Genomic DNA, 576716 nt, shown 5'->3' with positions numbered 1-576716 from the left:
TTGAAAAAAAAAAAAGGTTCTGATGAGCCTAGGAGCAGGACAGGAATAAAGGCGCAGATGTAGAGAATGGACTTGAGGAGATGGGGAGGGGGAAGGGTAAGCTGGGAGTAAGTGAGAGAGTGGCATGGACATATATACACTACCAAATGTAAAGTAGATAGCTAGTGGGAAGCAGCCACATAGCACAGCGAGATCAGCTCGGTGCTTTGTGACCACCTAGAGGGGTGGGATAGGGAGGGTGGGAGGGAGATGCAAGAGGAAGGAGATATGGGGATATAAGTATTTGTATAGCTGATTCACTTTGTTATAAAGCAGAAACTAACACACCATTGTAAAGCAATTATACTCCAATAAAGATGTTAAAAAAAAAAAGTCACGCTTTTTAGGAAGACTGGGACGGACATATTCTCTGTTCACCTCATAGCACATTTCAGTCCACAGTACCCTAGCCCTCAAAAAACTGCTGTACCTATTAAGGTTAAGTTTTTATTTGTATTTCACTATAGGAAATAATTGTAAATCCTCTTCTACATTTGTGTGAGATTGTTACAGACATTATCTTTTCCATCATCTGATGGCCATTCTGTAGTGCTTTGATATTGAAATTTTTTCAGAATACAGTAATAGGGAAAATGTTTCTTTCCTGGGTAATAGACAGTTTCCTCATTTCTGATAATAAGATTTATGTAAGCCATCCTGAGTCTCCTTCTGCCCTGGTTGCAGGCATGCTTATGGCCAAGATTTTTGTGCTCAGTGTTGACATTTTTTGTCTCCTTTTTCTTAACTTTTTTCTTTTAAAACTGTTTTAAAGGTGATAAATAATCTTATTTTGTATGCACTTTTTAATCAGGTGCTTTAAATTCTTTCTGGAGAGATTTGTGCTTTTAATAGACTCATTAAAACAATGGTGCATGTTTATTATTCATTAAGTACTTGCTTTGAGTTTACGCTTGTTGTACTCCAGCCCTCTTTTCTTGCTAACTCCAGTCGACTTTTCTTTCTTGTTTAGTCCTGGGCCAGGCTTAGTATCTCCATATTTAGGTATACTTATACTATTTTATTTAAGATCTTAAGGTTGTGGTATAAGAAGTTGAAGGAAACAGAACTGATCTGTTTCTTCTGAAAGCTTAAGCTTTTGATAAATTACTCTGAATCCCTTCTGAGAACCTGGGTGATATAAATCATTGCCCGAACCCAAGACTTATGTTCATTATCTCCAGCTGTGATTATTGCCCTTAATTGAAATGCAGTTTAAGGGAGGATTTGGATCATTATCCTTTTTCCTGCTACCCAGTGTCTTCTCTTTTGTTTGAGGTGATGCTGTTTTCTGGGAAGAAGGGTTACTCCAGTGATTAGAGAGCATCATAGTGGAGATTTAAATTCTGCACTTCATTTTCTCATGTTTTATTTGCGCACTTACTCAGCCTATGAATTAACTGAATTTTCCCTGACACTTTTCATTCTTGTTAGTGTTACTGTAACAACGCCTGTAGGAAGCAGGTATCTGGATCCTACAGGGACACAGACGCTTTCCTTGATGAATCCCATTTCATATCAGCTTTTTCTCAGTTTTGAATTCTTTCAGCTATTTCGTATACAGAATGTTATATTATGTGACAAGCTACAGAGTTGTGTGCCTGTAAGTGCTAAGATGTGGTGGTGTGACACTGGATCTTTATCCAGCTTCTTTGAGCTTCATTTTGCTAATTATGAGTATCTCCCATGTATGGTTATTACAAAAAAAATAAATAATAAAAAAATCTTGAAGCAGTATGCTTGACTACATTCAGTAATAATTGAATTAAAATAATAAGCGTTTCCAAGCCCTTGGTGCTGGTCCACTTATTCCCCAGTCTTTATAACCAGATTCCTTTGTAAAGCAGCACCTTAATGTGGAATGTGACAAGGTTTGGCTTGTGCTGTGAATCTCATGATTTCACAGTAGCATAACACAACTGACAGTTTGCTTCCAATAATGGAACATCCACTTCATTTATCTCATTTCCGGTACATGGGGTTTCCTATGCCATATCTCCTACTTGAATTAACTTTATATCTGTGTGCTTGTCTTGAATTTTTTTGATAAGTTATATATACAAACGACAGAGTTATATTCCCAAATTGTCCTTTTCAACTGGTGGAAGTACCGGTAAAGATAAGCATTGTTTTCTTTTTCTTCCAGTCATCCTTCAGAACTGATTTCTGAAGCTCACATTGGTCTCCTTATCATTATGAAGTCAACGCCTGCGTTTTGTCTTGTGCCCTCCAGGTCTTTTGCGCCACACCCTGGGTCCTGCTCTTGCCCAGCCAGGCCTAGCTGCCTCTCACGTGGCCCTGCGCGTTTCCTTCGCCTGCGCTGGGCATATCCTGCTTTGACTGCTCACCTTGTTTCAGCTCCTGCTCACCTTAGGGATGATTTCTAAACCCACGTTGGAAGGTGGTAGGTGGTAGTGTGTGAACCCCTCCTGGAAGTGGAAGCTGACCAGATGTTATGGAAACCTTCCTGCTAGAAACACTTCCACTAGAAATACTGGAGAAAATAAAACAAACACCCTTTTATTATCTTTATTATAAGAAAGTGAGAAACCCACAGGTGGGGAAAAAGATAAAGAGGAGTAAACATTTCTGAGAGAGAGAGAGAGAGAGAGGGTCTAAAACCAGAGTGGGACATGACAGTGAGGGGACTTCTGCTGATTCTGGGAACCTAGATTTCAGGGAGACGGTTTCATCTGGACCTGTTTGAAGGGCTAGTCTGCGAGTATGCGTGGGGTGGGAACATCCATTAACAAAGGGAGGAGGTGTCTTCTTAGCTTTAAAAAAACAGTCTCTTTTGAATCTTGTTGGATTTGGGATTTGAATTTATGCCCTCTGCATGGTCTGGAAAACCCAAGATGGGAAGCTCATCTCAGTGCATCTGGGTTGGAAGTGCCCAAGGGCTTGGCAGAAGTAAACACAAATCTCCTCTGGAAGAATGCCACCCTCAACCCACTGATTAAGAGCTCTGAAATTCGGACAAACAACAAAAACTAGATGTATAAGGAAATGAGTCACCATAAGGAGAGTCACCTCGGAGCCCATTGTGATGTGCCGTTTGTTCATCCATTCATTCCTCGAATTTTTAATCTATCGGTCATTGTATACTAGGTGCGCTTCTCAGTGCCGAGGTTATAACAGCAAAATATTCTGTGGGGAAGGGGGTATTGCTGTTGACCCGAGGCGAGGCTTTGGTACGTTTGCCCCAGAGTCCTGCCCACTTCAGGTTTCTGAGTCACTTCCAGGAAACTCTGGTGCTTTTTCATCCCCAGTTTGAAGACCTTTATTTTACAAGTGAAAAAACTGAGACCACTGTGGTTAAGTAACCTGCCCAAGGTATGAACCTCAGTTTCCTTGTCTGTAGAATGGGGATAATACCTACCTCTTGGGTGCTATCATGATGAAAGGTTAACCTACACGTCACCTGCCACAAATACGCCTGTTCTTCCTTTTCTGTGCCACTGATAGTCACACATGGTACGGACTCGGTTCTCCTGACTTTCAGGCTAAATGCTTTTTTACTACTTGTTCAACTCCATGAGATCTTAGACTGTTGAAGCCCGTACAGAGTCCCACACTTTCACGCTTAATTGTTCTCTGATTATTTCATGTTTGTGAGTTTTGTTTCCATTAGTTAGACTGTGAACTGTTTAAGGTCAGGGACCAGATCTTGTATTTTTTTTTTTTTTTTTTTTTTTTGCGGTACGCGGGCCTCTCACTGTTGTGGCCTCTCCCGTTGCGGAGCAACAGGCTCCGGACACGCAGGCTCAGCGGCCATGGCTCACGGGCCCAGCCGCTCCGCGGCATGTGGGATCTTCCCGCACCGGGTCACGAACCCGTGTCCCCTGCATCGGCAGGCGGACTCTCAACCACTGCGCCACCAGGGAAGCCCAGATCTTGTATTTTTATATTAATTTTGTATTATCTAGTCTCAGGCTGGTTACTTGGTAGAGGTTTTATAATATTTGTTTATTGTTGCTTGATTAAGCATGTAATGCCATTGTTATGAGGAAATGAAAATATTTCTGTCCAAAAAAGTTATTACGGTCATAATGTGAGAGTTTTGGCAAAGTAAGAAAATACTTTCGCTGGCCTTTATGATGTAGACATCTGTATTCTGCACTCTATCCCTGACGGATAAGATGATTCCCACCTGGCTTCCTGCTGCAGTGTCCTTTTGAGTCCAGGACTACGCATTCATTCAGGGCCAGGCACGTGTGTAAGTGCTGCTCACCAAGCTCGGACTCTCTGTGTGTTGGAAATTACTGAATACCCCACAGCCATTTCGGTGTAGTCCTAAGCACATGTTTAGGATCGGAAATGTGTCCACTTGTATGGGCACTGGGCCATCAGTCAGCTCTGGTCCCCTGCCTTCCTGCCCTGCCCTCTGCCCCAGGACATGGCCTCGATGGACAGTCGGGCGTGCTCTCTGTGTCTGCCCTGTCCATCTGTTGGCTGCGGGTCAGGCATTCCTGCTCACCATTGGAACCAAGAAGGAATCACTTGGAAGTTATCCCTCCCGTAGAACCCAACTGAGGCTGGGCAATAGCCAGGACTCTGTTCTCGTTCAGTTGCTGGCTGCATTTCAGCAATCCATTTGAGCCCCTTTTAAAAAAAATTCATTTATTTATTTATTTTTGACTGTGTTGGGTCTTCGTTGCTGCACGCAGGCTTTTTCTAGTTGTGGCGAGCGGGGTCTACTCTTCGTTGCGGTGAGCGGGCTTCTCGTTGCGGTGGCTTCTCTTGTTGTGGAGCACGGGCTCTAGGTGCGTGGGCTTCAGTAGTTGTGGCTTGTGGGCTCTAGAGCGCAGGCTCAGTAGTTGTGGCGCATGGGCTTAGTTGCTCCATGGCATGTGGGATCTTCCCGGACCAGGGGTCGAACCCGTGTCCCCTGCGTTGGCAGGTGGATTGTTGACCACTGTGCCACCAGGTTGCCTTTAATTTTTACTCCTGTACTCTCCATATCTGGTTTTGGTATCAAAGTATAATAGCCTCATAGAATTAGTTGTGGGTGTTACCACTTTTTCTCTTCTCTGGATGAGTTTATCTAATACTGCAGTGGTGTTTTCCTTGAATGTTGGTGGAACTTATCTGGAAAATATCTGGACTTAATGTTTTCTTTGTGGGATGATTTTAAACTACTGAGTCATTTTCTTTAATGTTTATGGCACAGCTTAGACTTTTATCTTTCTTCTTGAATTAGTTTGATTAAATTATGTTTCCTAGGAATTTGTTCATTTCATGTTATCAAATATTTAAGCATTCAATTGTTGATGGTATTCTTTTATCTTTTTAATCTTCACTGTATCTATAGTTCTGCCCCCCTTCTCATTCCCAGTATTGTTTATTTGTGCTTCCCTTTTCTTCATCTGTCTAGCCAGAGGTTTGTGTCTTTCATTACTTTTTTGAAGGGTCAACATTTGACTTTGCTTAGCCTCTCTAATGTTATTTTTTCTCTTTTATGAATTTCTCTTCTTATCTTTATTATTTCCTTCACTGTCCTTTGGTTTATTCTGTACTTTTAAAATGAACATTTATCTTCTTAATTTGTAACACTTTTTCTTTTCTGTTATAAGCATTTAAGGAAATAAATTTCCCACAAAACACTGCTTTTTCTGTAGATGACAAGTTTTGGCATGTAGTATTTTAATTCACATTGAGTATTTTACATTTTCCATTATAATTTCTTCTTTGTTTTATAAGTTATTTAGAAATGTGTTTGTTTAAAATTTTCCAGTATATAGTTTTATGATCATATTTGTGTAATTACTTTTAGGGTATTTTTTTTTTTGTGGCCGCATTGGGTCTTTGTTGCTGCGTGCGGGCTCTCTCTTAGTTGGTCTTAGTTATGGCGAGCGGGGGTTACTGTTAGTTGCGGTGCGCGGGCTTCTCATTGCGGTGCGCAGGCTTCTCATTGCGGTGGCCTCTCTTGTTGCGGAGCACGGGCCCTAGGTGCGTGGGCTTCAGTAGTTGTGGCCCGTGGGCTCATTAGTTGTGGCACACAGGCTTAGTTGCTCCATGGCATGTGGGATCTTCCCAGACCAGGGCTTGAACCTGTGTCCCCTGCATTGGCAGGTGGATTTTTAACCACTGCGCCACCAGGGAAGCCCTGTGTAATTGCTGTTAACTTATTAGCTTTGTAGTCATATTTCATTGACACTTATCCTTTAAAATATGTTGAGACTCAACTTTACATGGTAATTTTTTTTAATGTTCTTTTGTGCTTGAGAAGAATATGCATTCTCTGAATAGGATACAAGATTCTCTATTTGTTCATTAAGACCAAGTTTGTTAATTGTGACATTAACATCTTCTAAATGTTTACTTTTTTTTCCCCCCAGCTTGATTTATAAGTAATTGAGGGAGCTAATTGAACTCTTGTATTTTGATGGTGGGTAACTAATTTCTCCCCATCACTTTTTGCTTTGTGTATTTCAACGTTATTTCATTTTGAGTTTTATCAGGTTAGAGTTGTGATGTGCACCTGGTGAATAGGACTGTTGATCACTCTGTGGCTAGGTCTCTTCTTTGCTCCATGTTAACTACTTTTGCCTTAAAATGTATTTTGTTTGATATTAATAGAGTAACCCTAGCTTTCTTTTCGTTTCTGTATACATAACATATCTTCTTTTAAAAATCCTTTTCTTTGGGCTTCCCTGGTGGCACAGTGGTTGAGAGTCTGCCTGCCGATGCAGGGGACACGGGTTTGTGCCCCAGTCTGGGAGGATCCCACATGCTGCAGAGCGGCTGGGCCCGTGAGCCATGGCCACTGAGCCTGTGCGTCCGGAGCCTGTGCTCCGCAATGGGGGAGGCCACAACAGTGAGAGGCCCACATACCGCAAAAAAAAAAAAAAAAAAAAAAAATCCTTTTCTTTTTTAAATTATTATTATTTTTTTAACATCTTTATTGGAGTATAATTGCTTTACAATGGTGTGTTAGTTTCTGCTTTATAACAAACTGAATCAGTTATACATATACATATGTCCCCTATCTCTTCCCTCTTGCATCTCCCTCCCTCCCACCCTCCCAATCCCACCCCTCTAGGTGGTCACAAAACACTGAGCTGATCTCCCTGTGCTATGTGGCTGCTTCTCACTAGCTATCTATTTTACATTTGGTAGTGTGTGTATGTCCATGCCACTCTCTCACTTTAAAATCCTTTTATTTTCATTCTTAACTTGATCTTAGGTTTTGGGTATGTCTCTTGTGAAAGCATTTAACTGTTTTTCTGGGTTTTTTTCCCTTTGGTGTAATCTGATACTCTTTGAACTGGCAAGACTAGGTCTTTTAATCATTGATGTGCTGTGATGACTAATATATTTGCATTTAACTTCTGTCTCTTGTTTTCATTTATTCTGCCTTTTGTTTGGTTTTCCTCTTTTCAGAGGACTGACTTGAATCCACTCCCACCTCCTCCATTTTTTCTGTCTTGTGACCCGGGATGTTGCATACTTTGTTTCTGGTCTTTCAGAGATTGCCCTTTACAATTCACCATGCTTACCTAAGCTAATCAAGTGTAAAGTTAACTAGTGTTTTAACTTTCTGAACATTATAAGGGCCTTAGGGTATAGCTCTGATCATTCTTCTTTTCACCCAATTGTCTTTTTTTTTTCTTTTTTTAGTTTTCTATTTCCCCCTTCAAATAGACACAGGTCAGTGGTTAATCACAGGGGCTAGAAACCTACAGCCTGTTTGAACCCCAGTTCTGCCACCTACCAGATGAGTGAAGTTGGGCAAAGTGCTTAACTTCCCTGTGCCTCAGTTTCCTCATCTGTAAAGTATGGACAGTAAAAGGACTTTTTTCCTGAGGCCAGGGGTTTTGAATGAGAAATGCAGTACCTATAGAGCATTTAGAACTGTATCTGGTGGTTAGCAGGTGCTGTGTAAGTGTCTGCTATTATTGTTCTTTTTTGAAAAGACAGTGTTTAATTTTACCTACGTGTTTAACAATTTCTTTTTCATCATTTCTTCTTCTATCTTAGACTTTCCTTCTGAGTCACTCTCCTACCTGAAAAATATTCTTTAGAATTTATTTTGTGAGTTCAGCTGGTTTTAAAATTTAGCTTTTCCCCTTTTTAATCATCTTTGTTATTTAACTTTTAATTCTTAAAAGACAGTTTTTCTGGGTATATAATTCTGTGTTACATATCCAGAGTAGAATTCTATATTTTCTGTCAGTGCTTTGAAGATCTTAGTTCATTGATTTCTGCCATTGTTGCTGTTGAGATGTCTGTTCTCAGTCTGTCATTGCTCTGTAAGTCCCTGTCTCTTTGGCTCTGTGTTTTGCTAAAATGTACTCAGGTGTGGATTTGTATTTTATTTATCTGCCTTGGTGTGTGTGTATATGTGTGTGTGTGTGTGTGTGTGTGTGTGTGTGTGTGTGTGTGTGTGTAGTGCTTCTTGTATCTGTGGATCTTTCATCAGTTCTGGCAAATTCTGTCATTATGTCTTCAGATATTTCTTTTCCATATTCTTGGTACTATCCTTTTGGAATTCCACTTAGATCTGTCCTCCTTTTCTCTTTATCTTTCCTTTATATTTATATCTCCTTGTGCCTCTGTACTACAGAAGCTTTCATGGGAGATTTCTTGGAGCTGTTAGATACAGTTCATTAATTCCTTTTTTGGCTGATGTCTCATATATTGCATTCTGTTTTAGTGATTAGGCTTTCCTTTTGTCTCTCTCTGGTCAATTTAGATAGTGTCTTATTGCTTGCTTTTTTATTCCTTTAAACATTTAACTATTTTATTTCTCCCTTCCTAATCTGGTGAGTTCAACTATATTGTTATGGATTTTCTGCCTGTTGGATCTGTCCATTTCTGATAGAGGGGTGTTGAAGACTCCAACTATGATAGTGGACTCATCTCTTTTTCCTTGCAGTGCTGTCACTTTTTGCCTGACGTAATTTGATGCTTTCTTGTTAGGTACATACACATTAAGGAGTATTACGTCTTCTTGGGGAATTGACTCCTTTATCATTATGTAAAGCCATTATTTATCCCTGATAATTTTCCTTATTCTGAAGTCCGCTGTGTCTGAAATTAATATTGGTTCTCCCACTTTTTAAATTTGTGTTAGCCTGGTATATCTTTCTCAGTAGATGTAGCTTTTAATCTATATGTGTCTTTATATATATATATATATATATTTTTTTTTAATTTACCTGTCTTTTTTTAACATCTTTATTGGAGTGTAATTGCTTTACAATGGTGTGTTAGTTTCTGCTTTATAACAGAGTGAATCAGTTATACATATACATATGTCCCCATATCTCTTCCCTCTTGCGTCTCCATCCCTCCCACCCTCCCTATCCCACCCCTCTAGGTGGTCACAAACCACCGAGCTGATCTCCCTGTGCTGTGCGGCTGCTTCCCACTAGCTATCTATTTTACTTTTGGTAGTGTATATATGTCCATGCCACTCTCGCACTTTGTCACAGCTTACCCTTCCCCCTCTCCATATCCTCAACTCCATTCTCTAGTAGGTCTGTGTCTTTATTCCCGTCTTACCCCTAGGTTCTTCATGACCTTTTTTTGTTGTTGTTGTTAGATTCCATATATATGTGTTAGCATACGGTATTTGTTTTCTCTTTCTGACTTACTTCACTCTGTATGACAGACTCTAGGTCCACCCACCTCACTACAAATAACTCAATTTCATTTCTTTTTATGGCTGAGTAATATTCCATTGTATATAGTGCCACATCTTCTTTATCCATTCATCTGTTGATGGTCACTTAGGTTGCTTCCATGTCCTGGCTATTGTAAATAGAGCTTCAATGAACATATTGGTACATGACTCCTTTTGAATTATGGTTAGCTCAGGGTATATACCCGGTAGTGGAATTTCTGGGTCATGTGGTAGTTCTGTTTTTAGTTTTTTAAGGAACCTCCATATTGTTCTCCATAGTGGCTGCATCAATTTACATTCCCACCAACAGTGCAGGAGGGTTCCCTTTTCTCCACACCCTCTCCAGCATTTATTGTTTCTAGATTTTTTGATGATGGCCATTCTGACTGGTGTGAGATGATATCTCATTGTAGTTTTGATTTGCATTTCTCTAATGATTAATGATGTTGAGCATTCTTTCATGTGTTTGTTGGCAATCTGTATATCTTCTTTGGAGAAGTGTCTACTTAGGTCTTCTGCCCATTTTTGGATTGGGTTGTTTGTTTTTTTGTTACTGAGCTGCATGAGCTGCTTGTAAATTTTGGAGATTAATCCTTTGTCAGTTGCTTCATTTGCAAATCTTTTCTCCCATTCTGAGGGTTGTCTTTTGGTCTTGTTTATGGTTTCCTTTGCTGTGCAAAAGCTTTGAAGTTTCTTAGGTCCCATTTGTTTATTTTTGTTTTTATTTCCATTTCTCTAGGAGGTGGGTCAAAAAGGATCTTGCTGTGATTTATGTCATAGAGTGTTCTGCCTGTGTTTTCCTCTAAGAGTTTTATAGTGTCTGGCTTTACATTTAGGTCTTTAATCCATTTTGAGTTTATTTTTGTGTATGGTGTTAGGAAGTGTTCTAATCTCATACTTTTACATGTAGCTGTCCAGTTTTCCCAGCACCACTTATTGAAGAGGCTGTCTTTTCTCCACTGTATATTCTTGCCTCTTTTAGCAAAGATAAGTTGACCATATGTGCATGGGTTTATCTCTGGGCTTTCTGTCCTGTTCCATTGATCTATATTTCTGTTTTTGTGCGGGTACCATACTGTCTTGATTACTGTAGCTTTGTAGTATAGTCTGAAGTCAGGGAGCCTGATTCCTCCAGCTCCATTTTTTGTTCTCAAGATTGCTTTGGCTATTCGGGGTCTTTTGTGTTTCCATACAAATTGTGAAATTTTTTGTTCTAGTTCTGTGAAAAATGCCAGTGGTAGTTTGATAAGGATTTCATTGAATCTGTAGATTGCTTTGGGTAGTAGAGTCATTTTCACAGTGTTGATTCTTCCAATCCAAGAACATGGTATATCTCTCCATCTATTTGTATCATCTTTAATTTCTGTCATCAGTGTCTTATAATTTTCTGCATACAGGTCTTTTGTCTCCTTAGGTAGGTTTATTCCTAGATATTTTATTCTTTTTGTTGCAGTGGTAAATGGGAGTGTTTTCTTAATTTCACGTTCAGATATCTCATCATTAGTGTATAGGAATGCCAGAGATTTCTGTGCATTAATTTTGTATCCTGACACTTTACCAAATTCATTGATTAGCTCTAGTAGTTTTCTGGTAACATCTTTAGGATTCTCTATGTAGAGTATCATGTCATCTGCAAACAGTGACAGCTTTACTTCTTCTTTTCCGATTTGGATTCCTTTTATTTCTTTTTCTTCTCTGATTGCTGTGGCTAAAACTTCCAAAACTATGTTGAATAGTAGTGGTGAGAGTGGGCAACCTTGTCCTGTTCCTGATCTTAGTGGAAATGGTTTCAGTTTTTCACCATTGAGGACGATGTTGGCTATGGGTTTGTCATACATGGCCTTTATTATGTTGAAGAAAGTTCCCTCTCTGCCTACTTTCTGCAGGGTTTTTATCATAAATGGATGTTGAATTTTGTTGAAAGCTTTCTCTGCATCTATTGAGATGATCATATGGTTTTTCTCTTTCAATTTGTTAAAATGGTGTATCACGTTGATTGATTTGTGTATATTGAAGAATCCTTGCATTCCTGGAATAAACCCCACTTGATCATGGTGTATGATCCTTTTAATGTGCTGTTGGATTCTGTTTGCTAGTATTTTGTTGAGGATTTTTGCATCTATGTTCATCAGTGATATTGGCCTGTAGTTTTCTTTCTTTGTGACATCTTTGTCTGGTTTTGGTATCAGGGTGATGGTGGTATGGTAGAATGAGTTTGGGAGTGTTCCTCCCTGTGCTATATTTTGGAAGAGTTTGAGAAGGATGGGTGTTAGCTCTTCTCTAAATGTTTGATAGAATTCGCCTGTGAAGCCATCTGGTCCTGGGCTTTTGTTTGTTGGAAGTTTTTAAATCACTGTTTCAATATCAGTGCTTGTGGTTGGTCTGTTCATATTTTCTATTTCTTCCTGATTCAGTCTTGGCAGGTTGTGCATTTCTAAGAATTTGTCCATTTCTTCCAGGTTGTCCATTTTATTGGCATAGAGTTGCTTGTAGTAATCTCTCATGATCCTTTGTATTTCTGCAGTGTCAGTTGTTACTTCTCCTTTTTCATTTCTAATTCTGTTGATTTGAGTCTTCTCCCTTTTTTTCTTGATGAGTCTGGCTAATGGTTTATCAGTTTTGTTTATCTTCTCGTAGAAGCAGCTTTTAGTTTTATTGATCTTTGCTATTGTTTCCTTCTTTTCTTTTTCATTTATTTCTGATCTGATCTTTATGATTTCTCTCCTTCTGCTAACTTTGGGGGGTTTTTGTTCTTCTTTCTCTAACTGCTTTAGATGCAAGGTTAGGTTGTTTATTTGAGATGTTTCCTGTTTCTTAAGGTAGGATTGTATAGCTATAAGCTTCCCTCTTAGAACTGCTTTTGATGCATCCCATAGGTTTTGGGTCATCGTGTCTCCATTGTCATTTGTTTCTAGGTATTTTTTGATTTCCTCTTTTATTTCTTCAGTGATCACTTCGTTATTAAGTAGTGTATTGTTTAGCCTCCATGTGTTTGTATTTTTTACAGATCTTTTCCTTTAATTGATATCTAGTCTCATAGCATTGTGGTCAGAAAAGATACTTGATAGGATTTCAGTTTTCTTAAATTTACCAGGGCTTGATTTGTGACCCAAGATATGATCTGTCCTGGAGAATGTTCCATGAGCACTTGAGAAAAATGTGTATTCTGTTGTTTTTGAATGGAATGTCCTATAAATATCAGTTAAGTCCATCTTGTTTAATGTCTTTTTTTTTTTTTTGCGGTATGCGGGCCTCTCACTGTTGTGGTCTTTCCTGTTGCGGAGCACAGGCTCCGGACGCGCAGGCTCAGTGGCCATGGCTCACAGGCCTAGCCGCACCGTGGCATGTGGGATCCTCCTGGACCGGGGCACGAACCCTCATCCCCTGCATCGGCAGGCGGACTCTCAACCACTGCACCACCAGGGAAGCCTAATGTGTCATTTAAAGCTTTTGTTTCCTTATTTATTTTCATTTTGGATATTCTGTCCATTGGTGAAAGTGGGGTGTTAAAGTCCCCTACTATGATTGTGTTACTGTCAATTTCCCTTTTTATGTCTGTTAACATTTGCCTTATGTATTGAGGTGCTCCTACGTTGGGTGCATAAATATTTACAGTTGTTATATCTTCTTCTTGGATTGATCCGTTGATCATTATGTAGTGTCCTTCTTTGTCTCTTGTAATAGTGTTTATTTTAAAGTCTATTTTGTCTGATATGAGAATTGCTACTCCAGCTTTCTTTTGATTTCCCTGTGCATGGAATATCTTTTTCCATCCTCTCACTTTCAGTCTGTATGTGTCCTTAGGTCAAGTTGGTCTGTTGTAGACAGCATATATATGGGTCTTGGTTTTGTATCCATTCAGCCAGTCTGTGTCTTTTGGTTGGAGCATTTAATCCATTTACATTTAGAGTGTAATTATTGATATGAATGTTCCTATTCCCATTTTCTAAATTGTTTTGGGTTTGTTATTGTAGGTCTTTTCCTTTTCTGGTGCTTCTTGCCTAGAGAAGTTCCTTTAGCATTTGTTGTAAAGCTGGTTTGGTAGTGCTGAATTCTCTTAGCTTTTGCTTGTCTGTAAAGGTTTTAATTTCTCTGTCAAATCTGAATGAGATCCTTGCTGGGTAGAGTAATCTTGGTTGTAGGTGTTCCCCTTTCATCACTTTAAATATGTCCTGCCACTTGCTTCTGGCTTGCAGAGTTTCTGCTGAAGGATCAGCTGTTAACCTTATGGGGATTCCCTTGTATGTTATTTGTTGCTTTTCCCTTGCTGCTTTTAATGTACTTTTTTGTATTTAATTTTTGATAGTTTGTTTAATATGTGTCTTGGCATGTTTCTCCTTGGGTTTATCCTGTGTGGGACTCTCTGTGCTTGCTGGACTTGATTAACTATTTCCTTTCCCATATTAGGGAAGTTTTCAACTATAATCTCTTCAAATATTTTCTCAGTCCCTTTCTCTTTCTCTTTTTCTTCTGGATCCCCTATAATTCGAATGTTGGTATGTTTAATGTTGTCCCAGAGGTCTCTGAGACTGTCCTCAGTTCTTTTCATTCTTTTTTCTTTATTCTGCTCTGCAGTAGTTATTTCCACTATTTTATCTTCCAGGTCACGTATCTGTTCTTCTGCCTCAGTTATTCTGCTATTGATTCCTTGTAGAGAATTTTTAATTTCATTTATTGTGTTGTTCACCATTGTTTGTTTGCTCTGAAGTTCTTCTAGGTGTTTGTTAAGTATTTCTTGTATTTTCTCCATTCTATTTCCAAGATTTTGGATCATGTTTACTGTCATTACTCTGAATTGTTTTTCATGTAGACTGCCTATTTCCTCTTCATTTGTTAGGTCTGGTGGGTTTTTACCTTGCTCCTTCATCTGCTGTGTGTTTGTCTGTCTTCTCATTTTGCTTAACTTACTGTGTTGGGGGTCTCCTTTTCACAGTCTGCAGGTTCATAGTTCCCATTGTTTTTGGTGTCTGCCTCCAGTGGATAAGGTTGGTTCAGTGGGTGGTTTAGGCTTCCTGGCAGGACCGTGTCTGGTGATGTGTTTCGGGGTGTCTGTGAACTTATTATGATGTTAGGCAGCCTCTCTGCTAATGGGTGGTGTTGTGTTCCTGTCTTGCTAGTTGTTTGGCATGGGGCGTCCAGCACTGGAGCTTGCTGGCCGTTGGGTAGAGCTGGGTTTTAGCATTGAGATGGAGATCTCTGGGAGAGCTCTCGCCTGTTGATACTACGTGGGGCCGGGAGGTCTCTGGTGGACCAAAGTCCTGAACTCGGCTCTCCCACCTCAGGCTCAGGCCTGACAGCCGGCCCGAGCACCAAGACCCTGTCAGCCACATGGCTGGGGAAGATGGGCTATGAGTTGGGTGTCAGCCACTGCCCTGTTGTAGCTCTGTCTCAGCTGTCTCCAAAGGTCACCCAGATACATTGGGCTATTCCACCATTCCTCAGAACTTGGACCTGCCAGTCTGGGATCTCCTGATACTCTTCACTGAAATATGTTGCATTCATGGTGGTGAGAGATATGCTAGTAGTGTTGGTTATCTTCACTTCAGAGACTGGGACAGTCTGAGCCTTCATGTGGCCAAGTCAGGAGCACCTGGCCAGTGGTCCCAAAGTGATAACATGTCAGAATCCAAGAAGGCTTTTTGCAGCTCCCGAGCAGTGGTCCCAAGCAGCCACTCCGCTCAGGTGCAGCACTCTGACCAGGGGACTCGGTGGGACCCTCAAACGAGGATTTCTGCTGGCCTTAGAGCCTGACTCGCCCACCCAGGCAAGGAGCTGAGGAGAGCGTCTCCCGGCCCCGTCTCACCAGAGGAGCGGACACCTGGAAGCTCACCACAGTATTTTAACGTCTAAGTTTCCAGTGTGGATTCATTCTCAGAAGTATCTAGTTCCCACTCTTTTAAACTTGTAATCAGTCTGTTTGTCTTGCAGCCTCCATGCTCTCCTGTCTCTGTACAGATAATTAGATGTTCATGTTCTTAGAAATGGCTGTAGAAATCAGGCACAGAGAGTAAATAGGAGTAACCTTCCCTGAGAATGTATCTCTTTGCTGTTCTCTGAACACAGCAGTGGACCGCAGTCCTCTCCCTGAATTCTTGCAGTTGCATGGGCTGCAGTGCCTGGGGGCCTCAGGCTTTCAGAAGGCCCAGATCTGAATGGTTGGTGTTGGTGACCACTTGGTGGTTTGTGAAGAGAACCTCATTCAGTCAGCATTTAGTTTCCCTTTTTCGTAGGCGCCTGTTTGGGACTCTGAACCATACTTAATACAGTGTTGAACACTTCATTAAATGCATTACTGGTGGGTACTGCAGGTGAGATAAAAACTGGAGTTCGGGTGTTTGTGGTTTAGTAGGTATGGTGGGTTATACTGAAAAATAGCTGTACTATGAGCAGAGAAGACCCTTGCCATGTGAGTCTGGGCAGTGCTTCTGTGTACTACGAGCATCTAAAGGAGCTAGTGCTGTTCGGAATAGGACAGCTTTTCTGTGGGAAGCGTCTCTAAGATTTATAGTCAACAGGAAAGTGATGTGACACTCACACAATTGTAGTAAGATTGCATCTTTTGAATAAGCCTGGGTATCACCATGCATATGTGTCTTTAGTTATTATCTCACTAGCATGTTTTGAGAATTAAGATCTAGAGAATACCACGATAAAATATGTTAAATCATTATTAAACTCCATTATCTTTGCAGTGGTGTTGTAGATGTTTCATGTGTGTAGCTGTTTCCCTGCATATGTAGGTAGTAGCCAAGTGACAGTTGATTGCTGGGAGTGTCCGGACCTTCTCGCCCTCTCTTCCTGCCCCCTAGGCTGTTTGACATTGATTTTTTAAAAAAATAAGTGTGGTTGTTTTATAATATTATATTAGTTTCAGGTGTACAGCATAGTGATTCAGTGTTTTTATAGACTATATTCCATATAAAGTTATAAAATAATGGCTGTATTTCCCTGAGCTGTACAATATATCCTTATTACTTATCTATTTTATACATAGTGGTTTGTACCTCACAGTCCCCTACCCTTCTTTTGCCCCTCCCCCTTACCTCTCCCCACTGGTAAATAGTTTTCTATATCTGTGAGTCTGTTTCTGTTTTGTTGTACACATTCAATTGTTTTATTTTTTAGATTCTGCTTATAAGTGATAACATACACCGTATTTGTCTTTCTCTGACTTATTTCACTAAGCGTAATACTCTCTAGGTCCATCTGAGAATATCCCTACCTTTAAAGGCAGTCTTGGAAGGCAGATTTGAACTAGCCTCCAGGCAGCTATCGAAACTAATTAGGAGCCAGTTAAAACTCCCTTGATGTTTGTGGGTTGTGGAAAATTCCCCAGGGAAAGGAGTGACTGTAATTAGAGGCAGGTCAGTGTAGTTACTTTCAAATGTGGAGGTCTTCCCTGGTGGCGCAGTGGTTGAGAGTCCACCTGCCGATGCGGGGGACGCGGGTTCGTGCCCCAGTCCGGGAAGATCCCACATGCCGCGGAGCGGCTGGGCCCGTGAGCCATGGCCGCTGAGCCTGCGCATCTGGAGCCCTGTGCTCCGCAACGGGAGAGGCCACAACAGTGAGAGGCCCGCGTACCGCAAAAGAAAAAAAAAAAAAAAAGAAAAGAAATGTGGAGTTCAGGACCTGTTGTTGTCTGTGGAAAGGAGGCATCAGGGGAGCCCCGGTGCGGCAGCAGCCACCCTCCCTCCACCCTGACGTGGAGCTCAGCCCAGGACAGCAGGTGTGCTTAATTTACATTACCAATCAGCAAAACTCATGTTTATGTCCTTTTCTTTGCTCAAACCTGCAAACAACTCTGTAGTCAAAAGCTTAGATTGTTGGGAATATTTTATTCAAAAGTTTCTACTTTTTTTTTTTCCTGTTTTGCATTTATCTAACAACATCTATGTATTTTTTCCTAAAATCTACTCTCCGCTTCTCATCTCAGTCTTCTGCCTAACTACTGTATAAATTTTTATCCTTTAGAAAGAAATAGAGCTTTATTCTGAAATTTTCTTATATCCATTTGTTACTCCTAATTTTCTTTGTGGATACTTTCTTAGCTTGAGAATTAAAATAGCATTTTTGATACTTTTTTTGGGATTTTCTAGATTCAGAGAGTACTCATTAAGGTTGTATATAATAACTAAAAAAACTCTCTTAATAATTGATTTAAATTATCAAAAAACCCCAGAGAACTGATGCCTAATATAGTTCACAGTGCGTTAAACCTGCTTATTGTGAGATGTACCATCCATGTAGAAGAATATGTCAGACATAGAGGTGTAGTAAAGAATAATTATGGAGTGAACATCCCATAACTACCACCCAGATCAAGACATGGAATATATGGGATATTGCTAGCGTCCCAGCAGTACCACGGTGTGCGCCCTCCCCAGGCACAATTTCCAACCCCCCTCCCCTTTCAGGTGACTACTAAAACAAGTGACACATGCATTTTTATTCCCCCCAATAGTAAATTTTATCCATGTTGGTGGAAAGTAGGAATCAGATAAAACAGAATAACCTGTAGTGAAATAACTTTAGTTAGAAAACAGAATATCTAACCGGGGGCAAGAGGGGCAGCAAGTGCAGCACAGGGGCCTCCTGCATAATAGATGTTCAGTTAACATTTGTTGGTCGATTAATCCAGGAGTGCCTGTAATTAGTACAGAATTTTCTTGATGATGTACAATTCTGTCCCTAAGTTGTACTTTCCCAAATTCTCGGGCTCCTAATTTGCCATTAGGACTGGATAGTATGGGAAGTTAGAGTGTGAGGCATCTTACATGCTTACTGTCTCCTAGATCGCTGTCAGGTTATTAATTCAATCAGGCACATGTATTATTTGCTTTAAGATTGTAATCTTCTAAAAGCAGATTATAGTAGAATTGATAGAATAGAATAGATTTTTCAGTGATTTACTATAGGAATAGTCTGAAAATAAGCTGTAATTAACAGAAGCAGGTTTGGGCCAGAATTCAGAGGTTAGCATTGTTTCTTCCTAATGAAAGCCTCCAAGGATGGCTCATGGGCCTGTATTACAGTTTTAGGGTAAAAAACATCATAATGCCAAACTGAGTATTTACTTTCAGTCTGTTATCAAAAAACTTTGTATGAATAGTTGCTTTTCTCACCTGATTTTAAAAATTGAGGTGAGATATACGTAACAAAATTTACCATTTTTATCATTTTTAAGTGTACAATTCAATGGCCTTAATAGAAGTACATTCACGTTATTATGCAGCCCTCACCACTGTCCATCTCCAAAATTTTTTCATCATCCCAAACTGCAACTCTGTACCCATTCAATAATGACTCTCCTGTCTCCCCGCCCCCAGCCCCTCACAGCCACCATTTCTGCTGTCTCTGTGAAGTTGGCTACTCTAGATACTTCATATAAGTGGAATCATACTTACATGTATTTGTCCTTCTGTGTCTGGCTTATTCCACTCAGCACAATGTCTTCAAGGTTCATCCATGTTGCAGCATGTGTCAGACAGAATTTCAGTTTTTTTAAGGCTGAATAATATTGTATGTTTTTCCACATTTTGTTTCCTCATTCATCTGTCTGAGGACACTTGGGTTCCTTACACCTTTTGGCTATTGTGAATAGTGCTGCTTTGAACATGGATGTGCAAATATCTGTTCTGAGCCCTGCTTTCAGTTGAATAGTTGCTTTTTAATCTTTTTACACCAAACACCTTTACTAGTGTTGATTTGACAGTCAGCTTCCCTCAGAAACTAGTTAATCAGTTAGAGCCTTATTTTCTCATCCTCATGAGAAAATAAGACAGAAGGGAAGTATCCAACATCACCTATTTCTATTAACGGTAGCACTAAGATAGGCACCAGCCTTTCAGTAATTAGGAGACTATGATGGTAGTTTTTTTGTTGTTAGATTTTTGTGTCTGTTATCCATTTGAGAAATAATAAAGGAGCATGTCATTTTTCCTTAAATGATCTGCCTTATTTTGTCTAGCGTATATGGCACTCTGTAATTTTAAAAGTTTGATTAAAAACCATTAGCAGCATATATAAAATGAAATACTTTTGTCTGTGCTTTTACTATGGAAATTTATCCTACATACTTTATTTCAACAGTTATTTAAGGCTTCTATTCTGGAGAGTTAGCATATGTCAGTGATTTGTAACCTTTCTGGTTTTAGGGCCCCTTTGTAGTCTCAAAAATTATTGAAGTCCGAAAAGAGCTTTTGATTATGTGGGTGTTAGCTCTTGATATTTACCATATTAGAAATTAAAACTGAGAAATTTAAAAAAATTACTAATTCATTTAAAAACAGTAAACCTATAAATATTATAAATAATATATTTTTTATGAAAAATGACTATTTTCTGACTAAAATAATTACTGAGAAGAGTAGCATTATTTTACATTTTGGTAAAATATCTTTAATGTCTGACTTATTGAAACGATAGTTGAATTCCCATTATGCTTCTGCATTCATTGTTACAATATGCTGTTTTTGTTGAAATGTCTGAAGAAAATCTGACCTCACACAGATATGTAGCTGGAAAAGGGAAGAGTATTTTAATAGTCTTTTCAGCTAATCATGAATATTTTTCTTTGATACTGTACTAAACTCAACAAATGGTAGTTTCTTAAAGGTTAGTAGCAATGTAGAATTTTAAATATATCAGTGACTTTTTGGTACTTCGTTATATTAAAATCCATTTGTCTTTCTTGCACCTTGAATGGCTCTGTCAAGCATAATTGGTATCATCATTCACTGGTCATTTGAAGAGTATTGCTTCAGCAAATTATGCGAATCTTCCGACTATTGACACACTATGAAATATACTGTCAGAAATTCACATTTATTAATATCACCTTCTGTTGCTTGCAGAGTGTCTTTAAATCTTGGGGAGCTATCAAGCTTATAGTGATAGATGCTGGTTTTCCCACAATTCTAATTTTAACTTGAAAGCTCTACTTTTATTATCAGCAACAAATACCATCAGTTGTTTTCTTTAAAGTGACAGCTCACTTTGTTCACATTAGAGAAAAATGTCTGCCAAAGACCCAAGCCTAAATGACCATAATTTGTCATTCATTCTTTCCAGTAAACATGGCATTTCATGAAAAAGCAGTTTGCTCAGCCCATAACTTAAACTATAGCACAAGTGCTTTTTCTTAGGATTACCACTGTGGTGCTGTAGTCAGCAGAAGTGCTATGTGTGTATTTACTGTTTGAAACACAGAATATTAAACAACCATGTCCTCAAGGGGTGAGATTTAATAAATTAATAATTTTTACTGCTGCACTAAGAACTTTTTTTATCTTTAATATTTATTTATTTACTTGGCTGTGCCGGGTCTTAGTTGCAGCGTGCGGGATCTTTAGTTGCGGCATGTAGGATCTAGTTCCCTGACCAGGGATCGAACCTGGGCCCCCCTGTTAAGACTCTGGGAGCGCAGAGTCTTAACTGCTGGACCACCAGCGAAGTCCCAAGAACATTCTTAAGTGAAGCTGGCATTTAAAAAGCTCTGATGAGCACTGGTGCTGGCTGGTGCTGGGCCTTTATTTGTGTCACAGAGCTGGCTGATAGTTTGACCCACTGTTGCTGTCGCACCGTTGATAGAAATTGTCAATGCAGTGAAGAAGACAAATAATGTCTTAGTTTTATTTTGAAAATAATTTTGACGTTATAGACCCCTCTCCCTCCAGGACAGTGTGAGGGAACTGATGGTTTACATTGTCGTGTTTAATGTGGGTGCTTTAGTAATTGTGGATTATGCTCTTAAATAGTTTAAACCCTGTGTATATATTGCTGGGTCTTGAGAAGTCGCTTTTGCTTTTCCCCTCTGTGGTGCTGTCCCCAGGCCAGGGTAGGGACTAAGGGAGTATTATACAGTGACATTAGACTTTCAGGAGGAAGGACATGGCACAATTTGAATTTTATAGCATTTGTTTTCACTTTTTCCCCTCGGGTACAAGTGCTTCCTGAGAGAATCTGTTTTGATTTTAGACACATAGGAAGTATATGTCCTGTGACTCACCTGAATTAGGGTATCTCCAGGAAATTATCTGTAGCTGCTGCCTTGCCCCCTCCTGCATCCTCTTACAGACTTTTACTGAGTAACTTGTTTGTGCTAAGCTCCTTGCCAGGGACGAGAAGGGTAGGCTTCCAGCCTCTAGACGCAGCGAGAGGAAGACTGTTGCACGGGTTAGTACGGAGTCTCTGGGAAGCTTCATGGGAGAGGGGGTGTTCGGTGGGTGTTAGAGGGGGTGTGGGCTGGCTGGGCAAAGGAGCAGCAGGTGTGGAGACATGAAGGAGAGGGGGCGCTCAGTACTTGGGGACATGGTTCAGGGAGTGGCCAGAGGGCGACGGCTGCAGCACAGGCTGGACGTGGAGGCTGTGGCAGAAGAGGACAGGTTGAAATCACATCCTAAGGGGTCTTGCTGGGACTTGATCTCATAGGCCAGTGGTTCTCAAAGCTGGTCCCAGACCAGCAGTGTTAGCGTCTCTCAGGAGCTTGTTAGAAATGCAGATACCGAGGCCCAGCCCTTGACCTTCCGTGTCAGGTATTTGGGGGTGGGGGTGGGCTGTCCGTTTCAGCTAGCTCTCTGGGGTGGGGGTGGGGTGGGGGTGGGAGACTGCCTGGGCGGGGCGAGAACAGTCCAGGCTCTCGGGGCAGCCTTGAATTTTAGAAAGATCGCTCTGAGGGTCCTCTGGAAGGTGGGGTGGTGTGGGGAAGTTAGGGATCAAGTTGTCCAGTGTCTTTGCGGATGTGATGTGGGCCTGGACTGAAGGCAGCAGGAAGGAAGTGGGGGTGGGTTTGCTGGAGGTAGATTCTCTAGGACTGTATTCTGGTAGACGATGTAAAAGCCGAGAAGACAGCTGTGCCTTGCTGTGACCTGCCGGCAGTTAAAGGCCTTTGCTGCCTTGTGTCTTCAGGGATTATTTTTTACTGAAAGTGAAAACATCAATTCAGAGAACTTGCCTGAGGCTCTCCTGCCTCCTCTTTGAAGATGCCTGCCGAACTCAGGCTGATGACCTCTGGGTGGTAAAGGTGCACCTTCAGGGCTCACGGTCCTAGGAAGGACAGTCTTAGGTGTTATTTCATGCACTATGCACAGCTGCGGGCAAATTTAGTAAATGGTACCTGGCACTCACGCCTCATGTTGCCTGTTGTCTGTAAGTTGGCGAGGAGCACCCTTTTACTATTCGAATTTTACCAGTCAGTTGCTCCATTTGATATATGTAAGTGTCCAGACGGGTCTCTGATTTCAGTTACAGTGATTATGATGTTATTATATGATATTCATATGTTCATGCAAAAAGGTGTATTAGAACCGTTATTCTTCAATATTTTAAAGTTCTTTTTTTTTATGTCCTATTTTGTTTTACAGATTTGTAAGACTCCAGGGCCTTCAAGCTGTGATTAATCCCATGGTTCCTGAAATGACTGGGAAAGCAGACGTTTTGTGTGCCAGTTGAAGAGTGTATGTCCATGTATATTTAAAACCTTCTTTCTGTGCATACACATTTACACGAGAAGGCAGGCTCATTCTTGTGTGCACTTGAAGAGTTTTACAACTGATGAAAATTAATTTAAGAATCAGATGGAGCAACTTGACACCACTGGGCTTGGGAGCCCGGGGAGAAAAATACATCAGTAATGGCCAGTTTTCCATATGGTCTTCACGGGTGAAGAAGGTTTGCAAAAAGAAGAAAAAAAAACTGGCACAGATTAGGCCTCAAAAATACCTCTCCAGTTTAAAGAAGGAACTAAGTGAGAAGGTGACTGAGGGAGAAGTGTGATTTCAAGCATTGCAGAGGGGAGCATGCAGTGCTTTTTGCACTTTATTTTTCAGTGGGTCTGGTGATTTGGACAGAGGTGAAAATTCTGGACCGAAGAGTGGCTCTTACTGTGTGGTTATGACTGGAGGGAAGCCAGTTAGGGTATGATGGGACAAGTTTGAACAGTGAACTGATTCCTTTGCCTTTTTTCAGTTAACTGTATTCCAGAAATTTTAATTTATTACTTCCCTTTTCCTTTCCTATACCTATAGGATAATACCTTAAGGTAGCAGTTGAAACTGATAATTACAAACTAATTATCAAGGAGCATCCGAGTAAAGCTTCTTTCCCTGGACTGTGCACGTGGCATTTGGAGACGGTCTCTGGAGGTGATCAGGAAGGTGCCCGTCAGCCGAACATGGTCGCTTTGTAGGGAGACAGTGGGGAGGAAGCTGACTCTCACCTGTGTTTTCCGTTTTAAGGGATTCTCTTCCGTGTTGAGGCTAGGAATCTTTGTATATAAGAGGAAGGCTACTTGATGGACTTAATTCTGAGATTAGTTTTTTTCCTTCAAGATGGAAAAGTATGTAATCTTTACGAGTGGAAAGGGGAGAAGTGACTAGGGTAGGAAGGGAGGAGACACAGCCTGCAGCCCAGCTTGGCTCCCGTTTGCCAGCAGGAGTATTTAGGATTTGAGGGGGGCCCACACTCAGACTCCCTCCCGTGAGAGCTTTAGAGCCTTCTGGCTCTGCTGAGGGAAGGGGCTTTCTCACCCGCCTCTATGGCACCGAGGGGTGCGTCGGCCTGCAGAGGGGCCCTCCCCGGGGACGCAGCCACCTGCTGGGAAGCCAGGTTGGGCTTCGAAGTTGGAGGTTTCTGGTTCTGAACAGTGGGGAAAGAGTCCTTTTTTCTCCTAAAATTTGGACTGCTGTCTGCACAAACTCTGGTCTGTTTTGCACGGTTTGTGTGCCTTTTTTTCCCTTTATGCAATCTTTTTCAGCTTTAGCAGCAGAGATTTGTCTAGTTGAGAAAACAAGCCAGAGGGTGGCTTCAGAAGGAAGATGATCCCCATGTATTCTGTCTCTGCATCTGAGCTTTTGAAGAGAAGATTCCAGCTCGAGGGATTCTCAAAGCCTTAAGTTACTTGAAATCTATGTATTTGCAGCCCTTTGTCTCTGGAATCACATTACACTAAACTGGAATCTCAGGCTGAATAAGAAGAACCAAGTTGAGTGAAAAGAAGAACACTCAGTTTCTTTATCACCACTTGTTAACAATGCTCTTTCTCCAAAGGGTCAGCCCCCTCTTCCTCTGAGGACTTGAACATAAAAATGGACCCCACGTTGTTTTTAAGCATTACCTTTTCTTAGCGGACTGCCGTCATCTTTTCTAGAGGAATTTTTTCACTATGCATTTGGTGGATCTTTATAAAATACTGACCTTCTAATTAGAACCGGGTCAGTCTTAAAAGGGGGTCAGGGAAAACAGCGCAAGCCAACCACAAAAATAACATCGATCTGTCAGTGGAAGCAATTTTTCAGCATTCAGCATTACTTTTTAAGTAAAACGGTTCTTCAGAAAAAAGTATGTATGCAGCGGTGGAGCATGGGCCTGTCCTGTGCAGTGACTCCAACATCCTCTGCCTGTCCTGGAAGGGCCGCGTCCCCAAGAGTGAGAAGGAGAAGCCCGTGTGCAGAAGGCGCTACTATGAGGAGGGCTGGCTGGCCACGGGTAACGGGCGCGGCGTTGTTGGCGTGACCTTCACCTCCAGCCACTGCCGCCGGGACAGGAACACTCCGCAGAGAATCAACTTCAACCTTCGGGGCCACAACAGCGAGGTGAGCGGGCTTCTGTTTCCCTTTTGGTCTGGTCACTAGCAGTGGATTTGAGCCCATCCTGCATGGATTCCAGTTTCTCAGACTTGCTGCTGAGGGAGACTTTTCAAACGTGAACCTTGTCTTGTGTGTGTGTCCCAGTCGGAGACACAGTTCCCGGCGGGCTGTGTCACCTCTCCAGCGTCCCTGGTCCTCCTCTCCCTGCGGTGGGTGGGCTGCCCCCTGGCAGGGACACCAGGGCGGCTTTCTGACCAGGTGTGAGGTTGGATGAGACGATCCTAACCTGCCTGTCATGCTCTGAGCCTTTATGGTCGCCTGTATCCATGGCAAAGAGTCACTGCCCCAGTGTCAGATGGGGAGTGCAGGCCATGGAAGTGGTGCTGGCTTGGCCGTGCACAGTTCACATCTGCATGCTTTGTGATGGTGTAACACCTAGCTTGTATTCTTGTAGTGGGAGGTAAACAAATGAATTAATTGGACAGAGGTGAAAGGAGTAATTGGACAAGAGTCATGGTTTTTCACATCTATGGGGTATATTCTGTTGAGGACATTATATATATATGTATACATGCGTATAGATTCCTCTGGGCTTCTGAAACATAACCATGGTCATTATCTTTGAAATTCCTTCAACCAGCATTTAGTGAGCAGTGTGTTTACAAGAAGAGTTGTACTTGCATAGCGTGTTAACCATATTCATGCTTCACTGTTCACTAGTTTCTTATGAGGAATCCACCTTAAATTGTCACTAGATGGTTTTTGGTTAGTCGTTATAAAGGGGAAGAGTATTTTTGAAGGGTAGCATACAGTAAAGTGCATTAACCGTACGCATACGTACGTCTCAGTGATTATTTACATACGCAGTCACCCATGTAACCTTCCCCCAGATCAGGGTGTAGAACATTTCCAGGACCTCTCACAGGTACCTGCTGCCCCTTCCCAGGCCCTACAGCCCACTGAGAGGTGACCCAGACTCTGGCTGTGTCATCACAGATCAGTTGTGCCTGTGCTTGAACTTCATGTAAGTGGAATCATTCATTTTATTCTCTTTGTGTCTGGCTTCTTTGACTCAACATTGTGTCTGTGAGATTCATCCTTGTCGTGTGTGCTGTTAGTTTGTTCCTTTTAACTGATGTTAGTTTTCCACTGAAGGAGGACACCACAGTTTTTCCATTCCTCCATTCTTCAAATGGTGGGCATTTGGAATGCTTCCAGTTTCTTGCTGTCTTGGTGAAACCTGCTCCGAACATTCGTGTGCGTGCCTTCTTGTGGACCTGTGCACTCATGACAGGTTTCCAGGTTGCACAGTGGGCATGCATTTAGGTGTAACAGGAATTGCCAGGAACAGTTTTCCAAAGTGATTGTGCCGTTTGATACCCCTACCATGGATGTATGAAAAGTTTCAGTTGTGTAAGAAACTTCTTTTGGATTTGAACTTTTCATATTAAAAAAAGGTAGTTTCATGCAAGGAATTTTGGTTTACAGATTCTTCTGTCCTTACTACACACACACACACACACACACACACACACACACACACACACACACACACCTGTAATTTTGAACTGGATGCTCTCTTAAAAGACATATTTTTCTTTTTCTTTTTAATAGATCTTTATTGGAGTATAATTGCTTCACGATACTGTGTTAGTTTCTGTTGCACAACAAAGCAAATCAGCCATAGGCATACGCATGTCCCCATATCCCCTCCCTCTTGAGCTTCCCTCCCACCCTCACTATCCCACCCCTCTAGGTCATCGCAAAGCACCGAGCTGATCTCCCTGTGCTATGCTGCTGTTTCCCACCAGCCAACTATTTTACATTCGGTAGCATATATATGTCGATGCTACTCTCACTTCACCCCAGCTTCCCCCCCGCCCCGCACCCCATGTCCCCAAGTCCATTTTCTATGTCTGCCTCTTTATTCCTGCCCTGCAACTAGGGTTCATCAGTACCATTTTTTTTTTAGATTCCATATATATACGTTAGAATACGGTATTTGTTTTTCTCTTTCTGACTTACTTCACTCTGTATGGCAGACTCTAGGTCCATCCACCTCACTACAAATAACTCAATTTCATTTCTTTTTATGGCTGAGTAATATTCCATTTTATATATGTGCCACATCTTCTTTATCCATTCATCTGTCAATGGACACTTAGGTTGCTTCCATGTCCTGACTATTGGAAATACTGCTGCAGTGAACATTGTGGTACATGACTCTTTTTGAATTATGGTCTTCTCAGGGTATATGCCCACTAATGGGATTGCTGGGTCATATGGTAGTTCTGTTTTTAGTTTTTTAAGGAACCTCCATACTGTTCTCCATAGTGGCTGTATCAATTTACATTCCCACCAACAGTGCAAGAGGGTTCCCTTTTCTCCACACCCTCTCCAGCATTTATTGTTTCTAGCTTTTTTGATAGTGGCCATTCTGACCGGTGTGAGGTGATACCTCATTGTAGTTTTGATTTGCATTTCTCTAATGACTAGTGATGTTGAGCATCTTTTCATGTGCCTCTTGGCCATCGGTATGTCTTCCGTGGTGAAATGTCCGTTTAGGTCTTCTGCCCATTTTTTAACTGGATTGTTTGTTTTTTTTGTATTGAGCTGCATGAGCCATTTGTATATTTTGGAGATTAATCCTTTGTCTGTTGTTTCATTTGCAAATCTTTTCTCCCATTCTGAGGGTTGTCTTTTTGTCTTGTTTATGGTTTCCTTTGCTGTGCAAAAGGTTTTGAGTTTAATTAAGTCCCATTTGTTTATTTTTGTTTTTATTTCCATTACTGTAGGAGATGGGCCAAAAAAGATCTTGCTGTGGTTTACATCAAAGAGTGTTTTTCCTATGTTTTCCTCTAAGAGTTTTATAGTGTCTGGCCTTACATTTAAGTCTTTAATCCATTTGGAGTTTATTTTTGTGTATGGTGTTAGGGAGTGTTCTAATTTCATTCTTTTACATGTAGCTGTCCAGTTTTCCCAGCATCACTTATTGAAGAGGCTGTCCTTTCTGCATTGTCCCTTGTCGTAAATTAGGTGCCCATATGTGCATGGGTTTATCTCTGGGCATTCTATCCTATATTTCTCTTTTTGTGCCAGTACCATACTGTCTTGATTACTGTAGCTTTGTGGTACAGTTTGAAGTTGGGGAGGCTGATTCCTCCAACTCCGTTTTTCTTTCTCAAGATTGCTTTGGCTGTTCGGGGTCTTTTGTGTTTCCATCCGAATTGTAAAATTTTTTGTTCTAATTCTGTGAAGAATGCCATTGGTAGTTTAATAGGGATTGCATTCAATCTGTAGATTGCTTTGGGTAGTATAGTCATTTTCACAATATTGATTCTTCCAATCCAAGAACATGGTACATTTCTCCATCTGTTTATGTCATCTTTGATTTGTTTCATCAGTGTTTTATAGTTTTCTGAGTACAAGTCTTTCACCCCCTTAGGCAGGTTCATTCCTAGGTATTTTATTCTTTTTGTTGCAATGGTAAATGGGAGTGTTTCCTTAATTTGTCTTTCTGATTTTTAGTTGTTGGTGTGTAGGAATGCCAGAGATTTCTGTGCATTAATTTTGTATTCTGCAACCTTACCAAATTCACTGATTAATTCTAGTAGTTTTCTGGTGGCATCTTTAGGATTTTCTATGTATACAGTATCATGTCATCGACAAATAGTGAAAGTTTTCCTTCTTCTTTTCCAGTTTGTATTCCTTTTATTTCTTTTTCTTCTCTGATTGCCATGGCTAGGACTTGCTAAACTATGTTGAATAATAGTGACGAGAGTGGACATCCTTGTCTTGTTCCTGATCTTAGTGGAAAAGCTTTTAGTTTTTCACCGTTGAGTATGATGCTTGTTGTGGGTTTGTCATACATGGCCTTTATTATGTTGAGGTAGGTTCCCTCTGTGCCCATTTTCTGGAGAGTTTTTTACCATAAATGGGTGTTGAATTTTGTCAGAAGCTTTTTCTGCCTCTATTGAGATGATCATATGGTTTTTATTCCTCAATTTGTTAGTGTGGTGTATCACATTGATTGATTTGCGAATATTGAAGAATCCTTGCATCCCAGGGATAAGAGATATTTTTCTAATGCTGTGCAACAAATCACCATGGACTTAGTGGCTCACAACACCCACTTCTTATCTCACAGTTGTGTAGGTCTGAAGTCTGGGCTGGGTCCTCTGCCTGGGGTCTCATGGTGGCATCAGGGACTGTGAGCTCCTCTGAAGCTGGGGTACCCCTCAGACGCATTCAGGTTTTTGGCAGAAATCAGTTCCTTGCGGCTGTAGGACTGAGGCCCTGAGCTCCTAGAGGCCGCCCACCACTCCTGCCACATGGCCCTTTCCATAACGTGGCTGTTTGCATCTTGAAGGCCAGCAGGAGAGCATCTGCTGTAGCTTGGAGTCTGACTTTCCATCTCTGAAAAAGGGTACATCTGATTAGGTCAGACCCACCCACACTCCAGGTGAGGGAATCATATAGGGTGTGCACACCAGGGGCTGCTGTTTTAGAATTGTGCCTACCACAAAAGAGGTGATTATAATTCCTAGTGACATGGATATTTCACTACTGAAGCTATTTCATGTGATTTTTCCATTTTGTATTTTTACTTTTAATTTTTCTTTTAATTGAAGTATAGTTGATTTACAATATTGTGTTAGTTCCTGATGTACAGCAAAGTGATTCAGTTATATATACATACATACTTTTTCATATTTTTTTCCATTATGGTTTATTACACGATACTGTAATCGTTTCCTGTGCTAATTTCTATTCTTAACATTAGAATAGTTCCTATTTATTGAGTGCCTGCCAAGTAGGGTGACCAGCCATCCTGGTTTCCCAGCATGTGTGACTGTCAGTGCTAAAACTGGAAAATCACAGGCAAACTGGGATGTTTATTCATCCTACTGCCAAGGGCCAGACATAGTACCAGGTGCCTTGCAACCAAATTACTTCGTGTGGTTTTCACAGTAGACTTAGGGATAGATATCACTTTCCTATTTTACAGGTCAGAAAGCTAAGGTTTATGGATGCTAACTGGTTTGCCTAAGTTCATACAGCTCGTATGGAGGAGAGCTGGAATTGGATCCCAGAGCTCCGCCATTCTCCTTCAGTGTACCTTTATTTTCTTAAAACTTGTGTTAGGTGTAAGTTCTCAGTCCCTTAACCACAGTTGTGAAATCTAAGGACTCTGAAAATGGAAAGTTTTTGCATGACTCATTTAATGGCAAGACATGAACTGATGTGAGGCTATTTTTTGTCCTCATCCTGTCATGTCGGCTGCAGAAATGTTTATGTTTTTATTATGCGTGCTGCCCAGACCCTGCTGGGGGTGTTGTGTATTGCTGGTGTCTCCTGTTTTCAGGCCTAAAATTTCAAAAACTCTGAATTTCAAAACTTACCTGGCTGCAGGGATTTTGAGTACATGATTATGAGTCTGTATCTTCCTTTAAGGGAATCATGAAAAGCAACCTCTGAAGAGTTTTATGTTTTTTCATTTTCAGGAAGGCTGACGTTTAAGTCATCTCTGTCCATTGCTTAGTTACCTTATCTTCACTGGCCTTCCACTCGAGGAGCCAAGTCCCCCTGCCCCCACCCTGACATACCCTAAAAACTCTAGTCAAGAACTGTCGCAGGATTTTACTGTCTTCTGGCCATGGGATGACCAAACTGCGCACGTCAGGTCTCGTGATCTGCTGTTTCACAGCTGAAAAACTTGGGAATGTTTTTCTTTTAGAAAACAATTCATTACGGTTATTATTGATGACATGCAAGTTAGTCACCGATTCTTCATTTAAAGAGATTTTCTTCACTTAAGTGCGGACAGGCATCCATGCGTGTTTGGTGGGATTTGTTTCATTACAGGGACACATCCACTGTAGGAACGGTGTCTCCTGGGTTCCTGGATCTGGTTACTTCTTCTCTGAGAAGCTTTTTCTGACCCTCTGCCCACCCCCACTCCCCATCCCAGGCTGTACACTGTACACCGAACAGACTTCTGTGCTTGCCCTGGTAATGCCTTATTACAGTTACCTGCTTGTGTAGATTGGTAAACTTAGTGAAGATTGTCTGTTCTCGTGTCTTAATTTCCTCACCTCCTACTATTTAAAATGTCATTCGTTTATTTTAATTTCCTTTAACTTGTTAGCCCACTTCAGTGGGGCTTCTTTTCCCACCACTCCACTGAGATGGTCACATTCCCAATGACCCCACGTTGCTAAACCCGTAGGCCACTTTATTGCACTTGCTGTCTTGGAAGCCTTCAGTGGAGTTGAAACGTTATTTTCTCTTGCTTTCCAGGACACCAGGCTCTCCTGATTTTCCTCTTACCTGTCTGGCCTCTACTTTCCACCCTTTTTGCTGGCTCTGCCTATTTTCACCTCATTGTTAATAAATGTTGGAGGGCCCCAGGGATGCATCTGTTTCTAGATAATCTCTCCAAGTTGGTGCTAAATCTACCTATATGCTGATGGTTTCCGAATTTATATCTTCCACCTGCCATCACCTTCTAGTTCCAGATTCTGTTCTACGATTTGTTATATGAGATACAGAATTGGACATCAGTCACTAGGCTTCCCAAACTGTAGGCCCTCTAAGAGAGAACTCCTTTTCCCCCTGCCCCTTTAGCCTCCATCTGTCTTCTCCATCTCAGGAGATGGCCCCATGGCTGGCCAGTGAGTCACACCGTACGCTGTACGCGCAGCAACCTCCCTGCCGTTTCCTTTTTCCCAGATCCAGTTATTAGCAAGGCCTCCCACTGTATTCGACTTCCAAGTGATGTCTGAAACATGCCTTCCTCTCTCCTTCACACCATGCTGTACAAGCCTACTCACAGATCTTTTGACTTAAACTCTGTTGTTAACCCATTGTGGAGGGCTCTGCTTACCAGGGTATATTTAGTTTCTCAGGTGTCATTAAAGTATTCTGATTTATATCTGATGTACTTTAGTTTTCTTTTCTCTTTCCTAAAAATACTGTATGACATAGGTCACAATACTGAAAAGAATGAGAATTTCTGGATTATAAGAATGATCTCCCCTTGTAGTTGAATCTCAGGTTTCTGTCATGCTCCGTGGTGTGTCTAGTTCACCCTCCTTTCTAGAAGCCCCAGGGCTCCGGGGGGATTGCTGAGCCTGGGCTTGTTTTTGCATCACTGTGCATGGTGATGGTCAGCTTTCTTAAACTTAAAAGAGATTTGAAAACTGCTTTAGATTTATAAACATTTGTACAGGATTCAACATATTTAAGGGTCATACACTAATTCCAGAGAGAAAATTTGACAAATTCTGGATTAAAGCCAGTGAGAAGACACAGGGAATCTTTTATCTTCCTTCTAAATTCTTCATAAAAAGTGACTTTTGGTAGATTTGTGGTCACCCACTGTGGTATCACAGTGATAGATGGACGGGAGGACGGTGATTTACTTCCTGTGGTGATGGCCTATTCCGTTCCCCGCTCTGTTCCTGTTTTTCTATATCTCTGTTCCAAGAAGTTCTAGCTCTACCACTTAACTAGCTGGTGTGTCCAAGCTGTTCATGTCCTTATTTTACTCATGGTTAAGTTGAAATAGTAATTTCTTTCTTTCAGAGTTGTCGTGAGAATCTATGAGAGTATATTTCTGAAAGGACTTCTGGTTTTTTTTTGAAGAACATTTTATTAGCCTAATCACATAAGTTTCTATTAATTTTCATTTCCATAATTAAACTCATGATTTTATGTAGTTCTCCTGATCTGCAATCATACTGTAAGCTATTGCAGCACACTGAGCAGTGGAACCCTGTGAAGCCAGCTATGTTCTTAGCAATTAAGAAGTTGAACATTCAGATACAGGAAAGTAAATATCCACAGAGTACTGCTAATATCTGTGTCAAGTCGGTTGTCTTTCATCCCTGCCTTTGAAAGGACTCTGAAAATAGTGAGCGCAGTGTACGTAAATGGTGATGTTAAAGTGTTTCATACTCTATTTACTGACTCATTTTGGGCTCTGTAAATACTTGAGGGGCCACGCTAGGCTGTAAGCTGCTGGACTTCGGCTCCGCAAGGATGAAAGAAGAGCCATTCCTGCCCAGATGACCTGCGTGTCAAGAGAATGGATATGGTTTGTAAGGAAATAATGTTGCTACTGCTGATGACAGTTGCCACATATTATATGGCCACGATTTTTTTATGTGCTTTATGTCCACTGTTTAACCCTCAGAACAACTCTCTACAGCTTTGTTTTACTATCCCTGGTATACAGGTGAAGAACCTGAGGATCAGAGGTGTTACGGAAGTTGTCCAAAGTATAGAGCTAGATGATGACAGTGACAGATCTGGGATTTGAATTCATGCGTGTGTGTTCTTCCTTCTGTAAGACACTGCTTCGAGAAGAGGCGAACCACAATGAGCAGAGAGACAGTTATGAGTGAGACGGGAGTGCAGCCACTTACACACTGGAGGTATTTGAGAAGCAGCTCTTTTAAATGTTCTTATGAATTCTTATTTTGAACAGAGAACTGTTCTAGCAAAGAGGCAGAAATAGGCATGTTTCTGGATCTTTAGGTCAGAATTTCCTAAGACAGAATTCGTAAATCATAAATTTTAAGACTTGTATGTCTGAAAATACCTCCATGTTGCCTTTGCTCTTGATGCACAGTTTGGCTAGGTATATATTTCTAGGTTGGTTCCTTCAGAATTTTGAAGGCATTTTTCCATAGTCTTCAAAGTTGCAGAGTTATTACTGAGAAGCATAATAGTTAAGAGTTCAGGCCCTGAAGCTGGATGCAGTTTGAGTCCCAGCTTTATCACTCAGTAGTGTTGTGACTTTAAGGGTGTTGTTTAATTTCTGTGTACCATAATCTTCTCATTTGTGAAATGTGTTTGTTGTAAGGATTAAATGAGTTACTGTATGTAAAGCATTTACAGCAGTGTCTAGTACATCATGGGGACTTGGTAAAATTGCCTCTTATTATATTATTATTCTAAGTCAGTTATATGTGGCCTTTAAAAAAACTGACATCTGCTCATTATCCCAGCTATTCTGAAGTTTCATGATGATGTTTAGAAGTCATGTATTGGAAAGCTTTTCGTCACCTCTGTGTGTGTGGGTGGGGGGCGCGGGTAGTTCAGCTGATGGGCTTTACTGTGGAATAACCTGGGGGAGAATCAACTGTTCTGTTGGTGACTGCTAAATGCCAGCAGCCAAGCATATTCACTGGGGCTGTTCAGTTTCTCTACATAAGGCCCCTCCGGTTGCCTGCCTGTGAATTTACTCCTGCTGTCAGCATTCTGAGAGCCTGAGGGGGGCGGGTGTGCGTGCGTGCGTGCGTGTGTGTGCTGGGGGAGAGGTAGTGATAGTAGAAGTGGAGGGGCAGGAGGAGGAGCTGATGCTTACTGAGTGCTTGCTGTGTGCTGGCCCCACTGTCAGAGCTTTACCTCGTTTAATCCTGACATCGGCTCTAGGACTTTGAACCTGTTTATTATCACCATCTTATAGATGAGGAAACTGAGGTGCCGAGATGCTGAGCAGCTTGCCTAAGGTGACGCATCTTTGCTAATCGATGGAGCTGAGACTGAGCCTGGAGCCCCTCAGATTCCACACACTTTTTTTTTTTTCCTATGATTCCATTTATTGGAGTTACCTCCAGTGGTCAAATTCATAGAGACAGAATCTAGATTAGAAGCTACGAGGGGTAGGGGAAGATAGATTCCACACTCTGAACCTCTCGGAAAACGCCCAGTTGTCAGGCCTCGTTTTTGTCTTCTCTGTGCCCAGTGTCCCCGAGACTGCTTCCTGTGGTTCACTCTGCCAGGGGATTAAGCCTTCAGGCTCTGACGCTGCGGTGAGGATTGCCTGGCGATGTCTCTGATGGCTCCGGGGTCGGGAGCGTCATCTGGCTGCGTGGGCGCCTGCGCTAACGTGCTCACGCCGGCCCTCTGGCTTCAGCCCAGCCTGCACCTCTCGCAGTCCCTGAGCCTCATTCCTGAGCCTTTCCGGGCTCCCTTCTCCCAGGCACCTCTCTGCAGGCGCCCTGTTTGGCCTTCCTCAGTTTTGTGCAGCCAGTTGCCACGTTCCTTATCCATTTCCTGTCTGCACATGCTGCGGTCAGGGCACCTCGAAGGTGGCTTTTGTGTGTGTTCTCATGCTGCTTGTGTTGAGGTGATTTCTACGGGATGGGTTAGGATCGTCTTTATTTTGACGTCTTAAATCTGAAATCTCCTGTTAACATAGTTTTTAAAGATTCTTAAAGGCATTAAATGCAGATTTATTTTCCCTAAACAAAACCCAGACTATAATAGAATTATATTTTATTAAGAAAATAGAATTTGTCAAAATAATGGCATTGTTCATTTTTTTCCTTTAGCACTTTGGTTTGTCTAATTTTTTTCTCTTAATGAAAATAAATGATCATATCTGAAAGTACTTTAGACTCATGGCAAGCTATCTTTTGGGTGTTTTTTTTGTTTGTTTGTTTTTTGCTGTGTTGTGTCTTTGTTTCTGTGCGAGGGCTTTCTCTAGTTGTGGCAAGTGGGGGCCGCTCTCCATCGCGGTGCACGGGCCTCTCACGATCGCGGCCTCTCTTGTTGCGGAGCACAGGCTCCAGACGCGCAGGCTCAGTAGTTGTGGCTCACGGGCCTAGTTGCTCCGCGGCATGTGGGATCCTCCCAGACCAGGGCTCGAACCTGTGTCCCCTGCATTAGCAGGCAGACTCTCAACCGCTGCGCCACCAGGGAAGCCCTGGGTGTATTTTTGCTAGAGAGCGTGAGAGAGGGATGTGAGTACAGGACAATAATTTTTTTGGTAGTAGCCTCCTAGGGAAGCAGCTTCAAGCTTCATGATGTCAAAATGAGAGCAAATGAGAATGAGATTGTTACTGAATTCCTGGGCAAAGAAATACTTCCTGAACTGTGGAATCTGTGTTCATGATTTATTAATAGCTGAACCTATGGATTCTTGAGCCAGACTGCTTGGGTTTGAGTTGACCCCCTTTTGGTGTGATTTGGGGCAAGTACTTACCGTCTGTGTGCTGTGGTTGCATTATCTCTAAGGGAACATAACACCTGCCACCTAAAGTGGTTGTGCTGACTGAAAAATGTGACCCACAGACAATGCGCATAGAAGAGCTCATTAAGTCTTAGTTAATTGTTGTTAGACTCACTGTCACCCTTGGGTGCTTCACCCGTCTGCATTTCCTTCTGAAGCTAGAACAGTGGACCCATGGCCTCTTTTCTTAGACTGCATGAGTTGGCCTCATGATGGCAAAACACAGGAATGGAGCGTGAGGTGGGAAGCAGGTGAGGGGTTAGGAGCAGGATGGGAGTGTCCCAGCCGTGAGGGAGGCTGGGCTCGTGCCAGTAGTTTTATTATAGGTTTGGGATTCTGGAACTAAGGGCGCCTCACCTGTGTTGGTTCCTTATCTGCAAGGCACTCTTGACTTCGTCTTAAGCAGAGCTCATTCCTGCTGTCAGCTTCTGTCTGAGTCCACGGGGCCTGACTCGTGGCCTCGCGGGTGCATGGCGCATCTGTTGATCCTTCAGCAGGGAGGCTGTTAGACATAAGGCAGAAATGGATCCATGTGCGCTGGCAGCGGGTATCGTATTCTAGTAGGAGATTTTTGTCTAGAGTTGATCGAAGTCTTCTTTCTGGGATATGGTCTGGGGTGGGTGGGGAGAGTGTGGGTCAGGAGAGAGAGCCCGGGATGCTGTGCTGTGAGTCAGTTTGGTGATTCTAATTGGTTCCGTCCACATGCTTGACTCCGAACTTCCAAAACAAACACACCTATGCACGTTGCCCAAGACGGTACTGCTGGGTGTTCTTATTGTACGTTCTGGCAACCCACGTTTGGTTTCTCTCCCTCATTGTTGCTGTTGTATAGAATTCTTACTGACATTTGTTGTTTTCTCCACTTGGCCTGGTTAGATTTGGATAACTAAAATACAGAAGAAATTGTCTGGCCCAGGGACCTTTTCGTTATCCTGAAATAATCCTGTTTAAGTTCGTGCCCGACCTTCCTTTCTCCTCCCTGTGTATAATCCCTAAAATAGTGTTTCAAACAAAAACCAGTTTTGTCCGTCTTAGCTCAGTTCTCCTCTTTATGTCCTTCTTAAACCTTTAGAGTTAAGGAAGAGTTTGTCAGCCAGAACCTTAAAACGGAAAAATAAGTAACATTGTAAATAACATCGTTGTCAGTCAAGTTTATTTCATAAACTCCTTGGTAGCAGAAGTAACTGTTTAAAGGCTTTGTTTATAAGATACTATAAGTTAATGTTTAGGATTTGGGAAATTGATGTTATTCATACAGAGTTTGAAAACAGAAGTGTGAAAACCATCTATTTGGCTTCCCATTTGCTTGGTATTTTCATGAGTTTAGATTTTATTTTTTCTCCTCTTCAGGAAATTTGCTACAGATTAGCCACAAATCGGGCAATTACTTAAACAACAGGACCAGAGAGCTCTTTCTTGTCTCCTAGGCCTTAAATTTTTCTTTTCCCTTAATTATGCCTTAAAAAAACCTAATTATCTACTTTATTTCCAAGATTGAAATCACCTTAGGGGAGTCAGAATCTGTAATGTTCCTTGACATTTTTCTCTAGTAATGAAATACTTGTTTAAGAGACCAACAAACAGCTCTTTTCAAAAAAAGGTATTATTATATTTTAGATCAGCATTGTAAGAGAAATACAATATGAGCTACATGTGTAATTTTAAATTTTCTAGTAGCTACATTATAAAGTAAAAAGGTGAAATTTATTTTAATAATATATTTTATGTAACCCAGTATGTCTAAAATATCATTTCAATATGTAATCAGTATAGAAACTCTTAATGGGATAATTTATATTCTTTTTCATATCAAGTCCTAGAAAGTTGGCACGTCTCAATTTGAATCAGCCACATCTCAAGTGCTCAGTTGCTACATGTGGCTCGTGGCTACCATATTGAATGGTGTCATTTTGGACGATTCTGCTTCTTTTTGAGGATTATGGCAGAGCTGCATGCTTACCCCAGAGAGCTTATTAATGTACGACTTAAAAGGCCTTTTGTCCAAGGTCCTAAAACCTTTTTATTTGGAAACAATTTCAAACATACATAAAAGTTGCAAGGTTAAACACGCAGTCTTTCCACAGATTGACCTGTTGTTAACTTGTGTTTGCTTGTGTGTGTGTGTGTGTGTGTGTGTGTGTCTGTGTGTGTCTGTGTATTTCCCCTCCCAAACCATTTGAGAATATATTTCTTGATTTTTTTTTACCCTGATATACTTCAGTGTATAAATCCTAAGAATAAGGACATTCTCTCATATAACCACAATAGTACAGTTATCACCTTCAGAAGATTTATTGATAACATTGATTCGATGCTTTAATGTACTGTCTATATTCCTTTTTTTTCCACTAAATGTTCATATTTATTGCTAACTTGGGGCCTATTAACGTTTAGAAAATACAGTTTCTAAGAGGCAGCTGCTAGAGATTGGCCAATTATAATTCACAAGTCAAAGAGAAAATCTTATTTGACTTTAAAATTCTGTACTTGTTTTCTCCTTTCATGAATTATCACACAGCCAAAGCACTGTGTCTGTGAGAGGAAGGATACAACAGACTTGCTTCCCGACTGTCTGCAAAAATGCATCACCTCAGATGACCTTGGTTCTTTCTACACTAAATAAGGAATTTCCTTCTTCTGATTTTACAACCGATTTAATTACAATAAAAACAATTGTGTGAATAAAATAGATTGTGATTATCTATCTCTGTTTTCAGTTCCTGTGAGGAATCTTGAAATGTCAACAGTTCTGTAGGAGAGCGTTTGAGTCATTTATTACAGTGTGCCTCCTGTATCGTGATACATCCAAAAGCCATACCAGACTGATGCTTGGTCTCCCAGACAGGTGGTTTTCAGAGCTGGGTTAAAATTCTGAGTATATAATTGCTCTTTTTTTTTTCTATATTTATTTTTGGCTGCGTTGGGTCTTTGTTGCTGCGTGCAGGCTTTCTCTAGTTGCGGCGAGCAGGGGCTACTCTTCGTGGCAGTGCGTGGGCTTCTCGTTGCGGTGGCTTCTCTTGTTGCGGAGCACGGGCTCTGGGCGCACAGGCTTCAGTAGTTGTGGCTCGCAGGCTCAGTAGTTGTGGCACACAGGCTTAGTTGCTCTGCGGTATATTCCGTTTTTTGTCAAAATTTTTTCTCCAGTACAGAATCTAATTTAGGCTCACAGATTGCATTTAGTTATTATGTATGTTTACACCCTTTTAATCAGGAACAGTTCTTCAGTCTTTTTTCTTTTCCCATGTCATTGGCATTTTAGAAGAATACCCTTCCCCATCTCTAATAGAACGTTTCTGTATTTGGGGTTTAATTCAGGTTAATTGTCCCCAGCTGAACACCCTGTAAGTGATACTGGATGTTGCCTTCTTCTCAGATACTGTGTGGAGGCTCATAGTATCTATTGGCCCCTCATTGCTGATGTTAATTTTGATCACCTGGCCAAAGTGTTGTCCAGTTTCCCTGCTGTGTAGTTACCATGTTTTCCCCTTGCATTTGACAGGCATTTTATGGGAGGACACTTTAAAACCACGCCGATAGCCTGTCCCTTATCAGGATGTTCTCCATAGGTTTATCATCCATTAATGATTCTTGCTTCAGCCAGTTTTTATTATGATGGTTGCGAACTGCTGATTTTCAGCTGCAGTACTCCCTCCACAGAATGTTCCCAGTGGACATTCTATGTAAGCAAGAGCTCCCCATTCTCCCCATTCATCCATTCATTTACATATTACCAGTATGAACTTATGGATTTCAATTTTTTTCTTCAGTGCTCATTGTACTAAATTGCTGAGACCCAGTTTTGCTCAAATTATTCCACGTTTGGCCAGTGGAAGCCCCTTCAAGCTGGTGTGTCCTTTTGATGCACTCCTGTCATTGGGGGTGCCTCTACTTTCTGACACAACAGAAGAGAGCATATTATGTATTTTTTTTCTCCTGTTTTATTGAGATATAATTGGCAACATTGTATTAGTGTTAGGTGTATATATATGCTTTTTTGTACTTTCGCTTTTCTACTTAGCATCTGGAAGTGGCTCTATGTCAGCTCATGCAGAATGTCCTCATCTTTTTTTTATAGCCCACGGTGCTCCATTGTGTGAAGGTACCAGAGTTTATTTGGATAGTGTCCAAGTTTGAATATTTAGAGAGTTTTCTGTAGTTTGTAATTATAACTAATGCTGCAGTGAATAACTTGTACATACATATTTTCATATTGGTTTTTTTTTTAATATTATTTAGGCTGCGCTGGGCCTTAGTTGCAGCATGTGGACTTCTTAGTTGTGGCCTGCAGACTCTTAGTTGCGGCATGCATGGGGGATCTAGTTCCCTGACCAGTGATCGAACCCGGGCCCCCTCATTGGGAGCACCGAGTCTTACCCGCTGGACCACCAGGAAGTCCTGTATTTTTGTATTGTTGGAGGTATATCTTCAGGATAAGTTCTTAGAAGTGGGATTGCTGTGCTCAAGTGTGAAAACATAAGTAGTTTTGTTGGATATTGCCAGACTCCTTTCCATGATGATTGACCCACTTTGCATTTCCACCAGAAAAAGTATTTTCAAGCTTTAAAAATTTTGCCAATCTTCTAGATGAGAAATGGTAACTCAGTGTAGTTTTGATTTGGATATCCTTTATTATGAGTGGATTCGAACATCTTTTTAAATATTTAAGGGTCATTTTTATGTCTTGTGGGTTGTCTAGTCACATTGTCCATTTTTCCGTAGGATTTTTGATTACTTTGCCACCTTTACATTTTAAAAGTTCTTGGTGTATTGGGGATATTAGTTTTTTATTTGTAATATATATTGCAGATGTTTCCTCCCAGTTTGTTATTGATCTTTTAACTTTTCTTATTATATTTTTTGCCATACAAAAGTTTAAAAAAATTTATCTAGTCAAATTTATCAGTCTTTTATTGCATCTGGATTTTGAGTCATAGTTAGAAAGCCTTTTTATATACCTCGGTTACAGAGAAGTTCACCCATATTTTCTGTAGGTTCAGGAGAAGACTTGTAACAGAGTACTGCTCGAAGAAATCAACACATACTTTGTACTTGCTGTGGAATCTGTCATCCATGGCCTCCTTACAGCAGGACAAATGGTAATTATGAACTCTCGGACCTGCCAGGCAGTTGGGTTTTGAACTGCTTCTGCAAACAGATAAACTAAAGAACAGAGAGAACCATTCAGGTTAAGTTAGAATTTCAGTCAGTGACAGAATTGACAATGTAACTCATTTTTAAAAACTCTTTGTATTCTTCATCTATTTTGAGTTAGTCCCTAAGACCAATCCACTCGTTTCTGAGATTCTTGTTTGTTAACTGGGTCCTTTCGTTTAAGGTTATTTCCTGATTTCATAGAGCATCTTGGCAAGTCTTATCGACATCTTAGAGCTGTGTTTGTCTTAGCATAGCGCTGAGGTGTGCCGAGGTTATCTGGAGAGCAGTTGCAGGCCGTGACATTTCTTCACCATCCTTCGCGACCCCCACTGAGCAGAGGCTTAGGATGGTGATTAGCTCCGTGTGGGCGGGTGCAGAAATCAGTCTTCACACCCCTTTCTCTGGAGAGATTTGTGTGAAAGGCCCCTTCAGCAAATGAGCTCCCAGCAGTCCAGGGGCTAGGAGAGGGCAGGTTCCCTCTGTTACTGAATAAGTGAAAATAATGTTGTAGTGATTGGTTTTCTTACAGTGAAGTATGAAAACGGGGGCCAGGGAGCAGCAATGAGTAGATGCTGAGCCCTGGTGTCTGAAACTGCCCGTGTGATCCGTGATGGATGGAACCAGTGGGAGGGAGTCCTGGGTTCTGTTCTGGCTGACAGTCACCGATGTATGACTGTCGGCCAGTACTTTCTGACCTTTAATTTTCTTTATCTTAAAATCAGGTGGTCTCCAAGAACCTTCCCAGCTCCAAGGTTCTAAATTCTTCTAGTGTCTTTTATTTCCTGCTTGTAATATGGTCCCCAAACTGCTAAGCACATTTGAGTCTTCGTCTTTTTTTTTTTTTTTAAACCATTCACTTCTTTCTAAAATTTTCTTTTTGAACATTCTTGGTCTTAAGAGGATTGGTCAGATAAGTAGATTGGTACTTGATACTTTGTCATTTCTGGTTGAGTGTAAGCTCCATGGGAATGGGGACTTGGCGTTAGCACCTTAAACTAAAAGGTAAATAGTGTATTTCTCCTTGGTGTGGCTTAGGTTCAGAAGGGTAATCAATCCTAGGGGCTTAGTAATATTGAGGTAGGCCTTAATGTTTCAGGTTTTTACCATATAGACCAGTAAGCTATCTTTGTTTCATGGTCCTACGTTGTACCCTTGCATAATTATGGCCGGCGATCATGAAAGTTCATTGTTGGGTGCAGAAAGGTTGGGTGAAATTGTTGCTTGATCCTTGCAGATCCATCCTAGTGCCTTGAAAAACAATGCAAAATATGGTAATGAATTTATACTGAAACCACATTCAGTATTAGTTCCCCCTGCCCCCCAGCTTATGTTCTGCTGTTTCACTTGTAAAATTTCCTTCATGTCTGAAGAACGGAGAATTTAATTATTAAAAAGAAAATCCATTCCCAGTTGGAATGACATTTATTGAGAACATTTGGCCCTATTGTTGAGCAGCTATCTTATTTCTCTTATGTGGGAAAAAAAAGCCGATTAAGTTTTCAAAGTTGTGACCCAGAGCCAGATGTTCACTTGAGGTAGCCCATGTCCCTTTTGTAATGACCAAAGGTACAAAACAATTCATGTTGCCATCTAACAGTCAGTGGTTATCATAGAGTTAGCTTAATCAGGAAGGAAATGCCAAGAGTTTTGTGTAATATAAAATTCTTTTAAGTTCCATGGATTTATAATAATTACTGTAAATGGAAGGCTTCTTTTCCAATGTGGATTATGTCTGTAAAGTCAGCTTTTCTTTTTTTTTTCCCTAGTGAAAGTGAATTTTGGTGGTTGTTTTACTATTGAAATTTTAAAGGGTAAAAATACCCATGTAGGGAGTTCCCTGGTGGCCTAGTGGTTAGGATTCCGGGCTTTCACTGCTGTGACCCGTCATTAATCCCTGTTTGGGGAACTGAGATTCCGTAAGCTGTGCGGTGTGGCTAAAAAGAAAAAAGAGAGAGAGGAAAGAAAAAAATAATAAATTATATATATAAAAAATACCCGTGTAAAATATTTTGACCCTAGGTTTTCATTCAGCTCATTTGAAAAAATGTTAAGCATCTTCTGTGTGCTAGCTGCCATACTAACTGCTATGGTGATAGGGGTGAACAGGATGAACATAGGTTTTATTAATTATGATATGTTTGGTTGCAAGCACAGAAAACCTACTCGTATTGGCTTAAGCAGTTAGGGAAAGGAATGTGCCAGCTCATGGAACTAAGAACATCCAAGAGATATCAGGTGTGAGTAGTGGCTTGAGCCGTTGGGACCTGGTGACTCTCCATCTCTCTGCTTCTGTCTATGTGGGCTTCGCAGGCAGGCTCATTTGACCTGGTTGCCCTTGGCAACCTAAGCTAATAATCTCCTAGCTCTCACTCTGATGAAAAAGAGAGACCGCTCTTCCCCAATAAAACGTTGGGTTTGACTCTTATTAATGTGGACTTAGTCATGTGCCGAAACCTGAACCAGTCACTGTGGCCAAAGTGAGGCAGTGCTCCGATTGGCCAGGCCTGAGCCAGATGGAGAGAGTTGTCCCTTTTCTAGCACGACGGCTGAGAGTAGGGAATAGGGGTCCCAGGGGGGAAATCCAGGCTCTGCCCTAGAAGCAGGGAGTGAATGGAGTCAGCAGTAACCATTGTCTACCTTACAGCCTAGTGGAGGAAGACGGAATTTCAACAGCAATGACTGTAAAGGGCGGTGGTGCTCTGAGAGAGGAAACACAGGCTGCCGTGGGTGCACCCGGCAGGAACACGTCAGTATAAATCTTACTTTAAAATGTAACAAATAACAGCAATAAAAAATGCACCCTTAAAATTACATGTTTTAAGGACACATAATATGGTGAAGGAACGTGGCAGTTAACCTTATTTTGGACATTCTCGGGCAGCAAACCGGTTGAGTCAGTGCCTGTCGGCTCTTTCTCTTTGGCCAGGTCTCTGCTGGAAGAGGACTGGCTCAACCGTGAACTTTTCCCAGGCCGCCGGGGCAGTGACCTCTCATCCCGTGTTCCCTGCAACGGTGAACATCCTACGTTTCCATGTAATGAGGGCTGGTTCAGTATTGTGATAGTGGGTCAGCCACCTGTGTTGCACCTTTAGTCAGAGAGAGGCAAGTGTGCTGCAACATGAGGTCTGCACAGGGACCTGAATCACTGCCCCTGTGATGACAGAGGGGACTTTGGGGGGTGGAGGGGTGATCACAGAACATTTCATGGACAGCATGGCTTTGAGATAGGCCTTGATTATGACCAAGGTTCCTCCTGACTGTGGGAGCCCTGCCTCACTTCATCTGCCGTCTGCCCTCTTTGGAGTCCCTGAGGATGGCTCTTCTCATGCAGGTGGAAGCATTCCTGGCTGGGCGAGCGTTCCCCATGCTCACCTGGAGGACTTCCTGAGAGGATTGCAGAGCTCAGGGAACGTCAGTCCAGTGGCCAGTTGAGTGCATTTGAGGTCCATCTGCTCCTGGGCCCTGAGTGGGGCTCACTGTGAGGACAGAAGCAGGAGTGTGGTCTGACCTGGTGCCTGGGGGCAGCTGCTGGTTCTCTGGAGGTGTCCCCCGCAAGACGCTGCTTCAGTGGCCACTAGCAGGCATGCTCGGAGATGTGTAATTTCATTTGGTGGTATGTACTTTGGTAATTTGGTGACTAGTGAAAATGTTATTTTTCTGGAAAGGGCGTTTATCAGAATTGTTTTGTATTTATTTAGCCATTATATTCAACAAACCTCAAATAGTAGTGTAGACATTCAACTATAGGGCTACTCATAACTAGTGAATACAAATCATGTTTACTGAATTAAGGCCCCGTTAATTCAGTTGTATTTTCTTAAGTTTGTCCCTGAGTTTCCGAGTGTCCTTCCCCACTCCTGTGTGTGTGCATGTGGGGCGAGTCGGGGCACGCACACAGCCTCAGGTGGGAAGGGCTTTGTTGGTACCGTCGCTTAGAGGAATGAGGTAGCCTGGACTCATTCCGCAAACCATCCACCGCAACAGCACTGGGCCTGCGCTTCCTGTGGATGTGCTGTCCTGCTCCCGCCTCCACCTTTCCTTGGGAGTTCCTCCTTAGGACCTGCCTTCTTTCTTTCATCACCAGGATACATGGTATCCGTTCTCAGGACTCCCGTTCATCCTGCTTTTCCCTGAAGCGCCAGACCATTTGGACCGACGGTCCCTGAGGGCCTCCCACTTTAGCGCTTGGTGACTCTGTGGTCACCCATCGCTAATCGTGCCACTCGCTAGGCGTAGGACTCCTTGTCTTCTGTCGTGTCCAGGGGTGTGTGCGCGTCGGGCTCCTCTGGTTTGCACTGTCTGAGTTAGAGCCTTTGAGGGGTGGCTGAGCTGCTGGAGACGGCACACAGTCAGCTGGGAGAGTTAAAGAATTTTAAGGCTGCCTCTGTTTCTCTGTTTTTTGTGGGGTTTTTTTTTTGCGATACGGGGGCCTGTCACTGTTGTGGCCTCTCCTGTTGCGGGGCACAGGCTCCGGACGCGCAGGCTCAGCGGCCATGGCTCACGGGCCCAGCCGCTCCGCGGCATGTGGGATCTTCCCGGACCCAGGCACGAACCCGTGTCCCCTGCATCGGCAGGCGGACTCCCAACCACTGCGACGCCAGGGAAGCCCAAGGCTGCCTCTGTTTTGAAAACATGTAGAGAGACTGCTGCACTTTGAAAACATTAATTTACATAAGCCCGTACTATTTATCACCATGAGTCACATCTTACCTTTGTGGTTCGTTTGTACACTTTAGATGTGAATCCTGAAAAACTAGCGTTTTGCTTATATAGCCTGGATTGTCAGTGGAGGAAAGCAGCTCTGAACGGCTGATTCATTCAGGGAAGTAACTGCATGGCCAGCTTGGTATCTTAAGCATGTAGGGTTTCTAGAATAATGAATCAACTAATTATATAATACGTGTTTTAGATTTTGTATTTGATACTCCTCAGTGAAAGTGCAAGTCCCTGTGCTCAGTTGCCTATAATGCTGACCTTTTGAAGGGTTGGATGAATGACACTGTGGTATAAAGATCTTAGGATCTGGAGTCAGATGGACCTTGCAGCAACTCTTGGTTCTGTCCTGTACTAGCTGTGTAGTCTCACCATGATTCCTTAGCTATGAAGCAGGGATTTTAAAAGCATATTGGGCTGTTGTGAGGATTAAATAGGACTGTGTATATTTATCTCACATATAAAGTATCTGGTATAGTGTTTGACCCTGAGAAGATGCTCAATAAATGGTAACCGCTAGGCTTCCTGTAGTGAACAGTGGGATGAAAAATAAACAGTATGTTTTGGGACCAAAACTTAAATTTCGGGATACTTCTTCACAGTTGTCATCTGATAAAACCATCAATTTAGTGCTTTGCTGTGCAAACACATAAAACCATGTGTCTGCTGCCAGGCCCGCTTCCTCTAAGAGTGCTTCCTCCAGACCAGCCCCAGGTGATGGGAGAAGATGGACCCACTGCAGCAGGGGAAGAGGCGGGACTGGGAGTTTCTCTGTGATGGCCTGAGGCTCACACACAGCTGACCCAGGAGGAGTGCATAGGTTGTGCTCTTATAGCTGTGCTTACCTTGGAGCTGTTTGTGAGGGAGTTTGAGCTTTATGCTTTGTCTGTGAAGGGGAGGAGCTCTGACTCCAAAGGTGAGGTTTGCTCTGGTTCCTGTCAAGGGGCTGAGCTGGAATAGAAGTCAGATTCTGATTGAAACTGGGTCCAAAATGATGTTGTGATCTAGCTTCTCCAAACTTTACCTGGTTAAATCATTGTACATATGCTTTTTCTTTTTGTTGTGTTTCTAACCAGACAAAACACAAGTCAAGTTAATGCTGGGAAGGGGAGCATGATGAAGAAGAGACTAAAGGCTCTTCACTGGCTTCCTTTTTCCTTTTCCTTTCTTTTTTTAATCTGTCAGGACAAGTAGTTTGACTTAAAATGAAAATAGTAATAAAATGAAGTACATAGAGAAAATCATAATAAAATTAAGTATGTGAATCATTCCTATCACTGTTGTTTAGCTTTCCGAGTATAAAAAGAATGTGTAATATCATACCTGGGCTTCTTTTAGTACTAAAAGGTCCAGTATTTTGGGTTCTAAAGGTTCATTTAGGCAGAGTATTTTTATTTATTTATTTATTTATTTATTTATTTGGCTGTGTTGGGTCTTCGTTGCTGTGCGTGGGCTTTCTCTAGTTGCGGCGAGTGGGGGCTACTCTTCAGTGCATGGGCTTCTCGTTGTGGTGGCTTCTCTTGTTGCGGAGCATGGGCTCTAGGCGCGCGGGCTTCAGTAGTTGTGGCTCGTGGGCTTTAGAGCTCAGGCTCAGTAGTTGTGGCGCATGGGCTTAGTTGCTCCACGGCATGTGGGATCTTCCCGGAGCAGGGCTCGAACCTGTGTCCCCTTCATTGGCAGGCGGATTCTTAACCACTGTGCCACCAGGGAAGTCCTAGGCAGAGTATTTAATGATTTAAGAATGGTCTAGAGTTTCAGCTTTTGCTAAAGCAAACCCCCTTCAGCCACTTCTTTCCTAAAATAGAAATCGGGCTTACATTTCTGCTCTTTCCTCATGACTGGAATAATCATGATTCATAATTCTCTGATCTTTGCTATGTGCTAACTTGACATTGAACTTTAACCTTAATGTGTGCGTATCAAAATTTGGATGTAAAATATGACCATAGCTGTAGCAAACGTGCAAGATAAAGTTCATTATGAAATTCCAGAATGTAAAAATGTCAGGTAGTTTTTTTGTTTTTTTTTTCCTTCTGGCAAATAATTTTTTGTTTTCCTTTTTTTGAAATAAGCCATTACAATAAAATATAGTTTATATAGCTTTTAACGAATTGGAAATCCTATTCTCCTGCGCTGCAAGGGTAGTTGATATTGATCATATGATCCTAAGGCATTACAATATTCCAAAGTGTCTTCTGAATCATTAAAGAAATATTATCTTAAGTATAGTTTTTTAGTTCATTGCGTTTTATTGTATTATAATTGAAAAATAGAGATCTGCATATTTCATATATATGGGAACCTTCTCATTTAAAAAGTAATGCATGATCCATTAACATATACATAGCTATAAATATAGAAATATGAAATGTTGTGCATACATTCCTAATCCAGTCACTTCTTCTCATTCTGCTGCTAACCCTTCCAGAACTGTGCTGACCTAGCTGCTCACCTGCTTCTCCTCCGGACGTCCCTTTAGTCCACACGCGGCCAGAATCACATTTCTGAGCGTTAGGTGATCCCGTCACCCGTCTGCCTGTTTAGTGCCTGCTTCCTCCTGCCTTCCTGAGGTGCAGTCCTGCCGCTGACCTCCCTCTACAGCCCTGGGGCTGAGCTGAGCCACATCCGCCGCCTGCCCGCTTAGTGCTGTCTTGCACTTAGGTTCCACCTTGTTTAAGGTTGCTTCCTCAGAGAGGCCTGTCCTGACCACTGAGTCATGAGTTATCCCTTCTCTAGCTTTCTTGCCTATTTAATTAGATTTTTCTGACAGAACATTTGTATTATATTACCTCCCTGATTAAGAATCTAGAAGTGTTCTCTGAATTGTTTATCTCATCAAATGCAAACTCATACTTGGGTGTTCTTCTTGATTTGCTCTCTCATTCAAACGTTTATGTTTTATACAGTAAACCTAGGGCCCCTTTCCTTGCTGAGATGCTGTTTCTAACAGTTGGTCATTTAAACAGCATAACCCTGAATATAAATGTCGCAAGTGTCATTTGGGAAGGCTGGCTATATGCATGACTTTATGTTGTGGTCTTTCACTGTGTTTGGGGGCTGTCACAGAACTCAGGGGTATGGACTCATTCTCTGGTACGGAGCCACACGTGCTTGCACTTACATAGGCTCCTGAGAGAGAGGTGAAGAACGGATGCTTGCTTAGGCCGGTTCTGTCACTGTCTTGGCCTGCTGCTCAGCCCCGTGGACCCAGATGTGCTCACGCTGGCATTTACACCTACTTCTTCAGCGCCCTGTCGGGTCTGTTCTTGAGGCCCAGGCTGAGCACAGCTTAGTGAGTTTCAGCTCCTGCGTGGAGAAGGCTCAGCGACCTGCTCGGGGGAACCAGTAGCAGTGAGAGTAAGGCTGCTGTTACAGCTGTCACAGTAAGGCTGCTGAAAACTGTGTTGTTTCATTTACAACTTATGGTCACACGTGTCGTGTTCTTAGGAGATGAGGAAGTGCTGGTGGCATTTCCTAGGAAGAACTCTTGGTAGATGTGCTCTCTTTTATAACTGTGACCTAGTGTGGTATTTATGGTCCCCCAGACTTAGCTACCCTGTGTAATTCAGGGATTGTTTGCGTTGGCCCAGCTGAATTTTGTCATTTGTGATAATTAAGTAACATCTTTTCATATGGCTGTACTGTGATTCGTTTAATCATTTCCTCATTGGGTGCATTTAAAAAATATTTTCAAGTTTTCCTTAGAGTAAATAGTGTTAACACACTCTTTGTAGAAGTTCCTTTGGGATTAGTTTCTGGAGATACAGTTTCAAAAGTGAGATTAATAAGATTAATGGCTTGAGTAATTTAAAATTTTTGTTGTACATTCCAAGATGTTTTTCCAGAAGGATTGGCAAAATGATGAACACCAGATTTTTTTAAGACTTCTGGAGTCTAGAAGTTCTAGATCATATGGAGTCATAATTCTTTTTTTTTTTTGGATAACTGAGGGGTAAAGTACTATATTATGGTTTTTGGTTTTATATTTTCATTTATTAATTAGGTTGAAATTTAACAATAATATCAACTTGCCATCTATGTGGACTAATATTGATTCTTTAACTTTGCAGATATAGTGAATTTTTGTATGTTGTATTTTATTACTTTTCTCCACCCATTAAAATATTTTTATTTTAATTTAATTTAATTTTTTTTTATTTAAAAATTTATTTATTTATTTATGGCTGCATTGCGTCTTCACTGCTGCACACGGGTTTCTCTAATTGCGTTGAGCGGGGGCTACTCTTTGTTGCAGTGTGCAGGCTTCTTACTGCGGTGGCTTCTCTTGTTGTGAAGCATGGGCTCTAGGTGCATGGGCTTTAGTAGTTGTGGCACGTGAGCTCAGTAGTTGTGGCACACGGGCTTCAGTAGTTGTGGCTTGCGGGCTTCGGTAGTTGTGCCTTGCGGGCTCTAAAGCGCAGGCTCAGTAGTTGTGGCACATGGGCCCAGCTGCTCTGTGGCATGTGGGATCTTCCCGGACCAGGGCTCAAACCTGTGTCCCTTGCATTGGCAGGCAGATTCTTAACCACTGTGTCACCAGGGGGGGTCCCTAAAATATTTTTTAAATTAAAAAAAGATTTTATCTTTAATCATACCCTTCATGTCTCTAACAATCACACTTAACTTTGTTTTAAAATAAATACGTAAATCCCTTTTAAATATTTATCATGATTTAAATAACAAAGGAAAGGCAAATAAGATATTTTTCCTTTCAAAATGTTCTTTTGTATTTGTGCCAACTTAATTTTTCTGACAAATTTTACTATCATTTTAAAAAAATTCATGATTGTCAGGGCTGCAGAGAGCAGGTTCTAGTTATGAAAAAAAATTGGTCCTCAAACCCAAGTAAGGATGAGCCAGCCAGAAATTTTTACATGGGATTGATGTTGATCTGTGGTGTGTGGTCTGTCTGCCTCCCAGACGGCTTGGCTCCAGTAATGCATCTGCTTCTTTCATTCCCACCTCCTGTGGCTCTGCCAGTAGTTTTCATCGCATTTGATAATGCTTTAAACCTGTGTATTAAATGGGGCCATGTCTCCATTGCTGTATTTAGAATTCCAGTTAGAATCCTCCAGTATCTCTCCATTTGTCTTTATCTCCCATTAGAGTTTTATAATTTTCTTTAAATAGATTGCTTATGTCCTACTTTAAGGTAATTGCCCCCAAATTGCTCTTACTGCAAATTATAATTGCTTTACAATTTCATTTCGGTCCTATAGCTATGTATAATTTCTCAAAAATTTGGAGCCATAGAACAATAAACATATTCAGTATGTATATATATTTTAGTACATGCTCTTCATAAATTGAAAGCAGTTTGCGCAGTAAAATTCTCAATGTGTTCTTTTTTTACTCTACCTGAAGATACCTTTCCAACTTCCAGCTATAAGTTTACATCTTCTTTAATTAGTTCAGACATCTCTTTTATTGGGTGCTGTTTGTGGAGAGACAGGTAATGAGAGTGTTAAATTGCTGGATTGCTTGTTAGTTGATATCTTCAAATACAGTACTACTTGTATCTTCTGTCTTTAAATTTTAGATCTCTGAGAATAGATCATTCTTAAAGTCCCTAACATTTCTTTTTTTTTCTGGAGGTTGAAATACTATGAATTCTCTAACAATAAAAACCTCCCAAGTAAAGCCTTTGACTTTGAGATTCTCTCAAGTGTTTTTTTGTGTGTTTGTTAATGTGGGCACTTGTTAAGGATGTCAGAGAACAGCATCCTCTCTGAAGTAGCTTCAGTGGTCGCTGTGGGAATAGGCTCCGGAATCTTCAGGGAGCATTTCCGTTGACCCAGAAGATGCTGCGTCCTTACCCTGAACGCCCATCAGGGTTCTCCACCACCACTCTTTGCTAAGGAGCACCTTTGGAATTTGGGGGGTAATTATACACCCACTGTATATTAGGGATTTTATTAGACGATTGTTATGTCTTCATTTCCGCCAGTATTTGCACTTCTTCTCGGAAAAAGGTATTTAATAATTGTTAGTTGGCAGAAAGAACGAGTGAACTAATGAGGCTGGAAGCTAAAGTGTGAGTAACTTTTATGTGTTTTAACGTGTTTTAGTTCATCTCTAAGGCATCTGGAGAATGTCCAACTGCATGACAGCATCACTGAGCAAGTGCGACCATGGGTGCGTGCTCTGGTACCAACATTTTCTGTTACCGTGTTTGCTGACTGGTATCACCGTGAACAGGTACAAAACTCTGTCCTCTGACAGATTTGGAGTGTGTCTAATGGGCAGGCTTAGTAGAGTGTCAGTTTTTTCTTGTTTCACGGCTTATTAAAAAAAAACCCAAAATAGTTGTTGAGGCCACTTGTCGACAAGTGTGAATAAAGGATAAAATATTTGTCCTCAAGATGCTCATTGTCAAGTATAAGTAAAAATTTCCATACAGTGAAGTAGTTGGGTAGAGGTGTGTACGAGGTTTTGGAAGCTGTGAGGAGAATGTGAGGGAAGTCTTCAGGGGACGGTTCAGACCAGATGAACTATAAACAGTTTTGAAGGGTAAACAGAGGTTTGTGAGGAGACTCCTTTGTCCAAGAGTCAGTGTAGCATGAGAGGAAGCGGACGAGGTGGGACCTTGTGTACCGAGTGAGGGATCATGTCGTCCCGTTGACAGCGGGATGCAGCTGAAGGATGGAAGCATTTGCGTTTACGCAAGCTCTGTTTGTGCAGCGTAGGTTCTGAACTGCAGGAGAAGAGGCACTGGGGGCTGGGACTTCGGGCTCCTGCAGGGGTCTAGGCACAAAGGGGTGCTCAGGCCATGGCAGTGGGAGTGAAGAGGGCAAATTTGAAAGAATGGAGGAGATCAAATTACGGGGTTGCTGACAGGTTTGATGTGGATGGCAAGTAGGGTGGAACCCAGGATGACTCCCAAATTTATAAATGTATGTGATTGACTGAGATAAACAATGTAGACTTCATTTTGGGACATGTTGCATTTGAGGATCAGGTAGGATATGTATTAAAAATTCAGGTTCAAATTTATACACACAGCAACAGGGATGAATCTCAGGAACATTATACTGAGTGAAAGAAGCCGGACACAGATAACCGCATGCATAGTGCGTGATTCCATTTATGTGAAAGTGTAGCGGAGACAGTCCAATCTGTCGTGTCAGGAAGCAGGTCAGTGGTCGTCTGGGGGCTGAGTGAATGGGTGGGGTGCATTAGGAGAGCGGAGGTTGGATGCAGATGGACCCGTTTCCTCTTGGGGAGCAGGGTGGAGAGGCCGGCTGAAGGGGCGTGGAGCAGCTTTGGAATAGCTGCCTAGGAAGCGGGAGCGGGCCATGGCCCCGGAGGAGCGCAGGGCTGCTGAGAGGAGTTAAGCCTGCAGGTTAGAAACTGCCGGGATTCGGGTTGGACGGGCTGTCGTTTCTCCCGCCGTGCCCAGCCCTTCAGAAACACAGGTTTCTCTCGCTAAGACACAAGGTGACTAGGTAGCCAGATTAACATTCCCTTTAATCTGGTTCCTAAGGGGCATTGCCTTACGTGCTGCAAAAGGTCATCTCCGTCTGCAGCCCCCGGCGCCGTCCAGGAGGGCGTGTCCTGGGCCCTTTGCCCCCTCCCCATCTGTGACCACCGCGCACTGGACGTGAGACTGGTAGGGGTCGTGTTTGTAATTGACTTTGTGCCTCTCCGAATAAAGGTTTTGTTTGACTAGAAATGAGAGCCTTTTTTTTGCCTGAGGAGAGTATGCTCTTCCCCGACCCCCAGCTTTATTGAGATATAATTGACATGTGTATTGAGTTTAAGGTATATAAGGTACTGGTTTCATGTATATATTGTGAAATGATTGCGACAGTAAGATTAGCGAACGTGTCATTCACCTCACGCAGTTACAGGGTATTTTTTGGTGGTGAGAACTTTTAAGACCTACTCACTTAACAACTTTCAAATGTACAACACAGTTTTTGTTTTTTAATACATCTTTATTGGAGTATAATTGCTTCACAATGGTGTGTTAGTTTCTGTAGTACAACAAAGTGAATCAGCCATATGCATACGTATATCCCCATAGCCCCTCCCTCTTGCGGTCTCCCTCCCACCCTCCCTATCCCACCCCTCTAGGTGGTCACAAAGCACCGAGCTGATCTCCCTGTGCTGTGCTGCTTTTAACTATAGTTACCATGCTGTGCATCAGATCTCCCAAAGTGAAGGTTCACTTTGACCACCTTCAACACTGCCCCTCATGCCCCAAGAATATGCTTTCTTTAATGAAAATAGGCTGAAGGAGTAGCAGTTGGTGTTCCCTGGCAGAGTTGGCAGAGGGCTTATGTCAGGCTTAAAGCTGAGCCATCAGGTGAGAGTCACCTGTGCTGTCTTCTAACAGGCATTTGAAATGCAAACCTTAGCTTCCGGTTGGAGGACCACCCTGAGAACATTCTCTTTCCCAGGACCCATGTTGGTGTATAAAGCACCTCTGAGATCCTATGTAGCCATGACCACGACAAGCTCACAGGACCCCAGATGCCAGCAATTCCATCAGCTTAGTGGAGAAAGTGCTGTGGTTTCTGCTGCTGTTGTTACTGGCAGGAGAGCTCCACCTTTCTCTGTGATCCTGTGCCCAGAAAAGGAAATGTTTTCTGGAACCAAAGATGTTTCTCTGGTTCGAGGCCTGGCCCTGCCCTGCTGTGAGCGCTGCATGGCCCAGTTTTACCAGGGACTCCCACGTGCCTGGCCTTTTCCAGTTGCTGAGTTCGTTGGGTGAAGCAAGGAGGAGAGCTTTCACGTCCGCCTTTGCTTCTTACTGGACTGTAACCTCTTGATTCCTTTGTAAAACTTAGGACCTCAGTTATGTGCTAAATTCAGAAAGCATGGGTTTCTAAAGATCCAGTGTAAGCGAGGAGGTGAGGTTGGGCATATCACTTCACCTTCTGCATCTAGTGTTCACCTCTGGGAGCTGGGTCGTGATTATGTCTGTCCCGCCCACCACATTGGAATGCCCTGGGCATTAATTAAGAGGGTTTAAGCAAAATGCTTTGAAAAATGTAAAGCACCACGCAACTGTTAGTTTTTAATGTTGTTGTAAGTCCAGAGAAGAGCTTGACTTTCAGCCTTTCCGCCTTTCCTATGCCACCCAAAGACCTGTTTCTCAGAGTCTCCTCCTCAGAACAGCATGGGGGGCACAGGCGGGGGAGCGGAGAGCGATTGTGTCTGAGAAACTCTGACAATTTTTTAAACTAAAGACTCTGTTTAAATAAGATAATGATAGAGCTGTATGAACTCTTCTTTGAGGCAAAAGTGATTCTTCGTGTAAATTTTAAGTGTGCTTTGTCATCATTGTGTCAGAATTGTGCTCAGAATGCTCTACCCTTGCCCTACGAAGGTATTTTATTAATTTAAAAAATCTGAATCCATCAATCCTCGTGATGATGTCACTTTATTTAATTGAGTTGGTCCATTTGGGAAAAACTTGTTGACTCACATGGACTTATGCCTTACTTATTAGGCAGTTAGCACCTGTTTTACAAAGAGAACTTGAGGGTGAAGACTTTCTCAGTGTCATTCTAAGAAGGAATAACAAATGAACTTAACTGGTTCTTGCAGTAAAACCAGTGTCCTCTGTAAGGCTAGTCAACACGTCCTTAGCAAAGGGTATAAAAAGGCCTGTGTTTCTCTAATGATTAATGATGTTGAGCATTCTTTCATGTGTTTGTTGGCAATCTGTATATCTTCTTTGGAGAAATGTCTATTTAGGTCTTCTGCCCATTTTTGGATTGGGTTGTTTGTTTTTTTGTTATTGAGCTGCATGAGCTGCTTGTAAATTTTGGAGATTAATCCTTTGTCCGTTGCTTCATTTGCAAATATTTTCTCCCATTCTGAGGGTTGTCTTTTGGTCTTGTTTACGGTTTCCTTTGCTGTGCAAAAGCTTTTGAGTTTCATTAGGTCCCATTTGTTTATTTTTGTTTTTATTTCCATTTCTCTAGGAAGTGGGTCAAAAAGGATCTTGCTGTGATTTATGTCACAGACCTACTAGAGAATGCACTTGAGGATATGGGGAGGGGGAAGGGTGAGCTGTGACAGGGTGAGAGAGTGGCATGGACATATATACACTACCAAACGTAAGGTAGATAGCTAGTGGGAAGCAGCCACATGGCACAGGGATATCCGCTCGGTGCTTTGTGAGCGCCTGGAGGGGTGGAATAGGGAGGGTGGGAGGGAGGGAGACACAAGAGGGAAGAGATATGGGAACATATGTATATGTATAACTGATTCACTTTGTTATAAAGCAGAAACTAACACACCATTGTAAAGCAATTATACTCCAATAAAGATGTTAAAAAAAAAAAAGGCCTGTATGAGAAATGGTTCTGTACTCACAGGGCTCTTACTTGACAGCAGAAGACATGCTTGTAGGCTAGTAATATACAAATCGTGAAAAATTCTAAGTAAGTGAAGGACTAAAGCACTGTGATAACTGAGGCATCATCTCTGATGATGTCAGAGAACACTTTTCAAAAGCAGGACATTTGAGCTGGGTCTTGATAGGCAATGAGGGGGTTCCCTAATTGAAGAATGGAGAACAAGTGATGCCAGCCCACGGCCCTTGCAAGGGATGTGAGGAGACAGGCAGCTGGTGTTGGCTGGGGCCTGGGAGGGCCTGGCCAGGCTGGAAGCGGGTGCTGGTCTGAGCTGTCGGAGCTGGGTTCATACGTGCACGTTCCTCTTCAGTTCAGCTGCTCTGATGTTAAATTAGGAGTAAGATGTGGTGTGCTTGTGTTATAACATAGCTTTTCATAGGAAGATTCTGCCCCAGTTTATTGTTTTTATTTGTGTAGGTTTGTGCCATCCGCCCTCCCCTCCCTCATTTACCTAGAACTAAACTGAGAGAAAATGGGTGTCTCACGGTTTACAGAGGAGGTGCATGCCCATGGAACTGGGGGAGATACTCCCTCTTCTTTTAAAAGAAAAAACATCTTTCTTTGGTAATTATTGCTCTGTTCCTTCATAGGTATATCAAAGGCAGATAATACGATCTTTAACTGGTAAGTTAAAAAGTTTTAAATGCCCAGAATTTGTCCTCTCTTCTCAGTTAAATAGACCTTGACACAGAAGGTTCATACTTTTGCTTATTATGTGATGAGCTTCTCTGTGGGCCTGGCCCCGACAGATTACCTTTTGGTTTCTATCCAGTTCTTGTCCTTTGCTTCATTTCATCTGGCCCTGGGGACTCGCTGATTATTTGGCTCCACTGGACCAAGGGTTAAAGTTACCGTTGTGATTTTGGTAAACTAAAGCAATTGAAGCTTTTTTGTGCCCTGCCCCCTTTTCCTCAAAAAGTGTGAGGTTAGGGTAATCATACATAACAGGAATTACAGTCTTCATGCCGGTTGGGGAGCAGCTCTGTGTTTTGTTCCTGTGCACCCTTGTCATTCTTGGTGTCCATTTGTCCATCTTGGAGTGCTTGACGGGGTCCAAGGGAAACAGAAACCTGCAAGAACTGACAGACCCTTAATTCACCTTCTTCGGGGTTTGCAGCCTCTAATGAGATTATTAGTGTCTGCCCAAGAGGATTCTTATTATATAGCATATGCCTTAAGAATCATTCTTCCAAGTTGATGCTGTTTTTCTGAGTGATGTAGAAGATTGATTTAAAAATATGGTTGGCCTGCAGTGGCAGCAACAAAGGTGTGACATTTATAAAGAATTGGGTCCTATTACAAAATGAGTGAGTAGCAATAACCAGAACATTAGGTGGAAGGGGAAGAAAGACATCCAGTAATATTTATTTTACAGATGTTTGCTGCTCATACATTTACTGAATGCTGGAAGATGGAAGATTAGAAGAATACCCTCTCACAGGCTCTTAGCAGGTCAAATAGGCTCTGAGCAAGTGACTCCCTCCCCGATAAAGAAGTCTAGCAAAAGATGCAGCCCATGTTGTCATTTTCCCATCAGAAATTAGCCTGGGACTGCATTTATGTTGCAGAATTACATTTAATGGAATTATCGGTACAGTCGGACTTAGGGCTGCTATTTTTCTATTTGTCTTACCTCCTTTTTCGATTCTTCTGATCCTCCTTTCCTGTCGCCTTTTGTGTTAACCAGAATGTTTTCCTATGTTCTTTTAACTTGTGGTTTTCAGTTGTTTCTTTGCTGTATATTTGGGTTTTTTTTTTTTAAGTGGTTGCTCTAAGGATTATAACGTTCATTTTTGGATTTGTCACAGTATACTTAAAGTTAATATGCAGTCACTTCTGGCAGATCCAGGCGCCCTGCAGCAGCGCCGTTCCATTTTCCCTCTCCTCATCCTTGGTGCTGTCGCCGTGGGGTCTTTCCTTTCCCTCTCAGTGGGTTGGGGCTGTTGGAGTTGGGAGCAGAGAAGTGTCAGGAGGGGCTGTTGCTGCCAGGGGTGTGTCCACACCCGCTGATGACTTGAACAGAGCGGTGTTTAATTGTGGTTTGTTTCATGACGTTTTTTTCTTTTAAAAACCTATCAGTAGAGTGTTTTTCACTGTTTAGAAATAGCATGTGTTGCTCCTTAGCATTGAGAGAGATGCATCCCTGAAAGAGAACCTTAAAAGCCTATTTGATCAATGTGCCAGACTGTTTGGCTTTTCCTTAGTTTTTTCTGAAGTGGTGGATTAGTGTTATATTTCATTTAATTAGAAGTAAATCCCTATCTTATAGCTTGTTCCTCAAATCTGTTAGCTTTTTAAGTGTTTCTGACTTTTAGAGGTGCAAGTGGCTTATTTTCTTTTTGAAATTAATACGTGTACATTCTCACTGTAAAAACCTGGATACTGTATAAACGTATGGAGTAAAATGTGAGTTTTTCTCCCTGAAGGGAAGTCTCGTGGCACATGGAGAGCTGCTGTCTCTCACCACTTCCATGTTCATTGCATCTTTTCTTTCTAACAAAGAGTGTGTACTCCTCCAAATAATACCAACTTCCTCCTGATTTTAGAGGTTAACTTATAGATGAGTCTGTCTGTTCCATCTACCTCCCCTTATAGCTTAGAACATTTCTCAGTCATCAACATAAAAGTTTTAGGTGGCTTATTGGTTTTGCCTCAAGAATATTCAAGCTCTGCAGCTTTGAAAACTTCTCTGGTAGTTGAAAGATTGGTTTGAGATTAGTTTTATTGGTTTCCACAGAGAAGGTCCCATAGCATCATTGAAATAGTGCTGTTGCATAACTGTCCTGTGTCTAAAAATAACGGTTGAGTAGCATCAGCTCTTGCCCAGGGATATGAACACACACTCTTTTGGTTATTTGTACTGACTCTGACCACAGACTGGCTTCCAGCGTGTCCTGCCAAGTGATCCTTTATAGGAAACACCAAGCTTGTTCCCATGCGGTCTGATGCTGTTGTAGTCACTAACGGCACGGCAGACGGACAGCACTTGGTGTCTGCCCAGGCCTGACTTGCCAACATTGAGGGATTTTCATAATTGTTTTTATACTTCTCTGAGGTCTCGTTGCCTGGGGTTGAAGATTGTCTATATCTGCACTGAGCCGGTACACAGAAAGTGTCTTGAAGTGAACCTTCAAGTCAGATTCAGTGTCACAGTCTCTGTATTAGGTTCAGGGTGTGTTTTCCAGCTATACACTTTTGAAATTAATACTCCCTTTATTGCCTGTTTTATCACATGAAAAACTATTGACCCTCCTCTTAATGGCTGTCTGTACAAGGTTGTGAGTGATTTACAGAGCCTAAAATAGGCAGACAATTGCTCTGGGGTCCAGATGTGGAGATTGTGGGATGACTTTATTAGGGAGTGTGTGAATGTACCAAGGATTGCGCACAGGAACCGATGTTTATATGTGAAGTGCTGTTACGTCTTTGAGGGCATCTATTTTTTTATTCACCTAGAGTGCCAGCTAGATTTTTAACTATTGTTATTTCAACTCCTATTTCCCTTTGAATTAAGGATATGATAGTCACGTGTGTTTTGTTTTCATTAAGTCAGTACACAGTTGGTATTTGCAAAACCCACTTTAATAAATGCATATTAAAATAGCAAAATAATTAGGGTCATATTAAAAGGAACATGCAACATAGACAGAATTTCTCTTCATTTGCATACAAATCAAAGACAATTATGAACTATTTATCAAAACTTCACATTTTAGAATTAGGTGAAAAAAATCATGATTTTGTGTTAAATATAGAGGAAATGGAATGAATTGTTAAGGGCCAGGTAATTTGACCAAGGAAATGCAGAGAAAGTTAAATGACTAGTAAATAACTTCTTTTGGAATTCCTCCTCCTTATAATTATGCTCCAGGGAAGTTTTTAAATTTAGAAAAGGAGAAATAAGAATCTGAACGTTGTGAAAAGTATTTTGCTCGTATTTAGGAGCTGTCAACTTGGGGTTTTTAGAACTGAAAAATTAAGAGGCAGAGAGTTAGTTGAGAGGAAAGAATACTAAACTGGCAGTCAACATTCCAGGGTTCTTATTTGTCTCAGCCATTAATTAGTTATGAAACCTAAAATAAATCTTTTATTTTCTCTCTCAGCTTCTTGTATTACCTTTCAGTTTTTAAAATTATTTTTGTTGAATGTATATTCTTTATTAGTTTTTGTAGAAACTGTCTGTAGAAGGTAAACTGAGTCTTCATGTTTCATTAAAAAAAAAAATCTTTATTTCATTCTCACTCTTCCTCCTTACAGATTCTAGGTTAACAATGGTTTTCCCTCAAAACCGAAAATATGAATTTATTGCTTTCTACATAAAATTTATTGTTGTTATTGAGAAGTCTGCTGCCAGTCTAATTATCACTCTTGTAACTCTTTGTTTTTTTCCCCACGGTTTTTCAATCTGTTTTTCAAGATTCCTTTTTTTCTTTGAGTTTTTCAGCCTCACTACAATTCATCTAGGAGATTTATTTTTATCCAGTCTGCTTGGCACTCACTGTGGGCTTTCAGTATCAAGATTCATGTCTTCAATTCTGGAAAATTTTTGGCATTATTTCTAACACTGCTTCCCACCATTCCTTCCAGCTTCATTTCTGGAAATACTGTTAGCTGTGTTTCTCTGTCTCCCTGTTGTGTTACTTAACTTCTCTGTATGTACCTTATCTCTTTCTCTCCACTCTGAGCAAACTTCAGTTTACTAGTTTTCTCTTTGTGCCTGGTGTTGAGTTTCACTCATCTACTGAGTTTTTAATCAAGACCTTTTTTTTTTTTTTTCATTTCCAGGATTTCCAATAGACTTTTATTTTCAGATCTACCTCTTGATCCATTATCTGACTGATTTTGGTTCCGAAAATTTGGGGGTGGTTATTTTTCTTTTGTATCTCTTTGAAGGTTTTAATACATTTATATTACAGTCCTTTTCCGTTTGCCATGTTTTCATTTTGTCAGGAGTATCTTTTTCTGATGGTTGAGTATTTGTCAGTCGTTTTTCTGTTTTAACTAGATCTCTATCAGAGTATAATTGCTTCACAATACTGTGTTAGTTTCTGTTGTACAACAAAGTGAATCAGGCATATGCATACACATGTCCCCATATCCCCTCCCTCTTGAGCCTCCCTCCCACCCTCCCAGGTCATGGCAAAGCACCGAGCCGATCCCCCTGTGCTATGCTGCTGCTTCCCACTAGCTAACTGTTTTACATTCGGTAGTGTGTATATGTCAATGCCACTCTCGTTTCGCCCCAGGTTTCCCCTCCCACCCCACGTCCTCAGGTCCATTCTCTATGTCTCCCTCTTTATTTCTGCCCTGCAACTAGGTTCATCAGTACCATTTTTTTTGGTTTTTTTTAAGATTCCATATATCTGTGTTAGCATATGGTATTTGTTTTTTCTCTTTCTGACTGAATTCACTCTGTATGACAGACTCTAGGTCCATCTACCTCACAACAAATAACTCAGCTTTATTCCTTTTTATGGCTGAGTCATATTCCATTGTATATATGTGCCACATCTTCTTTATCCATTCATCTGTCGATGGGCATTTAGGTTGCTTCTGTGTCCTGGCTATTGGAAATAGTGCTGCAGTGAACATTGTGGTGCATGTCTCTTTTTGAATTATGGTTTTCTCAGGGTATATGCCCAGTAGTGGGATTGCTGGGTCATATGCTAGTTCTGTTTTTAGTTTTTTAAGGAACCTCCATACTGTTTAACATAGTGGTTGTATCAGTTTACATTCCCACCAACAGTGCAAGAGGGTTCCCTTTTCTCCACACCCTCTCCAGCATTTATTGTTTCTAGCTTTTTTGATAATGGCCATTCTGACTGGCGTGAGGTGATACCTCATTGTAGTTTTGATTTGCATTTCTCTAATAATTAGTGATGTTGAGCATCTTTTCATGTGCCTCTTGGCCATCGGTATGTCTTCTTTGGTGAAATGCCTGTTTAGGTCTTCTGCCCATTTTTTAACTGGATTGTTTGGTTTTTTCATATTGAGCTGCATGTGCCATTTGTATATTTTGGAGATTAATCCTTTGTTTGTTGCATTTGCAAATTTCTTCTCCCATTCTGAGGGTTGTCTTTCTTTTTGTCTTGTTTATGGTTTCCTTTGCTTTGCAAAAGCTTTTAAATTTAATTAAGTCCCATTTGTTTATTTTTGTTTTTATTTCCATTACTCTAGGAGGTGGGTCAAAAAAGATCTTGCTGTGGTTTATGTCAAAGAGTGTTTTTCCTGTGTTTTCCTCTAAGAGTTTTATAGTGTCCATTTAGGTCTTTAATCCATTTGGAGTTTATTTTTGTGTATGGTGTTAGGGAGTGTTCTAATTTCATTCTTTTACATGTAGCTGTCCAGTTTTTTCCCACACCACTTATTGAAGAGGCTGTCCTTTCTGTATGTTCTTGCCTCCCTTGTCATAAATTAGGTGCCCATATGTGTGTGGGTTTATCTCTGGGCATTCTATCTTGTACCATTGATCTATATTTGTTTTTGTGCCAGTACCATACTGTCTTGATTACTGTAGCTTTGTGGTATAGTTTGAAGTCGGGGAGGCTGATTCCTCCAACTCCGTTTTTCTTTCTCAGGAGTGCTTTGGCTATTTGGGGTCTTTTGTATTTCCATACGAATGGTAAGATTTTTTGTTCTAATTCTGTGAATAATGCCATTGGTAGTTTGATAGGGGTTGCATTGAATCTGAAGGTTGCTTTGGGTAGTATAGTCATTTTCACAATATTGATTCTTCCAATCCAAGAACATGATATATTTCTCCATCTGTTTATGTCATCTTTGATTTGTTTCATCAGTGTTTTATAGTTTTCTGAGTACAAGTCTTTGCCTCCTTAGGCAGGTTTGTTCCTAGGTATTTTATTCTTTTTGTTGCAGTGGTAAATGGGAGTGTTTCCTTAATTTCTCTTTCAGATTTTTCATCACTAGTGTATAGGAATGCAAGAGATTTCTGTGCATTAATTTTGTATCCTGCTACTTTACCACATTCATTGATTAGCTCTAGTAGTTTTCTGGTAGCATCTTTAGGATTCTCTATGTACAGTATCATGTCATCTGCAAACAGTGACAGTTTTGCTTCTTCTTTTCTGATTTGGATTCCTTTTATTTCTTTTTCTTCTCTGATTGCTGTGGCTAAAACTTCCAAAACTATGTTGAATAATAGCAGTGAGAGTGGGCAGCCTTGTCTTGTTCCTGATCTTAGAGGAAATGGTTTCAGTTTTTCACCATTGAGAATGATGTTGGCTGTGGGTTTGTCATATATGGCCTTTATTATGTTGAGGTAGGTTCCCTCTGTGCCCATTTTCTGGAGGGTTTTTATCATAAATGGGTGCTGGATTTTGTCAAAAGCTTTTTCTGCATCTATCGAGGTGATCATATGGGGGTTTTTTGGTGAATTTTTGAAATTTATCTTTATTTATTTATTTATACTGCAGGTTCTTATTAGTTATCTATTTTATACATATTGGTATATATATATGTCAATCCCAATCTCCCAATTCATCCCAACACCAACACCACCACCCCACTCCACCACTTTCCGCCCTTGGTGTTTATGCATTTGTCCTCTACATCTGTGTCTCTGTTTCTGCCCTGCAAACCGGTTCATCTGTACCATTTTTCTAAGTCCCACATATATGCGTTAATATACGATAGTTGTTTTTCTCTTTCTGACTTACTTCACTCTGTATGACAGTCTCTGGATCCATCCACGTCTCTAAAAATGACCCAATTTCGTTCCTTTTTTTATGGCTGAGTAATATTCCGTTGTATATATGTACCACATCTTCTTTATCCATTTGTCTGTGGATGGGATTTTGGTTGCTTCTGTGAGCTGGCTGTTGTAAATAGTGCTGCAGTGAACATTGGGGTGCATGTGTCTTTTTGAATTATGGTTTTCTCAGGGTATATGCCCAGTAGTGGAATTGCTGGGTCATATGGTAATTCTATGATCATGTGGTTTTTATTCCTTAATTTGTTAATGTGGTGTATCACATTGATTGATTTGCATATATTGAAGAATCCTTGCATCTATGGGATAAATCCCACTTGATTATGGTGTATGATCCTTTATAATGTGTTGTTTGATTCTATTTGTTAGTATTTTTTTTTTAATTTTTATTTATTTATTTATTTATTTTATTTTTGGCTGTGTTGGGTCTTCGTTTCTGTTCGAGGGCTTTCTCTAGTTGCGGCGAGCAGGAGCCACTCTTCATCGCGGTGCGTGGGCCGCTCATTGTCGCGGCCTCTCTTGTTGTGGAGCACAGGCTCCAGACGTGCAGGCTCAGTAGTCGTGGCTCACAGGCTTAGTTGCTCCGCGGCATGTGGGATCTTCCCAGGCCAGGGCCCGAACCCATGTCCCTGCATTGGCAGGCAGATTCTCAACCACTGTGCCACCAGGGAAGCCCTGTTTGCTAGTATTTTGTTCAGGATTTTGGCATCTATGTTCATCAGTGATATTGTTATCTGATTTTCTTTTTTTTGTGATATCTTGTTCTGGTTTTGGTATCAAGATGATGGTGGCTTCATAGAACGAATTTGGGAGTGTTTCTCCCTCTGCAATTTTTTGGAAGAATTTGGGAAGGATCGGTGTTAGCTCTTCTCTAAATGTTTGATAGAATTCGGCTGTGAAGCCATCTTGGTCCTGGACTTTTGTTTGTTGGAAGATTTTTAATTACGGTTTCAATTTCATTACTTGTGATAGGTCTGTTTATAGTTTCTAATTCTTCCTGGTTCAGTGTTGGAAAATTGTACCTTTCCAAGAATTTGTCCATTTCTTCGTGGGTGTCCAGTTTATTGGCATATAGTTGTTTGTAGTAGTCTCTTATAATCCTTTGTATTTCTGCGGTGTCAGTTGTGATTTCTCCATTTTCATTTCTAATTTTATTGATTTGCGTCCTCTCCCTTTTTTTCTTGATGAGTCTGGCTAAGGGTTTATCAATTTTGTTTATCTTCTCAAGGAACCAGCTTTTAGTTTTATTGATCTTTGCTATTGTTTTCTTTGTTTCTATTTCATTTATTTCTGCTCTAATCTTTATGATTTCTTTCCTTCTACTGACTTTGGGTTTTCTTTGTTCTTCTTTCTCTAGTTGTTTTAAGTGTAGGGTTAGATTTTTTTTTTTTTTTTTGGTTAGATTGTTTATTTGAGATTTTTTCTTGTGTCTTAAGGTGAGATTGAATTGCTGTAAACTTCCCTCTTAGAACTGCTTTTGCTGCGTTCCATAGGTTTTGGGTCATCGTGTTTTCATTGTCATTGGTTTCTATGTATTTTTTAATTTCTTCTTTGATTTCTTCAATGATCTCTTGGTTATTTAGTAGTGCACTGTTTAGCTTCTGTGTATTTGTGTTTTTTACAGGTTTTTTTTTCCCTGTAACTGATTTCCAGTCTCATAGCATTGTAGTCAGAAAAGATGCTTGATACGGTTTCCATTTTCTTAAATTTTCCAAGGCTTGATTTGTGACCCAAGATGTGATCTGTTCTGGAGAATGTTCCATGTGCGCTTGAGAAGAAAGTGTATTCTGGCAGTTTTGGGTGGAATGTTCTATAAATATCAATTAGACCTATCTGATCTATTGTGTCATTTAAAGCTTGTGTTTCCTTATTTATTTTCTGTTTGGATAATCTATTCATTGGTGTAAGTGGGGTGTTAAAGTCCCCTACTATTATTGTGTTACTGTCGATTTCTCCTTTCATGGTTGTTAGCATTTGCCTTGTGTATCGAGGTGCTCCTCTGCTGGGTGCATAAACATTTATAATTGTTTTACCTTCTTCTTGGATTGGTCCTTTGATCATTATGTAGTGTCCTTCTTTGTCTCTTGTAATAGTCCTTATTTTAAAGTCTATTTTATCTGATACGAGTATTGTTACTCCAGCTTTCTTTTGATTTCCTTTTTCATGGAATATCTTTTTCCATCCCTTCACTTTCAGTCTGTATGTGTCCCTAGGTCTGAAGTGGGTCTCTTGTAGACAGCATATATATGGGTCTTGTATCCAGCCAGCCAGTCTGTGCCTTTTGGTTGGGGCATTTAATCCATTTACATTTAAGGTAATTAAATGTAATTAATTACCTTTAATTAATTGGGGGTCATTGTCAGTCAGAAGGAGGCGGAATTTACTTTTGTACAAGCTTCTGAAGTCTGTCTCTTGATGGAGGATTGGTAGAGCTGTTTGTTTATGTTTTAAGAATAGTGTTTAATGAAGAACTGCCAACATTGCAGTTAACATTTTTCGAAAAATAACTTAGCAAGGAAGCAACCATATGGTATTTGTTTAAACCTGGAGGTGTAGAATCTATTTTAAAAAATAGACCTACAAAAAGGCCAAACACAAACCAAACCCCCCCCCCACTTTAATAAAAATAGGCTTTAACCATTTATGGTTAAATTTAAAAATTAGACCTAATAGTTTTAAACTTTTACAAATAGCACATTAAATTTGGCAAGCCGAAGTTCTGAGGAAATGTAAATTTGATCCCAGTCTAGTGGTTCTCAGTGATTCTTCTGTTGCTAACCTTCTAAGCAGAAGAAAGAATTGCAGATGACTGCAGTTTTTAGGAAACCAGGTGCTAGGAGAAGAATGGGGTGAGGGCCTGCCATTAATTAGGAAGAAAGGCAAGGAAGTAGTTAGAACAGAGGGGGGAAATGGGCTCCTGAGTGGAGCCCAGGAGGAGAGGGTGGTGCTGCTATGACCTGATGCCCAGGCCAACTTCTCACGTGGCCCCCACCTCTTTGACACACACAGGCGCTACCTGAACGTCGGGACCTCAAAACTGGCGTCATAAGTGACCTATCAGATCTCAAGTGGAACTTTGAGCTATCCATGAATTTCCTTTGTTGGAAATTCTATTGCCTCTTGGTTAGTTTGTCTGTATAGTAAAAACCTATCTATATAAAATGATGAGAATTTTTTGCATGAGAAGTTATGATCATTAATGCTAAAATGATTTATAACAGAATTGAGTTGTACTCTTTAGTTTAACTGCTGGATTCAGTGTAATGTTCTTAGCCCTTTTGAACAATATCCTATATGCCTTTTGTCTTATGTTGAAAGCATATCAGAAACCCATCCCTAATAGTCTTTAATGGCATTTGTGAATTGGGCTAATAATTAGCCCATTTGGTTAAAACACTCTGTTGGACAGAGTATTGCTTCAGCCCCTGGGTTGGCCAGTTAATTTCTTTCAGTTTTCTGAGTACAGAGCCTTGGTCCCCAAAGAGGAATAGATCCTCACATCACAATTATAAAAACAACTTCAGGGTGCACGACTAGGGCATAGTGTGTATGTCAGTACCATTTTCATTAAAATGTATATACACACAATCTCTTTTTTTAAGTATATAAAAATTATATAGTTGCCTCTTGTGGGACAAGGAAACAGTTAAATTTTTTTTTTTTTGCGGTACACGGGCCTCTCACTGTTGTGGCCTCTCCCGTTGCGGAGCACAGGCTCCAGACACGCAGGCTCAGTGGCCATGACTCACAGGCCCAGCCGCTCCGCGGCATGTGGGATCCTCCCGGACCGGGGCACAAAGCCGTGTCCCCTGCATCGGCAGGCGGACTCTCAACCACTGCGCCACCAGGGAAGCCCTCAAATAGTTAAATTTTAAATACGTTTTTATCTTTGCAGTATTTGTACGGTATTTAGCAGATTATTTTTTCACTCAGTATGGTATAAAGAATCCTTATCATATGCTTCTTAGCCTCTGTGTAACCATAATCTTGAAGAAAACTGTGCTATGATGTAGTTTTATGTTTTGAAGGGACTTTTTAGAATTTTATAGTGCCAAAGAGCCACTGTAGGAGAAATGGTGCCAGATTGCAAGGAATGTCTCCCTTTATATCTTATTAGAATCAATTTTAAGAATACAAATAGAGTGTCATTGAAAGGCCATGATTTTATCCTCAAGATAACTCTTACTTTGTGCAGCTTTTATTTTGTTATAATGGCTTGTGATGAAATGTCATTTTACAAGGGAGGAGACAATATTAAGAGGCTCCGAGTTAGCCTCTGCCATAGGAGGCCAGGGCAGGAGTGGAGGAGACCACCTGGGTGGATAACTCTGGTGCATCTGGTGTTGGGACAGCTTCACTTGAGACTTTCAAAGGTGGGAGCTGAGTATGTTTTTTAAAGCAAAGTACAGAGCAGATGTTGCTATAATTTGGTTTTGGAAAGTCATACATGTATACTTCTATACGCGTAGACTATCTTCAGAAGATATTACGCAAGAAAATGGTAACCGTGGTTGCCTCTGGTTGTGGTAATTTGTGCTTGGTAACAAGACTTGGTGGAGTCAGATAATAGCTCTTATCTTAGCGAATTAATTTATCTTCAAGGCTCAGTTTTCTCAGAAGAGGGGAAAGGAGAATATAGTAGACGTCTGTTGTTTTTGACATCTAGTATCCATGCACCCTTTATGGCAGCCCTACTGGGGTTCTTGCTAGGGTTCCCGTGCAGCTGCGGGTGGTCCCATGACCTGGAGCTAGGCTTTACGGTTCCCCGATCTACAGCGATTGGCTCAGGAATAGGGTCATGACCTTGACGTAGTCAGTGAGAGGTAGAGAGACTTTTGTTAGCACATCCAAGGATGAAATTCTTGTTCTTTCCCACTGGACTTGACTGAAAAAAAGGTGTGAGGTTTGGAATAGCAGTCATCTACATTCTAACCCTAAGAACCAGAGAAAATGCCAACAAGGAGGAAAGCATGGAGCCTGGAGCCACAGGTGGGATCAGGCGACCCTGGCAGCTCATTCTGCCCCAGCTGATGACTAGGCTCTTCACGTACTCAGGCCAATAAATTCACTTTCTGGCTTTAGTTAGTTTCTTGTCACGTATGTGAGAAAACAAAATCCCAGCTGGTACAGGGGAATAGCATTTGAATTTTAGGATCACTCGTTGATTAAATGACACGTATCTATTAATACGAAGTGTGGTGCCTGGCACGTTGGTCGTTTTGGAATATTTAGTCACATTTTACTACTGACTTGCTCTGAGGTGGAGTAGAGGCTGCAAGAGAGACTCTAACAGGTATTTAGCTCCCAGGCCTGGCACAGGTACACTCTACTTCTGCTCAAGGCCAAATACGGTGTTAAGATAAAACACAAGTCTCTTTGGTGTATCGCGGCCGGGAAACACTAGCTCTGCTCAGGTTTCAGAGTTGACTTGAATTCCCTGTTGTTTTCGGATTTAAAAAAATACGATTCCGTTCCACCTGCTACTCTTTTTAAAAAAAAAAAAAAAAAAAAAAAGAAGGCTATTTTGGGTGACTTAAAAAAAAATAAAAAAACAGGAACTCAACAATAATGAATGTCAAAGACTGATCAGGTCTCCGGAAGACAACACCTCATGACGGCATGATGATTTTGACTACCAGGTCCTCCAAGGCAGAAAAATCAGAACAAGCAACTATAGGGATGGGAATGTGTTGTTTTAGGTTGTTAGCATTGAACCACAGAACCCATTGGATTACATAATAGCAGAAATATCATTGTTGGTTTTCTGACATCTCAATACTCTCCTAAAAGTGCAGTGTGGCATATTTTTAAAAGATTAAATTGAATTAAAATCAGTTTCTATTTTGAGAATTTGAGTAGAGTGAGAGATAATTGCAAAGGCCCTGGAGTGCTTCAGTAATGATTGATCATTGTTCTTAATGATAGAAATGAACCCTGAAATGACAAGCATTTTATACCCTCCAGCTAACCTGATTTTTAAAATAAAAATATTTCTAATGCATAGGGAGCTCATGTCCCCTATCTGCAATAATCTTGACCTTTTTTCCGCTTAGGGCTTTTATGTGATTATCTCATCCCCGGCACCATGTTTCTGAAGTGTCATCTTTTTTGTTACCAGCAAATATAACATGCACAGTATATGGTTTTGTTTTTGCTGCTTCATTGCTTTCACATTCTGAAAAAGTAGCACATAGCGTATAGCAGATCAGTCAGAAAACATTAGGCATAAATATAAGGACCTAGGAAATTAAGCTGATATTCAGATTATTTTCACGCAGTAATAATGGAAACTGTTGCTAGCACTCCGTCAGCAGGCACCACTACTGGTGAGCAAGGTCTGGTCAGCTTGCCACTGCTCAGAGAGAAAGAACCTGAAGATTAAAATAGGTAGTGAGTAGAGTAGGGTGGGAGCTTGACCATAACTAAATGGGAAGTCAGGTTCTTAAAGACGGAGTTCTTTGAAGCAAGTGTAGAGTCTGTCCACAGTGGTAAGAGGAATTACAACAGCAGTAATGGTTTATATGTACACAGCTCTCGCTGTGTCCCAGGCACTGTGCTAAATGCTCTGCATACACTAACCTACTGAGTCCTCTTAGCAGCCTCCGAGGCAGGTGCAGGGGAGCCAGGGCACAGGGTGGTGAGGTGACCTGCTCCAGGCACCCAGTTAGCAGGTGTGGGCACTGACGCTGTTCACCACCTCCTGTCCCGCTTCCCAAGTGGACGGTCCCTTTGATGAGCGACACGTTGAGAAAGCCAAGGGGAGCTCTGAAGAAGCGCTCCTTCGTCCTGAAGGCTTTGCCCTTGAGCCAGACTTAAACATCGCGCCCGGCTGGACAGTATGGGTACTTCTTGAAAAACAATTTGGTTGGTTCCACTTACAGTTATGGAGTTCATCTCCTCTTGATAATACTGTCTTAATGAACTTCATGCTTTTCAAGGAGAGGACATTTGGAATAAACAGGTTATGGCATCCCCAGGTTTCTGAATGGTTAATTCCTCCAAGAAGCTGCCTTTAACTTTCTCAGGCCACACAGATTTTTCTTTAGGATTTATTCATGATAATTATTTACCAACTGCCAAGTACTGTGGCATGTTTTTTAAAGTTATTTTTCATGTTGATGCATTCATCAGATGTTTATTGGGCCCCTACTGTGTTCCAGTCCCTGGAGAGAGGGATTGAGGACCAAACTGGTCCTCAAAGACTAGGTAGGTTCCACGTGGGTGGAGAGACCAAGCGATCTTACTAGAGGAGAACAGCCTGTGCAGTTGTTCAGAGAGGACCGTGAGAGAGGCTTATTTTCCTTTATTTTGTAAGATACTTCAAACCTGGAAACTGTGAATCTCTGGGTTGACACATCCTGCTGTTTGGGAATCTTGACTGCACAGACCGTTTCTGGACTTGTTTTAACAGTGCCATTAGGATACTATTAATAACAGAACAATGCAGAGGCCTGCTTAGATGCAAATGCTGATTAGAAGTAAAGAATAGACATTTTCCAGGAGTGAATTGGTAGTGTGGACGTATTGCAAATATGAGTGGTATTTGGTGGTTTACATTGATTTTCCAAAAATGGAAAGAAATGGGAGAAGAATTACGAAATTCAGAGAAGATACTACCTTGTTAGCCTTTTAGGATCTGCTCTCCAATTTTGGATTCTATCGTGGGAGCTGTCGCACGGACCAAGGAGGAGGTCAGGAGTCTAGCTTTCAGCCTGCTGCTGCCTTAGGTGACAGGGTTTATCCCTTAAGTTCTCCATATAACTCCAGATATTTACTGTTTCACTCAATTTCTTAGAAGTGGTTAAAGTTGTTTGTAGGGCACATTGCCCATTCCAACAACACTAATACTAACGTAGGAAACATCATACTGTCCCAGCCGTCATTATGAGTTCCAGGTTTCAGCTCTAAAGCAGTGAATTTATTCACGAGTGTTACCTCCTAGGACTCATTATATTTTTGTTTTAAAATAGGTCTGAAATGTAACATTTTCCCAAAGTAGCTTATTAAGGATGCTTCTTGGTGTGTTTATAGAGTTATCAGGGTTTTATTTCTGTCCTCAAAGTAGTAGCCTTGCTATGCTTACCTAAACTAAGTGTTAAAAAAAGTCAGGTTCTCAGTCATAATTTAAGCAATTAAATGGGAGTTTTTTTTTTTTTTTAATTTAAGCTCTCCCTTTTTTGTTAGTTGTTAGCAATTCAGTATGTGTTCCTTTTTCCTCCACTCATCAAATGTTTGCTGAATACCTGCTGTATGTCAGCATTTGGTGCGGGGAATAAAAAGCGGAATACAGTACAGTCATTCCCTTAGTAACGAAGTGGTTTGGTGAGGAGACAGGCCCACAATTCCAAGATAACGGGACAACTGAAAGGAGTTGAGGAGTGTGGAGAAGGGAGAGTGGGAGAAGGAAAGGACACACAGCCCAGCACTAAGTGGTGGAGAGACACTGAGCATAGTGTGAAACACAGGATGCTCAATTTCATTCCGCAAGAACTTATTAAACTTCTACTCCTTACCTGGTAAGGAGTAAACTAATGTATATAGTGCAGTTATATGTTGGGATCTCCATGAACAAGAACTCATACTAGATCTGAGAAGCCAGTATAATGGGGGAAAAGAATGTGACTGAATGTAATTCAATTTTTTAAATGTCTGTTATGGACAGCGGTCACTGTGGAAGTGTGAGGCGGGGCCCTGTCCTGAGGATGTGAGGCCATGTCTGCTTGTGCTGGCTGGGGCTGCAGCTCCAGGTGAGGCAAGAACAAAGGCACGGAGGCCAGAAATAGCTGCGGGATCTGGGGCAGTGAGGACCGCAGCTGGAAGGACAGCTCCCTTTCCTAAGCCCCTTCTCTTTTGCCTGCCCCCACTGTTTTAGTTGTCTGCCCTGATGCATAACAAATCACCCCAAAACTCAGGGGCTTAAAACAGTAGTAATCGTGTATAATCTCTCACAGTTTCTGTGAATCCAGTCCTCAGGAGCAGCCCCGTCAGGCAGTTCTGAACCAGGGTCTGATGGGAGGCCTCAGTCCAGTGGTGAGGGGCTTGGGCTGTGGTCATCTGGAAAGCCCTCCTCAGCCCCCCACCTTGGGGGGGGTCTGTCTGCATGGTCTCTTCAGCCCGACTCTTCACACAGAGCCTCAGGGCCCCAGAGACATACGTCCAGGAAAAAGGGAAGTCCAGGTGGAGGCTGTATCACCGCCTCTGACTTAGCCTTGACAGTCACCAGCATCACCTGCACTGTCACAGAACCCCACCCAGATTCAAGAGGAAGGAACTTGGATCCTGTGTCTCAAAGGGGGAGTTTCAGTGTCTGTTTAAGGAGAGCATGTGGAATGGGGTATATTAGTGTGGCCATCTTTGGGAAATGCAACCTGTCAGAACCACAGAGCCCGTTCACTTTCTTGGCCTCTCTTGTGGGATGTCAGTAAGGCATAAGGAGGAGTTGGCTGGTAGCCCTGGGAAAACCTTTGTTTTCCACGTAACGGGAGCAGACATGACTGCCACTGCCTCGTGCTTACCCTGCCAGATGTGGTCATTATGCCAGGAGCTGTGGCAGCCATCTTGTGACCATGAGGGAAGGGCCAAGGGAATCCGAGTGGTTGGCTCTGGCCCTGTCTGTCGTTTCGGGTGCTGTAACAAAGTACCATAGACTGGGTGGCTTATAAACAACAGAAGTTTATTTGTCACAGTTCTGAAGGCTGGAGGTATGAGATCTGTGTGCCAGCATGGTTGGGTTCTGGTCACCCTCCTCTTCCAAGTTGTAGACTACCAACTTCTTGTAACCTCACTTGGAAGAAAGTGGGTGAGGTTCCTTTTTTTTTAAATTTTATTTATTTGTATGGCTGCATTGGGTCTTCGTTGCTGCACATGGGCTTTCTCTAGTTGCAGCGAGCAGGGGCTGTTCTTCGTTGCAGTGCACAGGCTTCTCATTGCGGTGGCTTCTCTTTGTTGTGGGACATGGGCCCTAGGCACGCGGGCTTCAGTAGTTGCGGCACGTGGGCTCAGTAGTTCTGGCTCGCGGGCCGTAGAGTGCAGGCTCAGTAGTTGTGGTGCACAGGCTTAGTTGCTCTGCAGCATGTGGGATCTTCCCGGACCAGGGCTCGAACCCATGTCCCCTGCATTGGCAGGTGGAGTCTTAACCACTGATCCACCAGGGAAGCCCCTGGGGGTGGTGAGGTTTTTTGGGATGAGGTTTTTTGGGGGCACAAATCCCATTCATGAAGTTCTACTTTCATGGCCTAGTCATCTCCCTAAGGCCCCACCTCCTAATACCATCTCTTTAGGGGTTAGGATTGCAGTATGTGATTTTTGGGGGGGACACATTCAGTTCATTGTAGGAACTTTAGACAGCCCCGGACAAGTGACAGCACCTGTTTGCCTCCAGGCTTCTGTTTCATGGAAGAGAAAAACTCCTGTTTGTCTGAGACACTGTTTCTGAGGTTTCTGTTGCTCACATCTGAATGCCTTTCTAATGAGAGAGTATGTGATATTATATAATATGGGATGGAAGGGGTAGTAAGATTTTTTTTATTGCTGCTGCATGAGAGTAGTTGAAATTTTAATAGGCAGTGGGAAGCCATTTGAGCTTCTTGTGTAGAGTTTGAAATCAATCTGTTGCTGAAGTATTTATCAGTGTCTACTACCTGCTCAGCTGTGTTATGCAGGATGGGAATAAAAAAAAGCACAAAGTAACATCACTGTTACTAAGTAACTTATAGTTTACTTGAAAAGAGAAAAGCAAGTGGGTAATATTAATACACATACATATGACTTTTTATGTGCCAGGTATTATGCTAAATTATTCAATTTAAACTCAGAATTATTATGTGAGGAAGGTACTCTTATCTCCTTTTTTTTTTTAATTGATGAGGAAACAGACGCTTAGAAAAGTTAAGTAGCTTGCCTACGTTTAATTGTAAGGTTTTCTGTTTTTCTAAATGTGAAAGGAATTCGCCCTGGAAGTGCACATTTTTCAGATCATCACTTGACATTCATTTAGCCTGTATTTTGAGCCTCTGCACTTGTGCTGGACACCGTGTTGGGTGCTGAGAGCACAGAGAGAAAACATGATGGGACCTGCGCCTTTGAAGAGCCAAATGGAGAGGGAGGCCAACCTCCGTGTAACCACATTTGGGAATGCGACACACATCTATCGAGGGCCTTCTGTGAGCTAGGATGTTTTAATATGTTCCCTTTTAATGCATCAAATTAAGTTCTGTAATGGTTATTTATTGTAGCATAACAAACCGTTTCAAAACGAAGTATTGAAAACAACAGCTGTTTATTTAGAACAAGCTTCTGTGTGTAAGCAGTTGACTGGGCTGAGCAAGGCGGCTCTTCTGTGCTCGACCAGACTAGTCACACTAGCCACACTAGCCATGCATCTGTGGCCAGCCGCTGGTCAGCTAGCTAGCTCTGCTCTGAGGGTTGGTAGGCTGTCCTTTGGAATGACAGGGGCAACCAGCCCACACGTCCTTCTTCATCCAGCAGGCATCCAGGTTGGCCTGGGCTTTCTTTCATGGCAACTGGGCAGGATTCCAAGAGAGAGAAAGCAGAAGTGTGCAGGGTCTTCCGAGGCCTAGACCTGGGACTGGCACATCCTCTCTTCTGCGGCCTTCTGTTGGCCACGGTCACAGAGCAAGCCCGGTTCAAGGGATGGAGACTAGGCTCTGACTCCTGATGGATGGAGTAGCTGCAGAGTCACATTGCAAAGGGGAAGAGGATGAGTTGTGGCCATTTTTATAATCTGACCCAAGTGTTATGATAGAAATACGTTCCAGTGCATTGAGAGCTGAGTAACTGTAGGGTTTCTATCTTAGGAGTATGGTGATATCATGTATAAAAATTGAGTGATTGGGATGGGGGTCCCAGTTCTGGGGGGAAAGATAAGTTCAGTTTGGAGATGTTGAGTTAGAGGTGACAGTGGCTTATCCAAGCACTTGTATTTAACTGGAAATTTGGACGTGGAAAAGTCAGGGGGCAAGAGAGAGCTTTTTGGAATCATCTTCCCAGGGTGACAGGAGGAGCCGTGAGAACGATTTTGCCCTAAAAGGGAGGAGGGCAGAAATCTAAGTGCTGTCTAGTGGCCGTAGGAGGACCGGAGTGGAACAGGGAGACAGTGAGGGCTGCAGGAGCCTCCTAGGAGAGAGACAGGCTGGTGGTGGCACATGTGATGATGGTGAGAGTGGATTCTGGTAGAGGTGACAGGATTTGCCAACGAATCACATTTGAGGCGTGAGATAAAGAGAGGACTCAAAGCTTTCTGGCCTGATCAGTTGGAAGGATAGAGTTGCCATTTACTGGGGTGGTAAAGATTGAGTACCACATTTGGGGCAAGAATTCAGGACTTAATGCTTTGAGCTGCAGCTTGAGATTCCTTGGCTATCCATCCAAGCAGTGATGTCAGGTGGGCAGGTTCATAAAGGAATCTGGAATTCAGGGAGGAGATTCAGGCTGCAGATAAAAATTGGGGGGTTAGCTCTGTATAACTGGTATTTAAAGCCGCTATAAAAAAATAACCCACTAGATTGGATGAGATCACCTAGGGGTGCTGAAATAGATGATTAGGGACTGGGTTAGGGTGGTGGCAGTAGGAGTAGAGAGCAGGAAATTCGAGAGTTATTTAAAAGAAAAGTGAACAGGACTTGGTGATAGTTCTGATTTCAAACCTTAAAGATAGGGAGGAGTTACACATACCTCCTTGATCTTAAGAGGAGTTTGAAGATAAAAAAGGACAGGCTTCCTGGTTTTGTTTACCTTAAGGTCTTGTCAGCAGTTTTTTATTTTATTTTATTTTTATTTTTATTTTTTTTATTTTTTTTGCGGTACGCGGGCCTCTCACTGTTGTGGCCTCTCCCGTTGTGGAGCACAGGCTCCAGACGCGCAGGCTCAGTGGCCATGGCTCACGGGCCCAGCTGCTCCGCGGCATGTGGGATCTTCCCGGAGTGGGGCACGAACCCGTGTCCCCTGCATCGGCAGGCGGGCTCTCAACCACTGCGCCACCAGGGAAGCCCTTTTATTTTTATTTTTTAATTAATTGTTTTTATTTTTGGCCATGCCCTGTGGCATCTTAGTTCCCAGACCAGGGATCGAACCTGCACCCCTTGCATTGGGAGTTCACAGTCTTAACCACTGGACTGCTAGGGAAGTCCCAGCCGACAGTTTTAAATTTTACTCTATCTTGTATATGAAAACTGTGATCTGGTGAGAATGGAGCACACTTACGAGACCCTCACAGAGGGTGCAGGCTCTGCACAGCCCCTCACCACCTTCCAGACCACACATCCCCTTGCTTTGGCAATAACGTAGAGTTAGGAAACAGTTGTGCTGAACAGATGTTTCTCAGCCCTCAAACGGCCTTTCTGTGTTCAGCAGCCAGGCCTTAAATAGCTCACTTTGGGTTCTATCTCACAGCTTTCAAGCAAAGCAGAGTGCCAGGAGGAACACGGCGGCCCAGGTGTTGCTCAGCATTGCTGAGGGTAGGGCAGTTCGGTAAGGGTGGTTTGTATCTAGAGTTGGGGTGACTCACGGGCTACACAGATGAATTTCTGTTGGGTAAGAGCCCAGGCACTCTGCTGGGCCCCAGACAGAAAGACAACGACGACAGCTGTGCTCTTGTCTGGTGAGGAAGATGGATGCGGCCCAGGCAGCGGCCCACTGGGTGTGCCAGGTGGAGGGCCGTTCCGAGCCCTGTAACGGCGGGGCGGCGTGGGGCGGGGCGGCGTGGGGCGGGGGCGGGGCTGGAGCGGAGAGGGTTTCCTGACCAGGGTGTGGCGCACTGTGACTCGTTTGTGCGTTTTGCTCTGATCCTTGGTGATTTGGGGGAATGTCTGCAGGCAGGAAGATAGATACTTTTTACTTGACAGTGAAAAGTAGTGTTTTTTTGATTTCTTACTTCCTCTGTGCTTCCGAAAGCAGATACAGCACCATAATTTTATCTGAGACTCTGTTCTTGAATTCTGAATATTTTGAATTTTAGAAGGTATCGGACGCACATACCATAGAGTGTGAAAGATTCCTCGCAGGGCTGGGTAACACTGTAACCAAACATAGTATTTCAGCACAGCTCCCTAAACGAATGAATAAAGGCCTAACTGAGCCATGTGCCAGTTCAGAACATGATTTGTGGCCAAGTAATAAGTCAGCTTAGGTTTTATCATCAAATGAGTTAGTGAAAAACATCGGATTTTCAGCAATTTCTAGAGCTCAGAATTGTGGATAATTGATTGTTGACCCGATTCCAAATGTAGGGCGCTGCTTCCTACTTTCTTCTTCCGTTACGGACTCGATGTTCATTAGAGCCGCGGGGCATATTTTACAGTCCGGGGGTAACATGACTGAATTTGTGACTTGCTGTGTGGGACGAACCCTGCATTCTGAGCTGAAGATGTAAACTGTTACCAAGAAGACCAATTCAGGCGTACTTATTCTTTAATAATGACAATAGTAGAGTTTCATTTATCTTTCTAAAAGCTCAAATTATGAATATTTAACTTTTCTTCATGAAACTCCAAGTAGAATGAATTTTCTCTTACTATCAATAATCTGTGTTAATTGGATATGGCATTTCATTATGTGCAATGCGATTATTTGTCTTCCTCACTAGACAGGAAACCCTTTTCAGGTAGGCGCTGTCTTTTTTAGCTCTGGTGTCGGCATAGTGGACACTTAGGGCTACACGTGGCTCTGGCCTGACTCTGGGATGCTGTGTCCCGTGTTCTTCAGAAGCCTCCGGAGGTGTCAGCGTGCTCTTTGGTACTGAACTGACGGTCAGGAGCAAAACTTTCAGAAACAGATTTCTGAGGCTGCATCTGGCTGGCTGGCTGGCTCTGCGGTTTGGGCACTTGATCTCTATCTCTATCTGTTTAGTCTGGGACTCTGTCCGTGGCCTCTTGTGCCCGCTAAACCTTGAGAAGTGGAGGTTTCAGTGCCCTGTGAAGTTTGGGGGCCTTCACCTGTCCCTTCAGCACGGTAGACCTCTCCCTGCACGAGGATGACAGGATCCCTCTTTTTTCCCCTCTCCATTTGCCATGTTCCTCCAGGTGGTAGAATGGGTGAGAAAGAGCTTTGGAGCCCAGCAGACTGGGAGTTGAATCCTTGGTCTGCCATTCCTTACTAGTTTCTTTTTGGTGGAATTACCATGACTCTCTGAGCTAGGTTCTTACCTCTGAAATGTTGATTAACAGATAAGCTCTACCTCACAGGCCCGCAGTAAGGATGAAATGAGCTATTTCTGTACTGTGGTGCAGGACATGCCACCAGGGAAGCCTGGATGAATGGAAGTTCCATCATTGACCCCACCCCTGTGTGTGCCTTGAGACTTTGGAGAGGAACTCTGGCATTTGTGTGAGAAGTTGAGGTGTCATTACAGCAAAGATTGACATATTAATTAGAGCAATGTCCTTTTCACGTAAGTGAGTCAAATACCATAATAAATACCATTAATCTTGGGAAATCAAAAAGGAGGTCCTCAGAGGCAGCGGGGGTGGTGCTGGAAGTGGAGTGAGAAGAATCAAGGTCACGCGGCTGATTGAGCCCCCAGTGCGTCATGAGAAGTATTTGCTGGAGCAGTTTGGCACAGTTTGTTGGATCTGGGACTAAATTGAACCCATCTTGCCCTGGACCGTTCTGCTCAGCACCTGCCTCAAAGTCCCATGGCCTTTAAGGTGTAGAAGCTAGATTCAGACCCAGTCCTGTGACTTCAGACCCGGGCGCCTCCCCCCAGCCCCCCTCCCCCGGCCTTACTCCTGCTCAGAGTAACACCACCTCCCGGGGTACGTTCAGCAGGCGCCAGTGATGATGAGAACACGACTTGGTGAATTCTGTGAAATCTTGTATCCCGTTCCCTGCCTGTAACACGGGAATGATTATGTTTACTTCCGCGTACTCTTGTGAGTATTGTAATGGAACGATTCAAGTGAACGTGGCACACACAGGAATTTTATACATATTTCGGCTGTTATTACCAAGGTGTGGATTTACATCGTTCGGGTTGGGGTAGTGCCTGTTTTCAAGGCTGTGGGCAACTAGTCTGGAGATGAACCTTATAAAGGTGAAAAGAAATGGACCATTAGCATTATAGGCTGGACAGATAACTGACTAACCCACAGCAGCGTGGGGATGACAGGCGAGCCCACAGCGACCGGGAGTGTGCTCTGAGCTGGACTTGGAAGGCCCGAGGGACCCAGGAGAGCACAGCCTGGCCATTCTGAGTGCGCAGGTGGAGCCTGAGAGAAAACCTGGGAACATGGCCCATGGATGTACTGGGACGGGGTGAGGGTGGGGTCAGGGTGGGAACTGCGGACCGTCAAAGGGGCTTTGTTCTGATCTGCAGGGCTGACTAGATGAGCACACTCGGTGAACCCCCTTCTAAAGAGTTCCAAAGGGGGTGACTGTCTCGTAGGAGTTGGATGTGGCTTGGATAAGGCTTTGGAAGAAAATGAGAGCAAAGAAGTATCTGGATTTGGCAGGGAGTAAAGGGATGAGGATGCATACTGCGGAGCCAGACGTTATCTATCACAAGACTTGTGGATAGAGGAGGGGGTCTAGCAGTGACGGCTGAGCCTGGTTGGTTGGTAGGATTGGTGGGGAGACTTTGGTGAAGTTCGTGAGCTCTGTCCTAACCTTCTGTATGACCGTAGTATTCTTTCTTTAAAATAAATTACCTCAGATATTCTGAACACAATTTTTTTCCTAGCATATAAAGCCAATTCTTTCATTCCCTGAATGTAGTAGACATTATGACGAAGTAATTTAATTTTGAAAATGTGACTTTTAGTATAAGAACTATATGCTTGTTTAGCTCTTACCTTTCTGTCTTCTTCTTAGTTGGCAGTGGTTGATCCTTTCTTCAGGCCATGCGTTTTAATTGTTTGACAGGCCATTAGCTGGCTGACTAAGATGGGGTGAAGTGGCATTGTCACCCAAACTAGGATGAGCGGTTGACTCCGTAGCCATCTGGCATCGGACCTGAATGTGCCCTTGTTGGTTGTCACTGAAGGACTCTAGGAGCAAGACGTCCCAGGCCTTATTGCTTTGGAACGTAGTCAAGGGCTCACCTTATAAATGTTTGGAGAGTGTTTAACATGAAGAGACTGCAATATCAAACGATCTGCTTGGAAAACTTCCCAGCAGTAGCTTTAGGAATTCTGAAATTAATTCCAGATTATATCTCCCAGTACCCAGCCCCAAAGTTAGGCTTTTAATTGGGTTAGCCCGTTGACGACAATAAACAAATGGATGCTTTCATCTGGAAAGCAGATGACCTCACCTGCCTCAGGAGGTGCTGTTGTGAATGTAGGCTCTATTTCAGTAGGTCACTCAGTAATTACCAAGAAAAATAGAAAAGGTGCATGAGCACCTACTGGCCTTCCACTTCCATCACCCACTAAAATGGTGATCTTGGTAAAATTATCAGGGGCTTATGATTTTATGACGGCAAACATTCCAAGGCCGTTCTTGCTGACTTTCTGTTGCCTCTGGCTGCTATTATTTCTCACCTGTGCAGTCAGGGCTTCCAGCTCACCTTTAATTAGGTTGTACTATATGTGATAGCCCACAAGGGATGGTTTTGGTCAAAACAAGCAATGCCATCAAAACAAGCAATGCCCCGTGGCAGAAGGAGCATGGGATCTTGGATCAGCAGACTCTGGCTTCAAATCCTGCCTTTCAGTTTAGTAAATGTGTCACCTGAGCAAGCTTTTTTTTATTTTTTATTTTTTTTTTGCGGTACATGGGCCTCTCACTGTTGTGGCCTCTCCCGTTGCGGAGCACAGGCTCCGGACGCGCAGGCTCAGCGGCATGGCTCACGAACCCAGCCGCTGTGCGGCATGTGGGATCTTCCCAGACCGGGGCACGAACCCCTGTCCCCTGCATCGGCAGGTGGACTCTCAACCACTGCGCCACCAGGGAAGCCCCTGAGCAAGCTTTTAACCTCAGATTGTTCTGTGAAATGGTGATACCTCCGCCTCAAGGAGTTGTGAGGATTAAGCTAATATGCACATATATCATATATACATATATTGTATCTACATATATACACCCATATAATTATATACACACTATGTAAATATACATTATAATTTATACATTGTATGTATCATTTACTATAGTGCTTGGTACATAAAGTTCCTTATTCAGTGTTAATTTTGATTCTCCCTTCTTCCCCATAATCATCTTGCCAACACGTACGGTGCCATGTAGCTCAGTTTACGTTGATTAAGGAAAAGCTTACAGATACTCTGTATAATATCTTGATTATAAAGATTGCAGTTGGCTAGCTGAAATATTCACCCCAGACATTATTTTATTTAATCTTAGCCACAATTGTCAGATCACTGCCCCTATTAATTGTAAGTTTTATTTCAGAATTAGAATAATAAATTTGGAATTTCAGTGCTCAGACCTTAAGAAAACAGTGAATTTTCAAAATTTAACAAAGTAAAACATTAATTAGATATAATTTGGAGAACATCCAATCTTTCATGGTGACACAGTGAAATTTACTAAGAGATTTGTACTCTAGCCCTCTTTCAAGAGAACAACACCTGCATAAGGTGTTCGTAGGTGCTAAGAGACACAGTGGTAAACCCATCGTTTTACTAATTTAATGTATATAAATTTCTTTCTTAAAACAAAATAACATATTACAGACGTAACTTATTTCATGCATAAGAAGGAGCCCTTAATTCCTTGACTGCAGTTTAATATAGCTACAAAGTTCAGATAGGACAGTCCCTGTTCAGAAAGGCTGTATCTAAGCACACAGACATAAGCCAGACTGGCTGGAGTAGAAATCTGACGTAACCATTTATTAGCTGAATGACCTTGGGCAAATTCCTAAACGTCTCTGTTTTCTATATCTTTATTTGCAAAATGGGGACAGTTATCATTCCTGTCTCATAGGGTTGTTAAGGGAACTAAATGAGTTAAAGCTTGGAAAGTACTTAGAATTGTATCTAGCACACAGTGTTACCTGTTTTTTAAAACTTTGAAAATTGAGGAAGAATTAGTTTATTTTCTGTTTGTTTCTCTCATCTCAAAGTGATTACAGAAATAAACAGGTTAGGGAAAATTTGGAGAAGGTAGTCAAAATAGGAGAATGTTGTAAAAGCAGAGGATAAAATCAGGAAGAAACTGTACAGTACAGTTGGGAGAGCAGGTAGGGGCTAAAGCAGAGAGGGAATCATGCTGCCGTATAATAAATGTGGAGCTGTTTGTGTAGTTGTCAATTAAAGCTTTTAATGCAAGTTCATTGTATTATATACCAAAGTGCAAATTGAAATTTGAAGATCACTTCTCATGTAGGACATCAAAATTGCTATATGCCTTATATATTAAATGAGCACCCACCAGTTACACGTGTATCTTAAAGCTTCAAGATGTTCTCCAACGTAGCGTGCCTTGGTAGATGTCCGTATTTGAAGGAATTGAGACTGGCAGGTGATTGGTTAATCCAAAAGAGAAAAAAGAGAGAGAAAAGTTGGATAAGATAAGGAGTCGATTAAAAAATGATGCATTTTACTTTAAAAGTTTTACTTTAACTTAAAGCATAATTTCTGAGCAGCAAATTAACCAGTAAATAGTTTTTCCATATGTTCACTACATGGATTCCATGATGTTTTTTCCATTGTCCAAGGCATGTGCTACTTGCCATGAAATACCACACTGCCAGTGTTTTACTCAAGAAAGATACTGATGGGATTTCAGGTTATCTTTCTTACCCCCCCTCCCCATTTACCCTGAGACAGACAGACAGACAGACACACACACACACACACACACACACACACACACACGCTTCTTTCTTTTTAATTCACATACCATACAATTCACCTGTTTAAAGTTTGAATGTTCAGTGTAATGTTTACAGCCGTTTATTGTGAGCAGAATGAAAGCCACTTGGAAGGGAAGGCTCACAGTGGGCGCTCTCTCTAGATTATTGTCTCTGATTTTTGACAGTCGGATCACCCTCAATTCAACTGAAATCTTTCTAAGTGACCTGCCTTCATTGAATCTTTGCAAATTGAACTTAGTTTTCATAGTTAAATCATATTCATGAATGTGCATGTGAACGACTCTAACTCATTCCTCCCAAAAGTGAATTTTTAAAATTAATTAATTAATTAATTAATTTTTGGCTGCATTGGGTCTTCGTTGCTGTGCATGGGCTTTCTCTAGTTGTGGCGAGTGGAGGCTACTCTTTGTTGCGGTGCGCGGGCTTCTCACTGTGATGGCGTCTCGTTGTGGCGCATGGGCTCTAGGCGCACGGCCTTCAGTAGTTTTGGCTCGCAGGCTCTAGGGTGCAGCCTCAGTAGTTGTGGCACATGGGCTCAGTAGTTGTGGCACATGGGCTCAGTAGTTGTGGCTCGCGGGCTCTAGAGCACAGGCTCGGTAGTTGTGGCGCATGGGCTTAGTTGCTCCGCGGCATGTGGGATCTTCCCGGAGCAGGGCTCAACCCCGTGTCCCCTGCATTGGCAGGCAGATTCTTAACCACTGCGTCACCAGGGAAGCCCCCCAAACTGAATCCTATAATCAGTTCTGCTGTCTTATTTTAGTGCATATAACATAGTTGCTTAGAGAAAATTGCTGCTTTAAGAGATTCAGGTGTCTCAAATGGTTTAGCTAGAGTAAATATAAATAATCACATCTTTTCTGTTTTCCCTCTATTCTAGCAGATTGCCAAATTCCATCCAATTCATGTGGCATAGGACTTAGTAATTTCTCTGCTTAACTAGCAAATAATAAGCCTTGAAATTTTGTTTATATAGAAGACTGGTAATAAAATTTGGTCTCATCTATCAAGTAAGATTCTTAGAGAAAAATAATATACTCCTTTTCTAATGAATCAAAGAAAGCCCTCATCAAAGGTACAGTTTTTCTGCACATGTATAATTATGTTATTATTTTAAAAAACAGTCGCCTAAAAAAATTTTAGTTTAAATTAAAAAATATCTTCCTGAAGTAATCGAAGTAAACTCTGTAAATTATGGTCAAAAGTAAATTAACTCTGTAAATTATGGTCAGTGTCACAACTGAAATCTTACTAAGAACTGTAAAGCACAGACTAGATCACAGTTGTTCTGAGTTCCGTGGTGATAGCAAAGGTGACACTTCCCACCTGGGGCCGTTTCCATGGTGACTGCCAGTATTTACCGAGAAGAGCACAGGTCTGTTGTCACTCTGTCCAGCTTCAGGATCTCTGATCCTTATCTGAGGTTTGAGGAGGAATGTCCCAACTCAGGATGATGTGCGTTTGCTGATTCATGTTTCAAAGAGATACATGAGACCAAAGTAAACAGTGTCATAGTTTTGCCAGCTATGGTAGGTTTTGCTGAAAGTATCTTAATAGGCAAAGGATTTAATTTTCTCACTAAAACCTACAACTGAAATCAGTAAAAGGCAACTTTTCCCTGAGGTAAAAGTGAGACAGCATTTTTTTTCCCTGTACTTCTTATCATATACATAAAAATACATGTTTTGAATGGAGATCAGTAGAGGTGGATTTGGGGATTTTATTGTACACATTATTTCTTACGTTTTAAATAATATTATTAATCGCAAAATGCTATAAAGGGCCATATGAATCGTGTGGTGTGCCTCTTTCCTTGGAGTTGGCAAACAATGCTTTTGATGAAATTTCTATTATTAATAAGTATGGATTTGGCCAGAAGATGGCCAGAGCCCAGTGGTACCCCTCACACCTCAAGTATGGGAAGAGCCTTTGGTTTAAGGTTAGGGTATCTGTTGGAGAGTATAGCCCAGTTCAGGTTGTTGAACAAAAATTGATGTGCACATGAATAAGCAACCAGGCTAGGTAGTTTTATTTGGTTTGAATAGTGTTAAAACATGTTTAAAACATAAGTCATTCATTTGCATAGTGAGAAATAAAGAAATACATGAAGTGAAATACCGTCTCCAGTATCTGGGGAAGCAGCTATGGGTAGCAGTTTGATATTCTTCATGAATTTTTTTGTGCATTCAAGAATAGGCAGAAAGACACGTAACATGTACGTAAATGTCCACAGCTTTTTGTAAAACAGAGTTGAATCACGGTACACCTGATCAGCAACTTGCTTTTTTCTCTGTGTAACTATATGTGAACTTCTTTTCTTATCAGTACACTTTTTAAAAAAAAAAGAGAGGGAAAAAATAAAGAAAAAGATTGTTATTCAAATGAATGGATGGGCCATTATTTATTTAATTATTCAGCCATGTATTGGTGGGTGTTTAGGTTGTTTTCTCCTTATTGATTTGTTAGCATCTTCAACTTAAAAAAAATAACAATCTGATTCCAATTTGTCAGCTACTGCAGTAAGGACTCCTAGCTGCAACTGTCTACAAACATTATTGTACTGTTGACTTCTTCCTGCAGTTAGCTTTATCCCGCCAAGTGTTCAACCTCATTTGCATAGAAGGTTGACCCTTCTGTTTGGCCTATCAATCTTTATACTTCATTTCATCAAATACATTATGTAACTGGAAGTGTCGTTAGAGAACATCTATAGGGTGTTTATGTGACAGTTTCCTAGATATGGAGTTGTTACTATGCCCAACAGATGGGAAAATCAAATCACAGCAGGAGAGGGAGCCAAACAGAAGATCTAAGAAGATCGCAGCCTGTGTACCAAGTAATTGAAAAGTCAGATGATAGAGAGAAGCACACTGTTTATGGAGTGGTTTTGTGGAAATTAAAAACTCGAGTGAAGAATTTCCATCAACTAGCACATTTATTTTGTTATGTATGGGTACTATGTTTATTTTAAAATAGGAATAAAATGGAAATACTTGAAATAATAAATAGCAGCGTGGAGACAACTTTAGTACTGTAAGGATTTCTTTCTTTAGATAGTATAGTGTTTGTGGATGTATTTATGTCTGGGGGGCAGGTAGGGGATGAGAGTTGGTGTTTATTTCCTTTTGTAAAATTTAAAATAAAAACCATAAGGAAGTGTTTTATTATGAAATGGAATAATATGGATATATCTTGGAAAATTGAATAACAAGTACAGCCCTTGTATACAGCAAGGTCTTTAGCTTTTATTTTCTGTTTCCTTATAATAATTGCATTTTTAAAGTTCATCATGCCCACAGGAGAGGATCCCAGGGAGCTGTGATGGAAGCCAAATAATCATTAGCAGCAGTTTAGAATCGGCTATACTTTATGAGGGTTTGCTCAGGAAATTTAAACATAGAGAAGCAAATTTGGTGAGTATTTAAAAAAATATTCTTTTAGCCACTACATGTTTCCCCTAAGACAAAATTTAAACTAGACCAGAAATACTGAATCAGGGGCTTCCAAATGTGTTTCCATACCTGGTGTAAAAAACATGGAATTCTTGGATTAAGGAGAACGAGTTAGGAGTGGGAGTGGGCTACTTTGATACATGTGGTCTGCTTGCTTTCCAGTGTGAACCAGGCTGTCTTGGAGTCCAATTGTAGTTTTATTGTGACTTTACCAGCATTGGATGTTGTATTTCACAGTGACCTTTTGTTGGTATTAGTTTTGCTTATGAATAGGTGCTTAATGCTGTCTGTCGTGCTTAGATGTGCTTTCCTCTGTGCTGTAAGGAAGCTCCACAAGATCAGGCCCTTTCTGCTTTGCTCTGTATTCCTAGAGCCTAGGATAGTGTCTGGAATGTGGTGGGCACTCAGTAATATGTTGAATGAAGTAACAACATATGCCTAACTGTAGCTTATAGAAATAGGATTTTGAATCACATAATAGAAAGCCCAGAGGCAAGTGGCTGCTGCCGGTTTTTTTTTAAAGCCTGAAGCAGCATCTCTGCCATTCTCTTGGCCTTTTCCTCATGGCCGTAAGATGACTGCTGCAGTTCGCTCCACCGCATTAGAGTATAAGGCAAGAGAAGCAGGGTAGGGTGGCTTCGGCTGCCTTCCGCTCACATCGCATTGGCCAGAACTATGATATATGACCAGTCCTGACTACAAGGGAGGTTGGGGGGGTGGGGAGCCTAGGAAATCAGCAGAGGCAGATAAGGAAGGGGGTGTGTCGGGATTGGATGATAATGGGTAAGCCATCCACTGTCCTACACTGCCACTGTATCTGTTTACATTTGTATTTCTTTGCTCACTAGGGAAACTGAGCATTTCCTGTTATTTATTTATTTAGCATTTTCTGTTCTTAATCCTTTATTGTATTTGATAGACACATTTTTCCTAGTTTGTTTTAACCTTTTAAATTTACTAATTTAGCGATTTCAGTTAGCATTAGTTATATCTTTTTTGGTTGCCAGTTGCGTAGATCTGACTTTAACTTAGCCCCAAACACAGAATTTATTGCCTCTTATGACTGAAATGCCCTGGGTTGGTCTGGCTTGGATGTATTTCGGTCCACACATCAGGTGGTGTCCTCAGCTCTGCTTTCTCCATGTGTTGATTGTAGTCACTCATCAGCTTCTCCCACAGGAGGTGGTTTCTGATAGCCCCCAGCTTCCATGACCTCAATGGCTCATAGCGCCAGGTGAAAAGTAGACCCTCTACCCCTGGAGCTGTGACGTCAGCAGCCACCTGGAAGGCCTGGTTGGCGGCCTGAGTCATGGTCGTCCTGGCCAAGTGGCAGGGAGGCACAATGATGGCAGTCCTGGCACCAGCACACAGGGTGGATGAGGAGTTGCTGGACACAGAGAAAGGGGGTGTCCACTCAGACCTGACAGGAGCATGTGGATGTCTCTGTAGTTGAGTCTCCTGTTGCTTCAAAGCTTAGAAAATGGTCAGTTTTCAAAGATGTTACACCTGTACAATTCTGTTTTACGCTGGATGTGCTGTTGTTTGATATTTCCGTTCTCTGCTCAGTCCCCCTGGAGTTGATCTGAAGTGTGATGCGGGCGAGGTGTACAGAGCTGGCCCTTGACTCAGATCCCCGACTTCACAGCATGGCCCGGCCTGCAGCAGCTGAGACCTTGAGCAAAGTAGGAAGTCTTCCTGTGCCTCCGTTTTCTCATCACAGAAAGTCTGGATAAAAGTAGTTCTCACTAGTGAAGTAATGCTCAGAGTTCAGTGAGAAAATGCATGTAATACTGTTAGCAGAGAGCCGAGCGGAGTGTTGGCCCTGGTGAATGTAGCTGCTGTAGTTACTGCTGTTCGCGGTATTGCCTCTCCCTCCAGCCCGTCCCGTCACAGCTGTCGTGTCAAGAGCAGAGCTCTGCCTCTTTCCTCCCTTTTGTCGTGCCCTCATGCTGACTTCATCACTTACATGTTCTTGGCAAAAATTATCCTTAATTTTAGGCAGTTCGGTCAGACTATGAAGAAACATTTACAGAAAGCTTAACTCTGCATGCCTCCTTTGAGATAGAGGTCCAGTTTTACAAGTCAAGTAAGTACTGTGATAGTCAATTTTGCTTTCTTTACATCAGGTGCGATACTTTAAAAAGGCAGTCAGAGGGGTAATGTATACAAAAGGAATTCATTGTCATGAAATAGGTCCTTTGAAAATATACTAAAGGGACCAAATTTAATACAGCTTTTCTAATTTTTATGTAATCTTTTATATATAAATTTATATAAATATATTTATTTTGTAAAAAATGTACAGCAGGAAGCATATAAAAATCTTTTATAATCCCATCTCCTAGGTGGCTTTTTTTTTATACACATACACATATGTTGTGATATAACTTAAGATGTTTCACTTAAGTAGTCATAAGTGGGAGAGGTGTTTTTTTTTTTAACTTACTGGTAGTAACTTCCCTACGAGAAATGTACATGCCTTTTTCTTAAGCCCAGGCAACCAGAACCCTGGAGAAACTGGCCGAGCCTGCTTTCGGTCTAATCTGTGAGAGGGCAGCTGGAGGTGTGGGAAGGCTTCAGCTTCCTTATCTTCACAGGACATTAACCAGGGATTGAGGAAAATATGGACCATGATGGGATTAGCTGATGTAATTATGAAGAGTGAGGATGTGTTTGCTCTGCAAGAGGGATTTTCAACAATAAGATGACCTTTAGGTGTTAGCTGACAACCACGTGGAGAGCAGCTGGAGGGAAGTTCGGGAAGTGGTCCTGGGAGCAAGGGTGCTGTTGTTGGACAGCCTTATGGAAACGTTTGCCTTGACTGTGGGTGCTTGAGTCTCAGAGTAACCAGGTCAGAGTCAGAAGTGCCTCTTGGAATCTGGCTGTGCTCCCCATGCTGGTGCCCTGACTTCTCCAGGGACATGCAGGATTGCCCTTCTCCTGCCCTTCAAGTTAGATGTTTGCAGTTAATTCGCGACTTGGCCAGTGAAATACGTGCAGAACCTTGGAAAGGCTTGCTTGATTCTCCACGCCCCCTTTCCCTGCACTGCCGGTGATGATGGAACGGGCACTAGGGGCTCCATCAGCCCAGGTCCCCCGGTGAAGACAGTGTGGAGCAGAGCTCCGACTCACCCTCACGGCTGTGAAGCATAATCAAGACAGAAGCCTGTGTGATTTTAAGTCTGTGAGGTTCGGGACATTACTGGTTATCGCAGTGAGACACGGCCCCTCTGGGCTGATCTGTGGCCTTGGCCCTTGTCCTCACCTGCAGAACCAGTTCACCTGTTCCTGGGCCCAGGTGGAACTGTAATACTGCTTCTATTAGGTTGGCAATCCTATCCTCCTAGCTTTTTTTTTTTTTTTTTTTTTTGCGGTACGCGGGCCTCTCACTGCTGTGGCCTCTCCCGTTGCGGAGCACAGGCTCCGGACGCGCAGGCTCAGTGGCCATGGCTCACGGGCCCAGCCGCTCCGCGGCATGTGGGATCTTCCCGGACCGGGGCACGAACCCGTGTCCCCTGCATCGGCAGGCGGACTCTCAACCACTGCGCCACCAGGGAAGCCCCCCTCCTAGCTTATTGAGAATAGGTTCATTTTGGTGTATGAAATATACTGATGACCTCCTATTTTTTCATATGTCATGAAACTTTGAAAGTCAAAATAGAGTTAGAAAGATAGATAATAGATGTTCTGCAGGGTGGTGAGGGCAGATCCAGTCCCAGAAAACCACCGTGTTAGGTTTGCGCTGGGCCTTCCTGCCTCGGGCTCCAGCAGTCTAGTGGGTCGAAGGGGAGTAAAAATCTCTCTTCTCTACCCGTCTTACATTCTCAGCTGGGCCTCTTAACTAAAGGACAGATGAGCGAGAGCAAAGCATACACATTTATTTAATATATGTGTTACATGACACAAGAGCCTTCGTGAGGAAATGAGCCGTGAAGGAGTGCTTAAGCCTGAGTGTTTCGTGCTGGGTTTGACGCGGACTGGGAAGTGGTGGGAACGTGATAGGACAGAAGGGCTGTGGCTGAGTGCAGGGAACTGGGGGAGCTTAGCCAGGCTCGTCCGTCCAGTCCTCTCACGTCCCTCCATCTTCGGAGACGATGGTGCCCCTTCCCTTGGGGTACGGGGAGGCCACCTCTCACATGAGGGTCGATGACCTGCTTCAGGGGAGAAGGATGAGGGCAAGGTCCGAGCCCTTCCCGCTCCTGCCATTTCTCAGATTCCTTCAGTGTAAAATATGCAGCGTGCCAGCGTGTGCACATGTTGGGGAAGTGCGTCCTGAACCCCATCAGGGTGATGACCTAACAGGTCGCTGGTGCCCGGACACACAGCCAAAGGCTTCCCGCCTTCCTCACCAGGTCCTAGGGCTGGCCCTGTGGAGCCTGACGTCCTTAGTCCATCTGATCTGGGAAGTCAACCAGTTACCCCTGGTAAACACCACATGTGGGGAAGGTTTCACCGCTTCTCCAAACCAGGCTCACGGCAGGCAGACTCCTCTCCTGGATGGCAGCTCGCGACCCGGTGTGACCGCTGGGGCCCGGCGCCGGTGTCCTCAGCTCCCAGTGGTGGTCGGCCCAGTGCCTGGCCCCCGAGGCTTTTGAGGGCTGCCTCTTCACCACGAGGCCAGACGGTGCTTCCTGCAACACTGACCCACATTGCTGCAAATGACGCTGCCCCCGCCCTGCGTAGGAAGAGTGCCTTTCGCTGAGGGGCAGCTGTAGTCACAGTTTAATATGCTGCCCTCACCCCAAGCAAAACACCTTTCACTCGTGGAACCACCTGTGTAGACTCTGCGAAACCATTTTCCATTAGTATACAGCTGATGTTGAGTTTTCTTTAGTTGGAGTATCGTTGATTTACAGTGTTGTTAGTTTCAGGTATACAGCAAAGTGATTCAGTTCTCTCTCTATATTTTTTTTCAGATTCTTTTCCATTATGAGTTTTCTTACTTTTAAATGCCTTAACAAAATTACAGAGCCATCGCGACCTCTCAGTGACTGGTATGTTCTGTTTTGGGAACACAGGTCGTTGCTATGGCTGCATCTGAGTGGTGGCCGTGTGTTCATCTGAGTCTGGCGGTTTCTACCATCCACCTGTCGGTCAGGGGGTTTCTAAGTAGAGAACACCCTCGATGTGCGTGTGCAGGTGTGTGTGTAGGTGTGCGCAGGTGTGGGTGTGAGCCTCTGCTGGCACCTTCCTCTCACGGGCACCAGTGTTCACTTTGGAAAAAGATGTCTTCCTCTGCCTCAGTTTGGGAGCTGTTCAGAGTAATCCTTAGTTTGCTGGGAATCTGAAAGGCTGGCAGCTTGTCCTAGGACTGCTGAAGTAACAGGAGAAAGGAGAAAAGACAGGAGGGGTTGCTGCTTGGCAAGGAATGGCCTTGTGGGCTTAAATGTGCTCCCTTATTAGCAGCTTTCACCTGGGTGGGTTTTCCGGATGCTGAGTGGGTGTCCCAGCATTTTGTGTGACCACATAGCTGGGGATGTGGACGCTTAGTCCTGTAGGGCGCTGCCTCGCAGACTTAAACACGCATATGAGATGCCTGTTGACATGCAGATGCTAATTCCCTGGGCCTGGCGTTGCTGATGTTCTGACACTTGGGGTAATTCTGACCGGGCTTTCAGATTCCAGTACTCAGAAGAGAAGGTGCTAGCATGTTATAGCCATTGCTTAACAGTCTGTTAGCCTCAGAACTGTATGCTCCAAATCACATTTAACAAGATAAAATGTTTACTGATAAACATGAAATTTAACTATGTTATCATTTTGTTACCATTTTGATAAAGTTTATCAAATTAAAGAATTTTAGGGCTTCCCTGGTGGCTCAGTGGTTGAGAGTCCGCCTGCCGATGCAGGGGATACGGGTTTGTGCCCCGGTCCGGGAAGATCCACATGCCGTGGAGCGGCTGGGCCCGTGAGCCATGGCCGCTGAGCCTGCGCGTCCGGAGCCTGTGCTCCGCAACTGGAGAGGCCACAGCAGTGAGAGGCCCGCGAACCGCAAAAAAAACCAGAAACAAACAAACAAACAAAAAAATTAAAGAATTTTATCTATAAACCTTTTTAAAATTTACTGAAGTGAAATAATGTAAAGATATTTTTTATACCTTAGCATGAGCTACAAACTTTCCTTGAACAAACACCTCCAATCCCCATCAGTTAAAAAAAAAAAGGCACGTACTCCAGTAGATGGCGTATTTATTTACATATTATAGGCTACTATACCAATAAAAAGTGTGTACCTTATAACATAAACACAAAAGAGAAACTGTGAACGCATGCGATGTCAGTGAAATAGTGAAATAAGTAGTAATTTTAAATGTCTTGCCAATCTGGTGGATTCATTCCGTCATTCATGTCTGAAGGTGTAGTGCTTAGAAGGCCCTCTGTTGAGTCACAGCTGTCCTTGTAAATCAGTGTCTACAACGGTCATCTCGGTAATTTCTTTCTTGATAATTTGAAATATATGTATGTTTATACATATATACATATTTAATATTTATATAGGTTTATTTAATACACACATGCAGGCCATGTCTTGTCAGATCTGTCTAGATCAGCCTTGTACTTTTGTCACTGGTGAAGAACCCATTCGGACAGTAGGGAAAATGTCAGTCCTACCATTTTCTTGTTTTCCCTTGTGCTTGCATAATTAGTTTTATCTTCACCTTCGTTTTCTTGGCAATGTCTTTTTAAAACTGGTTGTCCTCTTTGTGAGGTTGGCTTGGGTAAGCTGGGTGCACACTCAGAAACGCAGCCCTGGGTGTGCGTACGTGCGCGTGCCTAGGACGGCAGCAGCGCTGCACAGCTCCCCCTCCTCCTCTGGGGCCTGGCCTGTCGTACCTGACCTGGGTAACCTTTCCGAGTTGGGGACCAGAGGGCCCCACTATAGTTCATATGTTAAATATTGATAACATTTTTGTTTACTTTAACTTCAAATAGTTACAAGGAAAAGTATTTTCTCCCCGCCTCCCAGTGGATTGCCTTGTGTACACCTTGGGGCACCTGTGCTAAGCTGCCAGGTCAGTTGGAGGAGGTTACGGGGTCTGCCTGTCGGAGCTCTGATCCGGTCCTCAGACGTGGAGGCTTCCTCGGGTGGCAGTGGCACTCAGTGATTGCCGTGTCCTAGTCAAGACCACAGCTCTCTTTACCTTGTAATGGCAGCGTACTATGCTTCACTACAGCCTTTGGTCGATGATGGTTTCTGTCCTCTTGAAAAATGACCTCATGTTCAAAATGGTCAGGTGTCCGTGATGTGACTCTGCAGTCTCCCCAGGACCGTCAGTCAGGGCTCCACAGGACAACAGTGTTTCAGTCTCATAAATGTAAAGACTCAGGTTTCTCTTGACTTTATATAAAGTTTAACTCTACAAATGGCCTCCCTTTTCCAAGTCAATCCCTTGCTCTTACCAAAAATTTTACACAGTGAATCTTGCCTTTCTGGCTTCTGCTGAAGAAATAATTATGTACCGAATATGTACAAAGGACCCCTCTCCCTGTTGCCTTCCTCCGGCGTGGGTGTGTGTCTTCCTGCTGCTCAGGCCTCTCGGGAGCGCCCTCCCTGGGGCATCTGGTAGGAGCTGGGTTTGCTTTTTCAGCACCTGGAGCTGAAGCATCTTCCACTAAACGGGTACAGCTGCTGCCCTGCCTTCACGGCGCACGTAAGCTCCCAAACTGGTTTCATCAGAATCTCCTGGAGGGCTTGCCAAAACACAGATGGTGGGCCCCACCCCAGAATTTCTGATTCACTTGGTCTGTGGCAGCCTAAAAATTTGCATTTCTCACAAGTTCCCAGGTTGTTCTGTGTTGGTGAACCTGGGACTAGACTTTGAGAACCACTGGCTGTGGTAACACCAAGTTTCTCATCAGTCTCATTTTTCCAGACTTAACAGAGCGTCTTTGGTGAGCTGGGTGCCCTCGAAGCAGAGCCTGAGATGGGGATTCTTGTTTGAACAGTTTACTGAAAAGGCTCTCAGGAGAGAGGGAGTAGGCGGCGTGGGGCAAGCTGGGCCAGACTCAGCACGGGGTCCAGCTTCACCCCTGCAGCAGCGGAGAAATGGGGCAGAGGGCGCAGATCACCTCCCGGGGCTGCGTGTTTTCTCCCTGAGGAATGTTGGGTGGGATTTCGGAGACTGCCTGGCGGAGCAGATGGGAGGGAACGAGAGAGTGCAGGTGACGTGATTCAAGCTGGGGCACACGTGGACTTGGGGGCTTGAAAGGAAGGGGACGACTTGGGTTTGTCTGATCCCGAGAACACAGGGTGGGCTGTGATGCCCAGGCCACTCTCCTGGCTGAGGCTTTCTCAGCAACGTTAGAAAACGATGTGCTCCTTGATAGCAGCCACTATTGTGGATGCTGTCTATGGGGCTTGATCGTCCGGGCGCTGGCCCCCGGGCTGTACTTGGATCGTCTCTAACAGGAAGGAGACGGCAGTTTAGAGATTAAGACAGGCTTTGGGGTCTGACTGACCAGGGTCATCCCTGGCTCTGTTCCCAGTTGCTGAGAGATTTGGGACAAACTGCTGAGCACCGTGAAACCGCAGTTTCCTCATCTTTGCGGTGGGATGGTCCTCCATACCCAATAGGGCTTTGGCATGAGGATTAAATGAGGTGCTGTGTGTGAAGAACCAAGCAGATGGTGAGTCCAGAATGAATGGTAATTATTCTTCTCTGCAGTTGACTCTTGCAGCAGTCCTGTCAGTTAGGTGCTGATGCCTCTGTTTACGGATGAGCAAACTGAGGCTCAGGGAGATTGTGTGACTCACCCAGAGGCGGGCAAGGCGTGTGTCCCGTTTTTGGTTAACAGTACTCACGATGGAGTAGAATTGACTCTTGTTTTTTACAGGTTAGTAAAATAGTGGCTGAATTCTTTGGCCACCGTTGCCTTTGATGATTCCCTTCACAAAGAACGTTTGCTCCAGAAATGTGTAGAGCAGTGGATCCTTCAGCAAGATGCAAAAAAGTTGAGCGTTAATAACTAGGAACATAGAGCTAGATGCAAACACCGAGTGGCTAAAGTGGAATTTAGGTGTAAAAAGGACTGAAAGTACATTTCCGGTATCTCAGGCTATTGACTGAGATCCAGTGAATGGTAAGTTATACTGCAGAAGCACATATGCACAGAAAACTAAACACTGAGAAATACTTTGAAGGGGAAATCTCAAATGCTAAATATATTAGGGAATATATAATTATAATTTTTTGTTTGTAGCTGTCAAAAAGCCCACCCCAGTTTTCATTCTGAAAGGGAGTACTGGGCAGAAGGGAAGTCTCTTGCTTGTTGAAGGAATTCTAGATAATTAGTGTTTTAGCAGGGAATGCTAAGCTCCCCTGGCCCTGGGGGTTTGGAGACACCTGAGAATGTCTTTCCCGCAGGGATCTGTGGCTAAGGAAGCCTCCCCACGCGTTCTCTCTGCATAGAGTGTTTCTGGTACCTCGCTGAGCCCATGGTTGTACAGTTACTTACCTGCCTGTCTCCCTGTCCTGAGGGCCTCTCGGGCGTGTGAGCCAAGTGCCAGCCTCGGCTGTCTCTCAGGCTCCAGCATGGTGTCCGGCGCGGGGCAAATGCCCGCTAAGTGTAAGAAGTGCCTCAGGGTCCTCTACTGTGCCTTGTACATTTTAATTGGGGTGTAAGCCCCGTGTCATTTGCCTATTAATTCTATAGGCTAGCCACCCCAGTACTTTTTGTTAATAATTGCATTGTTGGAAATGACGTAAGTCATCCTGGTAATAGTTTTGGTAACGCAGAATTTCACTTCTAGCCTTTCAAAGTGTGAAAGAGTCATAAATCAATTTGATAAGAAACTCAGCTGGGGTTTTTCCCTCCTATAAGTTGTGTTTATGTTGTGTATTTCTGTGTATCATATAACTTAAAAGAATAATGACGTTTCATTTCTTAACATGGACTCATTGATGGGACAACGTGGTGTTCTCGGCTGTGTATTGAAATAAGTAAGCAGAAAATAAGGTCTCAGTAAGGCCTCTCAATTGAGAAGAGAACATCGGCAGGTAGGTGTAGTTCAGGTTGACCAGTTGTTCGCATAAAACGCAGTGAATGTTTGCCTGTGCTGCTTACTTTCATCTGTTGCACATATTCTGGGTTGTAAGTGTAAAGTGTCGCACAACCCAATAAGTAAACAGAAGAGGGACTTTCCTGGTGGCGCAGTGGTTAAGAATCCGCCTGCCAATGCAGGGGACACAGGTCGAGCCCTGGTCTGGGAAGATCCCACATGCCGCGGAGCAGCTAAGCCCGTGTGCCACAACTACTGATCGTGCGCTCTAGAGCCCGCGAGCCACAACTGCTGAGCCCGCGTGCCACAACTACTGAAGCCTGCGCGCCTAGAGCCCGTGCTCTGCAACAAGAGAAGCCACCGCAGTGAGAAGCCCGTGCACCACAACAAAGAGTAGCCCCCGCTCACCGTAACTAGAGAAAGCCCACGCGCAGCAACAGAGCCAATGCAGCCAATTAATTAATTAATTTAAAATACTTTAAAAAAAAGAAGTAAACAGAATATGTCAGACAGTGGTGAGTGCCAGAGATGGAGCTGTGCTGGGCCCTTTCATTTGGAGGCGCTGAAGGGACCTGTGTGGGGTGGAGCCTTGGTCAGAGGGTGTGGGCGGGGCCTTCCAAGCAGTCAGCAGAGAGTCAGCTCTCCGCGACTTAGAGACTCATCACCTGGTCTGTAGCTTACCTGAGCCTGACCTTCTCACTTGTCTCACGTAGAGTGCTGTCTTCTAACTTTTGCTGTTCTCCGGAATCACCCTAGTAGGTGGAGACTACACCTCCTTTCTCTGTTCTTTTGTTTGTTTCTTTTTTCGGTGGATATGACTTCTTCATAATGCTCAATGACCATCTGGTTTTTGTAAAAGTGGTTCAATCTATACCTCAATGTGGTTGAAATTAATCACTCAAAAGCAGTGTGGTATTCTGGACCGATTTTTAGGAGCCTGAATCTTCGTGCTGGCTTATAGATAAGTCATGGAAAGGTCTTAGATAAAACTTTGATGTATGTTGTCTTATGTGAAAATGCTCCCCGACTTCTGAGAAAGTTGTGAAGTTTCCCAGGGATGTTATGAGGACAAGTTAATTAGAATTCTTTGGTGCTGCTTTGAGCTTCAAAAGCACAAAAATTGCCTAAAACCTAGTTCTGAGTTGACCTCCCGTAGGTGATTCATACCTCCCATGTGGTATTGTCTTCCTAATAACCATGCTTTAAAAAATTGAAATGCAACCAAATGTACAGTGCAATGCAACCAAGGATTCTCCAACAATAATTTTTAAAATACTGGTCTCCCTCCCTTTGACTGAGAAGTAAGAGAAAGTTCAGCTAATTTTAATATAACTATGGTTTTCTGTACGGAACTGCACCATCTTCGTTTCTGTTTTCTCACAGACATCCATTCTTTACTCAATTTTTGTGACACAAATATTATAATTTTGAAAGAATAACCATGGTCAATGCTATCTGCCAACTGATTAAAAGGAAAAAATGGGGGGGAGGGATAAATTAGGAATTTGGGATTAACATATACACACTCCTATATGTAAAATGGATAACCAACAAGGACCTACACTATAGCACAGGGAACTATACTCAGTATTTTGTAATAACCTGTAAGGGAGAAGAGTATAACTGAATCACTTTGCTGTATACCTGAAACTAACACAACATTGTAAATCAACTGTATTTCAATAAAAAAAAAAAAAAAAACACCAATCTGTGATTCCATCTGTGAGCTCTCTGCTTTTGCACTTCAATTCAGTCCAAACAACAATCAGGCACTACCCTCGGGGCTGGGACTGTGCTTGGCACTGAGATACCGAGGGTTACGGCACAGTGTGGTACACGCTGCACTGGGGATTCGGCAACGTGTGGGGTAACTGAGAGCGGGGGCGGGGGGCGGGGGCAAAGCAGGGGCACTGGGTACTTGGGCAGGAAGAGCTCCCCACGGGCGGTCAGCTCAGCTGTGGCTCGCACGTGGTGAAGCCGGTCCTCGCATGCGCTCTGGTCCCTCTGTTCCCCCAGGCTGAGCCGTCAGCAGGGCTGCCTCGTGCCCTCATGCTGCTGCCAGTTGAGAACGTTGGGAAGCTCTTCCCTGTGGCCGTCTCTCATCTGACTGAAAGCTGTGTCAGTTCCAGGAGCCCCGAGGAGCTCTCTGGTGGGGCAGTCCTTTAGGACAACCATCCACGGGCTCTGGTGAAGGTCAGTCAGTGGCGCCATTGAGGGAGGGCTCCTCACTCTCCTAAAGGAAGTCCTGGCTGGTTAACACGAGCTGTATTAAGGAGCTGCTCTTCCCGGGCACCAGGGTCTTGTGATGTGGGAACAAGATGGGGACGGGGGGTGTTCCCTCTGCCCATGAGTTTGTGGTTCAGTTTAAATACAGAATTCAGAAGTGAGAAATCGCTCGAAAACAAGATACTAGTGTGTGCAGAGATGATGACAGGAAATGGAATTGTTGTGAGGCGATGTGAGGAACTTAGCTTTTGGAAAGAGGAGGACGAATACACAGTTATTTGGATTAAGGAGTCGTGCAGGTCTGTTCACCAGCGAAGGGAAAGTATGAATCTGAAGGAATGTGCACCAAGTAGTTAAGATCGTTGTTTCAGAAGTACAGCATCTCAAGGAATGTTCCTTTTCTACTTACATACTTCTGTAATATCTGAACTTTACTTAGTGTATATTTACACGACTAGAAGGAAGGTTAAGAGGGAAAATCGTATATGAATATTTGAGAAAATTGTAAGATATTTTAACTTCTGGGCCCCACTCAAAACCGTCAGCTTTTCGGGTCCCTAGGTAGATAGGCCAGAGTGTCACACCCAGATTAGGAGCACGTTGCCTCTGAAATCCAAAAGGGGCCCAATCAATTTGACACATAAAATTAACTATCACTAGACATAGAAACTCAATCTGTATGTAAGTCTTGAACTAATTACCTAAAAAGTAACATCTCTCAGGTTTTTAAAATTATGAGTGCTTAGGAGGAAACTTTTATTTAGCTCCTAACTCTGGTTGAATTATTATAACATATTCACTCAGCTCCCATCAGCTACCCACCCTCCTACCAGGTGTTATGTCATGATCCACGTGCTAGATTTCTTTTCTTGGGTGGTAACTGTGTTGAAGTTTTGCAGGATACTGCACTTAGGCGTGACTAGGCTGTATTTGCTTAGTACTTGACCAAATAGAATCCAATGTGTCAAAATATTAGAGCTGGAAGTATCTTTAGAAATGGTCTAGGCCAATTTACTTTTTCAGACAAAATGAAGATGCAGGGTGTTAGAGACCAGAGTGGAACTTGGGCTTTCTGTTGTCAGTGAGAAGGGCTTCTCGGTTCTGGCTCTGCCCTGCTCCCTTGGATCTGAGAGGCGTGCTTTAGGCTGGGCTGAGAGCCAGCTTGTTGGGAGGTGAGCTGACGTTCTGTCTTCAGTTGGTAGCCTGGCAAACTTGGCTACCGATCAAAGGTGGTGACTGAGAGGTAGCGATCTTAAAGAGCAGGATGTTGAGAATCCTGCTATCTTAACTGCTCTGAGAATTGAAGAGGAGCATCTGCTAGATTAAATGTGAACGACTAAAGTACACACCTGGTTGACAAGGTTACTATCATATTTAATATATAAATTTTTAATTCAAATGGCCAAGTTAACTACTTTAATAATTGAATTTCCCTGTAGCAAATTTAGTGGCAGTTTATCAGTAGGTAGATGCTTAAGAGCTTAAGATCAGCCTTTTTGTTTTTTGAGGCCGTAGCATCACCGGTACTAAGGCCGCGTTTAATTTCGATTTGTCATCTTGGAGTTGGATGGATGGTGATGTGGAGGTCCTCTAGTTCTAATCCAGAAGCACCCCCAGACACACACAACTGGTTAGATGAGTTGCTTCCAGGTACCCTTGGCAGTTGGCTGTCCGGCCTCTTTTTTAAACCCTTTCCAGTGTTCCAGGTGCCTTTTGAAGACAGCCCCTTCCAGTGATTGGCCATGCTCCTTGTTAGAAAGTTCTCTTTCACAGTAAACATTGGGCTTATAATTCACGCTTATGTCTCCTGGTTCTGCCCCAAAACTTTTTTCTAGTTTTCTCAATATTTTTCATAGCTCATTTTGGATAGTCAAAAATTCTAGACTAGAGATTTCAGCTTTCTAATTAAAAAACAAATTGAGCATCCTTCACAAATACAGTAGTTTTCCCCGGGTGAATAGGTGTTTTCCTCCCCCGCACACACACCCCAAACAGGATCATGAAGTGATTCTGCCTTACTTCACTTTGTATTGTTAGGTAGGAAAACACACTGGACTAGGAATGGAGGTACCTGGTTCCCGGCCCCTGCTCTGCCTCTTGCTAGTTGGGTACTTTGGGCAAGTGAACCTCCCTGAACCTCAGTTTCCTTTTCTATAAAGTGAAGATGATAATGCCTGCTCCAGGTACCAGGCCCCTTTGAGAATCAGTTGTTTTTGTAGTCTGTCCATTTCCTTACAGATATAGGAGGTTAACTCCCTTGTTTTAGAACGGAACATTTTGAATTATAAATTTGATTTATCAGGGGCTTAGATAACAAGTTATGATGATTAAAAAAGGATAGATGATGCTTTCCCGGAAGTCTAAACCCCATGAATGTGGTGGGTTGACAATTCAGTTTATGCTTTTCTGTTTTTATTTTAGAGACTGGGAAGAGATTTTAAGAAATTCAAGAAGAAATAAAATGTATGACTTATATTGTGGAAGCTAACATATTTGTTGGCTTAAATTAACCTGCATACCTCTAGTGCGGTCCATGTGAAGATCCTGGTTTTAGCTGGGATCCCTGCTACCTCCACATTAGAATCAGATCTAAATCCAAGGGGGGAAAAGTATCATTTGCTAATAGACAATAATGACTTTAAGAAATTAGTGACCTTTGCTGATTAATGCTTTTTATTCAGAATATTTTAATTTCTAATTCGTTCCTGCCTGATTCTACTCTTTTGCTACTTCAGGTAATCTGCTTTATTTACAGCTGCTGGCACCTGAGTTCTCTCTGTGTGCTTCCAGCCAGGCTCACCAGACTGGAAGGCTGAACAACACAAAGATGTGCTCTTCCCACTGTGAAAACAGTGGACGTGCGGCCTTTTTCTTTCTTTTCCTTTCCCTTTCCTTTTTAAAATCAAGCACTGAGTCCATTTTTTCACACACTCTTCTTCTCTCTTGCCAACCAGAAACATATTACTTATTGAGAAATTAATTCCAAAGTATGGGAATTAATACCCATACAGTGGGGTTGTTTCACAGTCACGGTTTTGGGGGGAAGAAATAAAAATGTGTAAAAGGAAATAGTAATACAGTGTTGCAATCGAATTTGGTGCGTGTGACACTGGTTTTGAGCTTTTTGTTTATGTGTGTGAATCATGTTTTACCAGAAATGTTTAGTTCTGTATGATAGCCAGTGATAAAATCTTACATCCTCCTTTAATGTTGTTTGAAATTTCAAAAGAAATGACTGAAAATCAATTAAAGCATGTGTAGTATACTTTAATAACAAGTTTTAAAAAAGTAAATCAAAGCAATTATACTTAGTATGCTTTAATTATGCTTAATATGCTTTTTTCAAATTCCACGTATTCCAGCCCCACAAACCATGCCCCCAAATCTGATATGTTTCTAGGTCCTTCTTTGAGATACACTGCCTGGCACATTATCTTATGATTTAACGGATTCTAACTAAAATGTAACTTGAAGCTTGAAAAAGAATGCTCTCAGTACTCTGTGCATAATGGGTATCACAATGATCTGATACCTGTGTAAAGTGTACCTATGTTAAAAAGAACAACAGCCTTCATTACCAACAGGATAAAAGCCCAAGTCCCTTTAGCCTTTCTATTGAAAGACACTGTTGGACCTGACTTAATACTTATGAAATTTACAGCAGGGGGAACAGGTAATATATTTCCTTTGTTTCTTTCAGAGGAGTACAAGGATCAGTTAAAAAAAGCTGAGACTTGAACACAAGTGCTAATAAGTATCCTCAGAAGTTAATTTGAGTCATTCTAATGACTCAACAGTAGGGTTGTCACACTGTGCTTCTAGTTAGCATTTATTAATAACAAATGATGTTGAGTATCTTTTCATGTGCTTATTTGTCATCTATATAACTTCTTTGGTGAAAGGTCTATGAAATCTTTTACCTTTTAGAAAACATTGAGGTTTTTTTTTTTTTGAGTTCTGAGAGTCAGATCCAAACAAGGTCCGTTACATGAATCGCATTAGTTTGCTATGCCCTTTAAATCTTTTAATCTATAGGTTCCTCATCTCTTTATTGTTTTCCTTGCTTTAGGAAAACCCAGAACATGAGAAATTCTGTAGGAAAAGTGGATTTTCCTGATTACCTCCCCAGGATGTTCTTTAGTCTGTTTTTCTGTCTTCTGTATTTCTTGTAAACTAGTTGTTAAGGTCTAGAGACTTCAAGTTTGACTTTTTGGGGGGCGGGGGGGTGGGTATTGTTTTGGAATTGCTTCATGGATGGCGTCATGCACTTCCATCAGGAGGCATGTAATACATGATTGTCTGCCTTTTTGTGATGTTTACATTGGTGAGTTAGGGATTGTCAGTTTGATCCATTCATACTGCAGTCCCATCAACCTTTCACCTACAGCCATGGTTCCATTAGTAGTTGCAAAATGATATCCTAATTTTGTCGTTCCTTCTTTATTTATTAACTGGAATACTTACACCAAGAAAAACTTTGCCTCATCAACTGTTTGTTTGTTTTGGGGTAGTGTTTGTAAATAATGGCAGGATAAATGTGGGTTTTGGTTTTTTCCCCCCTTTTTGTGCCTGGTTTCAGGGCAGAAGTTCTATACCATTCTCTAAAAGTTAACAGTGAGGATTTTACTTTTTAGGATTGTCGTGAACTCATGGATTTTAGCATGCATGAATTTTAAGGTACTTGTCTCAGCGCCTTGCACTTTTTGTTGCTCAAATTGTTCCGTCCTTGGTTCCTGGGAGCCCTTTCCAGTTGGGTCTAGAGGTCTTTTGGTATCTGTTTTGCCTTGTGGGATACTAAGATGTCCCAGGCTCATCTTGTAATTTGTTGATTTTTTTAATGTCAAAAGCCGTTTACCTACCCAAGTAGCAATGAGCACACCTAGATCTTGGTTTCTTGGATCTAGACGCAGACCTTAGTTTCTAGTACCATCTTCCAGTAAAAGGAACCAGGGTTCCATGGAGAAATGTCTTATTTAAGGACTGGAGCAGGAAATACACATGAGTCTGGCGCATCTCGTGGTGTCAGAAAAAAAGATGGCACTCAGAAAACAAAACGAAACACATACAGTGTCGGGGGTGTGTCAAAGGGACGGAGGAACCAACTGAAACTGCTCCCAGTGGCCAAAGAAGGAACAGTCTGAGCAGCAAAATACATGGAGTGGTGTTGGATTATAACCTAGAATGTAGAGCAGACATCCGTTAATTCTATTAGTGTCCATACTGGTAAAATTAGTGGAGAAAGGGCAAATCTCCTGAGCAGAAGGGTTGTAAGTAATTTATGTAGACACTCCTCCCTCAAGGAGGTGGAGCATAACGCCAGTCCTGAAGTGTGGGCTGCCCGTGGTCACTTCCTTCCGAAGAGTACAGGTGAGGAAAGGGGGAAAGGCAGAGTCAGTTCACAGTGGAGAAACTGAACGGAGACTACTTAACCAGGTGATCCGAGTTAAACTTCAACAGCGACAGGTCATGTTGAGAGAGTGTACCACTGATGGCATTTCACCTCTGTGGTCGTCCCCCCAAACTCCTAACTCCAGCCTATCACGAGGAAAACATCACACATACCCTCATTGGAGGACACCTACGAGTTCTCCTCAGAGCTGTCCAAGTCAGCGAAAAGAAGGGACGTTTGAGAGACTTTCTTGTTGTAGTCAAGAGGAGCCTGAGGAAACGTGATGACTAAATGTGGTACTCGAAGTGGGGTCCTGGAACAGATAAAAGACACTACATTAAAATTAAGGAAATTTGAATAAAGCATGGGCTTTGGTCAATAATAATATATCCATATTGATTTATTAATTGTGGCAATATACCATGCAAATGTAAGATCTTAATAATAGGGGAAACTAGGTATGGGACATGTATGGGACCTCTGTACTATCTGTGCGGTTTTCTGTAAATCTAAGACTATTCTAAAATTTAAAGTCTTAGGAATTTAAAGAGTTGTTTACCCTTTGGCAGTAACCCCAGGAGCTGATATTTGTATAGTGCACCATTGTCTTCAAACACGTTCTCAGTTCCTTTCTTTGAGTTTCTCCTCTAGTTTCCAGTTAGGCAGGGGATTGTTTTTCATGAGCATTAAGGCCATATCTAAAGAAACACGTTGGAGCTAGCGCCACAGTTAAGACATAGAACAGGGTGGTGAAGATCAAGCAGAGAGTAATCTTTTCTGCACTGGCCGAGGTTTTCATCCTTCGTTACTTAACAGCCACAGAGGGGACACCACCCACACTGCAGGAAGCCTTGCCCTTGACAGGGGGGCAGCACTGTGTCTCTGCCCAGACGGGCCCCCCACCCAGCTGATGGGCCTGAGAGGCAGGGAGGGAAGTCTGCTTTGCTGTCCGTGTTCCTGCTGTTGACAGATGGTGTCATTCACGTGGGTGAAGAGCACCGGGGCGGGGGGTGGGGGTGGGAAGAGACCTATTAGGGATGTACCGAGTTTGCCAGGCCTGTCTGGCCTCCAAGTAGAGATGTTGGGCAGGATCTAGAGTAAGGGATTGAAGACAAGAACTTGGAAGTCATCGTGCTTAGATGGTTAGACCATGGATTTAAAGCTGAGACTAGATCAGATGACTAGGCAGTCAGAGTAGACTGAAGAGGGCAGGGTCAGGACTGAGCCTGGAGCTCTGCGCCCCTCGGAGGCCAGAAGAGGAAGAGCTGGCAAAGGGGAGACTGAGGGGCGCTGGAGGCCGCTGTGTGCACCGTCCCCCAGCCGCGGTGCGCGTTGGCCACTGAGGCGTCCAGCTGCCAGCTGGTCCCCTGCTCCACTCCCCCGTCCCCGTTCCCGCCAAGCGGCCAGCAGCCCATGACCAATGCCCGGGGTGGCACTGGAGGCCACCCCTGCCTCAGAGCGGGGCCAGCTGTGCCGGAGCCACACACCAGGGCTCCCTGTGGGTCAGGCTGAGGAAGCCGGTCTCCAGTGACATGTGTCCTTCCCTTACACCCCAGACCTGTCCTGCCTCGCTCACTGCCTTTGTCCTGGGAGGACCCACAGGGAAAGGCTTCAGTGCGCGGGTCCCCGTCCCAGGCTCTGCTTTCAGGGACCATCACCGAGACGCCGGTAGAGAAGACTTACCGAGGGGTGAGGCCAGTGCCTTAGTGAATGTCAGCTGCCATTCTTCCTCTTCCGGGCACAGACCTCCCTCCTGGAGCCTGGAGCCTGTCCACCGCGGGACGGGGCGGCTGTGGGCAGAGCTGGAGGAAGGCCGGGCCGGGGGCTGGGGACACAGAAGACGCAGTTCTGCCCACGAGAGGTGGCGACATTGCCACAGAGTAAGTGACGTTTGAACTGCGCGTTGAGGGAAATCCTGCACCAGCTTCAAGGCTTAACTCAAGATCCACGCTGGAGTGGCCCTGGGCCCCCTTTGCGGCTCTGCCGGCTTCAGCCTCCCATTTGGGAGCTCTCCAGGCTCGCCGGCCCTGTGGGATATCCACTTTCGAGCCACGGCACGTCAGCCCAGAGGAATGGAGAGGAGGGCCTCAAGAGTGATGTGACGTGTGCTGAGCTGGTCGGGTCTTTGGGCCGCCAGAGCCCACCACCTGCCCAGTCTGCCCCCTCCCTCTGCCCACAGCCCGGCTCCTCCAGGGCACGGCTGTACCTCCTGTGCTGCTCGCCCTTGGTGGGCCCGGCGGTGGCTGTGTGGCAGGTGCCTAGAGATGCCTGTCGGGTTCATAAGACGACTCTGATTTCTTCTTGGAGGAGGCCATGAAGGGAGGCCTCGGTGGTGGGTGCACAGCCGGGAGCTGAGAAACCGTTGTCCGGAAGCACGGTGGAGGGGCGGCGAGGGGCAGAGAGAAGGAAGAGCCTCGGTCTGTCTCCTCAGAGCATGGCACTGAGACGTGTCAAGTAGAATAGAATGTGAAAGTCTGTGGAGATACGGAGAAACTCAGAAGCAGAATCTGAAATGATTTTACACGTGTCTGATTGGAAAACATTTTGAAGTCTGGCAGGGTCGAGTGCATTAGGATCTGAGGCACAGCTGGACTGCTGTTGGGATGTGCACTGTCGGCTCGCTCTGGAAAGTGACCCGGCACCGTCTGGCGAAGGCAGAGCTGCGCCTGCCTCTGCTCCAGCTGTTCCCCAGTGCAGACTCAGGGGAGCCCTGCTCTGGTTCACAGGGGGCTGGTGGCAGCATGGTTATAAGCAGCAGTGCTAGTGTAATAAAAGCGGGAAAGAAAGGGAAGGCAGCCTAAATGTTTGTCAGCAAGGGGATGAGGTAACAAACCGTGGTGTCGTCACAGTGACTGCGATGAAGCAGTGAGAACGGGCGAGTTGGAGCCACGCTTGTCAACAAGGATGAATTTCACAGCCTAATGCTGAGCTAAAGAATGCATAGAGGTTTTAAAGCTTGAGAACAGGCAGAAAGGCTGGTCATGTGTAAGCTGGACGGCAGGTACGTGGAAGCTTATGATCCTGGTTGCTCTTCTTGGGTGTATGTTTAGTGTTTTCTGTAATATTTAAAATTTTTAAAGAAACACGAAATACTGAAGTGAGGATGCGTACGTGGGTATAAAAATGCATGTGAATTAAAAACATGAAATGCCCAGGAAGTGTTTTTTTCCTCAGAGGAGGGAGGGCTGAGGTGTGGGAGGAGCACACGGGGGCTTCCAATGGTCCTGGTGATATTTTCCTAAGCTGAATGAGGACATTACTTCAGGTGAATTTTTCTTTAAACTGTTATGTCTGCCATAAATATTGTGAAAACTCTTTTTTAAGTTTTTTAAAAAAGGCTATGGAAATATTTGTACCTTCTCTCAGCTCCACTCTTTAAATCTGTGAAATGGGAGGTTAGAATAACGGTAATACCTCCTCCTAAGATATCTGTGAAGATAAAATAAGCTAATGTATGTGAAAATGACTTTCAGACTCTTTATTATTATTATTATTACGAAAAGAAAGTGTTCAACTTCCTTGCTACAGAAATAGGTGAAGCTGGAAATACGTTCATTGTGGGAAGATCAGAAAATGTAGAAAAATTCTGATGAAAATCCCTTTACTTCACCACCACTAATGTTTTAGTTTATTTCTCTTTAGTATATGATTTTTGTTTTCTTCTGTCAGAATTAGAGTTTGTTGGTACAGCTGTTTTTGAGAATATTTCTGCATCGCAGAAGTCTGACAGCAGGAGTAAGAAAGAAGACATGAGGCGGCTTCTCCAAGCTCCCCCAGGCGCTCCTTGAGGGCAGGACGTCTGCTCCATCTGTGTGTGTCCCGTGAGCAGCGCCTTGGTGGGGCTGAGGGATGGATGGCCCCGGGCCAGTTTGGTTGTGGAGACCAAGTGCCCTGGACCGGAGCGAGGAGACTGAGGCTCTGGCCTGGAGCCTGACCTACCTCGAGCGTTCTGCGTGACCTCATGCTGGCTGCCCCCATCCTCATCTGTGAGACTGCGTGGTCGTGTCAGCTCTCAGTTGGCTAAAGCCAGTAACCGTTGTCTATACCAAGAGTATCTGTGCGAGAATAAGTGGGAGGTGATGATGGAGAACACATGCTTAGCCCTGGTAAGGTGCTCTGTAACCTCAGGGAACAGTGTTTGTGACTGAACATACTTTCCAGTAAAATTCTGCTTGGGAGATGGCAACTGAGATGGGACAGAGAAGGATGGAAGTGGGAGTCACAGGGAGTATTCACTGCACTGGTTTGAGAAATGCACAAATCAGAAAATGGCCAGGAGATGAAGGTACTGACTGTTGGGTTTCCTACAGACTGTACTTTTGGATGAAGCCATTCAAAGCATTTTATATATTGCTTTAGTGGAAGACTCTCACTGCCACCTAGTAGATGAGAAGGCTAGGGACGGTAATTTTGCATTCGTGTCAGGAGACTTGATAGAGCTCTTTTTTTCCTAACTCAGTCCTGCCTGATAATATAAACTCTCCCCAAAAAGAAGATGTATTATTTTCCAACAAGAAGGTTTGGAAAACATCAGGAAGGAGTGCGTAGCTGTGAGTTTCCTGAGAAGCGTCTTGGGGAGCCAGGACTGCGGAAGTCACCTCCAGACAAATTCAGATTCAGGTTTAGAACCACGTAGCAGCACCCTGGTCCCTGGCCTAGGGCTTAGAAAACCATAGATCCGTGTTTTCTGAATTCCCTTATTGTCCCTGAACCATTTCCTTCATGGAGTTCTTATCAGCATATTGAATTGAATGAAGACTGGATCTGTGAACATGTAAATGAGAGAAATAGATTATGTGGAAATAAAAGCAAAAATTTCCCTCAAACAGAGTGTTTCAAAAGGCTTAGGAAGAGAAACTCTTGCAACTCACTAATAAAAAAGACAACCCAATTAAAAAGGGGCACAGGATCTGAATAGACATTTCTTCAAAAAAGGTAAACAGATGCCCAGTAAGCACTTGCAAAGATGCTCAAAACCATTAGCCATCAGGGAAATGCAAATCAAAACCACTTCACACCCACTAGGATGGCTATAATCAAAAAGACATAGTAGCAAGTGTTGGAGAGAATGTGAAGAAACTGGAACCTCATACATTGTTGCTGGGAATGTAAATTGGAGCAGCCACTTTGGAAGACAGTCTGGCAGTTCCTCAAGAAGTTAAATGTAGAATTAATCGTTTGACTCAGCAACTCCACCCCTAGGCATATACCCAAGAAAATAAAAACTGATACACAAATGTTCATAGCAGTATTATTCATAATAGCCGAAAGGTGGAAACAACCCAGGTAATTATCAACTGAATGGATAAACAAAATGGTATATCCATACAGTGGAATACTATTTGACCATATAAAGGAAGTAAATACGGGCACAGGCTCCAACATGGATAAACCTTGAAAACATTATGCTGAGTGAAAGAAGCCAGGCACCAAAGGCCACACATTGTGGGATTGCATTTATATGCAGTGTCCAAAATAGGCAGATATGAACAGACGAAAGACCAGTGATTGTCTCGGGCTGAAGGGAGTACTGGAGGCTGATGAAGATGTTCTAGCATTTACTGAGATGATTGCACAGCTCTATAAATGATACAAAAACCAGTGAGTTTTACTTTTTAAATGGGTTGTATGGTATGTCAGTTTTGTCTCAGTACAACTGTTGATGCCCCCCGCCCCGCCCCAAATCTCACTTGGACTAGTCTTAACATCTTAGTGTTGAAAGAGAACAGTATAAAATTCTAAAGAAACACGGTTAATCGTCCTTCAGGAATATTTTAATTTAGAAAGATTTGTGGAGTGCTGCTGTGTGCCTGCCGTCATGCCGGGCCTCAGGAGTACAGATGCAAAGAAACCGTCAGGCTGGCGAGAACCAGAGACGGTGTGCGGGGCGTGAATGCGTGCACCAGAACTGGGCAGGGGCACGTTGCTGTGTGCCTGCTGCTGCCCTAAGGTCCTTTCTCATCGTAGTTTTCACAATAGCTCTAGAAGGATTGCTGCTGTTACCCCCGTTGCAGATGAGGAAAAGGGACCCAAGCGGGTCAACAGGGTGCCCGAGGCCATGCACCTGGTGAGCGGTGCGGCCGGGGCTGAGCTCTGGACCTCACGGGACTGTCATGCTGGTGGGCATGAAGCCGTTGTCCACATTGAATTTCTTCCAGCCTCTGTTTCAGGGTGCTTTTGGTTCTTTGTTAAAAAACAGCTAAATGTATCTAAAATTCAGTTGGCACTCATTTTGTTTTTCTTGTACAAGTGAAGTTAGTGCTGTTTCGCTTAATAAATTACAGAATAAGAACTGAGTGGTAATAATCACTTACAGAGATTTATAACTTGAGCTATTTGTATTTAAGGTATGTCCAAATTACATTCTTTTAGGGTTAAGGGAAATATTTCTGAACATTGGTGATACTGGTTGTTCACTGCGGTAGTTTCCTGTATATATCTGTAAAGTAGAAATTATATCTACCAACAGCATTTGAAGGGTTCCTGCCTCAAACGATGAACATTCTTGGATGAACTGGTGCCTTGGATTAACTGGCACTAGAGTTTTGTTCTGCCTAAAAATAGTTCTAGAAGTAGGAGGTGAAGTGACTTATTGAGGGCATTAGAGTACAGCCCAAATAGGCCTTCAGCAGACCTGCACTGTATTTTTAGTGTAGATTTCTCTGCCGTTAATTTTACTCAATAAGTATTGATTGATAAGAATAGCTGTAAAATGATAGAAACCTTACATTGGAGAGGGCGACAGGCTAGCATTTTGGGGACTAATCAAAGACCTGGGTCAGAACTTGGCTTAGCCTCTGTCTGTAGAGGAACACATACTTCAGCTAACATGTTAAATGCTGAAGTTCTTTTGTGCCCAAAGCAAACAGGAGCCCCGTTTTCCTTTAAAAGGGAAGCAAGCGCTGCCTTAGAATGCCTGGGCAGCTGCCTAGCACCCTGCCACGTCATCTGGGCAACTGAGAACCCAGCTGGCCCCTGCTTGGTAATTCCTCAACACTCTGGTATGTCCTGACATTGCCAAGCAGACTGGAGGGATTCGCAGAACAGGAAATAAGCGGCCGGGAGATAAGACGGGCAGCTCCGAATCGCAGACGAGAGCGGAAATGAGAAAACTAATCCAGGGAAACAACATCGCAGTTTAACTTTATTTTTAAACCAAGGATCACTGGAAAGATTTCTCCCTCTAATTTAGGGGAGCAACCCACCTATATTCAGTTATACCGGTTATACTCACAGCAAAGAAGTGTGTGTATGGGGACTGCACTTCTGTTTACTGCTGCATCTCAACGGATCAGGAATTAAGAAAAGATGACATTGAGTCTGTGAACTCTTTGTTTCTCCAACAACTACTACTGTGTTGTCATAAGACCAAGACATTTTTAACATTAGAAATAACTTTAAAACATTTTTTTGCCTCTGCTCTTTTGTGTTTGTGTCATGCTGCGACTTGCAGGCTGTCTTCATGAAGAAGAGAGGTTTTGTTACTGATAATAACTAAATATGCAATCATGTGTGGCGATGGTTGTTAAAGGAAAAAGGCAAAAGTATAGAAAATGTGACTAACCTCTGTTCTCTGAAATGTGATGCCTTGTCATCAAATATTATAAGGAAGGTCATAGTAGATGAATGTTCACTGTATTTAACTTAGGAAATAAGTGTTCTTATTTGTCATATTCCGCCCTCTTGTAGCCATCCTGAAGTGCATTTGTGATTGTGGGCTTAGGTGATGCAGGTGTCTTGAGGGACCATATTGCAGCACATTGTGGGCGGCACTGCTCAGGCCGATTGTTGTTGGGTCCGAAAGTTTATGAAGTTGGTTTTTATTGGCTACTTGGAAATTCTAAATTTTATGATACATTCAGTGCGGTGCATTTAAAGACTTTAATTGTGTTGGTTTTACTATTTTTAAAAATTAGATCAGTAATTTAAATACAGAATTTTTAAAGCTAGACTTTAAAAACATGAATCTGGATTTGTTGCCCTCCCGTCCGCCTGTTTGGAGGCCCCTCCTGTGTATGTTCACAGCTCTGTACTTGCATACAGAGCAGGGTATTATGTCTGTTTAGTGAACTGAACTCCGCAGGGACAAAGATTTCCTAACTTTCTATCCTCACAGCCTAATGGTTTGTAATAGGCAGTCTGTCAGTATTGGCTCTTGTTAAAATGCCTTTGGGAGTCGAAAGTAACCTACTTGAAGTAGTTTTCAAAGCGTAACTGAATGAGAATCGTTAACTTACGTGTGGCTGTTTGGCATGATATGCTCAGCATTCCTGTGTGTCAGTGTTCAGAGGTGAGCATGCCTCTGCCCTTTTCCTCCGGTGGCGCAGCTCAGGGGGAGGAGGGTGCACGTAAACCTGTGGTTATAGCAGGTGGTGTGAGCGCGGCACCTGCAGAGCAGTGACCAGAGAGGGACAGGCAGTCGCAGTGGAGGGACAAAAGCTAGATGGGGCTGCCGGCAGCTGGCAGTGTCTGCATCCACGGAACTTGCATCCGTTTTGCAGGCGGGCCATTGACTAGCTTAGATTTGGCCGACAAGTGCCAGGTCTCAAAAGATTGCAGCGTTTCAGCTCTTGATGCACAGTTTTAAAAAAGAGCTACAGTATCCTTACATTTTAAGTGGGTAGTAATTTCCTCTTGGACAATTTGAGGATTTTAGTATGCATCTTGCAACAAATGCTGATACCACCAAGTGTGGTGGATCAAGGCTGGGGGGCCTCTCCTGGCTCCCTGGTGCCCATGGTACAGCTTTGAGAAGGGGCAGGGCTTCTGTGTCGGTCTGTGGTTTGGACGCAGATGGAGGTGAGGAGGGAACTGTGCTTTTGGAGGCCTGTGATGGTCAGTCCTTGCTCTCAGCCGCTCGCAGTCAGTGGTTTAGAACATAAGTGGAACTTGGGGACCCTATGCACCAGTGCCACGTATTCACGAGGGTTGTTAGCTTATTAGGCACAAAGTCCTGGGAGGAGACGGGATTCGCATCTTGTGAGCAGCAGGGGTGCTCTTGCTGGTTAGTAACAGTCCTCATTTGACTGACATACATCCGTATGTGTCCACGTATCCATGGCTGTTCTGGCTTCCAGCTGGACTTTGCGCTTGCCGAGGGCAGGCCCTGTCTTCTCCACCTCCGTGTTGGTCACGCGGCAGCGTGCAGCGTGGATCTGATGAGTACGAGCTGAACGAAGGAAACGATCACGGTCACCAGCGCGGGCGGGCCAGGTGACCTCCGGAAGCATTCCCCGTGGGGAGCCCAGCGCTGGTTTTGTGCCTCCTGGGACCACTTCATAGCCCTGTGCCCTTACGGGTTTTACTGGGCTCTGTGAGGGCTGATCCCACAGACCACCTACCTGCGGCCACCTTTTACATGAACGAGTGATAGTTGAGAAAGATGAAAATGATTGTCCACGTTCAGGATTTTCCAAATTTAAAAATTAAGTTCTCATACTCATCCGTTTTGAAGCTTATAGTTTCTTTGTATTTCCTCTGTGATAAATCCTGAACAGCTTAGATATTTCAACTGTGTATTTTTTCCAAATTGGCATGCTTAGATGCTGAACTAGTTGGAAATAATGTAGCCTGGCAAAGGTACAGAGAATTTCACTTTGGGAGAAAATGAGATTACATAGGCCGCACCCTTTCTTCCATCTGCACCAAGCAAGTAGTGCCCTGCCTCAGGTGCACACAGTAGGAAATCGTTTCCCCACCGCCCAGGGCCCGCAGGCGAGCGAGCCTGGCACTGTGGAGGCAGGGCCGTGTACGGGTGGGCTCTGGGCCGGCTCTGCGGTCACGGCGACGGGCGCTGCGGCGCTGTGGTTCGTGGTTTGCTCAGGTGCCTGCTGTTTGTCAGGAGGCCACGTCACGTGGGCCTGGTCCCCTGAGGCGCTGCCGTGTGTCCTCTCTGCTGGACTCCCCACCCCCCATCCTCCCCGAGTCCTTGCCTTTGTCCGTGCGTTCTAGTTAGTTCTGGGTCTGATAACGTCGTAGACGTGATTGCGGCCCACGGGCTCCTTCCCTGCAGTAAGTGTCTTTTTGGTCGTTTCCTAGGTCGTGTTGGTGAGGTGGAACGAGCCGTACCAGAAGCTGGCCACGTGCGACGCAGACGGCGGGATATTCGTGTGGATCCAGTACGAAGGGCGGTGGTCTGTGGAGCTGGTCAACGACCGAGGGGCCCAGGTGAGCGGGCAGGACGCTCCTCCAGGGAAGGGCGGAGGGCAGATGAATGAAACCAGCATCCTGCTTCTCGTGCTGCCCGTTGAGTACATCACTAGAGCGAGAGAAGGATCGTCCTTCCTTCTCTTCCACTCTGCGGCTGTTGTGAGAACGCTCCAGGCCTTAAGCTTTAATTAAACCTGTGAAGTCGTTTTTCACCACTCAGTGTGATTACCTGTTAAATTCCGATTTAGCGAAGCGCTCCTGGCGTAGCGCTTCTTTGCTGCCCCGTGGAAGGTATTTTCCCGTGTTGTCATCTTCCTAGTTCTCTCACGGGGAGCTCCACATGACCGTTCTCACAGCCAATCCCCAAGCTGAGTTTTTCACAGTCCCTTCGGTCAGGTTTCAATTAGCGGGGCCACCTGTTGTCATCACTCAGCTCTCCCTTTCTGGTACCAATTTGTCGCTGCTCTGAAGAAAACAGTTGCTCCAGGGACGCCCTGCCGAGCTGTGCTATTTTAAAAACCACTTCGTGGGTCCTCGTGGCTGATGGTATGGCCCTGGCTCTCCCTCCCCGCGAGGACGGCTGCGCGGAGCTCCTGTCTCGTGTGTTTAAGGACACGGGTCCCGTGCCAAGGATTTGACAGGCCCGAGTGCTGGGGGAACCTTCATTGACAAGGGGTTTCTTAGTCTGTTTGGCTCCGGGGTGGTTCCCCTGTGACTGCCTTTCTATACATTCCTAAGGAAATGAATTCTCACCCTCTCTCTTCCCATCTGTTGCTTAAATAAGCTACGAGCTCTCCAACTCCGAAAGATGCAGATGGGTGAGGTGACATAAAATTGCAGGGAATGAAGCTCTTACTGGCAGTTACTGCCAGGCTGAGGAACTTTGTAAGATGCCATCACAGGAGGCAAAGCTACCTCTGGGTGCAAACAGAACACACTTCTTTGTGTGAGTTTATTTATTTGGTAGGGTCGGTGTAATAATTTTGACTGACTCTGGTAAGGCCTTACCGGTATCCTGTATTCCGCCGTGAGTGGAAAAAGGAAGAGGTGGCGCCTACGCTGTGACTACTAACTGACCTTGAAATTGAGCCACAGATGTGGAAACCTCCATGCCCATAAGACGTTCACGTCACCTAGAAGGTGGACACTGTGGTCAAGAGCATGAGCTCTGGAGTCAGCGTCTCGGTCCGTCACACTTCAGTAGGAGATACTTTACTTCTGTGCCTCAGTTTCCTCATCTGTACACAGGGAGTTTAATGGTGCCTGCCCCCACGGATCACTTGGGAGGATTACAGAAGATTCCATATGGAAGGGAGTTCCCTGGTAGCCCAGTGGTTAGGATTCCAGGCTTTTGCTACCGTGGCTCGGGTTCAGCCCCTGGTCAGGGAGCTGAGATCCTGCAAGTTGCGTGGCACAGCCCCCCCCAAAAAACAGGTTAAATGTGGAGAACGCTGTGCCACTGTCTGCACATGATGGTCGTCCCCACAAGTTGCGATGGTGCCTGAAGCACTCACGAGGTGCCAGCACCCATAGCCGCCGACCACGGGGCGCACCTGCCCTTAGGTCGTCGCCGTAGCGTCATCACCAAAGACCAGCTTCAGGCCTTGAGGCAGCAACTCCTCTGCACTTGCCCATGAGGGTCTTTGAAGTGCCGCTGTTCTCCCATCCACCAGAGTGAAGCCTTTCCCTAGAAAGGCCCAGTGGTCACGTGAGACATGTCTTCAGACCTTGGCCGGCAAGAGGTCTTACAGAGTGTTACTCCTACAGAATGGCACTCAGTGCTGGCCTTTTCCAGGTGTCAACCCTCACCTCCACAGGAACCCTGTTGGGAAGATGCTGTTACTCTCAGTTAATGGAAGAAAAAACCCAGCTCAGGGAGGTTGAGTAACTCACCCAGGGAAGTTGGTTCATGGTTTGTAAAGCCAGAATTTGAACCCAGGTTTGAGTCCGAAACTCTGTCTTGTTCCCAGACAATAAACTGTTTCCTCTTTAGCAGAGGTGCATATACTCATAGTACATCCAGAGAGCTCAGGCTTCACTGCCATTGGCGAGTCCGGCCCCCCCAGCCTGGTGGTGCTGCCACACTGTCTCCTGCTGACGGCAGCTTCTCTGAGGAGGGAGACATCTGTCACCTCCACGTCAGAGCTGTGTGGCCTCTGCCACCGCCATATACCCTCAGCCTTTCTTTTCATTGAGAGTTTGGTGGAAAAAAAAAGCGTGTTAGAAACAAGAACGGATGAATTCAGACCTGGAAGTGAATGAGCTTACATGGACCATAGACCATCTGGAAGCACCTAGAATCTCCCAAAAGCCTGTTCCTTTCAGGTTCGACCAGAGTAATCACTGTATCTAGTGATCTGATCCAGATCTTCATATAGCTTTGCTGTTTCCCACTCTGATTCTACAGACCTCAGAATCCATTGAGCAATTGTTATCGTTAAGCACTTGCATTTGGGGGAGATTTGGCCGCTTTTAATTGTGTTGGAGTCGCGTCCTGTATGAGAAGCGTCATGCACCAGTGAGGATGGCTCACTGGTGGAGGGAGTGGAGGGTCCGCGCGCCGGGAGCGGTGTCTGGGGGCAGGAGGGACAGTTCTGTGCCTGGAGGAGGAGCGTCCTTGAAGTGCTACTCTTTAGAAGAGGTGACAGGTGATCTTTGTTATATAGCAGGCCTTTCATTGTCGTGAGGTAATCAGACATTTGGCAGAAGCCAAGTGAAGCTTTAACACTCTTTTTTTCAGGAAATGATTATGAGTCCTTTATTTCCAAAATGAGTCTGGAGCAGTGCCTGCATTATTTCATAGCATTGGTCACAGGCTGGCTGTGCCAGGCCCAGGCCTCGGACCGTCAGAGGAAAGGCTGTCTTGGGCGGCGGGCCGTCCAGGCTGCTCCTCAGCTTTGGTCAGTCATGTCGAGAGAGCCCTGAACGTGGGCCAGGAGTGCCACGGCCCCCCGCATCGGCTAGGCCACAGCAGAGGGCTTTCTGCTTATTTCCTTAACACACTAGGGACTCAGTTCCCCTGGTTTTGTTTTTCCAGTTTTGGTATAGTCTTATCACTCTATGCCAACCTAATTTAATAAACGCAATTAGATCATGTAAACATCCTCTGTTAGCATTTTTTGTGACTGTAAGATGGGTGGTGCCTTGGAGAAGCATCTTGTCACTGGCTATACGTTTTCTCACTCTAGTGAGATGTTTTTCCTTTAGCACAAAGATAAATGAGTTAAAACCCATGAAAATAAGTAACATTATCTTTGCAAAATGAAAGGACTTTTACAGTTTATTGCAGAATTAATGTGTTGTCTGTAAAAAAAAAAAAAATCTTTTCAGTTCTTAAGAAAAACTAGATAACGTAACTGGTTGAAACATAAGGTCAGAGAAACCAAGATTCTGAGTTGAAAAACAAACAGCTTTTTCTGGTACCTTCAGACCAGCTGTCGAGGAGCTGTCTCACACCCCCATGCCATTGTCATGAGGGGGACGTGCTGACCACTGATAACCTATAACCCCTGCTGGGAAAACAGCAAGAAGTTCATGTCCTTTTGGTGTTTGTTCATTTGTTTTATTACTACCTGAAGTGTGAAAAGTCCAGTAACGTTACAAATTTCAATGAAGGTGAACATTTCCAAGTATAAGCAATAATGAAGATGATAGATAATCCATTTTTTTAAGTTAGAAAATACTTAAAAGGAAATACAAACTGAAAAAGTAAATTAAGGCGATAGAAACAGGACCAAATATAACAATAATTAGAATAAATGTAAATGGACTGACTTCACGGATCAAGATGATGCTTGACAGATTACGTTTTTAAAAACATAGCTATATGCTATTAGGAGCCACACCTAAAACTTAAGGACATATACAAGTTTAAAGTAAAAAGGTGGAAAAGATGTATTGAGCAAATATCCAGGAAAAAGGAAAGCTGGAGTAGCAACTGTTACTTTCGGATGAAATAGACTTAAAGATAGAAAGTAATGTTTCGTTTATAGAGTGCTACCACATAATGATAAAAGCTGTAGTTTACCAAGATGATATTTTAAATATGTGTGCACTTATTAATAATAGCGTCAAAATATATGAAGGAAATTGACAGAACTGAAAGTAAAAACTGATAAATTCATTGATATACTGAGAAGTTTCAACAAAAAAAATCAGCAAAGATATAGAAGATCTGAGCAACACAGTTAACAAGCTTGACCTAATGGACACTCGTAGTTACTGAATCCACCAAGTAGAGAACGTACATTTTTCTCAGACACACACAGAATGTTTACAAAAATTAATCATGTTCTGAGGTTTCGCAGACTTTTTCTGTGAAGGGGCAAGTTAGTACATATTTTAGGCTTTGTGGATGAGGAGTCAGAATTGAGGATATTACGTAAGTACTAACAAGAAGGAAAAGAAAACCAGAAAACGTTATATTGATAAAGTTAAAAAGTTTATTTATGGATGCTAAAATTTGAATTTTATATAATTTCACATACAACAAAGTATCATTCCTCTCAAAATTTTTTCCTACCCATTTAAAACCATAGTTTGTGGACTGTACAAAAATAGGCGGCAAATAGATTTGGCCCACTGGCCATAGTTTGCCGGCCTGTTTCAGGGCATTCATAAAACCTAAACAAATTTCCATCGGTAGCTCTCATGATTATGGACCATGATTTCTGAATGGGTTAGAAGTTAATAACAAAAACATAAATTTAAGAAATTGGTGGGAATTCCCTGGCGGTCCAGTGGTTAGGACTCGGCCCTTTCACTGCCGGGGCCCAGGTTCAGTCCCTGGTCAGGGTACTAAGATCCCAGAAGCCATGCAGCGTGGCCAGAAAAAAAGAAAAGAAAGGAAATTGCTGACCAAATACCTGGACACTTGGTCATTTTTAAACGCATTGTTAACTAGTTCACGGCCATTTATAAAAGCTTAGATCTGAATGATAACGGACTGTCCACATATCAAAACTTGTGAGGTAGGATTAAAGTGGTGATATAAGAAAATAGATATCCTAGGGTCTTCCCTAGTGGCGCAGTGGTTAAGAATCCGCCTGCCAGTGCAGGGGACAAGGGTTCGAACCCTGCTCCGGGAAGATCTCACATGCCGCAGAGCAACTAAGCCCATGCACCACAACTGCTGAGCCTGAGCTCTAGAGCCCGCGAGCCACAACTACTGAGTCCACACGCCACAACTACTGAAGCCCACGTGCCTAGAGCCCGTGTTCTGCAACAAGAGAAACCACCACAATGAGAAGCTCGTGCACCGCAACGAAGAGTAGACCCTGCTCGCCACAACTAGAGAAAGCCTGCGCGCAGCAACAAAGACCCCACGCAGCTGAAGTTAAATAAATAAATAAACTATTTTTTTTAAAAAAGAGAATATATATCCTTAATTTATGTATATTAGAAAGGAATAAAACTCTGATCAAATGAACAGAGTAAATCCAATAAAAGGAGAAAGAAAATATAATTTAAATAAAAGTAGAAATTAATGCAATAGCGAAAAAATCATACAGTAGAGGAGATCAACAAATTCAAAAATTTGTTCTTTGGAAAAAAAATTAATGAAGTAGACAAACTGCTGGCAAGCCTTGAGTAAGAGAAGAAAGATGAAACCTAAAATAATTTTATGAATGAAAAGTTGAGCATAACTGTAGATAAGGTAGAGATTACAAGGTGGTCAAAGGTAAATAAAAGATGCCCAGGTAATTCAGTGGGGGAAGAACCATCTTTTTTTTTTAATTGAGGTATAATTGACATATAACATACTGGTTTCAGGTATACAACAGAATTTGTATCTACTGGGAAATGATCACCACGATAAGTCTGTTTGACATCCAAGGAATAGTCTTTTTGACAAATGGTGCAGAAGCAACTGAATATCTGCATTTAAAATTTAAAAAGTAGAACCTTGATTCTTACCATACACCCTGTGCAAAACTTAAATGAATCATAGACATTAATGTAAAAGCTGTACACTTCTTCTGGAAAGTTTGCGTTTGCCCCCTTGGGTTAGGTAAAGATTTCTTGGATTGGATACAAAAAGCATGAAACGTAAGAGAAAGAACTTGATATTGGACTTCATCAAAATTTAAAACTTACTTTTTGAAAGATATCCTTAAGAAAATGAAAAGGCAAGTTACAGAACGGGAGGAATTATTTGCAGCACATATTCAGATAAAGGATAGTATCTAGAATTTTTACAACACAATAAGAAGGTCAAAAACTTCTATATATCTGTATACATATGTGTATGTGTGTGTGTATTTACGTATATAATGAATAGGTGAACGTGAGCGGATATACAAATAGATATATATGGCAAGGGATGTGAATAGAAAGGTTCCAAAAGAGGATGTACATGTGATCAATAAGCACATGAAATGATGCTCAGCATATTAGTCATTGGGGAAATGCAAATTAAAAGCACAGTGTCCTACCACTACACACCTACTAGAATAGCTAAAATAAAAAAGACTGGCAACACCGAGTGCTGGTGAGGTGTGGACCTACTCACACATATTGCCGATGGGAATGTGAAATGGTTTAGCCACTCTGGAAAAGCTTGGTAATTTCTTAGGCATTTAAACATACACTTGCCATATGACAGCGGTTAATTCCATTCCTAGGTATTTACTCAAGAAAAATGAAACCATGTGCCTACAGAAAGCCTTGCACGTGAATACTCATAGCAATTTTGTAATAAGCAAATACTGGAAACAACCCAAACGCCCAGCCCTTTGGGGAGATGAATAAATTGTGGTATATTTATGCCATGGAATATTACTCATCTATAAAAAGGAATGAACTACTGATGCACACAAGAAATCAGAATACTCTCAAAATTATTATACTGAGTAGAAGCAATCATAAAGAAAAGTGAACATACTGTGTGGTTCTATTCATGCGAAATTCCTAGAATAAGCAGCTAGTTACAGAAGTTAGGTCACTGGTTGCCTCAGACCCAGGGTGAGGGCAGGGAATTGACTGCCAAGGGGAACTTTATTTATTGCACATAAATTATAGCTCACTAAAGGTGATATTTAAAAGGATAATAAGTACTATTAACAACTACTTGCCAACAGTTTTGAGAACTTACATGAACTGGACAAATTCCTAAAATAATATTTTAATAGAACTGACTCAAGAAGAAATAAAAAGAGAAGCTTGCCTGCTGCTAACACTATTAAATAAATTGAAGCAATGATTAAAAATCATCCCACAAAAAAGTGCAAAGCCAGATGGTTTCACAGGCATGTTCCACCAAACTTTGAAGCAACAGGTCGGCCCAGTTTATACAAATTCTTCCTGGCCATGGAAGAAAAGGGACTACCCTCTAACTCATTCTGAGAGGTCAGCATTAACCCTGATAAATTCAAACAAAGACGTTATAAAAAATGAAATCACAAGTTTGCCTCACTCGTGAATACAGATGTGGAAATCCCAAACACGTAATCAACTTCAACTGTATGTGTAAAGGACAATACTTGACCTCGAAGTTGGGCTTCTTCTAGGTATGTAAGGATGGCATAAAACTGGGAAATCCATGGAAGTAATTTGCTGCAGTAATAGATTAAAAGAGGAAAAACATGTGGTCCTTTGAATAAATGCATTTGATAGAACTGAACACCCAAGTATAAGTAATGTGTTCCGGTTAGAGATTATTTCTCATTTTGATTGCGGGAATGTTGTTAGCAAGACTGAGAAACGTATATAATCAGAAACTGAGAGCTTTACTATCTTGATAAGTGACCACGAGACACTGATGGAGAATCTGGTACTATAAGGGGCAGGCCGTAGAACAGTGTCTAAAAGCAAGGATGCTGGAGCCGCACAACCCTTGATCATTCTTCGCTCTGCCCCTCGCCAGCCCTGTGAGACCAAGGAGAAGTTACTTCCCTCCGCTGTGGGAGGTATTACCATGGGCTTAATGAATTACCATGTGTGACACACTTAGCACCTCCACGCTGGCATATGCTTTTCAAATAATGTGTTTTATGTGTTATTGTTAAAATACATGCAACAACATATTGTCTCTTTAAGGCCATCTCGATCTTAGCCAAAGGCTAAGGTAATGACTACGTCTAGTCTTTGATAAAAGTGCTTTCCCTTTCAGATTACAAATTGACTCCTTTTATCTGTGTGTCCCAAAGGTGAGTGATTTCACGTGGAGCCACGATGGGACTCAAGCACTTATTTCGTATCGAGATGGGTTTGTCCTGGTTGGTTCTGTCAGTGGACAAAGACACTGGTCATCTGAGATCAACTTGGAAAGTCAAATCACATGCGGCATATGGACGCCCGATGACCAACAGGTAATGCCTCTTGAACATGATGTGTCATGTTAAAACGACGTGAGCTGAGGGGGAAAAGCGTTAAGTACTAATACGGGGTGGGGGGAGGGGGGGAGGAGCGCTGTCTCAAAGGCTGGTAAAGAATGACAAAGGGAAAGAACACTGAGCTTGTCCAGGTAAAAATTAACACCAACATTTCATGTGTTAATAGGTTGGGGAAATAACATTCCACACCAATACTGCGAATACTGAGTTAACAGTTTAATTATAGAAAATACTCATACAAATTTACTTTAAAATCTGCATAAATAGCCAATTGATAAATGGATAATGGACATAAATCGTTCACAAAAGAAGTTCAACCAGTCAGTAATCATGGTGGGAAAGTATGTATTCTCAGGGAAAAAATGCGAAATAGCGTAGTGAGAGGGTATATTTTCACTTATTAACAAAGAAAATGATACCCATGATTCTATTGATCATTCGTAAGTATTTTCATTCATTGCTGGTAATAATATGCATTCGGTCTTTGGGGTGGCAAAGATTTGATACAATTTTTAAGCAAGTCTAAAAAATTATCATCTGCTTTGACCTGGTGATATGCTTTAGGAATTTATCTAAAAGAGACAAAATGGGAAGAAAATAAAAGTTGTGGTCGTTAAAGCATTATTTATGATAGTAAAAATTTGGCAACAGCCTAGTAGTACGAAAATAGAAGACTGGTTAAGTAAACTGTGGTATAACCACTTAAAGGATCATATAGTAGTCCAATAAATTAGAGATCGTGGTTATAAAGATGACGTAATAATCTGAAAGAGCTCTTATGATATAATGTTAAGGAGAAAAACCAGGATACGAAATGGTGTATGTGGTGTGATTACCACATCATAAAACAACTGAAGGAAACTACCCACATTGTCAAACTAACTGGAAGGAAATTAATCAAAATGCCGCATGTAGGTGGTTATTTTATGGTGAGCCTCTGGGTCATTTTTAAAACCTAATTTCAAGTTTTTCTTTAAGGTGCCTATTTTACGTTCATGATAAAATGATGTATAATAACCTAATAAAATTATATATTGATAATTCATTTTTTAATATAAGGGTTGACTAGTTAAAACCTTTGTAAATGTAAAATTTGTGTTTTCCAAGTACAGGAGAATCCCTAAAATGCCAGAACATTTTATACTTGAGATTTCAGTTTAATGGTGGTAAAATCAAACAGTATAATATGAAACCATAACTTTTGGGGGAACCTTTTTTATTTTTCTTTTTTTTAATGAATTGCTTCTTGTGACTTCTTATCACTGTATATTTCATGTTTCCATTTTATTTTCAAGTAAAAATGCTCAGTATTTTTTTCTCTTCTCAAAATTAGTGTTATGAGAATTACAAAGAGGTAGTAGTCTCAACTCTTGAGTTTCTTCCCTCCCCATCCCCCAAAGGCATCTTAGTATCCAGTAGCACATGTGTGTTTCTGTGTGAAGCACTTGGACTTATTTATTACAGCATTTTATTTTTGTAGGATTTTACTGCCCCTGCAGTCTGCTCAGAGATGCGTGCCGTGGCCCAGTGAGTGACCTTGCACACATACTTAACCTCTCCCTGCTTCAGTTTCCTCCTCTGTGACAAGGGGTGTGAATTATTTCCTGCCTAATTCCCAGGGCTTTTATAATGATCAGATGAGGGAACAGATGCGAAAGCAGTTAAGAATATGTCAGAGGAAGTCTCGGCTTCACATTCTTCCCTCACCTGGAGTGATGGAACCATGAGGCTCATATCACCGTCCCCTCTGAGCTGTGCTGGACAGTGTCCCCAGCAGACTGCACACCTGGAGTGTGACAGGCATGGGACCCAGAGAGGCTGGGGACACAGTGTGTGAGAGGCAGCACCTGCCTTTGAGGGCCTTGGGCCACTGGAGAAGGCAGGCCCACAAGCGCCTTGTTCTGCGTCCAACATGGTTGCCCAGGTGGCAGACAGCATGGTGTCGAGCGGGGGATGGAAGCGAGGTGGGCTGCAGCTTCGACTGGGTTCCCTAGGCCTGTCGGCAGGACCCCAAAGCAGCTTTGCAGATGGTTGGGCTCCTGGCCCACACCTCTGTCTGGATGGCTGTTTTTATGGTTCTGTACTGAGGGCCAGCAGGTGGGATTTCATCTGAGGAAAGAGCTCCATTGCCTTTATAAAAAGGATTGCAGACCTTGGAGGAATTTTACACAGGGAAGAGGTGTGTGGGACGCTCTGTGGGTCGTGTTTGAACTGAGACATTCCTCCCTCCGTCTCTGTCATTCTTTCGTATCTTTTGCTTAGTTTGAAAATTATTGATGAGAAAAGAGTGTGAAGACGGTATAATGTTTGTAATTAATGCCCTGAGCTCTGACATTGGGACAGTCTCAGGTGTGGCCTGCAAGAAGCCGGCTACATCTCTTTTCTTCTCCTTGAGAACCTTCTGCCCTTGCTGTAGAGTAAAACAGCCTCCAGGGCGCCTCCTCACATCTTGAGACAGTTCTGATCGTAATGGGATTTTAGGCTGCTTCCTGTTAACTCTTCAAAATGTAAGCAGTACAGTTTTACAAGCAGTGAGTTTGAAATCTAGCCATTTTCCTGTTTGTCATGTATTTTCCTCATTTTTTCTGGGGGGTCTGGGTGAACACTGTGCCTCTTCAGACATGAATATTTACAAATATGCATCCAGCTCGCTTTGAGTCTTAGCTGAGTATCAGTTCACTGTCAGAGCCTTTCAGCTGGCTGTGGAGAACTTGAGACGTGTTTCCGTTAAGTGTCCATCATCGGATGAATGGATAAAGAAGATGTGGCACATATAAACAATGGAATATTACTCAGCCATAAAAAGAAACGAAATGGAACTATTTGTAATGAGGTGGATAGACCTAGAGTCTGTCATACAGAGTGAGGTAGGTCAGAAAGAGAAAACAAATACCATATGCTAACACATATATATGGAATTTAAGGGAAAAAAATGTCATGAAGAACCTAGGGTAAGACAGGAATAAAGACACAGACCTACTAGAGAATGGACTTGAGGATATGGGGAGGGGGAAGGGTAAGCTGTGACAAAGTGAGAGAGAAGCATGGACATACATACACTACCAAACGTAAGGTAGCTAGCTAGTGGGAAGCAGCCGCATGGCACAGGGAGATCAGCTCGGTGCTTTCTGACCACCTAGAGGGGTGGGATAGGGAGGGTGGGAGGGAGGGAGATGCAAGAGGGAAGAGATATGAGAACATATGTATATGTATAACTGATTCACTTTGTTATAAAGCAGAAAGTAACACACCATTGTAAAGCAATTATACTCCAATAAAGATGTAAAAAAAAAAAAAAAAAGGTAGAGATGCTGGCACGTGAGCCAGCACGTGTCTAGGAGTTAGCACTGCTGTCCCAGGAGGAGGGTGAGCAGCTGGTGGATCCGTGTCCGCAAGAGCAGGACAGAGGAAAAAGCCTCAAACTTATATCTGACGGATTTAGGTTAGATGAAGAAGGTTTTTGTGGTTAAAGTTCTGAGCACAAGAAGAAAACTCTCCCTCCTTTCCTTTCCGCCCTTCCTGGGAGAACTCCAAGAAGGCGGCTCCCAGAAACATCCCTCTGTGGTGGGGACCAGGGGTTCTGCAGAGGACTTCTCAGGCTGCTGGCCTTGTCCCATTCTTGTCCCAGTTGCCGCTTCTCTGTCACAGCTCCCACGAGAGGCACGTGTATGGTCTGGGTGCGCCAGCCATGTTTGGATTCGTTGTAACGGATCTCGGGTGTCAGAGCCATGTGCACGTGAGGCACGTTAGCGACTCCTGCTTGCACACAGTCAGTGCAGCCCCTGATCAAACAGGACTCATTCAGTCCCGGCGTTTGCAGCCTCCCTCCCCGAGCCAGTGGTCCTTCCCACTAAACCCAGTCCTGGCCTGCTGGCCTTTCTTGCCGCTTCCCCACACTTGCTACTCAGGTCGCCTGCCCCCGGGCCCCCAGTCTTGGAGCATCTTCTCTCTGGGCTCCTGCCTCGGGTGAAGGCTTCCCTCCAAGCAGCCCGCGGCTTCCCTTGGCTGCTGCCCCACTGCTCGGCCCCTTCGGCCCCAGGCCACACGTCCAGGCTTCGTGCTCTCTGGTCGCTGCTGGCCAGATCCAGCCCCTGTCCCAGCCTCGTCTTCCCCTTCCCAGTGCCGCCCTTCGCCTGCTCCTGGAAACCTTCCCCAGCTGCCCTGTGCTGGCGCTGCCACCTCGGGCTCCCGAGCTCCTTCCACGCTTTCTGGGCTTCCACCCTTGGCCTTCCCCCTTTTTGCCTGTCCTCGGGGCGATTTCTTCCACTGCCACGTGTGCATCTCAGGCTCCCCAGCTCTGTGCTGTGCTCACGTCTCCCTCTGGTCCTTCACACTGAGCCCTGGCTGCCCGCAGACCCTGCTGGAATCCCGTGTGGTCCGCACTCTCTGGTCTGTCCTCGTCCCCGCCCTGCTCCTCTAATTGCTGATCACTTACGCCCCCGACTGGGAGCTGTGCTTGCCTTTCCCTCTTCCTTAGCTGCACCCTCTACGTAGTCACTAAACCCTACTGAGTCCACTTCCTAAATACTTCAAGGCCAGGAATTGATTTATTTGTATTTAAAAGTGGCAGATGACTGTGCTCAGACTAACGTCCGTGAAGGTAGGTAAGGCTCCACGTACCTAGAATTCTGGAGTAGGGCTGGTTGATCTGGGGACTCCCAGGTTCTTCCCACCGCTCCTCTCCTGCAGCTTCGTCCCTTGGCTGGTTCCTTCTGTCGTGTCCGGTGGCTGCTTCTGCCAACTGGGCTGCATTTTTCTTGGTTCGTGTCCAGTGAGGGAGTGAGTGGCTCTTCAGCTCTTTGAAGTTACTCGAAGGTTCCCCTTGGCCACCGCAGTGGCTTGCACACGGTTTGCATTCCTCAGGGAGTTGTGCATCTGCCTTCCTGGGGCTGGGGGTGGCCTACGGCCCGGGGAGGAGGGGGTGGAGAGCACCCAGCAGAGCCCGGGGCAGCCCCACTTACGTTAGTTTTAGATGTGTTGTTGGGATGGGAATCTGCTCCCTCTCTGCACAGTCTGCTTCCCCTCTAACTTCCTTTCCTATTTAATTTTACTAATTTTTATTAAAGAGCTGTAGTTTTTAAAAGTCAGATAGTACTACTGGGTTTATAATGAATGTTTTTTAAAAACCACAAAACACAAGCACCTTTCAGCTCCCTGCACCGCCCCTCCCGCTCCCAGATCCCTGCTCCCTGTGGCCAGCACTTTGCTTGTGTTTCCCTCCGCATTTCTGAGTTACAGGCTTATGTGCCAGATCTGGATCTTTCTTTGGACTCAGGTCTTCTCTGCTGACTTTGCACATGGGAGATGAGGACTGGCTGTCTCAGAAGGCCCCCTTCCACGGCTGCCCGCCCCCCACCTCCCATCCTCCCAGTGTGCTCTGTCTTCTCGCTGAAGGCCCGACTCGCACACAGAAGAACCAGGATAGCATTGCCTTCCTCATGCAGTCATTTGCTTTTTCCAGAATTAGTCAAGTTGCTTTATTTATTTCCTTAGTTTTCTGTGTACCAATCACAAATTAAGCCCTCTGCTCTCCAAAAAATTGAAAATCTCCTCCGAAATGTTCCACCACCCCAAGTGGTACATCCGACTCACTTGTTTCCTGGCGCTGCCCCTCCCTGGGCCCTCAGCCGCCTGCTCCGGCCTGAACCGGTTGCTCTTGGCCTGCAGCACACCTGGCATCCTGAGCACCCGTTCCCTCATCTCCTCCTGTTTCTGGGACGAGCACCTTTATTTTTGTGGTTTGTCCCCTCATTTTGGTGGAACGTGTCTTCAGGGTGTTGTATGTTTCAAGATGCTGTGCTTTGTCTCTCTCACCTGTTTGGCTGGGACATGGTGGTCATTTTCCAACTTGTCCTTCGCCTCCAAGGACTTGTCTTAGTTCTGTGATATTTTCTTTTCTCTTTCTGGAAATCGTATTATTCAGATGATGTTCTTTTAGGTTGATGATTTGATTTTAATATCTTTTCTCGTCCTGTTTCTTTTCTTTGCCTAATCTTGTTTTCTGTGATGTCCTGAGCTATATCCTCCAAGTTTTCTTTGACTTTTAAAAAATTAATGCTATCACATTTTTAATTATTAGGAGCTCTTTTTGTTTTGTTTTCTGATTGTTCTTTCTTTAAAAAAAATTCATTTTATTCTTATCTCATGGAGAACAAAACAACGTGAGGATATTGATTTGAAGGTTTTTTTTTTTTTTTTTTTTTTTTTTTTTTTTTGCGGTATGCTCAATGCTGTGGCCTCTCCCGTTGCGGAGCACAGGCTCCGGACGCGCAGGCTCAGCGGCCATGGCTCACGGGCCCAGCCGCTCCGCGGCATGTGGGATCTTCCCGGACCGGGGCACGAACCCGCGTCCCCTGCATCGGCAGGCAGACTCTCAACCACTGCGCCACCAGGGAAGCCCTGATTTGAAGTATTCTTTTGTATTCTTCATTGTCTTTCTCCTCCAGGTTCTTTCTGGTTTTGTTTTGGCTTCTCTTTTTCATGTTAGATGCTTTTCTCAAATGTGTGGTGATCCTTGGTTGTCTGCTCATATTTAAGAGGTGGATACTAAAAAGTACTTGGAAGCCTGTGGAATGGGGTAATTAGTGGACCTGTCCTTCTGCTTGGAAGACCCATCTGGACATCAGAGTCTGTCTTTGAGCAATCTTCTTCCTGACCGTGGCAGTGTTGGAGGCTGGCTGCCTGTGCGTCTTACCTGGTGGCTGAAGTGGGCTCCGTTTTAGCATTCAGTTGCTGGGTTTTTCACCCTAGGCCCCTGAGTTGTGTCTGGCCTTCTGTTCAGCCCCTTCACAGAGAGTAAGATGCGTACCCACCTGCCTGGGTAGGAGAGGAGATGCGGAGGGCTAACCATTCCTTTTCAAGGCTTCCAACCAGTCCACTCTGGGAAGGTGACCCTAATCAGCTTACTCTTGTGTTTCCTCATGTAGCTTTGGGCTTCAGCTCGCTCTGGTCTACCCTGTCACTTACCACGTGCCCATGTGCTGTCAGTTTCTAAGTGCTGACTTCTCTGTCTGCTGACCTCTCCGCTGACCTGTTCTCTCCAGTTCTCTGTTAGAGTTTCACGCTCGTTACCCCTCAATTGAGTGGGGTTCGGGAAGGTGTTCAGTCCATCACGCAACCCCTCGTACCTTTCCAGGCTTCTCTCTGCCCCTGCTCTCCCCTTCACACTCGCCCTAGTGGACCAGTTTGATTTCCCAAGCTCACATTGCTTTCCTACTTGCGAGCGTGCTGTTGCTTCTGCCCTTGCCTCTTGTCTGTCCAGTCAATTTCCAGTCGTCCTTGAAGGGTCAACTCAAACGTCACCTCCTCTGTACAGTCTGCTCCCTGCCACCTTCCTCCACTCCAGCCCAGGCAGAGCTAATTAGACTCTGGAGTGTTCCAGGAGCACCTCCTGTACACCAAGAGCGCATTTTGTAACATTTTCCACATTGTGTTGTAACTGTTGGTTGCATATTTTCTTTCTTACCAGATGTGAGGGCAGGGGCCACACCTCATTGTTCCCTGTGCTGCAGTAGTGCAGCCATGCAGTGAGTGCGGGAAGAACGCTTCCTCTAGAAGCGCCGGCCTCCCCCTCCTCTCCGCCTGGTGATGATTAAGTCCTTATCCTCACCTAAGGAATTGCCATATTTCCTCCTGTCCTCAGGTACCACACAGTCATGAGAGGAGTTCTTGGTTTGCCCCACATAGGCTGTCCTGGGAGGGCCCAGCATTAGTTTTTCATTCATAACCGTTTCATACAGAAAAGTCTAATTTTTTGGTTTTTCACATCTCGTGATACTTGTGTGGAATCTTTCATTACTTAAGGCTGGTTGGATTGAGGGGTGGGGTGGGGCGTTGTTGGGTTTTTTCTTAATTTCTTAGGCTGTGTGGTTATCCCTCCTTTAGAAAGCAGTTTGAGTGAGGATCCTAATAACTGAATTCTTCTTCCTACTCAAATCCAAAAACAGTTTCTGAATATGAATCGTCAGCTTCATCGTGATTCACAGTATAGAAAATTCAACTCAGGGACAATTATTAGCTCTTAGGATATAGTACCAAGAAAATCTGCGTGGTTTCCTTGGAGGAAGGCCTTTGCAAGATTACATGTCTCCGTTTCCTGGCATGGTGGCCCTGCAGTGCTGCCTGAGGACGGCGGGTTAGGATTGATGACGTCTTCACAGACCACCCCGCCCTAAGATTTTTTTCCTTTTTTCTTCCTATGTCATATCTGACCCCTCTTTTTCCCTCTCTTCCATCTCTTCTTTACAGTAATGAGAATTTTTTTATCCTGAGCCAACAGACTTTTCAGTGTCAATATTCTGAAATTCTCCTCTTTCCCCAGTGTGCCTATGACATATATTCATTTTTTTAACTTCAGTTGTAAGTGAATTATGCACCACCGTTACCGTATTGCAGACCTGGGTCTCCATGGTGCAGGGCGGGCACTTAGCCTCACTAGGATTCTCTCGGTGGTATGGTGAATAGTTACTAGTTACTCTTCTGGTGCAGGGGAGCAAAGTCAGGAATGACGGTTTCACCAGCTTGGTGACATCATTCCCGATAAAAATTCATGAAGAACATCCTGGAATTACATTCAGGAAGTCTATAGCCATAGGAGGGACACTTTAAGGCTCTTTTCCTTTAATGAGGACACAGGTCAATATTTTTAAAAATCATAAAGGCAAATACTTGTTCTTCATAAAATTTGGAAGTACTGATAATTACTTTGTAGAGTTTATCCAGGCGACGACAGATACAAACTATGACTAAATTATACAGCAGAGGTTATTGTGTGATGATGATGAACTTCAAAAACAGGAGAACGATCCTATACAATAGAAGAGAGAGAAGGAGACTATGAAAACAAATTTTCTGCTCCAAAGGATTTACAGACACAGTCTTACAAGTGGAACCTATTATTTCAGTAGACACATATTATGCTTGACCTTCAATTATAATGAATAACCAGTGGTTTCTCCTTTGGAATGTTCTGTTAGGAAACAAACGTTTGTCACATAGCTGGAATATTTAAGTGTTTGCTACTGATGTTAATAGTCCTAAAGAAATACAGGTATTCTTCACTTTATATACTAGATGTTAAAATGTAGGTGAACTGAGTTTTTGTAATCATAATTATACTTAAAGTATCCATGTAAGGAAATCTTTCCTATTTAAAAGAATATTCTGTAGAAATTGCCCTCGTTTAGAAGGCAGTTTGGTGTGAAATGGGAATTCTTCACCTAATACATCTTTTTGCTAAACGTCCAGACTTTAGTTTTCCACGAGTAGAGGTAATGTTTGTTTATATACTAAAGCTTAAAACCTGGTACTGAATACTAAAACCGTTTTCAAAGCAAGTCTTAAATACTTAAATAGACTTAATATTTTCTTAGACACTTCAAGCCATGATTTCAAATAAACTAGAAGGGGTCTGGGGTTGGTACGTCTTAAACAGCCCCAAGAAAAGGCTTTCCAATTTTCAAGTCTTAGTACACGCAGATGTGAGTGGGGTGAAATCTTCTCCTCTGGTCTCCATCCTGGTGTGTTGTTTTTGTTGTTTTTAACCGAGGAAGAGAGGTTTATTCTTTTTGCTTTTGGATACAAATGGTAGATTCCAAGCCTCCTCTCATCGGCTGAAAGTAAGCTTTTCACAAAATGTGGTCCCTCCTGATCCAGTGTCTGGTGTTTGCTGATGTGATCAGTGATCCACCAGCGTTTTTGCAACAACTTTAAATGCAGTCGGTGCCGTGACGTGGACGACAACAACAAGAAAAATCTCTAAAAGTACCCTTTGTGCCTCTGTGACATCTATGAAATGAAAGCTGTTTTTATGTACACGCTTTGTAAGAAACATGACCTTTATTTCTCATTTGGAGTAGACTGGAGTCAGGACTTGAGTGGTGTAGCAGGATCGTTAAAGGGGATACTTCAGTGCAGGATTAATTCATTTAGTTCAAATAATTTTAAAAATAAAAAAATTTAAATCATTACTGTACAGCATCTTTCCAGAGATATGAATTGGTGAAAAAGGAACTGTTATGGTACTAATATACGCTTAAAGCTTTAACACATTAGTTGGTTGAAAAGAGCAATTATTCATTTAATTCTGAAATATAAGGTTATGAAGTACCAACACAGAACTCAAGTAGATTTGCTGACTCCCTCGAAGTATTTTAAGTAATAAATGATTCTGTCGGGTTTTTTAATTTTATAAATTTTAAAACTTTGATTATAAAAAATTCAGTAACACGTCAAAAATAAATAAAGAACCCAGATATTTTATCACATTTGCTATTTTATCCCTTTATTCTTTTTTTTCTGTGCTGTATTTAAGGCAAATCCCAGACAGCATGTCCTTTCACCCATACTTATTTCAATATAAATCTCTTCAAAATGTGGGATTTCCTTCCGTAACCACAGTGCTGTTATCTGTCATACCACCTCTTATCTTTACTTTGAAGAAGGTCTTGTCAGATTAAAGTAGATGATTTGTCTGGGGCTTGGGTTAGCCATGGCTTTAAAGGAGGGCATCTGTTACATCAAGAAGATGGGTGTTCATTCTGAAGTTTTTCTTTGTCTTGCACTGTAAGATAGGAAATGGTTTATAAAGGAAACTTTAAAAAGCAGTGTAAATCTTTACTTTCTCAGCTAAAAATGTGATGTTGCCACCGTAGTTTTATAAATGAAAAGTAATTTACTGATATTTGACATACAGGAAGTGACTGTCTCATAGATGAGGCCCGATCATTGATAGAAAAAAAGTCAGACTTAACAAAACCAAAATAAAAAGAGTCCCAGTTTGTTATTTGCAAGGAGTCTTTTCTTCACCATAAGAAAATATTCTGCTCTGCTGGCTGTGTAAGTGCTGGTTTTTGGAGTGACTCAGCTGACTGCCCCCCACAGTGCTGCCCCCACCTCTCCAGGGGGCCTGCATGTAGTCCTTTTAGGTAGTAATTACGGAGCTGTATAGGTCTTAGCTTCCCTGGAAAGACTTGAAAGCCATTGTGCTAACACAGTGAGAGAAGAACATGGAAATCTCTTACACAAGCTCTTGTACTCAAATTATTTATTACTATTATTATTTTTAATCCACAAACTCACTAGAGGAACAACTCAGTGAACCATTCTTGTTCTGAAGACCCTCAGTCGTGAGGGAGCTGTAAGTAGGTTAAAGGACCTGTGGAGTACAGCTCCTGCCTAGTGGCTTGTGGAAACATAGCTTTGAAATCAGATTTAATCTAAACCAGTGGAAAAAGTGATTCTCTTCCCTCTCTTCCCATTCGATTTTCCCATGAGTTTTTAGTGGTGCATGTACTAAAAAAGTACTGTACAAGGGAAGCTCATCTTTATTTAAAGCCTTGAACTGAACATATATAGGAATGCTTCTTGCCAAAATAGGCAAGGAGGATGTGAGTAACGATGAAGGAAAATAATGGAAACATGCTCAGGAAAGGAGATCAGGAGAAGGCCTCCCACCCATTGTGGCTATCTTTACACTACTGTGAATACAGTTTAAACGTTTTTGGATTTTGTTTGTATGTGTGTGTTCTGGATATTCTGCTGAGCTCTTCATAGGAGAAAATAGATTTTCTTTAGCAAAAACAGGTGAAACTACTGTTTGTACTATTTTGTGCTGTTTTGGTTGAGTGACATTGGCAACTAAGTCATTTAAAAATTAAATTGCTCTTTGTTATCTCCAGACTCAGATCATTGTTGGATCACTATATAGAACACTCAGTACAGATAAATTATAAAATATGCCAAATAGAAAATCTTCCCTGAAATTTACATTTGGCAGTTCAGGTTAAGGATGAAAGGCGGGAGGCAGTTTTTGTGTACAATGGCTGTTACTTAATACACCCTTTAAAGACTATGTTGGGCAGGAGTGATGTTAGCAGAATGGCAGAATAGCGAGCTCTGGACCCTCCTTTCTTCAACAGGCACACCAAATCAGTAATACACAGACCAGTTCCCTTTGTGAGAAATCCAGAAACCAGTTGAGAGGCTTCCGCACCCCAAGTGTGTGTGAAACCAGCCACATCAGAATTGGTAGGAAAATTTGAGATACCCTCTTGCCGTAATCACCACCCCTGGCAAAGTGCCATATGATTGGGAGAAAACTCCCAGCTTCTCCCTGGGAAGAGAAGGAAAGAACTGGATCATACATCCAATATTCTGATTTTTTTCCCTGGGTGTAGCCTAAGCCACTGGCTTCTGTCTCATCTGTCTCAAAGGGCTGATTGAACACCGGGGTGACTGAGAACAGAGGTGGCAGTTTGAACTATCACTCAACACAGCCCCTCCTCCTGGCCCAACACAGAGTGAGCTGGTGAAAAAAAGCCCAGATTCCAGCTCCTACTTTGGGTGGGGGCTTGGGGGGAAGGGAGAGTTGGACCATGTATCCAATGTTCAGATTTCCTGAGGACTGCCCAAGGGACTGGCTTCTGAATTAGAGCACTGACATGACCCAGCATACTCTATACACCTTGGGGCCACTAAGAACAAAGACAGTGGTTTGGACTAGCAAGATAAATCTCCAGACACTGACCCCAATGACATGGAGATATATAATTTACCTGACAGAAAATTCTAAACAGCAGTCATAAAGATGCTCAGTGAGTCCAAGAGAACAAAGCATGAACCAAGCGAGGCTTTCAGATGTTTTTTAAAAATTAGCAGTTGAGTGGCTGAGGTGTACAGCAACTGAAATGAAGAATACACTGGAGGGTTTCAGCAGCAGATTAGATGAAGCAGTGGAAAGAATCAGGAAACTTGAAGATGGGTCATTGGAAATTATCTAGTCAGAGGAGGAAAAAAGAGTGAGAGCATGAAGAAAGCTTGAGGGGCTTGTGGGATACCATCGCATGGACCAATATATGTATTATGGGAGTCTCAGAAGAAAAGAGAGAGAAAGGGGCAGACTGTTCATTCAAAGAAATAGTGGCTGAAAACTTCCCAAATCTGGGGAATGAAATGGACATCCAGATTCAGGGCTCCTCGTGGATCCCCAATAAGATGAACTCAGAAATCCACACTGAGATACATTATAATCTAATTGTCAAAAGTCCAAAGGCAAAGAGAATTTTGAAATCAGCAAGAAAAAAGCAACTTGTCTCATGTAAGGAAACCGCCATAACACTTTCAGTCCAGGAGGGGTTGTGACTATATATTCAAAGTGCTGAATGAAAAAACACCTGCCGATTAAGAATGCTATACCTTGCAAAACTGTACTTAACAAGTGATGGAGAGATAAAGGCTTTCCCAGACACACAAAAGTTGAGGTAGTTCATCACCACTAGACCTACCTTACAAGAAATGCTAAAGGGAGTTCTTTAAGTTGACATGAAAGGATGATAAACAACAGTATGAAAGTACAAAACTTGCTAATAAAGGTATAGACAAATACAGACTATTTTTTTACTGTAATGGTGATGGATATATCACTTTTAATTATAATAAAAGTTAAAAGACAACTATTAAAAATAACTATAATTATAAAACTATGCCAGTGGATACACAATATAAAAATTTATAAATTGTGACATCAGTAACATAAAATGCAATGGGAGGGGAAAATTAAAAGTAGAGTAACTATAATTTCTTTTATGTAAGCCCCATAGTAACCAAAGAAAATACCTATAGAAGTAAAAGAAGAGCAAAAGAAGCAAAAGAAAAAGAGAAAGGAATCAAAGCATATGAATACAAAAAATCAATGAAACACAAAGGAAGACGGCAAGAGAGGAAAAGAGGGGCAGAAGAACTAAAAGACTGACAGAAAACAGTTAACAAAATGGCAGTAATAAGTCCTCCCCTATCAATAATTACTCTAAATGTAAATAGATTAAGCTCCCTAATAAAAAGACACAAAGTAGTTGAATGGATGAAAAAAAACACAAGATACAACTATATGCTGCCTATAGGAGGCTCACTGTAGATTTAAGATCATATATAGGATGAAAGTGAAGGGATGGCAAAAGATATTCCATGCAGACGATAACCAAAGAGAACAAGGATGACTATAATTATATCAGGCAAAATAGATGTTGAGTCAAGATCTGTCACAAGAGATAAGGAAAAACATAAAGGCAAAAGGGTCAATTAACCAGTGAGAAATAACAATTATAAATATATATGCGTACAACATTAGAGCACCTAAGTATATAAAACACTAAATTATTATGTAAAGCAAACACTGACAGAACTGAAAGGAGAAATAGCAATACAGTAATGGTAGGAGACTTCACTACTCCACTCTCAATACTGGATAGAACAACCAGACAGAAAATCCATAGAGGAACAGTGAACTTTAACAACACTGTAAACCAAGTGGACCTAACAGACGTGTTTACTTTTTTCATTTTAAATACCATATCAGGTTTATTTTAATAATAATTGTATACATAGTATAGTGTGTCACATACTGTTTGCTATTTTTATGTGAGGATAGAAACCAAAATGGGTAAAAAGAATTTTTTTTTTACTTTAATGAACTTAATTTTTTTCTTAATTTTTTTTTAACATAGCAGTGTCTACATGTCAATCCCAAACTCCCAATCTTTCCCTCCCCCCCGACACACCCTTCAGCGCTGGTAACCATAAGTTCATTATCTAAGTCTGTGAGTCTGTTTCTGTTTTGTAAATAAGTTCATTTGTATCTTTTTTTTTTTTTTTTTTCAGTCTTGGCTATTGCAAACAGTGCCACAGTGAACACTGAGGTGCATGTATCCTTTCAAACCATGGTTTTCTCCAGAGAATATGACCAGGAGTGGGATTGCTGGATCATATGGTAGCTCTATTTTTAGTTTTTTAAGGAACCTCCATACTGTTCTCCATAGGGGCTGTACCAATTTACATTCCCACCAACAGTGTAGGGGGGTTCCCTTTTCTCCACACCCTCTCCAGCATTTATTGTTTGTAGATTTTTTGAGGATAGCCATTCTGACTGGTGTGAGGTGATACCTCATTGTAGTTCTGATTTGCATTTCTCTAATGATTAGCGATGCTGAGCATCTTTTCATGTGCCTCTTGGCCATCTGTATGTCTTCTTTGAAGAAATGTCTATTTAGGTCTTCTGCCCATTTTTTGACTGGGTTGTTTGTTTCTTGGGTATTGAGCTGCATGTGCTGTTTGTAAATTTTGGAGACTAATCCCTTGTTGGTAGCATCATTTGCGAATATTTTCTCCCATTCTGTGGGTTGTCTTTTCGTTTTGTTTGTGGTTTCCTTTGCTGCGCAAAAGCTTTTGAGTTTATTTTTTATTTTATTTGTTTATTTTTGTTTTTATTCCATCACTCTGGGAGATGAATCGAAAAATATATTTCTGTGATTATTCTCCTTATGTCAAGGAGGGTTCTGCCTATGTGTTCCTCTAAGAGTTTTATAGTATCTGGCCACCATCACCCTGGTACCAAAGCCGGACAAAGACACTATAAGAAAAGAAAATTACAGATAAATATCCCTGATGAACATAGATGCAAAAATTCTCCACAGAATATTAGCAAACTGAATTAAACAGCACATTAAAATGATCTTACACAACAGTCAAGTGGGATTTACCCCTGGGATGCAAGGATGTTCAACATTATAAGTCAATTAATGTGATACACCACATTAACAGAATATAGGATAAGAACTGTGTTCTCAATAGATGCAGAAAAAGAGCATTTGACAAAATCCAGCACCATTTCAGGATAAGAAAACTCTAAACGAGGAATAGAAGGAAATTAATTCCACATAACGAAGACCATACATGAAAATTCCACAGCTAATATCATATGCAGTGGTGAAAAACAAAGCTTTTGCTCTGCGATCAGGAACAAGATGATACCTGCTCTCTTTACTTTTATTTGACAAAATACTAGAAGCCTTAGGGCAGTTAGGCAAGAAAAACAAAGAAAAGACATTCAAATAGAAATCATGACATAGTTTTATATGTAGAAAACCCTAAAGACTACACATACACAAAAAAACTGTTAGAATAAATGAATTCAGTAAAATTGCAGGATCCAAAAATCAGTGTACAGAAGTCAGTTGCATTTTTATATACTAGCAATGAACTCTCTGAAAAGAAAATGAAGAAAACAATCCCATTTACAATTGCATCCAACGGAATAAAATACTTAGGAATAAACTAGATTAAGGAGGTGAAAGACTTGTACACTGAAAACTATCAAACACTGAGGAAAGAAATTAAAGAAGACACCAATAAATGGAAAGACATCCCGTGTTCATGGACGGGAAGACTTATTATGGTTAAAGTGTCCATACTGCTCAAATCTATTTACAGATTCAGTGCAATCCTTATCAAAATCCCAATGGCATTTTATACAGAGATAGGGAGAGAATTCTAAAATTCAGATGAAGCCACAAAGGTCCTAGACTAACCAAAACAATGTTGTGAAAAAGAACAAAGCTGAAGGAATCACACTTCCTGATTTCAAAGTACACTACAACGCTATGCCAAATATAACGCTGCGGTACTGGCATAAACACCAAGGGCATAGAGACCAGTGGAACAGAAATCTAACCCATATGTAGTCAACTGATCTTCAGCAAGGGTGCCAAGAATATACAATGAAGAAAGGGTAGTCTCTTCAATACATGGTTCTAGGAAACTGGATATCCACATGCAAAAGGATAAAATTGGACCCTTATACCATATACAAAAATCAACTAAAAAATGGATTAAAGATTTAAACACAAGATCTGACACCGTAAAACTCCTAGAAGAAAACATAGGGGACACTTCATGACATTGGTCTTGGCAATGATTTCTTGGATATGACACCAAAAGCATAGGCCGCAAAAGCAAAATTAGCGAAGTAGGGCTATATCAAACTAGGAAGTTTCTGCACAGCATAGAAAACAATTAACAGAGTGAAAAGGCGACCTGTGGAATGGGAGAAAATATTTGCAAACCACATATGTGATAAGTAGTTAGTATCCAAAATATATAAAGAACTCCTTCCACTCAATAGCAAAAAAAATTAAAAATAATGAAAAATTAATAAAGTATAGAAAAACAAAGAGAAAAGCCAGAATAAAAAATGAGCAGAGGACTTGAATAGACATCTCTCCAAAGAATCCTTACATTGACTAACAAGTATATGAAAGATGCTCACATGACTAATCATCAGGAAATACAAATCAAAACCACTGTCCGATACACCTTATACCTGTCAGGATGGCTGTTACTTAAAAAAAGAAAAAAAAGTGCTGGCAAGGATGTGGAGGAACTGGAACCCTTGTACACTGTAGTGAGAATGTAAAACGTTGCAGATACGGAAGTTCCTCAAAAAATTAAAAATAGAACTACCATATGACCCAGCAATCCCGCTTGTGGCTGTGTATTCAAAAGAATTGAAAACAGGGTCTTAAAGAGGTATTTGCACCGCCATGTTCATTGCAGCATTATTCACCATAGCCAAGATGTGGAAACAACCTAAATGTCCATCAGTGAATGAAAAGATAAAGAAAATGTCATATATTCTTACAATGAAATATACACATACAGTGAAATACTGTCTTAAAAAGGAAGGCTAGGGGCTTCCCTGGTGGCGCAGTGGTTGAGAGTCCGCCTGCCGATGCAGGGGACGCGGGTTCGTGCCCCGGTCCAGGAGGATCCCACATGCCGCGGAGCGGCTGGGCCCGTGAGCCATGACCGCTGAGCCTGCGCATCCGGAGCCTGTGCTCCGCAACGGGAGAGGCCACAACAGTGAGAGGCCCGCGTACCGCCAAAAAAAAAAAAAAAAAAAAGGAAGGCTAAATAATATAATAAAAAACCTTGAGGACATTATGCGAAGTGAAATGATCCAGTCACTAAAGTCCAAATACTTCATGATCTCATGTATATGAGGTATCTAAAATAATCAAACACATAGAAGCAGAGAGTAAAATTGTGGTTGCCCAGGGCTGGAGGGAGGGGAGAACAGGGAATTGAAGTTCAGTTGCTATAAAGTTTCAGTTATGCGAGATTAACAAGTTCTAGAGATCTTTTGCACAGCGTTTTGCCTATAGTGAACGATATTGTACACTTAAAACTGTATTGTACACTTAAAAATTTATGAGTGTAGATCTCGTATTAAGTATTCTTACCACAATTTTTTTAAAAAGATATGTATTTTTTTAAATTGGTAGTCTAAATTATTTTAAAGTCCATTTCCTGTGAGTTTAGTGTTATATTTTCTTCATATGCTTATATTAATACCACAGCATGGCAGTGGCCTTGGTTCTGACGCAGAGCCCTTGCAGGAATGGCGGTCTTTGTCCGGATGGCTGCACTACAGGATTGAGCTTCCCAGGGTTCCCTTTGGCATTCCTAAACCTCGAATGCCTTGCTGCTCTGACAGCCCTACCATTGGCATTGAATACATCCTGGTGTCATTTTAGAGGGAGGTGATGTGTGTCACTAAGAGTGACAGACAGACACTCTCCTGACTAAATTCTAGGCAGGCCCCACTCTTCTTGACTGGGCCTCAGCCTTGGCCTGTCAAACTAGATTCGCATCACAAATGTTTCATTCTCTCTCTCTCTCTCTCTGTCTTGAACAAACACTAGCATAGTTTCTGTCCACGCAAGGCTGTGTAGCTAAAGATGACAACTCCAGCCTTCCGATGTTCTTGCCTGGGAAAGCTCGAGGCTGCCGGAAGGATTACAGCACCTGAAACTAGGGCCCCTGTCTCCCAGTCTCTGGACCTTAACTAGCAAAACCCAGATGGCCTAATGACACTGACAGGCCCCACCTCCCACTTTGGGCAAAATTTCCACTTCCCTGGCTCTGCCCTAGCCCCCGCCTCCCTCGCTGCTCTCTCATTCTCCCTTTAAAATGCGCAGTCATGTCTGCACTAGTGGAAGTTGGGTTCACCTCCTTCTTATTGCAGTAGTGATTACTGGGTAAAAATCTGTCCTTACCTCCTTGACTAGTGTCCGGCTTCACTGATCTTTGACACCAGTCACAGGTGCTTTTGGGTCTGCCCTCATCACCGTGTACCCTGACAGCTACCATTGAGTCAGAAGACCGTCACTGTCCTCAGACCAGGAAATCGTTTCCTCTGAGCCCTTTTGTTGAAGTTTATTAGTAGCCACAGGAGGAAATTACTGTTTCCGTATACTGAGAAATATATTTAGATATGTTTCAAAGATTTGGAGCATTTTGAAACAGGAAAGGATTTGAGAGCTCATCTAATATACCTTTTTTAGATGACAGAAGAGAACAAATACTCAGGAAGGTAAACGATCAATTCAAAGTTACATAAGTATTTAGGAGTCAAAATAGAACCAGACCCCTAGCCAGCCAACTCCCAGTTCTGAGTTCTTTGCAAAGAAAGGGATGTTTCCCCAGAAGATTTAAGACTGTCTTTACCAAACAGGTTAAGCAGACTTCAGCGTCACCTAGCACCTCTTTCCCAATCCAAGGACCACGTGGTAAGTGGCCTGGGTGTTTTCACCCTGCTCCAGAGATCTGATATGGAGCTGTGCTCCTGAAACTTTTCTCTCTACCTCATTCCCTGTGTAGTAAATATATTTTAATAGTATATTCACATGGTATATAATTCTAAATGTTCAAAAGGATATATGATGAAAAGTTCCATTTTCCCCACTATCCTCAAGCCACCCACTTCTGTTTCCCAGAGGTAATTGGTGTTTCCAGTTACCTGTGTATCCTTCTGGAGGTATCCTGTTTTTAAATTAGTCCTCTAGTCATTCTGTTCCCCACCCCACCCCCAGAAATCATGTGTAGGTGTCTTAAAAGGGTGAACAAACTTTAAAATGGAGCCTGAAAGATTTGGGGAAGAACGTTCTAGCAATGGGAATTATCTAACATTAAATTCAGTACCTGAGGCAGATAGAATATCTCCTTCTCTGAAAATCTTTGAACTTAGCATAGTCTCTCATCTTTATGGGTTAGTTTATAAGCAGTTATTCTGCAGTGAGGAGATGAGATGACTTCAAAATTACATGTTTGGACCAAAGATACAAATTTTTATTCTATATTTTGGGTGAGATTTCTTTCCCATATTTATCAGAATAAGTCTTAAAATGTCCATTTTAGAAATGCATGTTATAGTCAATTGTGAAATTATATTTCATCTTTTTTTTTGAACCAGGAAATACTCTGTTAATCAACTGAGTAATTCTGTCCTTTACAACTGTCTGATTTCAATGACTATTTCCTTAGTTGCAAAATACTCAAATCTGGCCTTGAAGCACATTTACAAGCTAGTGTTCTGAAACCCAACAGGTAGGTCTCTTCAAAACAAAAGCTTTACTTTGGTGGCATCTCAGGACAGAAGGTTCCTTCTACAGAGCAAAGGGACATCACGGCCTGTCCCTTCACTCCTCCCTCCACAGTAGTGCATTTAGACATTTGCCACCAATGGAGCTGAAGTTACTGCAGGCGTAGCTCAGGGATGTTGTGGGCTTGCTTCCAGACCACTGCAGTAAAGTGAGTCACACAAATTTTTAGGTTTCCCAGTGCATATAAAAGTTATGTTTACACTATACCGTGGTCTGTTAAGTGTGCAACAGCGTTATGTCTAAAAGAACAATGAACATACCCTAATTAAAAAAAGGCTTTTAAAAAAAATAATTAATTTTTATTTTTGGCTGTGTTGTGTCTTCGTTTCTGTGTGAGGGCTTTCTCTAGTTGCGGCGAGCGGGGGCCACTCTTCATTGCGGTGCGCGGGCCTCTCACTGTCGTGGCCTCTCGTGGCGGAGCACAGGCTCCAGATGCGCAGTCTCAGTAGTTGTGGCTCACGGGCCCAGTTGCTCCGCGGCATGTGAGATCTTCCCAGACCAGGGCTCGAACCCGTGTCCCCTGCATTGGCAGGCAGATTCTCAACCACTGCGCCACCAGGGAAGCCCTAAAAAAGACTTTATTGCTAAAAAATGCTAACCATCATCTGAGTGAGTCGTAACCTTTTGGCTGGTGGAGGGCCTTGTCTCCGTGTTGGTGGCTGCTGGCTGGTCAGGCTGGTGGCTGCTAAGGCTGGGGTGCCTGTGGTAGTTCTTAAAGTGAGACAGCAGTGACGTCTGCCCCATCAGTTGACTCTTCCTTTCATGAACCATGTCTCTGTAGCATGCAGTGCTGTTTGATAGCATTCTATGCACAGTAGAACTTCTTTCAAAATCAGAGTCAGTTCTCTCAAACCCTGCTTTATCAACTAAGTTTATGTCATATTCTAGATCCTTTGTTGCCATTTAAATAATCAGTTAAGTTCGCCATCTTATATGGACATGTTTTGTGATGCCCCAAAATAATTACAATAGTAACCTCAAAGGTCACTGATCACAGATCACTCTAAAAAATATAATAATGAAAAAGTTTGAAATGTTGTGAGAATTACCAAAATATGACACAGATACACAAAGTGAGCGAATCTTGCTGGGAAACTGGCACTTGCTTGGCACAGGGTGGCCACAGACCTTTAATTTATTAAAAAAAAAACACAGTATCTGCAAAGTATAATAAAACAAGGCCTACCTGTAGTAGGAATTTGTAATCACTTTGTTATCCTCTCCCCCAGCTTTAAATCACAAAAGCAAATAAATGGGGCAAAGTCAATTCCTTTTGTAGCTGGTTCCAATGCTACTGGTTAAAGTCTACTACAAAAAAGGTGAACAGTTACAGAAGCACATATTTTTATAGTTGAAATCTCCTAATATGGTCTTTATTCGAGAATTTAGATGCGTACCAGTCTCCAAAGGTAAAATCACTGGTGATATATGTCATCACTGGTTCCAAAACATAAATCTTTTGAATGATTTGCTGTCTTCTTCCTACCTCCTTTGGTCTGTGGCTTGGTTCGTTTTTAATTGCTGGTGATAATTGTGTTACATTTTAAAATAATTACATCTAAAACTAGTTTAGAATGGAGTACATTTAAATGGAGAGATTATATGTGGATACCACAATTTTTTAAACATTGCATTGATACTAAACAGTGCCCTGCAATAGTGTCGCCCGTCCCTGAGGGACCGCCGTTGAACTGGTGTGGCCTGGGGCCTAGCAGGTTTCTACCACCTTCTTTGGTTCTTAGTGCACCCCTTACAGAGGGAGCACTGTCCCTGCCCCTCTGTGAAGCCTGCAGTCCAGTAGAGAAAACAGCAGGAAAAATATGAGACAGAAATTTATGTCATCCATAACTGAAAGTGTTTTGGAGGCCAATTTTATGGGAGGATTTGAGCACTGGTTTAGTTTAAAGAAGAAAGGAAAGAAGTTGTTGCTTCATTTGTAGGAAAATTTGGGCAAAGGCCAAAGCTTTGGGCAGAAATTTGTTTGCTAATAGTCACTGGGCATCCGCTCATGCCAGGCAGCATGGGAGAACCTGGGGGTGCAGACCTGCCCTCAAGAACCTCATGGTTTAATGGGAAAGACAGACATGCAAAAACAGTGTTGTGGGAGCCATGGTTAGAGTGAGGTTAATTCTGTGTAGGGGGCCCCAAAAGCCTCGTCTGAGCACCTGTAACGTATCAGACACCGTACTGGACACTGGAGATAAAGCCACAGTCTTTGCTGGCAGAGGACCTGCTGTGTGTGTGGGTCAGGGGATGGGTGAGGTTATGAATCTCATCTGGGACATGTTGATTCTGAAGGGCCTGGCCTTCGACACATCCAGGGGTACGTGGCTGGCAGGCAGTTGGACCTGTGAGTCTGGAGCTTAGGGGAATGGCCTGGGCAGGAAGCCAGCCCTGAATGGGGTGCTTGAGGCTGTGGACGTGACTCTGACCTCCTAGAAAGGGAAGGAGGTCTGGGGCCAAGCCTAAAAGAGGAGACAGAGCCTGGGAAAAAGGAGCCGGCACCATTCTGTCCAGAGCACCAGAATTAAGGAGTGGAAGCTGCAGGGACGGATGCATTTGCCAGTGTGTGTATTTATTATTATTAGACTTTTCTGTCTTGTTCTCTTGAAGTCCTTGGCTCATAGAAGCTTTATCTCATTGGAAATGATTAGGCATGAAAAGAACTTGTAATAGAGGAGATTTTTGAAAATCTGATTTTATGTCATATCAGTGTTCTTCAGTTATCTGACACACTTGTTCCAAAACAGAGTAACTTCCTCCATCACTGCTTGACAACCCGACTGCTAGGGTTGCCTTTTTCCTTCTCTCTGATCCTAACAGTGCATCATCTCTCCAGAGAGATGCAGTCGGAGGCGATTAATGACGGGGGATTTGGCAGCTGGGTTTTTTTGGTCCCCTTTTGCTTTACTGTGATGTTGAACATTGAAAACTCATTAAGCCACCAGGCCTTTATTCAGGAATTAGATGGTGTCTGTTCTTCTCCAAAATGGAAAAATGTGAGTGTTACTCAAAAGATGCTTCATTTCCTCCTTCCCTTCACAAACCCTGCCATGTGTCATCGGATATGACAGGCCCTGAGGAGATTGCAGCGATCAGAGCAGACATAGTCCATGTCCTCAGAAGCTTGCAGTCTAGCATGGGAGTCAGACAAATCAAATAATCCCACAGTCAGATATGAGAATAGTGGTGATTGTGCCAGTGGAGACTGTGGGAGCCATAACAGGAGGGGTCTGGGAGCGTGTTTGGGGTTGATACGTTTTAATCCTGGGGACTTGAGAAGAGTGATTGTTTGCTCTTGCCTGCTACTGAGCTACGTTTAGGAGAAAGAAAGTCACAGGTGATGAAATAACCCCTTCACGTACACCATGGTACAGGGCTGCCCTTCAGACATGCTTGAACAAATGGGTGAGGATGTGGAAAGGGGAGAAGAAAAGCCTGCTTCCTGGGATGTTGCCTTACAGTGGGGTTCCCACACGTCTTTTTCTTCTGAAATATGTAAATTGTACATTTCAGTTGAAGTTACAGGAGGTCACGTTCCATATTTATCTTCTCTGCAAACTGCTCAGGAAGCATATTCAATGTCTGCCTCTGCCAGGGCTTCAGTGGCTCTGACCCACCGCTCCAGTGTCTGCCTCTCTCTGCCCGTGTCACATGAGGTCTTTGTGGACATGCTGGTGGATACTGTTTATTTTCTCTGTTGGCAGCCAAGAATTCAGCTTTTTCTAAAATGATTTTTACTGTGTTCCTATTACGTCTTATCTGTTTTTTCCTTTAAGCAGCGTTCGATGATGATTCATCACTGGCCTTGGGGGAAAACTGTTTTAGCTTCTTTTTTTTTTAAGTTTACAATCATTAAAAATGTAGATCATGTTTAAAGGTTTTTGGGGTTTTTTTTGCGGTACACGGGCCTCTCACTTTTGTGGCCTCTCCCGTTGCGGAGCACAGGCTCCGGACGCGCAGGCTCAGTGGCCATGGCTCACGGGCCCAGCCGCTCCGCGGCATGTGGGATCTTCCCGGACCGGGGCACGAACCCGCGTCCCCTGCATCGGCAGGCGGACTCTCAACCACTGCGCCACCAGGGAAGCCCTAAAGGAATATTTGATGGACAATTGGTTTATCTAAAACAGCTCTAAATTCTGTGAGCATATTACTGCTGAAATGAAATACATCTTCCCTTGCAATTAATCTCTCGTAATCATCAGGATAATTGCCTATTGATTGTCACTGACTTTAATTCACTCATGTAACCGTAAATACTTATTGAGTGCCTACTGTACCCAAAGCTCTGTTAGGTGCCAGGGGTACAGCTGTGGACGGTCTTGGCCCTCAAGTAGCTCAGTGTCAAAATCTAAAAAGCAAAAAGTAGTATGGACCTAAAAGTCTTAAATAACTTTCCCTTTGTGTAGATCCTGGTATGGTTCTCCCAATGAGTTGTCGGTGGATAGACAGATGTCATTAGACACAAAAGATACAAAGATTTCAATGCCGGCAGACGCAGAAACCACAGAGCCTAGCACACAAAGCAGGAGATAACACGGTGTACTCCTCAGGGAGGTCCTGCTTCCCAGGCCCCAAGGGTCCCCTCAGGGTCGTCCAAGTGGGATGACGCCCGTCGGGGGGGCTTTGAGCAGCCACGAGCAGCTCCTCTGCCGCTCCGATGGAGGGCGTCCGCCGCCGCCCAGTCTCCCTCTGCATGCTTGTGCTTAAGCCCTGGCCGTGTGTCTGCCTGCGGGCCGGGTGGCTAGGGAGGGGCCCTCAGCACACAAGGCGTCAGGCCTGTCTCAGCTCCGTGCCGGCAGCGCTGGCGCTTACCTCCCAGGATTGTTTTGACAGTTAGTGAGGTAAACTGGTTAGAATAGTGCTTAGCCCAAAGTAAGCACTTAATGAATGTATTAATATCATTAATTCATTATAACATTATTACTTAAATACATCAACGCCATTATTAGTCTCAGTGAAATAGAACATGAGACAAACATGCTTACATACACTTAAAGTTTTTCTTTAAGAGATTTTTAACAATGAACCTCTGCTGCTGCTTTTTTTTTTTAAGAAAAATAAGAGAATATTACCCTCTTCTTAGCCCTCCTCCTTCAACCAAAAAAGCAAAACAAAGAAAAACAACCCACAGAAGGTGAAACAGTGATCTTACTGGTGTTTGAAAACGTCCACATAACATAATGAATATATTTATTATAGCATTAGTCACGTTTCACTAAAAGAGGACTAAAATTCTTCCAGTAATAGCCAGCTAAGTTTCCGCCACTTCCTGCTTTGTGTATTTCCTCAGTTGCTTACCTGGTCTCTTTCTTTAGTCCTGGTGGACGAGTCAAGGTGGTGAGGTTTGCCAGAAACCACAGACCTGTCTCCCCGTCCATCACGAGTCCTGGTCCTTGGTTGCAGGTGCTGTTTGGCACGGCTGACGGGCAGGTGATCGTCATGGACTGCCATGGCAGGATGCTGGCCCACGTCCTCCTGCATGAGTCAGACGGCATCCTCAGCATGTCTTGGAACTACCCCGCCTTCCTAGTGGAGGACAGCAGCGAGAGTGACACCGACTCCGATGACTACTCCCCGCCCCAAGGTAGCTCGCGGGCTCCGTGGGGACAAGAGTGTGGAAGGAGAATGAACCCATCCGCAGGGGAAGGGACAGGCCCGCCGTGCGCACGGCTCCCTAGCCTACTGGGCAGGGTTCTCAACGGAAGTGCAAGGCAGAACTGGCCTAACCTCCGTTCTTGGTTGGACCGTCTTCTCTCTGCCATCCCTTTTTGCAGAATCACTGGTCAGGTTGATGAAGCTCCATTGGCTTAGGTTTTCCTAGATATAAAAGAAGACTTATGGCCGTTTCCATGTCCCTGGGGTGTCGTGGGACTTCGCTGCTTAGTGAGAGTAGAGAGAGCTGAAGATGAGAAATGCTGTGCCATTATTCTTATACCCTAATCTGTGGTGTTTCAAATCCCTAACGTTATTAAAGCCCGTAGCTTTAGTTGTGTGGGGAAAGGATTAGCTCTGCCCGTAGTGAAGGCCAGTACACTGGGCTGGTATCCATGCCCCTGTCTTTTTTATTTCAGGCAGAAGGTCTGGGCTTCCTCAGTTCAGGTGAACCTGCCGCCCTCACCCCCCGCCCCCAAGCCTCACAGTGACGTTAGATTAGAGTAGATGATGTCGGAGTTTTTTAACATTTGGACCAGTAATGAAAGATTGTTTCAGACCCTTGGTGGGGATAATTTCAGGTTCCAGCTTCCTTCACCCCTTGCAGTGTGTCTTAGCCCTCAAAGCAAAAGCCTTTGGTGTCGACGCTGGCCATCACCAACGTCAGCCCTCAGCACTGGCCCACTTAGGGCTCTGGCTCTTCCCCAGTGTCCCATCCCCTGCTCCAACCTCTTTTTTTAAAAGGAGAATATGTTACGAATAGTGGAAGGAAAAGACTCCCCGTGGTCACCTGCTGCGGGACTTCCGGGCAGCTGTGCTCACACCGCTGGCTGAGTGCCCTTAATGGGCTAAAGGCACACGCTGGACAGTGTCTACCCTTCCCTGTGACTGTGGGCATGTTCAGCCTGTGAAGGGCTGGTCCAGGGAGAGTATTTTTAACTTTCTCCCCCATCAGCATCTGCCCTCACTGGTACTTGGAGTCTTCTCCCTCTTGTCCCAGACGTGATAAAGTGTCATGCTTCCCAGAGACGTACACATACACATCGCCATTCGTGCAGTTAGGGAGAAGGCAGTGTTCAGACGGGTAATGAAAGGTTGTTTCAGACCCTGTGAAAAAAGTGTCGATTGGCGGTAGTGTTTCAGGATTGGTGGGTGTCGGGAGGGAGAGCGTTCTTCGCTCCTGGAAATCCATCACCTCGTGGGGCCCCAGCCTTGAGCGAAGTGCTGATCCATCCTCCGCCTCGTGGCGATGAAGCCAGTGTCTTTCAGCCTTGGACTCGGCATCCTTTTAAAACAGAACTTTGCTAGATTGAACGCATATTTGCTTATCCACATTTATTAGGGGAAGAAACAAGATCCAGAGACCAAGTTGCTAAAGCAAGTCCAGAGTAAGTCTCGGAGCAGAACGCAGTTCCTGGCTACTACGCTAACCTGTTGCCCTCTTCAGAAGCAGAGGCCAGTTTGGAGGATGACTGGGATTTACCATTCAGATAGAGCAGGGTGTTTCTTGGTGGCCTAGGGAATTTGAGCACAGAGGTAGGTACCTGCAGCATCTTAAAAGTGAAGCAAAGGAGAGTCATAACTGGGGATCCTCCGCAGGCGGGGCTGAGCGAGCAGAGATCAGGCTGGCCCGCCCTGGGTGGGAGAATACAGAGCGTCACCCCTCACGGCTCCTGCCTTAATGCACAGTCTCCTCGCACGCACGAGGCAGGGTTCCCCTCTGCTGGCCGTGTGCTGGGTGTGAGCCACATCCGACCTTGGCCTTCTCTCCAGGTGTGGGGTCTCTTCTGGTAAAAGCAGAGAGCTCACGGTGGCTGCTCGCTTCCTATAATGTTCAGTGAAAGTGTGCTCAGTGTTGAAAGGCAGCTTTTCTCTGTACATTGGACCAGGATTAAGAAAATGTTTTCATCCTTCGCACCATCCTTACACGTTACGTGACATTAAAATAATTTACGTTTGCACATCATCAGAACCATGTAAACCCGTGACCACAGGGGTTAATAAACTCTGCATGCACGCTCTCAGCACGGCGTACAGAGCCCAGGGAGCCCTGCTCGGTGCCCTCGGGGCTTCGGCCCCCAGCGCCTCTCATTCCAGGGGGCTCCGTGTAGTTCCTGAGTGCTGTGCAGCACTGCCTTACTTGGTGATGTCCCAGCCCAGAGTCTGGTCTACGCTGTTGGGCAGTTCCGAGGCCCTCCGCAGGATTGCAGCACGCGGGCCTGGATTCCGGTCACGTGCTTGTTGCCTCGTTTTCACTCGGCACTTCTGTCCCCGCAGATGGTCCGGCGGCGTATCCCATCCCAGTACAGAGCATCAAGCCGCTGCTCACCGTCAGCTTCACCTCAGGAGACATCAGCTTGATGAACAACTATGACGACTTGTCTCCTACTGTCATCCAGTCGGGGCTGAAAGGTACGGATCAGCCCGAGCGGCCAGCCTTCCGAGCTGGGCGTCATGGCCTGGCCTGTTGACCCCCGGCCTCTGCAGTGGCCTCTTCCAGGCTTAATGGAGTCTGTTCACTCCTCTGCTTAGCCGACAAGTCGATTCCTATCTAGTCTCACCTTGAGGAGGGATTCCTGACAGTCCCCTTTGTCTTCACCTGCCCTTCTCCCCCCACGGCAGGAGCGATCCTCTCGGGTGTGGGCCGCTTGCCTGCAGCCAGCACTGCGGGTGTTGGGCGGCAGCACCTGCCGTGCCTGCGGCAGCAGGTGACACACAAGACAGCCGAGGCCTCGGTGTGAAGGTCAGCAGTCAGGGGCTGATGCCTTCCTGAGGGACGTTAATGAAATGCTATCTCAAGGCAAGACAGGCACCCGTAAGCATTCGCAGTGTTCTGAATTTTGCAATTCAGGAATACCGTTGAGGTGGTGCCTCTGAGGAGTTCTTTGGAAAAACAGTTCTGTCTCTTCAGGGTTGAATGGTGCAGTGTAGAAATTCCAGGGCTACTTCTGGTCCTCGAGGTTAAGGGACCTGCTATAATCTGAATGGGAGCCATTGCGGGGCCCGGCGGTGGGGAGGCAAACCGGAACCTTCAGTTCAGCTGCTGTCCTTCGAGACTGGCCATCAGACCAGAGTCCTGGCCATGTTGCTTCTTGTCTGAATTGTTCAGGAATGCCAGGGATATGGAGAATCAAGTCCACATACTTAACTGTTGATTGGCGGGAATGCATCGTCCCTGCCTGCACACCCCACAAGCACTTAATTCTGTTTCAGAACTATTGGATATTCTTGGCAACAAGTTAAACTCCCTCTTTTAAGTGTCCCATTTGCTGTTTCAAAACTATAATTGTAAGGAATTATTTAGCCTATAAATTCCGGAGGGACATGTAGACGTCCTTCTTTATTATCACAAATGGACCCGTTAGGAGCTGAGTAAGTTTCTTTTTACGATGATGATGAACTTAAATTCCTTGGACTTTTCTGTAAATTCTTTTCTGAATTTTCTGTCTTTCATGGAGCTAAAACAAAAAGGTAGTCATCATAAATTCTCTCATATATTTAGTGATCCAAGCTCTACTTTTGTTCTTCTAAAATTCTGTTTTTAAACCTTTTAACCAAGTTTATTAATTGCATCAGTACCTGCCTCTAGTTCTGCCGTCCTGAACTTCGTTCTCTACCAAGTGTCTGACCGAAAATATCATAATTACCACTCAGTTCCTTTGTATTCTTTGTAGGGTGAGTTTTTCAAATTTTTCACCATCTTGGAAACTACCTATGGAAACTTTACTTTTTATTCCTTGGATGTATTCTTTTGTTCTCTATCAAACTAAATTATATTGGAGCAGCCCTTCTAACACAGTCCCACAATGGGCATGAGAGGATTGGGAACATGAAGGTGAGGTGACTTGGGGAGGCGACCCAAAGTACCCCTCCCGAATGTGAAAGTTCTTGACTTGAGTTTTATCCTAAAAATACAGGCAAATTTAGCATTCTTGTGATGACCTAACTAGAAATCTCAGTCTAATCTCAAAATATTTTCAATCATTTATGCCCTCGTGACACGAGATGCTTTTGCACTGTCTTCCCAGTTTCAGAAAGTTAGGTGATGTTTCAGTAGATTGGTGTCATCCAGTAGGTGCTGCGTGTAGGCAGTTTCTCTCTTCTGTCTTGGTTTCAGAATATTTCAGTCTTACGTGTGGTATGGACAGCAGTCGTTTTTTGAAAATTTGTTTATTTTTGTCCACCGCTTTATGGGATATGTTAGTACATACTGGGACAGGTCGCCAGGTGCCGTCAAAGATGGCTCACCGCAGCTTCTTCCACCTGCGGTAACCTGTCCCATCACGGACAGGTCGGTCGTTTGACTCGCAAGGTGCAGACGGTCCCTGACTTATCGTGGTTCAACCTGGGGTTTTTCAACTTTATGACGGTGCAAAAGCGATATGCCTTTGGTAGAAACCGTATTTTGAATTTTGAATCTGGATCTTTTCCCAGGCTAGTGACTTGCAATCCCATCCTCTCTCGTGATGCTGGGCAGCGGCAGCGAGCGGAGCTCCCAGGCAGCCCCGCGATCACGAGGGTCAAAACCCGATACATTTAAAACCACTCTGTACCCAGACACTTTGTTTTTCACTTTCGGTACAGTATTCAGTGAATTACGTGAGATATTCAACACTTAATTATAAAATAGGCTTTGTGTTGGATGATTTTGCCCAACTGTAGGCTAATGTCGGTGTTCTGAGCATGTTTAAGGTGGGTGAGGCTAAGCTATGGTGTTCGGAAGGTTAGGTGTATTAAATGCATTTCCAACTTACCATGGGTTTATCCAGATGTAACCCTGTTGTAAGCCAAGGGAGATCTGTAGAGCAGAAGGGTCTAGTATTTCTTTTTTACTGTCTCGAAGAAACATCATCAGAGAACTTTTCCAGCAAAGAAAGGTGACTCCTGGTATTCCCCAGCTTGTCACCAACACGGTAATCTGTGTCATGTGCACAAGAGCTTACAGTGCTGGACCCCTCGTGGTCTCCACGGCCAGCCTTCCTTCCCACCCCTGCCCACTCCATTTTCACTGCAGACTCGTGGGGTTGGGGGGACTTTGCCTTGCTGACGTTTGCTGAGGAAGTTCTGCCTTGAAGAAAGATCTGCTGAGTATCCCAGCTTCGGGGAATTCTGTTTATCACACAGTGAACTGTAAACTGCTTCACCTCATTTGGGGTTTTTACCCTTTATTGTGACTTTCCTCTTTCTTGAGGATGTAGCGGGGAGGGGGGAAAAAGGCTATTTCCCCTCTACCCATCTTAGGCTCTCAGACCAGGCCCTGTAAGTTAGACTGACAAAAAACTGATTGACCAGAGAAAAACACGCAGAAGCTTAACAACACCTGCACTGTGTTTACCTGTGGAAGCACAGAGATGAGTAGCTCAGAGGGTTTAGATAGCATGTTAACAAAAGAACAATACATTTTTTGGAGAAGTGACAAGGAGAAGACTTGAAGTTTCTAGGACAGCACATTGTGGGCAGGTAATTATATGGGGGAGCTAACGGAAGATAAGGGCCAGTTAGTAAAGTTTGTTATGCAGATTCCTCTGGTGTTGATAATGGTCTAGCGTTGTCTCCAGTGGTTCATTTCTGTCCTTCCTGGTGGGGGATGGGTAGACACCTTCACAGATTTATGTCCTGCTTTTAGGCAAGTAGGGGGAAGGGAGAGAGCTTTTCTTCTATCTGCTTCTTCTCCATCGCCTTCAGCTCTACGTAATTCTCATGCCAATGTGGCATATCTTGGGGTGCACACTCTGTTATCTTTCAAGGAAAAATAATTCAGTCATGAATTCAGACTCTGACCGAGCCAGAGCATCTTTGCAGGGAAGCAAGGGTCCCACCCTCGTGCTGACAGTTTTCCTCTTTCTGATTTCAGAGGTGGTGGCCCAGTGGTGCACGCAGGGAGACCTCCTGGCAGTCGCTGGCATGGAGCGCCCCACCCAGCTCGGTGACCTTCCCAATGGCCCTCTTCTGAAGAGTGCCATGGTCAAGTTCTACAATGTTCGCGGGGAGCACATCTTTACACTGGACACGCTTGTGCAAGTAAGGATGTGTGCCAGGCACCCGGCCGTGCCTCTGATGTGTTAGTTTGCACCCACCCTCCGTTAAATGCTCGTGAGCTGATTCTACTCACTGTGATTATCTTTGACAGATTTTAATCTTTTGTTGACCTGAATTAAATTATGGGGTATAGACCAGAAGAAGTAAGGGAAAAAGAAGTTTTTGCCTGTTAACCAAAATACACCCATTTCCATTCCCAGACGAGTGCACACTGAGTAAGCAGAGCGAGCTGGTGTTTATCATCATTCTGAAGTAAAAATCAGAAACTCGCAGAGAAGTAAATGCTGGATTTACATTTATTTACTCTGATTTTGTTTGTTATGCCAGTAACGTACTTTTACAGTTAAACTAAATTATTGTTAAACAGTTAGTAAAAAAGCTTAAAGGTGTTTAAGAAAGTGTGCACACGTGGGCCCCTCTCTATTTGTTTTTATCTCCCAGAAAGCTTTAGGCTGCCTCGTTTCTGGTCTGGATCAGTTATGGTGGAGGCAGAATTCCACTACAGTGGAGTGGAGTGGAGTGGAGTCTGAGAGCGAGTTGATGGTTGATGGGGGTGACAATAAACTAGGGACTTATGTCCTAACCTTACCCAGCTCATCAGAGAGACAGGTATACCAGGTTTGGGGAAATTTGTAATTAGGTGCAGGCATTAATTATTTAAATGTATCTTTTTTTTAATTGTAGTAAAATACACATAAAATTTCCTGTCTTAACCATTTTTAAGTGTGCTACATTATTTTGTAACCAATCTCCAGAATTTTTTCATCTTTGCAAAACCGAAACTATCTATACCTTCTTGTTTCTCTGAATTTGACTGTTCTACGTACCTCATATAAGTGGAACCATACAGTGTGTGTCTTTTTGTGTCTGGCTTACTTCACTTAGCAGAATGTCCTCGAGGTTCATCCACATCGTAGCCTGTGTCAGAATTTCATTCCTTTTTAAGGCTGAATAATATGCCATTGTACGTGTGCACTCCGTCTTGTTTATCCATTCATCCATCAGTGGACGTTTGGTTTCCTTCCAGCTTTTGGCTGTTACGAATAATGCTGCTGTGAACAGGGATATACAAATATCTCTTTGAGTTGCTGCTTTCAGTCCTTTTGGATAAATGCCCAGAAGTCGAATTGCTAGGCTATATGGTAATTCTGTGTCAGACTTTTTGAAGAGCTGCCATACTGTTTCATGGTGGCTGCACCATCTTACGTTCGCCCCAGCAGTGCACAAAGATTCCAGCTTCTCCACGCCCTCGCCAGCACTTGTTATTTTCTGGTTTTTTGATGATAGCCGTCCAGGTGGGCATGAGGTGTTATCTCGTGGTGGTTTTGATTTGTATATCCCTGAGGATTAGTTATGTTGAGCATCTTTTCCTGTACTTGTTGGCCGTTTGTATATCTTCCTTGGAAAAATGTCAGTTCAAGACCCTTGCCCATTTCCTAATTGGATTGCTAGTTTTTTTTGTTGCTGAGTTGTCATAGGATTTAAATGTATCTTTTGACAGTGTAATATGTTCTGTGGGCAAATAAGCGTATTTGTTTGTTCGTTTGTTCAAGCACCCAGCAAACATATTTTGAGGGGCTCCTACGCAGCTGGCCCTGAGCGCAGAGCTCTGCGTGCTAGTGCATAGAATGCGATGCAGGAGCCCTTCAAGGTAACAAGCTGAAATCAAGCCCCGGCCAGAGCAGGACAGCGTGGCTTTAAAGTGAGAGTCAACGTTGCCCAGGCCGCCTCTGCAGCCCCGAGAGGCAGAAGTGGTACAGGCTGCCTGAAATGAGGAACTGGAGAGATTCATGTAGCAGAGAGACCAAAACTGGAAGGAATTCAGGGAACTGCGAAGGATGGTATAGAAATGGGCAGCCAGGGAACCTTGGTGGGTAGCATCTGCTCTATGACCTGAGACTGGCAAGTAATATAAAGTCGTAATAAGGCATGTTCAGGAAGAAGTGATAAACACAGGATGGGAAGCTGTGCTTGGATAGGAAATGCAGATTCCTATTTTAGGAGTGAAGTAGTTCTAGGTGATGAGGCGAACCCAGGAAGAGCTCAAGTGGAGCAGAGTTGAGGCCGTTAGCATGAGGCCAAGGTGTGTGGCAAAATAAAGGTAGATACTGGAGTCCCTATGGATTTGGGATTGAAGGAGAGATTACCTTGTTCACACAGTAATTGTTACCTTACTGCCAGGGCATTGCTTAATACCTCTGGCATGTGTTACACTTTTCTGTTTATTTGCCTTATTTTCTTAAAGTCAAAGGCCACGGTTTGTTCATTTTTCTGACCTTCACTGTGCTTAGAATGTAGTAGAAGCTTGACAGCCTTAACCATTGCAAAAGTTCTCATCAGCTATCCCATGAAATTAACATAGGTCCTGAATTTAAACCATTTGAGGCTCAGGGATAAGAGAGGGGCTTGGCTCACCTTCCTTTGGAGAAAGCTATTCACACAGTGTCTCAGCATTTTAATAAATTGTTGACTCTTTTTTCATTTGAGGGTCTGTTTCAGCCATTGGAAAAATCGCCTCAATAATATAAAGTTAAATAACGATGCTACTAAAAACCAAGTACAGTACTGCTTATATGTAGCACCAACTTAACTGTCGTCTGTAATGATTCTAGAATCACATGTCTGTACTGTGCCATTCAAGTTGTCCAAAGGCAGGAACGTCTTTATAGCAGGAAGGAAGTTAGGCAATTTACTGGGCTGTTTATAAAAAGAACTAAATGCAGTTTAGATCGGATAACTTATTTCCAAGTTAATGAGATTGTAGGTTATCGCGTACAAAGCCGTTGCCCAGCACAAACTGGCGGCAGCCTCATTTTAAAACTGATTCTCCTGAGTTACTCACAACAGCAATGCCTGTGGCTGAAGCTCCCAGAAGGAAATACACTGTAATTTATTTTCTTTTCCTTCCTGTCATAATTTAAAAGTCTAGAGTTGATCACACTAGGTGCTATCTGTAACCATCTACATGTAATTGCGTATCTGATCCTTTGACCACAGATTTTGAGGGTTAGCACCACTGACGGAAGTTCACAGGCTTCGGTAATTCAGGTCTGTGTGTTTTTTATTTGGTTGGATGGTTGGGTTTTTTGGGTGGGTTGGTTGGTTTGTGTGTGTGTTTTAGCTTTATGAACTTTTTTTGCAATAAAGGCAAGTTGGTGGAGTTGCCTTATATTCTGTAAGGTTCAGGTGTTGATGTAAGATATTTGGGTAAAAAATTAAAAGAGGAAGATGGTAGGTGTGGGAACCGAAAAACCAAGTGACGGAGCGCATTTACGGTCATAGACTCCCAGGCTCTTGAAGGGGAATTCTTTAGCAAAACTATTTTTGCCTTTTTTTTAATTGAGAATTAATTGCACCTGTTCTCTCAAAGCTGCCACAGGTGTGTTTTTCCCATTGTTTGCTGTAAGTAGCTGAGAAAGTCCCTTCTGGGCTGTATGCTTATAAAATACAACAACGGCATGTTCTTTCACAACGGAGATTTGGGCGACTGAATCCTGAGCTAGCTTTTATTACTGCAGCTTAGTTGGTGGCCAGATCATTGTAACTTAATATTCAAAATTGTCCATGGCTCCAGCCAACACAGTTTTACGGTGAACAGTCACCACCTCGGTCTATTTAAAAGTGAACTCTGCTGGAAGGCTTTCCTCCTGTGTACTCGCCTGTACAAACATTAAACACCCCCTTCTACCAGGGACTGTGAAACATTTGAAGTGCATTTCCTCTAAGACAGAGATCCCCACCTTCTTCCTAGGGGAGCTCAGAAAGGAGGGAAAGCAATTGGGAGACAGGAGACCCCTCTGACATTCCGGGGTTCTCACTCCTCATCCCGGGGCTCCATCAGCCAGCAGCTGCGTACCTGGATGGCCTCTTTTTCTCTCTCTTGGGCCAGTGTAGCTGGTTTGACCCTTTTGTTGTCTCTTGACTCTAATCCTGCTTGAATAGCTTATCTTTAACATGGAAAGGACACCCCGCTTTTTATTCCCTTTTAAATTTTTCGAGGACTCCACGCAGCGCACTGCTGCACACAGACGATGGTGTGGTGAGCAGGCTTTCAGGTCCGGCCACAAGCGTCACCAACTCACTCATCTCAGGCTCTGCTGAAACTTCCTGCACGGAAGCTTTCTCTGCTCCCCTGTCTGAAACGATCCCGTTGCTCTGCCTCTAGCCCCTTATCCTACCGTTGTTACCTCGTAGCATTCTTCACTAGCTGACACCATCAGGTAGTCCGTCCCTGTCACAGAGCCTGAGGCACTTCTCTCTCCCCGTCCCCCCTCAGAGCGTCAGCTCCGTGAAGGCAGGGAGCTTCTTTTATTCCGTGTCAATCCCCAAACGCCCAGCATGTGTCTGGCCCACTGCACACATTTGACAGGGATTTACTGACTGACCGATTGACAGCTCAGGAGGCGAGTACGTGATTGGACGGATGCATGGCACGGATCGTGTAGCAGCAGGAGATGAGGTCGTGAGGTATTTAGCGTCTCTTTGCGTGCATAAGGGGTTGAAACAGGCCGTTAACCTTCCATGATGCTGTGGCAGCGGAACTAGGGTGAGCAGACTAACCTGCTTTCCTCGTAAGTAGCTGGCGTCTGACACAGAGAGAGGGACAGCCTGACTGTCCATTGGCCGCTCCTCTCGTACCTCTCCGGCCCAGGGACACCTGGCATCAGGCCAGCAAACTCACCAAAGCACCAGGTTCCCGCCACACGGATACTCCCCGAAATGCAGCTCGTCGTCTTGCCCTTCTGCCTTAGATTTACGTGCCGAATACCTACACAAATTAAGTTCTAGCCATCGGTTCTAAAAATAGTCATTTTGTGCAATTTGAGAAAGCGATGAAGTCCACACATTTACAGCTGAGTTTCTCCCTAGCAGACGGCAGCTGTTCAAAAACAAAAACATTCATCTGCAGGAGTCGCGTCTGTGTGCACCCTCGCGTGTTCCCAGGTTCGCTGGAAGAGAATGTTTGACACCGTTCTCTTCCGCTGCAGCTAATCCTGGTGGGTGGGATGTGCCTGGGGAAGATGAGCTTGGACGCGCTCTACCGGGGGCAGTGAGCAGGGGATTCCTGTTCTACCTGCAGCGACGGGTCCCAGGGGCCGGGGCTGCTGAATCGGGACGCCCCTACCCTGTGTCTGCGGGCACGTGTGTTTACCACCGCCTTGATTCCTGTCCTTTCTGAGAAAACGGCAAGCTTGTACTGAGGGCTTTGCAGGCTGGAGCGCCAGTAAACAGCACAGGAAGATGAGCACCGGCAGGAAATGAGACTTGTAAAAAGTAAGATGACATGTAAAAAACTGTAGAAGTATAAGCAAGGTATAAAAGGATTTTGTTGTGTTGTTAATTTTCTTATTTATTTATTTCCAGTTTTATTAAGATATATTTGATATGGACACTTTGTAAGTTTGAGGTCTACGACGTCTGGATTTGCTATACGTGTGTATGGCAGTATGATTACTGCCATGAAGTTAGCTCTCACCTCCCTCATGTCACATAATTACCATTTCTTTTCTGTGGTGAGAACATATAAGGTCTTCTCTCTTAGTAACTTCTAGGTATTTGTACAGTATTGTTAACTGTAATCACCATGCTGTGCATGGATCCCAGGTAGTAGGACTTCCTACGGGCTTACAGGACTTACAGGGATCCTGAGAGGTCATGGCCCTACTTACTGGCCTCAGACTCAATGGTAACTATGACAGTCAACTTCCCCATGTCAGTGATACCTCAGCATCTTCAGACAAGAGTATCAGCTTTCACTAGTTGTAAATTTTTCCTTACTTTTCTAATACAGCTTTACGATTTATTATGGCAAAGGCACCAGTATTTATTTTGCTACTTTATTATCTTATGTGGGGGATATGCTGTAAAAATAAATTCAATGAGTGTGATTTCCCCCTTTGCTGAAATAAATAAATCATCACTGACTTGGGCAAGTAAGTGAATGCTGTACCGTACTGTACTGTACTATAAATTCCTAGTGGTAGTGGTCTTGTCCTGCTCTTAGAAAAGGGGGTTTCCTGGTCACCTTGCTCCAGATAACAGGTCCTTTGAGACCCTGCAGGCATCACTTCTCCAGGCCAAATCATTCCAGTTCTTTTTTCCCGGGTCTAGTTTTCAGTCCTTTCACTCCTCCTTGCTGAGAATTCTCAGTTTTCCTCATTTCGCGATGCCGGGTGTGGAGGGCACAGCCCTTCCTCCACCTTCTGCTGCTTCGCGCTCACCCGGCAGCGCCGCGTGGCTGGGTTACCGCCGAGCGCGGGCCCATGTGACCGGGGGGGGGCTCTTTTCTGCCACAACGAGTTATTCCGGTCATTGTCCCCTCGTGGTTTATGCAGCTCGTTTCTCCTCTTATCTGTTGCCTTTTCTACACATCCGTTGTTGGGTCTGTTTGGGAGTAAAATAGCCTTGACCAAGCGGATTAAGGGGAGAACTGTGGGGAGAATTGGGGTTCGTGACTGTATTTGTGGTTGACAGAGAGGCAGCGCGTTGTAGTAAGATGAGCATAAGCAGCGGGGTTGGGGGATGGGTGAGAATGTGCTCTCCTGCTGATCAGCTGTGAGTTACGGAGCTCTCTTAGTCTCAGTTTCCACATATGTTAACTGGGAATAATGATGCCTGTGTGGCAGAGTTGAGAGGATTAAATGAGATAATACGGGTGCTTATTAAGATACCTTAATGTGCAACTGGAATGTAGTTAGTTTTTAAGACCTGATTGTTAATTTTTGTTAAGATGGGTAGTGATTATACCTGTAATTATAACAGATAGGATCTTTATCTGTTTATAGACTTGAAAGTCTATAAAGTGGTTTAAATTCCTTTTTACAAAGCTATAGCATACTTATCATAATGATAATCTTAGAGAAGACCCTCCCAAAACATGTAATCAGCTGTTAACACAGAGGTAATTACTGTGAAAAGCAAACCAGGAGGAGGGAGGGGAAGAGAGGATGAATATATGTGTTCTTGCATTGTGACCACTGGGACATCAGGTAGATGGATTCAAAACTCATGGAAAATTGGAAGAAAGAAGTGTCTGGTATTTTTGCAGCCAGTTCCAACCGAGTCAGATTGTGCTAATTGGAAACGGTTCTTCATGATTTGAGCTGTAGGTTGTAAGTATTATCTTCGGAGACTTGGGGGTTGGCAGGGCAATTTGCAGCTTTAAGATCAAGCATGATTATGCTACCAATAGAGCTTTGTCCTAAACTGCGCTTACGGGGGGGTCGGTCATACTGAAGAAACTCTCTTCGTATATTTTTTATGTGTCGTCTGCCGTGTCTTCGGCAGTGATTATGTCTTGCTCTAACCTAACAGTTTCCTCTGTGGGGATCTACCCTCTGTGAGGGATCCTTTTATAAGGAGGCCCTTCTTGGAAGTACTCTGAAGCCCCCAGACTGAGCTCCAGGCCCTGTGACCCTCCTCCAGGGGACTGCGGCTGTGGTCCTACCCTGCGGCTGCGCGCGGCCTCGCCATGATGGAAGTGAAGTTATCTTCAGCCTTGCATTTTTGTTTTGAATTCGAAGCCAGGATTAGCTGACCCTGGAGGCTATTTTAAGCAAGTGTCTTCATGTGTTTCTTTTATCTTGATGCCTGTCACTAAAGTGTTGTGAAACTTCTCTTCCTGTTTCCTATAAAAGATCTGGCATCCCCACTTCTGATCTTGACTTCATTAAATTGGAACTCCACCTGTCTGGACCAGAGTGAGCGAATCCTCTCACTGCTTCTCCGTCGAGACCCTCCGCCTCTTCCTGGGCTGACCTTTCCTAGATGGCGCCCCTGAGCTTCGGAGTCTTTTTCCCAGTGCAGCCAGTTTCTAACTTGCATATTTGGATTCCAGCCTGCCTCTTCAAAGCCAATAATGGCCACAAACCCCTAGAGCAGCTGCCACAGGAACTGTGTCCCTCTCTCTCCCCTTTCCTGCCCCATCGGCTCAAGGATGGCTGAGAATAACAGTGATTGAATACCTGTGGGTTATCACCTGTGATGAGTCCCAGAAGCACTCTGATTTCTTTCATCTCCTTTAATCCTCACAGCCCCCTTTTGACTCATGAGAAAGTATGAGACTTGTATTATTCCCTGGGTCATGAACTTGTGACTCAAATCCAATGTTGATCTGACTCTGAAATGTTCCTTATAGGGACAAAAGGGAAGGGCCATCTGGTCTACCTCTCCAAGCCTTGGAAACTACCCCTGTTACTTGAGGATCCAGGTAGCCAGAGCCTCAGTAAGGAATACGGGTTACTGTGTACCGCAGGCTGTTTGCATCTCCTGGCAGAGATGTCATTATATGGAGCTAGGTTAGGTTTTATGTCACCAAATTAAATGAGATAATACATGTAAAAGAACTTGGTAACACTATTCCGGTGCTTTGTGCTCTGGCCTGAGGATCTAACTACTTTTCAATGAAAATACCGACTTTTTTTTTCCTTAATTAATTAATTTTATTTTTGGCTGCGTTGGATCTTCGTTGCTGCGCGCGGGCTTTCTCTAGTTGCAACGAGCAGGGGCTGCTCTTTGTTGCGGTGCACAGGCTTCTCATTGCGGTGGCTTCTCTTGTTGCGGAGCACGGGCTCTGGGTGCGCAGGCTCAGTAGTTGTGGCTCGCGGGTTCTAGAGCGCAGGCTCAGTAGTTGTGGCGCACGGGCTTAGTTGCTCCACGGCATGTGGGATCTTCCCGGATCGGGGCTCAAACCCGTGTGCCCTGCATTGGCAGGTGGATTCTTAACCACTGCACCACCAGGGAAAGGCTGAAAATGCCGACTTTTTATAATGTAGGATTTAATATCCTCGTCTGTGCTTTTTAAAACCAACATTCTAAAAATCTGTTAGATCATTTTATTTCGCTCGACACAGAGAGCGTGATCTTTCTTTGCTTTTCACAAGAGCAGAAGCTTACACACAGTCTCCCTTCCCTTCCCGGCAGCGCCCCATCATCTCCATCTGCTGGGGACACCGGGACTCTCGGCTGCTGATGGCGTCAGGACCGGCCCTGTACGTGGTGCGTGTGGAGCACCGGGTGTCCAGCCTGCAGCTGCTGTGCCAGCAGGCCATTGCCAGCGCCCTGCGAGAGGACAAGGATGTCAGCAAGCTGACCCTGCCCCCCCGCCTTTGCTCCTACCTCTCCACTGCCTTCATCCCCACCATCAAGGTAAAGCCTTCCCCCTGCTCCTTCTTCACCCTGCTGGCTGCCTGCCTGCCCCGGAAGGACCGCCGGGAGGAGGGCGGAGTCAGGGAGATGGGCGAGAGGCCCAGAGCAGGACCACAGAAGTGGTGCGGCTCCCCAGAGTTCTGCCGTGGTCCTCCCTGTGTGCTGTCTGTCCCTAGCGTTAGTGTCCATGGGGGACTCGCCTTGTGTGATGGACGTGAGCTTTCTTGTGGTAAAGGCAGTATTCCGAGCCTGACTGCCGTAGCCTCCCGACGGTCAGTCCGTCCGTTCAGTCCTGACTTGCGGGCAGATGCTGCCATTGTTCCCACATGAGACAGCGGGAAACATGTTCCTAGAAGTCAGGTAACTCGCTCCATCGATAGTTACGAAAATGGTCGGGATTGAGCCCAGTTCAGTCCTAGGGCCTGCCTTCCTCACCACTGTGCTGAGGAAGCTGACCGCTGCCAGCACTCACTGTCAGCTGTCCTCTATACGGGTTGTAACCCAGAAACTAGTCTGTTCTCAGTGGGAGTGTGTGGAACATAGCTGCCAGTTGCTGTTCAAGGGTGGGTTTCCTCCTTAGCCTCTGGCCCTCTGCACCTTAGGTTCTTTTCTGTATTCTCTTTTTTGTTTTTTATCTTTGCTTCTAAGTATCAGATTGGCTTGTTGGTTACTTTTTTTCTAAAACGTCAGAGTTTTAGAACCTGTTATGATGTTTTTTTTCTAGTTGGTTTACAATCTTGGTTTTGCAATAGTGGATTCTCCACCCTGGCTGCACGTTGGAATCACCTGGGGGAGTTTTTAGAAAATGCACATGCCCAGGCTTATCCCCTGGAGATTCCAGTTTCGTTGTCTGAGGTGGGATCCTGGCTTAGGTATTTTTTAAAAGCCCCCAGGAGATTCTTTTTTTATTCTTTGGTCATACCATGCAGCTTGTGGGATCTCGGTTCCCTGACCAGGGGTTGAACCCGGGCCCCAGCAGTGAAAGCGCCGAGTCCTAACCGCTGGCATTCTGACACACACCCAGCGCTGCGAGTCCCTGTTTCACGGCACATAGTTAACCCTTCCTGAGCTGCAGCCAGTGCAGAGTATCAGTGGTGCCCACACTCGCTTCCTTCTGTGTCCTGCCTCCAGCCCCCAATTCCAGACCCCAGCAACATGCGAGACTTCGTCAGCTACCCGTCGACCGGCAGCGAGCGTCTGCACTGCACCATGAAGCGCACAGAGGACGACCCCGAGGTGGGCGGCCCCTGCTACACGCTCTACCTGGAGCACCTGGGCGGGCTCGTGCCCATCCTTAAGGGGAGGCGCATCAGCAAGTTGCGGCCCGAGTTCGTCATCATGGACCCGCGGACAGATGGCAGATCAGGTGGGGCCCCCTCCCCCGGAGGCACTGAAGCCCTGTGGGGTGTGGTTGTGGAATAGCCTTCCTGGCGCACTGTGCGGAGGGGGAGCCTGTGGATGAAACGTGAGCCTGTCTGGGCTGGCGAGGAGCATCCCTGAAGCTGCTCCATTTCCAAAATCCCGTTAAAGTTAATGACTCTCTTAATGTACTTTCTGATGGGCTTTTAACAGCGTTTTGTACGGCTTCAGTGTGTCCGGGTCTGTAGAGGCAGCGCGGGCTCCAGTCGGGGCAAGCTGGCATAGGCCTTCTGGGAATGGCGACTTCCTCTGTCGGTTACTCATCAGGTGTTCACTGAGGACCTTCGTGTGCTGGTGGAGGCCATCGGAAAGTAGTAGTGAGGTGCTGTCTCCACCCCCCAGAGGGAACGATAGAACTGGAGTTGTCAGACCTTCAGCCTGCCCCCCAGCCTCCCGCTAGCACCTTGCTTCTGCTCCTCTCTAATCCACCGTTAACTGCTTTGTAGCCGACCTCCAAGGAAAACTGCTTGTTCACCCGTAGAGATTTTGGCATGGTGAACCACCCCTGCCTTCCAGAAACCCTCCTAGACTGGTCTTCCTGACTCGGTGGTGTGTCCAGGTGCTCTCTGCGTACTTCTCTCTGGGAGCCTCGAGGGAAGGAACTGTGATCTTTTTGTTGGTACCGTGTGTGCTAGCCCGGGGCCCCCACCTGGTGACTGGCATGGCCTGCGTGTCCCCGCCAGCAGGACCTGCCAGCCCGAAGGTGCTGCCGCCTCCCTGTGGAGTCTTGCCCGTCGCCGTGTCCCTCAGGGCCCGCGGTGGTTGTCACGCCAGGGCTCCGTCTGGCCCCCGAATCTCGGGGGCCTGCGGGGAGGGAACTGAGTCATCGTGGTACCCCCAGGGCCTGGCATGCACCTGACCTTGAAACGACACGAGCTGAATTGGGTTTGTTTCCATTAGTTCATCTTTATTCTCTCCACTTCCCGTCTCCCACTCACGCTCCTGCCCATTAAGCTGGGCTCTGCCCCTTGATATGTCCCCAAAGCCACAGGTCGTGGGACGACCAGAGTCATCCTCCTGTCACAGTGCAGTGGGCTTTCTCAGCCTCCTTGCCCCTCTAGTGTTTTATATAGCCAATCCACCTGTGTCTGCTTTTCTTTATTCACTCAGCAACTGTGGCAACATTCTGCTACCAGTGTTACTGTATAAAATTGAAAGCAGTACAGCTGTACTTACCTTAGTCAGTTTTGTCTTCAGGAGCAGGGAGAGCAAGTAGAAGGAGTGGAGGCTGGTGAGGAGGCAGGTGGAGGCAGGAAGGCAAAGTGAGGAGAACAGGCGAGCAGTGGACGTGAACTTGGAAGGAAAATGCGTTTCAGGGGATGGGAAGGAAGAGAGCTGTTGACGATGAGCGTGGCCGACGAGGGGACGTGTGAAGAAGGGCTGAGCGGCACACGCGTCCTGGCTTCTCACGGGCGCTCTTGCCTCCCAGGTTCCTCCCGGGCACGTGACTTCATAGAGCCTATGCTCAGGTGACATCTGGAGGGGAACTCGAGTGCAGAGCTTGCCTCTGTTCCCCGGGTGCATGGATTCCCTGCTGAAGAACAGGACAGAAGCCGGGGGGTGGGGGGACGAGATGTTTTATTTTTGTAGTTAAAAGAAGTTAAAAGTTGTAAAGCAAAGTGATTCAATAAGGTGTGTTTGGTGCCTACTTTGTACACGGTCCTTGAATCTCCTGCAGCTGTGAAGCAACGCCAGGGCGTCTCTGCTTTCAAGGAGTTTATAATCCCTTTTGGACGGCAAGACAACACTCAAAAAGTTCATTTAAAAAGTCAAGATTTAAATACCTTGAGACAAAAATAGAAGATGTATCACAGGCAGAATATGACTAATTACCAGCTGAATGGTGAACGTAAACGGGTGCAGAGGAGGAAAAGCTCCCTGACCAGGAGAAGCCAGGAATTGCTCATCGTGAGAAGCGGATTAACTCTTCCAAACCTGCACATCGTTGTTTCTCACGTGTGGTCCATGGGCCGCCTCCCTGTAAGTCACCTGGAATACTTACTTAAATAGAGATTCCTGGGCTTTTGCCCCTTAGGTTAACTCAGCAGGTCTGGAGGGAAGCCTAGAAATCTGCAGATTAATGGGTGTGCAGGTGATTGTTATGTTCTAAAGTTTGTGATCCACTGTTGTAGATGTTCTCCAAGCAACTTAACAGATGTTCCTCAAAATTACCGCTGTATGTTTTTATAATAGATAACATGAATCCCAATAATTTTTTTAGCAGAAATCCACCCGTTCTCAAAGGATTCTCAAAAGGAATCCTTAGAGCTTGCGATGGACTGAATTGTGTGCCCCCCAAATTCACATGTTCAAACCCTAACCCAGGGTTACTGTATTTTGGAGACAGGGCTTTTAGGAGGTAATTAACGCTGTCATAACGGTGGGCTCCTCATCCGATAGGATTGATAGCGTTCTAAGAAAATGAGGAGGGAGCTCTCTCTCTCTCCCCTCCCCCCTCTCCCTCTCCCCCTCCCCCTCCCTCTCTCTCTCTCTCTCTCTCCGTCTCTCTCTGTCTCTCTCTCTCACGTGCTCTCTCTTGCGTGCTCTCTTGCTCTTTCTCACGCTCTCCCTCTCTCATGCGCTCTCTCGCGCACGTGCTCTCTCTCTCTCTGTCTCTCTCTCTCTCTCTGTCTCTCTCTCGTGCACGCTCTCTCTCTGTCTCTCTCTCTCGCGCGCGCGCGCACTAACCCCCCCCAACACGTGCACACACCAAGGAGAGGCCATGGGAGCACATAGTGAGAAGGTGTGGGTCTGCAAGCCAAGGACACGGCCGTGCTGGCCCCCTGACCTTGGGACTTCTCAGCCAACATTACCGCACAAGCCAGTTTCCCTCCTCTCGCTCCCTTTTCCTGTACGTGTGTGGAGAACCCTGACTAATACAGACTGTAGTACTGAGAAGTGGGGTGCTGCTGGAACAGATACCCAAAGATGTGGAAGCAGCTTTGGCGCTGGGTCCTGGGTAGAGGCTGGAGGAGTTCTGAGGGACACCTTGGAAATACAGAAGTTAGGGCTATCTCTGGTGACGTCTCGGCAGAGTGAGGAGCATGTTATTGGAAACTGGAGGAAAGTGACTCTTGTTATAAAGCGGCAGGGAACGTGGCTGAAGTGTGTTCTGGTGTTTTGTAGAAGATAAAACTTGCAAGCCAGTGAAACTGGATATTTACCCCAGGAGATTTCTAAGTGGTTTGGAAGGAGTGGCTTGGTTCGTCGGGACTGCTTAGAATAAAACGAGAAAGGGGAGGACGAATTGAAGAAGGAATTGTTAAGTACAAAGGAACCAGAACTTGAAGATTTGGAAAATTCTCAGCCTTTCCACACAGGACGAGGTGAAGGCAGGCTGTTGGACATCTTGGATTTGCCGGGATGGGATGAGAGAGCTGTTTGTAGGAACGTACTCTGTTCTTCAAGAGAGAGAATGACCCCAGCGGCAATTCAGAGGTCAGCAGGGCCACTGCCGCGGTTTCAACAGGCAAGACGGCCTCAGCGCAGAGCCTTGAACCCCAGCCCAGCGTACCACGGAGGCGACACAGAGTATTGAACCAAAGGGGATTATTCTTGAGCCTTAAGGTCTAATGAAATTCCCCTTACTAGGTTTTGGACTTGCGTAGGACCCATCGCCCTTTCTTTCTTTCTTTCCTTTTTCTCCTCCCTTTTGGAGCAGGAATCCCTCCCCTGTGCCTGTCCCACAGCTGTATTTTGGATGCACATAACATGTCTACTTTCACTGGTTCACATCCGGAAAGGAATTTTGCCTCAGTGTGAATTGTACCTTGAGTTTCACCCACATCTGATTTAGATGATATTTACGTGAGACTCTGGGCTTTAGATGAGAGTGTTGATGCTGGTATGAGGTAATAAGACTTTGGGGGCTGTTGGGATGGGATGAGTGTATTTTGCATGGGAGCTTGCCATGAATTTGAGTGGGGCAGCAGGGATGGGATGCTGTGGACTCTGGAGTTCGGGCTCTTAGGGGTAATTAAGGTTGAACGAGGCTGTTGTAAACGTGGGGTCCTGATCCAGTAAGACTGGTGGCCTTGTAAGACGAAGGGAAAGAAGAGATCTCTCTCTCTCTCTCTCTCTCTCTCTCTCTTTCTCTCTCTCTCTCTCTCTCTCTCTCTTCTCCCTCCCTCCCTCTCCCACACACACACACACACGCACGCACTGAGGAAAGTCCTTGTGAAGACACGGTGCAGAGGGGACCATCGGCAAGAAAGGAAGAGAGCTCTCACCAGAATCTGACCTTGCAGGCACCTTTATCTTGGACTTCCAGCCTCCCAAACTGAGAAAATAAATTTCTGTTGTTTAAGCCCATGTCCGGTGTTTTTGCCACAAGCCTCTTGCCATAGACACCTTTGCTGTGAAAAATAAAATAACTGATTGACACTTTGGTTTGACAGTTTGGTTTCGGCTGGTTGAAATGCACTAGCATTTCTCCCAGTTAGCGACGTTACTGATGGCTTTATTGGGCTAACAGATGACGATGATTTGCCCTGAGAGTTGTTTTCCTATTTTGAAACACACTACGTTGGAGGAGAAGGAAGCCGAGGGCCTCAAAGGTGCAGAGCTGAACCCATGTTTCTCGTAGAACTTTGGAACATCTATCAGCGGACGTGGGACCGTATGCCAAGAACACGACCAACAGTGTAGGGGCATTCCCAGCGCAACACAAAGCTCAGCCACAAATACGCAGCCTAGTATTTGGAAACCACTCTCTCTCTCTTTCTTTTTGGCTGCACCATGCACCATGCGGGATCTTAGTTCCCCTACCAAGGATCGAACCTGTGCCCCCTGCAGTGGAATGGCGGATTCTTAACCACTGGACTGCCAGGGAAGTCCCAACGTATCTCTGTTAATGAAGGAAGAAATTTGGCAAGAAAAAAAAAGTGCAGTGTCAAATGAGGAGACAAATAAACAAGCCAAAAAAAAATAACTTATGAACAAAAGACTTGGAAGACAAGTGCTTAGGTACAACCTACAAAATCAGTTATTGGCACAGTGTTGCCATGAATCAATACACACCTTAAATGCGTTCACATATTTTGTATTTCACAATAAAGTCCTTATAATTTTGTTACTCACTTCTCATGTTTTATGATGTCCTTTCTAATGTTCCCCTTTCATGTTTCATTATTATGGCGAAATTACACACTAGGGAGACAGCTAATACAGTAGTTACGAATGTTTGTGCCCCCATCCAAGAAAGCATTCAGGTGTTGAAATTCTGACGCCCAGTGAGATGGTATTAGGAGGTGGGGCCTTGGGGAGGTGATTAGGTCATGAGGGCAGAGCCTTTATACTCATGAGATTAGTGCCTTATAAAAGAGCCTGCAGGAGGATCCCTGGCTCCTTCTGCCACGTGAGGACACGGTGAGAGGTCAGCAGTCTACGGTCCCGAAGAGGGCATGACCAGAACCCGGCCATGTTGGTACCCTGACCTTGGACTTCCAGCCTCTAAAACTGCAAGACAGTAATTTCTGCTGTTTATAAGGCACGCAGTGTGTGGTATTTTGTTACAGCAGCCCGAACAGACTAAGACTTCAGTGAAGGAAACGAGCAAACGGTATGGTATATAGCAGTGGTTAACAAGTGTAGGTCAGCGTTGAGTTGTGTTACTAAACTTCCTCAGGTCTGTGGACTGGCTCTGTGCTCATGAACACGCGAAAGTGTTCTGTGAGGTCACACGCCTGTTTGAGTCATGGCCAAACTTCCTTTGATCCAGGAATAATTTGCGACTAATTATAAATGAAGTAGTAGAAAGCACTGCTCGGGGCGTGGTGGAACTCAGATGCGCAGCACTCTGGCTCGCTGGGTGCCGGAGCTGTGCCTCCTGATTCAGGCAGCAGCTTAAGGGGGTGAGGTAGTGACGGGCTGGGCGTCAGCAGCCTCCCTGCCGAGTTGTTCTGCTTTGCCTCCTGTGGCCTCCGAGAGGCCCCTGTTCACAGATGTCATCTCCACATGCTCAGAAACTTGGCTCCGAGTTTGGATTAACAGACTCATCCTTTCCAGTATAAACAGCCCTTTAAACGATCTGATCACTCACGTTCTATAAATTAGTTCACGTGCCTTTTTCTATCACCTGGCAAGGCTCTCGGAGCCTGGAGGGATGAGGCTTTGTCAGCAAAGTGATTCTGAAGCACGGGGTACTTCCAGTGAGGGCAGAGCTGGGTTTCGGGGGGTTTTCGGGGGTGAGGGGGTGAGGAAGGCAGCAAAGGAGAAGGGATTTGGGGAGGATGTTAAATGTGAACTTCATCTACTCTGCGGTTTGGTGACAGCCTGCTCTGTGCACATCATCTTCTTCTGCCTGATGGCCAGCTGGCCCCCATACAGGCACCTCAGCGGAGCCCACAGCTACCGCCGAATGTTCTACTGCATGGGTCTCATTCCAGCCATTGCTCGAAGCAAGCCAGCAGCTCCTGCAGGTGGAAAAGCCAAGGCCCACCGGCAACCTTGTGGCACTTTCAAGACCACCTGGCATCCAGACGTAAACTTCTGGGAGTCCCTGGAACAGACCTGACATGGGTCTTAGTCCAGAGCAGGCCTGGAACCAACTGGGGTCTTCCTAGGTCTCAGGCCAGCAGCAGGCCCTCAGGGGAGTCACTGAGTCAGCAAGCCCCTTGCTTGGCGTGGGTTCCGGGGCCGCCGCAAGCCTGTGTGGCCCCAGGTGGCTAACTGGTGTGTCACGAGGCGCAACAGCACAGCCGTTTGGGCTCCAGCCTTCCGCACAGTAAACAGGGCCAGACTGTTTTGTACATTCCAGAGGCGTTAAAATTCATGCCCATTTTGATAGCAGTAGAAGTGCCTACTTTTGCTTAGGAAATGTAAGAGCATAAAAAGGTAGATGGAAAACAATGTCCTGCTCCTTTCTGTTTCAACCTCTAGACTTAAACTGATGGCCTGTCAGAGCCAGTCTGTCCTCTGGTTTCTAGTAGTGACCATTGTTAGGGTCTAATTGACATTACTCCCCTAAATTTTGCTGGTTGGTGTCTTACCAGATGAAATCTATGGGAACAGCCTGATTTCCACGATGATTGACAGCTGCAACTGCTCAGACTCCAGTGACATTGAACTGAGTGATGACTGGGCTGCCAAGAAGTCTCCCAAGATCTCCCGAGCTAGCAAATCACCCAAACTCCCAAGGTAATTTCGGTCTTTAGGGGTGCGCTCCCTTTTTTGTGTCTCCAAAGGTGTGTCTGTTGTGTCTGCAGCAGAATCCCACCGAAACCAGCAGCTGAAGAGCACAGCCAGAGGGCGTCGTCGCCTTTCATCTGGAAGATCTGCCCGCAGTAATCACAGCTTCCTTCATCCTTGCCTTTGGGATAGAAAAAGACATCCAGTAGCAAGTCTGCTAAACCCGCAGAAATTCCAGGGGTGGTTAGCACTGATGGTGGGTGGCATGGGGTGGCCATAGCCAGGGAGCTTGTTTTACCTTCCAGTTTGAGAAAAGTAAGAAAAATGTTTTTACGGTGTATGTAATGTGTTAAAGAAAGTGCAGAATTACATGCCTATAATTCTGTAATAGGGAAAAAATAGTGAACTAAAAAAAATTAGATCCTAAAGTTTGTCCTAAGGAGTGGCAGAAAGCTGAGAGGAGGTGGAAGGGGCTACGGTGTTGTAGATAAGAAACCCCACGTGCCCCATCCTGGCTCCCTGACCCGGACACCACTTTCCTTATCTATGGAAGTTAAAGGGTGGACCAGATCTTCACTAAGATCCCTCTGTGATGCTGTGCAAAACCAAGGTATAATTCACATACAGATAGAGTCCCGCCCGATCTTAAACACATAAGCACGGTGTAGTTGATAAACCAGTGTATTCACCACCCAGTTGAAGATGAGATTTCCATCACCCTGGAGGGTTCCCTGGGCCCTTCCTGTTTGATACCTGTACCATTCTGACTTCTATTGCCGTAGGTTGGTTTTGCTTGTTCTTGAACTTCATATAGATGGCGTCAAACAATACGTGCTCTTTTTTTTTTTTTAGGCTTTTTTGCTCAACATAATGATTTTGATTCATGCATGTCGCGTATATCAGCAGTTTCTCTTTTTTTGCTCTACGAAATTCCCTTGTTACGAATATACTATAATGTATTCCATTTACCAACTGATGGATATTTGGTAGTTTCCAGTTTGGAGCTATTATGAATCAAGACCAACTGTAGATGTTCTTATACAAGACCTTCTGGGGACATATGCACTTGCTTAGGAGGGGAGTTGCAGGGCCATGGGGTAGACATGTGTTGAACTTTATGGGAAGCTACCAAACAGTATCCCTAGGTGCCTGTACCATTTCAAATTCCCACCAGCAATGTATGAGAGCTCTCACTGCTCCCATTCTTACCTGCAGTTGAAGGTCACTTAAAAAATTGTATGCATTCCGGTGGGTGGGAAGCGGTATTTGGTTGTATTGGGTTGGCCAAAAAATTCGTTTGGGTTTTTCCATATGATCTTATGGGAAACCCGAACAAACTTTTTGGCCAAGCCAGTAGTTTAATCCTAGTTATCTCCAGTGATTAATGATGCTGAGCAAGTTTTCATACGTTTGTTGGCCATTTGGGTGTCTTGTGTTTTCTGACTGGGAGTCCTTCGGCAGATACATGGATTGTCATACAATCTAATATGTGCATTTCTTCTTTTCTTTGTCCTGTTGAGGAAATCTGTGTCTACCCTAAGGTCATGAAGACGTTCTTCTGTTCTCTTCTGGATGCTCTGTAAAGTTTTAGCTTTCACATTTCGCTCTCAGATGAATTTTATACCGCAGATTGATTTTTGTGTAAATATGAGTTAGGGGTAAATGTTTGGGTTTTTTCCCGCGTAGATATCCATTTGCTCTAGCAACCTGATTGATTTCTTTTTTCATCTTTATTCTAAGCTTGTTAATTTGCAAATTAGATTATGAACTTTCCTACACTTCTGCAGTGTTTCCGCTTTTCCCGTTACTTAAACAGAGAGGCCATTTAACACATAAGTAGTCAAATCCTTCACGTGTAGATGTCCATTTGAAGTTCCTGGGTGTGGCAGTCTCCAGAGCTGGTCCTCCTTCCTTCCGTCTTTCCCAGCGTTGAATCCCCTGCACACAGCAGCCAGGCTGGTTGTCCTCGCACGGAGATTTAACCAGCTGTGTCCCCCTCAGCCCTAGATATCTTATCAAGCTCTCAAGCAGTATATGTGAGGCTTCATGGTTTTCCTTCATAGAACGCCATCAACCTTACCATGTTCATTTTTATAATACTCTCTTCGGGGTAGATTGGCATTAAACACGTATGTTCCCCATGTCATAAGCATAGGAACTGAAGACAAACTTTAGATCTAATTTAAATATTGCAGGTGGTGAAATGCTAGATACGTCTGTTGAATTCCAAACATTATGTATTAGGAATTGTGAAATCATTGTGGTCTTAAGGTGAGAAATAACTCTTCCCACCCACCATTTTCCCCGGGACTAATTTTGTAAATCCCCGGCAGAAGGCATTTCTAAACATACTCTTTGTCCATAGGAAGTAAAAGTTAATTCTCAGGGGTTCCTTACAAATGAATCGCTTCATCTAACCGCAGTATACTTTAAATATATGCTATTTGATATACGATTCTGTCCTTCTTTCCTCATGTTCGTAAGGCAAAAGCAGGTGGGAGGGACTTGATTAAATTAAGGGCCCAGCCTCTGAGAGAGTGACACCACGGGGGGCTGCTAGAAAGTGAGGAGGGTCCGGGAGCGCCGGTGGGTGCCTGACCCGTGGCCTCGTCTCTGCAGGATCAACATTGAGGCTCGGAAGTCCCCCAAGCTGTCGCGTGCGGCTCAGGAGATATCCCGGTCTCCTCGCCTGCCCATGCGCAAGCCGTCCATCGGCTCGCCCAGCCTGACGCGGAGGGAGTTTCCCTTTGAAGACATCACTCAGGTAGTGTCTTGAGCCCCGCCACGCACCCCTCCTCGTGCGTGCACGACAGCGGCTGAGCCCTCGGGACCGTCTCCGTGCCTGGGACGGCAGTGCCCAACCCGGGCGCCCTGGAGAAGAGCCCTGGTTGCCCCCCTCGGTACCCCTGCCACCTCTCCATCCCGTTGGGCCTCCCTCCCACCTCGGGCATCCCTGCTGCTGCCACGAGAACCTTCTCCCAGGCAGCTCTGCTTGAGACATATCCTCATGTCCACCTCTGCTCCCTCAAACTGCTCCTGACCCCCCAGTGGCTCCCAGTGTCTGCGGGAGCCCAGCCCCAGCTGCGGCCCCGCAGTCTGGCCTGCCTGTCTCCCTCCTGGTCCCCCTCACCCCGGGGGCTGCAGCCTTGCTGTTGACTGGCCTCTTCCCACCTTTGTGCCTTTGTCCTGCCTGCGTCTCCATCTCCGGGTCATCGGGCCCATCCTCTCATCTCCTCCCCCTTGTTTCTGCCTTCACGCTTCCAGATATAAGTTCACCTCCATGCCGAAGCCTTCCTTCCCTGACTCAGCCAGAGTAACCCCAAAGCATGTTGTTTATAGCTCCCTTATAACATTGCTCCGTGACTCTCTGTCTGCAAATAATTACAAGCCTGATCTCCTCCATTAGCTTATGAGCTCTCGGTGCCTGTGTGTATGTGTGTGGGCCGGGGGGGGGGGGGGGGGGGGTGGTGGTTTAGGTGTAATTGACCTACAACACTATGTTAGTTCCAGGTGTACAGTGTAGTGATTTGATACTTTTATACATTTCAAAATGGTCACTGTGATAAATCTAGTTACTGTCTGTCACCATACAAAGTTATTATAATAATATTGACTGTCGTCTCCATGCTGTACATTTCATCCCTGTGATTTATTTATTTTGTAACTGGAATTGTAGCTCTTAATCTCCCTCACCTGTTTCACTCATCCCCCACCCTCCCCTCTGGCAACCACCTGTTTGTTCTCCACGAGTCTGTTTCTGTTTTGTTGTATTTGTTCATTTGGTTTGTTTTTTACAGTCCACATATAAGTGAAATCATACAGTATTTGCCTTTGTCTGTCTTACTTCACTTAGCACATACCCTCTAGGTCTATCCATGTTGTTAGCAAACGGCAAGATTTCATTCTGTGTATGGCTGAGCCGTCTTCCTGTGTGTGTGTGTGTGTGTGTGTGTGTGTGTGTGTGTGTGTGTACCACAGCTTCTGTATCCATTCATCTATTGATGGGTAATTAGGTTGCTTCCATGTCTTAATTATTTTAAATAATACTGCTATGAACTTTGGGGTGCACTTATCTTTTCAAATTAGTGTCTTGGGAGTTTCACTCTCAGAACAATACCCAGAAATAGAATTGCTGAATCATATGGTAGTTCTATTTTTAGTTTTTTGAGCAAACTTCATACTGTTTCCCACAGTGGCTGCACCAGTTTGCATTTCTACCAACAGTGTTGGAGGGTTCCCTTTTCCTCCAAAATCAATAAAAAAGATTTTATTCGTCTTTATTATTGCCCTTGCACATGCGTACACACACACACCCTACACATATGTGTGGTTTGAGCACAGTGATAACTTTTTAAGTTTTTTGAAATTTAATTGAATGAAAAAACATAATTGGGTGGTCTCAGGACATAGTGGTATCAATGCAACTGGAAATATCAAGGCTAAGAATGGAGTCAGAGCTTGGTACCTTGTGTAATAGATCAGTGACCGGGGCAAAAGGAGAGGTGAAGAAAAATGTGCCCACGTCACTTCTGTGTCCTTTCTAAGCTACCCACACACGGGCACACTGGGACACCGTCCGCCCCTCACTCCCAGACCTGAGAATCACAGCCCGTGAGCCACCACTTAAAAACAGGGCCTGGCATGCTGTAGGCGGCGTCTGGTATTGAAAACAGTGGAATGATGCAGAGAATGAATATTTCTGTCAGTGCCCACCAGCGACTTTTTAAGCAAAAAGTGTTGGCATTCTTACTTCTTAAGTGATTGATAGAAAATATGGAAAGAGATTGTGGTTTTTCTTCTTTTCTTCCCCCCCACAGCACAACTATCTTGCTCAGGTCACGTCTAATATCTGGGGAACCAAATTTAAGATCGTGGGCTTGGCTGCTTTCCTGCCAACCAACCTCGGTGCAGGTAAGCACTGCATGCATCCCAGTCGGAACTCAGGCTGAGAAATCAGTTTCGACCTCCAGTGGCCTAAAGTAAAACACGAGCTCTTACGACACCAAAAGGTTCGCATGTGCTTTACCTCCAGGTTAGCCACCGTGATGTTGTAAAAATTAGAATTATTGCTCGAATCGGGGTTTTTTTTGCCAGTGGTGCTTTGATTTTTTTCTAGAAGCCCTGACTGATAAAAATGACAGAAATAACCAAAAGCTCTGATAGGTTTCTGGTTATTTTGATTTCTGGCCTTTTATCCTGGGCAGATTTTGGTACCAGTGTCTTTAGGTTCTTGAGGCAAAAGAAACTTCTCAAGAAAGTCGAGAAGAGAGCATTGGAGGCTATTAGAACATGTGGGCTGAGTGTTAGTACAGTTCTTAGTGGTAAATCTTTGTAGATTTCATTTCTAAGTACCAGATAAATACCCTGTCTGTTGGAAGCTTGAGACATCAGGGAAAATGGAACCAACGGAGGACAGAGCTGGGCGAGAACCCAGAGTGTGCGTCCTCCTCGGTACCCGACTTGAGTGAGTAGCACTAACGTGTCACTTTTACTCCGGGACAGTGAGGGAGGGAAATGACAGAGGTCCTTTTCCAAGTGGCTTCCTCCTGATGGCTCAGCCCTGTATGGGCTGAGCGGCTGTGTGTCCCCCACCTTGTGGGGTGGCCCGATCATTTGACACGCACACACCTCTCCAGAAGGCCGCCTTGGCCAGCCTGTGGCTGGGGGCCCCATCTTGAATGTGCTCTGTGTAACCTACTAAAACTGTTTTTTGGCTTTTGTTTTTTTTTTTTAAATTCTGAATCTGCCTATTAGAGCTGTGTCAAACACAGATCCTTTAAAATAAATAATTCTTGCAAAGCAGACGTTAAAAGATACGTTGCTGTGTCTGTGTCTTCAGAGGCTTATTAAGTAGTGCTGCAGGTGGATTTTGAAGTTATTCAGCTTAAAGAAGAGGAGGAATAAAGGTAAAATATAAAACTGACTTAGGACATAAGAGTCGACTATCCCTGTACATAATGCAAAGAAATCTCTTAGGGTATCTTCCACAACCTGGACACCCTCTGAAGACCACAAAAGCCTGTTCTTCAGTAGTTCAGCAGTGCGCTGCTGGTGTACACGGGGTCCTTATACCACTGTGTGAGGGTTGTGACCATCCCCATGTCAGTAAGCTGAGAACTTAGCCATCTGCTGACTGTAAACGTTGAAAAAAGGCATGAAGGAATTTACTTACTGGATCTTTTCATTCTCTCTGCCCTTATTGCTTGGACGTTGAGTAGATCCGCGAGTGGGTCAGCGAGACCTTAAGATGGGAGGGCCCGTAGGTGCCTCTGAGGCCCGTGCTGCTGCAGCGTGAGGAACCTGAGTGCCCGGGACCAAAGCCTGCTGTGTGACTGTGGTGAAATCACTGTCCTAGTCACTGACCTTTTTAAAAAGAGGGTTTTAGCTAGTACCATATGTCAAGCGAAGAGAATTTTCCATTTGATTCTACTAGAGAGAAGAAATTAACTCTTGGATTTTAGAAGGTATATTACATATGGGCACCCTATTAAATACTCTGGTAAGCTCACCAGTGTGGATGGAAAGCTAGAAGTCTGTATGGCCTGGCCTGTGGTTATTAAAAGAAAAAGAGAGTGCTGTTGGTTACTTTATATTGGATAATTGGATAATAATTTGTTTCTTTCTGTTAGAATGATCTGGCCTGTGAAATTTTCTATTTTTAATTTTTTACATTTCTTAATTTTAAAAATATGGAATAAATTCAGAAGGTTTAAAGGAGCATAGTTAAGCTGTCTTGTCCTCACCCCCAGCACCTAGGTTTCTTCCCCCCCTCTGGAGGCAACTGATGTTATGTCTTAATCCCTCCTGAGATTTTTAATTTTATTTCTCTTTGTCAATCTGAATGACAAAGAATAGCACTTTAATGCATGCATTAATTCTTAAGCTATATGGCCATCCAGAGTTTTTAGGCCGAAATGCATATTCTCTTCTGTGGGCAAGGGAGATGAAAAAGACCTGTAAGGACTGCTGGGTTGGAAAAATCGTCTTAGCCCACGCCAGTCCAAGCACGCACCTTACAGAGGTGCTTCAAAAAAGGAAGCCTACTGTGCCCTGGGGCTGCTGGCCAGCCAGCCACCAGGCTGTTGGAGGTGAGAGCTGTGGAGGTAGGGTTTGGCTTATCTTAACACAAAACTTAAAATAGTAATAATTAAAGCAACGCTACATATGTCACAGGAAAGAGTGTAAAGGGAAAGTTGACGGGGCAGTTTCATCCTGATTCTTATCTACCGTGAAACTTAAATTCAGATTCATTATTTTTTTCAGCTTATTTTGTCTCTAAATATTTTAGTTGCAATCTAGGCCTTCTCTTAAATGTCCCCATTAATCAAAGTAAACCTTAGTATTTAAAGAAGCATGTGGCAGTTCCCCGTGTCTATCCTGATCATGAAATTGAAATTGAAAGTCAGTAAGATAAGAATTCAGTCCTGAATAAAAGCGGCATTTCATTCCTACCTGAGTCACGTCACCCCTTCTGTCATAGTTGCCTTCAAACAGCTCCTTGACTGCCCGAGATTCCCCTGAGCTCGGCGCTCTGGTTATCACAACTATTTTCACCAAATTATCCTTCTGATTGCAAATGAGGTTTAAAAAAATATATATCATTTCCAGCTCATTCCAAAAAAGAGTGTACGTTTTTAACATTTAAAATGTGTGGTTCTGTGGACAAACCACTGGCAGAGTGGCCGGGCTAGACCGAGAATTTGCTGTCGCTGAATCTGCACTGTGTCCAGGGTGGCGGGTCGAGTGCCAGGGGCAGATGCGCAGCTGCCCTCAGGCTCTCAGCCCGCCCGCACAGATCTGTCTTCGGAGGGCAGGGACACCGCAGCCCCATTTCTCTCCCCGTGAGGGACTGCTGGCACCCTGGCTGCCCTCTGCTTGTCTCTGTTGACCGTGCTTTCCTCCTCCTCCCCACCAGTAATCTATAAAACCAGCCTCCTGCATCTCCAGCCGCGGCAGATGACCATCTATCTCCCGGAGGTTCGGAAGATTTCCATGGACTTTGTTAATTTACCTGTCTTCAACCCAAATGTGTTCAGTGAAGATGAAGATGATTTACCAGGTGTGTTCACGCATGTCAGCTGGTTTGTCACGAGCCCACACCCTCTCTTAGTGCGTCGTGTTGGGGGACAGAGTGGTAGTAGTTGAGGATTACAGCACGTCAGCCTGTGCCTGCTGCCTCAGTAAGGTTGGAAGGCATGTGAGGTGTCACGGCAGAAAGGTCACATACTGTCACTAGTTTGGGGAGGAGGGGAGTTGCCAGAGTAAGGACGATGGAGGTGGAGGTGGCTGTGAGCGCTGCTGCCACCTCGTCTCACCCTCAGGGTGATCGTCCTAGTCACGTGCCTGCATAAAGAGAAGTTAACGGGACCAATCAGTCATCAGAAACGAACCCTGTCTCACGGACCCTAGGCCAGCCCTCGTCCTCTCTGTCCCTGTTTAGAGAATGACGTCACGCAGATGACCCTATGCCCACGAAGCCCAGTTTCTCAAACCTGCCCCGTCTCCTGGGCAGAAAACCTGTGCATTTCAATGTCTCTCTCTTAAGTGCAGTGCAGGTCTCCATGCATAGAACAGAAGCCTGGTGTGAGTTAAAAGTAAAATCTGGTACAAGGTTTTAAAATCCCAGTTTACAGATTTTGAAATATCTATAGCATCTTAGGTTCATTTAAGTGCTTTCTAGTCAGGGGGTCCTATTTTGATTAACAGACTAGAATGAATTCTAATTAGTCTCCCAATTATTGTCTGTGACTAGTCTCAAAAGAAGTCCACCTGCAACAGTTTTATAAACACAGAGATTCCTCTACTTACAACCAAGCAAGGTTCTGAAAGTCTCTGGTTTCTGAGCCAGAGGAACCCTGCATGGGCCACTGACTTTTCCTGTACCTGGTCATTCTCAGACAGAAGGGCTCTAGTCTCGCCATGGGATGGGCTAGACACTGATCCCAGCTCAGGCTCTGAACGTGAGGGAGTTGTCTGCCTTCTCTCAGCCCAGGTTTTTACCTGTAAAATGACTGTGCTTTCTGACAGTAGCTGCCTTTGGTCCTCTGACGGTTTACCTCTCCTCATGGGTGGAGCAGATGTTCTGGACTCACGCGGCCCTGATGGGCAAGGTCTTGCAACCGTGTTAGCCTGTGGTTTGGTGAGGCTGCACACCCTTGAGCGTGTAGCCTGTGCCCTGCTAGTTCACAGCCTTGGATCTGGGAGTATCTTTTACACTTTCTCCTTATCGCCTTCCATTCTCCCAGAACGTGACTGATAGAGCTCTCTCTAATGCTCAGCTGTTGTTGTAATCGTCTGTGGTTCCCTGTGGAGGAGGGAACGTTTGGTCTCAGAGTTTAAACTCAGTGCTTCGTGATGCGACAGAGACTCTCATCTCGTTCAGTGGGGAAGACACCTGTCGTCAGTATTCTATACCAAGGAGAGAACGTCTGGAAGAGGAAGCTGAACAGGAATAGTAGAAAACTTGGGACAGGGCCCAGATTCGTGCAGCCAGGAGATAGTTACCTCTCACAAGAGGACCCCCCGGAAGGGGAGAGTCTGTTACAGGCGCTGAGGGTGGGCTTAGCTTTTCATGAACCAGCTGGTTTCGTTCTGAAGTTCTGGTGAACGGTCAGCCGGCCCCTGCAATTAGCCTGTTAAATTCTATTTCCTGCTCGGATACTGGTTGCCACACAGCACTTAGAGGCCCACATGAGCCAGCTTGCCGTGCTCGGTGAGCACTTCAGACAGGGCAGTTCAGACAGTGGCTCTGAGCACATGCACGTGGTCTGCAGATCAACGCTCAAATATACACTTTATTAATCCCCACTGTGAACAAATAGGATATATTTACAGGGTTTATTCAATGGGGCTCACCTTATATACCATTTGAAATGCTAAAAAGCAGCTAAATTAGGAAGTGACCCTTCCCCTCATATGCAGATTTGCTAGAGGAGTCTTTTCATTGGTTTCTCTACTGCATTTCACATGGTTCTATTTACAGAAACTTAATTGCTGTACAAATCTCAGACACACACCTGCTGCATGACACTTCCCACACTAACCAGTCCGTGACCCTGGATGAATCCACTCTAAAGAAGCCTAGGCACTGGGTCCTCAGTGGAGTTTCATACTGTACCAGGGCCCTCTTCTTGCACAAAAGAGGGGGCCGTTTTATGAATATCACAAGTTAAAAGCATCTTTTAAACACTTAATCGTTTGCCATGGTGCCATTCAGGTACATGGTACCAAATTCAGAAGGTTCAGAGGTATTTATTGAAAAGCTCTGGCAGTGCCCTTAGCTTACGGACGACTGCAGGATGCCCTGAAGAACCCACTGGGATTGCCTGTGTGTCCTTCTAGAAACATTTAGGGAAGTGTTGTGTAACTTGTGTGAACTGTCCAGCTTTCCCTAAGCAAACACACCTTCCTTTGTAGCGACTGCATTCTGTATGCAGAAGGACTGGATGAGTAGAGGTGTGTTGCTTATTCTGACCCAGTTTCATGGCAGTGTTTTGTTTGTAAGCAGTTCATCTTTCTAATTTCCTTTCAGTGACAGGAGCATCTGGTGTGCCCGAGAACAACCCACCTTGCACCGTGAACATCCCCATCGCCCCGATCCACAGCTCGGCTCAAGCGATGTCCCCCACGCAGAGCATCGGGCTGGTGCAGTCCCTGCTGGCCAACCAGAATGTGCAGCTGGATGTCCTGACCAATCAGACCACAGCCGTGGGCGCTGCCGAGCACGCAAGCGACAGCGCCGCCCAGTACCCGGTGGCCAGCCGCTACTCCAGCCCTGGCCAGGTGATCTTCGGGGGCGTGGAGATGAGCCGCGTCATCCCCAACCCCCCTCAGCTGTCCCTGCCGCCGCCAGCACAGGGGGCCATCCAGCTGTCCGTGCTGGACCACGGGGACCGAGACCACGAGCACCTGCAGAAGCCAGCCAAGGCCCTGCGGCCGGTGCCACAGTTGGCTACCGAGGGGGACGCGGTGGTGTTCAGCGCCCCCCAGGAGGTCCAGGTGGCCAAGATGAACCCCCCACCCCCCTACCCGGGAACCATCCCCGCGGCCCCCACCACCGCGGCGCCCCCGCCGCCGCCACCGCCCCCGCCACCCCCGCTGGACACGTGCTTGAAGAAGGGCGACTTCTCGCCCTACCCCACGGCGGCGCACTACCAGCCGCCCCTGGGCTACGAGAGGATCACCACCTTCGATAGCAGCGGCAACGTGGAGGAGGTGTGCCGGCCCCGGACACGCATGCTCTGCTCCCAGAACACCTACGCGCTCCCGGGCCCGGGCAGCTCGGCCACGCTGAGGCTCACCGCCACCGAGAAGAAGGTCCCGCAGCCGTGCACCAGCGCCACCCTGAACCGCCTGACGGTCCCGCGCTACTCCATCCCCCCGGGGGACCCGCCCCCCTACCCGGACCTCGCCGGCCCGCTGGGCGCCCCCGGCCGCGGCGCGGGGCAGAGACCCGACGGCGGCCTCATCCACGCCACGCTGCGCAGGAACAACCGCGAGGCGGCGCTCAAGGCGGTGCCGCTGGCCGAGCCCCCGCGGCCGCCGCCGCACCCGCCCAGGCCCAAGGGCGCGGCGCAGTTCCCGGCGCGGCCCCCGCCCGCCCTGTACACCTGCAGCCAGTGCAGCGGCGCGGGCGCGGCGGGGAGGCCGGAGCCGGGCGCGGGGTCGCAGCCGGGCGTCGGCCTGGCGCACGCGGCCGGCACCTCCCCGCTGACTTCCCAGTCGTCCTACAGCCTCCTGAGCGCGGGCGACGGCGCCCGCGAGCGCGCCGACTACGTCAACTCGGCCTTCACAGAGGACGAGGCGCTGGCCCAGCACTGTCAGGCCGAGAAGCCGCTGAGGCACCCCCAGCTGAGCGAAGCCGCTGTGGCCGTGAAGCGGCCGCCCCCCTACCAGTGGGACCCCGTGCTGGGGGAGGATGTTTGGGTTCCTCAGGAAAGGACAGCACAGACCGCGGTGCCCAACCCCCTGAAGCTGTCCCCTCTGATGGTAGGTCAGAGCCAGCACCTGGATGTGTCCCGAGTGCCCTTCGTCTCCCCCAAGCCTCCCGCCAGCCCTACTGCCACTTTCCAGACAGGCTATGGCATGGGAGTGCCCTATCCGGGAGGCTACAACACCTCCGCTTTGACGGGGGTGCAGGCTCCCTGCTCCCCGAAAGACGCTCTGGCCCCAGCACAGTTTGCACAACAGGAGTCCGCGGTGGTTCTTCAAACGGCCTACCCGCCCAGCCTCTCCTACTGCCCCCTGCCCCCCATGTATCCGGGAAGCAGCGCCTGCTCGAGTTTACAACTGCCACCCATCGCCTTGCACCCTTGGAATTCCTACAGCGCGTGCCCGCCCGTGCAGAACCCCCAGGGCGCTCTTCCCCCCAAGGCGCACTTGGTGGTGGAGAAGCCTCTCGTGTCCCCGCCGCCCACGGACCTCCAAACCCACCTGGGTACAGAGGTGATGGTAGAGACAGCAGACAACTTCCAGGAAGTCCTCTCCCTGACGGAGAGCCCAGTGCCCCAGCGGACAGAGAAATTCGGAAAGAAGAACCGGAAGCGGCTGGACAGCCGGGCCGAGGAGGGAAATGTTCAGGCCATCACTGAAGGCAAAGTGAAGAAGGAGGCTCGGACTTTGAGTGATTTTAATTCCCTGATCTCCAGTCCCCGCCTGGGGAGAGAGAAGAAGAAAGTGAAGAGTCAGAAAGACCAACTGAAGTCGAAGAAGTTGAATAAGACAAATGAGTTCCAGGACAGTTCGGAGAGCGAGCCGGAGCTGTTCATCAGCGGGGACGAGCTGATGAACCAGAGCCAGGGCAGCAAGAAGGGCTGGAAGAGCAAGAGGAGCCTGAGGGCGGCCAGTGAGCTGGAGGAGTTCAAGTGCAGGAAAGCCAGCGAGAAAGAGGACGGGCGGCTGGGCAGCCAGGGCTTCGTGTACGTCATGGCCAACAAGCAGCCTCTCTGGAACGAGGCCACCCAGGTGTACCAGCTGGACTTCGGGGGGCGGGTGACCCAGGAGTCGGCAAAGAACTTCCAGATCGAGCTGGAGGGGCGGCAGGTAAGAAGCCGTGCGCTGGGGTGTGGCCCGAGTGCCACTGTCTGGTCCTGACAGGTCTCTGGACTTCGGCCTTCGGGAGCATTTTTATGAAGGCCAGATGGGAAATGTGGGAAACGGCTGATGACTCTTAGCTGGGGCCGGTCGGGCTTGTAATTTTCAGTGTGCCTATTGCTATCTTTTCTTTATTTCTCCCCAAAGTAACGCATGTCCTGATTTTTTGAAGTCAGATGGTTCTGTGAGACCCATGAGGAAAATAGCAGGCACCTGCCCACTGCCCACAGCTGCTCTGCAGAGGCCAGCTCTAACAACTCAGTCTGTGTGCTGCTTCTGGTGTTTGCCGCCGTACTTGCGAAGAACACATTCCTACTTCTATCTCTTGATTTCTCAGTCTGGGGCGTCATGTACTGACTTCTTCCTGAGCACCATAAGGGTTCATTTTCTTCACCCCAACGCCCCCCAACATGTGAACTTTCCCTTCCCCCTTTTCGCAGGTAAATCAGTAGTCATTGGTCCCCTCGTTGTGCCACTGAATATGGTTCATTAGGGTTTAATTACAGTTCCTTTTTTATCGTGTAGACTTTTTACTCAAGACGTAATAATTACCCAGTTTTCATTTGCTTGTCTTTCTGTGTTTCTGTTGTTAAGTCCTTCCCCAGTTCTCTGGCAGAACATACATCTCTTCTTGGTGCACTTGAGCACTTTGCGTAGTTTGTCAGTTCTTCCTGCGCCAACCTGGAATTGTTGCTGTGGTCCCACTGCATAGCTGTCGTTCTGGGACTGCCCTTCTCCACCATCCCGGAAATTCCCTTCACCGCTCATATTTAAATCTCATCGTCATTAATTCGCTCAAGAAATGATTATTGAGCACTGGCAAATCCTCTTGGCCAGGAGTTGGGAAATTACGGCCTACAGGCCCATCCAGCCTGCAGCCTCGTTATATAAATAAAGTTTTACTGGAACACAGCCTTGCCCATTATTTCAGTACTGTCTGCGCTGCTTTTGCCCTGCAGCAGAGGTTCAGTAGCTGTGGCAAAGTCCATATGACCTACAAAGTCTAAAATGTTTTATCATCAGCCCTTTACAGAGAGTTTGGGAACCCCAGTTCTGAGTGCTGAAATTTAGAGCACTGAGGAAAACAGAGGGAGATCTCTGTCCTCCTGGAGTTTACAAAAATGGAAGAAAAACCATAAACAACTATGTGTAACAGCATATAATAACATGATACAGTGTGGTCACAGTAAGCACTGGGGTGAAAGGAAAGCAGGTGCAGGAGGTGGAGTGCAAGGGGGACCACGTGTGCTCTGCTTGGTCCCTCTCTGAGCAGCATGACATCTGACAGATCACAGGCGGTGGTTCTCTTAAGCCTCTTTAGTCTGTAGATTTTTTTCTCTACGTTTTCTTTCTCCTTCTGTTTCCTTGGTGGAGAAACCACTTCCTTTGACCCGCGGAGCTTTCCATGCTCTGAGTTTTGCTTGTGGCCTCCCCACCGCACGATTTAACGTGTTCTTCCATCTGTTTTTCCGACAAACTCATAGTTAGATTGAGAAGCTTTTCAGAGTCGCTTTTGTTGGCAGAAATATCTCACAGGCCGCGCTGTCTGCTTCTATCAGGAGCCGCAAGGAGGTTTTCCTTTAACGTCTTTGCTTCCCCGCCCCACCCTCACCCCAGGTGATGCAGTTTGGAAGGATTGACGGCAACGCGTACATCCTGGACTTCCAGTACCCCTTCTCCGCTGTGCAGGCCTTTGCAGTTGCCCTGGCCAACGTGACCCAGCGCCTCAAATGAAGAGACTGGTGTGGGGAGGAGAAAGCGGTCTGATCGCAGACGCTGGAGGAGCCTGCATGGCCTGGTGCCCGGGGGACCAGAAGACAAGGGCAAAACTGGAAATGTCTGTCAGGCCCAGGGGAGGGCACTGACCTTTCGTTGTTGTTTGTTTGGGTTTTTATTATCCTTTATTTTTCTTTTCTTCTCTTATTTTTTTAAACAAAAGTAAAATACAGGAGAGCGGTGTTTGCAAGCAAAGGGTGCGAGGCACCTATCTGGTGGTGTTTAGGAGGCGTGGTCGCTGTGGGAATGTCCTACTGGGTTTGCTTATGTCGGCGACGGGACAAAGGGCCCTTCAGAGGGAAGGTTAGACTGCCTTCTCACCTGCTGTTCTTCTAGACGAGGAGTGTGCATTGTTTTCATTCTCCACAACATCTAGCTTTTATTATTCCTCCAACATCACTACTAGTGTAAATATAAAAAACTTGTTAAGAAAAACACAACCAAAAAATCCTGAAGGTACAGGTTCTCTTGGGGGGGGACAACATTTAATTCACGCATATTATGTTATTCCCCCAGAGGTGACTTGATTAATGAGGGGTATTTTGGCAAATGCACTGTGTTTGACTAATAAAAGTAGGCGTTTTACGGGGATGCTATTACCAGGTATAAATACGATTTGCTCATGAGCTCGTAGGGGAAAGGATGACGGACGAGGAAGGGTCTCCTGCAGGTGTTCACGCAGGTGGCTCACGTCGTGTGACCTGAAGCAGTACAAGGGCCACGCTCTTCTTCAGAGGAGGTTTACACTGAAACCTCCACTAGTTTCCTACTACGTCAGAATTCCGTTGGTTCAGCGATCATTCAGTCTGATTGACTTCGGGAGAAAGATCCCCGAGTAGTGTGGTGTGGGGCAGCGATTTTCTGGGCTGCGGTGGTGGCTCCTTAAGAGACCTGCTGCTGAGAAGTGGGCTTCACTCCCTCTCCCCTCTCATTGTTGAACCTGGGAACCGTGCCAGAGGCGGCGTCTTCCGCATTAGGTAACACTGTTCTATACTTGCTCTTTCTAAAAATGCTGACAACACTGATTTGAAAGCACTCCTTTCCTCTTTTGGGCTGTATTAAAATTCAGTTGGTTAGAGATGTTTTCCAACAGATTAGAAATGTAGCAAAAGAAATGTTAGGCATTTGCCAGGGTATGTAAAGATAAGAGTTATAATCAACTCTTTTGACAAGAGCCCCACAAGCTTTTCTAGAAAAAAAAAAAGTTGTTTATTAACTTACAGACTGTTTACTGAGGAGATAAACCACTGGGAGAATGTGGTTAAAGTTACAGTACTTAATGTAGTTGGTTGACTATTCTTTGTTAATTTCAACAACAACAACAACAAAAATCCAGAGGTTCTCTTTTCCCACCTCCCCCTCCACGGAGGGCAATACTCAGCCCTGATAACAAGACCCAGTTCATAGTTTTCAGTTACTGATATCTGTGATGTTGTTTAGGGCAGGAACACAAGAACTGTGTACCAGTTTAGGGTCCTAAATTTGGATTTTGTTTGAAAACAAACAGGTGGAAGATACTGCAGAAATGTTATTTTCCCCCCCCAAAAAAAAAATTTGTTTTCAATCTTCTGTTTTAGTTTAAAAATTAGAAAAGAAACAGGCCCAATGCAAGATGACATCACTTACCATTTTCTTCAGACCCAGAAGAAACACAGGTGAGGTTTCAAATATGGTGAAGGACATCTCCCAGCTAATACCAGAGCTTCCCATTTTATATTTTAAAATATTGAACCAGATTCTTTGGTGGGTAAATATTTCCAGAAAGAATTTAGCAATGTATTCAGAATTATATAATTCTTTTATATGAGTTTCTGTAGCTTAACATGTTTCAATGCTTATTATCAGCTGTGCAATAATGGTTATAGCCTATTTCTAAATAATTTAAATGCAGTTCCTCTGTTTTATTGTCCAAAAGTTAATTATTTATCTTGCTTTCATAGTGTTTGTAGGAATTATTTTGTTACTATGTTCTGGTGAGTTATGCCCACTTTATTATTTATTTAGAAAAATAGTATGTAATGACTTATTTGGTGGCAGTATATTTTGCTGCAAGAAATAAAAAGGATGTGATAGAAGGTTTTTTTTACTGGACAATTTGTAACTTTTTCTAATTGGGAAAAATTCCTATTAATCCTTTAAAAGCAATTCTTTTTTTTTTTCATTTTGTGGTATCAGTTATATAAAAGGAGAAGATTTCTTTGAGATAACGTATCCTAAAATATTATTTCCCCTTCTGTTGAAAACTTTATTTTTAATGAAAATAAAAGGTGAAATGAAGTGAGACTTAAGAGAATGAGAGTAGCACAAGAAAGGAATTATAGTAGTAAGTTTCAGTTCTTCAAGTTCTGACTGGTTTTTGAGATGTAAAGACCACATTTTAGAACTTTTCCTAATAAGAGCAAAATACAGAGGGAAATCCTTGGAATGAAGACTCCAGGTGCGTGAGTGAAGAGAAAGTGAGTGTGTGTCACGAACAATTAACTAAACTTCCTGAATTCTTAGCTCCCTCCCCAAAGGACCTTTTCCCCACCTGGGGACAAAGGCCTCCATCTTGGATCCGCCTCTGGAAGAGCGGTGGTCGCTCAGCTCTGCGGCCCTGGCCTGAAGGAAGACGTAGTCCCCAGTCCAGTCAGACAGGCGTCTGCAGCCGTGGCGACGCGTGTCTTTTCACTTAATGGTGACGTTTTCACTTACTTTAAAAATGCTTCCATTCGGTCAGTCTCAATTTATTAAATGCTACCAAAGTCAGTACTTTAAGCAGCAGAATTCTACATATTTAGTGTCCATTAATAGCAACTTATGAATATTAAGATACCTCAGTGAATCTCTAAAGTTAAAAACATTAGCGCAGTAAATAGCCAACCACATACAGAATCCAGGCCTTTTTGAGGGAAGCGGTGTGTTAACAGACATGAGAACCAGTTTTAAATTTGGTTTTACTTCATCAAACCAAAGGCACAGCTTTGAGTATAGCATATACCCATTGAATGTATGTATATCCTAAGAAAAACCAGTACCAAGAAAGCAGGAAGATGTCAGAGCTCTTGTGGCAGGATAGGTCAGAGGGTTTGCAGTGTTTTCATCCACGGCTGTTGCTTCCTCATCGAGTGCCCCATGAGGGCATGCAAAGACGTGTAATCACAGACGAAAGTCAGGAGACCCCGGGATCAAGCCGGCTCTGCCACAAAACTGGAGGGTGACCGTGGGCCTCCATTTGTCTGTCTGTAAAAGAAAGGATGGCCTGGACAATTTTCTAAACTCCTGTCGACCAGCTCGAACGGCTTGAGGGCCCAAAATGTAACAGTTTCATCAATTCCATTTTACAAACTTGGAAGGAAGGTTTCAAAACATTGCCCTTTGTAGAGAAAATTTTTTTTTTCCTGTATTAATGAGCAACCTACTGAATGTAAACCAGTGCATTTAAAATAATATCTTTGGAAGGTTTACCTCTAGAAACGAATGCATTTGGAATCAATGTTTGTTCTCATAAAATTATACAAAAGCACTGATTCCAGGTAAGACAGAGAAGCCTTCCCGTGAGTGTGCCGTACTCGGTGGACACCCCAGAGAACAGCCCTAAAATAAGTCACCACTTTGCCCTGAAGAGTGAGTTGAAGAAAGAACAAAGGAGTATATGCCTAGGCTGGCTTGAGTTCTTGAGTGTGCTGTGCAGTGCAGTGTTGCACGAGCTTTGCGTTCAGAAGGTTTTCTTGAGAAGGAACCCGTTGTGTCCCCTTGTGGGCCATCTATCGTTTGGCCAAGTCAGGGGTTGTGAGCAAAGTTAGCTGAAACAAAATGTGTCCAAATGTTGTTTGAGTTCCTGGAATTTTGTCATAGCACACAACTCAAAACTCTTCACCTTTTGTGTATTTCCTCGTCCCTGGCTGATGAAGCTCTGAAGGGTTATGGTTTTCATTTCTTTGGCTTTGTGCAATTTTCTTGTAACTTTACTTGTACCTATATTTTCTGTTTATATGTTCTTTTAAATGGGAGGGGGAGGGTTCTAAGATCTCGTTTATTGTAGATAAAATTTTTTTCGTGTTGTAGAAAAGCATGGGTTATGCGTTTGACTGAAAAAGGCACTGTATTATTTACCAAAGGGGTATTGTTTTTGCATTTGTTTATAAATGCATTATTTTGGTACTGTAAATTTGGATATGATTTCTGAGTTTATTACTACTGGCATTTTCCTTTTCCTCGCCCCACCCCCCCAACTGTAAGTGTGCGACGCAGGTGCACAGGTCCCAGACCAAACCAGACCACCAGCATGTTCTTGTCCCTGCCTCGGGAGTGGCGCGCTGCTGTGTGTGCCTGATCCCTCCCATGTTGGTTTGTTCCTTTTCTAACTCAGCATCCTGCTTTGTTTTACTTTCCAAGCAAGATCTGTTGAGATTTCTGATTTGCATTCTAATGAGCTCACCCTTATTTCCTCTCTTCTTATGTATTTTGTGTATTAGATTGTGCAGGAGGTATTCTAGAAGGCATTAATGGTTTGCATTCAAAATGGCGTGGTTTGTCCAAAGTATTTTCTGTCTTTATTACTGAGATGGATTAATCTCCTTATTTTTTTCCTGATGATTTGAAGTTGCAAGAGTTGTCAGCTATTGCTTAATAAAATTTTACAGATCAAAAACCAATCAGTTACTTGTGTGCAGAATTCAGATGCGGTCTTGAGTCCTTTGAGAAGAAATCACCGCTCTCCATTGGCATGACCCACCCTCCAGCTGCTTCTCCGATCCCTGGGTTACTGCCAGGGGTTGCTTTGACACCTGAGATCTTTATCATCATTGCTCTTTCTGAGAGCTCAGAGGTTGTGCTGTTTTCTTGGTGAGTTGGTATGAGTTTGTGTTTGTGTTTGTTTTATTTTTCCTTGCTTTTTCAAAGAGGACCCATCTGTGTCTCTATTTCTGCTAAGATCATCTGTACCATTTTTTTAGATTCCACATATATGTGTTAGCATACGGTATTTGTTTTTCTCTTTCTGACTTACTTCACTCTGTATGACAGTCTCTAGGTCCAGCCAGATCTCTCCAAATGACCCAATTTCGTTCCTTTTTATGGCTGAGTGATATTCCATTATATGTATGTACCACATCTTTTTTTTTGTTCCCTGCCTCTTGCATCTCCCTCCCTCCCTCCCTCCCTATGCCACCCCTCTAGGTGGTCACAAAGCACCGAGCTGATGTCCCTGTGTGTACCACATCTTCTTTATCCATTCATCTGGCGATGGACATTTAGGTTGCTTCCATGTCCTGGCTATTGTAAATAGTGCTGCAGTGAACACTGTCATGGTAGAAACATTGAACTTTGGTCCATATCATTCAGTGTATTCTGGTTACATAAGTGTTGATGATCCATCCAAAAACAAGAGGATGTGATTCACGGTGTTTCTGTCACAGCACCTACAAGACCTGAGGTGCTAGAAACATCAACACCTTTTTAAATTTGTAGCAAACTTAATAAAACCGGGTTTTGAGCAATTCCACTACAAGTGCTAATATAACTCTTAATTGTTGTTATTACTAAGGAGTCTTAGTGCACCTCCTTGCTCCACCCTAGAATTCCCTCTGACCGTGGGAGGGAGGCAGGGACTGGGGGTCATAGGAGGCGCATCTGTAAACACCATAGTTCCCACGTGCATTTACAGAACCACCCATTTGTTTTTTTCAGGGATAAAAAATAGACACGTAGTCACTCAGGCTTTGGGAGAAAGAGAACCAAAAACGACTGTCGTCTCTAACAAATTCTAATCATTCATTAAGTTTTAAAATAATCAAAGGACTATAAATCTGCTTTAAATAGTAATAACCATATGAAGCTAACCCCAATTCCGTAGGCGAATCTAAATGCGTCTCGTTTTACTGTGAAAGTCTGTGAACTTCCAGTTAATATTCCTTGTATCTTCATCACTTAAATCAGGTAGCAGGGAAACCTGATCAGGAACAACCCCCTCCTCCCCTCCCCCCAAAATCAAGGGACCAAGACCCTAACAGCCGGGCTGTGTTGGTTGGAGCTAAGGACCATGTGTAGGAGTGGGGCTACCTTCTCCACCAGCCCAGCCCCAAGGTCAGCTTTGGGACCGTTCGGCGTGCGTTGGTGTCTCCAGAAGTGTCTTATTTTTTAAGTAAGAAAACTTGGCAAATCCCTTGCCTTCTACAGACGTATTGTGAAAAGCGTGCGTTCTATGTTTATTCTGGCACTCAGCATGCTTTTCCCGGGAGTGTTAAGAGAAGAGGGAATCAGTTTAGCTCTCACATCCTGGTCCCCAGAACTCATTGTAGAAGGGAAATGATGGCCTCGTGGAGACTGCATTGCAGTTTTTCCAGAGTGCACAGGTAACTCTCCAAACTCCACTATGAGGTGGTTACCTTTTGCCTTCCTTTCCTTTCAGAAGAAAATTGAAGCATTGAGAGGTTGAAATGGTTCCTGGATTCCACAGACAAAAAAATGATCCTGAAATAGAATTGAAGATTTCTAGGCCACATTAATGAATAGGCCTAGTTTATTCCCAGCTTCTCACTCGGGTGTTTCGTAATGATTTGCCTGTAATGAGCTCTGAGCCACTTACACTTAGTCATCTCCCTTGAAAAGAGGCAACGTAGGTGGGCCACCCTCGCCCATCAGCAGGTGAGCTCACCCTGTCGACAGCTCTTTCTTGTCAGAAGATAGAACAGTTAACTCACCCAGGCATCCCAGAGGAGCAGGTCTGTGTGGATTTGTTTCTTTGCGTATCTTAGAAAGAGTTGCTCAATCCACTAAAGAAGGTGAAACCATCCACGTGAAGAATGGACTCATTTCTTAAATCTGCTTGAAGTTCCTGTTAGAACGATAGCTTCAAATGATAACAGGCACACCAGCACAGAAGCAGGACCCCGGCAGGAAACTGAGTCAGGTGTGAAAATAGTTACACCTCATCCCTTCTGCTTTCCCTTTTCTTAGTTTCCTGCTTTCCACATCGCTTCCCTCTATAGGGAGTGCGTTCTCTGTGCTTCAGGTGACCTTAAAGCCACTCTCTTGAAGCTTCCCTTACATAGGGATGGGAGCTTTCAGTGCAGTTTCAAGCCTTGTTCCTTGAAACCTTGCTGTTGAGGCAAAGTAAAAGCTCTGTGGGAAATTATAAAACTATAGCAGAGAACTTAATTGCGTTTATCTTAAGGACAAATAAGCCTGAGGAATTTCTTAAACCTCAGTCACCTTCGGGACAGCGTGCACACGGTTTGCATACCCTTTTTGTCTTTGCCGTGTGAAATATCTGTGCCTTTGGTGGATCCGACATTCCGGTAGCCCATGTACCATTTAGCTCTTGCTCTGTTCCAGGCACTTTCTAAGTCCCAGGATTATGCAGCATTTTCACTGCCTGTGCTCCTTCCCTCCTCTGCCCCCCCCCACCAAAAAAATGGGGGGAGTTTGGATATTAAAGGCTGGCCGCATAGCAGTATCTCAAACTACTGATCAAGTTGCCTTCTCTTAGTCAAGCCGGTTACCTTAGTCATTTACCCCATCTTCAGCCGTCAGGGTGCAGAGAGAACCTCATGAGTTCTCTTCCACTCTTCTTCAAAGTAGGAAGAAGTGGCCAGTCCTGACACCGTTCCCCGTTGTGTGCGCGGGGAACAAGGGGTCGCTGTGCATTTTTTTAGTTGGGCCTCCAGCTTGTTCAGACGGTCTTGTGGTTTCTCCTTTCACGTGGATTAATTCGGTGTTGCCTGCCTCCCTCCCTAGGTGTCACCTTGAGGGCCCGCCATGAACCGCCTGTCACAGTGTTGCATCGACCCAGTAGTGGTGCAGTCCCTGTTGCAAGAGGAGAAATCCTTGCGTCCCTGAATCCCGTTCTTTTCACGTCTGGTATCATGGAAACCTGGGCTTTACCAGTGTTACTTTTTCTTTCTCTCCTGGTAAGGTGAGTGACCCAGACACCACAGTGCTTGCGACAAACGTGCGATGGAGTCCCGCTGTAAGCAGGATTGTCCTCTAGTGACTCATTTCTTTCTGTGCTGGAGCCCCACGGGGTCCTGTGAGTCCTGGTCACATGTTCCTCAAGAGCCTTTACTGACTACAGGAGGCTCTTAAGTCCCAGAATTATGGTTTCTTGCCAGTACTGAGGCTTGACTCCTTTGTTTTAAATCATAAGAGAAAACATTTCTCTGACAGGAAGAGATTGTCTCCACTCATTCCGTTAGAATAACCAGCCCCAGCCGCGGCTTGGTGTCCAGCAGTGTGGGAGAAGGTCCCGTCAACGCCAAAGCGTTCATTTGTTGACACGGATCCCAAGCCAATGGGGGAGGCTAGTTGCTCTAAAAACTGCAGCACGTTGGATTTACTGAACCCTCAGGATTTCTGCCCCAACTCAGCCACGTGGAGTTGGCCTCCTTTCCGCTAGCCCTTCTGTTTCCTTCTGTTCCCACGAGCTCCACCCCAGTGGGTCTCACCCTTGCTTCAGGGCTCCCCTCCCATGGGATGAGTTCATAAGCATCCTCTTTTCCAACACCCATACCTCCTGGCAGGTGCTGAATTCCTGGGAGGCTGAGAGAGTGAGTGCAACAGACTTGCAGGGGATCAGCCAGGTTTCTCCGCCCGTGTCCCCAGGAAGCCCTCAGACTAGATCACACCCACCTCTTGAGAGCGTCACATTCCCCAAACCTGCTCAGTTCCTGGCATGTAACTCACTGGGTGGATTCTGCCCGCTAGCGGCTAGAAGCAGTGATGGTGACACTCCTCCTTCTGATGGGGTCCCTGCAGCGACCTGCCCTCCAGGGGGATTACAGCATGGGGCACGCCAGCCTGTCTCTTAATGTGTTTTCATGGTGTTGGTCTCTCAAGTTCGTGCTTGAAAAATGTGATCTGTGTGGAAAGAAGAACTGGTAAACCTGTATATGAAAGCCTAATAATTTTTTAAAACTAGCCAGATACAAGTGCATCCGTACCAAGAGACTTTTATTTGGAGCCTGGTACTTTTTTTTTATCCTCAGTACACTGTAGAGACTCAGCTAACTTTAGGTAGCTAAAGGTCTCCTGTCTAACTGGTGCAACACAAGGCTGTCTGGCTGTGTATCCGTACCCAAAACCAAAGCAAAGGTAAAAATGACACCAACAGCGCAACCCCATAAAAACAGCAAGTTTTGCAAACCACAGTGGGAAAGTATGCCCTTGTGGCATCATAAATCCCTCTTCACAAGCCCTTTGTGGGAAGGTTTGGTCCCACTTTAGAGATGGGGAAATCAGGTAGAAATTCCTGAGTGACTTTGCTCCAAGCCAGGCAGTGTTGAGAGAAAGCCAGGAGCAAATCTCAGAGCAGCCAAATCACCACTCCTCTTTGAAAAGGGCTCCTGTGAAGCTTCGTAAATGACAGAGAACAACAGCACTGACACCTCCCCGCCTCCAAGCCCTGGCGACTGGAAAGCCGCCCTCCCCCGGGAAATGATGCCCAGACCCAGAGCCCAGGGCGAGGCTGAGAGCTGTCCTCAACATTTGCCCTTCACTTACTTTCTCCTTGATGGTCAGTTTCCCAAGAGGGATGTGATGCTCCAAAGACCCAGGTTCATCTTGTCCAGACCCCTGACCAGGACGTCTCAGAAGTGACAAGAAACTCAGTGAGTTAAAATTCAGAGAAGAGAAGCCACTCTGCAGGACGGCTCACTTTTCATCAGAGAGCCTGAGCTGCTAGCAGAAAGACCTGCCTGGGTGCGGGAGAAAGGGACTCAGCCCAAAGAGAAGAACCAGAAAGGACAGTACGCCCAGAATTTTCCACACCAGCCACCCTCCTAAGGGGAGAAAAGAGTCGATTTTCAAACCTCTCACGTGGGCCAGACAAAGAGCTGCTAGAGGTAGAAGAGGCAGGGGCCTGACCCAAACCTTCCTACACAGAGGTCTCCTTTAGGCTGCTTTGTGCTATGAAGTGTTCCAGGCTTTGTTCCCTCTTGCCACAGAAGCAGCAAAGTGCTCTCCCAGGGGCCTGGGCTCCTAAACGCTTCAGCCCTGCCCAGACCTGGTGCCTGGCCGGCTCCATGCTGTGCACCTGTGGAGCTCCAAGGTTACAGGTAAGGGATGGGGCAAATCAGCAGGATTCCAGCATTAAAACCCAGGCATTTTTCTTGGAAACAGTTCAGATTTCATTTACAACTTATGAAGTATGCATGTCCTTAACAAATGCCTGTGTGCACCCTTGGATGGCAGAGTTATAACTGAGACCAGACTTGAATGGAAAGTCCTTGGTAAAGGCTGGGTCACAGCACTCTTTCAATGAGTAGTGACAAGACTGTATTAACGGTGAATGGGTTCTAGGTCAGTGAGAATACCTGGCTGGGTGTGTCATTGTCCCGGGCCTTGTGGAGAGGCAGCGTGGCGTAGGGCGAGGAGCACTGCTCTGCAAGCTGGGAGATGAAGGAGGTTATCCCGGATCTGTCACCAAATTGCGCAACCTAACTGATAGATGGAGACGGGACTAAGTATTCCCCAGGCGTGGGCCAAACTTCCCCAGTAATTGCGCACACTGACGAAAGGAAAACACGTTCCTTTACTGTAGGATTTTCTGGAAACATCAGTATGCTGATGTGTTGTGCGTGGTGGGCCACCAAGAGGAGGAAATACCAAACTTTTTTGCCCTCAGAATCCTATTTTAAGGGAGCATCTTGTAGGACCAATGGCCCAAGGAGTAGATAGGATTAGGGAAATTGGACTGGATGCTCTCCAAATTCTTCCTGAGTTCAGAATTCTGTGCTTTTGTGAATTTTACTGAAAACTTAAGGCAGGTTTCTTTTCTCCCTCTTCTGATAGAATAAAAGATCTACTTGGCTTCTGCGCAAGTAGGCAAGAGACCCTTGTTCAAGTGTGAAGTGTGTTTGCTGAGCTGCAAAGGTGTAGAGTGTTGTTTTGTTTCTACAGGGTACTTAACGGAGCAGAGCTGTTGGGAACAGAAATGAGCTCTTGCCCATTACAGCCCACCAAGATGCAAATATTTAGCTCATTGAGTTTGCAGTTCTAACTCAGACAAATACAGTCTTTCCTAAGGTAACTGAGATTGAGGACGTCAGGCTCATTCTGACCTACCTCATCTTCTGTCCCTAATTGGTATTTCCAGATTTCTGTTCTCTAGCTTCACCGGGGGCCCTAGACATCTTTCACTCAGTTTAGAGAAGAGAACCACTTAGGGTCAACCAAGCATTCATCTGGGCTGAAGCCAGTACATTACACCCTAAGGTCTGCGCCCTCCAGGGGTTGGGAGTTCATATCCAGAAATGCAGTCATAAATAGAACTTCAGCTGGCTGGGTAGGTGATACACAAAAGTAAACGTCTCTTCTAAACTCTTGCAAAAAGACTTCTTGTCATTTCAGTTGCCAAAAACAAGCCAAGGGCTGAGAATATTCATCTGATCTGAAAGTCAGAGCAAATCATGTCCCCTGGGGGGACCCCATTCCCTGACCCCATTACCTGAGGTCTGGCATCCACCTGGGCCCTACCTAAATGGGAGGGGGACAGCTGGTAGCCACCTGGGGATGGCCTGAGTGGGAGGGGGTCTGGGCCTCACTGTGTGTTCCTGGGAGGATCCCAAGCCCCTGGTGAGGACCTCCCTGGGGAGGCCTGGTGCTCAGGGCCCTGAAAGGGCCACTAGGGAGATACTGAATTGTGCCCCTTGGTTCCAGGGAGACAGCCCAGGATTGCCTCAAGATGATCTGGAAGTTCCTCGTTGTCTTACTTTTATGGAAGTAAAGACCTACCAAATGGTGACAAGCAAAGCCTACTTATTCAGAGCTTGCTGGAGCAAGGGAGTCAGCCACCATCGCTGAGATTGCCAGGGACTCAAAGGCAGGCAGAGGAGTGGGAAAGCTTCGTAGTGAAGAAGGGACAGCTTCAAGTGTGTCCTGATGGAGGCTGCGGGGAAGCTGGAGGCGGCTGACTAGAAGCCTGGGCTCCGTGATTGTTAGGGGTGCATATTGGCTTTCTCTGGCTGGTCCTAAATTAGAAGCAGGGACAAAAATTAGGGGAACTGTCAGTTATTAGTCAAGTGCTGACTGTTTGGGGCCAGTTGTCGCAGGGGTGATGGTTGGGCTTCCGGGATTGTTGCTGGAGAGGGCAGTGTGACTTCCTGTATGTCTGACTTCGGGCAGACAGGCTTCTGGGGTGCTTACTGCAGGTTGCAGGCAGATCAGAGTGTTTGTATGTGGTCTGGACGCTGTTGATTTATCTATTGGGTCTCTCGGTTTAAGAAAGCAAATTTCCAGTTTTCCTGAATTTTATCATAAGAATGAAATCAACCTTCCCCCAATGAACAGTAAACTAACGGACATTAATAAAAATACCTTACAATCGCACAATTCTATCTTCAAATACCTAAGAAATGCTGTCCAGAAAACATGCGAGATGCATCTTGCACAGTTTCTAATTTGATCATGCAAGCTTGGAAATGGCCTGCTGGACTATGGGCACATTCGGAAATAATCACAAGGGGATAAACACTTAGGAGCCACTGGAAGTTACGTGAGAAAGATAATTAGGAAATACTCTGCAGATCATAACCTAGTTACAGTCACATTTTATCACAAACCTCATTTTTATTTTATTGCCTTGATTCACCCCCAAGGAACACAAAAACAGTCCCTGCAGTGCGCACGGTGAGTTCTTGCAAGCTTTGTGTTTTCTGTGGCAGAGTTGGGGCAGTGATTCTCTTCACTGATGGAGGTTAGTTCCAGGGACTGTGCTCTCCCGAAACAGGGCTGTGCTGCCCATTACCAGGTCACCTGCTTCTGAAGTGTTTCACTAAGAATTCTCCCACCTCTAAATAGTAATACCACCCTGGGGAGGAAAGTGGATTCTGATTCCCACAGGGGTGGCAGGTGGAGAGGGGGGAGGCGTAGCAACTTCAAGAGAGCTCAGCAGCGCGTGAATATTAAAGCCAGCGTGTTCTCAGAAATTCATGGAGAATTTCATTACTGATTGACTCACCATCCCTGCAAACCTCTCAGTAGAAGGGGTGGTACGTATAAACTGTCAGTGACAGCTTTATCGGAACTCCAGCTTTTCCATACTCCTTTTGAAATCATCCAGCCTGCCCGTGTCCTCCTGCTGGACGAACAGGGTTATCTCCCCCTCTGCCCCTGCAGGTCCTCTGGTGCTTGGGCCTTGTCTCCTTCGAGATACCCTGTCTCAGAGAAGAGTACATTCAGCTCAGGGTTGAGTGCAGTGACCTGCTGGCAAACGTTTAACAGCCAGCTCTCCGGACACAAGCAGAATCCTGCATGCATAAATATACCTACATAAGCATTATAAATTGCCGTGATATAAAGAATGCATAGCACACAATCACAAATAATAAAATGTACAGTGCTCTAGTATAATTCCGTAGAGCCACTTGCATCTCGCGGAATGCTTCTGTTGATTTTTGCCAAACGCTTGTATCCATAGCCAACCAATGATCACAGCTGACAAACGAGTGTAGTTCGGACATGAATGTTGGTTGATGCCTTCATTTACATTTATGAGCAAGACAGATGTGAAACAACAAAGCTGTGTGTTCAGTGCATCGCCAGAACTTTACCCGGACATTAATGACATGAGCAATTTCTGTGATAAATCGGATCATAATTTCTGAATACTGGAAGAAAATTTCCTCAAGTTTCTGGTGCTATTCATCGTGTAATGGCTACTGGCATGATACATTTTTCAAGTTAAACTGCATTATCAACATTGTCTCTGACTTTCTGAAGTCTAGAGCTTACACTTGAAGCAATAAACAAAACCAAGTTAATTCCTGATTTATGGCTTTTTGCTGATTTTCATGGTGTAAATATTCCCACCAGAGCCAGTTTCAAGCAACCAACGTGTCATCGAATGTGGAGTTAGAAGGAAATGCGCAGTAAGTAGCAACTTAATGTTTAATAAGTGACTGGGTTTAACAATAAGGTCTCAAGATTCCTGAAAATAGAACCATCATGAGGCAGTGCGAGCCGACTCCAGCATGTCACTCGTGTGCGTTGTTTTTCAGAATACAGGGCAAGCCCGGCCTCAGGTCGCATGGCAACGTAGGGGTCGTTGCATCTAAGGAGGCTGTGTGCTTCACCAGACGTTATTCAGCTGGTGGGTTCAAGACTTAGATTTTTAAAATTTTTCCATTAATTCAGCACATATTAATGAAGTGCCTACCACGTGCCAGTCACCAGGATTCCTGTTGAGACAGGAAATCCCAGCGTGAATAAAATAAGCCCAGCCCCGCCTCACAGAGTGTATGGTCCCAGCGAGACTCTACTGACTCCCTCCTCTCCCAGGTCAGCGCATCCTCTCCACTCAGGGCCTTAGTGTTCTGGAACCCGGTGGAAGGGCTCCCAGCTGTGCAGCCAGCCTGGTGCACTCCTCTCTTCCTGCTCCCACGATGGCACACCGCCAGGTCCCATCCAGCTCTCCTCCCAGGGCTCTGGAGCCCTCCCACTGCTCCACCTCTGCAGCCTCGACCCCGTTGAAGCCCTCGTGACCTTCCACCTAGACTTCTGGAGCCTCCTAACTGGTCTTCTGGCTGCTTCTTCCCCTGGACCACTCTCAACTCAGTAACCAGGGTGATTTTTTTTTTAATCCCTGTTTTTATATCATTTCTCAGCTTAAAATCCCGTAACAGTGTTCAAGCGTGGTGGTGAGAGGCATCACCTCTAGATCCAGCCTGCTTGGGTATGTTGCCCACTAGCTGGGTAACTTAGGGCAAGATGACACAGCAGCTCTGGATCTGTTTCCCCACCCGCAGAAAGAAGATACTATAGTGCCCACTGGATAGGGTAGTTTTGAGGATTGAATGAGTTAGCAGTGTGAAGTGCTCGGAATGTCGCATCACCATCCTTATCATTAGGATAAAAACCAAACCCCCTACCTGCTTCTGACTACTCTTCCAGCCTCAGCTCTGTGCTCCAGAGCCCAGTTCCTCTCTGCACGCTTCTCACCACGCTGGCCCTTGCCCAAGCTCATCTCACTGCCTGCCACACCTTCCCTTATCCGTCCAGCTTCCCCTTTAACTCAGCTCACCCTTCAGAGCTCTTTCAAGACCATGTTTGCAGTGAAGCCTTCCCTTGCTCCATTCTAGATCAAGTATTTTGTTAAGTTCCTTCAGAGCACATGTCCCATTGTACTCACATGTGGGTTAGGATGAATATATAACAGTACATGTTCTGTCTACACTGCGGACCCCATGAGAGTGCCCAGTGCTTTGTAAAGTACCTGGAACAGGGTGGGTGCTCAGTATACGTAAAATCTCTGTAATAAACAGGACTTATCTAAGACCCATCTGTGAGACCACTCATCATAAGCAAAATTCTCCTCCAGCAAAATTCCAGTGTAAATTGAAAAGTTTGGCTGCAAGCCTGATTTGCCTAAAGGTAGCATTTGACAGAGTCAGCTCTTTCACCCTAGTACTCCCGTTTCCCAAAACTGCCAAGAGCCCCGCTTAGCCTCTACCAAGTGCTCAGCATGACAGGAAAAGGACAAGGATAATATCAAGACTTTGGGGCCTTTCCAAAGTATGTTACCCTTGAGGATTGCTAGCTGTTGAGCAAGCCAGACTTCCCAAGACCATTCCTAAAGATCTCAGTGGGTAAGTAGTTGCCACAAACACTGAGCAGCCACTGAATACAGGACATCACTGCAGCTGCCTCACCTTGACTGTTTACCAGGAAAGACTGAACTAGAGAAGGGGTCAGCTTCCCAAACGAAAACCTGAAAACTAGGTTCAGCTCACTAGGGTCAAGCAATTCTTTCCTCGTAGGTGCAACACACTTTGTTGATATGTTGTAAGTCCTTATGAGAGAAAAATACTGAAGTAAAAACGTATCAGGGATTTGCTTTAATACATCCCAACAGCAAAAATGGTAGGGAGATCAGATAAAACAAGAAGGGCACTGGTAACTCAGGCTGGGCGAGAGATGATGGATACGTGGATGGGGAGTGAGTAAGGGAATTCATTCAACTAGACTCTTTTTGAGTATGTGTGAAAATTTCCATAATGAAAGTTTTTAAATAGCCCCAAGAAATATATAAAGCACAAATTGATGGACCTACAGGGATTCATTGACAAATCCACCAGTGTGGTGGGAGCTTACAACATAGTTCTTTTCATTGTAGATGGATCTAACACTCAAAAGCCTAAGGTCACGGACATAAGTAAAACTTGGCACCCGACAACTAGAGCATACAAAACCTTTTGAAACAAAAGTGGAACATTTATAAAAATTGATCACATAGGAGACCATAAAGCAAGTATCAACAAAATTCAAAGAATCAGTACCGTATAGACTATGTTTCTGGAACACAATGCAATTAAGGTATAAGTCAATATAAAGAGACAAAATTGTCCAGATACTTGAAATTTTGAAATGCATTCTAAGTGATCCAGAGACGAGAGAAGAACTGTATGATAATGAATCGAAATGAAATGCCATGAAAACGGTACTTGGACATTTGTAGCCTTAAATGCTTATTTTTACATAAGAACAAAAACGGAAAATTAGCAAAATATACATCTTTGGACATTGGAAAAATAACAGAAATTTTAAAAAAAAGAATACAAAGATAAGAACAGATTTTAATTAACATAAAACCCAAAAACATTCAAGAAATGGAACAACAGCTGTCCTATGACCTCTCAGTGCTGTCCTGGATCAGCTACCAACCTTCCCTCTGAGCCAAAGCTAGTCCTGGGGCTGGATTTTATTCTTGTAAGTCATATTTACTCTCTACCATCAAGCATTCACTGACCTCAGAGGGAAAGGCTATGAGCAGTGTGTGCTAGTGACTCTCTCTTTGCTCTCCTCCCCAGATCCTGTGCTTTCTCTGTCCAGTTCTGAGTCCCAGGAGACTGACACCGATGGACTGCATCACTCAGCAACCTTGATCCCTGGCTTCCTATCAGGTTTGTTTGGTCAGTGGGAGGCACTGGCATGAGATTGGCAGAGGAATACGTATGCACAATTATTACTATCACAACTGTAACAGGACTCAACATTTTAGCCTCACTTGTCCTTAAATAGAGGGTGTATCTTCAATGGGTTATGTGATGATGCTATGTGAAATCAGGGAATCAGAGCTGTTTCTTAATGGAGCTGCAGTAGCTCATTCTCCGAATACAGCTGGTCTTCAGTGGGGTGCCTCAGTAGAGGCTGTACCACGTATTGAGTAAAGGTGAAATCTCTGCAGTCAGACACATCTGGGATCAAATACAGCTCCTGTTACTTGCTGTGGAATTATGAGCAGATACTCAATCCCTCTAAGCTTCGGTTACTTCAAAATGTCAATAATAATAGTAGCCACCTATGACAGTTAATTTTATGTGTCAAGTTGACTGGCCATCGGGTGCCCAGATCAAACATTATTTCTGAGTGTGTCTATGAGAATGTTTCTGGATGAGATTAGCCCTTGAATTGGTGGGCTCAGTAAACTAAATTGTCCCCTTCCCAACGTGGGTGGGTATCATCCAACCCACTGAGGGCCTGAATAAGACAAAAGTCAGAGGAAGAAGAAATTCACCTACTTTTTATCTGCCTCACTGTTTGAGCTGGGGCCTCTCATCTTCTGTGGTCCTCAGACTGGGACTTGCACCATAGGCTTTCCTGGTTCTTAGGCCTTTGGACTTGGACTGGAATTACACCAGCAGCTTTCCCAGGTCTCCAGCTTGCAAAAGGCAGTTGTGGGAGTTCTCCGCCTCCATAATCACATGAGCCAATTCCTCATAATAAATACATATATTCTGTTGGTTCCTGTTGTTTCTATTTCTTTGGAGAACCTAATGCACCACCTCATAAAACTGTTGAGATAACTGACTGAGACAGCGGCATCACATGCTTATCACAGTGTCTCGCACACAACATGAAATGGGTCTATTATGATAGTTGTTGGTAATAAAACTACCATTGGGGCTTCCCTGGTGGCACATTGGTTAAGAATCCGCCTGCCAATGCAGGGGACAAGGGTTTGAGCCCTGGTCCAGGAAGATCCCACATGCCATGGAGCAACTAGGCCCGTGCGCCACAACTACTGAGCCTGCGCTCTAGAGCCCACAAGCCACAACTACTGAAGGTCGTGCGCCTAGAGCCCGTGCTCCACAACAAGAGAAGCCACCACTAGCCGCAACTAGAGAAAGCCCACGTGCAGCAACGAAGACCCAACGCAGCCAAAAATAAATAAATTTTAAAAATAAAAAAAAAAACACTACGATTAACAGTGTCTCCAGGGAATATCTCAACTAAGAGCCAGAAAAACAAGAAACTTGCTGTGTGGTTTCTTTGAGGAGCAGAGAAAGAATTGCGTGTTGCTGTTTGTGACTGAGCAATAATAAATTATACCGACCGTATTCATAGTACTCCTCATCTCATCTTCTAGTTAGATTTTCTTATGGCTTTCCTTTATTGTATTTCACTCAGAGGATGAAGATGATCTGAAGAGTATTTTTGATTTGATGATTCTTTGCAGAGTCTCTTATGTTCTCAGAAGAAACAATGCCCTTTAAAATCTAATCCGCAAATAAACAAGCCAGTAAGCATAAGGAACCCTGTATGAAATGCAGTTCACTCTGAGGTCTCATGGTTTCGTATTTCAAAAGACAGGGATGCAAAGGATTAACTTTAAGGGGTATTTCTCCTCTTTTGCTACCAACACCTTTTAAAGAGGCATCAAAAACAAAGATTTACAAAACTGTATATTCAGTCAAATTTTATGTAAATGAACAATGTATTTCACTTAGAAAAGGTATAAAAAGTTGCTGGCTTCAGACCTTTTCAAAATCTCATTAACATCTTGATCTTTAAAAATTGAACATTGGGGGAATTCCCTGGTGGTCCAGTGGTGAGGACTCTGCGCTTTCACTGAGGGCCCAGGTCCAGGAACCAAGATCCCGCGAGCCGCATGGCTTGGCCAAAAAAAAAAAAAAATTGAATATTGGGGCAATCATTGCAGGGACTTGGGCAGTAATTTAATGTATTACACGTATTGTAAGAGAAGTATTTTAAAATGTTTACAGTGATTGTCAGTGGTGAATATATGGATGATTTTCATTTTCTTAGCTAAGCTGTTTGTTATATAAGTTTCTATAATGAGAAAGGATGGATATCAGTACTCCTGGGGGGAGGAAATATGTAAATGCTTCCGGGGAGTTAACCCATTAATGAGAATTTACTGTGGACCAGGCGTGTATTAAGTGCTCTACATAATCTTTCCCACAAACTCATGAGGCAGCCTGCATTATCATCCTTTCAGTACGCATGAAAGGGACCAAAACTTAGAGATATTAAGTATTCAGCCCAAACTCACATTGCTAAAAAAGTGGTAGAGTCACTCATCTTTCTGATTAGAACCTGTGCTCTTAGCCGCAATTGAATGAACATTCTTGCTTTCTTGCAGTTGCATAAGAGCATCACAATAAGATAATGGTCCTTTTAACAAGTGGAAGTGTAGAAGGGATAATTTGAGGGCATTCAACAAGCATGTATTAAGTACCTATCTGAGCTGAGCACCAGCATAACATTGTTAATAAGACGTGGTCCAAAAAATGAAGGTGGAGGATTGAACATACTTTTGCTAAAACCCCACAAAACCCCTGAAACTCCACTAAAACAACAGTAAAGGGATTTTTAAAAAAATTAATACACCCTCAAGGACAGGAAGAATGGGGGAGAAGATAATAACAACAAAATTTTGCAAATCATAAAGCAAATGAGCAGATATGGAAAGCCTTATATACTTAGCCTGCAATGAGGAAAGCCAGAAAACAACCCAATCTGCACCGTAGATTCCTCAAGCATTTTGGGAACCAGCGGCAGAATCACCTTCTTTAGAAGTGAGAGTGAAGGGGCTTCCCTGATGGCACAGTGGTTAGGAATCTGCCTGCCAATGCAGGGGACATGGGTTCGAGCCCTGGTCCAGGAAGATCCCACATGCTGCGGAGCAACTAAGCTCGTGCGTCACAACTACTTAGCCTGCGCTCTAGAGCCCGTGAGCCACAACTGCTGAGCCCGAGAGCCTAGAGCCCGTGCTCCAGAACAAGAGAAGCCACTGCAATGAGAAGCCCACGCACCGCAACGAAGAGTAGCCCCCGCTCGCGGCAACTAGAGAAAGCCCGCGTGCAGCAACAAAGACCCAACGCAGCCAAAAAAAAAAAAAAAAAAAGAGTGAAGGTGGGGCAAAAATCATGATGAATCACCACAGACCACTAGAATGGCTACAAGTAAAAATCTCGAAATCAAGAGTAGTAAGGACATGGTGCAACTGGAACTCCTGCACATTGTTGGTGGGAATGTAAAATGCCACAATCACTTTGGAAAACAGTTTGACCGTATCTACTAAAGCCAAATAAATATATGTGTAGTCTATAACCCAGTGGTTTCACTAGGTATAAACCCAAGTAAAATGAGTGCTTATGCCCCTCCCAAAAAAATACAAGAAAGTTCATAATCTGAATAACCAAAAATGGATAAATTACGCTATATCTATACACTGGCATGCTGTATAGAAAAAACAAAGAAACCAAAACCACAAAACACTGCATGAAACAACACTTAAAAATACAACATAGGGCTTCCCTGGTGGCGCAGTGGTTGAGAGTCCGCCTGCCAATGCAGGGGACACGGGTTCGTGCCCCAGTCCGGGAAGATCCCACATGCCGCGGAGCGGCTGGACCTGTGAGCCATGGCCGCTGAGCCTGCGTGTCCGGAGCCTGTTGCTCCGCAACGGGAGAGGCCACAACAGTGAGAGGCCCGCGTACCGCAAAAAAAAAAAAAAAAACATAATATTCAGCTAACAAAAGTCAAACAGAAGAATGCATACTGTATGATTCTATATAATATTGAAAAGTAGGCAAAATATATTTATAGTGATAGAAGCCAGAATAGTGGTTACCACTGGGAGAGGAAGTGTCAGGGAAAAGACAAGACAGAGCCTTCTGGGGGGTGGGAAATGTCCTGCATCTTCATGTTTGTAGTGGTTACATGGATGAATATATATGTAAAAGTTGGATAATGTATACACTTAAAATTGCATAATGTTATGTATGTTATACCTCAATTAAAAAAACAAAACAACAGGAAGATAGATTGAACGTCTGATAAGCTGTTAAATTCCCAAATCTATCTCCACTCTGTGCCAGTAGGCAACTTCCATTCCCCAACATTGGTGGGAAGCTAGAGGTTGATTCCCTAGAGACTATGAAATTGAGGGTATCTGGACTGGGACATACTGGGCAAAATCACAGGCTGGGAAACTGTTCTGAAAACAGGGGTATAGAAACTAACCTTCAAAGATAGCCCCAAACAGTTCCCCTCCTCCCTATATGGGCATGAAGCAGCTCCCATCAAGAGGTTGAGTCCTGTTAATTCCATTAAGCTGGGCTGGGTCTCTACTGCTTCAACCTGTAGGATACAAAGAAAGTGCTGTCCTGGGACTCCCAGGCACTGCCATTAAGAAGGCCTGTCTGCCTACACTATCTCCTTCTGAGAACCTACTGCCATACTGTGAGGAAGCCCAAGCAGCTTCATGGAGAGGCCTACATGGAAGAGAGTCAGCCCTTTGCCAGCAGCTCAGCTGAGCTCCCAGCATCAGATGGCCGGCCGTGTGAGTGAGGCATCATGGAACTGGATCCTCCAGCTGGAGGAGCCGCCCTGGCTGATGTCACATGGAGCAAGCACAGACTGTGTTTGCTAAGCTTTGCTCAAATTGCAATATTGTGAGTAAATATGTGACTTATTTTAAGCCACTGATTTTGCAGCACAGCAACTGATTGCCAAAACAAGGGGGATGAAGTAAATATGAACATTAAATGCATAAGGACCCTTCCCATCCTTCCTCCTCCATTCTGCTCCCAGGATACTGGCAACCAGACCTTCACCTTCCAGTAAGAAATGAAAGAGTCCTTCTCTACAAAACGGGATTGATTGTGTTAGTTTTCTGTTGTGGCAAAATGAACCATCTCAAAACATCAGCGTATCGTGATTTTGTCATGATTCTGTCTGGGCTTAGGTGGGCGTTTCTTCTGCTCCGTATGTTGATCGTTGGTGTTACTCATGTGGCTGCCTTGAGTTGAGAGCTGGGCTGGGGCTGGAACGTTCAAGATGGCCTTGCTCACACGTCTGGCAGCTGGTGCTGGCTGTTAGCAGGAGCATCTCAGTTCTTCTCTCTGTAGTTCACGTCTTCTAGGTCTCTCTCCACAGGTTCTCTCCAGCAGGAAAGCTCAGACTGGCGTACACAGGCTGGCTTTCAAGAGGCTGAAAACAGAAGGTACAGCACTTCTTGAGCCTACAGCCAGAAGACATTCAGTGTAACTCCCAACTCATTTTACTTGTCCAAGCAAATTCCAGAACGAGCCCAGATTCGAGGTAAGAGGAAATGGATTCTGTTCCTTGGTGGGAGAAGTTGTGCAGTCACGGTACAAAAGGGTGCCCTTCAGATTCCAATCTCAGAGGAAAGACCTAACCATATTGACATCAGGAGTTCATCAAGGAAGTAGCTCAGCCATATTATGTACAGCAAAGCCCCCTCCCTCCATAAATACACACACACACACACACACACACACACACACAGGTTCCAAACATGTTAGTGTTCCACTCTTAAATGGGAACCTTAAACCAAATCACTGGGCATCTGAAGAAAACTTCTAATATGAAAGATAGAGACACAACCAAGGAGTAAAGAGCAACTTGGAGAAAGTGGATTATAAGAGGGGAAGGACATATTTTTAAACTATCGTTGATATTGAGAGAGAAGGAGGGAGAGAGAGAGAAAGATAAGAAGAAGGAGAAGAAAGAAGAAGAAGGGGAGGCGGAGGAGGGAGGAGAGTAGAGTGAGGGAGGGAAAACCTTGCATCCGTGAAACAAGAATAAGATGTTCTTTAAGAAGTAATATTCAGTGAACTAATCAAAGCTCTTAGAAATTAAAAGAATCATAGTATTGATAGAAACAAAAATCTTAACAGAAAGACTGTTGAAGAAAAGCAGAATAAACAGAAAAAGAAATGAAAACTGGTAAAGAAATTAGAGGAACAGTTCGGCATGACCACTTCCAACTAATAGGAGTTCAGAAAGAAAGAATAAAGAAAACAGAGGGAAGAACATTATCAAGGAAACAATCAGGAAAATTTCCCCAAACTGAAGTACTTGCATTGCTAGCGGGAAAAATCACTCTCAAAGTCCAGTCCAATGGATAAGAACAGCCGCACAGAATCTTGAAGTGTCATCATACTATGGACAAAAATGAAGCTCCTGTATGCTTTCAGAGAGAAAAAAAATTACATAAAAAGGATCGGGATTTCTCATGGCTTCAGACTTCTCAGTAGAAACATTGGAATCTGAGAGACAATGGAGAAATGCCTTCAAAATTTAGAGGGAAAATTATTTCCAACCTAGAGTTCTGTCCCTAGCTACACTATCAAGAAAGTGTAAACGAACGACATTTTTCTACATTTAAGACCTCAAAAAATTGCATTCCATGGCTCCTTTCTCAGATGTCTTCTAGAAGTTATGTTCTTCCAATAAAGAGAGAGACATTGGATCCAAAGAACAGAGGGGAGAGAACTCCCAGGTTGATGGTAAAGAGATGGCTTAGATGACAGCTGTGCACCAGGCATAGGACAACCAGTTCACGGCTGGTCAGAAGGCCAAGACGAGATTTTGCAAAGATGAAACTGATAGAATGCATCTTGTGCCTGAATAGCTTAAGAGGGGAATTAATTAGACAATTGGTGGAGGACCTGAGGTTGAAATAAAAATCAGTACATAGAAAACTAAGCAGTGAAATATAATTATTAATTCTAGAGGAAATGTACAGAAGAGGAAAAGTAATTACAGTATACCACCTGGCTCAAGTGTGTGTGACACGCAGTTGTTACATATGTACACGCACCTGCGTATGTGTGCTATTTTATCTAGCATTTCCAGCTCTTTGTGGTAAAAGAAGTAACGAGGTAGATGGGTACCCCACGGTGCTAGAGCCAGAAGACTTGCATTGTCCTCTAGGGGCTACAGTAGTTCAAAGTCGGGGTGGGGGGCGAAGCTTAGGCTGGAGAAGCTAGAGGAGGATTCCTGGAGAATTTTTAAGTGCTCTGGGATATCTCTGAGGTTAGTTAATATTTCCCCTAGTGATAAGCTCTCTGTAGCCAGTCATAAAATAATTGAAATATGGCATATGCTGGTCTCATAAGCTCTACCACATTACAGAAAACAAATCTGCGTGTGTGTTTCCTGACAGATCTCGTCTTAGCTCCATTCTTTGTCCTCCTGAGATGGTTAAATGCAATGCTCACGTTATTGAATTAGGATTAAAACCTAACTGTGCGCAGTACAGGATGATCAGAAGTTAGGGGAATATCTGCAAGACCTGAGTGGACAGCTTGGCCAGCCGGCAAAAATGTTGTTCCAAAATGCAAGGGGAGGGAGGAAATAAAACATGATGATAAAGAACAAAGAGCAAGGAAGAGTGGGTGAAATTAGAACATAGGTAAAAGTAGCAGGAAATACGGGAATTCTGAGACTATCTAAACATGAGTGATCATTAGACTCACCTGAGGAGCTTTTAAAAATACAGATTCCTGGGAACCATAGTCTATAATTTAGATTCAATAGGGAAAGCTGGACCCCCGAAACGTATAATTTGTAAAGGCTCCTCTACTGCGTACGAAACCAACCTCACATGGAAACCCGTCCTGAATTCATAAGGAAGCACAGTGACATTATCGGGAACAACCGTTTCTGCACCTGTTATTGGGGAAATTCACAAGAGGAGATGACACCATCTTTGGGTAAGTAGTCCCACGGAGGACGTGTTGATTTGAGTTTCATTTGACGCACTAGTGTTGAGCTTTGTTCGTAGAGGCCTTTGCCCAGACTTTATTTTCTATTTTTGGTGGCTTTAGAACGTATGGGAAAAGGCATCTCATTTGGACACATTTCTTTATCGTTAAAAGATATTCATTAAGATATAACCGTAATGGGTGTCGTTTAAAATATTTTTGCATCAGGTAAGGGGGAACCCAGGAAGAAGGGAAAGCATTCCGGGAGCTGTCCGTGGTGCTGAACGCGAGACCCCGCGCCAGCCTTTGACCTTCCCATCGAGAGGGCTCTAGGTCCGCCCCCAAGCCCCATTTTCCTTTCTGTCCCCCTGTCCAGTTTCTTCCCTTTCCCAACAGGAGCAGTAGCAAGGGCGGCCCTTTGCATTTTTGTCCTGGGCTGCAGACGACCTTGTGCTGGGCTCCGCCACCCCCAGCCCGGCCTCTCCTTCTCCCTCCTCGCTGGGCGGCGGCTGATGGGTGCGGCGCCCTCCCCTCCTCAGGCCCCCCTCGGTGGGGCGGGGACCTCCATCCCCACCCTCCGTGGGGCCGCCTCCCAGCGTCGTAGCGCTGGCGCCCTGAGCGCGCCGGGCGCCTCCTTCCTCCGCGCCCCCTCCCACCTCCCCCTCGGTCCCGCCCCGCCGGCAGCCCCGATCCCCGCAGCTGGCAAGAGAGAGGGTGCGAAGGAAGCGATACAAAGGGCGGAGCGGCGGGAGCAGGGGACGCCGGGGCTCGCGAGGACGGCGGCGTCCGGCTCTGGCGGGCGCGGCGCGGGCATGGACGCTGAGTACCCTGCCTTCGAGCCCCCGCTCTGCAGCGAGCTCAAGCACCTGTGCAAGCGGCTCCAGGAGGCGTACCGGGAGCTGAAGGAGGACCTCACACCTTTCAGAGATGACCGCTACTACAGGTAGGGGCGGGGCGGGGGGCGGCAGAGCCTGGCTTTGGAAAGCAGCCCCGCCCACGCCGCTCTCGGCCCGGCCCGGCCTGCGCTCCCGGCCTGAGCTCCTGGCGGGGTCCTGCCCTCGGCTGCCCTCTCCTCCCGGCGGGCGCGGAGCCCCGGGGAGGGGCGGGGAGGGGGCGGCAGGCCGGCGGGGCTTGGCTGCTGCGCTCTGGCTCGCACGCGGGGGGTCAAGGACAGATCCAGGCAGCCGAGGCGAAGAGCTGTTTTCCATTCCCTGGAAAGCTGAGCCGAGGTTCTCAAATCCTGAGACAGGGACCCGCGGGGCTTTAGTCCCTGCTTTGCTCCTCCCTCTCTCTCCCTTCCCTTCCTGTCACCCCCTCCACCCTCACCCCCCATGCCTACCGCGCCGCGCTCTTTGCTCAGACCTTGCTGAGACCTGGTTTGGGGAGACACCACTCGCCCTCGAGCGTGGGCAGCGAGGGCCTTGGCCTCTCCCCTGAGGTACTCAGGCCCCTGGGCTTCGGTGGGAATCTCTGAGGCTGGGCTGCTGCTGAGGATCGGGGGCAGATGGCCTTAGGGCTGAGCGGCACCAAGGTGAAGATGCTGGGAGAAGCCGTGTGTCAGCACCCCCAGGAGCTGTTGGTTTGGGCTTGTCTTCGTTCCTCTCTGTCTCCCTCTCCTGCAGCCAGAGGGAGAGCTGTGAGGACCTGCAGTCCCTTGCCTGCAGGCAGGGCACCCGCAGCTTCCCCCCTGCGCTTTGCTGTTCTGATGGGAAAGTGTGCCCATTGCCAATGGCTGGACTTGCCTGCTGTGTTGCGGTGTGATGAAAGGACCCTGCAGGAGTCTGGAGACTGGAGCCTAGATTGACTTTGTTACTAACTAGCTCTGTAACCCTGAGAAACTTAATTGCTAACTCTGCACTTCAAGCTTCCTCATCAGTCAAATGGGAAGCTTGAACCAGAAGGTTTGTTTAAGGTGAGGGTTCTAGTGACGATTCACTCACCCCGTGCGTAAGGATGGCAGGTGTATTGCGCAGCTATCTTTGAAGTGGTAGTAGTCATTTTTGTACAATCCACCCTGGACTAAAAATCCTATGTGTGTACATATTCAGAAGAACATGTATCACGCTCATCATCAGATTTTTTTCAAAAGCCTAATGGCTTCCCAGGGGCTAATCAGCAACATATTGCTGACCAATATATTTGTCATAAAATTACTGAGTGGGACAGCCCATTTTAAAACATGTAATCTCAAGATCACATGGAGTAGCTTTTCTCACAATCTATCTAATCTAGCCCCCTAGGAGATCTGACAGTACGGGTCCCTGATGTCATGGGGCTTATAGGTAATTAACAAGTGAGTACATATCGCAATGAGTGCTAGCAAGATAATAAACCAGGTGACATGATAGAGTGATGGGGTGCTACTTCAGAGAAGGTGGTCAAGGAGGGCCTTTTGAGAAGGTCATATTTGAGAGGGGAAGAATGAGTTGCCCACTAGACAGTGATCTGGGGAGGAAAGTTCCAGAAGAGGAAGAGTAAGTGCAAAGTCCCTAGAGGCCATAATAACATGGTATGTTCAAGGAGCAGGCAGAAGACCAGCATGTTTGGAGCACAATGGTCAGAGAGGCAGGGCCAAGTCACATAGCACCTTGAACACTAAGGAGTATGGGTTCCATTAGAATTCCAAAGTGAAGCCATCAGAGGGTTTAAGTGGGGAAGTGACACGAACGGTTTGGTTGCCCGCATCCTACTCAAGCGTTTGAATCTTTGCTCCAGGAGCAACTTCATTCATTGAGTTGGATCTTGAAGACCATGAATTGACTCTGGATGGAAGGGAACCGTGTTGATTTCTGCCCCCTCCCCCTGGCCTGAGAATAAGTTAACTGCAGAGTGCTTCACAACCTTGTGTGTCAGTCGGCAGAGCGGTTAGGCTGAATCACAAAGACTGTTTTATAGTGAGGAGATGTTTCAGGTCACTGAACTATCTTCCACTGCTCCATTGAACGTTTATATTAGTGGACTGTACCTTTACAAACCTAGGTGAAATACTCTTGGGTTTCTAAGTCGGGAAGCTGATAGTCACAGCCCCTGCATCTGTCTGGCTGGAAGATGATCTTGCTACTATAATTTTTGCTTCTGCTCTTCTCACCATCTTCATTTCCTCATTAGTGATTTATGACTAAAAGTCGCCAGTCCATTCTTCCCTGGAAGACCAGGGATTCACTTCGTGTAGCTGACAGTTTCCTCACAACAGGGCGTAGAAAGGAGACAGCTGGTAATGCTCTGTTTTCAAAAGATGGTTGCCCCCTCCGTTAGGTGGTCTATCTGCATCTTAGCTACATAACTTGGTATCACTGAAAAACGGCAGCCGTGTTGTCAAAGGGCTCACAGTCATTTTCACAAAATGGGAGATGACAGTTGTACTGCCTGCTAGGAAAGGGGGCAATGCACAGTGTGGGCGATAAAACAGGAAGCTGGGCATCTGAAATCCCAACACTATTGAATTTCACTGAGGATTGGTTCATCAGAAAAATGAAGCAAGGATGTTGTGAGACTCAAGTGCTTTTTGAAGGTAACACTACAGATGCTTTCCAATACAGATAATGGAAAAACCAAAGCAACCGGCCTAAACAATAAGGAAGAGGATTGAGTTGTTGATCCAGCAGCTCAATGATGTCACCAAGTCCTTTCTTTTTTTACTTGGTAGCAATTGGCTGCACTTGGCCCCTAGTAATCCTTTGGGCTATTGCTTCTCATTCATATTCATGGGGAGAACTGGCTGGCTTTCTACAGCTCTCTAAAAGAGGAGGATCAACTTGAAGCCCACAGCAAAACTCCTAGAATCTCTTCTATATCCCCACCAAATGGTACCAATGAAGACAGACATGTGTTAACAAGGACATGGAACCTTCCCGCACTGCAGACGGGGTAAATTAGTACAATCACCGTGGAAAACAGTTTTCAGTATCTACTAACATTGAACATACACATACCTTTTGGCCCAGCAACTCCTCCTAGGTATGTACCCTACAGACATGCGTACATATGTCTGTCAACAGACATGCACCAAAATGTTCATAGCAGTGCAATTTGTAATACTCCTGAACTGGAAGGCAGCCAAATACTCATCAACAGTAGAAGGGATACATTTGGCTTGTTCCATAATGGAGTAGGATACAACAATAAAAGTAAACGACTAACAACTACACACAGAGCGAATCTCACACAACCTAACGCAAGCAAAAGAGGCCAGAAACAAAGAATACACACTGTGTGATTCCATTTACATAAAGAAGTATGAAACGGGTAAAATGGCTCTACTGTTGGAAATCAGGATAGTGGTTATCCTTGAGGGGACAGTGACTGAAAGCGGGTAGAAGAGGGTTTTCCAGTGGTGGCTACACAGGGATACTCAGTCTGTGAACAGTTAGCAAGCTGTACACACGACGTGTACTTTGCTGTGTGTGTGTTATGCTTCTTCAGAAAGCTTTGAACAACACCAGCTCCTGTGTCTCATTGACTAGATCGGGCCGCTTGTCCTTTCTTGAACACAAGCTGGCAAAGGGGATGGCATTGGACTTAAGCAAATCACAGTGCCCCGGGAGCTGCAGGGGAGCCAGCTCGCCTAAGGCATAGGTCTTCAAGGAAGGAGGGGTAAACAGCCAGACCCAACTGGGGTTCTGTTCGGAAGAAGATGTGGGGAATGGATGCTGGGTAGGCAATCAACTATGTCCATGGCATGAAGGATAAAGGGCTAAAGAAACATGAAGGATAATAGACGTGATCCGTTAGAGCTCAGCGCTCAGAGAATTTGTGTTTGGCCATTTTGAGGATCCATCTTTTGTTTCTTGGGTTATTACTTTATCTGTGTAAAATATAGGAGCGAGCAAGTTGGACTTGAGTTTTCTTGGCCAGTGAGGTGATGCCCCAGGGTGTCCTCACCCACGAGGCTTCTGGAAGCAACATTTCATCACGTCAGTGGATTCATCAGGGCTCTGGGGCTGACCCTCAGTCCTGCTGGCTTAATTTCGCCAGCACATTGAGAGAAAACCAGCTTTCAGTGAAGCCTTCCCATTAACCAAGCTCTGGATTAATGTGCAGAATCAGAATGCCGGTTTAACGGGCCGATGCAGACCCATGAGAACACAGGCGATGGTGGGCGTGGAGTCAGAGCCGGGGAAACAGTCAGCTCAGGGCTTCTCGATGCTGGCCGCACATCGGAATCATCTGGGGGAGCTTTTAAAGATACAGAGGCCCAGGCCCCACCATCAAGGATGCTGACTTAACTGGCCTGGGCTGATTCTCAGCCGGGATGGAGAACCCATGTGCGTGAGGGGAAGGTTTATGGGCATCAGGCTGAGAGACACCAGAGAGACATCAGGCTGAGACACCAGTGTACCCATCTCCTCAATGGGACGGACTTGCCATCGGACAGGAGTATTGGGAGTTGGTAGTCGAGGCTCCCTCTCCCCTACACAAACTCAGTGGCCGCTGTCAACCATTACGTTGGCTAATCCTCCCTTTTCCATGATCCTAGGCTGACCAACCTTCCTTGTTGAATGAATACATCTGGGGGGGTTGCAGTCAGGTTTAAAGGTCTGAGAACCATTTTTTTTCTGTTTAAGGCAAACTTGTGTGTCTCCGCCCTGTCCCATTGGTACTGATGAGAATGTTAATGTTTCAGCGGGCTGACTTTCTCCTTGTTTTCAGCTTCCTGGAGCAACTCTGTGACTCTTGAGCATTGATGTCTCTCTCTGTCTTTTGTTTCTTTTTTGATGGGAGGAAATAATAAGTGTCCCTGATGAGACTGTGTTATTAGAACCAGCTTCTCTGGGGAATTCCCCAGCGGTCCAGTGGTTAAGACTTCGTGCTTTCATGGCCAAGGGCACGGGTTCAGTCCCTGGATGGGGAACTAAGATCCCCCAAGCCACACAGTGTGTCGGCAAAAAAAAAAAAAAAAAAAAAAAAAAGCTTCTCTGTCTCCATCATTTCAAAGATAGAAAAATCATTTCATTAAGCTTACATGCTTGAGAACTTAGGCTTGGGTACAAATCTGCCTCAGTGGCGGAGTCTGGCACTGTTGTTTTCTATCTGGGACAAGATGCAGGCCCCAGGTGGGCCACGGGCCACAGACCTGAGCACACACATGTGTGAGGGGCCAGTGGCAGACGCCAGGGCAGGTCAGCTACCCCCGGGCACCCCCCACATGTCTCCATGCCACCCCCTGACCAGCACTCCATCCCCACGACTGCTGCTCTTCCCCAGGCTCTCCTCTCCCTGCTCTAGGGTCTTCCTCCGTCAGTTATCCCCCATCATGCTCAGGTCTGCCTTCCCCTCCACTCTGACTCCTTCCCATCTGCTTAAACAAACAGACTTGCCTCAGCCCAGCCTCCTTTGGAAGCAACCATGTCTTCTTCTCCAACATATGCTGGTCTGGCTTCTGCCCCACCCACCGTGTTCTTCTATAAATGGGTTAAAGATGGTCCCAGCACGTTGGCTCCCATGTGGTTTGCTTTTTCACTTATTTCATAGAAGATGCCCAACTCCCTCCCACTGGCACCCAACTCAAATTCTCACAATTATTTTAAATATAGCCCAAAGAAGCATATTTTTAGCCATTCAGAGTCCCTGCTTTGCACACCTGTGAAAGTGCACCAACATCTGCTAGTCATAGATACAGCCATTGGTATGACAAACGCTGTGGCTATAAAAAGACCCTGAATCATGGTTCCCCTTGGGCGCCGTCTGACCCCGTCTCCCCACCCTGCTGCTGAGCGACACCACCCGGACACACAAGCCCCCTCTCTGATCCCCCTCTCCTCTGGGGGTTCCCTGCCCTCTCCTCCTCTGAGTCGTGGCCCTGACCGCTGTCTGGGGGAGGAGGGTCCTCGTGCTGAGAGGGACCTCCCTGCGTTCAACCTGTCCAAGTGTCACCCGACAAAGCTTGTTGTGCAGCACTGCCACCTTGTGGTCCTGTCTCTTCCTTGATCTGCCTGGAAACCCTGGAAGGCGCCACACCCGTCCTGGCGCTGCCCTTGCCCAGGTCCCTGGTGACCTCGAAGCATCAAATCCAGTGGCCCCTTTCAGGCCCTCACTGTGTGATCCTGAAGGCTTTGCCCCCTGGAGCTGGGACTGTCTTTTAGAGCTCTTTTGTCCCTCCAGGGGCTCCAGAGACGCCCTTCTCTCATGTTCGCCTCTTGCACCTTGTCCTCTACACGGTCTCAAAGCTTCTTTTTTAATTTTATTTTTTATAAATTTATTTATTTTTGGCTGCGTTGGGTCTTCGTTGCTGCCCGTGGGCTTTCTCTAGTTGCGGCGAGCGGGGGCTAATCTTTGTTGCGGTGCGTGGGCTTCTCATCGCGGTGGCTTCTCTTGTTGCGGAGCACGGGCTCTAGGCGCACAGGCTTCAGTAGTTGTGGCGCACGGGCTCTAGAGTGCAGGCTCAGTAGTTGTGGTGCACGGGCTTAGTTGCTCTGTGGCAGGTGAGATCTTCCCGAACCATGGCTCAAACCCGTATCCCCTGCATTGGCAGGCAGACTCCCAACTACTGCGCCACCAGAGAAACCCCTCAAAGCTTCTTAGGCAGAGTCTCTGTTTACTGTTTGAGCTCAGAATGGACCCCACTTTTCCCCAAGGCCATGGCACTATGATTAACAGCATTAAACGGGACTTCCCTGGTGGCGCAGTGGTTAAGAATCCGCCTGCCAATGCAGGGGACACGTGTTTGAGACCTGGTCCGGGAAGATCCCACATGCCATGGAGCAACTAAATCGCGTGCCACAACTACTGAGCCTGCGTGCCACACTACAGAAGTCTGTGTGCCTAGAGCCCGTGCTCCACAACAAGAGAAGCCACCGCAATGAGAAGCCCACGCACCACAACGAAGAGTAGCCCCTGCTCGCCGCAGCTAGAGAAAGCCCGTGCGCAGCAACGAAGACCCAGTGCAGCCAAAAATAAATAAATAAATAAATAAATTCTTTTAAAAAGGAGATGATGTCACCATAAGAAAGGGATTGTGGACTGGGAGGGGGAAGTAATATCCTGGTTTGTCACAGCCACACTTAAGGCATGGCATCCAGAGCTGGTCCCTCTGAGTGATGGTCTGCCCTGCACAGAAATAGGAGTATCACGCCTCCCTGATCCAGACATGGTGTTTCTATTCAGATGGCCCAAGACTGCATTCACCGTGTTTTCCCCCCTTCAGCCTTTGGACATCATTTCTAATCTTGAGTCTGTCATCATCTCATTAGCTATTCCTCTAATCCCACAACCAGAGGATGATATATTTTGAGGCTGTATTGTTGGGTACGTATATGTTTATAATGGACATCTCTTCTTGCCCTGTTGTCCCTTTTGCTAGTCTACAATGCCCTTCTTTGTCCCTTGAACTATCTATTGTCAGATATTAAAATTGCTGCCCTGCTATTGTAGACTCACTGTGTATCGAGCCCTGGGCTAAGAGGTTATATGCATCATCTTATATGATTTTCCCAACAACCCCGTTAGGTCTAGAAGACCAAGTAACTTGTCCAAGGTTACTTTTTTTTTTTTGGCGGTAGGCGGGCCTCTCACTGCTGTGGCCTCTCCCGTTGCGGAGCACAGGCTCCGGACGCACAGGCCCAGCGGCCATGGCTCACGGGCCCAGCCGCTCTGCGGCATGTGGAATCTTCCCGGACCGGGGCACGAACCTGTGTCCCCTGCATCGGCAGGCAGACTCTCAACCACTGCGCCACCAGGGGAGCCCCAAGGTTACTTTTTATGGCCAGAATTCAAGCTCAAGTCTGTATGCCCTCACGGTCCTTGTCTCTAACCACTGTGGTAGATGATTTCAGATTTCAAATTACTCAGAAAAAAAGATCTATACAGCCCCCAACAGAGCACTGATTCTTAGGATGGAACATTCAGTTGTGGTCAGCTTGGGTATGCTGGGGGAGTAGGGGGGACTGAGGTGTGGAATTAGAACTGCTGGGTGCTGATAGAAAGTCCAGTCCAGTGGTCAGAGGGCAGCTTCTGTGGAGCATGGGAGAGACCACAGGCTGACGACCAGGAAAAGGCTGGGTTTGGAGGCCCCATGGTGTGTCTGGCAGCAGCAAAGGCAGGAGGCCTGCATCCCCGATGGTTCTCACCCTCCTGGGCTGAGTCTCAAAGAAAGGACTCCAGTCTTCATAGAAGAGAGGGCTGACATGAACAAAGCCTGTATTATCTTCTTTCATTCTTCCAACTAGGACGTACCCAGGGGCCTTGTTCAGTGCAGATTCTGATTCAGGCTCTGGGCTGAGATTCTGCATTTCCAACAAGCTCTCAGGTGATGCCAGTGCTGCCTGTCTGTGGACCACATTTTGAGTTGCAAAGCTTTTGACATTCTACCTCCATTTACAAAGGCCTGGGGCTACTAGAAGGTTTCCAAGTCAGGGTCTCAAGCAAAGAGAATAAAACAAAATTCCTGTTATTAAAGCTGGACCCAAAGGTGGGAAAGAAAAAGGAATAAGGTAGAAGCCCCATTTTGAGAACTTGGTCTGAAAAAAAAATGTATGAGGAGTCTTATTAGGGCAACCCAGGGTCAGTGTAACAGCAAAGGCAGCATGAAGCTGAATTCTAAGGTGTTAGGTTAGGTCAGGGGCTCTCAAACTTTAATGTGTATAAGAGCTACCATAGAACTTGTTAAATAAATGAGGATTCCTAGGTCCTACCCCCCAGGGATTCTGAATTAGTCAGTAAAAATATGTGTCCTAGGAATCTGCATTTTAACAGATGTCCCGGTGTCTGATGGTACTGAATCACAGGCGTTCCAAATCCCTCCCATTTAAATTGGGAGCAGGCTTGTGTTCTACCTTAGTTCTTTCTTATCACTCTGCCCTTCTTCTCCTATGGTTGGATCACTTCTACTTATCCCTTAAGGCCAAACTCAGGTGCAATCTCCTTCCTAAAGCCTCTCATTATGACTCTTATGCTTCAGGCTGACATGGTCTCAAGTCCATTTTGGTTGTATAAGCTGGGTTTCACCTGGCCCCTTGGCTGGTGTCTTTGAGCAGTAGGCAACCTGCACCTCCTTTCATTGTGGCCCTACCCCATTGCCCGGTCCAGTCTGGGCAGTTTCCACTTCTTATACTCTTCCAGCATTCTGTAACAGCTCATACCCACTATATTGGGATCACCTCTCCTCATCTACCTCTCCCAGGGCCTTCCAAACGCCATGAAGGCAGGACCACATCTTACCCATCTCTATGTTATGAGCACCTGATACAAAGTCCATCTCATAATAGGTGCTCAACTGATAACTGCTGCATGAAAAACATGAATGAGCAAACAGAAGAGCTTCCACTAATTACAAGCAGCCATATTTTGCCCTAGTTTTTAAAGGTAGAAATTATTAACTGAAGAGTCCCATGTGAGCTCCCAGGATAACTGAGAAGAACCTGCTGGGCATTGGTTGCCCTAGAGCAACTACTCAATATAACATAGGAAATTAACTAAAAAAATATAGTGGAAAATGATTAAACTACATTAGAAAATATTTAGTTAATGCAGTCAGGGAGCCTGATTCTTCCAGCTCCGTTTTTCTTTCTCAAGATTGCTTTGGCTATTCGGGGTCTTTTGTGTCTCCATGCAAATTTTAAGATTTTTTGGTTCTAGTTCGTGAAAAATGCCATTGGTAATTTGATAGGGACTGGATTGAATCTGTAGATTGCCTTGGGTAATATAGTCATTTTGACAATATTGATTCTTCCAATCCAAGAGCATGGTATATCTCTCCATCTGTTTGTGTCATCTTCGATTTCTTTCATCAATGTCTTATAGTTTTCAGAGTACAGGTCTTTTGCCTTCTTAGAACGGTTTATTCCTAGGTATTTTATTCTTTTTGATACAATAATAAATGGGATTGTTTTTTTAATTTCTCTTTCTCAAGGTCTATTCTTTATATGGAGCCACTATTTACTTAGTTTGTTAGTTATTTATAAAAATATTTATTTATTTATTTGGCTGCGCCAGGTCTTAGTTGTGGCATGTGGGATCTCTAGTTGCGGCGTGTGGGATCTTTAGTTGCAGCATGCGGGCTCTTTCAGTTGCGGCATGTGGGATCTAGTTCCCTGACCAGGGATCGAACCCGGGCCCCCTGCATTAGGAGCATGGAGTCTTAACCACTGGCCACCAGGGAAGTCCCTGGAACCCCTATTTAGAATATATGAAGAAATCCTACACCACCACCACCACCACGACATGGCAGAATATCCAAAAATGGGCAGAACATCAGAAAAGAGAGTGTACGGATTAGGAAACCCAGAAGGCATATGAAGAAATGCTCCAGCTCTGGAAACAGGGAAATGCCAATTAAAACATTAAAACTAAGATATGGGTCGGGCAGTTTGTCTGGTAAACACTGCACTGATGCGTCTGTCATCAGGCTGACACCTGATGCATGACGGCCCTGGGGCTGTGTCCCAGCGAGGGGATCCCGACACAGCTGCCAACCCGTCTCTCCCCAGCCAGCCCTGGGCGACTTCTCCCACTGTCGTATCGCTGCCATTTTGTCCCTCACCCTTAGGCTCTGCACCTTGGTTATAGCTTTCCAAACTCATAAGGTACCTTCTTAGCTGCAGGGCTAAGCACCCTTTTCTTTAATGCTGGAAAAATGATTCCTTTCTACAGAGTACAGGTTTCCATCAGGTACTTTGAGTACAACCCCAGGAGGCCTGAGAGAGGGGCAGCTTGCTGGGCGGTGTGCGGCCTTATCCCTGTGCTGTGTGTGCACCACGCCCCTTACTTCTCACTGTCTTAGCCAGCACTTCTCTGCTGAGCATTTGTCTACTGTGTCCCCATCACTGAGGCATGATGAAGGTATAATTAGGCCCAGGCTTGAAGCACACTCCCCAGGGGAGTGGTAGCCTCCTTGGACCCACAGTGCCCACCAGTCCCATTTCACGGTGCTTTGTGCATTCATCACTTGGTGTGTCCAGGTGGCACAGCTCTGTGCTTCAGGGAGTCCAAAGTGCCTTCAGCTGGCTGCTTGTACTTGTACTGCCTCTGGAATTCAGCAACGGAGGTGCTGTATGCTTATCAGAGCTCTTCCTGGTGGTTCACCCCAGCTTCATTATTTTTATGTGTATCTTCATGTGAGCCGAGCTATGGCCCACGCAACAGAGTTGCTTTGTTCTTTTTTCTTTAATGCTACATCTTGCTCTGAACCAAGAAGAAAAGAGAAAGATATTCACTTCCTAGGGAGCAGAGCGGGTGTAAGCACCCCAGCTATTCTCTGGGGCCCCCATCTTTCTCCGGCTGCAGTGATGACTCAGCTCTTACAGCAGTAAGAGCATCAGTTGCCAGACGAGAACAGGCCTCCAAGCTGGGCAGGACATGCAAAGCGTGAAGCGTGCCTTGTCCCTGACATACGAAAGCTGGGGCTCTGGATTAGCTGCCAGGGCCACCGTGACAAAAGGCCACAGACTGGGGGGCTTAAACAGCAGACATTCATGGTCTCACAGTTCTGGAGGCCAGAATTCTGATATCAAGATGCCGGCAGGTTTGTTTCTTCTGAGGCCTGTGAGGGAGGACCTGTTCCGGGCCTTTCTACTGGATTCTGCTGGCCCCGCATGTCCCTCGGCTCATAGGTGGCTGTCTGTCTTCACATCGTCTTCCTTCTATGCATGTCTGCCTCGCATCTAAATTTCCCTTCATTATAAGGACACCAGCCATGTTGGACCAGGGCCCACTCTGACCTCATCTTAACTTGATCGTCTGCAAAGACCCTATTTCCAGAGAAGGCCACCTTCACAGGCGCTGGGGGTTAGGACTTGCGAGTCTTTTGCGAGGGGCACGATTGACAGAGGGCTGTGGATTTAGGTTCCTCTCTGCAAATACTCTCTAAACTAGCAGCGGAATGTTGCATGAACAACAGTCAGGAGGACTGAATCCTGACTTGGATCCACTGCTGCCATCTTGGAATCAGGTCTGTGCATCTTGTGGAATCATCTCAGATTCCTCCCAGCTCTAAAACCAAGGCAGCTGTGGGTCTGAAGTGGGTGGCCCAGTGACAGTCTTCCCAGCAGAGGTGTCTACAGTCTTCTCTGTCACCTGAACTGCCTGAGGTTTATGAGTTTCAGGCTGGGAAAGCGGTGTGTGTGTGTGTGTGTGTGTGTGGCATGTGGTATGTGTATGTGTGTGCGCTGGGGCAGAGGAGGGTGTGGGATGTGGGCAGAGGACACAGCTCTGGCCCAGGCCTCTAGTATGGGAGGAACCCAGCCAGCCCAGGAGCTGTTGGGTTAGAGGTAGGGAGACCAAATTGTGCTGGCTTTAGCACTGAAAGTCCAATGTCCTGGGAAACCCCTCAGTCCCAGGAAAATCAAGCCAGCTCGTCACCCTAGAAGTGAGAGATGGTCTGCAAGTGACCAGTCTGCCAGGAGAGACTCCAGGTCGAGCCAGAGAAGGCAGGACCCCGGGCTCTGTAGATGTGCTGTCCACTGGGAGTCGCGTGTGCGTGAGCTGGTGTGTCACGGCCGGGGTCAGCAGCAGAGGTGACTGGGGCACACACACGCTTGCGCCTCTCCACTCTGGAATGCTTCTCCCTCCTTCTTCCAGCGCGCTCATTCTCTTTCCCTAGTCCTGTCCCTCCTCTGCATTCAATAAAGACAGCCCCGTGGCCTTTGGGCCGTGGTTCTCAAGGGAGAATCCCCACAAGGCAAACACCCTCAAGGCCCTTTCTTTAATAGCAACTATTTTGTAGCAGTTCCTTCCCTATCCTGAAATGAAATCTCTTGTTAATACCTTACCTGCTCCCATAACTTAAGAAAAAATAACTAAATGGAATCTAAACAGCAGTGAAGGAAGTGTGTGAATGGTCTGCCTTTCCCCTGAGGATGCTCTTCTCTCTGGCTCGTCTCTTAAGGGAAACGCACCGGCAGCCACTGCTTTAGGCTCGGGTTGCCCAGGCGGGACTGCAGGGCACTGCCACGCCCACTTGGACTTTTCCATACCAGCGTTCCTGCCACATCCCTCTCCCTCGACTGCTCCATATCGACTTGAGCTGTGTGGTTTAGGCCACACCTAGGAAGTCAGGATAAATCCCCTTGTTCTGTATATTCAAAGGCAAAGCAGAGGATTTCTGTAGCCCAGTGACCCCCGACCTGCATCTGGGTGGCCCCACGCGTGCCTGGGGCTGCTCACTCAGCATCTACCCTACCTTGCCATCGTGGCCCTTATCTGAGCAGCTTGGTTTGGTGTGTAGGACATGGCTTGGGTGGTGGGTGGCTCCCTGCTGGAAGCCTGGCTTTCTGGGGTGAGCCAGGGCCCCCAGGTGTGCTGCGCCCAGAATGGGAGGAACGTGGGCGGGTGGGGCATTGCCCGCCTGCTCTGTCTCCTAGGGAATGATGGGACCAAAGCAAACCTGGAAACAATGCTGCTGCAACCCGGGCCCGCTGTGCACTTTCAGTTCCTCTTAATTCACCCACATGGCTGGGAGAGCGCCCATTAGCTGTATTTGTTTGTGGGGCAGTACAGCTAACAAAGTCATGTTGAAATCTAACCATCAAGTCCCTGAGGACCTGAAAATGGGATTATGTTTCTACGTGAAGATGATTATAGTCTACCCTGGTTGATCTATCCAGCATCATGACGGCAGTGTTTCTGAGGTGTGACCCCATGCTCTTGAGTGAAGAGAGCCCTCAATTTCAGATTCAGGCCAACAAAGATTACTTAAAAGTCAATTTGGAAAGGACAAGCGTGCCTATCGCCCAGGGGTGAATGATCCAGGGCTCCAGACCGGGCACTCTCCCAACAGTGGACCATCTTCAGCTTATTCAAGGCGACATGCAAACTCAAATACCATTCCTTGCTGAAATAAGAACGATAACTTGGCTGCAGTTCTCCTTGTTGAGAGCAATGTCAGGGACACTGAGAGGCACTAATTGTCACTTTATAGAGATATGGTACTGTAGCGTTTAATATTATTGGTTACAAGTATTAATTTCAGCCAAAAGGAAGGAATGTATTACAAAGATACAGAGATAATTTACAAAACCAAAGAGCAAAAATGAAACTGGATCTCAAGAAGGAGCTGAAACTGATTCAGCGTGGATCCATCGTTTTAATCTCTCTTCCCAATGTCCCAAACCCCTGGTTATCAAATTTGCTGTCCATTGGGATCCTTTAGAGAGCCTTAAAAATGACCGATGCCTGGGCACTAGGACTTTTTAAAGCTCCCCCGAGTGATCTTGACTTCAGCAAATTCTGAGGCCCATTGTCCTAAACTACTTTGCTTCGCTGTCCTTTTGTCTCAGCTGCCTGGGAGCCCCCAGTCTTTGATCAAAATACCAAAATCTCTGTGCTTACTTTGCTCAGTTGCAGGAGGAAACCGCTACCGGGCAGGCATTAAGGGAAGTCACCGTTAACATGAGATCACGGGGGACTTCCCTGGCGGTCCAGTGGTTAAGACTCCACACTTCCACTGCAGGGGGCACGGGTTCAATCCCTGGTCGGGGAACTAAGATTCCGCCTGCATCTTGAAGTGGCCAAAAAAAATGAGGTCGTGGGCCTTAGCTGGGGCCTCAACAAAGGCCCCCAATCCTGCTAGGTTTTCCCAGGCTGCTCATTTCCCCAATACCTGCAACAGCGATTTCAGCCTTCACCATGTCTTCGTACTGGATCCCGTTGACAGGTCCCCAGATCTGCCGGGCCCTGCCCAATATCCACCCATCCCACCCCCACTGTGGCCCCGTACCTCGCTTACTCACCTGAGCCATCCTGTGAACGCTCACGTGGTTCCCAGCCCTATGCCTCCTCCGCCGCACAGACTAGGGAGCCCTGGGAGCTGACTGGCAGGGAGGCTGGTTCATCCCACACGGACTGGACTGGTGCCCACGGGCCCTGGCTCCCCGGTGGCCACCTGCGGGGGCCCAGAACAGAACCTGGGTGTGTAGGTCAGACTCTGACCCGTGGGAGACAGATGGCAGGACAGAGCCAACAGGTTCCTTCCCGACATGGTAGTTTCTGTCTGCCTTTCCGGAGCTACCCTGGTAGTGTCTGTCTGTCCCTCTCGAGCTATCCTGGAAGACCGAGCAACCAGCTGTGTTGGTCGGGAAGCTGTGGGCAGCTTGTGCTTCCCTGAATTTACCCTCCCGTGTCCCTGCTGCCCTTCATTCTCTGCCCTCCTTGTTTCCCAGAGGTTGAACCTGCTCCCCGTAAAGTTAACATGGAAACTTTGGCCTCAGGGTCTGTTTTTGAGAGATCCAAGCTAAGACATTCTTTAAACCTTAAGACAATTGCCCAGTAATTCAGAAAAAAATACTGGCCAGAAGTAGGGTGACCAACTGTCCTGGGTTGCCTGGGACTCAGGGGTCCCCAGACAGGCGACTTTCAGTAGTAAACCCAGGAAAGTCTCAGGAAAACCAGGACCAGCAATTTGTTCAAGCCGGAAGACATCCGCCTCCAAGGGATACATTCACTGCCCTGTAACCCCCTTCCCTTTCCTTCCATGGGAAGGCGCACTCCATTCTCTAAACTATTAGAAAACACACTGGTGTATTACCAGTCATCTCACAAATCCAGTGGGGTCATTTGTTCAGTACACGTGTCGGTTTTCTTTCTGTACCAGGCTGGGGGCCAGGCCCTGGAAAGCTAAGGACAAATGAAGGTCAGCAGAGTGAAGTCACAGGAGATGGTGGTGGGATGGCACTGCCCAGAGGTCGAGGATAAAAGACACGTTTCACTTTAACAAATTGGGACGGATGCTTGAAACTCTCAAACGACCAGAGGCAGAGAAGGGTGTGGTATACAGACACTAATTCCTGGTGAATAGGAGAACCTGGGGGCCCTGAGTAAGGGTTGTGCTGAGCTGTGTGTGAGACAGCAGGGCTGGGCACCGGCAGACTCACTAGTCTTCATTATTGCAAGTACCAACAGGTACCAAGGCAAAAGAGCGTGTTTGTTTTAATGGTTGCTTAGAGGATAGAATGAGATAATATAAATGTAAACTCTTTAGCACAGTAGGAAACTTAAAAGTGACTCCAAAAGTTCTGTGCATAGTTATCTTACCTTTGGAGGTGAAGCAAACATGTTGGTTTGTGGACTTCAAGACTGTGGTAGCGAGTCTCCAAAGATGGTACCCCAAAGAGCCCCTCCTCCCAGGATTCATGCTCTTTTGTTGTCCTTTGCTCTTGGATCTGGGCTGGCTCTGGCTCTCTTTTTACCAATAGAATGTGGTGGTAGAGATGCTGAATGACGCCTGAGGGTAGATCATTGCAGCCCTGCATCTTCTGCTTAGGTGTCTTAGAGCATCTGTCCCAGGAGAAACCAGCTACCGTGTGTGAAGTCCGACTTCCCTGAGATTGTGAGGAAGCCCAAACTAGCCATGTGGGGGAGCCACGTGGAGGGAAGACTGTCTGGCCAGCCCCCAGCTTTCCAGCCATCCCAGCTGAAGCACCAGACATGCCTCCACCAGAGTGGAGACGCCATTCTGGATGTCCCGCACAGTTGAGCCTTCACGGGACTGCAGCCCCAGATGTCATCTGACTGCGTTCTCGAGAGAGACCCCCAGCAAGAGCTGCCCAGCTGAGTTCAGTCAACACACAGACCGTGAGAGATAACCAAATGCTGTTTCAAGCCGTCTACAATGGCTCCCACTGGCCCCCACGTCCTGGTATTCACACCCTTACATGATCCCCACCCCTTGAGTGTGGGTTGGACCTGTGATCTGCTTCCAAAGGAGAGGATAGAGCAAAAGTGAGGTGATCTTGCTTGTGAGATTAGGGGACAAAGGACCGACTTCCACTGAGCTCTCACTCTCTCTGGTTCTTCTCACATGCTCACTCAGAGGAAGCAAAGCTGCCATGTTGTACGCTGCCTCACGTGGCAAGGAACTGTGTGTGACCTCCAGATGCTGCCAACAGCCATGATGTGAGCCTGGAGGCAGCTCCTTCCCCAGTTGAGCCTTGAGGACACGTCAGCCCTGGCTGACACCTTGACCGCAGCCTGGGAGTGAGCCTGAGCCGAAGCACCCAGATTCCCGACCCCCAGAAACCGAGAGATAATAAGTGCGGTTTCAAGCCACAAAGTCCTGGGGTAACCTGTTATGTGGCGGTAGATAACTACAACAGTTACTACATGTCAGGGCAGTTTGTCATGCAACAATAAATAATGGGAACAAGTGCAATGATACGAAAGCCAAAGCGATAGCCTTATACTGTCAATAAGTGCTGGGCAGAACTTCTGTGAACTTGATAAGCAAGAGAAAGCATTTGAACCAATAAGAGTTAGACCCTTGCTTCTTTATTTTTTTTTTGCCATTTATTTATGTTTTGAATTTTATTTATTTTTTTATACAGCAGCTTCTCATTAGTTATCCATTTTATACATATTAGTGTATATATTTAAATCCCAATCTCCCAATTCATCCCACTCCCCCCCACGGCCCCGCCGCTTTCCCCACTTGGTGTCCATACGTTTGTTCTCCACATCTGTGTCTCAATTTCTGCCTTGCAAACCGGTTCATCTGTACCATTTTTCTAGGTTCCACATATATGTGTTAATATACAATATTTGTTTTTCTCTTTCTGACTTACTTCACTGGGAGTGACAGTCTCTAGATTCATCCACGGCTCTACAAATGACCCAGTTTCGTTCCTTTTTATGGCTGAGTAATATTCCATTGTATATATGTACCACATCTTCTTTATCCATTTGTCAGTCGATGGGCATTTAGGTTGCTTCCATGACGTGGCTATTGTAAATAGTGCTGCAATGAACATTGGGGTGCATGTGTCTTTTTGAATTATGGTTTTCTCTGGGTATATGCCCAGTAGTGGGATTGCTGTAGACCCTTGCTTCTAATGATCAGTTCTTAGGAGCAGATAAGACAATGAGAAGTAAGTTCCCACGTGTAATGTAACAAGTGGGCTGGGAAGGCGCGAGCCCTCCTTCAAATGATGGGGATGTGGCGGTCCTGGGAAGGCAGCATGGGGAGAGAACTGAGCCACTCACGGAAGTACCCCTGCTTATTGCAGGGAAGATGAGTCAGCAGCACATGACTGTCCAGGAGCTGTCAAAACCACAGGCTGGGGCTTCCCTGGTGGTGCAGTAGTTGAGAGTCCGCCTGCCGATGCAGGGGACACAGGTTCGTGCCCCGGTCTGGGAAGATCCCACATGCGGCGGAGCGGCTGGGCCCGTGAGCCATGGCCGCTGGGCCTGCGCGTCCGGAGCCTGTGCTCCGCAACGGGAGAGGCCACAGCAATGAGAGGCCCGCCTGCCGCAAAAAAAAAAACCACAGGCGAAGAGATGTTGCTAACATGAACCGTCATCAACTGTCATCATGCTTAAGGGAATGTCAAGACTGAGATTTTCCTGCCTTGGAAGAAAGAGGAGGCAATTCGAGTTGCTGACACTGAATTCTTCCATATTCACTGTACTATGTACGTCAGTTTTTCTTTTCAAGAAATCTTCCACTTAGGAGGGTTATGGAACAAATGTTTGTATCCCCTCAAAGTTCATATGTTGAAGTTGTAACCCCCAGCGTGGCTGTATTAGGAGCAAGGAAGTAATTACGGTTCAATGAGATCATAAGTGTGGGCCCTGATCTGATAGGGTTATGTCCTTGTAAGAATAGACAGGAGAGAGCTCGTGCTCTTTCTCTTCCCTCTAGCACACACCAGGGCAAGGCCCGGTGAGGACACAGCAGGAGGGTGGCTGTCTGCAAGCCAGGAAGAGAGCCCTCACCAGAAACTAAATTGGCCAGAACCTGGATCTTGGACTTTTAGCCTCTAGAACTGTGAGGAAATGGACTTCTACTGCATAAGCCGCTCGCTCTGCATTTTGTTTTGGCAGCCCCAGGTAAGACAGTAGGCTGGGGGAACTGGAATAAGCTGTTTCTGTTTCTTAACTCAGTGCTCAGCTGGAGCGTGAGTCCTCAGTATTAGCCATTACTGATTATTCTTCTTAAGATAGGCAAGGAAATCACGAGAGTGTATTTATAAAATGCTAGACGAATGTCAGTTGCTGAATTGGGAAGTGAGTGCACGTCTCTTGGAACAGACAGCTGATTTCCTAGGGTGTCACAGCATGTGCAGATGGGCGTCTTGAGTTGTTGCGGTCAACTCTGAGAAACAGCTGTGAGTGGAAGTCAGCAAGCTGCAGACTGGTGGGCTTGACTTTGGTCCTATTCTAGAAGGAAATTATTTAAAAGGATGGTTTGTTGGCCCTTAGAAAATGAAGTGAACATTAGATATGAGCAGCGTTTTTCTAAGAATAAGTGGTGTCAGGCCAATCTTATTTCTAACATCTTGATCATAGCATAACTGGATTTTAGAAGGTTTTAAAATAAGAACAAAGTTGATAAATGTGGGCTGAGTGTCTCTGTGGTTAGAGACTACAGATGGTGGTCCATTAGCATCTGAGTGTCTCTGTGGTTAGAGATGGTGGTCCATTAGCATCTGAGTGTCTCTGTGGTTAGAGAGACTACAGCTGGCGGCCCATTTGCATCCGACCTCAGCTGGTCACTGTATCCCTGTCCCATTCATCAGTGCGTGATACACCAACACTGGAGGTCCCACACTGGGGTCAGGTCATGCTGGGTTCTTATCAGTAGTTCCTGAGAGAATCAGGTAACGTCTTCAGGCCTCAGTTTCCTAGCTATAAGTGAGGACGATGACCACTGATAACTCATCAAGTTGTTGAGAGAATTCATTGGCTCAGGCCTTAGGCTTTGCAGGTGCTCAGCAATTGCCGGTTATCCTCACTGGAGAGCATGAACCTGAGTGGACAGCTGAGGGGACGACCTGAGAATGGAATAATGGGCCCAACGGGTTGACGCTGCCAAAGGACGAACTCACTCTCAGGCTGATACAGGCCTCCCCTGATACACGTTCCCTTCTGAGCTTAACGAGGGAGCTTGCCACACAGCAGCGCGCTCAGAGGAGGGGAGCCTGGAGGTGAATGTGGAGGAGTGTCCTGTGAGGGATGGATGACGGTCAGACCAGCTTCTTCTGAGCCCCAGAATACGTGGGTCCCCTCCCTTGGTCACAGACACCTCACAGCACCCATCCGTTTCCCTTCCCGTCACAGTGATGACTGTGTAATTATTTGGTTATTCTTCGTTCGCTGGCGGTGTCCTCCACTAGAAGGTTAGTTCCAGGAGGACAGGGACTTGCCCATGTATTCACCTTGTGTTTCCAGAGCTGAGAGGCGTGCCCGGCCCACACTGAGAGCTCAGTTAATGTTGGAAGAACAAATAACTGAGGATAAGAGTGATTGACGTGATGCTGGGCCGCAGCTCAAGGGAGGACCAACTTCCTGGAGAAGTTACCAGGAGGCAGTTTGGGCCTCAAAGATGTCACCTCTTTTAAAGCCTGGAGTCATCGGAAAACAGCAAGGGCTCTGTGGGGATGTCTCAGGGGGGCGAGGTGGCTGGCACAGTCCTCAGAGCAGGCATTTCTATACCAGATAATCCTGCTTCAGTTGGGTGGTAAAAACCGGCTGCCTCTGGGCAAATGCCGCCAGCAAATGTGTTTGCTTTCACCCTCAGAGTTTGAACTCTTTTTTGAATTAGTTTCGAACATTTTAGAATCGGAAGGATATCACACGAAGTCATGTTTGAAGTCAGGCGCTCTCAAAGCGCAGAGTGGCAGCTGCCCCTTTAGACGCTGCTGCCCCCTGTTCCCAGTTTGTGTTCCCTGGTCTTGGCAGGAAACACCCTCTCCTCCCCACTCCAGAGTGTGTGAAAAAAAAACTCGAGAAATAGTCTTTTGTCATTCCTAGGATTCGGGCTGCTGCTTTGCCCTGCCTCCACCCCACATCCTTCCTGAGGGACAGCGCTTGCATAGCGGACGGAAAATCTGCACGCTATGGTAGCTGTAATTCAGAAAAGGTTTGCGGGAGAAGCTACCGGAAAGAGCTGGGAAGGCTCTCCTGTCGTCATCACTTGGGGGTGTCAGAGGTTTGCCCTGGCTTTTAACATCTTTGGGGTCACAAACCTCTTTGGGAATATGAAAACGTATAGATCCTCCCCCCAGAAAAATGCAGACACCAAGGAGCCTTTCAGACAACGGCAGGACATTCATGGACTCCCCCGGCCTTTCTCATGCCCTGATGGAGGAGGGTGAGTGAATTGACGTGCTGTCCCCTCGGCTAGGGACAAGGAGTGAGAGTCAGGTCCTTCATTCATTCTCTTGTGAACCCTAGTCTGACCACCCCCCCTCCCAGGGCGGCCTCGGCGCTCCCGGGGCGCAGGGGAGGTGGACGCGCCGCTGGGCCGCTGCCCGCGGCCTCAAAGCCCCGCCAGCCCGGCCGGCGCCCCCTCCCCCGGCCCCTCCCCCCCGCCGCGCGAGCCGCTTCCGCGCACGTGACCGCGGCCGAGCGTCGGGCTCTGACGAGTTGCAGGGAGCCGGCAGCTCCCGGCCCGCCGTCGCTCCGGCTCTGGCTCCGGCTGCGGCTGCCGCGGCTGCGCTGCCCCGAGCCCGCCCGGCGCCGAGGGCCGGGGCCCCGCGATGGAACCGTGAGTGCAGGCCCGGGCGGCGCGTGAGGGGGTGCGGGGCAGGGGTCCCCCGGGCGCCCGGGCCCGGACTTGGGGCTCCCGCGTCCCGCTCCCGGGAGCCCTGCCGCGGGTCCCCCCGCCCACGTGGAGCTCGGGGCGCAGCCGGGGCTTCGTGGGGGTGACTCGGCTCAGGGGCCCCTCCACGGGCCTGCCGGCCCGGCCGGAGTTAGTAGCGGAGACGGGGTCAGGGATCCAGGGCGGGCCTTGGCCCGAGCGCATCTCAGGAAGGCCCTGCGAGGCCAGCACTGGCCCTGCTCGTTCCCGGAGAGCCGGGTGACCCCCGTCCTTCCCCAGCGCAGCTCCAAGGAGATGGCTGAGGAGTGGCTGGTCCCTCCCGGAGCCCCCGCCCGGCCTCCCCGCTGGGAAGGTGGTGATCCCGTGCCCCGGGCAGTGGCCCTGTTCGTCACCTCTTGTGAAAAGCGCCCTGGGCGCCCTACTGCTTTTTGTGATGGAGCCCAGCGCCAGGTAGAGAGAGGCGCTCTCCATTGGCTTTTTGATGATTTTGGGAGCCTGCTGCAGCCTCTTTAGATCTCGGGGATACCGAGGTTTATGAGTTTTACAATATGCTGACTTCGGACCTATTATTTCTGTGAAGTTCAGGGGTTTTAATGAGGAAAAACCTGTCCAGGGCCCCATGGACGCCATCCCTAAAGCTTGCTTTTGATGCAACAGAGTCACCTGGGTGCCCCTCAGGGGACATGCGGAAAACGAGGAGAGAGAATTAAAAAGAAGTTTAGCACTTGAGTTCCAAATGTGGAGAGAAGGGTTGCCCGGAGTCTCTGCAGCGTGGAGCAGGTTTGGCGGGCAGGTTCCCACAATTGAAGGCAGCCCTAAGGCGGGACTGTGTGAGTTTCTCTGTGCGTTTGAGGTTTTAGAGGTTTGCAGTGGACCCCTGCTGATTTCTCTGACTGTGGATATACCAGACGCAAGATCTGAGTGTGTTGCCTGAATGCAAACACGTGTGGTGGAAGGAAAGGTTTTTCCTCCTGCTTCTGTAGAAGTTTCTGACTTGATCACTTTCACACAACATAGGAAAGCTGACTTGCACAAAATGTCAGTCCCAGATGGGTGTTTCAGAGGTCTGTCTTTTAATTAAACCCTAACGGAGATAGGCTAGCAGTACTGCCTCTCTCCAGCTCCGGGGGCGCCATTCCTTTGTGGTATATGTGAATAGCACCGCTGGGAATACTGCGTGAAATGGTGACCTTGTGGCGGAGTGACAACGTAGCATGTTTAGGAGGTCCTCGCATACCGAGTCTCCTTGGGCCCACACTGCACGGCAGCCGGGGTGGCATGTGGTGGCGTGATCTCCCTAGGACGTGGAGAGGCAGAGAGTTTGAAGCCGTGTGGGTGGTAGCTGACGGCAGTCCGTGTCTCCTGCGGGAGCCCTGTGCCCTGTTACCTGACAGCCAAGTAGACCAGGCTGAGCCAGTAACTAACGGAGGAGCTGTAAAACCACAGTTTGAATGAAGGACTTGAGTGGAGCTTCGAGTCGCTCCCCCCGCAGAGGGTAGGCCATGCAGATGCTCTCCTGCTGAGCAAGGGGCCAGGGGTGTGCTTCTCTGGAGGTCAGCCAGCGACCATCGTCCAGCACTCAGAACGGCAGGGACCTGCAAGTCACAAAAAGTCTTTGGCAGCCAATAAACATCCTACCAAAAAAAAAAAAAAAAAGCCTGAAAATCTGAAGCGTGTGCGGGACTTCAGCGCCTGGTAGGGTCAAAGTGCTCTTGTCGGCAGATGTGACAAGGAGACCCGTGGCGACAAAGGTGAGAAGTGACAGGAGCGGGAAGAGAAGCCAGGAGAAGGAACGGGCTGGGGGAGATTGGAAGAGGATAGAGGGGCCTGCAGGAGCACGCCTAGGGGCCGGGGGATTCACGCAGGCCTGTTGCACTGACCTCCCTGTTCAGGTGCAGCCCAGCCTATTCTTTTCAAGAGGGCAGGAGAGATTGCCACCAAAACCAGTCAGAAAAAGAGTTCCCAGTTCTAAAAACTTTCTGCTTAAGTTTCCTGCAAACTCCATTCCTTTTCTGATGATGCTAGGGAAGCAAGAGCGCTGAGAGTTCCGGTGGGGGTGGGGGGAGGATGGGGTAGGGCGTGTCTCAATCAGTTGCTAAATGTGACTAACAGGAACACCTGTTTGAGCGGTTCTTGCGTGGGCCCTGCGTGGCCGAGATTTCTCAGGTTCATTGTTTCTTTGCTCTTAACTAGCATTTCTCTGCAAACTTCAATCAGGTTGCCTCTTGTGTGTCTTGATTGGCATTTACAGCCAGTTTTTGTTTTTGTTTTTGTTTTTGTTTTTGTTTTTTTGCGGTACGCGGGCCTCTCACTGTTGTGGCCTCTCCCGTTGCGGAGCACAGGCTCCAGGTGCGCAGGCTCAGCGGCCATGGCTCACGGGCCCAGCCCCTCCGCGGCATGTGGGATCCTCCCGGACCAGGGCACAAACCTGTGTCCCCTGCATCGGCAGGCGGACTCTCAACCACTGCGCCACCAGGGAAACCCTGGCATTTACAGCCAGTTTTTAAAGAGTGTGTTTTACATGTCTCCTTCATCCTGGGTGCATTTAGTGCAGAAGTGTGTTATTTAGATTTCTTTTCTGCAGCAGCGAAGGGGTGGCACAAATGAGCACAGTGGAGTCCAGCTGTGGTTGCTGTGGCCCAGGTCTTCTGAGTGTCCTGGTGCTTGAGGAGACAGCAGAGCTGGGTCAGAATCCTGTTCCTGCAGCCAGAGAGTTGTTTAGCATTGCATCCCTTCGGGTAATTTATTTTCTGAGCCAGAAGGATCTTAAAGCTAATGAAAGATGACATGGCGTTTACCGTGTACCAGGTACTGCTGCAGCACTTCACGCACGTCGTTTCACGTAAGCCTCATAACCACCCTTCCCATGAAGAACTTTCTCTTATCCCAGTGTTACAGATGAGAAAACGGGGGTGCAGAGAAGTCAAGTGCGTTTCTCCAGGTCATGGCTAGTAAGTCACAGAGGATGGAAGCCCGGGAGTGGGCTCTAGGGCCCACAGTCTTGAGGTCGATATACTCCCCTGCCTCAGTAACAGCTGGCCCAGACTGAGTGTTAGCAAGGCTCCCTTGTCATAACTCACTTCGTTGTCACAGCAGCCCTCGGCGGTGGGGTCCCTCAGTTTCCTGAATTTTACAGTTCAGGAACCAGAGGCCCCGGGAAGTGACGTTGTTCCCCCCAGGTCACCCTGCTGGTCAGTGGTACAGGGGCCTTCCAGCCCAGGCAGTCGGCCTCCAGAGCCCAAGTTCTTAACCACCGGGCCGCGCTGCCCAGTATGTGGCCGGCTTCTTTGTTCTGTTTGCCATGGGAAGGGTATTCGATGACCTGACCAACGTGCTCCTGGCTGTGAGTCACTGGGCTTGCGGCCTAGCAAGGATACACATGAATTCTTGGTTCCTTGAGAAGCTTAGAACATCGTTCATTAAAATACTTTTTGAGGTCGTTGGGCCTTGAATGTTTGTATAATGGCTTTTTTGAACAACTAAAGATAATTTTTCTGTGATATATTCAAGTTGGTTGATTGAAATTTCAGAATTCCTATTCTGTTCTTCTTCTCAGAGTTTCTCCCTCTCAAACCCCACTAAATGGTGGATTATTTAAAAAGGAAAGTTTGGTGAGGGTGCCAGAGAGTGAGGGAGTGGTGGGCCTCCTTTCCACCCTGACCCTGTGGATTCAAATCCCACCTCTGTCTCCTGCTGACCGGGACTTAAGTGGGTGTATACTTTCCCCAGCCTCTATTTTCCCATATATAAAATGGGCTGATGATACCTGCCTCACAGGGAAGCACCTGGCTGGGTACCAAGTAGGTGCGTAGGGAACACTGACCCCTCCTGCCCTTTCCTGCAGTTAGTTGGGTTCTGAACCAGAGGAGGGGACATTTTACGTAGTGGATCATCAGGGATATCGGTTGGATGAAAACTGAGATTAAAAAAAAAAAGGGGGGCAGGGGAAAAGCACAACCATTACTATTAATAACTGACACAATTGAGTTCTTCCTCTGTGCTTACTACACTGTTCTAAGTGTTTCATTTTTCGTCTGTGCTCCCACTGGTCCTGTGGGTGTCATTCTGCCTGTCTCTGGTTTGCAGACGAGGATGCTGACATCCTGAGAAGTTACCTGGTTGCCCAGGGAAGTGGGGGAGCCAGGATTTGAACCCAGCCTGACGGGCACCAGGCCAGTGCTCTGGGCCCCGGGAGACAAATGATTTTTATACAGATTGTGAGAAAAATAAAATCCTAACTAAAACTTGAGAACAGACTGAGAGATCAAAAATCCCTTTCCACTGCCCAGACTCTAATTTTTTAATTCTAAAGTGGGAAATCTGGGTATGAGGTGAGCAAACAGCAAAGTTTGTAATCCCGAAGCAGTTTCAGTCTTACCTGCCTGCTGCACCGTGACTTGAGGGGCTGAGACGGAATATGTAATTCTGTGGTGTCATAAAGATGCGTCAAACTTGGACAAGATCCATGATGGCATTTTTCTGGGAAAAAAGTCTTCAGATTGAATATCTATCAGTGCTTGCTTTGGTTTTCAAAAACAAAAAAACACACAACTGATTCTGAGACCCCTGCAGCTCCCGGTGCTGTTTTCTCCTGCCTGGCCACATGCTGGTTGGCCCCAGGGGCTCCGTCAAAGGCAGAGGTTGTGGTGCTGGTTGCCTCCCATCCTGCTCTCCGCATCGCTTAGAGACGTACCTCGAGGCATTTTCTCGCCCTCTCTGCTCACCCGAGTTCTGTCCATTTCATGGTCATTCTGCTCCAGGCCCATAAAGAGGCTCATCGAGTGCTTGCCTCCCCTACAGTTTCTTTCTAGTGCTGCTTTATTAACTCCTCTGAGACCTGCGTGGGAGGGAGAAGTGCTTAGTGGGAAAAGGAGTGTTGGCTGTGGCCTGTCGGGAGTGCTTGGTGGCCCTGATGGGGACACAGGCTTTCCCGCTGGCCGGTGAAGGAAAGGGCGTCTGAACAAGGGTGTGACCTCAGCGGGAGGTCAGGGGTCTGGTTTTCGATGCGTCACACTCGAGATGCCTACCAGGTATCCAAGTGGAGCTGTCAAGTAGGCTTTTCATGGAAGTCCAGAGTCCAGCTGGGCTGAGATACGAATGTGCATTGTCTCTAAAGCCTGAAACAGGATGAGGTCACCTGGGGAGTGAGAGTAGAGAAGAGAGGCCTAGAGCAGCAACGTGCCAAGGAGCCCCAGTAAGGTGAAGATGGTGCTCGCCTGTGGAGAGCCCTGCAGAGTAAGTTCTCCAGCCGTTCTCTCATGGGAATTGATGTCTCCAGAGATTCGCCTCCTTTGGAAGCGTCTCTTGGAAGTGGCCATGAATATGCATCATGGAGGGAAGGCAGGGCTTACAGTGATTTGGATTAAAGCTGCAATTTTGGGCGTTGGCTTTCCAAGAAATGTATTTTTAGTTTCTCTAGGAAATATGTCTGTGATATTGTAAATTACCCATGAAAATTGAGATTAATTTAGCAGGAACCTAAAGAGTACAAGCTGGTGCCAAGGCGACAATCTGTTCCATTGCATTTGAAAGGTCTTCCAAGGGCATGGGGGCTCCAAAGAGACCAGAATTTTTGAGTGTGTTTTAGATGCCTGAGTGTGGAAAGATCCATGGACCTGGAGAGGAAGACTGATGTATGGGACCCATCAGGAGAAGAAAAAGAGAGACACTGATGGTGAGCTGGCAGGGTTTTGTAGGAAGTCTTCCTGCCGTGGTTATCTAGGTAGAAGACTGCATCGGCAGCGGTGCTTGACCTGGCCAGGTTGCATGGGGAAATGGGGAGCCCCTTCCCTGCTCCCTGGCATCTCACCACCAATTTGAGGGAACTACATGAACACTTTGGAGAAAACTAATAAAAGTTGAGTCGAATAGATGTTTTCTGAATGCGCACCACGTGTCTGTCTGGTGTCCATGTGGGTAGATTGATGCTTTATTTTCAAGCACTCAGCTATGTAGTGCAGGCCACACATGTTGTAGTGGTTTAAAGGCCTGGGCAGCCATGAGAGGTGGAGAAGCGAGGGAAAGCTTCATGGAGAAGGTGGGACACACAGGTGAGCCATGAATGCTGGGTCTGATTTGGATAGTTTGGTAGGGAGAAGAGAGAGCGTTTCAGATCAGGAGAGCAGTACCTGAATGGGCTAGTCTGGACTCAGGCTTGACCACGGTGGGAAGCTTTATAGAATTTAAGCGCGAAGCCCTGGAGTCTGACGCCTGTGTTTGAATGCAGCCTCTGCTTTGAGATCTAGGGCAGGTCACCTACCTTGCTGAGCCTCAGCTTTCTCATCTGTGAGATGGGGCTGTTAGTAGTCCCTACCTGAGAAGGCAGCTGTGCTGACTAAGGAGGTAGTGATTCTCGCAGGGTACATGCAGGACGGTGGGAACTTAGGGGCGGATTTGGGGGCCTCGAAGGCCATAGGAAGGCGTTTAAACTCAGTCGAGTTGCTCTCTGTGTCGGAGTAGCATGTTAACAGTGCCATAACACCCGCACAGGAAGGCACACCTGGAAGGCTGCTGCAGGGGCTGAGTGGGAGGTGATGAGGGCCTGGACTGCGGGACTGGTGTGCTGGGGGTGCAGAGAAGAGAGGCATCACTTCTTCCGGGCTGGCTGTGTGGGATGAATGAGAGGCGGACGTCGGAGGTGACTCCAGGGTTTCTGGAGGTGGGGATGGAGAAAGCGGAGAGGCCAGAAATGGGCAGTGGAAGCAGGTTTTTCGTTTATGTTATTTTGTTTTTTAATGGGTTCAGTCTTAAACCTATTGACCGTGACGGGATGTAGGACTCCTAAGGGAAAGTGTCTTGGGAGCCACGAGTTTTGAGTGGGGTCGGGGCAGGCAGGACGCTGGGGATGGTCCTGGAGGCGGAAGGACCGTTAACGAGGAAGCAGGAGGTCCACGGGTGTTGGAGGGTCCGCGTGGGGTCCTGACTCTGGGCTGGAGAGTTGCCAGAAGCGGGTGGGCGACTGTAGACGAGGAGATGAGGGTGGCTTGGAGCCCGCTGGGTGCTCGGCCGCGTCTGTTTTCCGCGTCAAAGTCTGACCTCTGAGCAGAGGCGCTCCTCCGGCTGGCGGCCGATCACAGGGCGTGAGGGCTGTCTGCTCACGGGGACACGCCCGGCTGTGGGCTGCTTCACGTTGGCTGGGCTGTTCAGCAGGCGGCAGGGCTGGGCAGCAGGCAGAGGAGCCGCCGGGTGCGGCGTCGGGGCAGGAAGCCAGGAGGCAGGCGGCGAGCGTGAGGGGCCGGGCGAAGCCCGCGGGGGCGGCCCGGGCTGCTCTCCGTGACTCTTCGCCGCCGCGCCGCGGCTTCTGCCGCCGTCACGACGGCGCCCGGGAGTTCTGTGGACTGTGCTCAGCCGTGTGGGCCTGTGGTTTGTCGGGAATCACGTGCGGTCCCCGAGGTGCCGGGAGCCTCTGGGTTCTCGGCGAACTGCTTCGGAGCTTCCAGTGACGCGTCGTGAGTAGGCCGGTGGAGACGGAGGCGTCGCCAGCTGGGTCCTGCAGTCTGGGCGCGGGCCCGCGGCCCGGGACACCGAGGCTGCAGCGTCCCCCCGACGTGAGGCTGCCTGAGGCGGTGTCCTGCCGCTCGGGAGACGGGGACGGAGGGAAACGAGGCCCGTGCCCACCCTGTCCCCAGCGAGCCCTGGTCAGCGGGGCTGCTTGTGCCGTGACATCTGCTCACGCGGGGGCTTGTTTTGCTGCCTCCGTGTCTTTTTTTTGTCCAGCTGGGTGAGGCTTGATTGCCGAAGCAGGGACGTATCTAATAAATTGGATTGAAGTGGAAGTTTTAAGGAAGGGGAAACGACAGACCTTTATTGAGTTCCCGAGGAGAAAACTGGAAAAATACCCAGCGTGGTCTGTGTGCTGCGGGCGTTTGACCTTGTGCCGTTGTCTTTCTGAACCCTCTTTCTTCAGCGCTCCTTCTCACCTGCTGAGTAGCTGGGCTTTTATAGTAAATCATTGATAATGCGTTTTGTTGGTAATGTTTTAAAAATCAAATTTTAGATATAACTTTTCTTATTCTGTTTTCCTCTGCTTCCAAACCCTCCGTTCTGTGCTTTCACCTCTGCTGGGGAGCCCTTGGTGCCCCTCAGAGCCCCAGGGTCACCCCGAGAGCAGCCCGGGGGAGGGGGGGCCGTGAATGACTTTGTGTAATTTTTTTAAACAACTTTCGATTTACAGAAAAGTGGCCAAGACTGTACCGAGTGTTTCTGCACACCCTTCACGGGGCTTCCCCTCGTGTCGGTGTCCAGAACCCGTGGCACGTTTGTCAGCGCTCAGGTCGGCATCGGGGCAGTGCTGTTCACACCTGACCGTGTTTGCACGTCCCCAGCATCCAGTCCGTTTAGCTTCATGCGCCGTTGCTCCACGTAGAGATGCGCAGCTACGAGGAAGTCTTCCCTCTTCAGGGTGTGCTGAGGCCTCTCATGGGAGGGGGACGAGGGGACAGGGAAGCGACACAGGAGCCCTTCCTCGTGCCAGCCCTGCACTCCACCCGGCTTCCACAGAGGCCCTCGTGGGGTGGGGGGCGGGGTCCGCTCGCTTCCGTCCTGCTTCCCAGAGCCTCCTTCCCGCAGCGCCGGGACCGCCAAGGGCAGAGCTGTGGCATCTTGGGCAAGAGTCCTGCTGTCTCTAGACCTCGGGCTCCCCGTGTGCAAATCCAAGGAGCCGGACTTCTTCCCTGACGTGATTTCTGGCTCTAATGGCGTAAGGCTTTCGGGCCTTTTAGGATCTTTAGGGTCCAAAATCTGAGTTGGGATTAGGCCACTTAATTCACGAGCTCTCGCTCCCCACGCACAGCGGGGTCATTGGTGGTCCAACCTTCAGACCTGAGTCCCAGAGGGAAAAACACTGGTTCCTTTATTTCTTCACTGGTCCCGTCACCCAGTGAAGCATGGGCATGCCCATCTGAAAGTTCACTCACCTGGGCCTGGCAGGAGAGCGCTGACTCAGTGTCAGCAAAGCCACGTCAGGGAGACTTAGGGCCACCTTTGCCCTGGGATGCCGCCCAGCTTGTTTCCAGCTCGGGACGGCTGCCTTGGCCATGTAAGGGAGAGGGTGCGCATGTGCACACGGCCGTGAACTTGATACCGCAAGAGCAAACAGCCTTCCCTCCCTTTCCGGTTCAGAGCCCGATTCTCCCCCTCCCGGTGGGGGGCAGTTGTCACCTTCCTGAGAGGCAGGCATGAGAAATTCCTCCTGCCCGCTCAGCTCCCCAGACCAGGAAGTGCTGGGCACGGAAGAGGACGTCGGGAGCAAAGCAAGACAGAACACCCCCCTGGCTCTCATCTTTCGGGGCTCTGGGCCTGCCCAGTGGGCTACAGGGTGGGGGGCCGGCCTCCCCTTTGTCTCGGGGGAATCGGAGCTGGGCCTGCACCTGCGTTCCAGCCTGTCTGGGGCTGCCTGTAGGGGCGGCGCTGAGGACCTGCCACTCTCCAGCGTTTATGTCTGTCCTTCCCAGACTTCCCTTTTGTTTCCTGGCTCCTGGTGTAGGGAGTTCTAAAAGAGAAGTGAGACCTACCCCACCACCATTGTCTTCTGACCAAAGAAAGAAGTAGGGGTGAACAGGAGGGAGCCGATGCTCGGGTGTTAGGACGCGTCCTCTGAATCGCTTTCATATCCGTGTCACTCGCAGAGAACCGCAGCAGCGTGCTGAGTTGCATCAAAAGCAGACCCCAAGTGAAGGCCAGGCTGAGCCTCACCACGATGGGTGAGGCCAGTGAGGGGGGGAGCCCTGGACAGGAAACACAAAGCTGGGGGCTGGCGGGAAGACCGGCTAGGACATACGATTCCGGGGCGCCTGGAACCCCCAGTCTGGGCTTGACTGTGGCATCTGCGTGTGAGGAGTTAGGGTCCTCCCTGCGCCTGGACTCTGCTCTAGCTGCTGAAAACGGGGGTGTGGAGGGGTTCAGCCCTGCTCTGTGGCCTGGCGAACGTGCCCCGAGTGGGCTTTGAAGCGCCTTCTCCTGCCACAAGGGTGGGGTTTGCCTGGCCCCCTGCGGCACAGGGTGCCAGGCCCAGAACATACCGGAATGGCCCCCACCCCAGCAGTGGTCACTAAGGCTATTTAGGTGGTTTTGTCAGCCGAGTCACCTGGATTGAGTATAGGTCCTCCTCTTAGGCGAGGGCTCGCAGGCTGGGGAGGCCCTCGCCCTGCCGCCCCTCACCCCGGCTTCTCCCCGCAGGCTGGCGCCCATGCGGCTGTACACGCTCTCCAAGCGCCACTTCGTCCTCGTGTTCGTCGTCTTCTTCGTCTGTTTCGGCCTGACCGTCTTCGTCGGGATCAGAGGTGAGCAGCAGTTTTCCATTTGTTTCTTTAATTGAAGTGAAATTGATGTACAATATTGTGTTAGTTTCCGCTGTACAGCAAAGTGATTCAGTTATACATATTATATATTCTTTTTCATATTCTTCTCCATTATGGTTTATTACAGGATACTGAATATAGTTCCCTGTGCTGTACAGTAGGACTTTGTTGTTTATCCATTTTATATGTAATAGTTTGCATCTGCTAATCCCAAACTCCCAGTCCAACCCTCTCACGCCTCCTCTCCACCTTGGCAACCACAAGTCTGTTCTCTATGTCTGCGACAATTTCTGTTTTAAGTAAGTTCATTTGTTATATGTTAGATTCCACATATAAGTGATAGCATATGGTCGTTGTCTTTCTCTTTCTGGCTTCATTTAGTATGATAAGCTCTAGGTCCATCCATGTAGCTGCAAATGGCATTATTTCATTCTTTTTATGGCTGAGTAGTATTCCACTGTATGTATGTTCCACATCTTCTTTATCCATTCATCTGTCATTGGACATTTAGGTTGTTTCCATGTCCTGGCTATTGTAAATAGTGCTGCTATGAACATAGGGGTACATATATCTTTTTGAATTATAGTGTTGTCCAGACATAAGCATAGGAGTGGGATTGCTGGATCATAGGACAACTCTATTTTTAGTTTTTGAGAAACCTCAGTACTGTTCTCCATAGTGGCTGCACCAATTTACATTCCCACCAACAGTGTAGGTTCCCTTTTCTCCACACCCTCTCCAGCATTTGTTATTTGTAGATTTTTAAAATGATGGCCATTCTGACTGGTGTGAAGTGGTACATCACTGTAGTTTTTTTGTTTGTTTGTTTTTTATAAATTTATTTATTTATTTCTGGGTGTGTTGGGTCTTCGTTTCTGTGCGAGGGCTTTCTCTAGTTGTGGCAAGCAGGGGCCACTCTTCATCGCGGTGCGTGGGCCTCTCACTGTCGCGGCCTCTCTTGTTGCGGAGCACAGGCTCCAGACGCACAGGCTCAGTAGCTGTGGCTCACGGGCCTAGTTGCTCCATGGTATGTGGAATCTTCCCAGACCAGGGCTCGAACCCCTGTCCCCTGCATTGGCAGGCAGATTCTCAACCACTGCGCCACCAGGGAAGCCCCACATCACTGTAGTTTTGATGTTCATTTCTCTAATAATTAGCAATGTTGAGCATCTTTTCATGTGCCTATTGGCCATCTCTATGTCTTCTTTGGAGAAATGTCTATTTAAGTCTTATGCCCATTTATTGATTGGGTTTTTTTGTTGTTGTTATTGAGTTGTATGAACTGTTTGTATATTTTGGAAATTAAGACCTTGTCAGTCACATCATTTGCAAATATTTTCTCCTAGTTCATAGGTTGTCTTTTCATTTTGTTTATGGTTTCCTTTGCTGTGCAAAAGCTTATAAGTTTAATTAGGTCTCATTTGTTTATATTTGATTTTATTTCTATTGCCTTGGGAGACTGACCTAAGAAAACATTGCTACGATTTATGTCAGAGAATGTTTTGCCTATATTCTCTCCTAGGAGTTTTATGGTGTCATGTCTTATATTTAAGTCTTTAAGGCATTTTGAGTTTATTTTTGTGTATGGTTTGAGGGTGTGTTCTAACTTTATTGATTTACATGCAGCTGTCCAACTTTCCCAGCACCACTTGCTTGCTGAATAGTCTGTCTTTTCTCCATTGTATGTACTTGCCTCCCTTGTCAAAGATTAATTGACCATAGGTGTATGGGTTTATTTTGGGGCTCTTTATTCTGTCCCAGTGATCCATATGTCTGTTTTTGTGCCAATACCATGTTATTTTGATTACTGTAGCTTTATAGTATTGTCTGACGTCTGGGAGGGTTATGCCACCAGATTTCTTCTTTTTCCTCAGGATTGCTTTGGCAATTCTGGGTCTTTTATGGTTCCATGTAAATTTTAGGATTATTTGTCCTAGTTCTGTGAAAAATGTTATGGGTAATTTGATAGGGATAGCATTAAATCAGTAGATTGTTTTGAGTAGTATGGCCATGTTAACAATATTAATTCTCCTAATCCACGAACATGGGATATTTTTCCATTTCTTTAAATCATCTTCAGTTTCCTTTATCAGTGTTTATAGCTCTCAGGGTACAAGTCTTTTACCTCCTTGGTCAGGTTTATTCCTGAGTATTTTTTAATTAATTAATTAATTAATTTTTATTTTATTTTTGGCTGCATCGGGTCTTCGTTGCTGCACGTGGGCTTTCTCTAGTTGTGACGAGCAGGGGCCACTCTTCGTTATGGTGTGCGGGCTTCTCATTGGGATGGCTTCTCTTGTTGCGGAGCACGGGCTCTAGGCGTGCGGACTTCAGTAGTTGTGGCACGCGGGCTCAGTAGTTGTGGCTCGAGGGCTCTAGAGTGCTGGCTCTGTAGTTGAGGCACATGGGCTTAGTTGCTCCACGGCATGTCGGATCTTCCTGGAGCAGGGATCGAACCCGTGTCCCCTGTATTGGCAGGCAGATTCTTAACCACTGCGCCACCAGGGAAATCCTGTATTTTATTTTTTTTGATGTGATTTTAAGAGGGATTTTTTTTTTTACTTTCCCTTTCTGATATTTTATTGTTAATGTAAATAAATGCAACCAATTTCTGTATGTTAATCTTGTATCCTGCTACCTTGCTGAATTCATTTATCAGTTCTAGTAGTTTTTGCGTGGATTCTTTGGGGTTTTCTATAAATAGCATTATGTTATCTGCATATAATGACAGTTTTACCTCTTTCCTTCCAATTTGGATATGCTTTATTTCTTTTTCTTGTCCAGTTGCTGTGGCTAGGACTTCCAGTACTCTGTTGAATAGAGGTGGTGAGAGTGGGCATCCTTGTCTTGCTCCAGATTTTAGTGGGAAGGCTTTCAGCTGTTCACTGTTGAGTATTATGTTGGCTGTGGGTTTGTCATAAATAACTTTTATTATGTTGAGTTAGGTTCCCTCTTTACCCACTTTGATAAGAGTTTTTGTCATGAATGGATGTTGAATTTTATCAAATGCTTTTTCTGCATCTGTTGAGATGATCATGTGGTTTTTGTCTTTTGTTGCTGTGGAGTATCACATTGATTGATTTGTGTATGTTGAACCGTCCTTGTTACCCTGGGATGAATCTCACTTGGTCATGGTGTATGATCTTTTTTATATGTTGTTGGATTTGGTTTGCTAATATTTTGTTGAGAATTTTTGCATCTATATTCATCAAAGATATTGGCCTGTAATTTTCGTTTTTGGTGATGTCCTTGTCCGGTTTTGGTATCAGGGTGGTGGTGTCTTCATAGAATGACTTTGGGAGTGTTCCCTGAGGTGAGGAACAGTTTTTGACCATCTTATCATTTATGGTTACCTTGGTGCAGTGCCATTCAGCCCGGCCCAGCTGTACCCACTTGCTCTCATCCCCTGATGGCCCCATCATGGAGGGTGGTGCACGGAGGGGTGACCCTGGTCATGCGCTGCACAGCAGCCAGGGCCTGCACTCAGCTTGGCGGCGCCAGGCGGCCTTGACCACGTACCTTGTGTTGGCAGAGTCTGTTGGGTTCCAGGACCTGCCTGGGTGCCGGGGAATCCAGAACGTGCTGGCTGATTGGGGAGCCGGGCCGTATAAATGGTTCCAGTGCAGCAGATTCTGGGGAGGGAGTGAGATAGTGGTGAGCAGGGGTGGGGAAGGCCCCTGAGGAGCCGAGAGGCTGCTGTGGCGACACCTGGAGCAGGAGGGAGCCTGCAGGTGCTGTGTGAGGGGAAGAGCCACCCATCACCATCTGAGCTTCGAAAATGCCTCTGAAATCATCCAGGCCAGCCCCCTTTCACAGAGATGGGAAACGGAGAACCTAAGTCAGAAACCCAGGTCTCTTCAGTCCAGGGGTAGGAGACCAGGAGCCTGCTGAGGCTGTTCCTCCTGTCCTCCTAAATACCTTTTTCAGTGAGGGTAGTTTATTTAACTACAGCACTTAACATTAAAGTGTGAATGACAGTTGGGCTTAACCTGTCCCAGAGGCAGTTGTGCCTCCAAAGGCTGGTTTCTTGACCTGAACTGAAGCTTAGGTAGTGAATGGGCTGAGGAAGCTGGGGGAGAGGGTGGTTATTTAGGTGCCATTTGCGTCCTGCTGATGAAGATGAGGATGGTGACAACAGCAGTTGTGTCCAGCCTCTTCTTTTTCTCCCTGTGAATTCACCAAGGAATCCCAGTTACATGAGTCACCTCTGTTATCTTACTTGATTTTCACAACTGTCCTTCAAGATTGGTAGGGGAGGCGTTAGTATTCTCCTGGGTCTCCAGTCTCACAGCACTTCAGCCCACTCTTGTTTCCTTAAGCACCAACATCATGATTACATGAAACCTTCTCCACTCTTGCAGAAATGAACAGTGTTGCACCAAGGCTGAGATGAAAAAGACCATGTTAGGATTTCCATATCCGTTTCCTTCTGTAGAGCTCTAGCGTTAGCAGGTTCTCCAGAGAAACAGACCAATATGTATATATGGAACAGAACCAGATCTGTTTATATAGATTCAGGTGTATAGTTTTATTGTAAGGAATTGGCTCATGTGATTATGGACGCTGAGAAGTCCCCAGATGTGCATTCAGCAAGCTGGAGACCCAGGATTGCCAGTGGTGTAAGTTCCAGTCTGAGCCCAAGTCCATCCAAACGCAGAAGACTGATGTCCCAGCTTGAAGACAGTCAGGGAAGGAGAGCAAATTCTTCCTCGCTCACTCAGCCTTTTTGCTGTATTCAGGCCTTCAGTGAATTGGCTGAGGCCTACCCACACGGGGGAGGGAAGCCTGCTTTACTCAGCTACCCATTCAAATGTTCATCTCATCCAGAAACCCTCAGTGCACAATTAGAATAATGTTTAACCAGATATCTGGGCACACCATGGCGCGTAAACCTCACAGATCCACCCCCTGTCAACTTGGCATCCATGCACATCTCCTTAAACCATACCTGATCTCCAAATAAAGACAATAACAAGGTCATTGTTCCTTCTGACATGATAACAACTACCCTGGATATAACCCCAAACTCGCTACCCCTTCCGCAGGAGAGCAGGTAGGGTCCTTGAGCGATGCTTACTCTTCTTCGTATCCTGTGACTTAAATACTGTGATATAAAGTCAATAATACAGCTTCTGTTACTTGATAAGGGAATAAGAGAGGGAAGAAAACAAAGGTGTTTTCTTAGTATATATATTTATGCACACAAACATACTCATGACAAAGTAAGGAGGAAATATTCGTGACAGTTAAAGTCCTTGTGTCTGCAACTAGTCAGGTGGTCATAGCTGCTATTTCTAACTACCTTATTCCATGACCTGTTCCACATTTCATTTGCCTTCAGCAAGCACCTCAGTGGGTCGTGGTTCTTTACCTGGTGGGATGACCCAACCCTTCACTCCTGAAGAGTCTGGGCCATTAGTATTCCTGCCTGAATTAGGTTGTTGTAGTTCTCCATTGACCTTAATCCCAGGGCCTGGTAATACTGAGAGATGCCCTAGGCGATCTCCTTAGATGTACTCCTCCCTGCCTCCAGTGTGGAGTAGGGGTGCACTTCCCCTGTGGTGGTCAGGGTCAGTCACCCCGGCCCGCGCAGGAACTCCCTGCTTTGCCCGTCGATTCCGAGGCATGAGGAGCCCACGGTAGCCGGGTGGCAGTGTTAATTCCAGTTCAGTGTCTCCAGGTGGAAGCATTCCTCCCTGTGGAGCTAAGACCTCTAGGCCAGCAGAGCGTCGGGCTGTGGGAACAGCAAGCAAGAATTTTGCTAGTGGGTCCCCTGGGGTAACAGTAGTGCCATGCCCGTTTCCACCCCTTGCTTCCTGGACCTGTGCATACCGGCTATGGGAGAATTGGCTCCACGCAGCTGGACACCAAATCCATACCCAGAGTGTCTGTTGAAGTCAGGGCAGGACACTGCCCCCTTCCACGATGGAAGTGGTCCGGTGTGATCCGCCTGCCGCCGGGTCGCTGGCTGATGGCCGCGGGGAAGGGTGTGATGTCAGGCTCAGTGCTGATCTCTGCTGCTGGCAGGTTGGGCACTCAGCGGTGGCCGTAGCCAGGTCGGCCTTGGTGAGTGACGTCCACGTTGCCCAGCCCACGTGTCACCTCCATCCCTGCCGCCGCGGCCCCTTTGTTCACGAGCCCACTGGGTGATGACGGGTGGATACCAATCCACAGAATGGATCTTCTCTCCACGTGTTGATTAGGATCCTCTTCTGCTGAGGTCACCCTTTGGTGAGGTCACCCTTCGGCGAGCATTCACGTGGGACACAAACATCTTCACTTTTTTTGCCCATTCATAGAGGTCAGGCCACATACCTCTTCCCCAGATTTCTTTGTCGCCAGTTTTCCAATCACGTTCCTTCGGAGTATCTGACCATCCAGCAAACCAGTGGCCACAGCCCAAGAACCGGTAAACAGTTGCACATCAGGCTATTTCTCCTTCCAAGCAGCGTGAGCAGCCAGGTGCGGTGCTCCAGGTTCTGCCCACTGCGGGGATTTCCGTCACCTTGTCCTTCAGGGGTGTCCGGGGAGGGGCTGTGGCTCTGCAGCTGTCCACTGGGGGGCGGTGTCCGCACATCGGGCGTCTTCTCTTCCCGGCGCTCATCGCGGGGAGCTCCCCGTGGGGCCGTAGGTGCGGGCTGGGAGGAGAAGGCAGTGTCCCGGGAGTGGGGGCCGCGGCATTTGGCCACTTCCTCATATGACTTGAGCCATCCAAGGGCCTGCTCGGGCGGATCACGTATGTACCGCGTCCATTCGATGGTGGAGTGCTGCTGTGCCCGCCCGGCTTTGTGGCTGATGGATCAGGTAACACCCAGGTCCTGATGGGCAGCTCAGGTCACATGGTGACTTGTTGGTCCGTGGTTAAGCGTTCAGTCTGTTTCAGGCCAAGAGCTGTTTCTCAAAAGGAGAGTGGTTGTCTGTGAAGGAAGGCAGGGCTTCGCTCCATAACCCTAAGGGCGTGCACTGAGATTCATCCGCCAGAGGCTCCAAACAGCGTCCCTTTCTGCCGTTGGTGCTTCAGGCGCCACTGGATCTGCTGGGTCACGTGACCCGAGCGGAGAACAGCTCCCACGGTGGCCTGACCCGTGGGGAGCCTCCTCTTGTTCTGGGCCCCACGCAAAACCGTCAGCTTTTCGGGTCCCTAGGTAGATAGGCCAGAGTGTCACACCCACATTAGGAGCACGTTGCCTCCGAAATCCGAAAGGGGCCCACTAGGCGTTGCATCTCCGTTTTGGTTGTAGGAGGGACCAGATACAGCAACTTATCCCTCACCTCAGAAGGGATCTCTCGACATGGCTCTCACCACTGGACCCCTAGCAATTTCACTGAGGTAGAAGGCACATGCATCTTAATTGGGTTTATTTCCCACCCTCTGACGCCAAATGTTTTACCAGGAAGTGCAGAGTAGCTGCTACTTTTTGCTCAGTAGGTCCAGTCAGCATGAGCTCATCAATGTAATGGGCCAGTGTGATGGCGTGTGGAAGGGAAAGATGATCGAGATCTCTGTGAGCTAAATTGTGACATGGGGCTGGAGAGTTGATACAGCTTGAGGTAGCGCAGCGAAGGAGTAGTGCTGGCCTCGACAGCGGGAAGCAAACTGCTTCTGGTGGGCCTTACTGTCAGGGATGGAGAGAGAGGCGTTTGCCTGATCAGTAGCTGCATCTCAGGCACCAGAGGATGTGTGGATTTGCTCAAGCAGTGGAACCCCATCTGGTGCAGCAGCCTCAACTGGAATCACCACCTGGTTAAGCTTCTGCACAGGCCAAATGGGTGAGTTGAATGGGGATGTGGTGGACATCTTTCAAGCCCTTGATGGTAGCACTCATGTCTGCAATCCCTCCAGGAATGCGATATTGTTTCGGTTTAGTATTTTCATAGGTAGAGGCAGTTCTAGTGCTTTTTCCACCATAATAGCCCTCACTCCACAAGTCAGGGAACCAATGTGGTGGTCTGACAGCTGCTGAGTATTTCGATTCAAATTATGCATCCTGGAACTGGGGAATTAACCATAGGACGGGTTTGCGCCCATGGTGACACATACCTGAGCTAAAACCCCACTGATCATCTGGGCTCCATAGGTCCCTACTACGGTAGACCACAGTGATATTTCGGATCTCCTGAAATTAGTGTCAGTTCAGAGCCAGTGTCCAGTAGTTCCGAAAACATCTGATCTTTTTCCCTTGATGCATTTGTCCTGGTAAAAGGCTATAGGTTTCTTTGGGCGAATGATTAACAGTATAAATGCTCGGCAACGTACTGGTGTTCTTTCTTAAGGGGACCCAACCTTCCCTTTGTTCAAGGACCTTTGGGTCTGTAAACTGGCTCAAATCTGGAAAGTACTGATGAGTTGTCATTCTCTGTTTTTATGATACAGGTTAGGCTGTTGTTCACTTGACCTAGAACTCTCCTGCTTACACAGATCAAGTGATGATTTGGTAGGCTTCCTGTGTCTTTCACTTCTAGGGACCCCATGAGCAGCTAGCTAACGCCGTAGGTCTGCAGGGACTGGGCTCTTCTGACCGCTGCTGTGCCTCTGCCGCCCATTACATGAGCTCACCTGTCTCATCTTACACGGCCCCGTCACTGCTGGGATCCACTTATTCCCACTGCATGCTGTTTTCCCAACTCAGGGACTGTAGTTCCCATGGTAAGGCCTGGCCTGCAGAGAAGGGCAGTCATAGAGCTCTTTAAGGATGCTTGGGTCTCCCCTCACAAATTTATTTCTCACAGTAGTGGTGAAAGGTATGTCTTCTGGAATCTCCCAGTAGGTCTGAAATGACAGAGCCACCCTAGCAATCCAGCTCCCTAAGCCCCTGATTCCCCTCCTCTGCGTTAAACCTGGGCAGATGCAGCGTTTCTAATTCACTCACTGGGAACCACCTTTTGGTCCACGTTTTAGCCAACCACCCAGTCAGACTGTTAGAGTCCTTTCTGACTACCTGAGCTATAACTTTCAGTGCAGAGTCTCTTTTTAGAGAACCCACATCCGTACGTTTGGCCTGAGACCGCTTTTTGTTCCTTCCACCATTATCCCATACGTGTTCCCTGGGCTTCTGTCTGTATGACTCAGAAGACTCAAGTAGTTCTTTTGGAGTGTAGCACATGTCCTCATGGGTCACGTGCCTCACCTCTGGGCCTGCTGGGATGTGAGTCTAGTTATAGGTCTGGAGATGAAGAGGGGTGGGGGGCGGGTCCTGGGAGGATTAGCATCGTCCTGCACGGCAGCTGCCTCAGTGGAGGCCACTGGTGTTCCTTAGGCGAAGCGGGGCTAATCCCACAGAAGGAGGTGGGAAGGCCACTTCCACCGGGAATGGGGAGAACTTCCCCTGGGGAAGGACTCATGAGAATTTAGTAGCTCAGTGTCCCCAGCTTCATCAGGATCTTCCTGCGCGTCCCCGGAACAGGATCCCTTCCCTCCCAGTCAGTGCAGTCACGTTAGCATCGAGACACCCTGCGAGGCTGGGAGTTCAGGGGTGTAGTTCAGCCAGTTGCTGGATGAGATTCCGGTTTGGTTTTCCGCAGTCTCAGCACTGTGGCCACAGGAAATAAGGGTCTCCTTCAGGGCACACATAGAAGCTTTCAGATCGTGGGTGTGGCACTTGAGGTGGGAATTCAAATCCCTGAGCTCATCCTTTTCTTTCACCACTTTGTCCAGTGACATTAGGAGCAACCAGCGAGCCTCATTACATTTGTTAGTTTTCCAAGAATGTTCTAAAGTATAGTAAACAGAGTCCTTTACCTCCTTGCTTCCCATAGTAAGTGGTTGATTAGGAGTATCTAATGGAACTGTTTTGCATATGTTCATGAACTATCAGTGCTCTCTTTACTACTGAACATATAGTCATTAGCATCTTTAATCAGATCAGAGAACCAATTCCAGAAACCCCAGAACCAGTATAGAATACTCACCCTTAACATGCTGTTCCTCTAGAACCACTCTTGGTACCAAAATCTGTGTTAGTCTGGGTTCTCCAGAGAAACTGAACCGATAGGAGATACAGAGAGAGAGATGGGGCGGGTGGATGAGAGAGAGAGATTTTATTATAAGGAAGTGTGTCACATGATTATGGAGGCCGAGAAGCTGCACGGTTTGCAGTCGGCAAGCTGGAGACCCAGGAAAGCCGATGGTGTAAGTGTTCCTGCACCTGAAGACAGGTGAAGACTCATGTACCAGCTTGAAGACCGAGAGCCCCGAGGAAGAGAGCAGATTCTCCCTTACTCAGCCTTTTCCTCTGTTCAAGCCTTCAGTGATTTGGATGAGGCCCACGCACACTGGGAGGGCAGTCTGCTTTACTCAGTCTGCTGATTCAAGAGGTAGTGTCACCCAGCAACACCCTCACAGACGCACCCAGAGTAATGTTTAGCCAGTTATCTGGGCACCGTGTGGCCCAGTCGAGTAGACACACAAGTCCTCTGCTCCTAGTTACTTTCTATAGTAAGGTTATTAGGATTTCAGAGTTCAGAGTGCCCAAGGGACCACTGGGTCAGTCACCTCGTTTTGCAGATGAGGAAATGAGGTCCAGAAAGCCTGTTAGCTGAGACTCGAGTCTAGACTTTCCTGACTCCCAGTTCTTAGTTCTTCCTGAGAAGCCAGGCTGCCTTACTTCCTGGAACAGGACTGCACTCCGATTGTGAATCTGTTGGAAATAAGCCTTTCTGGGACTTCCCTGGTGGTGCAGTGGTTAAGAATCCACCTGCCAATGCAGGGGACATGGGTTCGAGCCCCGTCCGGGAAGTTCCCACATGCCGCAGAGCAACTAAGCCCGTGCGCCACAACTACTGAGCCCGTGCTCTAGAGCCTGTGAGCCACAACTACTGAGCCTGCGTGCCACAACTACTGAAGCCCATGTGCCTAGAGCCCGTGCTCCACAGCAAGAGAAGCCACCGCAATGAGAAGCCCGCGCACCGCAGTGAGGAGTAGCTCCCTCTCGCCACAACTAGAGAAGGCCCGCGCGCAGCAACGAAGACCCAATGCAGCCAAAAGTAAATAAATAAATTTATTTTTTTAAAAAAAAAAGAAAGAAGCCTCTCTGTGGGTGCACGCCTCCTTCCTACGCAGTGACATCTCTGCTCAGCCTGCAAGAATGTGCCCCAGAGACACGCACCTGCACTGGTTGAGGTTTGTACTCAGGTGTCTCCTCCTCCAAGTGGAGGGCGCTTGGCAACAGGCTGGGCGTGGCCACGGAGGCAGCCGGAACACTGGCATCAGAAGCTGCGAGGGTTTGCTTCAGGACAAACCCAGTCGTAAATGAAATCAGGTTCACAGTGTTTCCTTTGACTACTTCTTTTAAGGCCAAAGCTCTGAAATATTACAGTATAAGATTCTATGAAGCTTGTTTATGTTATTTTGGGAAAAGCCTTGGTATATTGTTAGTATATATACTTTTTTTTTAATATCCTCAACTTAATAATTTGGAAGATTGGATTAATTGGATGAATGGATAAATGTGTCTTAATTTTTTTAGGAGAAATCTTTATACAAAATATATATAGATAGCGTCTGTGTCGTTAATGCTTTCTTGGATCCACGCCCTCCAGAGAGCCTTCCCAGAGAGCAAGGGAGGGGGTCTGCACACACAGAGCCCCATGGACATCGTGTGCATTGCATGGGGTCATGTTGTGTTCACCTGTGTTGGGCGGTCAGCACGTGCAGCAGAGTGGGTACTGTGTGCCTGTGTTCCTATGTTTGTATGTTTTACACGTATATGTGTGTGTGTTTATGTATGTGCGTGTATATATATATATACCTTTAAAGATAGACCAGGGAAAAGACTGCCTCTGTATAATATATGAGTCTTTCTTGGCATTTGAAAACATCAGCATTAATTATCAATATAGTTATAACCTGCTTTTTTCTTTCCCTGTTACACTTTAGGACCCAAAGTGATCCAGACTTCTGCAGCTAATTTTTCACTAAATAATAGCAAAGAGGTAAGACTGGGTCTAAGGGTCACTAAGAGATGGTCCTGCTTAAAGGGTCATTAAGGTCAAACCCGTCCCCCTTGCCCAGCAGCTTGCTTCTTGGGCAGCACACATTTCTCACTCTACCGTCAGCTGCTGGCCTCTGGGTCCTTGTTTGCTAAAATTACCTTTTCTGCTGTGATAGTTCCCTCAGTGCTGAGAAAGGATGGTGATGTTACCTCTTAGGGAGGAGCAGTTCATTTCCAAAGGCTGGTTAAGTCCTCCTGATTCCTCCTGTGCGCAAGACTTACTAGAGTATAAATTCCAACGATGCTCACTTAGGTTTCTGCCTCTTTTTTTATTATATTTGCCTAAGTTAAGAAGTGGTCTTTTTGTCGGGTTTCTAACGGTAACAGTTTTTCCTAATGATTGGTAATTCTGGCATGAACTCAGTTTAAATGAAAAATCCTGTTTCTTTTCTTTTTTAAAAAATAAAATGTGCCTTGATTCTTCACCATCTTTAGAGAAAAGCAGAGGTCCTTCCAACTGGGAAAGTTTGGTTTTCTTTAATAAATGCTAACGTTTGTGAGAGCCCAAACAACTAAGCCTTTTCTTTTTCTGATATCGAAGTATCTTCATCTATAAACTGAAAGCAGTCGTCCCACATTCTCACTGCCCTGTAAGGTGTGCGGCTTAAATCTGATTATTTGACCCAATACCCCACCCCACCCAACCCCCGTCTTCGTTCTCCCAGCTCCCTGCTGGGTTTCCACCGCCAATTGTCAAAAAAGCAAAAGGAGAAAAATGTCCGAAAACTTACGTTTTGGGCCCTTGTTTGGCCTATCATCCCCCCACCTTTTTTTTTTTTTTTTGGCATTTCTTTATTTTCCTTAACTCTCAGATGGAGGATCTGTTTGAAGAGGTGCTGCCATAGGGTTTCCTGACCATATTGGTCTTTTAAAATTTCCGTTTCCGTCTCAGGAGGTAAGTCCTTTTTTGACACTGAAAATAGCAGCCGTCCCCCGGAACTGACTCGCTTCCAAAAGGTGGTCCTCACTCCTGAAAGGTTATAGATTATCCTCCAGTTGGTTGCATTGTCTTGGTGGCTTTGGGGCAAGTCTCCGGGCACAGGGAGTTTCGCTGAGATCTGCCAGAAGCATTAAAACACAAAAACTACCCATTTACGTTCAAATGATGCTTGTCTTTGGAGCTAGGATCGGGCTCCTCAGGCAACTTCTTCTGTGTCCCTTGCTCTTAGGCACCGGTATTGTGTTTTTCAGCAGACACTGCAGAAACGTCACTGGCAATGTGGTCCCCCTCTAATTTTTCTCTCTAGGGCCGTTAAAGCTGAAAATGACAGATGTCAGTGACATGTCTGGCATATTGTTACTAAAAAAAAAATGATTCTTGTGAATATGAAAATATTTGTTGGTGTCCTTTATTATCTTATTATATGTATCATCACATGCACTTTAATTTTTTTCTCCAAGATGGCCTTTTCTTGGTATTTAAGTAGGTATATTGTCCCCAGGCTAACTGCTTTAGAAGTTTTCATGAGAGACAAGTGAATTGCAGCAGAAAGTTAGTCCTTTATTTTTTTGAAAGGCAGAATTTTACTTATATTGACTAAAGGAAAACTACATGTTTCTGTTTCAGAGCTAACACTCCAACCTTTTGTGTAAATGTAGATTTTGTATGTTAAGGTGAGACATTGGGTAGACTCAACTGAAGAGATCACGTGGACTTTTTAACTTCTTTTTCTTTTCGCCTCAGCTAAAGCCAGTTCAAATACTTTCAAACCCGCTGTCCACGTATAATCAGCAACTGTGGCTGACATGCGTTGTCGAGCTGGAGCATTCGAAAGGTATGAAGCCTGACATTTTAGAATGACCTTTATTTGTACAGAGCACCATATCTGAAAGGTTTAAAGAGCTTTAAAATCTTTCAACAAGGGCTCAAAGATGGGTTATAACGTGGTGATTATTCTTTTTAATACCAGCAAGTTGGGAGCCCCTTAAATGTCCTCCAAGGAAAGTCACGTTGCAGCGCTCGAGGAGTACCCGTCATGGCTCAGGGAGCTCCCGTCGCCCCCAGGGATACTGGACATCCTTCGGGATACCGGTCATCCTTCGGGATACCGGTCATCCTTCGGGATACCCGTGAAGCCTAGCTCCGTGGCTGCACACGGTGGGTGCTGCAGCAGCAGCCTTTGCCAGTGGGCTTCTGGGAGAGAGTTAAGTCCTGGTGTCCTAAGGCAATGGTTCTGTCCCGCAGGGACACTTGGCAGTGTCTGGAGACCTTGTGACATGGCTGTCACAACTGGGGAGCAGGGAGTGCTATCAGTATCCAGTGGGTGGAGGCCAGGGATGCTGCTAAACACACTACAATGACAGGACAAATTCCAAACAGTAAAGGATTATCTGACCTCAAAATAGCCCTGGTGCTGAGGCTGAGAACCCCTGCCCAAAGCGCTCACAGTTTATAATGACCTCGCTCTGTCCACCTAGGGCGACCCTGTCAAGCACCCTCCCTGAGAACCGAGCAGATGCTCCACGTTGTTTTCTATATACTGTGATTTAGAGGAGGCATTTTGGTTGAAAGAATTTGAAAAGATAACCCAATGACTGCAGTAAATTAAGTGAAAAAAATGCATATTACAAAAAAATTAACCTCTTTTTATAACATTTTAAAAAGCATAAATAAATTTGATATCAGTATATATTTGTGTGTCTAGAAAACAGTCTGGAAGGATGGACACCAACATGAAATTATAGTTTCTCTGGTTGTGGGATTGTACATGTTTAATACCATCTTTATATTTTTGGTCTTTGATATTTTTAAGCAATGAGCATATAATCAGAAAAACAATGAATTATATAATCAGAAAAAATAAGAAACCTGTTTTTATTTTGGTATGAAGTTCAATTAAATTTTATATGGGAAATTAAAAAATAAAACTTTATTAGCCATGACATATTTGTCCTTTTGTGAAATGAAACTTGGGGGTGGGTGAGAAGCAAGTTCATGGAAGGGCTGGACGTGGCTGGCAAGTGTGAGCTTGGCAGATGTAGGGAGGCTGATGCGTCACAGAACCTTCCCGGCTGACACACAGCCAGGCAGGCACTTCTGCAGGTGGGACGGCCTCTCGTGGTCTCTTAACACTGGATTTCTTTCTTTTGTAGAAACAGCTATTCAGACAAACTTCACCATGACTGTTAAGGTCGATGGTGTAGCTCAGGACGGGACCACCATGTTCATTCATAATAAAGTTCACAATCGGACGAGGACCCTCACATGTGCAGGGGTGAGTGCATTTGACTGGTCCGTGAAGTAGAAAGGTTCTAACGATTGTAGACCATGTATTATTTGTTTCTAAATATGTCCATTTGGTTCTTGCTTTCTAAGAGCTGGTTTTGGCTGGCTTCTGAAGTTTTCTGAGCTTCTGGCAAGTTCCCTGGAGATGATCTCTTGGATCATCTGTTGTTGGAATGTGTTACTTCGTGGGTCAGTTGGTTCAAGAGTGAGTCTTGCTGGCTTTAAGGACACAGATCTTCCTTGTGCATTTGCAGAAATGTGCAGAAATTATTGTGGCTCACCTCAGCTACTTGAATTACACTCAATATACAGTGACTGTGGGATTCAAACACCTGAAGGAACGCATCAAGGAAATGAACTTCACCGTAAGTATACCAGCTGACCACGGCGTTTCCGTGGCTCATTTGTTTAGCTTCCATTCTTTGTGGAATGACTGAGATAAATCACAGCATCAAAATCATGTTATTTTGGACAGTGGAAGACAGGTACAGTTCTAAAAACTGTAGAGAAACCACAGTTTCTTACGTATATGGGACCACAGATGCTTCAAGAAACAGCATGGAATTGGAAAACCATGGTGTTCTGAGGTTTAGGAGAGAGTAGCCTTCCAGCTGGGAGGTAATGGAGAAGTTGCCAGGTGTACCCTCCAAGGAAGGCAGGACCCCCTTCTCCAGGCCTGTGAGTGGTCTTCAGACCCTGCCAGACCTCTTGGTGAAGGGTCCCTGCTCTCACGTGCCTGTCTGCCCCCAGTCATGCAGCTCTGATGGTTAGACTTTCTTGTCTCGTGTCCAGCTGAAATCAGCCTCCTTGTTCCTGCCGCTTGTTGGGAGTCAGAATAATCATCAGGGTGACTAGGGCCACGGGTGTTAGATCAGCCAGAAGAGCTGGGTTCAGATCCCAGCACCACCATTTACAGTTTGACACTGTTGCGCCTCTGTTTCCTTATCATAAAATAGCCACCTCATACAGCTGTGACTATTAAAGGGCGGTGCCAGTGGGTTCCTTTTTTAAATTATGCTTTTTTGAGATGTAATTCACACGCCATAAAAGAAGTCTATTAGTAGCCGCTTCTCATTTCTCCCTCCCCCAGCCCCTGGCAATCACTAATCTGCCTTCTCTCTGTATGGATTTGCCTGTAGTGGGCATTTCATATGAATGGAATCATATACTTTGTGCTCTTTTGTGAATGACTTCTTTCACTAAGCGGTGTTTTCACGGTTCCCCTGTGCTTTGCTGGTAACGGCACTTCATTCCTCTTCTGCCAAATAATATTTCATTGTACGTGTGTGCTGCCTTTTGTGTATCCATTCATCGGTGGATGGGCATTTGGGTTGTTTCCATTTTTGGGCTATTGTGAATAACGCTGCTATGAACGTTTATACACAGGTTTTTATTTGGACAAAGGGGTCCCCTTTGCTGAGAGGTTGTGGTGTGTGGGAGCCCTCCTGCACCCTTACGGGCACTCCCACCTCTGCGATTTTCTCTGTTTCCTGGGAGGCCTCTGGAGGTCGGCTGGGCTTGGGGTCATGCCCAGCGCCTGCTCGTTGTGTGTGCTTGACAAATGGTAGCCGTTGCTACAGTCTTGCTACTTTTCTTCACGTGCTGTCTCCAGACTACCCAAAGCGAGTTTGTTTATTCTTTATCTGCCGGATCGCTCCGCAGGTGTTCGAAGATGGCTGTCTCTGAGGTCTTTCCTTTTCCTTCACAAAGCCCCGGGGGGGTGGCTTCTGGGCCCCTCAGACTCCAGGTTTCCTCCCCATGGCCCCGAGTCAGCCTGGCCGAGAGGCGTGCCCCCCTGGGGAGGGAGCAGGTGGGCCCCCAGGTGCCAGCTCCTCTAGAAGCTGCATCACCTGTCGGAACCCGCGGACTTATTCTGCTGTTCAGCCTAGTCTCCTTCATTCCTGGCTCCCGTGGTGGGCTTCTCACAGTTCAGACGCTACTCAGACGTGACCCTCTGCTCCTGAGTTTCTTCTCAGTGCTTTTAGCTCCTCCCCAGACTCTCCCGATCTTTGAGTTTGAATCTGGATTCTGTTCCTTGTTGTGCAAATGATTTCCTCAAAGTTTGTCTTCAGACGATCTGATTAGCGTCCTGCCCGTGTCCTCAGGTTCACGATGCAGAGGTTGAACCCAGATGGGGCCTCAGACAGATGCCGTGAGCTCAGGCACTCTTTGGACTCATCTTGGGATAACATCTGTGCTTTAGACTTTGCTATTTCGCATCCTTCTGATTGGAGAATGCGGAAAGAAAAGATCACCATGTTTTCCCCGCGAGGGATCTTTCCTTTCCGTCGTCTTTATAGGAACGTCATCCCCTACAAGCCCTTTATCAAAGTGCTCAGCAGTTTTCCCCATGGGCTTTACCTCGCCCCAGCCCTATAACGTGGACTTGGGCCACTGTTTTGTTTGTTTTTGATTGTGGTCTTCTCCTTCCATCTTTTGTATCTGTTTACATTTCCTCTTAAACTTATTCCTAAATAATTTGATACATGTTTCAGATAAACCTGGTTCATGTCATGCCGCCCTTGCTGGTCGAAGGCAGGCCATGTGACCTCATCTTAGGGCTCAGTAAGGTAGTTGCCATCAGCAGCTCTCCTTGAACGATGCCAACAGTCAGAGCTTCGTTTTGATAGCTCTCCTCAGCATCCACAAAGCTGAGACGTAGGACCCTCGGGGTTTGTGAGGGACGTCACCTAAGATTTTTCTCCATTTTTGGTACATTTCTGTATTCCCGGTAACAGCAGAGGGCCTGGCAACAGTTAGGTTTGTAATTGAAGAATAACAGCGTAGCACTTCACCAAATAAGAAATTCACATGGCCGACAAACCTTTGAAATGCAAACCAAAACATTAGAGAATACAAGAAGGAAGGTCTTTTTTTAAAGCCTGTCAAACTGGCAAATAGTCTAAACACCAACAAGAAGAATCACATCTAGCATTGGTGAAATGTAAGGACACAAGTTCTCATACGGGTTAACGGGGTGTAAATTGGTTGAACTTTGGGGGCCAGTTTGGCAATGTATCAGAGCCTATATGTGTATGTTCTTTTCGACCTAGTAGTTCTGCTTCTAGGAGTTTATTCTAAAGAAATAATTAAAAATGTCCACACAGATTTATGTTCAAACATGTTCCTCATAGCAGGAAGTTGGGAGAAATCTGTATTTCAGCAGGAATGTTCTGGTTAAATAAATAAATTAGTTCTTCTGGACCTGTTAAAATAATAAACTGGTCACAAAGTAGGATAGATAGCACAAACCACACAGTGATTTTTTTAAAAAAAAAGAAAAGTACATGAATTAAAAGTGTTAATTAAAATTTTGTATTTTAGAAAACTGAAGACCATCTCTGGGTGGTGGGGTTAATGTTTATTTTCTTTTTTTCCCCTCTATTATTTTTTTTTTTTTTTTTTTGCGGTACACGGGCCTCTCGCCGCTGTGGCCTCTCCCCTTGTGGAGCACAGGCTCCGGACGCGCAGGCCCAGCGGCCATGGCTCACAGGCCCAGCCGCTCCGCGGCATGTGGGATCTTCCTGGACTGGGGCACGAACCCGTGTCCCCTGCATCGGCAGGCGGACTCTCAACCACTGCGCCACCAGGGAAGCCCTCCCCTCTATTTTTAATAATGAGCTTTTATTAATTATATTTATAATCAGGAGGGAAGATTATTTGTTTTTAAAAAAAGCAACTGGTATTTGAAGAGGAAGTCTGAGATACAGTCCAGCCGTTCACTCCGAGAAGTTCAGAGCTACCTGAGAGAGTCCCAAGTTCACATTATGCCTACAGCTTGTCTAGAGATGCATTAAGCAATTAGAGAATCTTATGCAAAGTGTTTCTATATCTTTTATAAAATTGCTGTTGAAGGCAATATCCATTATGCTGTGAGCTCTCATCTAAACCTTCAAACAGAATTCCTTTGACCATTTGTTTTAACTCCTTTTATTAGAGAATGAAAGCTGTATAGCTCCTCACATTTCTCTTTTGGTATTAGCTGCTACAGATCTCCGAAAGATGTTTTATGCTGAATTGTAGTAATTACTAGCATCCTGGCATGGGTTGCTGATATAATTACCCTCTTTCTTTACTGTTTTACCTTTGAAAAATCCTTTAAAATGGTTTCTGTCTAGTCGGGATTTTTATTATAAACTACCTTCATTCCTTTTTGGAAGCAAACGAAGTATAATGAATTCATCTTTAGAGTATCTTAGTGACACTATTACACACCCACCAGAATGGCTAAAGTGAAAAAGGCAAAAAAATGTCAGAGTTGGCAAGGATGTGGAACTGCCAGAGTTCTCATACCCTGCTAGTGAAAGTGTAAATTGGTGCAACGGAAATGCATAATATATTGACTAAAAGACTTATATTTAAACCCATGGACTTGGGTCCATTCAGTGACCGCTCTCCTGTTAGGGCGCAGGCACTGACCACTGCTTGACAGGATCCCTGTGGACCGTTGCTCTCCTGGCCCCAGCATCACTGGACCCATAGCTACTGGAGGGCTGCTGTCTATGCTGTCTGTAGCGGAGGGGCTGGGGCCCCGTCCTCTGAGCGTGAGCCTTCTTCTCGGGCTCACTTTAGGGAAAAGAAGGACTTTTCAAACCCTTGGCACCAGTGAACGCCAGATGGAGCTGTGAGGCCGCTCTGGCCTCGGCGGGGCACAGGTGCTTCTGCTTAGCAGCTGCTGGCAAGGGCAGCCTCCTGGAGGGAGTTCCTGTGTGGCAGTGGTTTCCCTACAGCAGAAAGGGCAGGGGAAGGGCCACAGGAGCAAGTAAGACTGGCCCCAGCATCACAGTGTATTGAGCACCCACCGTGCGGCAGATCCCAGCCCAGGATCCAATTGGGGAAGCCGGGGTTTAACGTTCTTCCTTCTTCACCCCAACTCCTCTTTCTCCTCCTTTCCCCCTGTGAACTCACATTTTAGAACTATTGGGCTGGCCCAAAAGTTCGTTCAGGTTTTTCCGTAGGATGTTACGGAAAAACCCAAACAGACTCTTTGGCCAACCCTGTAAAATGCATGTTTTAGGTTTAGCTATTTATTTATTGAGTAAAGCATTGTTTTCTAGTGCTAATTTTTGAAGTGAGCGAGTTGATTATTTTGTGCTCCTCTGACAGAATCCTAAGACTGAATCCCCCCTCCTTCTGGGAAGTCCATGGTTATTTTCTTTCTTAAGAGTTACAGTCCCTTGAGGGTAAAAAAATACGTACTTTCTTCACGGTTACTTTAAACATATTTTGTGAGTCTTTTCTTGATGGTAACACTTCTTTTTTCTCTTCTTGATCATGCCTTAAAATCTATAACTAAGATATGTATTATACTTTTTTCTTTTTGAATATTATGTTCACATCAACACTCCCCCCATCATTTGCTCATAATCACTACTGTGATCGTTTTGTAAATGATACTGTTGTAAAATGTAAACAGTATAGCAATAATCATAATAGCTGTAGTGTTTGGGATTTATAATAGCAGCTATTATTTACTGAATATTTGCTCTTTGCCAGGCACTGCACTAAACTTTTTATGTTCATCCTCTTATTTAAATGTTGTGATTGTTATGATAATTCTTCAAAGTAGCTATTTTATGGAGGAGAAATCTGAGGTTTAATGAGATTAAGTAAATCCGAATCTCTGACTTCACAATTCATATGATCTTTTTTTTTTTTTTTTTTGCGGTACACGGGCCCCTCACTGCTGTGGCCTCTCCCATTGCGGAGCACAGGCTCCAGACGCGCAGGTTCCGGACGCGCAGGCTCAGCGGCCATGGCTCATGGGCCCAGCCGCTCCGCGGCATGTGGGATCTTCCCAGACCGGGGCACGAACCCGTGTCCCCTGCATCGGCAGGCGGACTCTCAACCACTGCGCCACCAGGGAAGCCCCATATGATCTTAATTACTATGATTTCCACTTTCCCATTAACATCAATTGTTAATAGTTCTGCTTGCATTACAAATTTGTTTGTATTTTTTAGAATTTTATGTAAATGGAATCATACAGTATGTTTGGGTTCTTGCACTCAGTATAGTTACTTTGAGCCTGATGAATGATGTTGGGTGTATCAGGAGTTCATTCCCTTGTGTTGCTGCGGGACACTCCCTGTGTGGATACAGCACAGTTAGTTTATCCACTCACCTGCTCATGGATATTTGGATTGTTTCCAGTTTGGGGCTGTTATAAATAAAACTGCTGTGAACTTCTGTGTACAAACCTTTATATGGACATGTGCTTTCACTTCCCTTGGGTAAATACCTAGGAATGGGATGCTGAGTCATGTGTCAGGGGTCTGTTTAACTGTTTGGGACGTTGACAGACTGGGTTCAAGGTGGCTGTATTGTCTCACATTCCCATCAGCGGTGTGTGAGGGTCCCAGCTGCTTCACATCCTCATCTCGTCAACACTCGGTAGGGCAGTCTTAGTTTTGGCTGTTCTAATAGGTATGTTAGTGGTATTGCATTGTGGTTTTGATTTACAATACTTTGAAAACATTGGTCTTCTGGTTTGCATTTTTTGACAAGAAATCTATCATCCTGTCTTTGTCCTCTGTAACAGTTCTCCTCCCCTCCAGCCCCCTCCCGCCACTTTTAGGATTTTTCTCTTTTACCTATTTAAGCAGTTTGATTGTGGGGTTCCTTGGTATACTTTTCTTCGTATTTCTTGTACTTAGGGTACATTGAGCTTCCTGGATTTGTGAGTTTATAATTTTCAACAAATTTGGGAAAAATTTGGCCGATATTTCTACAAATATTTTCGCTGTCCTCCTGCCTTCTTCCCGCCAGTAGAAATTTGAGGACTCCAAATATACATCCACGAGGCCACCTGAAGTTGTGCCACCGCTTACTGATGCCCTGTTCATTTTTCTCTCTGTTGCATTTTAAATGGATTCTTTCGCTGTCTTCATGTTTATACCATCTGTGATGTCTAATCTGCTGTTGATCACCCTCCAGGTCTCTGCTTCACGTATGCAAACTCTCCTCTAGCTTCTTGATGTCCTTATCTACTAATGCTGTCATCTGCGATTTCTGGGTCAGTTTTGATTGATTAGTTTTTTTCTTATCATGTTTCATATTTTCTTGCTTTCTTTACACGTCTGGTATTTTTGATTCAATGTCAGACATTATTGATTGCTAGAGTTTTGTGTTCTGATAAATATCCTTGAGCTCTGTTCTAGGATGTGGTAACGTTACTTGGAAACAGTTTGTGCTTTTCAGGCCTTGATTTTAAACTTTGCTGGGTGGGACCAAAGCAGCATTGAGTCGAAGGCTAATTCTTCCCCACCACTGAGATAAAAGCGCTTGGAGTACGCTCTACAATATCCCTCTGATTGTGCATTTTTCTTGCTGTTACTGGCCTTCAGTGAGTGCTAGTGATCCTTTTAGGGATTTTCCCCTGGCCTTGGGTGCTTTACTCACTGTCATGCGATCAGTATTCAGGTGAAGACGTGGGGAGGGCGACCTTTGGCACACGGCCGGAGCTTGCTCTGTACCTCTGTTAGTGCTCTGTCCTGTGAGTCACAGCCGGTGAGCTGTGTCCCTGCACTGACAGCGGTGTGTGTGCGACTCCGAGACCACTGGGCTCTGCTCGGGTTCCCCCAGGGCTTGGGGTGACCAGAGGGTGCACCTGTCCCCCATCAGCTAGAGATTATGGCCCTTCATTGCCTCGTGTCCAGGGTCTTTGTGTGTGTGTGTGTGTGTGTGTGTGTGTACATTTAATGTTTGAGGCAAATAAGGTGAATCTGGTGTCTTTAACTCTATCTGTTGCTCTATCTGTTACAATTTTTAAATTGCTCAGATGATTTTAATTCAGTGCATTAAAATGATGGGGCTCCCTAGCCCAGTGCAGCGCCATGTCCTGGGGTCTGGTGATGAATCTGGCTGGTAACCGAGGTGGGAAGGGCTGCCTTCCACCTGCTGTCAGCACGTGGGGCCTCATCCTCGCTCTGTTAGCCATGCACTTGGTATGAGTGAGACTACTCAGCACAAGAACTGACAACCGTAATTCCACAGTATTTTTTTTTGTCTCAGATTCATATCTATACGTTTCACTCAGTCTTTTTTAGAACATCATACTTACATTTTTGCGTTGTTTAAAAGTCTATTTCTTTTCATGGAAAGCATGGCTTTTTCTAATAAAGAGATTGACAGCATTGATCTTTGACATGAGATTTAAAAGCCAAATGCTATTACTATTATTACAGAATAATTTATCTGCCAGATTCATCATTAGTATGCCACCATTTAAAGCTATTTTCAACTCTTGGTACAAGGTGTGTGTTCTTTAATATAAAAATAAAATGTACTAAGTGTTAAAGTTTTAGAACATGTAAGAAAGTGTAAGAGAACATTTTAAACTACCTGTAGTCTCACATTTAGAGATAACTATTATTAATAATGTGGTGGGGACTTCCCTGGTGGCGCAGTGGTTAAGAATCCGCCTGCCAATGCAGGGGACAGGGGTTCGAGCCCTGGTCCAGGAAGACCCACATGCCACGGAGCAACTAAGCCCATGCACCACAACTACTGAGCCTGCATTCTAGAGCCCGCGAACCACAGCTACTGAAGCCCACGCGCCTAGAGCCCGTGCTCCGCAACAAGAGAAGCCGCTGCAATGAGAAGCCCGCGCACCTCAACAAAGAGTAGCCCCCGCTCGCCGCAACTAGAGAAAGCCCGCATGCAGCAGTGAAGACCCAGCACAGCCAAAAATAAATAAATAAATAGAAGACGTTTACAAAAAAATAGTATTCCATTGTATGGGCACACCATATAAAAATAAATAAATAATGTGGTGTACTTCCTTTTAGATGAATTTTTTTCAAATTGTTTTCCTGCTTTCCATTTTAGTGGAAGACTTACGACCCTGCATTTTCCCACCTGGAAATTTGGTTCCGATTCGTCTTTGTGGTGCTTACCTTCATTGTCACTGTAAGTACCGTTCACCTAGCAGATTATGTCAGAATCCAAACACGGGCAAAGTTAGTTCGTAAATTATGGTTATTAGAGTGCGGGAGGTCCACCTGAAATCTGAGACACTCCATCCAGTGGGCCGACCTGATGGTACTGAATATTCTGTATTTCTGCTGGGGTGCTGTGCTGCAAGAACGCTGTGGTATCTTCAGTAAGTAGGCACTGCGTAGCGTCACAGTAATTACAGGTCACTGACTTGTAAGTGAATTCTCATCGGTGTGCGGTGAGAAGTACCATTTAACCTGCGTGGAGGGATTCTGCCTCGTTTGAATGACCTTCTCTGAGGGCAGATACAGCACGTTCTTGGCTTTTACATTTGGAAAAGTGGACCAGACCTTTCAGGCTTTGGGCTCTTTCAGGAGAGTGCAGGTGAGGGGCTTTGGACGTGCAGGCTTTCGACTCATTTGGGATCCGAGGTCTCTGTCCACTGGGGCACCGTGTCTTTGGGGGGTGGTAACCCACAGAGTACAGGCAGTCCCCACAGAGGCCCAGCCAGTGAAGGCGGGAAGTTATAAATTGGAGGAAAAAGAAGTGTGCCCGGAGGGTGGTATCCTGCCCCCGTCAGCTGCCTGCCCCGTGCTGACGCGGAGGGAGTGACGTTTAGGACGTCCGTTCTTTGCAGTGGTGGTCGCTCCAGTTGCCACCCCAGGAACTTGTTGCTTCGCAGACTAACTGTATACACAGAAGGACACAGGCTCACAGGGGGCATGTGAGGGAAATGCCAGACGGTGGTGATCTGGGTGTGGCTGGAAGGCAGGACACGGCCACGGAGTACCCTGAGAGCTGGGATGGCCAGGGCCTCCCCTGGTGAACTCACTAAAGGAAAGTGGAAAACTGCTGTTTATATTTGGTCAGAAATCCTTGCTGTTCCTTGAAGGATTTCTGTTGCCTGGGATTCTGCTGCCATACTCTGGGGCCCAGAGAACTGGTACCCAGGGCCCCATGCTCTCAAACAAGAGAAATGGGCCTGATTCTGACAGGCAGACTGGGGGAAATGGTCCATCAGCTCAGGAAGTCCAAATTGCTTAGGAAATTATTGGCTTATGTTAGACTGCAGAAAAAAACAAAACGACTCCAGGCTTAAAAATCACAACTTGTGTGATGTTTTAGAGTTTAAAGAAAGCTCTCCCATGGGCCACTGCCCCTTCAGGGAGGTGTTTGAAAGAAGCACATCGCTGACCGTGGTTGTGTATAAGCCTCATTCCTTGGCTTTTCCTCTGGGAGCCCTGGCGCCTCCCTAGAAGCTGGCGTCATCTGTGAAAGTCGCACCTCTGGGAGCCTGTGGCCTGTGCCCGGGGAGGTCCTTCCCTGCGGCTCAGTGGGAGCCAGCCTGGTAGAAACAGCCTGCCCAGGAGGAGGCTGGGGGGCCAGGGGGGTTATGGCCGTTGTATTCCTCGTCACCTCCTGCCCCTGTGGGAACAGCCATGACCGTCTTATCGAGGCTCCTTTGCAGCAATTCACCATCTTCTCCCAGTTGTCACTGGTGGTCTCAGGGTCGGTTCAGCGAGGGGTTGGCTCATCAGGTCTTGGCTGGCACTGAGACCTTTGATTTAGGAAGACAGACGTAAGGTGATGCTCGGCGGGGTGGGCAAAGACGGTGACTGGGGGCCTGGTCTGGTTCGCAGTGCCTGTTTGCTCACTCCCTCCGGAAGTTTTCCATGCGAGACTGGGGCATCGAGCAGAAGTGGATGTCCATTCTCCTGCCTCTGCTGCTGCTTTACAACGGTAGGTACCATTTTTACTTTGGCGCTTTCCCCTTTAACGTTGAAAGCTGAAAGGCGTCCTGGGGGTGGCCTGGGGGCCCCTGAAGGAACAGGTGGTAGCGCCGTGTGGCCCGAGGGACATTGCTCCAGGACGCGCGGTGCCTGCAGCTTTCCCCCTGCCTGGAGGTTAAAACCCGGAAGGGCCGCAGACACCGTCTTGGGACTTGGCTGAGGGTGGCAGCAGTGCTGTCTGCTTCTCGTGCCCTGCTCCAGAAAGCATCTGCTTCCAGAGCGGCAGCGCCGGGACTCCCAGGCCTGCGGGGAGGAGCGGCTGGCGCGAGCAGACGGCACTCAGTACTCGTTCCTGGAGCAATCTGTTCTTTGGCTTTTCGGTGTTTTGAAAAACAAGACAGCCATTAGTTCGCTAGCTTCCCCATGGCTCTGGCCGGAGGGGAAAGCGATCATGAGCTCTGCCCTCGCACGGGGCCGGGTGCCCTGCCGGGTGCTGGCAAGTCTGCCTTCCCAGGCCTGTCTGCCTTTTGCCTTGCAGACCCGTTCTTCCCCCTCTCCTTCCTGGTGAACAGCTGGTTCCCGGGGATGCTGGACGACCTCTTCCAGTCTGTGTTCCTGTGCGCGCTGCTGCTCTTCTGGCTGTGCGTGTACCATGGGATCCGGGTGCAGGTGAGCCGTCAGCGCTTCCGGGGGGAGTGGGGGACTCAGTCCTTCTGTTCCAGACTCTGGTGATAACCGTAGGGTGAACTTGTCCTTGGGAACCTGTCTTCAGCCTCATAGTCAACAGAAGAGTGTGTGCTGTGTGGAAATGATGGGAGTATCTATGATCCGTTGTGGTCTGTGAGGGGGTAATAGTTTGCTAGAATTACTAACTTCTCTATTCCTTTTTCTTTTTTTTTTTTTTTTTTTTAAGGGAGAAAGGAAGTGCTTGACTTTCTATTTGCCCAAATGCTTCATTGTTGGACTATTGTGGTTGGCCTGTGTTACCCTCGGAATATGGCAGACGTGAGTAACTTTATTATGTGTGAAACTTCAGTCTTGGAAAGCATTTAACAAGGTGGACAGACCCAAAGTTGACTGTGTTTTGTGAACTCATCCAGAAGGGACTCTGTCACCCAGTGTTTCATGATTTGGTAGTGTGACTTAAACTGAGGGTTCATTTCTGCTTGAATGCATGTAGAGATGGACACGATTCTTCTAGTCTAAGGTGGAAAACGAAAAAGATCACGTCTTTTCAGATTTCTCCTTCGGAGAGGCAGAGACTTCATTTGTAGAATGACGCTCAGGTCAGCTCCTGGCTCACCAGTGTCCCCAGATGTTTTAAGTTTCTCCTTTGGCTTGTGTCTTTAAACCTCCCCCTCCTTATACCAGCTCCCAGGGTTGATCCTTAGTATTTTTGTCCATCTGTGAAATGGAACCACCGCAGAAGCCTAACGTAGTAACAACCTGATTCACCCAAGTAGGATTTTCTGCAGAAACTAGTCCCATCTCAGGGGTGTGATATTGGCACCTGGCACAGTAATGATAGGACTCAGCACACGCCTCCGCTTCCCTCTTCCCACCCGCCTGTCGTCTCAGCAGCCCAGTGTCATTTTGAAATGCGCTTCATAGAAGTTTATGTTTACTTCTGTTGCTTTCTTTGTGTGCTCATCTATTTCCTGGTGCCCATATATGCCGTTGAAAAGGTGCCTGGAAAACAGCTCTTAAAATGGAAAGAGAACTAGTATAGGGATTTTCTTAATGGTAAATACTGTACTTCACACTACTGTTGACTGTGGACAGTAAGTTCAGCAGTGTTGTGCGCATTTTCAATGGGTAATTTGGGATTTCTCATAAATTGAGGATTACTTTTTAAAAATCTTTTACTGTTGGTCAGCAAGTAATTTATGTTAGTAAGTTTTTTAAAAAGCCAAGTGAGAGAAAGTGTAAAATAAAAAGTAAACTAATTATTAACCTATTTTTTAATAACATCATATTTCTAGAATTAATGAATTACATGATCCAATGTACCAGTATCGAGTTGACACAGGAAATTTTCAGGTAAGGATTGTTAATGAAGCCAGAGGAATTCTTTTTTAACTGCTGGCTTAGAAAGTTGCTGAATTTTGTAACCTAAATTGTGCTGTTGATACAAGCTTGCCAGCTGGTTATGCGGCAGGGTCCACAGGAAGTTCATGTGTGGTTTAGACCCATTGTCTTCGAGGTGATCTAGTTCAAGCCCTCATTTCACAGAAAAGAAAACCAAGGTCCAGAAAACTTGAGATCCAGGCCTGGATGCTTTCTTGGACACATAGCACTGTCTTCCTAAGCAGGGCAGGGAGCCAGGCCCTCATCCCGGGGAGAGACAAGTAGGAGCCGCTGCCGTTTCTTGAGCACCTGCTACGTTCCAGGCCCCACGCTCGGAGCTTTCCGTGTGTCATGCAGGCGTTGGCGCGTCTGACGAGCAGGGGCCGGGGTGTCCTCCTGGGGTGAGCTGGCCACCTGCGCTCGCAGAGAGGTTGAGCCGGGCTGAGGACAGTCAGAGCAGCAGCAGCGTGCTCTTGTGTTGCTCTAGGCTGTGGCCTTCAGGGCTCCGGGTCCCGCTTAGAAAGCTCTGGCTTTCCTGCTTATGCTATCGGAGGGAGAAGCAACACCGAGACCCTGTTGTCATTCAAGTGCCCGTCTGGTTTCGCTCCAGGGAATGAAGGTTTTCTTCATGGTGGTGGCCGCCATGTACATCTTATACCTTTTGTTCCTGATCGTGCGGGCCTGCTCCGAGCTGCGTCACATGCCTTATGTAGGTAAGCGCTGGTCTCAGACCCCCCTGGTGCAGGGCTGCCTGCGTTGGCATGGGCTGGGGGGAATGACGGCCTGACCCAGAGGGCAGACCCAGGGGCTGGAGCAGCGCCTTCAGCCCCAGGGAGCCCAGGGCTGCAGGGGTGGCTCTGGGCCATTTGGATGGTGCTTCGGGCCAACGCTGGAGGGAGGCCTGTGGGGTGGAAGCCAGCTGGGGCCCCAGGTGCCAGTGTGGCTGTTGGAGCTGCCTGGATCCTTCTGGAATCGCACCTTACAAAGTGGCAGTCGTGGTTTTCCTCGTCCTTGAATCGAAACAAGTCACCTGATGTCATAGGATCCTTTCCCCCAATCTGTCACAAGCAAATAATAGTGGCCACGGCCTCGCTGGGAGACCCTCCTAGCCTCCGGGGAGGTGAGACAGCATTTCTCCTGGGCTTCAGGTACTAACAGGTTTAAAGTCCAGAGGGAAGAAGGGTTTTGTTCAGAAGGTCTGGCTTTATTTTTAAGATCTCTGGGATCAGTGGAATTTAATTCCAATTTGGTGATTTAATGGGAGTATTTACTTCTTTTTCAGATCTCAGGTTGAAATTTTTGACAGCATTGACTTTTGTAGTGCTTGTCATTAGGTAAGAAGACTTTATTTCTTAAAAGAAGCAAAATGTGGGTTTTTATTTTACCGTCATGAATGTCTTTCTCCCGTTTTATGGGGTTAATTTTAGGGTGCTTCTAGCCATCTGTGTCCACTGGTGTGAGGCCTCCTCCCCCGGCAGGGCCCTGAGCGTGTGGTGGCTGAGGGAGCACGTTCTGTTGTTCGCGCCAGGGGAGAGAAGAGCTTGGCGAAGCCCGTGGCCCAGCGCTGCTCGGGTTCCCCCCTTGCTCTGACACGTGCCCTGGAAGGCAGCAGACGCAGTAGAGACAAGTCAGAGAGTTAGAATCCTGGGTGACGTGCTTGGCACCTGGGGTCCTTTTGCCGCCCCAAGGACAGGGCTGTAAGCGGGCATCGTTGAAGCACACACGCTGCTGCCCGAGGGAAGCGGGCAGGAGATGCCGTGCAGCAGAGCGGGTGCAGAGGACTCTCCCGGGTCCGCGGGCTGGCCCGAGGGAGCGCAGAAAGCCGGCTCTTTGATGAATTCCAGATAATCGCTTGCTTGTTTCTGGTTTGTCGCTTTCTCCTAAAATCACAATCCCGACGGGGAATCACATCTAGTTACCTGCATTTCTTTCTCGGTTGTTTGGATGGCAAATAAGTGGCTCTCAAGCCCTTTCCCTGGTGGGAGCCAGTCCGGGCTCCGAGTGGCCGGCTTTCCACCACTGCACTGGGGTCCCGGCCTTGTTGGATGGGGGATCCTGGAGGCATCTGGGTTCATTCACCCGGCCCTGCAGGAGTTGTGTGCGTCCCTCACCAGAGCATGTGAACTTGGTCTGGTCTTCAAAACGAGCTTGGTTTTATTCAGCATCTAAATTCACCTGAGAACAGAGGTTCCCGTGTTGTCACTCAGTCTCTCTGCAGCCCTTGGTGCACCCTCACCTCCTTTTACACGTCAGCAGCCCTCACCTCCCCTCACACAGCCTCGCCCTCAGGCTGCCCCAGTCCACGGGCTGGGAGCTGCCGTCTCCTTGTGGTGACCTCTGTACGTCTGTCTAGAAGTTGTTATGCTTTGGGGATCTTCCTTCGTCTGCGTTTCAAGGGGATTCATCCGTGCAGCAGATACCCAGGAAGTACCTCCACTGGTAACTGGGCAGACAGGCTCCTCTCTGTCCAGGGCGGGAGGGCAGTGATACAAAATTTAAAGACAGCCTAAACGCCGTAATGAAAGCAGAGGGATGGACGATGGCAGGAGGGCCTTGGCTGCTGTACGGAGGCTCGTGGGGGACGGCTCTCTGAGCAGGGGGCCTGGGGCCTGAAGTAGGACCCTGAAGCCTGGGCTCAGGGACAGCGGCGTCGCAGGGCGTGAGGACGCGAGGGAGGGTGGCCACCGGGAGGTCAGGTCGCCTCGCAGGCGGTGAGGAGTCTCGGTTCCATTCTCAGTGGTGGGAACCCTTCGCAAGGTTTTAAGCCAGGAGGTGAAGGGACCTGGTTCACATTTTATTAAACTGTCTGGCTGGAGTGGAGACTGGACCCCAGGGAGGGGAAGTGGGCTCCCCAGTACCAGAACCCTCTGTCGGCACGTGCGTTGGTGGGCAGGTATGTGAACCACTGCCCGGTGGGGGAAGAGGACAAGACGGGCAGACTGTCCCCCGGGGGCTGGTGGTCTGTTGGAGGAGATGGTCCAGACGGCACAAACTGAGTAAGAGCAGAGGGGGAGCACGTGCCCGGGGACCTGGACTCGAGGCTGCGACGGGGGCTGTGTCGGCCGCTGCTGACCTCGTCCCTGGATCTGAGACCAGGAGCCCAGTGGAGGGGCTGTGTGCAGGTGTACGAGTCTCCACGCAGATAAAATCATGACTAGACAGTGAAGGTGGCAAGTTATATGCAGCCAGTGCTGTATCTCGGTATGTTTTTATGTACTGTCCACCCCCCTTCTCTTTCAGCATCGTCATCCTTTATTTAAGGTTCGGAGCACAAGTATTACAAGACAACTTTGTAGCTGAACTGTCAACTCACTACCAGAATTATATCCTTTCGTGGGAAGACGTCGGGCATCAGGCACACACCCCGGTGGGGTGGGTAGCGTTGCAGGCCTGTGAAAGTCAGGAAGAGGCATGCCCTGGGGGCCTCACCCCCGTCCGTGTGAATGAGAGGCCCAGGGGCCCCAGCGCCTGCCCCCACCCTCCACGCCCCACTCTCCTCTCTGTGGGGCAGGGACCGCAGCGGGTCCACTCACCATCCAAGCCTCAGGTCAGGCCAGGGCTGCCCACCTCTCCCTTTCCCCAGATGGCATCCCTTACCGAGTCCCAGATGTGTCCAGCTGCAGTTGACACCTGTGTCTCCGGGCAGGGCTTGTGAGCAGCGGGACCTCCTTCGAGTCCCTGAGGCCCCGCTGCCTTGGCAGTAGGCTCCTCTTTCGGGTGCATAATCGGGTCAAGTGTGTGCCTCCCACTCCCGCCTTCAGTGACGGCATCCATCAGGGGAAACCTTGGGGTTCATCCCTCACGTCTTGGCTTCTTTCCGTGGGGCCTCTTCTCTTACTTACATCCTTAGAATCAATGCATGATTTCTCACGTTTTTGTGACTGAATTTCACACAATGCTTTTATCAGATTCTCAAAGGGGCGTGTAATTCAGAAAAGATTAAAAAGGACTAGTTTGAGAGTCTGGATCCAGTTCTTCCTTTTATTCTTGACTCTCCTTCCTGCCCTTTGCCTGCGACTTGCTCTCATCAGGTCCTGCCACCTCCAGAGGCGTCCATGGAGAGGAGAGGGCGCGGCTCACCTGTGGTTTCCAGGTGCCCCTGGAAAGGCACTGTAACCTCTGGCGTGGGCCTGCCCCGTGGTGCCCGAGGTCTGGGTGTGGCCCCCGGGGTCCTGCCTGCTGCTTAGCAGTCACTGACAGTTGGGGGAGGGGCCGTCTGACGTGTCCAAATAGACGGTGTCCCAGCTCTGCTGCTTCCCTTGACCAGAGTCACCAGCTGAGTTCTTATCTTTCTACGGCCTGCTGAACTTTTACCTCTACACTTTGGCCTTTGTGTATTCGCCCTCGAAGAACGCCCTGTACGGTAAGCCGCCGGCCAGGGTCGCTGACCAGGGAGCTTGGGCAGCAGCTCCGGCCCCGCCTCCCCAGCTCCCTCTTTAGCAGAGAGACCAGGCGGGCTCGGATAGTGAGCCCTGAGCCCAGCAGATGCTGTGTCCTTACAGCCCAAGATGCAGGAACGGAGTGTGTCCGTGGGTCCTGACAGGAGGGTGTCCGTCAGCCCCGCAAAATAAAGTCTGTTGGAAATGAGTGCCGTGACCTTCAAAAGAAAGCCAGCCGTACACCCCGCCCCACCTCCCAAAAGAACCAAACCAAAACAGCCCTCTTGCCCCGGGGTGAGGAGAGTGAGAACTCCCTGGGGCCGGGACGGCAGGGCCACCTGGCTGCCCATGGATGGGCTCTCAGCACGTGCGTGCACAGAGGGTCCGGGCGGAGGTGACGGCTGACGGGCTGTGGACCAGCAGCTGTGCGCAGGCCCGGGGCGAGCGGGCGCGGCAGGCAGACCAGGTCTCCCGGCCCTGCTCCCAGTGAGGACCTGCGGGACCCTGGGGTGCGGGGAGCCCGCCCGCTGGCTGCTCCGGGCGGCCCTTCCCCCCAGGCTCCCGCTCAGTCTTCCCGCGGCGCCACCCGGGGGACAGAACGACCTGTCCGGCTCACGCAGGCGGTGAACGGGGAAGCGGGGATTGGAATCCAGCCCTTTCTGACTCCCACCCTTCTTCTAGAACAGCATCCTGCCTCTCTGGGCTAGTGACGTTCAAATGCTTGTTGGTTTTCAGAGTCACAGCTGAAGGACAATCCCGCCTTCTCCATGCTCAACGACTCGGACGACGAGGTGATATATGGGTAAGTCCCCACCTCTGCCGAAGGCTGCCCCAGGGCGAGCGCTCAGCCTGCTTTCGCGTGTTTACCGGAGAGGCTGGTGACCATTCTCAGACGATTTCAGAGGTATCATCGGTCTCTTTCACCTGGGAGAGTCATGTGATCCCCTGGTTTTGTGTTGTCACGTCACTCAGGCTTAGGTGGGTAGTGGCCCTTCCTGCTGGACACCTGAGTGAGTGGTGACCACAGGAAGAGCAGTTCTTTTCTGGAAGAACAGACACACTGGTGATGGGTGGGGCCGGAGGGGTGGGAGAAATCAGCTGGTGACAGAAGTGGAGAGAGCAAGGCTAGGAAACGGGCTCTTGTTAGGACGGCGGGTCAGTGTGAAGAGGAGAATAAACCCAGTGCTGTCGAAAGCCGAATGGTATCAGAGGCCTTTCTTGTAACAGGAGCGACTATGAAGAGATGCCCCTGCAGAACGGCCAGGCCATCCGGGCCCAGTACAAGGAGGGGTCTGAGAGTGACTGAGCCCCCGTGCCTGCTTCCTGGCCTGCCCTGTACCTGCCTGAACGCAGACCTCTCTTACAAGCAGAGATTTCCTGATCCTTATTTGTTTACATATTTTTGAAAGGGAAACCAAAACTGAGGACAAATTTAAACATTGGACCAAATTTACTGTTAGACTGACTGCATTGATTTGGGAAGAGAGCTCTGACAAAGTTTCAGCCGCCAGATCATGTTTCAAAGATTTCATATGGGAGGTGGCTGTTTCCAGTGAGGACGAAGTTACTGCTGTTTTTAGTAGAGAGAATTATGTACTTAAAAAGAAAATTTACTCATTCCAAGTTCCTGGAAAGCCCTTAGGAATAAGGTCCACAGCATGGGGGTGTTCCTCTGCTCCCTTCCTTTCTTCCCTGCCCCGTGGTACCAACTTTTGACCCTTTAAACCCAAAAGGAAGCCTATTTCTGTGGCTGCCCCACGAGGGCAGTCCTTCCCCACCGAGTGGCCTGTGCTCTGGAAGATCACGCATCTCAAGCGATGGGTAACTTGTGTTGGTTGCTGTGTGAAATGTGTACATGTGTAATGGCTCTTTGGGGAAAGGGAGGAGGGTGGGCAGGTCCTAGCCCTTCACTGCCACCAAAGCAGAGCTGCTGTCTTGGAGTTCTGAGGAGCGTTCGATAAGGCTCGTAAGGAAAGGGTAAGATGATTGACAGGTTGTCAGCTCCCATGGGAAGGGTCTTGTTGCCAGAGTTTTCTAAGGGCCTGTGTGCACACGTGAGTAATGCGTGTGAGCGTTACATCATGAATATGAATGATGTCCCTGTGCATAGAGACATCATGCATATTCATGGGGAGGAGGGTATCCATTACAATTCCAGTAAGCAGGAGCTTTTGCACCTCTGTCAAAGATGATACCTTGTAGAGCTCTATTTTTGTTTTGTTTTGTTTTTTTAATAAAAGTTAAACAAGTGATTGGTATACTCTACTACAGATTCGTTATTGCCAAAAAGTTCTTCAGCTTCACATCTGGAAACTAGACGAAAGAAGGTAAAACATTTTAGGTGGCTTACGGAGGAACATCTTTGGGGAGAAGGTAACTTGTTGGGAATCATTCCGGCCCTGTGTGTCTCGCATGGTCATCAGGTAAACAGATGAATTGCTCTGTGTAAGAGCCGTCTGGAGCTGCTGTATCTGTGGCATCGTAGAAGGCCCTGGAGATTTCCAGTTCCTTTTTGTCAAAGACTAATTATAGGAGGTAGAGATATCTCCTCTGCTTTTTGTTTGGCATGCATAGTAATCTCTCTCTTGAATGGGTTACCTGTGATCATTGCAGACATCCTGATTGATGCCATCTCGGCAGACACAGAGGTATGGGACGTGATTGTTCTGCTCTGCAAACAACCCCCGCACTTTCTTCACGTATACATTAACTCTCCAGTTACCATTCAGAGCTAAAAGTTATATTCCACTTTAGGTAGTGCTGGGACCTTAGAGAGGTTCATGAGAGACTATTCATCATGACTTCATATCTTTCTTTTTAATTTAAACTTTAACGATAATGCACCTTTAACATGGACTCCATTTATATTTGTTTTTAAAACCTTGTAAATAAGAAAGTCTGAATTAAAACAGTTGTATTATTGCAAGGGTAATTCAAGTTCACATAGTTTTTACATTTGCTGCAAGGATGTGATTAATTTTTTTTGATTCTGTGTATTCAGAGGTATTGAAGAAATTTTCTGTTACCAAATTTTACAACTTCTATTAAGACTAAGTAATTTTATGTAAATTGATGAAAACTTACTTGTGCTGATTAATGTATCCTAGTATGATATAGTTTCCAAGTTTTAATCATTATAAAATAATTGTCCATAATTTGGAATGCTGTTATTTATCAGTAAATGTATAGTATTTGAGGCATTTAGCTGTACACATTAGGTACATTTGAAAACTTATCCTCATCCTATAGTGTAATTGTTAACTGATGACTGATATCGTCATCCTTTGATTCTTATTGGCATCAAATCAGTGAAATGAAAAATATGGGAGTATTTATTTACTTTTTGTAACTAAGTTGGAAACGAGGAAAAGTTACAAAAGAAAGTACTTAAGTGGGAAATGGTTCTTTATTAAGTCATGCATTTTCAGTTTCTCTTCTCTGGTATCATATGTCAACATATTACATCTTACATGTAAAAATTTGCTTAAAATATATAGCATTTAGTGTGTATTATATGTGCCATAGGTATTAGGTTAAAACACTAAAGTCTGCCAGAAACTTTAGACAGTAGCAAGAAAATTACTATGATTATTTTTTGGTCTTGGAGGGTATCAAAGTTTTGCAAACTTAAATTATAAAGGGCTGACTTTAGTTCTTCCATGGTAACGGCTTGAATAACATCATCTTTGGGATAATTTTTTTATTGGTCCAGTCTAGGGAACCTGGAAGATGACCATAGGCATTTCACGGTTTCCCTAGGGAGAGCTTCATTATCCATGTGGATAAAGGTCTGCTTGATTTATTATTAAATCATTGAAGCAGTGCAGTGATGCAGTTTTCTCTCTCTTAAGCCCCATTTGAAAGGCTAAAGAAGAGGATATATAAAATATATTCAAGGTTTGTAAGATTGTTCCTGTACATAATTACAGATTGCAATAAAAGTTTAGATACATTATGTAAACCCAACCCATTAAATGGTCAGGTTACAATACAGACATCACCAGCCTCAAGAATTCCATGAGCTATTTACTGAAGGTACACTTACGTTCAGTAGATTATAACGTGGTCAGTAACTTATTTCCTGGAATCCTTTTCACAGGGAAAAACACAGAGGCTCATAGAAGGGATGATTAAAAGGGACATCTAGTGAAGACTAGACTTAGAACACTTAAGTACATTTATGTATTTTGAGGGTTTTAAAAACCAGTTGCCTTAGAGGTTAGACTTTTGAAAAACAAAGGTACAAATCTTTTCCGCAGGCCAAAGGGAAGTTGCTTTAGTCTGTGACATCTTGTTACCCTGTTCATCTTGATTTGACATGTTTTAGGTATACTGGGAACTGTAATACCAGACTGTGAAACACAGGATTTTCTGCTACTGAAAACTGCCTTTTTACAAAGAGACTGTAAATATCTGTAAAATAAAACAACTCTAAACCTTAAGCTCAAAAGGAAAGATAGAGCTATGTATTAGACCTTGGAACTGTGTCAGTGAGTACAGTAGTACTTGATCACAGAATGATCATTTTAGTCAATCAAAGTGAATAAATGTTTATTTATGGCAAATTTACACTTCGGGAATGGCTTCATTAAGAGACTACCTTTCTATACTCTGGTTTCTCTTCAGATCGTATAAATCTTTCACCTTTTACTAAGAGACTACCTTTCTGGTAGATGTTAATAAATTTTTAATATTTGATCCTTATTTATGTACATTGATTTGTTTGCTCTTTGCATGTGGAGTTAACTTGATCATTCAGGCATTGGTGCTTTAGGGACAAGAGCAGGGTTTTTTCATTTCAGCAGGTGGACGCGGAGGTGTGTCTGTCTTTATTGCCATGTTAACGTGGCCCAGGCACGAGCCCCGAAGGTGAGCTTCACCGGTTTTGGGGCCCACCTCCCCACTTACTTGGATATGACTTTAAATCAGTCAGAAAACCTCCAGACACCTTTTCTGGTTCATAAATAACGGTCTAACTGTTGTGGACACAAAATGAATAATTGTGAAAGCATTGTGTAAGCCGTAAGGTACTAAAACATTTCTGTTGTGATTGCTACTGAAAAAGAAAACACAGGAGTAGAGGCTGTAGTGTTGCAGATTTGGGCCGACAGTGTGAGTCAGAGCTCTCCAGCTATCAGAAAAGACCAGCTTGCCCACTTGCCACCCCTTAAGCTCCAGGAGAGAAGCCCTTGAGGGAAGGATGTGATGCCCAAGGGTAGAATTCCAACCAGAACACAGCAAAGCGGTCAGGATCTTGGTCCCACGGGTGGATCAGCAAATCGCTGTACTGGCGAGGACCAGAGCTGAACTGCAACTTCTTCTGTTTTTTACAGTTTTATAGATTCTAAAGCCACTAACTAAATATGGAGAATTCATTTGTGATACTATTTAGACTATGCAGAAAACAAACACTTTAAATTGGAATAATTTATTATTCTAACAAAAGTACAAAGTATGGAAAATTAGTGTATTTGAATCATTTCAGAGAGTAGAGAAAGTTTCACACTAGCAGATTTCGGCTTTTAGCACCTTTGAAAAGAAACATTCAAAGTTAAGACAAGTGGCAGGACAGGCTCCTGACTACCTTCGGTGATGACTCCTCTGACTTAGGGTGTGCAGGTCACAGAACAGTGTGGTCATTTGGTTTTTTTTCTCTACATTTTGAGAGCGCCACAAAAACACTTAAAGAGAGTGAGACAGGTGATCACTGACTAGATGGCTGGTGGTTAGAAGATGGAAGAGAAATGCTGGGACAAAAGGAGAAAGATCACAGGCTGGACAGGGCGGTCAAATGGACAGTCCAAAGGCGCTGACAATGCAGTACATGGTCTTGTTCTCCCATCGCACAGTGCAGCTCCCTGCGGGAGGAAGGAGGCGGGTTAGGACAGAAAACTGGGAAGAACGGGGGCCTTCCGAGTTCTCACGATCGTGTACTTAACTCTTTGTGGCCAAAAAAGAAGGCTGGCCAGTCTCTCTTCTATCAAATGTTTTAAAAGGTGACTCTAATAGACATGCATTCAAAGACAGGAAACATCCAAGCACATATTTCATAAAACAACGCTTTGAATAATCTAGATCTCAGCAGGGTCCAGGCACCGCAGAGCCTTCAGGGAAATGCCCGTGACAAGCCTTCACGAACGGAGTGAAAACCGTACGTACCATCAGTAGAGCTGTCCCAGAAGCAGGAACTTGCCGTGTGCAGGCCCGCTCCGTTCTTCTGCATGATTACACAGGTCACTTCGATAAAAGCAGACTTTTATTAGAGAAATATACTTGGCGACACAAATTCCCTTTTGTCCACTTTCATTATATAGAGAGAGATCATGTGGCTGATGTTCATGATAAAAATTCTAGGGGTAGAGTGCCAGGTCCTAGGACATCAACAGATCACCACAGGCTTGTTCTAAAAGCATCAGATCGGAAATGCTGGTACGTCCCTGCGTTCCTGCAGCCCCACAGGCCGGGTGGGTGGTTACGTGCACAAGCCGAGTGACCTGCTCCTACCAGGAACCTCCTCTGAGCTCAGGCCACGCTGCTCTCCTGACACAGACTCGCCTCTGATCCGTATTTAAAGAACCACCACCAATATAAACAAGAGGCGAAGATTCATTACCAATGTATTTAAACGGTTTCCCCAGCTTGGTGAGTTGGCTTAAGGTTTGCTCCACTACGTTTGTGGTCCACTGATTCACTTTGCTGTGCTGATAGGCGTTGCCACCAATGGCACGTTCTATGGCCTGGAAGACAGAGCACAGCTGGTCACTGTTAGCGGAACACGCCAAACACCTCCCAGCCACTCCTGAGGTTAGCACAGTTAGTACTGCACCCTAAGAACTGCTGAAATACAATTTGCATAAAGTGTAAATAAGCTTATTTGTAAACACGAGGACTCCTTTGCAAATGTACCTTTTGTTCTAACAGTGTTGTATTTCATTTGAATGCTTTATATTCAGTTTTAAAAATATGTAATTATATGGGACTTCCCTGGTGGTCCAGTGGCTAACACTGTGCGTTTCCAATGCAGGGGGCCTGGGTTCGATCCCTGCTCGGGGAACTAGATCCCGCATGCCGCCAACTAAACAGTCCGCATGCCACAACGAAGATCCTGCATGCTGGAACTAAGACCCAGTGCAGGGCTTCCCTGGTGGCGCAGTGGTTGAGAGTCTGCCTGCCGTTGCAGGGGACGCGGGTTTGTGCCCCGGTCTGGGAAGATCCCACATGCCGTGGAGCAGCTGGGCCCGTGGCCATGGCCGCTGAGCCTGCGCGTCCGGAGCCTGTGCTCCGCAAAGGGAGAGGCCACAACAGTGAGAGGCCCGCGTACCGCAAGAAAAAAAAAAAAAAGACCCAGTGCAGCCGAACAAATAAAAAAAAAAAAAAGAATTATATAGCATCTGATCTGTCAAGTTTTTTAAACATTTTGACTGAATTTAATGTTTGCTGTTGTAGTTACTGTCTGGAGATAAGGAACACGTTTTCTCCCTGCTGAGGCTAGAAAATATCTTCCTTTGCCTATTTCTTTCTTAAAAGTACACCAGAGATAGAGGAATCTTTTGTCAGTTGTACAACTGACAATGTACAAACCTATCCAAATAATCATGTATTGATATTTACAAATACTTCCTTTACCCAGCATCTTCTGGGAATGTTACCACAAAAGTACATTTTTCAGAAAAACCAAAGAACTCCTCTATCTATTCCAAAACTTAGTTTGTGATGAATTTTTTCTTTATTATGAAATTCCTTGTCTCCTTTTCTGTGCTGTATTCTGGGTGGGTTCACCCTGTGTGCTTCAGAGGGTATTCAGGAATACACACGGTCCCTGGCCCCAACTCTTGGTCCAGCTGGTAATAAGGATAGTCCCATTTTACGGTTCTCTGGGCCTTTTATGGTGGTGCCTGTGTGCCTGCTTCTAAGCAGCTTTCTTTTCTACTCCTTTTCTAACTTGTGCTGGAAACCAGAAAACTGAGTTTTTATGACACTTATGACCTAAAATAATAACATTCAGTGAGGGCTAAGTTCTGACCTCAGACGTGGAGAGAAAAAGTCCCTGAGTTGTATACAATGGTGACAGACTGGGGTCTACGGCCTGGGGCCTAGCCCAGAGACCTTGGTTTTGAGGAACAAAAGCGACTCACGCCATATTCTAGCGCTGGAAATTCCTAGTCATCCTGGGACCTGAGCGGGCTGCTGCCCCCACAAACTGGCACAGCTCTTCCGCACCCTCTGCCGTGTCCTGCTCCCTCCCCAGCTCAGAGCTGAACCTGGGACCAGGGTGGTGATAGCTCTGGGTGTCCCCAAAGAAGTAGGGGCTGCACTCGAGCTAAACCTCTCACTCTGGCAAGTCTCCCCACACATGCTTCGGAATTCACTGTTTTTCAGGGAGGGAGGAAAACCCTCCGCTAATTTTGTACCCATCCAAATTTACTACTACCCAATCCTTAAAATAGCCGAGTACAGAATTAACCTTTTGCCTAGAGGCAAAAAAAAGCTGAAAGTAACACCACACTGTAACTTTATGCTTCCAGTCCTTTATGCTTCCAGGGAGACTGGGAAGGTCTACTTGCAATGGTACTTGCTGCCTGGGAACCAAGTCAAAGACAGTGAAGAAAACAAGCAAGGCCCAAGGAGGCTTCACGATGAGCCAACTCCATGTCTGAGTTCTAGTGAAATTCACCCATCTTCCTGCTCCCTACCATGCTCCTAAGAAACACTTTTTTTTTTTTTCCAAAAAACTACAAGGACTTCCCTGCTGGCACAGTGGTTAAGAATTTGCCTGCCAATGCAGGGGACACGGGTTCGAGCCCCAGTCTGAGAAGATCCCACATGCCGTGGAGCAACAAAGCCCGTGCGCCACAACTACTGAGCCTGCGGCTCTAGAGCCCGCGAGCCACAACTACTGAAGCCTGCACGCCTAGAGCCTGTGCTCTGCAACAAGAGAAGCCACCACAACGAGAAGCCCGTGCACTGCAACAAAGAGTAGCCCCCGCTCGCCGCAACTAGAGAAAGCCCGCACGCAGTAATGAAGACCCAACGCAGCCAAACATAAAAAAATTTTTTAAATGACTAAATTTTTAAAAAAGAAAGAAAAACAATGACAAGCAAACTGTTATAGATCCTGAAAGCAAGTAGAAAATCCATGCCTGATGTGGAATAATACATACAGCAGAACAAAGTCATTTTGCTTTTTAATGGTGTTCACAAAACTAGGCTGTGGTTCTTCATCACTCTGCCATTAGTCAATAACTTGCATTAATAATAATTTGCATTGGAGTCAATTCCAAATCACATATATAACCTCAAATGGTATTGGCAAACTTAGATCATCTAATAACCGTCTTTTAGCCACTGGCTTCATTATGTGCTCAGTGTACCCAGGGAGGGAAACTGACTAGGAAAACGTTTCTGGCCTCCTTCCTGCCCCAGGCTGCCCCCATGCTCAGCACTAGTCCAGCCACACCCACCTCCCCTCCAATCCCTCAAACACCACGCACACTCCTTACCACAGGGCCTTTGCACTTGTCCACTGCCTGGAATATCTGTCCCCCTCTTTTCACTGAGTTAACACTCCTCCCATTTTCTCAGATTCCAGCTCTGAACTCACTAGGTGGGTTAATCCCTCAAAGCACCACATACCGTGGCAGTTACCACACAGGGAATGCACGTTTACATTTTCCAATGTGATTATTACCATGAGTCTTTGATGCTAAAAGGTTATAGAATCAAGCCTTAGTAACATTCAGTAATAATGCTAGTATATAAAATGTCCTGTCTCATTTAAAATATATAATTTACATAATATGGGAGAATTCTTTTTTGTTTGGTTTGGTTTTGGTTTTGGTTTGGTTTTTTGCGGTACTTGGGCCTCTCACTGTTGCGGCCTCTCCCGTTGCGGAGCACAGGCTCCGGACGCGCAGGCTCAGCGGCCATGGCTCACGGGCCCAGCCGCTCCGTGGCATGTGGGATCTTCGCGGACCGGGGCACGAACCTGTGTCCCCTGCATCGGCAGGCGGACTCTCAACCACTGTGCCACTAGGGAAGCCCCAAGGGAGAGTTCTTATCTAGATAGTCATTGAAGTAAAAACTGTTATTTGAAATGCCAAAACACACAGGCTCAGTTGAAACAATTCCAAGACAGTATTTAAAACACATTATTTTCACTCATATAAGCCATTAATCAAACATTGAAAAAGGGAGCATTTCTCCTCTTACCTCTTTTACAATGTTGCTCACTTCATCAACAACAAAAGCAGTCTGTAAGGAAGAAAGTTAGTTAAGTTTGATTGATTTAAAAGATCCTTTTCCACTGCACTGATTAATGCAAATTTAGGTAATGAACATGATTTAGAAATGAAGACCTTAGGAATAATCTAACCAGGCTGTTCATTTTACTGAGGAAAACATTAAGTAGCTCTCTGAGGATCACAGAGCTAATGAGAGGCAGTCAGGAGACACAGGATACATGTATACGATTTAAAGGTTTTTTGGTTTGTTTTTGTTTTAATCATGCCATGACCCAAAAGACTGACTTCACCTTAAACTAAAATTCAATCTCTCCATCCATTTCTGCTGGCCGCTAGGATGATTACTATAGAAGTTTAATGAGTTACTTGACTTTTATATAAATTAACTGACTCTTTCCCTGATGTAAATTTGTTAGGAGGCTTGAAACTTAAGACGTTTTGTTTGGGGGGTTTGTTTTTAGCCACTGTTTGTGGTAAGATACACCATGACTTTACTGTTTTCTGTTGGTATTTTCTTTCTCAATGCTGTCCTACTTCAGGACTGTACAGCTAGCTGCTGGCACAGCCATTCCCCGCCAGTGTGTCGAGGTGAGCTGGGAGGTGGGCTCTCAGCAGGAATCTAGTGCCAGGAGTTTATATAAATGGCTTTCTTTTTTCTTTCTTTTTACATATGGTACATCTGAATGGGTACAAGATTCCCTCTGAATCCTGGGAACCTTATTTCCGGAGCTTTGCAGATGCTTTCCAGAGGGCAGCCCCAGGCCCTCAGTCCATGTACATCCTGGTGAAATAAAGGCAGAGAGTTCAGCAGGGCGTTTTCCTCCCTGCCGGGCTGCTGACCACTGTGGCCCTGTGCTAGCAATGCCCCTTTCTTCCCAGGAGGATCAAGAGCTGACTGCCTGAAGCCCACCTGCTGTACTCAGAAGTCATACTGGGAGACAAAGCCAACTCACCCAGTTAATGAAAATCTGCAGTATCCTAGATTAAATTATTTCTCGAAGTTTATAGGATCTTTCCAAGAGACTTCAGTGATCCTAAACCATACAGGAAAGTCCCTGTATAACTTTCCATGTGGTTGAAATATGAAAAAGGGTGAGGGGCATTTCAATGGACTTTTCATGGAAAGTACAGCAGTTGTACAGAATCCACTGGGCAGTTTCAGTTTCTACAGGAAAGTCGAACAATGAACGGAGAGTAGAGTTATTAATACAAAGATCCAGGTATCTACATGAAGTTAGAGGATATGCAGAGGCTGTTAGGAGGAGTGGGGTGGATTAGTAAACGCCCAAAGCGGGCCTACTAGGAAGAAGAGAGTCATGGTCTCAGCCTCCCAGGGCTTTATCTTGTGTAAAACACAGATCACTCTGTTGGGCCCTTTCATTTCTCAGATATGCAGTTGAGATCTGAAATAATGAAGTCACTTAGCCACCTCATTGGTGAGAGCCAGAATTAGAGTGCAGAGTATTAAAATGCCAGTATTAAGGACTTCCTCTATATTGCCATTTCCTTTCTTAAAAGTTACTCATATTCCTATAATACAAGCCATTTTGCAACATTATATCAGTGCACAGTTTACAGGCGTCTTTCCTTGACTCCCTGCTCCTGAACTATGACTTCTCCTAATTATTCACTTGATTGCTGCCAGCATTCAGACACTGATGATGACACTACCACAGACAGTTTGTGCTAGTTCGGAAATTAGATAAAATCTGAAACTCTTAAGGTCAGTCCTTAAGCCATATATATATATGTATTTCCCTCAAAACATTCCTGCTTAGACTAAATTTCAAAAATGGTAAGATAACCTGTTATTTTTGACAGGCTGCATAATAAATAGGACTCCATTTATTTGTATTTCAACAAGAATTATTTAGTGAGAAGAAAAATGGGCAGCTATTCTATAAGAGGAGCACCCATCAGCTTTATTCTCTGAATGCTCGTAAGCTTGAAGGAAAGCCATGAAACGGCGCACGTCATTACAGCGAATGTCGTCTGCTTGGTAAATAACTGTATGCGCTACCCTGCTTCTTCGTTGGGGCAGTAAGAGATGACTCTTCTTCCCCCACAGATAGGAGCTATCTTACTGTTGTCTCAAACTCAAATGAAATGGGAGTGACGGTGGCCTCGGTGGGCGCTGCGCGCAGCACCGAAGAACAGGTGTGGAAACGAAGACAGGCAGCTTCTCCTACTGGGCACGTCTGCTTTTTGCGCACAGCCAGAGGATCCAATCCTTGACTGAAGGGACTTGAGAGATGTGACTGTACATGCGGGTCACTCTGGAGTCTCGCGTGCATCAGCGACACACAAGGGGCGGCCTTCAGTCTTCCCCACCCGCGGGCGGGGGTCTGAATCACGGAATAAACAGAGCGAGCGGTGGCGCTCTCTCGGGGTCGGGGGCGTGGCGGGCCGGGGTCGCCGGGGAGGCGAGCGGCGCGGCGGGGGGTCTCCCGGGAGTGCAGCCAGCACAAGGCGTCCCAGGGCTGCGGAGCCCCCTCCACGCCCCGCCCCCCGAGCCCCGCCCCGGGCAGGGCGACGACGCCCTGAGCCGGCCCGGCGGCGGGTCACCGCGAAGCGCTCGGCAGGGCGTCGGTGCCGTCAGCCTGCGCTGGGGACGGCCGCTGCCCACGTCTAGACGCAGCCCGGGTGCCCGCACAATCCCCTGGCTGCCGCCGCCCACCTGCACCCGGAACTCCCGGCCTCCACCCGTCCCGTCGCCAACCCAGCGGTTACCTCCTCAGCAGCCTGGTAGTCTTCCATCTTCCCTTCGGCGCCTCGCCTCCGCCTCCCTGAGTGGAGCGCACTGCGCAGGCGCACTCAGGCCCCGCCCCTCGCTTCTGGCCCCGCCTTCCTTTAGGGCCCCCGCCCACTCCCGCCCTGACCCAGTTGCCAGTACAGCCCCGACCAGCCCGGCGGCCGTTGGGGGTTCGCCTCTTCTCCCGTGCTGCCGGAAACGACGGTTTCCGCGGGAACCCGCCAGGGAATCCCGGCAGCTCCCTACACCTCAGCAACGAAAACAAAACAAATGGACAAAGCCAGTCCGGGAGGGGAAGAGTCGTCCTGGCCCCTCTCTCCGGTTCGTACTGTGTGGGTTAATTTGAACGTTCAAGCGAGTTTGGACACCTAGTAACAAACTGTAAAGTGATTTATGAACATGATGGGCTGTCTGAGATATTGTTTGCAGTCCCCTTAAGGATCCAAGGTTAGGAAACTTTAGCTGTGAACGAAACCTTCCTTTGGGGAGGTAAGTTTTCCATATAAATGAGATTTTTTTTTTCCGACAGTCACCATTAAAAAAAAAAATTGGGGGGTGGAAAACATTGTAAAATGCTGCACACTTCCTGACTGCCTTAACCAGAATGACCTAGACATACACTTAACTTGTCTACAAAGGTCTTTATAAAAATTAGTAATGGGGGCTTCCCTGGTGGTGCAGTGGTTGAGAGTCCGCCTGCCGATGCAGGAGACACGGGTTCGTGCCCGGTCCAGGAAGATCCCACATGCCGCGGAGAGGCTGGGCCCGTGAGCCATGGCCGCTGAGCCTGCACGTCCGGAGCCTGTGCCCCGCAACGGGAGAGGCCACAACAGTGAGAGGCCCGCGTACCGCAAAAAAAAAAATTAGTAATGGCGCTGGGCACTGGTATGGCGCTCTCCAGGAAGGGCTGGGATATATGTACCTGCTTGCTTGCATGTGATCTGAGGCTAAAACCTTTGACTTTGGGGGCTACTTTTTCTGTTGTTTTTACCACACCCTCAAAGTCAATCCGTCACTTCTTACCTCTCTAAAGACCAGTAGCTAAAACCCACTTCCCATCCTTCCAGGAAGAGCTGACCACAGGACCCTGAGACTTGGTAGAATTAAGCTGCAGAGCCCACACTCAGTTCATCTGCAACCCTTGTTTCTGTGCTACAGAATCTGCGTTCCATGCTGGCAGAATCCGTTTTATTCACTAATGCGTCCCCTGCCCCTTCCATTGTACCTGGCACATGGTAGGTGCACAATTAAAATTTATTGAATGAATGATTTCCCTACACATTAGTTCTGCCTCATACCCAGTTGCAGAGAACTGGGAGTGGAGGAAGAGGCAATCGCCTGCCTCCTGGGAAAGGGGGAGGGGGAGAGGGTTAAAGACACAAGACTGCCCTGCCCTGGACACCTGGCTTGAGCAAGGGGACCTGCTGGGTGGGAACCGGCTGCCCTCTCACACCTGGTTTCTGCTTCTCAGATTCTGAACTCTACCTTTTGAGCTTTGTTCCCTTCCTGTTAATCTGGCTTCGATTCACCTGTTCCAGTGTTTCAGCCTCAAGCCTCAGTCTACATGGGATTCTAAGTCTGGCATTTCTTTGTTTTGTCTTCCTCACATTCCCAGCTTCACCTAAGATCCCAAGATCCCTTATCAGGTGTCCTTCTCCATCACTTGACCCCAGTTCCAGCCCCTCAGCAGCACCACACTCCTGAGCCAATCAGGGGCCTTTTCACCCTCTTCTAATTTTCTTCTGCTCTCCTAGGGTGGCCCCGCAGGCCCACTGGCTAAGTGTGTTAGCATTATGTGCAAAGCAAGAGGGAACAATTCTAGTGAGGTTTGGGACATCTTTTCTAAATTGTTCCATAACCTTTTAAGAATTTCCTAATGCAAATGAATGTCCTGAATGGCTGCTGGGATAGTGCATTAGTAATGCTTAGATCTTAAGTTATACTGTGACTGAAAATCACCAGCATGGGCATAAATCAACAGAAAACATGTAAATGTGAATTCTAAAAAATTTTACATGACTTTAGCTTATCTGCATTGGGTACCACTCTCCAATTTTAACTGTCAAAGAACATTCATTAAATGATCATAATACATGCCATAGTTATATTGAGTCTGCCCCAGAAATGGATAAGTTGGTCTGTTTATCTTCAGAGCTATTTGTTCACTTATTCAACACACATGACAGTAAGCACTCACTTTGCTGCAGCCTCTGAGCTGGAGTGGCAGCTACAGAGTTGACTTGGATACGGCCTTGATGGAAAAACTTGAAAAACTTATTTCTGTCCGTGGGAGGTTTTGAACTCTCTAGGCTCAGTGATGTTGTAGTGCTTGGAAAAATGCAGTGCAGGGGTTGTCTTCTGCCCGATTGATGTACACTCTGCAGGGCTAAGGAATTTACAATCACTATGGCATTTGACCGTTGACTAGCTGCCGTTCCAGCACCCCGACTCTGCCGAGAATGAATGTCCATTAGAAGTCCTGGAGTATAAACACGCTGACCCAGGGCTGCTCATGAATCTCCCGTATTTAGCCATATTTTAGGATAACGTTTAGGTTTCTGTGCAGCGAGTAAGTGGAGTGGATCTTGGATTTGCTTTTCAATTTGGGGCTTAGCCATAAGTTGGCCGATGTTGTGTGCTTTCTTTCTTCGAGGCGAGTCTCTTAAATACACTCTTTAGAAATAAGGATTGTTGTTGTCAATGCCTTATTTAGCGAGTGTGGGCCAAATAACCATAGCCCTGTCACCTCAACAAGTAATATCCACGGCCACAGTTGGGTCTCCCAGTGCTGTCTATGCTCTGCAGCCGTTTGCCTTCCAAATCCAATCCTGGGGATGTTCGAGTTTTCCTTCCTCTCCCTGTGCCTAGGAGTGTTACTGAGATGTACCGTGGAGTCAGGCTGAGTCACTAATGATGATGATGAGGAAGATGCTGATGGTGATGATGGCGATTGCAAAACACTCCAGTGTGAGGATGTAACGTTGTAATGGGGAAGAAAATAAACTTGTGACTGACACAGATCTAAAGTGAGAATCCTGTGCTGAGAAGTTACATGCTAACGAGATTGGCTAAGAAATGCCTATATTTAGGTCTGCTGTCAGCTGGGAAGCACGGGCACAGTGGGACTGAAATACCTCTGTACCAACTGGGAATGGCTGTTGCTCTGAACCCCTAGGCTCCCTCTTCCTTCCAGTCCTGCCCACCCCTGCCCCTTCCCTGGGACCTCATCCCAAGATCCAACAACTAAAGGATAATTCGGGGCATAGCAGGGCCACCAGCGGGCATTTCTTCTGCCCAATCATTTCATGCTGTGGTAGTTATTAACTAGTTTATCAGTTCTGTGTATATGAAAAAAACACACACACTACATCAGTCAGCATAGGCTAGGTTAGCTGAAGAAACCAATGACCCTAGACTCTTGGTGGTTGACAACAACAAATGTGTATTTGTTGCTCAAGCTACATGACCATTAAGGGTCTGCTGTGGCTCTGCCCGGTGTGTTCTCCACGCATCGGCTGGGACCAGGCTGATGGAGCAGGCTTACTGCAAAGTCAGTGAGGGAGAGGGAAGGGGGAGGGGACAGCGGCCCCAGTGCTGGCTGGAAGGTGCCGCTCATGAATGCGCACGCTTCGTCGTCCAGAGCAAGTCTCTCGGCTGACCTGGGTTTATAGGGCAGGCACGCTTATGGGAGAAGAATGCTACAACCTGCCGCACACAGCATGCTGAAGGCTTCCCTTGCTGATTTATTGATATCACGTTCACGCGCTCTTTGCCTGACTCCCGCCCATTCATCAGCCTGACCACTCTCCCCTTCCACTGCTACTCTGGTCTAATCCCCAGGCCAGCCCTGTGTCACCTCACTTCAGTTTCAGATGTGATCTGTTTCTACCCATTCAGTTTCAACACCCAGGTACCTTCTATCTTTGCCAGCTCTCCCCTGCTGTCCACTGTAGCCTGAGGCCTTAGGTCAGTGGTCTCCAAACTTCTGTAATCGTGCCCATCTAGCATGAATAATTTTTGAGTGGGTAACTCAAAAGTATGTTTATTTCAACTGTGATATGTTAAACTACAAATCCATTTATTTAATATTAATAAAGTTTAAGTTTTATCTTTTTGAAAATAAATATAAAAAGAAGTTCTAATGTTTTCTTAGTATATCCTACTGTTATGGGCTGAATCGTGTCTCTCCCCAGATTCATATGTTGAAGCCCTAACCCCAAGTGCTTCGAATGTGACCTTCTATATTTGGAAATAGGTGTATTTAGAGACCTATTTAGGGTCTTAAAATAGGTAATTAGGTTAAAATGGGGTCCTTAGGGTGGACCTAATCCAATACGACTGATGTCCTTATAAGGAGGGAATAGGACACAGAAAGGCACAGAGAAATCAAGTGAAGACATAGAGATAAGATAGCCATCAACAGGCCAAGGAGCAAGGCCTCTGGAGAAAACCAATCCTGGAAGTATCTTGATCTTGAACTTCTAGACTCCAGAATTGTGAGAAAATAAATTTCTGTTGTTTAAGCCACACAGTCTGTGGTGTTTGTTGCAGCAGCCTTAGCAAAGTAATACACCTACTTTGGAAATAATTAGTCTAGGATACCCTCATTCTAAAAACATTTCCTTCCAAATACTCCTAAATGGATTCACTTACTATCTTGTGCTGCAAAATAGTACTACTACTACTACTAAAGAAACAGCAGTTATTATTTATTAAGGATCTTCTTAGGCCATGGGTCCTAGACCATGATCACAGTGACAGTGCCTGACGCAGTAGGTGCACAATAAATATTTGTGAATGCGTTGAATGAACTGTAATCTAAGAGAGAAGCCTGTGACCCTCCCCAGGAAACAAGCTCAGAGAGGCCAAGTGGTTTGCTCAAGGTGACTCAGGTCTGTCTCACCCCAAAGCCGGCCCTCTTTTTTGTTTTTGTTTTGCGATACGCGGGCCTCTCACTGTTGTGGCCTCTCCCGTCGCAGAGCACAGGCTGCGGATGCGCAGGCTCAGCGGCCATGGCTCACGGGCTAAGCCACTCTGCAGCATGTGGGACCTTCCTGGACCGGGGCACGAACCCGTGTCCCCTGCATCGGCAGGCGGACACCCAACCACTGCGCCACCAGGGAAGCCCTTAAAAGCCGGCCCTCTTAATTCACTCTTCCCTCCTGTCATGTTAATCCTCCTGCCCCACCCCTGCTCCTCACCTGATGGAATTTCCCCATCTCAGGTGGGCATCCTTAGGCCACAGAAGAATGAGATCTCAGAACCGAAGAGCCGAAGGGATGATCAAAGTGAATCTCACTTACAGCTGAGGAAGCCGAGGCTCAGGAGTATTTGGAGAGATCTAGTGATTCCCAAGGCCACAAGATGACCTTAATCTTGGTCATCAACTGACTCGCCTGAATCATAGCCTCTCAATTGGAGTTTATACTAGTTCACCCTCGAGAGTGAGTCTGAGATCCTCAACAGAGACCGTTAAGGGGGAAAAAAAGACAAGTCCACAGAGAGGGAGAAGATATCTGTGATATAAATATCTGACAAAGGACTCATATCCTGAATATATAAAGAACTTCTACACATCAATAACAAAAAGATAACCCAATAGCAAAACAGGCAAAAGACATGAACAGGTCCTACACCAAAGCAGATATCCAAATGATCAATAACCATATAAAAAGATACCAAATTGCTCAGCTACTCTATACATCAGGGAAATGAAAATTGAAACCATAATGTGATACCACTATACACCCACCAGAATGGATAAAATAGGAAAGGCAGACAGTATCAAGTGTGTGGGAAGATGTGGAGCCCCTGGAACTTGTTGCCAGTAGAGGATATAAATTAGTTCGACAGCTTTGGAAGACTGTGTGGCAGCATTTGCTAAGGTTGAATGTACACCTAACCTGTGACTAGCAATTCCACTCCCGGACACATAACCAGCAGACACGTATGCAAATATTCACCCAAGCGTTTGTAGCAACACTATTCATAACAGCCCAAAATTATAAATAGCACAAATGTCCATCAACAGTACCATAAACAAATGTTTTAATCTGTTCATACAATGAAATACAACACCGCGATGAGAATGAACAAACTATAACTACATGCAATAGTATGAATCTCATAAACATGCTGAACAACGGAAGCCAGGCCAAAAAATTGTTAATATCGTATGATTCCATTTACACAAAGCGCAAAATCGGGAGGACTAATGAATGATGTTAAAGGTCAGGCTAGTCGTTACCTTTCGGGGGGAAAGGTGTAACTGGAAGGCCTATGAGGGGCTCCCGAGATGCCGTTTAAGTTTTGTTTCTTCATAGGGGTGCGTTCACTTTGGGAGAATTTATCAAGCTGTGCTTATGATTTGTGTCATATTCCATACATACGCTATACTTCAGTGAAATTTACCCCCCAAAAGTCCGTGCCAGTCTTGTTATAAATCAACTCTTGAGTTAACAGCTGTCTTTGAGATGTCATTACATTAGTCATTTACACTTGAGGTCAATGGAGAAACCCCTTGCAAACGTGGGAACGTTTGACTAATTGAAGCCTCTAGTCTCTTTGGGGGTTTCTTTGGTCTGGGTGAAACATTGCAGTAGCATCAGTGTGGTCTTTCCTCCACCAAAAAACATACACTGTTGGTGTACAAGAGCGCCTGGGTGTGGTTTCAGGTGGCTTTGCCCCGGGGTCCTTGGCGAATGGGGGTTAGTAGCCACAGAGGCACTCAGGGCCCGCCTGCCCGACAGGAAGGAAAGAGAAATACGTCAATTGTTCTAGCATGAAGAACAATTGACTTCCTTCTCCAGAACAAGCTCCCCTGGTCTCCTCTCTTGAAGCTGAGGCAAAGGTAGGCTGAACACCTGCGTCCAGCCCTTTGGGCAGCTTGTTTTAAGGGTGGGGTGGATAGAGATTACAGTTTATATAACTTCTCTTAAACTAATGGCTTTGAAAATGTAGGAAATAAAAGCAATGATATATCAGACAAAGGATAACTTGTAATTTTATTGAATAGCATACATTTTAAATGTAGGATAAGAATGATTTGAATGGAAAGGAGGAATACTTTAGAGTTAGTTAAAAAACTAAACCAAACTAAAGCAAAGAACACTACCCGAAAGCTATACGGTGTGAATTTTTTCTGTGGGGATAGAGAGTGTTGTTTGATTTCCTTTTTGGTTTGTAAATTCTTATACATACAGTTTATTATTGTTTGGCTCTGAATCTACTTCACAGATTCCAATTTTTTGATCCCCCATAATCTTTAGTTTGGAGGTGGAACATAAATGTAATTTTAAAATTAAGAAAATTAAGTTAGCCGGGGTCTAATTTAAATGTCTTGCAATTCAGCCTCCTTAACCCCCAAACAGAATTTCCTGACAAGAGGAGAGATTATGAAAAGAAAATGCATGTTAGATATTAAGTATCTACTGAGACGTTAGAATTGGTATAGAAAAAGATTATTTAGCCAAGATAGTAGAAGATTCTATGTTCTTAACTTTCCTGTCTAAACAAAGCATAAGACTTTGGAGTTAAACAGACCGAGATTAGAGTGTGACTTTAGGTAAATTACTTAATTGCTGCAAGCCTCACTCTCCTCGTCTGTAAAATGGGTATCCTTTCATCATAAGGTTGCAACGAGGACTGAGATTGTGTGTGTAGAGAACTTGTCAAACTGTCTGGTCCAGAGTAAGTGCCACATGTCAATAAACAGTAGCGGTTGGTACAAAAAAAGTGTAGCAATAATTATGAGCAGTACCTCCTGTATATAACAATATGATAATATTAATTCTCATCTTTTTACCTTTCCATGAGAAAAGGTCAAGTTTAAGCCTGAAATATCATGGATTTCTATTTCAGTGTTTAACTTTGATTCTAAAAAGGCATTTGGGGGTTTTTTTTGGTGGCAAGATGTCTGTGTGAATGAGAAAGAATAGACTCCACAGTGAATGCAGGAACCTTCCAGAAGGGGCACCCTTTCTGCCTTCTCCTGTCTCTTGTAGGTGTCAAGTTTTCTAGGCTTAAACCCACGAACACACAACGTCATATATTAAGGACAGAGTTTTGAGGGACCTGAAGCTTATATGATGTCTGGAGACTTTAAGAAAACAAATACAAGATCAGGAATTGCAAATGAAGGGGGGAGAAGCCCAAGGTCACTGGCTTCCTGGAAAATCCACCTCTGGTTCAGTGACCAGAGAGACAAAGAATTTGCAAAGGCTTGTCTCTCTTTCCACGTCATACTTCCTGAGGGACACACAGGCGAGTTGTCTCACCTTTGCAGAAAGGAGCCCATCAAGCCTGTGAGTACGAGGCCAGCTTGAGCTGGAACCACAGACACAAGAGCCGCCTTGCGTTCAGCTCCTTCCTTAGGAGGACGGACTGGTGGTCCCTGCGGCTGTTCCAGGCGTCCATAAGGAAAGTCCATGTGCAAAAAAGAGATGACATTTTCAGGTGAAGCTGCAAGGTCTGCGTAGTCACTCAACTTTTCCCCCGCATTCGAGGCAGAAAGTATTGTGGCTGCCTTCGGAAAAAACTGCAGCTTTTCAAGGAAACAGCTGTGGTGAAACACAGCAGCGGAGGGTGCGGTCTCTGAAGTGACGGGGGCTGTGAGCCTCGCTCGGCTGTGACTTTCAGCCTTGGGCACGGTCTCTAGTTTGCCTTGAAAGTCTGGGTGGCGATGACCGTCGTGTTCACACGCAGGCATGTCAGGCATGCCGCCTGATCTGCCGCATTTCCCTCCATCACAGGCAGGGGGTGGTGCTTTCGTTCCTTTGATGTGATGACCAGCTGCTCAGAGGTGATAGATATTTAGATGAAAGGACGTGGGGACGGCCTGCAGATAAAGAGCGTTTCCTTTCCTGTCCTCCTTTTCTCTTCTTGCCCTCAGTTTCACGTTTCTTGTACTTTTCCCCCTCATCAGATCTAAAAAGCCGAAGTCAATTGGCTGTTAGGCTGAGGAAAGCAAGCAAGCGTGGTTTCAAAACTCACACGTGTTTAGCGACTTCCCTGGAGGTCCAGGGGTTAAGACTCCACGCTTCCACTTCAGGGGACACAGGTTCGATCCCTGGTCGGGGAACTGAGATCCCGCAAGCCGCTCGGCCAAAAAAATTTTAAAAACAGACACGTTTGGATGTTCCTTTCCCCTGGCAAAAGGGGTCCCACACGTTTCTCCCCTGGGACTCTTTCCGTGCCCCCTCCCCGCCCCCCATCCATTTCTGCTCTCTCCGTATGCAGTGAATCACGCCTTCCTCTGAGCGGCCTCCTCTGTAGATCCTTATGTGTTTATACTCATCCTACCATGTCGTAACTTATTCGTTCGCATGTCCATTTTCTGGCTGGAGTGTGAGCTTTTTGAACGCAGAGACTGGCTCCTACTTATTTTATATCCTCAATCCCTGGCACATGCCTGGCACACACAAGGACCAATGAAATCAGCGCTATGGATCAATGCACTAATCACCAAACCGCGTTGGTCTGGATACAAAGTTCCACTGGGACACAGCACGACCGGCTACCGGCGAGACGGAAATACGCGGACTGAAGCACTGTGCTGGGTTTAGGAGGGGCCCCTGCTGTCTCAGTCCCTATCGGTCCCAGAGAAATGGCTTGAGTCCTGCTTTGGGGCATTCCTGTCGGGGCAGAGGGGGAGCAGAGAGGACGAGTTCTGAGTGCTGCTTGCTTTGTTCCAGCTGTTGCTCTAGAGCTGTACCCAGATGATTCCAGAATTGGGGTTTGATCCCAGGTTGTCTGACACCCAAACCTATGCTGAGATGGGATGGATTGCTGTGAAGTGCTTCTCCAGGTGGCTCTGGGAGACTTTTTCCTTCAAAGTGGTGCTTTGGTGTAGGTTTTATTTATTTTTAAATTGTTAGATAAAATTAGACTGGTAGATGGGATACTGTAAAACAAAGGGCAGTCACCGTTTCAAATGTACAAAAATGCAATTGAGAAAGGAGGTTGGGGGCTAGACTCAGCTCCATGTGGGTGAGGACAGAGCCTGATTCCAGTTCTTGGGACAAAAACACAATTTAAGAATTTGTTGGGTGCATGAGCGAGTGACTAAATATCATCATAGAAAAACCGGATCTGGGAGATTTCATTATTCAAGATATGAGATTGTAAATTTCTGCATGAGATCATTAAACTAAAATACCTTTTTGTGTGCTTCTCAGATTTGAAATGACTCAGATTTCCCGATGCTTTCCAGATGTCTGAAGCCTGGAGCTTTCTGAGATGAGTGTTGTTTGCTCACCTGACTGTCCTTCCTTCCTGCTCTACTCGAATTCATGCTTCCTGCTTTGGCAAGTAAACCCGCATGTTACAGTATTCACTGGGTTTCTCAACCCCAGCGAAACATTAAGGACCTATTTGCTGGGTGATGAGGGGTCACTAAAAACCAATGGGACCACTAGAAGGACACTTGAATCAGACAGAAAGAAGTCCAAGTCATGATAGAGAAATACACAAAGGAAAACGGGGTCATAATGAAGAAGCAATTTACTGTGCTTGTAAATAAGGAGAAAGTTCCTGAATTAGTTAGCAATTAATCTGGGCCTTGAAAGATTAATAATAATAATGACGATGATGGTACTGTTACTACTACCACAGTTAACATTGGTCAACGGCTTATTATATGCTCACCACTGTGATCTAAGTACTTTACGGGTAACAACACATTTAATCCTCAGAGCAACTCTAGGAAGTGGGTGTTGTCATTCTCTCTACTTTATGGGCAAGGAAATTAAATCCCAAGGGGCTTAGGTAACTTGCCCAGCATCTCAGCAGTCAGTAAGGGGCAGAGCAGAGCTGCTTACCCAGTGAGGCTCCAAACCCTGCTTTGCGGACTGTTCCCCTCACTGCCTCCGAGGAGATTAGATTTTGGTAGGGAGAGGCAAGAGCAGGAGTGAATGCATGGAAAAAGAAAAGTGCATGATGTGTTCAGGGAGCAGTCTCGGATGTGTCTAATTTGGGAGAATTGCAGCATTCTGTGGGAATTAAGGATGGAGGAGTAGGGAGGAGGCCAGATCAGCCAGGGTGAGAAAGGCCGTTTCGTAGTTTAGAACTCACGTGTAGGCGGTGGAGACCCTGGGCTCCTTTCCTGGGGGAGGAGTGACATTTTCCCACCTCATCCTTGCTCAGTGGACTGTCCCTCACCCTAGAGATGTTCCTCTCCTTCCTCAGACCAGCTCTTTTTCTTCTCCCGGGCTCAGCCATGAAGATTTTCCTGTCCTCTCCGGTCACCAGTCTCCCTCTTACTCACCATCCATTCAGTGCTGTCACTCCTGTTCCCACTGGTCGGCTGCAGGCTAATGGACACAGCCCATTCCGGACCCCATCAGTTGCTCCTGTTACCCACTTTGTGTTCCAGATGCCATGCTCACACCTCGCTCCCTCATCCCAGCATAGGGCAAGGAACATGCCAACTGATTTTAATAGATTTCATAGAATTCTTTTACAATCTCCACTTTTTGACTCAAAAACATCAGAGAGATCAAAGCATCCAACAGAGAAGTCTATTTGTTTTATCCATGTTTTGAAGAATATGAAAAATAATCAGGGTGGCTTCTAGTTTCCTGCTAGCGTCGGTGACCAGAAATGGAATCTGTAAAGATGGACCTTAGCTTGCTAAGGCCGCCAGGTGGATGGAATTCTCTCTTACTTTCTTGGTATTTACCATGGGCGCATGCTGCTGGCTAATTAGCTCCATCTGCCACCCTAGAAACCTCTCTTGACTAGGAAAAAGTTCACTAAAAATAAATAAATAAATAGTTTTTAAAAAATAAGTAAATCATTGCCATAAGTCTGGGGCACCATGTCTTGGATAAATAGACTATAGGCGAAGATTAGTTTTAGTGAATTGGGTTTGAGTGATTTGGCAGGTGGATTACAGAGTGAAATCTCCAATTTGGCTGTTGATGTAAAGCTTAGAGGAATTCAAATGCCAGCCTACCAGGGATAAAGTGCAGAAAGAACTCCAGATTCTGTTCAAGAGGATTGAAAAGATGCCGTTGAAATAACTTGGATGATTGCTGTTGAAAGAGAAACTCTGAGCTCTCAGTTAGAACCTGGAAATCAGACCTGGAATTGCATAAGCAAATTTACAATCAAACGAAAACCCCAACACAGCTTAAAACAATAAAAACAACTGACCAGTCCTCTAATTTCCCCACCCCATTCTCCTAAAACCCAATAATATGTTGAAAAATGAACAAGGGAATGATATACACAGTTTAATTTGTAAGTGACCTGAGAAATCATTGGATTCTCTAGTTCAGTGGTTCTTAAACCCCAAGGACCCAATGCTCACCCTTTATAGGAAATATTTTGTAGTTCACCTTTTGCTATCTGGAATTGGAATTCATGTATAATATAATTTACCTACACCAATAACAACAACAACAACAATAATACGTCATTACTGTAATAAAAGAAGAAATAAAGGGGCAGTAAATTATAAGAATATAATATGTACTCATATATGTAAACTACATTAGAAGACACAGTGAAGTTGTCAAATGTTCGCATACATAGAATCACATTGACTAGAACATCTACAAATGCAGACCATTACCAGTATTATGGCATTAGTGATTCAAATACTACAAGCCATGCTGCCCTCGGTGATGCAACTCTCTGAAATGATAAACAATTTTTGTTAAAGTTCTAAATGAAACCAAGTACAGTCTTTCTTCAATTTACATAATAGTTGCATTCTGGAAAACTCAGAGTATGTGAAAACCCTGCAAAATATACTTTGTGTTTCTATGAGTTAAATTCTATTATCAGAAAATTATACTTTTTTCCTAGTTGAATTATCTGGTAAGATAGCCAACATTTGTATGGGAATGCAAGGTAACTCTTTGTCACTGTGACAACCAAAAGCACCCCACAAATATCTAGAGGGAAGCGTGGTACTGCCCCTACTGAAAAAGCCTGAACAAATCCAAATAAGATGCAGCACCTGTTCTTTCGATTTATCAGAACTATATACACCCCTTTGATTTGGGGTTTTGTTTCGTTCTGTTTTGTTTTGCCTTTGTTACTAGGAAGGTCAGAGATACAGCTAATGCTCAAGTACAGTGACTGTTTCACTGCAGGTTCCTGGTAGAAATCGTCGGCCCCTTTTCGCTCTGGTTGCTGTTTCTCTGACTTTAATCGTCCTCTCTGTGCTTTTATTGTGAGCTACATCATATTCTTGTGAGAAGTAGGATAGAGTGTAAATTACCAGTCATTAAGTCCTGTATCCTAAGCACCTGAACAGTGCCTGGCACTTGGGTGCTTTATCGACATTTACTGAATGAATGGGTGATGGATGGATGCTGGAAACGAGCTCAATTTCACTTTTCTGTAAATAGCAGTGGATGGCCACTAGGGGGAGGAAGAGCGCCCACTCCTCCCTGCAGACGGCTCTCTGAAGCCACAGGCATGCGTTTGGTAGAGAACAGTAGTGTTTTTCAGTAACCGAATCCTGCATTTCTGGAATGGGTAGGGCCTTTGCCCCTGAAGGGGTGAACACTGAGTACTGCAGGAGCACTCTCTTCCAGCCCAGGGCTGCGTTGCTTCTGCTGGACAGCAGAGTCCAAAGGCCACAGGGAGAGAAAGCTCAGTGCATAGATCACATGTTTTGAGCCAACTACAAAAATCTTCATTTAAAACACTTGAGAATCAGACAAACAGGATAGTACTTGGCCTAGTAGTATGGTTAATAGGTTAAAATAAGAAAAAAGCAGGAAGAACCGAGGGCGTGATTAGAAGAAATAGGCTCATGACGTTGGTGACACGGTGGCTAGTTTGCACTTTACCACTTAGCACTTGATTACACGCTGTTTCCCAGCACTCTCCTCTTTTTTTGGCGGTACGCGGGCCTCTCACTGTTGTGGCCTCTCCCACTGCGGAGCACAGGCTCCGCACGCGCAGGCTCAGCGGCCATGGCCCACGGGCCCAGCCGCTCCGCGGCATGTGGGATCTTCCCGGACCGGGGCACGAACCCGTGTCCCCTGCATTGGCAGGTGGACTCTCAACCACTGCGCCACCAGGGAAGCCCCAGCACTTTCCTCTTTCCCAGAGACTCAGAGCCTTGGGGAGCTCCGTCTATTCATCTGGAAACGCGGGCCCAAGGAGGGATGTGGCTTTGACTCTGGTGGGGCTGGAGCCCCAAGTCCTTGTCCGTATCTGTCCCTGTCATTTTCCCACCGTCTACATAGGACACCTTTTGGGAGCAGGCACTTGGGACTGCTTGGCTGGAGACCAGAGGCCGGGAGCGTCTCCTGGCAGCCCTGGGCTTTCCTACTTCTCATGCAACCTCTGCAATTTGGGTGGGCCACATATTTTAACTTTATCCTACAATAGAGAAACTGACAGATAGAGAATCCCTTAAGCCAGGGGTCCTTAGCCTGTAGGTCCATGACCTTGGACGTGAAAAAATTTTACATCATTGTTTTCATTAACCCGTAACTAAAATTTAGCATTTCCTGCAATTATGAGTATAGGCACTGAACCACAGTAGAACTAGCAGGACTGGTGACTGCCACAAATAGAAATCACAGATATTTTTATGCCACATTGTATGTTGCAGATATCTGAAAACATTGTTTACAATCATCACTACTCTGAAATTAGTTGTTAGATCACTGCTAGATTTCATGCATCAATGGACGCATCTATTACTATGTTATAATCTTTAAAAATTTCAGTATCATCGATTTCCTTTGTAATAATGTATTTTATTTTATGCACTTAAATACAGAAGCTTCACCAGATGACCAAAGATTAAGAATCTCTGCTTAAAGAAATGATTCCTTAGGGTTCTATTAACTTCTCATTCATTGATTTGCTATGAATCATAAATTAATATAATGTGCATTTCTGTTGCAGCCGAACAAAGGGAGTTTAGCTTCTAAAGAATTGAAAGAAGTCTTATTACTAAGGAATTCATGTAGATTTGATAACAAAATGGCAGTCTAGAAAGTGCATCAATTAGAGCTGCATTTTCTGCTTTTCACTGATGTGCATCTATCCAGTGCTTTATCAATTCAATGCCATCCTCTTGGTTGGGGGGAAGAACAGATTGAAGGTGATGTGTGTCCAACGTCACTGATGGCAGAAGAAAGTAGGAGGAACATATGCAGAACCTGGCAACTAGCATTAACCAGAAACAAGACCCCGGGCATAAGGCAGCCACTGAAAACCATTAAAGACCATAGATAATGGGTAGATTGAGGTTGTGGTGATATCCCTTTATACATCCTTAATTGATTAAAGAGTTTATTTTTGAGTCTTGAAGTTAACTGTAAAAATTACAGTTAGCAGTTGAGAACATGGTTGTTCTAATGTACTTTCAATTAGGATGATGTACGTTAAAGATAGACCTATATGCCTCTAATCACTCAAGATACAGAATTCATATTAGAAAAATTCAAATGTGTAAGTTTGAGGCTTTTAGAAACACGAGAAGGCCAATTTAATAAAATTTAAAATCTTACGTTATCATCGTGGCAGAAAATGCAAAGATCTGTCTGTGTAGAGCATTTTGTCTCTTCTGGACTCATGCTGCAGTATAGGTACATCAGCCAGGAAAAATGATGCCATTTTTATTGTCTTTTCTACAGGTATTGAACTGGCTGGGCTTTTAACCATCATTACTGCTACCTGTAAACATATGAAGGGGAAGGTTGACTTCTATAAGTCGTTGATACGCTTCTCACTGCTCTTCGTAAATTCCCTCAGATTGGGGATTACTTCTGCTTTGCAGAAATTATCTGCAGGGGGCCCTGCATAATTTATAACAATCTCTGGCAAAACCTCAGAAAAAAAGATATGCTTTTGACTTAGCCGGATGTCAGAGGCTGCGGCAGGACCCAGGGAAAAGGCTCCCCAGGTGGCATGAGGCTCTGGGAGCGACCATCCCAACCGAGGGACGGCCTCTTGGAACTTCCTTCTCCTGAGGAGTGTGACACAGTTAAAAAGGAAGAAAAAAAGAGCCACAAGCAACACAGCTGCCAATGAAATAGGAGAGGGATTGCTTTCAAAAGCACGTGGGACTCTCACTGGACTCTCTGAGCTCATCCACGGGACAGGAGCGCAAGGCCATGGAGTAGAACCTCAGCGTGGGTCTAAGAAGAGACAGAAATGGCCCAAGAAGTCAGCCTGAAGTCCCTCCGGGAATCAGAACGCGAGGTGATCCTCCAGGTCCTGCACCGGGACCGGGAGGTTCGAAACATCGAGGAGGAAAGGATACGGTATGCTGTCATTTAGTGGGTGGGATTCTTCCGTTTTTTTGGCTTTTTCTGCTTGGAAGCTGCTTCTACCTGGCGTATTGCTGCTTGTTGCCTACTCAGCTTCTTGTCTGACAAGAGTCGGAATGAAGGGCTATAGGGGGAGGTGACCTTTGCTGTGTCACTAAGCTTCGGGGATGGTAAGGGAAAGAATGCCTTTTGTTTTTCCTTTAAAATAATGCCTTTTTGTGTGATAAGTTTGCTGTCTGTCAGCTTGTCCATTTGCCTACTTGGCAGGAATAATTTAAGGGAAGCTTTCAGGCTTCTCATACGCCCTTCAGGGGAAAGACCTCCGGCTAAGGGTTTTCCTAAATTATTTTTGGTGGTAACCGAAGGCACAAAGAAAGCGTCATAGAAACAGCAAAGCTGCTGGCATCCATTCCCGTCCTTTTCTTTGCTCTCCTTTGCTTCCCAGCCGGCTTTGAGGGAAGGGGAAACCTGCCCAGCCTGCTCTCCGACTGATCTGTCAACAGAGAGCCTCTTTCCTCTCTCTGAGCTCCGAGGGCTGTTGGACATGAGTTTAACACTTAACAAAGCAGGGCTGGGCGGGGTCCGTGGTTAGCTGTCATGGTGATGCTTTGCTTATCCATCGATGCTTATGGAGAGCGTGAGGTCTAGAAGGTAAGTAAATGGAATAGGCTTTTTGGTTTTGCTTTGTTTTTAATGGCAGAACTCCTTCAGAGTCTGCCAAGAAAAATAAACATATAAAATAAAACTTTGGACCACCAAATGTCTGAGGAAGGAGCGAAAATTTCTGGTTAACTAGAAGGTACAGTGTTCTTTTTCTACCCTCCTCTGTTATCCCAAAGCTCTCTAAGTGTACTTGTACTTTATTCCACTCAAAAAATACACTGAACAAAATGGAGTTTTCTTTGATGATTCAAGATCTTACGGTGGTTTAGAAGCATCGTTTTGAATATCAACAAAGTAACATGGATACTGTGGTAAAAGGTGTGTTACAAAGGGTACTGATTCTAGAGCAAATCCTGAAAGTTGGATGTGAGCTTGTTTCTTGGGGTTAACTTCTCTTTTCTAAAAGGAAGTAACAGTAGGGCTTCCCTGGTGGCGCAGTTAAGAATCCGTCTGCCAACGCAGGGGACACGGGTTCAATCCCTGGTCTGGGAAGATCCCACATGCCGCGGAGCAACTAAGCCCGTGCACCACAACTACTGAGCCTGTGCTCTAGAGCCCACGAGCCACAACTACTGAAGCCCATGTGCCTAGAGCCTGTGCTCCACAACAAGAGAAGCCACCGCAATGAGAAGCCTGCGCACTGCAAAGAGTAGGCCCCGCTCGCCACAACTAGAGAAAGCCCGCGCACAGCAACAAAGACCCAACGCAGCCAAAAAATAAACAAATAGATTTTAAAAAAAAGAAAGGACATGAGAGCAAGCATTAAAAAAAAAAGTAAGTAACAGTAAATCAACTATACTCCAATAAAAATTAAAAAAATAATAAAAGTAGGGCTTCCCTGGTGGCGCAGTGGTTGAGAGTCCGCCTGCTGATGCAGGGGACGCGGGTTCGTGCCCCGGTCCGGGAAGATCCCGGAGCCACGGCCGCTGAGCCTGTGCGTCCGGAGCCTGTGCTCTGCAACGGTAGAGGCCACAACAGTGAGAGGCCAGCGTTCCGCCAAAAAAAATAAAAATTAAAAAATAATAATAAAAGTAAGTAACAGAGACATTTCATAGAAGAGTATTCTGGCTAATGATACCTTCTGGGGTCCAATGTAATGTCCCTTTGTACTAGGGCTATTGTCCTGGGGAAATAGGGACTGAAAGTAACTGACGACCCATAGAAAACAGTAGCAAAAGCATAGCATCGAGGGAGCTCAGCTTGGTGCTCTGTGATGACCTAGATGCGGGAGAAAGGCGGGGCGGGAGGTTCAAGAGGGAGGGGGATATAGGTACACATATAGCTTATTCACTTCATTGTACAGCAGAAACTAAACACAACATTGTAAAGGAATTTTACTCCAATAAAAAAATTTTTAAAAAAATTTATTCCATTAAAAAAAGCATAGCATCAGCTAAATAACTTTATTGGGGAACTTAAGACAATAGCAGGCATGTATACTGTATATTTACAGGTCATTCCCTGCCTTGCATTTTAGAATTGATGCCATTTTCTGCATTTTTCCTCTTCTTTCACTGTCCTTGCTTGCTGTTATAATGCCCTTTGGGCACAGAGGGATGAACCTAGCCAGCCATAGTGTTTATGCTTTGCCATTGAATCCTCACAGCAACCCTGGGAGGTAAGGCTTGCACAGCCGAGAAAACCTCTGAGCCTCTGCTCCAAGACGTCGCAAGAGATCCTGGTTCACACAGCCATGTTGGAACCTGGGGGTGCTGGATGCCAAAGCCCCTTCTTTCTCGCCATGGGTGGTGCTGTTGGGGCCCTTGCCATGTAGGAATTTGGCTGGCATCTGTCCTTCCACTCAATCGCTTATCATTTACCTCTCTGGGCCACAGGAAACTGAAGACACACTTGCAGCATCTCAGGTGGAAAGGCTTGAAGAGCGGGAGCCAGGAGTACAAAGAGAAGTCCTGTGCCCGCTGCCGGCAGGCCCTGGGGCTCCTGCTGAACCGGGGGGCCGTGTGCCAGGGCTGCAGCCACCGCGTGTGTGCCAAGTGCCGAGTGTTCCTGAGGATGACCCGCGCCTGGAAGTGCACCGTGTGCTTTGAGGACAGGTGAGGATGGGCCAGGGAGCCTCAGAGATTGTCCAGGACAAACTGTTGACAAAGATGGCTGTCACTCCTCAAACTTAATCGGGAAATGTTTGCCGAGTGCTTAATATGGAGCTGCCTTTCTAGAAGTTATTGTAATTCAAAAATGCGTTTTGAGGGCTTCCCTGGTGGCGCAGTGGTTGAGAGTCCGCCTGCCGATGCAGGGGACACAGGTTCGTGCCCCGGTCCGGGAAGATCCCACATGCCGCGGAGCGGCTGGGCCCGTGAGCCATGGCCGCTGAGCCTGCGCGTCCAGAGCCTGTGCTCCGCAACGCGAGAGGCCACAACAGTGAGAGCCCTGCGTACCGCAAAAAAAAAAAAAAAAAAAAAAAAAAAAAATGCGTTTTGTTGTATGAAAAAAGTTTTGTTTGTTTTTTTTTTAATTTACAAAAGTTTGTTTGTAATGGCTGGGGATCAGTTAACGTAGGAGTTAAGATTCCTTTCAATTTCTTAACTGGTTCATTTTGTTAGTTTTCTTAGAGCTTAATTTATCTCTTTGAGGAAAAGTGGAGTGAATTGTAACACAGAGAATGTTAGCGTGTCCGGTGCAGCTTTATCAAGGCCTTTTGAAGGAGGCACGCTGACCTGCACTGGACGCTCTGCTCAAGAAATGGGCGTGCTTTCTGTTAGTGATAGCGGGAATCTACATTTATTCTAATCTTTTGATGTTGTGAGGTTTTAAAATATTTTAAACATGGAATTGGCATTTTTGAAAATGATAAAGAATATTTGTGGCTTGATCTCACACCGTTCGAAGCACGAACAGGCTGGCTGCCAATCCCTTGGAAACACGGGGAGTGTTTCTGCCTCTTGTGGGGTAGCGTGCACAAGGACATCACAGAACTTATGAGAGGTAGATATGTTCGTCTGGTGTGAATCTAGGAGAGGAATCAGAGACTGAGATTTGAAAACAACTTGTAAATATTGCTGCAGATGCGTGAGTGCCCCGGGGGCTGAGACTGTGAGAGGTGCTTACACAGTGTGGGCACAGCAGCTGGGTTTTCTCTCCCCCTAAATCGGGAGGATTGTGTCTGTGGGCATGTCCTGATATTCATCTCCTTAAACTTCCCATCCCTTTGCAAGGCTTAATGTATTTCAGTCAGTCATTCGAAGGCAGGTTGTTCAACCAGATTTCCTTGTTCCTAAGCTGCCCCTCTCTGAAGCGGCACAGCCAGGTCACTCCCACGTGGTCAGAGTTATCTCCACACATCTCGCGTTTCCTCAGTTTGTGAAGCCGATGCCCTGCAGGCTTTTCTCAGCTTGAGAGGGAAAGACCAAGATTTACTGTGAGCCGCCTGGCCTGCCCTTGTGCTCAAGAGGAAAGGTCCTAAGATCTCCAGTCAACCATATATATTTGGTCGATAAACGCTAAGGATAAACACTGCGTCGTAAGGTATTAAATTCTTCAGCACTTTTTCTTCATCTAGTGGTTAACTATAAGGCACAGGGTTATAGGACAGGGGCTGAGGCAACCTCCCAGGAAGCTGGCCCTGATGAAGGCTCTGCCCTGGAGGGCACCATGCCCGGGGCATTGTAACTTCACTGCTCTAAGCTCATGAAGTGTGATTTCTGAAACCCCAGCTTCCTTATGTTGAAATAAGGATGCTTTTCAAAATATCCAAGATGACTGCGTTGCTCCGAGTGAACTGACATAGGAAATCGCTTGGGGAGAGAGCTAAGTAATTTATAACCCAACTCCCCCCCTCCCCGCCTACTTTCTTCGAAGCTCTCTGCTCTCTCTCTCTCTAGTTTTGTCGACGCTGGGCTGCCTTCCAATCCTGGGGCCAAACCAAAGAAAAGGCTTGGGAAAACTTGAGGGTAGACGATAGTCACAACTGAACTGGGTCCTGGACAGGTTTTTGACCCTATCATTTTCCTCTCCCTGCTTCTTCCTCAGCCTGAGACTCATTCCTCAAGAAGTAGACTTGCTGTGGGAACAGGAGAGAAAATAGGTTTTAAAATCAAGAAAGAAGAAGCTCTAGGGTAGCAATTTAAAAAAGCGAAACCAATGTACAGATTGCTGCAGTCAGTGCCAAAGTCCTGTGACCAGCACTGGCCTTGGGCTTGTGTTGAGGGTCCAGGAGACACCTGAGGTTTCTGCCTTCTGAGCAGGTTTTCTGCTGAGGACCCCAGGAGCTCAGAGGAGGGAGAGGCGAGGGAGGGCTGAACTGGCTCAAGGTGACTTCCCAGAGCACCCAGGTGGGAGCATTTCTGCAAGCGGGTCGGGATTAGAGAGGGAGACAGACATTGTCCGGGAGAGGGAATGTCGTGGGCATGAAAGTGGACCACTCACCGTGTGGGAGGCTGTGTTAAGCATTTCTTGACACCAAATGTTTTCTTTAAATCTTCAAACAATCTTACGTGACAGCTACCACCGTTATCCCAATTTTATAGGGGAAGAAACGGAGGCTTAGAGACACAAGGGAGCCCAAGGCCGTGCGGTCAGTAAGCCTAGAACCAGGTCTCCAGAGTCCCGTCTCTTCTTTTTGTTTTAAATCACTGTGAGTGATCCAAAATTATTTTTAATGGTAAAAATGAACACATACAATCAAGTAGAATATTACAGAGTCATTAACAATGTGATGCTCTATTAACAGAGATGCATACCAGCTGTTGTGAATTTCAAGAGCAGCTTATCAAACCTTGTGGTACACTTTTCTTTCATTTTAAAAAAGATACATAAACAAAATTATCTGGAAGGATATATATCAAAGAAATGATTCTTTCTCTCTCTTTTTAAATTTCTAAGGTCCTTGTTGTTTTATCTCTTTGATATATCGTAGTGTATATCTGTTAATCCCAAACTCCTAATCTATCCCATCCCTTCTTGATCTCCTCTCTCTCCTGCCTTTTGGGAGACTCGCCCGGAGGGACGGGGTCTTAAAAGCCACTCAGAAGAGTTTGGATTGGAGGCTGCAGGAAATGGGGTGTGAGCATACGCACTTTGCCAGAGGAAAGCCAGGTGAAAGTCTGCCTGCATTCTGCAGGACAGACTCAGGAGGGGAAGAGGAAGGTGAATGAAGCAGGTGAAAGTCTTTTCAGTGAACGAGGTGTGAAGGGATGAGGCGGGCGGCAACAGAGATGGGGAATGTGAGGGAGAGTTCAACAAAGGGGTGATTGAACTTGGTCATAGGGGATGAAAGAGGGAAAAGTGAAAAACAGTTCTGTGGACTAGCAAAACTGATAGCTCTTCATGCTTAACTGGAAGAACCAAAGGAAATAGAGAGTAAAAGAGAAGCAACAGAAAGAACTAGGTAAACAAAGGCAAGTCGGAAAGGACTTAGAAGGGAAGGTTGGTTGAAAGTTGCTTCCAGTGATGGGGGCCGTGTGTTATCCTTAGCAGGAGCCATCAAAAGAGGCGTGATTTGGGAGAAGGAAAGAAGAGTCAGATTCCTAGAATTTGGAAAATGTCATCTTTCAAATTTCAGACTGATACTCCCAGTATTTTCATAATCTCATGTTTCGGTAAAACACCGAATCACCACTTTATATCCACAAGGCAAATAACTAATGTATGAGAATGGAATCATTCCAAATCATGATTGTAAATCCTTCTGCCCTTCAAGTGAGGAAAGGGTATAACTCTATAAAAGATTGAAAAGAAATTGAAGGCCAGGTACGGTTTAACAGATTTGGCCAAGGAAGGATTTTAGCTTGGTGCCAAGGTTAAAGGGACATTCTTCTACTGCTTCTCTTTGTTTCAAAACTTGATTTCTTCTTTTCCTCTAATCTGATTTTGAGCACTGTCGATAGGAACTATGTTAATTTGTTTCACATGAAAGAGTGCATAGACAAGTTCAATATACTGAGTAAAATATTTCACATAGCTGTACATTTCTAAATTTTCAAGAGGTTAGCCATAAATTTTCAAAAGGTTAGCCACTAAGATTAATTTCAGAGAAAAAGCCTTTTGTTCTTTGAAATACAGCCTTTTCTTCTCAGCTCTGATTTGGAGACAGCATCTGTTTTAGTTCTCATGAGAAAGCTTGGTTGCTTGACGAGGTGCAGGTACACTGCTTTATGTGGGAACAGGACAGGTGATGGTTACATAAAGGATCGTGATGTTCTTTTTATCCGTTGGCCAAATGAGAGTAAGGATTACCTAACAGCCTTTGAAGCCTTATGTTACCAAACATCTAGTTAAAAATGGAAATTTATGGGATACTTTTTTTTTTTTTTTTTTGCGGTACGCGGGCCTCTCACTGTGGTGGCCTCTCCCGTTGCGGAGCACAGGCTCCGGACGCGCAGGCTCAGCGGCCATGGCTCACGGGCCCAGCCGCTCCGCGGCATGTGGGATCTTCCCGGACCGGGGCACGAACCCGCGTCCCCTGCATCGGCAGGAGGACTCTCAACCACTGCGCCACCAGGGAAGCCCTGTGGGATACTTTTTGAAAAAGTTTATTTTTGAAAAGCTTATTTTGTGCTTACTGAAGGGAATGTTTACACAGTAGTTTGAGTATCATTTTTATTGTTGGTGTCGAAGTTGAAATTTCTTCTGTGGTCAGCACTTGATTAGTCATGGCAGGTCTTGCTTTTAAAGCCTTTTTGAGATGAGTAAGCTTTCCATACCCTTGAGTTCATGTTCAAAGTTGTCAGCTCCTCAGTTCAGCTGAACCTTTTCGCCCTGCAGCAAGGTCAGTGCCAGGAGGCCATTTTCCCAGTCTGGCACTCAGCGTGGTGGTGAAGTGCTGCCTTGGTTAAAACTCTGGGCTGAAATGTCGGCGAGAGTTAAGGATACTGGGGACGTAGGGATACCAGACAGGCTCGTACGTCCTTTCCAGTCATGTGTTCACAGGAATTTCTACAATAACAGACTCATGTCCATAGGTCAGACCAAGAGCGCATTCTAGTGCCGAATAGAAGTCATGGGTGGATTTACCGATTTTAGATGATTCCACTGATGCACTGTCTCATGAATGCAGGTATCTTTGAGACCATGATTTCCCAGTTTGCAGGCCCTTTATTCTGATTCATTTTCAGTGAACTGAAGCGTCTCTTCAAAGATTTTTCTTCCTAGAAGAGCACGTGGGTGGCATGTGTCCTAAGCCATTGCCTATCTGAGGATGCCTTCGGTAGCCTTTTCTCATGAGTAAGGACCTCACTGGCCTTTAAAGCTCAAGTCCCAACTTTTCATCTCAAAGTTCAGTTAATGTGTTATCGTTGTCTTTTGAAGTTTAATGTGACAGAGACGTTGGAGACTAGCTTTATTTTTCTTTCTTTCTTGATCGCCTGGATTTTATGTACTAGAAGCATATTGGTTTTTTGCTGGATCCTTGTAATTGAGAACAGTTTCCAGTACATGCCTGGGTCCGAGTCTCTCCACACTGATTTTTATGGAAGAAGGAAAGTTCCTTTGAGCTGCCTGTCTCTTGGATTTGCTTGTTTTGTTTTTTAAAAATTACCTTTTACTGTGGCAAAATACACATAACCTAAAATTCAGCATCTTAGCCGTTGCACGTGTGCAGTTTAGTGGCGTTAAATACATTTGAAACCATGGGTAATCGTTAGTCAAATCCATTTCACCGGTCTTCGCTCATTAGGGTCATCTACAAGACTCACATGCCCTCCGTTATTGTCCTAAACAGTGAGATGTTTGCCACAGTTGTTTTCCAGGAACTTGGAGTCAGCTGCGTCTCGTTTGAGCTGAACTGGTTAAGACTGGCCCAACGCTGCAACTGGGCATGCGCAAGCGTCCGGGCAGTGACCTTTTGAAGTCAGAGGGCAGAAAACTCCACCCTCAGGTCGTGCTGAGCTCCTCCATCTTCCCACGTGCATAGACCTGTAGCCTAGTTACTGCGCAGAAGGGCGATGACCCACCTTTTTCCAATCACCTTTCCCCACGCTCCCCACGCTCAGACCGCCCTGCTTCTTAATTACTTCATCCCATAAATGCTTCGAGCCCCTTGCCCTCCAGGAGGTGGATCTGAGGTCTGTTCCCTGTCTCTGCGCTGTTTGCTGCCAACCTCAGTGTCCCGGCGTTTCGGCTTGCTGCGCGACGGGCAAACCAACTCGGCTAGGTAACACGCCATCCGTTTCCAGGCTTTTTCATCTTGCAAAACTGAAACTGTAACCGTTAAACATTTCTTCCTATTTCTCTCTCCCCCCCCCCAAGCCCCTGCAGTCCCCATCCTACTTTCTGTCTCTGAATTTGGCTACTCTAGGTCCCCCACATAGGTGGAATCATACAGTGTTTGTCTTTCTGTGAGTGGCTCATTTCACTAAGTATCCTGCTTTCCAGGTTCATTCGTGCTGTAGCGTCTTGCAGAATTCCTCCCTTTTTAAGGCTGCATCACATTCCTTAGCGTGTATGTAATCACATTTTGTTGGCCCATTTCATCTGCTGATGGGTGCTTGGGTTGCTTCTACCCTTTGGCTCTGTGAATAATGCTGCTGTGAACATGGGTGTACAAACATCTCTCTGAGACCCTGCTTTCAGTTCTTTCAGATACATACCCAGAAGTGGAATTGCTGGGTTCATAGTATTTCTGTGTTTAATTTTCTCAGATCCGCCATGCTGTTTCCACAGCAGCTGTGCCGTTTTACATTCTCACCAGCAGTGCACAAGGGGCACAAGGGATCCAGTTTCTTCACATCCTTGTCAACGCTTGTTATTTTCTGTTTGTTTGTTTTAATGGTAGCTGCTAATGGGTGTGGGGTGGGAGTTTGCTTATTTTTTGACTCAGTAACGTTTTCTTCAGTCCGGTCTAATTATCCTTCTATGCCACTTGCCCTGGCTTCTTTGGGAATAACTTAGGTTGGCCTTGTTCTCTATCCTACATTTGAATTATTTTCTCCTTCAATATTTAATATCTTTTCCTCTCATGTTCTGTGAAAGCATAACTGATTGAACTTTCCAGACTCTCCATTCTGCTCTTTCCTGTTGGTAAAACAGCTTGTTCTGCGTTTGCATTGTTCGTTTTGTAAATCTTCCTTTAGTCTCTTGTCTTTTCACTTCAGCCTGGCTTTTACTTATGTCTTTGTTTCCTTTTCATGGAGGCGGTTTTTTTGTGTGTGTTTTTTTTTTTTGCGGTACGCGGGCCTCTCAGTATTGTGGCCTCTCCCATTGCGGAGCACAGGCTCCGGAGGTGCAGGCTCAGCGGCCATGGCTCACGGGCCCAGCCGCTCTGTGGCATGTGGGATCTTCCCGGACCGGGGCACGAACCTATGTCCCCTGCATCGGCAGGCGGACTCTCAACCACTGCGCCATCAGGGAAGCCCTTCATGGAGGTGGTTTTTAAATGCTTTTGAAGACAACTGCTTTCTGAAACTTTCCCTGGTTCCCGCAGTGATGCACCTTGAGTAGCCGCTCCTGGTCTGCAGGACTCTGTTTCTCCTGCCCGTGGCCTTTTGTCAGAGGCTCTGCGTTGTCTTCAGACATCCAGGTTCAGGGTTTGCCAGCAGGGTACACGCTCCTTGTCTTTGGTCTCGTGACCTGTCGGTGGTGGTGGAGTCCCTTCTTAGATCTGTGGGGAGGACAGTGATGCACAACGTCTACCTGGATTTCTGTTTGAGGCTCTAACAAGTGCAGCTCTGTCCAGCTGCAGTAGAATTGGTATTTCTTTCATTGACTAATTATCTGATGTAACAAACCAGGAATCACAAACTCATGGCCAACAGGCTGCAGACAGCCCCCAGGCCTTGTTGTGTTGGCCTGCCCCATGTCTGTATTTATCATTGTAATGCCTTAAAACGGGGCACGGGTTCTGCAGCCCACGACAGTGCCCACCCCTCTCTCTCGTTTCGTCCCTTAGCCACTCTCTTCGTTTAGAGCGTCTGCCTGGTGCCTGAGTTTGTGATTCCTGCCCCTACACGTTTAGAGGGCGTGATGCACGTCATGCCTCGGTACCACCAGGGCTCCACCTATGTCGGTCCCACCTTATCCCTTCAATTCTCAGGGTGCTGGATATTCATTCGTCAACCCACATGTAGTCACCAGCCCCACCGTGTCCCTCGGCTGTGCTCGTGGCTGTGGATATAGCACTGAATATGACGTGGGGGTGGGGGTGGGGAACCTGCCTTCTCTCTGCAGTTAAGTAGAGTTATTCATGTTTTGCAAGAAGTGATGGTAGCTGCTTGGTTAAAATCGTTTATCTTCATCTTGATTCTGACTTCTGGTTACCTAGGGTTTAATCACAATGATCAGTCTTTTTTCCCGTAAGAACATTGAAATCAGATCAACTGAGCTAGCTGATGGAGGGAAAAAACCTCAGTATTTTGCTTTGTAACTAAAAACTGCCTTAGGTATAAGATTATCTGAAGTAAAAAAAATTTTCTTCAACTGTATGGGTGCAAAGGACCACTTTAGCTGGGAATTACCAAGCGGTTGGACAAGCCGGTGCAAAGAAATTAGGTTGATCTTAGTTTTACAATATTCGGCCGCTTTTGGTGTTTTTATAGCTTGTCTGGTAAGCCCCCAAGGCTTTTCTTGAGGCTTCCTTGCCATCAGGGCACTGGTTAGAACACAGATCTGCCTGGGAGATGTGTGTCTTTAAGGCATTCAGAGAATCCTGACATGCAGATAAATTTGTTACCTCTTGTTCATTGAATGGTAGAAATACATTAAGCAATTCTAGGGACATGATGCTGGTTCTTCTTGGAGCATAAAGCAGGTGCTTTGGACGTGACAGCTTACCCACCTGCAGATGCTGGTAATTTGAATGCAGAGTAAAAGTGCATTCCAGCAGGCCTCTTCGGCTCACTGCTTGCGATAGAAATGGGGTCAGACTATTGAAGATCTTTCTATTAGGGTCCTCCATTCATCGTATTATTGAACGTTTGCGTGCTAGAATTTGCGAAGTGCTTTTCAACAGTTATTTCCCTTTTGCTAATGAAATGACAGCGTTAACCGAGTTCAAGGCTATGAAAATGGATGCTGGAGCCCCCAGCAGTTTCTCAGGAGCTGTCGGTGTTCCGTGTGCTTGGCGTTTCTAGTTACCGTTTTCCTCACGCAGAGTTCATGGAAAGTCAGACATGGAACTCTAGATCTCTTGCTCCCTTCACCATCCTTGGATTTTGCCTTCTGAGATGGATTTATCGATTGATTGAAAAAGTTTTGAAGAAACAAGTCATGATTCTGTGGGAGAAATTTAAAACCATTTATCTGTTGCTGGGTTCAGAAAATGTTCCAAGAAGCTTTCATAGCCAAATTCTGCTTGAGTCATCGGTGAGGGGGGGAGAGAAATAATCGATGTTTCCTTTGGTTACTGTGAGTCATGCTACCCTGTGCTGGCCCTAATGAGGACAGAGACACTGCAAGATCTGCTCACCTCTGTCTTAGACAGTAACAGCCATAAATGGTCCTTATAACACTTGGGATGTGTGTGGACTGGGAGCCCTTATGAAAACCACTAGGGAATAAATGCTTATGAAACAGCTGATTCTGCAGAAGTGTTTATGGAGATCCAGCTCCAATCTAGTTCTCAGAGGAAACAGCCTCAAATGCAAGAAGTACTTGCCGTCGTATGGTTTAGGACTGTGGTACTTGTATCCTTCCATTCTGTAGTCACAGGTAAGCCTAAAGAGACCTGTGGGTTTGTGTTCAAATCTGTCCCTGCCAAGGAAGGTCCTGCTTGAATTTCGCAAGTAATCCGTTGAGATTGAGTTAGATGATTAGATGGTAACGTTAGATGACTAGCCCTAGGAGATACTAATATTCTACTTTATCTGCTTCTCATATAGGTTCTGAGACCAGGGCTAGAAGAGGACTTTGTAATGTTGTAAAATGTAATAAAAATAAAATGTTTATTCGGGCGTTCTCACCTTCCTCTCCTCCGTCCCCTTAGCTGCTCTTCCTTTTTCGTGATTGTGCATCTCCAGGTGTGATTAATCCTCCGTAGTGGCCTGTGTCTGGCTATAGCTCAGCTGACTGTAAATTCATGGTTTGATTTGCTGCTTAATTCTTAGCTCTGATCTCTCTCAGGTCCAGTCTGAGGCCATGCCCCGCCCCCAGCACCTGTCTCATATATAAATGCTTTTGGTCACAGGTAATTACGGGCTGGAGAGTGTGAGAGAGTAGATGAGCTGGAAGGGTCACCACCCCCAGGAAAATAAACATCAGGAAGTGACGTTTGTTATCAGATGGCGGCCTCCTTCTTTCCACATTTGATTTTCCTTTCCTACTCTCCCCTTAGACTTTGTCCCGCTGTATAAGGATGGAGGAAGCATCTTCAGAAATAGAGCAGTTGTGGGTATGGCAATGCAAAGGGGCGTGAACGCACCCCCCGCCCCCCGTTAATCTCTGCGAACTTTCCCTGGGTTTTGATCCTCTGCTTGTCTTCAAGTACCAGAGGGGAAAACTTCCGTTGAGATGCTGAGTTCTCCTTCATGGGTTTGTGTCGATTTAGTACATTAGATATCTGAGTTTCTGATTTTACGGATGAGAAGTTTCCCCTGTCTCTCTAGTGATATATAAAACATGCAACTGTGATATATCTTTGGCTCTTAATGATAGTGACTGATTATCAAAATTCTGTTGCCAAAATTCATAAATGCTCTGCGTATGTTTTCCTTGTTCTGGTCACTAAGCATTGGGAATAATCATTTGCATACTAATCAGAGAATATAATAGTTGTTAACAAGATGAAGGGGAGGGAGTTGGTTGATGTCTTCTGACAACTACTAAAGCTCCAGAGAGAAAGATAGGATACTTAAAAAAAAAAAAAAAAAAAAAAAAAATTGCAACGTATTTGTGAATTTACTGCATTTGTAAGCATTAACTTAAAATCCATTTGAGATTGTATATAGCCTGAAAGAACCTAATGGAGAGTGTATTTCAGTAAGTACTTACAGAAGAGAATTTGAAGTTTTCCTTTTTCTTAAATTTGCATGACTTAGGAATTGACAAGTTTTATGGCATATTATTTTAATGGTGTGAATAATTTATAGTATCTGTGTGCTTAACTTTTTATGTCCTGAAAGGCTATTGACAATTCTACCTTTCTGAGGCTCTTTGAGGTTGAGGGTGGTTTCTTTAGAAATTTGGAAACTTGGAAACCGTCAAGAGTAAAACAGGCTTTGGGACTTGAGTTTGAACCGGTGACCGTACAAAGTGCTCCCATGCTGCTGTGCCTGTGAGTAGGATGGGAGGGGATGTAGAGATGCCCAGGGAGCTGCTGTCAGACCGGCTTCCCAACGAGAGGTCACGGCCCCTGTCTCTCAAGTGGTCCCCAAATCTCCAGTGAAGCCCTTTGATCCCATATCCCAGATTTCAGGTGCTCCCAGGAAACTTCTCAGGTGAATCTGCTCTGTTGGTTCTTGGTAAATGTTGTAGTTAGCTCAAACTACCTCAGCCTAACCTAACTAAGGGTGATTTCTTTCCTAGCTAAATAGACAGCACTGAATTTCTTTGTTTTTCCTTCATGCTCCCCACCATGAACATGATAAATTGATCATTTTGACGGTAACTTTGTTTTTCCTTGTATGTTTATTGTTACATTACATTGACATGCAGGGTAAAATGTACCCAAGTAGAAACTTCAGCTTTGCTGCTTTTTTAAAAATTTATCTTTTTATTTTGCTTTTATTTTTTATTGAAGTATAGTTGATTTACAATGTTGTATTCATTTCAGGTGTACAGCACAGTGATTCAGTTTACATATATATGTATAATGTATTATATACTTTTTCAGATTTGCAGCTTTCTAGTCAGATCACTTAATCTCTATGGGAAATCTGTATAGTTAGGGATTTGGGCCAGGAATTTGAACTCAGGTCCTTTGCCAGACTGGTGTTCTGATGATGTCGCCCTACCTTGTATGAGCCAAATACGGCACCACCCACATCTCCCTCTGAGGCTTCCTTTCTGCTTGCCTTTCAGAAACGTGAAAATAAAAACTGGAGAATGGTTCTTTGAGGAACGAGCCAAGAAATTTCCAACTGAAGGTAAATGCTCTCAAAACGTTTACTAAAGTAAGATGACATATTCCCAGTTTAAAAACATTTGCTATTAAGATTTTGAACATGAAAAACTTAACAAGGCATGATATATGGGCTTCTGTCCGGTCAGCCCTCCTGTTCCTTTTGTCTAAACTTTCCTGCCTCTGCCCCTCAGCGCATGTGGTTTACCACCTTCGCTTGTGGGGCTTCCCTCTGTCCCCGCACTTACCCCACCCCTAACCCTGCTGAAATCCACCTGTTTCCCATGAAGTTTCCCTGACTTCTGCTTCTGGGGGTGATGTCTCCCTCTTCCGAAACACCGGTTTGTAAATACGTCTCTTCCATCATTGTTGAAATGCCTCATATTATATCATTATTTGTGCGCTTCTCTTTCTCTCCACAAGCAGAGACTGTGCTTTTAAAATCTTATTAGCCCCAAACCTTGATCAAAATGATTGATTGAATAACTGAAGGCCACAGTGAGTGGACTGCGTTAGAATTAGCAGATACTGGTGACCATGAAGTGAGCACATGTGATGATGTGAGTGGAGGTGTGTATTTGGTTCGTGGGCCCCGGATGTCTTATAAAGTACTTGCAAAGTTGACATAATGGTGTGATTAGTAACTGGGACTCAAGGCCATGGAGAAAACGGGTCATGCTTTGGTTACAGAAGTGTCACGTCACAGCATGTGAGCTGTGCAGGTAAGAGGATAACTTATCAGGCAAAGGCGCACGCACGTGTCATCAGAATAGAGCAGAGGCAGCGTGCTCTGTACACCCCATCTGTCCACGGTGGTAACATGGGGGGCACCCGTCTCTGATGTGTCACCGTGGGGACTGCACACAGGGGAGCCTGGACTGACCTAGCGGGGATGTGGGTGGCTGGAAACGCTTTTTTTTTCTGGTGGGGGGGAATAGTAACAGTTTGAGGTGGAGAAATAAGCCGTTTAGCCTCAACCAAAGTGTGTGTTGGCACATAAAGGAAGCCATTCGTCTGAGTGTTGACAGTCAGCTTTCATAAAAGCACTGTGCACCGAGATTTAGTCGGCGGTAAATTCTCCCCTGGATTACATTCCTGACTCTTCTTACTCAAGAAAAAGTGATGATTCTGCAGTTTATTAGAAATCTGGAGGAATATATAATACTGATGGGAGTGCTCAAGCCAAAAAAAAAAAAACTGCAGTGTGTATGATTTTTATCTAGACCTGTGTTTCTCAATCCTTTTTTCTCTAGTGTCCTCTCTCTAGTTCCCAAACAGCCTTGTTAACACTTTTTTTCCCTAAATATTACCAGTCCATGAAAGTTTCATATCCCAGATATACTGCATAGCTACAGCTATATATTTATGTATGGAGGCCTTTTGGAGCAGAGCACAAACCATTGAGATAGCTAAGATTTTTTTCATCTTCCGTGCAGTGTTTGCTCCCTTGGGGCCATCAGCCTATATCCATTGCATCATCTAAGCGAGCAGTGGCAGTCTGGAGTCTTCCTATACATTTTATTGTTTTGTTTCTTGAAAATACTTTTCGGTTGGGAGGCTAGGGTTTTCTTCAGGCGGTAGGTAGATTCTCATTTTTTTTTTTTCACATCTAGTCCTAGTTCATAAAAAGTCTGTAGGAAGTGAAGTTTCTGTTACTTCTGAAACCACCTCACTGAAGACATCCCAGACTTTTTTTAATACATTGTAAGTTTCGGTATCATTACTTCTGATAGGGAAAGTGATTTGCAGGCCAGAATACATGTGTGCACGTGTCCAGCACTCTTCCTCTTCTGAGAGGAGGAAGTAGGTTATCCTGGTGATAGGAAGGGGAGGAGGAAAGAAATGAGACTGATTTCCCGGGCTTCTGGTTCTTGTCCAGTGACTTTCCACCAGAGTGAAAACATCAGTGAGGAAAAAAATTAGAGGAATGAAAGTCAGCCTAAGCACAAATCATCCTTTTCAGTTTTTGTTGTCTATTCCCAAGGTATAAAACCAACCAAAGAAAAACGACTCCTTCCTTCTCTTCAGTGCTTCCTCAGATGCTGAGGTGCCTCGTTTTCCTACTGTCCGATTTTAGTAGAGTTGGGCTCGGAAGGCGTGGCGAGGTGAAGAAGAGTGCCGTGTTGGGGGTCACGAGTAGGACTGTGCGCCTGACCACAGGTGGGGGGAGGTGGGGAGGAGATGATCAGCAGAGGTGGTCCAGGCTAGGATGCGGCAGGTTTACCTGGACAGGCGGGAACTCTGCCACACTTATCTCTGTCCCCAAAAGAGATTGAACTGAGTTTGGGTGCTCTATCAAGTTGAGGGCCAGGTAGGAAAACAGAAACCACACAGATTTGAAGAAACAATTTAGTTTAGGGAATAGGTTCAACAGGTATTGTTGGAGGACTGGGAAGACAAAAGGAGACCAGCGAGGGAGCACAGAGATGGTGACTGCAGGCAGTACACACTGCCAGGGCCGCTGGTGAAGAGGAAGGGTTGGGCCCCTCCCTGCTCCCTGACTCCCGGCTCCCTTTCCCACTCCCTGCTGGGCCCTAATAGGCAGCCAGCTGCCCCCTCGTGCTCCGATGTGTTTGAGAAAAAGTGTGAGTTTGCGTATTCCCTAGTGTGTTTGTCGTAATGGTGTGAACACGGCTCTTTCCAGCCTTCTGCCTCCTAAGCGGAAGCTAGGAAAGTGCGATGGTGGCTTAAACCAGGAAAGGGGACGAGACAGCTCAGATTTGGGCCTCTTTCTAGGCGTTAGTTACCTATTGCTGGTTAAAAATTCCTCCCCAACTTAGTGGCTTAATACAATTAACATTATCATTTTACATGGTTTCTATCCCCAGCTGAAGGCTTGCCTGGGGTTGGGGGATCTGCCTTCTGGGGGCTCAGGACGCACGTACCTGGCTCGTTAGTGCTGCTGTTAGCAGGGGGCTTCGTTTCCTCCACGCCTAGACCTCTCCACGGGGCAGTTTGAGGGCCCTCACGACATGGCGACTGGCTTCCCGCAGGGCAAGTGACCCAAGACAGACCAAGGCAGAGCTCTTGCGATCCATCTTCATATTAAAAAATTTTTTATTGTGGTGAAATTTATACATGATATGAAGTTCACTATTTTAACCGTTTTTAACTACACAGTTCAATGGCGTTAAGTACATGCACTTGTTCTGCAACCATCACTACTGTCCATCTTCAGAATTTATCATCCCACGGTCTCCCCTTGCAAAGCCCCTTGTAACCACGATCCTACTTTCTATTTTCTGTCTCCATCAATATCCTTATGGCCTAGTATCAGAAGTCACACCCTGTCACTTCTGCTGTATCCTATAAGTCAGCTCTATTCACAAGGGTGTGGATATCAGGAGGGAGGACTCACTGGGGCCCTTGAGGAGGCTGGCTACCGCATCCTATATTCCCTATCCCAAGCCTGGGACCTTGGAATCCTCCTTCACTCCTCCCTCTTCCTCCCCAGGCCACATCCAGTGAGTCAGCAAATGCTGCTACTTCTCCTGCCCCCGTCTCTTCAATCTTCCTCTGGCCCTTCATTCCCACTTCAGTGCTGTAGCCCCTGGCTCATCTCCATGACTCCACCTGCTTCCCCATACTCCATCCTCTGTGAGGGGGGAGATTTCTTTTCTCTTTTAAAATAAGTTATTTTCTGATTATAGAAGTAATGCCTATTCATTGCAGAATATTTGGGAAATGTAGAACAATAGACAGAAGGCAATAAAAATCCCACCGCTGGTTAAAACTACTGTTAATTAGGGACCTCCCTGGAGGTCCAGTAGTTACAACTCCATAATTCCACTGCAGGGGACGTGGGTTTGATCCCTGGTGGGGGAGCTAAGATCCCACACGTCACGCGCACAGACAAAAACCCCCAAAACAAAAAACCCACTGTTAATTGCACACACGTGCACCACACACACACACACACACACACATGCACACACTCTCCTGGCCCTCTTTCTAGGTGATCCTGTGCATGTGGGTGCACATACAGACTTAGCAATTTAAAAAAATTATTTTTGGCTGTGTTGGTTCTTCGTTGCTGCACACGGGCTGTCTCTAGTGGCGGCTAGTGGGGGCTACTCTGTTGCGGTGTGCAGGCTTCTCATTGCGGTGGCTTCTCGTTGCAGAGCACGGGCTGTAGGTGCACGGGCTTCAGTAGTTGTGGCTCGTGGGCTCTAGAGCGCAGGCTCAGTAGTTGTGGTGCACGGGCTTAGTTGCTCCACGGCACGTGGGATCTTCCCGGACCAGGGATTGAACCCGTGTTCCCTGCATTGGCAGGCAGATTCTTAACCACTGCGCCACCAGGGAAGTCCCCAGACTTAGCAATTTTTAAAGTGTGTTTGTGGTCAGAGTATATATAGGTTTTTGTCTTGCTTTTAAAATTCAGCTTAGCATGAACATGTACTCATGCTATTAAGACCTTCCAACATACATTCATGACTACATGACATGTATCAGATGGATGTACTACCATTTATTAACTTGTTCCCTCTTGTCTGTGAGTGTATCACTGTATTCAAATTATCATATTGTAGGTAATTCTGCGATGAACAGCCTGTACAGGTATCTTGGCATCTCTGTTCATTTCCTTTGGACAGATTCTTAGGAGAATGACTGGTCAGACGTGTGAACACTTGAGAGGCTTGACGTGTTTTGCCAGACTCCCCTCGGGGAAACGTGTGCTCATTCACCCGACCCTGGCAGGTTCGGGTCCGAGAGCGGCCCCCTCATCACACTCTGGCCCCCATTACGTCCTGTCTTCTTGAACATGATTTCAAGTTATATTTGTGATTTTGTTCTGAATGTAAACCTAATATACATTCATTTTAAAAAAAAGAAAAAAGCATAAGCGTATTGAAAATATGGTGACGTCACCCTGAGAACTGTTTATAGTTGGGGCGTGTCATTTCTGTTATTTGGTGAATATATGTATCCATATATGTATGTGGATAACTCTCTACACACACATTTAAAAAAGCATTTAGACTAAGCCATAAGGAATTGATATTCTTAGGTAAAAAAAAAATTGAATAGAGGCAATTTTATGAGTTGAGCTAATGTGTTTACAAAATTGGGATCAAATGGTATATAGACTTTTATACTGATATTTCTTCACCTAATAATTTACAAAGAACATTTTTTTCATATCCTTCAATGTCATTTACTATATGATTTCTGGTGACTGCATCTCATTCCATCATTGGAATGTGACAGCATTTATGTAACCAAATTGCTATTGTTGTAAAGTTAGGGAATTTCAAGTTTTGTTGTTACATTTTGGGGAGCTAATAATATTATTAAAATAATAAATAAAAGTGCAGTGAACATGCTGGTAGATAAATTCTTGTCATGTCTCTGAATATTTCCAGAAGCAGAAGGACAAGATGAAAGGTTTGGAACTATTGCCTCCAGGAAGGGTGTACCCTTTTTCTCACCAGTAGGAACTATCCTTAAAAATAAACAACAGCAACTTTGTCATCTGGTAAAACCACATTTGTCATCCAGAATAGTTGCTCGCTGTTTAAATTCTTGTCGTGACTAATGGGGTTGAATACTTTCCGCCTTTCTGAGCTTCTGTAGTTGTTCTTCATGTTAAGGGCATTTGCCCTCTTCGGTCTTGTAGGTTGAGTGTGTATCTTTATGTTTTCTGACATAGAGTTTTTTTTTTCCTTGTTGATAGTCACATCTACCTTTTCCTGTATAATTTCTTTCTTTAATGCTTAAAGACTCCTTCCTTATCCTGCTATCGGTTGGATATCCATATTTACTTCTAATTTTTATGTTTTATTTACGTTCAGCTCTTCACAATGCATCAGGAGGCCGGATCTAATTTTACTTTATTCTCCCAAGCATCGGTTTTCTCAGTGCAATTTGTTCTATAATCAGTCCCTTCCCCATTGGCTTGTAACCCAGGGCCATTGATTTGCACAGCTTCAGGGCACCGCTCACCTTGTACCCCAGCCCTGAGCCCTGGCTGGGTGGCAGGGTTGACCACATGGATGACACACCCGGGTTTTGAATTCTTTGAGGGTATGCGCTGTGAGCAAATGAGTAAGTGAATGAATGAAGCAAGGATAGAGCTGTTCGGAGATAAAAGGTGTTGCCATATGTAGTAGTACCCACTGCCACTGGTGGCATCGACTAGGCACCTAAGGACGAAAACTTAGGGTTCTTTTCCTTTGGGGCATCCAGAAACCTACAGCTAAATTTACTGTCCAGTTGAAGTAATTCCAGGAATCAGTATGCCCTCTGTCACCCAATTTCCTTCTTTTATGCTTCTACTTATCTCTTTTAATGGTCCTATTGGATATGTGCCATTTAAGATAAATGCTCCCCAAATTTCCCTCGAAAATAGATAAGGTGTAAGTAATAATCCAATGAAGAAGAATAGGTATTAATTGTGGTAGGTAGTTTTGCTAATTTTCCAACCATTAAAAAGATTTAAAACCAAACAATGAGCCCCAGTTCTCCATTTTTGCAGGGAGATGATATGAAAAGTATTTAAATATTTTGCTCTCCTTAAAATTTTTTTTTCCTGATTACAGACTGGCTTTTTTTTCCCCTCTAAGATCTTGTAATTTAATATTTAGTTTTGCTGTCTTGATTCCTTATATGCCATAGTTGCATTTCATCTGTGGTATATCAGAGTGATCAAAATGCACAGATTTTCAAGGGCATCCAGGGCGTCTTTAGGCAGCTCCCTGCCCTTCTGGTACTGTTACCTCCCCCTCCACTCTCAGGCATTTGGGAATCTCCCTGCAGAGGGTTTTACTGCCGCTTCTGAGGCCCCTGCTCGAGGATCAGCTGAGGGCTCTTTCATATTAAATTCAAAGTTGTGATTCAGTGGGACCAGGTGGGACCCAAGAGTATGTACAGACATCCCTTGATATCCACGTGGTTTGGGTCCCGTACCCCTTGGGTACCAAAATCTGAGGATGCTCAAGTCCTTTATATGCATTGGTGTGGTATTTTCATATAACCTGTCCACATCCTCCCGTATACTTTAAAGCATCTTTAGATTCCTTATAATACCTAATACAATGTAAATACGTTGTAAATAGTTGTAAATACAATGTAAATACTATGTAAATAGTCTCCAGTGTGCCACAAATTCAAGTTTTGCTTTTTGGAGGTTTCTGGAATTTTTGTTTTTTGAAAGTTTTCCACCGAGGTTGGTTGAATACAGATGTAGATCCTGTAGACACAGGGTCCGACTATATTTAACAAGTCCCCAAGTAATTCTTCTTACGCACTTTAAGTTTGAGAGGCGCTGGTAAAGTAGCAAATTTAATGAACAATTGTGATGGAACTTTTCGATATCACTAATAACTAGAAAGCAAACTGAAACCCATCTTTACTTCCTCTTTTGGCATCTGCTACCATATAAAGATAGTGCCCTCTTCTGGCTCCTTGCTGTACAGGTACATGTTTTTACTTTATTCTTTAAAAAGAGATATTTTTACAACCGTGACATCTTATGACTTGATATTTAAGTTTAAAAGCAGAAAGGTCATGGCACTAATACTTTTAATACTAGTACTTTTCAAGTTTAGAAATGATCAAATGTGATATATAAACAATATATTGTGGTTTTTGCTCTTGTCGATAACTGGGGAAATCGTGTAGGAAGGCTTCACTTTAGACAGAGCTTCTGTTAATGGTCTTGGGGACCTACTATATAACTAACCAGGATGATACTATGCCTAATAATTATGAAGGGAAATAACTTTTCTCTCCCCTTGTCAGTGGTGAATGTGATTCAGTTCTTCGTGTGACTTTTCAGAGTTTTATTCTTGGATGTAGTCCATCTGATCGCAGGGCCATCATGACGGCATCTGACTGGCTGTGTGTGCCTGAAACACTCAGGTTTGTGAATTAAAAGAAGTGGGTACCAGTGTGTATGTAGTGACTCTATCACAACACCCTGCCTTTATCGCCTCTCTACTTATTGGCTCAGAAAAGCCCTTCCCCCGCAATTTAGAGGATTCCACAAAAATGATTCAGGCACAAGCGTTCTGTAAGTTACAAATGCAGTGTTTAGTGCTTACGTGCATGAGAGGGTGTCTTTATGAAATCATGTTTATTTCCAGGTATAAAATTTTGCATATGCTTTTGTCTTATTTTAAAGAAAATGTGGCATCTTACTCGGTTGAATATTTTCTTCTCACTACTCTCTTTAGGAGGAAAAGACAAAATAGGTACCCAGAAAAGAGCGTGGTGAAATGATTTTCAGAAGAAGTGATTTTCCCAGCTGATTGGATTGCTTGTCACGTCCCTGACAGATGTTTAGACTGGACCATTTAAACTGGTTAGAACAGAAACTATCAAGTCAGATTATGGTTAATGCAGTGAAGTAAGACCTTGACCTTCGAACTTTGTTTTCAACCAGTGTTTCTAGGTGATAATCTTCTGGAGGCAGGTTCTTGAGTTTGATCATCTTTGGTTTCGTGATGCCTTTGACTTTGTCTATAGCAGCAACTCAAAAATTGAATTGTTTAGTCTGTCCAAGTTTCTTGGAAACTATCGATTCACCCCAGATACATATTTTTTGTATCTCAAATATTCGCCAGGAGACTAGGGCTTCCCTGCTGCATTCTGAGCGGCAGTGCTCCTACCAGGACCATTTCTCTGTCTCTGCCCCTCCCGCCATCCCCCATGCTCTGTCCACTACCCCTTGATAATGAGACCGTCTAGGCAGCCCACGTCTTTGGTCTTGAATTGTCAAGACCAACTTGCTCTCCGTCATCACTTTTCCTAGTTAAATGAACAGAATGGGAAACCAAGGTGAAATAGTTGAATACGATTTCTGAATTCAGAATTCATATGTTTACATGTTTAGACTAAAATACTGACTAGGGTAGTTTCCAGGGAGTACCTTGACAATTGGACAGTAAACTATTTATATGAATACATTTTTTAAAAGACCAGACACACATACACTTAAACAAGAAATCATTTTATTTTATTTTTTTAGGTATTTAGTCTTTATTCTGAAGCTGATAGACAACAGTTTTTTTTATTTTTTTATATAGCAGGTTCTTATTAGTCATCAATTTTATACACATCAGTGTATACATGTCAATCCCAATCGCCCAATTCATCACACCACCACCACCACCCCGCCGTGGCTTTACCTCCTTGTTGTCCATACGTTTCTTCTCTACATCTGTATCTCAATTTCTGCCCTGCAAACTGGTTCATCTGTACCATTTTTCTAGGTTCCACATATATGCGTTAATATATGATATTTGTTTTTCTCTTTCTGACTTACTTCACTCTGTATGACAGTCTCTAGATTACATCCACGTCTCAACAAATGACCCAATTTCGTTCCTTTTTATGGCTGAGTAATATTCCATTGTATACATGTACCACATCTTCTTTATTCATTTTGTCTGTCGATGGGCATTTAGGTTGCTTCCATGACTTGGCTATTGTAAATAGTGCTGCAGTGAACATTGGGGTGCATGTGTCTTTTTGAATTATGGTTTTCTCTGGGTATATGCCTAGTAGTGGGATTGCTGGGTCATATGGTAATTCTATTTTTAGTTTTTGAAGGAACCTCCATACTGTTCTTCATAGTGGCTGTATCAATTTACATTCCCACCAACAGTGCAAGAGGGTTCCGGTTTCTCCACACCCTCTCCAGCATTTGTTGTCTGTAGATTTTCTGATGATGCCCATTCTAACTGGTGTGAGGTGATACCTCATTGTAGTTTTGATTTGCATTTCTCTAATAATTAGTGATGTTGAGCAGCTTTTCATGTACTTCTTGGCCATCGGTATGTCTTCTTTGGAGAAATATCTGTTTAGATATTCTGCCCAGTTTTGGATTGGGTTATTTGTTTTCTTAATATTGAGCTGCATGAGCTGTTTATATATTTTGGAGGTTAATCCTTTGTCCACTGATTGATTTGCAAATATTTTCTCCCATTCTGAGGGTTGTCTTTTCATCTTGTTTATGGTTTCCTTTGCTGTGCAAAAGCTTTTAAATTTCATTAGGTCCCATTTGTTTATTTTTGTTTTTATTTCCATTACTCTAGTAGGTGGATCAAAAAAGATCTCACTGTGATTTATGTCAAAGAGTGTTCTTCCTATATTTTCCTCTAAGGGTTTTATAGTGTCTGGTCTTTTGTTTAGGTCTCGAAACCATTTTGAGTTTATTTTTGTGTATGATGTTAAGGAGTGTTCTAATTTCATTCCTTTACATGTAGCTGTCCAGTTTTCCCAGCACCACTTATTGAAGAGAATGTCTTTTCTCCATTGTACATCCTTGCCTCCTTTGTCATAGATTAGTTGACCATAGGTGCGTGGGTTTATCTCTGGGGTTTCTATCTTACTCCACTGATCTATGTTTCTGTTTTTGTGCCAGTACCATATTGTCTTGATTACTGTAGCTTTGTAGTATAGTCTGAAATCAGCGAGTCTGATTCCTCCAGCTCTGTTTTTTTCCCTCAAGACTGCTTTGGCTATTCGGGGTCTTTTGTGTCTCCATACAAATTTTAAGATTTTTTGTTCTAGTTCTGTAAAAAATGCCATTGGTAATTTGATAGAGATTGCACTGAATCTGTAGATTGCTTTGGGTAGTATAGTCATTTTCACAATATTGAGTCTTCCAATACAAGAACATGGTTTATCTCTCCATCTTTTGGTATCATCTTTAATTTCTTTCATCAGTGTCTTATAGTTTTCTGCATACAGGTCTTTTGTCTCCCTCAGTAGGTTTATTCCTAGGTATTTTATTCTTTTTGTTGCAGTGGTAAATGGGAGTGTTTCCTTAATTTCTCTTTCAGATTTCTCATCATTAGTGTATAGGAATACAAGAGATTTCTGTGCATTAATTTTGTATCCTGCAACTTTACCAAATTCATTGATTAGCTCTAGTAGTTTTGTGGTGGCATCTTTAGGATTCTCTACATATAGTATCATGTCATCTGCAAAGAATGACAGTTTTACTTCTTCTTTTCCAATTTGTATTCCTTTTATTTCTTTTTCTTCTCTGATTGCCATGGCTAGAACTTCCAAAACTATGTTGAATAATAGTGGTGAGAGTGGACATCCTTGTCTTATTCTTGATCTTAGAGGAAATGCTTTCAGTTTTTCACCATTGAGAATGATGTTTGCTGTGGGTTTGTCATATATGGCCTTTATTATGTTGAGGTAGGTTCCCTCTATGCCCACTTTCTGGAGAGTTTTGATCATAAATGGGTGTTGAATTTTGTCAAAAGCTTTTTCTGCATCTATTGAGATGATCATATGGGTTTTATTCTTCAATTTGTTAATATGGTGTATCACATTGATCGATTTGCATATATTGAAGAATCCTTGTGTCCCTGGGATAAACCCCACTTGATCATGGTGTATGATCCCTTTAATGTGTTGTTGGATTCTGTTTGCTAGTATTTTGTTGAGGGTTTTTGCATCTATATTCATCAGTGATATTAGTCTGTAATCTTCTTTTTTTGTAGTATCTTTGTCTGGTTTTGGTATCAGGGTGATGGTGGCCTCATAGAATGAGTTTGGGAGTGTTCCTTCCTCTGCAATTTTTTGGAAGAGTTTGAGAAGGATGGGTGTTAGCTCTTCTCTAAATGTTTGATAGACTCCACCTGTGAAACCATCTGGTCCTGGACTTTTGTTTGTTGGAAGATTTTTAATCACAGTTTCAGTTTCATTACTTGTGATTGGTCTGTTCATATTTTCTGTTTCTTCCTGCTTGGAAGGTTATACCTTTCTAAGAATTTGTCCATTTCTTGCAGGTTGTCCATTTTATTGGCATACAGTTGCTTGTAGTAGTGTCTTAGGATGTTTTGTATTTCTGCGGTGTCTGTTGTAACTTCTCCCTTTTCATTTCTAATTTTATTGATTTGAGTCCTCTCCCTCTTTTTCTTGATGAGTCTGGCTAATGGTTTATCAATTTTGTTTTATCTTCTCAAAGAACCAGCTTTTAGTTTTATTGATCTTTGCTATTCTTTGTTTCTGTTTCAGTTATTTCTGGTCTGATCTTTATGATTTCTTTCCTCCTGCTAACTTTGGGTTTTGTTTGTTGTTCTTTCTCTAGTTCCTTTAGGTGTAGCATTAGATTGTTTATCTGAGATCTTTCTTGTTTCTTGAGGTAGGCTTGTGTAGCTATAAACTTCCCTCTTAGAACTGCTTTTGCTGCATCCCATAGGTTTTGGATCGTCGTGTTTTCATTGTCACTTGTCTCTAGGTATTTTTTTATTTCCTCTTTGATTTCTTCAGTGATCTCTTGGTTATTAGTAATGTATTGTTTAGCCTCCATGTGTTTGTGTTTTTTACATTTTTTTCCCTGTAATTCATTTCTAATCTCATAGTGTTGCAGTCAGAAAAGATGCTTGATATGATTTCAGTTTTCTTAAATTTACTGAGGCTTGATTTGTGACCCAAGATGTGATCTATCCTGGAGAATGTTCCGTGCGCACTTGAGGAGAAAGTGTAATTTGCTGTTTTTGGATGGAATGTCCTATAAATATCAATTAAATCTATCTAGTCTTTGTGTCATTTAAAGCTTCTGTTTCCTTACTTATTTTCATTTTGGATGATCTGTCCATTGGTGTAAGTGAGGTGTTAAAGTCCCCCCCTATTATTGTGTTACTGTCGATTTCCTCTTTTATACCTGTTAGCAGTTGCCTTATGTATTGAGGTGCTCCTATGTCGGTTGCATATATATTTAAAATTGTTATATCTTCTTCTTGGATTGATCCCTTGATCATTATGTAGTGTCCTTCCTTGTCTCTTATAACATTCTTTAGAGTCTAGTCTATCTGATATGAGTATTGCTACTCCAGCTTTCTTTTGATTTCCATTTGCATGGAATATCTTTTTCCATCCCCTTACTTGGTCTGTATGTGTCCCTAGGTCCGAATTGGGTCTCTTGTAGACGGCATATATGTGGGTCTTGTTTTTGTATCCATTCAGCAAGCCTATGTCTTTTGGTTGGAACATTTAATCCATTCATTTAAGGTAATTATTGATATGTATGTTCCTGTGACCATTTTCTTAATTGTTTTGGTTTTTTTAAATATTAATTATTTGGTTGCGCCAGGTCTTAGCTGCAGCAGGCAGGCTCCTTAGTTGTGGCTCTAGGTCTCCTTAGTTGCAGCATGCGAACTCTTAGTTGTGGCATGCATGTGGGATCTAGTTCCCTGAGCAGGGATTGAACCTGGGCCCCCTGCATTGGGAGCGTGGAGTCTTATCAACTGCGCCACCAGGGAAGTCCCCTGTTTTGGGTTTGTTTTTGTAGGTCCTTTTCTTCTCTTGTGTTTCCCACTTAGAGAAGTTCCTTTAGCATTTGTTGTAGAGCTGGTTTGGTGGTGCTGACTTCTCTTAGCTTTTGCTTGTTTGTAAAGCTTTTGATTTCTCCACCGAATCTGAATGAGATCCTTGCTAGGTAGAGTAATCTTGGTTGTAGGTTTTTCCCTTTCATCACTTTAAGTATATCATGCTGCTCCCTTCTGGCTTGTAGAGTTTCTGCTGAGAAATCAGCTGTTAACCTTATGGGAGTTCCCTTGTATGTTATTTGTTGTTTTTCCCTTGCTGCTTTCAATAATTTTTCTTTGTCTTTAATTTCTGCCAGTTTGATTACTATGTGTTTCGGCATGTTTCTCCTTGGGTTTATCCTGTATGGGACTCTCTGTGCTTCCTGGACTTGGGTGGCTATTTCCTTTCCCATGTTAGGGAAGTTTTCGACTATAATCTCTTCAGATATTTTCTTTGGTCCTTTCTCTCTCTCGTCCTTCTGGGACCCCTATAATGCGAATGTTGTTGCGTCTAATGTTGTCCCAGAGGTCTCTTAGGTTGTCTTCATTTTTTTCATTCTTTTTTCTTTATTCTGTTCTGCAGCAGTGAATACCACCATTCTGTCTTCCAGGTCACTTATCCATTCTTCTGCCTCAGTTATTCTGCTATTGATTCTTTCTAGTGTAGTTTTCATTTCAGTTATTGTATTTTTCATCTCTGTTTGTTCTTTAATTCTTCTAGGTCTTTGTTAAACATTTCTTGCATCGTCTCTATCTTTGCCTCCATTCTTTTTCCGAAGTCCTGGATCATCTTCACTATCATTATTCTGAATTCTTTTTCTGGAAGGTTGCCTATCTCCACTTCATTAAGTTGTTTTTCTGGGGTTTTATCTTGTTCCTTCATCTGGTACATAGCCCTCTGCCTTTTCATCTTGTCTATCTTTCTGTGAATGTGGTTTTTGTTCCACAGGCTGCAGGATTGTAGTTCTTCTTGCTTCTGCTGTCTGCCCTCTGGTGGATGAGGCTATCCAAGACATCATTTTAAATTGAACTCCAGGTTCATTTTTTTATTGTTGTAAAATATACATAATATAAAATTTATGATTTTAACTATTTCTAAGTGTACAGTTCAGTAGCATTAGTAACTTTTCATTGTTCTTTAACCACTACCACCATCTATCTCTAGGATGTTTTCGTCTTGCAAAACTGCAACTCTGTACCCATTAAACAACTCCTCCGTCCCTTCTGCCCCCCTCTTGCAACCTCTGACAACCACCCTTCTACTTTCTGTCTCTATGATTTTGATGACTCTAAGTAGCTCATATAAGTGGAATCATAATATATTTGTCCCTATTTCACTTAGCATGTCTTCAAGTTTTATCCATGTTGTAGCATATATCAGAATTTTATTCCTTTGCAAGACTGATATTTCATTGGATGTATATCCCACATTTTGTTTATCCATTCATGTATCAGTGGACACTTGGGTTGCTTCTACCTTTTGGCTGTTATGAATAATGCTTCTGTGAACACTGAAGTATCTGTTCAAGTCCTTGCTTTCACTTCTTTTGTGTTTTTACCCAGATTTGGAATTGCTGGATCAAATGGTAATTCTATGTTTAATTTTCTGAGGAACTGCCATTTTATTTTTCCCTAGTGGCTGCCCCATTTTATGTTCCTACTAGAAATTCACAAGGGTTCCAATTTCTCCATATCTGTGCTAACACTTGTTTTCTCTTTTTTATTGTTGTTGTTTAAGAGCCATTGTAATGGGTATGAGGTGATATCTAATTGTGGTGGTTGTTTTAGGCATTCAGTCTGCCTTTATTGGGTATCTGAAAGCCTGACATTTATTCAGTTCTGTGTATGGATTCTTTTTATTTCTTGATGACTTATATATATATGTGTGTGTGTGTGTGTATGTATGTGTGTATACATATATGTATGTATCTCAAATGTTTACCACCATAAAGTTAACACATCCTTCACTTCACATAAGTACCATTTTGTTGTTGTCATGGTGAGAACATTAATGCTCTACTCAAAGCACCTTTCAAGTGTACATGTAGTATTGTTAACTATAGTCACCATGGTCACTATACATTAGATCCCCAGAACTTACTCATCTTATAAGTGAAAGTTGGTAGCCTTTGACCAACATCTCCCCATTTCCCCCAGCCTTCAGCTCTTGGCAACCACCATTCTCCTCTGTTTCTACAAGTTCAGTGGTTTTAGATTCCACATATAATTGACATCATGTGATACTTTTCTTTCTCTGACTTATTTCATTTAGCTTAGTGCTATCAGGGTCTTTCCATGTTGTTGCAAATATCAGGATTTCCCTTTTTATGGCTGAATAATATTTCATCGTGTGTGTGTGTGTGTGTGTGTGTGTGTGTGTGTGTATGCCACATTTTCTTTATTCATTTATCTGTTGATGGTTACTTAGACTGTTTCCATGTCTTGGCGATTGTGAATAATGCTGCAATGAACATGGGACTGCAGATGTCTCCTTAAAATAGTAATTTCATCTCCTTTGGATATGTACCCAGAAGTGGGATTGCTGGATCATGTAGTAGTTCTATTTTTAAAGAAATAAACGGAGGAAACTTCATACTGTTTTTCCATAGTGGCTATATCATTGTGGTTTTGATTTACATTTCCCTAATGATTAGTGATGTTTAATATCTTTTCATCTGCTTATTGGGCCATTTCTATGTCTTCTTTGGAGAAATGTATATTCAAGTCTTTGCCCATATTTGAATTGGGTTGTTTTGTTTGTTTCTTGAAAAGGAAGAAGAAAGCTGGAAGACTCATACTTCCTGATTTCAGAACTTACTACAAAGCCACAGTAATCCAAAGAGTGAGGCCCTGGCATAAGGGCAGACATGTAGACCAGTGGAATAGAATAGAGATCCCAGAACAAAACTCTTGCACATACGATTAAGTGACTTTTTTTAAATCGAAGTATAGTTGATGTACAATATTATATAAGTTACAGGTGTACAACAGTGATTGACAATTTTCAAAGGTTATACTCCATTTATAGTTATTATAAAATGTTGGCTATATTCCCTGTGTTGTATAGTCAAGTGATTTTTGACAAGGGTGCCAATATCATTCAATGGGGAAAGGACAGCCTTTTCAATAAAGGGTGCTGGGAAAACTGGATGTGTATGTGTAAAAGAATGAAGTTAGACTCTTACCTAACACTGTAAACAAAAGTTAACTCAAAGGATCAAAGACCTAAAAATAAGACCTAAAACTATAAAACTCTTAAAACGGGGAAAGAAGACATTGGCTTTGACAATGTTTTTTTTTCTTAATTGAAGTATAGTTGATTTACAATGTTGTGTTAGTTTCAGGTGTACAGCAAAGTGATTCAGTTTCATGTATATATTCAGTTTCATATATATTCATATATATAATTCTTTTCAAATTATTTTCCATTATAGGTTATCATAAGACATTGAATATACTTACCTGTGCTGTACAGTAGGTCCTTGTTGTTTATTTTATATATAGTAGTGTGTATCTGTTAATCCCAAACTCCTAGTTTATCCCTCCCTACCCCTCTTTCCCCTTTGGTAACCATAAGTTTTCTATGTCTGTGAATCTGTTTCTGTTTTGAAAATAATGTCATTTGTAATTGAGAAAAAAGATTCCACGTATAGGTGATAACATATGTTATTCATTTTCTCTGACTTACTTCGCTTAGTATGATAATCTCTAGGTCCATCCATATTGCTGCAAATGGCATTATTTCATTCTTAATCGCTGAGTAATACTCCATTGTATACATGTACCACATCTTCTTTATCTGTTCATCTGTCGATGGACACTTAGGTTGTTTCCATGTCTTGGCTATTGTGAATAGTGCTGCAGTGAACATTGTGGTACATGACTCTTTTTGAATTAGCGTTTTCTCTGGATATATGCCCAGTAGTGGGATTGCTGGGTCATATGGTAGTTCTATTTTTAGTTCTTTAAGGAACCTCCCTACTGTTCTCCATAGTGGCTGTATCAATTTACATTCCCACCAACAGTGCAAGAGAGTTCCCTTTTCTCCACACCCTCTCCAGCATTCATTATCTGTAGACATTTTGATGATGGCCATTCTGACCAGTGTGAGGTGACACCTCATTGTAGTTTTGATTTATATTTCTCTAATGATTAGTGATGTTGAGCATTTTTTCATGTGCCTATTGGCCATTTGTGTATCTTCTTTGGAAAAACGTCTGTTTAGGTCTTCTGCCCATTTTTACATTGGATTGTTTTTTTGATATTGTTGTATGAACTGTTGATATATTTTGGAAACTAAGCCCTTGTCAGTCTCATCGTTTGCGAATACTTTCCCCCAGAGTCTGTAAGTTGTCTTTTGTTTATGGCTTCCCTTGCTATGCAAAAACCAAGTTTGACAAGGTCCCATTTGCTTCTTTTTGCTTTGATTTCTATTGCCCTGGGAGACTGACCTAAGAAAACATTGCTACGACTTACGTCAGAATATTTGTGTATGTTCTCTTCCAGGAATTCTATTGTGTCATGTCCTATATGTAAGTCTTTATAAGCCATTTTGAGTTTATTTTTGTGTATGGTGTGAGGGAGTGCTCTAACTTCGTTGATACACATGTGACTGTGCAACTTTCCCAACACCACTTGCTGAAGAGACTGTCTTTTCTCCATTGTATATTCTTGCCACCTTTATCAAAGATTAATTGACCGTAGGTGCATGGGTTTATTACCAGGCTCTCTATTCTGTTCCATTGATCCATATGTCTGTTTTTGTGCTAATATCATGCTGTTTTGATTACCGTAGCCTTGTAGTATTGTCTGAAGTCTGAGAGGACAGCGATTTCTCAGATATGATACGAAAGGCACAGGTAACAGAAAAAAGAAATAAACTAGACTTCATCAAAATGAAAAACTTTTGTGCATCAAAGGATAGTATCAACAGAGAAAAAGTCAACCCATGAAATGGGAGAAAATATTTGGAAATCGCATTTCTGATAAGGGATTAATATCTAGAATCTTTAGGATAGAGAACTCTTAAAACCCACATTCAATTTTTAGAGAAAATTAAAGGCTGTGGAAAAGCAGTTTATACCCATTTATCCCCAGGTTCGCACCACTCCTGGACCAGTTACCTTCAACCTCAAGTGTCTCTTTGTGGAAGAGTTACTGCCCAGATCTTGAGGATTGTTACTAACACAGAAGCCATCCAGAATTTCTGCTGATAGAATACAGGGAGCTTAATTAAAGGGAAAAATTATTTTTCTTTCTTGCAGCTAAGCAGAAGAGTAATGTCTAGTGGCAGAAGGACACTGGATGAGATACACTTTCTGCCAGCAGGATTATAAATCTATTAATTTCAGTTCTTCTGGCAGGCATTGGTGGCTGACTCACAGTTGTGCACTGTGTCTCCTTTCATCTTGGAATGATGTCTTGGCCCCAGTGCTATCTAAGCTGAAACTTCTATAAGGGCTAAAATATACCTAAAAAGGCTCTGGAATCCAGCTCTGAAACCATTTATGACAGGATATCAAGATTCTTCACATTCTGAGGGATTTTTTAGGTCAATTTTTTGGAGAGATTTTTCCACTTTGCGTAAGTGAGCCAAAGGTTGGTTTAAAACTTTATTGTCCTAGAGACCTTTTCTTTCCTATGAAAGAAACAAGTCCTGAAACAGATTATAATTGTCCAATACCCACCCCCCGCCAACATACACACCGAACCTCTGGTTTTAGTCACCTTTTTCTAGCATTTGGAGGGTACTTAAGCTCCAGTGTGGGCCAACCCTCAGGACTGTCGCATACAGTTGTACAGGTTGGGCACTGTACAAGGGAGCCACATCTGAGGGGCTACTGTTCACATCGTAGACATCCTAGGTTTGTGTGTATATTGTGATGATTTTTCTGGAAGATGCAGCAGAATGTGTTCTAACAAAATCCATATATTACAACCAACTCTTAGGGGTGGACAAAGCATCTTTGATGAAGGGGTGTATTTGTATAGTTCCCAGGGAGGCTCTGTGTGGGTAGACCTACCTGCGCTTTGCTTTGGGTCACACCTGGAACTGCACAGTATGGTTTCCTACGAAGGATGCTTCTCTCCCACTCCATGGGCCCCAGCAGAGAGACGGCTCTGGGCCAGGCCACCCTTCCGTTTGTTGGCCCTGTCTGTTCGCTCCACAGCTGTCCGACATGGCTCTCTGGGTGTCCGTGACTTTACGTGGTGAAGGGCTTCTGTGGGGCCTGACAGTGTAGGAGGGGAAGTTAACGACCATGTCTTAGAAAAAGACTAAGCTACACAGATCCCATGCTTCAGGATGTGAGGCCCTGCAGTCACCTGTGACCACGTGATGTGGCTGGTTGACAGAGTTGCACTGGAGCATTCCAGGGAGTCTGCCATATGCCCTCTTTCCTGGGAAACATGTCACCCCAGAGAGAGGTGTCGGGGTGACAGGGTGTGGCATCTGTGGCAGGACCTGAGGCCCAGGGTGCTGGCTGGTAGGCAACTGGTGTTCTCGGCCAGTGTCACACTCGAGCCTGGCTCAAGATGGGCATCCGTTCTAGAGGACTTTTTATGAACACCTGAAGTATGTTGCCTTATCCCTATTGTTTTTAGATGGGGAAGTAGATACAGTATATACGGTAGTCCTTAGATGTATAACGATGCCACGATGTGCTTGTGCCAGTTGCAGGTTGCTTTTTGATCGAGAAGCCTCTGCTCCGTCCTGCGGTTCATGGGGCTGCTTACAGCATCATAAGCTCCTGCTTCTGAGCAGAGGTTGTGTCCCGTTATCCTCATCTCTGTAAAGAGCCCGTGTGTATTACATGCAATTAATGTGAACAAATGGATGAAATTAGGCCAAGTGGTGAAAAAATGACGACCTTGTTTCGTACATATTTGGTACGGCTTATTAAATGATGTGACGCTTATTGTTAAAATAGTGTTGGTTTCTATTGTTGTCATTTATTGTAACCACCTCTGCATGGCAAGCCCTCTGCTGGGTGCTGGGGACACTGAGATACATACGACAAGGCCCGTGTCCTCAAAGTTGTCACCATCTAGTGGGGGAGACAGACATATGCCAGTGATGGCAGTGCGGTCAGAGGAATTTCAAAGCAAGTGTGCGTGGCACCCATGAGGAGACCAGCCTGGTGAGGACAGGCCCAGAATCTGGAGAATAAACCACTAGAAGGACAGAGCAAGTGGTGTGGAAGAGGTGCGGTCTCGTGGGTGTGGGGCATCAGGAAAGTGCAGCTTCAGCTGGACCTGCAAATGGGACGGGGGTGGCAGCAGGTGGCACTGGACAGGTCAGTAGGGACCGAATCACACGGGACCTCTGTAGTAGTTTTCCCCGGCTGCTGTAACAAAGTGCAAACTGGGTGGCTTTGAACAGCAGAGACGTATTGTCTCACAGTTCTGGAGGCTGGAAGTCCAAAGTCAAGTTGTCAGAGGGACCATGCTTCCTCTGCGGGCTCTCGGGGAGAATCTCTCGCTGCCTCTTCCAGCTCCTGTCGGTTCCCAGCGACCCTTGGTGTTCCTTGGCTTGTGGACACACCACTCCAGTCTCTGCCTCTGTCGTGACACCGCCATCGCCTCCTTAACTTTCCTCTGTGCCTGTCTGCCTCTGCGTCCAAATTTTCCCTTTTTACAAGGACACCAGTCCTATTGGCTCAGGACCCGCCCTAATGTCCTCACCTGAACTTGATCTGCAAAGGCTCTATCTCGAAATAAGGTCACATTCACAGTTGCCTGTGGGTAGGGCTTCAACATATCTTTTCATAGAGGACACAGCTCAACCCTAAGCAGCTTTCTTATGCCGGTTGAAGTTTCTTTTGTAGCCACTTGGGTTGCTAGCAGAGGACAGGACGTCGTGTGTGCTCCGGAGGGTGGATGGCAGCAGGGAGAGCTGAGCCCAGGACCCGTTGCACAATACCCGCAAGCCTTGGTTTTCACTTATAGAATTGGGATGACACCTGGTGACGAACCACGGAGCAAATGCATGCAGAGTGCCCCGCACAGCCCCTGGCGGACAGTTAGCTTCTAATAAATGCCACTGCGCTTCCCTGAACGTGCCCCAAAGCCTAGGATCCTGGGGGCCCTGACCCACAGCTGCTCCCTGTGAGGCCTAACGAGGCAGCCAGAGCAGGGCCCCAGCCTGCCTGTCAGGAGACCTTGGGGGAAGGGGGGGCGTCTTTCCACGAGCAGTTCCTCATAGTAGTTACATGCATTAAAAAAAAAATGTTAACAAGTAAATAGTGCTTTTTAAGGAAGCCTCTGGTAAGAAATGGCTGAGGAACAGAAGGGGAAAAAAAAAAGCAAAATGGCAATAAACAGGGACAGAGCCACAGGGCGGCGCTCCTCAACCTTCAGCGAGCAGAGGCCCACCCTGCAGGGCTAGGGTTGGCCTGGGACTCCGCATTGCTCACAAGCTCCCCGCCGGTGCCCTGCCGAGGGCTGCCATCCACACCTGGAGCAGCAAGGACGTGGGGCAAACTAGGTCCCACGGTCCAAACCTATCCTTCTGCCCGTTTTCGTACTTCCCATGAGCTAAGAACGGGTTTTACATTTTTTAATGGTCAAAAGAATAATATTTGTGACACACAAAACACAGGAAATTCAAATTTCGATGTCCACTATCAGAACACAGACACGCCCCCACCCTTTAACATTGTCTGTGGCTGCTGTCCCAAGTGCAACGTTGAGGGCATGAGACAGAGAAGGCATAGAGCCTAGAATGTTTGCCATCTGGCGGTGCGGCCCGGTGCAGCCAGCAGGGGGCAGCAGAGACCTGTGCGTGGGCTGGGCCTCCTGGGGCTCAGGACGGGTATTTAGAAATGGGACAGGGCCTAAGCTGGGGTTTAGGAGGGAGGTACGGGCCTGAGGTAGAAGGGCAATTAGCCTGGGGAGGTGGGGCGGGGTAAGTGGAGAACGGGCTGGAGGCTCAGGGATGCCAGTGGGGCTGGGACCTCCGCGAAGGCAGTAGGGAGCCACTGGGGGACTGTAAGCGGAGGAGAGAGCATCAGCTTGGAGGGAGGGGCTGTAGCTGGTGGCTGTGCCTCTGGGAAGCGACCACAACAGTCCAGGGTCGAGAGGACGAGGGGCTGAGGTGGCAGGGCAGTGGGGAGGGGCCGGCAGCACCTGAGCTGTGACACAGCCCACAGCTCGCCAGCACCCTGTCCCCTGGATTCTGCATTTTCACCCAGGACAGGCTGGACGAACGGCGTCTCTCTCTCCTTTCTCTTTGCCTTGTTTTTCTCTGCTTTCGCAACTCCAGTGCACTTAGGGTGGCTGTCTTTTTGCTTCTGGCCTGGCTCTCTTCTTTCCTGTGGGTCCCGCAGATACGGGATTTCACCCATTACTAGCTGGTTCTGCTAGCTGAGCACTCAGCCTTTGGGTGAGGCCTTTTTTGTTCTTAAAGAATTATTTTGTGGTGGGGCAGGGACATGGCTCAGAGACTCCTGTTAGAATTTGGTGACCACCATTGTGAACCCCAGAAAAATGCACACGGGCAGGTGGACTCAAAATCTGAGATAGGATTTCAGGGCCGATGTGCGCCCTGAGCCCCCTAATTTAGGACCCCTGACGGGGTGGCGGTCAGCTCAAGGTCAGCTGAGGGGTTAGCTGTCCCCAGCTTTAAGGTTTTGGACTTGATATCAGAGCCATATGCCCTCCTCCCAAAGGCCTCCCTGTAATTCCTGATTGTCTTACTATCCCCGCCCTTCCTCCTGTCTTATGGAGTTTGGGATGGATTAAAGCCTTCCGAACACGCAAGACGGGAGCTCCACTGACCTCCTAGGATGGCAGGTGTGGCGGTTCTCAGCTGTGTTGGGCATCGTGGAGCCTCTAGGGAACTTCCCAGAGCAGCAGAATCCACTTCTGGCCTCCAGCCGGGGTCGGGGTGGCAGTGGGCTGACCTCTGCCTTTGCATTGGGTCAGGAAACATTGTGTTCACAGAACTGCGGACTTGGAGAATTCTATTTTGGGGGTCTTAATACATCATAAAATCCCCTTTCCTTGAAACAAAAAGAGTACTATTATCAGCTGGAGTCTTATTTAGGAACTTATTAGCCTCTATAACTAGAAATAAGTAGATTACATTTTTTAAAAGATTGAGTTAATCTCCACAACAAAGAATGTTTAAAGGAATGTAGTCATTCCGTTATGAAATGTTTCCGAAGGACAAATGGAAGCTTAGAAGCATGAACTGGTTTTCAAATTATCCAGAATTTAAAAATCTAATCCAGCATCAACTTTCAATAAAAGCGGTCATTTCCAGCAAGTATGGTCTCTTACTCTGTGTGTGTGTGTGTGTGTGTGTGTGTGTGTGAGACAGCAGCTTTAGTGGAACATTTGAATGTACAATTTCATGATTTTGGGTAAATGTATGGAGTTACGCATCACTACAGTCTGACTTTAGAGCATCTCTGTCACCCCAAATTGGTGTCTTACTTTTTAATCACAAGATGTGATATTAGAAAAATAATTCTAATTTATTACGTCCTGTATCTGCATCATCTAAGTTATATTCTTAGTAATAAATGACCTTTATTGTTATCTCTTCCAGGCAAGCACGAGACAGCTGGAGCAAAGCTCTTGAAATCTTATCAGAAGCTGAGGTGAGTGTTGTCAAAGGACAGGCCGTCCTGGGCCCTCGGGCTAGAGCACTAAGGACGTGCTGAAAGAACTGACAGATCTCTTGACTTTCAGATGTCACTGCTTAGGAATGTAACTTTTTTTAAAAAAGATGATAAAGTGCCTGAGAAAGATTCAGAGATGTTTCCAGATTCTTATGAAAAGCTAGAAGGAGCTAGCGTAGGATTTTCTCACAAAACATTTTGTTCCTTGAATTCTGAAATCTTGTGAGCAAACTAGATATTGTTTCTGATGGCGCGTCCAGTGAGACTCTGAACCAAGCCTTTGCCTTTATGAATCATTCATGTCGCCAACATCTTGCCCAGCGCTTGACACCTTGGAGACATTTGTGGAATAAACCTTGGTGGATTTGAATATTGGCCTGAGACACAGTAACTTTACTGAACGCCCAGCCGTCCTGAAGCTATAGCAGTAATTCACACACCTGACTGTGCTGAATTTATTACAGTATTACTGGAAGCTCTCCACCAGCAGCTTTTTTCTTGCTCATGGTGAGATTTTCCAATCTCAGGACTTTTTCATTTTTTTACTCCATCCCCCCACCCCCACCCCCACTTCTCTTAGCACAAGCTTCTAATTGCTCTTATGGTCAGTTTTTACATCCATGACATGTGGGGAATTCTGCTGCATGGTGTCCACTGAGAGGGCGCTCAAGGCCACACGGCACACACGTGTGGAGCCCGGATTCCACAGAGCCGGTCCCGAGCACCCCAGCTATTCTGCAGCACACAGATGGAGTGCAACGCCCAGACCTTAGACCACATGACGCCCATTTCCCACATTCCAGCCCCCAGGGAATCAGGCCCTGTGCAGAGCAGATCCAGGCAGGCTGCTGACCCCTCTTCTGAAAAGTGAGGCAGTGTTTAAAAAAAAAAAAGGCAGAGAACTTGAATTATAGGATAAATACAAATGTTGTGTATTTCTAAGACTAATATTTGAAGACTCATATCTCCTTTCTTACCCTTGTATTTTTCCTCAGCAGCAAAATTTCCGTGGTTCCTTCTTCTCCACCCCCTCTCAGTGGAAGCCAGTGCGGCGGCGGCCCTGGCAGGGTAACGTGCCTGTTCTGTGTGCCTCCTGGGAAGGGGAAATGCGAGAGGAGGAGAGGGGGAACCTGCGAGCTTCAGCCTCACGGCAAAGGGATCCAGCCGTGGCTGGAGTGGGTCATAAGGCAAGAGAATGGGGGCCCCGATCGGAGGCTGGGGAGTGCTGGGCCCTGCCTGGTGTCTGCACTTCCATCACGCTCTGGGGGCCATGGGACCATCCCCCGTCCCCCGCACTGTCAGTGGACGCATGTGCTGCCTGTACCCCATGTCCTCGCCTGCACCCTGCATCCCCATCTTTTTACTCTTGTCATTTTGTTGGTTCTCTCCCCTAACTGTGCCCTTGAGCGTGGGGTTCTGGATGGGCTGCCACGTGTCAGGGGTCTCTGGGGGCGGAAAGGGAAATACAGGTTGAGGCACAGGTGTGTGATTCGCAGGCCTGGCAGTATCTGTGGAAACGTGCGTGTGTGTCTTTGAGGGTTCGTAGGCGCTAACATAAAGACGACCAGGACTGTTTCCGTCCAAGGAAGTTAGCTGTGTGATCATGGGGGACTTACCTGGGCTTCCACCTGGGAGGTGGAAATAATTCTTCTCGTCTGGTTCACCTCCCGTGGGTGGTGTGAGAAATTAACAAAATAACGTCTCTGCTGGTACTTGGAAACTGTAAAGTGCTATAGAAACACATGGTCTTGATTATTTTCATTGTTATTACTCTGTGTATTAAGGGGAGTAACTATATCTGAACAAAGGAGGATATACCTGTCTGCTGGTGAGAGAGAGAATATGTATTCTTTTTTCAATTTCAAACTGAGACCCCGGAGTGACCTTCAAAATTCTGCTCTACTTTCTCCTAGAGAGAGATTTTAAGTGCTCTGAAGTTACTCAAGCACAGATGTGCTCAAGACATATTCCTGGGGTGGGTGGGTGGATGGGTGGGTGGGTGGGCGGGTGGATGCGTGGGTGGATGGATGGGTGGGCGGGTGGGTGGATGCGTGGGTGGGCGGGTGGGTGGATGGGTGGATGGGTGGGTGGATGGATGGATGGATGGGTGGATGGGTGGATGGGTGGGTCGGTGGATGAGACTCGCACAGGGGAGGGATCCCATTTCTGTTGTTTCTCTTCCTTTTGCTTCTCTCTTCTGTTGTGGGAGGTGGAGCTAACCATTGGCTCCAGTCTGCTTACCTTGTCCCTGGTACCACCCTCAGCCCTGTGTCACGTGCATTCTGCCTGTATTGGCGTCCCTTCTGTGCAGAGCTGGGGTGGGGTCCTAAGAGAAGGAGGCTAAAGAAGCAGGAGTTTACGTGGCACAGTCTTCGAGCCCATGAAGTGTCAGCTGTTATTTCTATGAGGTAGTTGCTATCTTGTCAACAACCCCATGGTGATGCCCCTGCCTTTAATGCAGGTGTCAAAACTCAGAGGAGAGAAGCTGAGTGAAGAGAGGACAGTGCCCTCTGCCCCAGACACACACACGTCCGCACACAACCCAAGAACGCACACCCACCCTCGCCCACACGTGCCTGGGTTTGGGGGTTGGCGGCCTGGAGGCTGCCAGGGGAAACAGGTCATCAGACATAACTCTCATTCTCTCTCCTTCTCTTTCTCTTTTAGTTCCAGGAACTTGGTCAGTTTAAAGGATTTAATAAGTCTGTGGAAAATTTGTTCCTGTCTGTCACCACCCACATGAAAAGTAAGTGGATGCTTCTCCAGGGGTTCTTCTACCACTGTCCAGGCCAGCCATTCCCACTGGCCAAGGCCTGGCCGGTGACCTTGGCTGGGGAAGGGCCACTCTCTGTCTCTGGCTCCTGGGGAAAGCCCAGCCCTGGGCCCTTCACCCCTCCACCTCTCCACCTGTATTTGCATCAGCGACAGCTCTGAGGGCTGGTGTGTGTTGGGACCTTTCTAGCTGCCTGGTGTAGAAGGATGCCCAAAGATTCCAGACAGTAGACTTGAGAACAGTGTGGTTGGCACTGCTCTCGGAGAGGAGGGGCTCTGACACATCTTGGGGGAAAAGATGAATACCCGGGCGCTTTGGCGAGCCACGTGCAGGATCTCCTCTAGAGAAAAGAGATGATCCACGGCCTTACCCCTGCTCAGTGCATGCGGGAGATGCCTAATAAATAGCAAAGCCTGAGGACTCATGGTGGATCGGAAGACAGGCGTGCTCTGGATTGCACTGTCCTATATGGTAACCTCTAACCACACGTGGCTCTTGAAATGGGGCCGGAGTGAAATACACGTTGAATTCCGGAAACTTAGTATCGAAAAAAGAGTGAAATTTTTCATTAATAATTTTACTATCGATTATATATTTTCACAATACATTGGATATTTTGCATTAAATGAAATATAGTATTAAAATTAATTTTACCTGTCTCTTTTTAGTTTTTAAAGTGAGGTTACTAGAATATTTAAAATGACATATGTGAGCTGTATTATCTCCCTGTTGGACGGCGCTACTCTAAAGGTAGTTTCAAGATAGAGACAAGGATCTCATGGGAAAAGGAATCTCTTTTTAAAGGATGCATTCACCTTTGAGAGGCTCTCACTGTGTGTGGGTCCTTCCTCTTCCCTTCACTCATCTTTATTCTAGACTATTATACTGCAAAAGAAAAATTTTAAGTCATCTTTTCAGGGTTTGCTTCCCGAAATGGTTATAAGGATACCCCAAGTCTTGCTTTCATCTCAAGATGTGGTATCTAGTTTTACAATCTTTGTAAAAAACCAGCTGGTTTGTTCGGCTGCCTTCTTTGCATTTGGACAACCGGACACTCGGGACATGTGCCCTGAATGCAGAGTAACCTGGGTCGGGAGGTCGCCCGTGAACCCCACCCTGACGGTGGCTCCGCCTGCAGAGATGTGGGGACACACAGTCACCCACGTTCAGGATCCAGCCCCTCGGTCCTGTGCAGGTGCCCCGGGTCCAGCGTGGTGTTGGGGACTCTCCTCCTGGCCCCAGAGCTTGGGGTGCAGGAATCCCGGAGGAGGGTTCCCACAGGTCCTGGCAGAGCTGCACGCTCCCACCTGTCATCCTTGTATTGATTTTCTAGAACTCTCCAAGTCGCAGAACGACATGACCTCTGACAAGCAACGCCCAGCTGTGGGTCCCAGGCAGTGTGAGGGCCGGTCGGAGAGGAGAAGCCAGTCCGACACCGCGGTCAACGTCACCACCAGGGTATCCCAGGCCTCCGGCCGCCCCAAGATCACCTTCTGCCCGTTTTCTCCATAGGTTTCTTCATGCTTTTACTTCATAGTTAACCAGCAAGCAGTCTGAAAAACGTACTTAAAAACCCGTCCATTGGCTGGGGTATGGGTACAGACCAAATGAGGGTTACAGTTCAATTTCATTGAATTTGGAAAGTGGTTCAGAACAGGGAAAGGCTTCCACCTCCTTCCAAGCCCCCAGGGCTTCCATGTGACCCCCGAAGCTCCCTGCTGGCTTCAAGGCCACACGAAAGGCAAAGGCAGGCCTGCAATGTGCCCAGTTATTCCTGGTCTGTGGATACACTCGTTCTGTCCTATGTCCTGCTTCCAATAACCTCTGGTTAAAATCTGTCCCGATCTCTGATTGAAACTATTGAAACCATAAACGCTGCACGTTCAGGTGTGATCGTGAGGGAGACGCTCCAGGTACCTAAACTGTAAGAGATCTCACCTAATAAAGGTCTTTAGGGAAAGGATTACTCTTTCCACCAGGATTGACCGAGCCAGAAGCAGATGCACTGGAGTGTGAGGGGAAGCGGACTTCAGGGTCAGAAAACCTGGGTTCTAGTCCAGCTGAGGTGACCTGGCTGTGGCAGGTGCCACCACCTGGCTGTTTTCAGGGTTGGTGTGACAGCTTTGGTTAGCTGGACAGGACAAATGCCCTCTTCTGCAGCAGTGGGCTCTATTCAGGATGTCCCCAGACAGACTGTTGTGTAGGCAAGCGGGTGAGCACAGCCTTACTCTCCTGCTGGGACTTCCACATGCTCTCAAGATGCTAAATCCAGCCTCCATCCCCATCACATCACTTGAACTCCCTGAGCCTCCGAATACCCCCTGCCCCCCTCCCCCCAGGGAATGAAGGTGATAATACCTGTTTTGCCCAGAGCAGCACAGTGATCTTGTAAAGATGCCCTGAGATATACATAGCAGCTAAACTGCTACGTAAGTTATCTAAATATAAACCTCAATTACCAGCACTTGTTACTATGTGCCAGGCTCTTGCTAAAAGCTTTACCTGGGCTCTCTCTTTACCCTCACACCACCCCTCGAGGTGGGTAGTGCATGTGACCCTGTTTACTCTTACTGAGGCTTAGGGAGATTGTCACATGGACCTGGTGACATAACCAGAAATGGTGGGCAGTATTAGTCTGGAGGGCGAACTCTGGAGCAGCGATTCTCCGCTTTAATGCGTATGTGAGTCACTTGGGGATCTTGTTGAAATACAGATTCCGAGTCGGTAGATCTGGGATGGGCATGAGATGCAGGATCTCAGGTGTGTTTCTAAGGCACTCGCCGGTGAGCAGGCAACGCTGCCGCGGTCCTCGGACCTCACTGTAAGAGCAGGGCTTGGAGAGTGCATGATGTGTACACGGAAGGTCTTTGAGACCCTCAGGTGCAGACAAGTGAGTTCCTGTCGTCTCCACCGCCCTACCTGCTGTCCCTGAATCAGTGGATGGAGGAGAGGGTCTGTGTGCGTTTAGGCGGCACCGTGTTCTGGGCACGATGGAGCGTTTGTCACCTACTTTACTACATTTCATACTTACAAAGTTACTCCCGTGGTAAAGGTCTAGAACCTGAGTTTTAGTGAGAGGTTACCCACCTTGTCTCATAGCAATAGCTTGTAAAAGGTGGAGCTAGGAACAGAACCCTGTGAGGTCTGTGCTGTTACTGTCCCATTAAAGATGGGGATTCTGGGGCTGAGAGATGACCCAGAGGGAACGTGGTCAGGGTGGCAGGGCCAGGTGGAGCCTGCTCTAGGGACCATTCCTGTAACGCCTGCCAGGAGATGCCAGCAACGTTTGCAGACTGGCACGGTTCCCACTTCTGGCGTCATGTGCCACACGCTGGGACATCCCAAGTATCTGTAGGCATAGCTCCTGCCGTTCTGGAGCTGACGTAACGTGGCATCTGTGGTATCACCCTCCCGGGCTGCCGTGCAGTGGAATGGGCCTGCTGGACGAGTGCAGGGTTCTCTGAAGGGCTGGTGGTGCTCAAGGGTAGAAGTGAGGACGAACTGGGGGGGCCGTGGCTAGAGAGCCTCCACTGTGTAGACCCTCTGTCCAGTGTGTGGCCACTTCACCACCACACGCTTGGCAGGACGTGCTCATGACTTTGTAGCCATTCTTTCTCCCCACTTGAGGATACGGCTGTTTCAAAGAGAAATTTAGCTAAATGTTTATAATGTACTCAGTAATCATGGCATGATCTATAAATGCTAAATAATTATAGGGTTGGAGTATGAAGAGTACATCTTTTTTTAATACTTTTTAAATTTATTTATGTTTGGCTGTGTTGGGTCTTCGTTGCTGCGCACGGGCTTTCTCTAGTTGCAGCGAGCGGGGGACACTGGCGGTGCACGGGCTTCTCATTGCGGTGGCTTCTCTTGTTGCGGAGCACGGGCTCTAGGTGCGCAGACTTCAGTAGGTGTAGCACACGGGCTTTTGAACTATACGAAAAACCTTTTCTAACACCTTCATTTCTGAAATCCTCCCTTTGGATCTCCGGCTCCTCCAGCCCTATGTCTCCTCCCTGTGCCCACGCTTTAGTGTCCCCGAGCTACCTGTCCTCTGGACGACATCACGCATCACTGTGCGTGTGTGATCTCGCGTCCGAGTCTCTGCCAGGCCTCTTGTGTCTCTGCAGTTGCTTTGGCCTCTAGCAGGTCTAGGAACATGCTCTATACCTGACCATCACAACAGCCCCTCCACTCGGGATGCCTTACCTTTGGGTCTTTCCCCAGCCAGCCCTTGACACCCACTCGGGTCACACTCCCACTGAAGACCATCCCAGGTGCCTCTTCTGCATAAGGCCTCCCACTCTTTCCCGTTGACGTGGCTCATACTTCCATTTTAATGGTGCATATTTCTGATTAGCTAGTGAGCCTGTGGAGGGCAGACAAGCATCTTCTCCTCCTTCCCGCCCCCCCACCCCCCAGCTTCTTCCCACTCCCAGGACGTAGAGCAGCGGCACATTGAATAGAGTGTTGCTTAACAAATGTCTGATAGAATTGAGTTGAGTTCTGGGAATTGAGAGCATGAAAATAATCTAGAGGTAATCACGTCTTTCATTTGTTCTGTAATAGTCTTAGCTTTTTATTCCTGAAAATTATGAGCATAGTGCAGCTGTTTATATTTCCAAGTTCTGCTTCCAACCCAATGTCAAAACCTAAAGTCTCGATTTGGAAACTTTGTCTTTTCGACCAGGATGAGGTTTACCTCCCTGCTCTGTACTAGCGCTGTCCGACAGAACTTTCCTGCCACTGCCACATGTGGTTACTGAGCACTTGAAATGTGTCTAGTGTAACCAAGGAGTTGAATTTATTTTATTTGATTTTAACTGATTGGAATTTAAATAGCCCCATGTGGCTAGTGGCTACCATATTAGAAAGCACAAGATGTACATGTTATATAAGTGCCAACTATTAAAAAAATATTTTTATAAAATTTAGAGACACATTTTGATTTTTCCTTTTTTTATGAGCACATTAGAGGCTGTCAGGCTGAATACTGTATTTCATGTGATTAAATGCCTGCATCATTAATAAGGTCAAATGTGGACATCAGTTTCTTTAAGACTTGTACTAATCCGTAAGTAACCCACCCATCACTGTTCATGAATGTCCCAAAGCTTGGTGATGTCTGTCTTGGGGCCCCGTGTGTGTAGGCATTTATCCAAACGGAAGTGTGGCCTCTTACTCGGCACCCGGAAGTTTGCATATTAGTGACATGCAGGCCATGCTTGCTGAAGTCATCACATTTGAACAAACTCAAACTGGGATGCAGACTGTACTATGCTAATTCTCTGTTTTCTTTTTCAGAAGGTCAGCGCACCGGATATTTTGAATCCTCTTAATCAAGAGAGTCCCAGATGCCCTACTAGCCCTGTTTTGAAGCAAGAGGGTATCTCATCCAGTCCAGTGCCCAACACTTTATTCTCAGGAGGCTTGAGACACGTGAGTCTTATCTGATATCCTTGACATGTGACGTGTGATTGTTGCCATGACGTCAAATTGGATTGTTAGGCGACACGAGTGCCGTGTTGTCTTGTGGGATAAACTGGAGTGGAACATAGAGCGCAGAGGTGATATCTTACTTAGCTTGAGAGCTGGGAAAAACCTTGCTGTACTCTGATGGTGGTTTTCTTTTTTACATCTTACTGTGAACATTTTCATTCATACAGAGAGTAATTGATAATAAGTAGTGGTGTCTTTGGATGAGAAGTGTTCAGTTTTGATGAAGTCTGATTCGTCAGATTTTTCTTTCATGGTTACTTCTCTGTCTTATCTACCCATAAGTCATGAAGATATTCTCCTATGTTTTCTTCTAGAAGCTTTATAAAAGTTTAGCTTTTATGTGTGGTCCATGCTGCAGCTCATTCCTTTTTGTGAATGGTGTAAGGTACAGACTGAGGTTCATTTTTCCCCATATGAATACACAGTTATTCCAGCACCATTTATTATTTATTTTATTTATTTTGGCCATGTCTCGTGGCATGTGGGATCTTAGTTCCCCAACCAGGGATCGAACCTGCACCCCCCTGCAGTGGAAGTGCAGAGTCTTAACCACTGGACCACCGGGCAAGTCCCCTCCAGCACCATTTAAAAAAAAAAAAAAGACTCATTTTTCCATTGACTTTGGTGTCTTTGTTAAAAATCAAATGACCATATAAATGTGGATGTTTTCCTAGGTTCTCTTTTGTGCTCCAATGATCTCTTTGTCCTTATGCCAAGGCCACACTGACATGATTACCGTAGCTTTGTAGGAAGTCTTGAAGTTGAGTAAAGTCTTCCAACTTTGCTCCTCTTTTTTTTTGAGATTGCTTTGTGGTGTTTTAAATGTAGTGTCTGTTCATAGGCAGGCCTTTTTATTACTTTATTCATTATTCAAAAACATTGAATGAATGTTTACTCTGTGCCTAAACATGTGATATGTGCTTGATATGTTAGGTGGAGCCTTGGGTGAGGGGCCGTGGAGGCTTCAGTTACAGTCATGGGTCTTTGACTTAGTCAATGATCTTAAACAATCGTAAGGACTCCCTAAACTTCAGAGTCCTCATCAAGGAGATGGATTCAAAGTTGTTCTTTTTTTTTTTTGGCAATACCGCACAGCATGTGGGATCCTAGTTCCCCAACCAGGGATCGAACCAGCGCCCCCTGCATTAGAAGCGCGGAGCCTTAACCCCTGGACCGCCAGGGAAGTCTGAAGAGTTGTTCATTTCACTGGATTGCCTTGGGAATCAAATGAATGCTCATATTCCGTGGCGTAATACAGTGGTTAAGAGCTCAGCTTCTAGAAACCAACGTCTTGGTTCACCTTCCAGCTCCTTTAGGGGCAAGGAGTGTGGTCCAGAGCTAGTACTTTAACCTTTCTGTTCCTTGGGGTTGTGTTTTAGTGGAACATGGTGTGCACGTCAGACAAACTTCCCCAATCTCCACGAATGTCCAGTCGAGTATTCAGAAGTCACGGCAGAAGCAGGCTAGACCTTGAAGAATAGCTGACATCCTTGATTCAATGCACTAAATGCCAGCAGCTCCAGCCCATCTGTTGGCTCCAGCCACTGTCTCCTGCCTCCATGAAAGACCCCTGCTCTGCACACTCACTACTCAGAATGTGGGACCCAGCAGCACTGGCGCCACCTGGGCGCTTGTCAGAAACCGGAATCTCCAGCCTTACCCCAGGCCTGCTGGAGTCGAACCTACAATTTAACAAGAGCCCTAGGAGATTCATATGCACGGTGAGGTTTCAGAAACACGCAGGTTGAGCCCTGGCAGTTTCAAACCCGAGTAAAGTATGGTGTTTGTTAAGAATTCTTGAACAGTCTAGGACTGTGCTGTCCAAGGCAGTAGCTGTTCACACAGCTCCTCTCGTGGGCCCTTCCCAACTCGTGCTGAGGGCAGCCTCCTGTCCTGGGTCGCACAGCGGTCCTAGCAGAGCCAGACGGAGTTACCCTCCGCTTCTTGGATGCCCTAAGGTCATGAGAGTCTGGGGTGGTATCTCGGAGCGCTGGTGTTGGAGGATGACTCAGCACCTTCCTCGGTGTTTATAGTGGAGAATAGTTGAGAAAGGTGAAAGCACTGAGGAAATGCTTCCCCGAGGGGGAAGTAAGCAAGGGCGGCTCCCGAACGTTCTGTCCTAGGGTTGAACCCCGCGGTGGGTACAGACAGGCGAAGCATAGGAGTGGCCTCTGGGAGCCTCTCTGAGATCCATGGGAAGGTTTGCTTCCTCCCCAGGTAACATACGGGCTCCAAAGACTCCAGCTAGCTCGAGCCTTTGTAAGGCTGATCCGGGAGGATGAGGCTAAACCCTCCTTCCCAGGGAGCCCAAACTGTCCACAGTCTGCTAGACTGGCCTCTAAGCTCCTTCAAGGCCCAGAAACCAATGCGGCGGCAGGGACGTGGGCTAGGATCCGCCCCACAGTGCTCCACGGTGCCCTGCACGAGCTGCGCACCGTCCACACCTGCCCCCTTGCTCATTCCGCTCAGCTGCACTGGTCCTAGAACAGCCAGACTCATGCCTGCCCCGGGCATTCCTGGGGTGGTTCCCTCTCCCAGGCACCAGGCTTCCTCCCTCCCTCCCTCCCTCCCTCCCTCCAAGTCTTTGCTCCAAAGTCACCTTCTCAGGAGGTCTACCCCCTGCCCTGCCCGCCTTGCCTTCACCTGCTCTCTGTTCATTCTTATCACCTTCTACAGCTATATAATTAGCTTACCTGTGGTTTATCATTTGTTGTAATACCCAGGTGCCCAGCGCGGTGCCTGACCCTTCAGTGACACTCCATAAATATTTGTGACATGGTTGGATTCATTCCTATCAGAGCTATTATTGAAAGCCTACTGTGTGCTAACTGCAGAGCTAGGAGCTTCGCCTCCCAATCATTCTCACAAGGATCTTGTCCATGGAAATGGGATAATAATAAATGCTATTATCCCATTTCACAAATGGGAAAACTGAGGCTCATGGAGGTTACGTAACTTGCTAAGGTCACGCAGTCACTGCAGAACTCTGACTGTGAGTCAAAGCCCAGGTCTTCTGTCTTATCCCAGGGGAGTTGTTGAACTCTTAAACTGCCCCCCACACCCTGGTTCAGCTCTGCTCACTTGGGGCTGATCCACACCTAGAAGATCTTTCAGAGTCGTCGGGAAGGATGCTCGGGTAAGAGGATGTGGCGAGTGTATGCATCTTACTCAGACTGTTTCTTAGGGAAGTACCTCCAAACTATAGTGCAAATTCAACCCGGCTCTCTCAACTCCCTTTCTTCTAAACTCTTCTCTGATTTGTGCCCTGAACATTTATCACCATGAGATTGAATTATTACATATTCAATCTGAACCTGTTCCCCTTAGTCTGAAGCAGTGTTTGTTTAAGGAAACTAAACTCCCACAAAGCAAATACGTTTTGTTTCTTGCCCAAAGATGTTGCCTTCTCTTCTGAGAGACACTTATATTCTCTGAGAAACAGGAAGTTGAGGCTAGAAAAAGCTTATTAAGTCTCTGCTTATTACAAAAGTAGGAATACAGATGGCCAATAAATAGGGGAAACACTCAACTTCCTGAGTAGTTAAATGAGTACGAAATTAAAGCAAGTGCTATTTGGGGACCATTTTAGCAAATTTAAAAAGTGACACAGGAACTTCCTTGGCGGTCCAGTGGTTAAGACTTCGCCTTCCAGTGCAGGGGGTGCGGGTTCGATCCCTGGTCGGGAAACTAAGATCCCACGTGCCCCATAGCCAAAAAACCAAAACAGAAAACAGAAGAAATACTGTAACAAATTCAATAAAGACTTTAAAAAAAAATGGTCCACATCAAAAAAAAAAATCTTAAGACAAAAAACGTGGCACGGTTTACTGCTGGCCAGCACGTGGGAGAGGCAGGTGTTCATGTGAACTGCTGCGGTGAGCTGGAGGGCAACCAGCGATGCACATCAAAGGCTTTAAAATGCATGTTCTCTTTAATCCAGATATTTTAGTTACAGGAAATATTCTTTAAGAATCATCATGAACGTTGCCAGAACTGTGTATATGTGGATGTCAAAGACAGCATTGTTTATAATCTTCTTAAATTTTGAAACATTGAAAATAGCCAGAAATGTCTAAAATAGGGCAATGGTTAAATAGATTATGGTGCATTTATTCAGAGGAATACCTTGCAACTATTAATGTGGTTAAAGAATATTAATGTGGAAATTGATAAAGATATCAAGTTACAAAATAGTATATAGTAGCCCATATTTATAAAACCAAAATGATTATACTGTAGACACTGTAAAACAACTGAAAGGATCATACCAAGAGGTTGAGAATGGTGGGCTTATGCTTTTTTATTAAATATTTTTTTGTCTTATCTGTATTTTCTGTATCTTCTCCATAAACATGTGTTTGTGAGAAGAAAAACCCCAATTCGTGTTTTTTTTTAAAAAAGACGTACAAAAAAACCAAAAAAAACCCTCCAGTCATTAGGAGCTAGAACTTGGTAGAGTGGTAATTTTTTACCGATTCCCTGGGGGGAAAAATCATTAGAGTTCCTGTCTGCGTTTCCATTTTGCCTTCACTTCTGTGTTTTAAAAAATCTGAAAAGGAATGCATTTATGTCCATGTTTTCATGCAATTGGCATTTTCGCTGACAGTGAAGACACTGTGACTGGTGAAGTGACCACATGCCGGGCATACACATCGGAGTTCCTTGCACACGGATGGGCAGGAGCTTGGATGATGGAAGGGTTTTTAATCTTTGAAGTAACAATCCAACTCCCTAGTTGTTTCTCTTAAACATCGATTTGAGATGTGGCATTTGGGCCACTACTAAGTGGGGAGCGGCTCAAAGCGTTCACTGCCCCTGCTCACAGCACTCATTGGGGTTTTGGAAACTTCCCCTTTCCTTTAGTATTTCTGAACATCTCTGGTTGCGGTGACTTTTTAAAAAAGAGTATTGTATTTAGCTATATACTCATATTAATCTATTTTTTATTAAGAGCGAAAACCAGAGTAAATAATAGACAATTATATTGAAGTGACCTCTTAGAGGTCTATCTCTCGAAAACATCATCTGAATGCTATAATATTTAAGGTTCGACCATGTTTGTTTGAAAACAGTATTGCAATTATCAAAGAACTTTGAGGTTTCAAAAACATTTATTGTGCGTAAACGTTGATAAACAGTGGCCATCTGACCTCCCTGCAGTAATGCTCTCCGCATGCTCTTGTGGATCAAGATTTATTTATGTATTTTTAGTATAGCTGTGGCTTCAGTTGACTTTCCTTGATGTCTGCTTTTGTAAAATCAAAGGGCATCAGGCCTTGCTTACGGTTATAATAGATAACTCGTGACCTTCAGAGAAAGTCGCTGAATGCTCCCTGCCTGACTGAAGTAGTTCTCCTTCGCTTTTGCTCAGATTCACTTTTCTTTCACAACCAGACAGAGCCCATGGCTCTAATAAAGTCAGGCTGAGTTCTTAGTTGTTCTTCTGGGCTGGGACCTCTTGATTAACCCCATTTGCTGCTCAAAGGTTCAACTTGCTTGAAGATTCTGCTCTGTCTACAGGGAAAATAGAAGCAGAAAAAACCGTCCCAGGGCAGTGGTGGAGAAGTCCTAAGTTATCTCTGAGGGAATGCGGTAGACCAAAGGACGTGCTCTGCAGTCCTCTCATTATCTGAGGCTGCACTTTCCCTGGCCAAGCAGATAGCAGTTGAATTACTCAGAGACACTACCATTAGTCGATGGCCCAAGGGATAAGAACAAAGGCCCGCTTCCAGCTCTACTTCTGATTTGCCCTGCAGTTTTTGGGTGGGTCTCAACCTTTTTTTTTTTTTTTTTACATCTTTATTGGAGTCTAATTGCTTTACAATGGTGTGTTAGTTTCTGCTTTATAACAGAGTGAATCAGCTATACGTATACATATATCCCCATATCTCCTCGCTCTTGCGGCTCCCTCCCACCCTCCCTATCCCATCCCTCTAGGTGGTCTCAAAGCACCGAGCTGATCTCCCTGTGCTATGAGGCTGCTTCCCACTAGCTATCTATTTTACATTTGGTAGTGTATATACGTCAATGCTACTCTCTCCCTTCGTCCCAGCTTACCCTTCCCCCTCCCCGTGTCCTCAAGTCCATTCTCTACGTCTGCGTCATTATCCTGTCCTGCCAGACTCTTGGTCCATCCACCTCACTACAAATAACTCAATTTCATTTCTTTTTATAGCTGAGTAACATTCCATTGTATATATGTGCCACATCTTCTTTATCCATTCATCTGTCGATGGACACTTAGGTTGCTTCCATGTGCTGGCTATAGTAAATAGTGCTGCAGTGAACATTGTGGTACATGACTCTTTAAATTATGGTTTTCTCAGGGTATATGCCCAGTAGTGGGATTGCTGTGTCATATGGTAGTTCTATTTTTAGTTTTTTAAGGAACCTCCATACTGTTCTCCATAGTGGCTGTATCAATTTACATTCCCACCAACAGTGCAAGAGGATTCCCTTTTCTCCACACCCTCTCCAGCATTTATTGTTTGTAGATTTTTAAATGATGGCCATTCTGACTGGTGTGAGGTGATACCTCATTGTAGTTTTGATTTGCATTTCTCTAATGATTAGTGATGTTGAGCATCCTTTCATATGTTTGTTGGCAATCTGTATATCTTCTTTGGAGAAATGTCTATTTAGGTCTTCTGCCTATTTTTGGATTGGGTTGGTTGTTTGTTTTTTTTTTTGATATTGAGCTGCATGAGCTGCTTGTACATTTTGGAGATTAGTCCTTTGTCACTTGCTTCATTTGCAAATATTTTCTCCCATTCTGAGGGTTGTCTTTTTGTCTTGTTTATGGTTTCCATGCTGTGCAAAAGCTTTTAAGTTTCATTAGGTCCCATTTATTTATTTTTGTTTTTATTTCCATTTCTCTAGGAGGTGCGTCCAAAAGGATCTTGCTGTGATTTATGTCATAGAGTGTTCTGCCTATGTTTTCGTCTAAGAGTTTTATAGTGTCTGGCCTTACATTTAGGTCTTTAATCCATTTTGAGTTTATTTTTTTGTGTGTGGTGTTGGGGACTGTTCTAATTTCATTCTTTTACATGTAGCTGTCCAGTTTTCCCAGCACCACTTATTGAAGAGGCTGTCTTTTCTCCATTGTATATTCTTGCCTCCTTTTTCAAAAATAAGGTGAACATATGTGTGTGGGTTTATCTCTGGGCTTTCTATCCTGTTCCATTGATCTATATTTCTGTTTTTATGCCAGTACCATACTGTCTTGATTACTGTAGCTTTGCAGTACAGTCTGAAGCCTGGGAGCCTGATTCTTCCAGCTCCGTTTTTCTTTCTCAAAATTGCTTTGGCTATTCGGAGTCTTTTGTGTTTCCATACAAATTGTAAAATTTTTTGTTTTAGTTCTGTGAAAAATGCCATTGGTAGTTTGATAGGGATTGCATTGAATGTGTAGATTGCTTTGGGTAGTATAGTCATTTTCACAGTGTTGATTCTTCCAATCCAAGAACATGGTATGTCTCTCCATCTGTTTATATCATCTTTAATTTCTTTCATCAGTGTGTTATAATTTTCTGCATACAGCTCTTTTGTCTCCTTAGGTAGGTTTATTCCTAGGTATTTTATTCTTTTTGTTACAATGGTAAATGGCAGTGTTTCCTTAATTTCTCTTTCAGATTTTTCATCATTAGTGTATAGGAATGCAAGAGATTTCTGTGCACTAATTTTGTATCCTGCTACTTTACCAAATTCATTGATTAGCTCTAGTAGTTTTCTGGTGGCATCTTTAGGATTCTCTATGTATAGTATCATGTCATCTGCAAACAGTGACAGCTTTACTTCTTTTCCAATTTGGATTCCTTTTATTTCTTTTTTTTCTCTGATTGCTGTGGCTAAAACTTCCAAAACTATGTTGAATAATAATGGTGAGAGTGGACAACCTTGTCTTGTTCCTGATCTTAGTGGAAATGGTTTCAGTTTTTCACCATTGAGAACAATGTTGGCTGTGGGTTTGTCATATATGGCCTTTATTATGTTGAGGTAAGTTCCCTCTATGCCTACTTTCTGGAGGGTTTTTATCATAAATCGGTGTTGAATTTTGTTGAAAGCCTTTTCTGCATCTATTGAAGTGATCATCTGGTTTTTCTCCTTCAGTTTGTTAATATGGTTTATCACATTGATTGATTTGCGTATATTGAAGAATCCTTGCATTCCTGGGATAAACCCCACTTGATCAGGGTGTATGATCCTTTTAATGTGCTGGTTCATTCAGTTTGCTAGTATTTTGTTGAGGGTTTTTGCTTCTATGTTCATCAGTGATATTGGCCTGATATTTCTTTGTGACATCTTTGTGTGGTTTTGGTATCAGGGTGATGGTGGCCTCGTAGAATGAGTTTGGGAGTGTTCCTTCCTCTGCTATATTTTGGAAGAGTTTGAGAAGGATGGGTGTGAGCTCTTCTCTAAATGTTTGATAGAATTTGCCTGTGAAGCCATCTGGTCCTGGGCTTTTGTTTGTTGGAAGATTTTTAATCACAGTCTCAATTTAAGTGCTTGTGATTGGTCTGTTTATGTTTTCTATTTCTTCCTGGTTCAGTCTCAGAAGGTTGTGCTTTTCAAAGAATGTGTCCATTTCTTCCAGGTTGTCCCATTTTATTGGCATATAGTTGCTACTGGTAATCTCCAGTGGTCCTTTGTATGTCTGCAGTGTCAGTTGTTACTTCTCATTTTTCATTTCTAGTTCTATTGATTTGAGTCTTCTCCCTTTTTTTCCTGATGAGTCTGGCTAATAGTTTATCAATTTTGTTTATCTTCTCAAAGAACCAGCTTTTAGTTTTATTGATCTTTGCTATTGTTTCCTTCATTTCTTTTTCATTTATTTCTGATCTGATCTTTATGATTTCTTTCCTTCTGCTAACTTTGGGTTTTTTGTTCCTCTTTCTCTAATTGCTTTATGTGTGTAAGGTTAGGTTGTTTATTTGAGATGTTTCTTGTTTCTTGAGGTAGGATTGTATTGCTGTAAACTTCCCTCTTAGAACTGCTTTTACTGCATCCCATAGGTTTTGGGTCGTCATGTTTTCATTGTCATTTGTTTCTAGGTATTTTTTCATTTCCTCTTTGATTTCTTCAGTGATCTCTTGGTTATTAAGTAGTGTATTGTTTAGCCTCCATGTATTTGTATTTTTTACAATTTTTTTTCCTTTAATTGATATCTAGTCTCATAGCGTTGTGGTTGGAAAAGATACTTGATACGATTTCAATTTTCTTAAATTTACTAAGGCTTGATTTGTGACCCAAGATATGCTCCATCCTGGAGAATGTTCCATGAGCACTTGAGAAGACAGTGTATTCTGTTGTTTTTGGATGGAACGTCCTGTAAATATCAATTAAGTCCATCTTGTTTAATGTGTCATTTAAAGCTTGTGTTTCCTTATTTATTTTCATTTTGGATGATCTGTCCATTGGAGAAAGTGGGGTGTTAATGTCCCCTACTATGAATGTGTTCTCAACCTGTCTTGACCTCTGCTTATCTTATAAAATGAAGGATGAGTACTTTTAGTGCTTCCTGGATGCTTTCTAATTCTGGACGCCAAGCTAGATGAGCCAGCTGTGCACCTTCTCTGTACCTGCACCTGAACAGCTGTGCACACGGTAGGGCAGACCTAATGCCCAGTGTGAGTGCATGGGATTAGGTCTGCCCTGTTGTGTCACCAGCTCCAAATGCACGCACAGTGCCAGCCATCCTGATGTGTTTCTCTGGGCGACTCAGGTTTCTGCTCTCACAACAATCAGTTTCACACCTTCTTCGGTCATTTTAAACCTCTTTTCAAAACTTCTCCCCACGTTTCTTCCTCATTCTTAACAAATAAACCTCCCTTCCCACTTCTTAAAAAAAAAGAGCAAGCCTGGAATTCCCTAATCCTCCTGATACCAAAATTAACCTCTTCGAGTCTGCACCCACACGACTCTCCTTCCCCACCCGAACAGAAGATGCCGGTCTCCCCAGCAGTGCTTGCACCCCACCCTCTCCTGCCCTTATTGTTTCTTCCATGGAAGTTAACATAGCTTTTTTGCCTTTGCTTTTAAGTTTTCTCTCTTTGTCCTGGATTCTCAGCAATTTTTTTTATGATGTGCCTACATGTAGGTTTTTTTGCTTTTTTTGTTTTTGTTTTTGTTTTTTTTAATATCTTTAGGCCATGCCACACAGCATGTGGGACTTAGTTCCCAGACCAGGGATCTAACCTGGATCCCCTGCATTGGCAGTGCAGAGTCTTACCACTGGACCACCAGGGAAGTTCCCATGTAGTTTTATTTTAAAATATTTTCCCTCTGGAATCTGCAGTTAAGGGATGTGTAACTAAAGTCATCCAGGGTCAGGACTATCACCCGAGTCTTCTTACCTCAAGTCTACTGCTCCTTCAGGACAGGGACACAACACATCATGCCATAATATTTACAGAGACAACTTTTTAAATGAAAATACTTCATGCGCTTTCTTTATTCATTTCATAAATGTTTCTTGAGGATTTACCATGAGCCAGGCTCTGAGCTGGCGCTGGAGATTTGATAGAGGGCAGAAACATGCAGGGTCCCTGCTGTCCTCGAGCTCCAGCCGAATGGGAGAGATGGATGTGACCGTCCTTCAGGGAGACTTGCTTTTGCTCCAGCGCACCGCCAGGGTGGAGGCCAGGAGTCTTTGCCCATCCGGTACTGAGCTCATTCAGAGCTGAGTTTCAGCCTCTGGGAGGACTGGTCCGCTTCCAGGGCACTCGGACTCCCAGGAGGAAAGCCTTTGAGGGGTCCCAGCTGAGGGTCTGGACTTTTACCAGGCCCCTCCTCTGTGGTGGGCCTGAACTCGTTTCTTCTCTCTAGTAAGGCGAAACTTCCGAAGGTGTTTTTAAGCTACTCAGCCTCTTAGCATCGGCTGCCAACTCAGCAAAGACCTTGAGGGGAAAAGCAGCCTTGAGCATCACTCTCGCCTAGTGCGTCTCCCTTTTCTCCTCAAGTTCTGTACTCCTTCACAGCCCCCAGCACTTGGGTTGGTCACTGCCCAGCTCCGGAGCCTCACAGCCTTTCCGCCTGTACTGCTCACCTACCGACAGATGCCTCAGAGGGAAACAGCCAGGACGTCAGGCTCCCCTGACTGCGCGCCTCTTTGGTATCGTGGACCCTGGCACCCTGGCGGTCCCGGTAGCTCTACAGTGCCTTCAAGCTGCTTGTCGTTCAATTCAGTTTTCTACTTGTTCTTGGCACAAGAGTTGGTGTAGTACAGTTTAGTCCGACGTAGCCCGGGGTGGAGTCCCGTGATGAGTGCAGGTTAATTATCGGAACTTTTAACACCTACCTTCAGCTTTTCGTAAGCAGCTCACACCTCTTGCCAAGTCACCTTCTGTCTGCACTCTTTTCGCGCGGTCTCACCACTCCACGCCTTTCCGGGTGTGTGAAATTTAAAAACTGTTTCCCCTCCCAACAGTTGCATGGGTGTTGTTGGTGGATAACATTTTTCAGGGCCAGTGACTGGGTGTGGTGAACGTGGTTGGGTTCTTGGCATGAGCTAGTTCAGGTTCGGGGCCCTCTAAGTTGGTTTTGTTTTGATCTCTCTCTAGTGAGAGAGACTCGTGCTTTCTTCTTAGCTTGTTTCCGGGATGTTTTACGGTGTCGAGGAACCAGTTGGGAAAGTGGGAATCACGTGGGGTTCCCTCTGTCTATAGAGTCGTCACTGAGATTGGTTGCACGCACAGGGTGGCAAATTCCTAAGCAAATTTAACAGTGATGAGGCGGTTGGTTCTGTCACTTGCGCTACTTCTCCACATCACCTCAGCTTAGGGTGCCCTAACTTACGGTGGTAGTTCTGCTGGTCATTCTGGGGACCCATTAAAAATTTAAACACAATTTATTGTTGTCTTTGCATATCGTACGTACTGTCGTCCATGTACGCCTCACCATAACCCGGTGAGAACAGGACTGATTTTCCCACTTGGACTCTGAGTCCAGCACCCTCTGATCCCGGTCCTTCGGCCCCCGGCATCGCGCTGCTCTCCCCAGGGCTCTTCCTGCCATGGGGTTATTATCTGCCCCTGGAGATTTAGCTTTGCAGAACTGCACGGGAGATAGTCTGCTGCTTCCCAAGTGGTCTGTGTTCAAGAATGAGACTGCGCAACCCGTACTGCTAGGCAAACACCGTATCTGGGCAAGACAGGCCCTTCTGAGGACTCCTCGTCTCCTTAAGACAGAGTGTGTGGCAACTTATTTTGCAAAGTACAAGCTGGCTGGTGTGTTACTAACTTACCATGAGTCAGGACGCATGCTCTATAAATTTTGATTTATTTGCTATCTTGAAAGCAGAACTGCAAAAACATTGATTAACTGTGAAGTAACATTATATCTGTCATTCTTGATTTCAGGGAAGTTTAATTAGCATTAACAGCACTTGTACAGAGATGGGCAATTTTGACAACGCAAATGTCACTGGAGAGATAGAACTTGCCATTCGCTACTGCTTCAGAACTCGTTCTTTAGAAATATGCATCAAGGCCTGTAAGAACCTTGCCTATGGGGAGGAAAAGAAGAAAAAGTGCAATCCGTAAGTTTCTCTGTCTAAGTTTTGGCATATGATAATAGACATATTGATTCTAAAGTTCATATGGAAAAGTGAAAGTCCAAGAATAACCAAGGTAATTGTAAAAATATATATAAATAAAAACAAAAGGACATGTTAAGAATTATCATAAAGCTTAGTAATTCAGGGTTTCCCCGGTGGCGCAGTGGTTGAGAATCCGCCTGCCAATGCAGGGGACACGGGTTCGATCCCTGGCCCGGGAAGATCCCACATGCCGCGGAGCAACTAAGCTCGTGTGCCACAACTACTGAGCCTGTGCTCTAGAGCCCATGAGCCACAACTACTGAGCCCGCATGCCGCAACTACTGAAGCCCGCGCACCTAGAGCCTGTGCTTCACAACAAGAGAAGCCACTGCAATGAGAAGCCCGCGCACCGCAACAAAGAGTAGCCCCCACTCACCACAACTAGAGAAAGCCCGCGTGCAGCAGTGAAGACCCAACACAGCCAAAAATAAATGAAATTTTAAAAAAAAAAGCTTAGTAATTCCGACAATGTGTTATGGATGCAAGGATAGACAAGGGGGTCAATAGAGCAGAATCAAAAGTCCAAATACAGATCTTAGCATACATGGGAACTTAAATGATCGAGAGGCTATTAATAATCAATGCGGAAAAGATGAACTTCAATAAATGGTGCTGGGAAATTTGATTTTCCCTGTAGGAAAAATAAAATCCTGTCTCACAATCCATAAAGAGATTAATTTTTTTCCAGTTGGTAGATATGAAATGTCGCATTATTTTAACACACATCTCACTGATTAATAACAAAGATGAGCAACCTTGTATATATGAATTAATCACTTAAGGTACACTCCCCTTCTATGAACTCCCCATTTCATATCTTTTGTCCAATTTTCTATCGAATTGTCTGTCATTTAAAAATTTATTTACAGGAGTTTGGCTTTTTTTTTTTTTTTTTTTTTTTTTGCGGTACGCGGGCCTCTCACTTTTGTGGCCTCTTCCGTTGCGGAGCACAGGCTCCGGACGCGCAGGCTCAGTGGCCATGGCTCACGGGCGCAGCTGCTCCGCGGCATGTGGGATCCTCCCGGACTGGGGCACGAATCCGCGTCCCCTGCATCGGCAGGCGGACTCTCAACCACTGCGCCACCAGGGAAGCCCAGGAGTTTGGCTTTTTAAAAATCCATTTTCAAGACAATTCTCCATTGGTTCTGCATATTGCACATGTCTTCTCTTAGCTTTACTTGTTTTCTGACATTGTTTATGATGACTTTTCTTATAAAGAATTTAATGTCCAATCTATCCTTCTTTTCCTTTAAAATGTCTGCTGTTTGAGTCTGTAGGAGAATTCCACCTGAAGGTTATAAATACATTCTTCTCTGTTTTCTTCTATTAGAGTTTTTTCCCACTTAGATCCTTTCATATTAGAGCTGGAATTGATTTTCTGTGCATGGTTTAAGGTACGGACCACATTTTGGCCTGCCTTTTCTTTTTTTCCCCCACCATGGAACATTTTTAGCATACTGTTTTCAGGACCAGCTAGGCGAAAGGAATGGATTGTTGGTCCAATCAAACTCTCCTCTGCTCTGAAATCTTCAGTAGCTCCTCAGTGCCAGACAAATTAGGTGCATCGCTATAGCACCTGTGGTTCTCCATAACAGATTCCTCCTGTATTTCTAGTCGTCTTTTATTCCCCTTCTGCTCTGGAGAAATTGGAATAGTCACTGTTCCAAAACGATCCCCTGACTTTTACCAAATACGAGGCTTTTCTCGTGTTTGTTCTGAGACTGTTTCCCCTATGCTACTCCCATAAGTGGAAATTGCAATCCTGTCCATTCTTCAGACTCATTTCCAATCCCATCAGCTCCATTTATTCAATCCTTGACCTTCCAAGCATGTTGGGTCTCTCCCATAATTCTCTACAAGGTTTGACCTCTGATAAGTTATTCAACCTCTCCATACCTTGGTGTCCTCACTGTAACATGGAGGTTATATTATCACCTACTTCAAAGGATTGTTGTGGTGTTTCCCTGAATTAGCCCGTTCTAAGTCTTCAGAACAGTGTTGAGAACATAATAAACATTCAACAAATATTATTCTTAAGCAGGTGAGGTGGGAAGTGCATAGAGAAGTAGACCTAAAATCCACATAGGGATCCCTTGAGGCTTTGGCCAAATACTAAGCTGTTCAGATACAGGACAAGATTTCATGAGGTCAGAGGAGAGCTGCTGGAGGGTCGTAAGTTGAATGAAAAATCTGGGAGTTGCACAGTGCTGGGAAAGATTGGTGTGGTTTTTTTTTTTTTGGCTGTGTTGGGTCTTCATTGCTGCATGCAGGCTTTCTCTAGTTGGGGCAAGTGGGGCTACTCTTCATTGTGTATGGGCTTCTCACTGCAGTGGCTTCTCTTGTTGTGGACTATGGGCTCTAGGCACGCGGGCTTCAGTAGTTGTAGCATGTGGGCTCAGTAGTTGTGGTGCGTGGGCTCAGCAGTTGTGGCTCACGGGCTCTAGAGCGCAGGCTCAGTAGTTGTGGTGCACGGGCTTAGTTGCTCCGTGGCATGTGGGATCTTCCCAGACCAGGGGTCGAACCCATGTCCCCTGTATTGGCAGGTGGATTCTTAACCACTGTGCCACCAGGGAAGTCCCAGGATTGGCGTTCTGACCAGTCAAAGTGGAGTGGGGCATCGAGTGGACCCCAGAAAAGAAAAGCTTAGTATTAGGGCTTCTCTAACCCACCCTAACTAAGCAAAATCAATCCTTGTTAGGATCAAACTGAGTTTCCAGTAAGTGAAATGCCTGCTAGAACAAAACTCAATACTTTGTAAAGGAAACACATGGTCAAGAGAGGATTCTGAAAGATGGCAGAGTAGGAGGCCTCAGGAATCCATCTCCCCCTGTAGATAGCTGCACTGGCAGAATCTGTCTGATGGAACTATTTTGGAATTCTGGAGTCTTTAGAAGGCTTTCAACTTCCTAGGGGAAGTCTTGGATGGTAAATTGAGATTAATGTCAGTCAATTCCAGCTCTTAGCGCAGTGTTAACTACCCATCCCCCCATGCCCAACCCCTTGGCGGACAGCTGTGCGTATGTTCCTAGAGCACCTTGAACACAGCTTGTAGGAGCCAGATGGGCAAAGGATCCTGTCCTCCAAATATCAGGGACCTGTTCTCTGATTGTTGGTTCTTATTGCAGAGGTACCAAAAAAAAAAGGCAGGCAGCCATTGTTGTTTCACCTCCCCTCATTGTTGCAATCCCCTCCTCCTTGGGCTGAAGTGATTTACAAAGTACTTAAAGGGCCAGTGCCCTTATTTGACTCCCTTCTTCATATTTCTCTTTTTTCCCTTCTTGGGAACTGGATACTAAAGACTGGGACATTCAAGAGTAACTGTACATACAAGGAAAATTAAAAAGTGACCACACATGCCCAGGGAAAGGTTCAGGTTCAGAAAAGATCTGAGATGATCTTAATTTTACACTTCAGGCTGATCCTTGGCGCAGAGACAGTCTGCATCAATAAATTTATGAAAAACCCAATTAAAAACCCAGTAACAAAAAACAGCAAACCCTGGGGAAGGGGGAGAATCTGATTTCCAGAGTTAACATATTATTAGACACATGTCCAGTGTTCAACAAAAAAAATCACAAAGCATATAAAGAAACAGGAAAGTATGGCTCATTCACAGGGAAAAAATAAATCAACAGAAACTGTCCCTGAAAGAGATCTGATGGTAGGTTTACTAGACAAAGACTTGAAAACAACTGTTTTAAGGATGCTCAAAGAACTAATGAAAGCTGTGGAGAAAGTCAAGAAAATGATGTATGAACAAAACAGAAATATCAATAAAGAGATAGAAAACCTTAACAACAAAATATTTACTAGAGGGATTCAAAGGTAGGTATGAGCAGGTAAAAGAACAGGTGGGCTTCCCTGGTGGCGCAGTGGTTAAGAATCCACCTGCCAACACAGGGGACACGGGTTCGAGCTCTGGTCTGGGAAGATCCCACATACCATGGAGCAGCTAAGCCCATGTGCCACAACTACTGAGGCCCATGCACCTAGAGCCTGTGCTCTGCAACAAGAGAAGCCACCGCGATGAGAAGCCCTCACACTGCAATGAAGAGTAGCCCCCGCTCACCGCAATTAGAGAAAAGCCCATGCACAGCAACGAAGACCAACGCAGCCAAAAATAAATAATTTTAAAAAAAAGAATAGGTGAACTTGAAGATAAGATGATGGAAATTACTGAGTCTAAGGAACAGAAAGAAAAAAGATTAAAGAAAAGCAAACAGAACCTAAAGGACCTTCTGGACACCATTAAGTTGACCAACATAAGCAACATGTGTCCCAGAAGGAGAAGAGAGACAGCAAGGGGCAGAGAGAATACTTGAAGAAATAATGGCTGAAAACTACCCCAATTTGATGAAAGACATGAATATAAACATCAAAGAAGCTCTTTGAACTCCAAGTATGGTGAACTCAAAGACACCCACAGAGACACATTATAAACCAACATTTGAAAGACAAAGGATCTTGAAAGCAGCAAGAAAGTGCATTGTCACGTACTAGGGATCCTCAGTAAGATTATCAGCAGATTCCCATCAGAAACTTCAGAGGCCAGAAGGCAGTGAGTCAATATATTCAAGGTGCTAAAAGGAAAAACAAACACAGCACAACTGTTCTTCAAAAGTGAGGGAGAAATTACAACATCCTCAGCTAAACAAAAGGTGAGAGTGCATGAAATGACACCAGATGGTAACTTAAGACATATGAAAAGATAAAGATCTCAATAAAGGCAAATACACTAGCAATTATAAAAGCAAGTATTATTGTAACAGTGGTAAGTAATTCCACTTTTTGTTTTTTATATGACTTCGGACATTTTAAAAGATTGGTCTCTTATTGTCATTTTGGTTTGTAACTCCACACTTTGTTTTTGAGATAATTTAAGAGACTAATGCATTTAAAAGAATTCTTACTTTGTGTTTTTGGTCACACATATATACAGATGTATTTTTGTGACATCAGCAGTGGACAGATGAGGATGGAGCTGAGAAGGAGTAGAACTCTTGTATGTTACTGAGGTTAAGTTGGTATAAATTCAAATTAAAGTGTTATAACTTTAGGATATTAAATGTAATCCCCTTGGTAACCACAGAGAAAACGGCTATAGAACAAAAACCAAAACAAAACAAATGAGAAAGGAATTTAAACATTTCACCACAGAAAATCAACTAAACACAAAAGAATACAGTAAAGGGCTTTCCTGGTGGCGCAGTGGTTGAGAGTCCGCCTGCCGATGCAGGGGATACGGGTTCGTGCCCCGGTCTGGGAAGATCCCACATGCCATGGAGCGGCTGGGCCCGTGAGCCATGGCCGCTGAGCCTGCGCGTCCGGAGCCTGTGCTCCGCAACGGGAGAGGCCACAACAGTGAGAGGCCCGCGTACTGCAAAAAAAAAAATAAGGCAGAAAGTGAGGGACAGAAAAGCTATAAGGCAAAAGAAACAGCAAATGACAGAAGTAAGTACTTCTTATCAGTAATTTAAATACAAATGAACTTGACTCTCCAGTCAAAAGACAGAAATTGGCAGAATGGATAAAAACATGAGATCCAACTATATGCCATCTACAAGAGACTCACTTGAGATCCAAAGACACAAGTGGAAGATATTCCATGTAGATGGTAACCAAGAGTGAGCAAGGTGGCTGTACCAGTATCAGGCAAAATCGGCTTTAAGTCAGAAAAGCTTAGAAAAGGTAAAGGCATTCTGTATTAATAGGTTCAGTACAGCAAGATGATACAACAATTACAAATGTCTGTGTACCTAATGTCCATCAAGAGACAAGAAGCAACACCTGATGGAATTGAAGGGAGAAATAGTTCTACAGTAATAGTTGGAAATGTCAATACTCCGCTCTCAGTAATGGATAGGACATCCAGACAGAGGATAAGAAAGGAAATAGAGGACTTAAGGACTAGATACATGGGCGTGTATTTTATTGTAATGCTTTAAGCTATACAGGTATATTTTATACCTCCTGTTTAACATGTGTGAGGGGTCTCGTAATGATCAACAATTTAAGAGTCGACGAACAGTGAGGCATTGGTGACCATGAGCCTTGAGTACTTTTCCAAGAAGTTTGCTGAAAGCGGGGAAGAGGCCTGAAACTGGGGCTCCAGGGGGAACCCAGGTGCGGGAGGGTTCCTGCTCTTTATTGCTTTGAGAAAGTTGAGCCTGTTTCTAGCCTGTGGGTACAGGACCTGGGCAAGTGGTGTCACTGCATCAGTAAAGCTGCTGGAAGAGCCAGGAAGGGCAGTCTTGGGACCTGAGTGGAGGGACCGGCCTGGGACGGAGCTTCATGGAGTGGGCAGGGGGCAGTGCGGGGCTGGCCTTGGTCAGGCTCCCTCTGCTGGCGTGGCCTCCAGACCCAGGGACAGGGCTCGGGAACACCGGTCCTCAGCAGGCAGGACGCAGTGTCTGAGGCCACACAAGGAAAACCAGTGTGAGACATACACTTTCCATTTCAACTTTTTTTTCTTGCGGGTTGGGGAGAAGAGGTACGTGGAGGGAGGACAAGCTGGCACACAGCCTTGGCATCCGCGTGGGTTAGACATCTGCCACCCACAGAGCCCTGGGAGCCTCTGGTTCCCTGGTGGTCACCCAGTGACAGGTGATGGAGTGTGATGAGTAGATTCCAGGAGTAGGGCATGAGGAAAGCAGGGAGCTTCACACCCCCAGGAACATTCCCGAGGATCACAGCCAGAGACTGTGTAAGCCAGGGGCTGTGCACGCAGCACTGTCATTGTTCACTGAGTGGCGGCCACTAAGCCCTTTCTGTCAACCCCAAATGCAGCGGGAAGCAGGGTAAAGAAAACGCTGATGTGTGATTCTCCTCCTGAACCCTTTGTCCGCCCCTGACGCTGAGCTTTTCACCCTGTCCTGTCTGTGTTTGGCCACTAGGTATGTGAAGACCTATCTGCTGCCTGACAGATCCTCCCAGGGAAAACGCAAGACTGGAGTCCAAAAGAACACGGTGGAGCCGACCTTTCAGGAGACCTTGAAGGTACTTGCTGGACAAATATTCATGTGCTGAGTCTCCCCATCCCGGGATGGGCCCCTGGGGCCAGAGTCCAGCGGATGGTTCTTCTAAACTCTCGAGTCAGTTAAATGTAAGTGCAGACACTTAAACGTTTCTGCAGGGCTCTGTCAGTCAGTGGCAAGTGGTAGAAAATAAACATCAGCCTTTGTACAGAAAAACTGCAGAGTCTGCTGAACTTGAGAATGGCCTTTGATTAATGATTTGCGAGAAAATGGTAGAATAGAAACTGCGTGCCTCTCAATTTCTAAAATTGGTTTGTCCTGTTGAATTTTTATGACTGTCAGGGAGGTATTCTCGAGTAAGGGACCCTGTAAGTGCAACTGCTGAGTTATCATGCTGAAGTACTTTTATGAAGATAATGTCTGGTATACCTAGATTTCTTATTTTATGAAAAACTAGTCATTTTATGGAAAAAAAAAAAGCCTAGAGGAATTGTTTGGGTTTTCATTTTCTTCGGTGCTAAGAAATGTGACTTGTGGTTTAGGGCAGAGATCAGGGAGGCAGTGCCTCCTGCTGGGATTCAGGATGGAAAATTGGAGGTGACGTCTGGCGAGTGCAGATGGCAGGTGGGTGTGGGAGGTGGAAGAATAGTCCAGAGGCACAGAGACGTACCCACTCAAGGCTGGGTAGCCCGGGGATCCCATGTGTCAAGCCTGAGAAAGGAGAGGACTTTTGTTTGCCTTCCTGGGCGGATAGCATTTGACTCCCAGCCAGGGGCCATCCAGGTGGCTGGCACAAGAGTCCCGTTCAAGACATGAAAATAGCCATTGTTTTCCATGCGCCTGCTGTGGCCAAGTACTTTATATACCCTCTGAGCCAGGTGTTAGAATCCTCGCTTAGCAATAGGGAAACTGAGGCTTAGAGAGTACTTAAAAGTACAGCTGTGACCCATGATGGGCTAGCACTCCTTCACAAAATTGATGTTCATAAGGACTCCCCAAGGGATTTTTTATTTAAAGCAGATTGTGATTCAGCAAGTGTGGGCAGGGCCTAAGGTGCTGCTTGTCTGGGACACTCTGGTAGTGAATTACTGGACACTAGTCTTCATGTGGTTTTGCTCATGTACCTGCTGACAGAATTTTGTAAAAGCTCTGTACCCCCTCAAAGGTGTAAGCTGATATATAAAATTACTCATCACAGGTTTAAGGTGTTTCGTACTAAACAGAGGCAGACAAATATTTCCTGTTTTATGAAACGAGACAAAGATGAGGATTGACTATTTTAAATACTTCATTATATACTTTGGTTTTTAAAGTTTTAACTACCTTATTTAAAATGCACCCAGAATCTCAAAGGAATCACCTACAATTTGTTATCCATCGGTTTTATCTAGTATATTGTGAATATTCTGTGAATATCGTGAAGAACTTTCCAGATGCATTGAAAAGAATCAGTGTCTTCATTCTAAATGTAGAACATCTCAACACAGACCCAGGCTTAGCCTTCATAGAAGTATGTGTAAGATGGAAAAGATGGGAAGATGAAGAAGCTGAGCAATCATTAACAGTTCGGCAGAAACCAGTATTTCAAATTCGCCCTGAGGTTGCACCCCTGGGGCAGGGCACAGGAGTAAGATACCAGGTGTGAGAACTGTCTTCACCAGTTTTGAGAAAAGTGCATGTGAAAGTTGAGGATCTAGAAACTGATCCTCCAAGTTTTCTAACTAGAACACTCCTGGGGGAGACTTTCTGCACTCCAAGGGGTGCTGGCACTCCCCTTGAAGACCACTCAGTGGGGGGCCTGGGAAGGATGAAACAAGACACCAGGTCTGGGTGACATTGGCTGTCGCCTTATCCTTGTTCTCTGGCATTGGTTGCACTTGGTACCCCGTGGAAGCTAGCAATCCAGGGCCTGCTGGCACGGCCTTGTGGACCTAACAGGCAATGGAAAATAGGTCTTATTTTATGGTATTTTTACATTTTTAAAAATTAATTTTATTATTTTTGGCTGCATTGGGTCTTTGTTGCTGCGTGTGGGCTTTCTCTAGTTGCAGCGAGCAGGGGCTACTCTTCATTGCAGTGCATGGGCTTCTCGTTGCGGTGGCTTCTCTTGCTGCGGAGCACGGGCTCTAGGCGCATGGGCTTCAGTAGTTGTTGCACGCGGGCTCAGTAGTTGTGGCACGTGGGCTCAGTAGTTGTGGCTTGCGGGCTCTAGAGCGCAAGCTCAGTAGTTGTGGCGCACGGGCTTAGTTGCGCCGCGGCATGTGGGATCTTCCTGACCCAGGGCTCAAACCCATGTCGCCTGCATTGGCAGGAGGGTTCTTAACCACTGCACCACCAGGGAAGCCTCTAGGTCTAATTTTAAAACGCAGATTCAGTCAACCAAAGGAAGTAGTCAGGACCCAAAGAGAAGTAGGCCTGTGTTTCCAAGGGAGTTGAGGAGGGCTGCCCAGCGTGCAGAGACCATGCAGCTGCCCCAAGGAGGGCAGACCTGCAGGGACAGTCAACTTTCCTCCACAAAGTAGCTCGTTCTGAGAGGGAGCAGACACAGCACGGTGCACTGTCGGCCTGGACTTGACTAATGGGGCGTGTAGCCATGAAGGAAATAACTAGATTAATTTAGAGTTTAAAGATAGAGTATGGAACAAGGGGCAGAGTTGGAAATGGGCATGCAATTGAGGGGAAGAGACTAAAAATCGTCTGGGAGCTGTGGGCCTGGGAGCTGTGGGCCTGGGTGCTGTCAGTCTGGGAGCTGTGAGCCTGGGAGCTGTGGCCTGGGTGCTGTGGGCCTGGGTGCTGTGAGCCTGGGAGCTGTGGCTCAGGTGCCCAGGTTGACCGTCTCTGTTCCCCCTCCGCAGTACCAGGTGGAGCCTACCCAGCTGGCGATCCGGCAGCTCCGGGTGTCTGTGTGGCACCTGGGCACGCTCACCCGGAGGGTGTTTCTTGGAGAAGTGATCATCCCTCTGGCCACGTGGGACTTTGAGGACCGCACGACCCAGTCTGCCTGCTGGTATCCACTCCAGGCCAAGGTGATGTCTGCTTTGGGTGATGTCTGGGCAGCCCCTACCCCCATCCCACCACGAGAACCAAACCCACTTTTCAAAGGGGATCCAAGGAGAGAAAGCCCACCTGGGGAGCCTGGGACCCAGGACCCAGTGCACACCTGCCAGCCTGTGACTCTGCGGTAGGAGCTTCCGGGGAGCAGAGGCCCACGGCCGGGCCCCGGGGGGGCGGGGCTGGGGGGGTTGGGCCGAGGGACTCTTACCTGCTCAGGTTTGTTCAAGGTCCCAAATAGTCCCACCCCCAGTGTGGCCCCGACATCAGCGGGGGCCCGGCCTGGTGGGTCCATGCGCTTCCCAGCATTCAGGGTCACTTACTGCCAGCGGGGGAGGTCTTGACCTTCTTGGGCCAAAGTCTACACCTGGGGCCAGCAGGCTGCCCTGCTGGTGGGACCCGCCTCAGACTGCGGGCTCTCGTGTGTTGTATCTTCACTCCCAACCAAGCAGCATTTCCCAAACAGTAACGGGTAAGAATGACTGGACCCAGTGCCCTCAGGAAGGCAGGGCCAGGGGTTCCGTGTCGGATAGGCTGGGAGAGCAGAGCTGGCTGGTGGCCACGCAGGTGAGAGGGAGAGGCAGGGGGGAAAGGGTAGCGCTTCTTGGGGCAGCTGCTTTGTGCGTTTCTGTGCCAAGATCCAAGATGTGAGATTGTGAAGGGGGAGAAGATGTGGGCTCTGCCACCTCCTAAGAAATGGCAGCAGGGTGTGCAGTCCCACCAGCGAAAGCCTGGCAGCGAGGCTGAGTCTTTACGAGGGTCCCCCGTGCCACCTTACCTCTGTTTTCCTCTCCCGAGCCAGGCAGGCTCTGATTCACGATGCCCCTCCTGAGAAGCGTCTCTGGTTTCTACAGGGTTAAGCCCGGGGCCTCCTGTCTCTTTTCTCGGTGGGGTCTGTGAGCCCGCGCACACACCCTCCAGTGCCCTGCGCTTCCTCTTCTCAGAACCCGAGCCCGTCTTCAGAACTCCACTTGGGAACATCCACTTGGATATTCTTTCTGCAGTCTAAGTTCTGCCCAAGAACTTAAATCCCACCTCCTCCATGAAGGCTTTCCTGATTTTCCCTGCCAGATGTGGTCTCCCCTGCACCCGAGGGGCCCTTCCCACCTTCTCCCCACAGGATCCCTTACTCGGGTCGAGGCAGGCTGCCACCAAGGCTGGTCACCTTTGGATAAGCAGGCGAGGAACAGAAATCACCAGCCTGAAAGGTGTCCCTCCTAAACCCAGCTAATAGGGAGTGACAGCCCACGCTGGATTGGGGCGGGGGGCCCACTCACGGGCCTGCCCCTTCGGTCCTGACAGGAGGGAACCATGGGGATGCTGAGGGGGAAGCCTGCTCCTCCCTGCCGGTGGGACCGGACGAATCTAGACGCTTCCCAGCCGTCACCCCGCTGGGTGAAATGTTGATGGGGTCACGGTCACCCTCTCCAAGCCCTTCCTTTGCTCACTTTCTGGCAGAAATCACTCGCGACCAGAGAAGCCACCTGGGTCCTCAGTGTGGGTTCTGGGGTGGGCGGGGCCGACTCAGCAGCCGGGGGAGCCCCTCGCCGGGGGCACCGAGCCCCAGACCCCGCGGTTTCCCGTGCCTGCCGCAGTCCCTGGCACGGACGGGTAGCTCGAACCTTTACTAACCTGGGTGGAATCGATGTGGGCTTGTTTTACTCGTTCAGCTCCGGGTTGTGCCCAGGCTTCCTTAAGGCCAATCCCATGGGGACGTGCCAGGGCCTCGGGGCCCCTCTGCCTCTGGTGGGCTGCGTCTGCCGGGGTGGCAGAGCTGGGGCTGGTGAGGGTAGGAGTGAAAGGTCCCCAAACGGAAGGAAGCCCAGCCCTGCCACAGGTGTGCCCACACCACCGGGGCTCCCCCAGGCCCAGAGGCTTGGCAGGGGGAGGTTGGAAGGGGATGCTCATGGACAGAGCTGAGGCAGTGAGAGAAGCCCAGGAGATTCTGGCTCTGGGGAATCCTCTCTTCCCACAGGCAGAGAAAGATGAAGACAGCGTCCCCATGAATAACGGAGAACTTGTGGTCCGGGCCAAACTGGTCCTCCCTGCAGGGCCTGGAAAGCTCCAGGAGGCTCAAGAAGGTGGGTGGCCTCCAGCCCCACAAACGTTTGTCTGTCACTGTCCTCAGAGCCTGGGCAGTTTCCCAGCGTTTCCTCCCGTCGCCCCCGATCCCACGTGCTCCAGTAACTCCCACCCAACCCGCGAAGCCCAGCCCGGGAGGCGGGTTCTCTGGAAGCCTCGGCTCGGAAGGGAAAGGAGCGACCAAAGCCAGGCCGCGGTGCCTGCTTTACGGGCTCCTAGGACACCTGCCCCGAGGCTTTCCTCCCAGGGGCCCGGCTCGCCTGGCCTGCCTGGGCCAACAGTCCCGCTGGGGCCCCCCTCGCAGACTGACCACCTGCGTGACGGCCGGGAGTTCGTCCCCAACTCCAGGTTCAGGCGCCTGCAAGGCTCCGAGTGACCGGCTCCCTGCTCCTGGGCCACGTGAGCAGCGGCTGCATGGCAGGATCAGGGTCCTCAAGGAGCTTCAGGAGATGTCACCGACTCATAACGTGGGGCACGTGGAAAAGACGAGGGTGGAGAGTGAAGACGGGAGGAGGGGCAGTTCCACGAAGTGATTCGTGACTTCCTGTCTGCCCAAAGAGGGGGCTCTGCTGCCGGGCTCACAGGGCCCCAGCAGGCCAGCAGCACACCCTCCGTGGTCCGCGGGAGCCCCCGTTAGCAGTGGTCTCTTCCCCCACCCGCTGGCCACAGCTGGCTCGCGCCCCTGCCACCGCCTCTCCTTGGTCCCTCGTGACTCTCGGCAGCTTCCGGTTCCCTGGATTTTAAGTCCTTCCCCGCTGCCGCCATGCTGCCCGTGCCGTGGTGCCCGTGCTCCTCTGCCCGCGAGCTCTCGGGATCTGAGGGCTGCAACCCACCCTCTGGTTAAGCTGCCAGTCTGGGTTGGTGCCACTGCGGGCCGCAGAAGTAGCGCTGACGGTGAATGCCAGCTTTCCTTCCAGGGACAGGAGACGAGCCATCACGTAACGGTCAGCTCTGTCTGGTAGTGCTGCGAGCCCAGAATCTACCTGTGCGCTCAGATGGTACCTTAAACTCATTTGTTAAGGGGTAAGTATTACATTTAATCAAATATGATTTATTGATGATGTATCACACATATGGCATCGTCTCTGTAAGGGAACACCAAAACGTGTCAGCCATTTTAAACTCACTTTAGCTTGCCTGTGAAAATCTGACATAATGCGTGTTAAAGACGAGTTTCCAAGAATTCATGGGACTTGGGAGTGCTGAGGCTGGCTTTGGAATACCACATTGTAAACTAAACCCAAATCTTGTCAGTCCTTGTGACATCAGTAAATCAGCCCTAGGGACTGAGTGGGGAGCAAGCGGAAAGCAGTGTGGTTGCTAAGTATTTCTTTAGCTTAACATCTCCTCTTGGATTAACAGTAAGACGGATAACTCTGCGTGCTTCATTCTTACTCACTTCGGGTGTAATGGTGTCTCCAAAAGTAAAGCAAACGCCATTAATATATAGAATTGCTAAATCCCCAGGCGGTGACATAATGGAAAAATGATGGCTCACCTCATCCACACAGAACTGAGTTCATCTCCTAAGCCTTCCTTCCACTTATCTGTACGGCCTTGAGCAAGTGACTTAGCCCTTCTGCATTTATTTTCCTGAGAGCAGGGTTAAAGGAGATAACGTGTGTGCAGAGTCCTGGTCCCTGGGTAGCAGGTCTGACGAGCCTCGCTGTGGCCTGGTGGTCGTCACACCAAGGAGGCGGATTAAGACAAGGGCCACGTGGCCTCGAAGCCCGAAGTCCCCTTAACCGAGTACTCGGGACAGAATTCAGCTCTCAGAGGAATTTGGAACATCCTAGTGTGAGAGGTCACGTAGCCAAGTCTCAAAATTCCTTCTTGTTCCTTGCTCACGATTTTTGTTCTGCAGTGGGTTTAGCGCTTCTCTGAGCACTTAGGCTCACTGATGAGCAGGTGCCAACAGAGAGGGGGGGCCGTGTGGTGGGCGGAGCTTACAGGGTTTGAATCTATTTCCTCGTGCAGCTGTCTCACTCTGCCAGACCAGCAGAGGTTGAGACTGAAGTCCCCCGTCCTGAAGAAGCAAGCCTGTCCCCAGTGGAAGTACGCCTGCGTCTGCAAGGGGTCACCCCTTCTCAGCTGAGGCAGTCCACCCTGGAATTAACCGGCTGGGACCAGGCCACCTGCAGTGCGAGCGGCCGCTTGCTGGGAGGCGCCAGGCTTGGTTCCAGTGAGTCTGAGATATTTCTAAGGCCCAAGCTGCATCGGTGATCCTTAGTCACTGTCCTACCTCCATGGCTACCATGAAAAGAAAAAGTGTTCCCATGATGGCAGGTGACTTGACTGGCTGTGAAACTGCCTGACCCATCATAAATGGAAATTACTTAGTTCTAGCTTTTACTTTACAACTGAGCGGTAATACAGCAAAGCATTTCAACGATTTAAATGAGATTTAGCTCTGCTAAAGAAACAAAAATTCAAGGTCTCAAAATGGGCTGGGTACAGTATTTGCTTTTGTTTTTGGCCGTCCATCATAAAAGGATTATTTTCTTAAAGGAGAATATCTTCTTAACCCAAACAACTGGCAATTCAGAAAGTATTTCATTAATAGAGGGACTAGAGGGTGACGCTTTTCAGTGTCGCTCAGCAGAAGTGCTGCTGGCTTTTTGTGGGGGTGGGGGGGCAGCAGGGCCCCCCAAACACTGTCACAACCAAAACACCCGCACACATTCCCAGAGCCTCCGAGACCACTGAAGAGAAACGAGACTCGCTGTTAAATTACAATTTGTTTAAAAAGGAAGACTGTCCAAAGAACACCCCTTCCTCTAAGGAACTCCTCTCCTTACTGTGGCGGGGCACATTTTAATATGGTCTTAAGTTCTGGTGAAAAGTTACTGTATACTTTGCTGCTGGTCCTTTTTAAAACTGCGAAAGGACGGCGAGTGTCCCCTGGCCGCCATCACTAATCTGTCCCTTCGCTCACACACAGGGGAAGAGCCAGCGGGCGGTACAGACTCATGCTCACAATCAAAGCTCCAGTGGCAGAAAGTGCTCTCCAGCCCCAACCTGTGGACAGACATGACCCTCACCCTGCACTGACAGGAGGCTCCGGGCGCAGCGGGGTTTCAGGTGCCGGGGCCTGATGGTCGGCTGCGGGGCTGGGCGTGCGGGTACGGGGGTGGAGGGTGGCGAAGGGCCCTGGGGAGTGTGAGCTCTCCCTGTCTACAGCCGTCCTGCCGCTGAGACGTTCTTCCACATTCCTGTGTATTTAGTCGGAACCATTATCGGTGCTACATTAGTTAGGTCTCAGGTCGGTTATCTGTGCTTTGAGAGATGTGGAAAATGACCCGATTTCAATAAATGTTCAACAGTTACCCTGGTCTCCCTGTGCTTATCAAATAGCAAAAATTATGACCTTGTTATGTGCGTTTCAAAGAGAAAAGAAGGACGTGGTGGGTAGTCAATTCCTACCATTCTGCCGTGGAAAACCGTTTCTGGAGGAGGTCAGCCGTCCCCACGGGGTGCTGAGGGATGCCCGTTTCCGGTGGGTCAGCGCTAAGGTCACCCGAGGGCTGCCCAGCCCCACACAGCGCGGCTGCCAGGCTGCGCGGGAGCTGAGTCCGAGAAGGGCTGCTCCAGCAGCACCTGCCCAGAGACGCCTGCCGCCGCATCCCGCAGGCCTTTGGGTTCATCCTCACAGGACACCTGAAAGGAAAAGGACCGAGCAGAGCGTGGAAAGGCAGGACGCGAGTGAGCAGAAGTGGCACCGACGGACACCTGCCGCCTTTTCAAGGACGTGGTCCAGAAGGGAAGGAGGTCGGAACAGGTTGTGCTTGTGGAGGGACCGAGATGCTGACCGGGTCAGAAGGGCCCTCAGGGCTGGAGTCTGAATTATCAGAACAGCCTGCGAGTCATTTTCCAAACAAGCAGCTCTGATAGAAAATTCAAATTGCGCGTAGTCGATTACATGCACAAGGAACGCTTAGAAGTAAAAAGCCATTTTCCCAGATGAGATTACAACAGTTAATCAGCTTCACTGCTGCCCTCAGGTCACATCAGATTAAGTGCTATGGTTACGTGGTTTTTAATATGTAATTTTTATTATTCTGTAAAAGGTAACAAAATATACAGAATGAAACTTTCCCTTTTTTAAACTAATGTTACAAACCCATCTCATCACTTACATATAAATACTGTACTCTACAGCTGATTATTTAGGTGTATAAGTCCAACAATGTAGCCCTCTAGCTGTTAAGCATAAAAAAGAAAGAAAAAAAATTATCCTGAGTGATCGAATGATCACAGGATTTCATCAACTGAACTGAAGGCCTGGAGGAAGGAAATCGTGTGTGCAAGTGTGTGTGAGAGAGTACTTCAGACTTTTCAAAAATTTCATCCTTCAAAAACCAAATATACAAAGATGCATCCTTCATAGAAATCAACAAGAAATCAATGTCAGCTAATTTCAAATAGAAAAAAGTATGGCACAGAATGTAAGCCACGATGTGGCTTTTATCACACATGCCAGCACGGAGTTAGTTATTCAGACATTACAGGCATCTTAACTGATTCAGCCCTGCTCCAAGCATAAAACAGGAAGTGATTCAATGATAATAATAAAAATAAAAATCAGGCCTGTTTGGCACTATGATACAGTTGGGAAAAATAAACTCCCAGCCCTAGAACATTCCCACTGAAATAACTACTCTCTTTTTAAAGGGCCTGTAGGATGATGAGGGCTGTAGGTCTCGAGAACGATCAATACAAGTACACGTTAAGAGTCGGCCAGCGGCCCTCGCTCCGCCGAGCCCGGGCGGCGGCGCCCTTCACATGGCCTCAAACTCGTCGATGCGCTGCTTGGTGTTGCCCTGGCGGATCTGACGCAGCGTCTTGTACTTGTCCCGGCCTTGCCTCATGTTCTCGTTGTGGATGATGTCATTGTGGGTCCGCTTGTTCTCGTCTCTGGCCTGGGACAGCTCGCTGGTCAGAGTCTGTAACGCGAAGCAGCCTCGGTCAGCTCGCGGCCCCACACAGAGCCCCCCCCGCCGCCCCGTGGGGAAAGCGGGCCCGGCCCGCATCCCGCTCACCCTCAGCTGCCGCTGCACACGCTCGTTCTTCTCGGCCTCGGTAATGCGCTTCTCCTCGTTGCGGTCGTCCAGGATGCCCTCACTGGACAGCTCGGCGCTGTAGCCTGTGTACTCCGTGCCCTCCTCCTGCGGGTTCTCCTGGACATGGTAGTTAACGGGCTCGTACACTGGGGGCGGAGGCGGCGGGGGCGCGGTCATCACCAGGTGCAGCTCCTCCTTGGTCTTTACCAGGTCATCCTGGGCTTCTTTGGCCTTTGAAAGCAGATTAATGGACAGCTGAGAACCTTTCACGGGGAACCTCGTGTTTGGACCATTTTCTTAAGAGCCGCCTTTGCTCTACAAGAAGGCCACCGTCCGTGCTAAGAGAAGAAGGATTCCGCTCCCTCCCCCCACTCCCTTCTCCTGGGGGCTGGAGATGCGCCTGGCCTGAAGCAGCACAGAGCCGAGGCGCCAGGAATGTGGCTGAGCAGGTGGCCCTGGTCTGTGCAGCCTCTTCCAGGTCTGCGGACCCGGATCCCCTGAGCAGGTATCAACTGTGCCCACGGCACCAAGAGAAACTGTCCCACCAGGTCTTGACATTTTTCTAAGTACTGTAACTTCCTTATGTCTGTAGTCCTTGTATATGTTCACTGCATATACTTTTGAAAAAACTGTCAAAGAAGCAAACCCTCCAGCCACTGAGGAGCACTCCAGCATGCTGGTGTTCGGTTTGTTCTTCCCCTGCGCGGCGCTGCTATCAAGCCCCTCCCGGCCTGCCAGCCCCCAGCTCAAGCCCTTCTTACCTGCCACCCAGTAGTCCTTCCAGCAACTCCTGGGGGTCCGCACACCCAACCCCGCCCACCTCGTCACCATCCTGACCCCGAGACGCGCTTAGCTTGTACCCGTTTTGTAACCAGTTCCTCATTTAATACCTTATAAGGAGCACTTTCTCTGAAAACCTAAGGACTGAAGTGTTCTGCACACAGCTAGAGTAGGGGGATGGGGCGGGGGTGAAGACCCATGAGGGGGAGGTGCCGGCCATCCCCAGAAAGGACCACCGCAGAGGGGGAAGCGTTGGAAAGAGCTGGGGAGGGGAGAGGAGCCCCACGGCCTGGCCGTGGTCTACACTCTGAACCCGACGCACAGCACGGTCCCGGTACGCAAGGGGGCTCCCAGATGGAGACAGGCGCCCCTGACACCGGAACCAACGCGGTTCTCACTATGACAGCGAAAACTGACTAAACCCCTGGGGGTCCTTACGAGTCGGGTATTGCTCGTCCCGATCTGCAAGGAAACCGAGCCTCAGAGGCGAGGCCGCCAGCCCAGCAGAGCCTGGAGACCCCCAGGATCCAGGTCTTCCCACGCGTGGACCGGCGCTGGGAGCGGCAGGAGGGCTCCGCGCAGGGACCACGGCCGCGGCTGGGGGCACCCGCGTAATCCCACACAAAGCTAGTTCCTGATGGGGGCAGCCAGAGCACGGTGAGCAAGTGGCTCTCGTTCCCCTGCTGCCCACCCCCCACCACCCCGCGTCCTCGCCAGCGCTCACCCGGAGCTGCCACTCCTCCACCTCGTCCTCCTTGCGCCGCCGCGCCTCCTCCAGGAGGGCGATCTTGGCGGTGTGCTCGGCGAGTTCCGTGGCCTGGGAAAGGAGCCGGAGCCAAGGTGATTTCCGGGACGCGCTCGGCAGGCGCCACTCGCGAACGGAGGGCCACGTGTTCTGGTACGTGGCCGCGTCCGCATCCAGCAGTTTCCACCCGCCGCCCGAGGGCCAACCACCGCAGGGCCCCCTCCCCACGGGCCACCCTACACCCTCAGGCAGGTCACCTTACAGCCCCAATACCAATTATTATAAGGCGGGTGTCACTTTTTCAATCCCCAGAGGCGGCCTCTCTGTAACTGAGCACCGTGTGGCCGCGCCCCCTACCAGCTGCTCCTGGCTCTTGATCTGATCCGCCGCCTGCCTCTCCAGCTCGTCCTTGGCGTGCAGCGCGGCCAGGCGCTCCGCCTCCAGGCGCTCGGCCTCCTCCTGCGCCCGCTTCCTCTCCTCCTCCAGCTTCAGGGCTCGCTGGATCTGGTCCGAGAGCTCTAGACACAGCGCAGAACCAGAGCTGCTCAAGGCTCCTGCCAGGGACCCTGCAGTCTTGCCCCGAATTCCCACCCAGAGGGGATCGGATGGGACACGAGCGTGAACACACCAACGCTGCAAAGCGGTGGACCGAGTTCCACGGTGCCGGGACCTCTTCTCCCCGGGACACTGAAGGGAACGCTCACGGTGGTGAAACTGCCCTCCCCCGGCCAGGCCCTGGCTGCACCCTCGTTGCGCTGCTCTCCCCAGAAACTCAGCATCTGCACCGCTCGCCTGGGTTTCAGCTTATAGCGGGGGAGATGCAGCACAGCTCCGGTGACCGCAGGCCAAGCATTCTATCTCACGGAACCTTAACATCCTCATCAGAAACGGGGGATAATTCAGCCCTCCCCTCACAGGCCTGGGGGCAATTCAAAGGATTACTGTGCATAAAGCACTCAGCACAGAACCCACACAGGTGTTAATAAAATACAGAATTATTTTCTAATCCAAACAACCGTTTTATCACGTCTCTTCTGCAAGTCTCTACTTCGGGTGTGTGCTTAACTGGGATGTGTGTCCTTGGGACGGGGTTCCCTCCTGGTTGGTGTGCCGACCGTCGGCCCTGCCGTCCCAGCCCACCGGGGCGGAGGCCCCGCCCACCTTTCTCCGCCTTCCTGGTCTTCTCCGCGTAGTCCTGGAGCCTGAGCATCAGCTCTTCCTTCTCACGCATCATCTGCTCTTTCTCTCTCTCCACGGTTTCTCTCCTTTTCTTCTCGGTTTCCAACTGCTGCCTGTTTCCGGGAGGGAATCGGTGGTGGCACAGGAGGCTCAGACTCCGCACAGCGGCCTGGTCATCCCAGCCCAGGCACATGAGGGGCAGCTGCGTCTTGGTTACCGGCCGTCCCCAGCGTCCAGTCCAGGCCCCGGGCCCGTCCGTCCAGCAGAGGACACTGGTGACAGCACTGACCCCAGGTGCCCTGACTGCTCTCCACCTCGGGCTCGGGCTCTGCCCTGCCCACAGCGAGACAGCTCCGGGGGCTGAGCCGCGGCCCTGCAGACTGTGATCCGCCGGCCCTTCTGCGGGGAGCAGCGCAGACACAGCTGCCCGTCCCCGTGCCCGGGAGAACACGCCCCGACCGGCCCTCCTGCCACCGCCCGCCCCTGCTCACCGCTCCAGCTGCTTCTGCTGCTTCTCCTCCCGGGCCTGGGCCTTCATCTGCTGCACCTCAATGGTGTCGGGCTTCCTGCGGCGCATGTACAGCTCGTGGTTCCCCATGCACAGCTGCAGGATCCGCTTGTTAATTCGCAGGCGGGGGGCATAGAACACGAAGTCCTGCAGAAGAGAACAAGGCAGACTGCGACAAGGGGAACGCCTTCCTTTGGCTTTCTTCTTCCAAACCCGACTTCACCCACTTCTGGATACCTCTTCGAAAAGGACAAACGTAGCAGAGAGTACGGGCCAGAAAGGGGGTTCAAGGTAAAGCCACTGACCCCGAATGACAGAGAGATGTTCCTGGTGCCACAGGGCGCACGTTCTGCAGGACAAGCAGAGGGGGTGTGCGTGCTGAACCTCACGGCTGGACCACAGAGCTGCTCCGGGCCCAGCTCCCCCTGGCCTTCAGGCTAACATCCTCGTCCGGCCTCTCCAGCCCCACAGCCCTGTCCGTCCCTGGTTCCTGCCCGCACAGCACAGCCTCTCCTACTTCACTGAGCTTCCGTCTCCTCCGTCTCAACCTTTCGCCTCCCACGCTGCTACCAGCGCACCGCTAGGGTCACCGGCGGAACTTTGATGCCAGCCCGTCAGCTCCAGGACCAGGTGCAAACGCCCTGGGCTGGCGCACGTGAAGGCCTTCCGGCCCTGACCCACCCCTTGTTCACCTAAACTGCACTCTTTCACACCGTGAGCACATCCACACACAGTCCCTCCTACTTGGCATGGCATGTCCAATCCCACACGCCCGAGGCCACAGCACTTCCACGAGATCTCTCCTCCTCCACGGCTGTCACTTCTGTGCCCCCTGCACCTGACGGAGAGGTCAGCCGCGGCGTTGCTGGTGCCTTGCCCCGCCGGCTTGCTCCGCGCTCTCTCCCCCCACTAGATGGTCAGCTCCCTGGAGAGCTGGGCCACGTTCATTCATCTCTACGTTCCCAGGACCAGACCAATGTGCCCAGGGAACAACTATCTGCCGGTGACTGACAGTTCCCGCGGCACTGTCGCATCTGACCCCGTGATACTGGGCAAGTCGCTCCGTCACTCTGAGCCTCAGCATCCTCAGCTACAATTAACGGTCTTGTGAGGATTAAATCAGAAAATGTTCACAAGGACTTAGAAAGGTGTCTGGCACAATGAAAGCTGCCTCAGACTTCGGGCTGTCTTACAAAACCGCTACTGGAAAGCCGCCTTTTTTTTTTTTTTTTTGCCGTACGCGGGCCTCTCACTGCTGTGGCCTCTCCTGCTGCGGGGCACAGGCTTCGGACGCGCAGGCTCAGCGGCCACGACTCACGGGCCAGGGAAGCCCTGGAAAGCCTTCTTAAAAACAAGAACAACATCACAGCATCCAAGAGCTTCATGATTTGTGACCACACGAGTCTGGGACACGGATGACACAGGGTCTTGTTTCCTAGCTCCTGATTACCCCTGTAATTAACAGAGGCGACAGAGGAGCAGTATAGTTTAGAAACTCTTGCTAAAAGCTACTGGAGGGCTTCCCTGGTGGCGCAGTGGTTGAGAGTCCACCTGCCAATGCAGGGGACGCGGGTTCGTGCCCCGGTCCGGGAAGATCCCACATGCCGCGGAGCGGCTGGGCCCGTGAGCCATGGCCGCTGAGCCTGCGCGTCCGGAGCCTGTGCTCCGCAACGGGAGAGGCCACAACAGTGAGAGGCCCGCGTACGGCCAAAAAAATATATATATCTATTGGAAAAGGCGCATCTGCTTCCTCTTCCCGCTTTCCTTTCTCTTCTGAGGCACAGGGCCCTCAGCACCCAGATGCCGACCACTGCAACAGGGAGAGGGTGGCTGCGGCCAAGAGGCGGTGCCGCGTGTCCCAGAGTGACTTCCAAAACCTACAGAAGCACGCCGCGCGAGCTGAGCAACAGGCCCGGGAGGGGCCTGCTTAGTGCCTCAGTCTGGTACACCTGTCCAAAAATGCTAGGGAGAGAGTAACGTCGAGCCTGAGAGCCCACGGACCTCCTGGGCGGAGGGGGGCTCTCCTTGGCGTTTCACACACTTGTTATTAAGTCATCGGGTTTCCCAAGGAGGTGTCTGCGGAGCTGGGAGAAGCGGGTGTTTTTATTACCCACCTGTCTCCTATTACACAAAGAGAAAATAATCTCTTGTTACGGCTGCACAGCCATGCTACCCAAATGGGTCTTGACTGTGGTTCCTAAGTATTTGTAAAGAAACTCTAATTAGCACGAACTCCTCTTCAGAAAAACGTCACTTAAAAAATATCGAGGGTCAGAACTGCAGGTGACACTCCCCACAGCGTCCGGTTGCCCGAAGACAGGGCCTGTGAACACCAGAGACAGTGAGAGCATGCATGGCTTCGCGGGAGGTGGAGGAGCCCTCGCGTGCCGCCTTTGAAGGAGGCCAGTTCCTGACTTCAAGTTAAAAACAAAAACTAGAAACTTTTATTTAGAGATTTCTAAATCCACGTCTCCAGCCCAGGCCTCCTGATGAGACCTGGGGCAGGCCATCTTAGCTGGCAGAGAACAACGTCCTAAAAACCGAAACCAGGCATGAGGAAAGCGAACCCAAGTCCCCAAGGACACGGAGGAGGAAGGAGGGAAGCCCTGGCGAGCTGTCGGGTGAACACGGGAGCCCCGGGGCCGCCCTCTGCGCAGGCTGGGCAGGGCCCGCTGCTGTCACGTGCAGGTCTCCATCCTTCCGCCTCTCCCGTGGGGCAGGAACAAAAGGCCCATTCTCGAGGGGAGCCAGCTGTCTCGGCCCCGTGAGCCACCCAGGCAGGCACTGAGTAGCACAAGAGTCAAGATCACGGCCCCGAACCGCGGCACCCGCGTGGCCGGGGGCGGAAGCTGCCTGGCTGAGGCGCGGGGCCGGCTGAGCGCCGGGGGCTTTGCCCAGGGGACCGCCCTCCACTCAAGCTCAGGAATCCCTCCCCCGGAGTGGTGACGCGACCTTTCGGGTCTCCGGGTCTCCTTTTCTGTCTTCTACGTAAAGGCGTGAACTACCGCCCCAGGCGCTAAGCCTGCCTGCAGCTGCGCAGAACAGCCCTGGGAGGTGTGCGGGCCCCAAGGGACCCGTCCCCCCAGCCAGCCCCCACCATAAGGCACCCAAGCAGAGGACGCCTCCTCCGTGAGGCCCCCCAGACCCACCCACCTGAAGCCATCGCCCACCCCACCTCTCATCTGCGTCCCCCGACCTGTCACTCAGTACAGCTGCACTGTTAAATTCTCTGCCAGAGAGCACGTTACTTGTTTCGTTTGTCTTCACCCATCTCTTCACTGGCGTGTACACCTCATGGGGCGGGACCTGTCCTGTTCCGCCGTGCACACCATCCTAGTATCGCGCCTGACACACGGCATGTGACCAGCAAATGTTTCTCTCTCCCTTTTTCCCCTTTCAAGTGATGGTTTCACATAAAACCAGATTATAGCAAAAGTATACTCGGCTAATTCAACCAGATGTATCGCAACTGCCTTTGCCTGGGAGCTTGTGACTGTACAATATTCTTCAGCTTTTCGGAAGCTAAACTTAAACCAAATGTGAAAAAAAACATACAACTTAATTCTTAAACAGTCTACCCAGAATTCCTGCTTCTGTCACTTCTCAAAAAATGTTCTGAACAATCAGTAACGTCTCATGAACAGACAGTAGCCTACACAGGATCGCAGGATCTTCTCGCTCTGACTGCCCCATCTCACTGCCCACGTAACACTGGTAACAAACACTACGACCCTCGGTTCACGGTGCTGCATACTAATGTGACCTGTTACCATGGAGCTGGAGAGCCTGTATTAAACGCTTGTTAATTTAAAATAGCTGTGCAACTGCCCATGGAGCAGGAGTCATGAGTCTGCGAACAGCAGGAACACGGAAAGTGTCTTTCAGTGAAGACAATACTTCTACACACAGCGTCCAGACCTCTGGTTTTCCCTTCCTCGGGACTAACCCCTCGTGGGAGGAGCAGCTGGACAGCAATGCCACACGCTGTCCCCTGAGCGTTAACCATCACCATGCGGTGCCCAAGCCCTGGAGGGCTCCCAGACGTGCCTCTCTGAGCCGAACACTGTAACTAAGGAACCAAATTACATGAGACACCAAGTTCCTTCCGAACTGTAATTCTGGTAAAATTCACGACAGGCTCCAAGAAGGATAAGAATTTCTTCTAGTGGCAGTTTTTTAAAGAACAGATTTCCAATTAGAAAACGAATTCCTGGGCTTCCCTGGTGGTGCAGGGGTTAAGAATCCGCCTGCCAATGCAGGGGACACGGGTTCAATCCCTGGTCCGGGAAGATCCCACATGCTGCGGAGCAACTAAGCCCGTGCGCCACAACTACTGAGCCTGCACTCTACAGAGCCCGCGAGCCACAACTACTGAAGCCTGCGCGCCTAGAGCCCATGCTCCACAAGAGAAGCCACCACAGTGAGAAGCCTGTGCATCGCAAAGAAGAGTAGCCCCCGCTCACCACAACTAGAGGAAGCCTGTGTGCAGCAATGAAGACCCAACGCAGCCAAAATTAAATTAAAAAAAAAATTCCTCCATGTCTTTTCAAAAAAAAACAAAAAACAAACTCCTCACCCATTCCACCGCTCTACATTACGTATTGTCTTAATCTTTTGAGCAAACGCAGCTCAAAGTTTACATAATTTCCACAATGTACCAGTCTTTACAGCTATTAGCTAACAGTCGGTATTCAAATTCTAGGATATGACGTTCCTTTTCTAGCTAAGTCCTCCCAGGATGACTGCCCAACAGGCTCTTCTTTGTGAGGGGCCGTTTCCTACATCAGCACCGATGTGAAGGTGCCAGTGTGAAGACCACCTGCGGGGCACAGGGCAGTCAGAGGAAAACAAGGCGCAGTCCGTACCAGGAGGAGGGGGGGATGCGGGGGCCAGCAAGTCTGACGTATCCTAACGTGGGTTAAGTTGCAAGGACAGCTCACCAAGTCAAAGCCCGGCCCCGAGGCTTGACCATCACAGTGCGTGCTCCAGGGGGTACCAGGGCAATGCTGCCGTGAGCACCCCACCCCAGGCCCACTGCCTGGAGGCAGGCTGGTTTTCCACACGAATATGAACATTTCACAAGCCCAGAAATGCAACACTTTGTGAAATGCTTATCATTTAGCAAAGGTCAATGACTCAGAACCGCCCTTTTCTTCGTAAGGAATGAAGGCCATTTGGAAACTTAGATGACAAGAGTCAGCTGGCTTCTGACGGACCCGCTGGGTTCCACCATAACCTCCTACTGCAATGCCCAGTGGCAGGGCCCAAGGGGACCTTAACCCTCCATGTAACCTACTGGGACTTCTTCCCCCCGCCCACACACACACAGGTAATTCTGAGTATCACCGGCTCCTTGCCACACAGAGAAATCTGACCTTTATCTTGGAAACGTATTTGGCTGCAAGATGAAAAACAGTAACCTGTAACTGTTATGAACTTACGGGAGCCTTCTTGTCGATGGGCTTAATGACAAACTTTTTGTCATTGAAAGAGATGTTCCTGATTTCACTCCACGGGAAGCCAATCTTTGGGGTCAACCTAAGGTTAAAAAAAAAAAGGTGGGAGAGTTAGATGTGTACTTGGATTGGCTAAGAAAGGTTTGTAAATCTATTCTTAATTTTAGTTTAATTTTAAAAAGTACAAAGCTAGCCCGAGAACCGCATTATGTAGTGTACATCATAACTGAGTGTACATCATAACTGAACAGTTGCCACCTGTGCTAGGTTAGCTGACAGGTGGGTGTCACTGAGGGTCAAGCTCTAGGAAGCCTTGATATGCTCCCATTGGCATTTGTCTTTCTCAGTTACTACATCCAGTCACCCCGGCTTGTAATCTTGAGGTCAACTCTGATTCCTAACCAGGCACATCCTTTCATCCTTTGTTTGAAGTATCTCTCATGACCATCTTTTGCAATTCATTCCCACATCATCACTCTAATCCCACCTCTCACATGCCAGCAGCCTACCAAGTTCCTTCTGTTGCCTACAGAACCCTACTTCCAGTCTGCTTGTCTGATTAATGTCCCTTTTGGTCAATCCATTCCCCTCCTGAAAAATGTCAACACTGCCGCCCCAATACCCCACCCCCGGTTTCTACAGGATGAAATCCACAGTCCTTAACTTCGCATCCAACAGCCTTCTAACCTAGACCCAGCTGCCTGGTTCAGCCCATCCTTTCAACACAGGGTTCACTGCCGCCCCTCGCATGGAAGGGCCTCCCTCCCCCACCACTCCCAGACGTGCACCATCAGGCCAGCTCACTCTCCCTTTCAGCCGCCTTTCCCCTCTCAACCAATGTGCAGTCCCTTATGCTACACAAACTATTCTTGTGTTATTTAAATTACTGCATTATTATTTAGTTCTTTGAAAACCAGGCAGGTGAGCAGTCTGATGGCAAAGACCACACCTTATGTTTCCTATTCATGCTATACCCAGGGCAGCTGTTCACCAGTGGAAAAGGAAAGGGCTGGTATGGTTCAAGTCTAAGGTTTCCTTACCGTGTTGTTGTCTGTTTCTCCCTTCAGAAAACTGTTAGCATTTGCTTAATATATTAGGTGCTCTAATGTTGGGTGCATGTATATTCACAATTGTTATATCTTCTTGATGAGCTGAGGGCTTGGTATACGGATTCTGCCCCTCTAGTTCTCATCTTGGTGATGCATGCTCTCCTGGCTGGTCAGACACCTTCCCATGTCATCCTCCAAGTTCCAAGAGAGCTCTCAGATCACACACCCTAACAGTAGCCCCACTACTGTCCTACTTAATCACTACTAGTCCACTACTGGCCGAAACTCCGGATTTTTAATTAGCATTTCTGGGAAAGCTTATGGTATGACTTCAAGACCACATTGCTCTACTTACCTCATAATTTCCACCCTCTTCTTCATCTCCTCCACCCTATTCTTTCAACACATCTACCATGGATGCCATTCCAGAAGGAATGACAGATCCTCAAGCAACCTTTCAGAGATGCTGCCATGAAAAATGGTCCTTGCCATGAGCCATAGAAACTTCCCATTTAGAAAAGAGCAGGAGTGGGGAGGACTCTACTGCCTACCGACATGTTTAAATAAAAACTGATGGGCAATGTAGGTCCTGTTATGACAACACAAGCCAGGTCAAGGCAGTGGGCATGGCCTCTGAAGGCCAGGAGTGGGCACCTAAGCCCGACAGGCTTCTGGGACCCAACAGTCAGGGCACTGGCCAGGCTGTGGTTCTAAGTGTCCAATCTTTTTGATATACATCCTTTTTTTAGTTTCGTCCTATAGGATCACCAATGCCCGCTGAAATACATCTGGTTAACATGCTTCACAGCACTCAAAAAAGCATGCAGGGAGTTTGTTCAGTTATTTTATCTCCCACTGTATATGGGAGATACACACACACACACACACACACACACACACACATATTGTTTGAAGAAGTAATTTTGTATATAGGTGTCTGAGCACTGGAAAGGAACTCAGGATGTCACCTGGTCCTGCCATGGACGTAACCTCTATCCTTACGTGGAAAGGCCGTAAAAGAGAGACATTGGGTAGGCACTTGTTGCTTCAGAACACTTTCCTCCAAAACACAAGGCCAGCGTGCTGGGCAGAGCAGAAGAGCCAGGAACCAGCAGCTGCTCAGCTCTCGGCCACGCAGGCAGCACGGTGGGCCCGGCTTCCAACGCAACGATCTGTTCTCTGCCTCCTAGTTCTATACGAGTCTCTCAAAATAGTTTCTAACCCAGAAAACTTGGACGTTCAGGCTAGACAGACATCTTTCTCTCAAGGGTTGGGCATCCTGTCACCACGGCTTCCAGCTTCTTCTTTCTGCTGTACCTGCAAAGTTTGTCTTTTTTTAACGCTCTGAAACGTTGTATAACAATTTATAGCCCCATAAGCAGGACTGCAGTATCGAAAGATGAGGACTAAACATGAAAATTATGACTCACCCCTAAGTTAAAGAACCTCCTTTTATTCTTGACCACAGTTGGAAGATTAAAGTCTTACAAGGACTTCTTTCTTTTTTTTTTGAGTTCACTCAGAGGACACAAACAGAGAAGGACCCACAGAGAAGATTTCTAAAGGATTTATAAGTCACAAATTTTAAAAGTGTAATTCTCGAAAGATTGGGGACCAGAGCTCTTTGGAGAAACAGCCGATTCCAGGGCTGGAGCACCTGGAGGTACCAGTATGTAGGAAGTGCCTTGAAAATAATGGGGTCAGGAGGGCCCAGGAGCCACTCAGAGGGGCTCCGAAAAGCAAATCTCAAACGATGTTAGCTACAAAATAACAGTATAGATTATGGCCCATAGAAGAAAACACATATTAACATACGTAACTAAACAATAAGTGGAGAAATTGGTTCCTTATAGAATTCCATTAATATGTGTAAATAGAATGGTTTTTTTAAAAAAATCACCATTTCTCAAATAGTACAATAACTGCTTCATGCAAGTCTCATCAATGGATGTAGAATTAATAGATGGAAGTTTAACAAACAGGATATTCACATAGTTTCAAAGACTCTCCCCTAAATACACTTGTCCATTACGAAGGGGAGGTGAGTAACTTTGCAGAGAAGCCTGGCCAATGCCACCTTGACCCGAGATCAAAGTCAACACCAGAAGCAGGATGTTCCGACACCACACGCTGCCTGCAAGGGTGCGACAGCACTTCTGTCAGATTCATGCCCAAAGCGCAAACCTCAGATCTCATCACGGGAAGGTATGAGACTGATCCAAGGTGAGGGATTTTCTAAAGAGTCAATGGTCAGTGCTCTTCACAAGTGTCAAAGCTGTGCTAGACAGACAGACAGACGTTGGGACTGTCCCAGATGGGAGGAGACTGGGGAGTGTGACAACTAAATGTAGGTGGGATTCCAGGCAGATCCTGGGGCAGGAAAGGGACACTGGTGGACAACTGATAAGACCGTTAACGGCATCACGTATCAAGGTGACCATCCTGACTCTGCTACCTGGACTGTGTTTATGTTAAGGTGTTGACATCTGGGGAAGCTGCTGAAGGGCACATGGGAATTCTTTGTACCTACTATTTTTGGAAACTTTTTAAAGTCTGAAATGATTTCAAAACGAAGGGTTAAAACATTTACATTCAAAATGCGCGGCAGGGCAGAGAGTGAGGACGATGCTCCGCCTCTCGACAGGAGTCTGGATTTCACAGGCGTGTGTCTGTCTAACGTCAGCAAAGGAACACTCAGAATTGTGCATTTCGTTATAATTAAATTTTACATCAAAAGAAAATCAAAACATACTGAGCTCTAGCGAACAGTATGCATTTTGGGGGAAGTATACCGATGCCTGCAATTTACTCTGCAACGTGGGGGCAGCCAGCGGGGCGGAGGGCCGTGAAATGAGGACGGGGAGGGGCGTGACAAGGCCCGTGGCGACATGCTGATGGGAGGCTGCTCGTGGCCGCGGGCACGTGGGCTTCACTGTGAAATGCTTTTCATTTTGCAGTGTTGTGAAAGTTTTCACTGAAGAGTTTAGAAAGGTCTGGGGTGGGGGGATGGGCTGCAGATCATGGCACGCCTCACGGAGGGGGAAGAACAGAGAAGAGATGCCAGGCGCCCCCCCACCCCCACCCGGAGGCCGCGGCAGCGATAACGGAGATAAGCAACAGCGGCTGAAGCTCTTCCCACACTTCCATGTGGAAGAAAAGGCGCTTGGGGGGGGGGCCTGGGCCTCACTCCCGCTCCCACCCTCTGCAGGGCAGGCCCGTCAGAAAACTCTCCCCACAGCCGCCCTTCCTGCCACCCGCCCAGCCACACTAAGAAGCCACCATGGCTTCTCCTCAGGCCCTCCCCGCATGTGTCCGGCCTCTCTTCTCGGCCAGTCTGAGCTGGGCTTCTAAACGTCCCCCAGAGGTGGTCTAAGCGGAGTCCTCGCAGCGGCAAACTTCTGTAAGAAACTAAGTTATTCAAAAATTCTGTCTGTTCCGCGTTCAAGTTAGGGTACCAAAGACAGAAAGGAGAGGATGGTCTGACAGCTGTGACCCGACGTATTTGTTAAAACAAAGCACACACAGATCCGAGAATCGCCTTCTGCTCTCCTCTGCGATACAGGTTAAGCCACTGACGGTAAGGCATGAAGACATAACCGCCCCCGCGCCTGCCAAAGAAATCTGCCTGTGAGCATAATTTTAGAAACTGGAAAAAAATAATGTACTTAAATGGTTGAAACATCATTTCTAATGCCAATAAAATAGAAATGTAAATCAGAATACATGATTTGCAACCCCGGGGAAGGAATGTAAGGGAAGAGACACTTGGCCTTCATTTCGCCCCCTCCTTGTCTACAGCCCTTTCCCAGCATCCTCCCTGCTGGAGCCCTGGGCCCGTGGCACATTCAGAAACTCCTACGGACAGAAGGACTAGGGGAGTGAGCCCTGGGAGGGACGAAGCCGGGGGAGAAGCGTGCTTGCAAAGCACTGAAGAATTTGGGGCAGGATCAGCTCCTCTAGTTTTTGTTGTGGCCTGAGGATGCCGGGTAGGGTTATAACACAGCTCATCTCAACTTTTTCTGTCCCACGCTGACAGCAGCGTGCGGGGAAGCCGCCTAATTCCTCCCTCTCGATGTTCTCTCCTCTTCAGATCTAAGGGTTTACAGAAAGGAAGACAAATGCTTCCTGTCCTACATGCTCCCAAAGTGACTGTTATACATACAATGAAAAAGGGACCCCAAGAGACTTCTTTCTTTGGGGAGAAGACCCTTTTGAGAGGTTGCCCGTTTCACAGCTAAGCTGGGGGAGGGGAGGAGAGCGGAGGCAGGACTGGAAGAGCCAAGCTGCTCAGAGTTTCACTCGGAGGAAACGGGATTTGCGTGGGTGAGGGAAGTCACAAGCTGACAGCACGTCCCTGCCTCTGGCTCTACCTGGCAGCTTGAAAAACCTGTTCGGAAGCCCCGGCCTTGGCTACGTCACAAGATCTGCTCATTCAGGAAGGCGGTTTCCCATGTATACTCCCACGAGGCGGCGGTGCTCCCTGCTGACCAGCTCCCGCCCTCCAGCTCAGGGGCCTGGGCTGGTTTCCCGAGTCCCTGACTGACGCAGACTGTTTCTGCCTGTCCACAGCACTGGGTCTAGCACGCCGGGGAAGGAGCAAACCAAGAGTCCCCAGTAACTCACTTCAGGGTCCTCAGGCGAGTCCCTGCGACCCTCTGCTAAGCACGCCACGTCCTAAGTGTAACTGGATTCGTCCGACTGGCACCGCGCCTCCCGGCGGAGACGCTCTCCTCCACCCACTCTGGGCGCGCGGTGGAGGGGCTGGAACGCCAGGCACCGGTCCCCACCCCAGGGGAAATGGGTCTGGACTGTGGGTCCTGGCCAGAGCGCCTGTGGCCGGGATTATGGTGGACTCTGTACAGGTTATCGTGTGTCAGAAGCGGCGCTGCTGCCCTCAAGAACGTCAGGGTAGGGGCGGGAACCTGGGGCCTGGGGGAGCCTAGAGCAGGTGAGACAGGTGAGCTGCCACTCCAAGCCCAAGGAACAGGGAACCGCCGAAGAAAACTTGTCCTCGCCGAATCAGAATGATTTGTGTGTGTGTGTGTGTCTAGCCCCTTGGCAGGAAAAAGGCATCTGCGCAGAACTGGTAACCACAGGAATGGGCAAAGGAAGCCGGGGGAGGCCAGCCTGCCTGCACTGAACTGCAGCAGGGCCCACTCCACAAACTAACACACTGAGGCAATCGGGTACCTCCTGCAGGTTCAGAGGATTTAGCTAGACTGTCCGCACAGAAAGGCTACTGTGTGCAGAATCTCAAGGTCCCTGATAGCACCATAAATATTCTGGGTCGGATCAGCACACACCTCCAGCCGCCCAGCACTGCTGGCTGGTGGCTATGGGCGTGCTGGTACCTACAGGCAGCTGGGGCGGCCTCACAGGAAGGGGCGGGAGATGGCTTCCTGCAGCTCTTGTTCTTTCACAAGCTCCAAAGTCCATGAGGTCACGGACCGGTGTGGTCCACCTGCTGGGCCCCTCGGCACGTGCTACACGTGCTAATAATGAACAGGCTAAGAGAGGAATAACGCACACCTCTGAACCGACCTCCGACATGGCCACGTCACAGTCGCAAAGCTCTTAAGCGTCAGACACTGGGCCAGTAAGTTGCTAGATAAATACTCTGAAGAGAACCCACATGCACATTTGCCATTTTCTCCATGGTTTCCAGGCCTGATACCCCACCAGCTAAAGAAAATATAAAGTTCAACTCACTTATCATCTTTCTCATAAATATTTAGTCCAAGGGCATCAACTCCAAGCCAAAGGTCTGTTCCTTTCTTATTTTTTATCTCAAAATAGTTGATCCCATACATTTCCAGGTCCTGGGCAATCTTCAGATACTCCAACATAGCACTGTCTCTGGGTGGGGAGAACAAACATTGGCATCGTCGTCAGCGTGCGCCCCGTGCTCGACAGTTACACCGCCACCAGGATCTGAAATGTAGTGCATCACGGAGGACGGGCTGACAGCCAGGTGCCTCCGTCGCTGTCCCTCTGCCGGCCTGTGCCCCAAGTGGGCGCCCAGCCATCCTGGACACTGACCACGGGCGTACGTCACGTGTCAGGAAAGAACCGAACTGGCTCGTGCTGCCCACTCTGGACACAGAGGGCTTCCTTTGGAAATTCTATCACCGGGCACGACCTCTCTCTCTCTGTGGCCCACACCGTGCTTCAGGGAGCCCACCGTCTGCCTCACTTGGGGCCACTGCTTGGGTTTTGAGTTATTTCCCTCCACAGAAGATGCTCGGGTCAGGCAGGAAACTCTAAGGACACAAAGTCTCTGAGGCCCAAACTGCAAATGAACTTCTGAGGATGGGACATCATGCCAAGAGCTGCTGCCAGTGCCCGAGAGGAGGATTCTAGGACAGGCATCTGGCCGCTCCGTTCTCACCAGCCGCAGGTCCCACCCCGACCCTCTCCACACCTCGCTGGTGCTCCTTTATTAGCAAGTGTTTCTCACTTGGGATCATTTTTTTTTATATTTACAACCTTTTGAAGGCAACCACCTTATGGACGATGAACGAATCAGCACCTCTGTGACAGGGAAAAGAAAACGCCTGGTGGGCTGCGAGCAATGCTCCGGCCCCCTTGACTAAAATGAAGAGTTTCAGACACAAGCTTTTCTTTCCTCTGGAACAAGGAGGGGAGAAGGCTGGAGGGACTGAAGGTGTAAACCAAACCACTTCTGCCCTGGTGGCGGTGGGGAGGAACAGCTGGCTTCGTTTGGGAAGAAACCTCACCAGCAGCTCCTTACCTTCCCTGCCCCTCTAGGCACGGCTCCGAGCGAGTCACCTGAAGGACCCGAGTCCCCTGCAAAGAAGACCGGCTCCCAGCCCAGCACTCACTTGAGCATCCCGCGGTGCTCGGCGTGCCACACCTGGATCCGGTCCTCCCACTGGTCCCTGGTGAGCTTGTGCTGGTCCATGACTCTGGATCGCAAAGGAAGAGGGCACAGAGCCGTCACCCCAGAGGGCTGGGAGCAGCGTGCGACCGGCCACTGAGCACCCTGACACAGACCCTGACTGTTCTTTCAAATAAAACCATCTACTTCCTAAGATGCGGCATTTCTATTTATGACAATTAACAGCCTGGACGATTTAGAACCTGGAATGAGACAAACCCAGTCTTGCTGGAAACACTTTTAAAAGGTGTTTTATTTTAAGTGGCCTCTCCTTCCAAAAGAGGTAATTTATGTGACCGCCAGTAAATAAAAAGATTGAACAGGGGCCGGTTTACCATATACACCAGGGAGAGCTGAGACGGTTCCACTCCAGCACCTGTGGCTCCTGTGAGGAGGGCCCCCTCCCCTGCTGAGTCCCTCTGTCGCAGAGGCCACTCCAGGGTCCACCGAGGGGTGGCAGGGCCTGCGGAAGGCCGGCCCGTGACTGCAGACAGAGTCCCCAGCCTGCAGAACACTCGCCTTCCACAAAGCCCTTCTGCCTCCCGACCCTCCTGACACGACGCTCGCACGCGGGCCCGGCCCCCGCCGGCTCACCTTTGGGGGATCAGCCGCTCGGAGCCAAGGTACCCGGACTTGTGCAGCTCCTTGCCGTAGTCCCCGAACTTGGCCTGCACAGCGTAGGAGCCCAGGAGCACCGCCGTCTCGGGCGGGCAGTAAATCTCATCGCTGAGAATCCCCTCCTTCACTTGCAGGAAGAAAAGCTTCTGGGTGATGTCCTGGATGAGCTCCTCGGACACGTCTTCGGGGTAGAACTTGGCCCGGAACTTGAACTGCAGAGGGTTCTCCTTTCTGACCTCCTGGGCGGACACCTGGGCGGCAGAGGCCAAACCCTCACTGCAAGTTCGAAAGACAAAGACCTGCCTTCCCAACACAGGTTTTAACCACTGACTCAAAAGCGTCCTTCAGGCCAGTTTTCAGAAGATAATGTTTGTTCTGAAAGTCACCTTTTTAGCATGGAAGACAGAAGGCCAGTGAGAGTCCTGTTACACCCTCACACTAGCCCCAGCCCCAGCCTTGGTTTTCTGGGGGCGATGCTATCAACTCCAGGGGACTGCCTGAGTGACCCGTGAATCTGGCCTCTGTCCACATGGCCAGGCCAGCCCTGGACCATGAGCTCACTCTCAGTAATTCCTCACGCCCCCCCACCCCCTTCCATGCCTCCAATCACCCTCCTGATGGGTCCAGTAATATGGGAGGGAAAGCAGGAGTTGGAGAAAAGAGAGAAACTGTCTGGAGAAAACACATTTAGCTTACTGCTTTTCTTTGTAATTGTTAATGGAATTATCCAGTCTTTGGAGTTGAAACTCTTATCACAGGTTCAAACAGAGCAATAACAGATTCTTACAAAACAGTGGATGATTCATGGTTTATAAGATTAACAATCTCATTGGAAAAAAAAAAAACAACAAAAGCTAAGGTCAACTGAAAGCTGAGCAATTAAGCATCACACACTCCAATAAGGGAGCAGTAAGGAGAAATGCCAGGATCTCATTTCCAGCAACTACCTCCGTTTACTGGAAACCTGCAACCTCTCTGTCTTTAAAAACTTTTACACAAATAGAAAGGAACACAAAACAAAAGACAGAGTTTCAATGTCAACAGAGTAGACCAAACCCAATTAATAGTCTGTAAATAGTTAACATGACTTACTTTTTTATCAAGTTTCAACCAGGTAGGAAATCCTTTATTATCTACATACTGGAGGCCAAAGTACCACACTTCCCGAAGGCCGATGGTCTTAACCACCTGTGTGAAAGAGACGGGGGGGGGGGGGGGGGACGACGACGACAGTCATGAGGAACTCTCTGGATAGCAGTGGCCCTGGGCTGCCACCATCACATGGTGCAGCAGAGCTGCCAGGAGAGCGAGGCACCAGCTTAGACGCTGCGGGCAGGCCTCCGCTACACTGTCTGTTACTAAGACATGAACCATTTACTTTTCTTTTTTTTTTGGCCACACTGTGCAGCTTGTGGAATCTTAGCTCCCTGAGCAGGGACTGAACCCAGGCCCCTGCAGTGAAAGCACCAAGTCCTAACCACTGGACCACCAGGGAGGTCCCTGAACCATTTACTTTTAATATAAATTTGAGCAGATTTAGGGTTAACTTTAAATCTTATAAAATGTCACCCCTGCTCCTCCGTCCTCCATTATGCGTTTCTGAGTAAAGACAGCTAGGTGGGCCACAGGGAATGGGCCGTAACCCAGGTACACCCACCGGTAAAAGTGTGTGTGTGTCACAGGTGTGACTACACCTGTCGGGGAGCCCACATGAAAAAGGGGCTGAAAGACACCAACGTGAAGCAGAGCCTCCCCTGGCTGCCCGTCTCTGCCCCTCGGCAGCTGGCCAGGCCTCCGCTCAGTGGGGTCAGGGCAGCAGCGGTCCCGGAAAGGTATAGAAGGCGGCGGGCAACAAGCTTCCAGGGAAGGGGGGGAGTGCTCAGCTTCACGCATGCCAAGGGGCGACGAGCACTTTCAACCTCCAGAAACGTGAAATTCTGATACAGGAAGGTGGAATTCAGCCCTAGGTCACAGTGCGTTTCACGTTTTTAAAATTCTCTCCAGTACTAGGACAAAAGTCTCCTGTGGTCCATTATACTGACAGCCCCATGATGGTTGTTACTCTTGTGTCTTGAAGTCAAAAAGCAACTTGCCGTGGACACTTGTTGAATACTGTCAAAACTTTGCCGCATAGTTTTAAATTCCATGACATATAATGTTAAGCCTTTAAAAAAAAGGTTACTATTCTTCAAATATATGGCTTCTATCATATTTAAAGGGAAAGAGGGATGTACACACTAGAAATGAAAATCAGGTATCTGGAGCACTTACAATAAAAACTGAAACACCAAACAACGTCTGCCTTGAGCCTGTTTCTGCATTGGCCTCGGCTGCAGGGCCAGATGCTTGCAGAGCTCCCGAGTCTCCGTTTACTACAGGCCAGGGAATGACCTGCTCATTCACTCCCTTCACTCACCCAGAAAAGGGGAGGAGGGACTAGACCTCATCACGAAGCGAAAGGAGGGCAGTTTTGACTCTTACCAGCGCTCTCCCCGCAAGTCTGGTGAAGCCCCAGTTCTGCTTTTCGTGGTAGCCAAGTATAGAGGAAGCTGACTGAAAGACCAGGTTTTCTATACCCAATCCTGCTAGTTTCCTAAACTCCATCTCAACATCTGGATACGAAACCTGCCTCGCCTTCCTCTGCGGGCTGTCCAAAGCTGCACAAGAAAGCCCCATGTACAGAAGCCGCTCTACCTCTCCTTCCACTCTACCCACCCAGCTGCAGCCTTAGCCTGGGTCTGACCAGCGTGAAACCATTTCCTGTCCACTTGACTTCCCTGCCCCGTGCCTGTCAGACCCTCGCTGATCTTCAGACTCCTCTTCTCCATCTGCTCCGATGTGGCCGGTCCCCCTTCACGTAGCCGATCAGACTCTGGAGCCATGGACCGGACCCGGGTCCCTCACTCTCTCGGTGGAAGCCTGTCCCCGGGTTCCCTGATCTGCCACCCATCTTTACGTATGACTCTTCCGTCCACTTCCAGGACAACTGTCCTCAGCGTGTTTCAAAGCCCTACTTCTCTCCCTACAGCTCCCCCAAAACAACAAAACAGAAGTAAACAACATTCCTTTCTGCAGTCCATTCTAAAAACTGACCTGTCAGTCCTCTCTGCGAGGGAAACCCAGCATTCCTAGAAAAACACAATCACTGTTCTCTCCAATGTCCCTACCTCAGCCTAAAGCCGACACACAGCACGCAAGCCACACCTGGACGGGTCTGGGGTCCACTCCTTCATCTATGCCTCTGTGGTGTTTTATTTTTATTATTTTATTTTATTTATTTATTTACGTATTTAAATTTTTGGCTGCGTTGGGTCTTCGTTGCTGCGCACGGGCTTTCTCTAGTTGCGGCGAGCGGGGGCTACTCTTCGTGGCGCTGTGCGGGCTTCTCACTGCGGTGGCTTCTCTTGTCGTGGAGCACGGGCTCTAGGCGCGCGGACTTCAGTACCTGTGGCACTCGGGCTCCGTAGTTGCGGCTCGCGGGCTCTAGAGCGCAGGCTCAGTAGTTGTGGCACACATGCTTCAGTGGTTGTGGCACGTGGGCTCAGTAGTTGCGGCTCGCGGGCTCTAGAGCACAGGCTCGGTAGTTGTGGTGCACGGGCTTAGCTGCTCTGCGGCATGTGGGATCTTCCCTGACCAGGGCTTGAACTTGTGTCCCCTGCATTGGCAGGTGGATTCTTAACCACTGTGCCACCAGGGAAGCCCCTCTGTGGTGTTTTAAATGGCACGTTTTGGGAAAGGCAAAGGCAGGGATGTGTCTACTTAACTCAGTCTCAAGCGACAGCTGGAAAATACTATTGATACTTTCTGGTGATGAAAACAGTGAGCAGAGAGTCACGTGGCAGGAACTCCTTTCTCAGCACGTCGGCAGCTGCAGTAGTGGGAAAGCACCATGGCCCCGCCAGGAACCTGCCCGGCCTCCGCGATGGTCTCTGTGAGGGACTCCGTCACCTCGGAGCCCTGGACTAGAATCTAGTCACAGACGAAGCAACACCACTGGGACAGGGGCTGGGGGACAGTTACTGCTGAGGAGACTCAAGTGACAGAGGGGGTAGGAGAGAATCGGACAGACTAACTACCTTCCAAGTCTCCTTCAACCGAAGCCAGTTAAGGACCACATTTCAGTGACTGGCAGCTGGGCCCGTGGATGAGCTTCTGAGACCCAGAAGCGCATCAGGTGGACCAGCAGAGAAAGGACGCAGAGCCCCGCGCAGCCCGCAGCCCCTCCCGGATGTTCGTTCAGGAGGAAACATGCCCCGCGTGGCGGAGGCGAGGAGGGGCGCCCGGCCCGCGTGTGCTGACGAGGCCTGAGCATCCCCGCCTCACCGCACCACGGCGGAGGTATAAACAAGTGGATCTTCAAAGAGCGAGGCGCAACTGGGGTCAAGGCTGTGGAGACGGCCTTTCCTGCCAGGCCTCTGCGTCCACATTCTAACACAGACCGAGTCACGTTCCGCCGACCCACGAGCGGTTCCAGGAGCGGTTCCACAGGTCCGCTCCAGCCTCAAGTCCTCAGACTACACGGTATTTCACAACAGGAACACACAATACTGAAAAAATTCCAACACTAACTCTGGTGACTGAGGGACGCGCTAGCTACAGGCAGAGCTGACCCGAGCCCCCGGCTTCCTCCCCGTCCGTGCTCTCACCGCTGCCCCCATACGGTGCCAGGATTTTCTTTCAGGAGAAACCCTTAGATTTCCACCCCAAGTCCAGTCCCGCCCCAGGCAGTAAATGTCTTTATTGTTATCAGGTTATCAGGTGAGGCTCGGCCAGGGAATGGCCTCAAAATCACAGCACAGGGAGAGCGGAGGCTGCATTCGACCCCTCCCCGGAGGTGTGAGCCCCCAGGCCCTGCTCACTGGCTTGGGGAAATTAACCTGCTGCGCGCTGACTTTGGGGATGAAAGGGAGATCCCATCAGGCCCAGGGTGAGTCACCTATAGTTTCTACATTTGCCAGGCCTCCGCTCCACTTTCCAGTTTGGTGCTGGGATGCAGAGCATGGCTTGGCCGACCGGCGGGGCCTCTCAGGGAGGCCGCAGACGGTGCAGGTGCCTGTGAACGCACACCCTGCCCCGGCGCCCTACTGGGTCCTCAGTCCCAGAGCAGAATTTACAAAGCCCAGAAAGGCAGCTCTCGCTCTGTCTAAAGCTTGGAACCGTTTCATGGAAGAGTTATCACGGCCCTCATGGTGGTGCACCGCGCTTATTAGAACTCTGCGTCACCTTCAGCTTCCATGAAGAGAGGGGCAGGAGCGCGGCTGGGCTGTTACCTGGCTGGAGGGAAGGGTGTGTGCTGACCTCCGAGGGGCTCAGGACTCTGCAGCTGCAGGGAGTGCTGGAGAGAGGCCGCCTGGCCCCACGCCGTCCTCCACTGCACCTCGGCCGGGAACCAGATGGCAGGAAACGGCCAGGGGGACCGTGGAGACCCCAGCGGGAGAGGCGGCAGCCAGAGCTCTCGGGTGAGGCTCCGGCTCGTGGAGACTGCACGGCGCCCCTTCTCCTCGGGACTGCGAACGGGGCCACCCCGGGGAGAGTGTTTACGACAGCTGAACCCCACTGGCAGGGTCTACTCCACAGCGAGAAGCTAGCAGCCAACCAAGGTAATAAACATGCTCGGCAAAGTGGTTCCGATGCTGCAAACACTCTTTTCTACCTGGGAACCCGCTCTCTCAAGTTCACAGAAACCAACCTGATCGAAAAGCTGTTTTCCTGTTGTATTTGGCTGGATGGCGAACTCCAGCTCCGCGTCCATGGTGGTAACTCGGACGTTGATCTAGAAAACAGAATGGAACACATTACACTTAACCGGGTGTTTTTAATAATCTCCGAGTGCCCCACCTGAACTCAACGGTCCTGGGCAACGTGGTGAGAGTATGTCCCTCCTCCGCACCCATTCTCATACCTGTCACCACACACCCCCAACCCCAAAACACACACCACACACCCCCCAGCTCTGTGCCTACGCGTGCAGTCTGGATCCAAATGTGTGCCCTCGTGGCTTTAATAAAGCACAGGCACGCTCAGGTCTAAGCTGTTTTTCTACAAAATACTTTGATAACCGTCAACATATTTTCCATACACCGTCTCACATTTTGGCCCCACGACAGCTAAGTGAAGCTGCCTCTGGGCGTTCACACCAAGTCTGTAAGTGACGGGAGAGGACAGAGGAGGGTCTGTGCACCAGAATGCTGCCAGCAACTTCAGAAACCGCCTCGACAGTGAAGAGAGAAACGGCGAAATGGTCACAGGCACATCGGAGAGGACAGAATACTATGTAGTAATTTGAAAAGGTAATTATGAAGACAGTGGGAACATGGAAGCATTACTAGCATAGTAAGGTCACAAGGTGGTAGTGATGGGAAGGCCTGAAAAAATGTCTCTAATAGTGCCATATTGGTGGTTTAAGGAAATTTATTTCAAGGTCATTTTCCAATTTATCGCTTGAAAAAACCCAGAATTTGCTAGCATATGAAAAACATGCAAATCTAGCTACCTTATATCACGGTCCCAAAGGAAAGTAACACAGCAACTATAATGCTTAACATTAAGAAATGCTTGCTTCTCACCATTTTTCACGTGAAATATATAAATAGCTGGATAGACATATATTCCAAATTCGTCCTAACACAGACAGAAATGTAACGAGGACACAGACTGACTGACTGTATTTATTATTTTAAAAAATTTATTTATTTATTTATTTAATTTTTGGCTGCGTCGGGTCTTAGCTGCGGTCACGCAGGATCTTCCTTGCAGCATGCAGGATCTTTTGTTGCAGCGTGCGGGCTTCTCTCTCTAGTTGTGGCTCGTGTGCTCAGTAGTTGCGGCACATGGGCTTAGCTGCCCTGCAGCATGTGGGATCTTAGTTCCCCAACCAGGGATTGAACCCGTGTCCCCTACATCGGAAGGCAGATTCTTAACCACTGGACCACCAGGGAAGTCCCCTAAATGTATTATTTAGCTTCCTGATGTAAGAACTAAAAAGTGGCGAGTTCCGAATGTGTGTCATGCCCTGGCTGGATACTTAGACTCTGTCTAAGTTGAACAAAAATTAGTCTTTACAAATCGAAAATCCCCTAACACTCAAGACTGTGATGATTGAGAGATACTTTGACACACATACAGCCTGTCTTAAAGGTTCTCTGACTGATATAACATATAGAGAAGTCAGGCATAATTTTCCAGATTTTAATAAACGTTTCCTCTCCAATCACAAGTCTACAAATTAAAGAACTGAAGTTTACTGAGAAGACTAGGCACATTTTGGATTCTTCAAGTTTATTAAAATATAAAAACCTAAGTTTCTTCCTTTTCCTGCCAGCAATAATTTAAAGAAATCACAAAATGGCTGCTCTCTCAATTACGGTTCCAAGGGCACATGAGAGAGATGTGAGAAGCAGCCCCAAAGTCAAATGTTCTGTAACAAACGCAGCTCCAAATTAAATTACACTCATAAGCCCACAATGACTGTCACACTCGAAACTGAAGTGGAGGGACGCGGGGCTGACAAGTGCTGGGCCTCAGATACGCTCTTCTTTCTCTGTTACCTACTGATTCAGAAACTGAACCACCAAACAGTGTGTACCGAATGCCACTACCCTGGTTAAGGTGCATATAAGAGACCAGAGGTTCACGAGTAGGAGATTTCAGACTCTAACGCCTACATCTCGATCACCTCTAAATTTGAGGACCAAGAAAAAAATGTCACCTCTGGAAACCAATGCTAATAATTAACATAAAAAAGTGATCGTCACACTACTTTTAACCATTTTGCAAACTCATTAACAGGAATTTAGAAAAAAACTATTTTAAGGTTCTGAGCTGGTTCATATTTGACTCAAAGTTCACACAACTCTTTGAAAAAGCAAAGAACCCGCAAAATGAATACTTTGCTGAGATTAGATGTAACAAGCCAGTAGTATGTAGAAAGTGAACTTTCTTAAAAATTAAGTGGATTGGGAAGGTCTGCGCAACCCACAAAAACTGCACCTCCCATCAGAGGCACTTAAAATGACCATCAGGGCTTCCCTGGTGGCGCACTGGTTAAGAATCCGCCTGCCAATGCAGGGGACACGGGTTCGAGCCCTGGTCCGGGAAGATCCCATATGCCATGGAGCAACTAAGCCCATGGGCCACAACTACTGAACCTGCGCTCTAGAGTCTGAGAGCCACAACTACTGAGCCCACGTGCCGCCAACTACTGAAGCCCGTGCTCCGCAATAAGAGAAGCCACCGCAATGAAAAAAGGCCACGCACCGCAATGAAGAGTAGCCCTCGCTCGCCGCAACTACAGAAAAGCCCGCGTGCAGCAACAAAGACCCAACACAGCCAAAAATAAGCAAAAAAAAAAAAAAAAAAAAAAAAAAATGACCATCAGCAGCTCCAGTGAGACATTCCGCCAAGCTTCACTTGCTCTGGTCTTTCCAGGAACTTCCTTCCCTGAGCTGCAACACCCAGGCAATCCTGCAGTCTGGTGTATGGCCGCAAACAAAGGGGTCAAGCCAGCGATCAGGCTAAGCTCTTCGGGCTGCAGTCACAGGCACGGCTGGGACCAGTGTCGGGAGGCAGACAGCCTTCCCCTCCGCTGTGCCCACCAGCCCCGTCGGAAAGAGCAACGCCCAGCTCTGATCTGGTGAGGCACCAAAATGTTCATTTTCAGACACCCCCTAAAATTACAAAAGCAAGGTAATTTTAATCAATATATGTGTATCTCATTTACAGTGCATGGTCTACAATCTTGAGACCAAGGTTGAGACGGGAGAACTCGTGAAAGCTAAACACTCGAATGAACAGCACGTTAATGATCTCCAGCCAAGCTGCCCTGCAGGATTGGGCGCGTGTCCCTTGACTAGTCGTCACCCTACTCGCGTCTCTCATGGGGTCGGGGGTGAAATGCTATTCTGGGCCAGCACGAGTGTTCCTTCTGCGAGACTACCTCAAGGACTGCAGGATGTTTAGCATCCCCGAGCCCACCCACTAAACACCAGGCATCCCCAGTCCTCTAAAAGTACCCCCAACACACACACGCACCCCAAAATGCCCTCTGGATACAGGGGATGCTCCTACCCTGAGGATCGCAGCACAGCACTGCCTTAATCAGCAGCATGTTAAGCTGGTCCATGTTTAGAAAGACTATTAAGATTCTTTTAAACTTTACGGATCTGTAATAATGTACTGAGATACAGCATAAACTTTCATCAAAGTTTAAGATGGAACATTTCCTCAGACGACAGGACCATTTATATTCATGTTTTGGTCCACTTAGCCAGGGGCTTTAGAAGAAATCAGGCTTTGGCATATTAAGGAAACATACCTAAATCCCAACTCTCCTTTTTATTATCCTGTTAGGTTTCCTTGGTAATCAATTGGGTTTTTTTGTTTTGTTTTTTTTACAATATGTGGTTTTAATTATTTATTTATTTATGGCTGTGTTGGGTCTTCGTTTCTGTGCGAGGGCTTTCTCTAGTTGCGGCAAGCGGGGGCCACTCTTCATCGCGGTGCACGGGCCTCTCACTAGGGCCTCTCACTATCGCGGCCTCTCTTGTTGCGAAGCACAGGCTCCAGACGCACAGGCTCAGCAGTTGTGGCTCACGGGCCTAGTTGCTCCGCAGCATGTGGGATCCTCCCAGACCAGGGCTCGAACCCGTGTCCCCTGCATTGGCAGGCAGATTCTCAACCACTGCGCCACCAGGGAAGCCCCTCAATTGTTTTTAGGGAACTCAATGTGTACCTGGAAAAAGCTAGCACTCGTGTTTGCAGTGGTGCCACAGAAATAAAGTGGGATGACATGGTTGTGCATGATAAATGTGAGAATGGTCCCATGAAAAGCTGGAGGTCCAGGGTAAAACGTATCACCACACAAACCCAAACCACATGCAAAGGCTGGAGAAAAGCACATGGTTTGCAATTTTTATTGTCTTCGTATTTCCCCCTAGATCACACACTTTTCTCAAAGGCAATATTCTCTGAAGGCAGCAAAAATCACATAGTAACGTGCGGTACAGGTGTGTACAGTATGCAGTTAGTCATTTAAAATCTACCCACCAAAAGGGCAATGTTTATGCCAGGCTGGTCAAAATACTGAAACCCTTTCTAACATTCTGCTCTGTTTGGTGGGGGCAGTGGTGATAAAAGTTTAATTCTGCCCATGTACCCCAACCCATTACGTACACACAGAGAGCCATGTGGTTGGTGTAGATGATAATTTAGTAATTCATGTCTCTCCTCCAAATGCTACTCCTTTTGAAGCTATGGCACAAAGCTGTAGTTACAGTTCCAAAATGTTAGAATCTAAAAGGAACCAGACATAATCATAGTCCACTATTTATAATGGAAATTCATAAGTTTCAGTATGAGAGTTACATTAGCACTCTACGGATTTAAAATAACAAGTTTTTTTTTTAAAAAAACCCAGCTATATACTGGGTCAGAATTTTAGAGTAAGATAATGTATCCTAGACACAAAACTTAGTATTGAAGGTGTCTGAACCCCTTGAGGAAAATGAGGTTTTTAATGAGTATTTGTGTGTTTTTCACACTGACCATATTCAGCAGAAAAATCTTTCTTCTTTTTTGCCTCTGATAGTAGCCAGCTTAGCAGGAGTTTTCATTTCAATAAGAGAGGTAGGTTTCTGATCTATTACTAAAATATCAGTATATGCAAGAGACAAATGCCTAAAAACAAAAATAGCAATGAATTTCGTCTTATTTCTAAAACAAGAACTAATGAAACTAGCCAGTAAAGCTTCTTAAATTTAAGCAAAACACCAGGCACTTTTTTTTTTTCATGAATATAATGACTGGTGTTTCACAGGTATTTGCACCAGGCCACTTAACTATATAATGCGTATCTCGTTTAATATCAGGATTCAACACATAAACCTACCTACCTTTGCCTTAGTTAATGAAGATGATGAATACCTAATTGTAATACTCCCTAATTTCCTTCTGCTTAATAATCTACCCTTTTAAAAATGCTATTTGCTATTCTCATTATGGGTTAGCTCAGCTCAAAACTACCATCAACAGGCTGAGGAACCATAATAGCTTTCACCTTCTGCTCCCAGCCCACTGCAGCAGGTCGGCACCGTGCATGCCTTCGAGGCACCAATCAGTGCCTCCTGGGGGGGGGGGGGGGCCTGCCGCTTACGACTTAAATAGGTGGCCCTCAAATAGATGCCACACACCCCAGTCCTTCAGGACTAACCATTAGAATCCCCAGAGCAGCTTCTCAAACACCTGAGTTTCTGGGCCTCAACCCAAGAACCTGTATTTTTTAAAAGCCACTCAAATGATTTTGAGGACCAGCCAGATTCACTGACCCCTGGAACAGTGGGCGAGAGCCTGGGAGCCCTGAGGCCCCATGGCACGGTGACCTGTGAAGGTCTTCCTCCCTGGGGCCTCAGCTCTCTGATCTGCAAAGAGAGGGTCTGGGTTAGATGACCTGAGTCCTTTCCAGCTCTGAAATGCTCGGTCTAAAGTCCAAAGGCCCAAGGTGAGATGCAATCGGAGCTAGAGCTGTGCACATGCAGAGGGAATGGGAAGGTTCATGAGAAAATAAGTAACTACGTGCCACTATTACGAGCCGGCTGGGAGGCTGTTTTCATGGACAAAGGAAAAGCTCACACCTGTTTTCACATTTCCAAGGACAGGGATGTAACTCTCTAACCACACGATAGTACAGGTTTTATTGCTCCAATGCAACTGACAGCTCTTTTTCCAATAAAAAAGGGAATTAAAGGTGTTAAACCCCAAGCTGTTTTTTAAAAATATAAGTTCAATAACAATTCACCCTATTAAAATCAAATAAATCCACCGTCCCCGCTTTGCTGGGCAATCACGGGACACAGGCCTGACAGCAGGCGGTGGGCAGGATCGCCTCCGGGCCTAGCCCCAGTCTGAAGGAGGCACTCCCAGCTCCTTTATAAAATGGAAATGACTCTATCTGTAAGGGATCTTCTAACATTCTGTAGCTTAATTATAGGAGTGGCTTCTGACACCATCCAAATCAGTGGCTGTGTAGTTTCTGCAAAATTATCTGAATTTAAAGAGAGAGGGACAAAGCATGGGGGGTGTGAAGGCAGTATTTTCAGGTCACACAGGTTAAGGTTCTCTATTTCTTTTTTTTTCTTTCTTTCTTTAACTGAAAGGCTCTGAGAGTCTTTGCTGTATTAATGCAAATTGTGAAATTCCAAGATGGTGCCTCAGTCTAGGTCTCCCAGATTCTTCTGCCTACAGGTTCTTTCCCATGGAATATCCCAAAGGACCAGTATTTTTCAGAATACACTTTGGAAGAACATGATTTTTGAGTCTTCTCGGTTTCATTTGATCAAATTGGTATCTAAAATACCTTCTAAATGTCTGAGAGATGTAGAAAAGATACTGAGTTGACAATAAAATACTGTATTTTACTTCTAACCCATGTATGATTGCTGAATTTTTGGCTGTCAAATTATCTCACTCATTTTCCTCATTTTGGTAAATAAATCTAGTCCTGCAGTTTTTCCTTTGAGAAATGTCTACTTCTTCCTGAACTACTTTAAACTTCGTGTAAGAAAACCTCCCGCCCCCATCACACTGTTTACAGAATAAATTCACACCATACTAAACACCAAGGCAGGAGGGAAAAGTTCAAGACCAGTTCTTCCACAAACTTTACAGACAAGCAGCCGTTTTACATCTTCTTAGACTAACCAGTTTAGGTCATTTTAGTAGCCAGGACACTGCAGGGGGAATAAAAGTTTGCAGTGATTTTCCTATGTACGCGGAATCAGGAAAACCATGAAAGGGAAATTCAAAGAGTAACGTCTGAATGTTTGAATTGCAGGCAGTGGATTCAGTGATGACAGATTAATCCCTGTATTATCACACCTGCATTTACTCAAAAATTAGTCTGAGTAGAACTATCTAAGCACCGCCAGGATTACACTGAGAGCTTGACCTTTCGCGGTCATTTAAAGTGGCCGTGCTGTTTCCCAACATTCCAGCCTCTTCTGCAGGTGCCACTTCAGCAACTTCTGCAGCTTTCAAATATCTGGGTAAGACCTTTCAAATACTTCGAGAGGCTCTGACAGGAAGTAGTATGGTAAACTTTCTCCCACAAATGGGGGAAGAAACGCAGGGGAGTATGATGAGGAAAAATTCTCACAACTGAAATGAATTATAAAACCTTCTTCAGATGCTACTTGGTTCACTTAATTGAATAATTAGAGACACTGTATTTTGATTTTCATCATTGAGTCATTACTCTTTACAGCACCTTGTTGAAATACAACTTACATCCCATAAAATTCACCCATTTTAAAATATGCAACTGAGTGGCCTTTAGCAACTTCACAGTTATGCAACCAATCCCACTATCTAATTTTAGAACATTTCATCACCGCAAAAAGAAACCCCATGCCCACTGGCAGTCACTCCCATAACTCCTTCCCCCCAACCCTGGCAACCAAGAATCTACTTTGTGTCTCCACAGATTTCCCTATTTTGGACATTTCATAGAAACAGAATCATACACTATGTGGGCTTTGGTGACTTGCTTCTGTCACTTAACATGTTTTCAAGATTTATCCAGGTTGCAGCATGTATCAGCCCTTCATTCCTTTTTTTTTTTTACTGCCAAGTAATATTCCACCATCTGGATATCTCACTTTGTCTCTACATACATTCATTGCTGATGGACCTTTGGGTTGAGGATCTTACTGTTCTCTGTGTTGCTTTAGTGATTATAAATATGAAACAGCTGGAAAACAAGTCATTTGAACTAGACTATGGTCAATTTGGTATTCAAATTGATAAGAAAACAATTTTAGGGGCAAACGAAGATGAAAGAAAATGAATTTTTTAAAACTAAAATTCAACTTCAGTTCACTGTTTCATTTAAGTTGTGAGTAAAAATACGCTACGTTCTCAGGAAGAAGGTGCCACAGCTGCTAAACAAACCGCTGTGACCACAGCAGGAAACACGTCTCCTCCAGGTGCACACTCGAGCTCCCCTGAGGCCAGCAGTCATTCCAGCCGCAGGAACTGTAGTCAGCCCCTTCCCTTAACAAACCAGGAGCCAGCTCGGGGCAGAGGGGAGAGCCCAGGCTCTTGTAAATTTTGAGCAGCAAACTGAGTCTTGTTTCACATTTAACTCCAATTGGTGCCGAACTCGTCATCGCCCAGCACCCAATTAAAGTACCAAAAACAATTTTTTTTACCGGAACACTACCTTTGAATTTCGCTTTCTTGGACGAACATTAACCCCTCCAGAGCCCTGCTCACTGCGGCAATACCAGACAGGCTTCATGAAGGCTGATGTCTGTTAGCAAGTGCACAGGAAGCATGGCCAGCCACATCTCATATGCTACTCTCCCCAGGCCCTCAGTGCTCCTCAAACTTGAACACACAAAGGAATTACCTGGAGAGCTTGTTGAAACAGTTTCCTGGGCCCCAGGCCCAGAGATTCTGACTCAGGAGGTTGGGATGGGCCCATCCATCTTCAGCTCCTCCCATCTCATAAGCAAGGCCACACCCACACAGACCCTGCCCTCAGGGAAAGAGGCTAGGCTAGGATCCTGAACAAGCAAACGGCCACAACGCCTTCTGGCAAGATTAACGTATGCACTGCTACTATTTATACTCCATTATGTGAAAATACCTTTACTAGACTTTCGTTCAGTACTAGACCTAAACTCGCAGACAGGTTTTTCTTAATGAAACTGTATCTCTACAGAGGGATGCCAATTTTTGTACTCTCTTTGGATCCTGATCTCCTTATCTTTAAGATAAAAATCAGTCTCATGAACATACTGCAGCTCAATAAATCACAGCATTAGCGATGACACACAGTGGTCATTTACAAATAATAATCACCCTCTGTAAAACATTACCAGTAACTCAGCAAACCTTAATCAGCTTAATGTAGAAATGCAGACCTGTGAATTTAGCCAATTTAGAAGGCAAAGTTGGAAAGCCCCAAAGGCAATGGATTTTTTGTTTTTTAGCTCTTCTCTGTCCCTATCACTAACCCTTTACAGGCTGTCACGGTCATGGCTAATAGAGATAAGTTTGTTTCTATCTATTAAAATGTTTGTCTTAGTTAAATGTGCAACACTGCTCCCAGTAACACTGTTTATATAAACAACAAAATTCTATAAAAGTAGTTGCCATTAAAAATCCAATGACCATAGTTTACCTCGTTAGTTTCTAATAAGCACGCTGTTCTTTAGAAGTGTCCAACTTCTAAAGTGGACACTTTAGTGTGTCCACTTTAAAGTGTCCTTTCTATTCAAGAAAGGCAGCTGAGAAAACACCCTGTTGTACACCATTCTTTTAAGCATGGAGAGGTCAAAATAAAAACCAATGTCAAAATATTAAACACTATACAGAGAGAAGACAAGTAAAATAGAAATGTGGTTCTTAAAACACAACCTTTCATTAACTGGAGTCAAGTCCGTAGTAACCTGATACTGACTGTACTGGCAGACATCAACTCTGCTGTCAGTCAGGAGGGAGGCATCGGTCTTTCTAAAATGCTGCCAACAACAGCAGTATCCACATGTCACCGGGTGCCTGAAGGCAAGCTGGCCTCAAAGTTAGAAACTTCAGGGGTACATGCGTAAGCTCGAGCTCTTAACACCAGACTTCTTGAGGTTTACTGACCTTCAGAGAAGATGTGAATAACAGTATATCTTACTAATAACGCTATGGCAAACCTAACCACCAACGGATAATAACTTTTTAAAATTAGTCCTTTTTTTTGCGGTACGCAGGCCTCCCACTGTCGTGGCCTCTCCCGTTGCGGGGCACAGGCTCCGGACGCGCAGGCTCAGCGGCCATGGCTCACGGGCCCAGCCGCTCCGCGGCACGTGGGATCTTCCCGGACCGGGGCATGAACCCGCGTCCCCTGCATCGGCAGGCGAACTCTCAACCACTGCGCCACCAGGGAAGCCCTAGTCTTCTTTTTTGAGGTTAAAGAAGAAACTGAGTGAAGGTGAAGAAAATGGCTTGTTAGGCTTAGGAAAAATTATCAAATGCCAAAGAAAACTGGCCATCTAGCTCCACAAATCTTGCAAAAAGTCTACGGAATTAATCAGAACACAAAGTGCCAGGCGATGCAGTAAGAATTCTGCGCACCACCATTTTGTCTGTAGCACAGCCAACCAAGACAGATGGGCAGCACAGACACAAACTCATATTCTAATCAAGTATTCATATAACTGTACGATACCAGGATAATAAATACACCAGCCTTTTATTGCCTAGTAATAGGAATAATAAAACCATCGAATGTTAGGGCTGACAAGAGTCCACTCGAGACAATTCCTAAGGAGGTCGAAGTGCTGGCCCGCAGTTCCTGTTATCCGCACTTCCCAGGAGTCACGGACCGGTGCTATGCCCAGGGCTACGCAGTCTGGAAAGTCACCGAGAAGTGGGGGGGGGGGGGGGGGGGGGCGGGCAGTGCCTGTGTCGGCCGCTCCCAGCCTCCCTCCCGCTGTCCATCTCAGAGCTCCAGATACTCCAACCCCTGTGGCTGTGGTCGCTCCCCCAGCAGGAAAATTCAAGCTCTGCGACGTGCGGACTGATGCTCACAGTTGATGAGAATAACTCCCAATTCCCTGTAGGTGCTATCTATCAAGAAAGTGAATTAACCTACCACAACCGAGTGCCTCAGGTGAGGTCGTGGACCTTCGGGAGTCCAACAATCCTGCCCTCCCCGCCCACTCCTTCTCCACCAGGTGTGAAAAAGCAGCCATGGATTAGTGTCCGCCCAGCTGCTAATCACTAATGAAAAGTAAGGTCATTACTACAGAGTTCAGTGTCAAACGAGCCAAACTGACTCTTATAAACCACAGAGCTGTAAGCAGTTTCTTAGCTCACGTCTTCCGAGAATCACAACGCCCTAGGGTAGGCACTTCATTTTACAGAGAATTCAGTACCACTTTAAGGAGTACTGAGGATAACTTAAAGGTAACCATGAAAACCAACACTACACACCCCTCATCTCCTTTTCCAAGCTGCTCTCCTCCGCCACCATTAGGCTAAGCTTACAGTGTAAAAGCGAAGTCCTTAATACGCTGTGGACAATGACAGGGCAGAGTGAAACATGAAAGCCGGGCCTCGGAATTTCCCAACAACTTCTGTTTCGGGTATCTACGCTACGTTATACTGTATACCCTGTTTTTATGTTATATACGTGTATATGTTCTAGGTAGAAGAATTAAAAAAGGGAGGAGGGGTAACTGTTTCGTAGGGTGACTCTAAATGGGTATTGCTTGGTGAGAGGTAAAAAGTTATCCTAGTCTGACTACCTTCTTTTAAAGGCTGAGAAACTGCGGCCTGGAAAGGCTTATGCAATTTCCTTACCTACTAAAACTGTTTATATTTGTATAGCTCTTACATGTTAGTCCTAAAGTTGTATCTTTCAATGTAAGTCAATGACTTTAAACTTTTGAATTGAAAAGTTTGTATTTTCAAACTCCAGGGTGAAAATTATGTGAAGTATATATACAGACAGATATAGATAGGAAGAGCTCAGATCCACTAATATCCATCGCATAATTTCGAGAACATGAAATGAACTCCCAAGTCTTTCTAAACAGCTCCTTTTGCCTCTGAAAGTAAGCCACTTCCTGCCCCCAGACCCACTTCCTGTCAGCCAAGCCTGCTTAGCAATACAAAAAGTGAACAAACCAGTCCTGTCTGTACTCAATATAACTAGAGAAAAATCATGACCTTAGAGCTGGAAGGGAACTTTCTGAACAGTCCCACTAAAAAGAGGGTCACAGTTCCCTCCTCTACTGTAAAACCGGGGTTTGGGAAACAGCTTGTGCTAAGCCCTCCCCACTGTTCACCAGGCTAAGGCACTAATTTTGGAAGGAGGAAATGGAAGGCAGTAAGAAACCGCTTTCCAAGCACCTGACAAAATGAAAGGACTGTCATTCTCACCCAAGTTCCAAATCCGTGCTGCAGGGTAACACTGGTGGGGATTTCCTTACCTGCTAATGGCATGTAAAAATAATATTCCTGATACCTATTGGCTGTCGATTTTTAAGATCTTTTTTGGGGAGTGTCTGTAAGTAGGAACTGATTTCTTCTACACGGGGAATGACATACACCCTGTGTGTAAATTTAAACTAGGACACTTGGACACCACTTTCCACAGGAAGGGGTAAATACATAATCAGAGAATGTTACATTCTGCAAAAGAAACTGTTCCTTTCTAGAAACACAAATAATCATTATCCCTCTCTCCTCTTCCCGCCCCAAGGGAGGCAAAATAAATGATCGTTCAAGGTCACTTTATCTAACAAGCTGCTGAAGTCTCCATTCTGTAGTATGTCATTTCAGTTTTACTAGGTGTGTCATACATATTTCAGCACCAATTTAGTTCACTGAAAAGTGAGGTTAATTATATCCACAAACTTAGGATCCCATAAAAGACGCAAAGGAAGGGACAGGGCCAAGAGGGCTAGCACGTGGTACGATGGATTTTAATTCCAGGCTCGTAAAACATAGAAAATTAAAGGCCTACAGACTAAACCTCATTCCATCTGGAGTGGACTGTTTTCTTTGTAAATTTAGAAGTCTGTGAAGAGTTTTCTAATCTGATGGGAGGAAAGCCTATGGAAGAATGAAAGTGTCAAAACAACATAATTCCTTTGCTAACCTGCTGTTTTAGGGAAGGGCATATAAAATAAGCCATACTTAAACCTGCGCCATTTCTGAAATAAATCTTTGCCCCTAGTTAAGATCACATGTGCCGTAATATTTTGCAGTATTAAAGAACATTTCTCCTATAAGGAGCTTAGATAAGATATATCTGAACTTGACTAAAAAGTCTTTACTTTTGCTATCTATCAAAAATAGAGAGTAAGACCCCAATAGTTTTATTTTTTAAAAGTCCAAGCTAAATCAGCCAGCTAACAAAATCTGCTCGAATAAGCCACTTCAACTGAATTTATGCTTTTTTAAACCACTCTCTGAAATTATGCGAAGTTTAAAAAAAAAAGACCTCTTCAATTCGTACTCTGTCCCAATCAAGCATGCTACATCCCGAGTGGGCTCAGAATTACGCACCTAATTCCCTGATTGGGAGTAATGCTCTCGCCCACCTCGCCCCTGCAGCTCACGGGCTGCTGCATTTACTCAGGGTCTCAGCCCCTCACAGCCTGCCCCCATCCCCAGTCCCAGCACTGACTGCATACTCATCTCTTAAAACGGCTGCATACAATTCCACTAAGTAATGCCCCACACTTGAGTGTGCTCACTTCCAATTTTCAGCTTTGAGAATGCTGCTATTGAGACAATGACCTATTTCTAGTTGGGTCACCCCCTCCCCCATCAAAAAAAAAATCGTGGGAATACAGAGCCGTATTGGAACTAGCCGGGAACAAACAGTTCTGTGCGTTTCCAAGTCGACTGCAATTCTGACTAGAGCTCTCCTTTAATAAAAGGTGTGTGGAGGGCGAGAGGGCCCAGGTGGGATTAAATCAGTCCCTCATCTGATCAGAACACCAAAGGTCTAAGAACTGCGGTTCTGCTCCGGGGATCCATGGAGAACTGCTCCCTGGGACCCAGCAGCAGGCAGGGCAGGCTCCCAGGGAACCCAGACCCCAGGGGAAGGAGCGTCCCTTCCCGCTTTCTCTCTCTAGTGACTCACGGATTTGGTGATTTGAAAAGTGACAGCATCTTTCCCTTCCATACCTATAATATGCTTTTAAAAAACCACCTTTTGGGGCTTCCCTGGTGGCGCAGTGGTTGAGAGTCCGCCTGCCGATGCAGGGGACACGGGTTCGTGTCCCGGTCCGGGAAGACCCCACATGGCGCAGAGCGGCTGGGCCCGTGAGCCATGGCCGTTGAGCCTGTGCTCCACAATGGGAGAGGCCACAACAGTGAGAGGCCCGTGTACCGCAAAACAAAACAAAAAAACCCAAAAAAACCCCAAAAAAACCCCCACCTTTTTATTTTGAAAAATTCGAAACATTCACAAAAGCAGAGAGAACAGTGCGACGAGCTGGCGTGTGCTCTGCATCCACCTGCGACACGGCTACTTCTCTTCCAGCGTTCTTGACTCATTTACTCCTTCTACCACTTAAAACATTTTTTTTTTTCTGGCACATTTTAAGACCATTGTGTATCATTTCACTTGTAAAAACTTTGGTATGTAGCCCTAATGGACTTTAAATATGAATATATTTTAAGCTTACACACACACATATATATAAGCATACACATATATAAAACCACCACACCACTATCATAGCCAACATAATTAAAAACTATTCCTTAATATTTAAACTTTAGTCAATAGTCAACTGCTCCCCATTGCCTCAAAACTCTCTTTTTACAGTTGATTTGTAAATCATATAATGCCCTTTGGAGCTTTGTCATCCCATTATATTTCCAAACTGCCCTGTTTGGCCACTTTCTTAATAAACATCAAGTTTCCCCCACCTTATCTCCCCATCTAAGTCCCACTTAAGTGTCTCACCCAAATAGCAATGTATTATGTAAGCAGATACTTGAACGCCCAAGAAACAACATCCGTAATTATGTAACCAAGGCAATGAAACATCTCAACAAGGATACTAGGCTAACATACATATTACATTTTCACAAATAAAGAGGTGGTTCCAGTTTAAAATTTGTCCTAAGCTTTTACCAAGTGATCTGTGATTCAATTTGCTCTTTAAAAATGTAAGGAACGGGCTTCCCTGGTGGCGCAGTGGTTGAGAGTCCGCCTGCCGATGCAGGGGACGCGGGTTCGTGCCCCGGTCCGGGAAGATCCCACATAACGCGGAGCGGCTGGGCCCGTGAGCCATGGCCGCTGAGCCTGCGCGTCCGGAGCCTGTGCTCCGCAACGGGAGGGGCCACAGCAGTGAGAGGTCTGCGTACCGCAAAAAAAAAAAAAAAAATGTAAGGAACAAGGGTAACAGGAGAGGCCACACAGTGAGAGGCCCGCGTACCGCAAAAAAAAAAAAAGTAAGGAATAAGACTGGATATCCTTCTAAGACTTATTTTATTAAAAAAACCTATAGATGCAATAATTGTACAATAGGCAAAATATTATTCAAAAAGTATAAATTTCACCAAACCACATGCTTGAGAAATGATGGAAGAATCCAAGCAGGTATGGCAAATGACGACATACTTATCACCAAACCTAGGTGAAAACAGGTCCTTGGAGAAATATCACCTTGGTTCGTGGTGCAATGTCAAGTGATTTACCAAAAAACAAACAAAAATATGTCACGCTCTGCCCATTCCTAAGTCACTCTGCCCAACGGTTTCAACTCTTCACGCAACAAGAGTCAGTGGAAAGAACAAAACTACCTGTACCTCTTGGCAAAGCCGGGATGAGAACTGACCTCAGCTCCCACCACTCCCTGACAGCAGGTATTTGTCTTCTCCACTACAGTGCGGGCGTCTTGAAAGCAGGTACTGCTCCCCTTTTGTGCACCAATGTATCCCCAGGACCTAAAAAACCTGGCTGGCGCACAGTAGGTACTCTACTTGTTGAATGAACAAAGGAATTTTATGGAGGGATGTGGGAGCAGGAGAAAGGGGAGGCCCAATCTATTGCATTATTAGTCTAAGTCAGAAAAAAAAAATGCCCATCATGAGGTATGAAAGCTTTTAATCGGATTAGAATTCAGTAGTTACAAGTGGAGTTGGCCACCTTTACTCTGTCCTCTGTGCCAGGCAGGTCCTCGGATCCTGCTTCCCAGATGAGGAAGCAGGGCTCAGGGAGGTTGGGATGCTTGCCCGAGGTCGCCCACTCAGAGGCAGGCCTGTTCACCTGCTCGCTCATCCTCCTTCCCTGTATTTATCTGCCAATAAAGCAAGCATTTAAAGTTTGTTCTAGAAGCAGATAATGATGCTTTCTCTTCCCCCAAAGCACTTGGCTTCTCACTTTGTGGCCAGGAAAGATAGAAAGCAAAGAAACAAGTATCTGTCACTGTTCAGGGTAGAAATAAGTTGAAGTAAATAAAGCAGCAAGGGGTAGACAGGGAGGGGCTCTACCAACCGGGGATCAAATTATAAAACTATCTACACTCAAACTTTCAGACACAGACAATAGTTAATTTTAAACGATCAGTGATAAAAACACAACTCATTCATCTAACATTCTCTTTCCAACTCAAACATCAGGTACAAATTGCTTTCTTTTAGCATATGCCAGAAACCTGTCATCACACAATAGCTTAGCAAACGGGACACAAGACGCTACCACCTTCTCCATAGAAACAAGACCCGCAGAACAGCAGCCTTGTTTAAAACATGACCTCAGCCCCAGCCATGCCTGCTCCTTGGTGACAGCACTCACAGTACACGTCCAGGCTCAGGCCTGTGACACACTGGACACAGACGAACAGAACAGGTTCTTCGTACTTTAGCAAAAAATTTTTAAAAATTGGAACCAATGGGGTGGATCCGCTTCCAAATATTATTAGCTTAGTCATTAAATATATACAAGGTTGTAACAAAGGCTTAACAACAATTACTTTTATCCTAAAGCAGGGGTTGGCAAATCTTTCCGGTAATGGGCCGGACAGTAAGTATTTTAGGCTTTGGGGGCCGTATTTGTCACCGGCTGCATGTTCTTGTTGTTGTTGCTTTGAAAAATCCCTTTAAATTGTAAAAAACCAATCCTAGCTAGGTAGCCCACGCAAAAACAGGCCACAGCCAGATGTGGCCTTTACCTACCCCATCCTGAAGTAAAAACAATTATTTACACTATCTGATATGACAATTTTTTTGGTCTTGACAGTTTCAAACTGATCATCTCTCAGGCAAAAACAGAAAAGAATATTAGGTTGTGGAAAGTGACTTCAAGTTTAACAGAATGGAAAGCAAAGTCTCACACTGTTTATTACAGTTTCATCCGTTATCAATAAAAGTCGGATCAAGGTCAGAAAATTTTCATTTTGCTTTTAAGGTTTGTTTTCTCAAGTATATTAGGTTAAAAAGATAATTATTATGTTAATGCACATTTCCTTTGAAACAGCATTACTGTTTATCTATAGGTGTTTAAAAGGTCTTGGAGAATGCAATGTGAATCATAATCCAAGGAAAACAGAACTGACCACTGCTGCTGCCTGAATTCGCCAGTGCCCAAAGGCAGAAGGGTAACTCCTATGCACCCCTCAACACCCACCTAAAGAATCTCACCCAGCTGGGAGGCATTCCCTGGCTCTCTAGGGTACACAATATTCTGTATCTCTATTACCACACTTACTATACTGCACTGCAATTCTTTGTTTACATATCTGACTCCCCTACTAGACTGAGAATCCCTTCAAGGCAAAAACCTATCCTATTTATTTTTATAGACCTGGCACCTAGCGCATATAATAGGGCTTCAATAAATGAGGAAGGAACCCATGTGACCTACAAGGGAATACTGACAACTAGAAGACACAGAAGACAGAGGATGAGAAGGAGATAAAGTGTTCCTTTTTACTAAATAACTCAAATGTTTCACGTTGCTGTTTCCCTTGGAAGATCTATTGACAAACTTTACCTGGTTTACAGCAACTCAGGAACTAAAGCCCTTAGCTTTAGCTACAGGTTGCACTGAAACGTTTGTAAAATATGTTTCAGGGGAAAAGAGCACACAGGAAATAAAGCTTACAGCATCTGAAGATAAATTGTTTGGATTTCATAGGTATAAGCTCTATCTCAGTTTATCTCACGTTCTCTTCACTTAAAAACTTTGTTTTTTTACTTCCATTTTACAAATGACGAAACTGAGGTTCACAGAAACTAAATGGCTTGCCAAAGTACAGGTAAATATAATAAATTAATTATGAAACTATTCTTTTTACAGCTCTTTGCATTTTTACTTAGAAAAATTATGTATATTAATTATATATTAAGTATTTCACTTTATAGTCAGAAGTCTCTAACTCACATCACAGCACAATGTTTATTTTTCTTTCTTTCTTAAAAAAAAACTACAGAAGTCTGGAATAAAATCTTTATTCTTTACATCAAAAGCCATAGATACTAAGCATGTTAGAAGGAAAATAATGCAACCTTCTGGTCTCTTCAGTAAGTATTCCATATTTAATTAATAGTGGCAGACACACAGTGTTTAAATTATATAAATATATATATATTTTAACATCTTTATTGGAGTATAATTGTTTTACAGTGTTGTATAGTGTTTAAATTAAAAACTGATTGGAGTGGTTGAAGAATCCCAAGTGTAGTTACTACTGAAATTAAATAAAATATAGAGGATAATTCAAAATGCATTCACTGATTTTGAAAAAAGACTGAATTCTACTACTTCAGATTAGAGTTGAAATGTCTAAATACTGTAAGAAAGAGGCATATTGAATCATCCAAAGAATCTCCAAATTGTCAGATTCACAGAAGTTAAAAAAAAATTAAAGAACTACGATAATTCACTAAGAATAGTGATGGTGCTTTCCTTTCCCAAACTGCAAGTACGAATAAAATTATTCAAAATGTTGTTAGAAATCACAATATTATTTAGGATGGTAACTAAACAGAGAGGCCGGCACGGAAGGCTAAGAGAAGCAAGAAAAGAAGACAAAGGAATGGGGTCTCTTTGTTCCCTGCCATTTAATAGGAAATGTTGGCCTCTTTTTCCCCTTTAGAAACAAAGAGAGCCAAAATCTGACAGCTCGCCGGTCACTGCCAAATTAAACTCTGCAGCTGGACACCTGCGGACAGAAGCTCAAATCAGAGAGATTCTCTCCTGCACCGCAGCTGGTCCTGTCTTTCTGGAGCCTGAGCCCCATCTCCTTTTTCCCACCTCGGCCGCGTTCCAGACACCAATGAGGGCACCCGTGGCGCTAGGAGCTGGGACCGCGTACCCGCCTTCATGAGACCGTGAGAGCCTTCGCCTGGATGGAGGCTCCGGAACCACACTGGGCTTCGCTGCCCACGCACGACCACCAGCATCAACCCCACCGAGAGAGAGGAATATATAAAAACTGTCCTTTTCCTATGAAATCATCAGTGCCCGAACTCTGGGGTGCATCAGAACCGTCTGGGGACCTAAAGCACAGACATCCAGTCCTCCCAGCCCTGGAGATGGGGATTCAGCAGTCCTGTGAGGGACCGGGCAGCTTAACGTCTTCAGATAATCGCGTAACCGAATGTGGGAACCCTGTAGTAAATTAATGCTAACTTTGAACTACGTGCGTCTACAGTGTGTACGTACACTCAGGAGGAACATAAGAAAGCTGCTGGGTCATTTTTAGTCTACGTGGATTTAAAAACACTATCGTTTAATAAGTCTGGTATTTGTATACATTCTGGCAGGGGGCAGCGGTTACAATAATGAAAGAAGGTGAGGAGTTCTTTCATCAATCACAGTCACAAATGTATTAACAACATGTACAAACCAAACCCTCAACCTCCCCTCCCACACCCGATCCTTTTCCAGGTTCCTTATCTCAGGGAACGGCACCACCATCCAAACACTTACACAAGCCAGACACCAGAAGGCAGCCTCGACACCGCTCTGCCCCTGCAGAGTCCTATCAAGTTCACCTCCCAGACACATGTGCTTCTCTCCACCCGCAGCCCGGCCCTGGTCCAGGCTGCCACCACCTCCCACAGCCCAGCACCTCCTGCTGACTCGGGTACGGCAGCTGCAGTGACCTTCCAAAAGGCTGATCTGATCAGGTCACCTCCTTCCAGTCAAAACCCTTCAGCGCTTCCCCGAGTTAAGCCCCCATGTAGCTGTTTCCCGTCTCGCTGCAGGGTATGTCCCCTGTCTCCCTCCTTCACCTGGAGGACGCCCCTTCACTCTTCACATCGCTCAGCACAGTCACGACATGCGTCGGGGTGCGTTCCTGACCCCCGATGAGCACTCCCCCTACGCACACGCCATCGCACACATTCAAGTTATTCTACGACTACAGTCTGTTCCTCTCACCAGACTGTAAATCCATGACGACAGGGACTGTTTCGTGTCTGCTCACCTCGGCAGCCTCGACATCCAGCACAGTAACGCAGTAAACATCTGCCGAATGAACGCGTGAACGTACAGACACACTCGCTGTGCCTTCCAGTGTGACGACAAATGACTAAGCCCAGCCAGCGCTCCTTACCGCCACACGGGAAAACCTTAGCTGCCTAACTCACCATCTGCGTGCGGTGAAGGAGGGGCACGGGGAAAACAGATCCCATGTGTGCTCCTCAACGGGGCGGGGGGATGTATTAGGATATTCAGTGAATTCTGACCATGTTAAAATATTTAGTGGAAGAGGCTAGTATTCTCAAGAGACAAGGTCATCTCAGAAACTACCTTAAGATTTTGGCATAGGGCAGAATTTTGAACACACTTTCAGAGTTTTCCTACTGAAGGGAGAAAACTTACTTTTACATTAGAAGTTTCCATATCGACACTTTAGGAATGAACAGCTAAGGCATCCACAGGTGCCACTTAAAGGCAGTTCAGGCTAAACTTCTCAGAAAACAGCTTTAAGAGAGCTTGGCCTTGAGCACAACACCCTTTTCATCCCCAAGCTTGACGGCAGTGGTTTTCCTTCCTGACGCCCCACGCCTCCTCTCTGTCACAATGAAGAAAGCGAGTATGGGGGAAAGGAAGAAGGAAGGGGAAAGGAGCCCGCTGGTCACCCTCAGCCGGACCGTGGGCAGGAGGGCTGCTCCCTGAGCCAGAGCCCTGGGCACCAAGCCCGTGCCCTTCCCCAGATGACAGGGACACACCAGGCCAAACCGGCCAGCTGGGCAGAGGGCATGGTGCCTCTGGACCTCAAACCATCCTCCTTCAAAGTCTACCCATCACACAAGAGTAGAGCCCAGAGCACCTGGGAAAAGCAATGCACCACAGCCCTGGAGTGCCGGCGGGGGGCCGCCCTGGGGGGGCGGGGATGGAGCAAGACCTCTCAGTCTGCCTGCCCATCTCTGCACCGGTGGCTTTCCTCTCAGCTGTGTCACACTTTACCTAAGCCTCTTTCCTTCCTGGATGGCTCCCAGCGGGTTTTCCAGCTCCCATTCCAGTGTTTGCCTGTGTCTGGGCTTGGGTCCCAGACTGCAAGCTCCCCAAAGACAAGATCTGTTGCAACCGTCTGTGCGATACCCTGTGCCTGGCGCCGGGGCGACAGATGCTCACTGAACGTGTGGACGTGCAATGTCTTTAACGAGTGGTGATCGCAGAAGCAGTATTAAGAGAAAACGCAGCAAGTAAATATTATTTCATTTATATAATTGTTTTACAAACAGAGTCATCCACTGACTCTGTTCAGACATACCAATCAACAACACTTTGCCTGACGAATTCAAGAGGTCTGGAGGAGACTCAAACCGTGACTATGCAGACGTAGCCATCTTTATGGTCTGCCTTCAATCCTGCTGTTAGAAATCATCATGGGAAGCCACCTAACAAAATTCTTAATCTGGGCTTAATAGGAATCAATAAACCATTTGTTCAAAGGACACATCTGTAGAGCTTGTTATTGGATGGTTCAGCTTTAACATCTAGGAGGGAGCAAAAAACAACAGTAACAAAAACTAGATCCTCTATAACAGCCTTAGAAGTGCCTATCAGCCAGTAAGCTCTTAGTGATCTCTGGAGTGGCCCTCATACGATTCACCTGGAGAAAGACTTAAGTGTATGCATCTTACAAGGCAAAATCTGCAAGACCCTCCCCCACCAAAAAAGAGTCAGGTAGAAATTTCCTATGGAAAACAGCTGTGACTCACGTAAAAGGGGCACTCACAATACCACCTGGAAATAATTGAAAATATTATACAAAATATAGTCTTTCAAAATCTTACTCTGGTTATTGGGACCCTAACATACAAAGATGTTACAAGTTAAGGATGGCTACCATCCTTCCTTAACAGTTCAACAACTATCTTCACTTTGTCGGAAGAACATTTTCCAAGTTTCTGATCCATCATAAAGGAACTTCAAAGCCAAATAAAAACACACCTGCCCTAAGAAATAAAAAGAGAGCCTTAAAAAGGAAGAGCACTCTGACACACATCACAACATGGATGAATCTTGAGGACATCATGCTAAGTGAAATGAGCCAGCCACAAGAGGACAAATGCTGTGTAGTCTCACTTATATGAGGCACCTAGGCGAGTCAACTCACAGAGACAGAAAGTAGAGGCGTGGCTGCCAGGGGCTGGAGGGAGGGGGAGATGGGAAGTTAGTGTTTAATGTGTACAGTGTTTCTCTTTGGAAAGATGAAAAGGTTCTGGAGATGGATGGTGGTGACGGGTGCACAACAATGTGAATGTACTTAATGCCACTGAACCATAACTTAAAAATAATTAAGATGGTAAACTGTATGTTAATGTAAATTTTACTACCAAAATTAAAAGACAGAAAAAGAATAAAAGAAATTACAGATCCTTATGAGAAAGAAAAATAGTGACAGGAAACAGATTTACTGACTTTTTTTCTGAGTGATATTTTAAAAGCTGAACTCTGCATCTTTTCTTTTAATGAAATAAAGAAAACTTCACCAGGAAACGTAACTGCTCTGTGTAACACAGCACAGGACTGTGCCCTGAGTAAGATGTTGTGCCTGGGTCTGTTTTATATCACAGGAATTGTAAACCCTGAATGTCACATGCCAATCGCAAATTGTAAATGAAAAGAAGAATTCTGTGTAGGAAAAAAATTTCTGCATCACGAATAAATCATCTTGATGATGTAACCTAGGCAAAAGCTCTACTGGCTTCTGAATCTTTTAGCATATTAACATAGTAATTTATTTAACCTAACAGTAAAGTAAAACTTTATTAATAAAGAACTCCTTTTAGAGAATCTAAAATTTAACAGTAGAAAAAACACATAAGCACTGACTACAGAACGAACTCTTTTGAAAAAACAAGAAATAAATCCCACATGTATTTTATTGCAATTTTTCATGAATCCAGATATTCTCTCCACCGTGATTCAAAACTCCAAAATCTTCTCCCCAATATCTAGCCACCAGTTCACCTGTGTTAAAGCTGGTAGAACAGATGCAACTCTAAAAGAAACGCTGGTCACAAAGAACCTGCCTCGTTCCCACAACTTAAATGAAAGCCTTATATAAAAGCCCAGCCTGGCCACAATCTACCCGAGATGGCAACATAATCAGAGGCAGGGGGACAGAGATGGGCGCACAGCAGCTCTCCAGTCAGCTGACGTTTACGATATGCACCGGCAGTGCAGGACTAGAGGGCCCAGGAGCCTCCTAATCAAACTCCAGGGCTACCTTCCTTCATCTGCAATTCAAATTCATTACTAAACCTCTTTCAGATAGGAATCCTGCTGCCACCAGCACATTCCCGGGTTAACAGAGCACAGCTTCACGGGCCTGTCGTAAAATGGACTGGAACGAAGCTGCCCCCAGAAGGACAGCGTCTTCTCTGCCGGATGCCCTTTAAAGCGCCAAAGGAAGAGCTGGGGTGCAGCTGGCTCCAGACCCTCGAAGGGAGTTGGCGTGCTCCGTCGGAAGCCACCTGACTCTCCCTGCGATTTAGACGACTTTTCTTTTTAAGAAACTTCCAAGTTGCATTAGAATACAGATTTTAAACAGATCGAAACCGCGTAAAAGGGGATTCTAATTTTTATAAAAGACCCAAACCACTGGGGGCGGGGCGGGGGCTCGCAAACAAGACTGTAGAGAGAAAAGCATCATAATCTTGTTTTCTCCAGGAGTTCCACAAAGGACCAACTAATAACAAAGAGAGGAGACAATTGACTACTCCTGTCCTCTCGTCCGTTTAGAAAAGAGCTCTATTCTACAAAAAAAACTGCCCCAACACCTCGCCCAGGTAACTCCACTTGAAAATAAAGCCCGAAGCATCCGACCCCGCCCAGAAACTGGGTTACTTACTGGTTTCGGCATTTTCGGTTCCTGATGGGTCTTTCTCAGTCTCCTGGAAACACACTCTCCAGCAGCAGCTGAAACGGTTTTCCCGACCTAGAGGCAGAGGAAACCCCTTTAGAGCGCCCAGCAGCCCTCCTCTGGCTCCCGCCGCCGCCCCGAGACTCGGCGCCCACCCCGCGCTGCTGCTTAAGAACCGGCCGGGCGGGCGCCGGGATGAGTCACCGCCCAACCTGCAATTACGGCGGGCCGGGCGGGCGGGACCTGCGCGGAGGGGCCGCGGGGGACCGCGGGGCGAGGGGCGGGCACCCGGCGGGGAGGGGGCCGGGTGGGCGGGGCGGGGAGCGCGGAGCCTGGGCGGCGGGGGAGGGGACCTCGGCGCAGGGCGCGCAAGCAGGCGGGGAAGCCGGCGGCGAAGGGGCACGGGGCCGCTGGGCCGGGAGGGGACCGGGGCGGGGGGCGCCGGGGCGGGGGGCGCCGGGGCGGGGGGCGCCGGGGCGGGGGTCCCCCGAGGTATTCTTCGGGGCTTTCGGGAAACCAGACTGGAGCCCGTAAGACTGCAAGTTTCACTTTGTGAAGCAATTGTTTGCCCCAGGGCTGAAACCGCAACCGTCAAACCTTTGAGAAACACTTTTAAAAAACTGTCCCCGCCCGGGAGCGGCGAGGGCCGCCCGGCCGGGCGAGGAGGGAGGGGGCGCACCCACGCAGACCGGGCTTCGCTAGCATTTGGGAGAGGAACCCGAGGGGACAGAGCAGAAAGAGGAAGGTGGCGGAGCCACCGGGGCGGCCACGCGCGCAGGTTCAGCTTCACCTGCCGTGTGTTTGGGCCGCAGGGAGAACCGCGTGGTCGGGACTCCACCGGCCCAAGACCCCAGAAGCCGGCGGCGGAGCGAGCCCGGCTCCCGTCGGGACCACCGGTCCCGGGCTCGCGCGCCGGCCGCCCCGCCGCACCTGTCGTCGAGTTCCGGCCACTGTCCCCTCCGCGGAGCGCGCGGCGCGAACCCCCCGGCCCGGCCCCCCAGCCTGTCGACCCCGGAACGCGCGGCTGGCTCACCCGCGGCTCCCGCACAGGACGGCTTCGCTCCCCGCTGTCTGTGCGTCGGTGCAGTGCGCCCGCGCAGTGCGCCCGCAGCCCGCGCTCCCGAGAGTCGCCGGCGGGGCGGGGCCCCGGGGCGGCGCCCCTCACCGCCCCGCCCGCTCGCTCGCTTGCCCGCCCGCCTGACCTGCGAGGTGCGGCTCGCGGGCAAGATGGCTGCGGCCGGCCTCCGCGCCTGGGGGCACTCCCCTCCTTCCCGGGCCCCGCCCTCCCGGCGCCCCCGAGGGCCGCGGAGACCCGGGGAGGGGCACCCTCCGCCTCCCCCCGCTCCTCCCCCCCCACACCCCACTTTCGTAAAGACCTCTCCCGCTTCGCTGCCCTTCCCCTTGCCCTTGGAGAAGAACTTCGCCGAGTTCGACTCAGCTCCCGACGGTAGATGTAAAGTGTGAGATTGTTCCGTAGTGGACAGAGGAAGAGCAAGAAAATGTAAATTAGCCTGGAGGAGCCGGCCGGCGGCCACCGAGGAGGTGCTGGGCCGTTTGGGGTCGGCCTGTCCCGTGGTCGGGTCATTTTGTTGTCCTTGCCCCGGGACCGAGACGGGCTTCTGAGAACCTGGGACCTGGCCGCTGTGTCTCCGCGCACGTGGCCGCCTCCGCGCTCGGATTCGGCGGAGAACACAAGCATTAGAAGGCGCTCCATCGCCGAACGCTCTTGGTTAAGGGACACACTTGTGTACTCTTCTGAGTTTCACTAGCACAAAGCTTATTGGAAAAGAAATCTCCATAGGGAGAAATTCTAGGAATTATTTTAAATATATATATTTTTTGTAAATGCTTCTCAAGAGGAATTACACACACACACACACACACACACACACACACACACACACGGACTTTGGTGGCCAGTGGGATTTGTTGTGCAGTGATTAAGAGAGCTAGCTCTAGAGCAGTGGTTCTCAAAGCATGCTTCCCAGACTAGCAGTAACAACATCACCTGGTAACTTGCAGAAATGGAAATTCACAGGTACTGCCCGGAGACCTACGGAATCAGAAACTCTGGGGCTGGGGCCCAGCAGTCGGAAAGGTGAAAGGCTAAGGGTTGAGACCGGAGAGTTTCCTGAATTCCTTTCCTGGACTCACCACTAACTCCCTGTTTGAGTTGAGTGAGTTATTCAACTCCTTGGTGAGTGAAGAGTTGTTTACCACTTTCACATCTGTAAAGTGGCATAATTATGGTACCTATTTCATAGGGTTGTTCTGAGGATTTAAGGAGTCACTACATCTAAGATGCCTAGAACAGCGCCTGGCACATAGTAAGCACTCAACTCTATCCTGGTACTGAGAGCAACTAGTGACTGGGCAAAGCACCAAACTCTAAGACTCAGTTTCCCTCTTTGTAGAATAGAGATACTAGTAGCACCCACTACATGGGCTTGAAGGGATTAAATAAGACAATGTATGCAGAGTGTTTAGCACCATTCTGGCCTCCTAGTAATGCCTAACCTGTCATTGGGACGGACTACTTCTGGGGTACTCCTTGTCTCCTGTGACCCCCTCCTAGCTGCAGGTGAGTAGGGAGTATTTCAGAAGTCCAGGTGAGTAGGGAGGCCTTTTTTGAGATTTGGTTCTCTACTTGGGCAAGTCTGTTCCCTCTGGAAAACTGACTTTCTATTTTAAAGTGAAAATGTAAAGGGAACTGCATGAGGAAGGAAACTATGAAAGATATTTAAACTACAGTGATAAAGGTTCAGGTTGGATATGTCATTCCTAGCACACTCTATCTCCACCTCTTATCATTGCCTGGAGCCTTGTTAGCTGTTTTTGGTCCCCAACTCTACTGATAGGATATGACTGTAATCTAATTTTTTATCTCATCCAGTTTATAGTATATTGTTTTAACTGGATGTTTGAAATAACAGTAGCCCAAGACCTTCTGGAGCATTTCTGCACTTTTACCCTTCAGGGGAATGCTAAAAGATGAACTGGCCTGTGGCAGTGTCATAAAAATGAAAAGATCACAGGTTTCAGAAGCATACAGACCTAAGTTTGCGTCCTGGTTCCAGCACTTACAAGCTGGTCACTTTGGGAAAGTCTCTTAACCTGACTGAACTCCCACCTCTCCATCTATAGACTGGAGATAATAATGTATATTTCATGGTGTTCTTCTGCCACTGAATTGTATAATGTGAGCATTCAACTAACTCAAATGCAACTTCTAGGTATAACTTTCTTGCATAAGTTAAAATAGTACATTGTAAATCAACTATATTTCAATTTTTAAAAAAGTCTACAAATAATAAATGCTGGAGAGGGTGTGGAGAAAAAGGAACCCTCCTACACTGTTGGTGGGAATGTACATTGGTACAACCACTATGGAGAACAGTATGGAGGTTCCTTAAAAAACTAAAAATAGAACTACCATATGACCCAGCAATCCCACTCCTGGGCATATATCCAGAGAAAACTGTAATTCTAAAAGATACATGCACCCCCGTGTTCATTGTAGCACTATTTACAACAGCCAAGACGTGGAAGCAACCTAAATGTCCATCGACAGATGAATGGATAAAGAAGATGTGGCACATATATATATATATAATATTACTACATATTACTATATATTCTGTATATATGGAATATATATATAATGGCCTATTACTAAGCCATAAAGAAAAGAATGAAATAATGCCATTTTCAGCAACATGGATGGACCTAGAGATGATCATACTAAGTGAAGTAAGCTAGACAAATATCATACGTTATCGCTTATATGTGGAATCTTAAAAAAGAAAGATGCAAATGAACTTATTTCTAAAACAGAAAGAGACTCACAGACATAGAAAACAAACTTATGGTTACCAAAGGGGAAAGGGAGGTGGGGGGAGGGATAAATTAGGAGGTATATATATATATATATATATATATATGAAACTGAATCACTGTGCTGTCCACCTGAAACTAACACAATACTGTAAATCAACTATACTTCAATAAAAAAAAGAATATACAGAGAGGCAAGGAATGATTACAAAAGAGAATGGCCACTACAGAAATCGGAAAATTATATTAATAAACTTAATTAACTAATAAAAGTAAAATAGTACAGCCATATTTTGCATATGCATTTCTCATGTCTTACATTACTGAAAGCATTAAATCTTAAATTACATGCTACTGTACAGGTTTTTATCTCCCCACAAAAAAAAATTTATACTGTCAAACTTATGAATGTTTTAAAAGGATTTTTCAAGGGTCATTTATTTTCACCCGATGGTAGAAGAACCTAAGCCCCTTCCCAACCGCTGCCCCCAACCCCGTTCCGCCCAACACGCACACAAGACTGAACTCCACGGAATCTATGCAAGTTGCTTAGGGCGGTGATACCGAATCAGGTGTGTATTAGAATCACTCACGGATTCCCTCTCTAGGAAACCCTGGGATCTTGTTTTTAACAAGTCTCCAGGTGAACCTGATGTACCCAAAGATTGGAGAACCACTGACACAGGTGTGGCAGGATCTTGACAAATGTTACTTACCTGGCCTCACCCTTCACCCTTCTTTGGTGAAGTTATTCCCCCATCTTGTAAGTCATGGTTTTGTTCACGTATGATCATCAGTGCCCTGGCAGGAAGACAATAAACCTGGAGCCGGGAGTCTTAGATACCATTCCCCGCTCTCGTTTCGACTAGCTATTGACCTTGAACCACTTGTGCCTCATTTCAGTGTTTTGGTTTTTCAGCCAGAGGAGGGAAATCCAACGTCTACCCACGAGCCCAGGTGAAAGGCTGTTTGTTGGTATGTTGCTTGGAGTTCTTCAGGCAAGGTTACACGAAATCGAGTTAAGGCAGCCCTCTCAGAAGCTTTAGACGCAGACAAGGACGAGAACTGTCTGCACGGAGCACCCACGCCCCCTGATTGCAGGTTGCCTCTGTCAGGTCACTTTGGAGCCTATCTCCATGCTGGTGGCGGCCTAATCTCAAGAAAAAGCTCACAAATAGCACGACAGTCTCTAGCCTCCATCACTTGTAAAGAATAGGCCATAGGCAACAGGGAAAGAGAGTACCCTTGGCAAAATGATGACTTGTGTTATCTTGCAGGACTCAGTAACCTGGGTGAAAATTCAGGACAGTGGGTGCAAGAGCACGAGAATGAATAAGGACTCAGACGGCCTGAGACGGGGCCACTCTGCATTGTGCCTAGAGATTTTTAAGGCTTTACAGGACAGGAATCTAGGAGACTCTTGGCACTATATTGATGGTATGGCTTATATAGTTTGAGTCCACTAAGAATAATTCTGGCCACTAGGTGTTCTATTTTAATTGTTTCTTTGGCTTTTTTAAAATTTGGCATAAATAACCTTAATAGTTTTTATGTAAAAGAGTACTAATGACAACACTTGTTTGACTAATAAACTCCCAACTATTGTAGCTTCTTTTAGTATTATTTTTCTTATCTCTGATCAACTTATGAGATTAAAAAAAAAAGTTTCCAGTTTACAGCCATGTTGTATGATAACATAGTGGACAGGACCTTGAACATCCTCTATTCAGATACCCACATTTAACAGAGGAAAGAGCCCCACAGAGATTAAATTGTCTGTACTCCTGCACCCAAACTTCTCTTGTCAAGATAGCCAGCAACCTACATCTTGCTAAATCAAGGGGCCGGACTTCTCTGCCTCACCTTACCCTTCTCCTAAGCAGCCTTGGACACATGTAGCACTCCCTGGGAACATTCTGTTCTTAGCGTTTCTGTTTTCTCCTCCCCCCCTTCTCCTGGTTCCCCCTCTGAAGCTGGCTCTCCTCTCCGGTTCCTCCTCCGCCGCCGTCTCCCTGTGGACTCGGCTCCCAGCTCATTCCTGGGCCCGTATCTATGCACACTCCCTTCCTAGGTCATCTCATCTGCTCCAAGGCTTAAATAACATCTCCAGCCCCGACCTTTCCCTAGAGCAACGACTGTGTACTCGGTATCTCCAGTACTCTGGAGTTCTTGAAAACTGCCCCCCTTCCAACCTTCCCCTTGGCCCTAACCCTAAAGGTCAACCTGAATTCCTCTCTTTCCCTTGACCGCACTCCATCCTCCACCCGTTGTGCATCCAATCCAGCAGACCTAACAGCCCTGTTTAAGAGTACCTCAGATGGCGTCTCTCCCCTGCCAGTGGGTTTTAGAATAAAACGCCAACCCCTTCCTTGTTCCCCACCCACCACCCCGTGTGCCCCGGCCCCTTCCCGCTTCCCCAGTTCCGTGTCCCATCCTCCCCGTGTTCCAGATGCTCTAGGTGCCTGCCTCAGGGGTCTCATACTTGAGGTTCCCTCTGCCTGGAATGCTCTTCCCCCATCTCTGCCAGCCTGGCCTTTTCCAGTGTTCCAGTTTTTTGCCCAAACACCACTTCCTCTGAGAGTACTTCCAGCTCCCCATGTGAAGTGCTGCCTTAGGAATCATTCCCTGCCACTTCACCTGATCTACTGTGTTGAGAGCACTTAGCACTGTCTGCTATAGACTTGCTTGTTTGTGTCTTTTTTCCTGTCTCTGGCACAAGAATTGAACTCCTGGCTCTCTTGTTCACTGCTATGCCCTCAGCAGCTAAAACAAGCACCTAATAATTGTTCAATAAGTGTTTGCTGAATAAATAAATGAAGGAATGAACACTGCTAGTTAGTACCAAAGCCAGGTTACTCAGATTAGTTTCCTTTCCAACATACCATACTGCTGTCTCCCAGATTGCTAACCATGGAAACGGTTTACTTACCTAGATTCCAACTGTCCAAAACACCATTGAAAGCCAGATGAAGGGGGGAAAATATTAGAAAAAAGGGTCCATCTATTTAGAAACTTTCTAGGTTTCTCTTAAAGTTTATTCATTCCAATTTTAGTTGGGATTCTAACAGGTTTGATTAGCTCTTTTCTGGGCATGGCAGATTAGAAGGGAGGGTGCAAGGGACAAGCAGACACCCTGACAGCAAAGAGGCAGAAAGACTACACAAAACAGACAGTAACTCAGAATACAGCCAGCTGGGGTCATGTAGCCCAGAGACAGCGTTCCATTCCTCGGGAGTCCCGAGGGCACAAAGTAGAGCCCAGGCCACTGACTGATATTCAGATGGGTAGTTTTCTCAGAAAAGGGGTCTATTTATGTCTGGTCTTTGCTATCGGGAAGCATATTATTTTGTAATTTTTAAAATTGGTGTAAATCATCAAAATAATTCAATAGACAACTATGTACCAACTATCCAGATTTAACAATTGGTAATATTTTATCTCATTATTTTCAGATTTTTTTAGAAAGAAAAAACACTAAAACCCACTAAGCCCTCCGGAGGAGGAGGCCTCCTTCTGAAGTTGCTGTATCTCCTTTATGCGTGGTTCAATGTTTTATACGAAAAAATCCACTTATGTGAAACAAATTAGCTCCCAAATAAATTAGATTTTTTAATTTTGGTGTTTGGTTGCAGAATATAAACAGTAAACATTTAAAAATCACCATGAATTTTTCTTCCTTCTTCCTTCCCTCTTTCCTTCCTCCCTTCTTCCTTCTTCTTCTTTTTTTTTGATTGTCAAAAGCTAACTTAATAAAGCAGTTAATGTGCTGGGAACGCCCGGCGCGATACAGACTTTTCCACGGGCGTCTGCACCGCCGTCCACTCACATCAGGTGCTCCTCGGAGGTTGGGCCATTCTCTGCTTTCTCGGTATCTCGAGCACCTAGAAGAGAACCTTGCACGTAGCAGGAGCTCAGTAAATATTTATTGCACTGACTCGAACACAGAGGCGCCCTGGGTGTTCTCTGTAGTGATTACAATACTCACTGAGTATTAGAGGTCTGAATCCTAGAGATTTGACATGTAACCTGGAAAACTGGCACTTAAAAAACATAAAGCTGTTTGCTAACAGGGCAAATTTCTGTAGCAGATGATAGATGTTACCTGACCCGGCTGGATCCTACCGAATAGCAAGAGACTCACTCCGGAATGAACTCATCTTTATAACATCTTGAGGAATGCTTTAGGCTGAAACATGGACCGCATGCTTCATTTGACAAATATTTATTGAGCTCCTACCCCTTGTCAGGCAATTAGCTATAGGGGGAGCAAAACAGATGAAACAAACCCCTGAAGCTTACACTTAATTAAACTTGACCTTTGGCTGTTTGGAATTTACCAGATTCTCCATGAATTTCTATGAACTTGGCAGTGCCACTTGGCCAATCTGCAATTCCAAGCTACTTCTTCAGACTGGGTCCTCGAGTGACCCCCAACAATTTGATTCAGGAATGCATGGACGGCAGGGCGGTGGAGTCCAAAGACAACTGTTCAGTCTGGAGCTGGTGCCAACTCTGCCATTAACCGTGACTGGTGGTGCATGGCTTCGGACCACGCCGCAGACACAAGGCCAGCAGAGCAGGCAGCTCAGCTGCAGGAGGGAAGCCGCTGGACTGGAGGAAGGTGGTCGCTGCAGGCGGGGTGCGCCGGCTGCCCCTCAGCTTTTGCTCCCGGCTGCTGCCATGCTGGAGTGTGGGCCCTGGCCTGTCACACGTCTAGCTTTCAAGAAAAGCTTGAAATCCTGATTTTCATATGAAATTTCCCAACTTTTAAATGTTGGCAATGAGTTAAGATTTTTTTTCAAAACACCATGCAAGCCAGACGAAACACATCTGCAGGCTGGATGTGTGCATCCCCTGCACTCTCTAGGCCGGCTTTGTCGTCTGTGTTCACAGGGGTTCCACGCGGGGCCGTGATACCCCACTCAGCTCCAAAGCGCTGGTGCTGCAGGCACGCAGCTCCTGCATGGCGGCGACGCTGCTTGTGGGAATGCTCTCCGTGTGTCTGGGTGCTCTAGAAAACGCACAGGCCGGCCCCAGGCCCTGGCGCACAACCTTTCCATCCCACACACGCACAGAGTCAGTTCTTGGGGTCACGCTTTCCATGCTTAGAATTGTTACAGCTGGCAGCTCAAGGCTGTACACTTAAGGGATGTTGGAGAAAAAGTTCCCCTTGTTTGTGGTGGACACAACCCCCTGAATGCCTGGCTGAGACTCATCCTCCCTTCTGCCTCCCGGGGCCGGTCCTGAGCAGCGTGCCCGGCCCTGCCCTCCCATCCTCCCTCCCACACGCACGCTGGGCAAGAGAGAGGGGCTTCCGGTTTCTGCACGTTTCCTTGTCCGACGGCTGTGTTTTGCATCTAGACTAGCAATGCCCCACACCCTCGGGACTGGCCGACTCCTCTGGTCGCTCATCGCCGTCGCTGCGAAACCTGTTCTGAAAGACGACCTAGAACAACACCTAGTGGGTGCTGAGGGCAGAGTCACCACCACCACATGCCCCTTTCTTCTTCTAAAGACACCTGACAATCTTAGAACATGTTTCTCTCCCCGGGCCCACCAACAGCAAGCCTGGGACGTTAGGCACGTGTTTCCCAAGACTTGCTTTCATTTTGAAACGATTTTTAAGAAAGAAAAAGCAAGGCAGTCCACCCACAATCAGAAAAGCTATTTTAAGCCTCAGGGCGGAATTTGCCAGGGTTGACATCCTGGATTTCCTAGGATTGGGGCACGCGCTAACGGGTGGGTAGGGGTGAAGCTGATAGGACTGCTGGGCTCCTGAAGCTCAGATCTCTGGGGTCCTCTGTTCTCTTCCTCTTGTCCCAATGCCTGGCCCATAGTCTTCTAGAACTTGCAACCAAGAAGACCCCTTAACTAAGGAAGCCCTTCCTGCTTTCACATGGAAGACAGACTATCTCCTTGCCTCTGAGGGACGAGGGGAACATGTAGGGCTCCCCTGTAACTCTGATGGAGAAGGCCTCACGTGATCTGACTGGTGTGTTTGGAGGGAAGAACCTGGTCACGTGCAGCCTGGCTCTGTGTTTGCGTGCATGCGTGTGTGTGTGTGTGTGTGTGTGTGTGTGTGTGTCTGTGTCCAGTCTGCCTGCCTGCAAAGAGGACTGCTCTGCCCCTTTAAGCCATGCATGTTACAGGGCCTGGCCTGTCTGGGAGGGCTGTGAGGTTCAGGGCTCCCTGTGAGGGGGCACATTTGTTTAATCCTGTGGTTCGGTTTTAGAATGGCCGCTCACTCACAGATCTGGGCCACATTCCCTGGTAGCGGCTTTATCAGCAATAAAGCTCTCGGGTTTTCAGAACTGGGATGGGGAGAGGAGCCAGTTTACTGGGCACCTTCAGGCTGCAACACGGGCCTCTAATCTCTCTCCCCCAGTCTGTTCCATGCAAGTTGAAAAGAACGATCATCCCTCAAGTGTCATTTCAGTGCCATAAATTTCCTGCTCCTGTTCTCTTTACGCCTCCTGAAACAAATGAAAATGTCCTCTTATTAAAGACTTCAAGGTGCTCTCGGACAGCAAGGCTTTTTATCTGAATGCTTTTCACCTCCGCAATATCTGAGTGAGAGCCTGGGCTCCGTTCTAGCCACGCACGCCTCACACCCTTCCCTCCCATTTCCCCTCCATTCTCTCTTTGCTTCTGTCACTTTCTCCATCAGGGACACCCATCTTCAGCAACTGTATCTTTCCCTTCTTTTAAAACACTACTCAGAACTCAAGCTGTCCCTGAATAATAAATTGGACTCCGTTCTCTCTAAATACTCTACCAACTCTCAAAATACTTGAGCTGAGACTTACTTGGTCCAAATATTTATGCTATGGCTAGTTGCATCAAAGAGCACTTTTCATGAGTAAAAGTGTTTTAATTTGAGGCAGGAACTTGGTTATGGCAACTTGAAGACATTTGTCCTCATTCCCTGGTATCTACATTTTTCTCCCATCAGTGTGATTGAATGGACCAGGATGTTTTCTTTTGCAACTCCCCATAGCACTAAGAGTTCTTAGCAAGTAGCGGCAACCAGGATGTTGCAATGGGTGACTCACTGAACATTTCTCCCAGAGACCTGTCACAGAACATTCTACGTATTAAAATGGAATCCAGGTCTTTAGGCTGTAATTACTCTTTTTTATTCCCATTTTCCATTTCCTCACCATCCTTGTGTGTTTAATGCATATCTCTTTGTTTATATGTGTTTTCTGCACAATGTATGTTGTTCTGTGTACACACACTTTTAATTTATATAAATGATATAAAGTTGTGTATCTCCTTCTGCTTCACTTTTCCCCACTCAGCACTGCTTTTATTACCCACCCAGCTTGCTGAGGGTTCATCTAAACCCTTGCTGCTTGCACCTGCATGATCCTTTGTGTGTGTATCCACCGCATGTCACCTGTCCCCCCTCCCAGATTGGACATTCAAGTTACCTCCACAGAGGCCACAAATATTGCATACAGATCCCTATGGACCTGAGAATTTCACTGGCTCATATGTCTAAGAGGACTTGGATCCCAGGAAGATGGTCTTATAACTTATCATCCAGACAAGGACAGTCTAGAAGAATGAAAGCAGCTCTATTAATGATCACATGGGGACACGAAGCCTAAACCGTGACTCTCAGGCAAACCGAGACGCGTGCTCACTGTAGTCAAAAGGTCTGAGTACGTGTAAATGGAACAAGGACCTCCCAGAATGATTGCCACACCTGCACTCCCCCAGCAGGGCAGGGGGGTTCACATCTCCACGTCCCACTACACTTATTTGGTGCCATGACGATAACTATAAAATGCCTCAGGACTGTTGAAATCTGCATTCCTCTGATCACCAACATGTCTGACGTCTCTATGTGTTTGCTGGCCTTTCGGATTTCCTTATTTGGAAACTGTTCCTTTCCTTTGCCTACTTTTGTTGGGGTTTTCTTGTTGTTTGCGAGAGTTTCCTATGTTTTCTGGTTATTAATCCCCTATCAGTTTTAGACATTGCAAATATGCTCTCCATATTTGGAATTAATTAATTTTGTCCATGGTGTTCTTTCTAACCAAACTCATCAGTTTTCTTTTTTCTTTTTTTTTTTTTTGCGGTACGCGGGCCTCTCACCGTTGTGGCCTCTCCCGCTGCGGAGCGCAGGCTCAGCGGCCGTGGCTCATGGGCCCAGCTGCTCCGCGGCATGTGGGATCTTCCCGGACCGGGGCACGAACCCGCGTCCCCTGCATCGGCAGGCGGACTCTCAACCACTGCGCCACCAGGGAAGGCCAAACGCACCAGTTTTCTTGTCTTTATACTTTTGTGTTCTTAACATTCAGTTTTAGAAGGACTTTCTTTCCCCAGTTTCAGAAAAACATTCTCCTTCATTTTCTTCTATTAGCTTTTTAGTTTTACCTTCCATATGTAGGTGTTTAACCTCCCTGGAAGTGTGGTCCACCCTTTCGTGGAATTAATAGGGATGCAGTTTTATTTTTCTCCATACAGAGAAGCAGTTTCCCAGCTCATTCAGTTCACCATCCTTCCTTTTCCCTTGATTTGTGGTGTCAGCTTTATCGCGTGTGACGTTCCCCTGTGTTCCTGGGTCTACAGGTTCTCTGTTCTGCTCCATCAGTCTGTGCGTGCTTGCATCCTACTGCAGGATGGCTTTGTAGTAAGTGTATCTTAATAGCCCATAGGGCAAATTTCCCCTCATTATCAACAAAGCTCTTCATGAGATCCCCTTATAAACAAATGAATCTCATAAAGATCTCTGCTGGAATACGTCCAGAAAAGGTGGAGCTGCTCCATTTAGATATTTTGTCTTAACCTTGTTCTCTTACTATCATGGTCTTCGTTTGATCATTAAATGTGAAGGATTCTTTACAAATTTTAAGTTTTTGTTATAGAATTCAGAGTGCTATTTCATTTCTACTCAGTTACAATTGTTGTGAACGTTTTTAGCACAAAGGTCTAAGAAGGTGAATGTAGCTGTGTCACCTGAGGAGGGCACCTTTGCTGCTAAGGGACCAGGACTGGGCCTGGCTTGCCCATCGTGTGGATAAATGGCAGAGCAGCCTAGCCTCTGCGCCCCCAGTCACTCTGGGAATGGTACGAGAATCCTTGCTCCCCCTCCAAGACCTCTGCCTGGCAGGCCACAAGTGAGGGCACTCAGTGCCTGCTTGGCACTCATACTGGTTATTAATGTCTGAATCATTCTTTCCTCCTTCCCACCCACATCCTCTGGTCTAATCCCTGACAATTCCACCCTTACCCATCTCTTCTGTTCCAGCCCGACACCCACTGATATTTTCGCAGCCCAGTTTCCAGCCTTTACAGCCCTTTGCTCCCCCAGCTAGAGCCACTTGGTCCACACTAGCCCTGTGACCCCAAGGGTCAGTGTGGACCCAACACCTTGGGACTGGGCACCACGACACGCGTCTGAGCAGTCCAGCTGGCCCTGGGCTTCTACATCTTGTTCTCATGTTGCACCCCAGATCTGGTCACTCATGTAACCGATCTTATTTTCTCAAGCATCTTTTTTTAAATTCCTTGATAATAATCCGTTTTATTAATATGCAAGGGAATGATAAAATTACCAAAAAAATTCTTTTTTTTTTTCAACTTTCTTTAATGGCTAGCTGGGCAGAGGACAGCTGGGTTCTCATCTCTGCCTTTGCATTCAGTCGAATAGATTCAATAGAATAAAGTTTGCACGTGCTTTTTCATCATCTGACAATCATTTCAGGAGGCCCAGCCAATCCGTTTCAACATTATATGTCAGGCTGCCTCATGGAAAAGTCCTCTGTATGCTCATGCAAGAATGAGAGTGTAGGGCCTCCCTGGTGGCGCAGTGGTTGGGAGTCCGCCTGCCAATGCAGGGGACACGGGTTCGTGCCCCGGTCCGGGAAGATCCCACATGCCGCGGAGCAGCTGGGCCAATGAGCCATGGCCGCTGAGCCTGCGCGTCCGGAGCCTGTGCTCCGCAACGGGAGAGGCCACAACAGTGAGAGGCCCGCGTACCGCAAAAAAAAAAAAAAAAAAAAAAAAAAGAATGAGAGTGTAGAAGGCAAATTGGACCTTACTGTTACTATGAAAATAGTTTTGACTTCACAGACCCACTGAAAGGGTCATGGAGACCTCTATGGGTCCTGGCGCCCCACTTTGAGAACTGTTGGATGCAATCATATGAAAGTCCTGATATTCTATCGTTTCCATCTTTACTTAGTAAGTTCCAGTCCTATGCAAGGCACTAGACCGGTCCTGATTACTGGAGCCTTGTTTTATTTCCTGAGCCTGTGTGCCTGCCAGGTAACCCCCTTCTCCAGGTGTTCCAGACCCTTTGAGAACCTGGACGATGCCTTATTCGTTTGATCCCACTTCCAAGGAACTGGAATTTGGGGTGAGGGTCCTACCACCTGTCGACCCGTTTCCTGGATGCAGATCAGCACAAACGTTACAAATCACCTGTGTCTGTTACTCTGCGAGGTGGATGCCCTGGGGAAGAATTTGAGGCCCAGAGGCCAGAAGCCAGCAGAGCCAGGACTGGAGCCAGACTGTTGAGCAGCAAAGCCCTCGCTCTCCCTCTACATCACAGACCCCTGGCCCCCACCTCGACCCCCTGTCCTGCTGCCATCTGTACCCGAAGCAGGACGAGGCCGCACAGAGGTGCTCAGCGCCTCTCTCCCCGACAGTCACTATAATCCGCACATTCTTTCCCCTCTATCTGTCCATTTACAAAACAAACATTCATCAGGCAGCCCGCTCCTGTCTGACAGCTTCCACATGATGGAGTTTTCAGCTCAGCATTGACAGAGCAGACAGAGCTCCAGCTTGGACCATGTCACGCTCACAGACCTTTGGGGCTCACTCAGGGCAGAGCCCGCTGGAGTGGCCAGGAAGCGCTGGCACCTGGAACCAGGCCATGCACGGGGCCAGAGGGGCAGGGCCCGGCAGGGCAGAGGGCACAGTCAGGCGGGCTGGTGTCCCGGAGGCTTAGAGGGGGGTGATTGCGAGTGGCAGGATGCAGGTCCAGGCTGGAGCCAACCAGACTGAGGGAAGGTGCAGGGCCCATTCTTCAGGTCAGAGGGAGGACTTGAGTCCCTGTGAGGGGACGAGCAAATGAACGGAGGGCCCTGCCCCAGAACACCCAGCTGCTAGACGGTGCGGCAAGATGGAGACTGGGGGCCCGGGCAGTGCTGTTATAAGAACAGGCAGAAAGGGGGGCGGACCAAGGCTAGCTTGGTGTCACGTCCAGCAGAGGAACGCGTGCTTCATGGAAAGATGGGTTCCGGGCCCAGAGGGAACAACCTGGGCCCCTCATTGAGGAGGGCTGCTGGGCAGATGCTGGGGGGCAGACACAGCCTGACCATCACTGCCCCCCTGGCTGCAAACCCTTTGCATCACCCCACTCGTCCCTCCCCACTCCCCTGCTTCACTCCCTCTCACAGGCCCATCTCAGATGTGCCTTCCTCTGGGTCTGAGTTTGTACCTTTCCACTGGCCGGGTGTGCTCTTCAGCCCCTCCATCCTCCACTTTCTCTTCCTGAAGACTACTTCTCCTTTAAGAGCAGGTGCAAAGACAGCAAGCTTTTCTTTTTCCTTTCCCAGGCCTTCCCAGTCAGTTTTCCTATAGAACAGACAAATTCCTATAATACTTGCTATATACCCCTATTAAAACACTCCTCATTTTGCCTAGCATATTGGTTTCCTGGGGCTGTCATAACAAAGTGTCACAAACCTGGTGGCTTAAAACAACAGGAATTTATTGTCTCACTGTTCTGGAGGCCAGAAGGCTGAAATCAAGGCGTCAGCAGGGCCGTGGTCCCTCAGAAACCTGTAGGCTAGCATACTACCTTGCTTCTTTCAGCTTCTGGTGGCCCCGGGCATCCTTTGGATTGTGGCTGCCTCACTGTAGTCTCTGCCTCGTCAACACGTGGCTGCCTTCTTTCTGTCTCTTTTCCTCTCATAAGAACATCAGCCATTGCTCTGTGGGACCCAAGTGAACCTGTAGGTTTGACTCCAGAGGGGGGTTGAGCATCAATGTCCCCAGTACTTCATGGTTGCTCTTTTTTTTTTTTTTTTTTTTTTTTTGCAGTTCCCAGGCCTCTCACTGCTGTGGCCTCTCCCGTTGCGGAGCACAGGCTCCGGACACGCAGGCTCAGCGGCCATGGCTCACGGGCCCAGCCACTCCGCGGCATGTGGGATCTTCCCAGACCGGGGCACGAACCCGCGTCCCCTGCACCGGCAGGCGGACTCCCAACTGCTGCGCCACCAGGGAAACCCCATGGTTGCTCTTTACTGGCCATTTGCCAGATTCTGCTCCCTCAGAGCGCTGTCTCCCAAAAAGGAGAGTCATCTGGGACCCACCAGCCTGCACTGAATTGATCTGGTTGTGCCTTACACACACACACACACACACACACACACACACACACACACGCCTAATGATTGATTGATTGCTTAGAATGAGTTCCTCTAGGATTGCCTTTTTTTTTCCTCTAAATTAGTTTTTTCTTCAAATTTAACCTTCAGTTTTGAGTCACTTAGTTGGCTCTCGCATCAGATGATTCTTTGGTTCTACAAGTGGTCTCCCAGTGATGCCAGATGGGATCAGCACAGCTTCAGGTGCTAGTTGTTAATGCCTATAAAGTAACAGCCCTGTGCAAAGGAGAATCATTTAAGAGTTACTTGGACGTCATCATCAAAAGTAGCCAAAGAATTCAAGTGACAGTTTATCCCAGAAAATCTTTTGCAGTTAGTGAACTTAGGGTATAACTAAGAACATTGAGAATACCACACACACAGTTTAGGTGATCTTGGTATAGTGGTGGGACAGCAGTGATTGGAAAATGAAAGTAATTAACAGTACATGCTCTGTTGGGGGAGACTGAGGGGGAACAGACACTCAGCCTAGAAAAATATTTCTCAGTGGATTTCCTATGAAGTCAGTGTGTCTTGGGTTTAACTTTGAAACAAATTGAAAAATTGAAAAAAAAGAGCATCAGTCATATTGGATTAAGGGTTCACTCTGCTTCAACCTGACCTTGTCTTACCTTGATTATATCTATAATGACCTTATTTCCAAATAAGGTTATAATCTGAGGTACTGCAGGTGAGGACTTCAACATACCTTTTGGGGGAAAACAATTCAACCCATCACACCTGGTATGGTAGTTAAATGTACACAGGCCGACATTCTTTACAATATCCCAAGCGCCTTGCCTACAGCTGGTGGTTTTGGAGTGAAACAGACCTGGGTTTGTCACTCACCCTCTGGTGTAAGCTGAGCAACATACTTAAGCTATCTGTCTTCTCTCATCTGTAAAATAACCGTAATACCTAGAGTTATCGTGATATGTATTAGAGTCAGTTCACATATATAGTGAGTACCCAGGAAATTGTAATTATTATTATTAATATTGTGTGTTGAACAGAGCGGATGATCAATTAATAAATGTTAGTCACCATTTCCTCTAATAAATATTTACTAAAGTGGCAGGACTGCAGACCTGATGATTTTTTCCAGAGGGCAGGAGAAGCCATGGCCAACAAGCCCTGGAGACTGTTCTGTCTCCTGGCATCATGGGAACTGCTGAGGTGACGATGTGGCAGCTGCCCATGCCTGCTTGGAGGGCAGGGAGATTCTGGCCCCCAGCCCCATGGCACGGAATCCTGGCTGGCTCTGTGGGAACCCTGCTCTTCGTCCTCTAGGCTGTGTGTGTGTGTGTGTGTGTGTGTGTGTGTGTGTGTGTGTGTGTGTACTCGCACTGGGGGAGCGCCTGGGAGATAGGGGACAGGGGAGCCAAGCATCTTTCTGAAAGCATATATTCAGGCTGGAATGAAAGATGGCAGCCAGAGCATAACCACCAGCTCTGGGGACCTTCCTGATTTCTGTGAAGACGAGATTCTCCAGAAAGATGGTGGGTAGTGGGCACAGCCAAGGAGAAGGGAATCAGAGACCTGCGTCGGAAATAGAAATAGACCTCGGAGTGGCTGGGGTGACCTCAGTGAACACAGTTTTCTATCAAGTGGGGCTGATGAAATCTGCCCTATCGAATGGGAACAGGATTCAAAGGCCAGCCACGAGTATTTATGTCCCACTGTTGCCAGCCCTTGAAGATACATTTCCAGGGTAACATCAGCATTTACAAAGCACTGCCACAGCTTTGCTTTGTTTTGATTTTCATTTTTACAACAAAAAGTGAAAAATGTATTAATTACTATAAGAAAAAAAGAGAATATGTCTAAGGCTCGGACACATTCCTCTGCCACAAGATCAAACTTAGCATCCCTTCTCCTCTCCGTATTTCATTAACACCTGAGGTTGTATGCGTCTGTTTAAAGGGGCTTCCTTTTCTTAAGAACAAACCCTGACCTGGCATATGGCTCCCTTAGACTTTAAACAAGACAAATACTTCCACCATAAAAACTAATCGCCAACTCCTTGAAGCTTATGAGGAAATTGTTTCAAGGAGATATACCAAAGTGAGTTGTAGATTTTTAGGAAAGAAGAAAATGATGGAATTTCATCCAGGCACCACACGTCTAAGAGTCAGACATCATTGCACCAGGTGACCTGTGTGGTGAGAGACACTGCAAAACATGGGTAGTTTTATTATTAAATTTACATCTTCCAGCATAGCTGGTGAGGGCAAGAATAAGAAACGCACAGATAACCAAGGCACAGCACAGGTGCAGGGGACCTCTGTGAGAGGTACAGAATGTGATGAGGTCAAAGAATAAAGAGCTCACACCCTTTGAGGGCAATAAGAAAAGGACCTGATGTCCTTTTTCCAATGTGTGAGAGATCAGGGCCCGATAAAGAGAAGGGAGAAAACTTTAGTAAGCAGGTGATCTGAGGTAGAAAATCAAGCACTAACTAGCATGGCTTGGATCCTAATTTGTATGTTGATTGCACATTCAGTTTCTATTCTGATTCTCTATTTATTTATTGTATTTGCATTTACCCAGGTAAGGCAGTCTGCAATACAGGGCATGCAATTATCTTGTCTAGTGAGCTATGCAACCATAACAGAATGTTGTAAAAGTGCTGAATTCTAAGTTCAGAAGCCTAGATAATTATTAGCAAAAGCTGCCCAATAATTTCACCAGTAAACCACATGACTAATCAGAAACTACTGGAGAGCATTTAATTTGCAGTAAAAAGTACCTAAAACTTCATGTGTAGTTTGGATGGCAGCCAGAAAATGGACACTACTGTTGGCAGGTCCTCAAACCTAAAAAATGATAATACTACAGTGATATTTTAGGTAAGCATGACAACACCTTTTAGAAACTTATTTCAATATATTTTCAGCATTGAACCTTTATGTTTGTTATTTATAACTTTGTGATCTGAAGTAGACTAAAAAGTAACTCAAACTGTGTAAATCTTTCACTATCTGCATAATGTAATTGCTTTGAAGCTTTGAGAAAGTTGGGTTTCCCATTTGAGTTCCACAAGGTGCATTAAATGAGGGACTGTCTGGTCTGGGATCACTCTAGGAAGTGAGGTCATAAAGCTCCCCTGCAGAAAATCTCCAGGGTTCCAGAACCTCTGCTCTTAGAGACAGGACACACCACTGCAGAGAACCACGCCAGGCATGATCCAGCCAAGTGCTCACTATAAATGGATTTTGGAAGACGTTACATTTTGATGGGATTCTGGGTTGAACAATCAAAGAGAGAAATAGGCTGGAGAGAGAACAACTTCTTTGAGACCCTTAATTGTTAGGTCTTTTTAAGACATGAGGATGGGGATTTAGCTCTGCTAAGTTCAGAGACTAGGTTTGAGTTACTTGAAATGCTGGAAAAAATCCAGCAAGAGACAGAAGGCACCTTGAAAGTGATTCAGGCTTAAAGGAAAAGATCATAATACTTTTTTAAAAAAGACAATAGCAATAAGAAAGATCAAAAACAAACCTTGAGGTTACTAAAGTACCAGGACTTTGAGTACTGCCAATTAAAAAAAAATACACACACACACACACACACACACACACCTTTCCTCTTAAAGTGAATGACTTGTACAGCACATGAAAACATATGAAAATATAAAGCTCTCTGGTAAAGGTAAATACATAGACAAATACAAAATCATATAATACTGTAATGGTGATACATAAATCAATTTAATTCTACTGTAGAATTTAAAAATAAAAGCATAAAAACTCTATAAAACTATGTTATGGATACAAAATATAAAAAGATGTAATTTGTGACATCAATAAATTGGGGGGAGAGACGTAAAAGAGTAGAATTATTGTATGTGATTCAGATTAAGTTTTATCAGTTTAAAATAGATTGTTATAACAATAAGATGTTTTATGTAATCTCCATTACTCACAAAGAAAATATCTAGGAGATACACAAAAGAAAATGAGAAAGGAATCAAAGCATGTCACTTGAAAAAATCAACAAAACACAAAATAAGGCATCAATAAAGAAAAGGGGGACAAAATAACTTAAAAAACACACAGAAAACAATGAATAAAATGTCAATAGTAAGTTCATTCCTTTCAGTAATTACTTTAAATGTAAATGGATTAAACTTCCCAATCAAAGGACACAGAGTGGCTGAATAAATTAAAACAAAACAAAACAAAACACAAGATCCAAGTTTATGCTGTCTATAAGAAACTCACTGAAGCTTTTAGGACATACATAGGCTGAAAACGAAAGGATGCAAAAAGTATTCCAGATAAATGGTAACCAAGAGGGCAGAGGTAGAATTTAAGGTAAAAATTGTCACAAGATACATAGGACATTATAGAAGGATAAAAGGATCAATTCACTAGGAAGATATAAAAATTATAAACATATAAGGATCTAATATCAGAGCACCCAAATATATGAAGCAAACAGAATTTTTGACAGAATTGAAGGGAGAAATAAACAGTAACACAATAATAGTAGGAGATTTCAATATCCCACTTTCAGTAAAGGGTAGAACGTCCAGACAGAAGATCAATAAGGAAACAGAGGACTTGAACAACATTATAGACCAACTGGACCTAACAGACAGACACAGAATACTCCACCTAACAGAAGCAGAATACACATTCTTCTCAAGTGCACAAGTAACATCCTCCACTATAGATCACATGCTAGGCCACAAAACAAGTCTTAACAAATTTAAGAAGATTCAAATCACACCAAGTATCTCCTCTGACATGAAACAAAACTAGATATCAATAGCAAAAGGAAAACTGGAAAATTCAAAAATATGTGGAAATTAAATAACACATTTTTGAACATCCAATGGGTCAATGAAGAAATCACAAGGGAAGTTAGAAAGTATCTTGAGAGAACTGAAAATGAAAATACAACATACTAAAACTTATGGGATGCAGCAAAAGCAATACTAGAGGGAAGTTTATAGTGGTAAATACTTATATTAGAAAAACAAGAAAGATCTCAAATCAACAACCTAACTTTACACCTTAAGGAACTACAGAAAGAACAAACCAAACCCAAATTTAGCAAAAGGAAGGAAATAACAAAGATTAGCAGAAATAAGCAAAACAGAGAATGGAAAAACAATAGAAAAAATTAAAACTAAGAATTGGTTTTTGAAAAGACAAACAAAATTGAAAAAAGTTTAGCTAGACTAATTAAGAAAATAAAGGTAAGATTCAAATAACAAAAATCATAAATGAAAGAGGAGACATTATAACTGAAGCCACAAAGAGAAAAAGGATCAAAACAGACTAATATGAACAATTATATGCCAACAAATTAGATAAGCTAGATTATCTAATTAGATAAGTAAATACATTCCTAGAAACAAACAATAAGACTGAATCATAAAGAAATTAAAAATATGAGCATATCTGTGACTAATAAGGAGGTGAATCAGTAATCAAAACACTTCCAACAAAGAAAAGTCCAGGGGACTTCCCTGCTGGTGCAGTGGTTAAGAATCCGCCTGCCAATGCAGGGGACACAGGTTTGATCCCTGGTCCAGGAAGATCCCACATGCCGCAGAGCAACTAAGCCCGTGCGCCACAACTACTGAGCCTGTGCTCTAGAGCCCGCGAGCCAGAACTGCTGAGCCTGCACGCCACAACTATTGAAGCCCGCGCACCTAGAGCTCATGCCCTGCAACAAAGAGAAGCCACCACAATGAGAAGCTCGCACACCACAACGAAGAGTAGCCCCTCCTCACCGCAACTAGAGAAAGCCCACGTGCAGCAGTGAGACCCAACGCAGCCAAAAATAAATAAAATAAAATGAATTTATTTAAAAAAGAAAGGAAAGTCCAGGAGCAGATGGCTTCCCTGAAGAATCCTATCAAACATTTAAAGAAGAATTAACAATAATCTTTTTCAAATGCTTCCAAAAAATTAAAGAGGAGGGAACACTTTCAACCTGACTTTATGAGGGCAGCATTACCCTGAAATACAAAACTCAACAAAGATACTTCAAGTAAAGAAAACTGCAGACCCATATCCCTGATGAATATTGATGCAAAAATACTCAACAAAATACTATCAACCAAATTCAACAGCACATTAAAAGGATTGTACATCATGACCAAGTGAGATTCATTCCTGGAATGCAAGAATGGTTCAACATAACAAAATCAATTAATGTAATACATCACACTAATAGAATGAAGAAAAAAACCTACATGATAATCTCAATTGATGCAGAAAAAGCATTTGACAAAAAAAAAAAAAAAAAAAAAAGCATTTGACAAAATTCAACATCCTTTCATGATAAAAATACTCAACAAACTACAAATAGAAGGAAATCACCTCACTGTAATAAAGGCCATATATGAAAAGTTCACAACTAACAGTATATACAACAGTGAAAAACTGAAAGCTTTCCACTAAGATCAGGAACAAGGCAAGGATGACCACTCTTGCCACTTGTATTCAACACAGTACTGGAAGTTCTAATCAGAGCAGTTTGGCAAGAAAAAGAAATAAAAGTCATGCAAATCAAAAATGAAGAAGTAAAATTATCTCTGTTTGCAGATGACATTATCTTATATGTAGAAAACCCTAAAGATTCCCTTCCCCAAAACTGTTAGGACTAATTTAAAAATTCAACAAAGTTGCAAGATATAAAATCAACACACAAAAATCAGTTTCATTCCTATACCAACTATGAACAACCTGAAAAAGGAAGTTAAGAAAACAATTCCATTTACAATAATATCAAAAAGAATAAAATACTTAGGAATAAACTTAACCAAGGAAGTGAAAGACTTGTACACTTAACACTACAAAAGATTGTGAAAAAAAATTTGAAGAAGACACAAATAAATGAAAAGGAATTCTGTGTTAATGGATTGGAAGAATTAATGTTGTGAAAATGTCCATTCTACCCAAAGTGATCTACAGATTCAATGCAACCCCTATCAAAATACCAGTGGCATTTTTTGAAGAAATAGAAAACAATCCTAAAATTCATATGGAATCTCAAAGGACCCTGAATAATGAAAACAACCTTTAATTCTGTCCTATGTTTGGGGAATATTAAGTGTACACAACCTATAAAGGAATCATATAACATAAATGTTAGATAATTTCAGACTACACTTAAGATGTTCAGACTTGCCTTAAAGAGAACCAGTAAGTGGTATGAACTGAAAATAAGTAAACCTTTTAATAGCACTAATCTCACTGTTACTTGCTGTAATAATTTAAATACTTCTTGCTGGTATCAATTGCTATTCATTCATTCATTCAAAAATCAGTTGATGAGTACCAGCTAAATGTTAGGCATTGTCCAAAGTAGAGAGTAAAGGGGAAAAGGTGGCCATAATCAAATAATCATGTTCCCTTCTTTTAAGGAGTTTACAATCTAATAGGGAATAGAGAAAAAAATGATAAAACAGTACAATTAGAGGTCTTGGATACACAAAGTGCTATTTGAGCCAATCACAGACATTTCTTGATTTTAGCTACCCAACATTCTTTCCCCCTTCTTCCAGTAACAGCATCAATACTTGCCTTGGACATCTGTTCACTCCCCATTCTTGGTCCATGTGGTTTGGTGAGCTGACTCAAACCTTAGCTCCAAGTTTGGGCATGTGACACAAACATGACCAATAAGAAGGTGAGAGTCCCCTGTCCACAGTGATTAGCTTCATGTGATCCTTAATTCCTCCAATGGGACTCAAATCTGGGTTATGTTATTTTATTTTATATTTTTAACTATTGGGAGACTTAGAAATGGACTTCCTACTATTAGGATGTGACATCAGCACAGCCGAATACTAAGTAAAATCGGAAGAAACCACAACCAAGAGAAGAAAGAAAGGTTGGGTCTGGATGACATTGTTTGAGCTCCTGGGACCAACTCTGCCAATCCCCCTGAATCTTTCAGTTCAGTGAACTAAGAAATTCCCTTCTCTTTCTTATGCCTTTTTGAGTTGGGTATTTTGTCAATCACCACCAAAAATCCGGAGCAGTACAATGCCTTTAAAATTCAACTAATTATAGATCACTGTGACTGATATTAACCTGAATGTAAATTTGGATTATCATGCAACCACTGAAACATCATCAGGACATACAGAGCATTTTGTAGCCCTCTTTTAAAAATTCTAAACTGTGATATGTAAGTAATACATCTGATAGGCTCTATGAAAGAACAATTAGAATGCATATCGTGCTTTTATTGAAAGAAAAGCACTTAGAAAAATAAATTACTAATTTTAAAAGAATCCTATTTTGCCAATATTCCTTCCATTGCTAGGGTATTTGAAGGATAAAAGCCAGTCCATCCTTTAAAAAATATTCTAGATCTTAAATTTACTAAGCAACAATAAAAATAGACCTAAATTTGCGTGGTACTTTGAACTAACTTCTTTACATACTTCACACATATTATTTAAATGTATGTATAGTCCATAGCCTAAGATCATCTGTGATGTCCTTTGGTTTTCATCATGATTATTTCTTTGTCTCTTAGCAAATAAGCTTCCTAATTTATAACTAGGCTCAGATTTCAATTAGTTTGAATTCTCTGAGCAATGACTGAGCAGTAGGAGAAACTTTTAAAAAAGAATACAAGTCATGGGCTTCCCTGGTGGCGCAGTGGTTGAGAGTCCGCCTGCCGATGCAGCGGAGACGGGTTCGTGCCCCGGACCGGGAAGATCCCACATGCCGTGCAGCGGCTGGGCCCGTGAGCCATGGCCGCTGAGCCTGCGCGTCCGGAGCCTGTGCTCCGCAACAGGAAGGGCCACAACAGTGAGAGGCCCGCGTACCACAAAAAAAAAAAAATTCTCTAAACATGTATGAGAGATTTTTAGTAAATAGAATATTTAGTAAATATACAGGGAATCTATTCCAAGTGTAATAGGAGGAAATTAATTTTCAGAGATAAGGAGAGCTTCTTTTTTTTTTTTTTTTTTTTGCGGTATGCTGGCCTCTCACTGTTGTGGCCTCTCCCGTTGCGGAGCACAGGCTCCGGATGCGTAGGCTCAGCGGCCATGGCTCACGGGCCCAGCCGCTCCGCGGCATGTGGGATCTTCCCGGACCGGGGCACGAACCCGTGTCCCCTGCATCGGCAGGCGGACTCTCAACCACCGCGCCACCAGGGAAGCCGAAGAAGAGCTTCTTAACATTAAACAACTTTGCAAAAAGTTTATTTCCACAATAATACTCAAATTTGTACTGACTTTGCCCATATTCACTGATACTTTACTATTTTTCAAATACTATAGCTTGCTTTATTATTTATTTATTTTTATTTTGGGCTGTGTTGGGTCTTTGTTGCTGCGCGTGGGCTTTCTCTAGTTGTGGCGAACGGGAGCTACACTTTGTTGCTGTGTGCGGACTTCTCATTGTAGTGGCTTCTCTTGTTGCGGAGCATGGGCTCTAGAGCGCGTGGGCTTCAGTAGATGCGGCATGTGGGCTCAGTAGTTGTGGCTCGTGGGCTTAGTTGCTCCACGGCACGTGGGATCTTCCTGGACCAGGGCTCGAACCTGTGTCCCCTGCATTAGCAGGTGGATTCTTAACCAGGGAAGCCCAATACTCCTATTCTTAAAGCCCAGTTTCACTTAATAATTCCATACCATGGTTCACTTCTTATTAATAACAAGTAATATTTCCTGAGCCCTTACCTTATGTGTCAGGCACTGTGCTAGACCACTGTCAATGTTATTTAGTCTGTACAAACTCCTGGACATAAGGACTGTTATGATCTTAATTTTTATGGAAAAGAAACCTAAGTGTAAGAGATGTGAATTAACTTGCCTAAGGTCATCTAGTAGGAAGGGTACAGAGTCGGGGTCTCCAAGGCTGTCCCCTTAGCCTCTGAGTCACCTTTGTGGCAGCATGAGGGCTGTTCTGGAAGGTGGAATGTTACTGCACCATGGGGTCCAGAGGCACAGCGACATATCTGGGTGTTTAGGTGATGAAGAGACTTACTTACTCCTTACAACTACTTTCTTTCAAGAATAAGAAAACAAAGAACCTGAATAAAATTCAGCCCAAACCTGCTGGGACGAAGTGAGAGAGTGGCATGGACATATATACACTACCAAACGTAAAATAGATCGCTAGTGGGAAGCAGCCGCATAGCACAGGGAGATCAGCTCGGTGCTTTGTGACCGCCTGGAGGGGTGGGATAGGGTGGGAGGGAGGGAGACGCAAGAGGGAAGAGATATGGGTACATATGTATATGTATAACTGATTCACTTTGTTATAAAGCAGAAACTAACACACCATTGTAAAGCAATTATACTCCAATAAAGATGTTAAAAAAAAAAGCTCAATAAGCTCCAAAAAGTAAAAAAAAACAAAAAAGAGGATATACAGATGGCAAATAAGCATATGAAAAGATGTTCCACATCATTTGTCATCAGGAAAATGCAAATTAGAACAACAAGAAGATACCACTGCACGCCTATTAGAATAGCCAACATCTAAAACATTGACAACACCAAATACTGGTAAGGGTGTGGAGCAACAGGAACGCTCATTCCTCACTTTGATACGACCACTTTGGAAGACGGTTTGGTGGTTTCTTACAAAACTAAATATACTCTTACCATACAATCCAGCAATCACACTCCTTGGTATTTACCCAAATGAGTTGAAAATTTATGTCACGCAAAGCCCTGTACATGAGCGTTTATAGCAGCTTTATTCATAATTGCCAAAACTTGGAAGCAAACAAGATGTTCTTTACTAGGTGGTGGACAAAGTGTGGTACATTCAGACAGTGGAATATTATTCAGCACTAAAAAGCAATGAGCCATCAAACCGTGAAAAGATGTGGAAGAAACTTAAATGCATATTACTAAGTGAAAGAAGCCAACCTGAAAAGGCTGTATGATTTCAACTATACGGCACTGCGGAAAAAGCAAAACCAAGGAGACAGTAAAAAGATCAGTGGTTGCCAGGGACTGGGGTGAGGGAGGGATGAATAAGTGGAGCCCAGAGGCTTTTCAGGGCAGTGAAACTACTTTGTATGATACTATAATAGCAGACGCATGTTATTATATATTTGTCCAAACCCATAAAACGTACGACAGCAAGAATGAACCCTAATGCAAACTATGGACTTTGGGTAACGATGATGTGTTCATGCAGGTCCATCAGTTGTAACAAATGTACCACTGGGGTGAGGGATGTTGACAATGGGGGAGTCTGTGAGGGGGGTGAGGGGGCATATGGGAAATCTCTGTACCTTCCCCTCAATTTTGCTGTGAATCTAAAACTGCTCTAAAAAATGAATGTCTTTTAAAAAAAAAAACAACTTCTTTCTCAGTCTCTTGTTTCAGCTTGTCACTCTAGATTCTTCTAAACTCTTGCAGAAATCATCAGCCCTCTATTAGCAGTAATAAGACTATCGCAACATTTCAGAGCTCAGATTAAATATTTTGCCTTTGCTGTTATCACAAGTCATTGGACTCCTACTGTAACTGATCTTAAGCAGAAAAAAGATTGGAAGAAAATGACAAATCATCAAATCACAAAGTCCCTGATGACTGAAGCTGAATGTATGCCTATTGGTGTCACAGCAATGTCCCCGTTTATTTGCACAAGAAAACATTTATAAACATTTAGATGGGGCACACACAGAGCAGGTATACAGACTCCTCCCTCCTATTCACGCCTTCAGCTAGCATTAGAGGTTTAAGACCTTGGAATGCTGACAAGAAAAACACACTTTAAATGTCTATTTCAAAAAGGCAGTAAATGGGATGGGATAACATGCTTCATCTCATGGAATATTGAACTTTTCCTGAACGTAAAACTGCCTACACAGCTAGCGATGAAAGGTATTCCAGTGTTTACCCCTACTTGCCAAACTGCTGAGATTTGCATTTTCCTGTAATTAATGCCCCTGTTGATAGCTGGAACATAGAAACAATGAATCCAGCTCTCAGGTGAGGTGGCCCCCGAGGGCCACCATCTTCCCAAGCCAGCAGTTTGTGCCTCCCACGGACGCCCTTGCCACCACTCAGAAACACCTGAGACTTTGGGAGAAAGAAGGTGAGTGGAATTTCCCCATACCTGGAAGGGTTAAGCACTGAGTCAATCTATAGCAAACGGCACACCCAGTTTGAGGTCCATGAAGGTGAAGTAATTTATCTGTGAGTCATATTACTGAATACAGTCTATTCTACAGAATGTTGGTAAGCAACTCACTCCCAAACATCAAGTCCACTGGTTCTGTTATACACAACATTTGAAAGTGAGATGAGCTGCTCATTTTGACTTAGCATCAGGCAATGAAACAAATCTGACATTGAAATGGGCTTGGGTTTTCAGCAATAGATTTAGACTCTGAAGAGAGCTGCTGTGTTGCATGATTCCATTTTCACACTGAGCATGAGAGCCAGAGACGAAGGACCATCCCAGTGCCCCTGGCTAAGGGGCAAGAGAGAGAGAGATAGAGAGAGAGAGAGAGAGAGAGAGAGAGAGAGAGGGAGAGAGACACTTCTGAGAAACTTTCAGTATCGGAAAAGAAAAAGAGAACCCAGCCCAAAGGAACCCAGTTTTATTATATCATGGCTTTTTCCGAGGCTCTGACTATATGACTAACTTCTTAGCAATTGGCAGGACTTCATACTGATTTGCGTTTTAAACTAGAACCTTAAAACCCATTTACCGTAACCACGGATCCTATTAAAAGGATCCTGTATTTCTAAGTCAGGGGGCATGACTTACAAATGTGTGTGTCTATGGCTGGGAGAAAGGTGTGATGAGTTGCTGTTTTGTTGCTAGGCAATAGGTTTTATGTGACAACAGTTCCCTTTCTCTAAAGGGAATTGCTCTTTTTGTTTCATGAAAGCAGGGCATTTTCTTAGTACAAGAAGTACATATGGAGTTTATATTAATTCGTAAGATTATAGTAAACTGTTTATGAAAGGGAACGCTATTCTATATCTTTGTTCTTTTGTTTGCTTTTCATTGCCACCTGCGAAATCTTTTGCTTAAAGAGACATGTTGTTTCCTTTTCTCGTCTGATTACCACTGTTTGGCTCGTCTGGCTGTGGCTTGTGTGACTGTGATTCTCTCCAAGCCTCTAAACTCCTCAGGTTGAGTAGTCAATACGCCTCTGAGCTATTCAACAGAGAACATGTCCACATTTGCAAATGTTACTGGATTTGATTTTATAATTTTAAACAAGTTAGCTAATCCTGACGTGAACATGTTGTGGTGTCTTCTGTATTTCTTCTTCTTTTACTGATTCCATCCTCGTTTAGTGTATGTGTGTTGTGTGCTGTTGTATTATAGTCTCCCCAAGATAGGGCCCTGGATCTCTTGCATCCTTACAGTCTTAACAACATCTAACTTGGGACGTAGTAGATGCTTAATAAATGCTTGTTGGCTATCAGATGAACGAATGGATGCACAAAGATTAATATAGTGTTGCCTTTTCCAGTTACATGGATTTTCAACAGATTCAGGGCAGACCCTGAAAAAAGTGAAGTGGTGATTGGTATTACAGGTACTGTAAAAAGAGGCAGAAATCTAAATACACTTAAGTTGAAGACCTGTCTTTCCTCCATAAAACCATATGTTTTACATAGAAATATCAATCAAAAGCTCTCAGCTATAGATTCGGAACACTGATATTCTTTTCATTTTAGGAGACCATAGAGTTAATTCTAAAAATGGAAATGGCTTGAGAGCCAGCCCCATGTTCAATGTTCAATTTTTTTTCTTAACGTATGATTTTCTCCTAAAGCAGAGTTAGGGCTTTGCTACCACGTTACAGCATAATCGGAAAAGGTAACCCTGACAATAGGAAGTGACGTATGTGCTGGTCTTTCTTTTTGACAGTATAGAAAAATCTATGGGTGAAGTTTGTCTCTTGGGTTTCAGAAGATTAAAATGCTTCCCCTACCCCATCCCTGCCACCCTCTAGGATGTTGAGTTTTGTTCCCAAAGAATAATGGTATACTCATTAAGCCACTGTTCTAAACTCTTCACATGAATTAATCCCTTCAATCCTCACAACAATCTTATGAGGTGGATGCTATTATGGTCCATCTTATAGAGGAAGAAACTGAGGCACAGAGAGGTTTAGTAACTTGCCTAAGGGCTCTACGTCTAGTATGCAGCAGAACTGAGTTTGGAACCCTGACAGGCTCGCTGGACTTCACTGTCCTAACCCTTCTATGACACACCTCTGGAACAGAGAAGGGGAAAGGATGGCCCAACGCACAAATCGTCACCACACCAGGCCTCTCCACCCAACTGCTGCTTTCCGCAACTGCACTCTCCTTGGCCTTGTTCTGAGCTGTTCTAAGGCCACTGGCTCACTTGCACCAAGGCTCAAGGGTCTTGCAAACCGTGAATGCAAGAGCCAGCCCAGAGCTCCCTTGTCCACGAGCTGAGCCTATGCTGTGGGTGAGCATGCCCCTCCCTGGCCTTGACTGGAGACTCAGCGCTCCAGACCTGCGCCCTGAAAGCCTGGGACTGGTCTTCGTGGAGAGCCAGGCAACGCGCTCTGACACCACCTGCCTCAGTTGCATCCTTACAGCCTCAAGAGCACCTAACTTGGCATCCGCCAAGAGGAGGTACATTCCCTGCGAGGGCAGGCCTGGGGCTATGCCCAAGGAGATGTACTGACTCCCATTACAGAGAGAACCTTCTGGCACGCCAGCCCTGCCAAAGGCTGCCCTAATATAAACTGTCCTCTCCTCCAAGGGATGGGGGCTGGGGGAAGGCACACCACACACACACACCACACACACACACACACACACACACACACACACCACACACACCACACACACACACCACACACACACACACACCACACACACACACACACCACACACACACACACTCACACACACACCACACACACACACACACACACACACCACACACACTACGTGATTTTAGGTAACAGGTTTGCCTCTCACAACTATCCTTTATCAGCAAACACGCCTGAAAGTACAGCCCATACCTGCATTCCAAAGACCACGCAAATCACTCCCCTCCCTGCTAAAAGGCCCCACAGTGAGTCATTGCACCTGCTAAAGAGTAGTCAGTGTGGTCCCACCCTTCCCCCAGGAAGTGAGAAAAAGTAAATATATATATAGTTTTTCTCTCAGCACTGATGCACATGTTAAATAGGTGATTTTAAAAGTGAGAGCTGTTTAAGAGGCAGCGACAGCTCTGGAGAAGGACAATGAGCCAGGGGACCTGGTGGTAGCCTGGTAGAAACCGCAGGATTCCTACGAACTCTTTCATGAACAGGGCTTTGAAATTCCAGAGCCCCCAGGAGGTGGCTTCCTCTTTGATTCAGTGTAGCTGGGCTGCCAAGAATGCAGTAAGGATTGGGGCACTTGGGACACCTGAGACGTGGGGTCAAAGAGACAGCCCTAGGGGAGAATTCCAGAGGTTGGGCTGGGTTCTTTCAGCATTAAAAAAAACAAAGTGTCACTTCTTCCAGGAACCTCAGTGCCCTAAAACCCCTACATAAATCAATGAATGTTTATGCACCTCCAGGACCCAAACAGAAGTCAAGGGGAGGTGGTGTCCAAAAGGCCACTGGGATCCCTGGGATAATACTGATGTACAAGACGCCGTTCAACAGGGCTTACGATATGATCATTCTGGGGGCAAGGACCCCAAATTACCTGTTCTGTTCCAACTATCCAATTTAGACTGCCCCCAGTGATTGCGGCAAACCAACATTCCACTTATAATCTCTCCAGAAAGACAAAGGGGCCACCTAAGAAACAGCTCTACAACCATACAAGGCCATTGATAAGTGAGAAAGACATAGATCACCGAGGGCCTAAACGCAGTGGAGTCGCCTGGAGTCCTGTTAAAACATGGATTGGGATAGGGTCTCAGGTTCCACATATCGCCCTGTCGGTGCCCAGGCTGCTGGTCTGTGGATCACACTTTGAGTATTTGGGGTACTAGAGAGCTCTTGAGGGGGGTTGGTCAGTGGACCCTGGTAGAGTCAGGGAGGTTTCCTGGAGCATGAAGAATTGAGATGGGTCCCCCGTGGTGAGATTGGATGGGAAGGAGAGTAAAAATACCCCAGATCGTCCATAAGGCAGTGGGTGACCTGGGGAATCCTCATGGTGTACGGCAACTGCTCCAGGTTCAAGGACAGGATCAGCCTGCCGGATATCCCTGGGGGCGCGGAAGGGCTGGAGAGGCTAGGAGCTTGGAAACTGGACTCTGCCATTCAGTAGCTGGGAGACTAGGTAGGTTTGAGAAATGAGGACAGTAACACCAATCCCCTAGGACTGGAGTGAGGATGGAATGAGACGATACATAAAGTGCTTAGTGTAAAGCCTGGCACAGCACAAGAAATCTGTAGCTAGAATACTTGTTGATATTGTTGTTGTTGTTATTATTATTAGCTGAAGCAGAAGAGTGTTAGGTCTCCTCTTTATTTCTGAGCCTTGGGCCAACATATCCCAGAACACAGGGCTCCCAATTAAAGCAGGAGGGTAGCCCATGATGCTGGGATGGATGGGAGAATTGCATGGTCTTGACAAGAGGGCAGAAGGGCCTTGATCCCAGGGCCTAGGAAGGACTGAGACTGTCCCTGCTCCTGGACATAAACAGGGGAAAGGACTCAAGGTGCTCAGGACTAATTTACCAGTGGAAAAAGTGACTTTAACATATTCTAAACAAGCCTGTCCTTACCTTGAAATGGCACCATACAGCAGACTCTATTTCAGCCACAGTGGACCCGGGCATGTTCGAACCCAAGGTGCAATGAGATCCAGGATCGGAATGTCCTAGCGGCAGGTTTTCTAGGGCTGGTTATCTCCAGGCCCTGAAGCCGCGTGCTCTAGCCCTCCACGACAGCGAGAGCCGCGCTGAATGCAGTCACCAAGGCACCTGCGGCAGAGAGTGGGGCGTTCGCTTCTCCCAAATACTTCCCTTTGAGAGATAAACCAAGAGACAAATGGAAGGTGTCAGGCAATGTCAAGCTGCGCTAGGCCAGACCTCTCTGGAAGAGCAGCAGGGAACGTTGACGAAATGGGCAGAATCTAAACAGCAATGATTTATTTTCCACAGTCTCTGGCACTTTTCAAGCCTTTCTCTCCTCCCTTTCTCTTTAATGGGGCACAACGAACAATTTTAAGGCCAGTTGGCTGAGCTTTGCGTTTTCCTCAGATGGATTTGTATGTGAAACGATGAAGGTTTTACACGGTCGTTATTAGTGCATCAGCGCTACTCCAGTCCTTCATCTGTTCTTTCAAGGATTTAGCCAACATGCGAGGATGTTTCCCAACTGTACAGGTAAAGAGACCCAAGGCCACTTCTTGTGTCTCCTCTTTTCCCTGGCACTGGCTGGAGAGCCCTATCACCTATGGCCTGTTCTCCTTGCCCTGCCCTCCTGAGGAGCCCCACCTCAGAGAATGTCCCCTAACCTGGGAGGCTCCCACAGTGGCCTCTGGTTGACCAAAGTTGGCCACCTGGGAGCCCCTCCCACCCGTGGACCTCTGGATCCCAGGTCTCAGTCCAAGAGGACAACTCAGTCATCTCACCCTCATTTACTGGAGGGAGGAGGCCTTCCAGAGGCCCCACCCGCTCCTCGGGTCACATGCATTTTAGCAGCTGCATGTATTGGTTCAACCTGGCAGAGAATAAGCAGTCAGTGAATAGAATACTTGCTGATATTATTAGTAGCTGAAGCTTACTGAAACAATCGCATAGCAAACATACACCAGGCGCGGCGTGAGGGTGTTGGGTCTACAGAGATGGGCAAGATGAGGCCCCTGCTGCCTCTGGCTGTTTCAGGGCCACTGGGAACAACTGACAAAAAATGTATTATTAAACTGAAGGTGACGAAGGTAGAAGTAAGAATAGCACACTCTGTGCCCAATCTATCTCTGAGAGGGGAGGTGACATTCGGGCTGTGCCATGGTCTGAAAGTGTCCCCCCAAAACTCATATGTTGAAGCCCTAACCCCCAAAGATGATGGTATCAGGAGGTGGGGTCTTTGGGAGGTTCTCAGGTTGGGAGGCAAGAACTCTCATGAATGGGATCAGTGCCCTTATAAAAGAGGCTCCGGAGCTGTCCCTCAGCCCTCCCACCACATAAGGACACAGCAAGAAAGCCTCAGCTATGAACCAGGAAGAGGGCTCCCACCAGAACCTGACCATGCTGCCACTTGACCTTGGGCTTCCAGCCCGCAGAGCTGTGAGAAATAAATTTCCATCATTTATAAGCCACACAGTCTGTGGTATTTTGTTATAGCAGTCTGAGCCGACTAAGACAGGCTGTTTCTTCAGGGCTCCAGAGGGAGAAGAGGTAAAAGGATGCATTGGGCACTGCGAGAAGGATGTGAAGGCAAAGAGGTGGGTGTGAAAGGACGTGGCCTCTTTCGGGAGAGCATCCGGGTTGGCTGGAGTGGAGGAGGGAATGGGGCCAAGGGGAGGGGAGGCTGGAAAGGCACAGTGGAGGTTGATGTGAGGGCCTGTGTGCACCCAAGGAGTCAAAACCTTGACCTGTGGGCAGTAAGGAGCCAAATGAGGACCACGGTGGCTCTAATGATGGGACCCTGAGAATCGAACGGAGGTGGGGACGTGTCATGGAGGATCACATAAGGCCGCGGCTTGGGGATTCCCTGTTAAGAAGGGTCTGTAGTATCTCATGCAGTACCACACATGCCCAGGCACATGGCAGGTTTCATTATGTAGGTGACACTCCCTACGTGGTAAAGGTGAGAAAAATACTGCAGTAAATGGTTACTCTACTTAACAGCCTTGTGACATTCTCCAGAATGACTACACAAATGACACTGTAAACTCCACAGTCGTTCTCTGTGGCCTTATTGTATGACCTCTGTGCACGAAACATGACCCCCTGGTGAACAAACCCATGAGAACTCTGGCATTCCACTGAACAAGTCTCCTTCACATGTGGGTTCGGTCATTCTGTTGATACCAAGAGGGTGTCTAAGGCGACAGCCCAAATCAAAGCTTAGGTTTATCTGGAGACAAAAGTCCTAGAAGAATCTTGATTCACTAGATTTAAAAGACACCACCGCAGAGGAAGTCGTTCAGTCAGGTGACCTCTTGACTCTCACGAATAGGGGGGTCGGTCTGATTAGTGTGGAGTCAGGGGTGGATTTACGGAGAAAGTAGATCATGAGTTTCAGGCACCTCACTTGCCTGGTCCCTTGCAAAGGTCCTTGCAAAGGTCCTATGCCAAGTTTTTAATTCATAATTTTGTATTATTTATCTGGGGGGGGCATAAATAAAACTTGGACCTGCCCCTGGGTGTATCTCCAATCTGAAGATGACATTAATCTTGAGCAGTAAGCAGTTAGAGCCTTGGCAACATTTAGGTAAGCATTTTATGATTCAAGATGGCTCCTAACTGTAAGGACGCTTCAATGGAAAGAACGAGGGGTTGTGTTCACTGTGCTGAAGATTCTGACTTCAATAGACACTTGATCTCAAAAAGTAAATTTGGGGGCTTCCCTGGTGGTGCAGTGGTTGGGAGTCTGCCTGCTAATGCAGGGCGACACGGGTTCGAGCCCTGGTCCGGGAAGATCCCACATGCCGCGGAGCAGCTAAGCCCGTGCGCTACAACTACTGAAGCCTGCGCACCTAGAGCCCGTGCTCCCCAACAAGAGAAGCCACCGCAATGAGAAGCCCGCGCACCGCGACGAGGAGTAGCCCCCGCTCACCTCAACTAGAGAAAGTCCGCATGCAGCAACGAAGACCCAACACAGCCATAAATAAATAAATAGTAAATTTGTGCTGCCAGGCCCAACTTTTCAGAATCCTTTTTTTTTAAGTGGGGCACAATTGGCTCAGCAAGGGCGACTAGACAGACTGCTTCACACTTGGTGGGTGCCTACTAAATGCTTAATGAACGAATGGTAGTAATTGAATGAATAGTAGTAAATAATAGTAAATGGTAGTAAATGAACGAATGGTAGAATACAAAGTATTAGCCCTAGCACGCTTGAAGTCCTTGGATTTTTGTGTTGTTTTAATCATTTCAAAAATGTGTGCTTCCCTGGTGGCGCAGTGGTTAAGAATCCTCCTGCCAATGCAGGGGACACGGGTTCGTGCCCCGGTCCAGGAAGATCCCACATGCTACGGAGCAACTAAGCCCGTGTGCCACAACTACTGAGCCTGCCCTCTAGAGCCTGCGAGCCACAGCTACTGAGCCCACGCGCCACAACTACTGAAGCCTGTGCTCGTAGAGCCCATGCTCTGCAACAAGAGAAGCCACCGCAATGAGAAGCCGGCGCACCCCAACAAAGAGTAGCCCCTGCTCGCCGCAACTAGAGAAAGCCTGTGTGCAGCAACGAAGACCCAACACAGACAAAAATAAATAAATAAGGTAAATAAATTAAAAAAAAAATTTCAGGGCTCCCCTGGTGGCGCAGTGGTTGGGAGTTCGCCTGCCGATGCAGAGGACACGGGTTCGTGCCCTGGTCTGGGAGGATCCCACATGCCGTGGAGCGGCTGGGCCCATGAGCCATGGCTGCTGAGCCTGCGTGTCCGGAGCCTGTGCTCTGCAACGGGAGGGGCCGCGACAGTGAGAGGCCCGTGTACCTCAAAAAAAAAAAAAAATTTCAAAAATACAAAAATGTTGCAAGAATAATTCAAAGATCTTGTTAGTTCTTGAACAATTTGAGAGTAAGCTGCAGGCATGATTTCCTGTTATCCCTAAAAACTTTACTGCAGATGGTCTACAAACAAGGACAGTCTTCTGCATAACCACAACGTAGCCATCAAGACCAGGAAATCAACGCTGGAACATTACAACTACTACCAACTCCATTCAAGCTTCACCATTTGTCCAAACGGCATTCCTTAGAGACAAATGATACAGTCCAGGATTGGGCACTTCATTTAGATGTCAAATGTCTTTAATCTCCTTCCGTCTGGAATGGTTGATGTGTCTTTCCTTGTCTCTCACAACACTGACATTGTGAAGGTTATAGGTCAGTTAATTTGTAGAATGTTCCTCGATTCGTGTGTGTCTGATATGTTCTCATAATTAGATTCAGATTAGGCATTTTGGGTAGGAATTTCACAGAAGTGCTTCATGTTCTTACTGCATCCTATCAGGTGACACATAATCTTCTTTGTCCCATTATCAACGACATTAATTTTTCTGGACAGCTCCTGCCTCAGGTTTGTTTGTACAAACAGCACAGGAGGACGCCAGCCTCATGCAGACAGCAGCCCAGGAAGACACCCGTCCTTCTTTCCTCACATGGCACATGGAGACCTTTATGGTGCGTAGCCGCCTTTAGGAGGCCTGAGCTGGAGCCAGAACTGGAGCTGGAGCCTCTTTTGAGTCTTGTCCTTGGTCTTTGGCCAGCAGAGCTTCAGACCCTTGGGGCTGCAGGCACCAGCATGTTTCTGAAAGTTACACTTCTACTGGCAAGTGAGTTGTTATGCAGCCAGTTCTAGAATGTATGCCACTGGCTCTTCCTTGGAAACTTCCAGTTTTTGGAGAATGCCTAGGAAATGGCTAGACATCAGGCTTTTTCAAAGTCTGCCCATCTTGACAGCCTATCCCTAGTGGTGTGAAACAGCTCCTTCCTAAAAGGCTTTTCATGCACCTGGTGCAGCTGCCCTAGCTAGCTATCTAGCTATCTAGCTAGCTAGCTAGCTAGCTAGCTCCCTTTAGTCAAGATTCCCACAGCAATCACCACAATGTTTCAGCCAGTGATCTCTGTCATCTGAAGTGAGCTTTGAAGAAGGGGCTTGTGACCAAGGACCATGGGAAGGTATCTGATGATTGCTGATGTTAGCCAGAGAAGGGTTTATCTTGCATTCCAGGCATTTTTAGGATTCCTGCTGTAAAATGCTACCATCATGAACCATCCTGCCCAGATCCACCTGGTATAATTCCCTAGTTTTACTGTTAAGGGAATAATCAAGATTGCCCAGTGTAAGACACAGTGAATGGCGAGGAACATTTCTGTATTTCAAAGTTACCACGACTTTCATATTTCTGTATTTCATTTCTGTATTTCATTCATAAAGACTGCGTAACGAAATTTGAGTTACGCAGTCTTTAAACACAGCCATTACAGAGTCAGTATCCAGCACCTTTCCTAGCTCAGATGTACCTCTGAACCGATCTTCAGGTGTTCATGCCACCGTGTGCACTTCTTGTGCTCTACTGATTCCTTCGGCAGGAACACTCAGCCTTCATCTTATCGATTGTGCTTGTGTTCAAATGTGTCCCTTTAGTGACTGTGGCGTTCTGTAATGCAAACTGGCTAGGACCTTGAACGAGCCATTACTATAACCTCCCAAGTAAAGCAAAGAGGCTTATCGTGTGTTTCACAGTAAAGTGAGCAATGTCAGTAAAAAGCCTTAAACTTGCAGTTTTTAGACAAAAGTCCAAGTCTAAACATATTATAATACTGTGTGTATTAAGTGTGACAATTATCCCCCAGGCTGCTGGAACCATTTGTTTACTGTCAGAGAACAAGGACTGATGTCTGGCAAGATAATTTCCCTAAAAACCCACAAGTGCAGCTGAAGTTCTAATCCTGGGTAAAGCAGAGCTAGTAAAATACCTTACCATGGCGTGTGCTTGGGCAATACCACCACTCAGGAGAACCGTAGACCAGATCCAAGTCTTCCATTTTTCTTCCCTTGGTAGAGCACGGACAGCCAGTCTGCAGACTTCAGGAAGCAGCTTTTTGGACACCCTCTTAATGCCTTTGGACTCCACACAACCTGCAGTTTGGTGATCAAATGCTTTAGTGTGGATCTCGGGCTGTTGTGTTCTGTCTTCATCTCCTAAGACTCCCACAGCCTGAGCCCTTGAGCTTGGTGTTGCCTACAGTCTCTGTAGCTTTCTCCAATTCTACGCCCTTGCACACATATTTAAATTCTTCTGTGGTAGAAATGAGTTCTCAGCTGCGTTATGTGCTTGTTCATCTCTCACCTCCTCTAGACTGCAAGCCAGTTATAGCAGTTACCATGACTTTCATATTTATTTGTATGCTTGGGACATAAGAAGAGACCCAGAATTATTTGTTGAATGAATGAATGAATGCATGCATGCATGCTTCAGAAGGGCCATTTAACATGTAGATCCTCGTTGGGTGAGACTCCAGGGCGGAGGCTGTGTTCACTCGCTTTGCAAGAGTAGAGGGCACTTCCATTACCTGCTACTGTTTGGTTTCTCAGTTTTGTCAACAGAAGATGTTGTATTGGGGCAACAGTAAAGAGTGACAGGCAGGTTTTCAAAAGGAGCCCTTTATTGGAGCAAAAAAGTAATCTGAGCCAATCACACCCTAAATTACTCTTGCTGGCAATGAAAGGAGTTAAAAGGATGAATCAAAACCATTATACTGAGCAATATTGGCATTCGGTGTCTATTACACTACGTGCTCAGTTCATATTACTACATTTTTGTAGTTAATAACTCAGTTACTTTCAATAGCTGATCTTGTATATTATGGTATATATTAATTTCTCGTATCATATATAATTGTATGTTAATTTCTCACCCCTAAGACACAAATTCTATTAAAGACTTCTAAGTCTAAAAGTATTGGTTAAAGTGGCCAAAAAAAGTGGATGTGTCTCATTTCTTTTCAACTGAATTGGCTGCTCCTTTGACTGAATCAAATAATCCAAACAGGTATTTTTGTATCAAGTACGTGTTGCCTATTGCCTAATACACACACTTTTGAATTAGGAAAAAGCTCCACTTAAATTCAAACCATGTAGTTAAACGTAATGCCTTGCAAGTTTCTGGAGGCTCAGTCTACTTAAAACTTATTTGGATGTGTAATGGTTCGTGAAGTTTGCATTTTTGTAGTAATATCCACTGCCACCTCGCCGCGCAACACACGCACGAACACAGCATATTTATAACTTTATATTTGAAAAGAAGACTTAAAAGCGTCTCTTTGCCTGATTAGCAGTGATGAAAACGATCTGTTAATTGATTACACAAGATCAATCAACAAAAATGAATTGGCTTTTAAGGGGAAACATCCTCTGCATTATATATTTTTTAAACATGCCTTTAATTTTTGTTAATGCCTAGTTGTTCCTGTTCTTAGTTTTTTATGTTTGTTTTTCTTTTTTGTCTTGTCAGACCAAATAATTTTCAAGAAGAGTTAAGTTCAGAGTTGAAGCTTAGGCCCAGTAAGAAAGAACAAGCTATTATTACCATAAAATACAGTCTATTTCCCTAATGCCTACTTGTGAACAGGCTATTTTGTTGAAATGTTTTCAGAAAGCTCTATTAAAGAATAACCATGTCTTATACCTAATAGAGTTTTAGTAACTATCTGTTAAATGAATGACAGACACAAAGAAAGCTGAAGCTGCTATTTGGAAATGATGTTGCTGAAATTTCAATAAGAATTTTTAAAGTTATAGATGATAATAAATGGTCTTAATGTAAATTATTACTTGACTATGAAATTTAGTACCGTCAGTGTAGCTCTGTAAAAGAAATAAAGGGCTAATTGTCACAACTAGGTGCTTTCCTTCTTAAACAGTCAAGGAAAAGGGCAAGACAGAGAACAAACATCTAGTATCTATATACACCATACACTAATCCAGGAACTTCACAGATCTCAGTTAATCCTTGCAGCAGATAAGAAAAATGGGTTTCAGAGAAGTTTGGAAACGCACACAACATCAGACAGAGAAGGAGGGTGGCGGGCTGGGGATTTGGAGCCTTGGAGCCACTGCGTGTCTTGCATTTTTAACTTCCATCAGGTGGTTCTGGTAGCTCTGTGGGGGAATGTGTAGAAAAATGTTTGAAAGTCACTGTTAAGACCAGTTTGCTTCTCGGCTCCTAACCAACCAAGTGGATCTAAGTGAGGCCACTTTGTAAACAGTCCAGTCTGCATATCAAGGGGCACAACAGAATTCAAAATCTTTTCCAAAACTTTGTACTCCAGGTTGAATACGGTCTGTTGTTCAGGGGAAGCAGAGAATGTTAAGACCCCTGGCACCATTATTTTCCCTTCCTAGTAATCCTTTTCTTAAGCCAGCAGCAGGACAAACATCTTCCTGAGAAGTTACAGCACTTACTGACTGACCTCAACTCCTTTTGTGCCAGACAAGACTGAATTCCTAATCAGATAAGACAAGGAAAAAAGAAACTACACAGCTTAGTACTTAAGGGCACAAACATTGGAATCAGACCACCGTGGGTATAAATCCCAGCACTGACACCAGATTAATATGTGACTTCAGTCAAATTATTCAATCCCTCTGGCCTTACTTTCCCTTTCTGTAAAATGGGAGGAATAATGGTATCTAAGTCATGGGGATTTTGTAAGCATTAAGAGAAATGCCTGTTAAGCATTTACAATGCCTGGCTTATTGAAAATACTTAATGAGGGACTTCCCTGGTGGTGCAGTGGTTAAGAATCTGCCTGTCAATGCAGGGGACATGGGTTTGAGCCCTGGTCCCAGAAGATCCCACATGCCGTGGAGCAACTAAGCCCGTGTGCCACAACTACTGAGCCTGTGCTCTAGAGCCTGCGAGCCACAACTACTGAGTCTGTGTGCCACAACTACTGAGCCTGAGCTCTAGAGCCCGCGAGCCACAACTACTGGGCTCGCGTTCCTAGAGTCTGTGCTCGGCAACAAGAGAAGCCACCGCCATGAGAAGCCCGCGCACCGCAACGATGAGTAGCCCCGTTTGCCCGCCACAACTAGAGAAAGCCCAATTAAAAAAAGATAATGAATGATAATTTTTATTGACGTGTTCAATAGTTACTAAGTTATATTCTTTCTACATATCTAAATGCAAATGATTTTCAAGGCTGTGAGCTCAGGAAATCTCAAAGGCCTTTAAGGGTTTTGCAACCAGAGGTAATATTTGTGATTCTAATGAGGTAACAGAACTCCTAAACAGAATCCCTTTCAAGCTAAGTTCCCATCCAATAGCTAGTGGTGCCTTCAGATGGTCCTTTTTGCTTATCTTTTTAAGCACGATAGGATTTTCCGTGAATCACACTCTGTAGTTATTTAGTAACTTTCACCAAAGCAGCTCAAACCAGCCTCTGTCACCAAAAGAAAAAACCTTGAAACTCAGAGAAGTAATACCACCTGATTGATGGACAGCCAGAAAGCAGGGAAGGCCAGACGTGGCTCTGACCACGATAGGGGAATGTGGTGGAAATGAGATCCTCCTGAGACGTCCAGGGAGTGTTTTGTTCCTCTTGCTTCAGGAAAGGGTAAATGACAGCACCGAGGTAAGAGAGGAATGGAGGCCCGGCCGCAGTCGGATGACGGCCTCAGAGGGCTGGCGGCCGCAGAGGGCTGGTTTAGCAAAGGGCGAGGTAAGAATGACAGAAAGACAGGTCTGCAGAGGGAGCTGGCAAGCGCTTGTACACACAGGAACTGACACTCGAGCGGCTTCGAGCTCGCATCTGCTATGGTTTTCGCAGTTCCCGCCATGTGGCTCGTGAGTGTCAGGGCTTCTGGCAACTCCCTCCAAAAGCGTGAATCAGTTGATTCTTACCAGCCCCTTTTCGGTGACACAGGCTCTTTTGTTAAAATGTCACCCAACCGACAGACTGCTGAGCGGCCACGGCGGCCCCAGATCGCCCTCGGGGAAGCTCGGCAGCCCCGCACGCCGCAGCCCCCGGCGCGCCAGCCCTCTAGGCCGCCGGAAGCGCTCCTCCCCCGGGTTTCGGCTCCGCCTCGCCCCGCGGCGCGCGCGAGCGTGTCCTCAGCCGCGGCCGGCCAATCAGGACGCGCGACCAAAATAGCGCCTTATAAATGCGTGCGGGCCTGAGCCGCCAGCTCACAGCCGCGCGCTCGCAGGTGAGCTGCCAGGCCCGACCACCTGCGGGGAGGGGCGGCGAGAGCCGGGCCCTCGCGCGCCTGCTTCCGCCTGTCGTAGGCGGGGAGGGTGGTCCGCTGCGGCTCGTCATCAGCCGCGGAATCTGCGTTTCTGTGTGAGTGACGCGGCGCTGTCGGGCTCCACTTCAACAGAACTCAGCGCTACACTCCTCTAACTGCTTTCCTGTTTGAAAAGGATGTAAGATAGACATCCTTCCCACCAAGAAATGATCAATTCAGGGAGGCATTTCTTGGGGTCACCTTTCTAGGAGGAGGTGACTTGAGATAGTAGGTGGAAAAACAAAGGCTTTGGCGTCGTGCACACGGGGTTCCAGCCTCTGCTCGCGTCACACACCCGCTCTGTGACACTGAACACATCAACAAACCTCGGCGTGGTCGCGTCTTTAAGATGCAGACAACAGTACCTACCCAATAACGTATTTTTGAGGAGCTCCCCTGGAGATCATATTCATCTCTGTCTCGTTTTCTTCCCTCGCTCTCTCCCTTCCTTCCTTTCATTCTCTCCTTCATTTTCTTTCTTTCCTCCTTCATTCCTCATCTTTCTTCCCTTTTTTTAAATTGAGGTATAACTTTCACATAATACGCTGCACAGATCCTAAGAGAACAGCTGGGTGAACTTTTACACATGTAATCAGCTCCCAGATCAAGATATAGGATATTGAAAATATACCTCATCACCCCAGGTGTCCACCTGCTCCTTCCCAGTTAATACTTATCACCCCAGAGGTAACCAGTATTCTGGCTTCTATTACTGTGTATTAATTTTGCCTGTTCTTAAACTTCATATAATTGCAGCCAAATAGTGTGCCTTCTCCCATCTGGTTTCTTTCACCCAACGTAATATCTGTAAGATTCATCCATGGTATATGCGTACATCAGTAGTTTGTTTACTACTGGGTAGTATCCTATTGTATGAAATATACAACAATTAATTTATCCGTTCCACCATTGACAGGCATTTTGGTTTTCAGTTTTCAGTTATTAGGAATGAAGGTGCTGTGAGCATTCATATGGTCTTTTGGTGAGTACCTGCACACAATCTTGGGTTTATACAGATGAGTGGACATTTTATGTCATAGGATAAGTATATGTTTAGTTTTAATAGACACTGCTTAGCAGTTCCCCCCCCCCCCAAAGTTGAATTGATATATGAAAGTTAGTTACTTCACATCATTGCCAACCGTTGGCATTAACAGTTTTTTGTTTTTGTTTTTTTTTTTGCGGTACGTGGGCCCCTCACTGTTGCGGCCCCTCCCGTTGCGGAGCACAGGCTCCGGACGCGCAGGCTCAGCGGCCATGGCTCACGGGCCCAGCCGCTCCGCGGCATGTGGGATCTTCCCGGACCGGGGCACGAACCCGCGTCCCCTGCATCGGCAGGCGGACTCTCAACCACTACGCCACCAGGGAAGCCCCGGCATTAACAGTTTTTAAAACAATTTCTTGGTATGTACCAAGATCTCCTTGTGGCTTTCATTTGTTTTTCTCTAATGGATAATGATGTTGAGCCCCTTTACTAACTTATTGACCTTTTAGGTCAATATTGACTTATTTTTGTGAAATGATTGTTCAGATCTTCTATTTTTTAATGGGTTCGTCTGTCTTTTCCCTACAATTTCTGGGAATGTGTTATATTTTCTGGATATAAGTCTTTTATTAGGCACATGTATCATGAATATAGTCTACCAGTCTGTGTCTTGCCTGTTAAGTTTCTTATGGTGTCTTTATTTTATTTTGTTTTTAACGTGAACATCCAATAACATTGAGTTTTTTACATTAAAAAAAAAAATTACAGTGCTACGAGACTTGACACATGTAGGGTGTAACCACCATAATCTGGATTGGGAACAGTTGCATCACACCAGAACTCCCTGTGCTGCCCTTTTGTCGTCGTATCCTTGCCCTGCTTGTAACCTCTGGGAACCACTCATCTATTCCTTGCGGCTACAGCTGTGCCTTTTCCGGAATGTTATATAGATAGGATCACGATGGGCAGCCTTTCGGGTCTGGCTTCTTTCACTCAGTGTCACGCCCGGGAGATTCATCTGTGTTGTTGCAGGTACCACTGTTTTTTCACTGGTTGAAGAAAATTTGCGTTGTTTCCGCTTCTTAACAATTATAATTAGTGCTGCTGTAAACGTTTGTGTACAGGTTCTTATGTAAAGATACGTTTTCATTTTTCTAGATTAAATACATGCGAGAGGGTTGTTGGGTTATTTATTTACTTATGGCTGCGCTGGGTCTTCGTTGTGACGTGCCGCTATGTTCATTTGATTAAATCTTTTCTATGGTTGCTTTTCCCCTACAAAAGCAGAGCTGAGTAGTTATAACAGACTATATAGCTGAGAAGTCCTTAAATATTTACTATTTGGCACCTGATAGAAAAAGTTTGCTGACCTGTGGTTTTGATCATTTGCATTTAATTGTGTAGTTATTGATATGTCTGGATTTAGGTTGTTTTAACATTTTGTTATTTCTTTTCTGTTTGTTCTCTCTGTTTTTCTTTCCTTTATTTCCCCTTTCTGCCTTGTTTTAGATTATTTGAATATTTTTTAGTATTCCATTTTAATTTTCTATTGAGTTGTAAAATTATATCTCTTTGTATATGTTTTTAGTGATTGCTCTAGGGATTATAATGTACATACTTAATATTTCACAGTCTAATTAGAACTACTATTTTATCACTTTAAGCAGAATATAGAAATGTTATTACTATATAGATTACTCTCCCTCATTTATGTTGGAATATCTGTTTATTTAGTTCTTCTTTAATTTCTCTCCCAGAAATGTTTTACAGTTTTCAGCATAGAGATTGGGCACATTTTGTTGTTGTTGTTGTTAGAATTATTCTTAGGTATTTATATTTTCGATACTATTATAAATGGTGTTCAAATATTTTTCATTTCCAATTTTTTTGTTGTATATAGAAATATGATTGATTTTTGTATATTGACCTTATAGCCGGTCACTTTGATGAATTTATTTATCTATCTATCTATTTATTTATTTATTTTTGGCTGCATTGGGTCTTCGTCTCTGTTGCATTGGGCTTTCTCTAGTTGCAATGAGCGGGGGCTACTCTTCACTGTGGTGCGTGGGCTTCTTATTGTGGTGGCTTCTCTTGTTGCGGAGCATGGGCTCTAGGCATGTGGGCTTCAGTAGTTGTGGCATGTGGGCCTAGCTGCTCCACGTCATGTGGGATCTTCCCGGACCAGGGCTTGAACCTATGTCCCCTGCATTGGCAGGCAGATTCTCAACCACTGCGCCACCAGGGAAGCCCTAAGTTTATTTTTAATTCTAATAATTTGTTCATTTTCTTCTATATAATCCTGTCATCTACAAATAAATATAGTTTTACTTGTTGCTGTCCAGTTTTTAAACCTTTTATTTCTTTTTCTGGCCTTGTTGCACTGTTTAGGACCTCCGGTACAATGTTGAATAGATGGGGTAGTAGTGGACACTCATTCAAGGGACTTGGAAAGACAAGGGAGATTCCTCTTCACAGTGTTCTTTTAAATTCAGCACTGTTTTGTTTGGCATGGTCTGACATGGACCGTTGGAGAGACCGAGAGTAGCTTACTTATTTCCAGAGGCATCAATTTAGTCTTGTGTAGGTTCCAGGGAGACAAGAAGTAGATAGATGTCCCTAACCTACATATTCCTGTGTTCAAATTAGGTACAGACACTTCTTTGGTCAGACCACTAAAAAAGAAAAAAAAAAAAGTGCTCTTTTCTCTGGTGCGGTGCAGACCTGCCCATGATTCAAGGCTTAGTGAGCTGAGCATGAGCTGGATTTCAGCTTCTCTGTCCCCTTGGCTGGGCCTCTGCACAGTGCACACATTTCTACATTGTTTGGAGAGGAAGTCAGGCCAGAAGACTGGAGAACACAGTCAACCTCCTGTGGGAAGGTGGGTCCCAGCTCATCAGCAGCTGCACTGAAAATAGATGGCCTGTCTTTTGATGATTCCCAGGGATTCTGACCCCAACTCACTGATCTGTATCTCTGAGATGCAAGTGACATTACATACCTTACATTGCTTGTGAAATAATTTCAAATCCCAGTATTAGGAAAGAGGAGTGAGGGATTGTCATCACTCATGTCTTGTGTTTCTTTGGTGTCCTCTTGCCTTCATACTGTTATCTCCCACCTGCCCCTTTCTCCCAGTTAGGTCATACATCCATCATCTTAGTCCGTGTGAGAAGAATTTGTATGTACAGGGTCAGCTGCGTTCATAGAAGGCCAAGGGGGCAGCAACCTGGGTTTGGAGGGTGAAATTTGAGAAGCTCTTACTCCCCTCTGCAGAAAGCCTGTCTACCCTCTTCTGCTCTAATCTGATACAATCCACCTGGGGGCATGCATACCTTCATCTGTTTTCATTTTGTTTTGTTGGCTTTTATTAACATTTGTTTGGGGTTTGTTGTTGTTGTTGTTAAGGGTGTTTAAGAACTTTCTATTATAAAATGTAAATGACCCTAGAAGGAAAAACACATTAAGTCATTACCAGCTATTAGCACCATTCTGTGACTCCATTAAAACATTATTATGGGGACTTCCCTGGTGGTCCAGTGGTTAACAATCTGCCTTCCAATTCAGGGGGCATGGGTTTGATCCCTGGTCGGGGAACTAAGATCCTGCATGCCACAGGGCAACTAAGCCCGCGTGCCACAATTACTGAGGCCGAGCACCACAACTAGAGAGAAGCCCGAGTGCCACAACGAAAGGTCCCGCATGCCACGACTAAGACCCGATGCAGCCATAAATTAAAAAAAAAAAAATTATTGTGTACTTTTCACTTAGCTTTTTTTTTATTTAAAATATTTAATTTTATTTTTGGCTGCACTGGGTCTTTGTTGCTGCACACGGGCTTTCTCTAGTTGTGGCGGGCGGGGGCTACTCTGTTTTGTTGCAGTGAGCGGGCTTCTCCTTGTGGTGGCTTCTCTTGTTGTAGAGCATGAGCTTTAGGCACACGGGCTTCAGTAGTTGTGGCGTGTGGGCTCAGAAGTTGTGGCTCGCATGCTCAGTAGTTGTGGCTCGCGGGCTTAGTTGCTCTGTGGCATGTGGGGTCTTCCCGGACCAGGGATCAAACCTGTGTCCCCTGCATTGGCAGGCAGATTCCTATCCACTGCACCACCAGGGAAGTCCCCACTTAGCTTTCTAATGACCCAGCATAGTTAAGCCTTGTTAGTGAGAGCAAATGGAGAGGAATGAAGAACAAGGAGCACTGAAAGGGAAGTTTTCTTCGTCTACAGATGAGGTTGTATATACTAAACTATCTTTTCCAGCTCCAGCATCAAGGACTCTCAGTGTTATCTGCAGAATAGTGAGAGGAAAAATACGTGAGAATCTAAGAAGGGATGTAACCAAATGTGAGGTGACCTGGTACCGTTGGGGTCCACCCACCACACCTTGTGCTCAGGAAAGGGAGACATGCTTCTTGGGGCTCCTTCCCATCTGCAGTGCTCTCCTTCTCACTGGTCCCAGAGATCCACCCCCGACCCAGCCCCTTAGGAATTTTCCAGCCTTTGCCTCTATTTAAAGCCATGACAGAATGAGCCAGCATGGGGGAGCAGGGTTCATGTCGATGACAGTGCCTGTCATGAGAATTAAAGACCCTTCTCCATGCTTTGCAGCACCCCGACCAAGTGCAAGTCCTGCATCTTCACATCATTTTGTGGATTCTATCTTCTCTCGAACTAGGCTATGAGCCTCTCAAGAGTACATGCTGTCTCTCTTACCCATCTTTTAAAAATCTCTAGCTCTTTGTACATGGTAAGTGCTCAACTGGTGTTCAGTGAATGAACGAATGGGAAGAGCTAGGGGATGTATCAGATTTCTCCAGGTTTATATGTCAGCACTGCCTTCGATTCTTTCCTCATTTGAACCCTTCACACCCAATGAGGCACTAAAGTCCAATGCTTCTTAATTCACAATGTCTGTTTTTGTGGCTGGCTCCCTAAGTGCTTTCTCTCCTGGGGAGTAGGCTACAGCCTAGCTTCCTTATCACCAGTTCTCCCTTCCTTATCCATCCTGCAGATACATCTTTCTAAAGTACAATTTCAACTTTTCACTGGGCTGCTCAGAATCATTTGTTTGACTCACTATCACTTTTAAGATAAAATACAAATTAATCAGCTCACTCTTTGATATCCTACCATCCATCTGTCCATCAATAAGTGTGTTTCAGTTTCTGCTCCAGCCTTTGGGGAGAAGGAGCTCCATCTAGAAGTCTCTGCTCCAGCCACATGAGTTTCATCATTGTCCTGCCTTCAATCATTTACGCAAACTATCCCTACTGGTCCCAACTATAGATCTTCCTTGACTTACAATGGGGTTACACTCTGAGAAACCCATTGTAAATGGAAAATATCGTTAAGTCAAAAATGCATTTAATATAGCCGACCTAGTAAACACCATAGCTTAGCCTCACCCACCTTAAACATGCTCTGAACACTTACATTAGCCCACAGTTGGGCAAAATCATCTAACACAAAGCTTATCTTATATAAAGTGTTGAAATATCTCACGTGATTTATTGAATACTGTACTGAAAGTGAAAACAATGCTTGTCTGGGTACAGAGTGGTTATAAGGTATTGGTTTGTTGACTGTCGTCACACATTCAGTAGAAATCGTACTTCAGATTTGGAATTTGGATCTTTTCCTGGACCAGGGAAATGCGGGACCATCGTCTCTCGTGATGCTGGGCAGTGACAGCGAGTGCTGAATGTGTTTCACTTTTGCAACATCATAAAGTGGAAAAATTGTAAGTCAAACCACTGTAAGTTGGGGACCGTCTGTACTTGCATCTTTCTGGTACTTGATGAGCCCACCTCCCCCAGAGAAGCCTCTTGGGGCAATACAGCCTGCCTCAAACTTTCTGTTCAGTGGCGTCTGGTCACCAAACTGAGTGTAGAATGGGGTCCAGTCAATGTTGACATGGCTTTACAACGTGCCAACAACCACGGACCATCCCAGGCAGGAACAGGGAACGTGGAGCAGTGCCTGGGGTGGGAGCTGGGGTGGGGTCAGGGCCTTAGAGTGGCAGACTTGGTGGCAGCTTTTATTCAAGGGCTGACGCAGGCTTCCTATTCTATCATTAAAACACCTGTGCAGCGGTTGATTGTTTTTGCAGAAATCTGCAACTAGAGCGTCTCTGCTTAGATTCTGATCTTAGATTCTGAGCCCCTTGAGAGCTCTGATCTCTCTCTAAGTGCTTTTAAATTCAGTATGAAAGAGACTACAGAACGTTTCCTGGGAACAAGTGTTGAAAGCGGGGAGGAGCATGGAAAGCCGAGGCCCTGGTGGCCTAAGGTAACCCACCCCCTCCTTTGTGGCTCTGTGCCTAGGGCCCACCTGTGTGTAGCGCTGGAGAGAAACCAGCCTGCTCTGCGCATACGTGCTCCTGGGCACACTTTCTTTCTGGGTTATGTCTTTAGTAATTTGTTATCAAGAAAAAAGACTCCCAACAAAGTCATGTTGCTTGCACAATCCTAAAGGTGATAAATTACCCAAGATGCTCATAGACAAGGGTGGGTCCACCTGAGGTCACGTAAAACCAGGGTGGATTGACCTAAGGTCAAAATTGAACAGGACCTGTTGGGAACTGTTGACTTCCCACCACGGCATGCAGTGTAAGTATCATGAAGCAGGAACAAACAGCTTCCTTTTCTTATTGCAAAAATAATACACAATTGTAAAAAACAAAAATTGAGAAAATACAGACAAGCGAAAATTTAAAAAATCATCCATAATTGTATTATATTTTAGCTACATCTTTTAAGTCTTTTTTGCTCCTTCCTTCCCTCTCTGCTTTCCTCCCTTCCTCCCTCCCTCCCTTCCTTCCTCCCTTCCTTCCTTCTTTCCTTCCTTCCTTCCTTCCTTCCTTCCTTCCTTCCTTCCTTCCTCTCTCTTTCCCTCCTTCCTTTATACCTTTGCAATGGGAGGCATTTAACCACTTTCTCTGCTTAGGAATTTCATGAACTAGATATTTTCAGTGTCTGTGCTCCCCACCGCTCACCTTCATCCCCTTCCTCTCCTGGGGCATATTCTCCTCTCATCTTTTCATACCCTAGGACAGTTTAAGATGGGGTTATCCTCATGGGTAGGATCAGAGACTAAGCCGAGCCTCAGTGTGAAGCTGCACCTTGCCGATGGCCTAACGCCCCTGGGTGTTAACTCTGCTGCTGCTCGGACTACCGCTCCCTCACACCTCTCTCCAGACGTTGAACAGGTGACCGACCATACTGGATGCTCTAATATGATGGTAGCGGTGTTTAGGGGCAGGGCACGGGACAATCAGCAGAAAGATTTTTACTTTTCTTAAATTGAGGTTTATCACACAAACAATAAAGTGCCTGAAGACACTCATCTCAAGTGCACAACTCAAAACAGTTTTACTTTTGTGGACACCTACATGCTGACATCCCAGCTCAAGACAGAAAATATTTCCAGCACCCTGGAACTTACCCTTATGTTCCTTCCCAGTCAATATCCATTCTCCCTGCACCCCTGCCTCCCACACATGAAGGTAAACACCATTTTCATTTCTTTTAATGTGCACTTTTTATATCTGGCTCCTTTTGTTCAAAATGATGTCCGGGAGGGACTTCCCTGATGGCGCAGTGGTTAAGAGTCTGCCTGCCAATGCAGGGGACATGGGTTCGAGCCCTGGTACAGGAAGATCCCACATGCCACGGAGCCACTAAGCCGGTGCATCACAACTACTGAGCCTGCGCTCTAGAGCCCGTGAGCCACAACTACTGAGCCCGTGTGCCACAACTACTGAAGCCCGCACGCCTAGAGTCCATGCTCCGCAACAAGAGAAGCCACCGCAATGAGAAGCCCGTGCACCGGCACAAAGAACAGCCCCCGCTCGCCGCAACTAGAGAAAGCCCGTGCACAGCAACGAAGACCCAACACAGCCAAACATAAATAAATATTTAAAATGTGTTAAAAAAAAATGATGTCTGTGAGATTCATCCATATTATTAGTTAATATTTTGAAAACATTATTTTATCAACTTCTTATTTTACCAAAAATGGAACCCTCTTGTGCCCATTGTTTACAACGGCTATTTTCATTTAATATATTGGCAAGAGTTTCCCGTTATTAGCATTCTTCTACTATCGATTTTTTAAATCTGGATAGTGTTCTATATTACGTACATGCCATAATTTATTTGACCAGCCCTCAATTGTTCAACATGACATAATTTCCTTTTAAATAAGTTAGACTACAATTCATTGAACATTCTTGCAATTAAATCTTTGTGCACATCCTAATTATTCCTTTAGGATGAACTCTCAGAAGTAGAATCACTAGGTCCGAGGTCATACACATTTTTAAAACTTTCTCGTCCAGAAAGATTGTACTAATTCTATATTAGCAGCAGCAGTGAATGATGGTATGATATCTCTGCTTCCTCAAGTCTCTACCATGACTGGGCATTATATTTTGAATATTTGCCAATGTGATAGGTGAAATGTCTCTTTAGAAAATAATAGGAAAATTTTAAAAAATGTATCTTGCTTTAATTTGCATTTCTTCAATTACAAATATGGCTGATTCCTTTTTTATATATTTAATCACTTCTATCTTTAGGCTTCTGGTGTTTGTGTCAGGCCGGGTTCAGCTGGAGATAACAAATAGCACTCTTCCTGTTTTAAGGAGGAAGAGCTTTGACAAAGGGAATCCGCTTCTGCCAGGGTCGCTGGAAGAGCTGAAGGGGCAGGACCCTCGTGGGGCTTCCAAGAATGGCTCTGAGAACAGCGCCCCGGAAGCGGCGCCTCTGGTGAGCTGCTGCTTTTGCCCCAGTCAGCTTCACTCTAGATGTGGGGCAGCTGCTGCCACAGTGGTTGAACCTGAGCCCTGCTTGGTCTGCTAGAACTTTACCAGCAAAAACTAATGCCCTGTGCCCTGCTCCCAAGACACACAACGCTATGAACTAAACTGGAACCTCTGCTAATTCTACCACCAGAACAAACAGACAAACCACAACCAAGTGAAAACAACCTAAATACAAAATACCTAGAAATGTTAGGTTAAATGTAACAAATATCCTTTTCAAAACCTATCTGAGGTCAGAAAAAGATCAAGGAAATTTCCAGGGGTCACAAATGGAAAGGGAGCTGGAAATGGGAGTTGTAAGCAAATGCTGAAGCTACTGCCATGGGGGGAGTATTTGCCAATCTGGTAACCTAGATGCTTGGATTGGCCCCGTGAGCTTGGTAAACAATGTCTTGGGGGCCCATGCAAGTAGGGAGACAAAAAAGAGAACTCCACATAGTTCCAAGACCCTCAAAGGGCTACGTCCTCTGGGAAAGGGCTGAATAGAAGAAAAAAAAAATCTGACTTTTAGCAAAGAGAAATAATAAGGAAATTTGTCTTTGCCGTTGCTCTGAGTGGGGGAAAAAATAGCTTCCAAGACCTTGTAACCACACATCTCCACTTGTCTGGGTTTGGAGTTTGAGGTTTGAATCAACACTGAGTTTTTTATAGTGGAAAACTGGAAACAAAGGAAATGTCATCATCTGGAGAATGGATAAAGAAATTATCTATTCATTAAATAGCAATGAAAATGAATGAGCTAGCGCTATGGTGGTCGACGTGGAGAGATCTCACAGTGTTGAGTGGCAAACATGAGTTGCGGAAGTGGACATACAGTAAACCAGTGCCAGTCTTAGACTGGGGCAAGTTGGGTCCCTGTCCCGGGTCCTCCTGTCTAGGTGTCCCTGCACTTTGGAGGGACTCCTCCACCCCGCCTCTCCGGTGCCTGGGCCCAGATCTCTGGGCAGGGCGTTCTGAGCTGAGGCAGAGACCATGGACTTGCCCTCTCCCACAACCTGCTGCACAGCATGTAAGGTTGACCAGAAGCCCGGAGGCGCTCTGGACTGTGCCTCCTTGGGACTGAGGGCAGATGGCCCCTGCTGGCTGAACTTCATAGAGCAAGACTGGGCTGCCAGCAGGGTGCTGACACACAGTTTTGGGCAACTCAAGGACCCTGCAAAAAATATTTGCCCAGGACCCTGCACATCTTGGGGCAGCCCTGCAGTAACGCATTCAGATGGGGCTTTAAAATGTACAAAATAATACCTAACTAGTGTTTAGTAGTATATACACGCTTAGTAAAAGAACATGGAAATGAGGACACTCAATTCAATACAGGAATTGCTTCTTGAAGGGAGAGAGGAGAATTAGGGTTACACTGGGAACTATTTGAAATGTTTTATTTCTTAAAAGTTGGTGGTGGGGAGTAAAAGGTATTGATTGTATGCCTTTTTACATCTTTCCATATGTTTGAAATATTTCATTTAAAAAAAAGAGGAAGAAAGAAAGAAAAGAAAAGAAGTCACTTGAGCCCCTCCCTGCTCTGGTAGGGGCTGGCGGGTGTGTGGGTGGACTTCAGTGGTGGCAGCCACACTCTTGGAGGGGCCGTGCATCCTAGTCTCTACCTTTTCCCCTAGAAGACTCCCCTCCTCTGCACTTTCCCTCCGTCTTAGCGGTTTAGTGTGTAAACAGATTCTTGTGTGACTCACCAGTGCTTTTGCTAATCCCTTCACCAGCAAATACTTGTTAAACACTTAAATCTTGCAAATGGAAAGGAAATTCCACAGTAAAGTTAAGTGTAAAAGTCATCCAGAATCCTGCATCTTGGACAAGACTGGTGAACAAATAGTTCTATAATGAAACTTAATATATTAAATTTAATCATAGGAAACTTATTGCTTGGATATGAATCTTAAATATTTAAATGTAGGAGTTTTCACTTGGTGATTGTTTCCAGTCTCCTGTGATACTGATACGTGGACAGGGAAGAAACCTCTTAAGATAAATAAACCACACTGGGAAATGGGCCCCTTGCTAAGTTCCCTTCTGGAAGTGACGCCTCCCTATACTGCAAACATTTTCTCCTCTGTGTGGTTTCAGTTCCAAGCCAAACCAGTTCTGCAGCATGCTTTTGTACCTTTCCAGAATCGCTTGCCAGGGCTTTAAAACCCCTTTGCGTCTTTCATTACTTAAAAGCTTCTTTTGAAAGCCTTTGAGTGAATCATCAAATTAACATCTAAAAAGACTCAGCAGCAATTGAGCCCAGGAAGGCTGGGGGCTTCTAACCAAACACACCATAACAGACCTTCGTAAGAGCAGTTGGACTTGGGAAGGGGCTTTGCAGGTGGAAAAAGGGCAGCTGCTGGGAGGTGGAAGCACCCAGGCAGGGGGCAGTAGGACCCCTGGCCTGAGCCCCTAACTCCCGACTCCCTCCCCCTGCCAGTCCCCTGCCTTCCCCCATGTTCTCACGACTGCTGATCAGAGGGCAGCCCTCCCTCTCCTTTGTATTTAAGCCTTTCTCTGGCTCTGCTCTAAGCAGGCATCAGCAAAGGTTTAACAAAAGAATGAGGGCTTATTTTAGCTACTTTCACTTCTCCAAATTTTTCATGGTTTCAGTTAGGTGTAAAATATTCTTCAATTTATATTTTCGATTCTGTTTCTTACTTGTTCTATACAATGTTAGTAGGTAGATATTTTCTTTTTAATGAAAAAGAAGAGATTGATCTTAGGATTCAAACTCAAAATATTTGATGAATCAGGATTCGGTTTAGATTTCAAGAACACTGCCGTGAGGTTTTCTACTTTTTTGGTTTGCCCTAGATTTTTCTTTATCTCTTTTGTCTCCTATATCTCTCCCGCTCTGTGGACCTCTTTGAGAAGAGGGCTATGAGGACTGAAGAAAGGCATTTATCATTAGCCTCATTTCTGATCATTGAGTTTCTTGCGTACTTAACCCTAAAGAAAAATCTGAGCGTACCGCTACCTTTAGAAATTCAGGTAACCCGGTGGGAGGGAGAAGAGTAAATCATGTTTCTCCTTTCCCTAACCTTCTTATGTATCATGGTTTCTAATGCTCATGCCAAAAATTGTAGCTTGCAGTTTAGAAGTGGAGGCGTTGGAGAGGGAGGGGCGCGTCTCTCGTGGAGGCTCTAGCAGGTAGATAGCTGTCTCTCTGTGTGTGCATTTTTTTTTTTTTTAATTTTTGGCTGTGTTGGGTCTTTGTTGCTGCGCGGGCTTTCTCTAGTTGTGGCGAGTGGGGGCTACTCTTCGTTGTGGTGCGTGAGCTTCTCATTGCGGTGGTTTCTCTTGTTGCGGAGCATGGACTCTAGGCGTGTGGGCTTCAGTAGTTGTGGCACGCGGGCTCAGTAGTTGTGGCTCGCGGGCTCTAGAGCACAGGCTCAGTAGTTGTGGCGCACGGGCTTAGTTGCTCTGCGGCATGTGGGATCTTCCTGTACCAGGGCTCGAACCCGTGTCCCCTGCATTGGCAGGCAGATTCTTAACCACTGAGCCACCAGGGAAGTCCTCTGTGTGTGCATTTTGTCAAGAATGGCTGCTTTCTAAAGACAAACACACTTCAGGTCAAGCGGCTTGGAGACTGGACTTGGAAATATGAGAGACGTTTCGCAGGCAAAAATGCACTGCTTACATGGTGTGCTGAGTGTCTTCACTGGACAGATGGGAGTCTTAGAAGCAATATGGAGCGCTGATTCCTGCGGTTGAATGTGCCAAGGCAGTGGGGTGAGCTCCCTTTCTGGGTGTACATCTGGTGGCCTGGGCCCAGGAAAGAGGGTCTGCTCCTATCTTAAGTCGTCCTTGAGACTCAGATACATTAGAAATCTCACTCTAGAACTGTGTCGTTCTGATTAAGGGAGTGAGATGGATGTTGGGAGGTTGCCCAACAAGTCTACTTGCATGCATTCTAGTATTTTTCTGTGACGTGTGATACAGCCTCCTACCTTCAATTGTTGTGTGGTGACACAGCACCTGGGAGGGGTGTGTGCCCTCAGTGGACAGTGGTGGGGCTGAGCTCCTGGCCGCTATCACTTCCAGGCTAGCTCTGTTGTTTCCGCTGTTGGGATACACGGTTAACGCCACCGGTCACTTAGTGCCGCCTTTCACCAGCCGCAATCCCTGCTGTTTTGGGGATTTGCCCCAAGGAAATTTTAGTCACAGCTCCTTGAACTGCGGGAGGAAAGGCTGGCATTTTACAGACACTGCCAGCCGGTGACAGGCCTTCTGGGCTTTGGGAGGGCGGGGGCTGTCTCCGAGGAGAGGAGGCAGGACAAGGGCTCTCCCGGGCCGCACTCTAGTCAGGCTCCTCTGAGCACCTTTTCAAGGAGGCCCGGGCTCTGGGGAGCCTTACATCAGCCCCACCAGAACCCCACCCTCAATATCTGACCACCCCTGAAATCTGACCAAGTTCCTCATCCCTCGACCCCAGGTGATGGATATCCGATCAGCCTGGCCCGCCTTCAGCAGGAGTCCTGGTAGCTTGTTTTAGCCAGAAATCCCCTGTCACCCTTGATGATTCCTCTTAGTAATTTTCCATCTATTTGCCCTCATCCTGCCCTTTGACTCTAAATGACCACTTTTCTTTGTATCCGGAGTTGAGCCCAGTCTCTCCCCTGCTACAAAACCCCTTTGCAGTGGGCCCTGTACGGATCACAACAGTCGTGAGTAAGTCTGCCTCACCATTTTAACAAGTATCAGAAGGGTTTCTTTCTCTAACACGTGGATGAATTGGTGGCTGTGTGCCAAGTGCGACTGGGAAGTTGCTGGTGGTTAGCTCCTCCTGTGCTTTGCCATCAAAGGAATCATATTTGTACGTATATAACAGGATAAGCTATTGAAACATTATGTCTTGTCTTGTTCTTTGGGAAATCTGAAAGAATTCCTTTTCCTATCCCTAGAAATGCAGCCACATATCTGTGTCCTAAGGCCTAGATCAAGTATTGCCAAATCTGATTCTCACAAGTAGGTAATGTAAGTTTGTGAAGTGGCCTTATGGCAACAATAGGGCATAGTGGAGACTGTGGCAAAGCAGAGAACACAGTCCCATGAAAAGCCATTAGCTCCAATCAGTTAACGGCACGTGGGCACGTAGGCCTGATATTTCCAGAGCACTTGAGTTTTCAATAAACAATAGGAAGCTGGGTTTTTATGTGCAAATTCTAGATTTGTGTGGGTGTGTGTTGGCAAGTAACAAAAGCAAACAGAGTGTGGGGCAAAACAACTCAGAATTTTGCCTTCAGGCGTCTGGTTTGTAATATCTGGGCTAGAGTCCGATTACCCCTTTGGTTGGGGGAAGGCAGTTATGAGGCTGAAATCGTCCTGCACCTTCTCTACCACCAGTGAAGGGGAAGGAGGCTGCTGCGTGGACAGGAAGAGAGGAGTGTGACACCCTGGAGAGAGGGTGGATGGCTTGAGTTTAGGCCTGTGGGGTCCCCCCCGGGGGCAGAACCGTGCCTTGTGTACCCACAATGTCTTGGATGGGTCACCTGAGCCGTGTGCCCTCCAGGAGTAGCCAGCCCGACCTGGAAGCCTTGGCTTGGGTCTTCACGCTGACGCTCAGCCAGGAAGAAGTGGACAACCTACCGACATGAGGGCCACGTGGACATGGGCGGGAGCCCTTGGTCCACAGGCCCTTCCTCAGTCCCCTGCTCCTGCTTGAGCCCAGGGCCACGTAGAACGGGAAATTCGCAAAGCCCCATCAGGCTGGATTTTCTGCCAGGTTGGTGCCTCAGGGCCAAGACATATTTAATTGATTTAGAAAACAGAGATACAAATACATGTTGGGTATCTTTTTGTTTGTTTGTTTTGTGGATTTTTTTGGGGGGGCTTCCTTTTTTAAAAATTGAAGTGTGGTTGATTTTCGATGTTTCAGGTATAGAGCAAAGTGATTCAGATCTATATCTAGATGTGTATATACATATACATGTCCTTTTTCAGATGCTTTTCCATTATATGTTATTACAAGATATTGAATGTAGTTCCCTGTGTTCTGCAGTAAGTCCTTGTTGCTGCTTATCTATTGTATACATAGTGGTGTGTATCTGTTAACCCCAAATTCCCGATTTATCCGTCCACCCCTTTCTCCTCTGGTAACCATAAGTTTGTTTTCTATGTCTCTACTTCTGTTTTGTAAATAAGTTCAATTGTATCACTTTTCTAGACTCCACATATAAGGGATGTCGTGTGGTATTTGTCCTTCTCTGTCTGGCTTACTTCACTTAGTATGATCATCTCTTGGTCCATCCAGGTTGCTGCATGCCGGGTAGTTTTACACGCCAGTATGAGTGCGTTGATATCTCTTGTTTGGGACCCAGTTTGGAAGCCCAAGAGTCTGGGCTTTACTATGCAAAGGTTTTCTCCTCCTCTTAAAGTACCTGTAGTTATAAGTTCTAGGGATTTGAGCCGCATATCACTTTCCCCACTCGAGGCAGGATTGAGGACGCGGCGCGGGCGCTTGGCTTCCCTGTCCGGACACGATGCTGACTTACTCGTCCTCCACCATCTGGGCCACCAAGTTTTCATTGCTCGGTTATTTATTTTATTACTTCCTCTTCCCATGACTGGGTCTCCCCTTATGAATTTCGGATGTTTAAAACGGAATTTAGTGATGTTTTCAAGCCACCTTTTTTGTTATTTGCAATTGAAAACTTGGGAAGCAGAGGTTGTTTTGTTATAAGGTTTTTATTCTTCTTCACTTCCTCTGTACACTTGGAACTTTTCATGACAGAAGTGAATTTGCTGTAACCTGTGTTAAGTAGTAAATGCCAAACACATGATCCTCCACAAAGGCTGTTTATGTGGAGAATAAACGAGGCCCAGAACACTGTGTCCCGCTGGTGAAACGAAATGCACATTTCCCATCAGGAGACAGATCCCTCATTTTCAAAGGCTAAGTGGATGGTGCTTGAATGATAATTCCAGCTGTTTGAATTTAGGGCCCTGGAAAGATTCACTGGAAGGGAATTTGCAGGCGTTGCCTCTTAGCGGTTGGGTTTGCTCTCCTCAGAGGTAGCAATTAAACGAGGGCCAAGAATGCCCTACTTTTCTTGAATTCTGTGTTTCAGAGGTTACCTTCAAGTCCTTATGTTTGCTAACGCATGTGAGTAACTGACTGCGCCAGGGATGTAATAGTACATTAAACTGTGCCCTCGGCACTTCTGTTCGGCCTTCCTTTCTTGATCACCCCATTCCAGCCTGGACCTTTCAGCTCGATTTTTAACTTATTTGACATAAAATATTGTCAGTAAGTCTCATGGAAAATTCCACTCCAGCAGGAAAAACCATCTCCAATATGGGGTGGTTAGCTATTAATTAAAGCTGGCACGTGCCCTCAGAGCGCTTTCTTCAGTAATGCTTGTGACAGATCAAGGTTGGCATTGCATACCTACCCAGCAGAGGCCGCTTCTCCAGGCATGCTCACTTACCTTTGGGAAGAAACTGGCCTCTTTCTCAAAGTCAGTATTGGGTGTCGTCCCGGTGAATCGCTTCTTTCTCCTTCATGTTTCTTTTCTATAGGGTGTTACCTCTTAGCAGTCCAAGCATGGGGCTGGCTGTTGAATACAGAGGTGATGGACTCATGTACCAAGTCCCTTGTACGGACCACAGGGGTGACCCTAGGACTCTAGGCAGGGACGTGGCAGCCACATGCCTCAACAAGATGCCACCCGGGGCTCTGACCGTGTGAGCGGGGAACAGGACGGAGGTGTGACATGACATAGGGAGTTAGGGCAGACAGCCCCTCCCCAAAGAAAGGCCTTCGGTTTTGAAATCCCTCATCAGAAACGGATTCCTCTGGCTTCGCTTCCTCTCTTTGGCAGTTTTGTGAGTTTAAAAAAAGTTTGTTTCTTTCTTCAAAAGTGATACGTATTCATTAACAATTCATTAAGTGCTAGTATTCTATTATTAATTAATTAATTTATTTTTTGTGGTACGCGGGCCTCTCACCGCTGTGGCCTCTCCCGTTGCGGAGCACAGGCTCCGGACGTGCAGGCTCAGTGGCCATGGCTCACGGGCCCAGCCGCTCTGCGGCGTGTGGGATCCTCCCGGACTGGGGCACGAACCTGTGTCCCCTGCATCGGCAGGCGGACTCTCAACCACTGCGCGACCAGGGAAGCCCTATTAATTTTTTAAATTTAAACCACTAAAATAATGAATAAAGTACTACATACATATGGTTACTATTTATACTTGAGGTAAAAAAGCTATATAGGGAGAGTTTTATTTCATTTTTTAAAAAGTGATATTGCACAATACACGTTTTCATCACTTTAAAAAAACTGATCATGCAGTGAACACTTCTCCTTTTCAATAAATATCATCTATATCATCATTATATATGCCTGTCAAAATGTATGTAAATAAAGACATTGTCTAGAGAGCTCACAGCTTTCTGCCTCAGTGAGCGTCTTTTTATATAGCCTTATATAAGCTATACAGAGTTTAGGTCTATGAATCTCTTTTCTGTCGCCTTACTTCTTTCTTTCAGAATGCGCCGAGGATTCTTGGCGAGGCAGAACACCAAACCCTGTACTCCAAGGTCTGGTAACGGCCACTGGGGCAGAAACCAGACCAAGCCACCCCTTCCCCTCGTGGGATTAGTGCCTGCCTGCCTGCCTTCCCAGTGCTCGCTGGCTGGGAGGCCTCTTGTGCTTCCGTGCTCTGCCCCTCTGTTTCCTTTTAAGGCAGCCCGGATTTTAAGCAGTTTCCTGTGTGAGAATGTCGGGTGCGGCGCGGGGCCCCTGTGTAGTGATCGTGCAGGGCCAAGTGGAGGACAGATGGGCTCCGGAGGACACAGTCCCTGCCTCCATGGCGTCATAATCTGAGAAGTGGCTATAGAACAAAAATGGAATTTAGCAAAACGCCCGGAACTTTGGTTCCTGCAACAGGGACTGAATCCCTGAACCTATAGGAGCTGCAGCCCAGTGCAGTGACGGCCGGGAGACCTTTCCTTGTGGAGACTAAGCAGTTGGTCCAGTTTACCTTTTCAGTGGGGACATTTTTTTTCCGGCGTGGGGTGGGGCGTGGGCGGGGGTAGGGTGACGGGCTGGGATTCTTGGCTGTATTTTAGCTTTAATAAAGACCGTTCCTGGATTATAACTTGATGTATGCATTCGATTCATCTCCACAGCGCTGGGCTTCTGCAGAAAGGGTAGTAACTGCAAACGTTGTTTTCAAGTTATTAGAGCTGCTATCCTGCTGACCCTTTGGGACTATGGAGGAGTAAAGCCATTTGGATGATCACTTAGGACTGCCTGGTCCACACTGCTAAGAGAATTCAACACTCTTCTCTCAGCTAATGATTGCACACAATTTCAGCAAATTCAAGGGATCCAGAAAAACCCTAATAAACGCGGCATATATAGTACTTAGCAGGATGCACCAGGCTCTTTTCTGCATGCGTTTTGCCTACTGATTTACTTAATCCTCCTAAAAACCCTGAGAGGAAGGTGCTGTCGTTAAGCCCACGCGGCTGCGGGGGACAGAGGCACCTGGAGGCTCCTGAGCGCGCGGCCCCTAAGGGGCAAAGCTGGGCCTTGCAGCCAGGCAGCTGGCCCATCCGCCCCACTGCTTTGCTCTGTAGAGCCTGTTTGCCGTCATTCGCTCACCTAAGCCTTGTGTTTTCAAAGTCTGCAACCACTCTGCACCACAAAAAATATCGGCTTGGTCAGAAAATAATGGCTCTCGCTTCAGACTCAGAGTGAAGTTGCTCATTCTGAATGTATCCACTCATTCAATAAATATACACTGGGTACCTATCAAGTGCCAGGCACTGTTCTAGACACTTGAAATACATTGTGTTCATAATAAATATATGGACATACATAGAAGCTACTCAAAATGACAAAGATTCCTGCTCAGGGAGCTTAGGTCCTGGAGGGTAATTTATCTGAAAGGTGGAAGCACAGAGGAAATCCCTCAGACTAGCAGATACTAGGCCATCGGATAAGAAACCTAGAGCTATAGAGAGGCTCCAGCCAGGGCGGTCCATGAGTAATTGCGATGGAGAAGTTGCACTTCTGTCTCTGCCAGACTCTCTCTAATTTTTCATTGGATTCGAGCCGTCCTTGTTTCCTGCCTCCCAAAGGGCCACAGCTGTCTTCCTGAGTTATTCCACCCCGTGATCCCAGCACTACACACTGTGCATCCATCCATCCACCGAATTTCTTCAGTCACTCCCCAGTAACTTTTGCTGAGTCCCTACTTGCTGCCAGGCGCTGCACTGGATTCTAGAGACACACACACAGGTGAACAAGACAGCCCGTGGCCCTCAGTGAGTGGGCAGCACGACCTCAGATGGTGACATGGTAGGTTACTGGAGCAGCGAAGAAAGAGTGACGACATATTCTGCATGTGGATTTAAAGACAGAAATGGAACAAATGTTGAGAAACACCTTTAAAAAGAACGTCCTTGCAGAATTATTTCTGGTTCTCCAAGTCTCTTCCCATCAGATTGCAGAATGTCAGACCGGGAAGGGAATTTGCAAGGTCATCAAGCTCATCCCTGGTTGTTTTACGGAAACTTGAAGATGGTCTCAGATTGACAACCTTTCCTTAGATGTTTCAGAGACACACCTACATACCCAGGCAGAGGGCCTGTTGTTGTTGTTGCCCAAGTCGACTTTTAGAATGGGTGGGCGGTACCGTTATCTCTAACTGACTCTTCTCCATCCCCAGTCACTTTAATGTAGGTAAAATGGTAGGAGTTCTGAAACATATACTTAGTTAGACTTAAAGTTCTTTTTCAATTAAATTCTTGATCCAAAGAAAGAAACGGGCAGAAGATGATTTGGTGTGCCTTGAAGGGCATTAGAAGCCCCTCCTCCTCTCTCTCCCCCTCCCCCGGGGCGGAGCACGGCCAGGAGGTCGGGGTTGTGAGAGTGCACACGTTACTTAGAAGCTGTATTACTGCCCAGGGAAAGAAGACCTTCTGTGGCTTTCCCACAAGACTTCTGATAAGTAGATTCATCTTAGATCAGAGAGTTAAAACAAATGGAGAGACTGCCCTTTTCTAATTTTGCTTTTCCCTTAGGAAACATGTGGGCATGGTTGGCTGTAACTTGACTGCTGGGGTAAGGATCTGCGCTAGAAATAGCTTTAGAGCTGTTAGGATTACCCTTTTATTGTGGTAGACCGTTAAACAGCTGGGTCAAATTACACATTTGAATTCTGAACTGACCCTGGGTTCATTATGTAGGGCCCAGTGGTTACTGCATGATGGGTCGTGCAGAGTCGAGCAAGGGCATTTTCATGGGAACTTTGCCAGCCATTTCTTGATATGAATCTCATTAAGCAAGTCTCACATTTTTGTGACACACACACACACACACACACACACACACACACAGGCACACACACACATTCTTTTCCCTTCAGGATATAAAGATGTTTTAGAAGAAATAATAGCTTGGCTTCACAGAGGACCAGAGAATTCCACAGCTGAGCCTGGGGATCAGTGACAAACACAAAGATGGCTCATCTCTTCCCAGAGAACGTTCTTCACGCAGGAACCTCCAGGCTGCTTGGTCCCGTTCTTGTTGAAGTGAGAGTCTGTAGGATTATGCCACACTTGACATCAGCCCTAAGTACTGGCTGGTCTCCCATCCCACATCCTAGATCTTGACTGACTCATTTAACAGAAATAAGAAGCTCACATCTCAAGTAAGGACTGGAAAATGAGGCCACGGTCCATCAGCTGGTGAACAGATAAATGAATTAGGGTGTGGCCATATAACGGAACAGTGCTCACTAATAAAAGAATGAACTATTGTACATGCAATGACATGGTGAATCCCAAAATAATCATGCTGTGTAAAAGAAAGCCAGACCAAAAAAAGTATACACTGTATGACTGAATTTCTGTCAAATTTTAGACAATGCAAACACATCTACAGTGAGAGAAAGCAGATCAGCCGTTGCCTCAGGATGGGGGTGTGTGTGGATTCCCAGGGGCGTGGGAAAACTTTTCAGAATGATGGACGTGTTCATTACCTTGATTGTGCTGGTGGGAATGTACATGGGTCCAAACTCAAATTGTACACCTTAAATATGTGCTGTTTATTACATGTCAATATACCTCAATAAAGATGTATTAGCAAAAAAATCTGAACTAGAGTTATTTATAGTGATTTTTTTGGTTTGTTTTTTGGGCCATGACACGGCTTGTGGGATCTTAGTGCCCCGACCAGGGACTGAACCCGGGCCACGGCACTGAAAGTGCCGAGTCCTAACCACTGGACCACCAGGGAATTCCCGATAGTGATTTTTTTTTTTTTTTTGCGGTACGCAGGCGTCTCACAGTGGTCTCTCCCGTTGTGGAGCACAGGCCCCGGACGCGCAGGCTCAGTGGCCGTGGCTCACGGGCGCAGCCGCTCCGCGGCATGTGGGATCTTCCCGGACTGGGGCACGAACCCGCGTCCCCTGCATCGGCAGGCAGACTCTCAACCACTGCGCCACCAGGGAAGCCCCCGATAGTGATTTTTAATGATAGGAAATGACTATGAAAATCTTCTGTACCACGCAGATGCTCACTAGTTCTCACAGAAAAGTTTTTAAAAATAGTTATGAAAGTTAAAGATGATATACACAGTTTTCTTATGTAAAAAGACTGTTCCAAATTTGTAAATGCTTTCTGACATGGCAAGTTCCTGGTGGCTACTTTTGGAAACCAAAATAAAATATACTCAAGGTTAAACTATTTCCTTTGTCCATGGAGGATCATTTTTATGCACTGTTTTGTTTTGGAACTATTTCTGTTATTATTATGTGATTTTGTTACTGAAAATGATGTGTCACTTGTTAAATTTTTCATACTTCCCCACTTCAAAAGTTGGAAACAGAATTTTCTAACCTGCTTAAAATGTTCCAAGTTAAAATTTTCAGTCTTTCAAACCATTTATTAAAATTATAAAAATGGAACACTCTCTGATTAGTTTGCAAGAACAAGTGATGGGTATCAGAGAGGATTTAAATTTGCTAGCTGAATTTCAACCCAAAACTTTTGTGTATTGGTGAATGTGATGAATAAATGAGTATTGTAATTTAACAAACACAGCTAATGATATATATCTTTCTTCCATTTGACTCTACTCATCTTCATGAGATACTTTTTTAACCAAGCAATGAAATAAAATGAGCTTAAAACCAGACCTTCAAATTACTGTACCATAAAGTATTAAACCAATAATTTAAAAAGTTATGCAATATTTTATGCAAATCAAAACTACAATGAGGTATCTGATGGTCAGAATGGCCATCACCAAAATATCTACAAACAGTAAATCCTGGAGAGGGTGTGGAGAAAAGGGAACCCTCTTGCACTGTTGGTGGGAATGTAAATTGATACAGCCACTATGGAGAAGAGTATGGAGATTCCTTAAAAAACTAAAAATAGAACTACCATATGACCCAGCAATCCCACTACTGGGCATATACCCTGAGAAAATCATAATTCAAAGAGTCATGTAGGGGCTTCCCTGGTGGCGCAGTGCTTGAGAATCCGCCTGCCAATGCAGGGGGCACAGGTTCGAGCCCTGGTCTGGGAAGATCCCACATGCTGCGGAGCAACTAAGCCCGTGCGCCACAACTACTTAGCCTGCACTCTAGAGCCCACGAACCACAACTGCTGAGCCCACGCGCCACAACTACTGAGGCCTCTGTGCCTAGAACCCGTGCTCTGCAACAAGAGGAGCCATCACAATGAGGAGCCCACACACTGCAACGAAGAGTAGCCCCCCTTGCTGCAACGAGAGAAAGACTGTGTGCAGCAATGAAGACCCAACACAGCCAAAAATAAAATAAATAAAATAAAAAATAAAGAGTCATGTACTACAATGTTCATTGCAGCTCTATTTACAGTAGCCAGGGCACGGAAGCAACCTAAGTGTCCATCGACAGATGAATGGATAAAGAAGATGTGGCACATATATACAATGGAATATTACTCAGCCATAAAAATAAATGACATTGAGTTATTTGTGTGAGGTGGATGGACCTAGAGACTGTCATACAGAGTGAAGTAAGTCAGAAAGAGAAAAACAAATACAGTATGCTAACACATATATATGGAATTAAAAAAAAAATGGTTCTGAAGAACCGGACAGGAATAAAGATGCAGACGTAGAGAATGGACATGAGGACACGGGGAGGGGGAAGGGTAAGCTGGGACGAAGTGAGAGAGTGGCATGGACATATATACACTACCACATATAAAATAGATAGCTAGTGGGAAGCATCTGCATAGCACAGGGAGATCAGCTCGGTGCTTTGTGACCACCTAGAGGGGTGGGATAGGGAGGGTGGGAGGGAGACGCAAGAGGGAGGGGATATGGGGATAGATGTATACATATAGCTGATTCACTTTGTTATACAGCAGAAACTAACACCACTGTAAAGCAATTATACTCCAATAAAGATGTTAAAAAAAAAAGTTATGCAACATTTCAAATCACATTTTCTTTCTAAATATATATATATATATACATATATACATATATATGTATATATATATATATAATGAGGATAAGACTTTTGGTAATATTAACAAATATAATAAAATAAAACATTATTTTGGAAACCCCATTAATAGGAATACAAGCTACCTTCTGTTAATCTTAAAAGTGCATTCCAATATACATTAGGTGCAGACAAACACTGTTTGATTCCACTTATACGAGGTACCTAGAATAGTCAAATTCATAGAGTTAGAAAGCATACTGGTGGATGCCAGGGGCTGGAGGGGAGGGGGGCGGTGGGGAGGGGGATGGGGAGTTAGTGTTTAGTGGGGACAGAGTCTTGGCTTAGGAAGTTGAAAAATTCGAGAGATGGATGATGGTGAGTGTTGACAACAATGTGAATGTACTTAGTGCCACTGAATTGCACAGTTAAAATAGTATGTTTTATGTTATATGACTTTTACCACAATAAAAAAACATAAAAAAAATAGGGATAGAAGATAAAAAATGTGGTGGTCTCTACTCTAGGGATGTTTCTGAAGATGCTTTCATGCTCCTGACACTTTCATCCACTCCCTGGGTGCTACCCGCCTCCTACCACTAGTGACTAGGATTCATGGGAATTGGTCTGGCTAACTTCTTATTTATTTATTTATTTTTGGCTGCGTTGGGTCTTCATTGCTGCATGCAGGTCTTCTCTAGTTGTGGTGAGCAGAGGCTATTCTTTGTTGCGGTGCGCGGGCTTCTCATGGTGGTGGCTTCTCTTGTTGCAGACCACAGGCTCTAGGTGCACGGGCTTCAGTAGTTGTGGCATGTGGGCTCAGTAGTTGTGGCTCGCAGGCTCTAGAGCGCAGGTTCAGTAGTTGTGGTGTATGGGCTTAGCTGCTCTGCGGCATGTGGGATCTTCCCAGACCAGGGCTCGAACCTGTGTCCCCTGCATTGGCAGGCAGATTCTTAGCCACTGCACCACCTGGGAAGGCCCTGGCTAACTTCTTGAACCCAATTTTGTTCTAAAGTTAGCTATGGGCTTTCTAATATACAAATTCAATGTTCTGTCTTGGTTCTACTGGAGCAGTTTCAGGTCTAAAGAATCTTTAAAGCAGTCAGTAAACACATGTTGGTGTTGTGTTAGAACATGTTGTTATGGTATAGTTTAATAAAAATGACCTTCAAAAACAGAGTAACACTGGGACTTCCCTGGTGGTCCAGTGGTAAGGAATCCACCTTCCAATGCAGGGGACGTGGGTTCGATTCCTGATCAGGGAACTAAGATCCCACATGCCGCAGGGCAACTAAGCCCGTGTGCCACAACTACTGAGCTTGTGTACCTTGAGAGAGCCCACATGTCACAAACTACAGAGCCCACGCGCCACAACTAGAGAGAGAAAACCCACACGCCACAACTAGAGGGAAGCCCATGAACCGCAACGAAGAGCCCATGCGTGGCAACAAAAGATCCCGCATGCAGCAACTAAGACCTGACGCTGCCAAAACTAATAATAATAAAGAAAATAAATAAATATTAAAAAAACAAAAACAGAGTAACACTAAACAACCAATGGATCACCAAAGAAGCCAAAGAGGAAATTTAAAGAATACCTAGAGACAAATGAAAATGAAAATGGGACGATCCAAAACCTATGGGACACAGCAAAAGCAGTTCTAAGAGGGAAGTTTATAGTGATACAAGCTTACCTCAGGAACAACAAAAATCTCAAATAAAAATCCTAGCCTTACACCCAAAGCAACTAGAGAAAAAAGAAAAAAGAAAACCCAAAGTTAGTAGAAGGAAAGAAATAGTAAAGATCAGAGCAGAAATAAATGAAATAGAGACTAAGAGAACAATAGAAAAGATCAAAGAAACTAAAAGCTAGTCCTTTGAAAAGATAAACAAAATTGACAAACTTTTAGCCAGACTCATCAAGAAATAAAGGGAGAGGGCCCAAATCAATAAAATTAGAAATAAAAAAGGAGAAGTTACAACTGACACCACAGAAATACAAAGGACCATAAGAGACTACTACAAGCAACTATATGCCAATAAAATGGACAACCTAGAAGAAACGGACAAATTCTTAGAAAGGTACAATCTCCCAGGACTAAACCAGGAAGAAATAGAAAACATAAACAGACCAATTACAAGCCTGAAATTGAATCTGTGATTAAAAAACTCCCCAAAACAAAAGTCCAGGACAAGATGGCTTCACAGGTGAATTCTACCAAACATTTAGAGAAGAGTTAACACCTATCTCTCTGAAATTATTCCAAAAAGTTGCAGAGGAAGGAACACTCCCAAACTCATTCTGTCAGACCATAATGACCCTGATACAAAAACCAGACAAAGATACCACAAAAAAAGAGAATTAAAGGCCAATATCACTGATTAACATAGATGCAAAAATTCTCAACAAAATACTAGCAAACCAAATCCAACAATACATTCAAAGTATCATACACCATGATCAAGTGGGATTTATTCCAGGGATGCAAGGATTTTTCAATATCTGCAAATCAATCTGTGATACACCACATTAACAAATTGAAGAATAAAAACCATATGATCATCTCAATAGATGCAGAAAAAGCTTTTGACAAAATTCAGCACCAATTTATGATAAAAATTCTCCAGAAAGTGGGCACAGAAAAAGGCCATATATGACAAAAGTGGGCATAATAAAAATTCTCTATAAGTGGGCATAATAAAGGCCATATATGACAAACCCACAGCTATCATTATACTAACAGTGAAAAGCTGAAAGAATTTCCTCTAAGATCAGGAACAAGACAAGGATGTCCACTTTCACCATTTTTATTCAACATGGTTTTGGAAGTCCTAGACACAGCAATCAGAGAAGAAAAAGAAATAAAAGAAATCCAAACTAGAAAAGAAGTAAAACTGTCACTGTTAGCAGATGACATGATACTATACATAGAAAATCCTGAAGAAGCTACCAGAAAACTACTAGAGCTCATCAATGAATTTGGTAAAGTTGCAGGATACAAAATTAACACACAGAAATCTGTTGCATTTCTATACACTAACAATGAAAGATCAGAAGGAGAAATTAAGGAAACAATCTCATTTACCATCCCATCAAAAAGAATAAAATACCTAGGAATAAATCAGGCTAAGGAGGCAAAAGACCTGTGCTCTGAAAACTCTAAGATGTTGATGAAAGAAATCAAAGATGACACAAACAGATGGAACAATATACTGTGTTCTTGTATTGGAAGAATCAATACTGTCAAAATGACTATACTACCCAAGGCAATCTACAGGTTCAATACAATCCCTATCATACTACCAATGGCATTTTTCACAGAACTAGAACAAAAATTTTTTTAATTTGTATGGAAACACAAAAGACCCTGAATAGCCAAAGCAAACTTGAGAAAGACAAACAGAGCTGGAGGAATCAGACTCCCTGACTTCAGACTATACTACAAAGCTACAGTAATCAAAACAGTATGGTACTGGCACAAAAACAGAAATATAGATCAATGGAACAGAATGGAAAGCCCAGAAATAAACCCACACACCTCTGGTCAATTAATCTTTGACAAAGGAGGCAAGAATATACTATGGAGAAAAGACAATCTCTTCAATCACTAGTGCTGGGAAAACCGGACAGCAACATGTAAAAGAATGAAATTAGAACATTCTCTAATACCATATACAAAAATAAAATCAAAATGGATTATAGGCCTAAATGTAAGACCAGATACAAGATACAACACCTAAAGGAAAACATAGGCAGAACACTCTTTGACATAAATTGCAGCAATATATTTTTGGATCCATCTCCTAGAGTAATGGAAATAAAAACAAAAATAAACAAGTGGGACCTAATTAAACTTAAAAGCTTTTGCACAGCAAAGGAAACAAACAGAATGAAAAGACAACCTACAGCTTAGGAGAAAATATTTGCAAATGATGCAATTGACAAGGGATTAATTTCCAAAATATACAAACAGTTCATACAGCTCAAGATAAAAAAAAAAGAGCAACCGGGCTTCCCTCGTGGTGCAGTGGTTAAGAATCCGCCGGTCAATGCAGGGCACATGGGTTCGAGTCCTGATCTGGGAAGATCCCACATGCTGCAGAGCAACTAAGCCCGTGTGCCACAACTACTGAGCCTGCGCTCTAGAGCCCACAAGCCACAACAGCTGAAGCCTACGCACCTAGAGCCCATGCTCCACAACAAGAGAAGCCACCACAACAAGAGAAGCCACCACAATAAGAAGCCCATGCACTGCAATGAAGAGTAGCCCCCGCTCACCACAACTAGAGAAAGCCCGCATGCGGCAATGAAGACACAGAGCAGCCAAAAATAAAATAAGTGAAATAAATTTATAAAAAAACCCAAAAACAACCCAATCAAAAAATGGGCAGAAGACTTAAACAGACATTCTACTCTCATAAGGGTCTTAGATTTTATGTGAAATGACAATATTAACTCTAAGTGGACTGTGAGATAAGCATAAATATTGTAATCTCGGAATAACCACTAAATAAATAAAGAGGTACAGCTAAAAAGACAAGAAAGGAATTAAAATAGAATACTAAAAAATATTTGATTAACTGAGAAGAAGGCTGGAAAGGAGGAATGGAGGAAGAAAAAACCAAACCAAACCAAAACACAGATGGCACAACTGGAATACAAATAGGAAGATGGTAGACTTAAATCTGATCATATCAACAGATGTGTAGACTTACTTACACTGAACTATACAATAATTACACTAAATATAAATGGATTAAAAACTTCAATTAAAATCTACAAATTTTCAGATTGGAAAAAAGGAAGATAACTATATGCTGTATAGAAGAGACATACTTCAAATACATAGAGACAAGTTGAAAGCAAAAGGATGGAAAAGTTACACTATGCAATCAGTAAGTATAAAAAAGCTAGTGTGATTATATTAATATAACACAAAGAAGACTTCAAGACAAGGAGTATTACTGAAGAAAAATATGGAAGTTTTGTAATGATAAAGGATCAATTAATCAAAGCAATTGGTTGCACCTAAGAATCCTAAATGTGTATATGCCTAATGAAAAAGTTTCAAAATGCATGAAGCAGAAACTTACAAAACTAAAGAGAGAAATAAAAGATTCAGTTAAAATGAGATTTCTAACACCCCCCTCTCAGTAATTGATAGAACAAATAGGCAATCAGTATGTTACAGAAGATTTGACCAACACTATCAACCAGCTTGACCTAACTGATACCTATGGAAACAATATCCAACTGCTGCAGAACCACAACTGTCAACGTCAGCAACTTCAAAAGCAACAGAGAAGGAACACAACTATCATCAAATCCAGCTTTTCTGATGATAACAACTACCTAAGGTGAAGTTTGGGCTCCACCCTAGACCCACTAAATTAGGATCACCTTGGGAGCTGTGTGATTAACAAGCAACCAGATAATTCTCACTATGGGGAAGTTTGGAGAGTGCTGGAATTCCCTTTATTGAGGAGTGGCCCACCTGTGGTTGCCTTGGAAAATAAGAGAGAGAGTGTTTTTTCAATGAGACAAATTTTAAAATATTCTCTTAAAACAAATGGTATATGCTTTATTTTTTAATGTTTCAGAACTTGATGTGGCTGAATTAGGCAGAATACTTGATCTGGCACAAATCTTATTTAGTAGGTGCAGATACTGTAAGTGATCATCATTTAGCCATAATTTATGAAAATCTAATATACAAAAATTAATACACTTTTGACAGAACGTTCTAATTCATGCTTCTTATCCAGTAAATTTAGCCAGGCATTTTAATAGTGTGTAAACTCTTCCTTTTGTCAGAAGTGGAAAGAGGCACATCACATTATGATTTTATGACCAGCTGAACAATGTAACAAGGGCTATACTTCTTGTTGTTACTTATGTGAACCATAGAAGCCAGATTATTATTACTAAGAAACAATTCCTTTAAAGTCAGATTGTGTTAGCACACAAACAACAGAAGTATGATCAAAAAAACCCAAACCTGGGCTTCCCTGGTGGCGCAGGGAAGGTTGAGAGTCTGCCTGCTGATGCAGGGGATGTGGGTTCGTGCCCCGGTCAGGGAGGATCCCGCATGCCATGGAGCGGCTGGGCCCATGAGCCATGGCCGCTGAGCCTGCGCGTCCGGAGCCTGTGCTCCGCAATGGGAGAGGCCACAACGGTGAGAGGGCCGCGTACCGCAAAAAAAAACACAAAACACAAAAAAACCCATGGACTTCCCTTGGGGCACAGTCATAAAGAATCCACCTGCCAGTGCAGGGGACATGGGTTCAAGCCCTGGTCCAGGAAGATCCCACATGCCCATGCCGTGGAGTAGCTAAGCCCATGCGCCACAACTACTGAGCCTGTGATCTAGAGCCTGTGAACCACGACTACTGAGCCCACGTGCCACAACTACTGAAGCCCCTGAAAAGGCACTGTCTTTAATGTGACTTATACTAGCAATTACCACTCTCTGTTTCTTTCTGTCTCTTCGAAATTCCAGCTTTCAGTGTGAAAGAATGTGGCTTGTCTCCCTTGGGTCACTTGTCTTATCATGGACCAATCGGCAAGGGGGGTGGGGGGCAGAGCACAGGATCACACAACTACAACATGGTTGTCAAGGCTGCCCCGTCTCTGCTTCCTGCTCAAGACCCCAGGAAGAGGGGCATGTGGACAGAAATACTCAACTTTGACCAACTGTTCTTATTCTTTTCTGCTTTCACAGCTTATAGGAATTGTATCCCTAAATACTTCAGCATATGTCTTAAAAACAAAGACATTCTCCTATATAACTACAATGCAGTTATTGAATTCAATAAATTTAATTCAATTCAACATCCATTTTGATAAAAACTCTCAACAAAGTGGGTATAGAGGGAACGTACCTCAACATAATAAAGGCCATATATGTCTAGCCTATGGCCAACATACTCAATGGTGAAAAACTGAAATCTTTTCCACTAAGATCAGGAACAAGACAAGGATGTCCACTCCTGCCACTTTTACTCAACATGGTAGTGGACGTCCTAGCCACAGCAATTATGCAAGAAAAAGAAACAAAAGGCATCCGAATTGGAAATGAAGAAGTAAAACTGTCACTATCTGCAGATGACATGATATTAAATATTAAAACCCCTAAAGACTCTAACAAAAACTGTTAGAATTAATAAATGAATTCAGTAAAGTTGCAGGATACAAAATCAGGATATAGAAATCTGTTGCATTTCTATATGCTAATAACAAACTATCAGAAAGGGAAATTAAGAAAACAATCCCGTTTACAATTGTATCAAAAAGAATAAAATACTGAGGAGTAAATTCAACAAAGAAGGTGAAAGACCTGTAAATGAAAATTATAAGAGGTTGATGAAGAAAAATTGAAGACACAAATAAGTGGAAAGGTATATCATGTTCATGAATTAGAAGAATTAACATTGTTAAAATGTCCATACTACCTACCCAAAGCAATCTACAGATTCAGTGTAATCGCTATAAAAATTCCAATGGCATTTTTCACATAAATAGAACAAACTATCCTAAAATTTGTGTGGAACCACAAAAGACACTGAATAGCCAAAGCAATCTTGAGAAAGAAGAATAAACTGGAGGTATCATGTTCCTGATTTCAAACTATATTAGAAAAATATAGTAATCACAACAGTATGGTATTGGCATAAAAACAAACACAGAGATCAATGAAACAGAGAGCCCAGAAATAAACTCATGAATATATGGTCAAATAATTTATGACAAAGGAGCCAAGAATATACAGTGGGGAAGGGACATACTCTTCAATTAATGGTGTAGGGAAAACTGGACAGCCACATGCAAAAGAATGAAATGGGACCACTATCTTACACCATACACAAAAATTAACTCAACATGGATTAAAGACTTGAATATAGGACCTAAAACTGTAAAACTTCTAGAAGAAACATAGGCAGTAAGCCCCTTGACATCAGTCTTGGTGATGATTTTTTGGATTTAACACCAAAGCACAGGCAACAAAAGCAAAAATCAACAAGTGGGATTACATGAAACTAAAAAACATCTGCACAACAAAGAAAACCATCAACAAAATGAAAAGGCAACTTACTGAATGGGAGACAATATTTGCAAATCACATTATCTGATAGGTGGTTTATATCCAAAATATAGAAAGAACTCATACAATTCAATAGCAAAACAACAAGCAGTTTGATTAAAAAATGGGCAGAGGGTCTGAATAGAACTTTTTTTTGGCCATGCTGCACAGCTTGTGGGATCTTAGTTCCCCAACCAGGCATTGAACCCAGGCCACAGCAGTGAAAGCACCGAGTCCTAACCATTGGACTGCCAGAGAATTCCCTGAATAGACATTTTTTTGAAAGAAGACATACATTTGGCCAACAGGTACATAAAAAGTTACTCAACATCACTAATCATCAGGGAAATGCAAATCAAAATCACAATGAGATATCACCTCACACCTCTTAGGTTGACTATTATTTTTAAAAAGACAAGAAATAACAAGTGTTGGTGAGGATGTGGAGAAAACGGAACACTTGTGCACTGTTGGTGAGAATATAAATTGGTGCAGTCACTATGGAAAACAGTATGGACGTTCCTCAAAAAATTTAGAAAAGAACTACCATATGATCCAACAATTCCACTTCGGGTTATTTATCTGAAGAAAACAAAAACACTAACTTGAAAAGATACATGTTTATTGCAGTGTTATTTACAATAGCCAAGGTATGCAACAATCTAAGTGTCCATCAATGGATGAACGGATGAAGAAAATGTGATACACACATACGCACATACACACCATGGAATATTATTTAGCCATCAAAAGAATAAAATCTTGCCATAAAATCTTTGCAACAACATGGATGGACCGTGAGGGCATTATGCTAAGTGAAATTAGTCAGACAGAGAAAGACAAATACTGTATGATTTCTCTTATATGTGGATTCTAAAAACAAAACAAAAACAAAAACCAAGCTCATAGATACAGAGAACAGGTGAGTGGTTGCCAGGTGCAGGTGGGAGGGGGTGTTGTACAAAATGCATGAAGGGCATCAAAAGTTACAGACTTCCAGTTATGAGGTAAGTAATTCATGGGGATGTAATGAACAACATGACAACTATAGTTAATAATACTGTGTTGCATATTTGAAGGTTGCAAAGAGAGTAGATCGTAAAAGTTGTGATCACACACACACAAAAAAATTCTGGGGACTTCCCTGGCAGTCCAGCGGTTAAGACTCCACACTTCCAGTGCAGGAGGTATGGGTTCAATCCCTGGTTGGGGAACTAAGATCTGATATGCTGCATGGCATGGCCAAATAAATAAAAATTTAAAAAATTCTGTAAGTATGTATGGTTGGACATTAACTAGACTTATTGTGGTGATCATTTCTCAATATATACAAATATTGAATCATTATGTTGTGCACCTGAAACTAATATAATGTTGTGTGTCGATTATACCTCAATAAAAAAAGAAATTTAATACTGGTATGATAATTTTGTCTAAAATACAATCTATAAGGTGGGTCAAAAAGTGCCTTCGGTTTTTTAAGTAAAAATAAAAGACACATTTTTCACTTTCACCAAGAACTTTATTGAACACGTATTCACCCTTTTGTTTCACTACCTTCTGCCATTTTTCAGGCAACTTCATAATTCCATCTCCCCAAAACTTATCTTTTTGAGCAAAGAACTGTTCCAGGTGCCTTTTACAGTCTTCCAGGGAATTGAAATTTTTTCTATTAAAAGAATTTTGTAAAGACCAAAATAAATGGAAATCTGAAGGTGCAGTGTTTGGGGAATACGGTGGAGGAATCAGAACTTCCCAGCCAAGCTGTAACAGTTTCTGCCTGGTCATCAAAGCAACATGTGGTCTTGCATTGTCCTGATGGAAGATTATGTGTTTTCTGTTGACTAATTCTGGATGCTTTTCGTCAAATGCTGCTCTGAGTTGGTGTAATTGGGAGCAGTACTTGTTGGAATTAATCGTTTGGTTTTCCGGAAGGATCTCATAATAGAGGACTCCCTTCCAATCCCAACATATACACAACATCAACTTCTTTGGATGAAGATCGGCCTTTGGTGTGGTTGGTGGTGGTTCACTTCACCTGCCCCACCATCCCTTCTGTTCCACATTGTTGTACAGTATCCACTTTTCATTGCCTGTCACAATTGGTTTTAAAAATGGAATGTTTCCATTACGTTTCACTAGAGAATCACATGCAGAAATATGGTCAAGAAGGTTTTTTTCTCTTAATTTATGTGGAACCCAAACATCAATTAACATAATCAATCTGGTGCAAATGACTTTCAATGCTCGATTTGGATATTTTGAGTATGTCGGCTATCTCCCGCGTGGTATAACATTGATTGTTCTCAGTTAATGTCTCGATTTGATTGCTATCAACCTCAACTGGTCTACCTGACTGTGGAGCATCGTCCGGCGAGAAATCTCCAGCACGAAACTTTGCAAACAACTTTTGACACTTCAGTCAGTCACAGCACCTTCTCCATACACTGCACAAATCTTTTTTTGCGTTTTAGTTGCATTTTTACCTTTCTTGAAATACCAAAGCATAATATGCCGAATATGTTGCTTTTTTCTTCTGTCTTCAATATTAACATGGCTACACAAAAATTCACCAATTTTGATGTCTTTTTTTAAATGCATGCTGATATGACAGCTGTCACATACAATCTAACAAAATTGTTTCGAATGAAGTTAAAGACAACTAAGTGCTACTAGAGCCATCTTACAGAAAAAACCAAATGAACATTTTGGCCCACCCAATATATTCAAATTTTCCTATTGATGCCCTTTGTTTCAATCTTTTATATTTTTTCCTTATCTCAGATCCATCCAGGGTCACATCTTGCATTTAGTTGTCACATTTCTTTTAGTTTTCTTTTAATTTGAAACATTGCCTCTGCCTTTGTTTTCATAACATTGACAAATTTTGACGAGTATGAATCAGTTGTGTTACAGCTTTCTCAACTTGAGTTTGATTGATTGGAATCAAGTTACGCTTATTTGGCAGAAATACTGGATAATAACTGATGTTGTGTCCTTCTTAGTGCATCACTAAGGAGGCACAAAATTTTAGATAGTCCCACTTTTAGTGACGTTTATTTTGATCACGTGGTTGAAGCAGAATTTGCCAGATTTCTCCTATGCTCTGGTTATTTTTGAATGAGTGCCAGATGTTATGCATACAATTTTTAGTGATAAATTGAGGTGCTGCATGATGGTATTTTCCTCCAGAGAAGATCACTTTTGCTTTTGGCAGACAGCTGGGCTGGGGATAGGTCACCTGATTTTTGTCAGAGATTGAGATGTTCCATAGCTGGGCTCCAGTCTTTTTAGAGCTGGTCTATTTTTGGTTTATCTTTCTTAGGGGTCCCAACTAAAAGCCTAGAGTGTTTACAGGGGCCCTTCAACCTGGGTGGACTCAGAAGTTCAAGTTTTATTCCCCAGCCCTTGAAGCAATCAAAAGCTCTGTTCAGCTTTTTAACCTGTCAGCTATTGCTTTTGCTTTCTGAATTGACAATTGCCTCAAGGAGAAAAGTGGTCCCGGATGTCGGGCTTACTTCTCTTGGCTTCTCACCTCTTTCATATCTTAGCTCTGAAGGTACTCACTGCCTTGGGAGATCTCTGAAATCTTCAAACCTGTTTTTGTTATATTCTGTCCAGGTTTTCTAAATTGTTCTTGGTATGAGTGCTGGCCCAGAAAAAACTCAGTTTTGCCAGAAGTGGAACTTTTATTACCATCATTTAAAAATGCTTATTGAGCTCACTTAAATTACACAGGCTGCCTGGGAAATCCAAGGTAAGTTCACCTTATGTAACATGCACTTAGAAAAGTAATAGTGCATAAAAAACAATGAAAAACTAGTATACGTAAGAAGACTGAGCTTCTGAAACTGGAAATTTAAGTGAAATCTTTTTCAGGGGTAGCAAAGCTCATTTTATTTGACGGCTACTACCTAACTAATAAATGCATATAAATAGTGATTTTGTCTGCATACTGGAATTGCATTTTACAAGTGTGGACTGTTCTTTTCTCATAAAGCAGAGAACCCACAATTACTTTATTATCAGATAAGAATATTTTCTTCTTCTAAACTTTAGCGGCATTAAGTTAACTGTGAGTCAGGAGAGAAAAAAAATAACCCTACTTTTTTGTGTTCTCTTAGGAGTACAGTGCCTCTACAGTATAAGATTCATAAAAGTTTAATTTGGATGTATAGTAAAACTGTTGGATTTTCCAGGAAAATCCCCTTTTAAAATACTTTTCATTGTCTGATCACCCAATGGAGAGTGTGGTCATGGAATGAATGTAATTTATTTTTTTTAGTTTTCCTTCATCTCTTGTAGCTGATTATAGTCAATAACATTTTGCATTAACAATTCAGAAGGACAAAATGTGATTTTCCATTAGCATTCAGAGCCCTCCGCTGACATCATTCCCCAAGAATGTACTCCGCCACTAATGACAGGAGAAAGACAGGCAGTTGGCAGTGTTCAAACCTCAAGTCTAAAGAATGGACTGAAAACCTCATTTATATTTTTGCAATTTACTTTTGATTTCAGTTAAGAATACTAGACCCGCAACCTTCCTTACCAAAAATTTATTGACCAATTTTATTCCGTACCAGAAAAAGCAAGAACTCAAACTTTTTTTTTAATGATACATTTATAAAATTGCTATAAAACAAAGTTATGGATTAGACTGTCTTGTTGGTAGATCAGTAACATTGATTCTATTATTTTTAAATCTGTTGAGGCTCAGAGCTTTATTACATAATTTCAGAATCTTTGGTCCCAAAGATTTAATGGTGGATGCAGTAGGCTCAGTTACCTGTGTTCCCTATACTTTAGTGCCCTGGACCCTTTGGCTAACATCACAGGTCCTCTGTCTATGTTCTCTGTGATGAAGCAGGTAACTTATACTGGTTCTTTTGTTAACCTTGCTCTGTAGATGGAATTGAATTCAATTGAATAAACCCTCTGAGGCCTCTTTCCCAGAATCTCAGAGGCTCTGCAAAGGGCTTCAGAGTTGAGCAGCCTGCAGCACCAACCTAACTGCTCTGCTTCCAGGCACTGCTGCATCCGCCTGATGCAGCCTCTTCGGTCTGAAAGAGTTAATGTGCTGACTTTAGCGCCCCGTTCCCAGGGAGTGTTTGGTGCAGTCTTAAGTAAGTATCAGAATATTTTAGCAGGTGGTTTACAGTGTCTCTCAACACTGGTTCTTCAGTCAGTAAACTCAATGAAGCTGATGAAAAGACACTGGTGAAATACGATGCCTCCACGCACAAGGCTCCGGGGAGGATCGGGTTGTGGGTAATGCAGTCAACATCCACAATATTTCTAAACATCATAAAGAACGTGCTCCTACACCTGCTTATCTCCTAAACAGCACAGTGCTTCAAAGAACTAACCTCCTCCCCGCTTTCTAAGTGCAGTTATTTGTAAATGCTAGTTTTTGCTATTTAAACAGTATAATTTGAATTTTACAAAATGTCTTTCCATTTGTTTGCCTCCAGATGGACATACTTTAAGATTACTACCAAATTAAAACTCTCTCCATTGTTACTTCAGTTCTCAATGCTGGACATTGGCTAAATCCCTATCTGGGCTCCTCCTTCTGGTATTGCTGTGCTCCTTGGCACACTGTTCTGCAGTAAAACAAACTGAAGTAGTCTAAGCTCTGGAAAGGCAGGGACCCTGTCTGTCTTGTTCATCCTTGTATCTCGCAAACCCAGGAGCCCGATAAATGTTTGCTGAAGGAATGAATGAGTGAAGAAAAGATATTTATTAGTGGTCTCTGACAAATTCCAAACATATTATAGAGGTACAAATGGTTTTTTTTAGGATTTATATTCTCCTCTTTGCTCACCCAGGCAGCAATTTAAAATATAAAATCAGTTTTGCTTAATTTGGAAGCTGTTGAAGCATAGCAATTCTGTTTTTTAAAAGTACTGTATTATATGTGGAACTAGAAAAATGGTACAGATGGGGGCTTCCCTGGTGGCGCAGTGGTTGAGAGTCCGCCTGCCAATGCAGGGGACACGGGTTCGTGCCCCGGTCCGGGAGGATCCCACATGCCGCGGAGTGGCTGGGCCCGTGAGCCATGGCCGCTGAGCCTGCGCATCCAGAGCCTGTGCTCCAAAAAAAAAAAAAAAAATGGTACAGATGAACCGGTTTGCAGGGCAGAAATTGAGACACAGATGTAGAGAGCAAACGTATGGACACCAAGGGGGGAAAGTGGCTGGGATGGTGGTGTGATGAATTGGGAGATTGGGATTGACACGTATACACTGATGTGTATAAAATGGATAACTAATAAGAACATGCTGTATAAAAAATAAATAAAATAAAATTCAAAAGAAACAAAAATAAAACAAAAAAAAGTACTATATGCTGGGGACTTCCCTGGTGGTCCACTGGGTAAGACTCCACACTCCCAGTGCAGGGGGCCTGGGTTCGATCCCTGGTAGGGGAACTAGATCCCGCATGCATGCCACAACTAAGAAGTCCACATGCCGCAACTAAAAGATCCCGCATGCCGCAACGAAGACCCGGCTCAGCCAAAATAAATACATAAATATTCTTTAAAAAGTACTATATGCTGCACCGAGTATGTCTTGGAACTTACAGAATAGTTTTAAGAGAACATGATATGAGGTTTACAGTCAATAAGCCATATGTCAGGATTGTCAGACCACACTGTACACGCTGTGAGACTTTCCCACCCGGTGAGATTCATTACAGTTTATGGTTAATTATCAACTTAGAAACTCATACACCACCTTTAATTAAATTAGATTTTCAACCAAAGCAAGTTATAGGACATGAAAGCATTGTAGGAATTATATATATATTATAATAATCACACTAAATAACTGATCAATTAAAATAGATAACTTATTTAAACTTGAAGCATTCATACTTCATTGATATTTATTATGTGATGCTATTTTAATACTGTAATATTTGCTTTGGCCAATAGTACCTGAAAATAAATCCATGACTATGTTCTTAAAATCTATCAATAGATATCTCCTAAATTTCTGAATAAAAAGGAATAGATTGTTTTTATATAATTTTATAATATTGTTTTTACCATTCACCAAAGTAAATAAGACACAATTTTGTTATAGTCATTTTAATTATAAATAAGACAGATTTGGGGCATTTTTTCCTCTGGGGGCTTGAACTCTTATCCACACTTCTACCTAAACACTTTACGTAGCAGGTGGCTAAGGAGGGCAGATGGGGTCAGTGACGACCATATTCCCCTCAGCACCGTGTTTATGGCCCACACTCCCTCCAGCCGCTGTTCTTTGGGGGCTGGGAGGCTGGCAGGCATGGCTAGGGTTTGGCAGCAGTCCCTAATTCAGTGGCTCCAATTCTATTTTTTCTGTTAACATTGGGAAGTATATTCTGGGTCAAATGAGAATAAAGAAACCACATTTAGGAAAGAACCCAGAGAAGAAACAATGCTTAGAGGTTTTCAACTTTTCACCAGTGTGTGTGGCTGCACAGTCCACTAACTTTGGGAAGCTTTAAAAGAAATGATAGCCAGGCCCCCACCCAGACCAGCTGAATCACAACTTATACTCACTGAAAAAAGTGTTGTTTGGCGGGGGAGGGAGTGGGATGAATTGGGAGATTGGGATTGACATATATATACACTAATACATATAAAATAACTAATGAGAACCTGCTGTATGGCACAGGGAACTCCACTTCGCTGTTCAGTAGAAACTAGCACAACACTGTAAAACAACTATACCCCAATTAAAAAAAAATAATAAACGTTAAAAAAAGTGTTGTTTGAAAAGTACTTTTAGGTGTATCTCATAATGATCATAATGGGGCTGATGGGGTTTGCTAAATGAGGGGGGCAGAATTTTATTTATTTGTTTTCAGGAGATGTGAAAGTCAGGGTAGCAACTTTATCTGATTGTTCACCATCGTGTTCCTAGTCACAAACAAGAGCCTGACACACAGTAGGTACTGAATAAATATTTGTTGAATAAATAAATGACACACTATGGAGACTAACTCTGTTTTCTCCCCGTGGTTCAACTGTGCACTCTAGACTCTTCCTTCAAACGTGCGGCTGGCTCCTCCCTGATCATCCCACTAACAAAACTGCCATCTGCTTGACAGGCGATATTTATGCCTCTTCTTATTGAATACTATCTTTTTATGTTGGGTTTTTTTTTTTTTTTTTGGTTGGAGGAAGGAGTAGATAGTGGTTTATGTTTTTTCTGACTCACGAGTGAAAACAATAGTGTCAAAAAAAAGGGTTTCATGAAGAATCTATACTGAATAGATAAACCAACCACAAAATAGAAATGTTCACATTTTCGTTTATCCCTTCTTCCTCCATCCAAAAAATGAAAACAGATGATTCAAAATGTTGTAGTCAAAATCTTCTTGATGCAAAGGATGAAGAGTGATCTTGGATAAAGATCTGTAAAATTATATATACACAATATATAAAAATATATAAAAGCACATTGAATATAAGACAGTTCTCTCATTGAAAAAATCCAGAACCCTGACCAAACAACATGATTTTCCATGGGACCCATTTTTTTAGGACAGGAAACATGACCCTGCTGAGGGAGTCCAATGGAAATTGTTAGCTGACATGCCCCCAATAGAAAGCAATGCGTGATGATTTCTTTAAGAACTTACATGAACATTATTAAAGGAATGACTAATACTTTATACATGAATAATACTGAAGCAATTATAACACTGTAATCTCTAGATCTACTGAAGTTATTTTGTAATTTATATAGGTATGCCATCTAAACATATTTCACTTATTGTGACTTTGTTAGGAATAATTTTAGCAGGTACTACACAAGAAATAAAAAGTATTAGAAATAACAAATTTGTGTACTGTGTATTTATGAGTCCTTTGTATAGTCTGTTCTTTTTTTGGCCACACTGCGTGGCATGTGGGATCTTAGTTCCCCAACCAGGGAAGGAACCTGTGCCCCCTGCAGTGGAGGCGTGGAGTATTAACCGCAGGACTGCCAGGGAAGTCCCTGTATAGTCTGTTCTTAAGGTGCTATAGACAGCTTTTATTTGCCATTACATTTTAAAAAATTTTCCTAAGTAGAAGAAATAAGATTTTTTTTTTAATGATCAGAAGTAGATGAGTCATTTCAGGGATATTTGCTGCCTGTATTAACTGAAGAATGGGAACCTGAACCTTAAACAATTTTTAAATGATAACTTTTCATTAAAATTGGGGGCATATTCATTTGTTTACAAATACTTTTTTTCCCTAAAAAACCCACGCATAGCAACTTATTGGATACTACTAAAAAAAAAAAAGAAAAAACGAAGCACACGTTATACACATGTAAACCAAACTGTTCTCTCTTGACTTCCGGGAAGACTACACTATTTCAGTGTCATGTAAACTGTTATACCATTGTCTTCATTTATGTGGAACTAGCTCTATAACTAATTAAATCCTGTGTGCAGTATGTGAATGCAGTCACTTTTTATTTTAAAGTGATACAAACGTTCTGAGGTTCTATATGGTCTAAATATGACCAGAAAAGTAGCATCAGGGTTAATCTGAAAACCCAGATGCTGATATATCTTTTTTTTTTTTCTCAGCGGCCACGGCTCACGGGCCCAGCCGCTCCGCGGCATGTGGGATCTTCCCGGACCGGGGCACGAACCCGTGTCTCCTGCATCGGCAGGCGGACTCCCAACCACTGTGCCACCAGGGAAGCCCTGATATATCTTTTTTTAAGCAATGTCAGTTCTCTCTTGAAAGTCAGCATATAAACAGAATTTCTAGAGGCAAGCTTCCTATTTGCTAATTCACTTAGATGGTAGTTGTAGAGCTGATTGTCCTTTCCCAGCTTAGTAGGAGGGGCCTCTGGAGCCAGCCTGCTGGGTGTGAATCCTGGCCCTGCCTCTGAATAGTTATGTGACCTTGGGACAAATTACTCAGCTTCAGTGGTCTTAGCTCCCCCTGTATCCAGGGGGATAATGACAGTGCTCACTGTGTCTGGGGCAGCTGGGGGGCTGCAGCGCCACACCGAGCGCAGGGAGCTTAGCATGGCTCTACGTCTTGTACACTTAGCTATTCTCTCCACGCTGACAAAGCCTCACATGCTTTGGGCTTTTTTTTTTTTTCCTGGGCACTTGGCACCCTTAAATGTCTGTTACAGATGTCTATGACTGCAGCAGCCAGGAGTCTTACCACATTTGATGCTGTGGCTGGAGTCCCATTGCACTGCTCGTCCAAGCCCTGCAAAAAAGGTTCCTTGGAGGATGTTCAGGAGGCTTGAGGGAGATGACATTGGTATTGACTTTAAAAGTGGGCATTTGAGGGCTTCCCTGGTGGTGCAGTGGTTGGGAGTCCGCCTGCCGATGCAGGTGACGCGGGTTCGTGCCCCGGTCCGGGAGGATCCCACATGCCGCGGAGCGGCTGGGCCCGTGAGCCATGGCCGCTGAGTCTGCACGTCCGGAGCCTGTGCTCCGCGGTGGGAAAGGCCACAACAGTGAGAGGCCCGCATACCGCAAAAAAAAAAAAAAAAGTGGGCATTTGAGGGAGGGTCACAAATGAAAATGGTGGAGGATTTTTGACACAATCTTTTACATCCATCACTGCCTGTGAGAAGTGAACAAGAGTGAGCATGATGCCGTCATTCACAGTATTCAGGAATTTGGAAGAGACTTTACATAGATCTAGTTGAGGCCCTCACTCGACAAATGAAGAAAGTGAAATGAGAGAACGGAAGGGCTTTCCCCCTTCCACATCCGCCAGGCAGGGGCCAGGACAAGAGTGCAGTGCTCCTGACGGGGCTTCACGCTGCTCATTTACTCAACAGACAGCCACTGAGCACCCCCTTGCTGTGTGCAAGGCTGTGTGGGAGAGCAACTTGGGATAGCACAGGGAGCAACCACTTGACCTGGTGCTTACATCCAGTATTTTCTATGTTATAAAGGGTCAAGTTCTTGCACAGTAATTGAACTTGGAAAAAGAAAAGCCATCATATGAATCTGAAAAAATATGAAAAGTAAAACAACAAGGGTTTCTAATATCGTACATACACAAAATTCTCCTGGAGTGGACTTGCTGGTGGCAATCACTATGCCATCAGTAACAACATGACAGTAGGCATGTCAATTATTAGTGCAGTCCAGACCATAGGTCTGTTTTCTATTATTTGTTTTTGTTTTTAGACAGTTTATGAAAGTAATCCCTGAAGTTTTAGGAATTTTGACAATTAACTCATCTGACTTTAAAGTCCTCTCTTCCACTAAGAATGTTTATTGAGCATATTAGTTTCCTACTGCTGCCATAACAAATGACCACTTTGTGACTTTGGAACAGCACATGTTTACTGTCTTACGGTTCTGGAGGTCAGAAGCCCGAAATTAGCTTCAGTTGGCTAAAACTGAGGTGTCAGCAGGGCTGGTTCCTTCTGGAGGCTCCAGAGGAGAATATATTTCCCTGCTTTTTCCAGCTTTTAGAGGCTGCCCACAATCCCTGGCTTGTGGCTGCATATCACTACAACCTCTGCTGCCACTGTCACATCACCTTCTCTGACTCTGACCCACCTGCTTTCCTCTGATAAGGACCCTTGTGATTACATTGGGCCCAACTAGATAATCCAGGTTCATCTCCCCATCTCAAGATCCTTAACTTAGTCACATCTACAAAGTCCTTTTTGCCATGAAAGGTAACATCTTTACAGTTTCTGGGGATTAGGATGTGGACATCTTCGGCAAACCATTATTCAGCTTATCACTTCCAGCATTTCTTTTTTGCGGGGAGGTGTGGTAGCAAAATTCTAATACACAACTATGCTGTGAATGATGAAATGTGGTACTATGTTAAATAAATCATAAAAAGAACTGCTGACAACTTATATCAGAAACTAATTAGTCACGTTTTGATCTTCATTTTAGAGAATTAAGTATTTTTAAAGTATCCTATTATGACTGAATATTAACTTTTGGTCTAGAAATGTGAAAAATTCAGGTATGGTTTTCTTAGATGAAGTTGAGGTATATCTAGAGTCTGTATAAAGTGTGATTTTTACAAGTTTAATTAATTTTTTCGTTTTTTTTGCGGTACACGGGCCTCTCACTGTTGTGGCCTCTCCCGTTGCAGAGCACAGGCTCCGGACGCGCAGGCTCAGCGGCCATGGCTCACCGGCCCAGCCGCTCTGCGGCACGTGGGATCTTTCCGGACCGGGGCACGAACTCGCGTCCCCTGCATCGGCAGGCGGACTCTCAACCACTGCGCCACCAGGGAAGCCCAAGTTTAATTAATTTTAAATTAAGATGGAAGGCTGCCTAACGGAATCCTACAATGATTTTTTTAGAAGCTAAATCCAACTTTCTGTTCTACTGTCCCATTTCTTCAGGTTTTCTGTCATATCATCTGTTCCTTTCACTGCCTCCTCTTCCTTCCTCCTGTCCATTAACTGCATTCTACAACTATCACCCTGTGAATTTCTCTCCTCTTTCACTCTCCAAGATCTCATTCATTCTTGCACTTTCAGTTACCACCTTTATGAGATGGTGCCCCCAAACCAGTCCAGTTTCCCTGTGGCCCAAACTCTTGTCACCCCAACAGCTTATTTGCATACCTCCACGAGGATGTTTCCCCACAACCTGAACAGGTTCCAAATCACAGCCGCCCTGTTCCTTCCCTGCAAACCAGCAGTTCCTTTCAGTCCTGTTTCTGTCACAGGCACTTCCACTATCTTCTCGTCTTTCACTGTCTCTACTCAGAAGCAGGGTAGGCTCCCAAAGGCTGTTCCTATGTCTTTTGATACTAGAGTGGGAGCTTCATGAGGGCAGGCCTCTGGTCTGTTTTGGTCACTGCTGGAACCTCAGTGTCTAGAATAGTAGTTCCTAGCACACAGCAAGCATGCAGTGTGCATTTATTGCACAAGCGGCTGTGGCTCAATCTGTTGGTGACATATTTTTGCTTTGGCACACAAATTTTAAAAATCTATTTCAAGAGATAATAAGAAAAAATATCTGTGGATCATTTTTGAAACTACAAAGCCATTTGACATTTACCTATTTTATTTTTTACAGAAATCTTGTGATGAGGCTGAGGGAATATATTGTTAAATCTCCATTTTAGAAATGTGAAAACTGAGACTCAGTGAGCAATTAATTAGTCCAATTTCTTCACCTGAATTTGATTTCATCTTCTCTTAAATTCTTAACTTACAGACTTTGCTTCATCTATAATCTCTCAGCTTTGTCTCTCATAACTGTCCCTTGCTTTCATTTTCCACGCTCTCAATACCTTACTATCTCTTGTCTGGACAACTGGGATTGTACCTTCCTGTTTCCAATAATACCGAAAATCTATTTTAAAGTTCTGCTAGAATTATCTTCAAAATACAAATCTGAGGTCATTCCTTTCTTAAAACTACTATTGCCCTCCCAGAAGATTTTATCCTTGACCAGACATCATAATACAGAAGCCAGAATGAAAGTTTCCACAATCCAGACTGAAGAGCAGAGAAAAATTAAGTTGGTATACACAATTTTCAATTGGCCTTCAGGGAGTAGGTAGTATGATTTCAATCTTTTGAAAGTACTATGTTATTTCTCAGCATAATTCTTTAAAAGAGGCACACTTCAGATACCATTCCCTCAGTAGTTTATAGTTTACAAGCTTACCTCAGGAAACAAGAAAAATCTCAGATAAACAACTTAACCTTATACCTAAAGCAACTAGAGAAAGGAGAACAAACAAAACCCAACGTTAGGAGAAGGAAAGAAATCATATAGATCAGAGCAGAAATAATTGAAATAGAGACAGGAAAAACAATAGAAAAGATCAGTGAAACTAAAAGCTGGTTCTTTGAAAAAAGTAAACAAAATTGATAAACCTTTAGCCAGACGCATCAAGAAGGGAGAGGAGCCAGATCAATAAAATTAGAAATGAAAAAGGAGAAGTTACGACCGACATGACAGAAATACAAAGGATCATAGGAGACTATTATGAACAACTATATGCCTAGAAAATGGACAACTTAGAAGAAACGGACAAATTCTTAGGAAGGTACAATCTCCCAAGACCGAACCAGGAAGAAACAGAAAATATTAACCGACCAGTTACCAGTAATGAAATTGAATCAGTAATTTAAAAACTCCCAACAAACAGAAGTCCAGGACCAGGTGGCTTCATGGGTGAATTCTACAAAACTAAACTCTTCTCTAAATGAGAAGAGTTAACACCTATCCTGAAACTATTCCAAAAATTTGCAGAGGAATGAATACTTCTGAACTTTTTCTATGAGGCCAGCACCACTTTAATACCAAATCCAGACAAAGATATCACAAGTAGCATTCCCTTATATGTGTATAGAGGTATTAATGTAACAACAGCAAATACATCTGTCTATAAGATATAGTCAGTTTAGTTCTGGTGTGTCAGGCTAAAGGGAATAGTTCTTATTCAGTATTGTTCTTATATTAAAAATTAACATTCATCACACACACATTATGTGCTAGAATGGTCTTGGATGACCCATCAGGCTGAGCCACCTTCTGAATAATAATTCCTAGACCTCGTGGAAATAAAACTCAAATGTTTTATTACTTCAGAGTCTGAAGTGAAGTTCTAGAGAAGCAGACGAACAGTAGCGGGGTCACAGCATTCCTTGATGCAACATTGGCACACCGCTGCTGAGTTCTTGCGATGTTACTGCCAAGGCCAGCGTGGCCTATCCCGTCTCCTCTGAACTCACTGGGTTCAGCTGTCAAGGAACTTCAGCTTTATAGGAGAGCCTTTTATTTAGCTTTACTATTTTATATTTAAAAACTCCATTCTCATTTTCTGATAGATTTTTTAAAAACAGATAACTGGATATAGTAGTTTGAAGATAAATATTGAGAACCCTCTTAACTAAATTGATTCAGTTCAGCATCGTGCAAAATGCTATGTATTCCTGTTATTTTGGTAAACTTTTAAACTTCTAAGGACTCTTCCTAAAAGGAATGAGAATAAAAGATGTGAAGTCACTACCTGATATTTTCTATTGATTACGGTGGCTTCGCTTACAATTCAGGGACCTGCTGAAACGCTGCTGGCTGCCAAAGTATTCAACTTTACCAGGGCAAGATCGCAAGCTGGCTGTGTATGTCTGCTTAGAAACTCAATGCTCTGTAAACATGTGTGTTTGCATTTCCTTTGTGTTATGTTTAGAGAAAGATAAATGATTGTGCAATAGAACAAAAGAATCTATACAGGGTGGCAATGTCGAGAAGTTGACCTTCGGGCATTTAATGAATACACTTCACTCCTACACAGTGGTAGCAGAGTACTGAGCAAGCTGTACTTGAGGCAGGGCAGGCAGAACGCAGCTTCGTTCTTCCCCCACTGGCTCGTTAAGCCCTCTCCGTGGGCTTGTTTCTCCTTTGCTTCTTGGATGAAATCTTGGGCAGCTTCTAGAGCTTTTCTGGTCACTCTTTTATTTATTTATTTATTTATTTTGCGGTACGCGGGCCTCTCACTGTTGTGGCCCCTCCCGTTGCGGAGCACAGGCTCCGGACGCGCAGGCTCAGCGGCCATGGCTCACGGGCCCAGCCGCTCCGCGGCACGTGGGATCCTCCCGGACCCGGGCACGAACCCGTGTCCCCTGCACCGGCAGGCGGACTCTCAACCACTGCGCCACCAGGGAAGCCCTCTGGTCACTCTTAAAGCACTTAAACCTCCAGTTTAATAACTGAGTCTAACGCAGTGCAACGGTCAAAACCCAGACGCTCATCCAACCGGAAGTGCCTCCCCTTCCGGGACTCAGCCAGCTTCAGGTCTGCTGGTCTGCAGCGGGGTGGCAGAGGCCCGGGGGTGGTGTGTCGGGCCCCTCCTCCTTTTCTCCCCCAGTCTCCCCAGCTTGCTGTGAACGCCTGTTTCTCTCCCCTCCGAGCCCGGGCCAGGGAGAGGGAGACCCCCCCAAGGTGGGCAGCTGTGCTCTGCCATCAGGGCTCTCTGGACGGCGGATGTGAGGGCTTGACTCTTGTACTCACACTGCCTGAAGAAGCGGGCTCTGCCATCGGCTGCTGGGGTGGCTCTGAGGGCCTGCCAGCCAGACGCTCACGTCACCGAGCTGTTGGTCGGTGGGGCGGGCGGGAACAAGGGGCATGCTAGGTCCTGCCCTAGAATGTCCTGAGGGGCGTCTGAATGCTCCTGTCCAGCAGCATGTCACTCATGACATGCTGTGTAAATCCGTTCTTTATTATTTGGTGATACTTCTTAAAGTCTGCTATAAACCCTTCAATGGCAATTAACTCCAGCTCCAGGGATTGTAGGTCAAACTCCTGAGTGGTCTCCGGGAAGCCTCTTTCCCACCTAGAAACTGCACAGCACTCCAGTCACCCCCAAAGGACCCCCACTCTGGGGTACTTGGCTCCCTGCAGCTCCTCGGGGCACTGCTCCAAGCGCCCCTGCTCCCCAGGCAGTACCCTGCACCTCCTGCCTCTTTCTCAGCGGCCTCAGCGCAACCCCTGAGAACGGAGTCCAGTTTACCACCCTGTGGCATGACTGCATTACAGAGAACACAGAAACTCAACCAAGAGGCAGTTAATAAGTTTACCTTTAAAGCACTGAGTAACTTAGTTTTATCCAACAAGGTAACTAACAAAAATGAGTCACTGATTAACTTAATTGCCAAAATTACTTTTGAAACGAGTTTTTTTTAAGGTGATGTTAGTAACAGCATCCTAAAGAGTGTATCTTATTGATTCATCTTATTAAAAAAGGGATCAGATACTAGAAATTTAGGAAAAACCAAAGTCATAGGAAAGCATGAAAATTGGTTGACACAAAAATATGACTAGGTATGTGAAAAAGTAAACAAGGCGTTGGTCATTTGGGCAAGCACTGTTCATACACTACAAGTGTGAATGTATGAGTTGAGGTGAATTATAAGAATGGGTACCGGCAAACCAAGGGGTCAGAAAAATATGGAAAACAATTAAATGAAGTGAGCTTGATGTAATAGCTTTGTTGAAGTTTAAGCCAGACGAATGTTGGCTAACCCTTCCTTGGTTTTGTTCACGTGGTGGACATTTGTCGATGCCCACGATGTGGATCCGAAAATTCAAATGTAAAGCATATCTCGGTCTTCAGGGAGCTCACAGTCTAGTGGTAGAAACTGGCTGATGAACAGTGATAACACCACGTGATGGGGGCTGAATCTGAGGTAACATAGTGCCAGCAATGGACCTTCGGCCCTGGGACTGAGCAGGCCATGCTCAGTCTGCCAGGATGACAGGGACGCCACTGGAGAATGCTTGAGGGCAACACTGCTGACCTCAGAGAGTCCATTCTCATGGCATCGCTGTGCCCACTGCTGGGGAGAATGGCCACTGACCAACTGATCCCTGTGACTACACGTGACACTTATCCAGAGCAGCCGGCCCCCGGCCCCAGTTCCTGTGATGGTGGAATATTCCGGTGGAATACAGGAGACACCACAATTGCTCAAGTGGCTTCATTCTTGGCTGGGGGTAACTGAGCTGACAACAGTGATAGTGATCTGTTAGCTGTGCTTAGACAAAGAGCCAGTGAGATTTTCCAAGGCATAAAGACCCAGCAGGTTGGCCTGCTTCCTTGGCCAGGGTGGTTCTGGATAAGAGGATCACTCCTGACATTGTGCTGTCTGCCTAAGGGTGTGCCTGTCTGCCCACTGGCCAACACGTCATGCTGAATATGGGCCAACCCAGCAGGGAGTTAGAACAGTCAGTCTCCCACATGTAAGAATGAGAAGGACGCTTGTTTCCGACGTTCCAGGGAACACCCTGGACAGGACTGGCTACGTTAGTTTGCGGCTGCAATGCAAAATAAAAATGTGGCGCCCCTGTGCAAAAACTATTAAAAATTTCAAGGTAGTGACAACAGGGCATTAAATCAAGCTCGAGCCCCTATAAAAGCAACGGGACACAGGTGCCACAGCCATGACGCTGGCTCTGATCTTGTGACCTCTTTTCTTGCCTGGATCTGGACCTTACAGCCTCTAGTCTGTTCTGCAATGCCTCTTTAGAGTATGTCAAGGACTGGCATCTCAGTCCTCATGAGTGAAATGGCACGAGATGCTGATGGAACAAGGAATGAGGCAGCTTTTGGATGCAGGAAGGTGAACTGAGGTAGAGGTCAACCTATCCAGGACTCCGCCTCTGCAGAATTGGCCTTTCAGAGATAGAGCTGGCTTTCCATGGAGACCACTGGGATCTTCCATCTGCGCTAAGGAAACCGGCCATAGCTAAGTGCTTAAGGCAGTGCAGTCAGTCCTGATGGAATGCCGAGTGGCAGATCAGAGCTGGAAATCACGGATCCACCACGTTATACAGCCGCAGCTATAAGGCCTGGATCTCAGACCCTGATCATGCTAGGGGAGGCCCTAATACTTACCTATTATGCAACTGATCAGATGCATGTCGTAACACAGGGCTGAGGTTTCTCTCCTGGAGTCTAATTCCAGCTCTGCTCAATCCCTGTCAGCTCCCCCAGATTGGGATGGAGAATGGGGAAACTCTGCACTTCACTACTCCTGTTTCTAAGTTTTTCTCCCGTAAGTACTATTCAGGCTGGTATGTGTGCTGCCAGAACGCTACAGTCCTAAGGCAGAGGCTTCATGAAGTGGGGACACTTTAGCTGAGTATTTAAGGATGAGAAGTTTGCTAAACAGGCAAATGGTGTGTGTGTATGTGTGTGCATATGTGTGTATGTGTGTGTGTGGCAGTGGTTGGGGGAGGTTTATAGGCAAGAGGAACAACACGTGCAAAAGCAGAGAAGCAAACCAGAGGAAATAAAAATCAGGAAATCATTAGTAATTTGATTTGGTGAGAACAAAGGGTTATGTGTGCGAGAGTCATGGGAAATGTGCCTGGAAAGATAGGAAGAGGCCAGATCACAGAGGCCCTGCATGTCCTATTAAGGAGTTTGGACTTTATACTTTGTATACTACGGTTAAGACAATGAAGGATTTTCAGGAGGAAAGTGACACAATCAGATCTAAAGTTCTGATGGATTGCCAGAGTATAAGTGAGAGGACGCTAAGACTGGAGGCAGGTGGTTGCAATGGTCTAGAAGAAAATGACGGGAGAGGGAATGCTGTCGAGTTGAATGACTGCACATGTGATTAAGCCAAAGAGACCCTGAAGCCGCAGGATTGTGGAGCCACAAAACAGGAACAGCCTGGATATTGGATTTATTTTTTTGTAAGGGAGATTCTCAGGAGAGTCACCATCCCAGGAACATCTGAACTGGGTTTTACATAAGAGTAACATAAAGGTTTATTGGGTTTAAGCCATTGAGATTTTTGGATTTCTTTTTAAGTATTTCAGCTTTTAGCCTATATTGATGTATAGAAGTAAGGAAATCAATGGTGGGTAGTACCGTTAATTCAATATAGTGAAGACAGAAAGGAACCAATTCAGAAGATGATGATGAATTTGTTTAACTATGTCTTGCATTTGAGAGGCCTGTGTGAAAGCACAATGGAACTTGTAAAGAAACAGTTCTCTGTGAGTCACCTTAGTTTCTGTGCATCCTGAGAGCAAGTCATGGACTGCCCTCTGTTTCAGACTCTATCTTTTCAGGGGTGTTTAGATAGCAAATAACCTTTGAAGAAAACCTGAACAACATTTTTTTTTTAAGATTTTTTTTTTTTTTTATGTGGACTGTTCTGAATTTGTTACAATATTGCTTCTCTTTTATGGTTTGGGTTTTTGGCCGCAAGGCATGTGGGATCTTGGCTCCCCAAACAGGGATCAAACCTGCACCCCCTGCATTGGAAGGTGAAGTCCTAACCACTGAACGGCCAGGGAAGTCCCAAAACACTTGAACAACTTTTGAAGAAAATGATAGTGTCTCCCTCTGGAGCAAAGAGCAGGCATGCCTGCTGCCCACTATAGAAGACTGGAGTTCTCTAAGCTCACGTTCCTCTCCCATGAGGCCACTCACCGCATGTGCAAGTTCCATCTGGCCTTCATTTTGCCTTGTGGGAACTAGAGCTCCAGAGCCAGCACAAAAATGCTGATATTCTGGGTACAACTCTTGCTGTGAGTAACATATCACCCTATGTCTCCGACTCAGGAGTCTTATGTCAAAATTTACCAGCATCCATGAATCTCTGGCAGGCTAATTTGATAACTTGGAAGTAGTTCATAGTTCTGGACAGAGCTATCTAGAGATGGTTAGTGATATAGATTTGGAGCTTAGGCCCGAGGTCTCATCAGAGTGTAGGTGGGTTGAAGTCGTGGGTGTTGATGAGATTACCTGGGATTTGGGGAGTAGAAGCACTAAGTGAGAGATGAGAGAGAAGAGAACCTTGAAGAACACTGACTACTAGCAGAGAAAGGAAGGGAGAAGCGCACATGGGACAGACCAAGACAGAGACACATGAGAATTAGCTTCAGCTTCACACAGGAGGGCTTAGGAATGTTAATTATTGTGAAAGTCAGTAAGATAAGCAAGTCTGTATCTGAAACTTGAGAAATCACTGGAGACTTTAGGATGACCAGTTTCAGGGGAGTGATGAAGACAAAATCCAGATTGCCATGGGTTTGAAAACAGTAGGAGGTAAGAATGCGAGGACAAGTGCAGTCCCTGTTTCAAGAAGTAGGTGTGAAGGAAAGAGAGAGGATTGATTATACTAGTGAGGTGTCTAAGGTTTGGAAAAGTGTCTCTGATATGATTTTATATACATATATATATAAAATACACACACACACACACACACACACACACACACACACATGGCTATACCTTATACTTATATCCAAGCTTTTCCAGCCTGGCTCTAATTTACTTTTCTTTTTTCTTTTTTTTGGCGTGGCTTGCAGGATCTTAGTTCCCTGACCAGGGATTTGAACCTGCGTTCTCGGTAGTGAAAGCACGGAGTCCTAACCACTGGACAGCCAGGGAATTCCCTCCAATTTCCTTTTCTAAACCAATTTCATACTGGTTTCCACCATGAAATGTTAGTGTAAGTCTAGTAGGCTTACTATCCCCATACTTCCTTCCCAAGTATTTTGCTTATTCCTACCTTAATGCCAATACAAACCCTAACCATTGTTCAAGGCCCTGTTAAAATCTCCGCCTCTTCATTAAAGGTTTCCCTGTTTCTCTGCAGTCCACATTGACCTCTCCTCCCACTAGCACTGCAGGCTCTGGTCTCTATCTCTCTTCTGGCATTTCGTATTTCCAGATGTGTCTCATACCTTATAGTCCAAATAGATGGGAGGCAGCTCTGTATGGGGAGTTGAGAGCTTGGGCTTGAGGATCAGGCAGAACTGGAATCAGGTACTGGCTCTGCTGTGAACGAGCAGGCCAGCCACAGGCAAGTCACCTAAGTTCTCACAGTCTCAGTTTCCTCTAATGTAAAATGGGAATTCTTATCTTATAGGACTGTTGTGATAATTAAATTGAGGCATGCAAAAAGGCTTGATATGGTGCCTGGCATATATTAAGTATGCAATTTTGTTCTCAAAGGTACTCATAAACCTTTGCTGAGTAAACATTTAATTATTTATTATCAAGGACAATTTTTATAATTTTTGCTTTAAACAGCTATAAGACGTATACTGTATAAAGAATTTAAAAGTGGAAAAAGCAAAAAGAAGAAAATCATCTTTTACATGTCTCGATATTTATCCTTTCTCATCCTCTTTATTATTTTTTGAGGATCCAACTTTCTACCTGGTATCATTTCCCTTCAGCCTGAAGAACTTCTGTTAGCATTTCTTGAAATGTAGGTTTCTTGGTGATAAATTCTGTCTTCTTTGGTCTAAAAATGTCTTTATTTCACCTTTATTCTTGAAGGGTATACATTTCCAGGTCATTTCTTTCTTTCACACTTTAAAGATGTTGGTCCATTCTCTTCTGGCCTGAATAGTTTCTGATTTGAACTCATTTGTTAATCAAATCATTTTTCCCCAGTATGTAATGTGTCATTTTCCTCTTATGACTTTCAACATTTGCTATTTATTTTTGGCTTTCAACAGTCTGACTATGATGTGCCCTGGTGTGAAATTTTTCCTGTTTATTCTGCTTGGTGTTCACTGACAATCTGATATCTTTCACTTTTTTCTCTGTTCTTCACACTGAAGAATTTCTATTGATTTTTCTTCAAGTATACTATTTATTCTGTCATCTCCATTTGTCTGATAAGTCCATCCAATAATTTAAAAACTTCAGAAATTGTATTTTTCAGTTCTAGAATGTCATTTTGTTCTTTCTTTAATAATTTCTACTTTTCTCCTGATATTTCTTAGGTTTTACTTACTGAAAGCATATTTTATTTTACTTCATTGAAGAAGACAGCAGTTTAAAATCACTGTCTTCTAGTCCCAGTATCTGGAACATCCTGGTGTTGGACTCAGTTGATTTTCTTTTACCTTGAGAATGTGTTCCATTCTCTTGGTTCTTTATATGACAAGTAGGTATCGACTATATCCCAGTAATGATAAATATTAAATTGGGGAAATTCTGGATTCTTTTATTTTTCTCACATGATTGTTTCTTTTGTTTAAGCAGGCAACTATCTTGTCTGTGCTTGAATTGTAAAATCTATTTTTTGGGTGACAGTTCCAGTCTCAGTTCAGATATTTTGTCCTTAGATGAGCTGCTCAGTTTGGTTTATATATACATGGTTCAGAGGTCACTCAGATGTGAGTAGACACATTTGGTGGAACCCTTTCTTGCTCTTTCCCTTCCAAGATTCCTCTACTCTCTTCAGTGGCCATGATTCTCTGGCCAAAGAGATTGCTGTTTTCAATTAGCACCTCCTCCAAGACCATGCACTACTCATAGACCACGTTTAACCCCAGAATAGAAGCCATAAAACAGGGAACTTACTTTGTGCAGCTCCCTCCTCTCCTACTCTGAGCTTGTCCTTTCCACCAAATTCTGTCTGCTCTGTTCACTCTCCAATTCATTGAGATAGTTGCTTTTTGTATTATGTCTAGGGCTTACAGTTGCTTTCTGTGGGGAGTTCTCCAGTCAGGTCTTATTCTGTCATTACTGGAGGTTGAGATTCCTATTTGCCTTTTAGCTTAAAGGTGATTTATTTCAAGAAGGTAAAAATATAACATCCAAATTACACTGACCTTGATGGGAGGGTAAAAAGCTGGGGCAGGGCTTCCCTCGTGGTGCAGTGGTTGAGAGTCTGCCTGCCGATGCAGGGGACGCAGGTTCGTGCCCCGGTCCGGGAAGATCCCACATGTCGCGGAGCGGCTGGGCCCGTGAGCCATGGCCGCTGAGCCTGCGCGTCCGGAGCCTGTGCTCCGCAATGGGAGAGGCCACAACAGTGAGAGGCCTGCGTACCGCAAAAAAAAAAAAAAAAAAAAGCTGGGGCAATCTTTCTGGAAAGCAGTTAACATCAATATGTATTGAGCCTAAAGTTCTTCAAGGACCACCAGTAGGACATCATTAAACCAGTAATTGCACTTTAGGTACTGTTTGTAAAGAATACTGAATGAAGTGTGAAATGCAAAAGAGATTAAATGATAACAGCAGAAAATGAAACGATATTCAACATGATCCCAATTTGGTGGAATTATAAACATACACATTCATGTTAAAAAAAAAAAAAGACTGGAAGAAAATATTATAGGTGATAACTCCTATTAGCTTTTGGTGGTGAGACTATAGGTGATCTTTTTCCTTTTTAGTAATGTTTAATAACTTCCAAATAGTCTCAATGAAATAAAATAATGGAATAAACAACAGCAAACTGGGGCTTCTCTGGTGGCGCAGTGGTTGGGAGTCCGCCTGCCAATGCGGGGTACGTGGGTTTGTGCCCCGGTCTGGGAGAATCCCACATGCCGCGGAGCGGCTGGGCCCGTGAGCCATGGCTGCTGGACCTGTGTGTCCGGAGCCTGTGCTCCGCAGTGGGAGGGGCTGCAGCGGTGAGAGGCCCACGTACCGCAAAAAAAAACAAACAAAACAAACAAACAAAAAAACCTCCCAGCTAACAAAAGTCCAGAACTGGATGGCTTCACAGGGGAATTCTACCAAACATATAAAGAAGAGCTAATACCTATCCCTCTCAAACTATTTCAAAATATTGAAGAGGAGGGAACATTCCCAAATTTATTCTATAAGGCCACCATTACTCTGATAACTAAAATCAGACAAAGACACAACAAAAAAAGAAAATTACAGGTCAATATCTGTGATGAATACAGATGCAAAAATCTTCAACAAAATATTAGCAAACAGAATTCAACAAGATTTAAAAAGGATCATATATCATGATTAAGTGGGATTTAATTCCAGGGATGCAAGGATGGTTCAATATCCACAAATCAATTAATCTGACAAACCATATGAACAAAATGAAGGATAAAAACCACAGGATCATCTCAATAGATGCAGAAGAAGCATTTGGCAAAATTCAACATTATAAAAATTCTTATCAAAGTTGGTATAGAGGGAACATATCTTAACGTAATAAGGGCCATTTATGACAAATCCACAGCCAACATTATACTCAATGGTGAAAAGCTGAAACCTTTTCTTCTAAAATCAAGAGTAAGACAAGGATATCCACTCTTGCCACTTCTATTTGACATATTATTGGAAGTCCTAGCCACAGCACTCAGACAAGAAAAAGAAAAGTCATCCAGATTGGAAGGGAAGAAGTAAAACTGTCATGTATTTGCAGATGACATGATACCTTATATAGAAAACCCTGAAGTCTCCAAGTCTCCACCAAAAAGCTATCAGAATTTAGTAAAGTTGCAGGATACAAAATTAATATACAGAAATCTGTTGCATTTCTGTACACTATAATGAACTATCAAAAAGAAAAAGCAATAAAATGATTCTGTTTAAAATTACATCAAAAAGAATAAAATTCCTAGGAATAAACTTAACCAAGGAGGTGAAAGGCCTATACTCTGAAAACTACAAAACACTGATAAAGGAGACTGAAGATGATGCAAAAAAATGGAAAGATATCCCATGTTTATGTATTGGAAGAATTAATATTGTTAAAATGTCCATACTACCCAAAGCAATCTACAGATTTAATGCAATCCCTATCCAACTTTTCATAGAACTAGAACAAATAATCCTTAAATTTATATGGAACCAGAAAAGATCCTGAATAGACAAAGCAATCTTGAGAGAAAAGAACAAAGGTGGAGGTATCACATGCCCTGACTTCAGACTATACTACAAAGCAACAGTACTCAAAAAGTAATGGTACTGGCACAAAAACAGATACGCAGATCAATGAAACAAAATAGAGAGCTCAGAAATAAACCCACACAATTATGGTCAATTAACTCATGACAAAGGAGGCAAGAATATACAGTGGAGAAAAGACAGTCTCTTCAATAACTGGTGCTGGGAAAACTGGAAAGTGAATGAAATTTGAACATTTTCTCACACCACATACAAAAATAAACTCAAAATGGATTAAAGACCTAAATGTATGACCTGAAACCACAGAAGAAAACACAGGCAGAACACTCTTTAACATAACTCATAGCAATATCTTTCTGGATCTGTTTGCTCAGGCAAAGGAAACAAAGGCAAAAATAAACAAATAGGACCTAATTAAACTTAAAAGCCTTTACACAGCAAAGGAAATCATTGACAAAATGAAAGACAACCTACGGAAAGGGGGAAAATATGAAAATATTTGCAAATGGTATGACTGATGAGGCGTTAATATCCAAAATATACAAACAGCTCATAAAACTCAATATAGAAAAAACAAACAACCCAATCAAAGAACAGGCAGAAGACCTTAATAGGCATTTTTCCAAAGAAGACATACTGATGGCCAATAGACACATGAAAAGATGCTCAACATCACTAATAACCAGGGAAAAGCAAATCAAAACCATAATGAATATCACCTCACACCCGTCAGAATGACTTTTGTCAAAAAGACCACATATAACAAATGTTGGCAAGGATGTGAAGAAAAGGGAACCCTAGTGCACTGTTGATGGGAATGCAAGTTGGTGCAGCCATTATAGAAAACAGTATGGAGGTTCCTTAAAAAACTAAAAATAGAGCTACCATATGACCTAGCAATTCCAATCCTGGGTATATATATCCAAAAACCCCACAAAAACACTAATTTGAAAAGATACATGCACCCCAATGTTCATAGAGCATTATTTACAATAGCCAAGATATGAAAGCAACCTAAGTGTCCATCAACAGATGGCTGAATAAAGAAGATCTGGTATATATATGATGGAGTATTATTCCGACATAAAAAAGAATGAAATTTTGCCATTTGCAACAACATGGATGGACCTGGAGGGTATTATGCTTAGTGAAATAAGTCAGACAGAGAAAGACACATACTGTGTGGTGTCACTTATATGTGGAATCTAAAAAATAAAACAAATGAATGAACATACCACAACAGAAACAGACCCACAGATACAGAGAACTAATCAGTGGTTACCAGTGTGGAGAAGAATGGGGAGGGGAGGGACAAGGTAGGGATAGGGGATTAAGAGGTACGACTGCTATGCATAAAATAAATAAGCTACAAGGACATATTGTACAGCACAGGGGATATAGCTAATATTTTATAATAACTTTAAATGAATTACAATCTATAAAAATATTGAATCATTACGTTGTACACCTGAAACTAATATAATATTGTAAATCAATTACACTTCAATAAAAAAGTCTATAGGGGCTTCCCTGGTGGCGCAGTGGTTGAGAGTCCGCCTGCCCATGCAGGGGACACGGGTTTGTGCCCCGGTCCGGGAAGATCCCACATGCCGCGGAGCGGCTAGGCCCGTGAGCCATGGCCGCTGAGCCCGCGCCTCCGGAGCCTGTGCTCCGCAACGGGAGAGGCCACAACAGTGAGAGGCCCGCGTACCGCAAGAAAAAAAAGTCTATAGATCTTGAAAGTGATAATAGAAAGTAAAATTTCAAACCTCCTCTCACTCTCAATGAAAAGAATTTTTGCTAGTTTCATTTATAGGATAGGAATTGTCATGAGTTATTAATATATGTACCCTACTCAAGAGATGAGGGAGGTCTGGACAAATATTCCTACATTTTTAGATTCCACAGACTCATAACTTTTAAAAAACAAGTTTAAGAATGCACATGTAGAGGGAAAAATCCCAAGCAACTACCCTCTGTTACCTTTATTTCAATTTCTTTCATCACCCCCTTCCCAAATATAATCTCAGAATTAAAGATCTTTAAACAAAAAACTCACAGCGTTGTCCTTATTTTTCGACGTTTGCCATGCTTAGTGAAGAGTTTCTGTGGACTGAATCGAATTTTGAGATCCACAGGATTGGAAAGGTTCTCAAGTCTCTTTCTGTGCTACGATTAGATGGTCTTCAACTCATTTTTAGGGCCTGAAATCCATACATAACCAATGTCCTGCCATGAATCACTAACTTTATTTGCTTGCTGAATTTTGATGGCTACGAAAATTCTTTCACCTTGAAATGCAGAAATTCTTCTGGTAGACTCACAGTGAACTCATGGTAGAATGGGTTAGAAACCATAATGTGGCAAGAAGGATTGACTTGTAAATAAATTGGTATTGTATCTCAGCCATCTCTAGGGTTTAAAACTTTAAGTTTTTCTTTATTTTTTTGGAATTTTAAAAATATTTACTATTCTGACAGTTGGAATTTCCTAATGGATTTAAATATTTCCTAAATGACTAAGATATAGTCATATACCCTAAGTCAGCAAAGAATATTTGCAAAAAGAAATTCCACTTGTAGAAAATTAAAAGCAGTATGTTTGCTGGGTTCTTCCCCTATGTATATTTTGTTGTTTTGAAGGGGAAAGCTTTTTAGTTATTGGTTACTTATTGGGTGGTGGAAATCTGCTCTTCTGAAATTCTTTCATGGAACTCTTTATCCTAAGGTAGGTATATCTGAAGGAGCAACAATTCAAAAGACTGAGAGTATGGTGCTCTTTCTTTGTGCGACAGCAAAAACTAGTTTATCTATAGGAAGCCTCAATTACTGAACAGATTTGGGGCAGAAAAACAGTCTTTCATCTATCCAGGAAGACCGAAGAATAAATTATTGTGGACAGCAAAATTGTGCAGTTGTCTGATCTTCAATTTTTTTCTATAGAGCATTACACACTAAGAATCTTACATGGAATGCACTGAACATAATTTCACTAATTTTTTGATGCTTCAAGGTCATCTTTATAAACATTAACTTTTTTATGCCAGCTGTATGGAGACATAACTTACATACAATAAAACTCATCCATTTAAAATGTACTACTCAGTGCAACTATGACCACTATTTAGAGCATTTTCATTACTTAATACCCATTAGCAGGCATTCCAGTTACACCCTCTACAGCCTCTGGCAACCACAAATTTACTTTCTGCCTCTAGGATTTGCCTATGCTGGACATTTCATAGAAAATAGAATGACATAATGTGACTTATGACTGGCTTCTTTCTGCAGTATAATTTACTTTCAAGCTTCATCCATGTTATAGCATATAAACAGCACTTCTTTCTTTTTATTGCCAAATAATATTGCATTGTTTGGATATACTACTTTTTGTTTATCTATTCATTGATGGATATTTTGATTCTTTCCATTTTTTGGCTTTTATGAAAAATGCTGCTAGGGACATTCATGTACACATTTCTGTGTGGATATGTTTTTATTTCTCCTGGGTGGAGAAATGGAATACTTAGGAGTGGATTGCAGGGTCATACATAACTCTACGTTTAACACTTTAAGAAACTGCCAGACTGTTTTCCAAAGTGGCTGTACCATGTTACAATTCCAGCAGCAGTAAATGAGCTTTCCAATTTCTCTTTATCTTCATCATCTCCTGCTATTGTCTGGCTTTGATTTTAGCCACCTTAGTGGGTATGAAGTAGTATAATAATGTGATTTTGATTTGTATTTCCTTGTTGACTAATGACATTGAACCCCTTTCATGTGCTCATTGCCCATTTGTTTAAATTCTTTGGAAAAATGTCTAAGTTCTTTGTATATTTTGGATATAAGCTCCTTATTAGGAATACAGTTTGAACATGTTTTCTCCCATTCTGTGGTTTGTCTTTTTGCTTTCTTGATGGTGTCCTTTGAAGAACATTTAAAATTTTGATGAAATCAAATTTATCTATTTTTTTCTTCTGTCATTTATGCTTTTGATGTCATATATAAGAAACCATTTTCTAACCCATGGTCACACAATTATACTCCTATGTTTTATTCCAAGAGTTTTAAAGTTTTAGCTTTTTACATTTAGGTCTTTGAGCTAAATCCATATGAGTTCATCCATTTTGAGCTAATTTTTGCATATGGTGTGAAGTAGGGGTCAAACTTCATTCTTTTACATGTGGATATCCAGTTGTCCCAGCACTACTTGTTGAAAAGACTATTCTTTCTCCATTGAATAGTTCTGAACACTTGTTAAAATGAATTGGCCATAAATGTATGGGTTTACTTTGACTCTCTGTTGATCTATACAACTATCTTTATCCCACAGTACACTGTTTTCATTACTGTAGCTTTGTAGTAAGTTTTGAAATTGGGAAGTGTGAGTCCTATGACTTTTGCTCTTCTTTTTCAAGATTGTTTAGTTATTTTTTTTTGGTTCTCCTGAAATTCCATATGAATTGTAGGATAGGCTTTTCCATTTCTGGAAAAAAGACTGTTGGGATTTTGATTGGTATTGCACTGAATTTGCAGCTCACTTTGGGGAGCACTGCGATCTTTCCAATATTGTCTTCCAACATGAACATACAATGTCTTTCTATTTATTTAGGTCTTTAATTTCATCAGTTTTGTTGTTTTCATTATGTACGTTCTGCATCTCTTTGGTTAAGTTTATACTTCAGTATTTTATTCCTTTTGATGCTATTATAAATAAAATAGTTTTCTTAATTTCCTTTCAGATTGTTCATTGCTAGTGTATAGAAATACAATTGACTTTTGCATACTATTGATTTCATAGGCTGAAAACTTGCTGAACTCATTTATTAGTTCTAGTAGTCTCTTCGTAGATTCCTTAAAATTTCTGTACACAAGACAATGTCTTCTGCAATTCTAGTTTTACTTTTCCTTTCCAATCTGGATGCTAGATGCCTTTTATTTATTTTTTCCCGCCTAACTGCCATTGCCAGAACTTTCAGTACAATGTTGAATAGAAGCGGCAAGAGTAGACATTTTTGTCTTGTTCCTGATCTTAGGGGGAAAAAGCATTCAGTCTTTCACATTACATTATGATGTTAGCTGTGGGGTTTTCCTAAATGCCTTTTATAGGGCTGAGGGAGGTCTCCTCTATTCCCAGTATTGTTGGCTGCTTTAATTAAAAAAATTGAATTTTGTCAAATGCTGTTTCTGCATCTATAGAGATGATCAGGTTTTGTTCTTTATTTTATTAATATGGTATATGACATCAATTGATTTTCAGATTTCACAACTTTGCATCCTTGGGATAAATCCCACTTGGTCATGATACATAATCCTTTTTTTTTTTTTTTTTTTTTTTGTGCGGTACGCAGGCATCTCACTGTTGTGGCCTCTCCCGTTGCAGAGCACAGGCTCCGGATGCGCAGCCTCAGTGGCCATGGCTCACGGGCCCAGCCGCTCCGCGGCATGTGTGATCTTCCCGGACCGGGGCACGAACCCGCGTCCCCTGCATCGGCAGGCGGACTCTCAACCACTGCATCACCAGGGAAGCCCCATAATACTTTTTATATGTTGCTGGATTCAATTTGCTAGTATTTTGTTGAGGATTTTTGCAACTATGACTTTAAAGGATGTTGATCTGTAGTTTTCTTTTGACGTCTTTGGTATCAAGGTAAACTAGCCTCATACAATGAATTGGGAAGTATTCCCTCTTCTATGTTTTGAAGAGTTTGTAAGGGATTGGTATCACTTTTTCTTTAAATGCTTATTAGAATTCACCTGTAAAGCTATCCTAGCCTGGGTTTCTGTGAAAAGTTTTAAAAATTATTAGCTCAATCTTTTTATTTGTTATAGGTATATTCAGGTTTTCTATTTCTTCTTAAGTCAGTTTTGGTAATCTGTGTCTTTCTAGGAATTTGTCCATTTCATCTAGGTTATTTAACTTTGTAGCATACAGTTGTTCATAATATTCTTATAATAATCCTTATTACTGTAGAGTTGGTAGTGATATCCTCTCTTTCATTTGTAATTTTAGTAATTTGAGTCTTCTTGGTCAGTCTAGCTAAGGGTTGTCAATTTTGTTGATATTTGCAAAGAACCAACTTGTGGCTTTATTGATTCTATTGTTTTTCTATTCTCCGTTTATTTCTACTCCAACCTTTATTATTTTCTTCCTTCTGCTTCCTCTGAGTTTATTTCACTCTTCATCATCTAATTTCCTAGGTGGAAGGTTAGGTTACTGACTTAAGATCTTTCTTCTTTTAAACAAAGGGAAATCCCTGGTGGTCCAGTGGTTAGGACTCCATGCTTTCACTGCTGAGGGTACAGGTTCGATCCCTGGTTGGGGAACTAAGATCCCACAAGCTGCGTAGCATGGCCCCAAACAAACAAACAAACAAACAAAAAAAGTAGGTGCATCCCATAAATTCTGGTAGTTTTATATATATATATATATAAAACTGTTGTGGCCTCTCCCGTTGTGGAGCACAGGCTCCGGACACGCAGGCTCAGCGGCCATGGCTCACGGGGCCCAGCTGCTCCGCGGCATGTGGGATCCTCCCGGACCGGGGCACGAACCCGTGTCCCCTGCATCGGCAGGTGGACTCTCAACCACTACACCACCAGGGAAGCCCTGGTAGTTATATTTTAGTTTTCATTCATCGCAAAATACTTCCTAATTTTCCTGTGATTTCTTCTTTGGCCTATTTATTTAGGGGTATGTGTAATTTCCATATTTGTGAATTTCCAAAATGTCCTTCTGTTATTGACTTCTAATTTAAATGTATTGTGGTTGGAGAACATACTTCGTATGACTTTAATATTTCAAATTTATTAGGCTTATTTTGTGGCCGAACATCACCTATCCTGGAAAATGTTCCAGGTACACCTGAAAAGAATATATATTCTGTTGCTGGGAGGAGTGCTCTATGGATGTGTATTCCTAGTTGGTTCATAATGTAGTTCCCATGTTCTATTTTTTTTGTTGATCTGCTGCCTAGTTGTTTGATCCATTACTGAAAGTGGGGTTTTGAAGTCCTCAACTGCTGTTTTCGAATTGTCTATTTCTCCCTTTAGTTCTGTCAGTTTTTGCTTCATTATTTTGGAGTTCTGTTGTTATATTCCTATGTGTTTATAATTGTTATGTCTTCCTGATAATTGATACTTTTATCATCATATAATACACTTCATTATCTCTTGTAACAATTTCTGTCTTAAAGTCTATTTTGTCTGATATTAGTATAGCCACTCCAGTTCTCTTTTAGTTACTGTTTGCATGTCATATCTTTTTCATTCCTTTTACTTTCAACCCAATGGTTCTTTCAATCTAAATTATGTCTCTTATAGATAGTATAGTTAAATTGTTTTTTAAAAATCCATTTTGCCAGTCTCTGCTTTTTGATTGTAGCATTTAACCCATTTAATTTTGATGTAATTACTGACCAGTTAGCATTTCCATGTGCCATTCCATTGTTTTTTTTTTTTTTTTTTTTTTTTGCAGGCCGCGTGGCATGTGGGATCTTCCTGGACCGGGGCACGAACCCGTGTCCCCTGCATCGGCAGGCGGACTCTCAACCACTGCGCCACCAGGGAAGCCCCCTATAATTCTTTTTCTACGTTGTTGAATTCAATTTGCTAATATTTTCCTGCAGATTTTTGCAACTAGGTTCATGAGAGATATTGGTCTGTAGTTTTCTTGTAATGTCTATGTCTGATTTTGGTATTAGAGTAATGCTGGTCTCATAGAGTAGGTTAGGAAATATTCCCTCTGCTTTTACTATGTGAAAGAAATTGTAGAGAATTGGTATAATGTGTTAAATGTTTGGTAGAATTCACCAGTGAACTCATGTGGGCCTGGTGTTTTGTTTTCTAAGGTTATTAACTATTGATTCAATTTATTTAACAGATATAGGCTTATTCAGATTGCCTACTTCCTCCATTTTTTTTTTTTTGTGGTACGCAGGCCTCTCACTGTTGTGGCCTCTCCTGTTGCGGAGCACAGGCTCCGGATGCGCAGGCTCAGTGGCCATGGCTCACGGGCCCAGCCGCTCCTCGGCATGTGGGATCTTCCCGGATCGGGGCATGAACCCGTGTCCCCTGCATCAGCAGGCAGACTCCCAACCACTGCGCCACGAGGGAAGCCCCCTCCTTCCTTTTTTAAGAGCAGTTTTGTCGGATATAAAATTCCTGAATGGCAGCCTTTTTCTTCTGGCACTTTTGAGTACATCATTCTACTGCTTTCTGACCTCCATGGTGACTGAATAAAAATAAGCTGTTAATATTGAGGAGCCCTTGTATATGATGAGTTATTTTTGTCTTGCTGCTGTTGAGGCCCAGGGCATGCTGCCCCCAAATATGTCTCAGTGGCATATTGATTATTTTGAATTAAAGTTACTTGAGAAACAGTCAGTGAAAAAAATGATATATAAAACCCACTATGGGGCTTCCCTGGTGGCGCTGTCTCAGAATTGTCTTTGTCTCTGTCTCTTGGCAGTTGGACTATGATGTGTGCAATTGTGGATCTCTTTGAGTTTATTATACGTGGAGTTTACTGAGCTTCTTGGATGTAAATATTAACATTTTTTTTCCATCAAATTGAGGATGTTTTCAGCCATGGTTTCTTCAAGTGTTCTTTCTGCCCCTTTCTCTCTTTCCTCTCCTTCTGGGATTCCCACTATGTGTCTGTCAGTGTTCTTATAGTGTCCCACACGTCTCTGAGGCTCTATTCAGTTTTCTTCATTCATTTTTCTTTCTATTCCTCAGAATGGATAATATCAATTGATTTAACTTCAATTTCATGGCTTCTTTCTTCTAACAGTTCACATCTGAGGCCCTCTGGTTAATTTTTCATTTCAGTTATTGTACTTTTCAACACCAGAATTTCTATTTGGTTCCTTTTTATGATTTCTACCTCTTGATATTCAGTCTTGGGTGAGAATCATTCTCATACTTTAAGTCTTTAGACATGGGTTTCCTTTAGTTCTTTGAACATATTTATAATTGCTGATTAATGTCTTTGTTAAATAGGTTCAAAATTTGGACTTTCTCAGGGACAGTTTCTATTGACTGCTTTGTTTTTTCTTCTGCATGGGCAATACTTTCTTATTCTTTGCATGTCGTGTATTTTTTGTTGAAATTTGAACATTTTATTTTACTTATTTATTTTTGGCTGCGTTGGGTTTTTGTTGCTGCGCGTGGGCTTCTCCCTAGTTGCGGTCAGTGGGGGCTACTCTTCGTTGCGGTGCGTGGGCTTCTCACTGCAGTGGCTTCTCTTGTTGCAGAGCATGGGCTCTAGGCGCATGGGCTTCAGTAGTTGTGGCACGCAGGCTCAGTAGTTGTGGCTCGTGGGCTTAGTTGTTCCACAGCATGTGGGATCTTCCCGGACCAGGGCTCGAACCCGTGTCCCCTGCATTGGCAGGCAGATTCTTAACCACTGCGCTACCAGAGAGGCCCTGAACATTTTAAAGAATTAAAATGTGGTAACTCTGGACATCAGATTCTTGCTCTACCCCTTCAACCTGGGTTTTTTGTTGGTGTTTGTCTGTTTAATGGCCTTCCTGAACAAATTCTGTAAAGTCTGTATTCTTTGTGTTGCCACTGAAGTCTGCTCAGTTAGCTTAGTGTTCAGCTAATGATTAGAGAGATTTCTTAAGTGCCCTGAACCAGTAAGTCTTACACCCTTTGCTGAGGGGCTCTATGTGTGTCGAGACACACCCTCAGTATTTCAGCAGTTTACAACTCTGACTTAGCTTTTAACTCCTGCTTGTGTAGATCCTCAAGGTCAGCCAGGGATGAGAGATAAGGGCCTTCCCAGGTCTCTCCTGGGCATGCAAACAGCCCTACAAAGCACCCTACACGTATAGATTCCCAGGAATATGTTGAAGCTTTTCAAAACCTCCTGTGGACATCACATTCCTCAGATTTCCTTTTCAAGTTTTTTGGCCAGCCTCCTGTTTGCTCCAACTGGCATTTCCACCTCAGGCAGCTGTGATGTTAGACAATTACTACTGATTATTTATTTATTTTTAAACAAATGCCCTGGTGTTGGGACTTTCCTCACCGAGCAAGCTCTGAGTCAGGTCAAATAAAGATAAGCCCTGTAAAAGGACTTATCCAGGGAGCTAGCCCCCAGACAGGTCAAATACTGACAGTTTTCTAGGGATATGGCTTTTCCGGAGAGCTCTAGGGCATGTTTTGCTCCCTCCAGTGGCTGATAGGCTGCTTGTTTTCTCAGTTACCGTGGTTTTGAGTCTGTTGGTTTTCAAGGCTATTGTGGAGCTGGGAAGAATGAGATGGGAATAGGGCAAGTTAAAATGCCACAAAGCTTACTCTTCTGTGATTCAGCTACTGTTCTTGAATAAATACTCTTAATTGTTGCAAGCCTTTGGTTAATTTCCAGAGTTCTGAAAATGTTATTTTTTTGACAATTTTTGCCTGTGTTCTCATTGCTTTTATGGAGGAGCTGAGTTTCAGAGGTCCTTACTCCACCATTCCAGAAGTGCTTCTTCCATAAACATTAATTTCTGTACTGTGCTGTAATGTAATCATGTATTCAAGAGCTGATGAGGAATATTCAATTTTGGCCCCAGACTGCTGTGCCTTTTGAGCTATCTATTGTTTCCTGCCTTTCTTCTACCTTTTTTTTCTTATAAATGTTAGCCCACAGTCTTCCCATAGCAGTCCCTCTCTCCTTGTCAATATGCTACTTCTAATACGCTGTGGGGTTAATAAACAGTCCAATTGGGTAGCAATGTTAGAATAGCTTTAGATGGTCCATGGCAAAATGTGTGGACTCGGACACTGTGACTGCTCAGAAGTCACTTTGGCTTTCTCTCTCTTATGCTCTAAAAATGAGGTTTCTAGATATCTGAATTTAGAAGAAGTGAGTTGGTGATGTCCAAATCATAGGAGATAATAGTCCCACAATACTCCTTGCTGAGTCAGATTATATCTATAGTAGGATACCTAATTTTGGGTAACATGTTTTAAGATGACTTTGACCAAATAGGAATTTCAAGGTAACAGTAACCAGGATGGAGAGTGAGTAGTTCTAAAACTATGCCATACGAGGAATAATTGGGAACAGTGGTGGTACTTCATTGGGAGAAAGAAAAACTTGGAAAAAAGAAAAAACTATTGGAGTACAGGACAGTGCTGGTATGGTAATAAAATTATTCTGTCTCCCTCCACCATAATCATGCCAATTGATTACAGGTTATAAACGAAAAAGAATAGGTTATAATGGGACAGATTTTGACTCAGTATAGAAGAGATTTCTAATAATGAGAACTGTCAAACAATGTAATTGACTAAGTATTTACCATAGCTTGAGCCTGGGGAGATAAAACTAAATAAGACAGAATCACTATTCTAGGGCAGCTCATAAGGGAAAGCCCCATCCTTAGTGATTAAACAAAGACTAAGTGACCACCTGTTAAGGATGCTGTATTGGATAGAAGACTGGAGTACATACAGCTAACGTCCATTCTAACACCACCATTTTAAGGGTCTGAGGTACAGAGTGGAGTCTGCTGCAGTCCCTGCAGAGCTGGCAGATGACTTTAGGGCAAGATAAAATATTCAGTGTGAGTCTAGAGCAGCAGTCCCCAACTTTTTTGGCACCAGGGACTGGTTTCGTGGAAGACAATTTTTCCAGGGATGCGGGAGGCGTAAGATGGTTCAGGCGGTAATGTGAGCGACGGGAGCGGCAGATGAAGCTTTGCTTGCTGGCCCGCTGCCCACCTCCCGCTGTGCGGCCGCTTCCTGACAGCCTGAGGACCGGTAGTGATCCGCGGCCCAGGAGCTGGGGACCCCTGGTCTAGAGTCTCCAAGGAGTACAATATATTTCTGAACTCTTTGTCTACCAAGGTCTCTTTAGGGTCATTAAATTATGTATGACGTTGGAGGCAAGTCAACTTTACTTTAGGGATTTACTGACACCTAGTGGTAAAAATAGACATCAATATAATCCAAAATGTTAGAAGACCATACACACAAGTTCATTATAAATATAAAGATGTATAACAACAAAATGTATAATTTACAAAAGTTATAAATGCACATTGTGATAAAAATGTATTAATGTTTCAAATTCTATTTTCAAAAAGAATTTTAAATTCTTTAAATGTTATATTTTTATACTGAAATTTCAAACTTCGATACCTTGATTGATTTTATTTATAAGCAAACCTATAACACCATTACTGTATCTTTTAACTCATATATTTCATTTATGCTATTTTCATGGTTTATGAAAAACAGAAAAATATCACCTAAGCTATCAATTTATTAAATTTTAATCTGTAAGTTGAAAGCACTAAAACAGAAAGGTTAATATGCTCTAATTCAAAGGGAGAATTAGAGACATCAATCCAATACCATTCATAGTAGTTTTTCATGATAATGACACCTGATCTGTAACATTTTTGTTTGGGTCTCTGTGAACAAACTTGGAGAAGCTTGGAGAAGGTTGGTTCTGGTTAGACCTAGGAGCTATGGCTAAAAAACAATAGGTGTTAATTGGGCTATGGGGAAATCAAACCCATATTTGGGCCTCTTCAGAATGCCTTTATGCTAAATAAACTGAGATAAATGGCTATGGCTACTGAGCTATAGAACACATAATAAAACTGTGATTCACCTACAAACAAAAGAGAAAAGCAGAATGTAACGAATTTTGCATAGTAAATAAAACATATGAAAACTAAAATTATAGATAAAAAATTTAGCTGATGTGGTTAATATGTTTTAACAACATGACAAGAAAATGAAAGTTTTTTAGGTTCGAAGAAATGAGTACCATTAACATTCGGATGGTTATGGTACCATAACATTTTGATATGATATGCAGAATGCCACTTCTCCCACACCCATTATGAGTTTTAAAGGAACTATCATGTCCAAATACTTTTTCCTTCTGCAAAACCTCCACTCTCCTACATGTTTTCAAAATAAACCACAGTCTGATAAAACAGTTCTTTTTCCCAACTACAGAGGCAAACCCCTTATGCGTGGCGAAGAACTCAGGACCAGGCAGTCTGGCTCTGGTGTCTGCTTTCAGTCACCACCATGTGATGCTCTGAGTGACTTCTCAGCCCACGCCAATATTCCTCAGCTCAACAGAAGTCAGAATGGCTTAAACACCATGATACCTACACTAGAGAAAATCACTTCTACCTTTCAGATCTATTTCAGTGATATGGGAATTTTTGTCAGGGATGACAATCTCTATAAAGTTATTACATATTATCCGTTTTATTACTATTTAGCTTCTGTTAGCTCAGTGTTGGTTGAAAATAGAAAGGAACAGGACTCGTAAGAAGAGTATTAGCAAATGTGAGCATAGCCAATTTAAAGTTTCCATTCAGTATTTTTTTTCCTACAGATAATATATAACCGGCTTCACGGGACAGTGCCCTAACTTCGCAACTATTTTTTTTCTCTCTAGGATGGAACAGGATGGCAGTTAAGCTTAACCAACTTCAGTGTGGGGTCTACAGATGTAGGTATATTTAATAAACTGAATTAACTTACAGAATTATAGAGCTCAGAACTGGATGTTTAGCAAAACATCTGCAAAGTGTTTAACGGACTGGCTTACTGTAAAGGCAGGTTAGAATTGTAGCAGATAATCAACCTCAAATCCATCTAGAAAGCATTCTTAAAATTGTGGGTATTGAACAACCCATAATAAAAGTGATCCACAACAATCCCAATTAAAAAAAATTTCCTGGTCTTACTACCAAAATTAGTATTTTGTAAATTTTAGGAGGATCGTAACAACTTTTTAACAAGATGGAACTAACCCAGCAATGAATGACAGAAGTGATTCCAATTTTTAAAATGCTGTTAATGCAATAATTTATTTGAAGTTATTCTTTGCACCTCACAAAGGTTCAAGGTTGTTCAGAAGAAAGTATAGTAGATTAGAAGGAAGGAGATTGGGGCTCCAGCTTTCATCCCATTACTTACTAGGCTTGTCACTTAGGGCAAATCACTTAAAACCCCTGAGCTGTGGTTTCCTCATTTTACCCCTGCTTCACTCAGCTCCACTGCTAGGCAGCCTCCTCAAGGTGCTCCACACCCCGAAGGCACTCAGTGAATGTTTGCTGGCTGAACAAACCAAAGATTGATTGAAAATGAAAATAAAAATATTGTCACATACACCGCAGAAGTTGCTCTGAGGTTAAAATGATGTGGGGTTATAATATGTGGGGAATTAGCTTGAGAATCATGAAAAATGCTATAGAGACATACAGTGCAGTTCATTTTACAAATGGAGAAAGATGTTCTTATATATTTTTAATACCTAATTTAAAAAGAAACTAAGGTTGGGACTTCTCTGGCAGTCCAGTGGTTAAGACTTCGCCTTCCAATGCAAGGGGTGCAGGTTCGATCCCTGGTCGGGGAGCTAAGACGATACATGCCTTGTGGCCAAAAAACCAAAACACATAAAACAGAAGCAATATTGTAACAAATTCAATAAAGACCTTAAAAATGGCCCACAGCAAAAAAAACTTTAAAAGAAAAAAGAAACTAAAGTAAGTGTGTTAATAACTGCAAGCTATTTCAAATAACTTATATATTTATAAATATTTATATATATTTATAAATATTATATATTTATAAATATTCTGAGAAAAACAGACTATATCTACCTAAAGCTTCAGAAGACTTCAGTGATTAAAGATTCATAATTTCAGAAATAAAATATCTGTGATTTTCAATAGTGCAGGTAAATTCACCAGAGAAGTTCAGATTAAAAAGTCAAATGGTAATTCCCTATAACACAGTCATACTAGGTAATATCTTACCATATTTTAAAAAGAGATTTATATGTACTAATGTTGAAAGGTCTAAGATATACTGTTAGGTGAAAAATGCAAATAACACATCCCATATACTTCCAGGTGTTCAAATCTATATCTATAAAAATATCTTGAAAAAGGCCTGGAAGGTACACACCTGATCGATGACAGTGGTCGTCTCTGAGGAGGGACTTTTAGCTTTATTGGCATTGCCTGAAATTTTTTAATAGCAGGAATGTGAAAAACTAGATGAGAGCATATTACTAATTCATAGAATCCCTTGAGCATTACTTGAAGATTGAAGGGGTAACTATCTGTTTAATTTTATACAAATATGGGTATACTTCTTGGTCTTTGCAAGGAGAGAGCACTATAGCTTTCAGTTACCCAACATTTAGGGATTCTTGGTTAGAGTAAGTTAAACAGTTTTTCTGCAGAGAAGAAAAGCTCAATGGCTGACAGCACTGATATCTAACATTAAATAGCATACTTACTAAAAAAAGAACGAAACCACAAAACTAAGGAAAGATATATTAGCTATATATAGTGGTAATGGGAAGAGTAAGTAAAAATATATTAGTTACACAGTGGTGATGGAAGGGCTAAGGAAAAATACATTCATTAGTTATATATACTGGTAATGGGAAGCTTGTAATTAGACATAATTCTCATTAGAGTTAAAATATAGCTTCTAAATAGTCTACTATTAAATAAAGTTTCATTTTAAAAATTAGTTTTATTATTTCAACGTATTTGATTTGCTCAGTCCATTGGACAAGAAGACATGCTGACTAAACACAACCTAGCGCATAACCTGAGGGGACTCGCGCATCGTTACCTGATTGCTCGCAAAGCTGACTGGCTGCTGCTGGCTTCCACGGCTCCGAAGCTCCCCTCTATTGCAACAGTTCTTCACTCCTGAAGGATTTCCTCATTTGTTTGCTCATCCTCTTCTTCCATAAGCTTCCTGTCTTGGGATGACACTCTCTCCATATACATTGCATCATACGGTGTTCTTTGCAGGGAGTCTGTGTCTGGAAGTGGCCTCTGTGCCTGTGATGCACCGTGATCCTGGAACTCGTAGCCCACCGGTGGGTCTCTCATTCCTCCAGGACCACTGAGCCCATCCTCAGGTTTCAGAGAAGAGTGCCTGTCCTCCTTACGCTCATACAGACTCAGTCGTTTCCCAACCACCTCACGGATCAACACTGAGAAATTATAGGTGCAGAAATCACTGTGATTTTTCGTATTTTGGTAGTTATAATGCTGACTTACAGATGAGTACAAAATATTCACCAGCCCTCGTCCCTTCCCTGTATCGTGACCTTTTATATAAAGTCAACATACTTACCTTCTGTGCCACTTAATGCGCTAAATATGCATTATAGTCAATGCCCGTTTTAACAGAATATAACTTATAAAGTAATGACAGAGATATTAATTCTGATCAAATTATATAAGAACCAAAATTAATATTGAGGGTAAAACTATGTACCTTTGTTAATATAACTGGTATACTGAAAATTTAAGAACCAAAACTTTAAAATATCTTTCTTCTATATATTCTTTCTACTGAAAAATTTCAGAGATGACTTTCAAATAATAAAATAAAAGAACTTACTGTCAACCACTGTTCTTCCAACCATGCTGCGCTCCATGGCTTTGTCAACTTCATTCATTAGCCATGGAAGGAATCCTATCTCAATATCTGTAATTTAAAAAGTTAACTTCATTAAGTGATTTTTAGGAATCATTATAGATTGGAAGAATTTGTGTTTTCCCCTAATGTTACAGATACATCAATATTGTTTTCTTATTATAAAATGTCAAATAGACTCATACAGCATCACTTTTGTTGTTACCACATTCTCTATATATCTTCTGGTCTATTTCTGTTCAATTGCAGTAGAAACAGTATTTTTAGAACTATGAGGCCTTCCTTGGGGTCAAAGGTGTTAGAATTGACTTTATAGGTGCAATGTGAGATGAATCAAGGAGGCGGGAGGTGGGGGTGGAAGCAGGGGGTGTGGAACTGGGAGCAGAACTCCAAGCCAAATGCAATGCAAAGCCAGGACTGAGCAATGCTGGCACCTCCACCTGAAGCCCAGCTGAAGCCTGGGGATGACAGAAGCTGATCAAGATTCAGAGGTAAGGGTCAGAGGGCACCTAAGAAGGCCATGTAGAAATGGGTTGGAAACGAGGTGTTTCCATTAGTGATAAATTTGTTCAAACTGAAATGGAAATCTACTCTATGGTATAAGCCTTTAAAAAATATGGTCCCTGGGCTTCCCTGGTGGCGCAGTGGTTGAGAGTCTGCCTGCCGATGCAGGGGACGTGGGTTCGTGCCCCGGTCTGGGAGGATCCCACATGCCACAAAGCGGCTGGGCCCGTGAGCCATGGCCGCTGAGCCTGCGCGTCCCGAGCCTGTGCTCCACAACGGGAGAGACCACAACAGTGAGAGGCCCGCGTACCGCAAAAAAAAAAAAAAAAAAAAAAAAAGGTCCCTTACAATATACATTTTAATGTTTTAAAATGGCTTTTTTGGGGGACGTTTCTGGAGGTGCAGTGGTTAAGACTCTGCACTTAAACTGCAGGGGGCACAGGTTCGACCCCTGGTTGGGGAACTATGATCCCACATGCCGTGCGGCATGGCCAAAAAAAAAAAAAAAGCTTTTTTTGGGGGCAGGCACCTAATTGTTATTTTTCAATGGGTGACAAGAGAGAGTGTGATAGAATATATATTCACTACTATAAATAGTCTTAATCTGAAGCATGAATCTCCTTTGCAAGCTTTTAAATGATCTATAACTGACTTTTCCAGCAACCCATGAACGCAGAAAAGGTTGCTGGCCTCTGTGACTAACAGCAAGAGGCCCAGCTGGACCCCGGGAAGCTGGCAGCATGGCAAGGGCACTGGACCTGGAGTCAGAGTCCCAGTCAGTGCAGACCTAAGCACCCCCCGAGTGTCCTAGAGCAATTCAAGTTCTCTGAGCTTCAGTTTCTACTTCTGAAAAATGGGACTTAATCTGCCATACTCCCTCCCTCACAGCCCTTTCGGATGGGCCAAATGGTATCATGTGTGAAAAACATGACAAAAATTGCAAAGTACAATAGAAATGTAAACTAATAATATTTGTCTGTAACCTGACCCTTATGTATTGAATTCAGTGTGTCATCGGTGAAAACTGACATGGCTAATATCTGCCCTCAGACAGTATTAGCCATTTGAAATAGGACCCGCGTACAAAGCAGCATGGATGTAAGTGCTTTTGAACCCGAGGAAGGAGGGCGGCAGTGAGAAAGTGCCAACTCTTCCCCTCCGTTTGGCCACACCAAGCTGAGGAGAGTGGCTCTGAGGGGATGCTGGGAGATGGCTAACAGGTACGGGTTCTATCAAGGCAGAGACCAGGTTGGTTTGGTTGTTGTTGAAGCCTCCAACACTTAATACAATGCCCGGGATAGTATAAACACCTCATTACATAACCTCACTAGCTGTCCCCAAAGAGATTTTGATTGGAATAGGAAGTCTACTGAGAAAAACTTAGCGACAACTACTTACACATATAGATTACATATACAACTGACCCTTGAAGGACATGGCGGTTGGGGCTGCTGACCGCAGGCACAGCCAAACATCCGCGTATGACTTCGCAGGCAGACCTCTGCATCTGCAGGTCTGCATCTGCGGCTTCAACCAACCACGGGCTGTACTATGCTGCAGTACGTATTGGGTGAAAAAGTCCGCGTTTAGGTTTTATTTACATTATGACGTTTAGCTCCTAAATGATCCTCGTGTCACACAGGAGGAGACTGAAGGTCATAGAGCTTAGTTAATGATAAAACTGGGATTCAAGCTCAAGTTTTTGACATCAAGTCCGTATTTCTTTCTACTATCCAATATTGTTTCTCAATGAAAGTAAACATCCTAAAATCAAGATCTTTATAATGCACCTCTTACTAGTAACAGTTCTTTCTTAAAACAACTGTAATTGATTTTAAAATTTGTTTCAGAAAGATTCCAATTCAAAATAAAAATGGGCACGCGATAAATCTGAACCATGAAGAGGATGCTTATTGTTAGACAGTTAATCTAACAAAGACCTCCACAGACCTCTTTCAACAGGATCATAAAAGTAGCCTGCATCCCTGAGGCTGCTGAAAACAGAAGGGAGAAGGTCGGCCAGGTAACGCTGTGCAAACGCTCGGGCGGCGATTTTCTGTGCAGTCTCCTTATGCTTGTGAAACACCTGCCACTGCTGCTGCTTACGACGTTCCTGCCCAGAGAAAAACGCCACCACAGGTGGTTATTCAGCTATTACGTCTTCCCCAAATGCTGACTCTAGTGAGCGGGAAGAATTTGGACTTATATTTGTATCCAAAAATGAACAGCGAGGTGTCTATTACCAGTTCAGGTTTTTCATCAAGATTTTAATGAATTTCAACAGCTAGGTAGGTACTGAATTCAGAGGAGATGAAACTTAAGGTAAAATTTGTTTCCTGATCCATTTTCAAGTAAAATAATTTCAAGACATACATGTTTGACTGTATGGCTGATAATCAAAGAATAATAACATTTATATGTATTTTTAATTAGTATTTTAAAGTATTGCTGATATGAAAATTACAGTTGCTTAGATATCTTTGATTAAAAACTTGGGCCAATAAGTTATCTCATTTGTAATGATTCTTTGAGTTCATAAAGTTCAGAAAATTATAAAACCTCTTTTTGTTGTTGTTGCTTCTTGTAGCTCATATGAAACCTCTGAAGCTAATGAACTATTCTCTACTCCTATGTACAAGTGGGAACATTTATATATTTTCTAATTAAATCTATTTTCAAAGTTTAAGCAAATATAAATCTAGATGATTTGTAGACTTCATTTTTTAAAATATATTTCCTAACAGTAAATAAACAAATTTAACTTTTTTTTTGATAGGGTCTTCACCAATTATTTCAACAAAGCTAATTCTGTCAGTGTTCATTTTATAATTGTGAACAAATAATCCTGCATTTGCACAATCTTTACCATCAGCCCTATGCTCTTTACACAATTAATTATTCACTTTGGAGGAGAACTGAAAGTCCATTTGACTAGGTTTTGGGTAAAATGTCCCGACAACTAAGCTATTCTGCGTGGTAAGCTAAACTCTTTGAGCCCTTTCAGGTGTCTGGGAACTCCTTCATCATTTATCCAGCCAGTGTTTAATACAGGGTGACAGTTATTGCCAAACCCAGACAGACTCTTATCTAAAGATTACTGAGCCTCGTGCTTCCTAACTAGAGGTTTCTGGCATATTTTAAAAATTGGATTCTAAAACTTTTCTTATTAAAGGTTCTAAAAACCTATAATCTAGAGAAATATTCTATAAAGACCCCAAGTATAAATATTTTATAAAGACACAAGTAGTAGACTCTACAGATGTGGAGCAAGGCTCACCACAGAGAATAAGATGCAGAATTCTAGGCAGATCTTCTGCTTCTTACCGCCCACCTACCCAAAGATACTCCACTTTTTCCTGCCACCTTCTCTGCCACTGACTTGGGGCAAATTCACGTTATTTCTTTCTCTAGCACTCTTGATATTTAAGAGTGCCTTTCACTGGAACATATGTAATTTAAATTGTTACATTTAGGAACTTTGGGAACTCTGTGTAGGTACATTTATGTAAAGTGGAATTTAAAAACGTAATTCAGTCCAGGAAAGATCTGTGATCTACAGGAGAGACCTGAGCAACAATTACTACAGGTCTTTTCTATATGTTTGCAAAGATCTTGAGCTCTGTTCATACTACATGTGATTTTGAACATAGTCTATTAAATAACCAAAATCTAAGAGAGAAACTAAAATTCTATACTTTTTCCTCTCGGTGTCGTCTCTCCCGCTCTTCAAGTCGCTGAACTTCCGCAAGCTCGACGTTGCGTAACTCCTCATGTACGTGCTGACGGGCCTGCAGGTTCGCCAACTCTTCTTCTTCCATTACTTCCAGAAGAGACTGCTCGATGGTCTTTCCCACCAAAACTTCTAACATTGGTTTAACTTCAAGATCAAAGTCAAAGAGCTTAAACACACAAAACAAAGCAAGTTTAAAATTGTAATCATGAACCAAAGGCTCAGTGAAAAAATATCCGGAAGAGTAGCAATAACAGAATACTATTTATTGAGTGTCTTCTGTGTGCCAGACACTGTGCTGGTGTTTTATTTATGGTTTCTGATCCTCAAAATAGCCTGAAGGGCACACAGGCTGTTTACAAGCAAAAAATGATTGAGTCTAAGTTATAAAAAGACCTATGCAATCATCAGAATGAACCTCGATACTCAACAATTTTCAGATAAAACTCTGAAACCCAAGGGAAATGTCCGTCTTTCTTATTCTCTGCCTTTTCTGCTCAGTTTTTACTGGTCGTTTTGATAACGGTTTGAAGAACAAAGGAACAAGAATAACGGATATTTTGGTCATTCATCTCTAGGATTTCGAGGCAAATATACCCTTCTATGTAGGTTATGAAAACTTAATTTCCCAATCTCAACGACCGCACTTTCAAATTCCTTCAAATCTTAAATCTCACTGAAGTCATTATGTACATAAGGACTGCCTTCTCTTCTTCAATTTCATAAACTGGCCTATTTATGCATTCCACACTGATATGAAAATGTAATTATTTCAGGATTATTTTCCTAACATAGATCATCTTCATACAATTTATGTAATCTACAAGGAACTAACAGTGGAACTTTTTATACCAGAGATATTACTTTTATTTGGTACAAATCTACCTTAATATTCATATATTAAGCAAGTATGCAAACGCACAAAAATTAAATATGTAAATATTCTAAAAACATTTCTAAAAATTTTTATTTCTGAACAGCAAAGAGGGAAAATGAGATCATGGTATTTAAAAACATGCAGACCTACTAGAGAATGGACTTGAGGATACGGGGAGGGGGAAGGGTAAGCTGGGACAAAGCGAGAGAGTGGCATGGACATATATACACTACCAAACGTAAAATAGATAGCTAGTGGGAAGCAGCCGCATAGCACAGGGAGATCAGCTCGGGGCTTTGTGACCACCTAGAGGGGTAGGATAGGGAGGGTGGGAGGGAGGGAGATGCAAGAAGGGGTAGGATTGGGAGGGAGATGCAAGAAGACATATGGGGACATATGTATATGTATAACTAATTCACTTTGTTATAAAGCAGAAATTGACACACCACTGTAAAGCAATTATACGCTAATAAAGATGTTAAAAAATAATTAAAAAAATAACATTTCTGGGTAGCTCAGTATAAAACTATTATAGATAAATTTGGAAAGAAATGCAGTAAGTAGAATCTTCTTGACTGTGAAGTGGTTTGTATTCATGTCAAGCTTTTAAGTAAACCTAACTTTAACTATTTATAAAGAAGATAGAGGGAAGTCCAATAATGTACTATACCTCTCCTTCTAGAATTTGGGTGGCCACATCTTTGCCAGTTTTGGCAGGAATAAAGAGCGGTGTTGGTGGTTTGTCCAAAAATGCATCTGTTTGGCATTCCATATCAACTTCTATTATGCGGTCAGCAATTTCTTCAAGGTATAATTCTAAGAGAACACCATATACATTGAGTTTGAAATTCTGGTCTATTCCAAGTATTTGAAACTACAGTCCCTTCAAAATAGAATTGAATGGATCAGAAAACAAGTCTTGGAATAAAAGTACTCAAACGTGGGGTTCAATTCACATAGTGTGCTAAGCGTTTTTATAATATTTGGAAGACTATAGAGTTACTCAGGCTAGAACATTAATTAAATGTTGAGAAAGCACTGTGCTTTGTATTTGAAAACAGAACTAAAGAAGAGCATGAAACCATAGATGTACGTAAGACACAAAGTATAACACAGGATGCAAAGTTAACGATCCATTTATTTAACGAGTCCTAAGATAGTCAACTTATAAAGATTTTAAAATTCCTGGATATTTAAAAAAACTATGCACCATGTCACTGTGTTACCTGATGTTCCCTCTAGCCTACATATTATAAACAGACATATGAAACCAAATTTCACCTTAGGAATAATTTATATGAGGCAAGGGCAGTATGGTATCACGCAAAGAACATGAGAATCGGAGTCAGATGTTGAACACAGAACCCAACCAAATTACATCCTCTTTGGGCCTCAGTTTCTTTATGTGTAAAAGGGCTCATAATTATCAGTCACATGGAGTCTTTGTAATAATAAAGGAGATACATAGGAAAAGGACCTGGTGTAGTCTCTGAGATATAAGAAATACTCAACAAAAAGTACCTGCTATTCCATCACTTAATATTCTGATGGTATAAATAAACACTAAAATTTAGCTCTCTCAGAATTACAACTATGTTGGCTAATCACAGACATATACTCATTCTACACTTGGCCTCAACGTAGGGAAAAAACATGGAATGGTCCTCTTCCTTTCATCCTTATTATCCAGAAATATCTCAGATGAATCTACTCACCATCTTGGCAGGGTGCAAGGTGAATGCCGAGTAGTTACACTGGTCCAAGGAGAACACCAAGTACTGTTTGACTATCAAGATTCTATCAACAACACAGCTAGACCCTATAGATCTAGGTAAGCCTCCACAGCTGACAACAGTCAAACAAGAGGAAAAGCCTGGCACTAGCCTAGGAAAGCCCGAATGGCCCTGGGGAGTAAGCAAAGCGAATGGAGAACAAAAGGAGAGACAAGAAGAGGCCATGGTGAGAGAAGTGGGGGACTCAGATCTAAATGGGTTTACTCCCCTCAAAAGACAAAACACCAAAATAAAACTAGATTGCTGTCCTCTCCTGTTGGTCCAACACTGATTCATGTTGGGCTATAAAAAGTAAGAAATAATGCCAGTTTGAGAATAGAATATGTGAAAAGGGCTAAGAGAGAACTTAATTTGGTCATTAAATTCTTTTTTCAAAAACCCCATCTCATACGTGCAGCCATACCCAATATAATAATAATATATAGTCTATGAGTTTGTTTAATGAAGGGACTTCTCCTACCATGTGACTGGGGAAGTACTGGACAGCATAACAGACACATAAATAATATAAAGGCCAAATAAAATGAACTGACTTAGAAAACCAAGCACACCCAGGAGCCACCATGCCAATGGCGGGCCCACATACCTGTCTGTACATCTACATGCTTTCTGCCTTCCACGGGTTCGGGCGTTCGTGGTCTGAGCTCTTCTTGGGCTCGTTTTTTGGCAAGAGCCCTCCTCTTAGCCTGCTGCTGTCTCTGAATCTCTGCAGGATCGGGCTGCTCAGGCTGAGTGACAGAAAAGGCTTCTAAAATTTAGAAAATATTTCTCAAAGCATATAGGACTGCTGTTCCAAAAGTGATTCCTGGATGGTATAAAAGCCTCTGTCAGAGAATGCCTCTTGATTATCATCAGTGACTTGATGATTAAAAATTTATTTGAACTTTGTCTGGTAATTACAAAGGTATCTGACAAAACATATAAAGTAACTTCAATTTATGACTGTTAATTAAAATGGGTGCAGAATCCCATCTAATAAATTGTTTTTCCTCATTCAAGGATTTTTACCATGAACTCCTCTGGGGCCTAGTAAACCGATACAACCATTCAGTCACAGTAAATTTTAATGTGTAGTTAAGAAATTGAAAAGCGCTCGAATTTTTTAAAAATCTGATTTCATGGACAGAATTTCCTTAAAAACTATATTAGCTCACAAAGAAAATATCCTCAGTCCAAACGAAGCCTGTCCAAGTGCACAAAATAGTAGCTAAGGGATTAAAAGTATAATTATTCACAGTAGTCCTGCAATATGTGGCAGTCCTTGATTTCATATTCATATCTAATTCTGTAGTCCTTCTCTATAGCTAACTTATCTTATCTCAAGGTAAATATGAAAAGAAAAGGAGAAATATAAAAGTACTTTACATGAAAATTTTTAATATTTAAAATTAGACTTCTAAAAACATTTTAATTGAAATTGTAGTTTTTTAAAAAAGAAAAAAGAAAATTACCTATAATCCCATCTTCCTAATACAATGGCTACTGCTATTGAAATGCATACAGTGTTTGTGAAGTTGTGGTGATACCATACATTTTATACTGTTTTCCTAACTTAACACTACCTATCGTAAATTTTCCCCATATTCACATTATATAGTGGAAAGAAGAGCATTGGCTCTGAAGCTCAAATTCCAACTCCTTAATTTATTAATTACTAGGATTAGTAAAGCTTGGACTAATAACCCACATTTTCAGATATTCAGTTTTCTCATCTGTACAATGGGAATAACATCTGTTAAGTTTTAGATTATAAGGAACAAATCAGATGATAATGTAACAAGTCTAACACAATACCTGTCATAGAATAGCTCTTCCCTTACATAGTTATCATTTCCTTTTATTATAAAATAACCACCAAAAAGAAAGAAATATCTTTACCAAAAAGAAAGAAATATCACCTACAGTTTTATTTTTCTAATACAATTACTAATATCATTTTGGGATTCTTCAATGGAGGACTTTTCCTTTGTATAATGTGTATATTCTACATTATTATAAATATCATGCTTGATTTATTTCTATTTTTTAATGTAATAGAATTATAAATGTCAGCCTTGAAAGATTTAGGGTAACAGAAATACAACAAGTTCATTTTAGAAATGCATTGCCTAACTTAACTGTTTCAGATCTAGTTATAATCTCTTTTTAAAAAAGTTTTATTTTGAAATAATTCACAGAAATTTGCAAAAATTGTACATAGCGTCCTGTGTATGCTTCACCCAGCTTCTTTCAATGGTGACATCTTATACAATTATAACAAAATATCAAAATCAGGAAATTAACATATAAGATATTAACAGATCTTACTCGGTTTTCACAATTTTTACAGGCATTGATTTGTGTCTGTGTATATTATTCTATATGATTTTATATATAGATTTGTGTAACCACTACCACAATAAAGATAGAGACCTATCTCATTGCCCCAAAGGAGCCTCTTTTATATTTCTCCAAGTCCCACCTTCAATTCTGTTCTCCATCTCTAGATTTTGTCTTTTTAAGAATGTTATATACAAGGAATCATTCAGAATGTAACCTTTTGAGATTGCCTTTTTTTCACTAAGCATAATGTCCTTGAGGTCCACCCAGGTTATTACCTGTATCAATAGTTCATTCCTTTTTTTAAAAAAAATTTATGTATTTATTTATTTTTGGCTGGGTTAGGTCTTCGCCGCTGCACTCTGGCTTTCTCTAGTTGCTGCGAGCAGGGGCTACTCTTTGTTGCGGTGCACAGGCTTCTCATTGCAGTGGCTTCTCTTGCTGCAGAGCACGGGCTCTAGGCGCATGGGCTTCGGTAGTTGCAGCACATGGGCTCAGCAGTTGTGGCTCACGGGCTCTAGAGCGCAGGCTCAGTAGTTGTGGCGCACGGGCTTAGTTACTCCGTGGCATGTGGGATCTTCCCAGACCAGGGCTTGAACCTGTGTCCCCTGCACTGGCAGGCGGATTCTTAACCACTGCACCACCAGGGAAGCCCTCATGGCTTTTTGTTAGCAGTGCTTGATTGCATGAATGTACCAGGTTTGTTTAACCATTTACCTACTGAAAGACACTTGGTTTTTTCAGTTTTTTGGCTATTATGAATAAAGCTGCTACAAATGTTCATTTGTGAACAGGTTAATATGTGAACATATGTTCCCATTTCTCTGGGATAAATGTCTAAGAGTTAAATTGTGGACTTGAATGGTAAGTGCTTGTTAGTTTTTATAAGCAGCCACTTAACGATTTTCTAGGGTCAATGTACCATTTTACATTTCAAACTGCAATCTACCAGAGTTGCATTTGCTCTACATCCTCACAAGCACTTCATCTTACTATTATTTTAAAATTTTAGCTTTTCTAACAGGTGTGTAGTTACATCATTGTGGTTTTAATTTGTATTTCTCTAATTTGTATTTCCCTAATCTTGGTTTCAAGACTTTTTTTGTTTTTTGCTTTTGGAAGTTTGATTTTGATGTGTCTTGGTGAAAATTTGTAGGTTTATGCCTTTTGTCAAACTCGTGGAATTTTCAGGCACTATTTCTTTGAGTATTTTTTCAAATCCCACACTTTTCCTCCTTTCCTGGGACTGAATTTAGATATTTTGTTATTGTTCCTCAGATCTCTGAGGCTTTTTTGGGGGCAGGCGTCTATTTTCTACCTGTTCTTCAGACCAGGTAATTCCACTGATTTGTTTCTGTATTGACTGACTGTTTCCTATGTCATCTCCAATAAGTCCATCTGAGAGGTTTTTATTTTGGTTATTGTATTTTTCAGTTCTATATTTTCCATTTGGTTCATTTTAATCTTGTCTGTTTCTTTGCAAAGATTTTCTATTTTTTTCCATTTGTTTCAAGAAAGTTCATAATTGTTCATTTTTGATTGAAGTATTTTTATGATGACCACTTTAAAAGTCTTGTCAGGTTACTCCTACATCTGAGTCATCTTGGTGTTGTCATCTCTTGATTGATTTTTCTCATTCAAGTTGTGACTGTCCTGGTTCTTGGTACAATTGAGTGATTTTTAAATTGTCTTCTGGACATGTTGGGTATTATGCTGTGAGACTATGGGTCTTAATCGTTTTAGCAGGAAGTCACCCCTTTTGTTTTAGTGCACAGGTGTGAGTGGAGAGGAAAGTTTACCACCATGCAGTGAAAGCAGGGTGCCAACCTGCATCACCTCACTGGTGCCAGGTGGGGGTGATAGTTCAGCTCCTTGCTATGCTCCACTGACACTAGCGTTGGAGTGTAGGGGAGTTGAGTTCTGGCTAGCACTGCCTCTTACTACCTTGTTCCTCCTTGTTGCCGTCAGGTAGGGTTGAAAATTCAGCTCCCTCCTGGCTCAGCTGATGCCACCCCAGAAAAAGTAGGGTATCCATTTATACCATCTCTTACCACCTCACTGCCCCGGGTGAGGTGGCACTTCAGCCTCCTGCTCTGCCCTTGTTGACACCAACTCCATGGATTAATCAGAGGACTGATTCGTATTGTTGCTGTCACGTGGAGATGTTAAAAGGTCCAGCTCTCCACCTTAGCCTCACCAATGGCCATGTGGAGGGGCAGGGCGGTTTATCCATTGGTGTGTGGCTGGAGGAGGGCTACAATGGTAAGAAGGTTTCTGTTGCACGAGGCCACCCTCTACCTTTGGACAGAGGGAGCAGGCTTTTCTTAGGGTGTGCCAGGTTCCAGGGTGTTCGTGGTTGCAGGTTGCAGGCTTCTCTGGCACTCTGGGATATGTGAGAGGCAAAAAGAAAACCCATGGACTCATTGCCATGTTGTTCAAGTCCAGAGGTTCCTAGCCAGTCCACTTTCTTCTTTCTACCTTTCAGAATCTTCCTGTTTGTTTGTGGTGCTACATCCAGGGTTTTTTAGTTGTAAAAGGAGGAATAGGAAGGAATTGGTGAATTCCTACATGTCTGGAACTGGAAGTCTGAGTATACTTTTAAAGTGAGGTGTTGATGAACTGACTAAAGAACTAAAAAAAAATGTACCAAATCATCATAATATTAATTTTTTTAAAAAGGACTAAAAAAGCAGTGATTCTCCATTCTACTCTTGTTTGAGGTCTGGCAGTATTCATTGCTACTGCCACAAGAAAATGCTGGAACATGTCTATATCACATGTTTGAGCTATTGTTTCTAAATGCTGGCCCCTGAACTGGCTGTACCAGAATGGCCCAGGGAAGTTTATTAATACTACATACCCCTATGTCCAACTTTTGGAGGTTCTAATGCAGTAGATGCATGGTATGCTGAAGCATATATATTTTTGAGTTTTCTAGGTGATTTTGATATATGCTGATTCAGAATGTCTAACATCCCATACATCCCATGTGGTGTTAAGCATTTATATGTCAAATAGTGTTTACAAGTTAACTATATTTCATTTCTGTGCCAAGAAATCATTCTTTTTTTAAATTTAATTTTTTTAATACAGCAGGTTCTTATTAGTTATCTATTTTATACATATTAGAGCACATATGTCAATCCCCAAGAAATCATTCTTAATATCACACTATATCTTACTCATCTCTGTATCCTACATACCCAGCACAGGACTTAAAACTCAATAAATATTTGTTGAGTGAACTAAAGAAAAGAAGCATAATTCAGACTTTTTGATTAAATAATGATAACAGTATTGGAGCATGAGATAATTTAAACAAACCTAAATATATTAGACCAGTGCTACTGAAAGTGTGGTCCTCAGACTCGTGTTGTCTGTGAGCTATTTGAACTGGTCTATAACAATTTAATTATAGAAACTGAGAGTAAACATTTGGAAACTTTTAGAATAGATCTCCACAGTTCTATTAACCTAGTAAAAAATTGGGGTTTGTATTTTTAAAAATACTTTTAATTGTGGTAAAATACACATAACATAAAATTTACCATCTTAACCATTTTTAAGTGCACAGTTCAGTGGCATTAACTACATTCACATTGTGCAACCGTCACCACCATCCATCTCCAGAACTCTTTTCATCTTGTAAAAGGAAACTCCATACCCATTAAATAACTACTCCCTATTCCCCCATCCCTGGCAACCACTATCTGGTTTGTATTTTGCATGTCTTTTTTTTTTTTTCATTTCATTTTTCTAGCAATTCATCTTTATTTTATTTCATAAATGTGTTAGTCTATAACAGATTAGAAATTAAAAGAAACAAAAATTGGTCCTTCACCACAAGAACGCTCTGTGTTATACTATTCAAATTATACTTACCAGTGGTACTGTCTGCAGAGCATAAGTGTTGCCTCGGATCACCCTTCTGTCATACATTATGTTTCCGTAATGCATAGGTTCTTCAGCTCTGTAAAAAAGCAAATTCTAAATAATGACTGTAATAGAGTATTGGTATCTATGAAGTCAATTCATTTTTTAAAATTGAAGTATACTTGATTTACAGTGTTGTGTTAGTTTCAGGTGTACAGCAAAGTGATTCAATTATACATATATATATATTTTTTCAGATTCTTTTCCATTATAAGGTATTACAAGATATTGAATGTAGTTCCCTGTGCTATATAGTAGGTCCTTGTTGTTTATCTATTTCATATATAGTAATGTGTATCTGTTAACCCCAAATTCCCAATTTATTCCTCTCCCCCCTTTCCCCTTTGGTAATCATAAGTTTGTTTTCTATGTCTGTGAGTCTATTTCTGTTCTGTTAATAAGTTCAATTGTATCACTTCTTTAGATTCCACATATAAGTGATGTCATATTTGTCTTTCTCTGTCTGAAGTCAACTCATTTTTAATAGGATTTAGAAATGAAAATATTTTCATTTAAGATGAAAATACTTTAATTGATTTTTTTTTTAGCACAGTCCATAAAGTAAGGAGACAAATGGAATGTTTATTATAAAGCCAGGTGCTTCACAGATATTATTTATTGCTCACAATAAGCTTCAAGTTGGGAATGATGGTTGCCATTTGACTGAAGAGAAAGTAAACCCAGAAAGGAATCTGACCAAGGTCACCTAGCTAGTGAGAGGTGGAGCTAGATTTAGGATGCAAATCTGTTAGACTACTTAACAAACCTGAAAAGAGCCCAGGTGAAATGGGGCTTGCTCTAAAGGACTGAAAACATTTTGATTCCAGAATTGAAAAGTTACATTAACAGAATCAGGCTTAAAACATAAGTTACATTTATTATTGTTCTTTAACCTCCAAGATATTTTAAAATGATATTTTTAAAATATTAATAAAATTTTAACTTCAGAGGTCAGAATGATCAATAGTGAAAAATACACAGCTGATATTTTCATTTGAAATTCTGTAGACGATATGCCATTTGTGGTTATGAAACCAAATAGCGACCTGTACCAATAACAGTACTCTCTCAGAAATGATTCTGTTAGGGGTAGTAAATTGCTTGTTTATCACATACTGAAACCACTACCTGATAGCCTGGCATCATATTACTCAAAACCCAGACATGCTTCACTGCTCATCTTACTCGACTCCTGGACAGTGTTCGGCTCAGCCGGCCACTTCCCCGCTGAAGTGCTCTCCATCCCAGGCCTCCCTGATACCACCATATTATTCTGAACGCTCTTCTGCTTTTTCTCTGACTCCTTTCTCAGCCAGGTATTTGCTAGTTCCCCCCACTGAAGAATTTCCTTATGATTCAGTCTTCTCTTGTCCTGAGTTGACCTCATCCACTCTCAAGGCTTCACTTAATGTCCATATACCTAAAACTCCCAATTTTATCTTTAGCTCAGAACTCTCCTCTGAGCTCCAGACTGTACAGCCAGTTGACATGCCTGATGACATCTCACTCAAATGTCTCAAAGGCAACCTCAAAATTGAACTAATTATCATTTTCCCACTCCAACTTGTTACTTCTGTAGTGTTCTCTATTTCATTAAATGGTACTACTAATCACCCAATTGGTTTAGAAGCCTGGGAGTCATCCATGACTCTTGCCTCTTCCCCATTTTCTACAACCAGCAAATCCTATTGATTCTACCCCCCAAATCTTTCTGGTATCCATCCACTGCTCACTGCCACCACTATCGTTTACTGGGACTGTTGCAGAAGTCTCTTAGTCTCTTAACTGTGTGGAACAACATTTCTTTCCAACATTTCTATCCACTGTAGCCAGTGATCTTTCAGAATGGAAAAATCCAAACATAATGCTTACTTGATTAAAGCCTCCTAGTGCTAATTAAAAGTGATAGTGAGGATAAATTTTGGTTTTGTTTTTATGATATCAAAGACAAAAAGAAAAAAAAGTCCATAACACCTATTGCTGGAGAGGATGTGGGAAAAAGGATACGTTTAAACATTTCTGGAGGAAAGATATTTTGTTCCATTTGTCTGTATTAAAAAAACACATGACTTAACAATCCCACCCTGGGAATCTGCGTCATAGATATATAAAAGCCAGTACATAAGGCTATTTACTGAAACTTCCTTCTTTGTGGTAAAAACTTGAAGTGAACTGAATATCTATCAATAGTGGAAAATTTTAATAACATATGGTATCAGGGGATATCATGCTGCTATTAAAAATAATTGGAGGAATTTCCACAAAGAATTAAGTGAGTGAAGGAAGATGTTGAGAACTGTGTATGTTACCACTGCTATGAAGTAAAGCCCTTGTAGCTGTGTATGTGTATGTATATATTTATACACGTGTACATAAACATGTGAGCCTGGAGAAAAGTACAGAAGTATTCATTCAAAGTCATTAACATGGTTTGGGGGCAGGAGAGGGAGAGTAGGTTTGCAAGGGAAGGGGCTGGGGAATAAGGCTGTACTAAGAAAACCCACAGGCATGAGTGATAGGATAATTATTAAAAGATTAGATATGTATGTGCATGTATACATAAAAAAATTAGGGAAAAAAGGAATTAGAGCTTATAAAATAGGGGGAAGCCAACTGCAGATTAATGTGTGTAGTATGATTCTACTTTGGAAATAAACCTTCTATACATATGTGCATATGCTCCTGTATGAGTGAACAAGCAAGGAGGTGTGGAAGAATAAGATTTTTTAAAAATTTATTTATTTTGGCTGCATTGGGTCTTCTTTGCTGTGCACGGGCTTTCTCTAGTTGTGGTGAGCGGGGGCTACTCTTCGTTGTGGTGCATGGGCTCATTGCTGTGGCTTCTCTTGCTGCGGAGCACGGGCTCTAGGCGCGCAGGCTTCAGTAGTTGTGGTGTGTGGGCTCAGTAGTTGTGGCTCACGGGCTCTAGAGCGCAGGCTCAGTAGGTGTGGCGCACGGGCTTACCTGCTCTGCGGCATGTGGGATCTTCCCGGACCAGGGGAGGATCGAACCCATGTCCCCTGCGTTGGCAGGCGGATTCTTAACCACTGCGCCACCAGGGAAGCCCAAGATTGTTAAATTTGGTTACAACAAGAAAGTGGGAGTAGAGGTCGGTGGGAGATAATTAACTCTGCCTTTATTCCCCCTTATTTTGTATTCTTCATTTGCTTCAACAAGCATATATTACTTTTATAAATTGAAAATCACCAATAAGGATAATTTTAAACTGAAAAATCAAAGACATAATATAAAAGAACTCCTTCCAAAGGCTTGAATCAACAGATTACTTGAATATACCAATCAACCAACTCTATAAAAAAAAAGAAATTGTTCCTAATGAACCACCATTGATTCTTATTTCAACTGTTGGTGTGATTTAATAGGAAGGATTTGTAAGCAACCACTTAAAGGCACCGGGAAGTATTTCTCAAAGGAGTCCCTTTTAAAATTGAATCCTTTTATAATATAAATAATTTAAATTTAAATTTCCTTGTTTTGGCTTTCTTAAAGTGGTAGACATTTATTATAAAAGAAGTCTTGGGCCTCCCTGGTGGCGCAGTGGTTGGGAGTCCGCCTGTCGATGCAGGGGACGCGGGTTCGTGCCCCGGTCCGGGAAGATCCCACGTGCCGCGGAGTGGCTGGGCCCGTGAGCCATGGCCGCTGAGCCTGCGCGTCCGGAGCCTGTGCTCCGCAATGGGAGAGGCCACAACAGTGAGAGGCCCGCGTACAGCAAAAAAGAAAAAAAAAAAAAAAGTCTTTATTGTCAGAATAAGATAATTATGAATTTAGACTCTGTTTGAAATAAGCATCAAGAGCTACACTGCTCCTGTTCAGCCATTAATTCAACAATTTGTGCTGAGTGCTATGTGTCAGGCAGAGTCTTAAGTGAACAAAAGTCACAAAGGTTCCTGCTTGCATGGAGCCTGAATTCTTGTAAAGTTCTGCTGATTCCAAAATTTGAGGCTTACGGCAAGAACTTTAAGAGAACCATAACGTTTAACGCCCTTTCCAAATATGGATATTTGAATATTTGAAAATACTGATGAATGTAAAAGTACAATTTGGGGTCCAGCATGTTAGGATAACCTGATTCCTGTCCAAAGACTGCTGTGGAAACAGCTTTAGTTGGCTCCCATTTTGGACACGCTATTGTGTGTGACACCTTTTTTTTTTGCTGTACGCGGGCCTCTCACTGTTGTGGCCTCTCCCGTTGCGGAGCACAGGCTCCAGACGCGCAGGCTCAGCGGCCATGGCTCACGGGCCCAGCCGCTCTGCGGCATGTGGGATCCTCCCGGACCGGGGCACGAACCCGTGTCCCCTGCATCGGCAGGCGGACTCTCAACCACTGCGCCACCAGGGAAGCCCTGTGTGACACCTTTTTACCTCAGTTTCTTCATTTGCATAATGGAGTTATAGACCAAGGTCACAGCACTGGGGACTACGTAAGAAAATGTCTGTAAATGCCCCTAGAAGGTGCTTGCATGGCACATAGTCGGCCAACAGTAAACATGACTTGACTCAAACTTAGTGAAATAAGTCGGTTCCGTCCACATGTTATCAATCATGCCAGCATGATTTCTTGCCCTTTCTTGCTTCAGTTCTCCACACCACGGGAGAGTTCTTTAGGGGAGGAAATTTTATATTTCGCAGAGTGTAGAGAAGGGAAAGCAGCATAGGCAGGTTTTGCCAGGGCGAAGGGGCCAGGACCCCGCGGCCCCGGGACGTGGGGGGGTGGGGGTGGAGACCACAGAGGGGTTGGTTGGCTCACTCACTGCTGCATCTGGTCGTCCCGGTAACAGCGGCGCCGGCCAGGCAGGGCCCGGGGCCGGCTGGTGTAGGTGTAGGTGGCCATGGCTGGAGAGGCGCGGTCCGTCAACGTGCAGGCCACGCCCAGGGTCAGACCGCTTCGCTTTCGGTGAAGTTTGGGTTCGAAGCAGGTGGCCACAAAAGTGTCGTGGGAGCCGGAGAGGTGCACGTAGTGCCAAGGGCAGGGATTCCGCGACGCAAGGAGAGGCGGCAAGAAGGGAAGCGGGCGGGACGGGAAGTTGCCAGGGCAGGAGGTGGGAGCTACACTCGGCTTACTCGGTGCAGCACTGAGCCCGCCGGCGCCACCCGCACCGGTTGCCCAGCAACCCAGCGTTCCGGCTGGAAGCGGGACCTCAGGGAAGTTCCTGCTGGAGGGTTTCGGGGGAAGACCAGTGCGCCGGGGCATTTCCGGTCTTGACTCCGCCCACCCAAGTCTACCTTGTAGATGCACCTGCGCGTGAAGGAGGCGGGCGTGGCAGACCCCCGCGGAGGCTTGAGGAGGACGGCGTGGTCCCCGGTCCCACTTTTGAGTGTGGCTTTGCGGGGCCTGTGTTGGCGCCGTTCTCCCAGGCCTCGTTCCTCGGGGGCCGCCCTCGGCTGCTTCTCCCGGCAGTGACGCCGCGCCTCTACTTCGGGCTGTCCACCTACGGTCGCACACGCGTGGCACCCGGGCTCCTAGCTCTGTTACGTGCCAGGGCCGGGCCAGGGCTTCCCTGGTGCCTCCCAGCACCGCCACCTCTCCCGCCCCAGGGGCCGCCTGCCGCCGTCCTCCGCAGCTGGTCTGCATTCTCCGCCTTCTCTGCTTACCGCTCTGTTGCTAGTCCTACAAGGGACCCTCGGGCGCACGGAGCGTGAAGGCCTGCCCCACCGACGTCTCATTTTGGGAAAGGGTGGGCACTTTCTTGAGTCTTTTAGGCCCCCTTTGCCCTGAAGAATGAAGCATCATGGGGTGAGTCTGCCCTTAGAAACGCAATGGATTGGTTTTAGTACTGGCAATGTAGGAATATTGGTTTGTGTAAGTGAAGTTTAGGCATCCCTGAGCGATCGGTTATTTGCATTTGCGTTTGCGTTCTTCAATTCAGTTAAGTGCTGTGTGGATTTAAATGCAGGTTCTGCAACGTACTAGCCCTGTAACCTCTGGCAAGGTAATGTTTTTGTGCTTCATCTTGCTAATTTGCAAAATAGGGGTAATAGAATTTATCTCTTAAGAGTTTGTCATGAGGATTAAAAGAGTTAAGAGTAAAATTGGTAGAACTGTATCTCGTAAATGATAAGGCATTCTATTAAGATCGAGATCCCTCCTGTGCTTTGAAGCTTATGGTCTAAAGCAGATGTAGGCATTGTATAAACACTAACATAAAGGTATATGGTAAATGCGAGAGGTAAAAACACTGAATGAAGATTTTAGGTCTGATCTCTTAATTTTGAGGTGGTTTCTGAATGGGCCAAAGGAGAAAGTGACATTTAAATTGTGTCTGATGTGCATAGAAACAGATGGACTAGAAGTGGGGGGCTAGAGAAAGAAACGAGTTAAAGATGACTCTAAGGGTTTTGATTAAATGTCGGGCATTGTGTAGAAAAAAATGCAGAGACGCTCTGGCTTATGTTGTTTTTCTTCAGAGGATTTAATTTTACTCAGCTGGCAGAGTTGACATTTAATAAAGGATTCAGGCTTTGGGAGGACTGATCGATTTCTGGTTTTCCCTTATTCCAGACCATAGGCCTCTAAGAATCTCAACAGAAAACCTAGCATTTTAACGGGTCCCCATCTTGGGGGGCCTTGAACTCTGTAAGTTTGTATTCCCAGCTCTGTGAGATTGTGGAAAGGTCTACTTAGCTTTTTGACCACTTAGCACCTGCTTGGTATCTTGATTTCTAGTGTCCTTGCAGATTAGAATTAACCAAATGTCTCAAAGATAAAAGGAAATTAAGCAAATTGTCAAGCAAATTGTCCAATTTACTTCTCTGTGGTCCCCCTGTCTCTGGGGTCTTGTCCCTTTAAGACCTGTCTAAAGTTCTCAACTCTAGCTTTTATCTTCCCAGATCTGAAAGACTCCTGACACTTCTGGGTCACTGCTTTCTGCTTGCACTAAGTGCTGTGCTCAGAAACTCAGTAAATGCCCCAGGAGAAAAAGCAATGGAGAAGTTCTCTATCACTATGTATTTTTCTTCTCCCTGGGATCCCAATCCCTTATGTCCTCACTGGCTTGGTTGCTCTCCAGTGTCTTCAAATCGCCTGTGTGGTTTTTGTTTTGTTTTGTTTTTTCAGCTTTTCTTGGTTTTTGTTTTACTCTTATCCTTTGGTTTTATTTTTCTTTTCAGCAACAGATATTCCTAATTCCTATAGAAGTGTTTGTTTGATTCAAGCTACTAAGTCATAGCTAGAAGTTATGCCAAGAATGAAGTTTCCGTTTACTGATACAGGGAACACTGGGAAGGAGCAGATTGCGGGGGCAGCATTGGAAGCTCAGTTTTGGGCACATTAAGCTTGAGAGACGTGTTAGTCATCTGAATGTAGAGATGTTGAGTAGGAGTTGGATATGGGAGTCTAGGGTTTCAGGGGATTGGTCCAGAGTAGAGATGTGGATTTTTGACTCAATAGCATATAGGTGGCATTTAAAGCCATGAGGCTTGATGAGATTATCAAGGGAGTATAGAGAGATGAGCCTTGAGCATATTTAGAGGTTGGAAAGTTAAGGAATAAGCAAAGGAGACTGAAAAAGGTGATCAGAGAGATGGAGGAAATTGAAGACAGTTTGGTCACCTGGGAGTCGAGTGATGAAAGTGTTTCAAGGAGAAGGGAGTAGTCAGCGATGTCTGATCCTATTCAGAAGTTAAGCAAGTTGTGAACATTGGATCTAGCAACATAGAGGTGATCTGGGAAAGCACACCTTCAGTAGAGTTATGGAGAAGAAAGGTCAGTTATAATGGATTCAGAAGAGAATGGGAGGAGAGAAATTTGTGACTCAAGGAGGTTTGCCACAAAGGAAAAGAAGGAACTAAGGTGGTAGCTAAAAGGAAGTTGGGTCAAGAGAAGGTTTTCTATTTTTTAATGGGAGAATTAACTGTATATGTGTTTATTTAAAGGAGTGATTCAGTAGAGAGGGCAGAATGGATGATGTAGGAGAGAGAGGGAATGGATGTAAGGATGTAGGCAAGAAGGGATGGGCTCTTACCCACAAGTAGAGGGATTGACCTTGTCTAGAAGCATGGACAGTTCATCCATAGCATTGGAGAAAAAGTAGGTATATGATCACAGATTCAGGTAGATTGGTAATACAGATGGTCCCCAATGACAGTGGTTCGACTTATGATTTTTTGGCTTTACAATGTTGTGAAAGCAATAGCATCCAGTAGAAACCTTACTTTGAATTTAGATCTCTTCCCAGGTTAGCAGTATGTGGGACCATCCTCTCTCATGATGCTGGGCAGAGACAGTGACCCACAGCTCCCCGTGAGGCATGATAGGAGAGTCAACAACTGATACAGTTACAGCCATTCTGTTTTTTACTTCCAGTAAGGTGTTCCACAAATTACATGAAGTTTTCAATACTTTATTGTAAAATAGGCTTTGTGTTAGATGGTTTTGCCCAACTGTAGGCTAATGTAAATGTTCTGAGCACGTTTAAGGTAGGCTAGGATAAGCTGTGATGTTTGTTAGGTTATGCGTTTTCAACTTATGATATTTTCAACTTACGATGGGTTTCTTGAGACATAACCCCATTGTAAGTCGAGGAGGATCTGTAATTTTAAAACCCCTTAACAATTCATGGAGGTTTCTGATATAGCAGGCGCTATGCTAAGCACTTTGCATATGTGATTTCATACAATGACCCTTTGAGGTTAGTTGTCATATTGTTTATATTTAACTTACAAGGAAATTGAAGCTTAAGGATGTTAATGTCATACAGCAAGTAAGTGACCGAACCAAGATTTAAACCCTTATCTGTCTGACTCTAGAACCTGTGCACTAACATATCAGCTTACGGTGGTTGTTCTCTTCCCATCCCTCCACCTCTTTTGCTGTGTATCTCTCTCTCTCTCATATATATATATGTATCTCCCAAATAATCACCAAGCCGTGCCCATTTTACCTCCTAAATGCTTCTTGATTCTGAGTCCTCTTCTTTGCATTCTTACTATTCTTACCAGCCTTTGACGAGACCCATACAGCCTAAGTTGTATCTTCTGTGCAATCAGAGAATGATCTATCTGAAGTGCAACTCTGACCGTGCTAGTTCCCTCCTCAAATATTTCTGTCACCACTTTGCCCTATGAGTTCAAACTCCTTAAACATGCTGAGCCTTCACTGTCTGGTTACTGCCTGTTTTTCCAGTCTCAAATATTGTTAGACTCTCCATAGTCCTCAAGCAATTTCTATCTTTTACTTATCAAGTGATATTCATAATGATGTGTTGACATGTTTGCCTCCACAATTAGGCCATGAATTCCTTGAGGGTAGGGATTGTATCCTATTTGTAATGTTTGTCTATAATAGTTTGTTGAGTGAATGCGTGAATGAATGAATGAATAGCACAGATGTATAGTTTTTCCAAGGAAAAGAAAAGGAAGCATCTTATCCTTTTAGAGTTTTTAAAAAATGAGTGAATGGCTGTGGTTTCTGAAATTTTCTGAGCATAGGTAAGAAAATGCAAGAGAGAACTTATGACAGTTCATTATTCAAGACACATCAAGCAACTTCCTTGTACCAGGCACTTTAGTGGGAGCTAGGGATAGGTAGAGGCAGATAACAGGCAAGTAAACCAAAAAAGCAAGAAAGAAGAAAATTTGGGGGGAATGATAAAAGCTGCGATGGAAACAAAGCAGGGTGTTATGGTAAGGAGTGCCTGAGCAGCTGCTTTAGATTAGCTCTAAGACAAGCCCTGAGGAGGTAATACTTACCTTGAGACCCGTATGACATAAGAAGGAAGCAACCACATGGAGTTTGGGGGACAGCAGCACAGGCAGAGGGGAGGAGCTGGTGCACGGTCCCGTCCTGAAGGCGGAAGAGAGCTTGGCAGTGAGTTTTTAGAGGTAGTGAGGAGCCAAAGCCCGTTAGGGCCTTGTGGGATGGGGGAGGACCTTGGATTATGGGGAGCTGTTCAAAGGTTTTAAGGTGGGGGGATGACCCGATCTGAGTTAGCGGGTACAAAGGTCACCCATCGCTCTGTGAAGAAAGGATTGTAAGAGGTAAGGGTACGAAATGAGTCAGGAAGGCGTTGCAGGTTAGAGAGAGGGTGTGGCTTGAGTCAGGGTGATGGCAGGGAAGGTGGAGAGAAGGGGTGCGTTTGGGATACTTTGGAGAATGAATTTAGGTAATTTACTGATGGATTAGATGGAGGGGAGGAATAAAGGAACAAAGGGTGACTGCTAAGTTTTTGGCTTGAGCAAAATGACGTGATAATCATGTCATTTACAGAGACGCAGCCGACTGGGTGGAAGGAGTAGGAAATCAGGAGTTCTGTTTTGGGCATGTTCATTCTGAAATGCTTTGGGCATCAAATGGATGTATCACGGGAGTAGGCTAGAGATGTGAGCCTGGAGTTTGGTGGAAAGGTTGGGGCTAGAGATAAGAATTTGGTGCTCATGAACATGTAGAGGCTTTGGAGACTTTAGAAGTTAAAAAGAAACAGTGTGGTCTTGCTGAAACCAGAAGTTTCAGGACCGGTGGGGTCAGCCTGGTCAAATACGGGAAGTTAAGTAAGATGAGAACTGAGAAGTAACCATTGGGTTTGCCAACATGGAAGTTGTCTGTGAACTTGACAAAAATAGCAGTTTCCGTGAAGTGGTGGGAACTGAGCCCAAGTGGAACAAGGGGAGGACAGTTTTAGTTGTGAGAAGCAGAGTCTACAACCATAGATTACTCTTTCCAGAAGTTTTGCTATTGTCTTAACTACTTAGTGAAGGGTATAAGGCCTTTGGACAAGTCTCTCAACTGAAAATGGATGGTAGTAGCTCACAAATTAATGTGTTTTTGCCACAAGGTGTCACTAATTCTTTATTATCTTCTGGTAAGTAAAATTATTGCAGCGCAAGCATACCTGGTATTAAGGAAATACTGTTTTTTTTTTTTAAAAAATCACATTTACAAAATAGGCCAATTAGAAGGTAGTTGTTTACACTGGGGAAAGGTTTCCTTTCAAGAGCCAGTCTCTCTAGAATATTCAACATCTGTGCACAGGCCTAAAGGGACACATTGAACATGAGGCTGGGTATCAGAGGGCCAGGATTCTGGACTTAGAGCACTGGATTGAGAGAAGACTGGGGTGCAACTCCAGTTTTGCGCTCACTAGCTGTGTGACCTCAGGCAAAATTTAAATGATTCTTTGTCTTATTGTTTTTTTTAATCTTTCATTATTATTTTAAAATAACAGAGTAGAGGCTCCTTTACCCATCTCACCCAATTATTTTTACACGTCAAAAGAGATGTGTATAACAGAGATGCTTAGAAAATGGTGAAGTGCAATGTAAATACAAGATTTAAAACAATTTTTATAAAAATCATTTATGCCCAACTTTATAGCAATGAAGGTATAACGTTAGGCCGTTATATTAGTGAAGACTCTTGATGCCAAGTGGTAGAAACCCAGTTTGAACTTGCTTGGCAAGCAGGGTATGTTTTGATGTTTCTAAGGGCGGTTCACGTGACTTCCGGAATGGCAGCGCTGCGGGGATGGGAGGGCTTCGGGCGTCACTGGAATCAGGGATTTGAATGACAGCAACGTGGGCACCCCTACTTTCCTCTTTCCTTCTGTACGATGTCTTTATCTCTTTGGTTCCAGCTTGCTTCCTCCACCTAATAGGGAACATGTTGATATTACGAAGGTTGTGGGACATCCACATGACAACATCCCGTAGGTTGAGAAGACAGAGCTGAAGAAGTAGATGCTATAAATTACCTTGATTTTGGTGAAGAGAATGTGAATTTCAAATTTATGAAAGCCACTGTCAATACTGACTTTCAAATTAAAAAAAAATAAAAACCAAATGTTCTGAAACAGTCTAGTATCTTTGGGTCTGCATGTCTTTATTTTAAAAAGTTAGACAGTCTTTATTATCTTCAATAAGTTCATATTATAAAGAGTTAAGATTATGGGATCAATGTACCTAATTTAAAGAAAGCAAAATTTTTTTAAAAATTACCAAAAAAAGAGGTATAATTTTTTAAAAAGAAATCTTCATTTTAAACATTTCAGAATGGTATTCTTTTAAAAGGCATTCTGGTCTGGAATATATGTTAATTAAAACCTATTTTTACATAACTCTTCAGGAACATATGTATCACAATTTTATGAGGTGTATTTGCTAGTCATGTATAATGTATTTAATTTCTTTTAAACCCCCCCAAGTATGCCAATTCCTTTTAACTGAAAAATCTTAAGAACTATTACTGAATTTTTTCCCTGCATATGCATTAATTAATCAAAAGTCACTTTAGTTATCTGTGAGATTTTATCTGAAAATAAATTCTGAGCTGAATTCCCTTGGCAGAAGCAGAAGCAAGTTTTATAAACTTTCTTATGTTGAATGGATGGAATCTCTCTTTCCAGCCCTGAGATTATATTGAAATCCAGGAAATGCAGACACTAGCACTTAAGTCCCCTGTTTTGAGGGAAACATCTCAAAAGGAAAGACCATTCCCTTTCCTGGGAGACTGGTGTCTCCCTGCTCTCCATACAGCTCACCCAAACATTGACAACATTGGTAGAATTGTGCTTTATTGTATATATGCCCCAGCTGTTTATGAATATTGTTAAATATTTAGATCTCTATAAGAAACTCTGATACAACATAGAGCATAACTAGGTCTTCTAAACTGTGTTCAAGGATATTTCCCAAAATTATAACATCCTTGTCCCTGAGATTTGTTTTAAAAGGACAGGGTTGGGGACTCTTGGTTTAAAATGGCATTGAATGAAGTGGGAATTTCTTCCAAGTACTAGCTACATATCTGTGGCAGCAGTGATAGGGTTTGTCCATTTCTGTTTAGAAGAGCGCAGTAGATGTAAGCAAGGGGCAGGGGGTAGAAGTTGTGCATAGCAGTCTGTTTCAGCTTGAGAAGGAGATTTAAAAGGCACCCAGGTAGACAACGCGTGAGGCCGGGGGGGCAGTTATGATGCTGTTTGTTGGCAAAGCACCAAGTCTGGATTTATTCCCTTGCTGGAAGGTAAGAGGAGGAAGAGGAGAAACATGGAGCTTCTGGAAAAAGTGCTGTCAGACAGGGGAAAGGAAGTATGTATTTGGACAGTCAGAGGAAGATGCATCTCTAGAAGTGAGACAGTTTGGCATCCCTAAAGACATTGGCACCACCCATGAATAAAAGCAGGAAGCCACAAGAAAAAGAATGCTTGAAAGACAATTAGATGCGATTGAAAGGGAGTGATATTATAGGCGAAAATACTTTCTGAATGCCAGGGATTGTGCTGGAGGCTGAGATTAGGATGATGAATAAAATTGCCATGGTTCTTGCCCTCACGACTCTAGTGGGGTAACCAGGGGAACAGAAACTTCCAATCCTGTGTGATATGAGTGATAACAGGGTGGGACAGGGTGCAATAGAAGCAGGAGGACCCCTAACCCATGCTGGGGGTCATGGCAGGCTTTCTGTGTGACATGATGCTGGACATCAGGCCGAGTGAAATTGTAGGAGTTTGCCAGATGAAATGAGGGGGAAAGAATACCAGGTGTGAAGCCCAAGAGGTGAGAGAATGCCTAGAATCTTGAGGATCTGAGAGCTCAACGTGTCTGAATCAGAATATGAGGCAGGGGGTATTAAAAATATGTGATTAAAAGGAGATTAAACCTGCAGTTACAGAATTCAAATCCACATTATGGAGAATGTTGTTGAACGTCAAATCAGTGATTTAAAGAACCATCCTGAGAAATGTTCCTAGAACTAGAGGAAAGGATTAAAATATTGACCCAGCATGGGAGATGATAGGTATTGATATATAGGAGAGCAGATAACAATTCAACCTAAAACTCATATTCCTATGGGACCATAGAAGTAACAATGAAACATGTAATTTAACAGGTGTTCCCTGAGTTGAAAAAGTACTTGAATACACCGATCAAGATGGCTCTCCACAGTCCAAGAAAAACTAATGGCAGCATTTTTATACTACAAGGATGTAGAAAACAGATCTTACGAGCATTCAGGCAAAAAGAAACAAGTTACCTTGCAAGAATGAAAATCCCACTGACCTTAGGCTTTTCTGCAACAAGATCAGAAGACAATTTAACAACATCTAATAGAGTTTTCAGGGAAAATGTTGGGAACAACCTCACCCTCAAAAATTCCATTATTTTTCAAGGCAATAGCATTTACTTTCAGACTTGCAAAGCCTTGCACCATAGACCATTCCTGTCCCTCATTAAAAAATACTCACAAAAGAGCAGTCAAAATGAAGAACTCAGTAATGAGGAAATTATGATTCACAAGGACTTATGAGACCGACCTTACTCATTTTGGACCAAAATACAGCTACTTGGTTGACCTCCATGTGGTCTGGTCGGTTCTGGGGACGGAGGGTGAAGCTTGGCCTGCAGAACTTCCCTGAGCTGTTACTCCTGAGGCAACTCTCAGGTCCCAGAAATTTTTTTTTTTTTTTTTTTTTTTTTGCGGTATGCGGGCCTCTCACTGTTGTGGCCTCTCCTGTTGCGGAGCACAGGCTCCGGACGCGCAGGCTCAGCGGCCATGGCTCACAGGCCCAGCCGCTCCGCGGCATGTGGGATCTTCCCGGACCAGGGCACGAACCCGCGTCCCCTGCATCGGCAGGCGGACTCTCAACCACTGCGCCACCAGGGAAGCCCCAGAAAATGTATTTCTTGCCTCGCATGCTTTACCCCTTGTTTCAGAAGGAATGTCATGTTTGATGACCGCTTAAAACTGATTTCGTTTCCAACGTCTGCTAATATTGCCTTAGCTACTTACCTGGTTGAGATACAATGTCGAGAAGAACTAAACACTCCCCTTTTCTCAGAACAGAGTCGTGTAGCTTATTGATCATTTTCATGTCCAAGAGCTTGCGGTACTTTTAATTGGGCAAGACTAGTAAACTGTGTATTAGCAGCCGTTGAGTCCTGAATCTTCGCCTTATCTCATCTGGGACTTGTGAATGTCCCTGTGTTACCTATGGTTGGAACCAGCATGTTCATTATATACATATGATGCTGACGTTTAGAAATGTAGCTTATTTCTTTTTCTGTTTCTTACAGAAAATCTCAGAAGCAGATACACAATTTATCATTTCTTTTTGATCAAGGAAGTTAGTGACTCATTTCAGTAAGACAGATATTCTTAAAGGCACAGAAAAAAACCTGAAAATCATAACATTTCTAGTTACTATTGCTGTGTAGCTAGTTCCCCCAGAAATGAGTGGCTTCAGTAATAACCATTGTCTCATGCTCCCAGATTTTGTGGGTCAGAAATTGGAACAGGATGCAGTGGGGATGGTTTGTCTTTACTCAGTGAGGCCTGAGACCTCAGCTAGTAAGACTCAAACTGGAGATGACTTGACAGCTAGGGGCTAGAAACATCTGGAAGCTCTTCCACTCTCCTGTCTGGTGCCTGGGTTGTGATGACTTGAATACTAGGACCACTGAGCAAAATAGTTGCTAACTTGCCGAGACTCAAGGAAAGGGGACGTAGATCCCACTTTCAGTGGGAGGAGTGTCAAAAAATTTGTGGCTCTATTTTAGAAACTACCTGATAATAAATTGCTAACATTGGTTTTCTTTGGCTCACAGGTTTTGGAATGGTGCTATGGGTTGAATTGTGTCTCCCCACAAATTCATCTGTTAAAGTCCTAACCTTCAGTACTTTGGAAATAGGGTCTTTGCAGATACAATTAGTTTATTTAGAATGATGTCATACTGGAGTGGGATGGGCTCCTAGTCCAACATGATTGGGGTCCTTTTAAGAAGGGGAGTTTGAACACAACCCCCCCCCACACACACACACAGGGAGAAACCCTGTGAAGCTAAAGACAGAGATTGGTATGGTG

General features: G+C 45.0%; 6 protein-coding genes, 1 long non-coding RNA gene and 1 other non-coding gene across 23 annotated transcripts in view; 4 read left to right on the top strand and 4 right to left on the bottom strand.

Moving 5' to 3' along the window:
• Positions 1–190263, top strand: part of TULP4 (TUB like protein 4) — a 225203-nt gene extending 34940 nt beyond the window's left edge. For all 3 annotated transcript variants that reach the window (XM_004278894.3, XM_049695450.1, XM_049695451.1), the window contains 14 exons: positions 23026–25254; positions 115132–115260; positions 123390–123551; positions 149255–149435; positions 151781–151915; positions 155358–155524; positions 164465–164689; positions 165821–166055; positions 173101–173245; positions 175856–176000; positions 178054–178147; positions 181152–181295; positions 183768–186277; positions 187946–190263. In XM_004278894.3, coding sequence (XP_004278942.1) covers positions 25003–25254; positions 115132–115260; positions 123390–123551; positions 149255–149435; positions 151781–151915; positions 155358–155524; positions 164465–164689; positions 165821–166055; positions 173101–173245; positions 175856–176000; positions 178054–178147; positions 181152–181295; positions 183768–186277; positions 187946–188062 — 4641 coding nt within the window. In that variant the 5' untranslated portion in view covers positions 23026–25002 and the 3' untranslated portion in view covers positions 188063–190263. The remainder of the gene's footprint in view (positions 1–23025; positions 25255–115131; positions 115261–123389; positions 123552–149254; positions 149436–151780; positions 151916–155357; positions 155525–164464; positions 164690–165820; positions 166056–173100; positions 173246–175855; positions 176001–178053; positions 178148–181151; positions 181296–183767; positions 186278–187945) is intronic.
• A 23375-nt stretch (positions 190264–213638) lies between these two features.
• TMEM181 (transmembrane protein 181) lies at positions 213639–280191 on the top strand. Of its 8 annotated transcripts, XM_033404021.2 has the most exons (17): positions 213639–213784; positions 245483–245586; positions 257480–257535; positions 259279–259369; positions 260688–260809; positions 261075–261185; positions 269650–269730; positions 271398–271497; positions 272026–272156; positions 272401–272492; positions 273470–273527; positions 274165–274267; positions 274837–274888; positions 276795–276877; positions 277828–277917; positions 278669–278735; positions 279161–280191. In XM_033404021.2, exons 1-17 carry the CDS (start codon positions 213654–213656, stop codon positions 279237–279239), a joined length of 1551 nt encoding a protein of 516 aa, XP_033259912.1. In that variant the 5' UTR covers positions 213639–213653; the 3' UTR covers positions 279240–280191. The 8 variants fall into 8 exon arrangements, 2 of the variants coding, with proteins under 2 accessions (XP_033259912.1, XP_049551423.1); XR_007470580.1 differs by lacking the exons at positions 213639–213784; positions 279161–280191 and adding exons at positions 242540–242754; positions 244933–245007 and having other exon boundaries at positions 272002–272156; positions 276795–277917; XR_007470577.1 differs by lacking the exon at positions 279161–280191 and having other exon boundaries at positions 276795–277917.
• A 3154-nt stretch (positions 280192–283345) lies between these two features.
• On the bottom strand, positions 283346–290988 carry DYNLT1 (dynein light chain Tctex-type 1). 2 transcript variants are annotated; one of them, XM_004278893.4, is made up of 5 exons: positions 290905–290975; positions 288143–288184; positions 284547–284670; positions 284093–284170; positions 283346–283791 (listed from the first exon to the last, which is right to left on the bottom strand). In XM_004278893.4, the coding sequence occupies exons 1-5, from the start codon at positions 290929–290931 to the stop codon at positions 283721–283723; spliced, it is 342 nt and encodes a 113-aa protein (XP_004278941.1). In that variant the 5' UTR covers positions 290932–290975; the 3' UTR covers positions 283346–283720. The 2 variants fall into 2 exon arrangements, with proteins under 2 accessions (XP_004278941.1, XP_012391855.1); XM_012536401.3 differs by lacking the exon at positions 283346–283791 and having other exon boundaries at positions 284095–284150; positions 290905–290988.
• A 103-nt stretch (positions 290989–291091) lies between these two features.
• On the top strand, positions 291092–383045 carry SYTL3 (synaptotagmin like 3). The gene is given in 17 exon segments (XM_033404027.2): positions 291092–291247; positions 306538–307167; positions 309672–309890; positions 321742–321806; positions 345605–345656; positions 346673–346745; positions 348345–348423; positions 349784–349908; positions 353755–353889; positions 366306–366484; positions 373438–373540; positions 376374–376544; positions 378545–378650; positions 379569–379674; positions 380629–380717; positions 380720–380833; positions 381593–383045. Coding segments are annotated over 16 exon segments (1836 nt in total). The 5' UTR covers positions 291092–291247; positions 306538–307057; the 3' UTR covers positions 381703–383045.
• TRNAG-GCC (transfer RNA glycine (anticodon GCC)) lies at positions 364123–364194 on the bottom strand. The gene has a single exon. It is a non-coding gene; the product is annotated as a tRNA-Gly (tRNA).
• Positions 382682–546947, bottom strand: EZR (ezrin). Of its 5 annotated transcripts, none has more exons than XM_049695457.1 (14): positions 546930–546947; positions 430776–430862; positions 406634–406717; positions 402037–402132; positions 400921–401195; positions 400271–400354; positions 399138–399284; positions 392365–392461; positions 386907–387070; positions 386398–386528; positions 385594–385754; positions 385216–385308; positions 383691–383942; positions 382682–383594 (listed from the first exon to the last, which is right to left on the bottom strand). In XM_049695457.1, the coding sequence occupies exons 2-14, from the start codon at positions 430785–430787 to the stop codon at positions 383430–383432; spliced, it is 1761 nt and encodes a 586-aa protein (XP_049551414.1). In that variant the 5' UTR covers positions 430788–430862; positions 546930–546947; the 3' UTR covers positions 382682–383429. The 5 variants fall into 5 exon arrangements, with proteins under 5 accessions (XP_049551414.1, XP_049551415.1, XP_004278937.2 ...); XM_049695458.1 differs by lacking the exon at positions 546930–546947 and adding an exon at positions 446080–446097; XM_004278889.3 differs by lacking the exon at positions 546930–546947 and adding an exon at positions 431821–432516.
• On the top strand, positions 473812–482788 carry LOC125960675 (uncharacterized). The gene is made up of 2 exons (XR_007470594.1): positions 473812–475274; positions 480499–482788. It is a non-coding gene; the product is annotated as an uncharacterized LOC125960675 (long non-coding RNA).
• RSPH3 (radial spoke head 3) lies at positions 512871–566678 on the bottom strand. 2 transcript variants are annotated; one of them, XR_007470582.1, is made up of 9 exons: positions 565677–566678; positions 560854–560941; positions 555239–555380; positions 553530–553675; positions 551948–552151; positions 550203–550365; positions 547713–547799; positions 546930–547299; positions 512871–514611 (listed from the first exon to the last, which is right to left on the bottom strand). XR_007470582.1 is itself a non-coding variant. In XM_033403936.2 (8 exons), the coding sequence occupies exons 1-8, from the start codon at positions 566495–566497 to the stop codon at positions 547004–547006; spliced, it is 1947 nt and encodes a 648-aa protein (XP_033259827.2). In that variant the 5' UTR covers positions 566498–566678; the 3' UTR covers positions 543920–547003. The 2 variants fall into 2 exon arrangements, 1 of the variants encoding a protein (XP_033259827.2); XM_033403936.2 differs by lacking the exon at positions 512871–514611 and having other exon boundaries at positions 543920–547299.
• Between the last annotated feature and the right edge of the window lie 10038 nt (positions 566679–576716).

This window comes from Orcinus orca, chromosome 12 (genome assembly GCF_937001465.1).
Source record: "Orcinus orca chromosome 12, mOrcOrc1.1, whole genome shotgun sequence".
Lineage (NCBI taxonomy): Eukaryota > Metazoa > Chordata > Mammalia > Artiodactyla > Delphinidae > Orcinus > Orcinus orca.
This window is presented reverse-complemented; position numbering and strand designations above follow the sequence as displayed.

Bases quoted from the DNA above. Each gene is read 5' to 3' on its own strand.
- TMEM181 (XM_033404021.2), top strand. From the start codon at position 213,654: ATGGACGCTGAGTACCCTGCCTTCGAGCCCCCGCTCTGCAGCGAGCTC. The intron at 245,587-257,479 runs GTGAGCAGCAGT...GTTACACTTTAG, and splicing joins CGTCTTCGTCGGGATCAGAG to GACCCAAAGTGATCCAGACT. The intron at 271,498-272,025 runs GTAGGTACCATT...TTTGCCTTGCAG, and splicing joins TCTGCTGCTGCTTTACAACG to ACCCGTTCTTCCCCCTCTCC.
- DYNLT1 (XM_004278893.4), bottom strand. From the start codon at position 290,931: ATGGAAGACTACCAGGCTGCTGAGGAG. The intron at 288,185-290,904 runs GTAACCGCTGGG...TCTTCCTTACAG, and splicing joins ACTACCAGGCTGCTGAGGAG to ACTGCTTTTGTTGTTGATGA. The intron at 283,792-284,092 runs GTACGTACGGTT...TTCCTCCCGCAG, and splicing joins CTGGGACAGCTCTACTGATG to GGAGCTGCACTGTGCGATGG.
- EZR (XM_004278889.3), bottom strand. From the start codon at position 432,501: ATGGAGCGCCTTCTAATGCTTGTGTTCTCCGCCGAATCCGAGCGCGGA. The intron at 399,285-400,270 runs GTGAGTGCTGGG...CTCCCCACCCAG, and splicing joins GAGCACCGCGGGATGCTCAA to AGACAGTGCTATGTTGGAGT. The intron at 383,943-385,215 runs GTGAGCGCTGGC...CTGCTTTCAAAG, and splicing joins TGGAGGAGTGGCAGCTCCGG to GCCAAAGAAGCCCAGGATGA.
- RSPH3 (XM_033403936.2), bottom strand. From the start codon at position 566,497: ATGCAGACCAGCTGCGGAGGACGGCGGCAGGCGGCCCCTGGGGCGGGA. The intron at 552,152-553,529 runs GTATAGTACATT...TGTGTGTTTAAG, and splicing joins CCCAAATTCTAGAAGGAGAG to CTCTTTGACTTTGATCTTGA. The intron at 547,800-550,202 runs GTCTGTGGAGGT...TTTAAATTACAG, and splicing joins TTATGATCCTGTTGAAAGAG to ATATTGAGATAGGATTCCTT.